The following is a 404,963-nucleotide window of genomic DNA, read 5'->3' as shown; positions in this document are numbered from 1 at the left end:
CATCTGCTCTGCTCTCTCCACTTCCTTTCTTCTTCCTTCCGGTACATTCTGTATCATTTTCTCCAATATGTCTTCCAGTTTATTTTATATCATTTATTGTTAAAACCACCTATTAATGTTTTGTTTTTTTAAATTCTTTTATTTCAGAGAATTTCGAAGTTCTCCAAACATACACATATACAAAATAGACAGAAGAGTAAAATGAATGCTCATGGCCCCGTTGCCCTGCTTCAATAATTGTCTTTTTTCATTTATACTCCCATATTTTCTCTACAACTAAGTATTATTTGAAGCAAATCTGATAATCTTTTTTCAAGACTGCTTTTATTTATTTATTTTTATAATTTTTATTGGAGTATAGTTGATTTACAATGTTGTGTTAGTTTCAGGTGTACAACAAAGTGAATCAGTTTTTTATGTATATATATCTCCACTCTTTTTTAGATTCGTTTCCCATATAGGCCATTACAGAGTATTGAGTAGAGTTCCCTGTGCTATACAGTAGGTCCTATTACTTACTTATTTTGTATATAGTAGGGTGTATATGTCAATCCCAATCTCCCAGTTTATCCCTCTCCCCACTTACCCCCTGGTAACCATAAGTTTGTTTTCTACATCAGTAACTCTATTTCTGTTTTGTAGATAAGTTCATTTGTACCCTTTTTTTAGATTCCACATATAAGCGATATCATATGATATTTGTCTTTTTCTGACATACTTCACTCAGTATGACTCTAAGTCCATCCATGTTACTGCAAATGGCATTATTTCATTTTTTATGGCTGTGTAATATTCCATTGTATATATGTAACACATCTTCTTTATCCCTTCATCCATTGATGGACATTTAGGTTGCTTCCTTGTCCTGGCTATTGTAAATAGTGCTGCAATGAACATTGTGGTACACGTCTCTTTTTGAATTATGGCTTTCTCTGGGTATATACCCAGTAGTGGGATTGCTGGATCATATGGTAGCTCTATATTTAGTTTTTTAAGGAACCTCCATACTGTTCTCCATAGTGGCTATACCAATTTACATTCCCACCAACAGTGTAGGAGGGTTGGCTTTTCTGCCCACGGTATCACCTCACACCGGTCAGAATGGCCATCATCAAAAAATCTACGAACAGTAAATGCTGGAGAGGGTGTCAAGACTGCTTTTAAACACATGGCTATCTCTCCTTGATAGGCATTCCCTGGCCCCTGCTTGTTTGTTCATCCTCTAGGAGATTCTATCAGAGCCTCAGGGTATAGTGTGAAAAGATCAGGAAAGTGTAGCATACCAGGGCAGAGAGAAGAAGCTGACACTAGAGGTCTCGAAGCTATTGCCTCTCCTGGGAGTCATGTGGCACAGTGATCAGTGTGTAATTGGAGTGTAGTAGTGACCTCTGTCATACGTCACCTCTTTTATTCTGCTCCTGGGGCCACTCCTCTGGGCCCATGGCTTGTGGCTCAAGAAATTGACGCTCTGAGTCTCTTTATTGTATTTGTGTTGAAGTACTTTCAAGACAGACCTCAAATAATTCCTTCAGACACATTTCTGAGGAATATGAGCTCACAAGGAAACAAGGCATGTGAGCAAGATCCAGTAGACCCAGACCCACAGAGATTGCAGACATTGGAATTATTGGACATAACATTTTAAATAAGTTTGTTTACTATGTTTAAAGGAATAAAAGAGGGCATTGAAAATATGTGTAAGGATCAAGAGATTCATTTTTAAAAGACCAAGCAGATTTGAAAAAAGAACCAAATAGAATTTTTTTTGAAATGAGACTGCGATAACTGAAATTAAAAACTCAATGGATATTGTCATGGATGAGATAGTCATGCCAGAAACATTGAACCTAGATGTGATTAAACCTCTAATTCCAACTATCAGTTTACAGGTGCGAGAGGAACTAAACCACAGATAAGCAATTGGCAAAATCCAAATTGTAGATAATTCCACAGGACAAACAACTCATTAAAAAAAAAATAGATTGCAAGGAAAAGAAAATATGGAGGAGAACCTATTGATTCAATAGCAACATAAAAGACGTATTTACCAATCACAATATTCATAGTTTGCTTGATTCAAACAACTTGTAAAAAATACGACATTTAGGATACAATTGGAAATTTGAATAGTTACTGGATGTTGAGCCTACCCATGGATAATAAGCGGTTATTGTTAATTCGGGGTGTGATCATGGTATAGTGACTTTGTGTAAAAACAAGAGTTGCTATCTTTTATAGGTACATACTGAAATACTTATGGGTTTCTCTTTTACTTGCATTGTGAACAGAGAATTAGCATGATCAGTCATTCTGGTTCACCTAAGACTCTCCCAGTTTTAGCACTTAACTCCTTAGTCCCAGGCAAACCCGGATGATTGGTCACTCTAGTCTAATGTCAGTTCTTTAAAATTGGTTGAGTTATCAAATTATGATTAGATTATCCCTGTTAATTATTTTGTCTTTTTGGATATTCTTGAAATGAGTTAAAATCTGACACTTTTAATGCGATTTTTTGGCGATTTTATCATTATAATTCTGTTAAGTTTTGCTACACATATTTTGAGGCTCTATTTAAGATACATAGAAGTTTATAAATGTTCTATCTTCTTGAATCCTTTGATTTCCTTATAGTCCTCCTTTTGATCCCTATTAATGCATTTAATTCTAAATTTTATCTTATTATATTAATATTGCTACATCAGCTTTCTTTGGTTAGTACTTGCTGGGTATATCTATTTCCATACTTTTATTTTCAACCTTTCTGGGTGATTTTCTGGTAATTTTGTCTCCTATATGTAGCATATACCAAGATTTTTTTTAATTTTAATTTTTTTATTGAAGTACAGGTGACTTACAATGTTGTGTTAATTTCTGCTGTACAGCAAAGTGATTCAGTTATATATATATATGTATATATATATATATATATATATATATATATATATATATATTCTTTTTCAAATTCTTTTCCATTATGGTTTATTACAGGACATTGAATATAATTCCCTGTGCTATACAGTAGGATCTTGTTGTTCATCTATTTTATGTATAGTAGTTTGTATCTGCTAATCCCAAACTCCTAATTTATCCCTCCTCCACCGCCTTTCCCCTTTGGTAACCATAAATTTGTTTTCTATATCTGTGAGTCTGTTTCTGTTTCATAGAAAAGTTCATTTGTATCATATTTTAGATTCCACATATAAGTGATATCACATGGTATTTGTCTTTCTCTTTCTGATTTACTTCACTTAGTATGATAAGTGAAGTAAACCATCCGTGTTGCTGCAAATGGCATTATTTCCTTCTTTTTTATGGCTGAGTAATATTCCATTGTATAGATGTACCACATCTTCATTCATTCATCTGTCGATGGACATTTAGGTTGTTTCCATGTCTTGGCTATTGTAAATAGTGCTTCTGTGAACACTGGAGTGCATGTATCTTTTCGAATTATAGTTTTGTCTGGATTTATGCCCAGGAGTGGGATTGCAGGATCATATGGCAACTCTATTTTTAGTTCTTTAAGGAACCTCCATACTGTTTTCCATAGTGGCTGCACCAATTTGCATTCCCACCAACAGTGTAAGAGGGTTCCCTTTTCTCCATACCCTCTCCAGCATTTGTTATTTGTAGACTTCTTAATGATGGTCACTCCGACCAGTTTGAAGTGATACCGCATTGTAGTTTTGATTTGCATTTCTTTAATAATTACCGATGCTGAGCATCTTTTCATGTGCCTACTGGCCATCTGTATGTTTTCTTTGGAGAAATGAAGATTTATTTTTTTAAATTGGTATGATAATCTCTATCTTTTGATAGGTGAAGATAGTTCATTGAAATATATTAGAATTTTTCTTATTTCTGCTATCTTAGCTTGGGTTTTCTGTTTAACCTCCTCTTTATCTATTTCCTTTTTCCTCTTCCTGTGTTCTCATTAAATGATAAACTTTTCAATATACCCTTTACGTCCTCAGAGATTTTGTAAAATAAGGATTGTTTTTCTATTATGATTTTTGGTTTTATTTTTTAGTAGTTACCTTGAGCACAGCATGCCTTTGGCTTCAGCAGGACTCTCACTCTTAAATGTCCTGCTTCTTTTCTGGTTCTTGGAAATGTTTATATTCTGTTGAGCCTGATTATGTCTTTGTCAGCCTCTCTTATTTGCGTTTTACATAAATTTCTGTGTAGAAATCATTGCTATCTTTTAGAAGTAAATATTGACCTTCAAAGCATTAACTTATTATTAACAACCTTGAGTGGAATTCAGCCATTCAAGCTACTCATTTCTTACATACAAGTTAAAGATCCTTTATTTTTCTTTCTCTTTTTGTATTTTAGATAACACATTGTCAAAATTTTACAAATTTATACAGTTTATAGAATATTTTTAACATATCACATATTCAAAATGCAAAGTTACTTATTAAGGTATAATTTGTACAGAGTAAAATACACAAATCTTAAAAACACAACTTGATAAAATTTTACATATTTATAAATCTGTGTAACCACCACCAGTCAAGATGTAGAACATGTCTGTCTCCCCAGAAAAGTTCCTGTGCTATCTTCCCAGACAAAACCAACCTCTGAGGTAACCATTATGCCAACTTCTATCACTGTGGAAAAGCTTTGCCTATCCTAAAACTTCATATAAATGGAATCCTGCACTATACACTCCTTTGTATCTAGCTTCTTTTGCTCTCAATATCTTTTTCAGTTTCATCCTTATTGTTGTATATATCAGTACATTCTTTTTTTATTGTTGTGTAGCATTCCCTTGTATTAACATACCATGACTTATTCATTTGTTCCTCTTATGATGAGTACTTGGATGGTTCCTAATTTTTGACTATTATAAATTAATATGCTATGAAGAGTCTAGCATAAGTCTTTTTGTGGACGTAGCTGTGCCATAGAAAAGACACTTGTTTAACTTTGAATAGAAACAGCCAAAGAGCAACGTATGAGAGTCTCAATTACTCCACATCTTGCCAACACTAGAAACTGTCAGTCTTTAATTGTAGAATTACAGAGGGTGTGTAGAAGTATCTCTTGTTTTTAATTTGCATTTCCCTGATAAGTAATGTTGTTGAATAATTTTCTTGTGCTCGTTGACTATTTAGATATTTTATTTTGTAAATTATCTCCTAAATCTTTTGCCTTTTTAAAAATTAGGTTGTTTTCCCTATTATTATTGAACTGTAAGAGTCCTTCATATATTCTGGATACAAGTCCTTTGTCAGATATATGTTTTTCCAGGCTCTGGAGTGCCTTTTCACTTCCTAAAGCGTATCTTTTGATAAGCAGATTTTTAGATTTTGATGACGACCAATTTATGAATTAAAAATTTTTATGGTCAGTGCTGTTTGTTCCCTGTTTTAAAAATCTTTGTCTATCTCAAGGTAGCTTTAGCTTTCAAATTTACACTTGATCTACCCAGAGTTGATTTTTGTGTATGGTGAGAGATAGCATCAGATTTTTTTTTTTTCTATAGGAATATCCAGTTGCTCTAGCAGCATTTATTAATAAGACCATCCTTCCTCTTTGAAATGCATGAGTGTCATTGTTGTAAATCAAGTGATCAAATATATACGTGTTTATTTCTGAACTCTCTCTTTAGTTCTATCAATCTTTTTGTCTATCTTTTTGCCAATACCTCACTATCTTAATTACCAAGCCTTAGAGTAAGTTTAGAATCTGTTAGTATAGGTCTTCCAACTTGGTTCCTTTTTTCTTTTTTTTTAAATAGTTTTGGCTAGTCTATGCCCTTTGCATTTCCCAATAAATTATAGATCAGATGATTGATCTCTATGCACAAAAAATTAAGCCTTCTGGGATTTTCATTGGAATAGCATTAAATTTATAGATCAATTTAGGGATAATTGATATCTTAATAATATCAAGCCTGTGGTATACCTTTCCATTTATTTAGGTCTTCTTTAATTTTTCAGAGCACTGTTTGATAGTTTTTAGCATGTACATCTTACACACTTTTTGTTAATTTACTTTCCTTTTCCAGTTTCTTGAAGTGGAAGCTTAACTCCTTGATTTTAAAACTTTCTTCTTTTCCAGCATATGTATTTAAACATATAAATTTCTTACTAAGCATTGCTTTACTTACGTCTCAAAATTTTGCTAATTTGTGTTATTATTATTTGTTCAAAATAGTTTCTAATTTACCTTGTGATTTCTTCTTTGACCAATAGATAATTTAGAAATGTGTTGCTTAATTTCCAAATATTTGGACGATTTCTAATTATTTTTTGTTACTGATTTCTAATTTAATTCCATTGTCTTTGCAAAACATATTTTGTATGACTTTGGTCCTTTGAAATTTATTGAGACTTGCTTTATAGCCCAGAATATGGTCTATTTTTGTGAACGATCCATTGCACTTAAATGGTATGTGTTCTTATTCTCTTTTTCATGGATGTTGGCTATAATATTCTTTAAATGCTTTATTAATGTCGGATTAGGTCAGATTATTCATCTTATATATTGTGACTGATTTTTGTCTGCCTGTTCTATCAATTACAGAGAGATATGTTCTCAAATATCCATTTCTAATTATGGATTTATCTATTTATGATTTTATTTCTGTCAATTTTTACTTCCTATTTTGAATGTATGCTATCGGGCATATACACATTAAGGATTATTATATCTTCCTATTGAATTGACCCTTTTATCATTTTTTTTTTAACATCTTTATTGAAGTATAATTGCTTTACAATGGTGTGTTAGTTTCTGCTTTATAACAAAGTGAATCAGTTATACATATACATATGTTCCCATATCTCTTCCCTCTTGCATCTCCCTCCCTCCCACCCTCCCCATCCCACCCCTCTAGGTGGTCACAAAGCACCGAGCTGATCTCCCTGTGCTATGCGGCTGCTTCCCACTAGCTATCTATTGTACATTTGGTAGTGTATGTATGTCCATGACACTCTCTCACCCTGTCACATCTCACCCTTCCCCCTCCCCATATCCTCAAGTCCATTCTCTAGTAGGTCTGTGTCTTTATTCCCGTCTTGCCACTAGGTTCTTCATGGCCTTTTTTTTTTTTTTTCCTTAGATTCCATATATATGTGTTAGCATACTGTATTTGTTTTTCTCTTTCTGACTTACTTCACTCTGTATGACAGACTCTAACTCCATCCACCTCATTACAAATACCTCCATTTCATTTCTTTTTATGGCTGAGTAATATTCCATTGTATATATGTGCCACATCTTCTTTATCCATTCATCCGATGATGGACACTTAGGCTGCTTCCATGTCCTGGCTATTGTAAATAGAGCTGCAATGAACATTTTGGTACATGACTCTTTTTGAACTATGGTTTTCTCAGGGTATATGCCCAGTAGTGGGATTGCTGGGTCGTATGGTAGTTCTATTTGTAGTTTTTTAAGGAACCTCCATACTGTTCTCCACAGTGGCTGTATCAATTTACATTCCCACCAACAGTGCAAGAGTGTTCCCTTTCCTCCACACCCTCTCCAGCATTTATTGTTTCTAGATTTTTTGATGATGGCCAATCTGACCGGTGTGAGATGATATCTCATTGTAGTTTTGATTTGCATTTCTCTAATGATTAATGATGTTGAGCATTTTTTCATGTGTCTGTTGGCAATCTGTATATCTTCTTTGGAGAAATGTCTATTTAGGTCTTCTGCCCATTTTTGGATTGGGTTGTTCGTTTTTTTGTTATTGAGCTGCATGAGCTGCTTGTAAATCTTGGAGATTAATCCTTTGTCAGTTGCTTCATTTGCTAATATTTTCTCCCATTCTGAGGGTTGTCTTTTGGTCTTGTTTATGGTTTCCTTTGCTGTGCAAAAGCTTTTAAGTTTCATTAGGTCCCATTTGTTTATTTGTGTTTTTATTTCCATTTCTCTAGGACCTGGGTCAAAAAGGATCTTGCTGTGATTTATGTCATAGAGTGTTCTGCCTATGTTTTCCTCTAAGAGTTTGATAGTGTCTGGCCTTACACTTAGGTCTTTAATCCATTTTGAGTTTAGTTTTGTGTATGGTGTCAGGGAGTATTCTAATTTCATACTTTTACATGTATCTGTCCAATTTTCCCAGCACCACTTATTGAAGAGGCTGTCTTTTCTCCACTGTATATGCTTGCCTCCTTTATCAAAGATAAGGTGACCATATGTGCGTGGGTTTATCTCTGGGCTTTCTATCCTGTTCCATTGATCTATATTTCTGTTTTTGTGCCAGTACCAAACTGTCTTGATTACTGTAGCTTTGTAATATAGTCTGAAGTCAGGGAGCCTGATTCCTCCAGCTCCATTTTTCATTCTCAAGATTGCTTTGGCTATTCGGGGTCTTTTGTGTTTCCATACAAATTGTGAAATTTTTTGTTCTAGTTCTGTGAAAAATGCCAGTGGTAGCTTGATAGGGATTGCATTGAATCTGTAGATTGCTTTGGGTAGTATAGTCATTTTCACAATGTTGATTCTTCCAATCCAAGAACATGGTATATCTCTCCATCTATTTGTATCATCTTTAATTTCTTTCATCAGTGTCTTATAATTTTCTGCATACAGGTCTTTTGTCTCCTTAGGTAGGTTTATTCCTAGATATTTTATTCTTTTTGTTGCAATGGTAAACGGGAGTGTTTTCTTAATTTCACTTTCAGATTTTTCGTCATTAGTGTATAGAAATGCAAGAGATTTCTGTGCATTAATTTTGTATCCAGCTACTTTACCAAATTCATTGATTAGCTCTAGTAGTTTTCTGGTAGCATCTTTAGGATTCTCTATGTATAGTATCATGTCATCTGCAAACAGTGACACCTTTACTTCTTCTTTTCCGATTTGGATTCCTTTTATCTCTTTTTCTTCTCTGATCGCTGTGGCTAACACTTCCAAAACTATGTTGAATAATAGTGGTGAGAGTGGGCAACCTTGTCTTGTTCCTGATCTTAGTGGAAATGGTTTCAGTTTTTCACCATTGAGGACAATATTGGCTGTGGGTTTGTCATATATGGCCTTTATTATGTTGAGGAAAGTTCCCTCTATGCCTACTTTCTGCAGGGCTTTTATCATAAATGGTGTTGAATTTTGTTGAAAGCTTTCTCTGCATCTATTGAGATGATCATATGGTTTTTCTCCTTCAATTTGTTAATATGATGTATCACGTTGATTGATTTGCGTATATTGAAGAATCCTTGCATTCCTGGGATAAACCCCACTTGATCATGGTGTATGATCCTTTTAATGTGCTGTTGGATTCTGTTTGCTAGTATTTTGTTGAGGATTTTTGCATCTATGTTCATCAGTGATATTGGCCTGTAGTTTTCTTTCTTTGTGACATCTTTGCCTGGTTTTGGTATCAGGGTGATGGTGGCCTCGTAGAATGAGTTTGGGAGTGTTCCTCCCTCTGCAATATTTTGGAAGAGTTTGAGAAGGATAGGTGTTAGCTCTTCTCTAAATGTTTGATAGAATTCGCCTGTGAAGCCATCTGGTCCTGGGCTTTTGTGTGTTGGAAGATTTTTAATCACAGTTTCAATTTCAGTGCTTGTGATTGGTCTGTTCATATTTTCTATTTCTTCCTGGTTCAGTCTTGGCAGGTTGTGCATTTCTAAGAATCTGTCCATTTCTTCCAGGTTGTCCATTTTATTGGCATAGAGTTGCTTGTAGTAATCTCTCATGATCGTTTGTATTTCTGCAGTGTCAGTGGTTACTTCTCCTTTTTCATTTCTAATTCTATTGATTTGAGTCTTCTCCCTTTTTTTCTTGATGAGTCTGGCTAATGGTTTATCAATTTTGTTTATCTTCTCAAAGAACCAGCTTTTAGTTTCATTGATTTTTGCTATTGTTTCCTTCATTTCTTTTTCATTTATTTCTGACCTGATCTTTATGATTTCTTTCCTTCTGCTAGCTTTGGGGTTTTTTTGTTCTTCTTTCTCTAATTGCTTCAGTTGCAAGGTTAGGTTGTTTATTCGAGATGTTTCCTGTTTCTTGAGGTAGGCTTGTATTGCTATAAACTTCCCTCTTAGCACTGCTTTTGCCGCGTCCCATAGGTTTTGGGTCGTCGTGTCTCCATTGTCATTTGTTTCTAGGTATTTTTTGATTTCCCCTTTGATTTCTTCAGTGATCACTTCGTTATTAAGTAGTGTATTGTGTAACCTCCATGTGTTTGTATTTTTTACAGATCTTTTCCTGTAATTGATATCTAGTCTCGTAGCATTGTGGTCGGAAAAGATACTTGATACGATTTCAATTTTCTTAAATTTACCAAGGCTTGATTTGTGACCCAAGATATGATCTATCCTGGAGAATGTTCCATGAGCACTTGAGAAAAATGTGTATTCTGTTGTTTTTGGGTGGAATGTCCTATAAATATCAATTAAGTCCATCTTGTTTAATGTATCATTTAAAGCTTGTGTTTCCTTATTTATTTTCATTTTGGATGATCTGTCCATTGGTGAAAGTGGGGTGTTAAAGTCCCCTACTATGATTGTGTTGCTGTCGATTTCCCCTTTTATGGCTGTTAGTGTTTGCCTTATGTATTGAGGTGCTCCTATGTTGGGTGCATAAATATTTACAATTGTTATACCTTCCTCTTGGATCGATCCCTTGATCATTATATAGTGTCCTTCTTTGTCTCTTGTAATAGTCTTTATTTTAAAGTCTATTTTGTCTGATATGAGAATTGCTACTCCAGCTTTCTTTTGATTTCCATTTGCATGGAATATCTTTTTCCATCCCCTCACTTTCAGTCTGTATGTGTCTCTAGGTCTGAAGTGGGTCTCTTGTAGACAGCATATATATGGGTCTTGTTTTTGTATCCATTCAGCCAGTCTGTGTCTTTTGGTGGGAGCATTTAATCCATTTACATTTAAGGTAATTATCGATATGTATGTTCCTATTCCATTTTCTTAAATGTTTTGGGTTTGTTATTGTAGGTGTTTTCCTTCTCTTGTGTTTCTTGCCTAGAGAAGTTCCTTTAGCATTTGTTGTAAAGCTGGTTTGGTGGTGCTGAACTCTCTCAGCTTTTGCTTGTCTGTAAAGGTTTTAATTTCTCCATCAAATCTGAATGAGATCCTTGCTGGGTAGATTAATCTTGGTTGTAGGTTTTTCTCCTTCATCACTTTAAGTATATCCTGCCACTCCCTTCTGGCTTGCAGAGTTTCTGCTGAAAGATCAGCTGTTAACCTTATGGGGATTCCCTTGTGTGTTATTTGTTGTTTTTCCCTTGCTGCTTTTAATATGTTTTCTTTGTATTTAATTTTTGACAGTTTGATTAATATGTGTCTTGGCGTGTTTCTCCTTGGATTTATCCTGTATGGGACTCTCTGTGCTTCCAGGACTTGATTAACGATTTCCTTTCCCATATTAGGGAAGTTTTCAACTATAATCTCTTCAAATATTTTCTCAGTCCCTTTCTTTTTCTCTTCTTCTTCTGGGACCCCTATAATTCAAATGTTGGTGCGTTTAATGTTGTCCCAGAGGTCTCTGAGACTGTCCTCAGTTCTTTTCATTCTTTTTTCTTTATCCTGCTCTGCAGTAGTTATTTCCACCATTTTATCTTCCAGGTCACTTATCCATTCTTCTGCCTCAGTTATTCTGCTATTGATCCCATCTAGAGTATTTTTAATTCCATTTATTGTGTTTTTCATCGTTGCTTGGTTCCTCTTTAGTTCTTCTACGTCCTTGTTAAATGTTTCTTGCATTTTGTCTGTTCTATTTCCAAGATTTTGGATCATCCTTACTATCATTATTCTGAATTCTTTTTCAGGTAGACTACCTATTTCCTCTTCATTTGTTAGGTCTGGTGTGTTTTGACCCTGCTCCTTCATCTGCTGTGTGTTTTTCTGTCATCTCATTTTGCTTATCTTACTGTGTTTGGGGTCTCCTTTTCACAGGCTGCAGGTTCGTAGTTCCCGTTGTTTTTGGTATCTGTCTCCAGTGGCTAAGTTTGGTTCAGTGGGTTGTGTAGGCTTCCTGGTGGAGGGAGCTAGTGCCTGTGTTCTGGTGGATGAGGCTGGATCTTGTCTTTCTGGTGGGCACGTCCACGTCTGGTGGTGTATTTTGGGGTGTCTGTGGCCTTATTATGATTTTAGGCAGCCTCTCTGCTAATGGATGGGGCTGTGTTCCTCTCTTGCTAGTTGTTTGGCATAGGGTGTCCAGCACTGTAGCTTGCTGGTCGTTGAGTGAAGCTGGGTCTTGATGTTGAGATGGAGATCGCTGAGAGATTTTCGCCGTTTGGTATTATGTGGAGCTGGGAGGTCTCTTGTGGACCAGTGTCCTGAAGTTGGCTCTCCCACCTCAGAGGCACAGCCCTGGCTGGAGCACCAACAGCCTTTCATCCACACAGCTAACATTAGCTACAGGAATTTACAGCTCTTCTCAGAAATTAGCAGAGGATGCCAGCCAATCCGCAGATGCCAAATCTGTTCACACCATCTTTGGAATTCCTTGTTCCTGACTCAGCTACTCTGAGCCAAATAAGGAAGAAGGCCACCAGGCCTCAGCTGTGTGCACATAGGGGCCAGAACAGAGGTCCAAACTCACTGACGCAGTCCAGGACCCAAAAAAGAAATGACAGAAAACTTTCCTCCAAAAACGGGGGAATGGGAAAGGCGTCGGCGAGGAGACGTTTCCCCTTTTATCATTATTAAATGCCCCTCTTTTTACCTGGGAATACTTTCTGCCTTAAAGTCTACTTTGTCTGATATTATAGCCAGAGCTATAATTTTTATAAATATAAACTTAATTTTTAAGCTTTTTGTGGTTAGTGTTTACATCTAATATGGTATTCATGTTTCTAATAATTTACTTTCAACTGTTCTGTGTCCTAATATTTAAAGTTTGTGTCTTATAAGAATATTCTTGGGTCTGTTTTTTAGTCAGTCTAATAATATTTGCCTTTTAGTTGGGATGTTTAGTCCTTTCACATTTAATGTAATTACTGACATGGATTTAAGTCTGTCATCTCAGTATTTGTTTTCTATTTGTCCCGTACACTTTTGCTCTTCCTTTAATGGATTTTTTTTGGATTAATCAAAATTTTCCCTCCTATTTTATCTACTTTCTTATACTAACTGGAGATGTTTTGATGATGTAGGGAATAAATTACTAACTCAAGAACCTTGTGCACCAAAATTCACATAGTCACAGTTCTTACCTTTATACTTTTACATTGTGGTTATTATTTTTTTTCTATGTGAAATGATTTGGTGTCCTATTACAAGGTATATGTGGGTGGTGCATATGTGTAGGGGTGTGTGTGTGGGGGGGTATGTGTTATGCATATGTGAATGTGTTGCATATGTATGTGTACAAACATGTATGCTTGCACATGTGTCTGCATGTATAGTGTGCCATGTGTGTGTTGCCTTTAAATCCTAAATATCTAGGTGATGAATTTTAAGAGCACATTTCATAATTTAATGATATCACTTCATTAATTTCTGACTACAATGAAGTAATTCATTAAATGACAACAGACTGGCCTATCAGAATAAATGGTTCTGCCAAGCTGTTTTAGCTTGTAAGCCAGAATTTAACTCAAGTATTTGAAGAAAAAAGTTGTGCATTCATAAAGTCTCTCAAGGGGCAGATATGAATGATGTCCTGATTTAATTCAGTATGTATTTCCATAAAATTGTACAATAAAATTCATGAAACATAGTAAGATATCATGTCAGACACTTCTAGCATTGGAGAAACATACGCTGTATTGGTTTCATGTCAGCTTTCTTTTTTTGACTGATTTCTTAAGGAAATACCTTCCTCTCCCTCTGGTAATATGCTTGAACTTTGTTTGGAAAGCTTCAGGGGAAGGGAGGTTTGGGGCAGACTGCCTAGAGAACTTATTTCCCTTGGTGATTGATATGATCCAGGCTTACAGCATGCAGGTATGATGCAAGTCTGTGCATGTGTGGAGATTATGTTTAACCAAGGCTTTTCTTGGTGAAGGGGTAAAACTGAACTCTGGGAAATTTTGAGAAATAATTCTGTGAGGTATAATTGTAACTAAGGTCTCTGTGATGTGGCTAAGTTCTTCTCTATTAGCAGTAATTATATTAATTTCTTTTACCTTGATTTCGGTACTGTGAGAAAGACAAAAAACCGAAGTCATCCATTACATGAATTCACACTTTTTAAGCACTTGTAATCCTGCCAGGCACCATGGGTAATCTAAAATGAAAAAGTCTGCGTTACTGCTTAAGGAAGACACAGTCAAGTCGAGGGAGCTACAATATGAACACAAATAACCATAGGATAAGGTAGAAAGTGACATGCACCTTAAATTTGAAAAACAGAGGCTGAGATTGATCAAAGAATGCCTCATGAAGGAGGGGACATTTGAGTTGGGCCCTAAAAAATGGGTAGAAATTTGATAGCCACTGATAAAGTGAATGGTGTTTTTAGGGGCAGACACATGGTCAAATGTACAGGGATGGGTTTAGGGGAAAAGGAACAATTCTGTTTTGCTGGTATATAAAGTACATAGGAAAGCAGTAATAGATAATTCAGGAAAGATAAGATAGACTATGCCGAGGAGAGTGTTAAAGGTTATTATCATTATTACTAAACAATTAACTTTTTATTATTCCCCTCACTATGTGTTAAAAATAGGACCAGCTGCTGTGTAGACATGCAGAAGAAGGAACCATGGTCTCTATGTGGATAGAAAGTAAAATACAGTTCAGTTCCTCCAATTTTGAATTGTCTCCACTCTTTTCAACATTACAAACATTCTGGTTTTTAAAATGCTTTGTTTATATTAATATTTACTTATGTTTATATTTAATTATATTAAATTTATACTTACTATCATTTATATTGGCATTAACTGGAAAGCTGGTTCAAATAGCAAAATAGTTTTCCATTGACCTGCTGCTCATGGCTACTTTCATCAGTACCACCTGCCTATAGTCCCTGTTACTTATTGAGCTTTCGTCGGCCAAGGGCATAGAGATTTCCAGAACGTTTGTTCTCTTTCCTTAAATTTTAAGCATGCAGAACTTCAAATATACTAGCCAATCTTTAACATTAAACATCTAGGATATGTATGACCACTACTTAATAACTCCCCTGACATTGACCTTCTATTCTATGTTCTCCCTAGTTCTAGTCTGTGGTAGGTGGAATATAGAATCTCATTTTTTTTAATTTACATTTATTTACCAATTACCAATAAGACTGAACATCTTTTCCTATATTTATTTTACATTCAAGTTTCTTATTGCATGAAATGACCCTCTGTCCTGCCCTTTGATCTCTCTATTAAAACATTTGTCTTTTTTGTTTGTTTGTTTTGTTACCTTTTTTATATTTTTAGAATTTTATTTATATTTTTATACAGCAGGTTCTTATTAGTTATCCATTTTATACATATTATTGTATATATGTCAATCCCAATCTCCCAGTTCATCACACAACCACCGCTCCCCTGCCCCACCGCTTTCCCCCCTTGGCATCCATACGTTTCTTCTCTATATCTGTGTCTCTATTTCTCCCCTGCAAACCGGTTCATCTGTACCATTTGTCTAGGTTTCACATATATGCGTTCATATACGATATTTGTTTTTCTCTTTCTAACTTACTTCTCTCTGTGTGACAGACTCTAGGTCCATCCACCTCACTACAAATAAATCAATTTCGTTCCTTTTAATGGATGAGTAATATTCCATTGTATATATGTGCCACATCTTCTTTATCCATTCATCTGTTGATGGACACTGAGGTTGCTTCCATGTCCTGGCTATTGTAAATAGAGCTGCAATGAACATTGTGGTATATGACTCTTTTTGAATTATGGTTTTCTCAAGGTATATGCCCAGTAGTGGGATTGCTGGGTCATATGGTAGTTCTATTATTAGTTTTTTAAGGAACCACCATACTGTTCTCCATAGTGGCTGTATCAATTTACATTCCCACCCACAGTGCAAGAGGGTTCCCTTTTCTCCACACCCTCTCCAGCATTTATTGTTTCTAGATTTTTTGATGATGGCCATTCTGACTGGTGTGAAGTGATACCTCATTGTAGTTTTGACTTGCATTTCGCTAATAATTAATGATGTTTAGCAACTTTTCATGTGCTTCTTGGCCATCTCTATGTCTTCTTTGGAGAAATGTCTATTTAGGTCTTCTGCCCATTTTTGGATTGGGTTGTTTGTTTTTTTAATATTGAACTGCATGAGCTGTTTATATATTTTGGAAATTAATCCTTTGTCCATTGATTCGTTTGCAAATATTTTCTCCCATTCTGAGGGTTGTCTTTTTGTCTTGTTTGTAGTTTCCTTTGCTGTGCAAAAGCTTTTAAGTTTCATTAGGTCGCATTTGTTTATTTTTGTTTTTATTTCCATTACACTAAGAAGTGGATCAGAAAAGATCTTGCTGTGATTTATGTCAAAGAGTGTTCTTCCTATGTTTTCCTCTAAGAGTTTTATAGTGTCTTACATTTAGGTCTTTAATCCATTTTGAGTTTATTTTTGTGTATGGTGTTAGGGAGTGTTCTAATTTCATTCTTTTACATGTAGCTGTCCAGTTTTCCCAGCACCATTTATTGAAGAGACTGTCTTTTCTCCATTGTATATCCTTGCCATCTTTGTCATAGATTAGTTGACGATAGGTGCATGGGTTTATCTCTGGGCTTTCTATCCTGTTCCATTGATCTATATTTCTGTTTTTGTGCCAGTACCACATTGTCTTGATTACTTTAGCTTTGTAGTATAGTCTGAAGTCAGGGAGCCTGATTCCTCCAGTTCCGTTTTTTTCCCTCAAGACTGCTTTGGCTATTCGGGTTCTTTTGTGTCTCCATACAAATTTTAAGATTTTTTTCTTCTAGTTATGTAAAAAATGTCATTGGTAACTTGATAGGGATTGCACTGAATCTGTGGATTGCTTTGGGTAGTATAGTCATTTTCACAATATTGATTCTTCCAATCCAAGAACATGGTATATCTCTCCATCTGTTGGTATCCTCTTTAATTTCTTTCATCAGTGTCTTATAGTTTTCTGCATACATGTCTTTTGTCTCCCTAGGTAGGTTTATTCCTAGGTATTTTATTCTTTTTGTTGCAATGGTAAATGGGAGTGTTTCCTTAATTTCTCTTTCAGATTTTTCATCATTAGTGTATAGGAATGCAAGAGATTTCTGTGCATTAATTTTGTATCCTGCAACTTTACCAAATTCATTGATTAGCTCTAGTAGTTTTCCGGTGGCATCTTTAGGATTCTCTATGTGTAGTATCATGTCATCTGCAAACACTGACAGTTTTACTTCTTCTTTTCCAATTTGTATTCCTTTTATTTCTTTTTCTTCTCTGATTGCTGTGGCTGGGACTTCCAAAACTATGTTGAATAATAGTGGTGAGAGTGGACATCCTTGTCTTGTTCCTGATCTTAGAGGAAATTCTTTCAGTTTTTCACCATTGAGAATGATGTTTGCTGTGGGTTTGTCATATATGGCCTTTATTATGTTGAGGTAGGTTCCCTCTATGCCTACTTTCTGGAGAGTTTTTATCATAAATGGATGTTGAATTTTGTCAAAAGCTTTTTCTGCATCTATTGAGATGATCATATGGTTTTTCTTCTTCAATTTGTTAATATGGTGTATCACACTGGTTGATTTGCGTATACTGAAGAATCCTGCATCCCTGGGATAAATCCCACTTGATCATGGTGCATTACCCCTTTAATATGTTGTTGGATTCTGTTTGCTAGTATTTTGTTGAGGTTTTTTCCATCTATATTCATGAGTGATATTGGTCTGTAATTTTCTTTGTTTGTAGTACCTTTGTCTGGTTTTGGTATCAGGGTGATGGTGGCCTCATAGAATGCGTTTGGGAGTGTTCATTCCTTTGCAATTGTTTGGAAAACTTTGAGAAGGATGGGTGTTAGCTCCTCCCAAAATGTTTGATAGAATTCACCTGTGAAGCCATCTGGTCCTGGATTTTTGTTTTTTGGAAGATTTTTAATCACAGTTTCAATTTCATTACTTGTGATTGGTCTGTTCATATTTTCTATTTCTTCCTGGTTCAGTCTTGGAAGGTTATACCTTTCTAAGAATTTGTCCATTTCTTCCAGATTGTCCATTTTATTGGCATAGAGTTGCTTGTAGTAGTCTCTTAGGATGCTTTGTATTTCTGCCATCTCTGTTGTCACTTCTTCTTTTTCATTTCTAATTTTATTGATTTGAGTCCTCTCCCTCTTCTTCTTGATGAGTCTGGCTAATGGTTTATCAATTTTGTTTATCTTCTCAAAGAACCAGCTTTTAGTTTTATTGATCTTTGCTATTGTTTTCTTTGTTTCTATTTCATTTATTTCTGCTCTGATCTTTATGATTTCTTTCCTTCTACTAACTTTGGGTTTTGTTTGTTCTTCTTTCTCTAGTTCCTTTAGGTGTAAGGTTAGATTGTTTATTTGAGATTTTTCTTGTTTCTTGAGGTAGGCTTGTATTGCTATAAACTTCCCTCTTAGAACTGCTTTTGTTGCATCCCATAGGTTTTGGATCATCGTGTTTTCATAACCATTTGTCTGTAGGTATGTTTTGATTTCCTCTTTGACTTCTTCAGTGATCTCTTGGTTATTTAGTAACGTATTGTTTAGCCTACATGTGTTTGTGGTTTTTACGTTTTTCTTCCCTGTAATTGATTTCTAATCTCATAGCATTGTGGTCAGAAAAGATGCTTGATATGATTTCAATTTTCTTAAATTTACTGAGGCTTGATTTGTGATACAAGATGTGATCTATCCTGGAGAATGTTCCATGTGCACTTGAGAAGAAAGTGTAATCTTTTGTTTTTGGATGGAATGTCCTATAAACATCAATTAAATCTATGTGGTCTATTGTGTCATTTAAAGCTTGTGTGTCCTTATTAATTTTCTGTTGGAATGATCTGTCCATTGATGTAAGTGAGGTGTTAAAGTCCCCTCTATTTTTGTGTTACTGTCGATTTCCTCTTTTATAGCTGTTAGCAGTTGCCTTATGTATTGAGGTGCTCCTATGTTGGGTGCATATATATTTATAATTGTTATATCTTCTTCTTGGATTGATCCCTTGATCATTATGTAGTGTCCTTCCTTGTCTCTTGTAACATTCTTTATTTTAAAGTGTATTTTATCTGATATGAGTATTGCTACTCCAGCTTTCTTTTGATTTCCATTTGCATGGAATATCTTTTTCCATCCCCTCATTTTCAGTCTGCTTCTTCTTGCTTCTGCTGTCTTCCCTCTGGTGGGTGAGGGTATCTAAGAGGCTAGTGCAAGTTTCCTGATGGGAGGGACTGGTGGTGGGTAGAGCTGGCTGTTGCTGGTTGGCAGAGCTCAGTGAAACTTTAATCTCCTTGACTGCTGATGGGTGGGGCTGGGTTCCCTCCCTGTTGGTTGTTTGGCCTGTGGCGACCCAACACTGGAACCTACCTGGCTCTTTGGTGGGGCTAATGGTGGACTCTGGGAGGGCTCACACCAAGGAGTACTTCCCAGAACTTCTGCTGCCAGTGTCTTTGTCCCCACAGTGAGCTGCAGCCACCCCCCGCCTCTGCAGGAGACCCTCCAACACTAGCAGGTAGGTCTGGTTCAGTCTCTTATGGGGTCACTGCTCCTTCCCCTGGGTCCTGATGTAAACACTACTTTCCGTGTGCCCTCCAAGTGTGGACTCTCTGTTTCCCCCAGTGCTGTCGAAGTCCTGCAATCCAATCCTGCTAGCCTTCAAAGTCTGATTCTCTAGGAATTCCTCCTTCCATTGCCGGACACCCAGGTTGGGAAGCCTGACGTGGGGCTTAGAACCTTCACTCCAATGGGTGGACTTCTGTGGTATAAGTGTTTTCCAGTTTGTGAGTCACCCACCCAGCAGTTATGGATTTGATTTTATTGTGATTGTGCCCCTCCTACCGTCTCATTGCCGTTTCTCCTTTTTCTTTGGATGTGGGGCATCTTTTTTGGTGAGTTCCAATATCTTCCTGTTGATGAATGTTCAGCAGTTGGTTGTGATTCCGGTGCTCTTGCAAGAGGGAATAAGCGCACGTTCTTCTACTCCGCCATCTTGAACCAATCTCCAAAACATTTGTCTTTTTAAAAAATTGATCTGTAGGACTATTTACATGTTTTAAATACTAATCCTTTATCAAGTATCTGCCTTATAATAAATGTAGTCATTTTGAGGTTTGTCTTCATTTGATTTATGGTATCTGTTTATGTACAGAAGTTTTAAATCTTAATTTAGCCTAGTTTATGAATCTTATCATTAATGATATGTAGTTGTAAAATCTTGCCTAAAATCATCCTTTCCTAATCCAAGATCATAAAGATATTTTCCTATATTTTCTTCTTAAAATTTTAAAGTTTTTCTGTTCACATTTACATCTTTTATTCACCTGAAATCTGTTTTGGGGAATGATATGAAGCAAAGATTGAAATATAATTTTTCAGTATGGACAACCAGCTCTTCCAGCATCCTGTCCCCAGGAGTCGGTAGTTCCTCTGTTAGATAACAAGCTTCCATATATGTGGATCTATTTATAGACTGTTCATCAGTCTAGTTGCTCTCTCCCTGTACTAACCTACTCTGTCATAAACCACACTGTCCTAATTACAATAGCTTCAAGATATGAGATACATGATTTTTTTTTTTAACTTTTAAATTTTTTATTGAACTTTAGTTGATTTACAATGTTGTGTTAATTTCTGGTGTGCAGCAAAGTGATTCAGTTATATATATATTATTTTTTTCTTTTTCATTATGGTTTATTATAGGATATTGAATATAGCTCCCTATGCTATACAGTAGGACCTTGTTGTTTATCTATTTTATATAGAGTAGTGTACATCTGCTAATCCAAAACTCCTAATTTGTCCCTTCCCAACCTGCTTTCCCCTTTGGTAATCATAAGTTTGTCTTCTATATCTGTGAGTCTGTTTCTGTTCTGTAAATAAGTTCATTTGTATCATAGTTTAGATTCCACATATAAGTGATATCATAGAGTACCTGTCTTTCTCTTTCTGACTTCATTAAGTATAATAATTTTTAGGTCAATCCATGTTGCTGCAAATGGCATTATTTCATTATTTTTCATGGCTGAGTAGTATTCCAGTATATATACTGCAATATATATATATATCTCCCATCTTCTTTATCCATTCACTCGTCGATGGACATTTAGGTTGCTTCCATGTCCTGAATATTGTAAATAGTGCTGCTATGAACACTGGGCTGCATGTATCTTTTCAAATTACAGTTTTCTCTTGACATACAAGATGCATGATATTTTTAAAAGTGGGTCCCTTTTGTTCTTCCTAAAAATTATTTTGGCAATTCCTGGCCCTTTGCTCATTTACATGGACTTTAGGGTAATATGGTTTAACTTTCATCAAAAGTAAAAGCCCATTGGGAGAACTGATGTCTTTATGTTATTGAGACTTCCCATGCAAGAACATTTATTTCTTTAATAGCTTTCAACAAGTTTTTCATCTTTCTGTTATAAATGTCTTACACACTTGTCAATGATTTATTTGTAGATAACTTACATGTTTTGTTGCTGTTATAAATGATATCTTTAAATGTTATATTTTTGAACTATTTGTTGCTGGTTTGGGGGATGCAGTTGGTTTGCATAATCATTTATCTGTTGGTTCCTTTGGATATTTTTATGTAGAAAAGCATATAAGTTGAAAATAATGATGGTTTTATGACTTTTTTTCTAATCTTTATATCTCTCTTAGTTACATAACAGCTATATATTATATGTGTATATTACTATATATAATGTAGTATATGGTATACAAATATATAGTATACAGTATATGGTATAGTATACCTATATATATGGTATTACTATAGCAATATTATATAGTAACATACTAATTATATATATTATATATAATTATATATACAGACACTATAAGTAGAAAAAGGCTAACTTGTAAAGGGCTATCTGTGATTATTTTTAGTGGTAAGTCCAGGAGCTGGTTTAAGTAACTATATTCAATAATTTACTATTAGAATTAGACCTGTAAATACATTTCAATATTTGCCTGAAATAAAATTGAATATGGTGTTTATCAGGATCCATTAACTTAGGCTCTGCACTTTAAGTCAGTTTTCCAGAAATGGTAATAAGTTTGTATTGACCCAATACAACTTTGCCACTAAGTGTTCCTGAGGACCAAAGACATAGTATTAGGTACTAAGTATAAAAGTATAATGCAAAGATCTGGTTGCAGATCCCCCAAATCAGCGGATTCAAAGCATGGACATTATTAAGGGCATACACATCATGTACATTTACACATTTCACATTAAAATAAAATGTTAAGGCATGCTTTTTAAAAATTATTTTTAACTGCCTGTATTTCCCAAGCACGTCAAAAAAATCATTTGCTTCTACTGCTGACCAGGGCTACATTGGGGTCATAATTAGTACACTATTGATTGACGTAAAGTCTAAGCCGCAGACAAAACTCCAGTCTTCAACATTGTCTCTCTTGTTTGCTTAGCTCAGCAGCCAGCCACCGACATGTATAGAGGAGCTTTGTGCAAGCACCGATTATCAAAAGGCTGTGCTTTCATCCACACCATTAATTTCTGAAGCCAGAAGACAGCATGGTGAGTGCACTGACAAACACTACTACAGAGAATCCCAGGACAAATAATCCTAGGAAAGATGAGCTCCTCTAGGATTGAACGGATCTTCATTTCTTGACCTGGACACCTGTAGGGTGTGTCAAGTATAGTACGAGGGTAAATACTACTAGTGCTTTAGAGGTAGACACTAGCTTTCATCACAGAAGTTCACATTTTTCATTAGATGCTTTCCTTTGTCCTGACAGCACTGCAATGGGATACATAGTAATTAATTCATGTTTTCATTTTCCAATAGGGACACCACACACAAAAGGAGCCCACTTATTTACTCAGATTTTCCTACGATTCTACAAGTTCCAGTCTTACTTAATCTCCTCCACCAGGCACACGTATTCAGAAAGTTCTGGTGCCGTCAGGTTCACCAGACCCTGCTTGTGACCCTCCACGTGTCTGCTGTCTGCTGCTGTCTCTCTGGGGATGATGTTAAACAGCTGTTGGCAACTTTATCTCCTCCAGTGTTCTTCCTCCCGCTTAATCCAAACAGGACAGAGGTAGTGAGAGTGGAGAGAGAAGCACTTCAGCTAAAATCTCATTGCCCCGACTGCTAACTAGTACGACTTTGCAATGTTTCCAGAGACTATTTTGTGTTATCAGCATCATAATGACAAATACATTAAACTGACTAAAAGGACTCTTTGAACTCTAGCCAGAATGGACAAGTTATATGTTACAGGGGGTTCTATGAATTATGTTCATTAGGGTTATTCTCTGTGACTGGTTCCATGGGATTGTCTAAATGAAAATGACTTGGGCTTAGAGCAGCCATAATTAGGAGGGAAAGGAAGTGCTGAGAACTTTCTAAATCGGTGTGAAGACAGTGGTAGAACAAAAGACACTAAGAGCTGGGAGGAACATTGGAATTCATCTAGTCTAAACGCTCATTTTACAGATTAAGTAATAGCCAACATGTTTCTCATCAGGAACACCACTGGCGTTTGGGCAGGACAGTTCTTTGCTCTGAAGGACCATCCCACACATTGCAGGATGTTTAGTATCCCTGGCACCTGCACACTAAATGCCAGGAAGCGCCAGTCATTATGACAACCCCAATTCCCCTGCCAACTTCCCAGTGGGCCCTCCCAGAGGGAGCGGTACCCTTGCTGTTGAAAACCTCTGAGCCAAATTGCTCAGAGACAACCAGGAAACCCGTGCTAACACAACCGACTCACTGACAGCACTTCTGAGACTTTAATGTGTGTGAGAATCAATGAGGGATCTTGTTAAAAATGCAGACTCTGACTCAGGAGGTCTGGGATGGAGAGTGAGATTCTGCATTTCTAACCAGCTTGTAGGTGATGCCGAGACTGTCAGTTTGCAGATCCCACTTCGAGTAACAAGGGTCCAAGCATCTAAATGAGAGGACGTCTGAACTGTCTTGGTGTCCTTACCAGTTCATTTACCACCCAGAGTTGTGGCTTTGGAATTCCACAAATGGTACCTGCTCTCTGTACAAGCTTCTCAGGAGATCGGCTCTAGCTTTGTCTTGGGGACTCTGCGTCTGATTCTTCTCCTGGGTGACCTGATGACAGACTCTGCCTTTACCTCTCTGCACAGCAGGCTTCAGACTATTTTTTTGTTTGTTTCCAGAGGCTGATTTTATGTAAGTCCGTCTCTTGGAGTCTCATACCCTCACCTGTCCAGCTGCAGCTCCTGGAAGCCCAGCTGAGACCAAAACCAAGGCGCCCGCTTGCTAGGTGAGCTGGCGGAGGTGGGTGGGTTCTGGGAGAGCCTAGGAGCTGTCATTTGTCTCAGTGACGGAGCTGCCCAGAGCCTGGGTTTCCTGACTCCTGCTTAGAGATCCTCCCCAGTGGTCCATGTTCTCGTTTCCCTTCTATTCCTACCATTAAGTGAAACTATGTGTCACTCGGTATATCTGTTTAACTCACCAGGAAACTGCCACCTACCCTGCTTTAGCAAGAAGGCTCCTCATGGACCAGCTTCCTGGTTGAAGTGCAACGTTGAGAACTCTTGCAACATAGAACAAATGGTATAATGAGAAGTAAGTTCCCACAGGCATTGTCATTGATTTTTTTTTTCCATTCCTGGAACTTGGAAGTAGCTGATGGGAAGATTTGGAGATGGTTTCATCTCCACTAGTGATAAAACAAAGAGCTATAAAGGAATTCAATTACTAGTCACAGAAAATCAGCTCTATATTCTCCCTTATCTTTTCTGGTTCCCTCCATCCCTTTTCAGCCAAAGAAACAAGCCAGAAGGCCATCCATGTGGGTGGGTAGGCATTTCATGGGGAGCAAGCTTCTCTGAAAGTCCATAATATCTGTCTTAGCCTGGGTTCCCCTGAAACCAGAGTCTGAGACAGATGTTTGTGTGATGGTAGAGTATTTGAGAATGGAGATTCCGTGGAGAAGCAGGGCGGACAGGGGGAGTCAAACAGAAAGTGAGGGGAAGAAAAATAAGGATAATTATCAAGTCAGCCCCTGGTACAGGTGATGGTGCTGGATTCCTCCTGGACCCCATGAAGTGACTTGAGAGCTCTCTAACTAGAGGACAAAAGGAAGAAGCGTTTACCTGTCACTTCCCACTCCCCATTGGCCAAGGGTGGGCCCACAGGTGTTGACTCCCCTGAACTTTCAGGTTTTGCAGGTGTGAGTGCCCAGTAAGTTCCCAGAGGACCTCAGAGCTGGTCAAAGTCTGTGAGGAAACCTAGAGCAGGAGGTGGGGTTGAGTGAAATTTTAAGTGGTGCCTAAGAGGCAATAATCCTTGAGACAATGGAGGATACTGGAAACAGTTCTGGGAGTCCTGGGAAATGGAGGTATCCCCCTCGAAGTGTCTTTGGCAGGCCAAGCACTGGCTCTTGTTCTTATATGGGAGCTGTACTTTCTGAAATTCATGCTTCCAACCTGCATTCTGTAACCCTGCATTGTCACAGCAAGGGTCCAAACGGGGAGTCTGGAAATTTTAGAGAATTACAGGCAATTTAGACCATTTCCCAAGTGTTGGTTTCTCATCCTCAACTTTGAGTTTGGGAACACCGACCATAAAAACAGCTTTGGAAAACCGGATATGTACATGCAAAAGAATGAAGTTGGGCCCTACTTACACCATAGACAAAAATTAACTCAAAATTCATCAAAACCTAAACATCAGAGCAAAAACTATAAAACTCTTACAAGAAAACAAAGGGGGAAAACTTCTTGACAGTGGATTTGGCAATTATTTCTTGGAAGTAACACCAAAGACAGGCCAAAAAAAAAAAAAAGTAAAAATAGATAAATTGGACTACATCAAAATTAAAAATTTCTATGTACCAAAGGACTCCCAACACGGAATAGAAGAAAATATTTGTAAATCATATATCTGATAAGGGGTTGGCATCTAGAATATGTAAAGAACTCCTACAACTCAACAACAAAGAAACCAACAACTCAATTTAAAAATGGGCAAAGGACTTGAATAGATACATCTCAAAAGAAGACATATAAATGGCCAAAAAGCACATGGAAAGATGCTCACCATAACTTATTAGGGAAGTGCAAATCAAAACCACAATGAGATGCCACCTTATACCCATTAGGATGGCTACTGTATTAGTTTGTTATGGCTGCCATAACAAAAGACCACAGGCTGGGTGGCTTAAACAGTAGAACTTTATTTTCTCACAGTTCTGGAGGCTGGAAGTCCCAAGGTGTTGGCAGGTTTGGTTTCTTGCGAGGCCTCTCTCTGTGGCTTGCAGATGGCAGCCTTTCACTCTGTCCTCACCTGGACTTTTCTCTCTGTGTGCACATCCTTGGTTTTTCTCTGGATGCCCTAATCTCCTTTTCTTATGAAGACACTAGTCGGATTGGATTAAGGCTCACCCTAATGGCTTCCTTTTAATTTAATTACCTCTAAAAGGCCCTATCTCAAAATATGGTTACATTCAGATAATCATATTGGGACTTCAACATATGAATTTTGAGGGGACGTAATTCAGCCCATAACAGCTGTTTTCAGAAAAACAGGTATTGGCGAGGGTGTGGAAAAATTGGACCCCTTGTGCATTGTTGGTAAAAATGTAAAGTGATGCAGCTACTGTGGAAAGCAGTAGAATGGTCTTCAAAAACTTAAAAATAAAATTACCTTATTATCCAGCAATTCCACTTTTGGGTATATACCCAAAAGAATTGAAAGCAGGGTCTTGAAGAGATTTTTGTACACACATGTTCATAGCAGCGTTATTTGCAATAACCAAAACGTGGACGTAACACAAGTGTCCATTGAGGGATGAATGGATAAACAAAATGTGGTATATACGTACAAAGGAGCATTATTCAGCCATAAAGAGGAAAGAAATGCTGACATGTGTTATAACATGGATGAACCTTGAGGACATTATGCTAAGTGAAATAAGCCAGTCACAAAAAGACAAATACTGTATGATTCTACTTATATAACACAGTCAACTTCATAGAGACAGAAAGTAGAATGGTGGGTGCCAGGGGTAGTGGTGGATGGGAGGGCAGGGGATGAATGGGGAATTGTTGTTTAATGGGTGTAGAGTTTCAGATCTGCAAGTTGAAAGAGTTTTGGAGGTTGGTTGTACAATAATATGAATGTACTTAACACCACACTACTGAACTCTATACTTAAAAATGGTTAAGATGGTAAAGTTTATGTTATATATATTTTGCTGAAATTGAAAGTAGGTAAAACAAAATAAACATATAAAAATATCTATGGAGGTGAGAGAGGAGGAAAGCCATCAGAAAATGGGCGGGGAGTTGGATAAACGGATAAAGGAACATGAGCAAGTGGAAATTTTTAAGCTCTTATAAAACTGTTTCATTACTAAATGGGGATGATTTAAACTACTGAATTTTGCTGATACAAACATAGCTGTTAAGAAATCTGTTGCAAAGGCAGGAACGAATGCTGTAAATCTTGATCTCTTCCCCAGGCTTTGCTCCTGAGGCCATGCTACACAGTGCTTAGAAGCAGACAATGCACTGCAAGGGCAGTGAAAAGAAGCATCCCTAGGGGTTCAGGGGCCCTCTAGCTACTGCTGCACAACTACAGTGTTCTCTTTAGGCACTGCTGGTGCAGGAGCCTAAAGCACTTTGCCAGTAAATTAGCGATGAGAACAGCATAAAGATGTCAGCTTGCGAGCCATTCAAGCAAATTGAAAAATCTGGAAAGATGGTTACACTGGTGGTAGCTGTTAATGCACAAAGTCATGCCTCTAATGCTAACCTTATGTTACCCAACATACAATCATCTTTGACAGCCGCCAGAAACCAAAAGTCATTGCTCGTGTAAAGCAGCAGGGAAGTGGGAAAGACAAAACCCTTAAAAAATTTTTTTTGTGTGTTTTGAACGGACTGATTTTCCATTTGGATTTTGCTGATGTCTCTGCCCTCTGCCATTTGCTCATAAGATTTTACAGATACTCTGTAATCTTCTCCAAAGATGTAAATAAGATAGTATGTAATTTACTTTAATTACATATTATTAACTTTTAAGTTAATCAATTTTTATAAATAGATAAGTAATGGTTTTTCTGACTGATAAAGTTATTTTATAATATACACAATAAATGTTACCATTTATGAAGAGTCTAAAAGAGATGACAAAGCTCAGAATGAAGGGAAGAGAAATTCACTAAACACTTCAGTTCCTACTACACTCAGAGTTGTTACTACGTGTTTTTGTTTAAAGCAGTTATTCCCATTGTTTTAAAAGTTCTTTATGACCTTAGTGTTAGGAAAGATTAATCCCATTTAGCAGAATAAAATTTTTATATAAAATGTAAAATCCAGTTTCGAGCACTGGTTTTTAAGAGACACAAATGTACTTGAGCATGTACAGATAACAGTAACTACAATGGAAGGGTCTAGAATCATTTTATGTGCTAAATGATTAATAAAGCTAGCAATACTAACTTAGAGAAAATTTGAGAGATAGATGTTCATGTTAAAATACTTGAAGAGTTATTGGGTAAAAGATAAATTATATTTCTATGACATCAAAGGTAGAAATATGGCCGCTGGATAGAAATGAGACTAGAGAAACATTTTGGCTATTATAAAGATAAAAGTTCCTATAGCTAGTAGGAATTTTTTAAGTCACATACTAAGGTCTACAAAATGTAATTTTTTTTTCTAAGTCTTAAAAGATTTTATCTCAAGTCCCCAACTGCAGGAAAAAAAAATTCATTTCAAGGCAAATTAGATCAGTTCAAGATTCCTCAGAAAGGGAGCCTTTTTCTTCCTGCAAATGCACCAAGCCGTGCGCCAGAGCAGAGATTGGTTAGGGAGGCACAGGCTGGCCACTCACAAACCGTAGATGACGGGTCCTCGGGGCAGTGGTGGCTCCAGATGGGCAGGGCCAGGGAGACTTAAAGTCTTACACTCTTTCTTGATCTCCAGCTGCCTCTCCCTTCCCTCACTTCAGAGGATCTTTACATATTCAGGAGATGGGAGGAGGCAAGGTAGGGAGGAATTGGGTGCCTTATTCATCCAGATCCTTCTTGAAGAATTTGATATTTTGAAGTCTTGTTTTGTTTGAAGCCACCCATTTGAGGCAATGGAAGCTTCAGACTGCACTTGTAGTGGCTCCTCAAGAGTCTCACTGGCTCCAAGTCCAGTGAGACTCTTGAGGTGAGAGGAGGGAGGAGAGAACCCACCATAAATGGCAATAAAGTTTTCCCCGACTACCATGGGTTGGTGCTCAGTATTGCCAAACATTGTCCTAGGCACTTTGCATTTCATCCCTACAATAGCCCTGTGAGAGAAATATTATTTTATAACTGTAATAATACCATTATCAAAATAAAACAATACATCATCACTAACATAAAATTAGTTAAATTTAATTTAACAATTAAATTTCCCCTGGTACCCCAAAAGTGATTTTATAACATTTTTTTTTAAATCCAAGATCCAGGGCTTCCCTGGTGGTGCAGTGGTTGAGAATCTGCCTGCCAGTGCAGGGGACACGGGTTCGAGCCCTGGTCTGGGAAGATCCCACATGCTGCGGAGCAGCTGGGCCCGTGAGCCACAATTACTGAGCCTGCGTGTCTGGAGCCTGTGCTCCGCAACAAGAGAGGCCGCGACAGTGAGAGGCCCGCGCACCGCGATGAAGAGTGGCCCCCACTTGCCACAACTAGAGAAAGCCCTCGCACAGAAAAGAAGACCCAACACAGCCATAAATAAATAAAATTAAAAAAAAATCCAAGATCCAGTTAAATTTCCACATGGTATTTGGTGGTTAAATTTTTTTTAGCCTATGCTGATGATAATCTCTGAATAAATTATTATATTGAAGGTTGCAAAATGCTGATTTTAAAATGATCATTCCTCCTATACTTATTTGCTATTTAAAAGAATAATCTTCATATTTGTTTTAAGCTATAGAAACATAGCAAAAAATTTTTTTTTACTTTTTCTAACTCTTAAAAAATTTTTATTTATTTATTTATTTTTGGCTGCGTTGGGTCTTCGTTGCTGCGCACGGGCTTTCTCTAGTTGTGGCAAGCAGGGGCTACTCTTCATTGCAGTGCGCAGGCTTCTCATTGCAGAGCACGGGCTCTAGGCGCGTGGGCTTCAGTAGTTGTGGCGCACGTGCTCAGTAGTTGTGGTGCACGGTCTTAGTTGCTCCACGGCATGTGGGATCTTCCAGGACCAGGGCTCGAACCCGTGTCCCCTGCACTGGCAGGCGGATTCTTAACCACTGCACCACCAGGGAAGTTCCTTTCTAACATTTTTTCTGGTGGTTTTCCCCCCCAGCTTTATTGAGGAATAATTGACACGCAGCATTGTATAGGTTTAAGGTGTAGAACATAATGATTTGACTTCCATACATCATGAAATGATTGCAATAGGTTTAGTGAACATCCATTGTCTCATTTAGATACAGCATAAAAGAAATAGAGAGAAATTTTTTTTCCTTGTGATGAGAACTCTTAGGATTTCCTCTCTTAACAACTTTCATTTATAACGTACAGCAGTGGTGATTGTCTTTATCATGTTGTACATGATACCCCTAGTACTTATAACTGGAAGTTTTTATGTTTTGACCACCATGATCTAGTCCCCTTTCCCTCCACTCCCCCTTCTCTCGTAGCCACAAATCTGATCTCTTTTTCTACGAGTTTGTTTGTTTTTGAAGTATAATTGACTTACAACAGATAAATATTTTAATTGCATTTTATAGATGATGAAAGTGAGGCTTACAAGATTAACATCATCAACATCACAGCTTTAAAGAAGTAGAAATGGGATCTGAAATTATAACTGCCTCATCCAAAGCTTGTAAGTTAATATTTTTCGTTCTACTCTGTGCCCCCAACAGCTGTATGTACTAGGAATAAATCAGCTTTAAACCACTATGCTCCCTTAGAATAGATTGTGTCAGAGAATTGAAAATTCTTTTTTTTTTTTTTTAATTTATTTAATTTATTTATTTTTGGCTGTGTTTGGGTCTTCGATGCTGCGCGCAGGCTTTCTCTAGTTGCAGTGAGCAGGGGCTACTCTTCATTGCGGTGCGCGGGCTTCTCATTGCGGTGGCTTCTCTAGCTGTGGAGCACGGGCTCTAGGTGCACAGATTTCAGTACTTGTGGCTCGTGGGCTCTAGAGCGCAGGCTCAGTAGTTGTGGCGCACGGGCTTAGTTGCTCCGCGGCATGTGGGATCTTCCCGGACCAGGGCTCAAACCCGTGTCCCCTGCATTGGCAGGCGGATTCTTAACCACTGTGCCACCAGGGAAGTCCCTGAAAATTCTTGATCACCAGAGACATTCAGGCAAGAATAGAAGGCTTTTGGCTGAGGTAGTTTCTATTGGACAGTAATCTGTAGCATTCATTTCAAATCAATAAAACATTAAAGCTTGAAGGAAATAATCATTTAATCCAACCACCCATGACTCAGAAGCATAATTTTCCTCACAATTCCATAAAATGCTTATTAGACTTCGGGTGCCTAGTAATATTTATGAAACTGCACTAATGCTAAGACTGCCACAGAAACTGGGTATGGTTATACTTCGGCTGAGCACAAAGCCAATGAAAAAGACACCTTTCCAAATGAACGGCTCCAATGTCTGAACAGTGTTGGCTGAATTCTAGAGTTGCTTGACCTGTTGTAGGGTAATATTCAATCTCATAAAAAGGAGAATTTTTCGAGTATACGAGCCATGGAGATTGGGCGTAAGCAAACCATGGCCGAACTGCCTACTGATTGCGACAGGCCCAGCCTGACACTCTTTGGGGATGCGCCATGAGAGACTTGCTCCAATTACACAGTAATCATAAATGGCTCGATGTGCCATAGCTTCACACGAGCCATAGGAGCAATTCTACTCCACCCTCCTATCTCCAGAAGTGAGTGACAGCTTAGAGTCACTGCATTTACTACAGTTGCTGCATAATAAGGCAGGAATGCTCCAGGAGATGACTTATACTTCTTCTCTCTGCCTTTGTACTAGTGAGTGTACTGTTTCTATTATTGGCATATGGAGCACTAACTGATTTGAGAAATTGACAAATACTTTTGAAGATTACAACACCATAAAACATAAAACATAATGGCAAGGTCTCTCGCCCTGGCCCCATGATATTTATAAGTGTGACTAAGGGCCCATTTGAAAATACAGCATGTAAAATGCACATATGTAATGCATAATAACAACTACCATTAAACGTAATAAATAACATAGACAACTATGTTCCCCTCATCTGCCCATTTGCCTAAAATGTTGCCATTTTGTGTTCTGTGTTCCTTGACTCCTAAAGGTAATGTGTGTAAATATGGTTTATATGTTGATGACTCCTCACTGGACATCTTGAACTTGAACCCTTTCCTGAATTCTAGATTTATACATGCAGGGCCACCTCCCCAAACCTATTTTCCCCTAGAAATATCCCTCAAGCCATAAATCAGTGTCTCCCTTTCCCTATATCTAATCCATTCAGAAGTCAGTTCCCCTTTCAAACATATCCTGAATCTGTTCATCTCTATTCAGTCTGTTCATCTCTTCAGTCTTTTCCTTTCTACTGCTACCACCCTAGTACAAGCTTCCATCACATTTTCTCCAGATTTTTCTAATACATTCAAAGCTGCTCTCCTATTTCCACTCTTGTCCCCTACCATTCTTTTTACACAAACAAGCAAAGTGATTAAAGATAGATAGATAGATAGATAGATAGATAGATAGATAGATAGATAGATAGATAGTTAGATAGATAGATAGGTAGTTAGATAGATAGATGATAGGTAGAGATTGTCTACTTTGTCTCACCAGCATTTTAGGCTCTTCAAGGTGATGCTATTCCCTATCTATCTATTTATGATGTTCTCACTCCCCTGCTTAAAATCCTTCCTGAGTTTCCACTTCACTTAGAATAAAGCCCTAACTCCTCACCGCTGCCTCTAAGGTCCCATGTGACCTGGCTCTCCTTCTCCGCATCTCAGCCCACTCCCTGCTAATTCACTGTGCTTCAGTGACTCCTTTCTGTTCTGTAAACTCACCCAAACTATTTCCACATCAAGGCATTTGCACATGTGCCCTCTGTCCAGAATGCTCTTCCCCCAGATCTTTGTATGACCACAGGATCATTCAGACTCCGACTCAAATGCCTGTTCAGAGAGGTCCCCTGAGCTCTACACCTAAAGCAGGTCCCTCCTGGCCCGTCACACTCTATCATATCACCCTGCTTGGACTAACTTACAGTAATTTTTTTTTTTTTTTTTTAAGAAGGCAGTGAATTTTTTTTTTTTTTTTTTTAGAAAGATATTCGCCATGTATTTCTTCTCTAGGTCTTTTTTTTTTTTTTAATTTATTTTTATATTTATTTTTGGCTGTGTTGGGTCTTTGTTTCTGTGCGAGGGCTTTCTCTAGTTGCGGCGAGCGGGGGCCACTCTTCATCGCGGTGCGCAGGCCTCTCACTATCGCGGCCTCTCGTTGTGGAGCACAGGCTCCAGACGTGCAGGCTCAGTAGTTGTGGCTCATGGGCCCAGTTGCTCCGTGGCATGTGGGATCTTCCCAGACCAGGTCTCGAACCTGTGTCCCCTGCATTGGCAGGCAGATTCTCAACCACTGCGCCACCAGGGAAACCCACAGTAATTTTTTATAAAATGTTCTAACATCTTATTTCCTTACTGACTTATTGTCTGTCTCCTACCATTAGAATGTGAGCCCCCTAAAGGCAGAGATCTATTTGTCTCGTTCACCACTGTATCCTCTGGGCCTAGAACAGTGCCTAGAACGTGGTGGGCAAACAATGAGTATTTGTTGAATGATCTGGCTTTTCCTTAGAGCACAAAGTGTGTTTCAAGGTAAAATACCTAGGCGGGGTACCGAGTCCATTTGCTTACTTACAATAAAAGATGCAACCCAAAGACAGAGATAGCAGAGGACTCGTCATTTGCTTTTCTAATAAACTCCTTTCTCAGCATCACTCAGTCAACTACTATGAATTAAATTTCTGTCTCTTGGGCATTAATGATAATAGACATCTCAATTTCATTGAGACTGACTCTTGCTTTTCACAAAAAGCATAAATCTGGAGAATTAGGTATTTTAGAAATAGTGAAAAGTTAACAACTTTCATTTTATTCTTCAAGGCCTCTTCTTGACTAGGCCTCAACCTTTGCCTCTAAGAAGTGTAACTTTTAGCACACATGGTTTTATCCATCCCTCACACTAAGAGACTTGAACAAACACTAACATAATTTCTATTAGCTCAGGGCTGTGTTCCTAGGATGACAACCCCAGTCCCCTTAAGATGCCAAGCCTGGGAAAACTCAATACTGCCTAAAGAATTTATTGTTCGTTCTAGCAAAAACCTGACAATAGGCCCCTGACCTCACTTTTCTTAGAGCATTGACTTTAGAAAACATGCCATTGTAAATCCTTTCTCTGTCTCTTTGAGATTGTATCTTCTACAACCCGGGAATGTCTTTGTCAAGGATCTGGGAGCCATCCCTTTAAAATGCAATCATCAAGCCCAGGGTGCTTGTCTCCCAGACCCCGTGGGAGAATAGGAGCCTACCTATAGATGCCAGTTCGCAGACACAGATGGCCTAATCACATTGACCAAGCCCCCCTAATGTCCTTCAGTAATTCTCCTTTAGCACTTCCAGCATTTAAAAAGCCTCATGCCTTTTGTTTTGCTGAGTTTAGTTCAGTTCTATAGTGAAGTCTCTCTCCCCTACTGCAGTAGCTCAAGTAAAATCTTTCTTGCTACTTTTAACCAGAGTCTTGTGAATAATTTCTCTTTAACATCATGAACTAGCTCGTTATTCTGTGTGGTATATTTGGCTCTATTTTAGTGTGGATGGATTCTCACAGGTTGTGTACTTCGTCTCACCAGCATTTTAGGCTCCTCAAGAATGGTTATGAACACTGTTTTCACTGGGCTGGGAGATGGACTCAAGGGAGAAACTAGTGATGAATTTCTATCTAAAAAAAGGAAAATGATTGAGCTACGCCCTGAAGCAATGCCCAGACACCTATGTCCCCAAGCCTCTCTTGAAAATCTAAATTCAAGCCACTCTGCATTCCTTTTATTATGTCACTTGGGTCTTGCAGTCTTGAATGACTGTGGGGACCCTAAGTCAGCAGACAGTTGGATATAGGGTCTGGGGCTCAGGAGAGAAATTTGGGCTTGGAGACACAGAGTTGAAGCAATGAACTTTCAGATATAAACTGAGTAGATAAAGATTACTCAGCAAGAATGGGTTGACTGAGAAGAGGGCCAATGACAAAACCTCCCAGGAAATACCAATATTTTCAGAAAGAGTGGAGGACTGTGTTTCCCACCTTTAAACGTATAGGAGCACGCATAGAAAATAGCATCTGTATGGCACACTGCAGGCAAACTGTAAGAGATTTAGGGGTGTCTATATGGACTTGGTGAAATTGTTCATTACTTTCTATATTGGTTTCCGAGGGCTGCTGTAACGAAGTACCACAAACTGGGTGGCTTAAAAGAACAGAAATTTATTGTCTTACGGTTCTGGAGGCTTTAAGTCCAAAATCAAGGTGTCAGCAGGGCCATGTTCCTTTTGAAACGTGTAAGGGAAATCTTTCCTTACCTCTTTCTTGCTTCTGGTAGTTTGTCAGCAGTTCTTGGCTTTTTTTTTTTTTTTTTTTTTGGCTTGAAACTGCATAACTCGGCTATCTGCCTTCATCATTATCTGTTCTTCCTGTGTATCTCTCTGTCTTCATATGATCATCTTTTTGTAAGGAAACCAGTCAGATTAGGGCTCCACCCTACTGCAGTATGACCTCATCTTAACTAATTATATCTGCAATGGCTCTGTTTCCAACTAATGTCATATTCTGAGGAAATGGTGGTTAGGACATCAACGTATCTTTTTGTGGAGGGAAAAAGAGTTCAATCCATAATAATAACTTCTTAACATACCATAACTATAATAAGAAAATAAAATTAAAAGTAGTAGGAATGCTAAATATTGAATTTGTAAAATATTTAATATCAGATTTTGTTTGAAATGGATATATTTTCCTTCTAATTATATATGATCTCTTCAATTTTTTGTTTTCTCTTCCAAATCCCTTTGAATGAAGCCATGGGCAGTAGAATATACAACGTGGCTTGGATACACAGCACAGCAGGGCCTAGATAATGAGATAATTTTCCCCACATCTTGGGGAAAAGAATGAAATGTACTTCTTTATGAACACTATTTTTAAAATATAAACTCACAACATTCTCCAGGAGCTAGAGCCCAAGAGTTCCCACTGGGGATCCATCATCCATCAGAAGCAGTCTCTAGGGAGGGGTAGGGAGTTTCTCCATGGCCAGGAGAGGCTGCAGTAGCCCCCGCCTTGGCTGGGAACGTGAGGCAGTGACAAGCAGCAATGAGGGAACAGATCGGGTGGCAGCAGTTTGGGGCAGATCTTCAGCATCTTCATCACAAATTCCCGGTAGGATCCAATTGGTGGCCTTGCCAATAGGGCCAGAGAGGCAGAGGGAGCCTTTTCCTTCATGGAGGCAGAGAATTTGCTTGAAGGGAAAGAGGAGGGGGTGATGAGGAATGGAGGAGGGCATGGGGGCCCACAGAGTCTGCAATCCTGGCAACCTCAGCTGGACCACAGCCATGACGTCAGGAGCAGGTTAAACCCGGCCACTGTCGGCAGGAGGATGCGGATCCCAATCACTGACAGGTTTGGGAAGTTTAGGTTCATATCTGTTGCAAAGTTTTTCTCTACCAGCTTGGCATCCCAGGGACTTTAGAGCAGGAGTAGCCCTGGCTGGAGGTGCTTTTGTTGCCGCTCCAGGCCAGGGGCCTGCCGCCTTGGAATCCATGGTCCTCCCGTGCAGCACAGTTCTGTTGGAGCTGGACGTGGTGGCTCTGTGACTTGTGGCACTTTGGCTTGAGAATCAAAATCACTGAAGAGGTAGATGGAGGTGTTGCTGGATTTCGGGCCTCTCGGCTGGTACAGGGTAGGATCTGGGCTCTGGATAATACATGCCATTTAGTCTTAAAACAGACATGGTTTCTTTCCTCTGCTCAGGGAATTTGAGTCTCATATTCTTGATCATTACCAATGGTGAGACATGTTCATGCAAATAGGTAATATAAATTTTTATAACCACTCAAAAATTTATGATGGTTAAAATTATATTGTACATACAGAATCCATCGGCCCTTCCTTTTTTTTTTTTAAATATTATTACTTTATTTTTATTTATTTATTTTCTTTTGGCTGCGTTGGGTCTTCATTGCTGCGCACAAGCTTTCTCTCGTTGCAGCAGGCGGGGGCTACTCTTTGTTGCGGTGCGTGCTCTCGTTGCGGTGGCTTCACTTGCTGCAGAGCACGGGCTCTAAGCACGCGGGCTGCAGTAGTTGCGGTTCACGGGCTCTAGAGCGCAGGCTCAGTAGTTGCGGCGCACGGGCTTAGCTGCTCCGCGGCATGTAGGATCTTCCCGCACCAGGGATTGAACCCGTGTCTCCTGGGTTGGCAGGTGGATTCTTAACCACTGCGCCACCGCGGAAGTCCCGGCCCTTCTTTTTTTTTTTTTTTTTTTTTTTTTTTAATTTCATTGACAAATGTAATAGTAAATTTCATGAAAATGAATTTTGAATCCAATCAAATTTTCTCTTTTTTAGTTGAAGTATGGTTGATTTACAATGTTGTGTTACTTTCAGGTGTACAGCAAAGGGATTAAGTTATGCACACACATACATCTATTTTTTTCAGATTCTTTTCTCTTACAGGTTATTATACAATATTGAGTATAGTTCCCTGTGCTATACATTAGGTCCTTGTTGATTATTTCTTTTATATACAGTAGTGTGTATATGTTAATCCCAAACTCTCAATTTATCCCTCCCACTACCTTTCTCCTTTGGTAACCATAAGTTTGTTTTCTATGTCTGTGAGTCTATTTCTGTTTTGTATATAAGTTCATTTGTATCATTTCTTTTAGATTCCACTTATAAGTGACATCATAAGGATATTTGTCTTTCTCTATCTGGCTTACTTCACTTAGTATGATAATCTCTATGTCCATCCATGTTGCTGCAAATGGCATTATTTCATTCTTTTTCATGGCTAATATTCCTTTGTATAAATATACCGCATCTTCTTTATCCATTAATCTGTCGATGGACATTTAGGTTGCTTAGATGTCTTGGCTCCTGTAAATAGTGCTGCAATGAACATTGGGGTGAATGTATCTTTTCAAATTATGGTTTTCTCTGGATATATGCCCAAGAGTGGGATTGCCAATCAAATTTTCTCTTGATGAACAAGCCTGCCTTGTTAGGATGGCCATCGTGCAGCTACCTTGGAGACTTACTATAAGTGGACTTGGCACTAATATACCTGAAGACTGAATTTGGGCCTCTGATTGCTGCTCCCATAAGACGGAACCCCTCCCTACCTGGCTTCCCCACCACTGCCAGCTATAACTTGAGCTGTGTACTCCCCTCTCTGGGCTGCTAAAGTTGATGTGCAACTTGGCCTTGGAAGTGAGTTCCGTGTCGCTGGGAAGGAGAGAGGTACACTTTCAGATCCATTCTTCTTAGTGGCCTTCATAGGATCACAGAATAAAAGTGCTTGTAATGACGGCCATCAGCTAGGAGGTTCTGTACTTCCAGGCACCGTCTGGGTAAAGCAATCAATATCTCTTTGCTTTCTGCCTGTTGGAAAGCTCTGAGGTAGAGGAAGTTAAGTCCTTAAATGGGCAACTAGTTAAGCAAGAGAAAAAACAAAGGAGTGTGGTGTCCCAGAAACCAAGGAGAGTGTAGCCCACAAAGTCAAGTGCTGATGACACTCTTGGAAGGTAAGGACTGAAAGGTTTCCACGAAGAGGTCGTGGGACTACTATACTACTCCTTGGAGGGGGTAGTTTCCGTCAGTGGTAGGAGCCCAAGCATAAACTGCCACGGGTTACAGAGAATGGCAGTGAGAAGTGGGGATGGTAGAGGCAGACGTCTCTTCTACAAGCTCTGCTTACTGCTCAGTGTCTCTAAGCTTCCTAGTTTGTTTTGTTTCATTTTTGTAAAGTGGGCAAACATTAAAACCCATTCCCACAGGATTGTTGGGAGGTTTGAAAGAATTAACATGAAAGCTTTCTGAAAATTTTAAAGCACCAGAAATGTATAAATCTCTACATTAGCAGGTATCTTTAGTTCTAATGAAAGTTTGTGATTCCTCCATGCCGACCCCTTCTCCCACCTCCACCCCCAAAAGCCATCTCTTTTCAAATCTAGCTTTCTTTTTATTTTTAAAGGGTGGTGGGCTTCCCTGGTGGCACAGTGGTTAAGAATCCACCTGCCAATGCAGGGGACATGGGTTTGAGTCCTGGTCCAGGAAGATCCCACACGCCACAGAGCAGCTAAGCCCGTGAGCCACAACTATTGAGCCCACATGCCACAACTGCTGAAGCCCGCGCCTAGAGCCCGTGCTCCACAACAAGAGAAGCCACTGCAATGAGAAGCCCGCGCACTGCAATGAAGACCCAATACAGCCAAAAATAAAAACAAATGAATTAATTAATTAAAAAAAAAAAAAGGTGGTGAACCAGGAACAAGAGCTGGGTGGAGTCAACATTTCCTGACCCGCCTTTGGTGCCCAGGTGGTAATGCAAGGAAATGCCCTGGGATGTCATGAAGAAAGGAAAGAAAATTCCTTCAAAGAGCTGTCTCTCTACAAACTATTGGATTTACTCTCTGAAAAGGAAGTGTTTTTGTATTAATAGTGATTCAGCTTTGGCAAAATGCTGAGAAGAAGCCAACAGACATGATGATTAATTCCTTGAAATTTGCAGAGAATATAAACTGGAGGAAGGGCTGGGAGTGTAGATTTGGGCTAGAAGTGGCCTTGGCTGGGCCTGAAAATCCTAATGGAAACAGATCACTGGAGGGACCCACCTGAGAAGCCAGCTCCACCATTCCAAGCCTAGGTGGGGCTTACCTTGATGTTCAGCTAGAGAAAGAGTATGTTCCAGAAGAAACTATTCCTAGATCAGAAAGCTTGGCTTCCTTTCCCATCGTGTTTTCATGGTACAGCAGTTAAGCTGGGTAACAGGTCTGTGTAGCATTGAAGCAGTATCAGGCATAGCTACATGTAACTGTAATTCTGTACCCTTCAATCCTGGAATTGTATTTACCTTTGCAATCGAACCATTTCACCTTGTGCACATAACTGTCTGATTGCCTAGGTAGACCATTCAACAGGGGGTTGACCTTAGGAAAAGAATATCAAAACTATTTTCAGTATAAACTAAGACAGTAGTTTGAATGACTATTTTCATTTTCTGAAAACTTCCTTCAGAGCAAAATTGCACCAAAGTTAAACAGGCAAGAAAGACTTTATTCAAGGCTATTGCGTTAGGGAAGAACTAACTCTGAATGTCAGAACTAATTCTGAACCCAGCTTCACTGGAGAAGGGTAGGTTTTTTAAGGGTTGGGGGAGCTGGAGAATGTTACGGAAAGTCATAGGCCATCTGTGTTTGCTAAGTGGCTTTATCCAAAGGAAAAATAAACTCCTCGTACCTTTATGACAGGAGGTAGTTTTGCAACTTGGAAGAAGGTACCCACTGAATTTAGGCTCCTACCCTCCCAGGAAACTGGGAGATAGAGGTGCTGTCTCCTTTGATGATTACATTTTAAAGAGATAGCTCCCAAGTCATGGAGAAAGATATTCCTGGATTGTGAAACTGGCAAGAGAGTTTTTAAAGGGCATCTCAAAGGGACAGAGAAATAATTTACAAGTTTTCTAAAGACAGTGATCTAAGAAAAGGGAGGACGGGGACCTGAGAATGAGGAAGAAGCCTATCTAAAGTTTAGTCTGGCTGAAGGAGATGTTAAGGCCACCTTAGTCCCTGGTCACATGATAAATGATCATTGAGCAAGAATTATTTTACTATTAAATCTAATTACTCAATTGTATATCAACTCCACTTTTGTTTTCTCCAGTAAAATTGCCATCTGTTCTAATTGTTGCAAGCCTCCAATTAGCACTGTCCAATAGAACAATCTGCAATGATGGAAATGTTCTGTAGTCTGCACTGTCCAACTCAGTAGCCACTAGCCACATGTGGCTACTGAGCACTTGAAATGTGGTTAGTGTGACCGTGGAATTGAATTTTTAATTTTAACTGATTTAAATTTAAATAATCACACGTGGCTAGTGGCTGCCATATTGGGCAATGTAGCCTCCAAATCTATCTCACCCTCATCTTATCAGCAGAAAAAAATGCTATCAAATGTAACATCTATGACTGTATCATTCTTCAAGGAAGAATTATCAGTGGAGTATAGGGATACTTATGCTCACTTTGCAGGATGCTGGTAAGAATGAAGCCAGGTACTGTATGTAAAAGTGCCTAGCAAAATGCTTAGTGTAAACTAGGTACCCAACAATCTTAGTTTCCTTTTCTGTCTCCTTCAGGGGGCATGTAATGAATCGCGGCAGGGTCTTCACCATTTAGAACATAGCGGTAGGGCCTTGATTGTGTGGGTGTTACAGGAGCAGGTGTGTTATTGTCCGTCACCGTTACAAGGCACAGATGCTCTCGCTGTTTTGTGATCTACAAGATGTTACTTGATCTTGGAACCAATCTCTTCTTTTTATTGCCTCAAATAAAAATGCCAAAGCTTAAAATTAGAAATTTCAAGCATTTGTTCTTCTCTTTCTGAAATACCGTATGCACATACATATGGAATCTAAAAAAAAAAAAAAATGGTTCTGAAGAACCTAGGGGCAGGACAGGAATAAAGACGCAGACGTAGAGAATGGACTTGAGGACACGGGGAGGGGGAAGGGTAAGCTGGGACGAAGTGAGAGAGTGGCGCGGACATAGATACACTAGCAAATGTAAAATAGATAGCTAGTGGGAAGCAGCTGCATAGCACAGGGAGATCAGCTCGGTGCTTTGTGACCACCTAGAGCGGTGGGATAAGGAGGGTGGGAGGGAGACGCAAGAGGGAGGAGATATGGGGATATATGTATATGTACAGCTGATTCACTTTGTTATAAAGCAGAAACTAACACACCATTGTAAAGCAATTACACTCCAATAAACATGTTAAAAAAAAAGTGCTAAATTCCTTAACTTGAAAAAAAAAAAAGAAATTGCAAGCATTTGAGTTACTCTCAAGACATTTAATATTATCTATTATTGCATAATGTTATTGATGCACTCTTTTCCTCAGAAGAATTAAAGCAAACAAAAACTAGAAAAATACTATATCAGAACAGCCATACTCTGAAGATTCCTCTGGTGTAAAAACATGATTTTATATATTATATGTTTTTAAAAGAACTTATCTCTTCTATGGAGAGTGAGTTATATAATTAAGAATGTGGGATACACAGAGGAGGAAAGGAGTAGCATGTATAATGGGGGAAAGAGAATGCTTTTGGCAAATCTTGGCATACTGCAATTAGCCTTAGTCTGAAGTGAAGATGCTCTAGGCCCCTCCATCAGGAACTCCACATTATTAAGCTATGGTCACACAGCTGGTTTCTCCCACATACTATGTTCTCGCCTATGTCTGAGTTGGCTTTTTCTCCACTGTTAATTACTGTCGTGTATTTTCACTTGTTTTCAATAGTTCCATCTTAATTTTCTCTTGGGAACTGTACAGTGATAAGTGGCCTCAAGAGGTGGTAAAATTTTTATAACTTGACCAGGGTGTTTATATGAAAAGTAATTATTTTGAATGACCTACCCTTACTCTTTTTAATTCAAGACTGGAGTGTTGTATTCAACAAAAAGTAGAATAGTGGAACCCCTATCTCAGATCCCATCACATTGCCACTTAAGAATAAATGAATTGTAGCAGTTTATTTCATAATTGGTTTGAATAGGGAGGTGTCATATACTGCCTTTTTATTCTGAATCTTATGTCAAGAAGATATGACCCATTTCTCAACAGCTAAAAATGTGTGCTACAAGCAAAACGTTCTTAAAACAACTCAGATTTACACAATGTAGAAATGATAAGGTTATAACTTGTTAACAAATAATATTAAAGCAGATCCCAATAATCCAGTTAAGATATTTAGTGTATACAATTTCAACTTACACTTTTCAGGGTCATGTCTATAGTGTAATGTAAGACACAACTATTCAACTATGTTTCCTTTGCCAGAAGTTGAACATATAATACAGAGCAAGGAAGGAAACTAACATTTGCCAGGCAACTTCTATATGCCAGGTGCACATACGAAAAGGACTTAAAATCCAGTTTTGTAAATCAATTTTTAGTTCTCATCTACCTGACCTCTCTCCTCTACTGAATTCACTTGACTTTTTCACTTTCAACCATTGCATGATTCCTTTGGATACCACAAGTCACCTTTATGTTGGAATGATCGACTAAACAGGCCAGTATTCTATATTCTGCAAATACATTATAACTTGCTTTCACTCAATTTTTTATATCAGTTAAGAAGCATATTAATTTCACATGAATAGCTGCTGAAATCACCATAGCCTTTTAAGAAAATTAACGAGGAATATCCTTATCTACGAGCATTAAAAAGCTAAACCAAAAAGAATTAGCAAAAAATTGGGAGGTTGGGAAGTGCTCAAAGATTTCTGAAAAAGATCTCTCACAAAGTTAGTCACTTATGATCTTTCTAGAGGCCATGATTTATTGTTTTATCTCTGCATCATAACTAATCTCTTTTCAGAATATCTTTTGTCCACGAATCCAAAAGTAACTCCTTTCAAACACCAGAGGCAAACATTTCTGATTAATGAAATATTCATCAGACATTGACACCTTAAAAAACTTCAGTACTTGATTAAAAAAAAAACAAAACATGATTCTTAACATATTCAAGGTATAAGGTAATAGTATCAGCTAATCCTATTAATGCTAATACTGTAACAGGTAGACTTATTCTTTCCAAGAATGACTCCTGGGACATTGCCAATGTCTGTTTCCTTTTTTCCATTGTTTGACTCCTTTTCAGAGTTCATTATATAAGCTCTGCTTAGACATTCACCCTGAACAATTTATGAGATTACTACACAGTTTTCTTACTTTACTGAAAACTTTCCATTTTATAGTTTCAAAGATTTGGGGTTTTTTTTCCTAAGGAACTATCACATTTGAAACACAAATATATTTCACGTTCCACACCATCCAGCTAGGAATAAAGGATAATGTCTCAGTAATTGTGTAAATTCACATTCTTGGGTTCCAAGCAACACTTTCAGAAAAGGTTAACTTTCTCTTTTGTTATTTCCAAAAGAAAGAAATCCTGTTGTAGAATAATTTCCCATCATGAATTACATCATGGAATCAGACTCTTACAGTTGGATCTAATCCAACATCTCATCCAATGAAAGAATCCATTATTTAGTATAACTTAGCACCCTGATGGATGGTCATCTAACCTTGACTTAAAGTCCACCAGTGATGGGAAACTCATCACAAAAACCTTGTTCTGTTTATGGTATAGTATAAAGCCCACTGGTTTTGCAAACAGACAGGCTGGATTACAATCCCAGTTCTAGCAACATGAGGTGAGGCAAAGTTACTTAGCTTCTCTGAGCCATGTCTTCGCCTATTTCTGGCATATAAGTGCTCAAAAAATAGCTAATGACAAACTATAAAGACAAAACTGGTTAATGTAAAGTATGCTCAGTGATTGATTCCCACAGAAAAAAAATTTTTTTTCTTCTGTTAAGCCCAAATCTGCTTCTCTGTAAATTAATTCATTCAATAAATATTTATAGGAACACTGTTCAAGCTACAGTATCTAACTGTGAACAAAGCTGAAGGGACCTTATTGTCAGGGAAATTATATTCTAGTGGCAAAAAACAGACAAACAGACAAAAATTAAATGAACTAAGTTTACAGGGGAAAAATTAAATAATAGATAATGATACCTGTTATACTGAAAATTAAAATAGGGTTACATACGTGGTACTGGGTGGCTACATCAGGCAAGGTGTTGCTGAGGAAGTGTCACTTAAGCTGAAATCTGAATGACAATTCTTCTACTCCTTGTCCTAATTATGCTTTCCGGAACAGTCCAGAAGAAAACCTTTCAAATTGTTGAAGGCAGCTAACTTGTTTTCCATTAGATTTTTCTTCTCCAAGCTGAATATCACCAGTCCCTCCAACTATTCCTTATATAACATGATTTCAACAAAAAATTTCAACTGGGAAGACTCCGATTTTATCAACGTCTTTAAATGTGCCCCTAGAATGAAAACAATACTCCAGATGTAGCCCGAACGACATGGAATACAGCGACAGCGTCTCTTCCCTTCACCTGGATTCTGTACTTCACTCCTGGGACATAAACTTGCATTATCTTTTTTTGTAGTGACTATAGCCCAATACTAAGTTGTCATCAACTAGAAGGACTTGGTCTTTTCCACAGGAACTCCCCTCTGGACACCTTGTGCCCTTTGTATGCTACATAGTTGTTTCTGTACTAGAGCTCTGCAGTTTACCTTTGCTATCTTGTTAGTTTCAATCTAATTCTTCCCGCCTCTGGAGAGGTTTTTGCTTGTTTGTTTTCGGACTTTTTAATTGAGGTATAGTTGATGTACAATATTGTGGAGAGGTTTTGAATCTTAATTCTCTCCTCTACTATCTTACCTATGCTTCCAATCTCCATGTCATTGATAAATTTAGTTAATATGTTGCTAGGCCTATAAAATGGGCATCCAGCAAACACAAAAAAATTTCAGAGCCATGCTAATTTGTTCAAGAAATATAATTTGCCCATGAGAAAGAAAAGTCACACCACAATGGATGATTTCCTCCATCATCCATGTTTTCTAAATTATCTATATTAGGCATGAACTATTATTATAATTTAAAGACATTATAAAAAATATATTTTACATTACTTTTTTAAAAGGTATGCCTGCTACAGTTTCATCTAAAAAGTTGAAGAGTGTTAAAGAAAAAAGACAATGACAGAGCACTGTGTCATTCTATTAGAGAGTTCTCTCCTGGCTGATACAGGGCAGTTAATTTATTATTAGGACTGTTAATATAAACACAACTCTTCCTGGGCCATAGTAACATATTACTAATTGTATTAATACAGTAAGGTAGCAACAAAATGAGGATGTAGGCCTTTGATTCCATGTCCTCATATCTGTTATATTCTCAAAAAAATGAGATTATCTGGTGGAATTTCTACTTCTTAGATTAAAAGTAATTTTCTCAAGAATTCATGGAAATAATGATTAACTGTTTGAATCAAACAAAAAAATGTTCTTTGTGCTATAATGTATACTTCAAAAACTAAACAAAAGAGTTTAGAATTAAAACTTTGAAACTTGGCATAAAATGAATACTCGGAGGACCAAGAATGCATTTCTGAGTGTGGGAAAGCATTTGCCTTTGACAAAAATTTAGAATAAAAAAAAAAATTGCTGGGTGTGGGCAGAGAATTCATCCTTATTCAGAGAGAAATGGTTACATGATGTTAATAATTGTTCTGATACAGTGTACACATCGACCTTGAGAAGTTCAGTTTGATTTGAATTTTTATCTATCCCTTTATTTCCCTGAAGACCTGACACTTGGATCTGATTCCTGTTTTGGAAAATTTAATATGTGCCTTTTTTCTAACACTTGCCAGCGAAGCAGACACAATCAGGTCATTGCCTTAATAACATTATCCTCTTTTCTCCATTTCCCAGGTCACTTGCTGATCTCAGGGCAAGAGCTGAGATAGAACATGATGGGTGGAGCTGTGCCACTGGCTCGGGTCAGGAAAGGGGGAGAGGACTGAGATGAAGAACGTTTTTTGGTTGATAAAACACAGCAATGTGTTTCTAACCAGTTTCCCTAGAAAGAAAGCATATGGTCTTGATGAAGACATTTCTTACGTCATAACAGATCTCGTATCAACGACATTCATTGATTTTGACTAAAACCTAAGGGAGGAAAAATGTCAGTCATTCTGCATCTTACTACTTAAAATAGAAGTTAGAGAAAGTCCTGGGGATGTGCAGTCCCTCTGTCTCTTCAAGTGCAGGTCAACAAACATTTCTTGAACTACCTTGCCCCAAGCACTAGGCATTCAAAGATTAATGAAATGTATGTCTTGCTCTCAAAGAGCTCATAATCAAGCAGCAAAGAGATACACTTAAACAGATTTGACTTGGAGGTAAGCACAATAAAGGTATGCCCAGATTACTGTATGATCACAGAGGGGATTCCTAGAGGAGGTGATCCCTCTAAGCCCATAATATAAACTTCTCAGAGAAGCATGTTCATCTCTGTTTCTCCAGCATCTGGCCCAATACCCAGCCCATAGCGAGTGCTGCATAAATATTCGCTGGACTGAACTAAGTGTATTTTACTGATGTTAAAAAGTTTTATGAAAGATCAGAAGGGCTGATTTACGGTGAACTGTGTATTTCCATGAAAGCTTGAAAGAAAAACCTGCTTATTTTCTCCACAACGCTTATCACACCAAATATTGTATACATTACTGTTTATTGTCTTCCACCCCCTTACCCTCAGGAATGTGAACTCCCTGAGGATGGGACTTGTATTTCCATTGCCTAGAACTGTGGCTGGCATCTAGGAGATACTCAATAAATATTTGTTGAGTGAATATGGAGCTCAACACTAGTTACATTGATGAAATGGACAGTTTAAAAGAAAATTCAATAAATTTTGCTTTACTTTTTTTTGTGTTTATATGAAGCAAATTCATGAGACTCTGTATGAGAATTCAGTGCCTAAATTCTTGTTGCCTAGGGCAATGGTTCTTGTTCTTTTGAGAAGCTCATGAATGCTATTAACTCCTACAGAAAATGCACAAAGACATCAAGTTTTGACATCTATAAATATACAAAAATATCTGGTTGAGAACTCTTGACCTAGTGAGAAGGGGAAGTTTTTTAAAAGAATTGACTAGACTGTTTTATGGATTTGTTTATTTTTTGGAAACAATTGTAATGTCCACCTATCATGGCCCTTTATCTTAATTTATTTGTAAAATGAGAGTTATGAATGACAGATGTATCAAACAAGCTATATTCCATGATATTATCTAGCTCAATACTGAAGCATATTTTGGAAAAATATATTACTTATTTCATTTTGGCTCGCTTTAATTTTGTTTAGTCAAAAAGTGGTTTTGATATATCGAATGTTCAGATATAGAATTCATCAGTGAAAACTAGGCAATTATTTTAAAATGCCTATAAGAAATTTCTCCGTCCCCCCCATTTAAAAAATCTTAAAGTACAAAATAGACCACATTTTATTAAAATAAAAACCACTAACCCTTGGAAATTGTTATCCAAAAGTGTTGAGATCTGAAAAAGCTCTGGTATTATAAAGAATTTCCCATATCAGGTGTGGTAGGCAGTCTCTAAAATGGCTCCCAAAGACACCTACCTCCTGGTATTCACACACTTTGTGCAATCTTCTCTCCCTGAGTGTAGACAACCTAGTGATTTGCTTCTAAAGAATCGAATAGAGCAAAAGCGATGGATGTCACTCCTGAAATTTGGAAGCTCATGCTGTTCTCTCTCTCTCTCTCTCCAGTTCTTCTTGCTTGTTCTAATGGAGCAAGCCGCTGTGGTTGCCCTGCCCTGTGCGGAGTCCCACACAGCCAGCAAGGCCAACGAGAAACTGAATCCTGCCAATATTCACCTCAGTGAGCTTGGAATCTGATCCTCCCTGGTCGAGTTTTGAGATGAAAGCAGCCCTGGCCATCACCTTGACACAGCCGTGAGAGAGACCCCGAACCAGAGTATCAAGCTAAGCTGCCTTCAGATTCCTGCCCCACAAAAACTGTGAGATAAAAATGTTATTTTAGATCATTCAGTTTTTTGGTAACTTCTTACACATTAATAGACAACAAAATACATCAAGAACTACCTTATCTACTGTCAGGAAGACGCTGATGTTGTAACTAAAATGTTAAAATGGCCTTTAGGGTAGATGTCAATAAATCAGTAGTATTTCATAGTACGGGGAGCATATTTCCAGCAGAACTATCCTTACTTAGATCTCAGTTCACTCATTTTTTAAAAATTATCTAATTTTATGGTTCTCCAACAACATTTTATCCCCCCTAAGTTTTGTTTGTAGCATTTAACTTCTGTTTCATTTTAATAAGTTGAATGGGTAGAAATATTAGCAACCTATTAGAAAACTAATAGATTTAATTTTTGATGGATTTTAAAAAACATTTATTTTATTGAAGTATGGTTGATTTATCAATACAATGTGTTTCCGGTGTACAGCAAAGTGATTCATTATATATATATATATATATATATATATATATATATATATATTCTTTTTCCATCATGGTATATTACAAGATATTGCATACAGTTCCCTGTGCTATACAGTAGGACCTTGTTGTTTATCCATTCTCTATATAATAGTTTGCATCTGCTAATCCCAAACTCCCAATCCATTTCTCCCCCACCCACCCTCCTCCTTAGCAACCACAGGTCTGTTCTCTATGTCTGTGAGTCTGTTTCTGTTTCATTGATAAGTTCATTTGTGTCATATTTTAGATTCCACACATAAATGATATCAAATGATATTTGTCTTTCTCTGTCTGACATTTCACTTAGTATGATAATCTCTAGTTCTATCCATATTGCAGCAAATGACATTATTTCATTCTTTTTTACGGCTGAGTAGTATTCCATTGTATACCACATCTTCTTTATCCATTCATCTGTTGATGGACATTTAGGTTGTTTCCATGTTTTGGCTATTGTAAACATAAGGGTGCAGGTATCTTTCCAAATTATGGTTTTGTCCAGATATATGCCCAGGAGTGGGATTCCTGGATCATATGGCAATTCTATTTTTAGTTTTTTGAGGAACCTCCATACTATAAAACTAATAGATTTGATAATTTCATTAAATAACTGTATAGAAATAAGGAGATACCTGAAAAAAACCTGTAACTATTATGTTTATAAATAAATTTACATTTATTGATGGTTTTGAAATAATTGGAGTGTGGTAAATATTTATTTATAAATTTCTAAAAGGAATCTCTCTAAGGAGATTTCAAGTTTAGGCTGGGTTTATTAAGTACTCTAGTTCCTGTAAGAATATTATAGATCATAAAGATTGTCAGGAGTAGAACTGGGAAACAAAAGGAACATAAATTCAAGTAAAATGTATCACTAAGGGAAGAAATAGCTCTTTCCTCTGAGTTTGATGAAGGTTTTAAAGCAGGTAATTTTGAAAAATATTGTAAGGCTGTATCTTCCTTAAGATGTGGGAGCTTGGAGTAGGGCATATGAAAAAGTGGGCTCTTTAGCTACAAGAGGTACAAGAAAATTAAAATACTGTGCTTCTCTGCTGCTCTTTAAATGTTCAGAAACTACTATAAGGCTTCAAATTTATATGACTTTGTTCTTATGCCCTTTTACTTTTGCTATGTACAGATCTATTATGAAGAATATATACAGATTGGAGGAAGATATTGTGATTAAAAAACTGTTTTATTCTCATGAGATAGATTTAATGTCTCTCCAACAGATATTATCAGGAAAATTGCAAGCAAAACTATATATAACAAAGTCCAGTTGATTTAATATTTGTATTTTCTCCTACTATGTATCAGTTTCCCTGTAGACAAGGCTAACAAGTCAAGTACGAATCAACTCTGGGACATGACCTGTACAACTTTCAATCATTTATTCTCTGACAAACGTAGAGCTGTTTCTGAACTTAATTCCAAAAGCTTGAAGGCATTTTGGTATACTCCTTTTAGCAGTGATTTGTATCATTTTGCTCTAACTTGGCCTGTGTTCCAGAAGTTTCCTCCATTTTTCTGCTCAGCATAGACTTCATTTTTTGCTCCCTGTTTTTTTTTTTTTTTTTCCCATTGCATCAGTAGTGGTTTAGTAAAGCATAAAGAAAGGCAAGGTAAGGGCTGAAGAGGGACAGTGGGGGATTATTTGTTGTTTTTGTTCAGGTCCGCCTCACCTGATAGAACTTGATTCCTGCCTTGCTATTATTCTCCACCACAGGAAGACAATGGTAAGGGCATAATGGCCTCAGATCTTTCCAAAGCCTAGTTTCACTGCATGACGGAGGCAGGGGAGGAAAGTGCTCTCAGAATCCACCTTTTAACCTCCATTAACCACAGATGATAAACAGGCTGTTGGGGGCGGGGGGAAGCACAGGGAAGGTGATTGGTTGCTTCCTCCAACTTTTTTGGCGTATGGTTCCAGCAAAGAATACCTATCCCCCAAATCTGAATAAGCACAGGGCTGGAAATGCACTATTACATCTAAGGTTTATATCCCTCCCCCCATCCCTACCTTTCTCCTTTAAGCCTGGTTATTTTCAGAACCCCATAGTGACTTGTGATTTAATAACTCTCCTGCCGAATCTATACGATTTTTTTCTCCTGCCCCCAAATTCCCAATTTTCCTTCAGAAATTAGATCATGTCTTTAGGAAAATGATTTGGTCCTGCTGTTTCCACTGCAGCAAAATTTATTTTAGTACTCCACAGTTCCACCCTGGCCTACGTGCTTTCTCCCAAGTCTCTTCATGTGTCATGAATGAACCTCTTGTATAATTCTCCTGAGTACAACCTTTCATACGCATTTTCTCCCTCTCCCATAAACCAGGAGGTCTGGAGCTCTGCCACGGTATTAGAGCTTCCGCTTAGGACTAGATTTGAAATGCCAGGTTTCTGGTGACATTACAGATTGATAGTTGGTGCCTAAGGCTGGCTTAGTTGTATTTCTGGCAGTCACTGGATGCTAACCACTAGATACAGCCCACGAGCTTCATGGTAACAAGGTCGATGTGTTTTGAGTTGATCTCCAAAAACACAGAATATTCTGTCTCTTAAAATTCAAGTTAAATAAGGCAACCAAATAAGGCTAGCCCTTTTATGGGTGTGATTTTTTGATTCATTATTTTTTATAACATCTGTTTGAGCTATACAGGCGAATAGTTTAACACAGTGTCAGAAATGAACGGCCATTTTCAAGCGCTTACTCGCTATTCATTAAAAGGAGAAATTTAAGTAGTTTTTTTGGAAACATTTCTTGTGATTGAAAAACTTTATTTGAAATTCAATCATATTTAATGTGTATTTTCTCTAACTTTAACATCAAGTTTTTCAAAACATGAAGCAGATACTAAGAAGTAAAAAAGCCACATAATATTGTCATTTACAGAACTGCTATTAGCATCATGTTATGTTTGGAAATCAATTATTTGTTAACTAAATTCCATGATAATCTGTTATTTGGGTGAGTCTGCATTAAATGGTAAATTCAATATATAGTGTTATGAAAAATGGTTACATTTCTACACAGCTTTTTAACTTTAAATTTCAATCTTTTTTTTTTTTTTTTGGTTTGTTTTTAGTCCAGCTTTTTCAAAGTTAGAAGAGCAGGGTGGATCCGCACAGGTGTTTGGCAGAGGAGGGTATTATGAAATTTATCCTCCCTGTCTCAGAGTTGCTTCATGTAGTTGGCTTCAGTGCCTCCTGGCAAGCAGAGATTTTAGAGTATCCATACTGTAAAGCAGCATATGCCAAACTGTCATCTTAAATTACCTTCGGAACAAAAGAAAAAAATCGAGATTCCTAAAATTTTACAGTATATTGGGTTTTTTTTTTTTTAGTTTTTTTTTTTTTAACATATTTATTGGAGTATAAGTGCTTTACAATGGTGTGTTAGTTTCTGCTTTATAATTATAGACACCCCTGGGTATGTTCCAAATTTCAAAGTTTTGGTTTTTTCTGAATATAAAAGTAATTATACAAACTTCAAACATTACAGAACTGTAAAATACAACAAGCCATCAACAGTTTGGGAGCAGATTTTTCCAAATTAAAAAAAGAGAAAACTCCATTCGGTATTCAGTGTTCAGTATTACTTTTAATATGGTATTCTTACTAAAACTAAACCGATACGTGGTTCCAACAGGCCCAGAAGTCTTTGGTTTCTAATATATAATCCTTTCCCTGCCCCTTGTTAACAGTCTATGAAACTAGACTAATTTAGTAACCTCCTAACTATTTAAGGTAATTAAGGTATTGTAGAATAGTGCATTATGGCTAATTTAATATTCTGGCACTAATATATATGTTTTCTATGTACTGTCATTTTTCAAAGTATTAAAAGAAAATATACCTCATTAAATCAGATTGAAAACAACTTAGAAAGCACTTTGAAATCTTGTAATATTCAGAATCATCATCGGTGACTCCAAAACCTGGTACACTGAAGATGTAGTAAAGGTTGGGGGTCTGTATCTAAACTGAATTATAGTTTACCCTCTAGGCTGCTTTTCTAGAATACATGTTTCTTGTTTCCTTATGCACATTTTTTATTGGTGTGAATACTTTGTGTCAAGTGTACTGCCCACTGCATATTTTAGATGAACTAGTATCTAAAAAACGTGACGGGAACAAACCTTTTAATAGATCTCTTCACACGCCTATGTGGCAGGTTGTATTTTCCAAATGGCTGCAACAAATCTCCTATCACACAAGCTCTTCTTACAGTGTGGCTTTGGCACTCCTCCCATTGAGACGGGCTTTTGTGACTGGATCAAGAGAGTATGGAAAAGTGACAATCTGTGACTTCCAAGGCTAGGTAATCAAAAGGAAAAGCACTTTTTCTACCCTGTTCCCTGGAATGCTTGTTCTGGAAGCCTTCATCCTCCAAGTAAGCAGTTTGACTGCTCTGAGGCTGCCATGCTGTGAGGAACCCAAATTAGCCCACAATGAGAGACCCCATGGAGAGAGCCTGAGAGTACTTGAGGTGGGGGGAGAGCGAGACAGAGAGAGAGAGAGAGAGAGAGAGAGAGAGAGAGAGGTGCCTGGACAGCCTCCAGCTACTCTAAGCCACCCCCTTTTCACTGGTTGTTTAACTGCAACCATGTGAGAGAGGCTGGGCTGGCACTATCCCGCTGAGGCTTCCCAAATTCTCACGTGCAGAAACCATGAGAGAGAATGAAATTGTTATTATTGTTGAAAGCCACTAAATTTGGGGGTAATATGTTATATACCAATAGATAAATGGAATACCCTACAAGCTTTTCCAAATTTCTCATAACATAATTTCCCTGCTTCCCATAGAATCTGAGTAGCTCTACCACTCCTCAATCTAGGGAAGAGGTTTGGACCAGTGCGGGTACAATGGCCAATGAGAGTGGTCAGCTGTAGCATGCAACTCAGAAAAAATGGACCGGGATAGAGAAATGATGTGGTATGGAAGCTGTTCTGTGGTGATATCTTGGAAAAACTAACAAATCAGGGGAACTTCCAGGGATTCAACTATATTTTCAAGCACCTTCATCTCCAAATTTAAAAACACGAAATTTAAACAAAAACAAGTGATTTCAAATAATATTTACTTTGTTACGAGAGTAAAAAATACAAGAAGAATCTAGTACATTAGATAAGCCTACAGAATTAATACTCAACTCTTGTCAAGTCACTTAATTCTGCTTTCTAATGCCAAAACGTCTAAGTGCTGAAATTCTAACTAAAAATCATATCCTTAGGACACTCCAGTTTCTTCTAGTGATGGTGATGGGTAGTGTTTTCTTTTTAAAAGTTCAAACTAAGTATATAGAGTAGTGTGCCTGATTTATTCATCTTGTTGGTTTTCATTTGATAAATATTCATATAGTGCTTATCACTAGTCAGGCTAAATCATCTGAGGAAACAAGGAGAGGTAAGTAAGTTAACAAGGGCACACAAGTCAGAGATGGCAAAGCTGGAATAGAAGCCCAGGAATTATGGTTCCAGACTCTATATTCTAACCTACTACTTAATCATCAGGGAAATGCAAATCAAAACCATAATGAGATATCACCTCATACCTGTTCGAATGGCAGTTATCAAAAAGACAACAAATAACAAGTGTTGGTGAGGGTGTGGAGAAAAGAGAACCCTCGTGCACCGTCGAGAGGAGGGAAATTGGTGCAGTCACTATGGAAAACAGCATGGAGGTGCCTCCAAAAATTAAAAATAAAACTACCATATGCTCCAGCAATTCCACGTCTTGCTATTTACCTGAAGGAAACAAAACACTATCTCAAAAGAATACATGCACCCCACATTCACTGCGGCATTATTATGGAAACAACCTAATTGTCCATGGATGGATGAATAGATAAAGAAAGTGTGATCTATATATACCCACATTATATATATATAATGGAATTATTCAGCCATAAAGAAGGAAGGCAATCTTGCCGTTTGCAACAAACTGGATGGACCTTAAGAGCATGGTACTAAGTGAAGTAGGTCAGACAGAGAAAGACAAATAATGTATGATCTGACTTATACGTGGACTCTTAAAAAAAAAAAAACGAGCTCATAGATACAGAGAACAGATTGGTGGTTGCCAGAGGATGGGGGTGGGAGAGGTGGGAGAAATGGGTGAAGTGTTTTCATTTTTTGTTTTAGTTTAAATAAATTGAATTTAAAAAATCATACCAACGAATGACAGAGTTGCTATACTAAAAAGCACTTGGAAGCAATGATACAGATTTATTCATGACAGTGATGGGGGTTGGTTTTTATCTAGATTAATTGATAAAAAGCAAATGTAAGGAAGTAGTAAAATTTCAATTCAATGAAATTGAATAGCAAAAATATTGAACTGGATCTTTTTCATAATAGATGTAACTTTAGGTTTTAAATAATACAAGACATGCTATCAATGAATGGATACTTTATTGACAGTAGATATAATTGTACAGGATGATAAAACATTATACAGTTGTACAATCTGAATGAGTATTCCTTAGAGAACAGCCTCAACCAAATTTATGCCATTCTATAGGAATATAGTAAATGTGAATTTTTCAAGAACGATTTGAAAACTGAGGATTATTTGAAAGGCTATTGTGCCAACCATTGCAACAATGAATTTTCTATCTCCAATTCTGATGGCTCATTAATTATTTCCAGATAAATCTTTTGCCAAAGATGAAGGGATCTATTCCCTTTCTGCAGAAGGCTTAAAGGAGACAGTCAAATAAAAAAATATACATGTGAAAGAAATGTGTGTATAAATAAATAGATCATGAAATAAGTTAGAAAAGTTGTTTATGTGGAGTTTTGGAACATGGAAGTGTTGGGTTTCGCAGAAAGGACCAAAAGATATAAAACCTCCACTGCCATGGAGTTGACATGTTAGTGGTCATGGTAGTGAGAGGACAAACAAATAATAAGTGAATTGCATTCTATATTTAAATATAAAAAGTTATATGGAGAAAAATTAAGTAAGGAAGAACCATAGCGAGTAAGGAAGGTGGGTGAAGGAAGAATAGCGATTGCTGTATTCCATGGAATGGTTGGTGAAGGCCCCAGATGAAAAATGACATTTGGGCAAAGACTTGAAGTGATTGAGGGAGCCATGTAGATATTTGAGGGACAAGTACTCCAGAGAAGGAACAGCAAGAGCAAAGGCCATGAGGTAGGAATGTGCTTATCCTATTTGGGGAAAAGTAAGGCAGTCACAGTCAGTGACTGTGAATAGAATAGCGGGGGAAGGGGGAGGAAAATAAAGGTAACAAAGCCACAGAGATGAAGGGACTGGGGCAGTTCCTATGGGGCCTTGTAGGCCATGTAATGACTTTGACTTCTATCATGAGTGAGGTGGGTGCCATTGGAGAATTTTGAGCAGAGGACTTAAATTTAGAACTAGTCCTTATTTTTAATTTTATTATAAAAATAGGAACTATATTTTGCATTTGGAAATATTTCTGTGATTTTTTTTTTTTTAAGGCACAGGTTGTATGAATGTCCTTTATTTACGTAGTGAGATAAAACAATTATTATTTCAAACCAGATGTGACTGTAATTGATTCTGCCTTTTAAAGAAAGTGACATAGTTCATATCTATTGAGAAATAAATCTTTATATTGCTCTTCTATTTTCCCAGGGCATATTGAAAGAGAATTCTACTCATGGAGTGCCGATTTGAAACTTGTCAGACATTTTATGCAGAAATATGTTTTAAAAACTTCAGGGAAGTACTCTTTTATTCTTTGTATGATATTTCAGCCATTATGTGTTAATGGGCTTTTAAAGGCTACTGTGGAAGCATTTGTTGTATTATTTCTGTGAAAAAAATGCAATATGATTGACTTACATATGAACTTTAGGAACACAATTCATTACTAATATGGAAACTGCCTACACAAACAGGTAGAAACAGGTAGGTAATGTTAATGATCAACCTTCAGTAGACCAAATAGTCTTAAATTTTTCAAATGGGGAAAAGAAATTTATTTGATTTTAATTTAAATATAAAACTCAATTTCATTATGAAAAAACTTTTAAGTATGTTTGCAGCAACTTGGTTATATGCATCTACTACTTCAACTGTAAATTTTATAAAATGTAAGTACAGAAAAAGCACTTCCGATAAAAATTTGGTGTCAAAATTGAGATGCACGGTGTGTATAAAATACACATTAGATTTCAAACACTTAGGACAAATGAAAAAAGTAGAACATCTCATTAGTAATTTTTATATTGATAATATGTTGACATACAAATATTTTGGATATAGTATTAGGTTAAATAAAATATATGATTTAAATGAATTCCACCTGTTTCTTTTACTTTTTAAAAAACTTGGCTACTTGGAAAACCTTACATATGTGGGTCATGTTACATTTCTGTTGGATAGCATTACTCTAGACCAGTGGGTCTCAAAATGTGGTCACTTGACTATCCCCAACAGCATCACCTGGGAACTTGTTAGAAATGCAAATCATGGAGCTCCACCTCCAACTTACTGAATCAGAGACTCTGGGGGTGGGTCCCTGCTTTAATGAGCCCCACAACTGATTCTGATGCAAGCAAAAGTGTACAAACCATTCTTCTAGACCAGGGGTCCAGAATTCTAATTTGGCTGCAAATTAGAATCATCTGGGGACCCTGGGCATAAAATCCAGGTACTAAAGCTACCACCCAGACCAATGAAATCAACAACCTTGGGTCCAGTCAAGAGTGTTTTTAAAGCTCTCCAGGTGATTCTAATATGGGAGAAAGATTGAAAACCACTGGCCATGATCCATGATTTTTAAACTGTGCTCTTCAGAGGGGCTGGAGCTGGCTGGACCACGTTCTCCTTTTAGCTTCCGATGTATCTGCTCGATTTCCTGTCCTGCTCATCCAGGAAAGGCAACCGCTGTGGTGATTTTCCTGGTGGATGGAGAGATACAGGGCTTGGATGGGCAAGAAGGCTTTACAGGTATCAGAAGTTCACATTTCAAATATATCTACCTACATGCGTCAGTTATGCCTGTTACATTAAATGGCTATATTATCGGGCTTTCACCAGATTCACAGGAGGATAAACCTGGAATTAGACAGCAGAAAATGTAAAAGCTTTGATAGAGCAGAGGTGAAGAAGAGTATTCCTTTTAACATTATTATTTTGGGTAGTTTTTTTAGGGAGGAGCTTTATCTTTGTACACCGCTGTTACCACTCAGCAGTAACGGGCAGACAGCACTGCAATCAGTTGCTGACTTCCACTGGGGGCTTGGATTCCACGGGGTTCTATCAGTGGTGCTAATAGAGATACTTCTATTCTCCAGTATCATGGAGATTACTCCCCTTAAGTTGCCCTAATGGTCGGTTTTCTTGCTGTAGAAAAGCTAACAACATTGGTAAATCCAGTCAATGTAACCTTCAAAACCCAGTTCATGTCACCAGGAAATGATGGCTATCAAGCAATTCATTGGTAAACTCCCACCTCCAGTTGATTGACATTAAGAGCCCTTGTGGAAAAGTACCCAGCATCATTGTAGTAGAGTATAAACTTTTTCCAGTACCCCATCTTGAAACTTCTAATGTTTGCAGTGTTAAAATGTTTTGCAAATACATACCATGACACAGACTAAATAATGTCTCCTCATGGGAAATTTATGATCTTTTAAGTTTCTATACATGTATAATATGATCCAGACTATACTAGTATTGAAATAGGTGAAACAGCTAGCTTCTTTTTCCCAAATGTAATTCAGCCAAATACTGCAAGCAGATTTTTTATTACATCATTTGAAAATTATTAGCATGCTTAAAACTTGTTCAGGTATAAAGGAACAGTTAAATATAAATGATTTATGCATGTTCTGACTTAGTCTGTAGATTTATTCCCAAATGACGAAGTCACCATGCAGTATCTATTTTTATATGTTTTCATCTATATTTAATGATTGTAATATATACTAAGAATGAGGTATTACATTATTCCTAATAGTAGAGGTAATGCTCTTAAGGGTTAATAAAGAGAAATACTGCTTACTTTAAAAAAAAAAAGATGTGTTCTATAGGGCTCTAGACATTCTGTAGGGTCTCCTAGAGGATGGAGCCTTTGCATAAACTTTTGCTTAAAGAACAGAATAAAATAAGGGTGCGTCTCTGTAAAACATTCTAATGAAATGACCCATGAACCCATTTCACCTGTTACTCTAATACTCGGATACCAATAACTTATAGCTTGGTTCATCAGGGATTCCTTAGAGCCAGGTAAAGCCAGGATATGTCACCCCAAATTATGAGGACCAGAGGAATCTGCAAACAAATCTTATTCCATTAATTTCTTCCCATGTATTTATCTTCCTAGAGTTTGCCGCCCTTGGAAGCTTAAAACTGCTTTCCTTTGTCCTGTTACTTATCTACCAATTTATTGTTCTTTGTCGAAGATGCTGTATAGATCGCAGTTCTAAGCTACTGCTTTGAGCCACTCTTCGTTTTAGGTTTCTCCTGGGTGATGTGCACTGCATGTGTTAGTTCATGAACTGTTTTTCTTTTGTTAATGTGTTATCTTCTTAGCGTCCCAGCTGACAACCTAAAATGGGTAGAGGTTAAGTGTTTCCTCCCCCCCCATTAGTGCTCGTTCAACTTGTATCCTCACTGCAGCAGGCAGGCAAAAAGTCAACTCTCGCCAAGGTTGCCAATTACCCTGGGGCTGGCCACCCCAAGGGTTCAGCTGCCTACTTCTGATTCTGAACTTTTAGGGTTGGCCACTCTCGTAGGCCTTGTCCTCTCTAATAGATTGGACACTGGGATTCTCAAATTAGAACCCCCAAAGGTCAAAGGTCTTTCCTTCATACAGAAATACACCAAGAACCAGGCGTGTTAAGATTTTTAACTAAAAAAAAAAAAAAAAAAATTGGAACTAATTTTACACAGCAATAATGTGTTTTTGTGTGAAGAAATACAAAATCATTTACTTAATATCACAAACCATCATACAGCTACAGCTTTTTTCTATTAGATTTTTTTCTCATGAAAGTTACATTTGAAATGTTGCATGTGCTATTACGTACTTCCTGAATTTTCTCTGCTTGAAATCTCAATGACCTTAGATAGGAATGCTACAATCATATATAAATATGATTATAGTTCATTGTGCATTAAACTTGGGCAAGAAATATCTGATTTTGACCTAGTATTCTCAACTGCGCATCAGAAACTACAGATTCTAGTTCCTTCGTTTGTGAATCACACCCATTCCTAACTTTGTCAATTGTGTATAGAGTGACTGTAGTTTCTCACAAGGGAAATTATAGCAGAAGTTTTTTCTAATGTGTTTGGTTTTTTTAATGTGTTTTTTGTTTTTTGTAATAAAGCCTAAACCTACAAATCTTTAAAAAGGATGGAAAAAGTTGGTGTTCTAGCTAACATTTATGTGGAAAAATAGGTTCTTCCCAGTACTCTTGGAACTGCACATGGGTATACAAAATGACTCCCCCAGCTAGGCCTTATCCTGTCATTCAAGAGGATTGGAGCTCTTTTCATGAGAGAAGTAAACGTGGAAGGGAGATGTGAACTTTACCTGCACCGGCAGGATTTTGTAATCCCTCTGTAATGATGGCTTGGGGGAAGAGCCCACACACTCTTTTGGGGCTACTCCCTATATTTACATCAGCCTTTCTATCTGTAAGTATTATATCACAGAACTAGGAATAGACAGGTAATGTGTCTCTAAATTTATGTAATAAAGAGCTGTATTAGAATAAGGTTCTGTTGTACTAACATTTTTGTTTCTTCTTCAGCATCTTGTGTTTTGTTTCCAGGCCTGTTGTTAAACTGGTCTTGTCGCCAATAAAATATGCTAATTGTAATGTACCTCAGTTAATTCAAGAGAGTGAGTTTTGTAAAGTATACCTTCTTCTCAGATGTTGTTGGGTTAATTATTGATGGATTATACAATTCACAGGGAAAAGTGTTATTGGAATGCAAGGAATCTTGAAAGAACTCTGTGATGCAAATAAAATGTTCTCTATTAAAGCAACTGATTCTAGATAATTTAAAGGCTAGCCCTAAGAAGCTTCTGGATGGCCAAAAAACAAGACCGTAACAAATCTTTCTGATAAGGAAAAGTAACATAATTAGAAATGAAACACTTTGGTTGAATGTCTAGTTTATGGATATATAAAATCAAACGCTCAATCCCAAACACTACTTTTTGTAAAATCATTAGGCAGGAACAGGGCAGAAACTAGCGATCCTATAAACTGAAAAGGAAATTGGGGCACAGGAAGCTTTTAGGGTGTGCTGTGTCAGACACTCCTTTTGGCTGTGATCTTTTGGCTCCAACATTCCTTGAAACTTCAAGTATAAATATCAATAATAATGGAATTCCAGCGCTGGGAGATCATTTATTCCGACCTTCTCGTTTTACCAAAGAAGACACTGAAGCCCTTAAAGATTGAGTTACCCACCATTATTCAGAGAGAGAGGTTCGTAAACATCTCGGCTTCTAGAACTCTTGGGAACAATATATACGAGATAAATGTGACTGTCCAGTGGGCTCTAACATTTGCACCTTGTCTTTTATATTAATGGCATTAAAATAAAATTCCCAGGGATGATCTACAGAGACTCCTGCGGCGTCGCGGCCCGCACTTTCCTCCCTTGCCTTTCTCCCAGTTCTACCCGGGCCTGTTCTTTCTGGGTCAAGGTTGGTTTCCTCCGAACCCCGGCCCTGGCTGCCATCTGGAATTGTGCACAGCGCGTTTGGAAGAGCCTGATAGGAGGGGAGAGATGAAGTGTCGTTCGCATCAGTCAGTTAAGGCCTTTTGCAAACAGCCCCCGGGCCCCCCCTCTGTGTCTGGGCAGCCGTCCTCTCTGCCCGAGGCTCTCCGTTTCCCACCCCATCTCAACCTCCCCGCGGGGTGCGGCTGCGGGGCCGCCTCGGCCAGGGGTGATGGTGCCCACGGGCCGGGCGGGGGGAACCTGACCTTGCTCCCCATTTGGGTCTCTGGAGCAAGGAGGGCACCGCCTGCGCCACACCGAGCCACGTCCCAGGCAGGGATGGGCTGGGACGGTTGCGACTCTAAACCGATGGCGAGCGGGGACCCTGGGCGTGGAAGGGAGCGGCACCGCCCGGGCCTCGCCCTTCCTCCTCCTCCTTGCTCGCCGCTCGCCTCTTCTCCAGCCATGACTCAGCGTTTCTCGCAGGCTGCCGGGCTGGGGACACGGGCTCCTCGCCAGCCCCTCCCGCCGCGTCCACCCCCTCTCTCCCACCCACGCCCGCCCTCGGCCGCCGGCCCTTCCCCAGCGCCGCCGCCGCCGCCGCCGCCGCAGTCAGCTCGGGCGTCCCGGCAGCATCAGCCGCCCGACCCGGCCGGACCCGACCCCGCCGACCCCGCGCGCCGCCCGCCATGCAGCCCCAAGCCCCCGGCCGCCGACACACCCCCCAGCGCGGCTACGCCGTGACCCGGAGCCCCCAACTCAACAAGGTAAGCCCGCCGGCCCCCCTCGGTCTCGGTCAAGGTCACGGGCAGGCCCCCCGGCGGCGCAGCGGACGCCGCTTAGCCCTTCCGCCCGCGCCCCCGGGATGCCGCCCCGCCAGAGCGCCCCCCGAGAGCCTGGGCGCGGGCCGAACGGAGGGGCCGCCCGTGGGGGTCGGTCCCCGGGAGCGTGATGGGAAGGTGTGTTGTGGCCCCGCGCCTGGGCATCCTGTTCGGGGAACGGAGGAGATGTAACTTGTTTAAATACCGCTTGGCTTCTCCGAAAGCGAGAGCCGAGGCAAAGAAAGTAGTGGCAGCGACGTGCGTGAATGGAGTGTGCCTGTGAAGGTGGCAGGTGGGCTGCCAGCTCGGCCTCGATGTGCCACGCACGTACGGGGCGCACTCAGGGTGCCCATCACTGGAGGCTGCCGTGCAGCGAGGTGGTCCTACTGGCCCAGCTCGGACAGAAACGTGTTCTAAGTGGGATCACGTGAGCAACCACAAAGTCAAGGCCTCTTGGTTTCTGGAGGGACGGCGGTTGAGAGGCTGGGAATTCGTGGTGGGCGGCTTCTGCCTCGGGGGCCCTGGCGTGGCCTGGCGCAGAATCCCTGCCCCAGACGTGGGACTGTGGGTAAAGCCGTTCCTATGTCTTTGAACCTGGCCTTCTGGAAATTTTTTTTTTTTAAGACTTTTCTTTTTTATGAAAAGGGGAATACAGTGCAAGAGACCCTTTTTCAGATCCTTGTAACATTTCAGTTTTCTTCACTGGTAATGTAAACACCTAAGATTTCTCTCAAATGAAAAACACCTGGGAGTGTATCAATTTGCCGACGAGATACTTAGCAGTCACACTTATTTTATCGCCAGGATTTGTCTCTGGATTGTTCCTTTGTTTAAGGGTGTGCTTTCTGACATTTCCTTTAGTACATGGAAAATGCCATCAGTCAGCACAGAGGCCTGTTGGGTCATTTGGGGCTCTCTACCAGACGCTTTTTTTCATCAAGGACTGGACCTTAGTGTCCCCCTCCCCCAACATGGTGCCGGTGATTTGTTAATCATTATTAATGGCTTGAAGACTTGTGATTTCTTTGATTTAATAAACTATAGCTCCTGTGAGTTCTTTTTGATTTTTGTGATGACAGGCAACTTTTACTTATCTATGATTATTCAGTATTTCTGGTCATAAAGCATTATGAAATTTTAAATATTTCCTACCGATTTTTTCCTCAGTGATGTTAATTGCTAGTTTGATTTTATTCTTCCTTTTTATTATTCTGCAGGTTGGGCCTATTTTCAGTAGGAAATAAAGGGAAAATTTGATGTGACAAAACAATTTATGACTTTCAGGTGTACCTGCCTGCTGTAATTTATAACCAAATAATGGGTTGCCCCTTAGAAAGGACCACGTGAGTGGTATAGCCTGTTTGAATTTCCTCCAGTCAGGGGCCAGGGTGTCTGTTTCAAGTGGGTTGATGGAATAGGCAATCCCTGAGGAAGAGTCATTGTGCCTTTACTGTTTACATCAAGAATTTAAGAGTCATGTACCACAATGTTCATTGCAGCACTATTTACAATAGCCAGGACATGGAAGCAACCTAAATGTCCATTGACAGGTGAATGGATAAAGAAGATGTGGCACATTTATACAATGGAATATTACTCAGCCATAAAAAGAAACGAAATTGAGTTATTTGTAGTGAGGTGGATGGACCTAGAATCTGTCATATGGAGTGAAGCAAGTCAGAAAGAGAAAAACAAATACCATATGCTAACACATATATATGGAATCTAAAAAAAAAAAGTGGTTCTGATGAACCTAGGGGCAGGACAGGAATAAAGACGCAGACATAGAGAATGCACATGAAGACACGGAGAGGGGGAAGGGTAAGCTGGGACGAAATGAGAGAGTGGCATGGACATGTATACACTACCAAATGTAAAATAGATAGCTAGTGGGAAGCAGCTGCATAGCACAGGGAGATCAGCTCGGTGCTTTGTGACCACCTAGAGGGGTGCGATAGGGAGGGTGGGAGGGAGACACAAGAGCGAGGAGATGTGGGGATGTATGTATATGTATAGCTGATTCACTTTGTTATACAGCAGAAACTAACACAACACTGTAAAGCAATTATACTCCAGTAAAGATGTTAAAAAAAGAAAAGAATTTATGATCTTGAAATCCTTTTAACTCCTGTTCACGAGTAAGGGTTAATTTCCACTTAAGAATAATTATATCACAGAGATCTTCCACCAAAGGCATTAAGGTGTGGTATTTAATGTGTTAAGAACAGGTGTTTTGACTTTGTAACTGAACTTTATTGTCTGCATAGTATCAAATTGGATTTAAAATCCAGGTGGCCAGCTTTGGAGTGATTAATGGAATAAGCTTTACTCTTCTTGTTCAGTCCTAGGACGGTTCTGTGGTACCTTGTGGAAGTCACAGAACATCCTCATATGTACCACTGAAACTATGGTTGTGGGATCTTCTTGATGGGCGCTGCTCTGAAGACCTCTGGGCCTTTAAGTTTTCCAGTAGCCCAGAAATTTTTCTTGATTTTTGTGGTAACCTTAGCTGGAAAGAAACTCTAGTAGATCTTCCCGCCTGTAACACCCCAGCCTGTCGCCTGGCTACACTAAGCCTTCTTCAGCCACTGTCACACAGACCTTCATCACCTTACCTTTGGATAACTGGGACAGTTTTCCTGGTTTTATTTTCAGTATTATAGTCTGTCCTACATGTAGGTATGGAAGAAATATCTTCATCAATTAGCATTTTCTTCATGTTACTCTTCTGTTATCCAAGTATTTTTAGTATGATATTATTTCCTATTACGTTGAATGTAAAATCAATCTGTCAATTAGGTCTACTGTCTTCTCCACATTTATCTCATTAGGTCCCCAATTTAGTCTTCCACTTAAAATACATTTGCTGAATGTCTTACTTAGTACTTGCCTTTTTGTCTGTGCGTAATTCCTACAATGAAAATGTCATTAGTTGATTTAATAATGATCTCTTTGGGGAAGACTTTCCTAATATCTTAGTCCTATTAACATTACTTAACACCTCTGTTTTTAATGTATTCAGTTGTAACATGTCATTTGGTATTTACTGCATTGTATTTTTTCTTATTTGATTTAGATTGTCATAGGAATCATAATCCTTAGTACAGAATTTTGCTCATTTAACATAAAATAAATGTTTATTTAATGAAGAAACGAGCCATGTTAAAACATTCTTTTTTTTAGTCTTCCAAACAGAACTCAGCTTTTAAAGCAGGTAGCTTTTTTTTTTTTTTTTTTACAATTTTTATAAATTTATTTTATTTTTGGCTGTGTTGGGTCGTCGTTCCTCTGTGAGGGCTTTCTCTAGTTGCGGCGAGTGGGGGCCACTCTTCATCGCGGTGCGCGGGCCTCTCACTATCGCGGCCTCTCTTGTTGCGGAGCACAGGCTCCAGACGCGCAGGCTTAGTAGTTGTGGCTCACGGGCCCAGTTGCTCCGCGGCATGTGGGATCCTCCCAGACCAGGGCTCGAACCCGTGTTCCCCACACTGGCAGGCAGACTCTCAACCACTGCGCCACCAGGGAAGCCCAAAGCAGGTAGCTTTTAAAGTGGTAGTTTGAACGTTATTCTAAGACATTTCTCCTCTTTAATGTAATTTCTTGAAAGTAAATTCACATTGAAGTCTAAAGCTCAGTTGACTCCATATACCATTATATTGTATAATGGCATATAGTCAGAAAAGGTGGAATTTGGTTTAAGCCTGACCATGCCATGAAATTTTAATTATTTGCTGGATAAGCTTTGGGAGGTGCTTAATCTTGGTACAAATTGAGGTAAACAGTAGATGTGATCTGAATTAAAAAATAAAGAATTTAAGGGAATTCCCTGGCAGTCCAGTGGTTAGGACTCTGTGCTTTCAGTGCCAAGAGCCCGGGTTCAGTCCCTCGTCCCTCGTTGGGGAACTAAGATCCCCCAAGCTGCGCGGCACAGCCAAAAATAAATAAATAAAAAATAAAATAAAATAAAGAATTTTAAAAACCTTAGAGAAATAGAATCTTTCTTCATTGGTAATAATTCATGTCTGGTTCTTACTGTTTGTATACTCAAGTATACATCATTGCAGGTAGGATTTCATCATAGCATTTGGAGAAGCATTTCTACCTCACACTTATGAGATTCAGTATCTTTCTGTTCACAGCCCAAATTACTTTTGAGGTGCTTATCTTTGTCTGTGTTATATAAGCTCATCTAATTTAATGTTTAATGTTTATAATTTTCAAGGATACTGTCTGATTTAGATGAGTTGTGTTTCAAATTTTTTCTCAGGAATTTTCAATAATAGACAATAATGTTTCGTAAATGACTCTTCAAAATGAAAATTCTACATACAAAAATAATCATACTTATTTTTTTATTTCTCGACTTATTAGTTTGCTTTATTTGTCTGTGCAATGGTAGAAAACACTAATTGATACTTTAATCATAATTAAGTTGTGTTTACATGGTTTCTGTATCTTTAAGATGAAATGATAATGTGACCTACAAGTAAATCTCTCACAGATACCACTCGTCAATATTTTAGGCAGTTAGATCCAGTTTAAGATAGTGATGGTGATTTATCTAAGTCAGTTTTGGTTAGCTTATTAACTTTTAAATGTGAGAAATGAGCTTCTGGGGAAGTGCTTTTGTAGATGTTTGTCTTGATATGTCAAGACCTCGTGAGCTGAATGTGTTGTAGGGAAAAAAGAGAGAAACAAGGCTGATGACTGTGAAGGAAAGTTACCTTAAACCCCCTCTTTTTCTTCAGTGTAAACTATACCAGAAGAAATCATTCAGAAAGTTTTCACCTAGTACACTTCTCTGGAGTTGCCTCAGCAATATGATAAACTGATATATTATTTAACGTGGAATCCCACTGATGTGAAGCCCATTGTAATGAAGTGTTCAGCCATACACCTACCTCCATATTTGTCTATTGCCTTGGTAATGCAGGAGAGTACAAAACCAAACAATGCAGTGCTCTAATGAGGAGAAAGATGAATTTGATTTGAGAACTGGTGATGTGGAGAACAGAAAATGTTGAAGAGAGGAATAGGTTTGAGATTTTTCGTTTTGTGTTCTGATGTCCTTCCAACTTTCGGGCAAGTGTGGAAAATGCGAAATAATGGAATGAACCCTCTAAGACTTTGTGTCTAGAAGAAATGAGTCCAAGTCCCAATTCTTTTCATTAGCAGTTGTGAGATTTTGAGTGAGATTTTCTTAACTGGCTTCAGTTACTGTCTTTATAAAATAGAGTGATGATTTCATTTATTTATCTCTTTCAAATTTTAACAAATATTCAGAATCCACTATATGCTAGGTAATATTCTGGGTGCAGGGGATATAGCAATGAATAAGATTCCTGCTTTGAATGTACTTACATTTCTATTGTAATATGATTTCTGTTTTACCTCTTTCCTCAGATATTAAAGAGTGCATATTAGTTTTTTCTGACATATTATAAAACAGGTTTTTTATTACTACAACTAATTATTGATGTGGTAATATTTTTATATAGAGAGTCTGAACTCATAGCTGGAACGGTTATGAAGCACTTATTCACTTATTTTTTTATGTACTTTTTACCCCCTTCTCTCTTGAATTTTTTTTTTTTTTTATTTTTGGCTGTGTTGGGTCTTCGTTTCTGTGCGAGGGCTTTCTCCAACTGCAGCAAGCGGTGGCCACTCTTCATCGTGGTGCGCGGGCCTCTCACTATCGCGGCCTCTCTTGTTGCGGAGCACAGGCTCCAGACGCGCAGGCTCAGTAGTTGTGGCTCACGGGCCCAGCTGCTCCGCGGCATGTGGGATCTTCCCATACCAGGGCTCGAACCTGTGTCCCCTGCATTGGCAGGCAGATTCTCAACCACTGCGCCACCAGGGAAGCCCCTCTCTTGAATTTTTGATTTAACAAGTCAAACATGATTGTGTGACCTATTAAATTTATGAGTGTCATAGTAAAAAATAAAACTATACTTTCTCTCTGGGAGAGACAGATGGACATTTTACTCTCAGATTCATATAAGTGAGCCTGACTGACATCACATGACCTTTGCAGTCTTTCATAGATTTTCACAGAATGCCAGGTGTAGGTTAAAAAATGTCTTTGTGAAGAAAAAGAACAAGGAAAGCTTTTTGCTTCTCAGTACTCTGCTCAAAGTGTGTGAAGGCTGGGAAGTGTGAAAGAAAGGTAGAGGTATGCCCTGGGGAGTTAAAATTGCTGAGGTGAGAGCAGTGAAATGCAAAGATACGAAATTTAAAAGTTCCAGTGGTGTGAAACCAGCCTTTAATCTATTTGACTTTGGAAGTAATCAGTTACTCCGACAAAACAAGTATATGGACCGTTTTCCAATGGCTTTCAAAACTGACATGACCAAATACTGTTACAGACTCCAAGTGGCCTGATTTGGTCTATTCATTACATCATTATTTATTTTATGTTACTGAGCCAGCTCAGCAAACTTGATAGTGTACGGACCCAGAATTGATCAGCAGACATGTTACAATTCAGTAGGACTAAGCTGGGAATGTTTCTAAGCTAAATTATTAAGAAATTTTCTTAGACATGGGGCCTAAATATAAAGTGTGGTTGTTTGTATTCTTAAAGTGCTATTTAAAATATTTTATGGCATATATATTAATTTTTACCTGTCTGTAGCTTCGTGTATGTAATATAGTGCACTTCAAAACAAAGGATTAATGTTGCTTTAAATGAATTTAGAGAATTTAAAACATCAGTATTTTTCCTCAGGCCCTGAAGATATATCTAAGTTAGCCATTAACTAAACTGGCTTCAGATACTTGAGGCCTTTGAGATTAAAGACAGGGGAGAGACACTATGGCTTTAAATATCTGTAGTTTAATCTGGTAGTTTGGGAAGTCAATATAGTAATTGATAATGTTCTCTAAAACATGGAAATATAACTATTAGAGTTTCTATGCTAATAAACCCTAGACCTAAAACACTAATTTTTTTTTTTTAAATAAGTAATGGTTGAGTAAGAACATCAGCAAAAGTACTTACATGTTCATAGGAACATGGTTCTATGAATTACATCAGGAATACATTATGAGTATCTCTGCAGTAGTTAAATTCTAAACTGTCTCACTAAGACCTGACGATCTGGAGACTGAAAGAGGCCTAAGACTCCATTAAAATATTAAGGCTGGGCCCCTTAAGCTTGCAGTATATTAAAATACATTTAAGACATCTATTCAGAGTCCTCTAAGATATTTAAAAAATTTTTTGATTGTGAGACAGTGTATATATACATACATAATATATGTGTAAACACATTGTTATGGGCTGAATTGCGTCCTCCCCAAAATCATATGTTGAAGTTCTAACCCCAGTCTCTCTGTATTTAACCATATTTGGAGATAAGGTCTTTAAAGAGGTAATTAAATTAAAATCAGGTCTTTAGGGTGGGCCCTAATCCAATATGACTGATGTCCTTATAAGAAGAAGAGATCAGGACACATACACAGGAAAGTCAGTGTGAAGACAGTGGGATAAGATAGGCATCTATAAGTCAATGAGAGAAGCCTCAGAATGTAAGCAGCCCTGCCCACAGACAGGTTGATTGTGAGAAAATGAATTTTGTTGTTTTAGCCACCCAGTGTGGTACTTTGTTATGGCACCTTAGCAAACTAGCACATTTATGTAATTGAAACAAAATTTTATAATACAATACTTGCTGTGTATAGCACACTCTAGTAGTATCCCATTTCAATTTTTTAAAAATGTTGGTTGTGATTCATTAATGAATCACAATCCATTTAATCCATTTTAAAATCCGAGTTAAAAAAAAATCTGCTCTATTGCTTAAGTAGTGCATTTATGTGCCTGGGAAGATTATTGCAGAGTGACTTTCTCTTCTGTGTCTTAGTGTTGTATATGAAGTTTGAGTTTGTCTTGGCAGTACTGGCCCAGCCTCCTTTTGTTTTTCCATCTACCTGTCCAAATTGAGGTATCTCTTAAACCAATAATCTTGAAACTATGAGAATGTTATTGTTGTAACTAATATTGGCAGGTCTGGTTAGTAAGCCAAACAGTGTCCTTACTTATGTACCCAGAGCCAATAAGAAATTGTAACTTGGTTAGTGAGCATTTTTATGGGCCTTTAAACTTTTTACTTATTCAAAATCTTGCTTATATTTAATTTTTACATATGTTAACTATATCATAATAATATGACAGAATTGAGAGCAAACAAATTGGTCATTATGCATAAATATGAATGAAGATTAACTCTAATAAAATTATTTTCAGATTGTTTCACAAAGCACAGGCAAATTATGCTGAATATGAGATACATTGAGAACAAAATGTTACAGAAAGGCTAAAAATAAAGATATGAGAAAGTGCAAACAGCAAGAAATCAGCGTTATCCTGACATCAGACAATGTAGAGTTCATGTCAAAAAGCATTAAATGATCAGGACTTTCCTGGTTGCGCAGTGATTAAGAATCCGCCTACCTCAATTAGAGAAAGCCCGCGTGCAGCAACGAAGACCTAACGCAGCCAGGAATAAATAAATAAATAAATAAATAAATTTATTTATTTTTTTCAAATTTATAGAGAGAATGTTTTTGCTTATCTCTTTTAAATTTTATTTATTTATTTATTTATGGCTGTGTTGGATCTTCGTTTCTGTGCGAGGGCTTTCTCCAGTTGTGGCAAGTGGGGGCCACTCTTCATCGCAGTGCGCGGGCTTCTCACTATCGTGGCCTCTCGTTGCGGAGCACAGGCTCCAGACGTGCAGGCTCAGTAGTTGTGGCTCACGGGCCCAGCTGCTCCGTGGCATGTGGGATCTTCCGGGACCAGGGCTCGAACCCGTGTCCCCTGCATTGGCAGGCAGACTCTCAACCACTGCGCCACCAGGGAAGCCCTAAATTTATTTTTTAAAAAAAAGAAAAAGCATTAAATGAGACAAAATACATAATGCTGAAAGGTACAATTCTGAATGAAGTTATACATGTAATGAATGTCTATGCACCAGATAACACAACAGGTACCTTCATAAAAAAGACAGTATAGGACATGCAAAGAGAAATAAAAAAGATACTAACGCTAGAAGACTTCAACAAAGCTCTCTCAGTGCAGGACACATCATAGGGGGGAAAAACTGTTTCCGTACAGTAATTTCTTCCTCAAATTTCTCAGGAAATTTATGTTTTTCCAAATCATGAGAAAATTCAGTTGAGAAATTGGGAAAATGAGAAAGCTTAGTAAATAACAGAGATATTACTGATTAGAAAGACCCAATGACAAAAGGAAGAGCTGGAAATTGTACTTGTAGAGTCAGAGGTTAAGGTTGACATTTCATGCATCTTCACAGCAGTAATGATCTAATCAGTCAGTTTTGCTTGTAGCCGTTACCAGTTTCTGACAATATCTGTCTTTTAGTTTCTGTGTTTAGACCATTCACACTTCATGTAATTATTAATGTTTGGATTTCTGTCCAGCAGTTTATTATTAGGTGTCTGTTTGTTCTCTCTGTTTTTTATTCTTCTGTTTCTCCTTTCCTGCCTTCTTGTGTATTATTTGAATATTTTTATTATTCCCTTGTAATTTCTCTATTGAGGTTTTTTGTTTTTTAATAAATTTATTTATTTATGGCTGTGTTGGGTCTTCGTTGCTGCGTGTGAGCTTTCTCTAGTTGTGGCGAGCAGGGGCTTCTCTTGTTGAGCAGCATGGGCTCTAGGTGTGTGGGCTTCAGTAGTTGTGGCACATGGGCTCAGTAGTTGTGGCTCACGGGCTCTAGAGCACAGGCTCAGTAGTTGTGGTGCATAGGCTTAGTTGCTCCGTGGCATGTGGGATCTTCCTGGACCAGGGCTCGAACCCATGTCCCCTGCATTGGCAGGCAGATTCTTAACCACTGTGCCACCAGCGAAGTTCTCTATTGAGTTTTTGACAATATCTCTTTGTATAGTCTTTTTTATTAGTTGCTATGGAAATTATGATATACATAACTTTTCACAATCTACTTAAAATGAACATTTTGCCACTTAATTGGAGTGTAGAGATCTTACCATCATATAGGACTCACTATGTTCCTCTGTTTATGTTATAGGTGTTATATGTATTACATCCACTTACATCTTCATACGTGTATTACATAGTATTTTAAAAATTGAGATATAATTGACAATTGATATAGTTTCAGGTGTAAAACATAATGATTCAGTATTTGTATATATTGTGAAATGATCACAATAGGTCTAGTTAACATCCATCATTGTACGTAGTTGCAAAAATTTTTTTCTTGTGATGAGAACTTTTAAGATCTACTCTCTTAGCGTCCCAATATGCAATACAGTGTTATTAACCATAGTCACCTTGCTGTACATTACATCCCCAGGACTTATTTATTTTATAGCTGGAAGTTTGTACCTTTTGACCCCCTTCACCCATTTTGCCCATTCCTTATTCCCTACCTCTGGCAACCACCAATCTGTTCTCTGTATCTATGAGCTCATTTCTCTCTCTCTCTCTTTTTTTTTTTTTTGTTTTGTTTTGTTTTGTTTTTTGATTTCACATATAAGTGAGATAATACAGTATTTGTCTTTCTCTGTTTGCCTTACTTCACTTTAGCATAATGCCCTCAAGGTCCATCCAGCTTACTGCAAATGGCAAGATTTCTTTCTTTTTTATGGCTGAATAATATTCCATTGTAAATATTTACACCACGCTTTCTTTATCCATTCATCCATTGATGGACACTTAGGTTGTTTCCCTATCTTGGCTATCATAAATAATGCCGCACTGAACATGGGGTGCATATATCCTTTTGAGTTAGTCTTTTGTGTTCTTTAGATAAATACCAAGAAGTGGAGTTTCTGCATATGGTAGCTGTATTTTTAATTTGGGGAAGAACCTCCATACTGTTTTCCATAGTGGCTGCACCAATTTCACTTGTACTAACAGTGCACAAGGATTCACTTTTTTCCACATCCTTGCCAACACTTGTTATTTCTTGTCTTTTTGATAATAGCCATTCTAACAGGTGTGAGGTGATATCTCATTGTGGTTTTGATTTTCATTTTCCTGATGATTACGGATACTGAGCACTCTCCTATGTGCCTGTTGGTCATCTGTATGTCTTCTTTGGAAAAATGTCTGTTCAGATCTTCTGCCTGTTGCTGTTGTTGTTTTTTTTTTTAAATCAGATTCTTTGTTTTTTTGCTTTGATTTGTATGAAAAAAATTTTTGATGTAATAATTTAATGTAATGTTTATAACTTTTGATTTTAACTGTGATACATGTTTTAAAGAGTTTAAGAGGGAAAGGACAATCTATTATAGTTACTGAGATATTTACTGTTTCTGTTACTCTTCTTTCATTCCTGATATTTGAAGTTTTCCTTAGGTATCATTTCCCTTCCACTTAAAGGATTTCCTTTAGCATTTCTTCTGGAGCATCTTGCTGGAGACGAGTTGTCTTCTTTTTCCTTCCTCTGAGAATGCCTTTATTTCATTTTCATTTCTGAAGGATATTTTCTTTTTTTTTGAATTTTTGAATTTTATTTTTTTTATACAGCAGGTTCTTATTAGTTATCCATTTTATACATATTAGTGTATATATGTCAATCCCAATCTCCCAATTCATCCCACCACCACCCCACCACTTTACCCCTTTGGTGTCCGTACGTTTGTTCTCTACATCTGTGTCTCAATTTCTGCTCTTCAAACTGCTTCATCTGTACCATTTTACTAAGTTCCACATATATGCGTTCATATACGATATTTGTTTTTCTCTTTCTGACTGCTTCACTCTGTATGAGTCTCTAGATCCATCCAGGTCTCTACAAATGACCCAATTTCGTTCCTTTTTATGGCTGAGTAATATTCCATTGTATATATATGTACCACATCTTCTTTATCCATTCGTCTGTCGATGGGCATTTAGATTGCTTCCATGTCCTGGCTATTGTAAATAGTGCTGCAGTGAACATTGGGGTGCATGTGTCCTTTTGAATTACGGTTTTCTCTGGGTATATGCCCAGTAGTGGGATTGCTGGGTCATATGGTAATTCTATTTTTAATTTTTTAAGGAACCTCCATACTGTTCTCCATAGTGTCTGTATCAATTTACATTCCCACAAATAGTGTAAGAGGGTTCCCTTTTCTCCACACCCTCTCCAGCATTTGTTGTTTGTAGATTTTCTGCTGATGCCCATTCTGACTGGTGTGAGGTGATACCTCATGGTAGTTTTGATTTGCATTTCTCTAATAATTAGTGATGTTGAGCAGCTTTTCATGTGCTTCTTAGCCATCTCTATGTCTTCTTTGGAGAAATGTCTATTTAGGTCTTCTGCCCATTTTTGGATTGGGTTGTTTTTTTTTTAATATTGAGCTGCCTGAGCTGTTTATATATTTTGAGATTAATCCTTTGTCCATTGATTCATTTGCAAATATTTTCTCCCATTCTGAGGGTTGTCTTTTTGTCTTGTTTGTAGTTTCCTTTGCTTTGCAAAAGCTTTTAAGTTTCATTAGGTCCCATTTGTTTATTTTTGTTTTTATTTCCATTTCTCTAGGAGGTGGATCAAAAAAGATCTTGCTGTGATTTATGTCAAAGAGTGTTCTTCCTATGTTTTCCTCTAAGAGTTTTATAGTGTCTGGTCTTACATTTAGGTCTCTAATCCATTTTGAGTTTATTTTTGTGTATGGTGTTAGGGAGTATTCTAATTTCATTCTTTTACATGTAGCTGTCCAGTTTTCCCAGCACCACTTATTGAAGAGACTGTCTTTTCTCCATTGTATATCCTTGCCTCCTTTGTCATAGATTAGTTGACAGTAGGTGCGTGGGTTTATCTCTGGGCTTTCTATCCTGTTCCATTGATCTATATTTCTCTTTTTGTGCCAGTACCATATTGTCTTGATTACTGTAGCTTTGTAGTGTAGTCTGAAGTCAGGGAGTCTGATTCCTCCACCTCCATTTTTTCCCCTCAAGACCTCTTTGGCTACTCGGGGTCTTTTGTGTTTCCATACAAATTTTAAGATTTTTTGTTCTAGTTCTGTAAAAAATGCCATTGGTAATTTGATAAGGATTGCATTGAATCTGTAGATTGCTTTGGGTAGTATAGTCATTTTCACAATATTGATTCTTCCAATCCAAGAACATGGTATATCTCTCCATCTGTTGGTATCACCTTTAATTTCTTCATCAGTGTCTTATAGTTTTCTGCATACAGGTCTTTTGTCTCCCTAGGTAGGTTTATTCCTAGGTATTTTATTCTTTTTGTTGCAATGGTAAATGGGAGTGTTTCCTTAATTTCTCTTTCAGATTTTTCATCACTAGTGTATAGGAATGCAAGAGATTTCTATGCATTAATTTTGTATCCTGCAACTTTAACAAATTCATTGATTAGCTCTAGTAGTTTTCTGGTGGCATCTTTAGGATTCTCTATGTGTAGTATCATGTCATCTTCAAGCAGTGACAGTTTTACTTCTTATTTTCCAATTTGTATTCCTTTTATTGCTTTTTCTTCTCTGATTGCTGTGGCTAGGACTTCCAAAACTATGTTGAATAATATTGGTGAGAGTGGACATCCTTGTCTTGTTCCTGATCTTAGAGGAAATGCTTTCAGTTTTTCACCATTGAGAATGATGTTTGCTGTGGGTTTGTCATATATGGCCTTTATTATGTTGAGGTAGGTTCCCTCTATGCCCACTTTCTGGAGAGTTTTTATCATAAATGGGTGTTGAATTTTGCCAAAAGCTTTTTGTGCATCTACTGAGATGATCATATAGTTTTTCTTCTTCAATTTGTTAATATGGTGTATCACATTGATTGAATTGCATATATTGAAGAATCCTTGTATCCCTGAGATAAATCCCACTTGATCATGGTGTATGATCCTTTTAATGTGTTGTTGGATTCTGTTTGCTAGTATTTTATTGAGGATTTTTGCATCGATATTCATGAGTGATATTGGTCTGTAATTTTCTTTTTTTGTAGTATCTTTGTCTGGTTTTGGTATCAGGGTGATGGTGGCCTCATAGAATGAGTTTGGGAGTGTTCTTTCCTCTGCAATTGTTTGGAAGAGTTTGAGAAGGATGGGTGTTAGCTCTTCTCTAAATGTTTGATAGAATTCACCTGTGAAGCCATCTGGTCCTGGACTTTTGTTTGTTGGAACATTTTTAATCACAGTTTCAATTTCATTACTTGTGATTGGTCTGTTCATATTTTCTGTTTCTTCCTGGTTCAGTCTTGGAAGGTTATACCTTTCTAAGAAGTTGTCCATTTCTTCCAGGTTGTCCATTTTATTGGCACAGGGTTGCTTGTAGTAGTCTCTTAGGATGCTTTGTATTTCTGCAGTGTCTGTTGTAACTTCTCCTTTTTCATTTCTAATTTTATTGTTTTGAGTCCTCTCCCTCTCTTTCTTGATGAGTGTGGCTAATGGTTTATCAATTTTGTTTATCTTCTCAAAGAACCAGCTGTTAGTTTTATTGATCTTTGCAATTGTTTTCTTTGTTTCTATTTCATTTATTTCTCCTCTGATCTTTATGATTTCTTTCCTTCTACCAACTTTGGGTTTTGTTTGTTCTTGTTTCTCAAGTTCCTTTAGGTGTAAGGTTAGATTGTTAATTTGATATGTTTGTTGTTTCTTGAGGTAGGATTGTGTTGCTATAAACTTCCCTCTTAGAACTGCTTTTGCTGCATCCCATAGGTTTTGGATCATTGTGTTTTCATTGTCATTTGTTTCTAGGTATTTTTTGATTTCCTCTTTGATTTCCTCAGTGATCTCTTGGTTATTTAGTGACGTATTGTTTAGCCTCCACGTGTTTGTGTTTTTTACGTTTTTTTCGCTGTAATTGATTTCTAATCTCATAGCATTGTGGTCAGAAAAGATGCTTGATATGATTTCAGTTTTCTTAAATTTACTGAGGCTTGATTTATGACCCAAGATGTGATCTATCCTGGAGAATGCTCCGTGTGTACTTGAGAAGAAAGTGTAATCTGCTGTTTTTAGATGGAATGTCCTATAAATATCAATTAAATCTATCTGGTCTATTGTGTCATTTAAAGCTTGTGTTTCCTTATTAATTTTCTGTTTGGATGATCTGTCCATTGGTGTAAGTGAGGTGTTAAAGTCCCCCACTATTATTGTGTTACTGTCGATTTCCTCTTTTATTAGTGTTAGCACTTGCCTTATGTATTGAGGTGCTCCTATGTTGGGTGCATATATATTTATAATTGTTATATCTTCTTGGATTGATCCCTTGATCATTATGTAGTGTCCTTCCTTGTCTCTTGTAACATTCTTTATTTTAAAGTGTATTTTATCTGATATGAGTATTGCTACTCCAGCTTTCTTCAGATTTCCATTTGCATGGAATATCCTTTTCCATCCCCTCACTTTCAGTCTGCATGTGTACCTAGGTCTGAAGTGGATCTCTTGTAGACAGGATATATATGGCTCTTGTTTTTGTATCCATTCAGCAAGCCTGTGTCTTTTGGTTGGAGTATTTAATCCATTCACATTTAAGGTAATTATCAATATGTATGTTCCTATGACCATTTTCTTAATTGTTTTGGGTTTGTTTTTGTAGGTTCTTTTCTTCTCTTGTGTTTCCCACTTAGAGGAGTTCCTTTAGCATTTGTTGTAGAGCTGGTTTGGTGTTGCTGAATTCTTTTAGCTTTTGCTTGTCTGTAGAGCTTTTGATTTCTCAATCGAATCTGAATGAGATCCTTGCCGGGTAGAGTAATCTTGGTTGTAGGTTCTTCCCTTTCATCACTTTAAATATGTCATGCCCCTCCCTTCTGGCTTGTAGAGTTTCTCCTGAGAAATCAGGTGTTAACCTTATGGGAGTTCCCTTGTATGTTATTTGTCATTTTTCCCTTGCTGCTTTCAATAATTTTTCTTTGTCTTTAATTTTTGCCAGTTTGATTACTATGTGTCTCAGCGTGTTTCTCCTTGGGTTTATCCTGTATGGGACTCTCTGCACTTCCTTGATTTGGGTGTCTATGTCCTTTCCCATTTTAGGGAAGTTTTTGACTCTAATCTCTTCAAATATTTTCTCGGGTCCTTTCTCTTTCTCTTCTCCTTCTGGGACCACTATGATGTGAATTTTGTTGCATTTAATGTTGTCCCAGTGGTCTCTTAGGCTGTCTTCATTTCTTTTCATTCTTTTTTCTTTATTCTGTTCCGCAGCAGTGAATTCCACCATTCTGTCTTTCAGGTCACTTATCTGTTCTTCTGCCTCAGTTATTCTGCTATTGATTCCTTCTAGTGTAGTTTTCATTTCAGTTATTGTATTGTTCATCTCTGTTTGTTTGTTCTTTAATTCTTCTAGGTCTTTGTTAAGTACTTCTTGCATATTTTCGATCTTTGCCTCCATTCTTTTTCTGAGGTCCTGGATCATCTTCACTATGATTATTCTGAATTCTTTTTCTGGAAGGTTGCCTATCCCCACTTCATCTAGTTGTTTTTCTGGGGTTTTATCTTGTTCCTTCATCTGGCGCATAGCCCTTTGCCTTTTCATCTTGTCTGTCTTTCTGTGAATGTGGTTTTTGTTCCACAGGCTGCAGGATTGTAGTTCTTCTTGCTTCTGCTGTCTGCCCTCTGGTGGGTGAGGGTATCTAAGAGGCTTGTGCAAGTTTCCTGATGGGAGGGACTGGTGGTGGGTAGAGCTGACTGTTGCTCTGGTGGGCAGAGCTCAGTAAAACTTTAATCTGCTTGTCTGCTGATGGGTGTGGCTGGGTTCCTTCCCTGTTGGTTGTTTGGCATGAGGGGACCTAACACTGGATCGTACCCGGGCTCTTTGGTGGGGCTAATGGCTGACTCTGGGAAGGTTCATGCCAAGGAGTACTTCCCAGAACTTCTGCTGCCAGTGTCCTTGTCTTCACGGTGAGACACAGCCACCCTCTGCCTCTGCAGGAGACCCTCCAACACTAGCAGATAAGTCTGGTTCAGTCTCCTATGTGGTCACTGCTCCTTCCCCTGAGTCTCAGTGCGTACACTACTTTGTGTGTGCCTTCCAAGAATGGAGTCTCTGTTTCCCCCAGTCCTGTTGAAGTCCTGCAATCAAATCCTGCTAGCCTTCCAAGTCTGATTCTCTAGGGATTCCTCCTCCCGTTGCCGGACCCCCACGTTGGGAAGCCTGACGTGGGGCTCAGAACCTTCACTCCAGTGCGTGGACTTCTGTGGTATAAGTGTTCTCCAGTTTGTGAGTCACTCACCCAGCAGTTATGGGATTTGATTTTACTGTGCTTGTGCCCCTCCTACCATCTCATTGTGGCTTCTCCTTTGTCTTTGGATGTGGGGTATCTTTTTTGGTGAGTTCCAGTGTCTTCCTGTCGATGATTGTTCAGCAGTTAGTTGTGATTCCAGTGCTCTCGCCAGAGGGAGTGAGAGCACATCCTTCTACTCTGCCATCTTGAATGAATTCTAGGTTGACAGTTGTTTTCCTTCAACACTTTAATAATGCCATTTCTCTTCCTCTTGGCCTCCCTTATTTCTGATGAGAAATCTGCAGTCATTTGAAATGTCATATGTATGTGATTTCATTTTTCTTTGGCTCATTTAAAGATGTTTTCTTTATTTTTAGTTTTCAGCAACTTGAATATAATTTTTCTGGGTTTGGATTTCTTTATCTTCTTGGGATTTGCTGAGCTTCTTGAGTTTGTCAGTTTATGTCTTGTGCTAAAATTGATAAGTTTTTAGCCATTATTTCTCCAAATATTTTTTCTTTTTCCTCTTCTTTTGGATTCTGTTGAAATAAATATTAGGCCTTTTGGTATTGTCCCACAGGTCCCTGAGGCTCTGGCTTTTTTTTCAGTCTTTTTTTTCTTTTTTCTTTTCAAATTGTTAATTTCTAATTACCTATCTTTAAGTTAATTGACTCCCTGCTTTATACCTCGTTTCTGTTCTTGAGCCCATCCAATGAATATTTTACTTCACTTATTGTATTTTTCAGTTCTAAAATTTCCATTTGGTTTTTTATAGCTTTTCTTTCTTGGCCAGGACTTTTTATCTTTCCATTTGTTTCAAAATGTTTGGCCCTTATGGTTTGCGGCATAGTTGCAATAGCATTGTAAGTCTTCATGTGATAATTCCATTGTATGTGTCATCTCAGGACTGGCATTTGTTGATTTTTTTTCCTTTGAGAATTAACACTTTCCTGTTTCTTTATTTGCTGAGCAATTTTTGCATGTATTCTGGATATTTGCATATTAGGAGTGTCTAGGTTTTGGTTAAATCCTCAAGGGAATGCTGTTCTTTTTAGTTTTTTGCAGCCACTCAACCTGGTTAGGTCAGTTTGAAAGTTGGACTCACCTTCTATGGGTTGTGGTTCCAGTATCAATTATGTTTTAAAGCCTACCTTGTAGTTCTGCTTGGATCTGTTCATCATGTGTACTGCTTAGTGGCCAGTGTAGGATCTATGCAGTGGTTTACTCTATAGTTTAGTTCTGAGATCCTTTGTTATGCTGTTTAAGATCAGACCTATACATGCATAGCTCAGAGGTGACCTCAGGAGTTTATATACAACTTTATGAGATTACTTTCTTGAGTTTCCTTTTCTCTGTGATCTTTGTGATACTTTCTCTGTGATACTTTCTGTCTTCTTGAGGTCCCCCCTTTCCAGCCCAGTAGCCAGAAAACTGGGCCTTTAGTTTCCCCGCTCTGCTATGTGTTTCCTCTAGGTGCGTTTGTATCTGGGGCCAAGTTTTACTGGAAGACAGAGAAAAATGCAACAGACATTTGACCCATAATCTTGGGACCATTGCTCCTTTGGTTAAAAAGAATGATTTTCCTCCCTCAGAATTTTAGATATCTGCAGTGGCTCCTGTCACCCACTATGGGATTGCCTGGGGGTTGGGACTGGAGAGAATGGACAATAATAGTGAATTTCCCTCCTCTCTGACCTTTAAAAGAGTACCCTTTTCTGATTCTTGGACCAGAAAGAGAAATCTTCTCTTGGCACTCTTTTTGCCTGCACTCAGCTGCACTCCCAGCTTTTGTGCTGCTTTTTGAGTCAAGGCCAGTTGATTACAGAGGGATATGAAAAAAAAAAGCCAGGTCATACTGGAGGGCAAACTCCAAGAAATGTCACTGATGCTTTGGTGGTACCTTGGATTCTGGTCTTCTTCCCCAGTTCTTCTCCTACCATTTACTTTTCAGAGTTTTCACATGGCTGCTCAGTGCATTGTATGCAAGGTCTATAGTTGGATTTAGTGGGAGAGACAAGAAAAAGTATGCTTATACCATTTTGCACAGGACCAGATCCCTTAGATTGTTATTTTAAAGGTGTGACTGTGTGAAACTAAGTCTAACTTGATTTTAAGTTTCAGGGGAAAAAAAATCGGGGAATCAGCTCTCAAATGTTTATTCACATTTTTTTTGCCCATTTTACTGGGGACATATTTTCTATAGCCAAATAAATATTAGTAATAAAGGTTATTCTGTGGAAAATGGTTCATTTCTATGTAGAGTTCTGTGGAAATATTTCTGTATTCTAAGAATTTAGAAGGATGATTGGTTTTTTTTTTTTTTACATCTATATAGTACTTCACTTCTGTTCCTCTTCATGTTATGATGAAAAAAATACTACAGAAATTACAAGATTCAGAGTTCCTTGGTGGAGGTGGGTTGGAGGGTGGTTATGCTGGTTTGTATTATAGCTTCATCTTTCAACATGGTTGCTCATAGGCCCTGGAATATAGTTAAGTATTCTGCAAAAAAAGTTTATTGAAGGGATAAATGAGGGATCATTCTTGAAGTCATTCTTATAGCTCTGTTCTACCTTTCAGATGTGGCCATAACCTCTCCACAGGTCACATGCCACTTGGGGGATGTTTATGCTGTTGGGTGTGTGTTGGAGAATCTCTTCCCTTTAGTGAGTATAAGGATGACCAGTGTATCGTTTAGAATTAGACTTTACTACATATAACAAACAAAAACCAACAAAACAGCAGTGCCTCACTTAAGACCTAGCTTATTTCTTTTTCACAGAGGAAGGAACTTAGAGGTAGACAGTCTGGGGCTGTTTGGTGGGTCCACAGCATCACCAGGGATGTTGCTGCTCTACCGTCTTCAAGAGCACTTCTTGGTCCTAACCAACTATAGGTTTATAGACATCATATACTCTTTCCAGGCTGGCTGCTGGAAGGAATGAGAGGAACACAAGAAGGCCTCCTTTCCAGTGGAGTCAGCTTTCTTTAAGGAGCCTTTCCCACAATGCACACAACACTTCTGCTTCCATATCATTGCTCAGGACTTCGTCACATGACCGCATCTCACTCCAGGGGAGTCTGGAATGGTAGTCTTTCACCTGATACATGACCGCCCTACATAATATTAGGATTTTCTTGCTGGGGAGGAAAGGGAGAACAGATGTTACAGTAGGCAACTGGCCATGTCTGCCCAAGCCAGAGCTGCCGGAAACATAAGGATAGCGATTTAACCAATGTAAATAAGAAATACGATCATCATATTCTTGGAAAATGAGATAAATGGTTCTTAATATGTTTTAATATCCTTACAGGTTCACTGTATAAAAATAAATACACAAAAACATGACAAGTCTGTTTCCCTCCCGTTTCTGTGCCCCGGCTAGCTGTTTTCCCTTCCTGGAGGCAACTGCTGCTTCAGGTGACCAGGGTTTCCGTTATAGACTAGAAATATTCTACAAAGTGTGTTTTAAAATATTGTTTGAAGTTAATTTTCATATGTTAAGTTGTCATTGATGTAGGGTATGAATCCCTTAGTGTGGTGGAGAGGAGGTGGTGGAATACAGAGAACGGGCGCAGTTGGGAGGATGTGTGTGAATCAGACAGAGACGTGGAAAACAGGGAGTCGTGGTCCCCGGCTGAGTCCTTTGGTAGTTGCCTGGTACTCTGAAACTGGTTCTGAAGCACGGCTTTTTCTTTCTTCACTGAGCCACCTTGAGTATCGGGATTCCTCAGTGTAGGAGTCACAGATACTGTGTGGTGAGTGCTGCCAGCTCCCTGGTAGCATTTTCATGAAACGGCATAACTCACCAGGAAAACAACAACGACAACTAGATTTAAGATGTAAAACTTTACCTAGTCAACAGGGCTTGCCTCTTTCATCATTCTTCCCACAGCTGTTGTTTCCTTCGCTCTGCTCTCTCCAAGAAGCCACGCTTTTCTGCATCGGGGTTTGTGCCTCTGTTTCCGGCATTACCACCTCCAGCGTTTCAGCTGGTCAACCCCTCCTCATCTACTTGTCCTTAGGTCTCAGCTGAACCTCACTGCTCAGTGAGCTCTTCCTTTTTAACCCTCTAGATGAACTTAGATCTTAAGTTTTGCCTTTTCTTTCCCCCGTACTTATCACATTGTTATTTTAGAGTTATTTGTGTAGCTATTCCTATAATATCCTATTAAGCTCTCTGGACTGAAAACTTCATGAAGCTTTGAACCACATTTAGCATGTCAGTGTTCCATTGGTTTAGTGCCTATAAGCATTGTGCGCATTCACTCAACAAATACTTGTTGAAAAATATTTGGTGAGCATGGTGATTGATTTTGTATCAACTTGACCGGGCCACTGGGTGCCCAGATGTTTGGTCAGATATTATTTGGGGTATGTCTAGGAGGGTGTCTCTGGATGAGATTAACATTTGAATTGGTAGACTGAGTGAAGCACACTTCCCTCCCTCATGTGGGTGGGCCTCATTCAATCAGTTGAAGGCCTGGGTAGAACAACAGGGCTGACCCTCCTGTGAGTAAGAGGGAACCCCTCTTGCTGGACTGCCTACAGGCTGGGACATCAGTTTTTTCCTACCTTTGGACCTGAACTGAATCTTTGGCTCTTCCTGGGTCTTGAACCTACTGGCCTTCACACTAGAACCATACTATTGGCACTCCTGGTTTCTCCAGCCGTTGAACTTGGACTAGACCTACACCATTGGCTCTCGGAGTCTCCAGCCTGCCAACTTCAGATCTGGAGACTTGTCAGCTTCCATAATTGCAATGCCTTATAGTAGATTTCTCCATATGTATGATGTATATTCATACACCCTACTGGCTCTGTTTCTCTGGAGAACCCTGATCAATACAGTGAGCTTCACAATCTTCCATAAAATAACTCTAAGAGGAGACAATATGTTTCTGAAAATCTCAACTGTGGATCTGAAGTAAGAAAGCCATCTTGTGGTATTTCTGGGACTATCATGTGAAGTATATATCCCTTAGGACACTGAAGCATAATTCTCTGCAATAGTTCTTAACATATTTTTTGCCAAAGTCCCCTTTGGAAATTTGGTGAAGTCTGTGACTCCTTAAATCACTGGTTTAAATAAATAGTGTTTTAAATAGATAGTGTTACAAAAGAAACCGATTATACTGAAATATAGATATCAGAATATTGAAAAAATAAAGGTGAGATATTATAAGATATATTCCTCTTTATCAAAGACTTAAATAGCAAGACAATATATTTAAATACGGGCAATTTAAAATAAAATTTTATTTTGTAAAGAGGTCAGTATGAAGGTCGTCGATATGGCTAGACTGTATGCCTGTTCATGTTATAAAACAACCATATTTTGGGTCTAAAACTACTGTAATTTCAAAGTGATGATAAACATAAATGATATTTCAAGATATATGGCACAGATGTAATGTGATATGAAAATATTTGTTATTTCTATTTATGACATAATCACAGGAACTACTACTATTTCTCTTGTCTTCTCCCTTCTTTTATAATGGAAAGAAACACTAAATTTCATATAGTTAGTGAGAAAAGATGTCCACATTTAAAGATTCCTGAATTATACCCACTGATTCCTTGAGGGTCTGTGATTATTAGGTCCTTGGACCTTAGGTTCAGAACCTTTGGTACGGATCTAAATTGGATCTTCACAAAAAGTACTGACAGGGTCTCTAAAAACTGATTCTTAAATTCAGGAGTTTTCTGACAATACCAAGAATGTGAAGAATAAAAGTCAGTATTTACTTAGCTCTTGTATATTCATGGTTTTGTTTTAAAAGTTATTATTAGTAACTCACGCACTTTTATCAATATAATACTTTATAATTCACATAGGATGCAAAAATATCTGGTCTCATTTTATCCTCTCAACAACCAAACGAGACACACATAACATGCACATACACTGTGTGTTCCATATGTTTGATTACTCCTATTTAGTAGATGCAAAAGTTGAGGCGAGTCTGCATTTAACCCCAAGCACTTCAAGTACCTGCTCAAAATCGTAGTGTTAAATAATATCTACTTGTGAATCAAACTTGGGTCTAAATCCAGATAGTATGCTCTTTAGACTTATATTGCCACGAATTCATATTTGCTAGTGAATTATGTGTGTAAATTTAAAGTGTATAGATTAATGGAACCTATAATATATTCAAAATGTACTAGACAGCTGCCTACAACAAAGAATTATCTAGCCCAAAATGTCAGTAGTGCTGAGGTTGAGAAACCCTTGTTTAGATGAAGGTACTTAAAAAAAAATCCCCACAAGCTCTAGCACTTAGGCTGACAGGTAGAAATGTCTTTTTGTCATACCAAGTTGATCTTGAATGCCTGGTTCAAAGTCATTTTAAAAAGCTGTTACAAGTGGATTAATTTAATTAAATAATCTAATGTATGTGTGGAAAGCGCAGTTGTTATTTGAGAGATTGCAAATCATGAGCACTCTGTATTAGTGCACATATTAAAAAATTTTAGTTTGAATTTGAATTGGGTGTGTTGGTTTTTCCAAATAGAGCTACAGAGAACTGAACTACATGAAACTGAAACGTTGTTTCAGATCCATATATTTATTTATCCATTTGTTTATTTGAAATTGATGGAGGCACTGCTCCATCCTGATGTTGGATTAGGTGCTGTCACACAGATATGACAGGCATAGTGCCTGCCCCTCAGAAGCACCTAGATCTCTGGGTGAAATAGTAGTTAAACAGAAATAATGAAATATGGGAAGTTCCATGATAGAAGTACGTGGTGCTGTAGGAGAACATTGGAGGACACCTCCCTAACCCAGAGAGAAGGAGGAAGGCCACCATTCAGGAATCGGCAAGGATCATTTACAAATTCATGTGTAATTTAATTGGTAACTCAGTGTATTGAATTGCTGTCTACTTTGAGGCTGTAGATTCTTCTACCTCAAAGAGGGAGGAAAGCAAATGAAGGCACATTTGATTGTGGTCCTGATCTTTCTGGGTCACTGTCTTGAGTATTCGCTTTACATATATTATCATAGGCATATTTAGAGGGTTTTGTCTGAGTCACATGTATAATATATTTGGTAGAATAGCGTAAATGTCCATGTGATTACTAGAGACTCTTCTGGCGATGGGTATTACCCATTTGGTTTGGATTATTCATATACATTTCAATCCATGATCTTAGACTTGGTTTTATCATTTGTGTACATTGGTAGTTTCAATAGTTTATTAAGAATTACCAGTCTGCTTACTTAACAGGGACTTTTCTCTACTGTGAAATTTGCCTTAAAACTTCTTTGAGAACAATAGAACTCCATCCTGCTGAAAAGATTTTGAAACCTTATTAATGATTTTAAGAGTTATGTTTGGAAAATGTAGTGTTGACATTGATGGTTAAAAATTTCTCAGCCTTATAAGGAATCTATAAAGTTCTGACTTTTAAGTAAGAAATACTTAAACTAATTAAACATCTCATCTGATATTTTAAAAATCCTTTTGCTGTCTTAGGTAGAGGTGTTCTTTCTTTTTTAAAATTGGGCAAACATCACTTAAACTACAACGTAGTTATACTTATATCCTGTAATACCTAGATGAAATAAGTTTGGGGTGTTGTACAATTATGATAGTTTCTTATAAGTTTTAGGGTATCTAGGGCCAAGTGTATTTTAGATATATTTTTATAATCATTACTTATATCAGTTTAAATTACTTTATATCAGATATCTGTAAGAATTGCTATGTAATAAAGCCAAATATTTTTTCTTAAAGATGTTAATATATTATTGATTTTAAATAATTGATTTTTCTGTCTCTTAAAAGAGACTATTACCAGAGAACTTGATTGCACAGCTGAATGCGTTCAAAATAATCATATGATTATTTTTCTGATGTAAACTTAACCTTGGAAATGTATATTCCATCTGGCTGATGGTTTTTTTTTGGAAGAAATGAGATTGTATACCGCCAGGAAATTTTTAAAAGTTATTATCTATGTTGTCAATTAGAATTTTTAAAAAATCAATTTCAAAGAACAATTTTTGGCAATCTGGAAGACTTGGGGGAAGGAACCATTCAGTAGAATGTGTCCAGGGCAAATGTCCAGTATCTCTTCTCATTCTATAGATATGAAGTATGCATATAAACTATGTTAATACATTTGAAATTATTATATTTAAAACTAAAGCTCAATTTGATCTCTTTATTTCAGAACAATAAATAATAAAAATGTAAAGGTCTCTCCTTTCGTACTCTTTACATATAAATAATTTCTCCCCAAAATTACTGTCAACAAAATTCTAAAACATTTTTTCATAAGACCTTTTAGGACAGATATGCCATATTATCTGTAATGTCACATTTATCAAATCTGTATGTAGTTCAGTCAAAATCATAAATTATGAAAAAAATTTGGTAAAGAAATCAAAGACAAATTACCTTTTAAAAAAGGTATTTTAAAATTTGGAATGTGAAATATCCATAATTTGCTAAGCAAACTTTTAGTCATTTTAATTATATTCTTTTCAAATAAGGAGCAAATTAGCTGCTGAATTGATTTTTTTATAGAACCTAATAAAATTTAGCACAGTGAAATTCACTTTTTCTGGTGTATACTTCTCTTAGTTTTGACAAGTGTACGATGTTGTGTAACCAGCGCCACAATCAAGAAAAGTTCCACCACCTCGAAAATATTCCCTCGTGCTGCCCCTTTGTAGTCAACTCTTCTCTCCACTCCCCGACCCGAGAACTGATCTTTTTCATCCTTATAATTTTGCTGCTTCCAGAATGTCAAATAAATGAAACCATGCAGTATGTAACCTTTTGAGTCTGGCTTCTTTCATTAGCATAATGCATTTGCAGTTCATCTATGTTTCTTGTTTCAGTAGTTTTTCTTTTTTACTATTGTGTAATATTCTTGTGTACCAATGTAGCTTAGTTGTTTCAGGTTTTTTGCGATTATTACTTTCCACTGTCTTTTCTACTTCTTTAAACCTTCTTTCTTCACTTTTCTGCTTTGTCTTCTCCGAAACATATAATAGCAACTGTATAGTTATAGCAAATCAGTAATTGATTAATGATTTTTTAATGATTAATGTGTTAATCCAACACATTTTTTGTTCATCACCTACAAAGTGACGGGTGTTATTCTGGACACTAGGGATTCACTGGTTGAATAAAACATACAAACATCTCTGCCCTAATACGATTATGGCTTCAAACATTAAAATTAATGAATTCTATTATCATAATGCATTACCATACGTGTAGAGATTATCTTAAAGATTTTTGTGATTTACTTAATGTTTTCCTTTTTGCCATTCAGCTTGATTATTTTTAGTCATTATACAGGGAAAGAAGAAAAACTACTGACGTTCGTTGGAAACATTAAAGACTGTTAGGGTGGAATATAGATCCTATTTGTTCTGTCTTTATGGCAGTAGTTTCTAATAAATTATTCAGGACAAAGTTTCTTTCTCAGTTATGTTTGCTCTGTGCAAACATGGTTTCTAATGTAAGTCTCCTGTTATGCCAGGAATTTTGTTTTCATTTTTGCTTGAGAGTCTCAGTTTTCTCAAGAAGATATACGTAGATTAATTAGTAGAGTCTAGAAGAATAGCTGTCCTGTTTGTTGCCCTCAGCAGTGAAACAACATACCATTCTGCTGTCTAGGGATCTAGTCCAAAAGGGTTTTTTAAGGAGGAAGGAAAGTAAAAGAAAGAAAAAGAGAAAAACAGGGTTGAACCTAGAGTGTATGAGAATACTTTTAGTTAATTAGAATTATATGTGATCTGGAAACCTAATATATGTATAGCTAAGCTTTTCAGCTACATAAAAGACTTAGTAGAAGTCATTTGAAAGTTAGAACCTGCATGTGTACTTTGGATACACTGTCCTTTGTTGGATAGGCCCTGCAGGAGAACCCTAAGATAAAAATTCTTTGAAACAGGTATATGTTACCTCAACTTTTTAATAAGGAGAATGTATTAAGCTAGGCTGTCACTGTCAAGTTTTAGATGTAACTGACCTGTTTATAAATTTCTGCAAAATATATTAATATGTCTCTGTTAGTATGAAAAAATGCAATAGAGAGCCGGGATTATTACATTGTTCAAAATTCAACTTATTGTTTCTCTGAATACTTTTTGGGAAGCTGCTGGTTGGTAGGAATCACACTGATGTGTCATTCTTAAAACTGCCGTATAGATTTAAACTTTTTCAGGGGTTTTAAGATTTAAGTTTACATATTCATTGATTTTTTTAAAAATTCACAAAGAGTAGTAATAGGATATGAACCCAGTCATAGGACTTTAACTCTTTAACTTGGCTCAGTTCTTCAGATTTCTAAGCCCTAGTGGTTTGTTTGTTTTTGTTTAAGAGTTGAATTGGTACTTTAGTGCATGTTGGAAAATTTGGCTAACAGCCTATGGGAGTTTGTAGTTACTAAACATCAAAGAATATAGCAAGAGATATCCAGGTGGCGTTATCATTTACATGGCATAAGGTATGGTAAACCTGTTAGACTGAGGAATTGTTTCAGACCAAACATTGGAAAATTCATGTAAAAAGACTGGCTAATGACACCAATAAATGAGTTAATGCCGTTATAAAGTGAAAGAACGAGCATATGTTAGTACTTCCGATAATGAGCCTTATTCTCAGAATATTGATATTTTGATTATTATTTTTGCAGGCAGATTTTCAAGGGCATAACATTCAAAAGTTTGCTGCTTCTTCACATATATTCATATGTTTTTGAGACTTTAACTTCAGCCTAGCTATTTTCCCATTTTTAATTTCCAAGTTTTCATTTCAAGCTAGAGAAAAGTCTATTGTCTTCTTTTTCAAATACATTACTGTATATAATTCTTCATTTCTAGGAAGCAGACATTTTACATTATATGTTTATATTTTAAAGTATTTTACTTTATGTCCTTATAAAAAGTTTTACTTTATATCTTTATAACAAGTTGTATCTTTAGCAGGTAAAGTATGCCTTCCATTTTGTAGATTCCTTTTTCACAAAAACATCCCTTTCTGGTTACTTTAAATTTTAGATGTAATTTTACCAGGCTTGATAGGCGAATCCGTTTCCTGAGCAGCAGTTTTAATGTTTTTAAAATTTTAATGTAAGTCTCTAAAATATTTAAAACTTTCTATTTTGTTTATCTTGCACATTACTGAGATCTAATTATGTCAGTTACTGTTCTGAGCACTAGGGATAAAGCAGTGAAAAAAAGAACAGACAAAATTCCCTGACCTCATGGAATTTGCATTCTGGTGGGGACACAAACCACAAATGAAAAAGAAAATGGCATGGAAGTGTTCTAGCAACACCGCAGTGTCTCCTGGTGTGGACGGGGACTCCAGGCAGAGGATAGAGAGGCTGCGCTGGTCCGCTGTGCTCCAGGCATCTGGGAGGGAGTGATGGCACCAGGCACGGCTGGACACCCTGGATTATCCTCTCGGAGGGGGACCATCCTGCTGCTGTCCACGTGTATTAGGACTCCGGAGGACCCCCCGCTGGGCATGTAATGGGGCTTTTGTAGTGAAGGAATGGCTGCTGGTGGAGCAAAACATCTTGGAAACGGACACCAGCCGTGCCCATAGCAGTGGAGCAAACCCGCCCATCATCACGTTGGGGCCAGACCCAAAGCAGTCAGTCTAATCGAAGAAGCCTCTTGGGCTTCAGTATCTCCAGGGAGATCCTAATTTTCCAGATGAATGACTACTGGGTTTATCTGCTATTACTTCCCCTCCTATTATATCCTGGCCAGTCTCCTAGGTCCATTCTGGGTTTTTGTAGGCACTCATCAGTTCTATTTTGTTTGCTTGTTTTTGAGCCTCATAGTTTGTAATGCTGTTGTTTGGTACAGTCAGTGTTCGTGTAAACAGATGATGTAGGTATAATAATAAGGCTCGAATGGGCTTACTGGGTGAGTCTGGAAAAGCTTTAGAGAGGAGGGAGCGTTTGAGGTATGGCTTGAAAGGAGAGAAGCAGGGAAGGAAGACATTCTTGACTGTGGTATAGTGCAAGAAGAAAGGGGTGCGGCATGTCCATGCAATGGTGAGAAGTTTTGTGTAACTAGGAGTGTATAATTAGTGGGAGATAGCTTGGGAGAGGAGTGTTGGAAAAGGTACCTCGGAATCATAGATAAGGCGTCTCCTGACCTATTTTATACATAGGAACACAGCAGGGGACTTCCCTGGTGGTCCAGGGGTTAAGAATCGGTCTTGCAATGCAGGGGACACTGGTTTGATCATTGGTCGGGGAACTAAGATCACACGTGTCGCAGGGCAACTAAGCCTGTGTGCCGCAACTACTGAGCCCACGTGCTCTGCAGCCCACGCGCCACATCTAGAGAGGACCCCGTGCACGGCAACAAAGAGCCCGCACGCCACAACGAAAGATCCCGTGTGCCGCAACTAAGATCTGATGCAACCAACCAACCAACCAACCAACCAACCAATAAATAAATAAATAAATAAATAAATAAATAAATAAATAAATAAATATTAAAAAGAAAAAGAAACACAGCAGGTCATAGGTGACCTACTCATGTTCATCATTTAAAAACCTTTTGTAATAACTACTATTCATTTTTAAATTTAATGATACTAATACTGATCATTATATCTTCTTTCATTTGCGTGGCTTCAGATAATTTCCTCCTATCCATTGCCTGATTTTATCCTAACATTATCTAAGTGACACAGATCTGAAAATATTATCCTAATATTTAAAGGTGAGGAAAGTGAGGTGTGGAGAGATTACATGGTTTACTCAGTCACATGGCCACGCTTGGAGGGATGCCAGGTCTTCTGATTTTCAATTCCATATACTTGTTGGATTTATTTGGTGTGTAGATATGCGTTTTGTCCTTTTCCCCCCTTGAATTATCGTGTTTTCCTTTTCTCCATAGGACTTGGCTTTTACGCTGGAAGAGAGACAGCAATTGAACATTCATGGATTGTTGCCACCTTGCTTCATCAGCCAGGATATCCAGGTCCTTAGAGTAATTAAGAATTTCGAGCATCTGAACTCTGATTTTGACAGGTAACATGTTCCTGAAGGTGATTTTTATATGTCTCATAGGCAACTGTCTAGTTTATTTTTTATCAGATGAGAAAGTTTAAATATTTAGTGCTTTGGAAAGAGTAGCCAGTTTTGAGGAGGATTTGCCTGTAAATACAATGATGTTTTGTAAAAAATTTACCATCTGTAGGAACATCTGAACAAATTAAAATTTTCTAAACTATATCCTCAGAAAGACAACTTTTCTCTTGTGATAAAGTTGTTGCTATGAAGGTGAATTACCAGGAAATGCCATTCCAAACTAGGTGAAAGTGGCTTTGAGTCAGACACTAAGTACGTTGTAGGTGAAAGTGCACTTTTTCATCTTCCAAGTGTGGTTCCGACACTTTTGTGAATTTAGGCCACTTACTTTGTTTAGAACCCAGTTTCCATGTTTGTACAAAAAGATAAAGGTAACCTTGGGAATTAGCTAGCCCTAAGTTGAAATTCTGGCTGTATCTCACTAGAGCAAACCACTACACCCACTGCCATGACCATTGCATGTGCCTTGCCCTTTGCTTTTGATGCCGCCTTTTCATATTAAGGTGTTAGACCCACCTACACCTCAGTTTTTCCATTTGTGGGTTGAAGAGAATAATAGTTATTTGAAAATATTGTTGTGAAGGTTAGAAGAGAGAGCTAACCCAGTACCTAGTAAGTCTTGGTATTAGTCAGGGTTGTCCAGAGAAATAGAACAGATAGGATGTGTGTGTGTGTGCGTGTGCGTGTGTGTGTACACATACACACATACACAATGAGAGGGAGGGAGAGGGAGGGAGAGGGAAGAAGAGGGAGGGAGGGGTTTATTGATTGATTGATTGATTTTGATTGCAAAGAATTGGCTCAAGTGATTATGGAGGCTTGGTCAGTCCTAAATCTCCAGTTGGAGCCCCAGGGAAGAGTTGCAGTTCAAGTCCAAAGGCAGTCTGCTGGCAGAATTCTTTTTTTGCTCTGGCGTTGGAGGGAAGGCCAGTCTTTGTTCTCTTAAGGTTTTCAATTGATTGGATGAGGCTCACACACATTATAGAGGGTAATCTGCTTTATTCAAAGCACACCAATTTAAATGTGAATCTCATACAAAAACCGCCTTCACAGAAACATCCAGAATAGTGGACCAAATATCTGGGTGCTGTGTCCTAGCCAAGTTGACACATAAAATTAACCACTCCTTTTCAACTTGGCACCCATGCACGTCTCCTTAAACCAAACTGAATCTCTGCATAAAGACAATAAAAAGTCCTACCTCTGCCTAACATGATAGAACTATCCCAGGTACAACCGAAAACACACTAACTCTTTCCCCAAAAGAGGATGTAAAGCCCTTGGTGATATTTACCTTGCTCCTTGATGTCTCTTGACTTTAATACCATGATGTAAAGTTAACTATACAGTTGACCCTTGGGGACTTCCCTGGTGGCACAGTGGTTAAGAATCCAGCTGCCAATGCAGGGGACACAGGTTCAAACCCTGGTCTGGGAAGATCCCACATGCCTCAGAGCAGCTAAGCCTGTGCACCACAACTACTGAGCCTAAGCTCTAGAGTCCGCGAGCCACAACTACTGAGCCCGCATGCCACAACTACTGAAGCCCGAGCGCCTAGAGCCCGTGCTCCACAACAAGAGAAGCCACCGCAATGAGAAGCCCGCGCACCGCAACGAAGAGTAGCCCCCGCTCGCCGCAGCTGGAGAGAGCCTGTATGCAGCAATGAAAAAAAGACCTAATGCAACCAAAAATAAATATAAATAAATAAATAAATAAATTTAAAAAAAAAGTACAGTTGACCCTTGAACAACATGGGTTTGAACTGTGCAGGTCCACTTATATGTGGATTTTTTCGATAAATACATCCTACAGTACTACATAATCTGTAGTTGATTGAATCCTTAAATGAGGAACTACAGATATGGAGGGCCAACTATAAGGTTATATGTGGATTTTTGACTATGTGGGGGTCGGCACCCCAATCTCCGCATTGTTTGGGGTCAACTGTATTTAAATACTATGATATAAACTCAGTACATCTTAGGTTACATGATAAAGGGGTAAGAGAGGGAAAAATTATATTTGTTTACATATATTTGTATATATATATTACAAATATATATATATACACACATACACGCAAACATATTCATAACAAAATAAGGAAGAATACACATGGTAATTACAGTCCTCATGTCTGTAACTGGTCACGTGATCAGAGCTGGTATTTATGACTACCTTCTGCCCCTACCCATTTCACGCTTCCTTTGCCTTCAGCCAGTATCTCAGCCAGTCTTGACTCCTTACCTGGTAGAGTGAGCCAAATCTTTAATTCTGGAGAGTCTGGGCCGTTAGTAGTCCTGTCTGAATTGGGTTGTTGTAGTTTCCCATTGACTTTAATCATGGGGACCCCCTAATGGATCTCTTGTATTCCAGACACCCTCTTCCTTACCTCCATTATGGAGCGGGAGTCTGATTTCCCCTTGAAGTCAGGATTGGTCACCCCAGCCAGCACAGTAACTCCCTTCTTTGCCGGTTACTTCGGAGGCACGTGGTGCCCCAAGTGGCCAGTGGCAGTCTTAACTTCCAGTTCAGTGGAATCATTGTCTCCTGGTGGAAACATTCCTCCCTTTGGAATGAACACTTCTAGGCCAGTGGAGCATAACGTCACAGGGACCGGAAGCAGGAATTTTGCTGGCGGGTCACTGGGGGATAATGGTGAGTGGTGCCGCTTCCATTTCCACCCCTGTGATTCTGGGACCTGTGAATGCTGGCTATGGGAGAAATAGAACCATATATTGGATGCTGATTCAGAGCATGTATAACCTCCTGGAATATCTTGCCCCAGCTTTACAAGGTGTTGCCACCTAGCTGGTGCTGTAACTGAGTCTTCAGAAGGCCATTCCACCATTCTGTCAAGCCAGCTGCTTCAGGATGGTGGGGACATGGACCAGTGGATTCCAATGAGCAAGGGCCCATTGCCTCACTTCATTTGCTGTGGAGTGAGTTCCTTGCTCAGAAGTCATGCTGGGTGGAATTCAGTGGATGAGGCATTTTGTAAGTCCATGGAGGGTAGCTTTGGCAGAAGCATTGTGTGCAGGGAAGGTAAGTCTTCATACAGAGGAAGTGTCTCTTCCAGTAAGAACCAGTGCCGTTCCTTCCGTGATGGAAGCTGTCCAGTGTAATCCACCTGCCACCAGGTAGCTTGCTGATCACGCCATGGGGTGGCGGCATATCAGGGGCTCAGTGTCGGTCCCTGCTGCTGGCGGATGGGACTCTCAGCAGTGTCTGTGGCCAGGTCCGCCTTGGTGCGTGGAGGTCCCTGTTGCTGAGCCCATGGGTACCCTCCATCCCTGCCATGGCCACTTCTTTTATGAGCCTGTAAGGGATGACGGGGCAGCTGAGGAAAGAGGCTGACTCAGTTTATTCAACATGTATATTTGCTTCTTAAATTCCTTCACCATCCCTTTCACATATTTCTTAAGTCCTTCCTTCAGCCTCTTCCATTTTTACTTTATATTCTTTTCCTGGGCCATTTTATCAGCTGCCTCCTCGGAGCTAATGATTTTCATATTTTTATCACAGACTGTCCCTCAGAGATTTTTGAATTAATTCAAAATTTTAATTAATTATTTATTTAATAATCAAGATTTTAATAATTAAGATTTAATAATTAATAAATTAATTATTCACTGAATTGAATTATTAATTCAATGAATTATTGAATGAATTATGAATTATTAATTCAAATTTTAATTAATTAATTATTAAGATTTAATAATTATTTAATTAATAATTAAGATTTAATCTTAACAATTAAGATTTTTAGTTAATTAATTAATTATTTTTGGTCTGCGTTGTGTCTTTGTTGCTGCGTGCGGGCTTTCTCTAGTTGTGGCGAGCGGGGGCTACTCTCCGTTGCGGTGCGCAGGCTTCTCATTGCGGTGGCTTCTCTTGTTGCGGAGCACGGGCTCTAGGCACGCGGGCTTCAGTAGTTGTGGCACGTGGGCTCAGTAGTTGTGGCTCCCGGGCTCTAGAGCGCAGGCTCAGTAGTTATGGCGCACGGGCTTAGTTGCTCCGCAGCATGTGGGATCTTCCCGGACCAGGGCTCGAACCCGTGTCTCCTGCATTGGCAGGCAGATTCTTAACCCCTGCGCCACCAGGGAAGCCCCTCAGCACTGATTTTAACGTTTTGAATGACACTAACTCAGGTTTATGGTACTTCATTTTTTGAGATGATTAGGAATACTTCCAAAGTCTTTTGATCAGATGTTTTCTGTGTGACCTACTGTATACTTTGTTGAGAAATGTTTAGTTAGATTTCTAACAGCTATTTTACAACTTTGTTGGAACGTAGATCTAATTATGTCCAATTTCCACAGGTATCTTCTCTTAATGGATCTTCAAGATAGAAATGAAAAGCTCTTTTATAGAGTGCTAACGTCTGACATTGAGAAATTCATGCCTATCGTTTATACGCCCACTGTGGGTCTGGCTTGCCAACAATATAGTTTAGCCTTTCGGAAGCCAAGGTATGTAAACTCTTAAGTACAATTTGTGTCTTTCTTTCTTTATTTTTTTGTAAAGTGTTTGCAATAATTAAAAAGAATTATGGAATGGAATTGAAGTTTGGAAAAATCTAAAACAAACTTCATTTAAAAGAACATTTAAAAATATAGTGTTTTATTTCTGATTTAAGATTATGGGGAAGTATTTTTTTATAAACCAATTTATGTTTCCTTTTACAGACAATAAATGAGCTTTTTTTCGGGGGGGGGGGGTAGTAATTGATCATAATTAAGCTTGGCTCTGAGATGGTAATTACCACTATTATGTTACATTTTACAAGTTAAAACAGATTCCCAATTTTCCTGAAAATAAGGAGTATATTGTTTTCCTAAATTCAGAGTTGGCATTCAACTGGCTCTTTTGTTGATTTCCTTTAAATGAAATTGTAATCACCTTTAAAGCTGTATAAAATATATAATATAGTTTTTCTAAAACCATAGCTTTATTTATTATATCACTTCAAATACTTTTGCAGCAAGAAACAATTGAAATAAGTATCAGTGCTTTTAACAGCAGCAACAATAAAAGCTTGAGTTGACTGTATTTGTGCTGCTTGCAGTTCTGAATTTAAAGATAAAAAAGAAATGTTTATAAGTTTATACCACAGAAAAAAGCCTATTGAAAATACTGTCATTGAAATGAGTATTTTTGAGGTAAGATCTGAAAGTTAGATTGAACATGTAGATTTCTTGAAGGTATATTGATGTAGTGATAATATTTTGCACACTTGTGCCACATTACTTTTTGTATAAGGAAAAGAATTAGCCACATTATCCCTTGTATAAAGAGAAGAATTATATGTAGATGGTCTGTTGAATTACACTAATAGCACGTATCTATGTTGCATTTATATAATGGCTATGTTAACAGTGAATAAATTTTTTTCATAGAAAAACAAGAGTTAGAATTTAGCTGGTAATTGTATTAGGACAGATAATTCTTTTTTGAGTATATCAGTATTTTTTAATCATACAAATAATACATATTCATTATTGAAAGAATGAGAAAATACATATATAAGGAAGGAAGAAATATTTTAAAAATACGCAATGTCATCATAGCAAAAATCCCGGTACATACAAATACATGCTGTTTTCCTTATAGAAGGGATCATACTGTACAAACTGTTCTTTACCTTACTGTTTCTCTGAGTGACATCATAAAATATATATGTCTGTCCATGTCTATAAAATATATTTCTACATAAAGAAAGACTCTTAATAAAAGTGTAAGTGTATACATCTTAGCTGTTTTAAAATATAATTTAAGCATATTTATTGAAATTCAAAGTTTTCTATGAGATCCTGAGAAGTGCTGACAACTATAAGACATGTAGAAGAGCTTAGCTCAAAGTATGTGGGTTGAAGTTGACATAGAAATCCCAATAGCAACAGTTATTTTTTTGAGCACTTACTAGGTACTAGATGATTTTCTAAGGGCTTGGGATACATTGGTGATGATTTTCTAAGGGCTTGGGATACATTGGTATATATATAAGTCTAAAAGCAGAAGAGACAGGGAAACAAAAAGTAATTGTCTGGAGTGTTGGGAGGCAATAAGTGTTATGGGGAAAGAAAGAGTTGAGCAGGAAAAGGAGGATGCGGAGTGTCATGTGCTTTGGGGGAGGGGCAGTAGCTGTTTTACATAGAGTGGACATTGTAGGTTTCATTGGAAGATGATATTGGAGGGTGAGAGGGGGAGATACAAGGGGAAACGTGTACCAGGCAGGAGGGATGGTCAGTGCCAAGGCCCTAAGTGGGAAAATGCCTGGAGAGCAGGAGTAGCATAGAGACAGGGTGGAATGAGAGAGGGCTGACTAGTAGATGAGGTCACAGATGTAGGATAAATAAGAGGGTACAGAACCTATAGCTTCTTGTCAGCTATTTTGAAGAACATTGGCTTTTACCATTAGTTAAATGGGTAGAAGAATCAGGTAGCAGGCTATTGCAGTAAACCTAGTGAGTGATAACAGTGGCTCAGATTAGGAGGGTAGCAATGGAGTTAGGGGTACGAGTTCAGTTTCTGGATAAAGATAAAGTCACGAGGACTTCCTATTGGATTGGAGGCTTCCTAGAGCAGTGGTTGAAGGTATGGGCTGTGGAGTAGATGGCCTATTTTCACTTACTGGTTTTGCCGCTTGTTCTAGCGTTGAATAAATTAGTTAACCTTTCTGTGCTTCAGTTTCCTCCTCTGTAACGTGGGGATAATACTACAGCCCAACATCCTTTATCCACATTTTTTAAATCCCAAACTTTGAAAACCAAAACATAAAAAAAAAAAATCTCATTTGGGACCAAACCTGATCTATCGGAGCCCATTTGGTGGCAAAATTTGAACTGAATTTATATGGGGATATTTATAGGATTTATGTGACTTAGTGTCATTTCTTTTTCTTTAGAAGTATTAGTGTATTTGATTATGGGGAACTTTGTCAGAAATAATCTGATAGGTATGTAGTTAGATGGATAGATAGGTAGATAGATAGATAAGAAGGAGAGGAGAGGGAGAGGAAAGGGGAGAGATGGGGCGAGATGTAGCAGGGCATTCATAGCAAAATGCTCACAAATGTTGATTCTAGGTGACATATTCATGGTATTAGTCTATCAACTTTTCTGCAATATTTAAAATTTAAGTAAAGGAATACTTTACTAACAGAGAGAAAGTAAAATTTCCACAAGTGTTTCTAAATGATCGCTTTATGGCAGTTTTCTGTCATGTTGATTTTTAATGTGTATATTTTGTTAAACTTTTGGTGATTTTGAAGTTCTTTTTTATTGAAATAATTGGCGTGCAATGTTATGTCATCAGGGAGGACGTCTGTGGTTGTGATATCCCTCCTGTTTGTCGGCCGCCAGCCCGGGCGTGTGGGTCCTGAGCAGACCGTGTCTCCACCTCTTCTACCCATCTCATTGTGGCCCCTTCTTTATATATCTTTATAGTTGTGGATAATCTTTTCTGCTAGTCTTTAGGTTGTTCTCATAGATAGTTGCTCTGTAAGTGGTTATCATTTTGGTGTGCCTGTGAAGGAGGTGAGTTTAGAATCATCCTACTCCATCATCTTGATCCTACCCCCCCCTTAATTCTTTAGTAGAATAATTCTCATGGGTTCTCCCATGATTGTAAAAAAAGAAACCTGTTTGAAAATGTGTTATGTGACATATATCTAGATATTATATTTAATTAGAAAGGAAATTGTGATTGTGTTTGAATAATGATGGATCTTTCAGGCATCAGTTAGCATCTAGACTATTTTTTTTTAAGCCAAAATTGACAAATGTCTTTTCAGCCTTTCCTACTGCAACAGTAAGTATTCAAAGACATTTAGAAACTAAACAGGAGGATTATACCTCTTATTATATTTACTTTGTGGGTTTGGTGGTAGCAATTAGAAACATAATTAGTGAAAGTTAAGGGTTAATAGTACAAGTACTGAGCTTAGTACAGTTGCAAATAGGTATATCTTTTGATCTTATACTTTTTAATATATCTTAATGACATGATACTTTCCTATGGCTAGATATTTATTTTTCATTTTGAATATGGCATTAAAATCTGGCTAGGCATCCAAAAATAAATTCTTATATGAATAACTCTACTTGTAACATTTTTTTCTTGAGGTATGATGCTGGAATATTCATTTGTTGGTGTTGTGTGGAATTTCTTTTCTCTTTGGCATAGATACATTGTGTGGGTTTTTTCAACATGTCGTGGATAATGATTTTTAAGAATGTTGTTGAGTTTGCTTAGATTATCTTGTTCCCATAACATTCAATTCTTGCAGAACTTTCGGTATTTGGTAGTGCGATATGCTTATGTCAACACATCTAATCGTGGCTAATTTGTAGATGATAGAGGTGTGATTGTTGGAAGCTGAAGACAATTCTTTTTTATATTTTTGCAGAATGCTGATCCTACTGTGCTACTTAAATTACTTGTATTCTATGAAACTGTTCTTAAAGAAAAGTTTTGTGCAAATTGATAATGCAGGTTTATGTAAAGGATAGCTAAAGCAGATTTATGTAATTTCTTTGGAAATATTTCTGCCTGCTGTATTTTACACTGCATTTTCCAAGAATCATCTCCTTCTCCTATAAGTTCTTATTAGCTACATTACCACTTCACCATGCCTTTGGCAGTTAATCATGTTCCTATTTTTGGTATTTTGAATGTTCTATCAGGTACTCTTGGTCTCTTTTCTTTTTTAATTTAATTTAATTTATTTCAGTTTTTAAATTGAGGTATAATCAGCATATTATATTAGTTCCAGGTGTATAACGTAACGATTCGATATTTGTACGTATTGTGAAATTATCACCACAAGTCTAGTTAACATCCATCACCATACATAGTTACAAAAGAACTTTTTTCTTGTGATGAGAACTATTAAGATATACTCTCTGAGCAACTTACAAGTATGTAAAGCAGTATTATTAACTATAATTGCCATGCTGTATATTACATCCCCAGGACTTATTTATTTTATAACTAGAAGTTTGTAACTTTTGACCTTCACTCACTTCTCCCCGTCCCCCTCCCCCTACTTCTGGCAACCAACAGTCTGTTCAATCTACAAGCTCAGTTTTTCTTCCCCATCTTGGTTTCTTTTGTTGTCATTTTACTATTCATTTAGTTACAACTAGATTGTAAGCATCTAGAGAGAAAGGATCATATTTTAGAATTTATTCCTGTATTTCCCATGCTGTTTTAAGCTTAGTATCTGGTTGGTGCTGAATGAATGTATGTTGTTTGCTACCTCACAGAAATAGTAACTTAATATTTCTCTATTCATCCACTCATGAAGAAAAACATAAAGTGTTGGTATGATCTTTGTATCTCCTACTGTTTTAAGCTTACTGTTTTAACAGGTAAATTCTCATAAATAATAGATCCGAAAGAAATTAGCTTCATCCCAAGGAATCAGGTTATGAGGAAGTAAAGTTCTGATTAAATATAGACCATACAACTTTAAACACATAACTACACTCCTTTCAACTACTCACCTCTAAACAGTACATCACTGATACAATTTTGGCAAAAAGGATGAGCTAATACAACAGTTCGTTGGTGATAGTTTTTTTAAAAAAGCATTTCCAATGTCTGTTCTGACTAGTACCATTAATTGGTTTGCCAACACTTAGGTGAAAACAACCATTCAGTGCTCAATTTAATTGGAGAACCAGAGTTAATTAAAATTAAACAGGATTCTTTATTGTAAAATTTCTCAGAATAATATGTATTTTGAAAGTTTTTTGGTTGAGGAGAATTAGATTTAATATAGATAATATAGTTAACATAATTTTGGCACAAAGTAGTTTTTCCCAAGTAGTAGTTATTACAACTGGTACCATTATAACTCCTGGATTTCTGGATGACTAAAGGAATGATGGTGTCATTCACTGACTTTCAAAATAATTGAATATATTTATGAGAGATATAGAAAGTTCTTTTGGGGACATGTTGAGTGGTATTTTTTCCTCAGGTGTTTTATTCTTTATTGAAGTATAAAGAATAAAATAACACATTAATTTACAATGTGTTAGTTTATATGCAGAAATATATATATACATATATATACTTTTTCGTATTCTTTTCCATTATGGTTTATTACAGGATATTGAATATAGTTCCCTGTGTTTGTGTTTATATATAAACACATATAGTAGTTTGTGTTTGTTAATCCCAAACTCCTAATTTATCCCTCCCCTCTTCCCCTTTGGTAACCATAAGTTTGTCTCCTATGTCTGTGAGTCTGTTTCTGTTTTGTAAATAAGTTCGTTTGTATCATATTAGATTACACATATAAGTGATATGATATTTGTCTTTCTCTTTCTGACTTATTTTACTTAGTACGATAATCTCTAGGTCCATCCATGTTGCTGCAGATGGCATTATTTCATTCTTTGTTATGGCCGAGTGATATTCCATTGTATGTATATATACACCACATTTTCTTTATCCATTCATCTGTCGATGGACATTTAGGTTGCTTCCATGTGCTGACTATTGTAAAGAGTGCTTCTGTGAACGTTGGCGTGCAGGTATCTTTTCAAATTATAGTTTTGTCCGGATGTAAGCCCAGGAGTGGGATTACAGGATCATATGGCAACTCTATTTTTAGTTTTTTAAGGAACCGCCATACTGTTTTCCATAGTGGCTGCACCAATTTACATTCCCACCAACAGTGCAGGAGGGTTCCCTTTTCTTCATACTGTCTCCAGCATTTATTGTTTTACATTTTAATGATGGCCATTCTGAACAGTGTGAGGTGATACCTCATTGTGGTTTCAATTTGCATTTCTCTAATAATCAGTGAAGTTGAGCATCTTTTCTTGTGCCTGTTGGCCATCTGTAGGGACATGTTGAGTTTTAAATGTCTTTGGGACTTCCAAATTGAGGGGGGTGTCTAATAGGCAATTAAATGTATGGACCTGGAACTTAATAGATAATGTATTTAAGGATCCTAGTATTTTAACTCACACATTATATGTGCTACATAAAAGGTACATGTTTTGATTTTGGCAATGATGAAGATTATTAACAAGACTAATTGTCAAAGAGAATCCATAAGATGTGGTGTTTTGCTTTATTTTTCCCCAGAAAATTCTTAGAGAGATGCATGGAAGGAAATACTAAGATGAACCAAAACAAAATACTAAGATCGTTTTTCTACATTTATTGTTTATTTGTATACGTATTTCCTTTGGAATTCCAAAAAGGACTTGAAGTATAGTATTTGTTATTTAAATTGTGAGGACCAAGCTTTATTTATTACCTCATGTGCAATTTCATATGAGAATGTCTACCTAGTAATATAGAAATGGTCGTAAACATGACCATGATTAGACCATGATTATTGTAATGGAAATATATAGTTTCTGCAGAAGTGCCAAAAGTTCAGCAAATTTTGTAGTCTTGTAGGGTGAGGGTGTCGGTTTTAATTGGTATTTGGTTTATGAAAGAGCAGTAAGAAAAAAGCTTAAAAGGAATAAATGTAAAAAGAAACCTTCCCAAAGCTAATACACCTTTAACCCAAGAATGTTCTCATTATATGCTGCAGATTATAATTAGAATAGCTATCAAATGAATAGTTAATAGGATGTACACTTTCATATTGTATCCTGTTTTATAAATTTTCACATTTTAAATCTATCTGGTTTTCTTAAACAATCTTTTTTTATATGTACTATACAGGTATATGGAGATTTTACTTTATGAAGCTATAAGTATTTCAATAACTCAGTAATTAATTATAAATAAGGACAGTTTAAGTTGCTTATGGAAAAGAAACATGATTTCACAGCCAGTTTTAATAGCTGTGAGTTAGATGTTTAACCCGTAAAGCTGTGGTGCTTTGAATAGTTTTATCCTTTGTGATGTGGTCCTTTGTGATCCATTGTGATGTAAACTGCCAAGTGATCCAGTGCCCAGAGTATCTCTTGCTTTCCTAGGTCATCTCACTTTCAGAGCTAAGGGGGTTTCTGGGAAGAGGTCAGAGGAGGTCCTAAACCTCTAAGTAGTCCTGGATACAGAGCTGCCCAGGTGGACCAGGACTGTTTTTTATTGAATTTGGCTTTCTTCGATTAAGCCACTTTAGAATCTTTAGAATAAATATTTAGGAGACTTTTGAGAACCAGGGAATATTTTTGGTTGATAGCTCTGGTTCAGTTTGTAATTTTTATTTTTTATTGTATTGGAATTTTCTGTTTCTACAATTTTATTGTGTTAGAATCTCTAGAAATTGAAATAGTTGGTGTTTAAGAGAGCAGCTAATTTTTTAATGCTTCTAGAAAAGTTATCATTTAAATATTAGATATTAATAAGCTTTTCACCCTTTATCCATGGCAATAAGCCTTTGATTTGGATTTATACTTATTCCAAAATATTCTTTTGTTCATTTCTTTCTTTTCCCTTGACATAGGCCTGATATTTGCATCTACCCCCCCCCTTTTTTAAAAAAAAAAACAACAACACTACTTGGTGGAATTTTTTTTTCAAAAGTATGAAACAAGTTATTGGAATATTTGGACTAGTTCAAGTCTCTTAACTGTTACCTCAGTTGATTTTTTAGAGATAATTATTTGCAAAAAGTTGATTTTCCATTTATTATGGAGATTTAGAGGATGATGATTTGTTGAACTACTAATTAATTCAAATTGACTATTTTTTTCTGAACAGACTAAATGTCATATTTATGAAAATGTATATGTGATTTGTGCTAAATAGGAGTGAGGTAGAGTAGCCTATATCTTAAGTTCTGGAAATACAGTGTGTGCCCAGAAGTAGTTTAAAATACCAAACTATCTTCTTTCTTAAGTATTGCCTTAATTAGGAAAAATCTGGAGAATGGAAAAAATGTAGGCATGATTCAAAGAGTGTTCTTTCACATCAGGATCTAAGGATTGTCTAAACGTTTGCATAGACATAAAAATCTCTTTTGCAAGGCAGTGAAACTTATCTTTTACTGTAAAAGACACTTAAAAAGTGTAAAGTAACAGTTCATCGAGTCTCCATATTCAGCTAGAGACTTTAAGTGTGGAAAACTTGAATGGAAATTTAAGTTTAGGATCCAAAAATAACTTTGCTACAATCTGTGTGGTACACCCAGGTGTTTTAAGTTTACACATAGCATATGGAGAATTATGAAAAATTACCAAGTTTTATCTCAGGTAGTCTTTATGAAAGTGTATTAATTTGGGCGTTATTATGTTTTTAAGAAGGATTATAAATGCCAGTCTTCATTACTAAAAATAAAGAATTTTTTTAAAGGGAGGCAATAAATGGTTCTTTACATCACCTTCCCAGATCACATCTGGAATATTGTGTTTAGTTTTGGATTCCATATTTTTGAAGGGACATTGGCAAACTGAGATATAGCCAGAGAAGAGTGACTAAAGCAGTGATAGTTATTGAAAATTTGTAATGTGAGAAAGAGTTGGTGGAAATAGAAGTGTGTAGCCTAAAAGATAAGGCTTGAAAGGGACATAGTTAGGTCTTCAATTATTTGGAAGATTTTCATGTGAAAAAAGAGTATACTTGCATGGAATAGCCTCAAAATGTAGAACTAAAATCAGTAGATAGAAGTTATTACAGGGATGCAGATTTACAGTCAGTGTAGATGAAGCTTTTCTGATAATTTATCTGACATTGGAATAGACTTCCCTTATTCTCCGTCATTGGAAATATTCATGTGGTTAGATAATCAGTGGTCATACACATTATAAGTGAGATTCTTGCATTGGGTGTGATTGTAAAATAGTTGAATTCTAAGGTCACTTTTAACTAGAAAAGTCTGTGAATTTTTAAAAGAGCAGCCTACGGAAGAATAATTCCAGGTATTTGGAACACCTCACAACTAACTCACATCATTTCAAATAACCTTGCTTTCTAATTCAGAAAGTTTTTAGTAGCAACTTTAAATCACAATTTTAGGATTTATTAAAAATAATAGATTTTCAAATAAGAAGGATTGTGAACAGATTTCAAGTGATTTGATGACAAGTCTCATCAAAATTCGTACTCCTTCCCCCAGACAAACACACAAGCACATGTCAGTTTACACAGCTGTATCCTGGTTATAATGTTTCTGTTTCAACATTTCTCCAGTTTGAATGGATAAAAAGTTTAATGTTGACATTTTCTCATTTGAAGTAATTACATTCTTCTCATCTGATTTTTAAAAATTTCTTTGCAGTTTTTTTCAGACTTTGTTTTTCTGTATATGCTTTTAAACTGTTGTTTATTTTTATATATTTTCCTTAACTTAGTTACAGTTTTAGCTCGTAGAGAAATTATTAGGAAGAATTTTCCCAGAGGCAGTGCTTCATCCCTCCCCCCTGCCCCCTGCCCCCCCAATCAGTAGTTGAGGAGAAATAGCCAGGCTAGAGCTTGCTTTTATTCTTTCCACCAAATTTCCTTTGTGCTTCTTAAGTATGCTTCTGAAAATTCAAAGGTCTGTTTTTATGACAAAGCACTCTGTAGTTAATATCGTCTAAGAATTATTTTATGTACCTTTAAAAAATGTTGGTTATTTTATACGTAGGTAATTTTATAGTCTGAATTTTAACTCTTTGAAGTAAAGTCATAATTGAAGTTGTCAATTTGAGCTCCTTACTATATATTTTATAATAATATTTTATATTCACTGTAGTAAAATTTATAAAATATTTGATAGAATTCCAAATTATGTAATTATCTACTTAAAATAAATCATGAAAGTTATTGAATTTCATTTCTTTCTAAGCAAGGAAAATTTTCATTTATCAATATAAATTCTAGTCTTACTATGATTGGCGGCTGAATGAATGACATTTATAATAATTTGGAGGGTATCATATTTTACACATTTTACAAAATTAGTGCTGCTTTGTGAAGTAAAACATTTTCACTATGAAATGAGGTAATTTATTTTAAAAACTGAAAATGGTATGTTATTTCCCTAATGGAAGAAGTTAGTTTTTATTGACAACGTGCCAAATAAATGCCATCTGTTTGATGAATTCAGTATTACCTTAGGATTCTTTCCAGTGTTTTCTGCTGTGGAAAGTACGTTGGATTTTAACTATCAGAACAACACCTATTAATTTGTGCTTAATTAATTGGCATGCTCATACTAGTTTTAAAATGAATAAAGAAGAGCTTATCTCAAATTGTTTTTATGTACATTTTCAGTTCACATTTATTTGGAAACAGTAGTTGAGTGTTAATGGAGTATGTGGAGATGGAGTCATTAATGTTTACTAGTTGTTGGTTTTTAAAATCTATGTATTTTATGATTTAATACAGTCACTCCAAGGAAACTCAGTATCACCAGGTTGTTAAGTACCAGAGTTAGGGCTTGAACTCATTTTTCTACTTTGTACTCCTCTGTATTAGAGTTCTCCAGAGAAGGAGAATCAGTAATGTGTGTGTGTGTGTGTGTGTGTGTGTGTGTGTGAGAGAGAGAGAGATGTATTTTACGGAATTGGCTCACCCAGTTGTGGAGGCTGGCCAGTCCCAAATCCTCAGGGTAGGCTGCCAGGCTGGAGACCCAGGGAAGGGTGGATGCTGCAGTTCACTCCAAAAGTCATCTGCTGGCAGAATTCCCTCTCCCTTGGGGAAGGTCATGTAAGTCTTTTCTAGTAAGCTCTTCAAATGATTGGATGAGGCCCATCCACATAATGGAAGGTAATCTGCTTTATTCAAATTCTACTGATTTAAATGTTAATCTCATCTAAAAATTACCTTTACAGAAACATCTAGACTAATGTTTGACCAACTATCTGGATACCATGCCTAGCCAAGTTGAGAGACATAAAATTTTTTTTTTTTTTTAAATTTTATTTATTTTTGACTGCGTGGGGTCTTCATTGCTGCACACGGACTTTCTCTAGTTGCGGCGAGCGGGGGCTACTCTTTGTCACGGTGCGCAGGCTTCTCATTGCGGTGGCTTCTCTTGTTTCGGAGCGCGGGCTCTAGGCACATGGGCTCAGTAGTTGTGGCTCGCGGGCTCTAGAACGCAGGCTCAGTAGCTGTGGCGCATGGGCTTAGTTGCTCTGCAGCATGTGGGATCTTCCCAGACCAGGGCTCGAACCCGTGTCCCCTGCATTGGCAGGCGGATTCTTAACCACTGCGCCACCAAGGAAGTCCCGACACATAAAATTAACCATGACATCCTCCTAGACTCATGTTGGGTCATCTTCTTGCATTGATTAGGTTCTATCTTGGATCTGAGTTGTTCAGAGAAGCTACACTCTTAACATGTAGCTTCTTGGGCTTTTCCTCATTGACTAGTATGTGTTCTGATTTTCAAAAGCGAAAATTATATATTGTGTTGTTAATTAAGATTTGTCTCCCAAATAATGGAGTGTTTACGTATAAAGAATTTAATCTACTGCTTTCTAGAAGACTTAATTCTAATAGATACTCCATAGGAATATTGTTCAAATATGGTTTCACTCTAAGAAGTTTCTAACACTAATTGATTTAATGCCAGTAATTTAACATTTAAACCTAGTTTTAGAAATTGTCAAATAACATTATTGATCACTCAGTTGTTCTGGAAGGTCCCTGCTTTGTTTTCTTCCCAACTCTGCCACTTCTTCAAAATCTTTTTGTTGATTCTCTGTGTTCATGATTTCTTCTCTCCTTCCTTTCTTTAACAGAAATATATTGAGTGTCCACTACATGCCAGGCACTTTACTAATCTGAATATAGGTAAATAAAAGAAGTATTTCCTGCCTTTGTGGAATTTATAAGTACAGGCATACCTTGGAGATGTTGCAGGTTTGGTTCCAGACCAGCACAGTAAAGTGAATATCACAATAAAGTGAGTCACACAAATTTTTTTTGGTTCCCCAGTGCATATAAAAGTTATGTTTACACTGTACTGTAGTCTGTTAAATTGTGCAATAGCATTTTGTCTACAAAACCAATGTACATATCTTAATTTAAAAGTACTTTACTGCCAAAAAATTCTAACCATCATCTGAGCCTTCAGTGAGTTGTCGTCTTTTTGCAAGAGTAGTATCAAAGATCACTGATCACAGATCACTGTAACAAATATGAAAAGGTTTGAAATATTAGGAGAATTACCAATGTATGACACAGAGACACGAAGTGAGCAGATGCCATTGGAAAAATGGCACTGATAGACTTGCTCAACGAAGAGTTGCCACAAACCTTCAGTTTGTAAAAAAAACACGACATCTGTGAAGTGCAGTAAAACGAGGCATGCCTATAATATTCAGGGGAACAAAGAAAGACATGAGTACAGCTTGGGTTATGAAGGAAATGAACAGAGGAGAGTGATGAAGAATAACAGAGGGATTTCTTTTCATCGTGTAGTCAGGGATGTGTCTCTGAGAAGATAATATTTAAGCTGACACCTGAGGGATGAGGAGTTAGCTTGTGAAAACCAGAAAAAAAAAAAAATCATTTGAGGCGAAGGAAATAACATGTTCAAAATGTCTGGAAGTGGGGAGGATGGCATGAGACGAGGTTTGAGATAGTCAGGAGTCACATGCAGGTCTTGCGGGTCATGGTAGAATCTCATTGTTATTCTAATCCATTTGGGGAGCCATTGAGGTATTTGAAGCAGAGGAATGATGACATCCAGTTAAAGTTTTAAAAGATTATTCTGGCTGTTAATGTGGTTAAAAGATTGGAAATGAGGGGCTAGAATGGAAATGGGAGGCCCAGTAAGGAGACTGTGGTGATATGGGCTCCCCTTGCATCAATCCTGCTCACTTTGAGTGGACTTGATCCCCTTAGGATATGGAGTGAGGACGTCAAGGAGGGCTGTAGTAAGCTAACGCAGTTGCCAATAGCAGTAACCAATTCACATGGGAATAACTCCACAGTCTCTTAGTCCTGGAGTGATGGCTGTAGGTGAGGTGACGTGGAAATACGACACCCTAGTGTGTTTACACTGACCCTGAAAACATTAGCAGAGATAAGAAGAGCTGCTGTCCGTAAGAATTTCTCAAGCTTGCAGACTTAGTACGGTTAATTTTATTTATGACCCAAGTCCATTCTCCTACGATCTTGTCCTCTGTGCACTGCACAAATCCGTCCTTTCTTCCGCCTCAAGGAAGAGCCAAGTAGACCATGTTCTTACACTGCCCCTACATCCTATTCATTTCCTTCCTGTGCCCCTATTTTTCCAGTTCACATGTTGTTAACGTGGGGTTGGAGTTCCGTAACTCTGCCTGCACTGCTCAGCCTCAGCTGGATCTGCTGCAGCGGGTTGAGCTCCAGCTGTGTTCCTGGCTCTTCTCACCCTTACGGTTGCAAGAATGTAAACACTCTGCCTGATCCTCCTTATCTCATATATTCCTCTCCATTTCCCCTAGGAATTCATTGGCTTAACATCTTATTTCCATGAACTAAACCTAATCCGTTTCTGCTCTTCAATATGTTTCCTTCTTAATCTGTACAGCTAAGTGCAGTGATCCGCTCCACCCACTAAAGTGTCAGTGCTCCCCACTGTTTTCTTCTAGGTCCTATTTTCTTTTTCTTCTGTTCCTCCCCAGCCTGCCGTTCCAGTCACCCAGGTTTCTTAACTTTGGGAGGTACAACACCATCCACTCATTCACCTCAACCAGACACCTCGGAGATTTTCAGGATTTTAACCCCCTTTTCCCTTTTTGTGCCTTGTCAATTTTACCTCGTACTTACCTGTTGAATCTCTCTCGTCCATTCAATCCTATTGCCACTCTTTTAGATTAGGCCCTTCTCATTTCAAAAGAGAGTGAGTTTTCAAAACAGGATGCCTAATTAAGTCCCTTTTCTGACTAAAATCCTCCAACGACTCCTCATTTCCCCCATCATAAAAATCCAAACTTCTTAGCATGGCCTTCAAGGATTTTTGTAATCTGGCTCCTTTGTCTACCCTCTGTCCTCATGGTTACCCCTTTCCTCCTCTTCACACCCAGCTCTCCACCCCAAATTGAGTGTCCCCCCAAACCCTGGGTGCTTTCACAGTCTGTATCACAGTGACATATAGTAACTGACTTTCTTTTCTGTCTATCTGACTGTTTTTTCTCTAGGGTAGCAATTCTGTATCCTTCACCTCTACCCCAGAACCTAGGTGAACTAGCACAGTCTTTGCTGAGTGGATAGATGGGCAGTAGAGCATGGTTAAACATTGCCAGACTAGTATGAGCTTTGGATCTGAAGAGGCTTGGTATAAATCTCTTCATTGCTTCTTATTGACTGTGTGGTTTCTTGGGTCTGTAACATACATTCTCTGATATTTAGTTTCCTCATCTGTAAAATGAGTATTGTTAATATATTAAAATAAGATTATCTTTCTTAAACCTATCTTTTGACGGGAGATGTACGGCAGAAATTAAAAACTAGTTTATCTGAAGTTCAGATGTTACAGTTCTCAAATATCAAATTCTGAACTTATGAGGTGGAAATTTCTTTTTCTAAGTATTGAAATTAGTTTAACACTGATGACAGTAGTTATAATTGAAACAGTTAAGATGTTGTAGAATGTACTTATTTAGTACAATATAAGAATGGAAAAAGATGGCTTTCATGTGACTCATCAAGTCAAACGATATTTTTAGGATTAGAAGATTTCAAGAAAAATGGTATGCAAATATAAATTATATATTATAAATATAACTAATGAAGATATTTCTAAGGCACTAGCAAATCAAGACTTGTAAAAAATTACTGAAAACGTGTTTGTAAGTATTCATTGAACACAAAGGGAGTTTATATATTATTCTGCTTCCTGACCAGTATATTATATTTGGTACAACTGTTTCTGAAAACAGATGGAAAGTGTTAAATACAAGCAATAATTTAAACTCTGTTAAGTTTTTCAAGGAAGCACTCACCCAGAAAAAAATCTAGTAGTAGTGGGGAGTTCTTCTTTCACATGAGAAGATGAGCTCATTAATTTTTCCAGTAAGACAAACAAGATACTGACATTGCATACTTTTTTTTTGCAAAGATTATTTTTACACCAAATTTAGCTTCTAATTTATTATCTTGTAGTTATAAGACATTCCTAACATGTGACTTAAAGTCTTGGACATGGTAATGTGGTTTCTTTTTCCTTTATTACCCTTCATTATTTCTCATGTAACAAAATAGAGCACAAAGTTCACTAAATAATATGAAAAGTTGTACTAATGAAATACACTTTCTTAGTAATATAAATAAGGAAGTAATTTGAACACAGTGTTTATCAAAGTATGTAACACTAACACAAACAATTCGAAAGGGTGTATATAGATATAGAACAGCTTTCTTCTTGCTTTTATTTAGAAAGAGATACATGCGCCACCCCCAACCCCCCAAAATGAAAACAAAATACTGAACAATCTCAGAGGACAATCATCATTCCTTACCCAGAGAAAACCATCAATGACTATGGTGGGAAGAATTCCTTGTGGTTGGAAAACAGGGATAAATTGCATGAAGTCTCATTTATGTATTAAGCTGCTTGAGTCAGTTTAAGAAAACTTTCACGTATGAAGGATTTCTATTGTGCAAGTGTTTGCTGACTGCCACCTTGAGTTTGCATAAAACCTTCCCTCCACTCATGTGCCCCACTTAATAGACAAATAATTACTGAGTAGAGAATATACCTCCCAGTTTGATACTTTAACAGTACAGCAAACTATGATCAGTGAAGTTTAGTTTTGATTTATTCAACCTGGTTCGCAGGCATTCATAATTTAATGTTACATTCTGTCTTTCGTAGGGTCCCTATGAGAAAGAAATGCCAAATAGAGAAGGTTCTTCTTTATCTTTTATTAAAACTTCTTTTGGAAAGAATGTCTGATATATTGTTCAGTGTCCTTTATATAAAGACTCATTTGATAAATTCCTCTCAAAATTGAAGAACTGCCTTTTTTTTCTTTCCCAGATGCAGTAGTATGTTTCCTTATGTTAGGTTTGAGAACTAACTCCATTTTCACTCTTGGACTTTGGCTGTATTTTGTGCTCAATTGCAGTAGTTTTCTTTAGATCACCTTCTTTTTCCTGTCTCCATCCCGCCCCATACACCACCCAAAGAGTATTAATTCTCTTCAATGAGTATGTCTTGCAAACCCAGGTTTTAGATAGTCATTAGCCCTGGATTTCTTCCCATGCTAAGTGGAAAGCCCATGTCCTCTTAAAAAAAAAAAAAATAGTATCTTCTTAGAATTTTACATCTTCTTCCCCCTCCAGGGTGAGATGGCTTCCTGCCCTCCAGAGAATACAGAGTAAGGCCTGCCAGTCCTCTGGGTCCCTGTATTTCCTGACATTTTTCTATGATTTGAATAATTGCATGGTTTCCCTGAATCTATAACTTGTATTGTTTACTGCCTCAAACGTCTACTAATGTAATGAAAACATCAATTTATCTAGTCTAGTTTTATTTTAGTTTTAAAGGAAAAAAAAAAACAAAAACAGAAGCTAAAACCATCATTTCAGTCTTTGTTTTGTTCTAATGCTTTCTAAACACCAATCCCTTTGTTTTCCCAGCTATGAACATGTGACATAGTTGTTAATTAGCAAGATCTTGAGATCCATAAGGCTTCATACATTTTCTTTCAAGTGATTCTTCACCGACCTATTGCCTCTCCGTTTTAAACTAATTTGTTAGTTAAATATTTGGGAGCTTAAAAGATTATATTCTTTTGATGGCCAATATGCTGCTAAACATTAGGATAAATTTAAATATTTCTGATAACCATATTCTCAAGTCTACAATTCAGTGCTTGAGAGTAACTGTGATAATTTCATCAATGCCAAATGATTTTCTTTCCCCTTTTGGAAGAGACATTCTTGATAGAAACTTAATTTTATTTCTGTTACTTCATGTCATATTTATAAATGTGCCAACGTATAACTACACCATTGAGAGAATTCTGTAGCTATTCACAATGTATGGGAAACACAAATCCTTAATTTAATAAGAACAGTCTAGAAATAGTAAAAAAATAAGTTTCAAAATTCATGTTTCATCTTAAATACAGTGAAAACTGTATTTCTTGGATTCTAAAATCATTGCCAGTCCTTTATTGAAGTACATGTATTCTTGGCATGCCACTCAACTGATTTGTTTAAGAATTTTGCTCAGTTCTGCAGCCAGTCACATTCAGGAGTAAATGTTAAATATAACATTGAACTTTTGCATCATTTAGGAAATTAAGATGGCACATCTGTCAACACCAGTGAACACTCAAGATTACATTTGTTACTGTAGATCAGTGATCATCATACTGTTTTGCTTGTTAACTCTTCAAGAGAATTTTGAAGAACTGCACCCTTCTTAACATCTAAAAACTATCATCATAAGTCTGAATAGTTGCAAGGAATGTAGTGCCTGTATTAAATTCTGGTGTTGGACTTTTAGAAACAATTAGGTAAGAAATATATATAAATAATAAAAAGTAAATTTATTAACTTTGCTAGACATAATGTTCAAACTTTCTACATATTTTGTGAAAGGTAAAAATACATGTTGCTAAAAATGAATTGGTATGGTGGATAATAACTTTACCTTTTAGATGAAGCTGTAGAAAAATATGCAACATTCCATAAAATAAAATAATGGGATTAACCATAATAGGAAGAAATATGTCATAAATTTGATAAAATTATAATGTCTAATTAAATGATAGACCTTTTATTTGAATGGAATCATATTAAATTTTACTCTGCAGGTTTCATCCAGTATATCTAGAACTGTTTAATACTTCTGAAGAAAATCATAGGTGGGGCACCTAACCAGACAGAACTGGAATTAGGCACAACTCCCCAAAAGAAGTAGCCTGAGAACCCTATTATAAATCAGGTTAATGCTGTTTAATTTTATCCTTTAATTTCCCCAAAGTCTTACTGATATAATAATAATATAGCTTATGCTTTTAGAAAGCATATTTCTCACTTATGCTTGACTTAAAGGAAATGTGACAGATTTCCTGTGATAGTGTAGATTTGAATTTGTAGAGGGATGGTCGAAATGTGAGGGAAAATGGACATTATTTGGTTTATAGAGTAGGATTGGGGGCATCAGTTTCTTAGGCCCCAGCAGTGGCAACCCCCCCTGCAAAATTCTTTGGAAAAGTTGAAACTGAATCTGGCCTCTGTACCCTGACACTGAATTAAATCTCAGAGACAGTTTTGGGTGAAGTAGAAAAGAACAGCTTTATTGCTTTGCCAGGCAAAGGGGGCCACAGCAGGCTCGTGCCCTCAGCACTGTGTGTCCTGCCCTGGAGCGGGTAGTGAGGAGTTTTATAGTACTGGTTCACAGAGGGCATCATCAGCTCATGGACATTCTTCTGATTGGTTGGTGGTGAGGTAAGTGGCAGTCAGCATCATCAACCTTCTGGTTCCAACCTGTCTGGGGTCTACGCGCTTGTGGGCAGCGAACTGTTGTTAACCATTAACTTCTCCCACCCAATGGGGGTTTCAGTATCTGCAAAACAGCTCAAAGGTATTGCTGTGTGTATCCAGGGGGATTATTGCTGTGTGTATCCAGGGAACCAGGACCCTGCTACAAGGCTGCACTACAGTTTCTTGACTGTTTCTCCCTTGTCCTGCATCCCCTCCCTTCCCTAATTAGCAGTTGTTTGAACTTGTCCTTTGGAACTCAGGGTAAGTCCTGGAGGCTGAATGAAGCCTATTTCCTGTAATGAAAGAAATGGGGGACACAGGAAGGCTTTTGTGCCCAGGAGCCCCACAGGGCCCTGCTCCGTATCAAAGTGGCCTCACATCAAAGGCATTTGCTTGAACTGTATTTGGCAGTATACCAAGTCTGCCCATGTGGCTTATATTTTTCTACTGATGAATTTTCTTTCTCTGAAAAGGGGGGGGGGGGAAAGACTACCCAGGGACAATACCTGTACACATTTTTTTCTTTTAGATTAATAAATTCTTATTTTTATGATTCTCAGCATATGCATATAGAACTCTGTTAGTTTTCTTCAGTATTAGAAAAGGAAATGGGACTAAGTGGGTGAATAGTTTGATCACCAGCTTTGGTTTTACATAAACTCCTCTGCAAGAATACAGACTTCCAAAGGAAAGATTAGCAAAAGGAAAGACTTCTGGATAAAGGCCCAGAGTCAAGGCTGTGGGATTTACTTTATTAGCCATTTGAAAGGAACCTGAAAGCAAAGCTTCATCTAAGAAGCTCTTGCTATCCAAGAATGCTGTTTATCAGAGAAATGAGAATGAAAGAATTAGGATAACTTTAGTCAGTTTATAGCAACAACAGCATGATTAATGAAAGTTGTTACATTCATGTCGAGATTCTCTTAAGATTTTGGACATGGGATCATGAGCCTGAGTGGGTAAATTTCCTGCAAGTACTGGGACAAATCTTAATGGTCTGAGTAATGTGTTATACATGGAGAAGTAATTGAATTCTTCTGTATCTTTGTTTTCATTGCTGTTTCTTGTCCTTAGTGCCTTTGACTTCTTGCATAAAAAGAAGCGGCTTTATTCTAGGGCACTTCCATCATCGAGCGTCTTTATTATTTCCGCTCTTGAATGCCATTGCATAGTCAGTTTATATTGGCCTTGGATGTGACTCTCATTCCATAGACGTCAAGTAACTGAAGGATTTTTGTCCTTCCATTGCTAATAAATGTTTGATAGGATGTATGCATTTTCCCATAACAGTGAGAAGAAAAGTGCTTTTTTTTTTTTTTTTTTCCTTTCCTTCATTGCTCTTTTTTGTAATTTTGGAAGGAAACCTGAGATACCAGCTGAGATGTGAGACTAAGTAATTATTCTGTTCTGATAGAATTTGCTAATTCAAACAGAATGAATCAGATGGATGCTTGGCAAGTAATTGGTCCTAACACAATTGTTTGTTGTGTATAGAAATCTACCATTCTATGACTGTTTCTCCATGTTTGTCTAGTCTCATTTTCATTTCTGCCTCATAGCTCTGGGTATTTTTAAATTTTCCTCACTATCACGTCATATTTAAAGAATTTTAGATTATCAGATATTTTTCGTGTCTTTGCTACTGCTTTCTTTACTGAAAGGGAGTTTAGAAGAAGGAAATATCACATAAGGGATTAAATACAAGGTAGGTAAGGTTGCCTTCCTTTTTCCTTGCAAAGTTAAATTGCAGAATTTGTTGTACCTTTTCGTCTCACCATACAGTATCTTGGAATAATAGTAGTACAGACTGAGAAAGACCTGGATATGTCAGCTACTTTATTTCCTTAATTTCTAATGTCACAGAAAGCCTTAAACACACCTTCTTATGATCTTCCTAAACCTAACCATTTGAATACTTAACAGCCTTTACAAATGCAAACCTGAATCACTTGTATTTTGTCTAAGTTTTTATTCTTAATTGAGATTTTAAAAATAAGGATTCTTATACTCTTTGTAAGAATCCTGTAAATATTTAAAAACTGTTATCTTTTTCTCTTTATGTCTTCTCCACTGCATCCTTTGAAAACTTTTCCTTTAGAGGTTTCCTTTTAAAACATGGAATCATCTTTGCTCTCCTTTTAAGATCCTTTAAAAAGTTCTCTGTAATCACTTTAAATCTTATTAACTTGATTGACAATATATAGGAATTTTGTTACAGTGACTGACCAGGTTTTGATCTGAGAAAGAACATGCTCCTTCCTCTCAAATTATTGTAAAAAAAAATTGTTTTCTATGGCTTTCATGTCTAATAGTAGTAGATATTCTTGCTCTTTCCTGATAATGACATTTTGCAATAAATGAGAACATCCTTCCTGAGGGTATTAAGAATTGAACTCTTTTTTTCATTGAGCGAGCGTTCAACATAGGATATGTTTGTCTTATTTCTATAAGCTATAGGTAATTAAACATAAGACCCAAATATATATATTGCCTAAATAATAGAGAATAGATAACCTACGTTTTATGAAATGACTAAAACAGTGTCATCTATAGAAAGAGCACCAGCCATCTATATCAGTTGGCATGGCCTGTGTAGAAGAACCTATCCTATTCTTTAAAATATTTTTATTCACAATGAATTTGTAATGATCACAATATTATCAACTTGTACTGATGGATTGAACAAAAGGAAAAGTAGTCCATTTGGTACGCTTGATGAAACATTCTTAAAAATTATCACCAATTGTGGTAAAAATACATACTTGTAACATTAATAATAATCAACATTTTTCACCTTAGGAAATAGAAGGGTCATTTTTCTACCAGTCATTCAAAAATGGAAGATATTATCTCCAGCTTAGGAACAAAAATATTTTCTTTATATGATGGCAGCCTTTGTATTTACATAAAAGGGGAAAATAAGGTCATAGACTTGTTGGAAAAAGTAAGGAATTGCTTTAAAATAATCTAACCAGCCAAAATCCTCTAAATTAAGGTTATTTTTTAAAGCATGAAACAAACATATCTCAGTTCACTTCAGTAGGTACTTAGAGTGTATACATGTTTGCCTGTGTTTGACGTAGTTTGGTGTCAGGCATAGAAATGAAAGTTCCTATGACATGTTCTGTTTGGTCTCCTGACAGCTGGATAGGTTTGTGATTTCCCACTCATCATCCCTCGTTTTTCTTCTTGTAATGACACACACGATCTGATTCTTTTTTAAAAAAATTATTTATTTATTTATTTTTGGCTGCGTTAGGTCTTCGTTGCTGCAAGCAGGCTTCTAATTGCGGTGGCTTCTCTTGTTGTGGAGCACGGGCTCTAGGCGCACGGGCTTCAGTACTTGTGGCTCGCGGGCTCTAGAGCGCAGGCTCAGTAGTTGTGGCGCGCGGGCTTAGTTGCCCTGTGGCATGTGGGATCTTCCCGGACCAGGGCTTGAACCCATGTCCCCTGCATTGGCAGGCAAATTCTTAACCACTGCGCCACCAGGGAAGCCCTACACGACCTGATTCTTAACGATGTGCCTGAAACTACCAGGAAAAGTGGGGGGGAAAAAGTCACAGGAGAAAATTCTATAAAGCATATATCTATTTTTATTTTATTTTAAAGTCTGTTTTCTCTGGAAGAAGAGTTTCTCCATTCAAATTTCCTGTAGTTCTGCTGGTAGCTATATATATATTGCAGAAGAAAAAAAAATAAAGTTGGAAAGTTCTTTCTATTGCAGTCTCAGGATTAGAAAAGACAATGTCATAGATGCAGAGACTATTGAGACACAGCTTACTAATATCATTCTAGACCAAATCTTTCTTATTTGTAAGTTAGTGAGACGAGAAGAGTTAACTGACTGGTCTAGAGTTTCGTAGCTGTGACTAAAACTCCTCTTCCTACCCAGTGCCCTTCTATAATAGGAAGCCAAAAAGTATGATATGGTCCACTCATTAAATGGTCATGTGTGTCAGTTACATAAACTGATGTCCTAAACTGTGAGATCAACATATGTAACTTTATTGTATTTTAATTCATTATAGAATAATATTTAAGTAACTCCTTTGGAATTGGAGGACTAACTACAACAAAAATTGGAAACGTATAAAGGCCAGAAAAGTAATAGAATTAATAATTAAATATTATTAGTGCACAGCACATGAAAATAGTTAATTAGGGAACCAAGCTTATTAATATATTTGTGCAAATCATTAAAATATGGTTTTCATGCCATAGTTCCGCCCCTTTAAAGATTTATTCCCTGGCAAGGAGAGAGTGTCAAGCCAAGAGGAATGTCACAGAAAGGACCATTAGTTCCCAAAAGGTCGTCACATCCATATCTGTACACCCTCCCATCCACTCTGTTTCTACCTCTCATAACTCTCAGACCTTCTTGTTAGGCAGTTGATTTACTTCCCCAATATTCAGCCCTCCTGCTTTGGTCGTTAGTCCATGGCTCTTCTCTTCTATCGTGATGTACGTTGAGCTATTTGTGTTCAGGTTGGCCCCAGACCCCTTACCTGTGAATAGGAAACCCTGACTGCACACAGCCTGGTCACCTGGGCTCTACCTCATGCACTCTCTTGCTGGTCAGCTGGCTGTAGACGCAAATGGTTTATAGTATAGGAAAACCCTTTGTACTAGTGGTTAGAAGGAGTTTACATCTCATAGTAAGATGGAAGGACCACTGCTCTAGGTGTCACAAGATCAGAGTTTTTGTTCCACTTTTGCTACTAAGTAGCTGTCGAAGCTTGAAAAAAAATCACTCATCTTCCTTTTGCTCAAAGAGAAATGTATTTACATTTACTTCACTTTTCTCTTAAAGATGGGAAATAAAATCATTTCTTGAAAAAAGTCAAAATGTAAGAAAATTACAAAGACTAGTTACAAATACCCATGTATCCATCATCCAGAGTTGACATTTGTTAACATCGTATCACATTTGATTTTTTGATTTTTTATTTTTTTAATAGGTCTTTATTGGAGTATAATTGCTTCACAATACTGTGTTAGTTTCTGTTGCACAACAAAGCGAATCAGCCATATGCATACACATATCCCCATATCCCCTCCCTCTTGAGCCTCCCTCCCATCCTCCCTACCCCACCCCTCTAGGTCATCGCAAAGCACGGATCCGATCTCCCTGTGCTATGCTGCTGCTTCCTGCCAGCGAACTATTTTACATTCGGTAGTGTATGTATGTCGATGCTACTCTCACTTCGCCCCAGCTTCACCCTCCCACCCCATTTCCTCAAGTACATTTTCTGTGTCTACCTCTTTATTCCTGCCCTGCAACCAGGTTCATCAGTACCATTTTTTTTTTAGATTATGCATTAGCATATGGTATTTGTTTTTCTCTTTCTGACTTACTTCACTCTGTATGACAGACTCTAGGTCCATCCACCTCACTACAAATAACTCAATTTCGTTTCTTTTTATGGCTGAGAAATATTCCATTGTATATATGTGCCACATCTTCTTTATCCATTCACCTATCAATGGACATTTAGGTTGATTCCATGTCCTGGCTATTGTAAATAGAGCTGCAATGAACATTATGGTACATGCCTCTTTTTGAATTATGGTTTTCTCAGGGTATATGCCCAGTAGTGGGATTGCTGGATTTTTTTAAAAATTAGTGATAACATTGAAGGCGCCTTTGGCCTCCAACCTTACTCCCGTTACCTTCACCCATCCTGAAGGCAGTTGTTTATTCATTGCCCGCTAACAGCCTTGAAATAAAATATTGTAAAATATCCATAATATAGCATTGGATTAGATGAACAGTAAGTTATAATAACGTAGTTGTTATTATTTCTTAACTTAAAAATTTTTTCCCCAAATGTATGGTTCTTTTTTCTGCCCAAATGTTACTGTTTTCTCACATAGTATCTGAGGACATTACCACACTGTATCTGCGTTCTTTTTGTTTTTTTTAAATAAATTTATTTATTTATTTATTTATGGCTGTGTTGGGTCTTCGTTTCTGTGCGAGGGCTTTCTCTAGCTGTGGCAAGCGGGGGCCACTCTTCATCGCGGTGCGCGGGCCTCTCACTATCGCGGCCTCTCTTGTTGGGAGCACAGGCTCCACACGCGCAGGCTCAGTAGTTGTGGCTCACGGGCCCAGTTGCTCCGCGGCATGTGGGATCTTCCCGGACCGGGGCACGAACCCGTGTCCCCTGCATTGGCAGGCGGATTCCCAACCACTGCGCCACCAGGGAAGCCCTGTATCTGCGTTCTTTTAAAAGAATACTGCCTGTGCTTCTTCTTGGAATTCCAAAAATTGAATTGTAATAGCTAGCATGTTACCACCATTTGAAAGAATAGTATCAACCTTAGTACTGAGTCACTTTTAATTTCTGGAAACTACAGACATCTCTGCTAAATAATGCTGTGCATTGGTAATTGGGTCACAGAAGTGACAACAGAGCTATTCAGCTATACGTAGATAGTCCTCTTGTATTTTCCCTGGTGTCTAGCCCTGTGTCATGTCTTTCATAAAATAAATATGAATCTATGATAAATGGTGGAATGAGCATCTGAATTTTACTTTTTAATATACACACTGTTTACATTAGGGTTGTATTGCTGTGTAACAAGTGAATACAAACTTAGCTGCTTAAGACAACATCTGTTTGTTAGCTTGCAGTTCTGAAGGTCAGAATTCTGGCGTGGTATGCTTGAGTCTATGTTTAGGGTATCACAAGGCTAAAATCACGGGATCGGCCAGACTGAGTACTCATCCAGGGGCTTACAGAAAAATCTGCTCCCAAGCTTCTTATTCTTGGCGGAATTCAGTTCCTTGTGATTGTAGGACTGAGGTCTCTGTTTCCTTGCTGGCTGTTCGCCAGGGACGGCTCTCGGCTGCTGGAAGTAGCTCTTATTCTTTGCCACTTGGCGTCCTCTAAGTTCGAAGCAGTGCTTGGAGTCTTTCTCACTCTGAACCTTTGACTTCCCCTTCTGTGACCAGCTGGAGAAATTCTCTGCCTTTAAAGAGTACAAGCCCACCCAGATGACCTTGCTACCTGAGGCCCAACCGTGCTATCCATCTGCCACCGAAGCAGAGTAAAATCCGTCATGTGCACAGTCCTGGGATGATTCAGGATGTGAACACCAGGGAGACGGGAAATCTTGGGAACATCTTAGAAATCTGCCCACCACACTAATTGTCACTCCTCAGGAGGATTGAGACTAAAAATAGAGCTTTAAACATTTTCTGCAGTAAACAAAATGAATTCACAAGATTATCATTGCAGAGCAAAATCAAATAGTTACCCAAAGAAAAATGTCATGCATGTTAGCAATATTAAGATGTTATGTGGGCAAAAAAACACCTCAAAACCTTACTTTTGGAAGTAGGTGACCAGAGGAAATTGGAAATCTACCTTTCTCTTCTAATCTCAATTAAAAAGTTTTTTACTTGTATAATAAATTGGTGTTCAGTAACAAGGATGTCACCTTCCACTGGCCCCTGACCTTTCCACTGGGTTCCTCCCAACCTATAGACTCTGTGTCTTCCTACGTTTATTTCGAAGCTAAACCAGAATGAAGCCCGAGGCGCTTAAACCACCTTATTTACCTTTCTTCCAAAGCTGATGTGATCTTATATTTGTGATTCTTCCTCAGACCTAGTGGCTCTGAAGCTGTCAGTTGGTTCTCTCATTATTTCTTAAGTCTTTTGCTGTCATTAAAATCTGTTGCCCCCATGTTAACACTAAGATCTCAAATTGCTGATCGCTTAGCTGCAGGTGCTCCAAGTCCTATAACTGGGCATTGACTCTGGTTCTTGCTATACTTTCCCAGGGGCTTTCCCCATAAATTGCGACTTCTTCGGTCTGGTCCTTGGCCTTGTCGTTTTCAGAAGACTTCCGAAATTATATACATCGACCTCATAGCACCTGGGTGTTCTCCAGCCCAGATTCTTTGCTGTACTGCTTTCCCCACCATTGGGTTAGCTAGTGCCAGAATCATATCTGAACTACCTTCCCCCTTTCTTCTTACTTATATTCTATCACTTCTTTTTTTTTTCTGTGAGAAATGTAGAATTCCTGACTTCAAGAGTTCATAATCTAATAGGACAGACATATAAGAAAGTGAAAAATTGTATGATAATATGATGTGTTATGTTACAGAAAAGCAGCAAGGGTCTGTGGGATTACAGAGACATTCCAGCTCAGCTTGAATGTCGGTCAGGAAATATTTCCAAGAGGAGGTAACACTTGCACTGTCTCTGATAAGCAATTAGGAGCTAGCGTAGCAGCGAAGAGCAGCCGGGGGCATTGGAGGGAGGCCTAAAGGAATCCTTTAAAGACCATCCAGAGTTGGAAACTAGATCGTTCTCAGGCTGAACTAGTTGAGCAAATGCCAAGAGCAAAGGAAGGGAACCAAAAAATGGGAGATAAAGCCAAAAGATAAGATATTCAGCAGGAGCTGAGGCAAAGTGAACCTTGAAAATGAGTCCAAGGGTGGGAGCAAAGCAGGGTCCAGAGGCCTTCACTATGCATGAGAGCGAAAAAGAGAACTGTTTCGGAGCCTGGAGAGTGCCAGCATTTAAGGGTTAAGCAGAAACAGGAGACTGTGAAACAGACCAGGAAGAGGGCAGAGAGTGACAGCAGGAGGACAGAGATACGCTTTATTCACTGATGAATAGTGAACAGTGGAAGGAAGTTTCTAGGTGGAGAGCTGGAAGCTGGAAGTCTCTACTTTGTCTTCCGAGTGAAGAATGGTGTGTGAATCTGATGAGAGTGTAGAAGGGTGGGGATGGGGGACGGGGGAGAAAGGAAGTAGCTCTCATGGACAATCTCAGAATAACCAATAGAAGGTCCTCGGGGGAGTCATGCTTTGTGAGGACCTGGCTGACAGTGGAGACGCCGCGAGGTTTTAGCAGATCTAACACACCCAGCTGAGTGCCCGTCTCGAGCGGCATTCTGCAGTAGGGCTTGAGGAAAGGAGAAGGCAGGTGGTTTGATTTAGATTTGGAGGTTTTCTGCAAGGGTGTGATGGGAAGAGAAAAAGTCAAGGGAGTTAAGAATGGTTGGCAGAACAGATAAAAATCTAGCTGAATAAAGAAGGAAGTTCAATCAGGATAGACTGCTAATTTGGAGGAAAAAAATAAAAGCAGGTACCGAAAGACAGGAGACATTAATGAGGTCAAAATGTAGTTATATAGTAACGTCTTAGAAATCTGCCCACCACACTAATTGTCACTCCTCAGGAGGACTGAGACTAAAAATAGAGCTTTAAACATTTTCTGCAATAAACAAAACGAATTCACAAGATTATCATTGCAGTTGTTACAAACGTGAAAGTTGTTACAAGTGTGGTATTTGGAAAAGTATGATGTGGGTTAGATCCTCACATCACAGACTATAGTGACATTTCCGATAGATTTAAAGAACTGGATCAAACCTAGAAAAAAAAATTAAAATATAGGAACATGATTGATGAGGGAGGACTTTGTATACTTAAAAGAAATGTAAGAAATCTGAAAGAAAAATCAATTCGTTTTACTATAAATAAATGGAAAACAACAACAAACAAAAATGAAAGATGAGAAATTAAGAAACGAATTTGTACAAGTATGATAAGCAAAGGGATAAAAATCCTTCATCTGTAAAGATGAGATCTGGGTTGATATTTCCCCAGTAGCTGTGGATAATTATAGCTTCTTTTTTGCACGTCTAGCACCAGTTTTTTTGTGTTCCTCAAAGATAACAGCAGCAGTCAGGCTGCACCCTCTCTCTATCTCACGCTCATCCTGTCTCTGATTAAAAGGGCTGGGAGCCCAGCATGGGGTGTTGGAGCCTGGGCGGGTCGAGAACACCTGTGTAGGAGGGCAGCCTGGCTCAGGGGTGAGAGCCAGTCAAGGGGAAGGGAGGATCTGGGTAGGAGAGCGGTCCAGCGCCAGGTGTCAGAGCCCCAGCGGGGCAAAGAGGGCATCCGTGTGGGAGGGCTGCCTACTTCAGAGACTGGAACCTTAGCGGAAGTAGGTGGGGTGTGACACAGCGAGAGGGGACAAGATTGGTTTCACACAGGCAGACTGATCAAGTAAGGAAATATATTAAGCACGATGGGAGGTAGGTTTCTCGCTCTAGGAGAAAGTTGTTACAAATGAGAACAGGGGAGAATAGTAGAAGGAATCCTGTGTTGTTGGTGGAATTGGAGGTATTGGTGTGAATTTATGGTTTTCAATGTACAGATAGATGAATGGATAGTTACAGAAATAAACAGGTATACGTAAGATGTGTATATATGCGTGTACATACCCGTATGTGTGTACACATGTAGAGTACATGTGCACACGCATGTATTCTCTAGCTCTGCCCATTGAGTCGGCTTGGCAGCCACAACACCCCAGTAACAAGGAGCACAGCCAGCTCTCAGATCTCATGCTGCTCTCTGCCAAAAGCAGCCGGAACGCCTTAGAGAAATTGCTGATCCCAGGGCTGGGCCAGGGTAAGCAAAAGATGAGCTCGGAACCTGTCATACCAGAAAGCGAGGAGGTGCTTAAAGAATGATGGGGATGTGTCGAAAGGACATAGGAGCCAGCTTGAAGAGGCTCCTCTGGCCAAATCTGGGACATTGTAAGCACTCAATAAATAATGTTTGCAGCAGATAAGAACCTACTGAGTAAAATAACAAACACAAGCCCACATTGATATGAATAATTTTAGAGTTGAATGGAGGAATAGGTTATTGACAGAGTTTTGAAGAATCGTCCCGTAAAATACTTGTTAATTACAAAGGGGAAAAAAGAGCATCTTTGCAGTGAGGAAGCCTGGAAGGCACCACATTAATCAAGTGATCAAAGTGAACGTCATGAATAACGGGAGAAAGCAGGAACAGCGCCGCCTGATAGGATGCAAGAGAAGAAGCCAGCGTCACTTCCGTGACCTGCCTGCAAAAGATGTTATGGTCTGAATCGAATCATGAGGACTCACCACCTAAATCCAGATTGAAGGACAGTCTACAAAAACACTGACTTATAACTTCAAAAGTATTAAGGTCGTGGAAGTCAAGGAAAGACTGAGGAAATGTTTTAGGTTGAACAGGACCAAGAAACATGACAACTAATTACAGCGCAGGATTTTGAACTAGGCTCTTTTGTTATGAAGGACGAATGGTGAAATGTATCTGAAGATTATATGATAGTAATGTATCAGTATTAATTTTCTGATTATAATTATGTAGAAGAATATTTTTGTTTGTAATGCACTCAATTATTTGGTAATGATGAGGCATCATGCTGGCTACTTAGCTCTCAAATAGTTCAGGAAAAAACAATTCTTTTTTTTTTTAAAGGGGGGGGTTCTTTTTTTTTTTTAATAAATTTATTTATTTTTGGCTGCGTTGGGTCTTCGTTGCTATGCGCGGGCTTTCTCTAGTTGCGGCGAGCGGGGGCTACTCTTTGTTGTGGTGTGCGGGCTTCTCTTGTTGCGGAGCATGGGCTCTAGACGCGTGGGCTTCAGTAGTTGTGGTGCACGGGGTTTGTTGCTCTGCGGCATGTGGGATCTTCCCGGATCAGGGCTCAAACCTGTGTCCCCAGCATTGGCAGGCGGATTCTTAACCACTGCACCACCAGGGAAGTCCCGAAAAAACAATTCTTTCTAATATACTTGGGAGAATTCTTTTAAGCATTTACTGAAGGATAGAATAATATTGATCCATGCCTTTTAAAAAAATTTTATTGACGTGTAGTTGATTTACAATGTCGTGTTAATATCTCCTTTACAGTAAAGTGATTCAGTTATATGTAGATACATTCTTTTTCATACTCTTTTCCATTATGATTTGTCACAGGATATTGAATATAGTTCCCTGTGCTCTACAGTAGGACCTTGTTGTGTATCTATTCTATATATAATAGTTTGCATCTGCTAATCCCAAACTCCCAATCGTTCCCTCCCCACTGGCAACCACAAGTCTGTTCTCTGTGTCTGTGAGTCTGTTTCTGTTTCATAGATATGTTCATTTGTGTTGTATTTTAGATTCCACATATCAGTGATATCATATGGTATTTGTCTTTCTCTTTCTGACTTATTTTGCTTAGTATGATAATCTCTAGGTCCATCCATGTTGCTGCAAATGGCATTATTTCATTCTTTTTTATGGCTGAGTAATATCCCACTGTATATATGTACCACATCTTCTTTATCCATTCATCTGTCAATGGACATTTAGGTTGTTTCCATGTCTTGGCTATTATGAATAGTGCTGGTGTGAACATAGGGGTGCATGTATCTTTTCGAATTATAATTTTGTCTGAATATATGCCCAGGAGTGGGATTGCTGGATCATATGGCAGCTCTATTAGTTTTTTGAAGACCCTCCATAGTGTTTTCCATAGTGGCTGCACCAATTTACATTCCCACCAACAGTGTAGGAGGGTTCGCTTTTCTCCACACCCTCTCCAGCGTTTGTTATTTGTAGACTTTATAATGATGGCCATTCTGACTGAGGTGAGGTGGTACCTCATTGTAGTTTTGATTTGTGTTTCTCTAATAATTAGTGATGATGTGCATCTTTTCATGTGCTTTTTGGGCATCTGTATGTCTTCTTGACACATGCCTTCTTAACATTTCCTCCGTTGACTTCCCCTGACTTTAGAAACACTGGTTGTCCTACCTGTTAGATTGTTTTTTTCTCGTGGACTCTTCTTAGTCATCCTTTTCTTCTAGTATAGGTACTAATTTGTAATGTTTTCTCCTTGACCTTCTCTTCTTTCTCCTTTAGTAATTTCTTCCATTCCTTTCAACTCTAGGCATATGACTCTTAACTCTGCATCTTTATCCTAGGTTTCTCCTGATCTAGGTTTCTCCTGACTTCCATTTTACCTGAACTTAGCTTTCTTTAGTATGTCTTTTCTCATCAGCCCAGACCTGCTGGTATAACTCAACTTTAGGTTAACTCCTGGAGCTCACTAATGCATACTCAAATTTTGTGAAAAATATGGGGTTTAATTTTCTTCAGTTTCTGCAAGAGAGGATTATTATTGAAAACTGTAGAATGATTGCCTTCTCCACTGGGTCAGGAGAGAGTCATGAACCCATTTCCATAAGAAAATATAAGTCTAGTTACAATAGAAAGTTGCATGTTAGAAAATGAACTCTATTTTGATATGAAATGAATTTCATTAGAGATGTTATGTGAGACAACATGAAGTAAGAATATTATCTAACATCTGTTTTGAGAGTGGAATATATACAGTGGCAGAGGTTATGAGAAAAGTTTGAACTGCGTATATGAGAAAATGATCCACATTTTAAAATTATCTCAGTTCTAACATGAAATAGACACAAAAGTATGAGTATTTTAATTGGCATGTTTAATATACTTTGAATAAAGATTAAATATTTTAAACAAATTGATCAACAAGAAATTCGACCAAGAAAAGGTTTTTATTGTAATTCCATTCATTTAAAAATATCATTCATAAATAACTTTCTTGTCTAAACTTTTCATTTTATAAACATGTATATATTTAAATATGTTCAGATTAATGTTTCATATCCAATTTTATACCAGGAAGCATGAGTCATTTCTGTGCTGAAACACTTTTGGATATCTCATTAGATTTCTGATCAAGGAGACATTCCAGGAAGTTTTAGAAATTATTCTATCAAAATGCTTGACTTTGGTGAAACATTACAGATTCTTCATTTTATTGAGCTCTCTCCAAGAGTAAGCACTTTTGTACAAATGAATCTGCTGAATGCAAGAGATTACAGGTGTCCAAATGGCTCTCCCACTGAAGTTGTACTCATCTATTTGTTTAATAAACTTTGGCATTTAATTGATGCAAATTTTAGTAAATTCATTGTCCCTCTTGTTTAAAAAGAATGATACTATTTCCTGAGACCAGTGTTACTTGGAAAACCTTGGCTAACTAACAAGTTCCCAAGGAACATTATTTAATGGTATATTGCCAAGTACATCTTAGATAATTCAACAAAATTGCCTTCTTTAAAAAGTCCAACCATATTTCATTTAAGTTTGACATTTATTGAGATCTTAAATGTTGATTGCATAGTTGGGTATGACAGGGATCCAAAAGAAATATATAACTTATAAAGAGCTTATAGTCATTTTGGAGAAACAAAATAACTTCATATGAAACAGCAAAAAATAAACAGGAAAGGATACAATTTCGTGCCAACTTGGTAAATTAATGTTTTTGTTGCATCAGACAGTCATCAGTAATCTGCCTGTGGTACTTACTATCATAATATAATTTTTGGTTACTTAATAAGTCATAAGTCTGGGTTTACTTCATGTTTTCTGTACTTAAAACCTTTTTTTGAATATGGAAGGCTTATTTTTTCAGCACTGAAGTCAGCACATATTGTTGGACACATGCTATGTGCCAGCACACTTACAGGCATTGGGCTTACAAATGTGAGCAAAACAGTCACTGTACGTAAGGAACTTGCTGCTTTGTGTGTATATGTGTCCTGGGGGGCGGTGGCAGGGAGGAGACAGACAGCCAACATATGAGAAAATAGTTAAGGGGATTTCAGATGCTTTATACATATAATGACACTGGGGAAAATATTAGGGTGGAGGTGCTTGGACTGCTGTTATCAGAGAAGGCCTGTCTGAGGAGCTCAGGTTTGAGTTGAGGCCTGAATGATGAGAGGGATTAGGCATGTAGTTAGATTTACAGTTTGGAGCTCAAGGGAGTGGTCTCGGTTGAAGATAGAAGTTTGAAAATCTTCATTGTGGACATGACACTGAAAGCCACGTCAATCACAGTTGGGACATCGAGTAGGGTGAGAGTTGAGAGCTGACCTTTGACTTTATCAGATGTCAGTCAGCCGTGACTTTGGGAAGAGCTGTTTTCGTGGAGAAGTGAGGACAAAAGGCCTAATTAACAGGGTGAAGAGAGAATGGGAGGTAAGGTTATAAAGGCAGTAAGAATACACAAGTCTTTGAAGCGTTTTGCTGTGAAGGAGAGAGAGTAGAAGCGTGGTGGCCGTAAACAGTGCTTTCGGCTGTACATTTGTGTGTGGTGCTCTGCATTTGAGTCGTATTTAACGATACTAAGGCAAAACTTTTAAGTGAGGTTAAGACATCTACAAATTTCTTATTTTAATTTTTAAAGTTCCTTGTTAAGCTTTCATAGGAAATGCAGGGCTGTCAGAGAGCAGTGTTAAAGACTGAGAGTTAAAGTTGAGAGTCTGAAGAACAGAGTTGCAAACAACTGAGACCACAAATCGAAGAATCGAGTGAAACCGAACTCTGCCATTGGGGAGTTTGCAGCAAAGTAAGGGTTTATTGCAGGGCGCCAAGCAAGGAGGTGGGAGACAAGCCTGGTCTTTGAGTTGTAGGTTTTTAAAGGGGGAAGAACATAGAGGCTGGGCTTTTGATCATTGTCTTGTGACATTTCTTTTTTTTTTTTTTTTTAATTTTACTTATTTATTTATTTATTTATTTATGGCTGTGTTGGGTTTTCGTTCCTGTGCTAGGGCTTTCTCTAGTTGCGGCAAGCGGGGGCCGCTCCTCACCGCGGTGCGCGGGCCTCTCACCGTTGCGGCCTCTCCTGTTGCGGAGCACAGGCTCCAGACACGCAAGCTCAGTAGTTGTGGCTCACGGGCCTAGTTGCGCCGTGGCATGTGGGATCCTTCCAGACCAGGGCCCGAACCCGTGTCCCCTGCATTGGCAGGCAGACTCTCAACCACTGCGCCACCAGGGAAGCCCTTGTGACATTTCTTAATCATAGTTTTGGGAGTCTGGATGCTTCTGCTTTAGGGTTCTCTGGCCAGGTGGTCCGTGGCTTGGAGGTCTGTTAGCTCATCTTGCCCTGGAGAAACAGTTTGTATTGTTTGTATGTTAATAATGATATCTATAATAACAGTTTTAGTACATCAACTATGTTATCAACAACATGAATTTTAGCACCTGACTCTGGTTGATTGGTGTTCAGTTAGCACAGGATTGAGGTTAGAGGGGACAAGAAAAGAATAAAGTTTTGGCTAGAGAGATTAATCGTAAACTTGGTAAGGGAACTTCTTTTTGGGGGGGCTCGGTTGCAGGGTTTCCCAAGGAACTTCCACATGAAAGCACTGCTCAGCGTGTGTCTTTCGCTTCAGTCCTCCCCATAGGGGTCTTGTCTTCACACTGTGAATACGTAACAATGGCATATACGCTGAAAGTGCCTATGTACATATGCTTCCTGCTGTTTTTCAAAGTCCTTTTACGTGTATTATCTTACTTAATGAAGACCGTGAATAAATCTACGTGTGGAAATGATAATGCTATTTAAATTCTCTGTGTATAAAAATAGTGAATATTTCTTTAATTAAAAAGTATTGAAGAATATGTAATATAAAAATGAAGCTACCTTTATTGTAGATGTTGATATATCATTTAAAATAATTTCTCCCTTATTTATAAGATTCTTGCCCCATTATGCGTTTAAGGAAATAATTTTCACTAGTTTGATAAAAATGGAGATATATTACATGGATTTGAAAATTTAAAAAAAAAGTTCGTGATAGTGTGACAAGTCTGAAGTAAATTGAAATTACTCCTTTTTTTTCCTGTCAGAGGTCTCTTTATTAGTATCCATGATCGAGGGCATATTGCTTCCGTTCTTAATGCATGGCCAGAAGATGTCATCAAGGTAAGTTATCACATTTTCCCACTGTGGCACATTTGTTCTTTTTCCTGTCCCATAACAGGCTGACACTTTTCACCATACTATGTAGCATTCACCAGCTTTTCTATTTATATCCCTTTGATTTTTGCATAGTGGATTAATTTTATTCTGATACCATTTGGATTCTAAGTTTCACCATTATTTCCATCAGATTTCTTAGTATTTCTTTATTCATTGTAAGTTATGATAAGTGTTGAAAAAATGTTGAAGCAGTGTCTGAATTTCTTTGAGCAAACTCCTTTTTCTTTTGTGTTTAATCATCCACTAAGAGGAATCAAGGTAGGCAAAAATCTTAGTCCATTTCCTTTATCGTGGTGACCTGAAGTATCTAACCTGACTCCCCTCTGGGAGTGAGCTAGTGAAAATAGAATAATAATAGTATCTGCTGTCTGGTAGCTTTCTGAGTGAGCCACTTTACCTGTATTAACTCATGTAGTATCATGATAATTCCATGAGGAAAGGAAGGCTCAGGTGGGTTACATAGTAGTGCATGGTGGTGGTGGGAATTGAATGCAGGTGTCTCAAGTTGCCTTCTCCAAAACAGCCTAACATATTGACCCTTTTCAATGAGACATGGAAAATTTGACAAAGATCAACTTTATGGAATATGCAAAAATAATGTTCACCCACTTTTGGGTGAAATGTATATGTGTACTTGTAAGTTAGTTAGAAGTACATATATACATGTACATATTTACTTTTAAGGCAGGTCTTTAAGAGCTGCATAATATAGGTGAACAGAAAACTAAATGAAAAGCCCTCAAACTTTTTAAATATATGTTCTGCATTATATTGTGGTAGAAAAACACTGCACTAGGAGTTAACACACTTGGGTCCTGGTTCTTTGATATTAACGAGGTAAATCACTGTAGGCAAATTATTTCAGTTCTCTTATCTTCCGTTTCCTAATCTGTAAGAGGGATAGACTGAATGTACTCCAAATTCCCCTTTGCTTCTAAAATGCTATGACTCTGTACATTAGTCCTTATGATAATAATAGTACTAATATCTATAATTTTTTTGAGAACTCTAATGTACCAGGTAATGTGGTAAGTTCTTTGTTTATCATGATTTCATTGTATCGAATCATAGATTTATTCAATTAATTAATGTTTTTGATTGTTTACTCTGTGCCAAATGCTGTGCTAGATGTTGGTGTACAGTAGTGAGCACAACAGAGTTGGCTCCTAATTTTTTGCAGCTACTCTGAAAAGTACATTTATTATTCGCATTTTTATAAATAAGAAACAGAAGCTTTAATTCATCAGTTTATCTAAGGTCAAATAACTGACATTTTTTCTAGGCTCCATGGATATGACAAGTGTAGCAGTTTGTAGAAAATCTAATAAATTGTGTTTCACAAAATTGGTTTTGCTTAAATTCATGTAATGGCCATTAATCACAGAATAAAGATGATAGATGCATTAATTTCAATAAAGATAACAAAGTACTTAGCATTAAAATCTCCACATGATTAAAATGTATGCTTTGTAGATATTCAAGATGATTAGAAATAAACTAAACAAAATTCATTGTCTAGTGGTACTCTACTATCAGGTAAGAGTAGTAATAGACTGTGCTTGGCATATTTCAAAGATGGTAGAACAGTATCCAGTGTTATAGGAGTTAAAGAGGATGGATCAACATTGTTGTGAAATTAGGAGGATGCATAAACTAAAGATCAGAGCACTGGGGACTCCTGAGCAATGATTTAACCATGGACTCTACCCTAATGGTGCTCAAAGTGGATGTGACTAGTTTCAAAGCTGTTCTAAGGTTCACTTTAGTTCCCAGTTTGAGCTCTTATTTACCTGTACTCTGCCCACTTACTCCTCCTGATTGAAGACTGAGTTATTTGAGTTGTTTGAATCTTTATGGGCATCCTTGTCTTCTTTTTTCAACAACCAATCATATATATGTATTTTAAAAACACATTTAAAATGCATATATCAAATATATTTATTCTCCCCGGTCTTCCACACTTAATGATCATATAAAATCTTTTTCATGTATATTCAATTTATGCTTTTTGACAGCTTAGTATTTCATTGCATAAATATTAACTTCAGAAACAGAGTAGGGACTATGCCCTGGGATTTGCAAACATCTATTAATAGATATTTTTTCTTTTTCTTTGAGGCTATTGTGGTGACTGATGGAGAGCGTATTCTTGGCCTGGGAGACCTTGGCTGTAATGGGATGGGCATCCCCGTGGGTAAACTGGCTCTGTATACAGCTTGTGGAGGGATGAATCCTCAACAATGTCTGCCTGTCATGCTGGACGTGGGAACAGAAAATGAGGTAAACAATTTAAGTCTATAACACGGCTATACACCTTAAAAAATAGTACCATATTTCTGCATTTTGAGATTATTTCAGGAACTTAATGAAATTCATCTTTTTTGTTTGGTTCTTTCTCTCTCCTCAAACCCATCCCCCAACTCTTATAAAGAAATTATTCTTTCGCTTTTCCTTTCCCATTCCCCTTTTCTGTAATGTGATTAATTTTTTAGCAGCTTCTTTAGTGTTTTAGTATCCTTTGATGAGCACTTACACCATTATTCTGTGAAGTATATGTTTTACTTTAGGATATCCTCGTTACTTTAAAAAAAATTATTATTTTTATACTAGGCAGGAACTAATCCCAAAGAATTTATTAAGTTTAGTCAGTCTGAAATCTTGTTCTAAAAATCTGTATTGAGTCTGTGGTAGATGTTTTGGAGTTTAGCATTTCTCTTTCCTGCATTGATATTTTAGAATCTTAAAGTTATATATCAAGTAGTACATATTTTTGCTCATCTGTAATTGCTAATATTTGGATTAGTTGTGAGTGATAGATACTATAAATTAAAGGTAGAATTTTATGAAATAGAAATGAAAAATAATGGTCAGTTAAGATAGACTTTTCAAAAGTTGCATGCAAATATCAAACCTAGGTCTAGAATGTCATTGTCAAATAAGATCTTTATCATGTTGAGGTATATTCTCTCTGTACCCACTTTTTGATAGTTTTTATCATAAATGGATGTTGAATTTTGTAAAAAGTCTTTTTGGCATCTGTTGAGATGATCATATGATTTCTTTTTTTTTAAATAAATTTTATTTATTTATTTATTTATTTATTTTTGCCTGCATTGGGTCTTCATTGCTGTGCACGGGCTTTCTCTAGTTGCAGCAAGGGGGTGGCTACTCTTCAGTGCAGTGTGAGGGCTTCTCCTTGTGGTGGCTTCTCTTGTTGTGGAGCATGGGCTCTAGGCCTGCAAGCTTCAGTAGCTGTGGCTCACGGGCTCTAGAGTGCAGGCTCAGTAGTTGTGGCGCGTGGGCTTAGTTGCTCTGCGGCATGGGATCTTCCCGGACAAGGGCTTGAACCCATGTCCCCTGCACTGGCAGGCGGATTCTTAACCACTGTGCCACCAGGGAAGTCCCGATCATATGATTTTTTTATTGTTCAATTTGTTAATGTGGTATCTCACATTAATGTGTTACATCACATTGGTTTGCAGATATTGAACCATACTTGCATTCCTGGGATAAATCCCACTTGATCATGGTGTTTGATCCTTTTAATGTATTGTTGAATTTGTTTTGCTAATATTTAGTTTAGGATTTTTGCTTCTATGTTCTTCAGTGATATTGGCCTGTAATTTTCTTTTTTTGTGAGTGACGTCCTTGTCTGAATTTTATATCAGGGTGATAGTGGCCTTGTAGAATGAGCTTGGAAGCATTCCTTTCTTTTCAAGTTTTTGGAATAGTTTGAGATGGATAGGTGTTATCTCTTCTTTAAATGTTTTATAGAATTTTCCTGTGAAGGCTTATGGTCCTGGACTTTCGTTTGTTGGGAGTTTTATTATTATTATTATTGATTTAATTTCATTACTTGTAATAAGTCTTTTTGTATTTTATATTTCTTCCTGATTCAGTTTTTGGGAGACGTAAATTTCTAGGAATTTATCCATTTCTAATAGGTTGTCCATTTTATTGTCATGTGATTGTTCATGTAATCTCTTATGATCCTTTGTATTTCCGTGGTGTCTGTTGTAACTTCTCATCTTTCATTTCTGATTTTATATATTTGGGCCCTTTCTCTTTTTTTCTTGATGAGTCTGGGTAAAGGTTTATTAATTTTGTTTATCTTTACAAAGGACCTTATTTTCATTGGTCTTTTCTATTTTTTTTTAGTCTCAATTTCATTTATTTCTGCTCTGATCTTTATGATTTCTTTCCTTCTACTAACTTTGGGTTTTGTTCTTTCTTCTTTCTATAGTTCCTTGATGTGTAAGGTTAGATGGTTTATTTGGGATTTTTCTTGTTTCCTGAGGTAGGCATGTATAGCTATAAACTTTCCCCTTAGAAATGGTTTTGCTGGGTACCATAGGGTTTCTTTTTTATTTTTGTTTTAATTGAGATATAGTTGATGTACAATATTATATAAGCTTCAGGTGTACAGCATAGTAATTCACAGTTTTTAAAGGTTATATCCCATTTACAGTTATTATAAAATATTGGCTATAGTCGCTGTGTTGTACAATATGTCCTTGTAGCTTATTTATTTTATACATAGTAGTTTTGAACTCTTAAGCTCCTACCCCTCTCTTGTCCCTGACCCCTTATCTCTCCTCACTGATAACCACTAGTTTGTTCTCTATATCTATGATTCTGTTTCTTTTATATTCACTAGTTTGTTTTATTTTTGAGATTCCACATATAAATGATATACAGTATTTGTCTTTCTCTGTCAAACTTATTTCACTTAGCATAATACCCTCCAAGTCCGTCCACGTTGTTATAAAAGGCAAAAGTTCATTCTTCTTATGGCTGAGTAGTATTCCGTTGTATATATATATATATATGCCACATCTTTATCCATTCATCTGTTGATGGATACTTAGGTTGCTTCCATATCTTGGCAATCGTAAATAATGCTGCTATGAACATTCGGGTGCATGTATTTTTTCGAATTAGTGTTTTTGTTTTCTTCAGATATATACCCAGGAGTGGAATTGCTGGGTCATTTGGTAGTTTTGTTTCTAGTCTTTTGAGAAACCTCCATAGTGTTTTCCACAGTGGCTGCACCAATTTACACTCCCACCAAAAGTGTACGAGGCTTCCCTCTTTTCCACATCCTCACCAACATTTGTTGTTTGTGGTCTTTTTGATGATAGCCATTCTGACAGGTGTGAAGTGATATCCCATTGTGGCTTTAATTTGCATTTCTCTGGTGGTTAGTGATGTTAAGCATATTTTCATGTGTCTGTTGTCCATCTCTATGTCTCCTTTGGAAAAATGTCTAGTCATTTCTTCTGCCCATTTTTAAATCGGGTTGTTTTTTTAATATGAGCTGTGTATATATTTTGGATATTAACCTTTTATTGGTTATATCATTTGCAAATATTTTCTTCCATTCATTAGGTTGTCTTTTTGTTTTGTTGATGGTTTTCTTTCCTGAGCAAAAGCTTTTAAGTTTAATTAGGTCCCATTTGTTTATTTTTGCTTTTGTTTCCTTTAGGAGACAAACTCAAAAAAATCTTGCTATAATTTATGTCAAAGAGTGTTCCACCTACATTTTCTTTTAGGAGTTTTATGGTTTCTGGTGTTACATTTAGGTCTTGAATCCATTTTTTTAAAAATTAATTAATTAATTAATTTATTTATGGCTGTGTTGGGTCTTCATTTCTGTGCGAGGGCTTTCTCTAGTTGTGACAAGCAGAGGCCACTCTTCATCGCGGTGCGCCGGCCTCTCACTATCGCAGCCTCTCTTGTTGCGGAGCACAGGCTCCAGACGCGCAGGCTCAGTAATTGTGGCTCACGGGCCCAGTTGCTCCATGGCCTGTGGGATCTTCCCAGACCAGGGCTCGAACCTGTGTCCCCTGCATTGGCAGGCAGATTCTCAACCACTGCACCACCAGGGAAGCCCTTGAATCCATTTTGATTTTAGTTTTGTGTATGTTATTAGAGAATGTTCTAATTTCATTCTTGTACATGTAGCTGTTCAGTTTTCCCAGCACCACTTATTGAGCAGACCTTTTCTCCATTTCATATTCTTGCCTCCTTTGTCATAGATTAATTGACCACAAGTGTGTGGGTTTATTTCTGAGCTCTCTATTCTGTTCCATTGATTTATGCATCTGTTTTTGTGCCAGTATCATACTGTTTTGATTATTGTAGCTTTTAATATAATCTGAGGCCAGGGAGCCTGATTCCTCCAACTCTGTTCTTTCTCAAGATTGTGTTGGCTATTTGAGGTCTTTTGTGTTTCCATACAAATTTTAAAAATTATTTATTCTAGTTCTATGAAAAATGCCCTTGGGATTGCATTGAATCTATACACTGCCTTGGGTAGTATGGTCATTTTAACAATATTAATTCTTCCAGTCCATGAACACGTTATATCTTTCCATCTGTTTGTGTCATTTTCAATTTCTTTCATCAGTATCTGATAGCTTTCTGAGTACAGGTCTTTTACCTCCTTAGGTAGGTTTATTCCTAGGTATTTTTTTGATGTGATAGTAAATGGAATTGTTTCCTTAATTTCTCTGTATGATCTTCTGTTGTTAGTGTATAGGAATGCAAGAGATTTCTGTGTATTAGTTTTGTATCCTGCAACTTTACCAAATTCATTGATGAGCTCTAGTAATTTTCTGGTAGCATCTTTAGGATTTTCTATGTATAGTATGTCATCTGCAAACAGTGACAATTTTACTTCTTCTTTTCCAATTTGGATTCTTTTTATTTATTTTTCTTCTCTGATTGCCGTGGCTAGGACTTCCAAAACTATGTTGAATAAAAGTGGCGACAGTGGACATCCTTGTCTTGTTCCTGATCTTAAGAGGGAATGCTTTCAGCTTTTCACCACTGAGAATGATGTTAACTGTGGGTTTATCATATATGGCCTTTATTATGTTGAGGTAAGTTCCCTATATGCCCATTTTTGGAGAGTTTTTTTTTATCATAAATAGGTGTTGAATTTTGTCAAAAGCTTTTTCTGCATCTGTTGAGATGATTATATGGTCTTTATTCTTCAGTTTGGTAATGTGATGTATCACACTGATTGATTTGCGAATATTGAAGAATCCTTGCATCCCTGGGATAAATCCCACTTGATCATGGTGTATGATCCTTTTACTGTATTGTTGGGTTCGGTTTGATAGCATTTTGTTGAGGATTTTTGCTTCTGTGTTCATCAGTGACATTGGCCTGTAATTTTCTTTTTTGTGATGTCTTCATCTGATTTTGGTATCAGGCTGATGCTGGCCTTGTAGATGGAGTTTGGAGGTGTTCCTTCCTCTGCAGTTTTTTGGAATAGTTTGAGAAGGAATGGTGTTCAGTCTTTTCTAAATGTTTGGTAGAATTCATTGTTGAAGCCATTTGATCTTGGTGGGAGTTTTAAAATTACTGATTCAATTTCATTACTGGTAATAGGTCTGTTTACATTTTCTACTTCTTCCTGGTTTAGTCTTGGGAGATTGTACATTTCTAGGAATTTGTTCATTTCTTCTAGGTTGTCCATTTTATTTGTTTGTCATAGTCTCTTATGATCCTCTGTATTTCTGCGGTGTTGGTTGTAATTTCTCCTTTTTCATTTCTGATTTTATTGATTTGGGCCTTCTCCCTTTTTTTTCTTGAGGAGTCTGGCTAAAGGTTTATCAATTTTGTTTATCTTTTCAAAGAACCAGTTCTTAGTTTCATTGATCTCTTCTTTTCTTTCTTTCTTTCTTTCTTTTTTAAGTTTCTATTTTATTTATTTCTGCTCTGACCTTTATGATTTCTTTCCTCCTAACTTTGAGTTTTGTTTGTCCTTTTCTAGCTCCTTTGGGTGTAAGGTTGGGTTGTTTGTTTGAGATTTTTCTTGTTTCCTGAGGGAAGCTTATATCAATATAAACTTCCATCTGAGAACTGCTTTTCTGCATCCCATAGATTTTGGATCATTGTGTTTTCATTTTCATTTGTCTCCAGGTATTTTCTGGTTTCCTGTTTGATTTCTTCAGTGATCCATTGGTTGTTTAGTAGCATATTGTTTAGCCTCCACGCGTTTGTGGTTTTTGCTCTTTTTTTCCTTGTAGTTGATTCCTGGTCTCATAGCATTGTGGTTAGAAAATATGCTTGATATGATTTTAGTTTTTTAAAATTTACTGAGGCTTGTTTTGTGGCCTAACATGTGATCTGTCCTGAGAATGTTCCATGTGCACTTGAAAAGAATGTGTATTATGCTGGTTTTGGATGGAATGTTTTATAAATCTATTAAGTCCATCTGGTCTAATGTGTCATTTAAGGCCAGTGTTTCCTTCTTGTTTTTCTGTGTAGATGATATGTCCATTAATGTAAGTGGGATGTTAAAGTGCCTTACCATTATTGTATTACTGTCACTTTCTCCCTTTATGTTGTTAATACTTGCTTTATGTATTTAAGTGCTCCTATGTTGGGTCATATATATTTTTAATTGTTATATATTCATCTTCGATTGATCCCTTTATCATTATGTAATGTGCATTGTGTCTTGTTATAGTCTTTAAGTATATTTTGTCTTATATAATTGTTGCTATCCAAGCTTTTTCATAGAATTCTTTTTTTCATCCCATCCCTTACAGTCTGTCTGTCTTTTGATCTGTAGTGAGTCTGTTTTAGGCAGCATATATATGGTTCTTTTTTTTTTAAATCTATTCAGCCACTTTATGTCTTGGATTGGAGCATTTAATTCATTTACCTTGACAGTAATTGTTGATAGGTATATACTTATTGGCATTTTAAAATGCCAATGCTTTTTGGTTGTTTTTATAGTTTTTCCTAGTTCCTTTTTTTTTCTCTTGTGATTTGTTGAGTATCTTTAATGTTAAGTTTGGATTCCTTTCTCTTTATTTTTCGTGTATCTATTATAGTTTTTTTGTTTGTGGTTATATGAGGTTCATATATAGCAACCTTACGTATAGGTGTCTGTCTTAAGTTGATGATCTCTTAAGTTTGAATGCATTCTAACAGCCCTACATTTTTACTCATCCCTTCCCCCACCATTTATGTCTGATGTCATATTTTACATCTTTTTATTTTGTGTATTCCTTAACTACTTATGTTAGATATAGATGATTTTACTACTTTTTTCTTTTAACCTTTCTACTAGCTGTATAAGTAGTTGGTCCATTACCTTTACTGTATGTTTGCCTTTACCAGTGAGATTTTTCTTTTGTAATTTCCATATTTCTAGTTGTGGCTTTTTCTTTTTCACTTAGAGAAGTCCCTTTAACACTTTTTGTATAGCCAGTTTAGTGATGCTGAACTCTTTTATCTTGTGCTTGTCTATAAAACTTTTTATCACTCCTTCAAATCTGGATGGTAACCTTGCTGGGTAGAGTGTTCTTGGTTGTAGGGTTTTTCCTTTCAACACTTTGAACGTATTGTGCCACTCCCTCTGACCTATAGAGTTTCTACTGAAAAGTCAGCTAATAGTCTTTTGGGAGTTCCCTTGTACGTAACAAGTTGCTTTACTCTAGCTGCTTTTAGGATTCTCTCTTTATCTTTAATTTTTGCCATTTTAATTATAATGTGTCTTGGTGTGGACCTCTTTGGGTTCATCTCCTTTGGGACTCTCTGTGCTTCTTGGACCTGGATGTCTGTTTTCTTCCCAAGGTTAGGATAGTTTTCAGCTATTATTTCTCCAAATAAATTCTCTGCCCCTTTCTCTCTCTTCTTTTGGGACCTCTATAATGTGAATGTTAGTATGCTTCATGTTGTTGCAGAGATCTCTTAATCTATCCTTATTTTTTACAATTCTTTTTTCTTTTTTCTGTTCATCTTGGTTAATTTCCACTACTCTCTCTTCCAGTTTGCCAATCCATTGCTCTTTATCATGTAATCTGCTGTTGATTCCTTTAGTGTATTTTTATTTCAGTTATTGTATTCTTCAACTCTGTTTGGTTCTTCTTTATATTTTTATATTTTCTAACTCTGTTGAAATTCTCACTGTATTCATTCATTTTTCTACCAAATTTGGTGGGCATATTTATGATCATCACTTTGAACTATTTATTGGATATATTGCTTATCTCCATTTTATTTAGTTCTTTTTTTGAGGTTATGGCTTATTCTTTCATTTGGAACAAATTCTTCTGTTTCCTTGTTTTGCCTAATTCTTGTGTTTTTTTCTATGTGGTAGGTAGACTGGTTACGTTTCCCAGTGTTGGAGAAGTGGCCTTATGTAGATGTCCTATGGGGCCCAGTAGCACTCTCCTCTCTGGTTACCAGAGCCAAATGTTCTAGGGGTAGACCCTGTGTGGGCTGTGTGCATCCTTCTCTTTTGGCAGGGCCAACTACTGTGGGCATGCTGGTAGGTAGGGCTGGTTTCCTCCTTGGTTGACTGTGAGGCTGTGCCTCCTGAGGTGGCTGTGGGCCAACTAGATGGGAGGGTAGGCTTCCTGTGTGTTTGGCTGTGTGACCCAGGGTGGCGCGGGACTGCTGCCAGTCGGCTGGTGGTGAGGCTGGGTCCCTGCATGGCTCTTTGTGCAGCTGGGGAGCCTGGGACCGATGCTGGCCTGCTGGAGTATGGGGCCTGGACCCTCGTGCTAATAGGCTAGAGGGAAGATTTCAGAATGGTGCTTTGCTAGAGCCAGTATTATCATAGTAGAATGAGCTCCTCAAAATGGCTGTTGCCACTACTTCTTTCCCCGAGGGTAGTTCCAGTTGCTTCCTGCATCTTTAGGTGGCTCTCTAAGATCAGCAAGCGTGTTGGACCCAGGCCCCTGCCTCTGTGCTGGAAATTGGAGTGTGTGAGATTTTGCTTATACTTTTTAGGAGCCAAGTCTCTGTTTCCTACAGTCCTCCAGCTCTCCCAAAGAGAAGCCCCACTGGTTTTCAAAGCCAGATATTCTGGGGGCTTATATTCCCAGTGCAGGACTCCTGGGCTGGGGAGTCTGACATAGGCTCAGACCCCTCGCTCCTTGGGGAGAACCTCTGATTGTGATATCCCTCCTGTTTGTGGGTGGCTGACCTAAGAGTGTGGGTCCTGACTCTATGTCATCTCTGCCTCCCACCCATCTCATTGTGATTTCTTCTTTATGTCTTTACTTGTGGAAAATCTTTTTGGTTAGTCTTCAGGCCTTTCTCTTAGATACTTGTTCTGTAAGGAGCTGTCATTTTGTTGTGTCTGTGGGAGGAGGTAAGTTTAGGGTCTTCCTACTCCCCCATCTTGGCCACCTCTTGACATTTTATTCTCTTTATGCTTGCACTGCTACTGTACTGAGAAGACAAAAAGAAAACTTAATTCACTGAAATATGACAGAATGATGGGTTTGTGTGACATGTAATGTAGTTTCTATGTTGCCACTCTGTATTCCACTTTCACATGTCCTTGTAGTCAAAATATCCTGTAGTCATAATTTTTAATCTCATCCCTTTTGTGAATCTCTGTCCAGTTTTAACACTTCATAATAAAAATACAAAAGCAATTGCTAACAACAGTTAGTTTCTTAGCCAGAATAACTTAGCAAAGTTTCATGAAGGCTAGATCCCTTTTTTATAAATTACAAATGTTTTCCTCTTTTATCATAAATACCTATATTGAGTAGTAATGAAAGTAGAAAAGGAATTAGCAGCTGATTGATAAGACAGTCCTCACTTGCTGTTAAATCACACTTGCCTGCCTTCTTCAATCTCTGCAGCTTACAACTAAAAGAAGTTTAAAGAACAAAGACACTGGAACTGAGCCACAGAAGTGCTTGCCTAAAAAATACTCTTATTCTTTAAGTTAATAATGCAAAACATTTATTTAGGTAGGATGTTTGTGTTTTTATCTTGCCTTTCATCTATTATTTCATAGTCCACGTTTTCTTTAATTTACTTGTGAAGCAGTTGCTATATAAAAGTTATCTTTTACCTGAAGTAAATTGTCTTTGTCTCTTAAGAGTGTTCCATACTTTATTTCTTTTTTTTTCTGTTGTTGCCAAATCTTTTCATAGAAGTTATGTTTATCATATATCTTTTCTTAAGTAAGTGACCAATATCGAAGCTTGATATTTTACTAAAGATGTGAGTAAATGTTCTTTTTGCCCCCTCCAGTCTTAAAAACTGCTACATGTATCACATGGTGTGTGTTTGCTTGGGCTGCTGTAACAGTACCATAAACTGGGTGGCTTAGCCAATAGAAATTTATTTTTTCACAGTTCTGAAGGCTAGAAGTCCATGATCAAGGTGTCAACAGAGTCAATTTCTTCTAAGGTCTCTGTCCTTGGCTTGTCTTCCTTCAGTGGTATTTTGTCTCTGTGCATCTGTGTCCTAATTTTTTCTTAGAAGAGCACCAGTTATGTTGGATTAGGGCCCACCCTAGTGACCCCATTTAATTTAATTACCTTTTTAAAGACCCTGTCTGCAAATACAGTCATATTCTGAAGTACTGGGATTAGGACTTGAACATATGAATTTTGGAGGGGCACAACTGAGCCTGTAACACATGGTCAGTCTTCAAGAGGGCATGGGCAGTATGAGTGGGAGAATATTGTCTCTACATAGTCAGTCTCTGTTTATTAAACTGTTGCTCTGGGTCTCAGCTTTTCTGATTCTAGTTTTATGTTTAGTCTGGCCTTCAGTTCATGTGTACAGTCTATCTAGATCTGGAATCCTTATTGGAACTTAAAGTCACAAAGTTGAAGCCTCTTCCCATTGAGGAGGTTCCCCCTTTTGTTCTAGAAAGTGCTCTTCATGTTTGGCATGAAGCAGCTGTGTTGGGGAGAAACCGAGCGAAAGAAAAACCTGATAGATTTTTCTGTCATATGAACCTGCCATGTATCTTTCAGCACGTGTACAGAAGTCATTGTTGGCACTAGAATGTGACTGGTACTAGGTTTCTATTGCTACCATGACAAATTACTACAAACTTAGTGACTTAAAATAGCACAAATATATTATGGGGATTGCTTGCCATTTCAGTCAAGTGATCCTGCATTTGAATGAGTACTAATCGTTATATTGTATAGTAAAGCCAGAGGAGAAAAGATAATCCCTCAGTTCCCAGCTTGGTGTGTATTGTCACATGCTTACTTTTTCATCGTCTCCTCTTACCTCACCCTCTCTAAATTAGGATTATATCAAGGATTTATTCCTCTGTTTTCTGAGGCACAACACCAGCGCCTTGGGAAAGAGAATGGGGTCTACAGTTTGGTTTTATATGCGCTGTAAGTCTCAGGAACTCCTTGAAGTTTGTGATATATTTCAGAAATACCCATTCTATAAACGAAAATAGAAAAAAATTTACCTGAGACAGGAACTTTCAGGGAAGTAGAATAATTTTATTTTAACTTAATAATTTAAGGTTGAAACGAGTGGTTCTCAATATACGTTCCATGAACGAAACCAGTTCAGAATTACTGGGGGCATGTGTTAAAAATGCAGAATCCTGGGCTCCACTCCAGACTTACTGAACCACAGTCAAATTTTAATGATTTTTATTTCTACTGCTTGTTAACATTCATGCCAGCTCATATGCATGCTGACATTTTAAGTATTGCTTGAGACTCTTGGCTGAGCATTGGCAGTTAGATTGCTTAATCATATTGATGACATGAACCAGCAAAACAGCAAAAAGTTTATATTATTTCTTTATAGAATTTGGTTTTTCGTTGAAAATAATGAGTAAATAGCAGCATAGAGCATGATTATCTGTATATTATAAATATAATTTAAAAATAAATGCTGAAATGGGAAATATTCATAACATTTATGGCAGATAAAGATTTAAAATGTTCTTAATATTCAAAGAACAGTTTCAATTCAATGAGAAAATGTTAAATGTGAAATATACAAATTGCCTAAGGACACATGGTCACAGATAATTTAAAAATGAAGAAATGAAAATGGTCAGTAAACTTATGAAAAATGTTTAATGATATTAGAAAAGAAATATAAATGAATACTACTTGATAACATTATATTTAAATATATTTATATATTTTTTACTTTACTATATATTTTATTTATTATATATTTTACATGTATACTTCAGATATACACACACACACACACACACACATGTGTGTGGAAAGATAATACTGTTCCTTTGGTTGAAACAAAATAAACATATTTATTGTATGTCACTGGGGGGTGGGGGATTGTTAATTTGTTCATCCTCTCTAGAAGGGCAGAGTTCCAATACAGATCACAAATTTTAAAAATGTTCATCTAGTGAGTGATGTGAAAACCTTCCATAATATATTCCTATGTGAAAAGGGGTTATATATAAAACAGTCTATGATATTGTCCCCAATTTGGACAGATAATATTATACATGCATAGATGTAAAGAAAAGGACCTAGAAGAATATGCATCAAGGTGCTAGTGGTGGGGTAGTTCTGAATGGGTAGAGCTTATTGGTTTTCTTTGTTTTTGATTTTACATTTCAGCGCTCTCAAATTTTCTGATAGGAAATACTGCTTTTTGTAATGATTTTTAAAAACTTTAGAATATTGAGAAAATATTTTTTATTTCTCAGAAACTTTAGACTGGAATGGTAGAAATGAGAGATATGAACAAGGTAAAAGTTGATAGTGATTACTATTAACTACAAATAAAAATTCCCAAGGTTCCAGAGTTGAGACAGTGCTAAGAAGTATGATAATTAATTTTACCAATATATACCCTCCTTATCTCCTTTTTGAAACTCTCTTATGTTTCCATATGCTTTTGTCCTTTACTCTCTTTCAAAGCCTAAGTTTTTTCCTTCTCACATGCTTCTAAGTCTTTGTAAGTCTTCAGTGACAACAAATGCATTGCATGTGACACCTCTTGTTAAAGAAGGTCTAATCTTTTTAAAGTGTTTGCTTAATACCAACTCTTTCATTTATTTTCCAACAAAGATCTATTAAGTTTTTACTCTTGGCTGTGAGAAGTTTTTAATCCAATGAATTAATGTCACTTCTGTGCCAGGCTACTTGGTCTATGGTGCCATTATCACAACTGGGTAATCTTGTTAAATTGCTTTTTGTAGATGTTATTTTTTTGTCAGCCAGATCTCCAAGAATGCACTCATTATTAAAGCTTTAATTATCATGACATTTTTAAAAAACAGTAATTTTTGACAGAGACATTATGACTGGAAGAATTTTATAACTTCCTGATTTAATTCAAAAGCTTTATCTTGTTCATAAATCTTCGTAATTGACTCTTCACTGTAGCAGACTTCTTTATGACATACTTTAATTACTAGCATGGGAAAGAATGAGAGAAAAGAGAAGGGGAAACATGTAACATCTTTTCTCAGTTGTGTTCTTTTTCTAATTCACGTTTTAGAAGTCCAACTATATCCCAGACACGGAGAAAGAATTTAATTCTGGCAGCCATTAGTAGCTCATTGGCACTTTAACATCAGCTGTTCAGAAGCCTGCCAGTAGATTGTTTAAAGTTTTTAGGCCTCAAGGAACAGCTGGGCTTTACAACAGTACTCAGTTTTAGATTTTACATTTCCTGTGAAATACATTTATATGATTTGATATGTTAACTTCCAGCTAGCCACAAAGCCTTATTAACTCATTGCTGTGCAGTACATTATAAGTGGGACGACCACATAATGTATTGGCCAAACCAAGGCACTTTCACAATGAAAGAGGATACTATTAGTAATTACACTAGGACAAGACATGTGAACTGGGCTATAGATTCTGTTGTCTGTAAGCAAATTCCAACTCAGGTGATTCAAATGGTTTAACCTTCTTGACAACATAACCACACCTGCAAAACCATATCATTTATCTATAAACCACCTCCAAACCTAGTGACTTAGAATAATTGCTGTTTTATTAACGTTCTTGATTCCCTGGGACGGCTAGGGAGGCTGGGATGCTTGGGACAGCTTAGCCTTTCTCCATAGAGATTCTCATCCTTCACACATTGTTCACATTCCACATGTAAAATATGCTCATCTCCATCCTAGGTTTCCAAAAATGTCATCCCAGGAAAAACAGCAGACCCACAGTTCAGGATCCCGTCATCTAAATCAGGTCTAGATGCAAATGAAGATCCTCGTGTTTTGCTCCTTGGTGTGGCTCCTCCTATATGTTCCTACATACCAAGCATACAGTGGTGAGGCAGGGACAGAACGACCACAGTCAACACTCCCTTTCAGAATGGCAGGAATAGGAGTCATATGGCTCTAAGTGGTTCATAGCAATTCTGAATTCCCAATGGACATATGTTGCCAGGCCACCTACTTGAGGGGGAGGGAATGTTCTCTGAATAAGCCCAGTTCTTTTTCTTCAGGGTGGTTCTGTAGTTCATTGTTCTCCTAGGCTTTTGGCTCTTCTGTCTGGACTCTTGGCTCTGTCCTCTGAGATAGTCTTCCTTTTCCATAAGAAATGGCCCCGTTGCATCAGAATGGCTCTCTCAGTCTGCTTCCTGCCTGTGGAAAGTGGAGGATCCAATGAACTATTTTTGTTTTGAAGTGTCTCTGTGTCAATTAATCCAAGTAGTACAGTACCTTTAAAAATTTCTTTTCGGCTGTCTGTGTATCAGATTATAGTCTACTACATTAGATAAAGGCCCTACTCACAATTCTTTTCAAAATAGGCCTTCTCCCTATTATTGGTTGACATATCAGAGTGCTGTGGTACCAGTTCCACTGAACTAGGCACGATGGTCTCCTAGGCTCCACTTTAAATCTTTCAGAAGCTTTCAAAAGAGTTATTACAACCACACACTTAATTTGATCTTTGACCACAGGCCTTATTTTACTTTGGAAATCTTTTACAGGCAAGTCTTGTGTCCTCTGTATTCTGTTTAAATTTTGCTCACAAGCTGAGCATTTCCTTCTTTAGTTCATGTCCATTTTAACCTTAGCACACAGCCAGTTTATGCATTCAGCATTCTGCCTGGAAATCTTTTTAGTCAGATTCACAAGTTCGTTAGGTACATTTTTCTCTATTCTAGGTTACTGAAGGTGGCAGTGTTGTCAGTGGTTGCACTATTATGTCAAACAGATTACCATTTTTTCCCAGACTGTAAAAAGTTTGTCTTTGTAATTTCTTTCGGCAATATTTTGTGGTTTCCAGTATATAGGCCTTCCACATGTTTTGTTAAATTTGTCCCTATGAATTTTATGTTCTGGAATGCTATTGTAAGTGGAGTTGTGTGTTTTATTTCATTTTCAACTATTCATTGCTAGTATATAGATATACATTTGATTTGTGTAAATTGACCTTATATCCTACAATCATGTTAAATTCATGTATTATTTCTAGTGAATTTTTTGATAGATTCCTTAGCATTTCCCATGTACATGGTCATGTGTGTACAAATAGAAACAGTTTACTTCTTCCTTTCCAATCCTTATTCCTGTTTTTTTCTTTTTCTTGCCTTATTTTAATGGCTAGGATCTCTAGTATGTATAGTGTTGAACAGAAGTGATGAGACTAGATATCCTTGTCTTGTTTCCAATTTTAGGGGAATAGCATTCAGTCTTTCACTGTTAAATATGTTGTTAGTTGTGGGTTTTTCACAGATGCCCTTTATTAGGTTGAGGAATTTCCTTTCTATTCCTAGTTTACTGGGAGCTTTTGTTATAAATGGGTGCACATTACTGTATATAAATTATACCTCAATTAAAAACTGATTTCATTAAAAAATTACCTATTCTAAAGCTTAAACAGAGTAGTGTTGCCTGATATATATATATATATATATATATACACATATATGTATGTATATCAGTTTTAGAAAAAAATCTAAGAAAGGAATTGCTATCTTTCCATTTCCTAAGCTAATATGATACTTCAAAACTCAATATATTTTTCTTTGTGATGAACTTTGCCTTTTGAATTTTACACAACTGAGAGATTTTAATACCTTTTCTCTCCTCTAGAATAAGACATAAGAATAACAATAAAAACATAAGAATATTTTAAATGTTTAGTAATTATATTTCATATTCTTATTTATAAGCACTGTAGCTGTATTATATATAATACTAAATAATAACTGTAGGTTAATTCTGAATCAGTATAGCTAGATTTTATTTCCATTTCTATCCTTTTTGTAGAGATGAGAAAACTGAGGTTCACTCAGAAAGAGTAAATGACTTGCCTTTAGTTATTTCTATACTTACGGTAACTTTTTTTACAAATAGGAGTTACTTAAAGATCCATTGTACATTGGACTACGGCAGAGAAGAGTGAGAGGTCCTGAATATGATGATTTTTTGGATGAATTCATGGAGGCAGTTTCTTCCAAGTACGTATAATCTTTATTTTATCTATTTTTAAGTTAAATTTCAAAAACTTAAAGATAACCTAACATAATAAACTATAAAAATATCCAAGTATGGTACAGTATGTTTAATAACTAGAAGTGATTTGAATGGAATATATATATCTCCTCATAACTATTGCTGGCCAGATGATAATCTCATGTGTCTAGCCCCCCAAAAGTTGTCTCTGTTTCTATCCCTGAAGATACTTTTTTCTTACAAGAATCTTCAGATTCTGTTGTTTGGGAGGCATGATTATGGTGAATGAGGCAGTGGCTAGTGACTAAATTACCTGAGGAAGCCTTTTCATGATTATTGGCAGTCTGTACTTTGTTTCTGGCTGCTGATAAAATCTGGTCTTCCATCATCTTTGTGGGTGAATCTGACTCTTGTGGTAGGAGAAGCAGAGGAAGAAGTGAGCATGAGTTAGTACAATCCACAGAGTCCAGAATGGAGCAAGATCCATGAATCTCTGATTAAATCGACTGTATTTGGTTAAGATGCAGTACAATATTTCACCTGGTCTAGGTAGCATTTAATTGTGGACCCAGGGCTACTGTAAAATTTTCCAGTTTTTTTCCTTCAAGGTAGAGACTTCTGCCATAATTTAGTAATATGTTCTGAGAGAATTTTGTCACACTAACAGTCATCCCATTTGTTTCTGTATAGCCACAGAAACCGTGTACTATTTAAAAACATATGTTGCTTTGGTTTTTCATAGAAATGAACTCATCACTAGAATCAATTGTAACTATAGACATACTTCTCGTTTTTTTTTAATTATAAGGTTTCATTTTAAGAAGTTGAATTCAACAGCAGAAAATGCTTTCATCAGCTTGCACAGTATTTAGAATATTTTGAATCTCTTATTACCCAAGATTTTGTGCAGAGTATATTTGCCAGTTAGTATGGACTACTTTTTAAAGACCCATGCCTGATTTATTTATTGTTATTATTTATTAACTTAAACTTATAATAAACTACACTTACTCATAGAAATAGTTGAGAAACTCTACACTTTAAGTTCAAGATTTCATGGTACAGTTAATTGATAGTAGTTTTTCATGTTTAATTTTAAATTCCTTACCCTGTAAAATTTATGTAAGTTTTTGAAATTATGTGTAACTTTGTAGGTAGCAACATTAATCAAGAGACTGTATAGAGAATACTGCAAGGCTATATAAAAGAAAAGGAAATTCTCAACATATTTGTTTTTATTGTCTGTGTAAATAAAATCTATCTTTATATAGGTAACTTAAATATACTTACAAAGAAGCTGTTAAAACAAGTTATGAACTTAGCGTGTATGGCCTATATACTTAAATGCTGTTGAAATAAAAAGAGAATATTTCCATAATCAATGAAAAGCTTTCCAGATGAAAAGCTAATTTTGACTAAGCTGTGTCAATCTAGAATCAGAAAAGCTGTTTGTTTTTTTTTTTAAATGTTGAATTGAGAGGTTACCTAGGATCTGTAATAAGGAAATGGGGTTTGACAAGAGTCAACAATAATTTAAAATGCAGAGACCACCTGTAAATCAGGAATTATACTTCTGGGCTCTTCCCAGAGAAAAATCCCACAGACTTTTCAAAGGCACTTCCTGGCAGGACACTACTTTGGGAAAAGTTTTCTAGAAATGAAATCTAGTACTACCAAATTAAATTGGGGAGTAGTCCTGAAGATAAGCCCAAGATTATTTAAAAAGGAAATATAACTTACATTCAAGGTGGAAAATGCCTGTTACCAGTTGGCTTAGCCAGGAATCTGGTTCTGAGATGGAGTTATTAAGGAGTGTGCTTGGAATCAACCCCTTTGGAGGGGGAGGGGACAGAAAAAGAAGTGGATAAAAGAGAAGTTGAGCTGCAACTTCGACCGGCCAACAGCCTTGGGACCACCCCTGCATGCTATTTAGACCCTTAAGGAAAACTAATGTCCATTCCCCACTCCCCAAGCAACATTATGTTGGTTTTATAATTTACTGTCTTGTCAGGGTTGGGATGGGGCAGTTGCAACTTCTTCCTCTTGGCTTTCCCTGCAATTATATATCTTACCTCATAGGCCAAAGATTTGATACGGGTGTTGTGGCAGTCGCCAAGTATATGTCTATCCTGGTTCTATATTTGGGGACTGTGGAAATCACCACCGCCTGGGTCTGTAGTCCCAATGGATCCAGTATGAACTAGACCTTGGCCAGGGCACCGTTAATTACGGGCCTCCATACGCTTCTAACGTGGAGGGACAGCATATTGATGCTTCAGGTCTCCTGGTATCACTGTCAGCTCTGTGCCCTCAAAATGTTTGGGTATTCCCTGTCCCCAGTGCACAGTGGCTTGAATAAAGGGCTATAGGTCCGTTTGGGGAAGGATTGGGGGAATTATTATCTTGTATTCTTGCCATGGTGTTGCAAGATCCTCCCTTCTGGAGACTAGGCTTCTTCTTCCATCAGTGAGTCCAAAAATTAGCGAAGGTGTGGAAACTGAGCACGTGATTGGGACTTCATTGGTGCAGCTACCCTCAGCTTTGTGGTCATCCGTCTTTGATTTCTTTTGAATGTACCTTTTGAATAGTAGCCTTGTTAGCTTCTTATTTTGTCTAGGGATGCCATACTCTATGAATTAGGTCAATAACTGGGGGTCAGCACCCCCTGCACACCAACCTTGCCACTCTCAGGATAATTGTACCTACCTGGCTTCTGGTGGCTTCTGGTCCTCACCTGGTTCTATTATCCCCATTGCTATTAATGAGCCTGGTTCCATAAAAACCTTTCCTGTGTCACTTCTGACCTTCAGAAGAGAGCCACCACGCAGAACCTAGTAATGTAGATGTCTTCTCACTAGTACATTCCTCATGGCTTTGGTAAGTAGTGCGTTTTCTGGGCCTTCCCAGGGAACATCACCATCCAATGGGGTTCTGGCCTTATGTAGCATGTGTACCCCAGAATGCACTCTCTGAGCCTGTACTCCCCTCTTCTGCCATCTGCCCCAGCATTCTTAGCATTTCAGCATTACATGAGCTATTACTTTGCCCCTGTTTTTAGGAACCATCCTAGTAGCCAGTTTGTACCGTCTCCTGAGATTCTTGCTGGTTGTAAATCTTGCATCTCAGCACAGTGCCCTCAAATCAATAAACTCTCCCTTATCTCATCTTAAATTCCAGCCCGTTTGATTAGACACCCTCAGAATTTAATCTTAATTATTTATTTATTTATTTATTTTATTTATTTATGACTGTGTTGGGTCTTCGTTTCTGTACGAGGGCTTTCTCCAGTTGCGGCAAGCGGGGGCCGCTCTTCATCGCGGTGCGCGGGCCTCTCACTATCGCGGCCTCTCTTGTTGCGGAGCACAGGCTCCAGACGCGCAGGCTCAGTAGTTGTGGCTCACGGGCCTAGTCGCTCCGCAGCATGTGGGATCTTCCCAGACCAGGGCTCGAAGCCGTGTCCCCTGCATTGGCAGGCAGATTCTCAACCACTGCGCCACCAGGGAAGCCCTAGAATTTAATCTTAGATGTACTCTCCTTGCTAATGTAAACTTGCTAGATCTTGCAGTTCCTTTCTTAAATAGCCTCTTTCTTTTTCCTTTATCAGGCCTCTTACGTCCCAGGTGGGTTATATTGTGAAATAACCCTAGTTATATAAGCCAAAGTTTCTGGAGAGGAGGTGAGGGTGGACAGATGGGGGGTTACAGAGGCCCAGGTTGTCTTATGGGAGAAGAAGCCTCTACCTACATCATCCCCAAAAAAGAAGGGGCAGGCCACTTTTGTGGGTTCAGAAAGTTCTGGGGAATCGGGGAATTCAGGATTTTGGGAGGCATCAAACGAGACCTCTCATCCCATGTGGCAGGATCCTGTTCTTTTCCAGTCAGGATTCTGACTTAGCACATCTTCCGTGCCTGGAAGTTAGGGAGTTTCTGACTACTCTGACGTTAATCCCTGTTCCTGGTCATTACCTTTCTTTGCCCCAAAGTTGCAAGATCTGAGAGCATTTTTGTATCTACCAGAGAGTTCCTCTGGCTTTCGTGTTGGTGGTTACTTGCCCGTAGCTTTTTTTTTTTCTTCAAATTTGCAAATGCATTCTTTTTTAAAAAAAAAATTTTTTTTATTGGAGTATAGTTGATTTACAATGTTGTGTTAGTTTCAGGTGTACAGCAAAGTAAATCAGTTATACATATATTGCCCTTAGCTTTTTATATTCTTTTTCCATTGTCCTTATAGTTTTTATTTCTCCTGTGTTTCTCAAACATCATTCCAGCTAAACTGTTCCCCTTCTGCTGGTATACCATCCCAACCTACCTCTGGTGAGAGCTTTAACAGTTGGACAGCCACCTTGTGCCAGGGGTTCTCTGTGTTCCAGTGGGGTTGGGCTCCTCACTGCCAGCCAGGCAGCTAGTGATCTAGCTCCAAAGCCCCATCTTATCACCTGCTTTCTCAGACCACTCCTGGTACCATCTGTCACAGATTAGGTTACCTGGGAAACATATTTTGAAACGACCTTTACTATTCAGAGGTTTATAAGAAGTGCCCTAGAGATCAACCCCTGTGGAAGGGGTACACAGGGAGCAGGAATGGGCACAGGGAAAAACTGAGCTGGGATGCAGCACAAGACACCTTCCTCTGGTCCCATGGGGAACTCTGGAACTACAGTGGCTTTTCAGAATTGTCCCCAGTTGGGCTTGATAGCCAAGCCTTTCTATTCCTACATCAGTTAGTCATTGGATGTGTGTCACCCTGAGAAAGAGCATTACCTATGGTGTAGCGCTCTCTGTAGCTGAGGCAACCCCTGGGGCAACAGTGGGGGATCTGAGAGCCATAACACAGTGATATTTAGATTAAGATGAAAACTGAGCAGAAAAAAAGTTTTACGGTTTGTAATAAAGGCAGGTGCTAGAATCTGTAGGATGGACCATATTTCTGATATTCTGTTATAAGTCAGATGATAGACAAATGCTAGCCTCTGCATAATATTTTTGCTTTGGAAACATTGGCCATTGGAGCAAACCATTGAGTTGCCCCAGGCAACTGTGCCCTAACAGAAGCTAGATCTCTCCAGTAAGAATGTCGTGTCAATCTATTTTTTCTTTCTCATTGTTTTGATTCATTCATTCATTTGTTGAAAGCCAGGCACTGTGTTTGGTGCTGGGGATATGGGGCTGAATCGGACAGAAATAATCCCTGCCTTTCACATAGCTTCTCTACTAGAGGAGACAGATAATAGACAAGAAAATAAGCAAATAAGCAAGTGAAAGAATGAAATTTATAGTGAATGCAATGAAAGAAACAGGAAATTGGACTGAGAATAATAGTAAGTGACTTAATTTATGTAAATCAGATGAGTGTTATAGATACCAGTTACCTCTTCTATGAAGTCCGTTGTCAAAGTCATGATACTTTTTAGTCATGGTACTTTTGTTGAAAATTAATATGAGCTCTTTGATTATAGTTAGGTAAATTCATTAAGAGTGGAAAACTGAATTCAGAAAGTATTGATTGATTAGCTTGGATACTAAGTAGCAGCTCCAATGGAGTACCACAGTTCTGTTTCCCTAGTATTTGCCTTTTCAACGATTTTATCCATTGGTCCTAGTAATTCTACATCTGAGAATATAGGTTAAGAAAATAATCCTGAATAAGAAATAATTTCTATGCCCAGATATGTTCACTGAACATTTTTATTACCTGATTTTCTTCCCTCTGCTTCCAGAAGAGCACACCTTCCTCGCTTTCCTTCTACCTCACTGGTTGCTCCTTCACGCTTCCCTTGGCTTCTTTCTTTTCATTCCCTTGACCTCTATACTTTACCGTACTCCAGGGCTTGGAGCTTTCCTCGTTACTGTTTATCCCCACCCCCTTGGTGACCTCGTCTGGTCATTCATCTTTATATCTGTGACTCCAAAATCTGTGTTTGGAGTCTGTACCTCTCCTCTGAAGTCCAGCATCATAGCCTCCTTGATGTAGATCTGCGCTAGACAGAGCGTATGGAGCAGATCGGGAACTGGACTCCTCACCTCCCACCCGCCCCGGCCCCGCTCCTGCTGCAGTCCTTCCCACTCAGTGAACGGCAGCCCATTCTTCCCGTTCCTGAGATGAAAATCACTGGAGTTATCACTCTGTACCATGCTACTTGCAAAACTTGTTAGCTTTAACTTCAAAATGTATCCAGAAACTCTCCGTTTCTCATTGTCTGTATTATTACTTCCCTTATCTGAACCTCTTCTCCCTGATTGTTGTTAACAGTCTCCTGACTAGTTTGACTGCTTCCTCCCTTGTTGCCCTTTAGTCTGTTCTCAACACAGAAGCTAAAATGATTGTATGTTAGGTGATTTCTCTGCTCAAAACCCTGCAAGGGCTTATCATTTCATGCAGAATAAAAATAAGTCCTTGCCATAGCAAAAAAGGCCCTAAACCATCTGATTCCTTGTTTGCTATTTTTCTAATTAAAGCCAGGAATGCTAATGCCTCAAGGCTTGTCATTTCTTCTCCTTGGAATCCTCCCACCCTCACCTTGCCCAGTTTTCCACATGGCTAGCTCTCTCCTCCTTTAAAGAGATATTTAAAATTCCTCAAGGGAGTTCCCTGGCAGTCCAGTGGTTAGAACTCGGCGCTTTCACTGCTGGGTCCTGGGTTTGATCCGTGCTCGGGGAACTAAGATCCCATGGCTTTGCAAAAAATATAATAATAAAATAAAATAAAATACAATTTCCTCAAATATCTCTTTCTCAATGAGGTCTTCCTTGAGCAACTTATTTACAATTTTACCCCCAACTCATTTTTCGTCTTCTCTGCATTTATCAGTATCTGACATATTTATATTTATTTATGTTCTGCCTACATCCTTATACTATAAATTTCATGAGAGCGGGAGTTTACTCTTTCCTTCGCTACCATATTCCTGATTTCTAAAATACTATCCAGCATGTGATAAGTACTCAGTAAATATTTGTCAGATGAATGATTGAATTTGATTTGTTTTGTTTATATAGCTTAAAATGATAGGTATGAATGGCAGAACTTTGGTATTTTAAATAATTCCTTCTTTTCATGTGATTTAATTTCAGGAAATATTAAAGCTCTTATAATCCTTACATACTGCCAAGTATATATTAAAATCACTACTTGTAGGCACTCCTTAAATATTTGTGTTTGTTTTTGTGCTTGTACTTCTTGTAGTAGCCTTTGTTTTCCAGAATCAATTGCCTCTGAAAGTTAATAAGAAAAGTAGTGACAGCTTCAGCTTTGCTGTCTAAAATTCTTTATATAAGAATTTCGTTGATAGTTATTAACTAAATGAGAAAACAGGCAGTACCTCAAGTGAACTTTATAAAGCTAGTATTAAATTTTTTAATGAAAGTAATAGAAACTATTCAGCAATGACTGTACTTAATCTTTTTTCCTTTTCCTCTTTAAATGATTAAAATTAAAAATCCCTTGGAAGCACTAAGAATGGCAACAAGGATGATTATTATATTTAGACCTCAACCTTGGCTACCATCACAAATTTTATTATGCTGTGTCACATAACACTTAAGAGAAATAATCTTAGTTTGAAGCCATTCCATCTACCATTTGCCACAAGGTGTGGTAATGGTGTTTTCATAAAACGACGCTTTCTTTACTGATTCAGCATTGAACTAAAGCCTTGACTATGTGCCTGAGACAGACCCGACTATTTAGAGAAGTTATTAATTTGGTCAAAGTTCTCAAAGGTCACATATCAGATTTCAAAGGTATAAGATACATAGCCCCTGATTATCGTGGCCAGATTTACTAAATATATTTTTATTATTATTATAATATCCTCTCTTTCTAAAGATGTCATCAGATATGTAAGTTAATGTGCTCTTCATCCTTACACAGGGCTGCAGTTCAATAATTTCTCCACCATTCTACGTTAAATCTTTGGCTGCTCCGTAGGGAAGGGGCCTTTTTATTGTCCTGTTATTCTTCTTTCTGCCATTTCTGCTGCAATTAATTTCATGGCTGACTCTCTGTGCTGCCTTTTTCCACCTATTCCAATCATTGCCTTTTATGCCTGATCCTTGCTTTAGATGAATGGGTATATTTATAGCTTAGATGATTTTATCTATAAATCTGTGAGTCCCTTTGGATTCCACCTGTCACTTTGGGCAGCATAATTTACTTTGGTTTTCATAAGAAATTTAATAAAAACATATGACTCTATGGGACACCACTGCTCTTCTTCCTTGTGGTCCAAAGGTGACGTAAACCATTTGAAAAAAAAATCAAGTGGAAAGAATGTCTGTCAATATGAGAAAAATCAGCAACCATGTTACTAAGGAACATGACTCAAATCTAATTTATGACTAGATTTTTCTTCCATTTTTCCATCCAAAGAAAGATCAGATTCACACTTAAACTATAGCCATATTTTTCTTGGAATGCCAGCTATTTCTGTTTATAACTTTCTCTCTACTTTTTTTTTCAAGTGAATGAAAAAGATAGGTCATGTAAGTATAAAAAATCTATAGGTATGCGTTGTGTGTGTGTGTGTGTGTGTGAGAATATAAATACGTGTGTGTGTGTGTGTGTGAGAATATAAATACATTTATATTCCCTAAAAGATTTAAGGTGGATATATACTTCAGTATTTTAATATTAGTTTTGCATCTTTGCCCGTATTCCAGCCCAGCCTTGGAGGAGCCAGTTTGACTTGGAGGAACAAGTGAAATTTATCATCTCTTTCTGAACATAGTTTACAACTCTTTTCTTTCAGATGCTTTTCTTTCCTAATCCTAGTTTATTCTAATCATTAATTCTAATTGTATTAATTCCAGCCTTCCTTTACTATGGGTGTAAATTTTTTACGCTGATTTTATTCTGTTTGTATGAGTCTTATGTATGTATTACTTTATTGTGCCCTATTTTCCTTACTTGAATGTGAGTTTTGTCAGAAAAAGAACTTTATTATCAAGAGATTACTTTATTTCTCACTGTCCCACGTTATACTGTACTACATAGTGAGAATAAAATAACTCCTGTTGGAAGCATTACTTAAACGTTGAAGCTAACCGTCATGAAACTACTGTGGCACATATCCGAAGGAAAGGTGATTTCCTAACATAAACTAGAGAATCATACAATTTTCCAAATAAAGTGGCTCTGCCTGTAGTAAACTAAAGGTTTGAATTTTAATTACAGAGAGACATTTATGTTTTAGATTTTAAATTTTCTCTAAACAAGAGAAGTATTTTAATAAATTCCTATTGTATCCATTATTACCTCTCTTTTTCTCTTTGAATCAGCAAACATTGAGATCTATATAGAGGAATCCCTTAAGATTTTATCTGAGTTTATTAAAGCTAAATTATTGTATTTATTAAAGATAATCATTCTGGTTTGACAATTTGTATACCATGCTTCCTCTTTTTCTTCTTTGCCTATTCTCCTGACTTTCATTTAGCTAAGTGAAGCCCAATTTCTTAAAAGCTTGTGTTTCTTGTTGTTTTCCATCTATATTACCATATGTAATAAATTAGAAAAAATGAATGAATATATCTGCTCATTGGCAACATTAAAAAAGGAGACTCACTGTAGATTTCCTTAGTTGTACTCGTAGATTAATCTAAAAACAAAAGCAAAAAACCACTACCAGTAGCGATGCCTTTTGGGTCAAAATAAGGTCCTTTGTTATGACCTTCTTTCCTGCCCTCCTTAGTTTATATGTATTTATAAACAAAGATAAAGCAGGTATGCACATATGAAAGCAGTTTAGTTTTTATTTTTAGAAACTATCTGTATGGCTGCGTTTGATGGGGAAATAGTGTAACCGTATTTGAACGAGAGAGATATAATTTTATTATTGGAAATTAAAGATGCTGAAAGGAAAAGGGGAATTAAGGAAGCAAAGTCAGAAAGTTGGTTGGGGTAAGGTCAGAAATTAAAGGGACTTTTTTGTTCTCTAGGAAATGTGGAATCTAATTTGCAGTTAATGTCGTATCTGGACCTAACGTTATTGCTGATGGTCAGAACATTTCAGTTAGTAGAAGCCAGAGCCCCTGTGACGGCCCATCCTGACCTCCCTGGCTTCCTCTGCCACTCTCTGCCCTGCCTTCCCTGTCATTGGACTCTCAGGGTATATTCCCGATTGGCTCTTGCTCTTCCCTTTCTCTGAAATACGCTCCCTCCTCTACCCTGAAATCTACTTGGTTAACTTGGTTTTTCGGTATTTGTTGAAATCTTACCTTCTTCTGAGGCTTATCCTGATTCCCCCAGATGATACTGAAACAGCCCCACCTTCTCACCACCCCTGGCTCTCCTGATACACTTGCTTTGCTCGACTTTTTCTTATGATACAACTTTATATTATTTACATAGATGATATCATTGTATATGATTCATTTATTACATTTTTTGCTTATTGTGTGTCTCACCCATTAAAATGTATGTTCCCCAAGGACAGGGATCTAGTTTGTTCCTTTTATGAGCAAGTTCCTATATCAATGCCTGACACAGAACAGATATACAATAAATACTTGTTGAACTGAATTGAACTACACTCAAAGGGAGGCCACACAAGAGAATATGAGTGAATTGGCACAAATCTTTTCTGTTACTGGAAAATTAAATTTTAAACATGCCTTACTTTTGATGAGTTACTAGCATCATTTTCATGTGGAAGGAGAGCCATAAAGATGTTGTGAGTGGTGAATACCTGATTTTCTCAGGTCTCATGAATAGACTATTTCTTGAGGGACTAAAAATAAGTGCTGAAGTTGGTATGTTACATAAAATAATAACTACATTTAATGTAAGCTGGTAGTAGATACTTTTTGAGCTGATAGATTTCAAAGTTCTGTTATTTAAAGCTGTAATAAAATTTGTGTAAAATTTGCCCTAATCAAGACATAAGAACAAAATAATCATTCATATTGCCAAGATGATTACATTCTGGCTAACTCAATTTTCCATCACTTGACTGTTACTTTTATTTCACAAATTATAAAGCAAGCCAGAATTACCATAGCACGCCACAATTTTGATTTAACCATGATGTAGTGATTAATTCTTCAGACTGTTTTTCTTTGTGGTATCCACAGATGGTGACTCATTTATTTTTCACATCTTCAGTCAAAATAATACCACATCCTGCAGTATACGTGAAGACTGCCACATTTGTGAATAGGAAACAAAATAAGCAGCTGTTAAATTTATTGTTAGCCCATATGGTGAGACAGGGACGGTAGAAATTCAAATGGAAAAAAGACTTAATCATTCTGAGCACAGGTTGGAGTGGGGTCGCCTGGGATAGGTTCACAGGCCATTTCTTCAGAGTCCTCACAGGATGATATTTCTTATTTCAGTGAGTTCACCGTAGTTTGGATCTGACTCTCAGCTCAGGAAGTTTAGAAGCCCGACTACAAAGCCCACATCTCAGGAACATGTGATGTGTAAAACCTTGGCTTTGAAAAGTGCGTGGGCAGATGCACTTTAGTATATAGATTTCTGTCTTAAGTGAGAGGGTGGATTATAATTAAACATTCTCTGAAGTGTTCCAACTTCAGGATTTTATTAAAGTACTACAGAAGCTGTATATTGGTTCACAATTCAGGGCTGATCTGTAGCCTAAAACTTAGTGAGTCAGTTGAAAATGTTGATCACATCATGTAATTATACTTGACTCAGAGGAATAAACTCATTCAATGTTTTAAACTACTTTGTTTTGCATAAACTTTAGCTTTTCCTTGCTGCCCAAAGATTATTATAGCAGGAGCTCAAGAGACAGTTGGCAAAGGGATTCATTCAAGGGAAAAAAATTTCACAAAAGGTTTTTTATTTGCATTGCATTATCTTCTCTATGCTGCCTATTAAATCGTATAGTCAGCTTCAAAGCAAGTTCATGATAAGAATTACTTTCACAATAAAAAATGGTACAGAGAACTAAAACCTGTTGAATTAACTGTGCGAAGATTAAAAATGAGACTTGGGCTTACATAAGCCATTTATGCTAATCAACTAGACCAGTTCTTTTTTTTTTTTAACATCTTTATTAGAGTATAATTGCTTTACAATGGTGTGTTAGTTTCTGCTTTATAACAAAGTGAATCAGTTATACATATACATATGTTCCCATATCTCTTCCCTCTTGCATCTCCCTCCCTCCCACCCTCTCTATCCCACCCCTCTAGGTGGTCACAAAGCACTGAGCTGATCTCCCTGTGCTATGCGGCTGCTTCCCACTAGCTATCTATTTTACGTTTGGTAGTGTATATATGTCCATGCCACTCTCTCACTTTGTGCCAGCTTACCCTTCCCCCTCCCCATATCCTCAAGTCCATTCTCTAGTAGGTCTGTGTCTTTATTCCCATCTTACCACTAGGTTCTTCATGACCTTTTTTTTTTTTTTTTTTTTGCTTAGATTCCATATATATGTGTTAGCATACTGTATTTGTTTTTCTCTTTCTGACTTACTTCACTCTCTATGACAGACTCTAACTCCATCCACCTCACTACAAATAACTCCATTTCGTTTCTTTTTATGGCTGAGTAATATTCCATTGTATATATGTGCCACATCTTCTTTATCCATTCATCCAATGATGGACACTTAGGTTGCTTCCATGTCCTGGCTATTGTAAATAGAGCTGCAATGAACATTTTGGTACATGACTCTTTTTGAATTATGGTTTTCTCAGGGTATATGCCCAGTAGTGGGATTGCTGGGTTGTATGGTAGTTCTATTTTTAGTTTTTTAAGGAACCTCCATACTGTTCTCCATAGTGGCTGTATCAATTTACATTCCCACCAACAGTGCAAGAGTGTTCCCTTTTCTCCACACCCTCTCCAGCATTTATTGTTTGTAGATTTTTTGATGATGGCCATTCTGACCGGTGTGAGATGATATCTCATTGTAGTTTTGATTTACATTTCTCTAATGATTAATGATGTTGAGCATTTTTTCATGTGTCTGTTGGCAATCTGTATGTCTTCTTTGGAGAAATGTCTATTTAGGTCTTCTGCCCATTTTTGGATTGGGTTGTTTGTTTTTTTGTTATTGAGCTGCATGAGCTGCTTGTAAATCTTGGAGATTAATCCTTTGTCAGTTGCTTCATTTGCAAATATTTTCTCCCATTCTGAGGGTTGTCTTTTGGTCTTGTTTATGGTTTCCTTTGCTGTGCAAAAGCTTTTAAGTTTCATTAGGTCCCATTTGTTTATTTTTGTTTTTATTTCCATTTCTCTAGGAGGTGGGTCAAAAAGGATCTTGCTGTGATTTATGTCATAGAGTGTTCTGCCTATGTTTTCCTCTAAGAGTTTGATAGTGTCTGGCCTTACATTTAGGTCTTTAATCCATTTTGAGTTTATTTTTGTGTATGGTGTTAGGGAGTGTTCTAATTTCATTCTTTTACATGTAGCTGTCCAGTTTTCCCAGCACCACTTATTGAAGAGACTGTCTTTTCTCCATTGTATATCCTTGCCTCCTTTGTCATAGATTAGTTGACCATATGTGCGTGGGTTTATCTCTGGGCTTTCTATCCTGTTCCATTGATCTATGTTTCTGTTTTTGTGCCAGTACCATACTGTCTTGATTACTGTAGCTTTGTAGTATAGTCTGAATAGACCAGTTCTTGACTTTCTCTCTCTCTCTGTTTTTAAAACCTCTATATCAGCACCATCTGATTATACCCCGAAGAAGAGACAAATAATTCCTTCTTGAGTAATTCGTTATATCCCATCTGATTATATCCCAAAGCAGAGACAAATAATTTCCTCTTCTTGAGTATCTTCTTTGACACCCCAGTGTTTTCCTGTGCATTTAACTCAAGGACAGGTCCATTACTAAATCTGTCCGACATTTCCTCTCTTATGTCCTTGATCCATGCCCTGACTCCATTTGCATCACCATAACCCACCTTCCCTAGACCTTGACCACTTTCTATCTTTATCACCCTACAGAACCCTCTGGTAACTTTGGTGTCATAGTAATAAGTCTTCATGCACTTATCTTTACCCCTTTATTAACTGTTTTCACCCTCCACATATAAATCCCTTTCTGATGTGGTCCTCGCACTTGGTCTTTCTCTCTTGCCACCTGCCACCCTCCGTGTATCCTTTGTACAATTCACGAAGAGCTAGTTTTAGTTGCCTGCACATGTACCTGTCTGTCACACCTCTGTCTTTGTACATAATGCTCCTCCTTGCCTCAGTGCTTTTGATTATTTAATTCTTACTTGTCTTTTATAAACCAGCTTAAATCTGTAGACTATCCCAGTCTAGATAATAGAGGCTTCCTAGATGGTTCCTTAGCATGGATATATCCTAATGGCATGTATCACACTGAGTTGTAATTACGTTTATTCATCTGAGTTAGCATTAAGTCTTGGAAATACTGGAGGTCAAGGACTGGGTCTTTTTTTCTTTTCCTTTATAATACCTGTCGTAATACGTAAGAGGTGCTCAAAAAATGGTTATTGAATGAGGGCTGAGGTGAAATCTTACACCTCAGAGATGTTGTATCTGAAGATTGTATATAACTTTAAGGAAAAGTATATTGGATGATTACCTGAAATTTGTTCTGAATTCCATAAAGAAATAGTGTTTCCACTCCCTATGGCTTTATAGTGTAAAACTAACAACTCTCTATAGATGAGCAAAACATCCATAGAGTGATTTATATTTGTTCAGTGTTTCTGGACAGACTTTAGTATTTTATATGCATTTCAAGGGTAAAAGGATTTTTACGCATAGGAGGTAAAAGTTTGGCCTTATTTATGTCCCATACTTCTTATGATTTAACCTGCAAGCATTTATGTTGTTCTCTGGTTACAAATGGCTAAGGATATAAACAACTAATAATTCTAACCATTTTTAGTTTTACTAACTAAACTCTAGATTACTCTACATTTGGATTACTCCAGATCTAGAGTCTCTGCCCAGTAGAATTTACAACTGTTGAAAATCATGTGTGCACAGGGAGTATATAAAGAGATGCTACAAGTTAATGCAAGAGAATATTTAAAACATTTAGTTCATTTTAATGGTATTTGTGATAAAAGTGACCCTGGAGAGTTTGTGTGGTAGAGATGGACTTTGATTTTTTGTTTGTTTTTTGTTCTTTTAAAAATTGCTTTGAAAGGTTTCACACTCCAGATTTTCTACTACAATTCTTTATTTTTTATTTTTTTGGGCACGCTGTGCAGGATCTTAGTTCCCCAACCAGGGACTGAACCTGGGCCCGGGAAGTGAAAGCGCGAAGTCCTAACCACTGGACCACCAGGGAATTCCCTAGAGATGGTCTTTGGGAATACCTAGAATGAGGGCAAGTGCAGTGAAACAAGTGACCCAGCAGCAGGCCCAGTATGATAGCCCCTTCCTCTCTCTTATCTCAGCCCCCGCCCCACCCCACATATATACGTGGTTGATTTTCCAGGCAAAATTCATTTCTGTTCAGTTTATTTTAGAAAACATTTCTTGTCCAGGTTAAAATGCTAGGCACTAAATCTTCGCTTTCAGCAAAACATACCTAAATAAAATGTTGCCCATAAGAAGTTGTTAGTGTTTGAGTCTCTTCATATGAAGTATCTAAAGTAGTCAAAATCATAGGAACAGAAAGTGGAAAGGTGGATGCCAAGGGCTGGGGAAAGAGGAGAGGAGGAATTAGTGTCTAAAGCTTATAGTGTTTGAGTTTTGCAAGTTTAAAAAGTTTCTAGAGATCTGTTGCATAGCACTGTAAATATACTTAACTTATTGAACTGTTCACTTAAAAATGGTTAAGATAGTAAATTTAATGTTAGGTGTTTTTTACCACAATAAAAAAGAGAAATTGTTAGTAAAGTTTTTATAGATGAAAAATGTAAGTGAAAAAGCTTTTTAAAGATTAGTAAAATATCATTTAGTGTTAGAGACTGAAATATTTTATTATTTTTATGGTAAATGAAATTTACAGTCCACGTAAAGTGCTTGGAATAGTAAAAGCTCAAAAATGTTGTAATTGAATGCAGTAACTTTCACTTTTCAATTCAATTTGATGCAATTTTATGTTAATTCATTTTAAACTGCTTTTAATGACAGGATACTGGCATTCTAACTCAAAATGATCTGATATATTTCTGATGAAGGGCTATTTATATAGACAGAGAGAACACCTTGAGGCTAAAAGGAAACTTTTAATATAAATACACATTTTTCGGGATAGTTTATGCTTTGTAAAATTCCCCCGGAATAGCTACTCTGCTCCTCTGTTTATCACTTGTTTGTATTTTTCTCCTAAATGTTATAAAACACAAAAGAATTTGCTTTTAATATACCTTTTACATACTACTGACGCTCAAAAATATTAGGTATTAAAAGGCATATTTTCAAATTAGCACATTATAAATCAACTATACTCCAATAAAAATTTTTTTTAAAAGGCATATTTTCTTCTAAGAAATGATCAGAAGGTAACTTGATTTGAATGCATCGTTTTCTTGATATTTAAAACTATTTAAATATAAGAATGAATACTTTTAAAAAATTTTTATTTATTTATTTAATTTTATTTTTGGCTGCGTCGGATCTTAGTTGCAGCACACAGGATCCTCTTTGACATGCGGGATCTTGCGTTGAGGCACACGGGCTTCTCTCTAGCTGTGGTGCACGGGCTCCAGACGGCATGAGCTCTGTAGTTTGTGCCACATGGGCTCTCTAGTTGAGGCGCACGGGCTTAGTTGCCCCATGGCATGTGGGATCTTAGTTTCCCAACCAGGGATCGAACCTGTGTCCCCTGCATTGGAAGGCGGATTCTCAACCACTGGACCACCAGGGAAGTCCCAAGAATGAATACTTGATATGCATTCAAATATTATCATGGACTAGAATCTTCAAAAGTTAAAGAATGACTTTTACTGGTGCCATTGAGAGAGAACAAAGATTAAAAATTAAGGAATCATAATTTCATCTTATTTTGGTTAGGACACATCAAGAAAACCACCAGATGTCTTCCATCATTATTACTAAAAATAATAACAACTACAATAACAGCTAATATATTTTTAGGGTATATACCAGCCTCTGTTCTCAGTGCTTTAACATTTTTTTTTTTTTTTTTTGGGCTGCATGCTGGATCTTAGTACCCTGACCAGGGATTGAACCTGTTCCCCCTGCAGTGGAAGCACAGAGTCCTAACCACTGGACCACCAGGGAATTCCCACTACTTTTACATTCTTTTAATCCTCAAAACAGCCCTATATCATTCTTACAATCATTTATCCCCATTTTTCCGATAAGAAAACAGAGGCACAGAGAGATTGAGTAAATTTCTATAGCTACCCAACTGGAAAGTGACAGGGCTGAGGTTCAAATCCAGACAATCTGGCTGCAGAGCCCATGCTCTTGATCAGTGTGCTCCATTCCTCTCTGATTTAAAGGAATGTTATCCAAATATGTCAAGTGCAAATAACATGGCATCTGTAGTCAATTCTGAGTTCAGACATCTTATAAATGCAGCTTTTGGTATAATGGTGAAAATAGAAATCACAATAACTCTAAGGTCTAGGCTGAATTTTAAACACGTGGCCACGAAGATAAGCAGGGCCCTAACAACTGTGGGAAAGCAGTTACGGAAAACTAGGTGATTTTGTTTGAAAACTATGCATTTTCCTCTTTCCCCAAACATTATGACTTCCTTAAACATACAGAATAGTTTAATGATATTTTGTGACATTTGAATTATAAACAAATAGGAAATTTGTGTGAATGCAATAGAATTCCATGGGAATTCCAAATCTTGCTATTTCTTATACACTTCAGATATATTCCCACCTTGGATTCTTCGCTTTTGCTGTTCTCTTGAACCTGCAGGCCTTTCTCTCGCCCTTTCTCTCTCCTCCAAGTCTTTACTCACTTGTCACCTTCTCAGTGAAGTTTGCCCTGCATCATTCTGTTTTAAATTGCACCCCCCCACCCCTCCCACCCCACACTGGCTGGCTTTCTCTCCTTTCTCTGCTTTATTTTATTGTAGAGCTGCTTGTCACCTTATAACATGTTATTTAATTTACTTATTCTTATTTATTATCTGTCTCCTGTAAATACAGTGTAAACTCTATGAGAGCAAGGATTTTTGTCTAATTTGGTTTACTGCTGTATCCCCAGAGCCTGACTCCTAGGAAACACTCAGTAAATGTTTGTTGAATGCATTCAATTTATCTGTGGTTTCTAAATAGTTCACATTAAGATTTAGCTGGTAGTTAACAAGAATGAAAGCTTTCATCTTTTTGTTGCAGATGAAAGACCAAAATGGAATAAACCCATCCACGTGATTTTGACTGGTCCCTAACACATAAGAAGTTTTCAATAACTGTTAAATACATGTTATACTTCAGTGGTTTAGCTTGTTGTATTAGTCAGTTTTATAATATATTATACTCCCATTCCCAGTTTTTCATTCTTAACATTCTAATGTTAAGAAAAGACAAAACAAGCAACTGTATCCCACAGTTATGCATATTAAATTAAATAGATTTATTCTGAAATTATATTCTGCTTTATAAGATTTCATCCAGCTAAAAGCACTGTAAATCATCACATTTCTTTTGCCTTTTGGTCCTAAAATTAATCTTAATTTCGGTTGCCATATATATGTCACTGTGACAAGAATTCGTGCATTATTTTTGTAAAAACTGAAAAAGAATGGCAGTCATATTTTATTTTTCTTTAGAATCACTTCATACCCCTACCATGCATTGGTTGTCATTAAATGTTGATTTACAACTATGTATTATTATTCAACGAGCAAGAAAATCATTGATTGTTTGGAATTTTAAAAGTTGGAATGCCATCCTGGAGAGGTAAAGAATTTTCCCAGGCATCTTTGGAATAGAAAGATAGCCATTTAAATTTGATTGGTTTTAGCAAAACAATGCTGAATGTAGGAAGCATGCCATAGCCAAATAGGACTTAATATGAACTTCAGTGTGGGTTCAAAGTCAAACCAGTATTTTTATAGTTGTCTAAGTTAAACTTTTTCTCTAGGTAAGCTATATTGATACATTGAAAAGCAAATAAATGATAGTGAGGCTAAAGGAAGAAAACAAAATCAAACATTGTTGACTAGTATACAGTGAGAGAAATTAGCTCAGTCTTCTACAGCTATCCCCCATCATACCATAGATTTCTGTGAACATAGTCGAAGAAAATATTTAGGGTACCTTGAATTATCTATTTATTCAGCAAACACATCGAGTGCTTATATGTGCCAAGCATTTCTTTTGCTAAATGCTCTTAAAGAAATCAGTGTGGTTGGGGAGAGAGATAAGTAAACAGACATTTTCAATAAGCCCTGTAGTAGAAATGACTTGAGTACCATAAGAGAATATAGGACACAGTGTACCTAATAAGTAATGTGGGAGACAGGAGTTGTCAGAGAAGACCTGTCCCGCTTGTCTCTTCTGGCTTTTGTAGAAAGAATAGTTGAGTATTCACTGTTCTTTTTCTCAAGTGCCAAACCATGTGAAATTAAAATTAGGGGCAGATTTGCTCACTTTGTTCCTTTTGATTCACCATCATCCCTTGATATTTTGAAAAAGTTACATTAAATTTCCATGAAATTGGCTTTAATCCTGGGGTAAGGCTGCCTAAATCTGCGTATGTATCTAGAAAGCTTTCAAAGTGTTTTTTCACAAGTGAGTGTTTTGTGTTTAAAGACTTAGACACCCGGCCTCAACACCTTTCAATGTGCCAGATGTAAGATCTTTTCCAGGCGTACTCTTAAATACTTCTGCAAAGTTAGATTTCAGAAATGCAAACCAATACAGGAGACTTCATTTTATTTGTGAGATGGTTGTTAAAGCAAGTTGACAAATAATATTTAAAAAATATTGCTCCTCAGCAGGTATCAAATGTTCTTCCTTTTAACATCAGTTCATTTATTCATTCAATAAATAATGGGTATTTGCTATATGCCACGTGTTGTTCTAGGTACTGGAGATATATTTTTATTACTAGTATTATCAGACTCTCCTGCTCAGAGTTGTTATATCAGCTATTACACACTTATATGTTCCTGGTGAGGCAAGGGTTATAAAAATTCTGTCACACTTCCAGGTCTTTATCCAATGTGGTTGCTGGATCAGTTCTTTCATTATTGTGGGCAGCTTTTTCTGTTTGTTTGTTGAACTTATTCACCGTCTTGCCAAAACATGAGCATCAAAAAGATAGAGCAACTGGAGGAGCCAAAACTTGAAATACATAGAGCTCCGAAAGACACATCTAATATACTACAAGTAAAGGAAGGCCAAGGAGTTAATTAGTATACAAAGAAACAAATACTGACATACATTCATTTTCTCTCTTATATTAGTGTATCAATTATACTTCTTTTAAAAAATTTTAGTGGTTGCCCCAGGATTTGTAATACACATTTGAAACTAATACAAGTCCACTTTCAAGTAACTGTATCACATCATGTGTAGTGTAAGTAGCTTATAACAGAGTATTCCCAGTTCTCCCCCCATCCCTTATAACATCACTGTCATTTATTTCACTTGTCCGTAATCTCTAGTCACCAAATACGTTGTTACCATTATTATTTTGAACAAACTGTTATCTATTAGTTCAATTAAGATAATGAAAAGAGATTTTGTTTTATCTTCACTTATTTCTTCTCTGGAGCTCTTTATGTAGATCTGAGTTCCTGACCTATATCATTTTCTTTCTTTCTGAAGAACTTCTTTTTACATTTCTTGGAAGGCAAGTCTACTGGAGATAAAGTCCTTCAATTTTTGTCTGAGAAAGTCTTTATTTCTCCTTCTCTTCTGAAGGATAATTTTGCAGGTTACAGATTGCTAGGTTGGTGGGTTTTTTTCTTTCAACACTTTAAGTATTTCACTCCACTTTATTCTTGCTTGCACTGTTTCTGGAGAGAAATCTGATGCAATCCTTAACTTTCTTTGTCTATAGGTAAGGTATTTTTCCCCCTCTGGCTTCTTTCAAAGTTTTCTCTTTGATTTTCTGTAGTTTCAATATGGTGTACTTAAGTATAGATTTTTTTGGGTATTTATCCTGCCTGGTGTTCTCTGAATTTCCTGGATCTGTGGTTTGGTGTCTGTCATTAATTTTGTAAAATTTTTAGCCATTATTACTTCAAATATTTCCTCTCTTCCATTCTTTCTTCTCCTTCTTGTATATCCATTACGTACATGTTATACCTTTTCTAATTGTCCCACACTTCTTTTTTTTTTTTTTTTAATTGTATTCCACCAGTTTGCTATCTTTGGTGTAAAAGTGTCCCTCTTTTCTTTTCTTTTTTTTTTTTTAATTCAAACAGAAAGTCACGAAAATTATAATCATCCTCATCAGTTCACTCAGTCCCATGTAATTAATTTTTTTTCATCTTTATATTTTGTTAGCACTTTTATGAATTCATCAGTTTTCCATTAGAGTTCTGAAAATGCTTATTCATTCAGTTCAGCAGTATAGTCAGCTACCAGAAACCTGTACTTGTCAGAGTCTTATCCATGAATTCCTTGAAGATGAAACCCTTTTGTAGGAACATTTTTGCAGAAACATAAGAGTACACCCAGAACTATCTGTAAATGACAAAAGACTTAAAAATGACCATGGTTAAAGATTTGATGAAACTTCATAATAATGTAATTGACAAGGAAATTTAGTGATTTCTGAGATATACATTTCAAAATTATAACTAGAACTATGACTTATAACATTATACCAGAACATATAAGATTTTTAGGAATTTCATGTAATGTCTGAAACATTTATATTAACATATTTCCATACAAATAACCCAAAGAAAGTTTAGTGTTAGTTTTTTATTTTTTATTTTTTGAATTTCATTTTATTTATTTTTTTATACAGCAGGTTCTTATTAGTCATCAATTTTATACACATCAGTGTATACATGTCAATCCCAGTCGCCCAATTCATCACACCACCATCCCCACCCCCCTGTGACTTTCCCCCCTTGGTGTCCATACGTTTGTTCTCTACATCTGTTTCTCAACCTCTGTCCTGCAAACCGGTTCATCTGTATCATTTTCCTAGGTTCCACACGTATGCGTTAATATACGATATTTGTTTTTCTCTTTCTGACTTCCTTCACTCTGTATGACAGTCTCTAGATCCATCCACGTCTCAACAAATGACCCAGTTTCTTTCCTTTTTATGGCTGAGTAATATTCCATTGTATATATGTACCACAACTTCTTTATCCATTCGTCTGTCGATGGGCATTTAGCTTGCTTCCATGACTTGGCTATTGTAAATAGTGCTGCAATGAACATTGGGGTGCATGTGTCTTTTTGAATTATGGTACTCTCTGGGTATATGCCCAGTAGTGGGATTGCTGGATCATATGGTAATTCTATTTTTAGTTTTTTAAGGAACCTCCATATTGTTCTCCATAGTGGCTGTATCAATTTACATTCCCACCCACAGTGCAAGAGGGTTCCCTTTTCTCCACACCCTCTCCAGCATTTGTTGTTTGTAGATTTTCTGTTGATGCCCATTCTAACTGGTGTGAGGTGGTACCTCGTTGTAGTTTTGATTTGCATTTCTCTAATAATTAGTGATGTAGAGCATCTTTTCACGTGCTTCTTGGCCATCTGTATGTCTTCTTTGGAGAAATGTCTATTTAGGTCTTCTGCCCATTTTTGGATTGGGTTGTTGGTTTCTTTAATATTGAGCTGAATGAGCTATTTTTATATTTTGGAGATTAATCCTTTGTCCTTTGATTTGTTTGCAAATATTTTCTCCCATTCTGAGGGTTGTCTTTTTGTCTTGTTTAGGGTTTCCTTTGCTGTGCAAAAGCTTTTAAGTTTCATTAGGTCCCATTTGTTTATTTTTGTTTTTATTTCCATTACTCTAGGAGGTGGATCAAAAAACATCTTGCTGTGATTTATGTCAAAGAGTGTTCTTCCTATGTTTTCCTCTATGAGTGTTATAGTGTCCGGTCTTACATTTAGGTCTCTAATCCATATTGAGTTTATTTTTGTGTATGGTGTTAGGGAGCGTTCTAATTTCATTCTTTTACATGTAGCTGTCCAGTTTCCCCAGCACCAGTTATTGAAGAGACTGTCTTTTCTCCATTGTATATCCTTGCCTCCTTTGTCATAGATTAGTTGACCATAGGTGCGTAGGTTTATCTCTGGGCTTTCTATCTTGTTCCATTGATCTGTGTTTCTGTTTTTGTGCCAGTACCATATTGTCTTGATTACTGTAGCTTTGTAGTATAGTCTGAAGTCAGGGAGTCTGATTCCTCCCGCTCCGTTTTTTTCCCTCAAGACTGCTTTGGCTATTTGGGGTCTTTTGTGTCTCCATACAATTTTTAAGATTTTTTGTTCTAGTTCTGTAAAAAATGCCATTGGTAATTTGATAGGGATTGCATTGAATTTGTAGATTGCTTTGGGTAGTATATTCATTTTCACAATATTGGTTCTTCCAATCCAAGAACATGGTATATCTCTCCATCTGTTGGTATCATCTTTAATTTCTTTCATCAGTGTCTTATAGTTTTCTGCATACAGGTCTTTTGTCTCCTTAGGTAGGTTTATTCCTAGGTATTTTATTCTTTTTGTTGCAATGGTAAATGGCAGTGTTTCCTTAATTTCTCTTTCAAATTTTTCATCATTAGTGTATAGGAATGCAAGAGATTTCTGTGCATTAATTTTGTATCCTGCAACTTTACCAAATTCATTGTTTAGCTGTAGTAGTTTTCTGGTGGCATTTTTGGGATTCTCTATGTACGGTATCATGTCATCTGCAAACAGTGACAGTTTTACTTCTTCTTTTCCTATTTGTATTCCTTTTATTTCTTTTTATTCTCTGATTGCCATGGCTAGGACTTCCAAAACTTTGTTGAATAATAGTGGTGAGAGTGGGCATCCTTCTCTTGTTACTGATCTTAGGGGAAATGCTTTCAGTTTTTTACCATTGAGAATGATGTTTGCTGTGGGTTTGTCATATATGGCCTTTATTATGTTGAGGTAGGTTCCCTCTATGCCCACTTTCTGGAGAGTTTTTATCATAAATGGGTGTTGAATTTTGTCAAAAGCTTTTTCTGCATCTATTGAGATGATCATATGGTTTTTCTTCTTCAATTTCTTAATATGGTGTATCACATTGATTGATTTGCATATATTGAAGAATCCTTGCATCCCTGGGATAAATCCCACTTGATCACGGTGTATGATCCTTTTAATGTGTTGTTGGATTCTGTTTGCTAGTATTTTGTTGAGGATTTTTGCATTTAAATTCATCAGTGATATTGGTCTGTATTTTTCTTTTTTTGTAGTATCTTTGTCTGGTTTTGGTATCAGGGTGATGGTGGCCTCATAGAATGAGTTTGAGAGTGTTCCTTCCTCTGCAATTGCTTGGAAGAGTTTGAGAAGGATGGGTGTTAGGTCTCCTCTAAATGTTTGATAGAATTCACCTGTGAAGCCATCTGGTCCTGGACTTTTGTTTGTTGGAAGATTTTTAATCACAGATTCAATTTCATTACTTGTGATTGGTCTGTTCATATTTTCTGCTTCTTCCTGGGTCAGTCTTGGAAGGTTATACCTTTCTAAGAATTTGTCCATTTCCTCCAGGTTGTCCATTTTATTGGCACAGAGTTGCTTGTAGTAGTCTCTTAGGATGCTTTGTATTTCTGCAGTGTCAGTGGTTACTTCTCCTTTTTCATTTCTAATTTTATTGATTTGAGTCCTCTCCCTCTTTTTCTTGATGAGTCTGGCTAATGGTTTATCAATTTTGTTTATCTTCTCAAGGAAGCAGCTTTTAGTTTCATTGATCTTTGCAATTGTTTTCTTTGTTTGTATTTCATTTATTTCTCCTCTGATCTTTATGATTTCTCTCCTTATGCTGACTTTGGGTTTTGTTTGTTCTTCTTTCTCTAGTTCCTTTAGGTGTAAGGTTAGATTGTTTATTTGAGATTTTTCTTGTTTCTTGAGGTAGGCTTGTATAGCTATAAACTTTCCTCTTAGAACTGCTTTTGCTGCATCCCATAGGTTTTGGATCATCATGTTTTCATTGTCATTTGTCTCTAGGTATTTTTTGATTTCCTCTTTGATTTCCTCAGTGATCTCTTGGTTATTTAGTAACGTATTGTGTAGCCTCCATGTGTTTGTGTTTTTTACGTGTTTTTCCCTGTAATTCATTTCTAATCTCATAGCATTGTGGTCAGAAAAGATGCTTGATATGATTTCAATTTTCTTAAATTTACTGAGGCTTGATTTGTGACCCAAGATGTGATCTATCCTGGAGAATGTTCCGTGCGCACTTGAGAAGAAAGTGTAATCTGCTGTTTTTGGGTGGAATGTCCTATAAATATCAATTAAATCTACCTGGTCTATTGTGTCATTTAAAGCTTGTGTTTCCTCATTTATTTTCATTTTGGATGATCTGTCCATTGGTGGAAGTGAGGTGTTAAAGTCCCCCACTATTATTGTGTTAGTGTCGATTTCCTCTTTTATACCTGTTAGCAGTTACCTTATGTATTGAGGTGCTCCTATGTTGGGTGCATATATATTTATAATTGTTATATCTTTTTCTTGGATTGATCCTTTGAGCATTATGTAGTGTCCTTCCTTGTGTCTTGTAACATTCTTTATTTTAAAGTCTATTTTATCTGATATGAGTATTGCTACTCCAGCTTTCATCTGATTTCCATTTGCATGGAATATCTTTTTCCATCCCCTCAGTTTCAGTCTGTATGTGTCCCTAGGTCTGAAGTGGGTCTCTTGTAGACAGCATATATATGGGTCTTATTTTTGTATCCATTCAGCAAGCCTGTGTCTTTTGGTTGGTGCATTTAATCCATTCACATTTAAGGTAATTATCGATATGTATGTTCCTATGACCATTTTCTTAATTGTTTTGGGTTTTTTTTTGTAGGTCCTTTTCTTCTCTTGTGTTTCCCACTTAGAGAAGTTCCTTTAGCATTTGTTGTAGAGCTGGTTTGGTGGTGCTGAATTCTCTTAGCTTTTGCTTGTCTGTAAAGCTTTTGATTTCTCCATCGAATCTGAATGAGATCCTTGCCAGGTAGAGTAATCTTGGTTGTAGGTTCTTCCCTTTCATCACTTTAAGTATATCATGCCACTCCCTTCTGGCTTGTAGAGTTTCTGCTGAGAAATCAGCTGTTAACCTTATGGGAGTTCCCTTGTATGTTATTTGTCATTTTTCCCTTGCTGCTTTCAATAATTTTTCTTTCTGTTTAATTTTTGCCAATTTGATTACTATGTGTCTCGGCGTGTTTCTCCTTGGGTTTGTCCTGCCTGGGACTCGCTGCACTTCCAGGACTTGGGTGGCTATTTCCTTTCCCATGTTACGGAAGTTTTTGACTATAATCTCTTCAAATATTTTCTCTGGTCCTTTCTCTCTCTCTTCTCCTTCTGGGACCCCTATAATGCGAATGTTGTTGTGTTTAATGTTGTCCCAGAAGTCTCTTAGGCTGTCTTCATTTCTTTTCATTCTTTTTTCTTTATTCTGTTCCGCAGCAGTGAATTCCACCATTCTGTCTTCCAGGTCACGTATCCGTTCTTCTGCCTCCGTTATTCTGCTATTGATTCCTTCTAGTGTATTTTTCATTTCAGTTATTGTATTGTCCATCTCTGTTTGTTTGTTCTTTAATTCTTCTAGGTCTTTGTTAAACATTTCTTGCATCTTCTCGACCTTTGCCTGCATTCTTTTTCCGAGGTCCTGGATCATTTTCACTATCATTATTCTGAATTGTTTTTCTGGAAGATGGCCTATCTCCACCTCATTTAGTTGTTTTTCTGGGGTTTTATCTTGTTCCTTCATCTGGCACATAGCCCTCTGCTTTTTCATCTTGTCTGTCTTTCTGTGAATGTGGTTTTTGTTCCACAGGCTGCAGGATTGTAGTTCTTCTTGCTTTTGCTGTCTGCCCTCTGGTGGATGAGGCTATCTAAGAGGCTTGTGTAAGTTTCCTGATGGGAGGGACTGGTGGTGGGTAGAGCTGACTGTTGCTCTGGTGGGCCGAGCTCAGTAAAACTTTAATCTGCTTGACTGCTGATGGGTGGGGCTGGGTTCCCTCCCTGTTGGTTGTTTGGCCTGAGGCAACCCAACCCTGGAGCCTACCTGAGCTCTTTGGTGGGGCTAATGAGAGACTCTGGGAGGGCTCACTCCAAGGAGTACTTCCCAGAACTTCTGCTGCCAGTATCCTTGTCCCCACGGTGAGCCACAGCCACCCCCAGCCCTCTGCAGTAGACCCTCCAACACTAGCAGGTAGGTCTGGTTCAGTCTCCCCAGGGTCACTGCTCCTTCCCCTGGGTCCCGATGCACACACTACTTTGAGTGTGCCCTCCAAGAGTGGAGTCTCTGTTTCCCCCTGTCCTGTCGAAGTCCTGCAATCAAATCCTGCTAGCCTTCCAAGTCTGATTCTCTAGGAATTCCTCCTCCCGTTGCTGGACCCTCAGGTTGGGAAGCCTGATGTGGGGCTCAGAACCTTCACTCCAGTGGGTGGACTTCTGTGGTATAAGTGTTCTCCAGTCTGTGAGTCACCCACCCAGCAGTTATGGGATTTGATTTTACTGTGATTGCACTCCTCCTACCATCTCATTGTGGCTTCTCCTTTGTCTTTGGATGTGGGGTATCTTTTTTGGTGAGTTCCAGTGTCTTCCTGTCGATGACTGTCCAGCAGCTAGTTGTGATTCTGGTGTTCTCACAAGAGGGAGTGAGAGCACGTCCTTCTACTCCGCCAATCTTTGTTCCTCCAGTGTCTGTCCCACACTTGTTGACTATTCTTTTCTTTTTCTCTGTTTGCATTTCAATTTTGGAAGTTTCTATTGACACTTTTTCATGCTCATGAGTTCTTTCCTCCTGCATATCTAGTTTACTGATGAGCCCATCAAATGCAATCTTCATTTGAATTACTATGATTTTGATATCAAGCATTTCTTTAGACCCTTTCTTAGAGTTTCCATCTTTCCACTTACATTACCCATATGTCCTTGCATGTTGTCTGCTTTTTCTATTAGACCCATTAGTATTATTAACTATAGTTGTTTTAGGTTCCTGGTCTGATTATTCCAAAATCCCTACATAGCTGAATCTCATTCTGATGCTTGCTTTGCATTTTTTACCTTTTATCATACCTTGTAAGTTTTTGTTGAAAGCTGAAAATGATGTTTGGGCTCTAGTTGGAGGGTTGCTCCTGGCCTTCTGTCCCTGGTAGGCTGGGGTTCTCTGTGTTTGCTGGGTTGTAGCTCCAGTTTTCAGGGCAGCAGGATTAGTCTAAGAAGAGTTTTTAATTTTGAGTTTGTTCAGCTTTTTTCTTGTAATGGCTGAAGTGCTGACTTTCAAGCTGTTTGCATGTCAGACTGGAAACCTTGACCCCAGATTCAGAAGCCTGGGATGCAGATGGCAGGAGGTCCAAGAAAAGGAAGCTTTCGGGCACACTAAGTTAAAATTCTAAATCTTATTTTTGTTTTCAGTTTTAGTTTGACAGTCCAGACTATGACCTTACCTCATCATGTCCTGTATGAATCCTTTCCTTGTATTACCTGAAATTCCATAGTCTTCTAACTGTTCTGCCACAAGCCCAGCTGAGCCTTTGCTAACATACTGTGAGCACTGGTTTTCAGGTGTATTTTCTGCTAATGTAGAACGACTGGTTGATGCTGATTAAAGTGTGGGAGGTAGGTCTGTTGGGAGATTTATACTCTGATTCCAAAAACCATTGAATTTCACCCAGTATTTAAAAAATTGTAGTAGTTAAGTGGTAGGCATTACACATCTTGGCTCTTACAGTTAGTGAATATAAGAATATAAATATTCTGTTTACAAAAGACAGTGTAAATGGCTGGGCTTATTGTAATTATTTAGTTCACAAAATGTATTGAAAGCTATATTTGAGAGAATGTTTATTGCTGTATTTTCATCTAAAGGAATTCATCTCTTAAGTATTTCTTTGAGGTGGGATTCAGTTTATTTCAAAACAGATGACTCCCTGTCTTAGGACTTAATGCGCTGGAATTCATTCTAAAAATCTTTACTTTCTTAACCGTTTGTTGTAGAGCTAAAGAATTGTAGCATGTAAGTTAGACATTTTTAGAATTAGTCTCTTTCCTGTGGCAGTTTGTTAATAGATATCTGCTAATAGGTAGAAGTTTTTGCAGGTAATAAATTAATAAAAATGTACTTTCCATCCTTCTTTTTAATTTAGCTGTGGACATGAACACTTATCAGTACCATAAGAGAAATCAAAATGGAAATTTAAAAAGTCAGGTAATATGCATAAAATAACTTTCTGTTCTTCTTTTCCATATTTCAGTGTTAGCAGAGCATTGTGAAACACCAATATTTGAGTATTATTAGCACAGTAGAGGAAAGGAGACAGATGCTGGAAAGGTAGCAGTGAGGCTAAGGATAAGCATTACAGGAAAGAGGGGTTAACAGGGCCAAACACAGCAGTGAATCAAGCAAGGTACGGATTAAAATTTTTCCACTGAAAATTTCCTTTTTTTTTAATTATAAAAGTAGGACACTTGACATGAAGGGATTAGCAGGCATTTAACCAAATGAGGTCACTAGGGCACACATGGGAGTATAGTTAGAAAGCTTTGGCAGAATAAGACTTAACTGAAGCAACAGAGATGGTATCATATCACTTTCGTTCCATAACACAGAACATGAAGTGGATTCTTGTCAGCAGGCATAAGTTTTCTTCCAGAAGTCGTAGTTGATTTTACCTGATTTGGCACTGTAAAATCAATCATCTGAATATTTTAGGATAACTGAGTAGAAGGCAAAATCAAGCTTTTTTTTAACCTCTATCTTTTTGAGGTAAAAAATGCTTCATCATAGAAGGCAAACTTTTTTGCAATCATAGAATGTTTTTTGATTGTAGAATAAGACAACTTTTAGGATTTTTGTTGAAAGTATAAGTTTTGATTTGAGATGCTTGATTGTTTTATGGCTTTTAAAATATTTTGTTAAAAATTGGTAACAATGGAAAACTTGAAGAGCAGTCTTTAAACCAAGGTTCTTATGAATCCAAGCTAGAAAAAAAATAGTATTCCCATATAATGTATTTAGTCACTGTTTATATTTAACTGTGCTTTTGCAAAAGATTAGCTCATAAAAACATTAAAACTTTCTTACTTTATATCTTAAAAGAAATCATTTGAAACTCATTTTAGAAATGAATATTGCAGCTTTATATCTTTTGCCTTTATTCTGAGGAGCTATTAGTTGCTTTTATAGAATTAGTCTACATATAAAGACTAATTCTGTAAACAGGTAAATATCAATATAAACTATAGATATATAAAATTATTTGCATATAGATATAGATATGCTAAATATACACCTGCTAAACCTGTCAATAAGGACTGATTCTGTAAATGCCTGCTGTATATGTCCTCAGTTTTAGAGAAAAGCTTCATCTTGACTTTAGTTGTATGAATCTAATCCTTGGATTTAGAGAGCTAGCTAGAGTAAGTAGCTGACAGCTTTTCTTTTCCAATCACCCCTGAAAGGTAATTCCCCTATACCCTACAGCTTCCCCTGTACATGGAACCATAGGAATATTTGAAAGCATAATATGTAAGTCTCTCCAACTTTAATCCTGATAACCTTTGTTCCACTTTCTCCTATTTCAGATTGTTTTTAAAAATCGTCATATTCTTCTGTATTCTATACTAGAATATTGTGTTTAGATACAATTAAAGTATGTTATACACAGATTATCTTCTATAACATTTGAAATTGATAACATTTTAAAATTTGACACAGCAATGTGAAGTTTAAGGTAGTGCCAGGAAAAAATCCTTCTCTTTGTTAGGATTTCATGGCAATGTTAAGACTTATTCTATGCCATTGTTTCAAAAAGTATCAAAGATACTTCATATTCATAACTCCAGGGTCCTTTTAGTCTATCTGATGAGTTGGTTTAAGGATGTCCATGTTTTTAAATGTTGTCCTTACTGCCTATATTCTGATTATGAAGTTGAAATTTTTTACTTAAAGTTATAACCTCTGGTACGCTAACATTCCATGTTGTCTTGACATTTGCTTGGTATGTGGAGAATTTGGAATGTCCCATAGCTGATACTTTGCTTACAACCAGCACTGCTCTGAATCTGTTTTCTCTTTTATTGAAAAATTTCTTCTTAACTTGGGGTTTGAAAATATAAATGTTACCCTTTTTTCTGGATACCACAGAATCCACAAAATGTTACTGTTATCAGCTTATGGGAAAACTAAGTGACTAATCCAGCTCATATGAGCAAGAAGAACAGGGGCTTCTTTATTCCACATATGCTTATGATTTAAGCATTGCCAACTTTCAGAAAACCAATTGCAGCCTCCATGTGACTCAGTTGTAGCCACATTCTCCTTTCTTCCACTAAACTGCTGTATACCTCTTTTCTCTTCTGATTTGGTAGAGTCACCCCTGGGAAAAGAAAACTTGGTGCATTCATGAAACTATGTAGATAAATTGTCAGTTGACTTACTTCCTTTAAAAATTTTTATCCCTTTTGAATTTTGTGGAACTTTGTGAAGTTTCTTACTATTTAATAAGCCTAGCTTTGAAAAGAGTTAGAGCTATGCCAATAAATAATCTTGAAATAGGAATTTCCACCAATCACGTGCCCATTCCTTCTTAAGACCTTCTTATTTTGTATTACCAGAAAGCAAAAGGTCCTTTCCTGAAATTTTGTGTGGGGTCCCTTGTTAGATTTTTTAAAAAAATTTCTTAGCCTAGCCACAACCTTTCCTTCATTTGAAATTAACTCAGTGTTTTGGCATTGATGATACATATACCTTGTTTGGATTTTTAAAATTTCCCCTCCAAAAAATGGCATCCCTATTCTTTTTACTAGTATAGAACAATAATTAACTCTTACATGTTTTGATCTTTATTATAAACTGTTGAACAACTTGGAAGCTTTCTTATCCTAGTTTAAGAGTTGCATGTGTAGGTCCTTCAGTATTCTTTTCATCTCTTTTTAGGCCATGAAGAGGTATTTTTTAGTTAAATAAGAATGATAAATTTACATATTGAGATTATGCATCGTCTTCTCAGAGATTATTAGTTTATAATAGTATGTTAAAGTTCTGAGAACTCAAGTGCTGAGTGAAGAGACGTGTTTTGTTTTACCTAGTGTTTCTCAAAACCCTAGTGCAAGGATTGCTGTTTTTGCAAACTTCCTATTAACGTACTGCAGCACAAGGTTCTGAGAAGCCCATTTTCTCAGATGTTCCCAATCATTAAAGTAGTGATCACTTTCACAGAAGAAAGTGTAATGGTTAAATGAGATTTGTCCTGCATAAAGATCAAGCTTTTATTTTATTTTGAGGGGATTTTAGGGAGAAGAGGGATTTTGATCACTCACCTGGAAATCTGGAACCTAATCTGTTCTGGAGTTTAGCTAACAACTGCAATAAGAAATGAAGAGTGGTGATTTAGAAGATAAGTTATAGTATGTAAGAGCAGATATAGCCTGGTTAAAAGTATATTTTAATAGTACATATGTCTTAGAAAACGCAATAGGAATTTATTATGCAGATCGATCAAAGTATGGTAATATCACTCATTTTACTGACAAGATAGTGCATATCTTTTTCTCTTTCTACCACGTGCTCTAGCATTGTTTTTTGATGCATTATCTTGGTTTTTCGTTCCATTGGATGGATAAAGTATGGGATATATGATCTATTTGCGCAAATGTATTACAGAGGTCAGTAGGCCTGGACTTCTGGGTATATATTTCATCCAGGGTTTTGGAACAATACAGGTTTATTTTTCTTGCTCTGGAGAAATACAGAATTTTAGAATGAGACAGAAAAAATATTTCAAAAAGTTAATGGAGACTTTTATTTTTACAAGCATTTACTTATTCAGAAGTTTATATTTGGCCAAACTCCTAGTCTTAAAACCGAAGATAGGGAATAGAATCTCATTACAATAAATGTTTGGCTGGGTCATTCTTAAAGACTTAATGTTCCTCCAAATTCTCATTCTCCTGGTCTCTGAGGACAAGAGTGCAGGAAGAAAGCATTAGTTATTACACTTCTTTCCCGATCTTTCTTCATAGATAGATATCATTTTGACCTTTAATTATTGTAAATTTTAGAACATTATTGATGAAAAAAGAGGGAACTGGTGTGTATTTCTGGGAAAATAATTTTAGGGGAAAAAAGCCAATCTAAAAAAGAATACCCGCTATTTTGGCTTCTGCATTATCTTGGAAACAATTTATGATATTGTTTAACTGATTCTTAGTATCTCCCCTTAAGTAAACTAATACAACACTCTCAAGATTTGTGGACTATGAAATCCAAATATATGATACTCTTTTATTATAGAGAAGACAATTAATCAAAGCCTCCCAAGAATGTTTCTCAAGTTTTACGGTTTGTATTCTTTAATGTTACTTGTCTGTGTATTTTATTATAAGCAAAAAAAAAAAAAAAAAAATCAAAACACAAATGGTAGAGGAACAAGTTTTAGAATATAGATTAATCATTGACAAAGAGAATCAGGCTGGAACTATTTATCATCACTGAGTATTTTATTTGAGATGACCCTACCTTTACCCACATGTTAGAATAACACCTATATAAATATACACACATATCTAAGGAAAGGACCAGTAAATTCTTCCCAGATCGTTGTTTACTAAATCATGGTTTCATATATCCCCAAGCCTAATCACAGCTCTTGTGATAAGTAAGGAAATCACACTTGGTGAACAGAAACTAATATTTAGTGAATGCTTATTGTGTGTCAGAGATTGTTCCATCCAAGGGCTTATATTAATTTAATCACACCTATGAGGTAAGTACTATTATTATTCCCATTTTAAAGATGAGGAAGCTGAGGTGTAGGGAAATTAAATAACCTGTCCAATGTCCAGAGGTACTAAGATGTAGAGCTCGGATATAAATTCAAGCCATTTAATTCAGTAGAGACTTGAGCTCTGATCTACTCCATCAAGATATCAGTTTAAGTTGTCCATAATGCAGTTCCTGAGATGGAGTTGAAATATGAGGAGTATATTGGGGGTAATGCCTGTGAAACCGGGAGGGAGAAGGATTGGGCAGGGAAAACCTTCAGACCAGTGCACATCTGGGAAGCAGAACTGGGTAGAGAGCGCCTCGGACTGTAATATACATCTGACAGAGTCTCAGCCAGCACAGTGGGAGCTGCAGAGCAGAGATTGCTTGTTCAGTGAGCGGAAATGGCCAGCCCCTAGTCCTACTGCTGTGCTCTGTCATTGGCTGGGGACTCCTCGGGAAGAGCGTGGCCTGGACGGAATGCTGCGGCCCATCTTAAAGCTGCGGCTGGAGACAGTTATCTGACTGCGCTCCTAGGCAAGTTCTTTCTTGAAGGGCAATCCGAGCAGCACGTTTCCATGGTTGCCCGACATCATCCTGTCACCTCACAGATACCAAATGCCATTTCACATCCATTAGATGGGCAGAAATGTTTAAATCTGACAGTGCCACACGCTTGGGAGGCTGTAGATGAATATGTCTACTGCTTGCAGGAGTGTAAATTCATGAAACACTTTGGCAATATAATGTATATGATCATCCGATCATAACCTACTGCACAGCACTCGCACCCCAGAGAAACTCCTTCATGAGGAGACACGTACAGAAATGTTCACAGCAGCAGCATTTGTAGTGGTGATAAATTGGAAGCAATCTAAATGTCCGTCAACAAGAGGATTGATCATTTGTGCCATATATATATATATATATATATATATACACACACACATATAGAGAGAGAGTTTGCAATATTGTACAGTACATAAAAATGGGGTGAACCAGTGCTTCGTGTGTCTACATGAATATATCTAAGAACCAGAGAATTAAGGAAAAAATTCCAAAAGGAGACATTTTAACTCAGCCTGAGCTCTTAATCATGGCACCCATGCTGTCATTTCATAAGGATCAGATACTATTCAACATCCATCAGATTCATATATAGTTATCCATGTACATAAAGTTTAAAAGCAATGTCATGTTTGCTTTTGGATATTATACATTTGTAGTAAAGGTATAGCATGCCTGGGAATGATAAACATCAAATTTAGGCGAGTGGTTACCTGAGGGAAGTAAGATCAAGGAGGGGCACAGGGAGTTTCAAGTGATGTGTGACCTTTTTGTGGTCTGAAATAAAGATGGCATAATGTTAATATTTCACAGAATTATGTAGTGGAACACGTGGATGTTAGTGAATGTTCTCTAATGCTTTTCTCTGTGGTTAAAATGTTTTGTTAATAGATAGGTGGGTATTTAGTAGTGAAACTGTAGGTGTGCATCTAAAACTTACTTTCACATGCAGGCATCCTATCTACAGATCCAAATAAAATAATCCATTCAAGGAAGATCAATGCCATTTCACTGAAACCCTTTGTTAAAAAGTTTTATGACATAAAAACAAATCTATTTTTTTAAAAATCTTTGCCTGGCAGGCTTTTTATAGAAATTAACAAAATGGTTCAAAATGTTTATGGAAATATAAAGGACCTAGAATAGCTAAAACAATTTTGAAAAAAAAGAATAAAGTTGGAGGACTTATACTCCTTGATTCTAAGACTTAAACTACAGTAAACCAAGATAGTGTGATATTGGTATAAGACAATAGAACAATAAAGCAGAATAGATCAGTGGAAAAGAATTTAAAAATCCAGAGATAGACCCATGTGCAGATGGTTAATTGATTCTAGATAAAGTACCAAAGTAATTCAGTGGGGATAGTATAATCCTTTCAAGAAATAGTCTTGGAACAATTAGATATTCATAAGGAAAAAAACGAATCTCAACTCTTATCTCATACTTACCCCACAAAAATGAATTCAAAGTGGGTCATAGACCTAAATGTAAAGCTAAAGCTACAAAACTTTTAAAAGAAAATATAGGAGAAAATCTTGGTGCCTTTGGGTTTGGCAAATATTTCTTATAGAAAGCACAAGTCATAAAAGGAAAAGGTTTTAAATTGAACTTAAAATTGAAACTGATGCTCTTCAAAAGATGCTGTTCAGGAAATGACAAAGCAAGCCACAGATTGGGGAAAAGAGTTATAATACATACATCTGATGAATGCCTTCTATCCAGAATATATTAAAAAAAACAAAAAACAAAGCTCTTACAGCTCAAGATAAAGAACTCACTTTTTAAAATTGGGCTAAAAATTTGAAACAAGGCTTCGCAATGATCATTAAGCACATGTAAGCTCCTTAGTCATCAGGGAAATGCAAATTAAAATCAAGTGAGGTGCCATTACATACCCATTAGATGGCTAGAGTTTAAAAGTCTGATGACAACAAGTGTTGGTGAGCACTTCCAACAACTGGCACTCTTATATATTGTTGGTGGGAGTGTAAAATGGCAGAACCATTCTGGAAAACTGTTCAGCAGTTACATTTTTTTATATACCTATCATACTACCAAGGAATTCCATTCCCTGGTATTTTCAAAAGATAAATGAAAACTTTAAACTATTCATGGCAGCTTTATTTGTAAGATCCCCAAACTGCGATCAACCCAAATGTCCAGATGTCATAATATACCCAAATTGTGGTATAGCCATATAATGGAATAGTATGAAGGAATAAAAGGAACTATCAATTTATGCAATAACATGGATGAATCTCCAAAAATCAAGCTGAGCAATGGAAACCAAATACGAAAGATTTCTTGTATATTATTCCACTTAAATGAAATCTGGAAAAGACAAAACTAATCTATAGCAATAGAAAGTAGATCAGTGGTTGGCTGGCGCCATTGTTGGGCTGAGGATTGATTAGGATGGGCTACAAGAGAGCTTTTTGGAATGTTTGAATATTCCATATCTTACTTGTAGAGATGGTTTGATGGGTATACAGTTATCAAAACTAATCAAATTTTACATCTAAAATGGGTGCTTTTTATCCTATGTCATTAAAGTTGATTTTAAAGAAAGCAAGGCACAGAAAAAGTCTTAGTCTGACATAAAACTGTTATAGTACCTCATTTATTGAAGTGACTTTATAGATTTTGTTATTTATTATTCCGTATTTAGATTTTCCAGTCACTTTCAGTATTTTTCTCCTTTCTAAAGAATGTTCTACCTTTTGGCAGTTTCATTGCATAGTAGAAAACCTAAAGGAGTATGAAAAACAAAAAAGAAGAATGCAACATTTGAATTGGCCAGTTAAGGCTGTTTCAGTGAGGAGGGTGTTGAAACTGTTGGTTTATTATAAAAGGTTATCAAATGTCATGTATCTGTGTTACTGTTCTCCAAATATTCTACAGTGGGTTATCCATGGTGAAGTGGAACGCATATATACAATATTTATGTGTATATTTAATAAGAACGAAGATATGAGAAATTGATTCAGTATTCCCTTGACTTGGTCAGTCTACTGTTGCTCAGAAGTGAGAATGGAATTCTAATACTCTTACACATGTGAACTGTAATTATCTTTTTTCAGAGTATTTATGTTTCTTGCACATCTATGAAAAACGGGTGTGTCGAAATACTCCTGTCTGGACAATGCAAAATTTATACATCTTGCCATGTATGCCTACCTCATTAGTAGTCATACTTTTATTCAGAAATCTCTTATCAGAGAGGCTACAACTGTTCTCCATCTGGACTGCACCGAGAGCAAAATTATCAGATTTTTATTTCCTCACTTTCCACTAATCAGATTGGTAAAAGTCAGACTTTTTCAAAACCTGAATACTTTGCATAGTAATAGGTGGTTTGTGTTGTTAATGACCTCTGTTGAGTATATTTTTTCAATTCTTTTTATTGATATAGAACTGCAAAAGGAGTTCTCAGAAAGGTAGTGGAAAAACTGAGAATTTGACCCAAAAGACTCAGTTTATGAAGAGGCAGAACTCAAATGCAGGTAGTTAGAGTCTAAGACCATGAGATAATTAGCTTCACTTTAAGTGTTGTTTTTCAGTAAGTACTGTTTTAGGCACAGAAATACTTTGCCTTGGCTTGTATTTCTCAGTGATACCAGAATAAAATTATTAGTTTACAAATGATAAGTTATCATACTTCCATATACCCTTGTCCAAAGTCAGATTTTGGAAATATGTCAGTTTGGCAGAGAAAGAGTTGCATTCTTGAAAACTTAGACTGAAATATGTATACTTGTTAATTCAAAAAAGAGTCAGAATCATTTAAAAGTGATTTAATGCAAAAGGAAGTCAAAACAATTCTTCGAACTATGTCAGGTTTTGTCCCTAAGAATTGTTCAGAATTAAGTAGGGACTCTGCAATAGAATTCTAATTTTAGTGTGTTAGATTAAATCACTTCAACTAATTATTGAGCCATTTTAAGGGGAAAAGAAGGCATTGACATACAGGTAAATGTACCCGTACAGGTGCCAATAGAAACAATCTTAAAGCAGTTTGGGCTTAAAAGACCTTCAGGACCAATGGAACATATGATGAACTTAGTTCATGAGGTCCCCAGTATGTGGGAAGAAAAGAGCTTATTAATAAAGCAGGGAACATGATATTTTTGGCATTTTTATTAGTATTAGGCAATAATACTTCCATAAGAAATACTATTAATATGGAAATATAAATAGACGTAACTTCAGGACACATTACTGGTAGGTGGGTTCTGATTATGGAAAATGGTTAGTGTTCAAACTTTGACATTAGTCCAGACGATTGTGCCAGAGAGGCCTGATTTGTAATTTACGTTGGATTTGTGCCTTCAGCTATTTCCAAACGTAGAGTTCTCAGATTTTTCTTGAATAATATACATAGATTTCTCTTATTCAGTGGCATAAGAATGGATATCATCTTTCAAAGTTTTTATTTTAAGTAGTGGTACATGCAAAGTCCTTTTTCATTTTTACATTGATTTTGAGGTTTCACTATAGAGTAGCGTGATTGATTTTTTTTTTTTTTTTAAAGTTAGATGTGAATGAGTGTTATCTCTTTCTAGGTAATACCCTGGAACTCTGTACAGTGATTACTGCCGATGTTCATAGTACTTTTGGAATGCCTCTTTGAATATTGTATTTAGAACCTATAGCAATTCTTCTAAATATCACAATGATGGCATTTAAAGAAAAATCCTTTGAGACTGATAGTGATTCTTGAGAGCAGTCAGAACGAGAATATTGATGCAAGTCAGTATTTGGAACTAGTTCTTGTTCTCAAAATATTCCTTCAGATTTTTTTTTTTTTTTACTGCTAGTTAAGAAAGAGGGAAGAAAATTACCTACAAGATAGAACTATAAAGTAATAAAACTGATTTTAAAGTCACTTTGAAAGTAGTTGAGCAGTTTGCAGCATCATTGGATAAATAAATAGTCTGAAAGTGGACACTCTAAAGGATAGTATTCATATTCACTTGAATATATAAATTCTGACAAATGTCTCTGGAAATATTCTGTATTTTATAGTCTGAAATAAGAAGATATTTTCCTACATCAAAAAAGTCTCCTGGTATCATAAGTGGCTGTCGTAGTTAGGGTTCCTGGCTTTTCTCTTAGGTGGCAATACTCACTAGTGTCTGCTCCTGTAATCCAGTCTCCAAGGACCTTTCTAGCTTGAAAGGTTTATGGCTCTGATAATCTGCAGCAAAATCACATACAATTCTCTCTGCTGCTCAAAACCTGATCCCTAGTGTTTTGTGGAAGTTGTTGGCTTTTAAGAATAAACAGTTTGATCTAGTCTAAATTGGGAAGGATACACAGACAGATTTAGTGATTCAAACTGCAGAAGTAAATGGCATGATTGAGGTTGGGGATAAGATATTTACTGGAACATGCATTTGAGGAGACTTTTAATTGTCAATAGTAAGTTTGCAGATGGAGATTATAAAAGCATTTTCTGAATTTCTGCATCCTTTATGTAAAGGCATTCTGGGCATGGGAAATGGTGCAGAGTAGAAATGGAGGATTAAAACACAAATGGCATGTTGAAACAGAGATCCGTCCGTTAGAGCCAAAGCTGCCCTGAGGATTTGAGCCTGTACTGGTGCTGCCTCAACTCATAGACACCAGGATGCAACCTTCCCCCTGCCATAAACCCACCTCCTGGCACTCCATCTTTGCAGTCCATCACGTGGCCTCTGGACATAATTCTTAGAAAGCCTCACTTCATATTATTGTTATATTTGGTCTCCCGTTATAATGTAAAAATAACATCTCATTTGTCTAATTCCATATACCGTTTCACATACTTCATGCCTTTTCATACTTTTATGTTTTGTATTTCCTCTCCCCTAAACCAAACTGCCGACATGCCCTTCCCTCTCAAAACTTTCCACTCTGCCTTTGGAAACCTGTTCCTTAATAAAGCCTCCCTAACTTCCTCACTGGATGGTCCCTTTACCTTCTTGCTTTCCTAAAACATGGCTCTCATTTAAGACCTCCACTGTTCCTGCAGTGCTTTCAAAGAGTGATGCTTGTTGGTCCACTCAGTGTTTTAGGGTTGGGAGGTGAGATCAGCGCCTTCTCCCCTCTGTCCTTTCACACTATTAGTTCTTCAACCTTTTTTTAAAAATAAATAAATAAATTTATTTATTTATTTATTTATGGCTGTGTTGGGTCTTCGTTGCTGCACGCAGGCTTTCTCTTGTTGTGGCGAGTGGGACTACTCTTCGTTGCGGTGCGTGGGCTTCTCATTGCGGTGGCTTGTCTTTGTTGTGGAGCATGGGCTGTAGGCACGTGGGCTTCAGTAGTTGTAGTGCAGGGGCTCAGTAGTTGTGGCTCGCGGGCTCTATAGTGCAGGCTCAGTAGTTGTGGCGCACGGGCTTTGTTGCTCCATGGCATGTGGGTCTGCAGCTCCCGGACCAGGGCTCGAGCCCATGTCCCCTGCATTGGCAGGCAGATTCTTAACCACTGCACCACCAGGGAAGTCCAGTCCTTCATCCTTATGTAAGCCCCTCACCCTAGCATCTTTGGTGTTTATGCCAATTAGGTTTATCTTATCTCTATCTTCTCCCAGTTTCCTAACTACCCTCCTCTAATTCTTACCTGTTTTCAAAGCCTTGCTCTCAACCCACTTTCATTTCCATGTGGATGATGTGTTTTGTTGGCCTTTCTTGTTCTCAGGATCTTCATTTCTAATGGCCTTAGGCCCATACCACTTTAGACACCCACTCATGGCTACCTCATGGGCCTTATCTTCACAGGCAGCTGCTCAAACTCTGACATACTAAAGTCACACACCTTAATTTCTCACGACAGCTTCCTCTGCTTGCATGTCTCTGAGGTTGCTCCAAAGCGGCGTATCCAAAGCAGAACTCATGGTCTTCCTGACCAAACCAACTTCTTCTCCTGAGATGTCCTATTTTTTTTTTTTTTTAATATACTCCATCCTCTACCAAGTGGCCCAAGCTAGAAACTTGGAATTCATCCTTGATTTCTTCTCTCTCATCATCTACTCCTCTTCACTTAATATAGTCCCTTCTGTCTCCTGAATATTTCTCGAATCTGCCCACTTCTCCCTGTGCCCATTCTCATTCCAGGTGCAGGCCTGGGGTTTTGCGGCAGCCTCCTAAGGAAACTTCCTGCATTTGGTTGTCCCCCTCTTTAATCCATTCTTTGCCCTGACCACACAGAGTTAGTCTAAAATGCAAAGTGATCATGTCACACTCCTGTTTAATATCCTATTTTTAGGATCAGATACAAAGCCCTCAACACAGGTTAGAGGGCCTGCATAATCTTGCCCTACTTACCTCTCTAGCCTTAATTCTTGTCTCTTCCCCTTCAAACCCTGTGATTCAATCGTATTTAATTTATTTCAGTTCTTGAAATATGCCAGAATTTCAAGTTCTTGAAATATGCCAGAATAAATATGATTTATTGAACCCTGGGCCTTTGAGCATGTTCCCTGTTTCTCACAGATTCTTTCCCTTTCTCTTAACTTGACAAACTCCTACTCATCCTTCAGGCTTTAGGTTCCTCTAGAAAGCCTTTGTTAATTCTCTTAATTCTGGGCAGGTGCCCCTGCTCTGTTTTGGAATCCTGAATTTCCTGTTACAGCACTTACCACACTGCATTATAATCTCCCACGTACTGTATCCGCCCCAAGACTACAAACTCTGTGAGGGCAGGAATGTGTCAACAGCACCGAGAACAATTCCTGACCTCTAGTAGGTGCTCAGTATATTATTTGATAAATGAACAAATAAGGGAGGAAAGGAAGAATATGGTTTCTTTTTGAGAATAGGGGGAGATAAGTTTATAAGAGCTCACATTACACAAGACCTGCTTTAAAATAGGATGAAAAATTTTTTTACTGTGTAAACTGCTTTCAGTGGGGAAGTAAACACAAGCAAGGAGACTAACTAGGAGATTGCAGTACTATTGCAGTGATGTGGTCCAAAGAGCCTGAACTTGAATTGAGGCACTTGGAATAGAAAGCTTAACAATTACTGTGAAAGGTGTATCATTAAAAGACATAACAGAACTTGTCCACTAGGGTGTAAGGTAGGAGGCAAAATAGAAATTGATTACAGTATTTTGGCATTGGTGGAAATAGGAAGAGTTTGGATAATAAGTTTTGTAAGGAAAAAAGTTCAGAATTTCTAGGAGTTTTATATTCACATATTAAATTAAAATCATTAGAGAAAAGATTTCACTGATTTTGGAGGCAACAAGTAATTTTTAAATGTTTTTTTAGTGAATATACTAAATAGAAATAAATGCAGTTTCAGAATTTGTTGAATTTTAAGGAACTTAAATTTTAACAAACTCTGCTGTCTTTTTTGAGAAGTAGATGATAACCAAAGAAAATGGTTTCATTTTGTTTATGTTTCATTGTTTGTCCTTGGTGTAAAAAAGTTGTGAATTTTTTGATACTGTAAATACTTTTGATACTATAAATAACTGAATAAGAATGGTTAACAATATATTAAAATATTATCTTATAAACATGTATTCCTCATTAAAAAAAGATTCAGAATATAATATGCCTCCACATCTTTCTTACTATCCTTTTGGCTACATAGAGTTGGAGTTTCTTTGAAAGATTAGCGACTATAGATTTAGAAGTTATTCATCTAAAGATGATTACTGAATCCCTAAGAATAGGTGAACTTGATAAGGGAAGATTATAGGAGGAAAAGAAGGAAAGAAAGGATGATTACTGCTGAATGTTTATAATTTCCAGTGTCACTGGGAATAATTAAGAGGTGTCAGCAAAGTATAACAGAAAGAATGATAAGAGAAATGAAAGGTATATCTAAGTGTTAGAAAATAATACAGAAGTAAAGTTGTAGGAACTGGAGCCATATTACAGTGGGTTAAGAAATGAGTGAACACATTTCTGTTCTTAATTCTTACCGACAAGGAAGAATTAAACTTGAGTGGTTCTTGGCCAAAGAGAACTTCAGTCAACTTCAAATTACTTATCCTGGCATTCAAGACTATTCATAATCTGAAATTCAGCGGCCAATATTGATCTTCTAAAGTTCCTCAAACTATTGTCCTCAGGGTCCTCCAGCACAAACTCTGAGACCTCTGTGGTTTTTTCCCCCACCTCACTCTTTTCCCCATTGGAATCCTACCAAGGGCCCTGTTTAAGCCTCAACCTAATTCATGTTGTCTTCCCTAAATCCTATAGTGATCTCTTTGTGTACCGCTGGTTTTGCTTTTAATTTGAACCCTCTTTAAATTTTCTGCTTGTATCTTTTGTCTTCCCAATGAGACTGTAAGCATTTTAAGGGCAAGATCCGTGTTTCCTATTTACTGCTCAATTTGCTCAGTTACATTATTAAAAGTGAGTAATACATTATCGCTAAGGTACCTGTCAGAGGTAAAATGCTCTGGATCTTGAATGCTGCATAATGCCATGTATGTAATAAATGCTAAAAAAAATTTTATTGAATCAAAATGTGCTTGGTCGACCTGATGACAGTGAATTCTTGATAGTTTATAAGCAAAGAAAGACTAATGTTTTCACCAACATCTGTCCATATACTTTCTGTTATAAAAATACCTAGTATACGGAATACGTACAAATGCTGTCTTGGTAGTTTTATGATAAAATTATAATTCCCTTATTTTATCATTACGGTCCTTTTCTTTCTAAACATACTGTTCACTTCATTGATGGCAACATTGGTGCTCTGTGGAAGCCAGTATATAAAGTTGTTAAAACCAGGGACCCTGTGGTTCAATCCAGGTCCTACAACTTATTAGCAGTATGAACTCAACCACAGCCCTAATCTCTCTGAGCTCCAGTTTCTTCATCCATAAAATGGGTAATAACTACCTTCCTCACTGGGTTGCTGAGAGTTAAAGGAGATAATCCCTATAAAGTGTGGAGTACTGTGCCTGGCACTTAGTAAGTGCCGTCACTGTAATAAGGGTTTTGTCTAATTTAACAATGCCCCAAGAGAAAGTTCTCTGCAGTTTTTACATGTTAATTTTATGGGTGGTATTTCTGTTAACTTCTAAAACCATTTACACCCACTATTTTATGTGATATTTTGATCATAAAATAGTAGGTTCTTTTCATAGTCATGTAGAATCCAATTGGCTAACGTCCTTGTGTTCCACTGCTTATAATTTTATAGTGACAAGGCTGGTTCAATCTGGAACAAAATATCCCTTCCATGGCTTTCTTTTATTATATGATGCAAGATGCTTGTATCACAAAATGAATTCAGGGTGCCTCTCCCTATATCTTTAGGACTCAAATCAGAGTTAATTACCAAGTAGAGAAAATTCATGAAATGAAAACTGATAGGCGGTATTCTCCAGGGGATGATTCTAAAATATCCTTTTGTAAATGATGAGGTATCTTGTGCACCCTTTTACTACCTATGCCTATTCCCAGACTTCACTTAGAAAACATTATAAATTTATAGCCTGACCACATTGTATCCTAAACACTGAAGGCAAGCCATATTGTGAGGATTTCATTTTAACCACAGAGAAATTGTAACCAGCCCCAAACCACAGGACCAAGTAAGTAGTAGGTCCAGGAATAGAACTGAGAAGGCTCTGATTCCTCCTCACATCCTGTAACCACAAGGTTCTGCTGCTTTGGTACATAATAACAGATCATCTGGTGCTGCTGGACCACAGTACATGACACATCAGGAGCAAACCATAGGACACTGTCTGAAAACACGCAGCCTTTACTTTCTAAAGGGCTGCTTAGAAACCAGAGAGGTGGGGAAGGAGCCATGATGAGCACCAGATGATCTTGACTGATGCTTGTGTTTGGGGTAATCAGTTGCTACCACAAAGTTTGCCTCTCTGCTATGTTGTTAAAAAAAAAAAGGTAATGATTTATAACTATGGAGATGCTTTTACCCATTCTTAATATTTGAGTTATTTTTAATCAAGATAGCTAAATAGTTTCCTAGAATGGCATCGTGTGTATGAGAAGCATAAACATTTTATGTTCCTTTCAAGAATTGACCCACTCCCCATTTTACTTTAAAAGTTTTGCTTCTTTGCCTTTAGTTGATTTCCAGAGCACTGACATGGTTGTGTTGAAGTATTTGTCCTGCTGTATTGTTGCTGTGCGGGGAAGAAATTTGCCAACCTCCTCACTCTGTCGTGCCGGAAGTATAGCTTACTTATCGTTATTATTTTATATGGATAAAAGTTACTTGTATTTACTTATATTTTGTTTTGTTATATCACAGACTTTTTTTTCTGGGATTATTTACTTTCTCTCTGAAATACATCCATTAGTAAAAGTCCTTTAGTAAAAGTCTTGGCTTTTATTTATCTAAAGGCGACTTTGTTTCAACCGTACTCTTGAAGAATAGCTTTGCTAGATCTTGAATGATATTTATTTTCTCTTAGGCTTTGGAAGGTATTATTTCACTGTTTATGGCTTCTATTGTTACTATTAAGTAATAGAAAATATCTAGTGATTATAGAGTACTTAGTGCCAATCTTTACACATTGAACATTGGCACTTATCGCTTCATTTAATCCTGATAATATACTTATGATAATATGCCATTGTTATTCTTATTTATTCTGATGCAGAAACAGAGGCACAGTGACAGAATTTCATCCCAGGATCTCTGACTCTAGAGCCCATGTTTTTTTTTTTTAATTGAGCTATAATTGACATATAACATTATTTTAGTTTCAGGTGTACAACGTAATGATTCAGTATTTGTATACATTGTGAAATGATCACCACAGTAAGTCTAGTTAACATCCATCACCATACATAGTTATAAAAAAGTTTTTATCTTTCAAGATCTACTCTCTCAGCAACTTTCAAATATGTAATACGATACTATTAACTATAGTCACCATGCTGTACATTATATTCCCAGGACTTATTTACTTTACACCTTGACGTTTGTAGCCTTTGATCACCTTCACCCATTTCACCCACCCCCCCCACCCCCATCTCTGGCAACCACCAAAAAGTTATCTGTATCTATGAACTTTTTTTTTTCTTCTTGTTTGTTTGTTTTTAGATTCCATATATACGTGAGAGCATATGGTATTTGTCTTTCTCTGTGTTGCTTATTTCACTTAGCATAATGCCCTCAAGGTCCTTCCATGTTGTTATAAGTGGCAAGATTTCATTTCTTTTTTATGCCCAAATAATATTCCATTGTGTATATATACCATATTTTCTTTATCCATTCATCCATTGATGGACACTTAGATTGTTTCCATATCTTGGCTATTGTAAATAATGCTGCAGTGAACATGGGGGTGCAGATATCTTTTTGAATTAATATTTTCATTTTCTTCAAAGAAATACCCAGAAGCGGAATTGTTGGATCATACAGTAGTTCTATTTTTAATGTTTTTTGAGGAACCTGTTTTCCATAGTGGCTGCACCAATTTACATTCCCACCAGTAGTGCATGAGGGTTCCTTTTTTTTCACATCCTTGCCAACACTTGTTAGTTTTATCTTTTTGATAAGAGCCATTCTAACAGATATGAGGTGATATCTCATTGTGGTTTTGATTTGCATTTCTGATGATTAGTGATGATTAGCGATGTTGAGCATCTTTTCATGTACCTATTGGCCATCTGTATGTCTTCTTTGAAAAACGTCTGTTCAGATCCTCTGCCCATTTTTTAATTGGAGGGTTTTGGTTTTTTACTATTGAGTAGAGTCTATGTTTTTAAACTGCTAACACAGCCAAGCAAATACTTAAAAAAGAAGAATGAGAGATAAATAATATTACTAAATATTAAAGTCACTTAAAAACTATAGTAGTTAAAATAGAGGCATTTTTCAGTGGATAGAGAGATTAGTAGATTAATCATTACTATTATAGGCTATCATTACCGAGCAGTACCAACATGCTGTGCCTGTTTTCTCATCTGTAAAATGAGAATAATAACAGTGCCTGCCTCATAGAGTGGTTGTGAAGAAGAAGTGAGTGTACACACACACACACATGTACACACACATATTATTAAAGGTTAAAATATATTTGTTGTCATTAGCCATAGTAGAATAAAAGAGAAAAGCACAGAAGACTGACTCTACTATGTATGAGAATATAGTATCTGATTACAGGTGATGAGGAGAAAAGATAGGCTATCAAGTAGCTGGTGCTGGCATAGTTGAGTGAATTATATAGAAGTCAGAAATTTTTATCTATATTTAAAAAAAATCTACATCTAAACAGTGAAAAATAATACCAGCTGTAGAGGTTAATTATTTTCTAAATCCATGATATCACTAGAGGAAATTTTTGGTTAATAGTTAAATAAACATGTGTGGAGAAGATTGTAATAAGCATACCATCAAGGGCAGAAGCTATAAATAAGAAGATGGAAAGATCTGACTACCTAAAAATTTAGAATTCCTTTTGTAAAAACAAACAGGAATGCTGTGTAAATGATTAACGACACAGTATGCTAGAGTAGGGAAGCCACATGCACCATATATAACAGGAAGTTAATATTCTTAATATGTGAAGAACTCTTATGAAATAATAAAGAAAAGACCATAAAAATAGAAAAACAAACCAAAAACCATATAATCTTCCAGGAAGAATTGCAAATGACCAATGGACATAGAAAAAGATGCTAAGGTTCATGAGTAATCAAAAAAAAAAAAAAAAAGAAACAAAAATTCAGAAAACAGTCTTCACCTTGAATTTTACAGTGATTTAAAAAGATAGACCTTCAGGGACATAATAATAATATGTAAATAACTGCAATGGAAGAAAAACAGATGATTTACAAAGTATTTTGTTGGATCAGAAGAAAGAGACCTCATCTACATTGTGATATCAGAATGTGGTAGTGTGAGGCTGTCTTTGAAGTATAGGCTTAATATTAACAAGAAGTGAAAAATGAGGGAAAGTTTGTCAGCCTCTCTTCTGAGAGGTTTGGCAGTAGGTGGAAAGAGATAAGTAACCATAGCTTTGGCTTTGTCATGGTCAAGAGATATGGTTTTAAAATCAGGGAGTCCTGAGGCTCCTTGGAGACAGGAAGGAACCAGTGGAGAAGGAGAAATTGAAGCTGTTAGTGTAGAGAGGTAGAGTTGAGGCAGTAAGGTCTGTAGAGAGATTAGAAAAAAGGAAGCAAGAATACATCTCAGAAGTGGAAGAAGAAAAGAAGTAAAAGCACACATATTTTTAAATGTGGAGGGGAGCTGAGAAAGTGAAGATTGTTCTCTCTGGATGGCATTCATCTCAGTGAAGTAGTGGCTGGTAAGAGATGGAATGCTTGTGGGACAAGGGGAGTAAAAAATGGTTTGCAGAAGCTGCTCTGGGATCATGCTATGGACCAGTAAGCAATAGAAAACAAATATTGCAGGACTTGATTGAGGTCCTAGCTGAGACTCCATAGCATGGACTCGTGTGCTATCTAAGTGGAATGAGGGAGAGCAAGGGGCCAGGGGCGCCTAGTGTTGCTGAGTACTCGTGCACCAGTGGCGAATCGAATCTCAGAGACAGAGTTTTGGGTGAAGGAGGAAAGAATAGCTTTATTGCTTTGCCAGGCAAAGGGGGACACAGAGGGCTCATGACCCTCAAAAACTGTGTCCCAACCCAGGAGGATTTGGTGAGGAGTTTTATAGCAATGGTTCAAGGGCTGGGTTGCTGATAAGGATCGGAGTGTGTGCAGGGTCTGCACTCCTTTTATCTGGTCTCATGTCATCTCTTTTTTTTTAAACACTCTTATTATTTATTTATTTATTTATTTTTTGGCTGTGTTGGGTCTTCATTTCTGTGTGAGGAATTTCTCTAGTTGTGGCAAGCGGGGGCCACTCTTCATCACGGTGCACGGGCCTCTCACTATCGCGGCCTCTCTTGTTGCGGAGCACAGGCTCCAGTCGCGCAGGCTCAGTAGTTGTGGCTCATGGGCCTAGTTGCTCCGCAGCATGTGGGATCTTCCCAGACCAGGGCTCGAAGCCGTGTCCCCTGCATTGGCAGGCAGATTCTCAACCACTGCGCCACCAGGGAAGCCCTCATGTTGTCTCTTGATGAGCTTCTCTGGTTCCTTTAATCTGGCCTCAGGTGGTCTTCTCTGGAATGAAGGATGCTAGCGTCTTCCGCTTGTTGGGGGTTTTAGTTCTGTAAAGAGTTTAAAGATCTTGTCATGTGTATCCCTTGAGGGGGAACCAGGACCCTGCCCCAAGGCTGCACTATTGTTTCTTGGATGCTCCTCCCTTGTCTCTGCCTGCCCTCCCTTCCCTGATTAGCAACTGTTTGGACCTTGCCCTTTGAAACTCAGGGAAGGTCATGGAGACTGACGGCTATCCCGTACAAGAATAGGGAGGACAGAATCGAGGGACAGAAGGTCTTCTATGGCCAGGAACCCCACAGGGTCCTGCTCAGTTTCACTAGGGGGACAGCCAGTGCATGGCTGGAGTAACTGTCTTCAGCATACAGAGGTGAAGCTAGGAAGAATGAACTCGGAGGAAAGGAAGGACCAAATGAAGAGTGGGTAGTGTGCTGGGGAAGGAGTTGGTGGAAGAGAGGGAAGACAGGACTAGGGGCAGAGAAGGAGAGTATTAGAGAATTTAAGATATTGGCAGTAGAACTTTTAGACCATTAACTTCTTATTAATTCATATTTTAGTAGTCTTTTTGCTCATATGGGAATTTTCTAATGCTGCTTGCTTGAATTAAAGTATTACTTCTTTTAAAGGCCTAAAGGACTACTGTAGAAAGTCTTCTGAACAAATAATTAACATTTCCAAAATGACTTTGATAGAAAAGAAAAGAGGAAAGTATACAGGAAAGAATTTTAAAATGCTGATGGAAAAAATAGCAGTTTCATAGGAATTTGTTTTCTTAGGTAACTGTAGAAAATATTTTCAAAGGAGGGGCAAATAAATATGAATAAAAATTATAAGAATAACTGTGGTTTACATGATTTAAATTCCTGTTTGTATTTGGGAATTCAGCCAAAAGAGAAAAATGTGTTAACGTCTTATAGTACTAAATGAGTTTTTTGAAAAATCTTGGTTTGACTAGGCTAACCTTTTTACCTCTGTTAATAGAAACTATTGATATTGAAAACTTCTCTAACCTACTTAGTGCCAACTCTTTAAAAAGTAACATGAAACGAACTTGATTTTGTTTCTTGCTAAATAATAGAGAAATTCTAGAATAAAAGTCATGTCTATTTAAATAATAGAAAGATTATACTTTTTTTTGAACTAGTATGAAAAATGCAAAACACTAGAACTTCTGCAATTTGGGCAAATAAAGGGAAATACCTACTCTGATGCAACTCATTCAAAGCAACTGATAGTCATAGTACTCGGCAGTACAGATTATTAAACGACCAATTATTCTTATTGAATGAAATAAATTTTTGCTTACATATTATATTCACTTGATCTTCTCTCTACTGAAGTAGTACTATCTGAAAGAGTTTTAAGTCTCTCAGGAACCTTTTGATCTAGTTGATGAGACATCTACATGCTAGTAGTTTTAGACCCCTCGTAAGTGGTATAGAAAATATTTGCCGATTCAAGAGTGACGGTGATTTGCAATGGCAGTGCATTAATAAAGACATGGGAAGGAGACAGACATGGCGTGTTTGAGAGAGGAGAGAAGTGGTTCAGTGGGGAAGGGACTTACCTTGGAATATAGGGAGAGATAAGGCAATTGAAAAGATAACATGTGATTATAGATCCTTGAGTTTAAGGAATTTAAGCGTCATCATCAGAGCAATCCACTCTGTGAATTTTGAGCAAGGGAGTAGCTGGCAGAAGTTGTTGTTTACAAAACTTTGGTGGCTCTATGTCGTATGTTTGAGGGAGTAGTCCTAGCAGGAGCAAGACTGATTTCTTTGGCTGTGATAATATTTAAATAGTAGAAATGATAGAAAATGGTAATTAACTGAATATGATGGGTTAAAAAGGAAATAGTAAAATAATAGCTTCAGTCTTTTGGTCTCTGAGACATGGAAATGTATGCTTCCATCATAGAAAAAAAATTGTTGAAGTTGAGAGTCAAGAGCCTACTTGACTTTGGAAATGTTCTGTGAAGATGATTGAGTTTCAATAAGCAATTTAGGTTGGAAATACAGAATAGATAATCTATAAGAAGGTGTTGGTTTAAGTCTTGAGGAGACAGACTTCACCATGAAGAGGTAGGACCATCATAAATGTTAAACAACCAAACCTATGCTTAGCAGCTTTCTATTAACTGTTGGTTTGCAACAAAACGTAGCCCCTAAAGACTAGTCAGTCTTTTCACTAGTTTATGATTCTGATTAAATTTTACAAAACTTTTCTGTTATAGAGCTCCTTATCTTTAGTTTTAGAACTCAAAGTTGTTCAAAGGTATATACTTAAAGGTATATATAATAACCTACAGGATAACAGAAAGGAATCAATCATAAACTTAAAGCTTAGCTTAAACGTCAGGCTCTACCACATCATCAGGCAGACTTGAGTGCAGATCTCCCCTCCCCAGCTTACCTGGTGCCCAAGGCTATCCTCATCTATAAAATTGTACCCTGAGATTAAATGAGAAAATATCTGGAAATTACATTCATCCAACAAATATTTGCTGAGCACTTATAGGTATTATGGAAATGTAATGAGTTTAATTTTGGACTTTTCAACTTGAGGTACATTCAGATGAAATTATCCAGCTGGTCATGAGATTTACAAGTCTGGAGTTCACAGGAGTAGAGTAGAAACATACCTTTGGGAGTCACTGTATATAATTGGTGATTAAAACTATGAGTGGGATTGAGATTCTGTCAGGACGGACGGATGCGCACACATGCGCGCACACACGCACACACACACCATGTAGTAGACCAAGGACAGAGTCATGGGAAACACCAACGTTTAAGTGCTAAGAACTCCCTAAGGGAGAAAGAAGAAGAAATGATCAGTAGTTTAGGAGAAGGCACAGAAAAGCGTGATATCACAGAAGCCTAGAGAATAGAGTTTCAAGGAAAAAAGATAAACAGAATTAGTGGCAATGCAGCAAAGAGCTCTGGTAAATTAGGGATGGGAAACAGTGTTTCTTGGATTTTTAGTTCGGAAACATTCTAATTTTAGAGCAGCAATTTTAGCAGAGTCGTGAGGACAGAAAGTAAATGACAGGGGATGGAGAAATAATGTAAACTGTGAACTAATATTTCATATACATTAAATGGAAAGGATAGGAAAAACATGGGGTTGAGAAAGAACTTTTTCCCTCTAATGAGAAGCTCCAAGTCAGTTATCAAAAAAAAAGGAAGGAACTTGTCCAGAAGAAGGAGTTGTAAATAGGAGAGAGGGAGCTAATTAAGAAGGAAGTGGTGGGAACGTGGGCAGCAGCGGTGAGTTACCTTAAACAGGAAGAGGAACACCTTGTTGACTGATGCCTGCAGGGTAGCGTTAAAGATAGAGATGGGGGATGCGGTGGGAGGAGAATAGTTGAAGGAGATCACACATTATGCCCTCACTATGCCAGGAAGTAGGAGACAGGTGAAGAGGTCAAGATTTAAAAGGATTGGCGAAGATTAGTAATAGCCTTTGGGTGCAATAGCAGTGGAAGCTGACCAAGGACAAAGAAAAGGAATCATAAATATGGCAGCAGTGGGAGGCTAGCCGAGGTTGGAGACCATACATCTCTAAATCACCTAGCAAGGATGGCCATGGCTATAAGGCTTTCTCTGGTAACTCTCAGATACTTGGGGTATCAATGGTGTTAATTTCCCTTGTCTTGGATGTACAGGCCATAGATGATCATAAGAATAAAGGGTCAAACCAGTAAGTTAATTTCAGGAATAAAAATCTGTGCTGTATACTTCAAAGCTCAAAGCTTTTCAGTGTTTGATCATGGCTATAGAACAAACACCAGAATCCTAGGCTAGAATTTTTAAGGTTTCCGACATAAAATTCTGACCTTGTCTTTCACTACACCCTTACATGTACCAAACACAACATTTTGGCCAAATGGGGCTTCTTGCTGTTTTTTGAATGATTTTTTTTCTCTCCTAACTTTCACTTCAGTTACTTTGCTTCTGCTGTTTACTCAGCTTGTAGAACCTTACATCTCTACTTTTGAAATCATGACGTGATTAAAACTCAGTTCATTTGTTACCTGGTTTGTAACCCCAGTCAGGAGTGATATCTGTCTTCTCAACATCTGTTATCCCTTGTTTGTACCACTTTTATATTACTTTTCATGCACTTTTCATTTATTTCAAAATAAGTTCCACTAACTTTTAAATTGCTTGACTGCAGGGTACCATATTTTTGTCATCTTTGTAGTATTTCACAGTGCCAGTGCAATGCTTTTTTCTGTAGTAAGCATGTAGTAAATATTTGCTGAACAGACGTATTATATATTTATACTAAGTAGCAAGATAGGACCTTTAAAAGAAAATAATGTTTTGCCTTTTTTATAGTCTACTTTTCAAGGTTTATTTTTAAATGTTATTTCATTAACCTCTTCTAATGTGAATATTTTGTCCCATAGGTATGGCATGAATTGCCTTATTCAGTTTGAAGATTTTGCCAATATAAATGCATTTCGGCTCCTGAAAAAGTATCAAAACCAGTATTGCACATTCAATGATGATATTCAAGGTAATCAGATTTTCACTGCATGTGGAACAAGAACAACATGTCCTGATATTAGTTTCTAATTTTATAATGATTCAAATTCAGTAAATTTGCACTAGATACCGATTAAATGCCAGGGATTATGCTTGATGATTTCACACATTATTTCTCATTTAATTTTACGTATTTGAGAAAAGTACTCTGTGACTTTAGAATGTACCATATTATGCATGAGCTAACGAACAGGTGCCCTAAAATCTGATAAAATCCCCAGTGATTATGGCTAAACAAAGAATAAAATGTATGAAAATATATTATTCATTGTTTAAAATGAAGACTGTATATTTTTCTCTCTTCAGCCTTCATCTCAGTCAGTTTTCTAAGCTTTCTAAGCTTAGAAATCAGTCACAGTTTCTAAGCTTTACCCCAGCAGAAGCTGCCTTTCTATACAGTATGTACCGCATTTTCCTGTTTGTCTTTGATTGATTGTAGATGCTTGGCTACCTGCTTTTGTCTAAGTTACTTGTTTTGTTTCTCACTAAGCCCTTTTTTGCAACTCTCTCTAGATCCACCCCGCCACCAACCCACCTCCCCACATCCGAAACCTTCCAATGAGAATCTTAATCTTCCTGTTTCATGAAGGGCAGGTAGAATAAAAGCGCAGGCAGAGATCCAAAGGAGGAAGGCCATAGTAAGTTCTGGCAACCTGAAAGAAGATCACAAATGGCTTCCATTTCACTAATCACAGTGAACATTTTTCAGTGTTGACCTTCCTTGGATTCTCAGCAGCATTTAACATTGTTGACCCCACTGTCTTCCTTGAAATACTCTCTTCCGTTAACTTCCGTGTCACATGCCCCTGCAGACTTGCTTCCTACCTCTTTGAATTTTCACCCTTTTTTTTTTCCAGGTTCATCCTTCTCTGACTAGCTATTAAATGCCAGAACACTGCAACACTCAGTCCCAGGTCCTTTTCTCTTTGTTCTATTATATCTTAGGTATATACTGCAAGGCCACCCATCCCACTAGCAGATTTATATCTTTAGCCCAGACTTCTTTGAATTTCGGGTCCATATACCCATCTGGTTATTTAAAATTTCCCCTGGGATGTCTCAAAGTTATCTCATACTCAACCTCCCCACCATCAAACTCTTATTTCCCCACCAACCTCAACCTTCTTCGTGTGTTCTCCTTCTTCGTGAATTCCTGATGTCTCTCTCTTCTTCATCTCTCCCTGCCAAATACACTCCATCACTCATCCTCCTGATTTTCTGTTGTAAAAGTCTGTCTCTTCCACAGATTCCTCTCCATTAACCTAAGGTAAGTTACCATCATCTCTCCTAAATAATGGGCATTTTCTAAGAAATCTATCCACATTTACTGTTGCTTCCCTTTCTTATGTGTTCTCTCCATAGTATGACTACAGTTTGCCAGATGTAGACCTAGGGGCTGAGAATTTTGTGACAAGCCAAAGTTTTCTTTTTGCCATAGATATCTAGTCATATCATCCGTTCCATAAAATACTTTAATGGTTTTCCATTGCACTTAAGATGAAAGATGAAAGTCATAAATATGGTCCAAAATGCATGGTCTGATCCCTACCTGTCTCTCCAACCTCATTTTTTTTTGCCATTCTAGCCATCACCATCTTTTTTCAGGTCCAAACATAAGCCAGACTTCTTCCTGTCACAGGGTCTATTCAAATGCTGATCCATCCTCCTACAATACTCTTCCCTCCCCTCTTCAAATCTCTTCTCAATCATGACATTCCTCAGGAAAATCTTCAGGATCCTTGTGCTAAGTCAAATCCACCTATCATAGGCTTGCATAGCCCTACTTATTTTTCCCTTGTTGAACTTATCACAGAAACAGTTCTATATATTTATGTAATTAAAAAAATTAATATCTCCCTCCCCACTAAACTTTAAGCTCTGTGAAGGACAAGAATATGTCTGTTTTGTTCATCACCTTGTCATTAATACAGTGCCCAGCCCACAGAAGGTACTTAATGTTAATGGAATGAATGACTGTAACACATCCAAAGCAGGAGTTAGCAAACTACCGCCTATGGGCCAAACCCAGCCCACTGTCTGTTTTTGTAAAGTTTTCTTGCCACACAGCCATGCCCATTTGTTTATGTATTATTTATGATTGCTTTTGTAAGTCTGGGGCAGACATCATGTGACCGCAAACCCTAAAATACTTACTATCTGGCCATGTACAGAAAGAGTTGGCCAACCTCTGGTCTAAAAAGAGTTGGTGAGAGTCGAACTAAGGAATTAGGTTGGCTAAGGTAGGTGTGCATTTTGGAGAGATCCCTTTCATTGTTTTCAGTGTAGAGACTAGATTCATTGGGAGCAAACTTAAAGGCTGTTGCTGTAGTCCAAGTGCATGATGATGGTGCCTGGTTCTGGGAAAATGCCAGTCAAGACTAAGAAATAGACAGATGATTAGTTGTTGATGATGAGGGTGAGGAAATAGCCAAGGATAGAGCCTAGGTGTTTGCCTTGAAGAACTGGTAGAATGGGAAGGCAGTAACTGAGAATGAGAAAATGAGAGACATTACAACATATAGATGTTAAGAACTCTGGGGTCAGACTGACTTGCTTTGCTCCTTCTTCATTAGCTGTGGACTTTGATCAATTGACTTCACCTCTCTGAGTTTTAATTTCTCATCTATGGCGGGAAGTTATATAATAGCTTCTATTTTTTTCTAAGAAAAAAATAAGCTTCTATTTCTTAGAAATGAGAGGATTAGAAGTTTGATGAGGGTAAAGGGAATTTGAAAGAACTGCTGTAGAGGACTAGAGAGGACTAGAGAGCCATCTGGCCATGAAACACAAAAGGTGGTGGGTGCTGAGGGTCCATTGAAGTTGAAAACCACAAACATACCATGACCCCAGGCTGAGCAGCTTAAGTGCAAGAGCTTAGGAGTAGGCAAGGCCAGGATGGTCAGTTGGGTCTATCTATGCTGGGTATTTTACTGTATTTGTGCAGAGAAAGGACAACGGGATAAGAGTTAAGGTTAAAGTATGACCATAACACTAAGTTGGATAGAGATGGAAGTGAAGATATAAGGATGGGTAGATAGGGCCAAAGGGCTAGATTCCCATGAAGTTAAACAATAGGTATAATGGGGATAATTGAGTAAAGAACTGGAAAGGTAGGAGATTGCGACCATGATGAGTGAGGTATTCCAATGTAGTTCTTCCAAGAAGGATTAGTTCTGAGAGATGAACCAAGATGAAACTTAGGAGGAATGTAGCCAAAGTGGAGTAAGATGAATGCCATTGGAAATGAGGTGGTCAAAGAAAAGTTTAAATGTAAAATAATAATATTTCTCTCGTAGAGTTTATATTGTGGACAAAATAGTTATTTGTGAAAATACTCTATCAACTGAAATATACTTTATAATTTTTAAAATTGACTATGCTTAAGTTCTTTAGTATAACATAGCTATGTAAATATAGTGTATTTAAAGATAATGAGTCTCTTTTTACATTTTGAGGCACACTAATGTAATTGGTCTACTCTTTTCCTAAAATCCTTTGTGATGTTAATTACATTATTACTTTATTGCCATCTTCATGACAAAGATCCTTACGTTATTTCAACTTCATTTTCTTCTTTTTGTATTCATTTTTTTGAGTGTTTATTTATAAGAAGTGAATATGTGGAGGATTTCAGAAAGGAAATGAAGACAGTCTAATTTTAATGTGCTATAACCCTAACTTGAAGATATAATATATAATGATAGAGTGCCTTTGATGCTACAGACATAGGCTTTGTAGATCAGTGTCTATAAGTCACTTATCAGTTCATTTTGTAGTAGCCTCTAAAGTAGCCACCAGTTAACTGTTGAACAAAACTGTCCTGTCCTTTCTTTAATATTCTATATCTTTTGATTTTGTGGGTCTCACAGAAATGTCTGTATAGACGTTAAAGACCGGTATTGCATAATTTTGAATCATTTTACAGAATAAATAGGTATCAGATTTCAGTTTAGGAAAAAGAATGCTAAATCCAAATCATCAAACAAAATGAGCAATTAGGAATTAGGGTCAGCATTTCTGTCAACTGTGGCCAGGAATTTAGGGGTCAAGGCTTGGGCTGCATCAGAATTAAAGTCAGGAGCACAGGAAATCTGAGGCATATGCCAGGCCAAGCCAAGAGCACTGCATGTGGAGCTGCCCTGAGAATCCACAGCAGAACATTTCCCCCAGCAGATCACCCCTATGGAGCATTAAATAACTAGTTTTCACCTCAACTAATCTGCCTAAAATATAATCTGCACACACACAGTCTACATATTTCCACATTTTAGCGTCCTACTGCCTTAGCCAACAGAAAGTTAACGTTTGAGAAAAACGAGTCTAATCTCTGACTAGACAAAACTTTTGGCAAGTTATTGGAGTTCTGACTAGAAATGACCAAACTATTTTGTGCTTTCTCCATACCAAAATAGTGTCCTCAGTGACACATCTTCCCCATATGTTTCTATTTTACCTTTTTAACCTTATGTTTTTACTATTTTGCCCACAGATGTCATACTTTCCTCACTGTGGGCATAGAAATTGCATTCTAGTGCCAACAAAAATAATTCCGTAACTATTACAGCCTTACCATGTAAATAAATGCTTTTACACTGGACCTTTGGGGGAACTTTTTTCTTTTCTTTTTTTAACAGATGTGTTATTTAAATTTATTAGCATTTTATGAAAAGTATTTGATTTTTAAAAATACTTAAATTTTACTATATTAATGATCTAAAATAATCTTAAATGATAGAGATTTGGGTTCAAAATTTATTTAGACCTTAATGCATTCTAATTATAAATTATTGCTAACTAGAAAAAGTGTGTAAATTAGCTATTAAGAAATGGAAATGACGGGACTTCCCTGGCGGTCCAGTGGTTAAGACTTCACCTTCCAATGCAGGGGGTGCGGGTTCGATCCCACATGCCTCGCGACCAAAAACCCAAAACATAAAACAGAAGCAATATTGTAACAAATGCAATAAAGACTTTAAAAATGGTCCACATCAAAAAAAAAAATCTTTAAAAAAAAAAGAAAAGGAAAAAGAAATGGAGATTTAATAATATAATCTGGAGACCATCAGAATTCAACAAATTCAGATCAAAAGAATAAGGTCTCATCCTTTGGTCATTTAAAATCAGCTGCAAAAAGAGATTTTTCTTCCCATAATACCCTCTCTGGAATAGCTATTCTCTAACTTGACATTCTAAGTATTTTACATAGAAATTTTTGCCATAATGAACTAGCTTGTTAGGACTTTTAAAAATAAGGTAAATGTAGCCTAATCTTATACCAAATGCTTTGATAATTGAAAAGATCAAAATCAGACATGGTAGAACAGACATTTCACAAATGAAGTAATACCATTGGCCTGAAAACATGTTTTAAAGTTTAACCACACCAAGTTTTAAAAAGCATATTAAACAGCAGATGACAAACTCATTTTCTGTATCAAGCTGGCAAAGATTTTTATTGTAATCCCAACTGTTAATGATGCTTTAAGAAAATGAACACTCTTGTACATTGATGTTGGGAATATAAATTGGTACAACTCTTGGGGTGGCAATACGTGTCACAAATCTTAATATTATGCAGATCTTTGATCCAAGAATTCTGTTTTTAGAAATTTATCCTCTGCAGACGAATGTGTGCAAAACAAATATACAAGGATATTTAGCTAATTAGTTTAAATATTTATTTTCAAAATGAGATGTAATTGACATATAACACTGTATTAATTTTAGGTGTACAACTTAATGGTTTGATACATGTATGTATTGCTAAATGATCACCACAGTAAGTTTAGTTAACATCCATCACCACACATGGTTACAAATTCATTTTTTCTTGTGATAAGAACTTTGAAGATCTACTCTTGTGCCAACTTTCAATGTACAATATAGTATTATTAACTTAGTCACCATGCTGTACATTACATCCCCAGAACTTATTTATCTTCTAACTGGAAGTCTGTGCCTTTTGACTCCCTGTACCCATTTTGTACAACTGCCACCAGTCTGTTCCCTGTATCTATGTGTTTGTTTTTTGTTTTAGATTCCACATATAAGGGAGATACAGTATTTGTCTTTCTCTGTCTGACTTGTTTCACTTAGCATAATGCCCTCAAGGTTCATCCCTGTTGTCACAAAAGATAGAATTTCTTTCCTTTTAGTGGTTGAATAATATTCATATATATATATCTACTTCACATTTTCTTTACCCATTCATTTGTCATTGGACACTTGGGTTGTTTCCACATCTTGGCAATTGTAAATAATGCTGCAGTGAACATAGGGGTGCATGTATCTTTTCAAGACGATGATTTCGTTTCCTGCAGAGAAATACCCAGAAGTGGAATTGCTGGGTCATATAGTAATTCTAGTTTTAATTTTTTGAGGAACCTCCATACTGTTTTCCACAGAGGCTGCACCAATTTACATTCCCACCAACAGTGCACCAGGGTTCTTTTTTTTCTACATCCTTGACAACATGTGTTATTTTTTGTCTTTTTTTTTTTAATACCAGAAATTAAGTGTATTCAGGAAGAACAGAGGAATTGCAATTTGGGAAATGCATCCTGTAGCAAATTACAGGAGGGTCCCTTGTCTTTTTGATAATAGCCATCCAAACAGGTGTGAGGTAATAGCCCATGCTGGTTTTGAATGGCATTTCCCTGATGATTAGTGAGGTGGAGCACCGTTTCATGGACCTGTTGCCCATTCGTATGTCTTCTCTGGAAAAATGTCTATTCAGATAAAGGTATTTATTGTGATGTTATGTTTAATGGCAAAAATCAGAAAGCCTCTAAATACCCAAAGATACAGGTTTGGTTAAATAAATTATCACAGGTTCATCCTATAGGATATTATAACTATATAAAATAATATTTTAAAATATTATTATTGATATGGTAAGATAGTCACAAAATATTTTTAAGTGATAAAAATATGTTAAATAAGTATGTTAAAATAATAAGCATGGCATGAGATTTTTAAAAATTAATTTCTATTGGAGTATAGTTGATTTACAATGTTGTGTTGGTTTCAGATGTACAGCAAAATGCATCAGTTATACATATACATATATCCACTCTTTTTTAGATTCTATTCCCATGAAATATTTTTCTATAAATTAAAATTTTCTTGAATTTGCATATATCAGGTAGAGAAAGAACTTGTAAAAATGCACGTCAGAATGTTGAAAATTACAGTACCTAGACAGTGGGATTATAGGTGACATTTATTATTATATTATTTATTATTCCTGCCAGTATCAACTTTCTGCCAGTATTCTTCAAGCCAAGTAGGGAAAGAGTAAACTTTCATTTAATCTTCTTATTTTGAGTATGGTACCCTTGCACCATTATCGCTGGAACCTTACAATTATGTCTGGTGCCTTACAGTCCGGAGACCCTCTTTAGAAACTAAACCTCTAGTTTCTTTCTAAACCTCCAGGGTGTGAGAGAGTCGACTATGTGCCGACAGGAGAGGGAAATGGATCTGGGTTCAAACAACTTCTTAACAGATTTTTGAGCAGCTTCCTGTGTGTAGCCTCTCTTTTATCCCCACTTCCAGAGGTACTTGGTGCCTCCTACACTCGGGCCTTTTGAGAGTTTTGCTGTGTCAGTCCCACTGCTTCTTAGTATCCCCCATGGCTGGCCGTGAATTCAGCTTGCTCAAGGCTACTAAGGCAGTTGCCATTTGCCCATCTGCCTTCCCGCTTCTAAAATTGTCTTGCTATCCTCTTCTGCTGGTCTCTTTGATTTTTTTAAGATCTTCTTTCTGTTGTTTTAGTAGAGTTTGTTGCGGGAAAGGAAAAGTAAATTATATGTTCAGCCCTGATTTTTCACAGTCATCCCTGCCTCGCTGTCTCTGCACTTGCTCTTCCTGCACAGCGTATTCTCCTGCCTGAGGTCCTGGACCTCTCAGATTCATCCCTCAGGACTGGGGTAGGTGCCCTGGACCTCTCAGATTCACCCCTCAGGACTGGGGTAGGTACCCTGGACCTCTCACATTCACCCCTCAGGACTGGGGCAGGTACCCTGGACCTCTCAGATTCACCCCTCAGGACTGGGGTAGGTGCCCTGGACCTCTCAGATTCACCCCTCAGGACTGGGGTAGGTACCCTGGACCTCTCAGATTCATCCCTCAGGACTGGGGCAGGTACCCTGGACCTCTCAGATTCACCCCTCAGGACTGGGGTAGGTGCCCTGGACCTCTCAGATTCATCCCTCAGGACTGGGGTAGGTGCCCTGGACCTCTCAGATTCACCCCTCAGGACTGGGGTAGGTACCCTGGACCTCTCACATTCACCCCTCAGGACTGGGGCAGGTACCCTGGACCTCTCAGATTCACCCCTCAGGACTGGGGTAGGTGCCCTGGACCTCTCAGATTCACCCCTCAGGACTGGGGTAGGTACCCTGGACCTCTCAGATTCATCCCTCAGGACTGGGGCAGGTACCCTGGACCTCTCAGATTCACCCCTCAGGACTGGGGTAGGTACCCTGGACCTCTCACATTCACCCCTCAGGACTGGGGTAGGTACCCTGGACCTCTCACATTCACGCCTCAGGACCGGGGCAGGTACCCTGGACCTCTCACAGTCACCCCTCAGGACCGGGGCAGGTACCCTGGACCTCTCACAGTCACCCCTCAGGACCGGGGCAGGTACCCTGGACCTCTCACATTCGCCCCTCAGGACCGGGGCAGGTACCCTGGACCTCTCACAGTCACCCCTCAGGACCGGGGCAGGTACCCTGGACCTCTCACAGTCACCCCTCAGGACCGGGGCAGGTACCCTGGACCTCTCACATTCGCCCCTCAGGACCGGGGTAGGTACCCTAAATGCTTAAACACATTTGTTCATCCTCTTCCTGCTTCTAGTTCTTGTACTTCACCTGATCTATTTATTTAGTAAAGCACTGCAATAATTTGATTATACATAAGTCTTCTCTACTGGTTTTATATAGTAAGTCTAATCAGATTTAACAAATGAATTGCATTAGTAGAAGTGATTCTTTGATAAAAGGTAAGACTGATATTTAATAACCACAGCAAAGGGACAGCGTAACTGGTGACTTAATGTTAAAGTTGTAATGTACACAAAGACGAATAGAAGTTTCTACGCTTTTAAGATTGACTCTTTAGTATCTCGCTAACAATGTTAAATATTAAGTACTCTTTAAAAGTGATAGTACAAAGATAAACTTTAACCTATCTTTGATTTCCAAAAAGTTTAGTTTTCAATCTCAAAGCAGAAGTTACTTTGGAACAATTTAATGTGGAGACTCACATTTTTATGTAATATCAACTTGCCACATTTACTCCCTTGATTGCAATGAAATTTAAATCAAGGCAGTATCAGGTGGTAGGACCAGGTTATGTAGAAGAATCATGTTCAAGTTCACCTTTTGGTAGTGCTAAATATTTCTAATTTTGTTAATTAATTCTGTAAAGAGAAGTTTAGATGTTTCATTATGTCCTCAGGAAATATTATAAAATATACTTAAAAAATAAATTTATTTATTTTATTTATTTATTTTTGGCAGCGTTGGGTCTTCGTTGCTGTGCGCAGGTTTTCTCTAGTTGCGGCGAGCGGGGGCTTCTCTTGTTGTGGAGCACGGGCTCTAGGCGCGCGGGCTTCAGTAGTTGTGGCACGCGGGCTCTAGAGTGCAAGCTCAGTAGTTGTGGCACACAGGCTTAGTTGTTCCGCAGCATGTGGGATCTTCCCGGACCAGGGCTCGAACCTGTGTCCCTGCGTTGGCAGGTGGATTCTTAACCACTGCACCACCAGGGAATCCCCATAAAATATACTTTTAAATATAAGGCTCTGATATCCAGTGTAGATAGAGACTTATTTTGCCATATTTGGGGTAACATGTCTGAACTTAAAACATTTTGAGTTTTAGTGCAGAATGATGTAGCATAACCATATAAAAATGTCACACATTATAGCTAGTATCTTTTGGAATATTTTATTCTGTCTATCCTTAAATGCCCAATTCTATTTAAAAATCAAAACAATAGTACAAACACAGTGATTGTTGATGATATTTCAACTTTGACTCTTCAACTGGTTAAATCTTGGGGTGCTGGTAGAATCTGTAGAGACCCTTAAAGTTACAGAATCTCAGAGTTGGAAGGGAGCTTAGAGTCCCTTAAATCCAAACTTCTGGCCAATGTAGAGACAGCTTGAGATGCTATTTGTGAATAAGTGTTCATCTAGTGGCTGGATAGCTGTACCTCTCTAATTAAAATTCTCTTTTCATCTGTTTAGCAACTCTAGTCAATCTATCTTGATGTATGAGGCAAATACCATTCTAAACCTGCCATGGTATCTTTCTTACGTAGATCAGCCTTATTTTTACACAGGCTTTCATCGTAAATAATATATAGAAGAGTGGCCTTTGTGTGATGTGTGACTTACTGCAATTCATAATGTGTTGCATGGTGGCTCAAAATTGCAAGCATTTTATATTTGTGTTCCTAAATAAAAAACATGCAAGAGACACACAGCTCTTCAATAATTAATCATTTATTGTGATCTTATTTGTGACTACCAAATTCTATAAGAAAGAAGCAAACAACCAAAAGATTCAAAAGAACAAATCTACTGATGGTGAAATGTTTAATGCATCTTTGGTACTTGGCATACATAACACTTCATCATTGTGTCACTCTTCAAACCTATTCTAATCTATGTTTTTTGGTTTATTTTTATTTTTTTTAACTAAATGAGGGTGTTTAAAGTTTCACTAGGCTTTACTACCCAGCTGAGTGATCTAGGAATCATAGGTAGAATGTTACTTTAGAGGAGTAAATTGTAGATACAACAGGGAGGTACTGCAGGAAGCTTCAGAGTTATATTTCAGATGTGAACCATGAAGAAATTGAGCCATGTAATTATGTTCAAAGCAAAAGAACCACTCTGTGATCTGTGAAAGCTTATATGGGAAAGTAATAAAATTAGAACTGGTGAAGTTTCTGCTACCATGAGGCATGATGAGGAAAGCTCAGTTTTTATCCTAAATAATTTTTACATTAATTTTGTCCAGCATCTTTGGGATTCACCAGTGATTTGTCATAGGTAGGAAGCTGATTAAAGACTGCACCAACATCAGCTTTTCGTTGCTATTAACTGTTAATTTTTCCAGTTGAAAATTAAAACATTTAAATTTTCTAATAGCACTTAGTATTTTTTGATCTCATATAATACAGTGATTTTACAGCTGAGCAAACTGATGGACACAATGATTTCTCTAAATTCACTCAGCTAGTAAACAGGTTGAGCTGGAAATCCACCTAAGAATCCAAACCCCATGTTCTTTTTTGTTTATTTATTTATCTATCTATTTATTTATTTATTTTAAAATTGAAGTATAGTTGATTTACAATGTCGTGTTAACTACTGCTGTACAGAAAAGTGATTCAGTTTGAATATATATACTTTCTTTTTTTAAATATTCTTTTCCATTATGGTTTATCGTAGGATATTGAATGTAGTTCTCTGTGCTGTACAGTAGAACCTTGTTGTTTATCCATTCTATATATAAAAGCTTACATCTGCTAAACCCAACCTCCCACTCCTAATTTATCCCTCCCCCTCCACCTTTCCCCCCTGGGAACCATAAGTTTGTTTTCTACATCTGTGACTCTATTTCTGTTTTGTAAATAAGTTCATTTGTATCATTTTTTTAGATTCCACATATAAGTGATGTCATATGATATTTGTCTTCCAGCATCCATGTTGCTGCAAATGGCATTATTTCATTCTTTTTTGTGGCCGAGTAATATTCCATTGTATATACATATATACCACACCTTCTTTATCCATTCTTCTGTCAATGGACATTTAGATTCTTTCTATGTCTTGGCTATTGTGAATAGTGCTGCTAGGAACATAGGGGTGCATGAATCTTTTTGAATTATAGTTTTTTCTGGATATATGCCCAGGAGTGGGATTGCTGGATCCTATGGTAGCTCTATTTTTAGTTTTCTGAGGAACCTGCATACTGTTTTCCACAGTGGCTGCACCAACTTACATTCCCACCAACAGTGTAGGAGGGTTCCCTCTTCTCCACATCCTCTCCAGCAGGTTCTTAGTCACTGCATCACCAAATTCAGCCACAGAACCTTCTTTTTTGGAAAGTGTTCAACAGTCGTAAGTTGCTATCTTAAAAGACAGATGTCAGTAGCCTGAGAATTTCACGTCAAATGCAAGCGTGGGGTCGGACAACCGCAGGTTCCTTTTCTGCACCAGTTAACCTGTTGTGTGATGATCTCAAGACGTGAGTATCAGTTTGAGGCTTGGGATTCGGGGTACAGCAGCGCCCGTGTGAGGATTGCTCAAAGGTGTTTCTTGTTGCAGGAACGGCATCCGTCGCAGTCGCTGGCATCCTCGCAGCCCTTCGAATAACCAAGAATAAGCTGTCTGATCAAACCGTACTATTCCAAGGAGCTGGAGAGGTACCTGCCTTATGTAGTGCTTACGTTCTCCTACACTAGTGAACATGACATTCATTCTAATTACTCATGAATTTGAAGTTTGAGGTAGTCTCTCAAAGTTTTAGTTTATTGAAACTATAGGTTTTACTGAAAGATTCTTCAAATTAAGTATTGAGGCATATTAATTTTTCACAGGAGACTTTAGAGGCATAGAGATATTTTCACAGTTTTCAATTTGTAAGATTATCAAATGTTGCCGTGGGTTTTTGTTAGGCATATTTAAGGTGCCATGCAGGAACCAAAAAAGTTTCCAATGTGTGACTAATTATATATAGAAACCTTTAAGTATTTAAGCTATTATAGCTGATGCTAACTTTTAGTATCCTCCAGTGTCACATACCAAAATTTTCTTAACTTGACTCACAATTCAATGTGCACATACATAACGATACAGAAGTTTTTTAGAAAAAATATTTTGAATTGGAGATTCATCATGCAGTATAACCATTCACACGCAAAAGAACTAAAACATTTAAAATTGTTGGAAAGAGATGGCAGGAATACAAAATAATGCTGTTTCCTGTTCTCTTTTTCTATGGGTTAATCATTTGAAAGAGGAAAATTAGACTCCAGTTATAATAATTCACCCCCAAAATAGAAATTAAAATGTCAACTTAGTTTGAGCTTCTTGTGAGAAAACTGCCAAAATCTTTTTAGCATTATAGAATGTAATAAATGGGGAAATACTTTGTGGCTATACATATTTTAAGAAGCCTTAAATTTTCAAATTTAATATGATTATGAATAAATGTATTACACTGGAAGAAACTGTGTATACTGTGTTGGGTTTGATTTTACTTGTTCTTAAAATAAAGCAAAATACATGAAGCTAAAACTTACGTGCCAAGATATAAACATGTGAAAGTATTCAGGGTGTAAGTCACAAATTTATTTTCACATCAGAATAAAAAATCAAAGTTAAATGACAGCTCATTAAAATTTGAGGTTTTTTTTATTTCTGTGAATTGTTACATGCTGTACTTAATTTTAGTAAACTTCTTTAAATTTCCGAAGGGTTTTGTTGAATGCCACAGGCCAGTTCTTGGTACTCAGCAGGAGAGAGGTATTCATGGTTGGATGATTCAAAACTGGCCCTTGTTTGTCCCCGAAAAGGTTTTGGAAATTTCACAGATCATCACCAAATTTATCATATACCAAAGGAGTTGATTCCTTTAATCTTGCAAGAAATCTCACCGTACTTTCTTTGTCCAAATTAAGAGAGTAAATAAATGCTGGGGAACACATATTTTAAGTGTTCCATTTTATTGCCTAATTGGTCAAGTTCTCATCCAAATGACCAGGCTTCATTCTTCCAATTCAGTTAGCAGAGCTTGAACTGAACAATAAGCAATGCAGTCTCATAAGCAAGGTTGAGCAGTTCATTATTTTAAATTCAGTATTTTCTTATTAGAGGAAATCTTAATTGTATGAACAGGGTTAAAGACGCTGACAACCAAGGATATCACTGGTTTATCTGTGGCTCAATATAAAGCAGCATAATAGTGATTCTGTTGTAATAAAAAGAGTAAATAATTGTCATTTAGCGGAACCCAAATATGACAAAAATACTTCACTCCCAGTACAAGTGAAGAATATAGCTCTTTCGGTCAATAGATTGAGCCATTTTGTACTTCCTTGTTAACAATGATGAAATGAGGTAAAATGTAACTCTTGATAAGGGATTATGTGGAACAACTTGAAACATTTTTGTTTTTCAGGCTGCCTTAGGGATTGCACACTTGATTGTTATGGCCATGGAGAAAGAAGGTTTACCAAAGGAGAAAGCCATGAAGAAGATATGGTTGGTGGACTCGAAAGGATTAATAGTTAAGGTAAGAATTTGTCATTTTTAACCAGATACAGTAGTTTAATCAATATCCCATTCTGGATGCCCATCTCAAAGACAACTCCTGTTTCCACCTACCTCACCTCCAACACTGTGTTAAAAGAGTAGCCATTGCACACGAATGACCATGTCATACAATAATGCGGATACTCTTCTGAATAAAGAAGAAAACTATGGCTCGGCTATTGTATCCGTCTGTGATGTGAGTAGGCTTTTTACAGCTCCATCGGTTGTCTGCCCACGTGAATTAGTTTAGTTTCCAAGTGAGGTAGTTTGAGACTGATAGGGGTGAAACACTTAGGTCCAGCTCCTTTCACTAAGGGCTGTCTGTCAAATTGCACACTGGCTGGAAAGAAAGAAAGGAAAAAAATGAAACAGCTACTCTTTTACCAGCTACTTTCTCTTAACCAGAGTCTTGAGAGTTTTAATGGTAATTCCTGAGAAGAACTTTAATAAATGGGCTGTTTCAGTGTTAACTTCCTTGAGGTTGTCTCCCAGCTTTAATAGAGACAATAGTATCCACTTTATAGGGTTATTGTGAGAAGCAAATAAGAGTAGGAAGGTGACCATGACACAGTTGTAAGGCATTATTATTACTCCTGCCACTCATGCACATCCCTCACTCTTCCTTAAACTGCTAGAGAAAATATACTTGTAAATCCCCCTTCCACATGAAGGTGAATTTTTTAAAAAACCAGCGATAAGCAGTGTATCCAGGAATTTAATATAGAAACAAATGTGAATGTGTGCTGACTTTCTGGAAAGCTATTTTATGTGTATCCAGAGTCTTTAAAAGTTTATGCTTCTGTTCCAACAGTTTCCATTCTAAGAATCTTTACCATAGAGATAGAGATGTGTACAGTGTTTTATGTGTGAGGGTGTTATCACAGCACTATTTACATTAGTGAAACGTTTCATCATACATTAATTATAATAGTGATATGTTATACTTACCTAAATAAAGGATAATTGTGACATGAATTGGGGAATAGCCCCTGTAATATACAGGCTTAAAGTTATTTTCAAAGAACTATAAATAACATTAAAGGATTCATAATATAATGTTAGGTGAAAACAGGAAAACACTATATTATATGTAACTATTTTGCTTTAAAAATTGAGTTATATATGAAAGAGAAAGAAATGCATCAAATACATATTACTTTAAAACTTATTTTTAGTGCCTTTCTCCATATTCCAAATTCTCCTTAATAATTGTGTTTCTTTAAAAGTAGAAGAATGTTCATTTTTAAAAAGATATAGATCAAGAAATTTTGCTTTAAATGAAGAAAAAGTATATGCATAACTGTTTGTAGAACATGAGTATCTATAAAACCATGAAACAAAACAGAAAGTACCTTTATAACATCTCCTGGGACCAAATAATAATAATTTTATTAATTTTATTAACAATAAATAATAACAGTGTAATTGTTTATGGTATATAAGAAATAAAGTTTTAAGTTTGTTGGCTTAAAAATTCCTATTGCTTTAAAGAATCAGCATAACTATAAAAAATTGTACACTGTGGCCACATGACGTATACTGTCATGAAATAAGAACATTTACTGAGTGAAATCATCTGTGGCTCAGGCATTATACTTGTGGGGACACAGTAAGGCCCTTGATCTCAGGAGGCTCCCAGCCTAGTGGGAAAAACTCAAACAAGCCAAGAGTTACAACTCCACGTGACAATGTTATAGAAATATGTCCTCGGTGCCAGGGGTGCACAGGACATGGTGCTTCCACCGCACTAAAGAGAAGAACAGGGAGGCTGAGGACGGTTCCAAGACAAGGTGTCTCTCCAGCTGAGTTCGAAAGGAAGAGTTGGGAGTTGATCTCGAGTCTCCATAGACATCTTAAACTTCTTATATGCAAAACTGAAATAAGGGAAGTTGAATGGCCAGTTCACTCTGAGATCTTGATTGAAGCTACGGATTGTGTCTTCTACCTCTCTATCTTCAAAGCCCTACTAGTGTCTAGTAATTGACAATAAATATGTTGTTAATAAATGAATTAATGAATGAGTGCCTTCCGGGCAGAAGAACAGCATTTGCAAAAGAAAATGTTATGCCAGAAGAGACATTTAGGGATTAGGATTGAAAGGAATCGAGTGACGGGTGATGAAGGCTCTTCTAAATCCTGAACGTGAGCAGTTTTCAGGCTCTTGTCACTCTGATGGCCTTGTGGAGGATGGACTGAAATGAGGTGAAGCTAAGAAACTAGTTACAAAGCTGTTGCAGTAATACAGATCAAAGTTAATTAAGGCCTGAAATAAAGCAGTGACTAAGAGGGTCAGTGAAAGATGTTTGATTCGGTAGGTATTTAGGATATAGGATTGGCATACTTAGTAACCTATTAAATACGGAAGGAGGAGTAGAGCAGAGGAAGGAATCTAGCAGGACTCCTTGGGTGTCTAGGTAAGTGATGTAGCCATTAATGTTAAAAAAAAAAAAAAGGAATAAAGAATAGGCCAGTTTAAGGGAAAGATAATGAGATCAGTTTCGGACATGGCAAGTTTAAGGTGCCCGTGGAGACCTCAGATAGAGGTTTCCCTTTGGCAGTTGGAGAGACAAGACTGATGCTCAGGAAAAGGATCTGAGCTCCCAGAGGTGGAGAGGATCATCATATGTATATAGTGGGAACCATGGAAAAAGCTGTACAAACTGTGCTGTACTTAGGGATGTAATACATGCAAGAATCAAAACGGTGAAAGCCCACGACTGTGGTTTTCTTTCGTGATTTCTCATGACATTTCAATGGGAAATCTTCATAAAAATACATAGATTTTAGCATCTCAAGCACTTTAAACATAGATTGACTGAACTGAGACTCCAAATTCCATGGATTACAACACTTGGAATGACATGGATTACAGCATGACTAGTATTTGGAATAACTGTGAAATTGTTGCCTAGACCTAATCAGTCACTCTTACTTCATGTCTTTTACTTGCCAAAATAAAGAGCTGCATATATTCTGCTTGCCAAGATAGATAAAGTTATGTTTTAAAAGATTCTTATATATTTAATAGTTTTTGTGCTATTTAATGCAAGAGAAACATATGAAACTTCAATTCACCACTTTTTCTTTCATGTTTTTAAACTGTCAAAATTATAATGTTTTTTTGTGGCAGAACTAATAAATCTTAGAGTAAGTACTAAATTGGTATAATCTTGCTTTCAGTTTTGCATGAATTTTTGGTGCTTGTTATCCTTTATTCTTAGTATTTTTTACAACCTCTCTTGAAAACCAATAATAATCATTTTATTAATTTCATTAACTTACATGCAGTTGTTTATAATGTATAAAAAATATCTTAAAGTTCTAAATAAAATTTTTTATTAGTCGAACTCCTTCAGTCTTTAAACACATAAAACCAAAACTATAAAGTAACACTGTGAGGTTAGCACATTTATGGAGTTATGTAATCATCAGACTAGATAATTATTATTCTAATGTGTTGTCTGTTTTCAGTTTTCGTTTTCAACTCCACATCTATAGCATTTTCTATCATTTACCTCATATCCATATGTACTATAATTATCACTATTTTAAATAATTCATCAGTATTAGTAAGGCTGATTGAAATGGATTATTTGGTCACTGATAATACTCAAATATCTTAGTTTAGTGTCTTACAGCAAGAAACAGTTGACATACTATTTAGCCCACTAAGATTAGTACGGTTTAATATAAACAAACTAATAATTGGTTTAAAAGAAATCCTTCCAAAATAAAAATTAAAGGGAGAATAAATATAGTAAAGAAAGGATAAAAAAGGAGCACTCCCAGCATGACTAGTATTTGCATTTCACTGTGATAATTTGGAGCATTTTTAGGGAGGACAAGAAGCCACAAAACAAACCAATCCAGACTTAATCTTTTTCTTAAATAAATATATCTTGGCTTTCACTAATAAACCAAGTGAATGCTAATGCAGAAAACTCCAAAATAAAAAGTAGGGTATTAGTAGATATCATGAAGGATAGACTTCATCTAACACAGAATAGGACTATAGTATTTTATTTTATTTTTATTTTATTTTCTGTTTTGCACAGTTCTGTTTTCAATTATTAAAAAAGTTTTTTTGCTTTACAGTTATAGTTAAATGTGTGGTTTCTGTAAGAAAGAGATAGTAAATAAAAGTATTTTATATGTTGTAAAGGTAGTTGTTTCCTTCCTGAGAGTTTAATCTTCAGGTCTAGGGCTTGAAACTCCATGCTGTATGGAAAAGGTTTTCCTTTCCCCTGTGATATTATCAGAATTTTAGCCAGTGATACTGTCACCACCTTGAATGATGGTTAATACATTGCATACACATTAAAAAAAAAAATTCTGATTCCTAAGAAACTTTGAAGCTTGGTGAAAAGTATCTGGCTTGCTTTTTTTCCTCCCTCTTTTCCATTTCTTATTGAGCATGATCACTATATATGTAGGTACTAAAAAGCGCAGAGGCAGAAGATTATATACACGAGTCTTTTAGACAGTCAGAAAATTATGGACATTGATTTTTAGCAAATACAAAATTAAATACTGATGGAGTTAACCACCTGTTATCTTCAGTTATGACCACTCTGCACCCCTTTGTTATGCTCTAACGTGGAAAACACTTTTGTCACATCGTTCCTCTTCTTTTAATCTGTCCTCGAGATGGTGAAACTGAGCTCTGAGCTCTTTAGCAAGCACACGCACTCGCGCTGCAAGTGAAACATTATTGACTGACAGGTTCTGTCTTCAGATAAAGAGGGGCCAGATTCAACTCTGATAAACTATCGACATGACAACAAAAACAGGCCAGTAAAATGGGGCAGGTTGTCCAAGCAGGCATGGATTCCAGAGTTCTTCTAGTACCTGTGTGTAGGGAGGAATGCATAGTTATCAGTGGCAGTGCACAGTTAATTTTTTATACCTCTCCTGGGTCATGAAATGCTAACTCAAAATCTTGACAGTCTTTGCCACCTTCCTCCCCACCCCCAGCAGAGCAAATGTTGCTTTTGAGAAAGGTAGTAGTTCAGTATGGTTGTATCTTCTGTACTAAGAATCAGCACAAAACATGGGGTGGCGGGGGGAAAGCCAAAGAAATAATAATATTCAGAAGAAACTCCCAGCTATTTGTAGTACATTTGGTGTAATTAGAGACTCTTAAAAAAAGAAACACCATAGAATTTGGGGTTTCTGAGATAAAAAGTGCCCATGTGCACGTTGCCAAATGAAGGCACAGTTTCAGCAAGGGATCCTGAATAGGGAGACTGAACTGATAAGAAATCTATATCCACATTCAGCTGAAGTGATGGACGTAAAGAAGGTAGATTCCAAATTGGATTTTGAAAAGAGGAGAAAAGTGAGCCATTGGCACAGAAAATAGAAGTCCAGAGGTAAAGACATTTGCCTGAATATTACAGATCTAGAGAATGTCACATCCCAATAGTTTTTCATCTAAACCAGATCATCACATCAACTTTGAAAAGGGTATAGAAAATACTTGGGAGACCTTTATTTTTGTCTTTTGATTCTTCTGCTTTTGGCAAGTAGAGCCCTTGAGTGATGCTAGTTTGCATGATTCCTGGCCTTCTTTCAGTACTTATTCTCCCCGCGTTCCTAAGTCACCACCAAGAATTAAGCCTTTGGGGCTGAGGCTATAGGTAATTTATGTTTCTTGCTAGACGGATGTCTTCTGGCCAAGTTCTGGCTTTAGTGGCTAGGAGCTGCCAGTGCTGTTACTATGATTAACAGAGTAAGATGTTCATGATAAAAACATGCATCTTTTCATATAATGTTTATCTACCTTCTTGATGATTTGCTGCTCATTCCAGGAAACTTAGGTGGCTTAAACACATTAAATACTTTTCATTATATCTCAGGTTGCCAGCCAAAAGAGCACTGCTAGAAATCTGTGCTTTTGCATTATTCTGTAACCTTCCTTCTTTAGAACTCATCATTTTATACTTTTTTGAAAACAGATCACATGCCTTTTTAAAATGCTTCTGGTAGAGATCTGATAAATCCTTTAGTGCAGTGATTCTAAAAACTGGCTAATCACTTGAATCATCTGAGAAGCTTTTAAAAAATACAGATTCCAGGGCCTCATCCTGGATTTGAATTAAAATATCTGGCAGCAGGGCTCAGGAATCTATTTTTCCTCAGGTGAGTCTGGCACTCAATTGGCTTTGGAAAGTCCAGATCAGGTTCATTTTTATTACACTGTCATCATCACCAATCCAAACTGTTTTCTAGATGGAGAAGCCAACATCTGTAGAAGTATCAAAGGACTTGCCCAAGGTCATAAGTGAATGGAAAGGCCTAAGGACTTCTCCATCCTGATCCTGAGTCCCACGTTCAATCCCCAACATTTGTAGATGGCATTTATTGTGTCTAACTGGGGAGCTTTTCTTTAATTTTTTGTGTATCATTAAAGGTTTTCAGAAGTAACATAAATGTGTTTGCTGTTCGCTATTAGAATGTATTCTGCTACTAGTTATTTATTCATGTCCCTAAGCCAACAAAATTTATGACAATTTATATGAATTTATCTTGACCACAATCAACAGTCGTGAGGACAACATTGTAAAATACATTTTTAAATGTTTAATTTGCTGTTTGGGATAATCTGGGACAGTAAGCTCAGGAAAATATTTTGAATTATTGAACTAAGAAAACGAGGATTATGTCTCTCCCACCTTCAGGTTATTCAACATCTTTTAAATTCATTTCACATTATGGATTTGTAGGTCCACATTCAATATAAACAGACTAGACCCTCTTCTCTCATTTACATGCTACTTGTAGCAGCTGTTCAATTCATATTATACAAGGTTGAATTTGGTTATTTCAGCTGCTAGTAAAACTTTTCTAAGACTTTTACTCTCATGCTAGTTTTATTTATTTATTTAATAAATTTATTTATTTATTTTTGGCTGCGTTGGGTCTTCGTTGCTGCGCGCGGGCTTTCTCTAGTTGTGGCGAGTGGGGGCTGCTCTTTGTTGCGGTGCTTGGGCATCTCGCTGCGGTGACTTCTCTTATTGCGGAGCATGGGCTCTAGGTGCACGGGCTTCAGTAGTTGTGACACATGGGCTCAGTAGTTGTGGCTCGCGGGCTCAAGAGTGCAGGCTCAGTAGTCGTGGCGCATGGGCTTAGTTGCTCCGCCACATGTGGGATCTTCCCAGATCAGGGCTCGAACCCGTGTCCCCTGCATTGGCAGGCAGATTATTAACCACTGTGCCACCAGGGAAGCCCTCATACTGGTTTTATTTTCTCATGTGGGAGGCTACTTCTTGGCTTGGTAATATAATGAAAATGAATAGATTTCCATTTTTATGGAGATCATATGCAAGTTTATTTAAAACTGTATACCAGAAGCAGTTTAGATATATTGTCATTGGCGTGTTGTTTGTCAGTAGCTAAATGGTCAAGAATGAGTTGTTTCCTCAGACTGGGAACACCCAGATGCTTTCAGCAAGCCTTCACTGTGAGCTACTAATTCTTCTGTTTCTTACTGTGGGCCACAGTGCTTTCCCATGGATTGTGTGCAATCTATTGTTTTGTGAGCCCAAACATTTTCTAAAATAAACAAATCTGTGGCATATTTCCTCTTAAACTATTTTTAGTACTTCCTATTCTTATTCTGTTAATAACCCTGAAAATCTTATAAATGTCCTTTTTGCTCACAACCCTTTCAGTGAGGTTTCTGCTTTCTGTTTCAAAGTAAACCACAGATAAAAAAAGATTAATTATAATATTATACTGTTATTAAAGAAGAAAACTTGATACTAGAATGCATTAATATAACATTGAAAGAAAGATCTAGGACATATGGTAATTCCTTGACCATATTCAGCATTGGTTATTCCTTTGATGGAATGTATTTGCATAATACTTAAACTTTGTCAGGTGGAAACCAAAAGACCAAGAGGCAAAACCCAGTGATTCATTCAGTCTTCTCTAAGAGATACACATTTTATCAGCAGCTCTCAAGATTACATTACATTGCATTGAGATGACTATAGTTGGTTTGGAGTAGGTGAATAGTTATCCTGAGATAGTTTTTCTTTGTTAGAGAACCTAGCAGAGGTTCTAGCATTAGATACCCTGAAAAGCAAATCTCTAAACCTTTGAAGAAGTAAGCACCAGGCTGAAGTTTGAGGAATAGTTCCTGTAACACAAATCTGCATTAGCAAGGGAGCTGCTGTTCCTGCCCATTTGAGAATCAGGGTCTCGGCCACAAACAAGAAAGTTGCCAGATATGGTAGCTGCCACCCACTGTTACTTAGCACCCACCTGTTGGTGGTGGGCTAGAAACTAGAGACTGGAAACACAGCTGCCTGGAAACAAACACCACCACCACGAGCTTCCAGAAGAGCCATATGGCTACTACTTCATGATGTGCATTTCTCCTTCAGGGTCCTGTGAAGGCGCATTAGCTTGGTGAGTGCTATGTTTAAAGCAGAAACCCTAGCTGCAAGGGAGTCTGGGGCCTATAATTTAGCCCTTTAGGCTCCATTGTACTGGAAGTAGTGCTAGGAGCAGTTTGCATTTCTGCAGTGTTTGCCATGTAGGACCTTAGTGAGATTTTAGTGTAGTTACTTGCCTTTATACCTGCAATTGAGTATATGTGTTTCTGGGAAAGAGTAACAAGCCAAAACTATGTTAGCTTAGAATTCTGGAAGCTGAAGGTTATTATCCCCAGGAAATATATCTCCCCAAGCTGCACCTTTATTTAGTACGTGTCCTAGAAATTGCCTCGTTGTGAGAATGAAAATAGTCATGAATTTTAGTTTATACTGCTTCCAGAGAGAGCTCAGAAATAATTTAGATAAATACTGTAACTGTCAAATGGCTCCAGGTTCTTATCCTGTCCATGACCAGAATTTCTCTTTTTTCTAATAATGCAGGATTATTTTTTGCCAAATAACTAAGCAGTAATAAGGGCACTGAGGTAGCAGGTGGATTGCAGAAGTGTTCTCATCAAATCATCTCGGGGAAAGGAACCTCTTTTTTTATTTTATTTTTTTACTTTTTATTTTTTATTGGAGTATGGTTGATTAACAATGTTGTGTTAGTTTCAGGTGTGCAGCAAAGTGATTGTTACACATACACATTCTGTTTTTTCAAATTCTTTTCCCATTTAGGTTATTACAGAGTATTGAACAGAGTTCCCTGTGCTGTACAGTAGGTCCTTGTTGGTAATCTATTTTAAATATAGCAGTGTGTACATGTCAATCCCAAACTCCCAATCTATCCCTTCCCCCCTTGGTAACCATAAGTTCGTTCTCTAAGTCTGTGAGTCTGTTTCTGTTTTGTAAATAAGTTCGTTTGTATCATTTTTTTAGATTCCGCACATGAGCAATGTCATATGATATTTGTCTTTCTCTGTCTGACTTACTTCACTGAGGAACCTCTTATTTTCAAAGCAACAGATAGGAATAACATTGGGTAAAAAGAAACGGTGGAATATGTAATCAAAATTAAAATCATCCCAAAATAGATAACCAACAAGGACCTACGGTATAGCACAGGGAACTATACTCAATATTTTGTAATAGCCTATAAGGGAAAAGAATCTGAAAAAGAATATGTATGTATATAACTGAGTCACTGTGCTGTACACCTGAAACTAACACAACATTGTAATTCAACTGTACTTCAATAAAAAAATAAAATAATAAAAAAAAGAGAAACAAATTAAAATCATCCCCTGTGTCAGTCAGCTATTCCTGTGTTATCGAAAGCCACAAAATCTCAGTGACATACAAACAATAATTATTTATTTTCTCACACACCTGTGGGTCAGAGGGGGTGGCTGTGATGATGCTACTGGGTGGCTCTGAGCTACAGGTTGGGTCCAGGTCTGCTTCACAAGGCTCATCGTCCGTGGACCAGCAGGCTGGCTTGTACTTCCAAAGCAGTGGTGATGGTACAAGAGAGCAAGCAGAAACAGCAATTACTCTTAAGGCCTAAGCTTGGAACTGGCACACTGTCATTTCTTCCCACATTTTATGGACCAGAGCAAGCCTCATGTTCAAATCCAAAGGCAAGGGGTAGGAAAGTATACTCTGCCTTTTGTAAAAGGAACTGTAAAGTATCATGGCAAAATCACTGACACAGGAAAGAGATGATGAGGAACTGGGGCCTAAATCAAAGTCTGAACTATCAAAACTTTTGGGGGAGGATTCTTGTGGCACGCAGATACCTCTGTTTTTTTATTTGTGACTAATTATCATTAAGCCTAGCTACTTTTTACATGCTAGGATGATGCTTAATTAATCTCTGTGATTGAGATATGTAAATGAAATAAATTTCCCAGGTGTGAAGCTAAGAGAGTGGAGGATGGGGGCACCAGGTAGTCTCACCCCCCCATTTAATGCGAATTGTAAAGATTTCAGTATTGTAATAATTTTTTATATTATTAAAAGGCAATTAAAAAATCTTATAAATACAAAAGAATGGTTTGAGAATATTTAGTGGTTACTCACAAAATCAGTCTAGGTTTACATCAACTATTTGTGTTAGACCTATGACAAGTTGTAAAAAGGCTATGATAATAGTTAGGTTTTATGGAACAATTTGATGCTTCCTGATGAAAGTATAGCAACTGAATTAATATGATTCTCTTGATGATTTTTTCTTTAATAATCATGATGAACAAGAATATAGACTAACAATATTTGAGTTAATGTTACTAGAGCCTAGAATGTTCTCTCCTGAAGTGAATATGAAACAGGAAACCAAATTTGATTTGGAATGAATTAAATAAGGTTTTTTAAAATTGAGATATAATTGACATATAATGTGATATTAGTTTCAGGTGTACAACATAATTATTCAACATTTGTATATATTGTGAAATGATTACCACAATAACTCTAGTTCACATCCATCATCACACATAGTTACAAATGTTTTTTTCTTGTGATGAGAACTTTTAATATCTACTCTCTTAGTGACTTTCAATATACAGTATTATTAACTATTGTCAGCATGCTGTACATTACACCCGCAGGACCTATTTATCTTATAGCTGGAAGTTTGTACCTTTTGACCCCCTTCACCCATTTTTGCCTCCCCAGCCTCTGGCAACCACCAATCTGTTCTCTGTATCTATGAGTTTGTTGTTTGTTTGTTTGCTTTTTGTTTTTTGTTTTTTCAGGTTCCACGTATAAGTGAGATCATATAGTATTTGTCTTTCTTTGATTTACTTCACTTAGCATAATACCCTCAAGGTCTATCCATGTTGTCACAAATGGCAAGATTTCCTTTTTTTATGGCTGAATAATATTCCTATGTGTGTGCATGTGTATTTTCTTTGTCCATTCATCCATTGATGGACACTTAGGTTGCTTCCACTTCTTGGCTATTGTAAATAATGAGGCAGTGAACATGAGGATACATATATCTTTTCCAGTTAGTGTTAAATAAGATGATTTTTCAGTTTCTCAGATGTAGTATATTTTGATGTGCAGGGAAGAAAAGGTAAGATACAACTTTTTAGAACCCAGCAGTGAGTAATGGTGAATTCTGTTATTAGGATGCTGTTAGCTCTAAAGTCATGCTCATGACAGAAAACAGTGGTACAGAAATAGCACTTTACAGCAGACTACAAAAAAAAGGTACTAGAATTATAAGTGCTAGAACTATGGTTTTTTCTTCTTCACAAAAATTTTAATTATAACAACTAACTTTGAGTTCTTGTTAAAAACTGGGCACAGTCCTAAGTGCTTTAGATGTATTATTTAATTTGCTAAAAAGCTGATGAGGTAGAAATTCTAATTATTCTTATTTTATAGATGAAACGAGTGCAAAGAGGTTCATATGTTTCAAGTTATCTATAATTCACACGTATTACTTTTAAAAATAAAATGATAACCTTTTTATAAAAACTTTTGCTTTATATTGGAGCATAGTTGATTTACAACGTTGTGTTAGTGTCAGGTGTATAGCAGAGTGATTCAGTTATACGTATGCATATACCTATACTTTTTCAGATTCTTTTCCCATTTAGGCTGATAATAACCTTTTAAAGCAAGAATACCGTACCATCTTCAGGATTAACAATTTGCATACAAGTTGAACATATACCATTTGTAAAGTGTTTTCTCCAGGGCTGTACTGTGCTGTATTATTGGAAAGACTGATTTCTAGCACCTGTCTTGGGCAAGTTGCTTGATATCTCAGAGCCTCTGTTTCCTCATGCAAAAACCTAATTGTATTTGCCCTACGTTTCAAATTGTTGAGGGGATCAAATGAAATATGTGAAAACAACTTATAAGCTGTAAAGTACCATATAAGGTTAGGTAGTGATTTATTATGTAGTCAAAATCTTAAAAATTTGTAGGTAGAATATTATTATTGTTATTATTATTTTTTTTTTATAATTTAAAAGTCAAGGTTAATAAGCAGAGCACTTAATTTAGCTATTGCTTCCTGGGAACAAAAAGCTGTTGTATCACTCATTCTTTGATGAAAGCTTCAATGAAGTAAGGAGATTGAATAATAGATGAATGAGGAGAATTCTAATTTGAGCAGATTTTTATTCCTGGTCGTAGAAGTGTGGATGAGAATTTCATCTTCAGATCTACTAATTATGTGGAAAGATACAATACTGAAAGAGCAGAAGAAAAAAAAAAGGAAGGACCAGATTTTCAGCTTACACTCCTCACCCCCATCCTACGTTCTTTTTTGTAGCTAGGATATTAAATTAGATGTTTCCTAGATAATAATACATGGTACAATTATAATCAAAACATTACAAAACAAAAACATATAAAGCTAGTAATTACGTAGAACATCAAAGTATGATATAAATGTGGCATCAAGTTCCATTCTTAGTGAGTAGTCCATAAATTATTTGTGCAGCGGCTAAAGGCAACTCTGCACACTCTAAGGCACTGCTTTATCAACAGAAATCATGTCTAGTAAACAATATCTTTATTTAAATGATGTTTTTCATTGCTATTTGTTAATGCCAGTTTCTCATAAATGTCTGTAGAGTTAGGATTTTAAATATTAAATAATAATTAAATAAGGGAAAGACTTTATTTTGTTCACTGTTATATCCCCATTGCCTAGAACATTATCTGAGACATAAATCATTGTTGCAAGAGTGAATGAAATAATACTCTGGTAATTGGAAAGGAGACTTTAAGAACAGCTGGAAGACATAATACATAAAAATGTTAAGCATCAATATGGGTAATATGCGTAATATTCTGAAATTTCTTTGACTCTCACATGTTTGGCAGATTTATCATTCCTTTTTATTTGCTGTACTTAGGGGCGTGCTGCCTTAACACAAGAGAAAGAGGAATTTGCCCATGAACATGAAGAAATGAAGAACCTAGAAGCCATTGTTCGAGATATAAAACCAACCACCCTCATCGGTGAGCTTTGGCTTCTTCCCCCCTGCCATACATAAACCCTACCTCAAGCCCACATGGGCCTGATTTGTTTTCTTACTGCTGAATTTTGAGACGTAATTTAGCTTTTTGAAATTCTAACCTTTGGCGTTCACAAACAAAATTACGCCTTCCCTGAAGCAACAGTACCCCCTAGACGCCTAGATTTGTAAATTCAGTGCTGTCTTCTTCATCTTACTGATGATCCCAGCTGAAGTGTGCGGTTCCCTTTGCTCACTCCGTCAACCTGCCAATACCTGGCATATCCAGCACTTTGCCAGGCTTGATTATTCCAAATAGACAGTGGTTCTAAAAAGGGGGTGGTTTGGCCCCGAAAGGAAACACTTGGCAATGTCTGGAGACATTCTTTGGTGGTCACAGCTGGAGGGAGAAGGGGTGGTCAGAGCTACTGACATTAGTGGGTAGAGACTAAGGAGGCTGCTGCACAGCCTCCAATACCCAGCAAAGCCGCCCCCCCCCCGTAAGGAATTGTCCATCCCAAAACGTGAATGGGGCCAAGGTTGAGAAAGACTGAACTAGACCCTCCTTGAAAACAGGGACCGTATTTCATGTGTTTATGTTCCTCATAGTAGATAACTCAGTGTGTTACACACTGCATGTGCACAGTAACATGTTTACTATGGACACATTTGTTGTGGTTGAAAAAAACTCAAAGTTTTGAAACTTCATATCCTTTATTTTGTGTGTATATAATGTCAACCCTTAATTGGTATTATACTCCATTTCTAGAAGCTCCTGTGAAACAGATGACAATATTAAGAATAATGATGAGAACCATAATAAAAACAAATACTTACTCCATGACAGGAGTTAATGGGTAGTAGTAAGCCTTTATTGTTGTTTTTTATAAACTATGTTCCATCAGGAGTCTTACTTTTTACATTTTCATTATGCTAATAGCTTTATTCTTCTGTTCAAGTTTTTTCAGTGAGTCATACTTCAGTTTTATCATTGAATCGGATGACTGTCTTAAGTGTTAGCACTGGATTATAAAACATGATTGCTTTATAGCCTGAGAGACTGAAATATACTTCTAGAATTGTTTACAGAGAGATAGTATATATTAGACACATTTATTTCCTGATAAAATTGCCTGTAATCAGAATTCCTAGTGATTGGTCGCTAAATTTATTTATGAGTCAAATGTTAAAGCTGTGACTTTTTTCATAGATACTTGTAGATTAGTAACCTTAAAGGTTGTTGGCATTAACGAACATCTCTTTTTTGTCACTTTAATACAGACATTCTATATTTTGTTTAGGGGGTATTACAAAATGACCTGACATGTCTCATTGTTTTGGGGGCACTGGATTAATTAACCAATGATAGTCCTATTCACTGGTTTCTTGTTTCTACATTAGGAGTTGCTGCGATTAGAGGTGCATTCTCAGAGCAAATTCTCAAAGACATGGCAACCTTCAACGAACGGCCTATTATTTTTGCTTTGAGTAATCCAACCAGCAAAGCAGAATGCACTGCGGAGCAGTGCTATAAACTGACCAAGGTAAAGCAAAAATGGAATAGCCAAATCGTGATTCTTCATAAGGGAGCCCAGGGTATCTAAGGTGCTTACCGGTTAACCTTTAAAAATGTTATAACCAAGACTGAAAGAACAATGAACAGGTCAGGAAGGATAAGAACCATATCCTTTTTTAGAATCTTGTATAAATCCTGTTCTTCAATAAAACAAAATAAACTTCGTAATGTTTTATTGATAATTTTCCTTAAATGCTTTGGAAGTATCTAAGATTTAAACGTAAAAGTTAAAAAGAAAAAAGCTTGATCCTAGATACTGATTAAAATAGCTTTTAACTAGCTATTCCCAAACATTGAAGCACACAGTATAAAACCACAGTCTTATTTCTGCTTCGCTAACTCCTGCTGGGTTTGGATTTTGATGGCATGGGTGGAGCATTTGGGCAATTATTTTGACATCCAGCCTGGTTGGGATAGGAGTCCTCAAAGCTTCAATACTTTACTGTTTCCAAAAAAGTGACTTATTTTATACTGTGCTTGTATTAATATATATTTGACCAATATGTTGACAAGAGCCGTTTTTTTCCTTAAAAGACTTGAAAATGTCATTACAACAAAACAGAAGTTGAGTCGCATATATCTAACACTTTTATTTTGGAAAGAAATCTAAAATGAACTGGAAAAGATAAACAAGACAGAGTTACGTCACTCTGCATAAACAAAACCTAATTTTGTACAAGACATAACAGTGTCTGACAAACACCTAGATGAGAATTTCTATTTTTTTCTCATCTATTTTCCTCTTTTTATATCTTGAATAAGGTTGAATCATATTATACTTTACCTTTATAGAAAAGGTATAGTATGACATTTGTCAAAAATGAATAAGTTAATATTATTAATATCATAATGGATTTAGACTAAGGTATAAGAGGGATGAAATTTATAACCCAATCTATTACCATTTAAACTATGCTTTGGGGATTTAGTGCTTTTTTAGACTTTTCAAATGCATTTCTTAGATTGTAGTGCTTTATTTGTTGAGGGTTTCCTATCCCTGTTTTAGAAGCCTGAACGCTTCCATCTATATCGCCTCCCAGATCAGACAGACGCCCCCCTTTTGACTGGCAGTATGGAATACAGCACCTGACAGGCCCTAAGTTCATGCCATCTTAAAGCCTGTAATACATGAGGTTCCTCAAAAATATTATGATGAAATATTAAGACCAGGAAAAAAATAAAGACAGTTTTAGACAATTATTGATAATTTAATCTTATTCTTATCTGCTAACCCCATTTGTGCTAATGAATTTTTTTCCTATATGACTTTTCAGATAATTCTTTACAATACAGAAATATATAAAATTTGTCCCAGTGATTACATTGGGAGCCTGTTGACCTCTAAACTGTAACCTAAAATGTCATCCTTTCCAAGATTCAAACATTAACCTACGCTTTTTGTCTTCAGAAGCCTGTAAGTGGAAGTCTGTAGTCTAGAGATGGTTGATGGGCCCGTGGGTTGGACCACTGCCAGCAACAGGATGGTGGTCTTGGGGTCTCCTGTGCTTTGCATGCTTCTCCTAGGAGTAGAGAGGAAGATAGAGAACAGAGATAATCACTCACTCCAGAACTTACTGCCAGCATCATGATAGCTTGCTCACACTTATTAGGAAGTCAATGGAAAATCAGACTTCTTTCTAACTACTCAGTACTTGAATTACTCTCTTACGATCCATTTGTTTGAAGATAGCCTGCCTCTTTTTACAGTTGTGTGTCTGTGTTGCAGGGTCGTGCCATTTTTGCCAGTGGCAGTCCTTTTGACCCTGTCACTCTGCCAAGTGGACAGACCCTATATCCTGGCCAAGGCAACAATTCCTATGTGTTTCCTGGAGTTGCTCTTGGTGTGGTGGCGTGTGGACTGAGGCATATCACGGATAAGATTTTTCTCACCATTGCTGAGGTATTGTAAAATACTCTACGTTTGCCAAGGCTGTAAAATCTCAAATCAGCTCATTGTAGGTTGTCTACTGTTTTATTTATTTAGTATCCCAGCTCACTCCCTAGAAGGTGTAAAGTCCAAAGAAGATCAAATCTTTCCCAGTAGAGAGTAAGGGATGGGTAGTAAGTTCACATTAGTCACTAGTAAAGATTGTTCTCCAGTAGCCAGCAGAAAGACTATGTTCTGATTTCTTAAAAGAGGGCTTTTTTAAAATTGAAGTACAGTTGATGTACAATATTATATTAGTTACAGGTGTACAGCATAGTGATACACAATTTTCAAAGGTTATACTCCATCTATAGCTATTATAAAATATTGGCTGTATTCCCCGTGCTGTACAATATGTCCTTGTAGCTTATTTTATACCTAAAAGTTTGTACCTTTTACTCCCCTACCCCTATATTGCCCCTCCCCCCTTTCCTCTCCCCACTGGTAGCCACTAGTTTGTTCTCTATATCTGTGAGTCTGCTTCTTCTTTGTCATATTCACTAGTTTGTTGTATTTTTTAGATTCCACATATACGTGACATCAGACAGTATTTGTCTTTCTCTGTCTGACTTGTTTCACTTAGCATAATGCCCTCCAAGTCCATCCATGTTGCTGCAAATGGCAAAATTTCATTTTTTTTATGGCTGAGTAGTATTTCATTGTACGTATATACCACATCTTATTTATCCATTCACTTGTTAATGGACACTTAGGTTGCTTCCATATCTTGGCAATTGTAAATGATGCTGCTCTGAACATAGGGGTGCAAGTATCTTTTCAAATTATAGTTTTGTCTGGATATATACCCAGGAGTGGAATTGCTGGGTCATATGATTGTTCTACTTTTTGTTTTTTGAGGAACCTCCATACTGTTTTCCACAGTGGCTGCACCAATTTACATTCCCATCAACAGGGTACGAGAAAACAAACCTTTTTTTTTTTTTTTTTTTAAATCGTCACACTTTCTATTATGTTCTGTGACAGTAATGAGACAATAAAAATTTTGTTTCCAAATTATGGAGGAAGTGGTAAATATTTCTCCATGGAGAACCTACCTAGATGATGGCATTTTTTTGTTTGTTTTTTTTTTGGCCACACTGCGTGGCTTGCGGGATCTTAGTTCCCCAACCAGGGGTTGAACCTGGGCCCCAGCAGTGAAAGCACCGAATCCTAACCACTGGACTGCCAGGGAATTCCCGATGATGGCATTTTGAAGATTTAAAATGACAGTCTGTTAGAGAACGAACTTATGGTTACCGGGGGGGAAGGGTGGGGGGAGGGATAGTTAGGGAGTTTGGGATTGACATGTCACTGCTATATTTAAAATGGATAACCAACAAGGACCTACTGTATAGCACAGGGAACTATACTCAATATTCTGTAACAACCTAACTGGGAAAAGAATTTGAAAAAGAATAGATACATGTATATGTATAGCTGAATCACGTTTTTGTACACCTGAAACTAACACAACATTGTTAATCAACTATACTCCAATATAGAATAAAAATTTTAAAAAAAGAACATACCTCCAATATCTATCTATCTAATAATCTTTGTAGTACTGTACTAATATAAGCATTATGGGGAAAAAAATGACAGTCTGATTTGGTATAGTGAAGTGTTTATTATTCAGGGTGCAGTGCAGAATACAGAAACCACTCTAGTATTTCAAGCAGAGAAGAAATTAAAACAGAGAATTCGGTGTTTGTAAAGTCGTTAAAAGGACAGAAGTGGGCTCTTCTGTGGGCCTTCAGGAAGGATTCACAGAACAGCACAGAGCAGAGCCAGTAGGGATGCTCTATTAAGCTACTGTTTAGAACTGTGAAGGGTCTGAAATTTCACCTTACTTGCAGGCTAACAAGTCAGCCTGCCACAGATTCATAGATGCTGGCAAAAGACACAAAACTCTTAGGTCAGAGACAAAGGCACAAGAGGTACTCTGAACCCAAGGCTCGCATCAGTTCCCCTTGCCTCCCAAACCTCAGGGGGATGATACAGTGGTTGGACTGATATTTGTAAAATCATGAGCTTTGGGTAATCGGAATGTTCACCTGGTTGATACGTCTGAGGAGGATGCAATTCATGAAGGAGAAATTTGAGTGAATTTCTTCTCTCGAAATTAAACCACTGTACAACACGCTAACTAAACCCAACCAAATAAAACCTGATTAATGTTCACATATTTTCATCATGCAAACAGGCTATTCTTGGCGTTGTGAAAGATTTTTATGTTATTGGTGTGACCTCAAGGAGCCTAAACCCGGGGTTTCGCGCCTTGGTGTCATTCTGTGAGAACAGAGGTCGGCCAGCTCTAATGCTCCTTTCTTTTTCTTCACTGCATTAAAAGCATGACGGCTGGTGTCTTAGAGCTTCTTTGACTCAAGAAATCTTGTAAAGCCAAGTAGATGTCTAATTACTTAGGAGGGCTTTTCAAAGTTGTTCTTACATTAAGGGAAATGTAGTCCTTGTCTTTTATAGCAGACACATCAGAAGAAGAAAGATGATCTTTTTACTCGTGGAAGCCAGTGTTTTCTTTCCTAAATACCTCCAGCACCCTCTAGTGACAAATTTCATGAAAAAAAATGTCTTTCCGTAAATCTACCCAGGGAAAGTAATAATCACTCTCAAACACCTTTGAAGGAAAACAGTAAGATGTGGTGAGGTTACTGGTGTTATTCTTATCATAGCCAACTATCTCTCCGGCTGAATCTTGGCCTTTCCACTGTTCTCCTCTTAGGCTTCAACACGATATTCTTGTTTTTCATGCCACCTCATTGTTTTCTTTGTCTCCCTTTCAAGTCCCCCCCCCCACCTTTTTTTTTAAGATTTTTTTGATGTGAACCATTTTTTTAAAAGTCTTCATTGAACCTGTCACAACACTGCTTCTGTTCTATGTTTTGGGCCTCTGGCCGCAAGGCATGTGGGATCCCAGCTCCCCGACCAGGGATCGAACCCCTACCCCTGCATTGGAAGGCGAAGTCTTAACCACTGGGCCGCCAGGGAAGTCCCTCAAGTTCCTTTTGACTAAGCTTCTTCCTAGTATTCATTTTTTTGTCCTCACTTTTCTCTTTCCTTTTAAAGTCTACTTTCAGAGATCTCACGCATTCTCTAATTTCCATTCTCGTCATTCTAAAAGGGGCCAAATCTGTGTATCCCTATTCTTATCTTTCACCACATCTCCAGTGACCTGATGGGTATTTCCACCAAAATGCCCTGCTATGTCCTTAAATACAGATGTGGAAAACCATTTCTTATCTCCCCTCGCCCTCAATATCCGCATTTCTGTTCATGACACCCCCTTTCTAAGCAGGCACCGAATCTTAGAAGCCTGATGTTCTTTTTATGCGCCCTCAACCCAAAGCCTTTAAACACACCAGGCATGTGAACACCCATATGTAACTGCCCTGTGTATCATCCTGCCTGGAAAACTCGGAGACTCACTCCCCACCTGTCTAAGCCTATCTTCAGGTTGCGGCTTAAGTCCCACCTCGTCCTTGGGTCCTTTTGTGGCCTCTCTGACTCACTTTGATCTTTCTCCTTAGCCATGGCTGTCTTTAGCAAACACTTCATTTGATTCCTAGTTGTATTATGCTCTCGAGAGTTTCACGTATTAAACGATCAAGTCTTGCCTTATATTTAAATTGTATGTTATCTTCTCTAAAGACGGAAGGTCTCCCATATACTTCTTTCAAAACACCAGTAGCACTAGCATAATACTAAAGCACGTAGCAGAAACTTAGTAAATACTTATTGAATTAAATAGAACTAGTAGTCAGTAGTATTTATCAGTGAGAATAAATACAATACCACAGACACAGCTCTAGAGGGGGCAAAAAGAAGAAAGTTCTTGTCCAGATTATATTTTGTAGTTAACAAAAGTAGCATGTAAGAGATCTAGGTGAATGTTTTGTTTGCCCACCCCAAATCTAGTAGCTGTTAGGATTATTGTCAAAGTACTAATTGGATCTCTTATGGAGCTAGTAATCTCATGGGGTGGCACCAATCTCAAAGACTATTCCTGCACATTTTTATATCACAAAGAGATTTTTGGATTTCTCGGTCCTCTGGACAGTCCCCTTGGACCGCTGATGCTCCCTGGGGTCAGCCCTGCTGGCCCTGAGCGGTCTGTACGCAGCCTGGAACACTGTCCCCTCCCTCCTGTTCACATCTGGGAGGCAAACCTGGGCCTCCTACCCTCACATCCTCCTCCTAAGTCACCTGCTCTGTGTTCTCGCATTCTCCTCGCCCCACCCTTTCTGCTATCTGCCCAGAGGGCTCTAGAGAGATCTCCACTGACAACAGCATCTGGAGGAAACCGATTCATGTAAGTCACTGGATAACTGAAAACCCAGGTAACTTTAACGTTGATATAATACTATTATCTAACGTATAATCCAAATTCAAATTTGCCAGTTATCCATAAAAAGGACCTTTATAGCCTCTAGACTACTCTTTTCATCTGCAAGAGCATTTCAGCCCTTCTGTTACTTTTGTGGCAATGACATTTTGAAGAGTACAGGCCAGTTGTTTTTTACAATGTTCCTCCTGATTTAATTTAAGTTGTATGGTTATAGGGTTTGGTTTAGGTTTGCCTAATAATTGAATCCTTCTCAGTGAATCACATCAGGAAGCACATCTTGTCAATTTGCCTCATGCTTTTTTTTTTTTTTAAACATCTTTATTGAAGTATAATTGCTTTACAATGGTGTGTTAGTTTCTGCTTTATAACAAAGTGAATCAGTTATACATATACATATGTTCCCATATCTCTTCCCTCTTGCATCTCCCTCCCTCCCACCCTCCCCATCCCACCCCTCTAGGTGGTCACAAAGCACCGAGCTGATCTCCCTGTGCTATGCGGCTGCTTCCCACTAGCTATCTATTGTACATTTGGTAGTGTATATATGTCCATGACACTCTCTCACCCTGTCACATCTCACCCTTCCCCCTCCCCATATCCTCAAGTCCATTCTCTAGTAGGTCTGTGTCTTTATTCCCGTCTTGCCACTAGGTTCTTCATGGCCTTTTTTTTTTCCCTTAGATTCCATATATATGTGTTAGCATACTGTATTTGTTTTTCTCTTTCTGACTTACTTCACTCTGTATGACAGACTCTAACTCCATCCACCTCATTGCAAATACCTGCATTTCATTTCTTTTTATGGCTGAGTAATATTCCATTGTATACATGTGCCACATCTTCTTTATCCATTCATCCGATGATGGACACTTAGGCTGCTTCCATGTCCTGGCTATTGTAAATAGAGCTGCAATGAACATTTTGGTACATGACTCTTTTTGAACTATGGTTTTCTCAGGGTATATGCCCAGTAGTGGGATTGCTGGGTCGTATGGTAGTTCTATTTGTAGTTTTTTAAGGAACCTCCATACTGTTCTCCATAGTGGCTGTATCAATTTACATTCCCACCAACAGTGCAAGAGTGTTCCCTTTTCTCCACACCCTCTCCAGCATTTATTGTTTCTAGATTTTTGGATGATGGCCAGTCTGACCGGTGTGAGATGATATCTCATTGTAGTTTTGATTTGCATTTCTCTAATGATTAATGATGTTGAGCATTCTTTCATGTGTCTGTTGGCAATCTGTATATCTTCTTTGGAGAAATGTCTATTTAGGTCTTCTGCCCATTTTTGGATTGGGTTGTTCGTTTTTTTGTTATTGAGCTGCATGAGCTGCTTGTAAATCTTGGAGATTAATCCTTTGTCAGTTGCTTCATTTGCAAATATTTTCTCCCATTCTGAGGGTTGTCTTTTGGTCTTGTTTATGGTTTCCTTTGCTGTGCAGAAGCTTTTAAGTTTCATTAGGTCCCATTTGTTTATTTTTGTTTTTATTTCCATTTCCCTAGGAGCTGGGTCAAAAAGAATCTTCCTGTGATTTATGTCATAGAGTGTTCTGCCTATGTTCTCCTCTAAGAGTTTGATAGTGTCTGGCCTTACACTTAGGTCTTTAATCCATTTTGAGTTTATTTTTGTGTATGGTGTCAGGGAGTGTTCTAATTTCATACTTTTACATGTATCTGTCCAATTTTCCCAGCACCACTTATTGAAGAGGCTGTCTTTTCTCCACTGTATATGCTTGCCTCCTTTATCAAAGATAAGGTGACCATATGTGCATGGGTTTATCTCTGGGCTTTCTATCCTGTTCCATTGATCGATATTTCTGTTTTTGTGCCAGTACCAAACTGTCTTGATTACTGTAGCTTTGTAATATAGTCTGAAGTCAGGAAGCCTGATTCCTCCAGCTCCATTTTTCGTTCTCAAGATTGCTTTGGCTATTCGGGGTCTTTTGTGTTTCCATACAAATTGTGAAATTTTTTGTTCTAGTTCTGTGAAAAATGCCAGTGGTAGCTTGATAGGGATTGCATTGAATCTGTAGATTGCTTTGGGTAGTAGAGTCATTTTCACAATGTTGATTCTTCCAATCCAAGAACATGGTATATCTCTCCATCTATTTGTATCATCTTTAATTTCTTTCATCAGTGTCTTATAATTTTCTGCATACAGGTCTTTTGTCTCCTTAGGTAGGTTTATTCCTAGATATTTTATTCTTTTTGTTGCAGTGGTAAACGGGAGTGTTTTCTTAATTTCACTTTCAGATTTTTCGTCATTAGTGTATAGAAATGCAAGAGATTTCTGTGCATTAATTTTGTATCCTGCTACTTCACCAAATTCATTGATTAGCTCTAGTAGTTTTCTGGTAGCATCTTTAGGATTCTCTATGTATAGTATCATGTCATCTGCAAACAGTGACAGCTTTACTTCTTCTTTTCTGATTTGGATTCCTTTTATTTCTTTTTCTTCTCTGATTGCTGTGGCTAACACTTCCAAAACTATGTTGAATAATAGTGGTGAGAGTGGGCAACCTTGTCTTGTTCCTGATCTTAGTGGAAATGGTTTCAGTTTTTCACCATTGAGGACAATATTGGCTGTGGGTTTGTCATATATGGCCTTTATTATGTTGAGGAACGTTCCCTCTGTGCCTACTTTCTGCAGGGTTTTTCTCATAAATGGGTGTTGAATTTTGTCAAAAGCTTTCTCTGCATCTATTGAGATGATCATATGGTTTTTCTCCTTCAATTTGTTAATATGGTGTATCACGTTGATTGATTTGCGTATATTGAAGAATCCTTGCATTCCTGGGATAAACCCCACTTGATCATGGTGTATGATCCTTTTAATGTGCTGTTGGATTCTGTTTGCTAGTATTTTGTTGAGGATTTTTGCATCTCTGTTCATCAGTGATATTGGCCTGTAGTTTTCTTTCTTTGTGACATCTTTGCCTGGTTTTGGTATCAGGGTGATGGTGGCCTCGTAGAATGAGTTGGGGAGTGTTCCTCCCTCTGCAATATTTTGGAAGAGTCTGAGAAGGATAGGTGTTAGCTCTTCTCTAAATGTTTGATAGAATTTGCCTGTGAAGGCATCTGGTCCTGGGCTTTTGCTTGTTGGAAGATTTTTAATCACAGTTTCAATTTCAGTACTTGTGATTGGTCTGTTCATATTTTCTATTTCTTCCTGGTTCAGTCTCGGCAGGTTGTGCATTTCTAAGAATCTGTCCATTTCTTCCAGGTTGTCCATTTTATTGGCATAGAGTTGCTTGTAGTAATCTCTCATGATCGTTTGTATTTCTGCAGTGTCAGTGGTTACTTCTCCTTTTTCATTTCTAATGCTATTGATTTGAGTCTTCTCCCTTTTTCTCTTGATGAGTCTGGCTAATGGTTTATCAATTTTGTTTCTCTTCTCAAAGAACCAGCTTTTAGTTTCATTGATTTTTGCTATTGTTTCCTTCATTTCTTTTTCATTTATTTCTGACCTGATCTTTATGATTTCTTTCCTTCTGCTAGCTTTGGGGTTTTTTTGTTCTTCTTTCTCTAATTGCTTCAGGTGCAAGGTTAGGTTGTTTATTCGAGATGTTTCCTGTTTCTTGAGGTAGGCTTGTATTGCTATAAACTTCCCTCTTAGCACTGCTTTTGCTGCGTCCCATAGGTTTTGGGTCGTCGTGTCTCCATTGTCATTTGTTTCTAGGTATTTTTTGATTTCCCCTTTGATTTCTTCAGTGATCACTTCGTTATTAAGTAGTGTATTGTGTAGCCTCCATGTGTTTGTATTTTTTACAGATCTTTTCCTGTAATTGATATCTAGTCTCATAGCGTTGTGGTCGGAAAAGATACTTGATACGATTTCAATTTTCTTAAATTTACCAAGGCTTGATTTGTGGCCCAAGATATGATCTATCCTGGAGAATGTTCCATGAGCACTTGAGAAAAATGTGTATTCTGTTGTTTTTGGGTGGAATGTCCTATAAATATCAATTAAGTCTATCTTGTTTAATGTATCATTTAAAGCTTGTGTTTCCTTATTTATTTTCATTTTGGATGATCTGTCCATTGGTGGAAGTGAGGTGTTAAAGTCCCCTACTATGATTGTGTTGCTGTCGATTTCCCCTTTTATGGCTGTTAGTATTTGCCTTATGTATTGAGGTGCTCCTATGTTGGGTGCATAAATATTTACAATTGTTATACCTTCCTCTTGGATCGATCCCTTGATCATTATATAGTGTCCTTCTTTGTCTCTTGTAATAGTCTTTATTTTAAAGTCTATTTTGTCTGATATGAGAATTGCTACTCCAGCTTTCTTTTGATTTCCATTTGCATGGAATATCTTTTTCCATCCCTTCACTTTCAGTCTGTATGTGTCTCTAGGTCTGAAGTGGGTCTCTTGTAGACAGCATATATATGGGTCTTGTTTTTGTATCCATTCAGCCAGTCTGTGTCTTTTGGTGGGAGCATTTAATCCAGTTACATTTAAGGTAATTATCGATATGTATGTTCCTATTCCCATTTTCTTAAATGTTTTGGGTTTGTTATTGTAGGTGTTTTCCTTCTCTTGTGTTTCTTGCCTAGAGAAGTTCCTTTAGCATTTGTTGTAAAGCTGGTTTGGTGGTGCTGAACTCTCTCAGCTTTTGCTTGTCTGTAAAGGTTTTAATTTCTCCATCAAATCTGAATGAGATCCTTGCTGGGTAGATTAATCTTGGTTGTAGGTTTTTCTCCTTCATCACTTTAAGTATATCCTGCCACTCCCTTCTGGCTTGCAGAGTTTCTGCTGAAAGATCAGCTGTTAACCTTATGGGGATTCCCTTGTGTGTTATTTGTTGTTTTTCCCTTGCTGCTTTTAATATGTTTTCTTAATATTTAATTTTTGACAGTTTGATTAATATGTGTCTTGGCGTGTTTCTCCTTGGATTGATCCTGTATGGGACTCTCTGTGCTTCCAGGACTTGATTAACTATTTCCTTTCCCATATTAGGGAAGTTTTCAACTATAATCTCTTCAAATATTTTCTCAGTCCCTTTCTTTTTCTCTTCTTCTTCTGGGACCCCTATAATTCGAATGTTGGTGTATTTAATGTTGTCCCAGAGGTCTCTGAGACTGTCCTCAGTTCTTTTCATTCTTTTTTCTTTATCCTGCTCTGCAGTAGTTATTTCCACCATTTTATCTTCCAGGTCACTTATCCGTTCTTCTGCCTCAGTTATTCTGCTATTGATCCCATCTAGAGTATTTTTAATTTCATTTATTGTGTTTTTCATCGTTGCTTGGTTCCTCTTTAGTTTTTCTACGTCCTTGTTAAATGTTTCTTGCATTTTGTCTATTCTATTTCCAAGAGTTTGGATCATCCTTACTATCATTATTCTGAATTCTTTTTCAGGTAGACTACCTATTTCCTCTTCATTTGTTAGGTCTGGTGTGTTTTGACCCTGCTCCTTCATCTGCTGTGTGTTTTTCTGTCTTCTCATTTTGCTTATCTTACTGTGTTTGGGGTCTCCTATTCACAGGCTGCAGGTTCGTAGTTCCCGTTGTTTTTGGTATCTGTCTCCAGTGGCTAAGGTTGGTTCAGTGGGTTGTGTAGGCTTCCTGGTGGAGGGAACTAGTGCCTGTGTTCTGGTGGATGAGGCTGGATCTTGTCTTTCTGGTGGGCACGTCCACATCTGGTGGTGTATTTTGGGGTGTCTGTGGCCTTATTATGATTCTAGGCAGCCTCTCTGCTAATGGATGGGGCTGTGTTCCTGTTTTGCCAGTTGTTTGGCATAGGGTGTCCAGCACTGTAGCTTGCTGGTTGTTGAGTGAAGCTGGGTCTTGATGTTGAGATGGAGATCTCTGAGAGATTTTCGCTGTTTGGTATTACGTGGAGCTGGGAGGCCTCTTGTGGACCAGTGTCCTGAAGTTGGCTCTCCCACCTCAGAGGCACAGCCCTGATGCCTGGCTGGAGCACCAAGAGCCTGTCATCCACACGGCTCAGAATAAAAGGGAGAAAAAATAGAAAGAAAGAAAGAAAGAGGATAAAATATAGTGAAGTAAAATAAAGCTATTATAAATCAAAGCTATACAGACAAAATCTCACCCAGAAGCATATACATATACCCTCACAAAAAAAAGGAAAAGGGGAAAAATTAATATATCCTGCTCCCAAAGTCCACCTCCTGAATTTGGGATGATTCATTGTCTATTCAGGTATTCAACAGATGCAGGCACATCAAGTTGTTTGTGGAGCTTTAATCCGCTGCTTCTGAGGCTGCTGGGAGAGATTTCCCTTTCTCTTCTTTGTTCGTACAGCTCCCGGGGTTCAGCTTTGGATTTGGACCCGCCTCTGCGTGTAGGTCGCCTGAGGGCGTCTGTTCCCCGCCCAGACAGAACGGGGTTAAAGGAGCAGCTGCTTCGGGGGCTCTGGCTCACTCAGGCGGGGGGGATCGGGAGGGGTACGGAGGAGGCGGGGCGAGCCTGCGGCGGCAGAGGCTGGCGTGATGTTGCACTAGCCCGAGGCGCGCCGTGCGCTCTCCCGGGGAAGTTGTCCCTGGATCACGGGAGCCTGGCCGTGGCGGGCTGCACTGGCTCCTGGGAGGGGCGGTGTGGATAGTGACCTGTGCTCGCACACAGGCTTCTTGGTGGCGGCAGCAGCAGCCTTAGCGTCTCATGCCCGTCTCTGGGGTCCGCACTGATCGCCGCGGCTCGCGCCCGTCTCTGGAGCTCGTTTAGGCGGCGCTCTGAATCCCCTCTCCTTGCGCACCAGGAAACAAAGAGGCAAGAAAAAGTCTCTTGTCTCTTTGGCAGCTGCAGACCTTTTCCTGGACTCCCTCCCGGCTCGCTGTGGTGCACTAACCCCTTCAGGCTGTGTTCACGCCGCCAACCCCAGTCCTCTCCCTGCGATCCGATCAGACCGAAGCCGGAGCCTCAGCTCGCAGCCCCCGCCCGCCCCGGCGGCTGAGCACACAAGCCTCTCGGGCTGGTGAGTGCTGCTCGGCGCCGAGCCTCTGTGCGGGAATCTCTCCGCTTTGCCCTCCGCACCCCTGTGGCTGCGCTCTCCTCCGTGGCTCCGAGGCTTCCCCCCTCTGCCACCCGCAGTCTCCGCCCGCGAAGGGGCTTCCTAGTGTGTGGACACCTTTCCTCCTTCACGGCTCCCTCCCACTGGTGCAGGTCCCGTCCCTATCCTTTTGTCTCTGGTATTTCTTTTTTCTTTTGCCCTACCCAAGTACGTGGGGAGTTTCTTGCCTTTTGGGAGGTCTGACGTTTTCTGCCAGCGTTCAGTGGGTGTTCTGTAGGAGCAGTTCCACGTGTAGATGTATTTCTCATGTATCTGTGGGAAGGAAGGTGATCTCCGCGTCTTACTCTTCCGCCATCTTCTTCCTGCCTCATGCTTTTAAGCTACTTTATTGAGGTGTGATTGACATAACAAAAAGCCGTATATCTTACAACTTGATGAATTTAGAGATAAGTAAGTATACACCTTTGAAACCATCACCACAATCCATGCCATAAACAAATCTATCACCTCCAGAAGTTTTTTCCCACCCTCTTTATTATTATTATGAATGTGTGTGTGATAAGAATATTTAACATAAGATCTACCCTTGTAGCCCATTTTCATGTCTACACTGTTTCCTTTAGAAATAGGGAATGGCTTGGGGACAGCCAAGGCTGAGGCTAGTTAGGTGATTTGGATAATCCAGAATCTGTATCCTGCTTGCCATGTGAGTCAGAAGTAGCTCTCTCAGCCTCCTGCTCTGCCTCCCGTGCAAGAGTATGTGAGCTGGGAGCAAGGCCTGACCAGCCTCTCCTCTGTTTTCAGGGTCCTTTTCCATCACTTTTCTCATCCTCCTCTGCCTTCCTTACCCTTCTTCCCCTGTCCCTCTAGTGCATCAAACAAGAAAGCTGCCAGCATTTCATGGTACAGTAGCAAAGGAACTGGGTTAAGAGGAAACCCAGATGCTCATCCCCATCTATTTCACTATTTGTCTTCTCCCACCGGTCACCAAGCCTCTCTGAGCTCAGTTTTTCCCTTGAGAAAGGGAGAGATGCAATTGGGTGATGGCGTTAATGGGATCTGCTTTTATCCAGACCATTCACCATTATACTCACAACTACCACATTCTATGATATGAAGTATTGTTTTGTCTTTCTTTTTTTTTTTTTTTTTTTTTTTTTAAGGTTATAGCTCAGCAAGTATCAGATAAACACTTGGAAGAGGGCCGGCTTTATCCTCCTTTGGACACCATTAGAGATGTTTCTCTGAAAATTGCAGAAAAGGTAAAACCACTCTTGTTGAAGCCTCATTATTTTCCCTTCCACCTGTGGCTGAATGTGCATGTTTAGGTATTAAAAATCCACTTCCTTGAAATATCTGTATCAACTTATTATGTCAGAAGTCAGAGAAACGAGGCCTGGTGCTTCGGCAGAGCTTAGGAACTATGTTTGATCCTTAGAAATGGGTTGAATCATTAATTTCCCCATTCTTTTTCTCTCCCATAATTCAGATAATTCATCAGGGTTTCATTTCAACTAAGCTTCCTCCACTTGGCCTTTTTTTTGGTTGGTATCTTCCATATGACACTGAGATAGTCACCACAGTATTGCACATATGGTAGAGTGACAGACCTTGAACCACCTGCCTTATCCATGTCTCTGTGGATGTGTGGCACCTTGAAAATCACAGTTGATTGTACTGGGCAGAAAGCGAAACAGTGAGAACAGAGAACTCAAAGCTGGCTGGGGTGGCGGGTGAGCTCTTCAAGGAACTAGCCAAGAAGAACCTACATTTTCTACAACTAAGACGAGAGAGAAACTGACTCTTTTTGCAGGCTAGTTGTATTCATTTACTAAGGCTGCCATAACAAACTGCCACAAAATGGGTGACTTAGATAACAGAAATTTATTTTCTCACGGTGGCTAGAGATCTAAGACGAAGGGGTTGGCAGGTCTGGTTTCTTTGGAGGCCTCTCCTTGGCTTGTCGATGACCACCTTCTTGCTGGGTCCTCGTGTGGCCTTTCCTCTGTGTTTGCACATCCCTGGGGTCTCTTTGTGTGTCCAAGTTTTCTGTTCTTATAAGGACACCAGTCAACTTGGGTTAGAGCCCGCTGGAATAGCGTCATTTTAACTTAATTGTCTGTTTAAAGGTCCTATCTCCAAATACAGCTCCACTCTGAGGTACTAGAGGTTAAGGCATCAACATTTTCAGGTGACGTATTTCAGCCCACAATAGTCGTCATATGTTGAAACTAGGGTTTCTCAACCTCAACGCTACGCACATGTGTCTGGGTAACTCTTTGTCACGGGGGCTGTCTTGGGCATTGTCGGATGTTTAGCAACATCCCTGGCCCTTATTCACCAGATGCCAGTAGCCTCTGCAACAGGTGTGACAACCAAAAATGTCTCCAGACATTGCCAGATGTCCCCTTGGAGGCAAATTTGCTCCTGGCTGAAAACCAAAGCTATTAGCAAGTTTATCAGAACAACACCATTTAGATTTCATATGTCATGATTTATTTTGTTGATTCAGGGTAGATGCTTCAAAAACCAAGTAATCCTTCAAAAAAAAACTTCAGATAATCTGCTTGGTTATCTATTTAGGAAAGAGTATGCTTATGTTTTCTCCTAATTTGTATCTACTAGTTTTAAACTAGTTTGAATTATTAATACACTGAACATCACATTATCACTTTAAGTTCATTTTGAAGGTTTCAGTGAAAAAGAGTAGCATATGATCAGAGAGGTAAGTAAGAAGACGAGGGACAGCAGGAGAGTATGAAAAACTCAGATATGACAACTAGAAAGAGGAACGAATGCTGAGTGGATAAACAGAAATTGGGAAACCTGGACAAAGAATCAGCTTCAGGAAGGGAGGTGATATAAGTAGACTGCAGGTTTGTGGTATCCATGGCAGCGGGTTGGCCAAAAGGTTCGTTCTGGTTTTTCGTAACGTCTTACAGAAAAACCTGAATGAACTTTTGGGCCAATCCAATACATTCAAATGTACAATTCTAACAAGTAGATGGTGATGACTGAAACTTAAAGAGAGGCTGGATATACAGGTGGGGGATCATCTACATGTGGTAACAGGTGAAGCTCTCGTCTTCCAGAGAGTCTGGCATTGACGAGAAGGAGAGAGTGAAGATTTCACTGAGAGAGCATCGTTAATACGGTGTGTCCTGGGAGCAGAAAGAGGAATGGATTTCCGCAGAGTCTGTGTCAGGAATGAAACAGAACATTTTATTATAAAAGTGATACAGCCTTTGCAAAAGAGGCACAGGGGAACCTTTTGGGGTGATGGAAATGTTCTGAAACTGGATGTGGTAACAGTTGCCCAACTCTGAATTTATAGAAATAATTGGATTATATGTTAAAACTGTTGAATTTTGTGGTCAGTGAATTGTAACTCAAGAATATCTGTTAAAAACATAGTAATACCACACCATAGGCACTCTGAAAAATAGAAAAGAGGAAAATACCTGATATTCTACTTTTCTAAAACAAGCGTTGTCATCATTTTGGCGTGTGTGTTTGCTTGCAGTCTGTTTTCATTTGTTTGCTTTCTTTTCTAACACTGTTTTAATAACGTGTAAGGGTGTATTCACACACTTTTGATCATGCTTTTTTCATAAACATTTTTCCATAATACAGCACAGTCTTTATAACTTTAATTTTTTCATAAATGCATAATTTTACATTGAGAAGAGATACTTAATCATTCTGATATTCTTCAAAATCACGCTTATTCAAATAAGTCTGTCATACAAGTAGCTCCTTAATGATTGCTTTCTTAAAAACTGGAGTGAATTAAAGAGCACATATGGAGTGATTAATTTTGACAACAGGGAGAATCCATTCTTCAAAGAAAGCAGGGGAAGAGAATGTTTGAAGATACGGAAGAGACAGTTTGAGTTGAGGAAAAGAGAAATTGAGATCGTTCTCTTTGATCAGTTGGAATTTTCTCAGCAGAGCGATGAGAGTCAAATGGAGACTTGACACGGGAAGGTTTGAAATTGACTTCGGGGAAATTCATTTGAGACAAAGTTATTTTAGTTCGTTTTTTATTTTTAAAGGGTAAAAGCATAATGTGCAACCACATGGGCCCAAGTAAGGTTAGGAAAAGAATGACATGGCAGGAGACAGCTCTGAAAGGAGAAAGCCAGCACTGAGGGTTCCCCACAAAGACGTGGAGACAAGGTTCTGTGATACCAGTAAGGCACAGAGCACGGAGACTGGCTCCAGAGCCCCGCTGATTAGAATCAGGAGACCCTGGGATAGAGAGAGAGGTTCCGTAGGAGGCTGTGGTCGGAATCGGGATTGCTGAAGCTGCAGGGTATCTGAGTGCAAACTTAGCAGGGAGTTTAAGGTATTTAGTTCAGTTAATTATCAGTCAAGTCATTTCAAGGCTGTTAGGACTGACTTATCTGAGAAATTCTGGTAGGATCACCCATGAGTAAATCTGTACTCTTCACACTTTCCTTTCTTGCTGATACCGTAGTCTACTCTTGTTACATGATTTATAATTGCATTTTCACTTTTTATCTTCTTTGTGATTATGTGTTCTTATTATAATACACTTAATTTTTTGGAAACAGACAAGATATAAATTAGAACTTAATTTTTTGATACATAAAAAATTCTTTTTTTTTAATTGAGGTATAGTTGATTTACAATGTTGTGTTAATTTCTGCTGTATAGCAAAGTGATTCAGTTAAACATATATGTATATATATATATATATACATATATATATATATATACACATTCTTTTTTTTTTATACTCTTTTCCATTTTGGTTTATCATAGGATGCTGAATATAGTTCTCTGTGCTATACAGTATGACCTTGTTGTTTATCCATTCTATATATAATAGTTTGCATCTGCTAATCCCAATCCGTCTCTCTCTGGCCCCTCATTCCCCCTTGGCAACCACAAGTCTGTTCTCTATGTCCGTGATTCTGTTTCTGTTTTGTAGATAAGTTCATTTGTGTCATATTTTAGATTCCACATATAAGTGATATCATATGGTATTTGTCTTTCTCTTTCTGACTTACTTCACTTAGTATGATCATCTCTAGGTCCATCCATGTTGCTGAAAATGGCATTATTTTGTTCTTTTTTATGGCTGAGTAGTATTCCATTGTATATATATATGTACCATACCTTCTTTATCTATTCATCTGTTGATGAAACAGATAAAAATTTCTGACATGTGCTGACCATCATCTCTATCCATTAAAATAATTAATATTCTTTTCTTATTTCTAGATTGTGAAAGATGCATACCAAGAAAAGACAGCCACAGTTTATCCTGAACCCCAAAACAAGGAAGCATTTGTCTACTCTCAGATGTATAGCACTGATTATGAGCAGATTCTACCCGATTGTTATTCTTGGCCTGAAGAGGCCCAGAAAATACAGACCAAACTTGACTAGTAGCTTAATAGCTGATATTTCTAACTCCATTAATGAGGTCTTGAAGTCTTTCATAATTTTCAAAGATTGGAATCTTTTATAATGATTCATAATATACTAGAGTAAGATAATTTTACTTTAACAATCTAAAAATTTATGGAAGAATATTAATATACTTTAGGGTAAACATCTTACTAGACAATTTTGCTTCATTTACTTTATGGTTATTTATGGTTTCTATCTTAATTATTTTGCCCAAGTTCTGTTTAAAAGCTATTGTAACTACTACTGAGAAACCCATCATTTTTATATAGGGAGCTAAGGGGAAGACTAAAATTAGTAATAAATTGATATCAGTATTAAAACCCATAATTGTTCATTTTATTAAAAATCTACTTTGTAAAAAAAAAAAGATCGAAATGAATTTAGGCATAGACGAACTTTTGCTAAAAACAGAAACAACACTTACTCTGTTGCCTAGAGAAAAAAAACTCCTCAGGTATTTTTATTCCAATCCTAGATTATATCTGTTCTTTTTGTGCAGCTGAATTCTAACATTTCTAAGAAAGACCACTGCTGTTTACAATGCCTTGTGCAGCCTTAGATTTTAATGTTCTTTCGACATTGTTCCATCTCCTTATCACCTTGGTCCTCAGTCAGAAATCCCTTCGTAAAAGCACCTTTCTTTCCCCCTGACCAAGTACCCTATCTCAGCTCCACACCATTGCTGCTGGGCCTTTGTGGACCATGGCCCTATCCTGAGGTTGGTGCCTTCAGCTGAGCACAGCCTGAGAAGTGGGCAGACCTGAGAAGAGTGGGTGAGCTCCTTGAGAAAGGGCTGCCTGTGGAGTTGACGTCTTCAGACAAACATCCCCAGAGTCGAGGCAAGCTGGGTTCCCAACTGAGTGACCTGGCCTAAAGTCCCCTTGATTAGCTCAGGTAATTAAGAGCTTATTGTGTTACAGCAAACTCACTTTCCTCTGGGTTTGAAGAAAGTTTTGTAACCACTTCCCCAATATCAGAAATTATCTTTACATCAGATATTAAAATATTCTAATTACTAGTTACAGCCCAGAAATGAATGTTAATTTCAGGTTTTACTTTTGAAGTTAATAATTGAACCAATGGAAACAACTGTAAATTCTTAAGCTCAGGTGCAGTAACATTTACTATTTATTTATAGAATTATATGGAGACTTTTTTGTTTTTGAAGTAATGCTTTTAAAGAGTGTAAGAAGATGTTCAAGGTAAACTATAGTAGTACATGATTTCATTAAAAGTTGAAGGTTACACAAGTTGTTTTAGGTGTCAGTAGAAGGGGTAAGGGTATTTCTGATGGTAACGTTCAGTCAAGGGTTTCCTCAATATAGTTATTTTGAAAAGATCCGGAATGCCTATTTCTCGTCTAGTTTCCATGTTGTCTTGTAGCTCTAACTAAATGTATTTACTTATGCAAAGATTTATTAAAGCATAGAAACAGTGAATGAATAAAATTATAAAATAATTGTCTTTTTTTCTTAAAATATTGTTACACTTAAAAATGACAATGCTGGGTCTTGGCAGTCATATGATAGGGAATTTGCAATTTTAAAAATATTTCAATAGCGAATTTCACTATGAAATTCATGCATTTAATATATGTGTAGTCGTATGTGCTGTATACTGTTATGAATGAGCTACTTCCTTGTCCTCAGAGAAAGATAATGAAACGAACATTGGATGATTACTTAACCAGGTACCAGGTAGTCTATATACCTTATCCTATTTAATGTAGTCCCCATAATTCCCTTAGGAAGTAGGTAGTTTAAGTAATGTGCCAAGTCCACAGAGCTCATAAGTGAAGGAGGAGGACTCTAAATCCGTGTTTACCTTTCTCCATAGTCTGTTCTCTATTCACTAGTGTACAGTTAGAACAGCACTGTCGAAGCGAAAGAAAACAAAGTGAGTCACATGAGTAATTCCTGTGGCCTCATAAAAAGAAGAAACAGGTGGAATTCATATTAATATATTTTATTTAAACCAACATATCCAGAATATTATAAAAAGTATTGAGATATTTTTACATCATTTTGTTCATACTAAGCCTCCAGCTTTTTCACATTTACATCAAAGATATTTGCATATACATCAAAGTCATGAGAACATATAGAATAATGGAATAGAACAGCTCACAGACAGACCCCCTGAATATATTAGTTACAGAATTAGCACAAAAATCAACTCATAAAGAATAGAGTGTTTATTAACAGGATTGGGACAGCTGACCTACTTCATGGACCTACCACCTCACCCTATATAAAAAGCAAGACTTTAGATGGATTAAAGACCTAAATACGAATGGTAAAAATGTAAAGTTAATAAAAATTAATGTAGCAAAGTATCTTTGGGACCCCCAAAACACAAACATGAAGTAAAAAATGGATGTGTTGCATTATCTAAGGATAGGAAGGTTTTGGCTGGTAAGTGGGTGCTGCCATATAACAGTATAAAGTGAGGAAATCCAGGACTGTGGAATAGGTTGGTTGCTTCTACAGAGATGGATTCATAAAGAAAGAGATAGTTTAGGTTCAAAGGCTTAAATTCTCAGCTCAAGTCACCGTATAAACACTAGAAAAAAATGCCTCTACTTTTGCTAAAAGAGTCTCTTCTCCCTTACTCGCTATAAGGCTGAAGTAACAGAAACCCAAGGTCATACTTCATCTTGCTGGTTGCCAGATTTTAACAGGAGTTGCATTCATAGCCTCACCAGGACTCTCATGTGAAAGTGAAGAGTATTGACCAGGAAACAGGAGGATGTTGATTTGGAATGGGGATCTATGGGTAGGGAGATTTGGAGGACTTGTGATACCCTAAACTAGTCTTGAGTTCTGACAGTCCTGTGTCCCAGGAAACCCCTCATCCCCAGGCAAACCAGCACAGTTGGCAAGTCCTTCCTTGCTCATCAAAACGGGAGCTCTTCCTGCCTAAAGAGGCTGTTACTGCCTTAGGTGAAGATCCGGTAATGACCTCACTCCATCTCCTCCTGATCCTCCCAGATGACATCTCACGATCTCTATAGGCATCATATCAGAGACCAGCATGGAGAGGAGCTGTGGTGGATACAGTTAAGAGGGCAAACCCAGGAGGAGAAGACTCCCACCAAAAGAAGTCTAGACTTTGCTCATTTACATTGGCAACATCTGAGGAAAACATATGGAATTCTGAAAATGTTGTACTGAGGATGGAAAAGTGTAATTTGGGATTGGGCAGACTTGACTGATGGGGGTGCACTTGCCACAGATCCTGCGTTTAATGTGCTGCCTTGAGCAGCTGAAAATGATTCTGCTTGTTGGTTCAGTTAGTTGACTGAAATGTAGACTTGATAATGACACACATTAAATGAAATTGAGAAAACAAACATTCCTTGAGATAATATAAAGGTATTCAAAGATTTACAAAGTTGGGAATATGGGAGTGGATTTGTCATGTGCAATCTGACCATCCTAGTCCTAATGATCTCGTAAGTCTCCCAAGAGGACCTATTGGTGAGCCTCCTTTCACTAAGGCCTTGAGAAATAGATTGGTGAAGGGATTAGTAGCATCAATGAAAAGCATTTTTTAAATTGAGGTGTAATTAACATATAACATTATATTAGTTTCAGGTGTACAAGGTAATAATGTTTGTATATATTGCAAAATGATCACCACAGTAAATCACCATACCTAGTTACAAAAGTTTTTTTTTCTTGTGATAAGCACTTTTAAGATTTACTCTCTTAGCATCTTTCAAATATGCAATACAGTGTTATTAACTATAGTCACTATGCTGTACATTATATTCCCATGACTTATTTTATAACTGAAAATTCATACCTTTTGACCCCCTTCACCCATTTTGTCCACCCCTCCATCCCCCACCTCTGGCAACGACCAATCTATTCTCTGTATCTATGAGCTTGTTTGTGTTTTGTTTTGTTTTAGATTCCATATATAAGTGAGATCATATGGTACTTATCTTTCTCTATCTGACTTATTTCACTTAGCATAATGCCCCTGAGGTCCATCCATGTTGTTGGAAATGGTAAGATTTTATTTTCTTTTATAGCTTGTGTGTGTGTGTGTTTTCTTTATCCACTTATCTGCCAGTGGACACTTAGTTGTTTACATGTCTTGGATATAGTACATATTGCTGCAGTAGGGCTGTATATATCTTTTCAAATTGGTTTTTATTTTCTTCAAATACCCAGAAGTGTGATTGCTGGATCATTTGGTGGTTCTATTTTTAATATTTTAGGAACCTCCATACTGTTTCCATAGTGGTTGCACCAGTTTGCATTCCCACTAGCAGTGCACAAAGTTTCCTGTTCTCCACATCCTCACCAACATTTGTTATTTCTTGTATTTTTGATTATAGACATTCTAACGTGTTATCTCATGGTTTTGGTTTGCATTTCCCTGGTGATTAGTGATGTTGAACGTCTTTTCATGTACATATTAGCCATCTGTATATCTTCTTTGGAAAAATGTGTATTCAAATCCTCTGCCCATTTTAAAATCAATTTTTTTTTGCTAATGATTTGATGAGTTCTTTATATATTTTGGATATTAATTAGCCCCTTATCAGATATGTGATTTGCAAATATTTTCTTCCATTCAGTAGGTTGCCTTTTCATTTGTTGATGGTTTTCTTTGCTGTGCAGGAGATTTTTAGTTTGATGTAGTCCCACTTTTTTATTTTTACTTTTGTTGCCTCTACTTTTGGTGTCAAACCCAAAAAATCATCACCAGAATTGATGTCAAAGAGTGTACCACCTGTTTTCTTCTAGTTTCATGGTTTCAGGTCTTTCATTCAAATCTTTAATCCATTTTAAGTTCATTTTTGTGTATGGTGTAAGACAGTGGTCTAGTTTCTTCTTGTACATGTGACTGTCCGGTTTTCCTAGCACCATTTATTGAGGAAACTGTCCTTTTGCCATTGTATATTCTTGGCTTCTTTGTCATAAATTAAACGATATATATGTGTGGATTTATATCTGGGCTCGCTTGTTCTGTTCCATTGATCTATGTGTCTGGTTTTATTCCAATACCATACTGTTTTGATTACTGTAGCTTTGTAGTATAGTTTGAAATCAGGGAGTGTGATGCCTCCAGCTTTGTTCTTCTCAAGATTGCTTTGGTTATTCAGGGTATTTTGTTGTGCTGTACAAATTTTAGGATTGTTTGTTCTATATCTGTGAAAAATGCCATTGTAATTTTGATAGGGATTGCACTGAATCTGTAGATTGAGTGGTATGGACATTCTAACAATGTTAATTTTTCTAATACATGAGCATATAATGTCTTTCCATTTATTTGTGTCTTCAGTTTCTTTCATCAGTGTCTTATATTGATAGTTTTCAGTGTACAGTTCTTTCACCTCTTTGGTTAAATTTATTCCTAGGTATTTTGTTCTTTTTGATACAATTGCAAATGGGATTCTTTTTCTTGATTTCTCTTTCTGATAGTTCATTATTAATCAGTGTATAGAAATACAACAGAATTTGTATATTGATTTTGTACCCTGCAACTTTACTGAATTTGTTCTAACAGATTTCTTTGTTGAGTCTTTAGGGTTTTCTGTATATAATATCATGTCATCTGCAAATAGAGACAATTTTACTTCTTTCCAATTTGGATCCTTTTTATTTCTTTTTCTTGCCTAATTGTTCTGGCTAGGACTTCCAATACTTTGTTAACAAAAATAACAAGAGTGGGCATCCTTGTTACTGATCTTAGAGGAAAAGCTTTCAAGTTTTCCCCATTGGGTATAATGTTAGCTGTGGGCTTGTCATATATGCCTTGTCATATATATCATCAAGGTATGTTTCCTTGATACCCTCTTTGTTGAGAGTTTTTATTATAAATGGATATTGAATTTTGTCAAATGATTTTTCTGCATCTATTGAAGTGATATGATTTTTATCCGTCGTTTGGTAATATGGGTGTATCACATTGATTGATTTTCTGATGTTGAACCATCCGTGCATCCCTGGAATAAATCCTACTTGATCATGGTGTATGATCCTTTTAATGTATTATTGAATTTGGTTTGCTAATATTTTGTGGAGGACATGGAAAGCATTTTAATGACTCTTCTCTATAAGCTGGGAAATGCTGTAGTTAAAATGGGCTCCTTATTTCAATAGAGACATCAGAATCTTGGGGCTACTAGAGGCTTACAAAGCAGCACTTTGCAGTAATTAACAACTGGAGACAAGGTGGAAACAGTTACCATAATAGGGATCAGGTCCAGTGTAATCAGAATAGTTTGGCCTACAGAAATCTTTGGTGGGGGCCAGTAAATCACAGGGTCCCAGAGCTTGAAATGATGCTGAAAAATTGAACTAGGACCTCACAGGTCTTGATCAAGAAAAATAGATGCCGGTGTATACAACTGATACAGCCACAGCAATGCATATCAGCTGAATGTCAGTTTGGCTTAGGACCAAAATGTGGACAACCCATGTAAGTCCTACTTGATATGTATAACAGTAACAGTGGAAAAGCCTGACCAGAGCCACCAAGACAGAGTATCAAGGCCCTCACCAAACTGCCATGCACAGATATAAATGAAAGACCCCTAAGGTGAAGAGCTCTGTAATATCATAAATATGTTTCCCAAATCTTCCTTTGAGGCTCCACTTACTAGGGTAACAATGCATTACAGAAAGGAAACCACTAGGCATTTGGGAAATCATCTGGCAACAGTCTGAACAAATACAAGTTTCTGAAACCATTGTGATCTACTGGACAAAGTGTATGCTATAGGAATGAATCTATCGTCTAGTTATCTTCCCAGTGAAGAGTCAGAATTGATTTCTTCATTGTCTATGGCAACATCCCCACACTGGATCCATGATACATAGAAGAAGAGTTATTCTGGCAAGAAGTACCAAATGATTTGCCAAGGTAAGTCCCACCATCAAAAGCTTTAGAAGCAGCAAGCGTGTGATTTTTATCACATCCAGACTTAAATGATCTTTGGCATGTGCAAGAGAAAGATAGGGCTCGAAGAGTGACAGCATTAGGTTCATTAATTTAATCAGATGCCGATTCTAACTGTAGCTGTTGTCAGACAAGTTCTCTTTCTTGGAGCAGATCAGTAGGTAGCTATTAATTTGGCCAGTGCTTTTTTGTTTTTTCTTTATTCAAGTAAGGAGAGGGCACCTGTAGTATCAGTTTATCAATAAGCAACATTAAAGATTGTCTTCTCTTAATGTTCCATTAACCCTCTGTGTGCCAGAATATAATTCTTAATACCAGACTTCGATCATCTCACCATTGTACAGGGCATCATGCTGGTCTAACACATTGATGATGATATATGCTCATAAGACCTGGAGCACAGGTGTCATGAGCTTCTCTGGATACCTGGTAAGATACATCGTGCTGAGGGGTAGAAGATAAATCCTGGGAAAGCACAAGATCCTGCCACCTCAGCCAACTTTGTGGTGGTCTAGTCTTTGGTGTATGTTGGAATATCCTGTCCATAGTGAAGAAAAAATTGTGTGCTCTATGCCACCTACAACTAAGGAGGAGCCTCAGTGTTTGGCGGGCCTCTTTGAATTTTATGTGCGATGCTCAAGCCCATTTATGGGTTGATCCAAATGCTTCTAGATTTAACTGGGCTCAGAAAAAAAGTTTCTCCGGCCAATCCAGGTTGCAGTGAAAGTGGGTCTACCATGTGGACCCTTTGAGGGAGATCCAGTGGGCTTAGAGTTTTGAGGCAAATCAGGATTCTGTATAAAACCAGGATTTTTGAGCAAACCGTACCCTCTTCAGAAAATACCTATTCTTTCAACTTACTACTGGGCTGCTTGAGGTAAAAGCAAGTGAAAGAAAATTGTCCTGTTCAAGAGGGTTCTGTGAAGACCTCAGATGGGCTCCCTCCAAGCCTTCTCAAGTTCTCAGAAGGATGGCATGTAAGCAGACATACATAGAAACTCACAGGCAACGTATTTCTGATTTAATATAGGGATGTTTTCGAAGTCCTTATGTTATGGTGCATCAGCTCATCTAGCCCACTCTTCAGTCCATTATGTGAGTATCCTCAGCCCTTAGCCTAACATAATAGACCAACAAGGGATGAAAAGCAGAGAACATATTTGAAGAAATACTGATTTAATTACGTTTAAAAAAAAAGACACACGCATTTATAATGAGCATCCTTTCCAGATAACCATTTAAAAATATAATGTATACATCATCAGGATTCTTGAATTACAAGCAATAGAGACTGATTCTGACTTTGAAGGAAAAAAGGGGGCAGATGTTAGGTAGCTCAAAGGAGGTTTTGGCCAACTGAGCATTCCGTAGGCCAGAAAGGAGGGTGGCATTAGGGATTCAAGCAGCAAGAGCTCAAAACCATCTCTCCGGGAGGCTGCTAGAGGGCAGCTTGATTCCAGTCACTTCTCCTCCCAGAGAAGGGGCATTTCACCAGAGTAAGTGTGCGTGTGTGTGTGTGTCTGTTTGGGGAAGGTAGGGGAGGTGCTGGCTCCTATCAGGCTAGGCAAACAACACCAGAAGTGTATCTACTATACATACAAGCCGAGCTTTGAATTATCATTACGTGTGTATATATTTTTTCTATGAAACCTACATTTCTATTATTAGTGCTTCTGATAGGAAAAAAGCATTGGCACATGCTCCTATTGGACCTGTCAAAGTAGGTTCTGAAAAATTATCATCAGAAAGAGCTCCAGAAGCAGTAAAGCATCCATAAACCAGAATTTATTCCCTTCATTTGAGTTATGTAAATAATTTTTGTTCCGTATTCTTTAAACTTCTCTCTGTGTGGCTACTTTTGCTCATTTAATCATAGAAAACCCTCTCTGAGTGGCTTAGGCACATATTAGGTGGATGGCATCTATTCCTGTCTCAGTTCAAAGGGAAAAACGTTAACGGGGTTACATCTGTTTAGGGCCTGAAAACTTGTGAGTGCTAATTGTACTTCTTATGGCCTTGGGGAGACTATATGGGAAATTGAACTCCTAACTATGTTGTTTTCAGTCCTGTTAAAGATTGAGAAATGAGTCTTTGGCAATGTCAGTCCTATTTCCTCCCTTTGTATATAGGGAAAGTGAGGCCCCAGCTTGAGTCCCAGCCACATGCAAAGCCAGGATTAACACATGCATCGGCAAGGTGGATAAGCAGGCAAGGCGGGCCCACGACGAGAGCCTTGGTTTGAGGGTCTGAGTTGCGCCGTGAAAGGAGACTCATTCTGACGAGCTAAGAGGAGCGCAGGGAAGGACAGCGTGGACCCCGTTCCCAGGCCTCAGGTTAGGAGTCAGCTTAGTGCAGGGTCTGCGGTTTGTCACGTCCTGGCCCTGCCCGGACATGTGTCTGCATCCTAGACACGGACTAAAACCAGACACCGGAATGGACCGTTTCATCGAAGATTCTGTAAGTGCCACCAGCACACGCAGGAATTTTGGCATCTAACGTCATCACGAGATGGGGAGTGAAGCACCCCCTCCATGTCACTACATTTCAGCACCCAGCTTTGGTGTTCTGAGGGGACCAGGACATCAGTGGGGTGCTCCCTGGGAGAGGGCAGTAGTACCTAAAGAGAGAGTGGGAAACCAGAGGAAGCTGCAGAGAGGCAGCTCACGACCTCATGTCCTCCCTTACTGCAGGTGAGACTCCCAGAAATTCCTGGAGAGGGGTAGATGCTTTGTAATAAAAAGGTTTGGCAAGAGCTGCTTAAATAGAAGCTATTACCGTTAAAATAAACTCTCATTTTGAAGAAGGCAGGTGAAGCTTGTGGAGCTTGAAAGTTTCAGAAGAGATGGCAGTGACATCACCTTTTGTCCTCTAGGAAGGTTGATGGTACAGGGCCATCCACACTGGTCCTCTCCCAAACTCCTTGCCCCACAGAGCGATGCAAACTGGCACAGGGACGAAGACCCACGCGCACTACTGGTGGGGCAGCGTGGACCAGAAACCACATCTTGTTCTGTGGAGAAGACCCCAGCCAAGAACATTGGTGCGTGATCCTTAGTATCGTCAATCAACTGACGTAACAACACGGCGTGGTGTCACCGCCATTACAGTTAGGATTTGGCTTTATGAAAAGAAAAGACCCCAAACAGGGAGTTTTAAGTTCAAGTGAGAAACGTGGTAAACACGTGCTCTCTCTTTGTTCTGATTTTAAACTTGACTTAGAAAAATGTGGGGTGTCACCTGCATGCTAGTAACATGAAAAGGAGAAATGTTATTCATATTTGTGAGTTCGGAGCTGCAATTTGACGACTGCCATTAAACTGGGCTTTGGATTCCTTTTTAATCAAATTAGCTTCACTGGTTTAACTGACAGGTTTTTATTAATTTACCATTAAATAGCTTTCAATTAACACAAGAACATAGAGGTAACATCACAATTGCACTGTTATAAAGTTAAAAGCCTTCTGTGTTTCATTTCCAGGGAAAAATGCTGGAGCTAGGTTCCCCACAGATGATGCTTAACTGGTCCTTTTATTTTGGTCTTATTAACAGAAATACTAACTTAGCGAGATTACAAGCATAGGTCTCTTAATAGCTTCCTAGGAGTCAGAACTTTTGCTTTCGATACCAAATAATATCTGGAAAACATGCTCACTTTTGTGTTTTTTGAGAAATTCTAAGAACTGGCCCAGATTCATGTGATAGTCATTCCTTAAGCCATAGTCACCATGGGCCTCAAGAAGTAATTCTTCAAAAGAATGGAAAAGGCGCAGGTCCTCCCCATTTCCTTCTGTTTCGATACTCTCGGCATGCTTACAGGAAATGTGTTTCCAGTTGGGATACCTAATTGTGTGCCAGAATTCCTCACAGTGCTCTTTGAAGCCTTCCACACAGATTATCCCCGGCTTTCCCGTCATGCAAAATCCTGTCACATCTAACCTTTTCCCGACATCCAGAATCTTTTTCCGTAGGTCCTGCTGATATATATGGTGGCTGTAGATCCACATTCGCAGGAATGTGTTCTTGACCGGCTTTGCTTGTGTAGACGGTTCGTACACGAGCTTCCTGTTCAGGAAGTAGGAGGCACTGTTGTCCTGCAACCACTGGATGGCCGCACACACACAGAGCTCACCTGGGTCAAAAGTCCCTATGTAAGAAGTGAGACCTTTGTTGAGAAGGAGCTGCTGTTGTCTGTCAAGTTCGGATGACCGTCCGAACAGCTGCAGTGCTGCATAGGGGTAGCTGTGAGGCATGGTTACTTGCAAGTCAATTTTCACCTTGAAATGAAAATCAAATAGATTTAAGTACCGTAAAATCACGTAAGCTAGTTTATCCATGGCCACTGCACGATGCTGATCAATGTCATAGTTACTGCTACTATTACGTGTCAGCTATGTGCCAGACACTGCACAATTTTCCAAACACAATTTTACATACATAAATTCCTTCCATGTATGCATTCACTCATTCCCATATTCATCCAACCCCTACCATGTGTCAGGTACCCTATGCTGAAATAAAGAAGTGAAGAAGCTAGACACTAGTTCTGCCCTTCATGGAAAGAAGCCGAGAGCCTAGTGAAGGAGACAGACATTAAACAAGTAATTATACACAGCAAGTATTTCACTGCAAAGGTGAGAAGCATTGCCATAGAAAAGTACAGGGATCCACTGAAAGGTGGAACCAGAGGGGCTGCATCCAGTCTGGGGAGCCAGGGAATCCCTCTGAGGGAATGACGACCAGAGGCTGACTGGGAAGTAGCTAGCACAGCGGCTCTCAAATGCCTGGTCCACTTTGTTACTCGGGCTATGCTAACGTTGCTGGAGATAATGGATCAGAAGGTGAAGGTGAATTCATTTTGAGAATTTAGATTTTCTGTCTGTATTTGCTGGCAGTGTCACGGTGCCATCAAAGAAACGGTCATTCACTCCTTAAAAGCCAGTTGTGCTAAAGACAATATTTAGATTTGTGAAATCATAACATATGTACAAGATAGTCCATACTACAATAGCAAGATTGGTAAAAATGGATGAGTGAATAGAATCATAATGGCAGTAGAAGACTGCAAGATGTGTTTAATAAAAACACTAGGCATATTTATGAAAAAAACCCACAAAACACTAGGCATATTGGTATAAAAGGTGTGCATATGTATGTAAAATTCAAGGTCTTTATTGAAAACAACTTACAGGGCATCACATATTTTGCTAGAATATTCCATATATGCATCTGGAATATTCTCTATTTGCTTCCTGGACAGGAAGCTCAGGTTCCAAGTGTTTCCAATATAAACTGGGCACCTGGCAACAATTAAAACCACTCAGGGCACCTACCTTGGGCTCCTCGATCTGGAGTGTAATCACAAATTCGATTTTTGGTGGCAGTACCTCCCTTGTGCCTTCCAAATATCTCTTTATATTCGTCAGGGCATTGACATCTTCAAGTTTTACTTCTCCTTGGTTAGGAAACATAGAAAACAGCATTTCCATCTCCAGCAGCTGAAGTTGAAGGCATTCCTTCATTGAAGCGGACATGCTGACTTGAAATCAACCTGTCAGGAAAACCGGAAGGGCCCAGGGACACTGGATTTGTCAGCGTCGGCGGTGTCCAGAGGAATTTCCCGCAGCTCCCTTTCCGTGGAAGCAGCTTTGCAGGAGCGCTATTACGCGTCGAGAGCTAGGGGCACAAACCGGGACACTTACACTGTTCTGCTTTACCTCCTGGCCCCCAAATCTAGTATACACGACATCCTCCAAGATACGTCGTTAAAATTCAGATTCCCAGTCCCTTTATCCCCAGCCCCCGCTTCCGATCTGGATCAGGGAATCCGGACTCTCAACAAGTGTTCCGAATTATTCCGTTGCAGGTGGTTGGGCAACCACCACCTGCAGACGCTCTGCAAGCCTGTATTCTGGGAAAGGCGAGGGGCCCAGCCTCCGAATCCCACCCAGGTGTCGGGCTTGGGCGGAGCTGGCAGCTGCGGCGAGGGAAGCCCGCAGTGCCGGCGGGGCGGAGCTCCGCCTCCCCCGGCTCCCGGGTCTCCGGGGCCCAGCCGCGCTCCACGCCAGTTGCCGCCCCTCAGCCCCAGCGCCACGAACCCCTCCCGGGTGTGCCTTTCCGCCTTTCTCGGGAGCCACCCTGGCCCCGGGCGGCATCCTGTGAGTCCGGGCGATTTGGATCCACCTGGCCTCTGCCCCGAGGGGCCCAGGCTTAGTGAGGGGGTCTTACAGGTAAATAAATAAAATGACGTTTCGTGCGAGCTGGGGCGGGGGGGATGGGGAAGGGGGCGGGGCACGAGAAGGCTCCACAGAATCAGACGTTTGGGAGATGAACCTCGAGAATCGACAGGGGGATGCGGGAAGCCGGCTGGCGCTCACTGGGGCCGGGACCACCTGGTTAGAGGCCTCATATCGGGGCTGGTACCCCCCATCCAGGACCACTTGGAAGCCCGGCTTCCCAGGAACGCGGGACCTGCCACCCTCTGAGACCCGAATCTGGAGTCAGGGGCTGCGTATCTGCCGGTCGCAGTGCTCTGAGGGCCCGCGACCCTCGGCCCCAACCCCCGGGCCACCGCGGGGGCCTCACCCTTCCCGGTCATTCAAAGGAAACAGCCCCAAGCCCTCTCGCAACGCGGATCCGCAGTTCCGCAGGCGCGAGCCGCGCGTGACCGGCAAGGAGGCGGGGCCTGGCCCGCGGACTCTTCCCCCGCTGTGATTGGCTGAGGGGCGGGACGACGGGCCGGAAGCCACGCAGAGCCACGTTGCAGATGCTGACCTCCGTAGCGTGGTTCCTGCCGAGTCTGGTTCCCCCCGCCGCAGCGAGGGAGGTGGTCCGCGCTGTGGAGGTGAGAGGGGGGTGGGGGGGTGGGTCTCCCGGCAGAGGTGAGCAGAGCCCCGAAGCTTGACGGCGAGAAGGGGACCTTCGGGTCCGCAGGGGTTCGGCCGACCGCCAGGTTAGCGGGCCGGCTGGCGGACTGACTCGCGGGCCGCGCGGGACACACCTACTCGCCACTGCGGCTCGGGAGCGGGCTGGAGGCGCGGGCCCGAGGGTCTGGAGCTGGGGAAGGGGTCTCGTCCATCACCTAGGTGGGGACCTCAGGGCTGGGTGCCAGGAAACGTGGGGCGATTCGGGGGCTGGGAGGAGAGGGGAACTAACGAGGTGCTGAAGACTGAATGGAGGGAAGTTCTTAGCTTTTTTAGAGTGGACAGTTTGGACTTGAAAATACTTTCAATAAAAGCTCCTCACATACTCGTTGAAAGTAGTTTTAGGACCTAAAACGCATGAAAGGGTGGAAACATTTTACCTTGACTCTTTCTTTTTTTAAAGACTTTTTGGACGTAACAGCTGGTTTACGCCCTTAGAAATAATCACGATACATTGACGACTGGTCACTTTTTAATGAAACGTCTTCATGCTTGTGAACTAGATTTGATCGCTCTAGACCAAACTAAATTAGCGTCCTGAATGCCAGCTTTTTCCAGCTGGACAAAAGCAAACATTTAACTTTTGTTCATTGACGCAGTGAAGGACAATAAAGAAAACAAGAGTTGGAAGCCCCAAGTTCCACTTAAAGTTGGAGTATCCCAGAGAAGGAAGTACTAGCGGGCTAAGGGCTGATGTTTGATTTTTTTAAATGAAAGGTAAAAGAAAGATGTTGCTAGTTTCCGAGCTTAATTTAGAAGGGTGTCCTGATCCTCCCTTATGAAAATACAAAAATCCACTGCAAGGTGTATCGGGAGGTCTGGGCGGTCTTGGAGAGGAGGCTTTGCTTTTCCTTTGGGAATAGGTCTCTGTAGCCTGGGAGGAATAGCGGAAGAACTACACAGATTTCCCAGATATTTTGTATATGCAGCCCCAGTCCACTGGCGAATGTGACCTTCGGCCTCAGTCTGTCAGCAGCTTCCCATGTAAAATTTAGGTTGTTTAACTGATACCCAGAATTAAGTTTTCCCATTTGTAAAATGATATGATCCCTTGTAGGATTCTCTGAATCTAGGTGTAGAATCTTCATTTTAGTTGGGAATGAACCATTTTAAGTTTGCCTTGGGTCCAGGAATTGTTGGGGACAGTCTCATTTCTGTCCTGAAGTGAACAATACAGGTAATGCTAACCTCCGGGACTTATTCTACCATTTTTTTCCTCTCTCAAACATAGGATTTTTGGGGGAGGTTCAGAATGAGGCAGATCTATTAGTTGGGGATGGCAGTTTTTGAACCAGATGGTCCTTGAAAGATTTCTTATGCCTGAAAAACACTCCTTAATTTTGTAGGCATGGATTTAGATGCTGTTACAAAGCAGTCAGCATTACATGCCAAGCCTGATGGACTCACCCTTCAATATGGGACTGCTGGATTTCGAACGAAAGCAGAACATCTTGATCATGTCATGTTTCGAATGGGATTATTAGCTGTCCTGAGGTCAAAACAGACCAAATCTACTATAGGAGTCATGGTAACAGCATCACACAATCCTGAGGTAATGCATTTAGTGCTCCGATACAGCAAACGTTTATTTGCAAGACCAAACCTTAGTTTCTGAGCACTTTGACCCAAAGTACAACTTCTAATTCTAGGAATGTGCCTTCTCATTGCTATATGCCTTTACTTTTGAAACAACTCTTTTCTTAACAAGTGTTCATTTAGCTCATGACTCTTTAAAGGGTGTGGAGAGAGTGAAATGAGATGGTCATTTTTTGGAGCATGTCCATATTGAGAAGTAACAGGATGTCCTTCCAAGTTAGTTGTATTGAGACAGCATCAGTAATAAAAAGTGTTGCCTCTGTTAATTTAGCAGAGATTAAAGAGATGGGAGGCTAGCTGGGGGAGGGGAGAGGGCAAATATTTGAGAAGACTTAGCACAGTTTGAAAATTTTCACACAGCTTTTCTATAGCTAGGGAATAGTTTCCCGTTCTGAGTGAACAGCCAAACACGTGGCTCCAGGGATCCAAAGGTGAGCACTGGGCAGAATACTGATGAGGCCTGATGGGTCTAGTGTTTATGACAATTAAGTTTCTAAAGTATTCCTTTTGACACGACTTAACCATCATATTCTGTATTGACCTATAACTAACACGCAGCTTGAATAATACGCTTCTGTTCGGTTGCTAGGACACGAGACTTTTGCCTTGTAGCTAAATCAGCAGCAGGTTAAGGCTCTGAGGGTTAGTGAAGGATTGTAACCTCCTCCCTTCCCACCCCAAAACAAGAGGATGTTGCTTATTCAACTTCTAAATGTGGATCACTATGAAGGTATAAGTGTCTACATGGCTAAATCACCTTAATTGCTTAATGACTTGTAGGCAGAACCCCACATTTATTAATTTCAGAAGCACTGCTTAAAACAACTCTGAGCTATTTCCTTCCTTTGACATTCACTCTGAACTACACTTTATTTCTTTCCAGAAATTTGAGCAGACCAGAATTGGGCGTCAGTTTTCAGCTTCTGTACCACCCACTGGTTGACACGCTGGCCAGTATGTTCTTTGAGTCCAGCCATAGCGAGAAGGATCTCCAGGGGTCCTGGGTCTGCTGCAGTTGTGCCTCATCAGTTAATTGATGGTGAATGCTCAGATGACAGCCTTTTAAAACAGCTGGTGTGGCACCGTGGCTGTTGGATTTAAGAGTCAGATGGACTTGATGTTTTAATATCAGAACTGACACTAGCTGTATGAACATAAGCAGATTACTTGCTCTGAATCTCAGTTTTCTCAAAGTAAGACTGGAGTAACCATAGGATTATTAGTTAGATAGATAACGTGTGTTGTGAGGATTTACTGAGGTGATGTATGTACAGCACCTAGGGCAGCGCCTGGCCTTCAGTAGTGGTCACCAGTGAAACTGCCCGGCCAACACTGTCTTTTGTTGGGGGGAAAGCAGCTTGGGTTTACTTCCTCACCTCACCCTCACGACTCTGCACCGATGGCTTATTATTTGTTTTTCTTTCAAGGAAGACAATGGTGTAAAGTTGGTTGATCCTTTGGGTGAGATGTTGGCACCATCCTGGGAGGAGCACGCTACCTGTTTGGCAAACGCTGAGGAACCAGATTTGCCGAGAGTGTTGGTGGACGTCAGCGAGAAAGCGGCTGTGAACCTGCACCAAGATGCCTTCGTGGTGATCGGTAGAGATACCAGGTGCCCATCGGAGCTACTGGTGAAAGCTGCCTGGGAACACCACGTAGATGGTTGCATCTGTTTTAGCACCCAGGACAAATCAAAAGAGTGGAGTAAAGTGGAACTGCCCTGAGAGGCTTCTCCTCGTCCTGGTCTTTTCAGTAGGATATAGGAGCTCAGTGACCACTGCGGCTTGGGCTTTGGAGTCTGAGCCCCCCCACCTCTCACACTTACTGTACGGGTTGAGTAGGTCACTTAACCTTTTGGAGCTTACCTTTGCTCACCTATACAACGTTGATGATGAGCCTACATCATGCAATCCTTCCTGAGGATTACATGAAGTAATACATGCAACACACCTGTTTCCTGGCACAAGAGAAGCACTTAGCAAATGTCTCCCATCCCTTTACTTCTGTGGGTTTACGTTTTTCCCTCGTAGAGTAAGAACATGTGGTTGTAAGTCATTATTTTTAGAGATTTACTTTATAACCTGTGTTATTGTTGGTTCATAGATCATTTTTCCCTTGCTGGAGTTCATTGGAAAGCATTAACCATCTATATTATTTCTACGCATTTGTCATGTTTGGCAGCTCTTACCTTCCTTTACAAAAAGGTGTTATTGTAAAATGTTAGATTAAAAGTGTACTTTGAAACAGAAGCATTCTCTTTTGCATAAGATCTGGTTTTAGCCAGAGATTCTTTCTAAAGGAAATTTCTATTCCGTCTCCGAATGGCTTAGACTGGTGTTTTACCCTTAGTGTGTTACCAGAGGGACTTCCAAATACCATTGTTTGTGGATTTATAGGTAGCAGAATAGCCAAGTGACTTATGTTCTGAAGCAAATTATCTCACAGTAGTCTTGCACATGTATTGGGTTGGCCAAAAGGTTCATTCGTTTTTTTCCGTAAGATGGCTCTAGTAGATCTTAGTTGTCTTTAACTTCACTCGAAACAATTTTGTTAGATTGTATGTGACAGTTGTCATATCAGCGTGCATTTAAAAAAAGACTTATCAAAATTGGTGAATGTGTAGCCATTTTAATATTGAAGATGGAAGAAAAAAAGCAACATTTTCGGCATATTATGCTTTATTATTTCAAGAAAGGTAAAAATGCAACTGAAACGCAAAAAAATATTTGTGCAGTATGTGGAGAAGGTGCTGTGACTGATCGAACGTGTCAAAAGTGGCTTGCGAAGTTTCGTGCTGGAGATTTCTCGCCGGATGACGCTCCACGGTTGGGTAGACCAGTTGAAGCTGATAGTTATCAAATTGAGACATTAATTGAGAACAATCACTGTTATACCATGCGGGAGATCGCCGACATACTCAAAACATCCAGATCAAGTGTTGAAAATCATTTGCACCAGTTTGCTTATGTAAATTGCTTTGAGGTTTGGGTTCCACGTAAGCTAAGTGAAAAAAACCTTCTTGACCATATTTCCACATGTGATTCTCTACTTACACGTAATGAAAACGTTCTGTTTTTAAAAGAAATTGTGATGGGCAATGAAAAGTGGATACTGTACAACAATGTGGAATGGAAGAGATTGTGGGGCAAGCGAAATGAACCACCACCAACCACACCAAAGGCCCATCTTCATCCAAAGAAGGTGACATTTTGTATAGGGTGGGATTGGAAGGGAGTCCTCTATTATGAGCTCCTTCCAGAAAACCAAATGATCAATTCCAACAAGTACTGCTGCCAGTTAGACCAACTGAAGGCGGCACTCGATGAAAAGCGTCCGGAATTAGTCAAGAGAAGATGCATAATCTTCCATCAGGATACTGCAAGGCTGCATGTTTCTCTTGATGACCAGGCAAAACCTGTTACAGCTTGGCTGGGAAGTTCTAATTCATCCACCATATTCACCAGACATTGCACCTTCGGATTTCCATTTATTTCAGTCTTTTTTTTTTTTTTTTAAATTAATTAATTAATTAATTTATTTTTGGCTGTGTTGGGTCTTAGTTTCTGTGGGAGGGCTTTCTCTAGTTGCGGCAAGCGGGGGCCACTCTTCATCGCGGTGCGCGGGCCTCTCACTGTCGTGGCCTCTCTTGTTGCGGAGCACAGGCTCCAGACGCACAGGCTCAGTAGTTGTGGCTCACGGGCCTAGTTGCTCCGCGGCATGTGGGATCTTCCCAGACCAGGGCTCGAACCCGCATCCCCTGCATTGGCAGGCAGATTCTCAACCACTGCGCCACCAGGGAAGCCCTATTTCAGTCTTTACAAGATTCTCTTAATGGAAAAAATTTCAGTTCCTTGGAAGACTGTAAAAGGTACCTGGAACAGTTCTTTGCTCAAAAAGATAAAAAGTTTTGGAAAAGTGGAATTATGAAGTTGCCTGAAAAATGGCAGAAGGTAGTGGAGCAAAAGGGTGATTACGTTGTTCAATAAAGTTCTTGGTGAAAATGAAAAATGTGTCTCTTATTTTTACTTAAATACCGAAGGCACTTTTTGGCCAACCCAGTATTTGCCTCTTACCTATTACCTAGTTTAAATGATACAGAACATCTTTTTCTACAAGGCAGTCATATATCTTACATATCTTATTTTCAGATAGATAGAAAAATAATTTATTCTGACATTTTAAAATGAAAACTAGATTCTATACGCTTGGTGGTTTAATACCCAGCCCTGGGTTATGCACGCTCGGTGGTTTCAGTATTTATTGTTACTGTTCTCAGGCAGTGTATGTGTTGTTACAGTCAAACTTGAAAAGGTATTTGGGTAGGTTAATTAGTGTATCCTTTATATCTATTTCCTAAATGCATTTAAAAGCCAAACTCTTTCCAAGAAATATATTGTGAAAGGCTAATGGAAAATGCTTACACTTTACCCGTATTATCTTTTCAGAGTTTTCAGGCTTGGCAGGTTTCATTTAGTTCGAATACAATGGACTTGTTATTCTGAAACTGGTAGCACAGAATTTCTGCATTTGCTTTCAGAACTAGCAGCTCAGTTGGTCTCGGGATGGGATGTAATATTTTCTTCCTTTTCTTTCCTAGGCCCAGCAGTGAGAAACTTTCACAGTCTGTAATAGATGGTGTGACTGTTTTAGGAGGTCAGTTCCATGGTATGTATTTATCCTGACTTGTAAATTAATCTTTAAAAAAATTTTTAAAAAATATCACAAAATAAATATATATTTAATTTAGAAAAGTTTGAAACTACAGATAAACAAAGTTAAAAAAAAAATGGACTCCTAGATATAAACTACTAGCTTTTTAAAAAATTATTATTTGTTTATTTATTTATTTTTGGCTGCGTTGGGGTCTTCGTTTCTGTGTGAGGGCTTTCTTCAGTTGCGGCAAGTGGGGGCCACTCTTCATCGTGGTGCGCGGGCCTCTCACTATCGCGGCCTCTCTGGTTGCGGAGCACAGGCTCCAGACGCGCAGGCTCAGTAGTTGTGGCTCACTGGCCTATTCGCTCCGCGGCATGTGGGATCTTCCCAGACTAGGGCTCGAACCCATGTCCCCTGCATCAGCAGGCAGATTCTCAACAACTGCGCCACCAGGGAAGCCCTAAACTACTAGCTTTTTAAGTTAAAAAAATTTAAAGAAATTTTCTGGGCTTGCGTATTATATTTTACCTGTAGGAGATAATATGTAGGCAAGGCTGATCTTAGACAACTTCCTTTATAAGGCTGAATTTCCTGATATAAAAACCCCTGAGAGGACTTCCCCGGTGGTGCAGTGGTTAAGAATCTGCCTACCGATGCAGGGGACATGGGTTCGAGCCCTGGTCCAGGAGGATCCCACGTGCTGCGGAGCAACTAAGCCCGTGCGCCACAACTACTGAGCCTGAGCTCTAGAGCCCATGAGCCACAACTACTGAGCCTGTGTGCCACAACTACTGAAGCCCACGTGCCTAGAGCCCATGCTCCGCAATGAGAGAAGCCACCGCAATGAGAAACCTGCATACCGCAACGAAGAGTAGCCCCTGCTCGCCACGAGAGAAAGCCCCCGCGCAGCAACAAAGACCCAACACAACCAAAAATAAATAAGTAAATAAATTTTTAAAAATGTTTACCAAAAAAAAAAATAAGCCCTGAGGTAACTTGAAGATGTTCATTCTGGGGAGTTTTTGTCAATATCGGGTATTCCCGAATAGCTGATCACGTGTGGAGTCAGCTGTTAACAGGTCAAATAATGATGGAAAATATCTTTGACCTACTTGTAATCATGATTTGAAGTTCTGACGGGTGTTTTTTCCTGCTGTATCAACTGAAGAAGAATTAAGTGCAACAAAACAGGCTGGAAAACTCCTCTCACGTTGGTTGTGCATCATGTGAATGCAGTGACTCCACTGTGCTTGGAGGTGAATTTTCCTGGTGTCAGATCTCTCTCATTTAAAATACCTTCTCTTGATCCCCTCAACCTCCTGTGTGTTCCCTCATTCCCAGTTAACCTGGCCTCTTCCAGGACTCACCTGGTTTGCTTCTCTGTTTGCTCTTCTGGTCATTACTAAGCCTACTGCCGGTGAGTCTCGTCCTTGCCTCTGCAGGGAAGTGTCTCCCCCGACACTAATCTGCTATAAAGCGGGAATTCACCTGGGGCCCGGGCTTCCCGGGGAGTGTTTGGTCAAGCTGCAGGGATCCTGTGGGCCTCTGGATACAGCGTGCTGTGTTACCTGCACATGCGCTTTTCTAGGGAGAGGGGTCCTAGCTTTTGTCAGATACTCAAAGGGATCTGTGATCTAAGAGTAACTCTCAGAATTTGTATTTTAAAGTTTTTATTTCCGTTGATGTCTGTGAAGAGACATCAACTGAAATAACATCAACAGTCCACACTGTGACCTCTCCCTTTCTTTAACTTCTACTGCCTTGGCCACTGTTGTGTACTGGTCTTGTCCACGGGCTCCTCTTGTGTCTCTCCTAATGTGGCATTCCTCACTTCTCGCTTTCATTCTGCCTCATTTCTGAATGAGTGTCTTCACTGCCATAGCTCCAGCTGCATATGTTCTTTTATTCATTCGCTCATCAGTTCATCAGCCATTTTTGACTACCTGCTACATACAACCCTCCAGGAGTCTGTTTCACAGACTGCGTATCACAACCTACAGTAAGAAACCGATTTTGTGTCATCACATGTGTCTAGTGTGCTTGTGTGTATGACTGAAATGAAAGTTTCAGTGAACCGTACTTACCCATACTCAATGACATGTGTTCATCTGTTTCGTTAAAAAAATGCAGAAATGATGGCTGGGTCTACTAAGTAGGTTCCATGACCTGTTGACAGGCTTGGCCTGAGGTTTGAAAGCGTTGGTCTGAGCGATGTCTCACCCTGCCCCAAACTCTGTTCTTTCTGTCATCCCCAGAATGGTTGACCTTTCCAGTACTGTCATTCTATCTCTAGAACCATCACTTTCCTAGGGTTTTAATCTAGAAAAATTTGAGAGTGATTTTTTTTTCTTTTCTTTAAACCTTTTGCTCATTTCTCTCTACAACTTAGTATATTTCAGGAAATGAAAGATGGTTAATGTGGCTGCAGCACAGAGAGACTGGGGGAAGCTAGTAGAAGATAGGGTTAGGGAGGTAAGCAGGGGCCGAGTCATTCCAAGCCTTACAGATCGTGGTGAGAATTGGGGCTTTACTCCAAATGCAGTGGGACTCTGTTGAAGGGCTTTATGCCAGAGAATAGGATCACATTTTCACTTTAAGTCCCTTTGGCTGTTGTGGGGGGAGGGGGGGAGTGAGGGGGGAGAGAGGGAGAGGGGGAGAGAGGGAGGGAGGGGGGAGAGAGAAGGGGGAGAGGGAGGGGGAAGAGAGGGAGAGAAGGAGGGGGAGAGAGAGGAGGAGGAGGAGAGAGGAGGAGGGAGGGGGTGGGGGGGAGAGAGGGAGGGGGAGAGAGAGAGGGAGGGAGGGGGAGAGAGGGAGGGGGGAGAGGGAGGGAGGAGAGAGAGAAGGAGGGGGGAGAGAGAAGGAGAGGGAGGGGGAAGAGAGGGAGAGAAGGAGGGGAGAGAGAGGAGGAGGAGGAAGGGGGAGAGGGAGAGGGAGGGGGAAGAGAGTGAGGGAGGGGGAAGAGAGTGAGGGAGGGGGAAGAGAGAGAGGGAGGGAGGGGGGAGAGGGAAGGGAGGGGGGAGAGGGAAGAGAGGGGGGAGGGGGGAGAGAGGGAGGGGGGAGAGAGGGAGGGGAGAGAGAGGGAGGGGAGAGAGAGAGGGAGGGGGGAGAGGGGAGAGAGGGAGGGGGGAGAGAGAGAGAGGGAGGGGGGAGAGAGGGAGGGGGAGAGGAGGAGGGGGGAAGAGAGGGGGAACTGTGCAGTAGTTCATGCAAGACTGATGCTAGTGAGAGAAATGGAAAAAGGTGGAATTAGTAGTGAATTCAAAGGATTTTGTGATATGTGGTGAGGCTAGAGCTGTGAAGAATGGCTTCTAGGTTTCTGGGTTGTTCCGTGGAATAGATGGTGATGCTTTTTATTGAGTAACTGTCTATAATAGTCATTTAGTAAATGTTTATTTGGTAATTTTGATATCGGTCACAAAATCGTTTTGTTTCATCCTTCAGTATGTGTCTTTGGAATATGGTTTTTCTCTCCTTACACACTTCCATTAAGCTAGTCTAAGCTCTTTCTCACTTTTTTTGAGCTTTTCCACCTCCTCTCACCTAATCCTTATAACAGAGCCAAAGTTGCCTTCACAAAATACCGTTTCTGTTACGTAACTGCAGGGCTCAAGAACTTAAAGTGACTTCTTGCTTCCAGTCCAACGTCTTGTGCTTGACTTTGAAGACCATTGAGGGATTTCGTCATGGAATATTTATTGGATCCTGGTCCACTTTTGCTGTTTCTCTTGCTTCTTGCTTATGGTGCCTTTCTTGTGTGTTTAGCTATTTTTGACTGTAAGCTGTTTGTTTTCTGGGAAAATTATTTGTGGGACATTTTTGAGGTTTATGATAAAGGTGTATTTCCCTGGCTGAGTTTAGTGTTTGCTTCTGCTGGGGCCTGGGGGTACTACCTGGCTGGTGGGTGACAAGGTTCTTTGATGCCAGGGCTCTTCTGGATCCTGTGTTTACATGAATTTGAACTGGGTGTCCGTGGGAGGCCTGTGCTTGTGGTGACAGCTCTTCGGGGTGGGCTTCCCCCTCTGCTCTGCTCGGCGCCAAGACAGCTTTCCAGGGAGTAGGCCCTGGGGGCTGATTCACTTCTCACTCACTCTTGCACTGAAGAGTAGTCCTTTGTTTGCTTGTTTGTTTTTAATAGATTTTATTTATTTATTTATTTATTTATTTATGGCTGCGTTGGGTCTTCGTTGCTGCACGCGGGCTTTCTCTAGGTGCGGCGAGCGGGGGCTACTCTTCGTTGCAGTGCGTGGGCTTCTCATTGCGGTGGCTCCTCTTGTTGCAGAGCACGGGCTCTACGCATGCGGGCTTCAGTAGTTGTGGCACGCGGGCTCAGTAGTTGTGGCTCGCGGGCTCTAGAGCACAGGCTCAGTAGTTGTGGCGCACGGGCTTAGTTGCTCCGCGGCATGTGGGATTTTCCCGGACCAGGGCTCGAACCCGTGTCCCCTGCATTGGCAGGCGGATTCTTAACCACCGCGCCACCAGGGAAGCCCGTGTTTTTTTTTTTTTAATTTAATTTTTATTTTATATTGGAGTATAGCTGATTTACAATGTTGTGTTAGTTTCAGGTACACAGCAAAGTTATTTAATTACACGTATACATATATCCATTCTTTTTCAGATTCTTTTCCCACGTAGGTTATTACAGAATATTGAGTAGAGTTCCCTGTGCTATACAGTAGGTCCTTTTTGATTATCTGCTTTATGTATAGTATTGAATAGTATGTGTATGTTAATCCCAAACTCCTAATTTACCCCTCCCCACCACGTTTCCCCTTTGGTAACCATAAGTTTGTTTTCTAAGTCTGTGAGTCTATTCTGTTTTGTAAATAAGTTCATTTGTTTTTTTTTGTTTTAGATTCCACATGTAAGTGATATCATATGATATTTGTTTTTCTCTGTCTGACTTAATCATTTAGTATGATGATCTCCAGGTCCATCCACGTTACTGCAAATGGCATTGTTTCATTCTTTTGTATGGCCGAGTAGTATTCCATTGTCTATATGTACCACATCTTCTTTATCCATTCATCTGTCGAAGGACACTTAGGTTGCTTCCATGTCTTGGCTGTTGTAAATAGTACTGCAGTGAACATTGGGGTGCTTGTATCTTTTCGAATTATGGTTTGAAGAATAGTCCTTTGGGGCTTCAGCCTCATGAGAGCCTGTTCCCCCCAATTGCACATCTTAGACCAGCATGGACTGTTTGCACTGAGAACCATTGCTCAACTTCCTGTTTAGAGGAATGTCCTCAGAGCAAAACTGGCTTCCCTTAGCTCACATCCTGGAGTTCTCTCTTCATGTAAATTTTGGCCTAATTCCTTTGTAATGTTGGTACTGTAATAAAAAGAGATTTTTCTCTTATTCAGCATTTTTGGTTGTTTTCGGGAGGAGGGTTCATCTGAATTACATAGTTTGTAATGTTACTGGAAATAGAACTCAGTTATTACTTTTCTACGTTGCTCTATTTTTACACTGCTACCGGTCTATACTAAATGATTGGGTTTTGCTATCAGTAGTAGTTCATTTTTTTTTTAGAACCAAGTATGTGTCCAATGTGTGCCTTTTCCACCACCAGTTAATTCTGACACTATCTACCTGGAATTAGGGTCACATCCCACAGGTTAAGGGCTCAGTGCCACAAGCCTTGCCCCTCCCTCCTTCAGATGCCAGTCACCTGGGCTGCTTTTTTTAATTAATTAATTAATTTATTTATTTATCACCTGGGCTTCTGACAGCCCTCTCCTTGGGGTCGATTAATTTGCTTAGATAGGCTCCTAGAACTCAGGGAGGAAATATTTTACTTACTAGATTACAAGTTTATTATAAAGGGTATAACCCAGGAACAGCCAGATGGTAGAGATTTACATGGGAAGGGGCGTGGAGTGTCCATGCTCTCTGGGCAGGCCACTCTCCCCAATCTCCACTTCCTCACCAAACCCGGAACCCCATCCTGCAGGGTTTTTATGGAGGCCTCGTTATATAGGCATCATTGATTGGATCGCTGGCCCTTGGTGTTTTTATTGGAGTAGAGTTGATTTACAACTCAATCTCTTGCTGCTCCGTCCCCCCCTCCCTGGAGTTAGGGAGGAGATGGGGAGGAGGGTGGGGAGGACTGACAGTTTCAGTTCTCTAATCCTGTGGTTGGTTCCCTGGCAGCCAGCCCCCATCCTGAAGTTTCTAAGGGCTGTCCAAAAGTCACCTCATTAACATGACAGAAGACACCTTTAGTGTTAAGGAGGTTCCGAGGGTTTAGAGGCTGTGCCAGAAATGGGGACAGAGACCAAATGTACATTTCTTATTATAAATCACGATATCACAGTGTGACATGTAGTTATAATGATTTCAGTGGACGTTTATGCATATTTCCGGATAGTTTTCAAAGTTAGTGTTTCTTGTATTTTCTGAGATGTCTTTTTTTGAAGAGGATTTGTCACCCTGAAATTCACGCATTGTGAGTCCTAAACTTTTCTTCTTTCTTAAGGAATGTGGTAAATTGCTTTTTGTATTTCTGTGACAGATTATGGCTTGTTGACGACGCCCCAACTGCACTACATGGTGTGCTGCCGAAATACCAGCGGCCAGTGTGGAAAGGCAACCGTAGAAGGTTACTACCAGAAACTCTCTGCAGCCTTTGTGGAGCTTACCAAACAGGTGGAAGTCTCTTGAATGTGGTTAGAGTTTAAGCAGATGACCAAAATAACATCAGTTGAACAATTTATTTTAATTAGATATTTGTTACCCCTCCTCCTCTTCCAAAAATGTGGCGTCTCCTTTTTCTTTTTAGGGCTCTGCAAGGTCTGGGACTTGTATCCTGCTAAGTCTGTGTTGGCATTTACTCGGCAAGGCATGTAGTATGTTCTGAGCTCACTGGGGGAGAAGAGTGGTGTACTTGCGGTTATCATTGTGTTCATTCAGAGGAATTTGGTCTTAGAGTTACTGTAGGTGCTGTTGGCGTCGTACTTGAGGCACCTACTGTTGAGAAAGCCTTTCTTCGAGGTGAATTAGCTTCCTAAACCTGAACGAGGTTTGAGGGGTGTAATTCATTTGATCGGCAAATATCGAGTGTATGTCATTGTCAGGCACAGTTAACCAAACCCAAGCCTTTGCTCTCATAGAACTTACATTCTGGGGTGAGGACGGGTAGGAGAGGAGGCTGGCAGGAAAGAAGGCAGACGTGCCCGGTGGTGTGATACGCTCTGAAGAGATGACGGATGTTAGGACTGCTCATTCATCTGTGTACTCATGCCATATTTGAACGCCTGCCGTGTAATACAGACTATAATATTGTCCGAGACCTGGCTTAATGGAGGCTAAATTCTGATAAAGCTTCATTTCCATCATTTATTCAGTCAGTGAAAGTGTTCCAGTGTCTGTCCGAAAAAAGGTGTTTTAACATTTTACTTCGGTGTTTCACAATTTTCATCTGAATGTGTGTACCCTTTTGTTTCCTGGGTTAAAGCAGAGGAGTTAACTGAAATAATGGAAGATGTTTATATATACATATATATGCCACGCTTCACTTTTACAACTTGAAATTTTTCTTCCGTATGTCTTTTCCTTTTCAGGCCTTCTGCAGTGGAGATGACCAAAGAACACTTAAGGTTGACTGTGCGAACGGCATAGGGGCCCTGAAGCTGAGAGAAATGAAACACTACTTCTCCCAGGGGCTGTCAGTTCAGCTGTTTAACGATGGGACCAAAGGGAAGCTCAATCATTTATGTGGGGCTGACTTTGTGAAGAGTCACCAGAAACCTCCACAGGGTACGTGAAAGATGTGTTTTTCGCGCTCTCCCTGAAACCAGTCTCACAAACAGATCTGGCCAGGTGAGTAAGAGTCATGCAGCTGGTCCCGGCCCTGCCGCTGTTACACATCCGGGCCTCTTCCCGCTCTTCGGTGCCACATGGAGCACAGGCTGCTCTCTGCCTGAGAGTCACAGGACTCGTCACAGGGCGCAGGAAATCTGGTGGAGAAAGCAAAATCAAAGTGGGATTCTAGAGCCGTGGTCTCAAGCTTTAGCAGGCATCGGAATCACCTGGAGGGCTGGTCCGCACACGGATTCCTGGGCTCTATCCCAGGGTTTCAGTCTCTGGGTCTGGGGTGGGTTTGTCCATCCACTGCTGTCATGGCAAAGGAACAGCCACATTGTCTAATTGATGTGACACAGCTGTTGGGGTTTCAGTAACTTTACACAAGTTGCACAAGCCATTGGTCTCTCACAGGTTATAATTCTTTGCTCTTAATGACCAGTGTTTCTTGTTATTGACGGTGTTAACAAATAAAAATCACTTTTTTCAGGATTCAAGCACGTACCTCATCTACTGCCGACTCTTTTTTATATTGGAAAGGACATTGTGGTACTAGGGAAATTGCATTCAATTCAATACCTGTCGCTTTCAAAACACTATGTGGGGATCTGCATTGCCAAACCTCTGGCTTGTAAAATGGAATTCTGTTTTAGTGTCATATCGGGTTTCAGCTTAGATAGATTTTGAATGCTCTTTTTTCACTTAGCTGTGAAAGAATTTGCCCTGTATACAGTAAACCTGTATACTGTTTAAAGCTTAAGACATTGGTTTTTGTTTGGAAGGATAATTATTTTTATGTTTTGTTTCCATTTAAATGAATCCTCTTCCCTTGATTTTGAAGCTATTATCTCCATTCAGGTACAAAAAAATTACATACGTTTATGTAGCGCTTCAGACAGCAGAAATGATCAGGATTCTCCTCATTGACAAAACACTCCAATTATTTATATTTGATTGTACCCTCTGCTCGATCATGTAAGGCTAGTAATGGTTCTGTATCTGCAGTTATAAAGACATTTATTCCTTTCAACTGGGCTTCAGTTTACAAATTGGGAGAAACTTTGTTCAACTGACATTTGATTTTTGTAAATCTTGAGGACAGGCTCTGTTTGCCTAGCACATGTTTAGTTTTGCTTAAGCCCTGGAAGGATAATTTTAAACACCTCTTGTAGAGTCACAGTGGACATGCTTCCATGTAACACAGAAGGTCACTTATGATCAATACTTAACCGAAAGAATTTTCCCTTGTAACTGGTGTGAGAGAAAAACCGAAAACTTTTTACACTGAGTTTTATCCCCCTTTCTTAGACTGAAGAAATTTGAATTATTTGAATTATTTTGAATTCTTCAATTAATTTGAGTTATTCATTTTGAATTATTCTGTGTGGCAGGAATCGAAATGAAGTCCAATGAAAGATGCTGTTCCTTCGATGGAGATGCAGACAGAATAATTTACTACTACCATGATGCAGATGGTCAGTTTCATCTCGTGGATGGAGACAAGATAGCAGCACTCATTAGCAGTTTCCTTAAGGAACCCCTGTTGGAGGTACGGTGCGGGGACGGACTGCCCTTTCAAGCAAGACTCACTGGGGAGATTGTTCTGTATTAGGCAGTCATTCGAATGTCTGAGGCACGATCATGGGAAGTGGCCAGAAAACACACAGAGAAGTGGTCATTCCAGTCATTTCAACACTGGGCCTCTGGTTTGGAACCTGAAGAGAGTAGTCTTTTCTTTTTTAAAAAAAAATTTATTTTATTTATTTATTTTGGCTGCATTGGGTCTTCGTTGCTGTGCGCGGGCTTTCTCTAGTTGTGGTGAGCGGGGGCTCCTCTTCGTTGTGGTGCGCGGGCTTCTCATTGCGGTGGCTTCTCTTGTTGCAGAGCACAGGCTCTAGGCGTGCGGGCTTCAGTAGTTGTGGCTCACGGGCTCTAGAGCACAGGCTCAGTAGTTGCGGCGCGTGGGTTTAGTTGCTCCGAGGCATGTGGGATCTTCCCGGACCAGGGCTCGAACCCGTGTCCCCTGCCTTGGCAGGCGGATTCTTAACCGCTGCACCACCAGGGAAGCCCAGTCTTTTCTTTTTTATACTGGCAAAAAGTTTCATGATTTGCAGCTTTACGAAGTTTTGGTTTCTTCATAAATGATATTTTAATGAGGGTTCCACGAACATCATTCCCCAGAGCCTCAAGTTTAAATAGCACATCTCCTCCTCTGAGGGATTTATTTACTATGATTATGATAAGCTTAGTAACGTGAGATTTATTTTGTTATGCTCTTTTGGAAATCTCAGGTTAGCTTTAAGTATAAAATGTAATGATAATTATCACAATCGGGAAAACGTGTACTTTAGGAATTCAGTGTATACTTTTATTAAAAACGAAAGAGAAAGAGATCAAGAAACCACAGGTTTCTTTGAAAAGGATTCCTTAGCAAACAAGATGTCCTTCATAGGCGAATAAACTGTGGTCCATCCAGACCTTGGAATATTATTCAGCAGTGAAGGAAAAAAAAAAAAAAGATGTATCAAGCCATGAAAAGACGTGGAGGACATTTGAACGCATGTTACTAAGTGAAGGAAGCCAATCTGAGAAGGCTGTGTATTTTAGTATGCGTCCAACTATATGATATTCTGCAAAAAAAATCCCACAAAGACCGTGGAGACAGTTAAAAGATCAGTGGTTGCAAGGGGCTGGGGGGAAGCGGATGCTGAGGGATGAACAGGTGGGGCACAAGGAGTTTTAGGGCTGAAAATACTCTATGTGATACTGTGAAGATGGAAACACGTCCTTATACGTTTGTCCAAGTCTGCAGAATATACAACACTAAGGGTGAATCCTAATATAAACCGTGGAGTAATATAAACGAAATCAGGTGATTTAAAAAAAAAAAAAAGGATTCCTTGTAGAATTGCTTTAAATAATGCTCAGAAGTATTTTAGCTTTTTTTCTGGCATACATGTAAATTTTTGGTGAGTCGTTTATTGCATAAAACTAAGGCACAGCTGAACTGGCTGATAATTTTGTCGTCCTTTAGAACTCTGATTATAGGTTTGCTTTTGTAGGGTCTTTACTTTTGATGGTAAGGTAATTGTCCTTGTTTTTGTCTAGATTGGAGACAGTTTGAGTCTCGGTGTCGTACAAACTGCATATGCCAATGGAAGTTCAACACGGTACCTGGAAGAAGTGATGAAGGTATTGAAACATTTCCATTTTCTGGTAGCTTCTTCATCATTATCTTCTATTGTAAGACGCCTCTGTGAGGAAAATAATGCCCTCACAAAAATAAATAGGTTGAAGTGCACGAAGCTGAGCTGTCGTCTACTTAAGGATAAATAGAAATCGAAAATAAGAAAAAGTTAAATGGTCCCTAATGCAAAAAGGGAAAGAGACTTTCCTCCCTCCTTTTTCTGAGAGTATTTCTTTTAGAAAACTTACAGTTTTTTTCCTCTGTCCTTTTGGAATGAATATCAACCTTTTTAGGCGAAATAGGCCAGTTTTCCAGTTCAGAAGTGTTTTCCATAAGGGCCTGGAGTCACCTCTTTGAAATATAAACATCAAGGAAGATAGCATCCCATGTCTCAGCCTCCTGAGAGTTTCACCTAGTTACCACTTAGAGCCAGACACCTGTCTCCTTGACAGAGAGATATGAGAAGTTGTATTATTCCTTTGCAAAAGGGCAGTTAGCTAACACCAGTGGCCACTCCAGTTATCAGGTAGATTTAGGACAAACTCCGTGTGACAAAAGGTACTGTGACGTCTTCCTAAGAAGTAGGCTTATTCAATAGATATATCGCCATGGGGTTTTGTAGCGGGGAAGAGAGACTGGGCTCAACTCCTAACACAGCAAGGAAAAGTGGGGATTTTGTAGCCAAGGAATAAGGTGTGAGGGAGGGGTTGGTGGATGGGAAAGTACGAAGAGGAACGGGGGTGGCCAGGGGGGATTCTGGCTAAACCAACCTAACAGGAGTTTTGCTGAAGGCAGGCCTGGGTGATCAGATGGTACCGGGTAGGGACTTTGGTCAGATATTGAGGGTAGGGGATTCTGGCTAAAGTGATTTAGCAAAAGATTCTTGATAAAATTGGGCTCTTGCAGACACGGCCAAGGACAGGACCTATTCAGGCTCAAAGGAGCCTCCCTCACGTTCGGTTGAGGAGAGATCTTGGTCACTAGTTATCTTTAGCTCTGCAAAAGGGTGGAATTTCTTTCTGTCTTCGCCGTCTCTTAGCAGATCGCCTGAGACGTGCATCACAGTCTGGCTTAATGCTTATTCAGTAATAAAACTTGTCTTACTCTTCTTCTGTGGAGATGTTGTCTGGGTTGGTGGGAGATTTTGTTTCTAATTTTTTCCCCAGCATCCACCAGGTAGGTGACTATCCTCTGTACCATGCTACCCGCTTTAAGAGTTAGCGAGGCTGCAGGGCCCAAATTGGGTCTTTTTGCCTTTATTCTTTTTTTCCCTGGCTAGTGTAGTATTTTCCAACATTTGTGTATCCATTTCTAAATGTCTGCATTTTAGTAGTTTTTGTGGCCATTCTATTCTTGTTAAAGCAGGAGTGACAAAGTCAGATTCCTTTAGGATCTGGATAGGGGAAGTGAACGAAGCCAGCAGGCGGGCAAGGACTAGGAAGGTGTGCCCAGGCCAGCTGCTGCCCCCTCTGGGCAAAGTCTTCAGGAGAAGCTGAAAATCTGAATTGTTGTGTGAATTTCCTGCCTTTTAAGTCTTGGCAGCTGATTCAGAATTTAAAAGAAATAGTGGGTAGGCCAAAGAAAACACATCTGGAGGCCGCTAGTTTGTCCCCTGACTTAAATATACGGTCACAGTAAACTTACTCAAGGGACTCCCTCTGGGGCCCAGTTGCCTGCCTTTCATAGGGATTCTCAGTGTTTGGGTTATTTTAGTATAATTTAATTTAATTTAATTTCTGTCTCAAAAATTTCTTATAGTAAAATGCCCTGTTGAAGAAACAACATCAGTAACTATTCCTTCTCAACACATTCTCTTATGGATTAAATATTTTCAGCCCTAGCCATTCCTGAGGTCCCCTAAATCCCATTAAATGCCAGGCTTATTTGAGCTTGCTCTCTTTTGCAGTTTTGCTGCCGTCTTTCCTTAGCCATGCTTGTCTCGCAGATCCATCCAAGACTTTTGCTACGCACTGTTGCTATTCCAACCACCGTGATTTCTTACTGGGATTAGCCCTAGAAAACACCTAACCTGAGCCAGGGCTTAGCAGACAGCGGCCTGTGGGCGACATCCAGCTGGCCAGCTGTTTCTAGTGTTATTGAAATACAGCCGTGCTCGTTTGTTTTCGTATGGTCTGTGGCTGCTTTCGCACTACAGTGGCAGAATCGAGCGACTGTGACAGAGACCACGTGGCCCGCAAAGCCTGAAATATTAGTTATCTGGCTCTTTATAGTAAAAGCTTGCAGACCCCTGCTCTAAGCCGTCCTCCACACTGCAGCTACACGGAGCTTTCTGAAACAGTTGTATCATGTCACTCCCCAACTTGGGATCTTTCATTATCTTATAAGGGACCTCTCACTCTCACCCTGCTTTTCTCTCAGCTGTGTGCTTCTACAGTGCAGCCACTCCCCCGCAGTGACACTTAGCGCTTAGTATTTCAGTTGCTTAGCTGTCTTCCTCGTTAGACTAAGCTCCAGAAGCTATGTTCCCTGGGATGATAGGTACACGGTGAATATTTGCTGATTAAATAACTGCTGTTGTTTCTTTAAACATGTGTGTTACAGGTACCTGTCTATTGTACTAAAACTGGTGTAAAACATCTGCATCACAAGGCTCAGGAGTTTGACATTGGAGTTTATTTTGAAGCAAACGGGCATGGCACAGTAAGTTCTCGTAAGCAGTGACATCTGGCTTTAGCTGGCACTTCTCTTCAATGATGGAATTCTGTATCTGGGTAGTAATAGGTAATATTCCACTTTGTTGAAATGATTGGGATGGTGATGATAGAATAAGATTTAGTTAATATATTCTTATGTTCTGTGAAACTATGGCTCTTTTAGGTCGTAATGACCTTCCTTTGAGTGTGAAGCGATAATACTAATTTGTTCCTATAATCTAGTTTCTTCAGAAACATGCAGTTCCTAATTGTCCTACAACCAGATGGTCTATACATCCCATTTAAAATATTTTCCTTTAACTGGCCATACGTGGCAAAAGGAAAGTTCAGTAGCTGTGGTGAATTGAAAAGTGTTGGAAAGGTTGAGAATTTTAAGTTACTATCAATTAGAAATAAGTAAGTTTAAAGTAATTAGAATTGGCATATAAAGTTTTTTATGGCTCTTAGCAGAGAAAATGTTTAAAAGTTTGAGATATAATTCACGTATCGTAACAAACATTCACTATTTTAACGTATATTAATAGGTCTTTAGCATATTCATAACGTTCAGAATTTTTCTTTATTAAATGTTTTTTATACCTAGCCTTTCATAAATGGTCTGAAGTGGCTAACAGAAAATGTTATCTAGGTCAAATAATTTTCATTAATTCAAAATTGGCTTCTAGAGGCCATGAATATGAGAAGAAAAATGAGTTCCTAGAAAATGCAATTAAAATATAACTTCAGTGATCTAATGCAGGGGTTGGTAAATGATTTTGAATAGATAGATAGATAGTAAATATTTCAGTCTTCACAGGCCATAAGGTCTGTCGCATCTGCTCAGATCTCCTGGTGGAGGGTAAATGAATGGAAATGGCCGTGGTTCCACAAAACAAGTGACCAGTGTTCATCTTAGTTTACCAACAACAAACTTCCTATATCATCAAGTGGCTGAATGTAGTGTAGCTATTCCTCTTTAGTATTGGGCCTCCGAGGGCACTAAAATCATGCATGGGCAATTCAAAATGGCAGGAATCCTGAGCAACATGATGTTTATCATACTAAATATCCATGGCACTGTTTGCCATAATGATGTAATATATAAGATGAACCTCTTTTCTACTTTTGCTTAGTTTATGTCCTTAAAAATTTAGGACAAGAAAACTGTACTAATTGCAATGAGTTATATTCTTCAAAGTAAAATGGATACAGATAAGGCTTAAGGAACCCTGGTTGCCCAGAACTGGCTTAGCTGGCTGAGGGCTACGTCATAAACTCGCCATGAGCATTCACCTTTGCCAATGCGATATTTTATTTGTAATCTTTATATTTTGATAACCCAATTTTATAATCCATAAAGGAACTCCCCCCTGCCCCCCCGCGCCCTTGTAATATCGTCTGAATTCTGATTTGGTCGTATACTGATTTCATACATTCTAAGGCTGCCATTTTTCCCTCAGTTTCTCCAGATTCAGAGTTTCAAAAGCAGTTTAATTGGGATGATGGTACTTAAGGCTGGGGCATGGATAGTGTTTTGTGATTTTTGTTTGTTATGCTTTGATTGTAGGTTCTGTTTAGTAAAGCTGCTGAAATGAAGATAAAACAACTAGCAAAAGAATTGGAAGAAGATAAGAAAAGGAAAGCTGCTAAGATGCTTGAAAATGTGATTGACTTGTTTAACCAGGTCAGAACTGAGGGGGTGGTGGACTCTTGGTTACTTTTACATTATTCAGAAGGTGGACAGAATAATGTGCTGTATAAAACATCAAAGTGGAGAAGTTGTGGCAGCTTCCTTGCAACAATTTAGATTTTTACTGAAATGCAGTGACAATGTTTATGTGCTTCAAATTTTCAAGTAATGAGTAGCTTATAGCTGGAGTCAACAGATTCAGCTACTAAATGTATCTAAGCATGTTTTGAAACCAGCCTTCTCAAGGGAATTCAGGAAAAATAGTCTCTGACAAGGCACATATGTGGGTCAGATTATTGGGATTGGAGTGGAGAATATGGCAATGGAAGAGCAAAGGGTAGGTCAGCGGAAAGCAATAGAACTAACAGTTGAGGGTCCTGCACATATTGGGCACTTTCCATACCTCACTGTGTATTGCAGTAACTAACAGAGGGAGAGGGGTCACTATAATTCCTGTTTTATAAATGAAGAAACAAAGACTTACTTAGAGCAACTCAGTGGCAGAGTATGTATCCAACTTCTTTAGGTGTGTCTTACCACCAAAGCTCCTATTTATTTCTCCACTTTACCATGCATGAGGCCTTCCATCATCATGGCATAGTATCTCAAAAGGGATCTAGTTGTAAGTAAAATTTTGAGTCATACAGTGTTTGTTTGTTAATGCTGGAACCTTAAGAGTTAGTTACACTTTACAGGTGAGCAGGAAGATTAAAGGCAGGCTCGTCTCAGTATTCTTGGCAGACCTGTTACTGCTGTCTTCCATGGATACCTCTCCCTCATTGTAGTTCGTATTTACCCCCCGTCAGTTATCTGCACTGGGGGCGGGGGGCGGCGGGCGGGGGGGAGGGCAGCCAGGACATGGCGATTGGTTTTCTGAGAAGCATTCACGTCCGCGCTCTGCTTGTATTCTGCATCTTGCAGGCAACTGGTGATGCTATTTCTGACATGCTGGTGATTGAGGCAATCTTGGCTCTGAAGGGCTTGACCGTACAGCAGTGGGACGCCCTCTATACAGATCTTCCAAACAGACAGCTCAAAGTTAAGGTGTGAGCGAGATTTTAAAATTACTACTTCTTTTCTGAAAATTAACTAAAACAATTGCATTCTATAAGTAGATGATATTGCATAGAAAAGACTATTTTCTCACATCTTTAAAAATTACAGAATCGCTCTTAACCATTCTATTGTTATTTAGAAGTATCTGGTTTCCAACTTTACTATAAATGATGTTATGTATCACTTAAAAAGATTTTATTATAAAAAATTTAAAAGATACATGTGTAGAGAGAACAGATTTCCACAAGTGCCCTCCATGTCCCTAATATTGTTTTGAAGCGAGTCCTGGATAGCCTGTTGAGTCAACTGTAAGTATTTCCTCTGCATTATTCTTGGTTTACAGAGTACTTCCAGAGGCTAGATGCTGACAGGTAGAACCTGTGGGCTGAAAGGGAGAGAATTTTTTTTTAAAGGCATTTCAGATAAATTGCTGGTTGATTTCTATACAGATTTATATACCAGGTTACACATTCACCAACAGAATTTTTGAAAGACAGAGCTATGGAAGCCAGAGCTCACAGAGATGGCTGCTGATGGTTCAGATCAGTTTTTTCCGGAGATTCTTAGGACCCTCTTTTTTTAAATACCTAAGATTATTTGATCAATGACTAAGTCATACAGTACTTACTGGCCATTATTTTAGTAATAACTATAATACAGTCTGTGGAAATCTCAGTGCTGTACACTTTGTGGTACAATAAGCTGCAATGTGGGTCTGTTCCTGTTGACATGAAATGGCCATACTCTTTTGGTGGGAATTATGTTGAATGGGTTAAGCTTCTGAAAGGGAGTGTAATATGGTAACAAATGTGAAATGCTTGTGCTTAGGTTGCAGACAGGCAAGTTATTAGCACCACAGATGCCGAAAGACAAGCAGTTAAACCTCCAGGACTCCAGGAGGCCATCAATGAGCTGGTGAAGAAGTACAGGCTGTCTCGAGCTTTTGTCCGGCCCTCTGGTACAGAAGACATAGTCCGAGTCTATGCAGAAGCGGACTCGCAGGTAAGCTGGGACAATTCTATCGAAGGAATGTGCAGTGAGAGTCTAACATAGGTGGAGGAGGGGGGAGGCGGAGGAGGGGAGAGGCAGAGGTGGGGGGCAGGCAGCAGGAGAGAAAACTATTTTAATGGTGTTGGAATCTCTAATGTCTGAGATTTCTGGAGCCTTTTAGGTTCTTATTTTCATCAGTAGTAGTTACACAGTTGAACAGAATTCCCCCAAATATTTTTAATTTATTCTAGATTTCCTGAAAGTGTCATATTTCTAACTGCTGCATGAATAACTAATAAATACTTAGTGTACTAAACCATACTTAGTTTGACACATATTAAGCTTATGCATCCTGAAGTGGATTAAACCTTTTTCCTTCATTTAAAAAACATCCTGTTGCTTTATGAAAATAGCTGGTTATTTCAAGTCCATTTCTAAATCAACTGGTACCGTCATCCATACTGCTTGAAATTCACCTTTGTCTCTGAGCTTTCAATTTGTTTTTCAAAATATTTCCTTTAAATGACAGCCTTGCTCTGTGCCTCTGTTTTCTTGATAGGGTCAAAGACTTAAAAGTGTTTGCTCAGCTGAGGAAGTTAGAGTGGGGTGACTAGGTAAATAGCTCTCAGAAGGAGATATTTACCGTTAACTTATACAGTAGCTTTTTTGCAGAAGCTTAGTCCATCCCAGAATATAGTGAATAAATATCCCAAGTGGATGAGGATGGGGCCTTAAGAGTTACTTACTCTTTAGGCTGATTGTGGCCTTCTTGCCTTTAAGGACTAGGTTCTATTGAATTTATTCAGAGCTTTAGCATGATAATCAAATCAGCTTATAAAATTAGTTAACTAGGAACTTACCTGATTTAGAAGAATGTGACTTGTTTTCCATTTATCTGAGGGTCTTGTAATTTGTTACTGAAAGATGAAAAAAAGTTCTCATTTGAATATTCGTTAGTGAAACAAAATCAGAAAGCTCCCTCCCCTAAAGTTGCAAGTAACCTGGTAGATGCTGTGTCTTTCTCATCTAATATCCTTTCATGTAATTTGCAGGAAAATGCGGACAGCCTTGCATATGAAGTGAGCTTGGCAGTATTTCAGCTGGCTGGAGGGATTGGAGAAAGACCTCAACCAGGTTTCTGAGGACAATTTTTATATTTTTAGAAACTAGATTTTTAAAAACTTTTTACAGGATAATAGTACTGCCATTATTGTGACAGGTTCAAACACATTTATAATCATAAATGTTTAGACTGCACCTTACTGGATTATTTCTAGATCTGATTATTCATTCTTTAGAAATAGGTAAGCCCTTATACTTGTTAAATTTAGTTTTTTTAAAAAACTGAAATTTACCTCTAATATCAGTCACACTAATGTAAAATATTGGAGCTTAAGTATATGATTCAGTCATTAACTTTATAATATATGCAAGGAAAAATTCATGAAGGCTGCTAGAAAATTAAACTTTATTTATTACCAATTCCTTCTGATGTCTTTTCCGTCGTCGTTACCTCAGTCGTTTTGCAGTACTAATATTCACCATTGTTAATACAAATGAGAAGGTTGGAGAAGACTTAATATAACCAATTTTTTCAGAGCAGAGTCTCCAGAACAATTCTTAGATGACTTACCTCTCTTCAGTTAACATCACCAGGAATTCAGAGTTGTGACTATGGAGGCTGAACACACCTCTACTCCGTACCGAGGTTGAGATGCTCGTGCTACACTTACAAGGATGTGTGGCCCAGGCTTCAATTATTCTTTACTCCTCTTAGTGAAGGTATGTGGGAGAAACGAGTTGTAATACATTACCAAGCCTCTGACAGAGAAGTGACGCCTTTCTGATACTAGAATGTGGGTTAATGAGGGAAAGAAAAAAAATCCTCAACCAATCTAAATTAAACCAAGCCTGAAACCAATAGAAAAAAATGTGCAGTGTGTATTTGGCAGGTTTAAGACAACTCAGGACAGTAAAGCAATGGACCATAATGGACTATTTATGTATATATAGCTCTCTCTCAGGTGCCATAATCAATACGCGCCCATAATATTTAAGCTTGATTCAGGCCACAGTCAGACATTCGTTCTTATTTACAAATATTTAAATTAAATACAACCTGAAATGTGTTTCGTTACATACAAAAAAAAAAAAAGAAAAGAAAAAGAAAAGAAACTATACAACTCAGAGCAATGTTTGTTTTAAATAATTACATTTACATTTAAACTAAATGGAACCACTATGTTGCTCAAGTTTTTATCACCCCTTCCAGAAAATCTTTTTCTACCATCTCTTCTATTTTTTGCCTGGCTTTGCTGGAAAATGGTTTGTGGTTTTCCAGCTTCATGTCCTTGTTGGGGAAGGTGTTTGAGTAGAGGACGGGGCTCCCTGAGTGTCCTGCGCATCGGCTGGTGACTTTGCTGTTGAAGACTTGGCTGAGCACGTTGAAGAATGGCAGGAGCTGCTCAAGGCTGCGCACCGTGCAGATGGTGAGCAGCAAGTGCCCCGGCTCCCAGCCCAGCGCTCTCCCTGAGTTGTCCTCCTCCGGATTTTTCTGCAGAAAACAAAAAGGCGATTGGTACCAACAGACGATGCAGTATGTGAGAAAACTTAAGAGAATATAAACATCAGCAAACAGAGTTAAGAAATGAATACAAATGATGACATTAAGTCTCCATTCCAGACTTGCTAAAACGTTTGCTTCTGACTGAGGCCTTCTGGTGCCAATTATTAATTGTACATTGAGGGTCTAACACTGTAGTAATATTTTCCAACTTGAACGCACAAGTAAGCTTAGTTATTAGCTGAATTAGTTTTGCATTGGGACTGTCAGATCTAAAAGTTCACGTTGTGCTTTGCATATACTCAAAAAGCTCCCAGATTCCTGGATCCCCACTAATGTATCTGAGGACTAGGTCAAAATGACTGAAGAAGGGACAGAGAGTCTTATACATTTCACTACTAGTAAGTCAGTCAGTTACCTTGTGGCCAAATGGCTTAAACTTGCCACAGACAGCAGCAGAGTCCACAGTGAATCATTACTATCCGCACAGAGAAAGGAAAGGAACTCTCAGGAGAGACCCTGCCATGCGCTTCTGCGTTGTGCTAAACCACACGGGAGCAAAGCTGGACCTGGAGTCAGCATAATGCCAGGGTCAGGGCCCCGGCTCTGCTGCTTGCTTACTGTGGGTGTCCTGGGCACGTACAGAACAGTTCCTCACTTACAAGATGGGGCGATGAGGAGAATGTATGTGAAAACTCTTGTCAACTGCATAAACACAACAGTTTACGTACTTCAAGTAGCTAGTTTGAGAAGCCAGCTAAACTGTACACACACAGTTGTAGACATCAGTCTATCTAGAGAAAGTTCTGAGAGAACTGAAGATGTTTGAACTGGGGCAGAATCATAGATATGAAAACACACTGAGTAAAGATAATGAAAACAAACAATGAACTAGATAGAAAAAACTATCAAGTGGGACTTAGGAAGCAGAATTATTGTCTGTCATATTTGTTGACAAATGGAGCTTGCCTTCTAAGATGAGATGTTGCTGAGAAACTTTCATTGTTTACTTAATATTTTAATATCACTAGTTTCCTAGTGGAGAAAACAGATGCAAAATCCAGCTTATTTTCTCGTGTGTGCTTATAAAGTTTGTTTATTTTAAAATAAAATCCTGCTTTAAATCTATTTTCCTTTCTCAGAAGTCTACAGGAGCAAACAAGAAAAAAAGATCATCTAGTTCTTTATCTATGGCTAAATTTGAAAAAAAAAAAAAAAAAAGAAAAAATAGCCATTAGTTTATTTCTTAGTACGAAACCGCTTTCCTTTCTCTCACCTAATAACACTGCCTTTAATGACAGTCCGGGACTGATGCCCACACCACCTTCAGTCCCCTGAGTCAAAGTGCAATTCAATAGTCATTAAAGGGTCTACAGAAATGAATTTACTCCGAAGGGAAACGAGTAATATGCTTGAACCCTCTACATAGTTGATTTTCAAATGTAAGGAAACTATGATGTAACCTTTTGTTTATATTCTTGTCAAGATGTACCTTTAAGAGGACTTTTTTTTTTACTAAGCTCTTGACCAAGAACAGTGCACTGGTTTTAGTGTTTCTGCTTTTCTTAATCAGAACTACACCACCACCTCAATAATAAAATTAACAAGTCAAACATGTTTCTGTATGAACTATTTCTCCTTTCACTGCAACAGTCTACACTTGAAGAAAGACTTCCTTCCTGTTTACCTCTCTTGTCCTGTTGAAATCCAGACCTGGGTTTGTGTCTCAAGATTTGGTCCAGAGGTGGCAACTTTTGCTGCCATACCAGAAGCATCAAAAAGCCACCCTCACCTGATGCTTGGCCATCTCCAGTCCCTCCAAAATCACTGTCTTAAAGTCCTCCTCCTTGTCCTGTGGAAGGAAAGAGGAGAACTCATAGCCTTTGCTCCAGTGAAAAGTGGGCTTGGCCATGAAGACCTTGTTTAAGGTGTTTTGGATGGGAAAATGCTTTCCAATCAAAACATTTTTTATTCTGTGGGACAAGTGTTGTGCAAAAGACTGTCATGTTTATCCCTTAGATAAGGGAGGAGTTTTATAAAAACTCATTACTAATGAAATGCAGGGATGACAAAGTACATGTGCCTGTAATCACATTGCTTCTGGATTTGTTGTCATGATTATTTTTTCTGACCCTGCAATATCAACATGAAAGTACCCAAGTGCTCTCCTAAATTCTGGACTCAACTTTCATCTTTCATCTCTTCTTTTACTTATTAGTCCCTAAAGAAACAACTTGATTTTAAATCAAGTTCCACATGTCCTTCAAGGACAACCTCCTTTTAAATCACTGTCCTCCATTCCATCTCTGTAGTGTGTGGAATGTGGTTTAGGAGCTGCTGCCTGAATAGGGGACCCCAGAAGACTGGAAAATTTCTGAGCACTCAAAGCACATACTACAAACTAGGGCTCGCAAAACAACCCAGATCGTCCCCAAATTGTATAATTTATTTTTGAAATTTTCTGAATGCAAGGAAAAGATGACAAAAGGTTTGTAACAAAGGCCTACTGATGAACATAAGAAACTCACTACTGTTTTCTTGGGTAAAGATCTGTAATTAATTAGCCAGATGCACAGTGGAAGATGCACATAAGATACGATATAAGTATATTTTACAAATTTTATCTTCTTACACTTAACAAAAACAAATTTAAAAAACGCAATACCTTTGCCCTTTTCCGAAGAAGTTTTGCAAGTCGTACTACATAAGGTTTAAATTCTCGTTGATGTATGCCCTGCCTTCTCACTTCCAAACCGGAATCATCTGAGGCTTCTGGAATAAAGGCCCATCGGTACCTACGTATAGAAGAATGATACCAATATCGGTAAGATGCACGCTGTGCCGTCTAAGACAAGGCCACATAAATCCAGTAGACACATCATGACCCCACCACTTATACAGATTCACATACCAGGTGTGCCACTTGTAGCCCTGTCACCTTGGGCATGTTTCTTAACCTGAGCCTTTATCAGTAAATAAAGACACTATTAACTACCTCATAGAGGTGAAATGAGTACATGAACATTTTTAATGAACAAATGAAATTTGGAAAGTACTCAACACCATTTTTCTCAAGAGCACAACACAAGTAACTTGACAAATGTTTCCGTGCTCATTCATTACTATATAGATAAAAATCTCCAACATATACTTGGCCAGATGTTCCCTAACTACACAGTAAGGGGGCAAAGAACTGAAAGGATTTAAGAAAGATTTAAGTAGGACTTCTTTCATACTTCTATTGTATTTTTATTTTAAATTTTGTCTTTAATAAGTAAAATTAATATCTGTCTATGGAAAAAATTCAAACAGTATAAAAGGGCGTACCAAAGAAAGGCAGTCTCCTTCCCACCACAGGCTCCACCAATATTGCCAGTTTTGTATATATCCATCCAGAGTTTATGCATAAAAGAGCACATAGTCACACAAGCAATCCCCTCCTCTTTTAATAAATAAAATGATTGCTTATTTTAATTACACATCTTGGAGATAAGATCATATAAAACAGCATCCTTTTTAACAGTTACATAGTACTCCAGTGTTGGAAGGTACTGATTCAACCAGTCTCCTAGATTGTCCGATTTCTTGCTATTACAAATAGTGCCATAATGGATACGCTTGTATAACTGCTGCCTTTTATGCATGTCTGAGAGGACAGTGATTGGAGAAATCCTTGGATATAGCAGAATTACTGGCCTAAAGAGAATCTGTATTTTGAATTTTGGTAAATATAAACCTCTTTGGAGAAAAATTAGACAATATCAATGTACTCTTCCAACAAGAGTAAGAATGTCTCTATTGTTAAGGGTAAAAGGAAGTACACTTTTAGATCTTTACCATGCTGATAGTTATTAGTAACTTTAATTGGAATTTCTCTTATGAGTATGACTGAGCACCTTTTCCTGTGTTTTACAAGCCATTCCTTTTCTCTGAACTATTTGTTAACCCTGTCACTGGCCCATTTTTCTATTGTGTTATCCATTTTTACATATGAAGCAAGTTAGACTTGGTCATATACATTGTAAATATCTTTTCCCAACTCAATGCTGCCTTTTAATCTTTATGGTATTTTTTAGTCACACAGAGACTAAAAATAGTATGTAACTAAATTATGAAATATTTTAAACTTTTGAAAAAAAATCATGCTTAGAGAGATATTACCCTTTCAAGATTATTAAATTCTCCATGTTATCTTTTATTACCTTATAGATTTTTTGAAAAAAGACAGTAGTTAAAAGAAAAAAAACTGTAGTTGATATTACATCATTTTTATCTCTTTTCTGTAACTATATCTTGACAAGTAAAGAGGACAAACTCATTTTGGTTCTCATTACAGAAGCTGAAAGGTCACTACTGTGAGCATAATATTCTTCCTAGAGCATGAAGACTATAGTTGCTGTTACCTCTGTGAACATAAGCATCCTAGTTAATTTTGGCCACTTTCCTACAATTCTGCTTAGTATCCTTTTCTGAACTTCTTCAGGAGTAACATCAGTTTAACAGACACCCAACCACTGAAATTCATTAAGAAGTGGATATATATAGTTTTCAAATGGAAAAAAAATTAAAGGAACTGGAATTAATGTAAAAAAATTTCTAGTTCTTACCATTAAATTTAATGAAAAGTAAGCTTGAGCAACAGAAATTTTTAGAGATTTAAGTATATCCAAATATAGAAAAAAGATTCTGGTATCTTACTCTTTATCCTATTAATATTCCATTCCAGAAGAAGAATATAACACAATTTTATATATTATATAAATACATATTTGATCATGTGGATAAATTCTCAAATTAGCTACACAGTGATAAAGCAATCTTATATAGTTTGCCTATTATTTTAAAAATTTAAATATGAAAAATCGTAAGTAAATATTTTTGAGCACTTATGAACAAGGCATTTAACTTCCATTAATTTTCTCCCTATTCCCCTCTGCCATTTCTAGTTCAATTCACTATCATCTGAAAGAAGAGCCTCCTTGTTTCCAGTCTTGCCCACCTCCCATCCTTTCTCCAAACTACACAGCCAAAGTAAAATTTCTAAAATACAAGACTGATAACATCACTTCATTCCTTAAAATTCATGCTTCAGTGGCTTCCCACTGTCCTTAGTTAAAGTCCAAGTCCTCGAATATAGCTTGTAAGTCCTTATGTAACTCGAGCCCTTTCCAGCCTCGTATCTCAACATGCTGCTCCAGCAATACTGACCTTTCAACACTGCAGACACACCAGGGCCATCCAGCCTCTAAGTCTTCACCCCCGCCTCCCCCAACCATCACCCCACCTCCTCAGTGTAAAACTCCCCTCAGGCCTGCTCTGACCCCTAGAGCTCGGAGGGGTCTCCGCTGTGTGGCCTCACAGCATCCTGCACAGCTGCTCTCAGAACACCCATGGTGTGTTTAACAGCTTGTCTCCTACACTGGACTTGAAGCTCTTAAGTCACGTACCCCCCTGCCTCACGTGTGCTGCCTACTCAACTTGTTGACTGAATGGTCTGTCAGTCTTAATATACCCACAACGACCATTTCCGATACCTTCCAACAACTGTTGCCCTACCATCCTCCTGCCAAAACAATTACATTTTAATAAAAATTATGAATACTTCAACTTACACAAAAAACTTTATCTTAGATGTCACCAACCAAAGCAAATGCGTTTCAAAAATATCCATTTAATATCCTTACTTTTACTTACATCTGAAACTGAGGAAGATTTTCGGAGGGCAATGCCAGAGCCAAATCCAAGAATTTGCAAGCAGAAAGATAGAGGTTTAACCACCGCTGGCTGTTATATGAAGTAGAAAAGCCATTACCTCCTGTGTAGGTCGTCTCCAGACCAGCCACAGAGGGGCCTGAAGTCCTATAAGCAGGAGACGGTGCTGTCAGCAGTTGGACCCACTTACTAACAGGTAATTCCTGGAAAAATCTCAAAATGCCAGCTAATATTTTTCATAATCATTCTGATAAATGTACCAGTAATTGCTAAGCAAGTTCATGACTAAGTTAATATTACTGTTCTCAAATCAAAAATTAATTTTTCTTCTTTAAATTTTAAGAATGTAAAAATAGTAGAGAATAACTTGTTATACTCGAGAAGTATAAAAATACAAGCTGTAAAACCAAGAGGCCTCCCTACTACTCAGGGTCCTTCTGCAAGGATGGTGGGAGGGAAACTTTCTATAATAATAACACAGTTATTAGTATAGGGGACTCTCTTTTATAAACCTAGGATTAAATAAGAGTAAAATATATTCAAGACACACAGTGTTAAAGGAACTTTTTAATTTATAAACTTATTTGTACAAAATTCCTAAATAAAAATAAATTATATTTAGTCACATATTAATAAACTGCTTCTGCTAAAAAAACCCCAAAATTTTAGTACATTAAATTGAGATCATCCTGGAAGATACGGACATTTGTATACCTTAGTTACAGGTTACCTGCCATAATAGGTTTTGCTGAATGTTTCAGGAAAAAGATCTGACCTACTAAAACCAATACTGCTCACATAGCTGAAACAGTATGCTTTGCTTTAAACTAAATTTGTGTCTAGAGGCCAAAGGCCACACATGTTGATAGTTTAATTCAGTCTAAAATACCTAAGGAATACATGAAACTGTATTATATCCAAATATGAACAACTGGATAATAACGGACTAAATACATAAAGTGTTCAGATAAAATAGTGTCTATACCCTCCTAGTTGTAAAGTAACATTCTGGATGATTTTAGGATACTACACACTGACAAGACTAAATCAAAATGAATTAAATATTACCGTGAAATGTCTTCATCAGCAGTGAGTTCCTGCTCCATCAGTAAAAATACCTGTACCTGAAGACCATGGAAAAAGTGTCAAATGTTTATTTAATCCTTCTTTCAAGTTATCTTTAGGCTATATTTTCATTAATCCAAATACAGATTTTATGATACAACTTTAGGATCTTTAAATTATACTTAGTTTCTAAAAGTAAAACTGAAAATTCAGCACAGAGCTTTGCTACTCATTTGGCAGAGGTGAGAATGAAAGCATGGTCTTATTTGGTGATATGGAACAGAGATACAGTTATTAAAAAAGGAAAAATATTAAAGCCAATTTCTTTGTGGGGAAGTTATAATGCTGGGTTTTCGGAGTTACAGATTCCTGTCCCTTTCCTTTCTCATCTCTTTCCCCAGCTCCCCACGTTGTTCAGATGAGGGCGACAGGGTATGGTTTGGGAGGGGAACGGACTGGTGTAGTGGGACTCAGGAAGGTTTTATTGTTTGGGGGTTTACAAAATCTTGTCAAAGTCTCTCTGAAGCAGCTTACCTGGGTAAGTGCTGCACTTCAAGAGTGATACATGCCCTATGTCAGGCCATCTAAATCTAGCTAAACCATCTCTAATCACTCTCAAGGTGCTGCAAAAGGCAGGAACCAGGCCTGGCAGCCATGACAAAGTTAAAACTTTGGTGTAGTTGAGAATGAACTAAACCAGATCAGAAGAGGTCATGATTCGCAAGGAGCTGATAATTGCTAATGTTGCATATTTCAAAGTTTAAGCTGTATGGAGACAGAATCTGACTTGTTTTACTATTTTCATCTGTACAAATTTTCAGTAACAGGCTTAACTAGAGTTCAGTTCTCTTCCAAGATTAGTTTTTATCCAGTAAGCATGTTGATGCTTGTCACATGGTTTTATAATTTAGATTTATTACCTAATTGAATTAAAATTAACTCACAAGTTCTGTGATCATGGTAGGCCAGAGTGAGGTAAGATGTTGCGGAGACATTCTTAAAAGTAACACTCTGAAGAACAGGAACACTTGAGAGTGAAGAGTTGGCACCTGGGGCAAACGGAGACTCTCAACCAATCTCTCTGAAAGAAATACAGTATATTTTCAATATCAAAATAGAATCATTTTCATATAAACTTTTCTATATAATCTAGTTCAGTACTTCTCAAACTATCTATGATGATCAACTTTTTAAATAATTTCCAGTCTGTTGCAGATCAATACTTTCATAAAATATAATAAAAATGAATTACTAGAAAAAATCAAATTAAAAAAAGATAAATAACATACAACACCATGTTCTTATTACTAGAGTCAACAGATTCTATCACATTGCTATAAAGGCTTAAAATGCTTACTCTACATTTCTGAACTTATCATGGATGGAATAACAGACTGATACTGGTCCATGGACCATACTTTGAGTAGCACCGACCTAGTCGACTTTAAAAAAAATCACAGGACAAATAGTGTGCATGTTGCACACTGGACATTAGGTATAAAGGGTTAGAAAAGGAGGAGTCACTTATCTTCTGAGAGAGAGAAATAATCTCAGTAAAGAGATGACAACTGGCATCCCCAACCCCGTCCCCGCACAGCCTACTGAGGCTGGCTGCTGCACAAGCACACTGACGCAGCAGCAAACAATACTGCCTGGGGCAAGGTCACTCCCATCATGGAGCCATTTGGTGGCACAGGGCGATGACTGCCCTGATACCCTTCAGGACACAGAGAGCCACCAAACCCATCTGATGAAGGTTATCAAAAACCTTATACAACCCCCTACCCTGGCCCCAAACTCTAGATCTCCACCTACTTCTAGCTAAAATAGAGGCTACGCCTCTATTTCAGACCCCTCCTTTAAAGGTGTATAACCTCTCATCCACAACAAAAAAACCCACTAATATGCCTGTCTGCAGTAAAACAGTCTTACACCTCATTCTCAAACATGAATTCCTAGGAAATTTGACCCAAACAATAAAATGGAGACCATGTTTAGGCCAAGTCCTATAAACTCAGTGTTTGATTTCTTTTACATACTAGTGATGATAATTTTTGTCGTTTCAATAGAACAAATTTCTAATTCAACAACATTCTCCATCTACCAACACTTCGTATATTTCACCCCAACTTACAACTTATGGAAGGTAATTTCTAAGGAACCAAAAAATTTGGAAAATAGAGAAAATAGTTTTCCACTATTTACCTTGTATATCTGGAAGATATTTCTGATACTGGTCAATTTCACTGCTAAAAATAGCAAATGCTAATCTTTTCAGAAGCATGGCTCTCTGCTCTAGCTCCACATCACGGTTTGCAAAGAGATTAAGTGAACTGCTTTGAGCCACAGCTACACGAGCTGGAAGAAAAAAAAAAAAGCAAGTGAGAGAGGCTGTGATATAGTCATCAGGCGATTTGAAAAAAGATGATCCTGTTTTTTGTTTTTAAGAATGTCTAGACCCTATGACATCCGGGAGAGAGGACCTGAGGGTAGAGGACCTGGGGCTCCTCTCCGAGGCAGAAGGACTGGCAAACAGATCTAGCATATACAAGCCAAAGACCAAGGGGTGGGAATTGCAATGTGGAGAGAGAAAAAAATTTAGAACTGTAGGTTTCAGAAGGTAAAATCACTAACAATGCCGTTTTATAAAACCCTTTATTATTTTAGGCCATCTGCCGAAATCCTTCTCATTGCTTTAAAAATTTCTGGCCTGGCCAGGCCTAGCCTACCTAGCTCTCCTTCCTCATGTCTTGTACTCACCCCCATTCCCTCTCCTGCAGGCACACTGTCTTGCTTGCTCTTCCTTGAATTCACCGAGCTTGTTCCTACCCTGAGACCTTTATTATTTTTGTCCCTTATTCCCAGAATACTCTGTCCCTAGGCCTTCTCATGGTTGGTTTCTTTAGTTTCACATCAAATATGAGCTCTTGAGCTGTTATTTAAAATCTATCGTATCACACTATTTCCTTCGCAACTTCTTACCTACTGTCTGAAATAATCTTATCTATTGGATTAAGGTGAGCATAATGCCTGGCCCATTTTGGTCTTTTAATAAATAACTGTTAAATAGATGAATCTGAACCTTAAAATAAACCTGTGAAGACTAGAGAGGATACGCTGTCCCTTTTCCAGAGGGGGAAACTGCAGCTTGGGTTAAGAACTGACAAGAAATTCTACAGATTCATCCAACTTCACTGCTATTTAAGGTCATTAGTTTAATAACTTTCAAACTTTTAGAAAACCAAGAAAACCTTTTTTTTTCCAGATTAGATACTATGAGGAAGCCTAATATATAAGCCAGTAAGATGGAGAAGAAGTGGGGTGGGGAGCGATTCTGGCGTTCCTGGCCCCTCTCTTTCTTCCTTCAGAGAAGATAAACACAGTCCCAGGACTCTTTTTTGGCCGAGCCATGCAGCGTGTGGGATCTTAGTTCCCCGACCAGGGACGGAACTTGTGCCCCCTGCAGTGGAAGCTCGGAATCTTAACCACTGGACCGCCAGGGAAGTCCCCAGAGCCCCAGGATTTAGAGGGAGTTGTTTGCTAGGTTTGTTCTATTGCCTGCCTTTCTCGGCCTCCCTACCTGGCAGTCCTTCATTCGTTCAATGATTACTTACTGAGTGCCATGTTCTATGTTATGTGCTGAGGAAACAGTTTGGAGACAAATTTGACATGGCCAAATAGTTTTACTTATTATTTATCAACTATGTTGTCCTTTTTAAGTTTTAACATTATGTTCCTATCAGGTACTAAGTATAACTTGACAAAGAGCTAATTCAACAGTTTCTAGAAAAGAGCAAAGTAAATACGAATGGATCCTGTATAGGAAAGACACTGCTTAGGTTGTCACCCCACAATACTCACTCATCAAATCTCTAAATGTCGTCTTATCATGTGTCATCAGATTGTCCATAATTGCTCTCCAACTGAAAGAGACAAGGATTATGATATGTAAATAAGATTTTGTTGTTGTTTATTATTATTAAAAAAATGTTCTACTTTGCAGATGGTAGTTGATTTCAACAGACTTTGTGAGGTGCATTATCATGTTGAATAGAAGCAAGATGACTTACTGATTAACACAAGAGGCATCCATCTGAAAGAAGGTGGGATCCATAAAGAGGTCAAAGGCTTCTTTTTTCCAAGCTCTCCGTGTGTACTGATACCCACTAAGGCTGCTAAGCAGCTGGACACAGGCTCGATAACTAGGGGCATTATGTGCACTAGGAGGAAGGAAAACCACTTTAACCTGTATGTTATAACTTTAATCATCATATTACGTTATACCTAAGTGTTCACATTTACCTAAAGCACTGATGGGAAATAGAAAGCACTATAAGAGAAATAATTTTTTTTTATCACTATAATTCAAGGTAAAAATAAAGTCATTTTGTGGTAATTCCAAAAATGACAATAAAGGAACACAATTTATTTTTAACAGAGTATGAGTTAACTAACACATCTAGTTAAATAATAATAGTACCTGTGATTTCGGAGGTAGGGCACAACATAATGCATAATATTTACAAGTAAAGGAATAACCCGTTCTTTTTCATCACTGTAGAAAACCATATCCAAAAGATGAGCCAAAACCTAAAAAAATGTAAGAAATGAAATGGAACGTATAATCTGAGAGCTGAAACTGACAGCACTTAGAGGTGGTTTTCAGTCTGTAAGAAAACCTAGAATACCTTAAAATTAGAAAAACCTGAAATCAAATCTCCTTAAGCCATTTTTACATGAATGGTTTCTGCCACAATTTGCATTTTTTTCCATTATAACTATAGGATATAAATATGGGCAAATTTTACTATTTCTAACCAAGACAGGGAAGAAGAGAAAAAGAGAGGTTAAGAACCTTCCAATGTGACAGTGAGTAAACAGCAAATTTAAGACTAGAAACTCAGTATTCTCTTTCCCTGACTGGGTTACGAGGTGGCTTGGGAAAAATCCAACCACATGAATTGAGCTGCAACTCTGTCATTTGGTCTTAGTCATACTGTTCTAATCTCTGTGAGGCTCAGTACCCACATCTGTAAAGGGGAAACAAAAATGACCTGATAACAGGGTATAAAAAAGAGCATGTCAGAGGATGTATATAAAAATGTTTGGTAAACTGTAAATACTTTGTAGTGGCAAGCATCATTATACCACCTCCACCGTCCCCTACCATACTGTGATACAAAAGCACTTACCATTTTTAAAAAGTACACTTTTAAAAAACAGTGCGTGGTGGGGAGCAATATCTAAAGTTATTATCACTAATATTTAACAAACTACTAATCTGAATACAAAGTCAAAACTTTATTTTATATAGTGATTTCTTGAAGTACAAAACAGTTTTTCAAATTAAAATCTTCTCTGTAAGAATTACTTGCTAATATTTAATTGTGAAACTGTTTACTTGAAAGTTCACGTGAAAAAACCCGATGATGTTGTTTACCTCAGAGAGTAATGTCAGTGCATGGACACTATATACAGAAGGAGTTATGTTTGAGGTTTCCATTGCAGGTGATAACATATCTAATAAGCAAGAGACAAGACAGGTAAAGATATGGTTAGTTTTTTTTCCCACTGAAAAAAGCTACCTGCTAAACACAAGAAAAGAGACGATTTGACTGTACCTACAGTGCTGACTGCAATAAATTCTCAGTGAATAGATGCCTACCAATATAAACTTAAATGTCTGAGATCAATACCTTCAACATCAGATTCCAAATTGGTTCCATCTACCATTATTCTGGGAGAAGGTTTAACTTCAAGATTTCGCCGCAGCCATGTTGTCTGTTCCAAAGAAGAACCAGCGATTGCACCGATCGCATCCACTATTTTATGAGTCACATCCTGAAGAAACAAGAATAACCCATTATACCTATGTATGTACACGGGTGCACACACAAAACTTCACAGATGATCTTATCTGACTTCCCCATTTTAGACCTGAGGTACTGAGAAACACAGAGTTTGCACAACAGCTCTCAATTCAGAATGACTTACCTGGAGGTCTCTTTGGTCTTTTTTATTTTCCAAACTAGGGTTTTTCATAATAAACTCATTCAAAACCCTAAAAGGACCAAAGAAAAAAACAAACAGGAAATATCAGTGTAAAGAAAGTGATGCAATCTAATTTTTCACAGTGAGCAAGTGGTTTTGTGGCCTGAATTTCTATTTTATATGTGTAATGAATGTATATATATATGGATATCCTATGACTCAGGTGAAATGCATAAACATATGCATGAAAGACCTGTACAAGGATGTTTATAACAGCATTATCTGTAAAATCCAAAACAGGAAAGAACCCAAATGTCCAGCAACAGAAGAGATAAATTGTGGCATATTCATACAATGAAACACTAAACAGCAATGCAAAGGAATAAATTATAGCTACATGAAATTACGTGGATAAATTTTATAAACATATGTTGTGTGAAAGAAGTAGACACAAAATAAAATATTTATATATAATTATTATTCAAAACAAGACAAAATTTATCTGTGTTGTTAGAAGTCAGAACAGCGGTTATCTTGGGGCAAAGGGAAAGGACAGTAATTGGGAGGGGACCTGAGGGGACATATGATGTCTTCCTTCTTAATTTAGGTTTGTGGTTGAACAGTTGGTATGTTCACTTCATAATAACTTGTGGAGTTGTATACTTATAATCTGTATGTTTTCTGTATGTGTTTTATACATCAACAAAAAATTTTAAAAATACCCCAAATCCCACCAATCTTAAACTGTAATATAAAAATGGTTTCTTGTGTGTGTGTGTGTGTGTGTGTGTGTGTGTGTGTATAGATAGACAGGTATAAAAGATTAAAAATACTTCATGAATGGAAAAAAATCCATTTCCATTGTTTGCTAAAATTCCACTCAATATTTACCTTGACTTGCTTTTATTAAGATATGCATAATTATTTCCAAACTAATATGAAAAGTGATATTGAAGAGCAATCATATCAATTTCTATTTTATAATTAGGAATTTTTAGAGGATCAGCGGAATGGTTGGGGGAAAAAAATAAGCCACCAGAAATTTAAAAAGGGAATTTTCTAGTATAACTGAAAATGTCCAACTTTTAATTTAAACACTCAGAAGATACACACATTGAGAAGGAGGTAGGATCCTCCATTATCTGAGAAACAAGAAAGGAAGAAAAAAACAGGTGAGGAAACAGTAAAATCTTGTGGGGGAGAAGCTACAAGTCATAATAGATGGCCTTAATTTTTAATGAAATCAGCCAGCAGGATATTTGGTGATGATTCAAAGAACTGTCCATATTCCCTCTTTGAGCCTTAGAACAATTCAGAGGGAGGTAAGGCAGGTACTGTTATTCTTGACAGACGGGAAAATAGTGTTGGAGAAGTTTACTGATGTAGCCAGGGTGCCAGAGATGAGGGTTACAACTAGAGATGAGAAGATACGAATCAGAAATCTTTACGAGAACGTTGTTTGAGTTCCAGTGTTCACCGTTATCTGTCGTCACTAAAACTTATCACACACACTAGTTATCTTAATTGTTGATCCAGGAATCACAGACACTGAGTCCACTGCTCTTTTCATTACGCCTTCAATGTCTAAAACTCCTTCAGCCTTTTGGTTTATAAAACAGACAGCACGAGGGTCTAGGGATCATCGTGACCCCTGAGGTTCTTGAGCAGGATTGCTAGCTCGCTGTGGCCGGGCTGGGCTCCCAGTGTTACTCAGCTTCTACAGGCTGATCTGCTCTCCTCCAGCTCTCATCTCTGTCTCTCCACCCCTTCTCTGCTTCCTGGTGGAAGACTACACTCCTACATTTACCAGAACACTTGAGGCCATTTTACTAAAGAGCCCTCACTTTCCCTCCCCTCCACTTCAAAATTTTCTAGACCACTGGTTGCCAAACCAGAATCACCAGTTCCCTTAAGGACAACAGAGAAGCTAAGTCTGTGTATATAGATCCCGACAACTACCCATTTAAAATCACCACCAGAGGGCTTCCCTGGTGGTGCAGTGGTTAAGAATCCACCTGCCAATGCAGGGGACACGGGTTCGAGCCCTGGTCCGGGAAGATCCCACATGCTGCGGAGCAACTAGCAACTAAGCCCGTGAGCCACAGCTACTGAGCCTGTGCTCTAGAGCCCACGAGCCACAACTACTGAAGCCTGCGCGCCTAGAGCCTGTGCTCCACAACAAGAGAAGCCACTGCAATGAGAAGCCTGCGCACCTCGACGAAGAGCAGCCCCCGCTCGCCTCAACTAGAGAAAGCCCGCGCACAGCAACGAAGACCCAACGCAGCCAAAAATAAAATTACCATCAGAGCTACAGAGGTTGAACAGAAGGAACAGAAGGTCAAAGTTCTTTGCACTTGGTTGAATTTACATCCATTCAGCGTGATAACATGTTGACTGTGTGAAGTAATGTAACCCAGGTTGGAGAAAAGTGTATTCCCTTTCCTTCCCCTCTTCTGTCTTAAGCAGTCCTTTTCAAACTTTAGGGTGTACTCAAATCACTTGAGACTTGTTAAAATGCAGATTCTGATTCTGGTGGTCTGGGGTTGAGATTGAGACTCTGCATTTCTAACAAGCTCCCAGGTGACTCCAGTGCTGCTGGTTGAAGGATCAACCTTTGAGTAGCAAAGTCTTAGAGAAAATGCAGCAGGACTTCCCTGGTGGCGCAGTGGTTAAGACTCCGCGCTCCCAAGGCAGGGGGCCCGGGTTTGATCCCTGGTCAGGGAACTAGACCCCACGTGCATGCTGAAACTAAGGAGCCCGCCTGCTGCAGCTAAGATCTGACATAACCAAATAAATAAATTAATTAATTAAAAAAATGCAGCCTTCTTTCTCACTCTTACACCTGCCATTCCCTGGTCTCCATCCCCTCCCAGCTGTCTCTGGAATCTGGTGCTATCAAGGAGCCCCACTCTCTCTACAATCTTCTGTCTAGCACTCTCCTCTTATATAACACTTATCATAGGCCAGGCACTATTCTAGGAATTTAACAAATATTAACTCATTTAATCCTCGTAACAACTTTATGAGGGGGGCACTATTATCGTCCCCATTTTACAGATGGAGAGGTTAATAACCTGCCCAAGGCCATACAGCAAAGAAGTAAAGGAGATGGGATCTGAATCCAGGTAGAGTCTTTGCTGTTCGCTACTCAACATCCTCAGGTCTTCCTTACCATTAATGATGACTTTCAAATCACATTTCCTCCTTCTACCTTGTCAGTTCTTTTTCTTCTCATGATCACACATTCAAAGAATAATCCACACTTACTTTCTCACTCTAACCCTTGCTGTGTTTATCGTCTCACCAAACTCCTCTCTCCTAAATCACCAATCCTCTCCAAATCATCAATAAATACAGCCTCTTATTATATATCATCTTCCTTAATCTCTCTGAAGGGGTTAGCCATGCCCTCTTAAATTCTCTTTGCTTCTAGAACATTGAATATACCTGTTTTTCTTCTAACTTTCTGATGCTTCAACGTTTGCTTTTCTATTTCCTTTGCTGGCCCCCTTTCCTTCTTTTTTTGTCCTGTTGTTTCAATCCCACCATCCACAGCACACAAACTTGCTACCTCCCACTAGAAACAATTCCTAGTCCGTCTTCTTTTCCCTCTGATCCATTCTACTATTAACTTGCCAGTCATGACCCTCCTCAAAACCTGCCATCACTCCCACCCCCGCCCAAGACCAAACTTCTTAATGAAAATGCAAAATCCTTCCCCCTTCTAGCTCCCGTCTCCCTTTTCATCCACCCACCATTCCACTGCTGTGCCCTACTTCATAGCCAAACCAGACAAGGCACCTTGCCCAGTGTACCCCTCCCCTTCCTGCTCCACAAAGGCTTTCTGCTCCTACCACCTCCATTCACTGAGCAAATACTTCTTAGGGACATATTATGAACCAAGAATAATGGAGAGCAAAAGACAGACATTGCCTAGGACATCATGGTGCATGCAGTTAAGGGTGACTGGAATTTATCAAATAATCACACACATTATTAACATAGATCAGGAAACAACATGACAGAGAGAAAATGACTCTTCCAAATCTTTTTATGTTTAGGGCCCTGAACTCAAATGACCCTCCTCTAGGAAGTTCCCCTTCAGCCATCCTACTCACCCTTACCCCTTTCAATCCCACACTTTCTCCTAAGTGACTACGGTTGCAACAGCTTTATGTTAGCACATTTACATTTTCCATGTGTATAAACACACGATGTTCCCTCCGAATCCTCCCCCCTTTTTTTTTTACTGGCCTCATATTATACATCTAGTTCTGTACCTTGAGAATCCTATGAGAAGGTAGAGGTCACACAGTCACCCAAAACATGTTATTCAGCAATCAGACAATGAACATTATTCTTTTATTTGAAATCATATTTTTAAGTGAAATTGCTTACCCAAGTATAAGAAACTGCCCTGGCGCTGGAAGGCTCAATTGTATGGAGTCTTTCAGAAGTATCAACAATGATGCCCAGCTATCCACTAAATTGGGCACTGGAATTCTGCAAGATAAACATAGCTTCTATATATAGAGAAAGCCAACATCAACTTTAATTTTTCCTATATTTCCCCAGTCTTTACCATATTTTCCTACTACTTTCTTTGAAACATTTCCTGAATTTTTATAGACTGTGATAGAACATTTCTAAAAGTTTTATATTTTCTACTAATATTATATATAAAAAGAAAACCAAGCACACTGAAAATATCCAATGTAAATTATTAGTCTAGAAATTCTGCTGTATAGAAATACCAATTTTTAATCACATGGACTCTCAAAAGTAAAATACAACTGCAATAAATCTCAGTTTAATTACTGCCATCATAGTTACCTACTCAATCCTATTCTCTCCACATCTCTCTTATATTGGCTCTTTTTCCTTCACCTATGAGTCTCTATCTCATCTAAGGGAGAGCCGTCAATCTATCCTGAATATCAATCATCTCTAGAGAAATTAAGATTATTACCTTTGTTTCTGGCTGACCTTAACCCTAACTCCTCTCTATGTATCTAAATTCAGCTTTTAGGCAGTCCTTGCTCTAAATCACAACCAGTTTAACCTAACTTTATAAATGTTAATCATAGATCACAAACTGTTGCCAAGCTTGATGATTAAAATGGAAACTACCCTATAAGGGAGGATTAAGATTCAGGTTCTTAAGTAAGAAGTTTATCAAAACTCAAATCAACTAACTTCTGTTCAGTTGTCAGTTAAATGCAAAACTGGAATACCACAAAAAGAAGATATTTTCATATCATCATTCCTACCATTAAAAATAGATTAGATTACCATGTGTTCTCCTATATCAAAATAATGGATTTAGTGGCAGTAGGCATGGTTTCAAGAGTAGGATGTAGCTTTTCATTCATATTTAAATGATTTTCTTACAAGTCAGTGTTTTAATGTCCAGTGTATCTTTAATACACTTAGGTGTTTATGTTCGTAGGATATGCATGACTGGGTCATTAAGACACCAATGACCTTTATTAGTATAGCCGTAAACAATGTTTTTCTGTTTCTACTATTAGTCCTTTTAGTTTTAGAAGGAAAAAAATAAGCAACTTCTTGAAAGAATTCAGGTGCTTTTCTCCTATATTTCCTAACTTTTATACATTGCTAAATGAAATGAGGAGGGATCCACATCAGTTATCTTACCTTTGAATATAAGCATAGAAAAACTGAAGCATGCAGACTTCCAGAGAAAGATGTTTCTATAAACAAAAGAAATCAGTTTTATAGTGAAGAAAAATGCTGCCTTTCCTTTTCATAGTTGCAACTACTCTGTATTTTACTGCCAATTTTAAATTAAAAAATGAAAAGCAAACAAAATCAAACACTAAGTTATCATAAAAACCACGCAGCTCTCTTCCATGTAGTAGGGAAAACACAAAACAAAAGCTATTTAAAAAGTTGAAAATGGACAGAAGAAATCAAACAACACTATTTTTATTTTAATCAGCCTATGCTTGGCTGGGGTTATCAGAATTCGGTTGAAATTTTTTATGAAATGGGAATTTAAATCTATTTTACCACACGTTTCTGTTAAATTAGTGTAGTTGTCCCAAATTTGAACTAACTCCTAACAGCCTAAAATGTAATCTTTAACTAAAGGTAGTGCTGAGTGTAACATATAATAAAAAGAACACACCTGTCCTTAAAAACCAGTAATTGGCAAGAAAATAATACTGATGTCCACTGAAATTTACCAATTCGTTACTTTTTAGTATGAACTATTCCCTTGAAAACTTCCCCTTTTACCATATAAAGAAAAATTCAGAATTTAGTATATTGAGAGCAGGGGGCGCAGCAGTTGAGAGGTGTAGAATTTGCTCTTATTTGTTTTTATATCCTTCACACTTAGCCCAATATCTCGGGCACAAGTAGATGCTCAAAATATTATGCTGAATTGAGCTTTCACATGCAAATTTAAAATCCTATCACAAATGCCCCAGAGGTGATTTCAGAACAGTAAGGAAATTGTTAAAAAGTTAATAAGAGGATCAATCTTCAAAACATACAAGCAACTCATGCAGCTCAATATCAAAAAAACAAACAACCCAATCCAAAAATGGGCAGGAGACCTAAAGAGACATTTCTCCAAAGAAGATATACAGATTGCCAACAAACACATGAAAGAATGCTCAACATCATTAAACATTAGAGAAATGCAAATCAAAACTACAATGAGATATCATCTCACACCAGTCAGAATGGCCATCATCAAAAAATCTACAAACAATACATGCTGGAGAGGGTGTGGAGAAAAGGGAACCCTCTTGCACTGTTGGTGGGAATGTAAATTGATACAGCCACTATGGAGAACAGTATGGAGGTTCCTTAAAAAACTAAAAATAGAACTACTATACGACCCGGCAATCCCACTACTGGGCATATACCCTGAGAAAACCATCATTCAAAAAGAGTCATGTACCAAAATGTTCATTGCAGCTCTATTTACAATAGCCAGGACATGGAAGCAACCTAAGTGTCCATCAACAGATGAATGGATAAAGAAGATGTGGCACATATATACAATGGAATATTACTCAGCCATAAAAAGGAATGAAACTGAGTTATTTGTAGTGAGGTGGATGGACCTAGAGACTGTCATACAGAGTGAAGTAAGTCAGAAAGAGAAAAACAAATACCATATGCTAACACATATATATGGAATCTAAAAAAAAGAAAAAAAAATGATCAGAAGAACCTAGGGGCAAGACGGGAATAAAGACGCAGACGTAGAGAATGGACTTGAGGATATGGGGAGGGGGAAGGGTAAGCTGGCACAAAGTGAGAGAGTGGCATGGACATATATACACTACCAAATGTAAAATAGCTAGCTAGTGGGAAGCAGCCGCATAGCACAGGGAGATCAGCTCAGTGCTTTGTGACCACCTAGAGGGGTGGGATAGGGAGGGTGGGAGGGAGGGAGATGCAAGGGGGAAGAGATATGGGGACGTATGTATAACTGATTCACTTTGTTATAAAGCAGAAACTCATACACCATTGTAAAGCAATTATATTCCAATAAAGATGTTAAAAAAATAAAATAAAATAAAATAAAAATAAACTCACAGTAGAAAAAAAAAGTTAATAAGGACACTGGCTATTCACACACACAAGTAGTACATCTTCAGGCAATAGAAAAAATAATTTAATATTTTCAGATATGTGTAATAATTCTTTTAAGGAAGTGATTAGGTCTATTTTGCCTTGGCTTAAAATCTAAAATCTAATGTAAATATTTTTTAAGAAAATAGGACCTCTTAGTGTTGCTGGAACAAAGAGTTTTATGTCTGCCTAACTAGAGACAATGCACTGTGAATGTACAGACTTCGTTATTCATTTTTTGGTAGCCCTTGCAAAGCACAGTTTGTACATGGTCAAGAAATGACACTGACTAGAACTAAGGTTATGGCAAAATGTGGGGAGTTTACAGACTTGAGACATTCATTCTGAAGAGAATGTAGTAAGAAGCTGTGAAAAAGGCAACAACTGAGGTAAACAGCCCTTGGGCTCTGGCTTCTGTGCTCTTCCTTTACATGACCAGGAAAATTTCACCTAAGAATTTGGTCACACAGCTCCTAACTGCCTTAGATGTACATATGGAGAGCTATGAGCAGTGAACTGCTCTTCACTGGCCACAGGGATGATCACAGCAGCAAGTCACTGCAGATATTGAGAATTGTTTTTATTAGGGTGATTCGAGGAACACATGCAGTCATTTCTGCAATCCTTTTAAATAAGAGGATGTACTGTACAAAAAATATCTAACCTGCCAGGGTCATTTCTGAAATACAACTGTAAACAAATCAAAGTTCTTCTTACCTTGTCCTTGGCTATGGCTGGGGGTTGCTTTAAAACTTCTTTCACAGTCTGTATGACAGTTTCTGCTCTCATGACACTGATTGAACGAACCAGTTCTACTAGTAAAAGCTGTTCTTCACTGGCTGCAGGAATAACCTGGAGAACACATCATTGTATTCACTTATGTACATGTATATTTAAGTCTTTCAAGACAAATCACAGAATTAAGAGAATATTTTATGGCCTCTTCTTTAGGTAAAATTTCTTTTTTTATCAGTATAATACCTGTATATCATTTCAAAAAATCAAGTAGGACAAGAAGCCTTTTAAGACAAAATAGCAGTGCCCTCGCACTTCTCATGCCGCAAAGCAACAATGCTCAACTCTTAGCTCTTTTCTATCATTTCTGAGTAATATACACTGTTATTACTTTTCCTACTTCACAATATTTTCTTTAATTTTACACATCATCTACTGACTTCCTACTTTAGAAGACAAAGGTTTAGCTCTCTTACACTTTTCTCCCTATCCTCCCAATGTAGTTACATCATAACTTCATTTGAATCAACATCTAGGGTTCACATGACTACTTACGGTTATGCTGTGTATTATCACTGCATGTCTTTTCTTGTACGACTTTTTGTTTTCCCTAGAGTTAAATTGTTTTCTTTTGCCTATCTTTAAAATAGTTTTCATTATTCATTCCAATGATAAGGTTCAACGAGTCTAGATTAATAAAATAATTTGCCTCAAAGAAATATAATTGTTTTTAATTTAATTTAATTTTTTTAAGGATTTCCACAAAGAAACACTGGATATGATGAACTACGTATGCGCTTTCATTCATTTCAGAGTTGTTTACGATATGGAGAATTATTTATGCATATTTTGTATATAAATTTCCTCTTTTCACTAAAATCATGATAAAAAAATAAAGATGTATGAATAATTGTATATCAACCAGCAGATGGATGAAATAAATGAATATACATCAATGGAAAGGAATACAATGCCTGTATTCATAATATTTTATATGTAAATGTGTTTAAAAATCTGATAGTATATACAAGAAAACATGGTTATCATTAAGGAGTATGACTTCAGTTGGATTTTTCTACCTTTATTAAAAAAAACTTCCTTAATTGTCACAATGTGTTTAATAGAAGTGTGTGTGCACACACACGTGCATTTGTGTTTGCACTATTTTTGTTTGATTGGTTTTCTCTATCACATGTTCATCTACAAACATGCCAAAGAGGGTAAATGTCCTGTAATTGCGTATTCAAAAACATCAGATAATTAATCTCTCTACCTTCTACTTGGGTTGGTACTCTCTAGGCTTGCTATACAGTATCATCTTGATATCTCTCCTGTGACCATCAGTCTTAAAGATTCCCTTTCCTTTTCTTCTGTGTTGGAACTCCTATTTCTTGGATCCCATGTTGCCTTCTTTCTTGTTTTTTTCCTCCTCTGGTGGAGATACATCTTACAGTAGCTGAGAAAGGGTGAATTGATCACAATTTTTTTGTTTTTTTTGAGAAATTTCATGGTCAAAACTCACTTGAGTGACAGTTTGGCTCGGTTAGAATTATAGACTGAAACTAATTTTCCCATCATAATTTCTAGTGCTGCTGTTGACAAGTCTTATCATTATTCCATTGAATATGACCAGTATTTTCTCTTTAGAAGATTGTCAGATCTCCTTTTTATCTTCAGTGTTTTGAAATTACTTGCTGATCTTTGTGTGGATGGATTTCTTTTTATAGTGCCTACAGAAACTCATTTCCTTCATTTCTGCAGAATTTCCTTGTACTATTTCTTAGATACTTTTTTCCCCTCATTTTTTCTATTCCTTCTTTCTTCAAAAAGATATTGAGCCTCTGGTATCATTTCCCTAATTTTTAAATCTCCTTTCACCTATTTTCCATATCTCTAAATTTACATTCTATATTTGGTATTTATCTACTTTCACTTTCCAACCCTTATAACTGATTTTGTTTTGCTTCTGCTATAAAAATTTTTAACATTCAAGATAATTTAAAAATTTTGCAATAGTCTTTCTTATAATCTCTTCTTATTTCATGGATGCAATATGGTTTTACCTCTTGAAGGACATTACTATTATTTACATTTTCTTCTGTTACCTGCAGTGTTTCTTTTGACTTTCTCTATTTAGTTGTTTCGGTATTTGTCTAATTTTTTGACTTTCTTCATATGACTTGGCTCTCTATCAATTTTAAATGTGAATAATAATAATATAACTATATATATATATATATATATATTTACAGAGTGCTTATTAAGTGCTGTGCATTGGTAAGTGCCATATATATTTTTTTCCTTCTTCCCTTCCTCCCTCTCTCTCTCTCTCACTTTCTTTCTGATTCTCACAACCCCATGAAGTAGTATTGCTACCCTGAAGAAATCATATAGTTAGTGAGTGGAGAAGTCAATATTTGAACCCCCGAGATCTGGTTTCAAAGTCTGCGCTCTTAACAACTATGCTACTATTGCCTTTCAAAAAGAAAGTAAAACATGATGGGAACTCAAGCATTTGTGTGCAGGACTACTGGATAGGTGGGCCTTCCTGTGTGGTGATAGCAGCCTAGTTTGTTTTTGCTAGGAGACTCAAAAACTTCATTAGCTATAGATCTTTTTTCTTGGTCACGTCATTTTCCTAGAGAGGAATCCTCCAAACTCCTACCTGAGGGACATAATAGCTTCCTGCCATCTCACTGGGGTGAGGGTGACTCCCATTTTTCAAAATGTAGACTTTTGAATGCTGGTTTCAGCATGAAGTCTAATTTCTACTTGTGTCAACCTTATGCCCTTGGGTCAAGAGCCCCTCTTTTTTTTTTTAAATTAATTATTTTTGGTTGCGTTGGGTCTTTGTTGCTGCGAGCAGGCTTTCTCTAGTTGTGGTGAGCGGGGGCTACTCTTCGTTGCGGTGCACGGGCTTCTCATTGCAGTGACTTCTCTTGTTGTGGAGCACGGGCTCTAGGCGTGTGGGTATCAGTAGTTGTGGTGCGTGGGCTCAGTAGTTGTGGCTCGTGGGCTCTAGAGTACAGGCTCAGTAGTTGTAGCGCATGGGTTTAGTTGCTCTGCAGCATGTGGGATCTTTCCGGACCAGGGCTCGAACCCATGTCCCCTGCATTGGCAGGTGGATTCTTAACCACTGCACCACCAGGTAAGCCCAAGAGCCTCTCTTGATAAACTCTTCACATAGTAAACTTGACTCCAGTCTCCTGATGGGGTAGGGTAAGAGAAGTGGGTGGGTGGTTGGTTGCTTGGGTTGGGAAAAAGGGATCTATAAACTCTCAATCAGTCCTCCAGATTTCAGCCCCATCCTAACTCTCTGCCTTTAAGAAGTACCTGATACTTCTACTTCCAGAAACTGTCTATAGTTTTACAGCGGGAATTGATCCCCTTCTTGCAGCAACTTAGTAGAGCAGAGAAGCTGATATTGATATCCAAGTCAATTACAACTCAGACGTGTTTTTCATCTTGCAAAATTTTGTTGACTCTTATTTTTTTGTGGTGACCTCTCCCAATTTTTTTGTCATTGTGGGTTTTGCCATTTAAAATTTTTTTACTCTCATTTTTGGGAAGAAAGCAGAGAAAAATGCATGTGTTCAATATGCCATGTTAAACCACATGTGCTTGACTGATTTTAAATAGTCTAGGATCTCAGTTCTGTCCAATGTAATGTCTACTACTGAATCCTCACATGCAAAATGTCATATAAGTGGGAATGTTTATTTTTATTACTTTAGAAATGTCAGCCTATATGTAATGTGAAATCAGCACAAAAATAACAGATTAGAAACCTTTAGCTGGACAAATCATGTATCTTATGGGAACATAAATTATTTAATAGCCTTAGTATTCTAATGAGTTAGTATTTATATCCAATATAGAACACATTTTTGAGCTTTTTTTTTCAGATTAAAAAAAATTTATCTATTAATTTCATTTATTTTTGGCCGCGTCGGGTCTTAGTGGCAGCACGTGGGATCTTTTTGTTGCCGCACGCAGACTTCTCTCTAGTTGTGGCGCGTGGGTTTCTCTCTAGTCGTGGTGCACGGGCTCCAGAGCATGTGGGCTCTGTAGTTGCGGCATATGGGCTCTCTGGCTGTGGTGCACGGGCTTAGTTGCTCCACGGCATGTGAGATCTTAGTTCCCCAACCAGGGATCGAACCCGCATCCCGTGCATTGGAAGGTGGATTCTTAACCACTGGACCCCCAGTGAAGTCCTAGAACACTTTTTTGAGCTTTCAAACCCACAAAGCAACAAAATTTTCACATACATAATCCAAAGACAACATATGAATTACATTTAGAAATAATTTAAGCAGTCACATTGTAATGAAAAACTAGTCAAGATGAAAATTTCTCTCCACATTCTTGCTCTGTGCCCTGAATGACTATCATTTAAAAAACACATTGTATTATATTACCATTTCTATGTAAAATACAGCTACAGTTTTAATATATTAATTACTTGTCTTCACATAAAATATCTTTTATATTTATTTAAGAAATTTAGGCAATATATCATTATCTAAACCTGTACACAAACTTGTTGCCTTTCCACCACCCACCCTATCCCAGCCCCACTGCAACTAATGGAGAATTAAAAATCAGCATGTGCTCACCATATGTTTACCAAATGAAAAGACAAACACATACCTTGGTCCTAGTGGTGGTTTTGTTCTGTCTTCTTTCATTCCATACAAAGGCGATGGCAGCCATAAAGTGAACACCATGATTCATTGAAATGGGCCCCAATAATTCTAGGATCTGCTGTCTCAAGTTCTAAAAAAATTTAAGCAAATGACAAGTGAATTAAAAATTATGGAAGCATTAATAACTGGACTGCACTTTTAGTTTTTCTTGAAATAATATACAGAACTTGTATGTTTTACTACCTAAATAATGGTAGAGGAAACTTTAATAGTGTTAAGAGATGCAACCATGGTCATTTTAATTCAAAAGGAAAAAAAAAAACCCTATAATAGTTTAATCCAAACATCAGGACTTAAATAAAATTTTCTAATGATTTCTACCCTTCCCCCGCAGTGCCCAGTGTGCTCCCATGACTCCCAGATCTAGGAAGTCAGGTCTAGGAGCAAGATTAGGTAATTGAGGGATAATCAATTTGACAACCTGCCATAGCATAACATGTTTTTAAACATTCACATAATTTCCCTCTAAATATAAAGTAGAAAATTTGCAAAATACCTAAGAGTATAAGAAGAAAAACACTTTTTTTAAATCAACCATTAACCTCATCATCCTAAGATAATCACTATTAACACGTGAATTTTCTTTATTCCTTTTTCTGCAGATAAATTTTTTTTTACATAATTAGAAATACAATATTTAATTATGTGACATCCCTGTTTCACTAAACTTTTAAGCACTTTCCATCCACTAAGAATTCTTCAAAACCACGACATTAGTGGCTACATAACGTAACACTGAACAGATAATTTATTTAACCATTCCCTTATTGTTTAGGATCTCTTTTCTGCCATTAAATAAGGCTATAATAAATATTTTATGTATATATTTACATAATTTTGATTACCTTAGAATTCATTACTAAAGTAGATTACTAGGTCAAAGACTATGAAACTTAAAGATCTCTGTACATATTGCTAAACTGTTTTCCAGGAGAGATTTGCGTATTAAAATGTCAGCTTGAAATGTCCTAAAAAAAGGAACAAAGTTATAACATGTATGAATGAACCTCAAAAATATTATGTCACATGAAAGAAGCTAGATACAAAAGACCAAATAATGTATAATTCCATTTACAGGAAATGGCCAGAAAAAGCAAATCGATGTACAGAGAAAACAGATGAGTGGTTGACTGTGGTTAAGGATGGGAACCGAGGGGCTGCAGATGGGCATGAGGCATCTTTCTGTGGTGAGGGGGTATGCTCAAACATTAGAGTGTGGTGACAGTACTACAGCTCTGTAAATTTACTAAAAAACAAAACAAAAACAAAAACAAACATTGAATTATATATGCTTAAAAAGGGTGAATTTTGTGTTATGTCATTTCAATAAAACGGTTAAAAAATTACTTGATAACTAATTACACAATCCATGCAGAGTATCATAAATACTACTCAAATTATTCACAAATTCAGAACATAATCTTTGGGAGAATCCTCAAATAGCCTCTTGAGCACCAAAGATGAAGTGTGAATTATCTAACCTTTGTGGCTCCAAGATTAATAGTGGTAACAGAGGCGGATGCAGCAATGGTTATCTTTTCCGAAGAATCGGCCTGATGCAGTACGCTCCAAAGCAGTGTCACAGAGGACATGATCATGTGAAGGATCGAGAGGATTCCACTGCGGGCTTCGAACAGGTGTTTCTGGTCTACATTGACCAAAAGCTATTAAAGTTGGGGGAAGAAAACATATCACTTCCTGAGGTTTACAAATGGGACTTATTAGGCCTCATAGTCTTTAAAAAGCAGTCAAATATTTGTGCAGTCTTACTTGGTGATACTGTGTAGTAGGGTCCAACAAACAGTAGTGGATAATGGCTGTGATCCCTTCCAAAAGGGTAAGAATCATATCTGGTGGAATAATTGATGCCATCCACAGAGGCCTGAAATAAAATGTATCCATGTGAACACAAGTTCTGTGAAAGAGAAGTTCGTGTTTTATCAGTAGTAAATGTCTAGCATGTGACAGGCACACAGTAAGTGCTCAATAAATATTATATAAGTAAATAACTAAATGAATAAATTAGGAGCTTTTATATCCTCATCTAATAAAATAAGTGAGTCACATTAAATGTACTAAAGTTCTTTTTGGATAATAAATTCTATACAAAATAAATACAGCCAGTAAATCTCTAGCAACCATGTAATGGCAGGCATATCAATATTAAAGGATACAGGCAGTTTTCTTATATTTTATATCTAGTACCTGAGATTATACAGGAGATAAACCAGACACTAGTCTATTAAACATCTGGATAATTCTGACAGATTAATTTTGAACATGGCCTGGGGATACAGATAAAATTCGCCACCAAACTATGAAAATCCTAAACGAGAAGTAAAATCAGATGGGAAAAGAATTATTTGTAATTTTAAATTAATTTTAGTGTGAAATTAATTTGCACTTAGATAAACATATCAGATAAAACCAGGGAAACCTTTGCTGAGCTTTCTATTACTTTTGCCAGCTCCGTTAAGAGCATCAAAATTAATTTCAGCTCTTAGGAGAAAAGAGTCCTGTTTATATATTCCTTCTGTTTTCCATTCCTGATTCTTTTGTTGATACTCTTCCTCAATGTTCTTCTTTATGAAAATAAGATACTGTTTGTAACCTAATGATAACCACTAATTTACTTTCCCAAATTGCAACTGACTTACTAGATGATTAAGCAGTAATATATGTAAAAAAATGTTAATAATGACAAAATTAAAAATCAACCCTTACCTACTATCAGATAATCCTGTTTCATATTTGTACTGTTGAATTAGGTTATCTAGATTTCTGCAAAGCTGTAGTGTCACAGAAACAACCACTCTCTGTAGAACTTTTCCCATGTAAGGCAGAGTAGATGTGATTAAACCAATCCATTGTGGGTGCATCTTACAAGCACAGTGTTGATGTAAAGCTCGTATCACCGCACAGAGGAACATGCCTTGAGATGTGATTGGCTGGGCATGCAAATACTGAAGAGAAGTCATGGGCTGATGGGGATTGATGTGTTCCAGATCAGATACCACAAAATCAAAACCTGTTTCATTCTCTTCAGGGATAGTCATTACCCTGTGTTCTAGAACAATGAGCCTCTGAAGCACTTTAAGAAGCTGTGACTGGAGTGTGCTGCCATTGTCAAATTCATCTTCTGAGAAATTGATCAGGCTGTCCTCTGAGAAACCTTCTTCCACAGCAACCACGTTCTTACCTGCCATCTTTTCACTGTGCCATTTCTGTGCACTAAAGATAGATGACAGCAAACAGTGAAGAATCACTTTCTGAACTTTGCACTTAGATAACATATCAGAGATGAAACTAGGGAAACCTTTTGCAGAGCTTTCTATGACTTTTGCCAGCTCAGTAAAGAGGAGTGTCAAAATTTCGATGCTCATCATCTGCATGTTTCGATTGCCTATTAAATCTTGTGACGTGACCTTGACATGAGTTGGGTAATGGCTACGCATATAATATAAGCAGAGGGAAATAAGGATTTCTATGTACATAGAACTCCGGAAGTTATGATTCGAGTCCACAGGAATGTGACTATAAAAATCTTTGCCCATAACAGAAATCCGGTGTCTGGCCAATAGATTCTGAAGCAGAGACAACTGAGGAGTATATGCATTATTTACACTAGTGGTTGAAATGGCATTTACAAAAGCAATGGGGTTAGTTTTCAAGATGGCCTTGATGGCAGAAAAAGCATACAGAGTCCTTGATGAATCATACAACTGGAGATACAAAAGCACATGTTGATAGAGTGGATGGATGTTGAAATTGGGAGATTTCCGTGATCCTGGAGAACCCATGTCACTCTCAATTTCAGAAATTTCTCCCTCTCCACAGCTATACCAGTTCTCTAAATCCAGACCATCACTAAAGAAAACACTGGTTTGTTTGAGTTTTTCATTTGAAGTTTTTTTCTTGTCATCATCCTTTTTTCTGGCAAGTTTTACTTTAGGTTTTGCTCCTGGTTGTTTACCTGACTCCTTAACAATTGTTTCTTTCTCTGAGACCTTTTCTGATAATTTTTCTTTGAAGCTGAACTGAATACTACTGTGACTTCTCTGTCTAGATCTGGTTTCTGTAGAAGCAACAGCAGAGTCATGGAAAATCTGTGTGGTTCCTGAAATACAAGGTGAGGAGCTATTTCTGGAGATTCCATTTGGCACACACTCACAGCCTTCCTCTGCAGACACAGACAAAAACTGAGAATTTTCGTTACTCGGCAAAGCAGTCTGACTCTGCTGAGCGGACTGATCTTCACTTTGAATCACTTCCTCGCATGGATCTACATCATTGTCCTTTGGGGGCATATCTTCCATTTCTAACTGAGATGGCGCTGATGCAGATTCTGCTTCGAGGCCACTTACGACTTTACATATCAGGTCAAAGACCACCTGCTGAACATCATCATCTGGGGAGCCTGCATTTGGCACCTGGGAATCCTCTTGTGCATTCCCGTTTTCAGGATCAACTTCGTAACTCAAGTTGTCCCCAGCAGAGGACTGAGAACATCCAGAGTCAGAACTCTGAAGTATTTCTATCTGTTGGTCTGGAAGATCAAAATCAGACACAACCATTGGAATTGTCTCACTGCTGGTACTTAGAAGGGACAGTCTGTCACTTAATGGATTAACAGTAAGACTGAAGTTCTCTATTTCATCCATGGTAAGCGTCTTTTCACCATTTCCTTTCGATGCAATGAGTTGTACTTGGCTTACTGGCATATGAGAAAAAGAGTGAAGGAAAAATATAAAATATATTAAAATAACTGAAATGTAGACTGAACAAGATTTTTAATCATTACTTTCATTACCTCCTTATATTTTCCTATTAAAATATTTGTTAATATGCTAGACTTTTTAAGTTAGAAAATTATGTAGATGACCACTAACTAGAATTTAATAGACAATTCAATACTAGAAGGCCTATTATTCAACTGTATTAAACAAAACAGCACATTTAACAGATAAAATATAAAACTTTGCCCTTATCCCCAAATACGACATCTTTTTAAAATCATTTCGTATATAGTTAATAAATACATAATCTTCTTGATTTTAATAAAATTCAGCAAGCATTTATGAATTATCTAGTTTGAGTAAGGCCCTAAACCAGGAGAGGAGGGTGAGGGAAGGAAAAGACATCACTGTTCTCTCTAAGAAGTTTAAAACTAGCAGGGCATCACAAACATCCATTTCGGTACTTTTTGGGGGACATTCTTTTAGAGAGGCTTAGTTCCATGCAAGCAGTGCAAAATCAGATGCTTCAAATTCAGGAAAAGCATCATGACACCACAGGTGAGGTCTGAGAATGGTCTTAGAGGACAGATGAGAATTCAGCTGACAGGCAGGAGCTATGGCAGGCAAAGCACTAACACAAGAGTTCTGGCAATAAGCAGGGTAGAGCATGTTCTTAGAAGATTCAGGGGAAGTAGTGGAAAGGTAGTTAGAGAAAGGAACCAAGGCTCTGTAGAAACACACTGAAGATGAAGTAGGAGCATGACAGTTTAGTTCTAGCTTCACTGCTTACCAGCTGTGGGACTTTGAGAAAGCCACAGCCTTCTAAGCATCAGCTTCCTGCTCGGTCAAATGACCTTTGATTACTGACCTCACAGGATTATTTGACAAGAGATACAAATGAAATATTGAGTCTTTTTTCCCTAAGGTATAATAATCCAAGGGGGCCATTATCAGTGTATTATTACAGAGGGTATCATTTGACAATTTGTGAAGTGTGGACTTTATTCTAGCAATAGAGAATATTTATCAAACACTTACACTAGTCTCTGCACTAAACATGTCACAAACATTACTATATCTAACATTCACAATGAAGCCTTGAGAGGTGGGTATTATCATTCTTATTTTACTGATGAGGAAAATGATGCATGAAATATAAACGTGCATTATAAGCTTACTAAAGATTCCCAGTGAAGTATCTACAGAGCCTTGCAGGGCCAGGATTATAAACTCTAAAGGTTATTTGTTAATACTGAAGAATGTTTCTGACCAGAGCTGGGCCGAGTCCTCCCTTGAAAGAAGCGACTGATTACAGAGATCCAAGTCCCCTGTGATGGTCACTGATAAGGCACATACTGACACAGCCCACGTGAGCACTGCTAGTGCATGCGGAGGGGAGAACATCAGCCCATGGAGAAATTCTCACGTTTGGTTCTCCTGACAATCACTGTTGTGTTCGCCTTTCATTTTATTTTAATAATTTAATTCTAAATAAAGCTGTTCTACTTCCGTGTGATATTCACCATTATTGCAGGAAAAGTTTTGCATGAAATGCTTGTCATTCTCTTCTCCGGGGTAACAGGGGGCCTTATTCCAATACCGTTCTGCTTGTACCCGCTGCACTGAAACCCTCTGAGTTTTGGGATGAAGCAAGAGCAGTAGCAGTGGTTCCAAAACTCTTGCAATATCATGTCTTTGCAGGACTTGGTTCAGCCAGGCTTGTCCCACAGAGCTGGTGGAACCATCGAGACTGTTAAGGCTATCTAACATGATGAACAGTGACCTACAATAAACACCAATAATTAAAACAAAGAGCAAAATACCTACTTTAATTGTAACACTCTAATTTTTCTAAAATTAACATTACTATAAGTTGTGTTTCTTGCTTTGAATTAACTATTTTAAAGTAATCATACTTCAGAATAACTTTTGACCACAGCATTTTAATAATCTTAATCCCCAGTCTCAGTAGATACAATAAGAAAGGAGAAATAGTTTTTTCTCTTTTCTTGTGTTTTTTGAAATGTCACAAGCATACATTACTTTTAAAAGATAAATAATAAAAAACAGAAAAAAAAAACCTTAGACAATTAGTCTTGTTTTAGCAACATATTACTGTTCACATCACCAAATACTGAACCGTCTGCAAGTCAACACTACTTTCATGTTGGTCTGTGCCCCTCTGCTCCCGTTCTCTTTACCAGTTGAAGCGACGTGCTTAATTCAAGGAAAGACCTTCTGTGAAAGGTGTGGAGGTATAGTTTGGAATCAGACAACCCAAGATTCAAATCTGGGCCATCCACTTCACCTCGTGTATAACAATCTTGGGCAAATCACTTAACTTCACTGGGGCCTTCACCGCCTCACATGATGAGGACAGGCGGTCATTAAATTACAGATAGTATCTGTAAAGTACCAAGGCCCAGGGCCCAGTTCATTACAGGGGTTCAACAGCAGACCGTCTTAAAATGGTGATGCTGCGTGAAAAACCACCAGCTGAAATAACATCCAGTAGAGTCCACATGTGATCCTGAGTGGGGCTTGAGCGTAGTTAGATTTGGGGCCACCTCTATGAGACTTGCTGGTGAGACTGCTATCTATGCCAATGTATGTAAATTTACCTATAAATGGCATCTCCTTGGAAGTTACTGCAAATCTCATATTTGGGGTATGGGTCATCTATGTAGTCTAGACAAACTCTCAGGCAGTTAACTACAGATTTTTTTAATCCATGGAAGCGGTTTGTCAGTATTTTTGCTGTAGATTTTAATAAGTCTGGTTCAGGCAGAAGACTGAGAAAGATTACTAGAGAAACACTTATACAATCTACTGTTTATATGAAATTTCACTGAATGTGAATATATATATAAACTCAAGAAGGCTGTATCTGTTGCTGTAACTCTGACACCTAGAATGGCTCCTGGCACACAGAAGTAACTTGATGAAGTCATCCAATGAAAGGAAGGGGCACTGAGTGCTTCAGAACATGAAAGGTGAAAATCTGTTAGATAAATGAAAATGCCATGCCTTTTAATACAGCTTAGATTTTAAAAAATAATTTATAAATTCTCTTTATAAAATCGCAAATTGCTCTCTCCTATCCCTGCTCTCTCTCCCCTACCGAATAGGCCAGGGGATTCAAGAAAAGAAACATTAAGATATCAGAATATAAAATGTAACCAACCTGTCAAAAGACCGTGCAAAAGATGAAGACTTATTTATATGGAGGTCCCTTGTTAGATGCCACAGAACTGAAAATTTTGCATGTGCTTCCATCCTTATTTTCTGAGGATGAATATGAGAGATTATTTTATTATCCTTTGAAGGTATTAAGTGATTTTAGTATAAACAAAGTAGTTATTTAAAACAGAGTATTATGTTGTATTATGTTCAATGTTCACAGAACTCCAACACACGATGAAATAAGCTGTGTTTTTTATGGAAGTAGAAAAGTGGAAAATACTTAAATATATAAAGAAATATTAAACCTAAAGGATCATCTCATGCTGCCACATAAGTTATTATTTAGTTTAGGTAATCAGTTTACTAGATTACTTTATAACAGGGGATGGAAAAACCTAATAATGTGCATGTTATGATATTCTGAGTATAGGAAGCACTTTCTCCCTCATTTTAATATATAAATACACAGTAGTCAAAACTAATTTTACAGCACTATATACTTTGCTTTTGCTCCCAGAAATTACATGTTAATCCCAAATGAATTTATCATCACTTACAAAGCTGGTTTATTAGATTAAAATTTTTAAGGACCTAAAAAAATTATTTCTACAAGAAAAATATTACATCACTTTTGGGATTATTTGGAAAAGATTAACTGTTAAGATAACAATGGATAGAATAATGTAAAAATAAATTATTTAGAAAGACCAGTATTTGGTATTAGATAATGAAAATGTGTTAATGGAAATCACGTAGAAATTGTTCTTGGATTGAAAGAATCAATATTGTGAAAATGACTATACTACCCAAAGCAATCTACAGATTCAATGTAATCCTTACCAAATTACCAATGGCATTTTTTACAGAACTAGAACAAAAAATCTTAAAATTTGCATGGAGACACAAAAGACCCCAAATAGCCAAAGCAATCTTGAGGGAAAAAAAATGGAGCTGGAGGAATCAGACTCCCTGACTTCAGACTATACTACAAAGCTACAGTCATCAAGACAATATGGTACTGGCACAAAAACAGAAATATAGATCAATGGAACAGGATAGAAAGCCCAGAGATAAACCCATGCACCTATGGTCAACTAATCTATGACAAAGGAGGCAAGGATATACAATGGAGAAAAGACAGCCTCTTCAATAAGTGGTGCTGGGAAAACTGGACAGCTACATGTAAAAGAATGAAATTAGAACACTCCCTAACACTATACACAAAAATAAACTCAAAATGGATTAAAGACCTAAATGTAAGACCAGACACTTTAAAACTCTTAGAGGAAAACACAGGAAGAACCCTCTATGACATAATTTACAGCAAGATCTTTTTTGACCCACCTCCTAGAGTAATGGAAATAAAAAAAAAAATAAACAAATGGGACCTAATGAAACTTAAAAGATTTTGCACAGCAAAGGAAACTATAAACAAGATGAAAAGACAACCCTCAGAATGGGAAAAAGTATTTTCAAACGAACCAACGGACAAAGGATTAATCTCCAAAATATATAAACAGCTCATGCAGCTCAATATCAAAAAAACCAACAACCCCATCCAAAAATGGGCAGAAGACCTAAATGGACATCTCTCCAAAGAAGACATACAGACTGCCAAGAGGTATGTGAAAAGCTGCTCAACATCACTACTTATTAGAGAAATGCAAATCAAAACTACAATGAGGTATCACCTCACACCGGTTAGAATGGGAGTCATCAGAAAATCTACAAACAACAAATGCTGGAGAGGGTGTGGAGAAAAGGGAACCCTCTTGCACTGTTGGTGGGAATGTAAACTGATACAGCCACTATGGAGAACAGTATGGAGGTTCCTTAAAAAACTAAAAATAGAATTACCATATGACCCAGTAATCCCACTACTGGGCATATACCCTGAGAAAACCATCATTCAAAAAGAGTCATGTACCAAAATGTTCATTGCAGCTCTATTTACAATAGCCAGGTCATGGAAGCAACCTAAATGCCCATCGACAGACGAATGGATAAAGAAGATGTGGTACATATATACAATGGAATATTACTCAGCCATGAAAAGGAACGAAATTGGGTCATTTGTAGAGACGTGGATGGACCTAGAGACTGTCATACAGAGTGAAGTCAGTCAGAAAGAGAAAAACAAATATCGTATATTAACGCATATATGTGGAATCTAGAAAAATGGTACAGATGAACCAGTTTGCAGGGCAGAAAGAGAGACACAGATGTAGAGAACAAACATATGGACACCAAGGGGGAAAGTGGTGGGGGGGTGGTGGTGGTGGTGGGATGAATTGGGAGATTGGGATTGACATGTATACACTGATGTGTATAAAATGGATAACTCATAAGAACCTGCTGTATAAAAATAAATAAATAAAATTTAAAAAAAACAGAAAAAGAAATTGTAATATTACCAAAAATTTTATAGTCTTCCTCCAGCATTTGTGGAATCCTTCAAGTAAAAGACCGCTGAAATCGGGATTGCGACTGTCTAAACTATTTGTGATAGGTTAGAGGAGTGCCTGCTTTTTCTGTGGGCCTAATAAATGTTTTTCCAATGAAGCCTGTGTTTGTACATCAACCAATACAAACATGTAAAAAAAAAAGTAAGTAATAACAGTTTTTTTCATGGATATATAATATCTTTATTCAGAGCTTAGTATTTCTTTAAAATGAAATGTTATACAAGTAAACAAGTATATAATTTGTCCTAGATTTATACTTAATGTAAAGCAAATTACTACACTGAAATACAAGGCTCTATTTAAAATTTTCTGAACAATTCTGAAAGAATGTGTTGAAGTAAAATTAGAATTTTAACAGTTTTCTTGGAATAAACTTTTCAGTCCTCTCATTTACTCCTTCATTTGCCAGGTCCCCCTGCCAAATGCTGCATTTACTCTACACAGTGCCTTTTTGAACATAACCCATTCGAACTCACTAGCATTGAGAACTTCTCAAAATGAGGGCAATCCACTTCTAAAAGCTGCTCAATAAAATCTTCTTAAAATTAATATTAGAGAGCAGATACAGGAAGACCACAAACTTCATTAAGTTACCCTGAACAGGTCAATCAGAATAATCGTTCTAGCTTCTTCTCAGGCTCAGTCATGACTCAGCCATCTTTACTCTAACTGACGTATGTATCACACTTCATATACATTAGGATACAAAATCCTTATTTTGGATATTCATTATAAGGCAAATAATATAATCTCACATACTAACACTCTATAGCTTATAAATGTCATTTCACATATATGAGTTAATGTATCCACCAGTTTCATAACTGAGGCCACCGAATACATCTTTAAACGACCCAAGAACTAGGACCACCAACAACTTTAATCATCACTCCCCACAGGTGGTATCCTGAAACCAAGAAATAAACCCAGCATTTGATTTTGGGTTCCTTGATTTTTCATATTACTGACGCTTATGTAAAGAACTTTCCTCTAAAAAGAATAGAACACATGTATTTTAAAGATTTGATGATCACTGAATGAATTCATATTATCTCTTATTCAGATACTAGATGAAATAATCTTCCTAGAGTTTCCTTAATTTACATTTTAGTATAATGCGAGCAGGAGGTAGGGTGGGCACAGGATAAGAAGAGAAGAATTTACCTTATCTTTATGGGTTAACTGCTGACTTATAACATCCTCACAGATGCTAGAAGAAGGAACCAAGTTATGTAATTGATAAAACAGTTCCACACTCTTCTGGTGGTGCTGAGGTGTCCCATCTCCCATCTGGTTCCACAATGTTAAAGCTACATGCTATAAAAAAAGATGTAAAAGTCACAGTTACAAAATTGCAAATGGAAACTTATTTAACAGACATTTCCTATTAGGTACAAACAAGCCTCTGACTGCCAGACCTGGAAGGTCTTAATACTCATTATGCCACTGGCACGAGATTTAAAAGTGTAGCTTTCCACCTGCTCACTTTCTGGTCCAGGCTTTTAGAACCTCTTATGATAGTCCTTTAATTATATTTATCTTAAACAGCAGATATGTAATCACTTTTTACAGGGTCCAGATAAGACCCCATTTCACTATTTTAGAGATGCTTAGTGAAGTGATGCTAGAATATGTTATCTTTAAGAGGATATAAATCCCACATTGAAGGCAATTTAATGTTTACAGTTATATGCTGCAAAGTGAAATATAATTCATTGTCCAAATATGCAAACTACTTAAAACGTACAAAACAGGTTGTAGGTATTTCAGTGCTACATGTGTTAACACAGCACTTGACGATCTATGACAGCATTAATAAAAATGCAACAATCATCGGGGTTCACCACAACATTGTAGAACCCAGCTCTAACCTAGCAGGAGGAACTATCTGGAGGGGCACAATAACTTGAAATTACATTAAAATTAAAAAAAAATTTTTTATATATAAATAATCTACCTGCTTAAGTCAAATACACTTGATGTTCTTTCTATGTAGAGGATATCACATGTACTGCTGTGACAGAGATCAAAGACTGCATTTTTTTTTTGAATGACATCATGCATCACAAATGATCACCAGACAATTCAGAGTCAGAAAACTTTTTCTGGGTGTTTTGGAGAGCTGAGGTTGCACTCTACGAAAAGCAAAAGTGTCACAACCACTTTATCTGGGAATACATTTTACTGTATAAATGAACTTTTCTCTTTACCCTAATACTCCCCTCATCCTTATCTTTTTTCTCCTCACAAAACTGGGGAGAAGACTGGCCAAGCAGCACTGATCAAGTGTGGTGTCTTTTCCTATATGGTATGATATTAAGAGGTGTTTAATTAAGCCTGATTATCTTCCTTAAAATCTCTGTTATGCAAATTAGTTCAAGTATCATCTTAGTCATGAATGTATTTCTTAGAGCTCACCTTGAAAAATTCAGTCTTCTCAGCTATGTATCTCAGATTGCCCGGAGTGAGGGGAGGTCTAATAACCACAGCTACTCTTCCCTGGTTTGGACTTAAGGGTTGTGCAGGCTCCACACTGTTGACGTTTTCCCCAGTGACCATGGCCACCGACTGAGTCAATCCTACCAGATCCATCACTAGTGAAATCGCAACACTCTGCACACTGCAATCACTCGCGTGGCTGCACGCGTTCATCAGCGTCTGGAGCCACAGTGGAGGCTGCACGTGCTCCCAGTCTGAAACAAAAGCCGGAAGCCAGCACAGTCCATCACACCGAACCTTTCACGCACACTCTATCTTCCAAGTTAATTTCAAAACACAAAGCACTTCTACCAAATAACTTTAGGCCTTGCTCGGTGAACAGAACCATGGTTTCTCACTTAGACTAGAGCTTCAAGAAAATAAAGCAGCAACAGGAATTTCATAAAATTTTTTTAATATGTATTTTTCTTATGCCAAGTCATACAACCTATCTTCTGTCCTAAAAAAAGTTTATTAATCAATTAACATTATGTAGTATTCACTGCACTATGTGTGTGCACTATGTATGTGTGTGTGTGTGTATATATATATATATATATAAATAAAAATTTAAATGAAGGTAAACACATATGATGCTAGTTATAATAAAGGAAATCAGGAGATTTTCCAACATATCAATCTCCCCATAATGACAGTATTTCATTGAAAAAAAATCTACAAATTAAAATCAAACTTTTAAAAATTAAGAGGCTAAAAAAAATCCCAGTTTTAATATCTGAGTGTTCCTTAAAATAAAGGGTAGGGGAAAGCATGCCATAAAAAATATTTTTAAATAAATAAAACAGAGATGACCTTACCAGTCTCTGATTTTTCAGAACGTAACTCTGAGGTATGGTTCCCCTCAGCAATGTAAACTGGGAAGCTTGAGCACTCCAGGAAGAGCTGACAGGCAGCAAGGAAGGCAGAAAGGTATTCTTTTGAAGTTTTTTGTTTACTTATGTTTCTCTCTTTCACATCACCATGGGAATCCCTGTCCCAGTCTGAAGTCTCTCCTAGCTCTCGACTAAGATCCCCTTGATGCTCTGTAGCCAAAGCCTGAGAGAAAGAGTTACTCTGAATGATGTAGAGGTTGATAAGTCTGGTGAGAAACTGCTGGACATACTCCAAGCAGCACTGCATTGCAGTTTTTTGGGCTGTCTTCCCACTTTGGGGTGCTGTCCCCTGAGTGACTATGGAAGGGGGCTGGATGATAGTTTCTTCAGATCCCACAGTGGAGGCCGTTTCTGTTTCAGAGGATGTGCTACCAATTGGGATGGCAGCTGCCTCCGGTCCCTCACTCAGTTCTCTGTCGATTTCATCAGTTCGGTCTGCTTGATACTGTATGAACTCAGTGAACCCACTCTCTGAGGAGCGACTACTTGGTGGATTTTCTCCATCTTCAAACACTTCAGTAGGATTTTCAAGAGAAACTGATGATACCTGGTAGAGTGTAAAAAGAGGAGAAGGCTGAGTAACTACATGTATTATATTAGAAATTAAAATTAAAAAGCCAAATTTTGAAAGAAGTCAGCTTTAGATTTGACTTATTCACAACCTAATTCACATTTCACAACTTAATCTATATATTTGGTTGAATCTTAAGAGTTTCTACAATTGATTCACATATCTATGCTAATAGGAAATACTGATACGGTTCTAATTAATATAAAGCTATTCAATAAATATTTATTATTTGCTATATGCATAACTTAAGCTTAAGTTCTTGAGGACAAAATACATATATGTAAAACTCTCTAGGATCTATATCCTTGTTTTCAAACTACTAATAATTTATTCAATCTACTTCATGAAATCACTTTCCTAATGTCTAAACAATGCATGGAATGAGACATGTAAGGTTAAAAAAAATGACATTTTAAAAACTAGAAATAGGGGGACCTTCAAAATGGCAGAGAAGACATGGAGATCACCTTCCTCCCCACAAATACATCAGAAATACATCTACATGTGGAACAACTCCTACAGAACACCTACTGAACGCTGGCAGAAGACCTCAGACTTCCCAAGAGGCAAGAAAATCCCCACGTACTTGGGTAGGGCAAAAGAAAAAAGAAAAAACAGAGACAAAAGAATAGGGATGGGACCTGCACCTCGGCGAGGGAGCTGTGAAGGAGGAAAGGTTTCCACACACTAGGGAGCCCCTTCACTGGCAGAGACAGGGGCTGGGCGGGGGGGAAGCTTTGGAGCCACAGAGGAGGGCACTGCAACAGGGGTGCGGAGGGCAAAGCGGAGAGATTCCCGCACGGAGGATCAGTGCTGACCAGCACTCACCAGCCCAAGAGGCTTGTCTGCTCACCCGCCAGGGCGCGCGGGGGCTGGGAGCTAAGGCTCGGGCTTCAGAGGTCGGATCCCAGGGAGAGGACTGGGGTTGGCTGCATGAACACAGCATGAAGGGGGCTAGCACGCCACAGCTAGCCAGGAGGGACTCCGGGAAAAGGTCTGGACCTGCCTAAGAGGCAAGAGAACATTGTTTCGGGGTGTGCGAGAAGAGGGGATTCAGAGCACCACCTAAACGAGCTCCAGAGATGGGCAGGAGCCGCGGCTATTAGCGCGGACACCAGAGACGGGCATGAGACGCTAAGGCTGCTGCTGCAGCCACCAAGAAGCCTGTGTGCAAGCACAAGTCACTATCTACACCTCTCCTCCCGGGAGCCTGTGCAGAGCGCCACTGCCAGGGTCCCGTGATCCAGGGACAACATCCCCGGGAGAACGCACGGTGTGCCTCAGGCTGGTGCAACGTCATGCTGGCCTCTGCCGCCGCAGGCTCGCCCCACATCCGTACCCCTCCCACCCCCCGGCCTGAGTGAGCCAGAGCCCCCTAATCAGCTGCTCCTTTAACCCTGTCCTGAGCGAAGAACAGACACCCTCAGGCGACCTACACGCAGAGGTGGGGCCAAATCCAAAGCTGAACCCTGGGAGCTGTGCGAACAAAGAAGAGAAAGGGAAATCTCTCCAGGCAGCCTCAGGAGCGGTGGATTAAACCTCCACAATCAACCTGATGTACCTGCATCTCTGGAATACCTGAATAGACAACGAATCACCCCAAACTGAGGTGGTGGACTTTGGGAGCAACTGTAGACTTGGGGTTTGCTTTCTACATCTAATTTGTTTCTAGTTTTATGTTTATTTTATTTTAGTGTTTAGAGCTTATTATCATTGGTAGATTTGTTTATTGATTTGGTTGCTCTCTTCCTTTTTTTAAAAAAATTAATTAATTAATTAATTAATTTTTGGCTGTGTTGGGTCTTCGTTTCTATGCGAGGGCTTTCTCTAGTTGCGGCAAGCGGGGGCCACTCTTCATCGCGGTGCGCGGGCCTCTCACTGTCGCGGCCTCTCTTGTTGGGAGCACAGGCTCCAGACGCGCAGGCCCAGTAGATGTGGCTCACGGGCCTAGCTGCTCCGCGGCATGTGGGATCTTCCCAGACCAGGGCTCGAACCTGTGTCCCCTGCATTGGCAGGCAGATTCTCAACCACTGCGCCACCAGGGAAGCCCCCTTTTTAAAAATATATATATATTTTTTTCTCTTTTTGTTAGTGTGTATGTGTATGCTTCTTTATGTGATTTTGTCTGTACAGATTTGCTTTTACCATTTGTCCTAGGGTTCTGTCTGTCCGTATTTTCTTGTTTTTTTTAGTATAGTTCTTAGCGCTTGTTATCATTGGTGGATTTGTGTTTTGGTTTGGTTGCTCTCTTCTTTTTTCCTTTTTTTTAATTACTTTTTTATATTTTTATTGAAAAAATTTTTTTTATTTTAATAACTTTATTTTATTTTATTATTTTTTTCTTTCTTTCTTTCTTTTCTTTCTCCCTTTTCTTCTGAGCCGAGTGGCTGACAGGGTCTTAGCGCTCCGGCCGAGTGTCAGGCCTGAGCCTCTGAGGTGGGAGTGCTGAGTTCAGGACGTTGGTCCACCAGAGACCTCCGGGCCCCACATAATATTAAACAGCGAAAGCTCTCCCAGAGATCACCATCTCAACGCTAAGACCCAGCTCCACACAATGACCAGCAAGCTCCAGCGCTGGACACCCCATTGCAAACAACTAGCAAGACAGGAACCCAACCCCACCCATTAGCAGAGAGGGTGTCTAAAATCATAATAAGGTCACAGACACCCCAAAACACACCACCGGACGCGGTCCTGCCCACCAGAAAGACAAGATCCAGCCTCATCCACCAGAACACAGGCACCAGTCCCCTCCACCAGGAAGCCTACACAGCCCACAGAACCAACCCTACCCACTGGGGGTAGATACCAAAAAAAACGGGAACTATGAACCTGCAGCCTGCGAAAAGGAGACCCCAAACACAGTAAGTGAAGCAAAATAAGAAGACAGGAAATACACAGCAGATGAAGGAGCAAGGTAAAAACCCACCAGACCAAACAAATGAAGAGGAAATAGGCAGTCTCCCTGAAAAAGAATTCACAGTAATGATAGTAAAGATGATCCAAAATCTTGGAAACAGAATGGAGAAAATACAAGAAGCGTTTAACAAGGACCTAGAAGAACTAAAGAGCAAACAAACAATGATGAACAACACAATAAATGAAATTAAAAATTCTCTAGAAGGAATCAATAGCAGAATAACTGGGGCAGAAGAACGGATAAGTGACCTGGCAGATAAAATAGTGGAAATAACTACCGCAGAGCAGAATAAAGAAAAAAGAATTAAAAGAATTGAGGACAGTCTCAGAGACCCCTGGCACAACATTAAACACACCAACATTCGAATTATAGGAGTCCCTGAAGAAGAGAAAAAGAAAGGGACTGAGAAAATATTTGAAGAGATTATAGTTGAAAACTTCCCTAATATGGGAAAGGAAATAGTCAACCAAGTCCAGGAAGCGCAGAGTCCCATACAGGATAAATCCAAGGAGAAACACGCCAAGACACATATTAATCAAACTATCAAAAATTAAATACAAAGAAAAAATATTAAAAGCAGCAAGGGAAAAACAACAAATAACACACAAGGGAATCCCCATAAGGTTAACAGCTGATCTTTCAGCAGAAACTCTGCAAGCCAGAAGGGAGGGACATGACATATTTAAAGTGATGGAAGGGAAAAACCTACAACCAAGATTACTCTACCCAGCAAGGATCTCATTCAGATTCGATGCAGAAATTAAAACCTTTACAGACAAGCAAAAGCTAAGAGAATTCAGCACCAGCAAACAAGCTTCACAACAAATGCTAAAGGAACCTCTCTAGGCAGGAAACACAAGAGGAGGAAAAGACCTACAATAACAAACCCAAAACAATTAAGAAAATGGTAATAGGAACATACATATCGATAATTACCTTAAATGTAAATGGATTAAATGCTCCAACTAAAAGACATAGACTGGCTGAATCGATACAAAAACAAGACCTGTATATACGCTGTCTACAAGAGACCCACTTCAGACCTAAGGACACATACAGACTGAAAGTGAGGGGATGGAAAAAGATATTCCATGCCAATGGAAATCAAAAGAAAGCTGGAGTAGCAATTCTCATATCAGACAAAATAGACTTTAAAATAAAGACTATTACAAAAGATAAAGAAGGACACTACATAATGATCAAGGGATCAATCCTAGAAGAAGATATAACAATTGTAAATATTTATGCACCCAACATAGGAGCACCTCAATACATAAGGCAAATGCTAACAGCAATAAAAGGGGAAATCGACAGTAATACAGTCATAGTAGGGGACTTTAACACCCCACTTTCACCACTGGACAGATCATCCAAAATGAAAATAAATAAGGAAACACAAGCTTTAAATGATGCATTAAACAAGATGGACTTAATTGATATTTATAGGACATTCCATTCAAAAACAACAGAATACAATTTCTTCTCAAGTGCTCATGGAACATTCTCCAGGATAGATCATATCTTGGGTCACGAATCAAGCCTTGGTAAATTTAAGAAAGTTGAAATCGTATCAAGTATCTTTTCTGACCACAACGCTATGAGACTACATATCAATTACAGAAAAAATCTGTAAAAAATACAAACACATGGAGGCTAAACAATATGCTACTAAATAACCAAGAGATCACTGAAGAAATCAAAGAGGAAATCAATAAATACCTAGAAACAAATGACAATGAAAACACTATGACCCCAAACCTATGGGATGCAGCAAAAGCAGTTCTAAGAGGGAAGTTTATAGCAATACAATCCTACCTTAAGAAACAAGAAACATCTCAAATAAACAACCTAACCTTACACCTAAAGCAATCAGAGAAAGAAGAACAAAAAAACCCCAAAGTTAGCAGAAGGAAAGAAATCATAAAGATCAGATCAGAAATAAATGAAAAAGAAATGATGGAAACTATAGCAAAGATTAATAAAACTAAAAGTTGGTTCTTTGAGAAGATAAACAAAACTGATAAACCATTAGCCAGACTCATCAAGAAAAAAAGGGAGAAGACTCAAATCAACAGAATTAGAAATGAAAAAGGGGAAGTAAAGAAGTAACAACTGACACTGCAAAAATACAAAGGATCAAGAGAGATTACCACAAGCAACTATATGCCAATAAAATGGACAACCTGGAAGAAATGGACAAATTCTTAGAAAAGCACAACCTTCTGAGACTGAACCAGGAAGAAATAAAAAATATAAACAGACCAATCACAAGTACTGAAATTGAGACTGTTATTAAAAATCTTCCAGCAAACAAAAGCCCAGGACCAGATGGCTTCACAGGCGAATTCTATCAAACATTTACAGAAGAGCTAACACCTATCCTTCTCAAACTCTTCCAAAATATAGCAGAGAGCGGAACACTCCCAAACTCATTCTACGAGGCCACCATCACCCTGATACCAAAACCAGACAAAGATGTCACAAAGAAATAAAACTACAGGCCAATATCACTGATGAACACAGATGCAAAAATCCAACAAAATACTAGCAAACAGAATGCAACAGCATATTAAAAGGATCATACACCATGATCAAGTGGGGTTTATCCCAGGAATGCAAGGATTCTTCAATATACACAATCAATGTGATACACCATATTAACAAAATGAAGGATAAAAACCACTTGATAATCTCAATAGATGCAGAAAGAGCTTTTGACAAAATTCAACAACCATTTATGATAAAAACCCTCCAGAAAATAGGTATAGAGGGAACTTAGCTCAACATAATAAATGCCATATATGACAAACCCACAGCCAACACTGTTCTCAATGGTGAAAAACTGAAACCATTTCCACTAAGATTAGGAGCAAGACAAGGTTGCCCACTCTCACCACTATTATTCAACATAGTTTTGAAAGTTTTAGCCACAGCAATCAGAGCCGAAAAGGAAATAAAAGGAATCCAAATCAGAAAAGAAGAAGTAAAACTGTCACAATTTGCAGATGACATGATAGTATACATAGAGAATCCTAAAGATGCTACCAGAAAACTACTAGAGCTAATCAATGAATCTGGTAAGGTAGCAGGATACAAAATTAATGCACAGAAATCTCTTGCATTCCTATACACTAATGATGAAAAATCTGAAAGAGAAATTATGGAAACACTCCCATTTACCATTGCAACAAAAAGAATAAAATACCTAGGAACAAACCTACCTAAGGAGACAAAAGACTCATAAGCAGAAAACTATAAGACACTGATGAAAGAAATTAAAGATACAAACAGACGGAGAGATATACCATGGTCTTGGATTAGAAGAATCAACATTGTGAAAATGACTATACTACCCAAAGCAATCTACAGTTTCAATGCAATCCCTATCAAACTACCAATGGCATTTTTCACAGAACTAGAACAAAAAATTTCACAATTTGTATGGAAACACAAAAGACCCTGAATACCCACAGCAATCTTGAGAAAGAAAAACGGAGCTGGAGGAATCAGGCTCCTGGACTTCAGACTATACTATGAAGCTACAGTAATCAAGATAATATACTACTGGCACAAAAACAGAAATATAGATCAATGGAACGGGATAGAAAGCCCAGAGATAAACCCGCGCACATATGGTCACCTTATCTTTGATAAAGGAGGCAAGAATATACAATGGAGAAAAGACAGCCTCTTCAATAAGTGGTGCTGGGAAAACTGGACAGCTACATGTAAAAGAATGAAATTAGAACACTCCCTAACACCATACACAAAAATAAACTCAAAATGGATTAAAGACCTAAATGTTAGGCCAGACACTATAAAAGTCTTAGAGGAAAACATAGGCAGAACACTCTATGACATAAATCACAGCAAGATCCTTTTTGACCCACCTCCTAGAGGAATGGAAATAAAAACACAAATAAACAAATGGGACCTAATGAAACTTAAAATCTTTTGCACAGCAAAGGAAACCATAAACAAGACGAAAAGACGACCCTCAGAATGGTAGAAAATATTTGCAAACGAACCAATGGACAAAGGATTAATCTCCAAAATATACAAGCAGCTCATGCAGCTCAATATCAAAAAAACAAACAACCCAATCCAAAAATGGGCAGAAGACTTAAAGCGACATTTCTCCAAAGAAGATACACAGATTGCCAACAAACACATGAAAGGATGCTCAACATCACTGATCATTAGAGAAATGCAAATCAAAACCACAATGAGGTATCACCTCAACACCAGTAAGAATGGCCATCATCAAAAAATGTACAAACAATACATGCTGGAGAGGGTGTGGAGAAAAGGGAACCCTCTTGCACTGTTGGTGGGAATGTAAATTGATACAGCCACTATGGAGAACAGTATGGAGGTTCCTTAAAAAACTAAAAATAGAACTACCATATGACCCAGCAGTCCCATTACTGGGCATATACCCCGAGAAAATCATAATTCAAAAAGAGTCATGTACCACAATGTTCATTGCAGCACTATTTACAATAGCCAGTACATGGAAGCAACCTAAGTGTCCACTGACAGATGAATAGTTAAAGAAGGTGTGGCACATATATACAATGGAATATTACTCAGCCGTAAAAAAACGAAATTGAGTTATTTGTAGTGAGGTGGATGGACCTATAGTCTGTCATACAGAGTGAAGTAAGTCAGAAAGAGAAAAACAAATACCGTATGCTAACACATATATATGGAATCTAAAAAAAAAAAAAACTGGTTCTGAAGAACCTAGGGGCAGGACAGGAATAGAGACACAGACGTAGAGAATGGACTTGAGGATATGGGGAGGGGGAAGGGTAAGCTGGGACAAAGTGAGAGAGTGGCACTGACATATATACACTACCAAATGTAAAACAGATAGCTAGTGGGAAGCAGCTGCAAGGCACAGGGAGATCAGCTCAGTGCTTTGTGTCCACCTAGGGGGGTGGGATAGGGACGGTGGGAGGGAGATGCAAGAGTGAGGAGAAATGGGGATACATGTATATGTATAGCTGATTCACTCTGTTATACAGCAGAAACTAACACACCATTGTAAAGTAATGATACTCCAATAAAGATGTTAAAACAAAAAAAAAACTAGAAATAAAATCTAATAAGTCTTCTATTTGGGACCATATGAAGTGAAATTTCTGTCTGAAATATGTGAAGTACTATTTAAGTGTTTGCTATTAAGCTTACATTCTTTCAACAAGCAATTACTGAACCGACATTATTTCCTACATTAGATATTTGGAACAAAAGGAACTGTTTATAATCTAGAGGAGAAGAGACAATTACAGTATAAACAAAAAATGAACCAGCTACTGAAGTAGAATAACTTCATCATTATTAATAATAATGATTAACTGTTCCCTCTCTATAAAGACAGGATGAGTACAATCATCAAGCATATTTTCTGGCTTAGTTTAAGTAAACAAAATCTATACATATCACAAACTCCTTGGGTGATTGTGCCAGAGCATAATTTGAAGTTGAATAAGATCACTAAAAAGTGATCTTATGGAAGATCAATGAAGATATACACACTAAATGCTCTGATGCTACAAAGCTGGGCCTCACCTGGTGTTCTCTGCCTCAGTGAATGACACCACCATTCATCAAAACAGGAAGGCAGAAATCTAGGGGCGACTCTTGGTACCTTCTCCACCTCTCCTACACACTTTCCTTACATCCATTCCAGTACAGTGGTCAAGGGTGCTGGCCATGAGTCAGCTAAGAGTCTGCCACTTTCCCACTTGGCAAGTCATTGAACCTCTCCGAACCCTGGCAAGTTACTGAACCTCTCCAAACCTCCTAATCTATGTAATTGAGATGGCAAATTCCCACATTTTACAGTTGCAATGAGGATTAAGTAAGACAGTGTAGAACCTGCCACTTAGTAAACCTTCAATAAATGTTAGTGATCACTCATTACCCTACCAATCCATTACTACAGCTTATTGGTTTTTCCTCCTCAATACGTGGCTAATCCATCCACTTCTGTCTTTACTCCCCCATCTTGTAAGTACATGTTACCACCACCTCTCATCTGCACTACTGCAGGTCTCCCCACATCCATTTCTGTTTCTCAGATCCATACTCCACACTGCAGCCAGAGTAATTTTTCTTTTCTTTTTTTTTTTTTTAAACATCTTTATTGGAGTATAATTGCTTTACATTGTTGTGTTAGTTTCTGCTGTATAACAAAGTGAATCAGCTATATGTATACTTATATCCCCATATCCCCTCCCTCGGACTAATTTTTCAAATACACAAATCTGATTATGTCACTTGCTTTTTTCCCTTCGGTGTCTCCCCATCACTCTGAAGATAAAGAATAAAAGCCTTAGTACAGTGAAAAGGCTCTGTAACACTTGGCCCCTGCCTACCTCAACAGCAGCATCTCCCCTCCCTGTCTGCACAGCGCTCCATTTGCCTAAGAGTCTGTGCAAATGCTCCTTCCTCTGTCAAGGGCTCTCTTCTTCCTACCTCACCGGCCCCGGATTCCTCTAGAGCTTCACTCAAACAATCCGTCCTCAAGAAAGCCTTTCGTGGCCCCCAATCTAGGTCTGATCACCCCTTTCCCACATTCCTACCACTCCATTCTTTCCTTCATACATTTATCACAACTATAATTAAATATGCAATTATTTGTTTAATATATGTCTCCCAAGCAGAAAGAAAGGGTCAGGAAGGGCAAAGTTCACCTAGGTATGCCTAGTTCACTGCTGGATACATAGAGTGGGTGCTGAACAAAGAGAGGTTGTTTTCTCCGTTTCAAAGGTAAGAAAACTGAGGCTCAGGGAAGTTCAAAACAAAACTCGCCCAAGGTCATAGCAAATAAACTTAGTAGGTAGAAGAGCTCAGATTAGATGATTCTAAACTTCGTCCTCCTTTCACCACAGCAGATCACTGTCTCTATAACAGCATGAGAACTTTTCACATTACAATGCCGAAGTTTAGAGGCAACAGAACTGAACTTGTCAATTTTTCTCCTTTGAAATTAATACATTTAAAAAAAATAAGTCTTATTTAAATGGTAAAATTGTCATTAGCTTATTATTATTTCTGTATTAATCTTTCTCATATAAGGATTATAAAACAATGGATGATATTACATTAATAGAACTCATGCTATAAATTCAGTTACACCTGCATACATTTATAACACTTAGTTGTATGGTCTATATTACATAACTATAGTTCAGATTATTTTATAGTAAAATATCTTTCTGAAAATAGAAAGGAATTACATTTGGGTATAGAAATCCAATACACTGATTTTACAAAAATGTACTAAGTGCATGGAGAAAAAAATTAGATTTATAATTTTTAAAAGAATCATTCCTTCAATTACAATTTCAAAAAAAGGAACACTGAAAATACTCTCAGCTTTCAAATATGATCAATATTAGACATCTCAGTGAAGATAATACCATTGTGGTTCAGTAAAAAATAGAAAAGAACGTAGAAACCCTGGGAACAGGCAGAAAGACCAAAGGTTAGGAGGGGGGGAAGCATATCTAAGGTTAATCAACCATTATATTAAAAAAGTATATTATTTAATTGTCTTTCATTTAATATGAATGGGTGTTCCCATTTACTTTACCTGTAACCACCAATAAAGTGCCTCCAGATGTTTTCTACATAGTAAATATTCACATATTTGAATATGCTATTTAGAGACTGCTAAGGTCCCTCCCCTACTTTCACTAATCTCATTCAAATAAAAACCAAACCAATAACAGCTAATAATATCTATTTTAGTTTTATTCCTAAGAAGATCCTAGAGGCATAAATTAAGGAAAAACAGCACAACAAAATGAACTGTCCAACAACAGAATCAATATCTCTCACATAGAAATAATAAGCAGGTAGGAAGGAAAATAAGACAGACTAGTTTTAGTTTATGTGGGATAATCCTGGGATATATTTAAATTGTTTGAGGGTAATGTTCATTTCATACATGAAAAGCAATATATTTAGAAGGTCCAAGAAAAAAGTTCTAGGGTTAAGACTTGATGGAAAAGGCTGTATGAGATCATCCTGATAATGTATTTTGCCTGGCTGACAAAATTAAAAAGCAACTGAAAAAAAAGTAAGGGCAACTACACAACCACAGGATTTAGGTAACGACCTTATATGCTAGAAATTTTTAAATCTTTTTTTTGACATAGTGCCCCTGTGCCTAAATTCAACGGAATTACGTGATTCCGTGAATGTTTTCATTACTATTTACTAAAAAGTACATGTAATATTATAAACCTGAAAGCTTTTAAATTGCTGATTTTTCCACACCCATTTTATAGGTGTTTAAATATGTTACTAGTGCCAGACATTAAAATTATAGTTGACCCTGAGCAATGCAGGGGTTAGAGGTACCGAACCCCTATACAGTCAAAAATGCACATGTAACTTTTGATACCACCAAAACTTAACTTCTAAAAGCTTACTGTTGTCTGGAAGCCTTACTGATAACATAAATAATATATTAAAACATATTTTGTATGTTACATGTATATCTATGTATATTTCATGCATTCATGACATACCTAACTTTTTCTTAATTTTTGTGATTTTTCTAGGCTATGCGGTTTGTCTGAGAGTTTTTTCAAATTGTCACAAATCTCCAAACAATTTTCCAATATATTTATTGGAAAAAAAATCCACATATAAGTGGACCCACTCAGTTCAGACCTGTGTTGCTCAAGGGTCAACTGTGTTACAATTCTGTTCAACATCATAAAGTAAGCGTTAAGAATCTGGAAGACTGAGGAGAGCAAAAAGGTTCTGGATTTCAAGAAGAACATGTCAAAAATTTAGTGTATATATATGAAAAGGACCAGTAAAGTTTGGATTATAAACCTGCTTTTTCATAGGATAGTTACTAGCAACATGTGGCTATTGAGCTCTTGAAATGTGGCTGATCTGACAAAGAAACTAAATTTTTTAATGCAATTAATTTTAATTAAAATTTTAAAAGTGATCCTTAATTTAGTTCCGAGAAAACTTTTAAGCATGTTTCGAACAACCTAGGTATGTGAATTTAATTTTTCAAATGTAAATTTTACGAAATTAAGTATAGATTAAGTACTTCTAATAAAAATTTAGTATTTGAATGTGCTGTAAGCATAAAATACACAGTGTAATTTTGAAGACAGTACAAAAAAGAATGTAAAATATCTGACTAGTATTTTTTATGTTACATCAGTTTTATATTGATTACATGTTGAAACGGTAATATATTATTAGCTCTAATGGGCCAAGTAAAATACAATTAAAATTATTTTCACCTGTTCTATTTTTTTTTTTTTTTTTTTTTTTTTACTGTAGCTACCAGAAAATTTTAAATTATATATGTTGCTTGTGTTATATTTCTTTTGGAAAGTGTGGATATAGACAGTTAAATTGCACTAGAGCCAAAAAAAAGCCTACAAGACGGTCTACTGCCACAACACTGGGAACTAGGAAAGATTGACGAATATTTAAATGAGTATGTGTTAAGTGATTTTAGTTAGAAATTGTTCTGCCTTGAAGAAATATAATTGGTCTAGTACCAAAAATAACAGCAAAATGTTACCTTTTTGTCTTCCCACTCCTTGACTGAGTTGTTCTGCCCACTTGGAAACTGCAACACACCTCCAGTGCTGGCAGATAACAGAGGAGGTTGAACCTTGCTAAGGATCTTAGAGCAGAGCCTGAGAGAATCTGTGAGTTCAGTCAAGTGCAATGTCTGGAGGTGGCTTGTCAGGGCAGATATCATCCTGAGCAGCAACTGGGGCAAGTGTTCTGTCTGGATTTCAATATAAGTCTCCTGAAAATAAAAGCGAAGTGACAAAAGTTTATACAGTGTATAACTCCAAAGTTATGTTATTTAATTTTTAATTTATTAATATATAAGAAAAAGAAATAATTTTACTCATATGTACCATGCTCTTAATTAACATTGTATGGTCATTTATTATTAATGACGTAAAATTTCTATTCCCAAATTCTCAATTTAAGTACTTCGAAGCATGTACTATAAAAGAACCCCAGTTTTATCTGTTACATTACTGAAATTATAACATAACAAAAGTGAATACAATCAGTTAAAAACAAAACAGGCTGAACGTCATACCTGACACAGCACCCTCATACTTCTAGTAGGCTTCAAAATGAGAAAGCAAAGAATTGAGGAGAGAAAAGGGGAAAAGATTTCTAACAGTCTTCATTTAATAGGATCATTAATGAATACAAATGCAGCATTAGACTATTATATACTAAACATGTAAGACTTCAATAACATGCAATTATGAAGTATATTCCATGTATTATATAAGAATTGTATATGTATTATATATAATGTATGTCAGAGGACAAAACACTTCAAAAATTTTATTTAAAATGCTATGCCAAAAGGGGGAAAAATCAATTTAATTTTAAAAATGATATTTATTTGAAGATGAGGTCTATTTCCAAAATGAAATATTTGAACAATGTTATTACATTTCCTCAATATTTTTTCACCAAGGTGATCTTACCAAAGAAACTATATCCAACAAAAAATCCACCAGTAAGCAGAAATTGGTCAGCTGTAACTCAGATGAGTCATTAATATCTCCAGGCCCAATCTGAAGTCTGGCATGCAGTGTCCTCCTAAAAGAACAAAATTCACTTTATCAAGTATCCTATCAAGTGATGTGAATACATGTGATGACATCATTGTTTTTTAAATGAGTCATGTCAACATTGGGATGCACATGGTTAACTTCTTGTGATGAAGTATGTTCCCTTTCCCCTAGGACACTACTGTATCTCTACATGGAAAATTCCCAAAGCAAGATTCCTAGGCTGAACCTCTCCCTATGACACCCATCCTGAACTTCCAAGTGTTCTGGTTGGTTCTCTCTATTTGGGACTTATTTCCTATTTCTCCCACTACGGATCTCATCTCCTAGTTAAAATGGACTATTTGCTGCTTGGTTTCTAACCTCAGGGCCTTTGTTCATACCAGCCTGTCCCCCTGGATAGGCACCCTCTCCCAGCCTCATCCTCTCACATCCAGAATGCAGCCATCCTTCAAACGGTACCTCCTCTAAGAAGCCTCTTCTGATACAAGTAGTAGAGATTATTCCTCCAACAAATCTGTGCATTAAATCACATTAATCCTATCTGCCCATACACTGCCCTACACCCTGAAGACACAAAGTAAGAATATGCTACAGTCCCTAGCCAGCAAGAAATATAAGCCTATAGACAAATAACGTAACAATGTGATAGGGTAGGAGAAGTTGATTCTGATGGGAGATTTGAGGGAGTCATAGAAGGCTTCTGAAAGGGGGTGACTTTTTTATAGGACCTTACCAGATGGGCTAGGGAGAAGAATATTTTAGAAAAAATAACATGAATGAAGGCTCAGCAGCATCACTGAAGGCTCAGTTAATGTTGTTCAAGGAATAGTCCAGGTTAGCTAAAGAAGGGTATATGTGTATGATTGTGAATGTGAAAACAAAGTGGAAACCTGGGCCAGGGCCAGGTGGTGAAAAGACACCCACAATTCCTCTACATTCCTACCACATCTTAATCTCTCTCTTAAGGCACCCGTAACCTTTAAATTAATACAGTACTAGGAATACGCATGAGCATGTCTCACTTGTTCCTGCTGTGAGCTCTTTGAAGACCGGCACTGTCTATAAGTCTAGCATAGTGCCTTTCCACTGGGTGCACAGTAGCTGTTCAATGAGTAAGCAAGCAAGTTTCTAAATCATTAAAAGGGGTTAATTTTATATTTTTAAAAGACTTCTAATCCTGAGATCATAAATGCTTACTTGTTGACTCTATGCTCCCAAGGCTTGAGAGGTTAATCCGCTGCTGAGAGAATTTGGTCTAGAATCCAGACAGATATTCTACCCAGGTTCACTAGTATTACTGGGTTTTCAGAGCATTTTTTAAGCTTTACGACCTAAGGAGTGGATGATAATATGGGCTGGTTCTATGTTTTTAAAAACATAAAAGTGACCAAGGACTTTTTTGTTATTCAAAGTGAGAAGCATTTTGGGAAAGTGTGCTGAGGCACCAGCCACAAATTTGCTATTTTCTCTACAACAAAGAAAAACTGGATTACTATAGATTGGAGAGGGAAAATCTTTCATCTATGCTGGTGACTGAATAACTCATCTCTAAACTCCTTTTCAAATCTAAGATTATACAATCAATGATTCTGTATTCTAGAGTGACATGGTAGAGACAGATTATGGTCATTAAATGATAGTTGTCAGTAGTAGTAGTAAAATGTATAAAAGAACATTCTTTTCATTAAACTCAAGAACTTAAAAAAAAATAACAAAGACTGGCTTTGAATGCTATTAAATGAAAATGAATAAAACAGTTTAACGTACCTACAACATTCTTCAAACCAACGTGCAACATAATCCCACATATAATAAGGCTCAAAGGAATTAAAGAGAAGGTTGGCAGTTTTAATCAGTTCTGCTGTTTTCTTATTTTCCCTTAATTTACTAAAAAAAAAAAAAGAAAAAACAAAAACTGATAAATATAACATCTACTTTTTCAAATTTAAATGTGAGTGGAATGTTGTTAGGGGAGTACATATTCCTAAGTATTTGCTAGAAAACTTGCTAGTGAGAATATTGCAACAAATAATTTTTATCTACTGCCACTTTATCACTTTATGTGTAGTTATTTTTCCAAACTTGAGTTTTCATAACTCAAATGTATGATCAAGATCAGAACTTCACCTTGCATAAGAAAAATAGCTGCGCTTCCAGCAGAAGAACAGGTAGTTCTTTTTGAACTATTTTGAGAGCCTGATGGTGAATTTGGCATTAAATTCCTTTGTTTCCCTTGGCACATATAAACTGAGTGGTGATGTTTTTTTTAAATTAATTAATTAATTAATTAATTTTTGGTTATGTTGGGTCTTCGTTGATGCGTGCGGGCTTTCTGTAGCTGTGGCGAGCGGGGGCTACTTTTCGTCGTGGTGCGCAGGTTTCTCATTGCAGTGGCTTCTCTTGTTGTGGAGCACGGGCTCTAGGTGCACGGTCTTCAATAGTTGTGGCATGCGGGCTCAGCAGCTGTGGCTTGCGGGCTCCAGAGTGCAGGCTCAGTAGTTGTAGCACATGGGCTTAGTTGCTCCGCGGCATGTGGGATCTTCCTGGACCAGGGCTCGAACCCGTGTCCCCTGCATTGGCAGGCGGATTCTTAACCACTGCACCACCAGGGAAGGCCCGGTGATTTGATTTTGACAGCCTTGATTCTGAAAGAATTTTATCTGCTTTCCTGTACTATTCAGGATTTGTTTGAGAAAGGTTAAGTTTATCTTGGTGAGTTTCAATCAAATTATTATTTTTAGCTTGAAAAACAATAACAACAAAAAGAAGTAATACTGTCAATAGCCACTCTTACTGTAATTCCATCAGGGAAAAATAACTTCGTTATTTCAAGTGGGAGCCCTCTAGCCTATTAAATACCCACCTAACTACCATCTCCTGTCACCCTTCCTAACAATTAAAACAATTATTTTTCTATATAGTGATGTACTGTCAATATAACTAGCATGTTATAGCACAAAAGGCTAATTAAATACTCTATGGGACAAAATAAATTATCAGGCAGTGTACAGAATGAAACAGAGTACAAGGTTAGTCAATATTAACTGCTCAAACAAAAATCAGAGCAGATTATATTTATCAGAAATCAAAAACTGTCTTAAAAAGTTTTAATATATAAAAGTATGCTTTAGGAAAGCCCAGGTTATCTCCAAAGTGTCACCAAGGTGACACTAATAAAATGCAAAGTGAGAATTCCCTGGCGGTCCAGTAGTTAGGACTCTGCACTTTCACTGCTGAGGGCCCAGGTTCAATCCCTGGTTAGGGAACTAAGATCCCACAAGCCATGCAGTGCAGCCAAAAAAAATTAATTAATAAAATGCAAACTATGTAAAAGAAATTGTTGTCTTGGATCCTTTTGTCATAATGATAGATGAGACTGGAAAACAGGTAGGCTCCTTAAAGTAGAAAAGAAATGAAAAAGTAAGACTTTGTCAGCATGTATCTACCACTGACTGAGAGAAGAGGATATGCTAATGTTATATGACTTCTCCCAGGGATTAAAAAAAAATGTGTATATATAAACACACACATATATACATATAGAAATAATTTGAAAGAAGAAAGAACCATCACTTGAAAAAAAGTCTTTAAAGAACGCCTAGTGCCCCCTGATTCAGTTAATTCTGTGTTCCAAGTCTTTTTCTGATCTATACTTTGGTCTCCTGAGTATGTCAAGGCACCAAGAGGGCACTACCCCATGCAAACTACCAGGCCTGGTTACCAAGCAAGGTACAGCTTTCATTATTAACTGACATGTGAAAGCTAATCTCTTGTGAGTTTGATAAGCGTGGATGAATTCCCTGGAATCTATATCTTCACATTAACTGCTAAAATTTAGTTTTCTAAACTGGTGAGGTTGAGAACCAACCCTGGAAGGTGGTGGCATTGTACACAGCACTCATGCTACACATGTCTGTTTGAAAGGTCAGTGCAGTTAATTATGAGAGTTCACATTACTAAAATATAGTGATACTTTAAATCAAACTCACTCATTCACAACACAAATTTCATATAGCGATGTCTACTTTACGAATGTTAATAAAGGAGGACCTTTGTGTCACGCTTAGTTTTTTGGTAAGCCACCTGCTTAACTGAGCGTGATCCTTGCTGAAGGGTGGTTCCATCTGAAGATCCAGTTCTGCTTTACACTGAGAATATAATGTTCTAAACACTTCAATGAGGACATCTTCTAGAATTACAGGTCCTAAAATTAATATACATATTAAAGACAACAATTAATATTACAAATCATGATTACCCACAAATTGGCACAATTAAAGTATGCTTTAAAACAAGTATTTTGAAAAAATAATGTTTTTTCCAGAAGTGAAACTAAACTTCACATCCTGAGAGGCTAACAGTAAAATAGTAAATAACTGAACAAATGTTTATTTAACTACATAGGTTGACTTAATAGAAATTACAAAATCAGGGAAATTGGTTTTGCCAGTTAATAGCTCTATTAGCTTGGACAAGTTATGTAACTTCTTTGAGCTTTAGTTTCTTCATGCAGAATGAGGATAATAGCAAACTTATGGGACCATCAGTGTAAGGGTTAGGAAAAATTCTGTAAGATGGGTAGCATGGTTCCCAGAATATAATGAGTATTCAATGAATGTAACTTATATTACTATTATTAATTAAAATAATACAAAAGTGCAAGTGCACAAGGCTAAACTTTACTGCTATAAGAGATGCCAATCTCCTCAGAAAACTTCCTGAACTTCCATCTATTACCACATAATAGAGCCACTGGTACAACTCAAGTTATTTTTATATTTAAATTTTTTCATTTTTCTTTTAAGAGTTGGTGAGAGAACTTATGCATATTTGCTAAAACTTCTGCACATAATTTAATAAAACTACATACTTTATTATTTCACTTTATCGTTGTTAATATTTTCAGTTTTTCTTAATTTCTGTCCCAGGTGCCGTAACTATCTTTCCCAGAGATCTAGTATATAAGAAGTACACAGTGAAGAAAGGGAAAACACATAAAACAAAGCGGATGTGGGGAAGAAGGTTGAGGGATGTGACTAAAATATTTTTGCTCAAATCCTTGAATTCTGGGAACTATAAGACAGTCATGACAGAGCATCAGTGTTTCGATTTCAGTACCTTAATCAGGATTAAGAGGAGCTTAGATAGCACCTTTAAGGTGACTCCTCTGCTACCTATGTAGTACAGGGTAGACATACGATAACATACCAGCTGAATGTACATCTGTATCTTCTTAATGTTCTAGAGTGAATTTTAGGTGAGAAATTGTTGAGAACCTGTATTTAAAAGGCCACCTCAAAATACAGCAATTTTTCTAAGTAATGACTTTGTCTTATTTTTATCATGAAGCAATACAAAACAACCACATATGATCTTATGCCCTAGGATAGTTAGGATAGTATATATTACCTAGCTCAGGTTTGTCCAGTAAACTGATTAAAATACGAAAAGGTTTTAGATCCTGCATTAAAGTGCTCTCTTCTCCAAATCCATTCACTTGTAAGATCCCCACCATTGCCTTCAAAGAAGAAAAAGTACATTAGTCATTTAAGTAAACAAATTCAAAGATTTTTTCTTAAGAAAAATATTTTTATATACAACCATATGTAAACAGAGATTTACATCTCCTATTGCTTTTCTGAAGTTCTTTTGCTGAAGTTGGCTTTTTTCCTCTGCTAGGGGGAAAAGAAAAGTTATATTCATTTCTCTTGACAGAAGAAAAAAGGGCTTAACTTTTCCACCTTTTTTTCTAGAGAAAATGTAAAGAAAATCTAGAAAAATAAATTCATGAATTATTTGATTTCCTAAAAGATAAAAATGTTCCTCTTGACTGTCAACATGCCCCAAACTATCACTCGTTATCATGGCAGTATCTACTATTATGCAATTATTTTCCCATTAGTAACTCAAAACTGTATTCTTATAACCTCACTTATTTCAAACTGTTTCAGATACCATGTACTCTCTCAGTTTACGATATCTTGAATAAATTTAATTGAAGTAAAAATAATATGAAATAAGCCTATAGATCATTTTAATATTTCCATTACAAAAGTAGTTTTAACATTTAGATTCTTGTTGCAACCCAAATTTCCCTAGAATTTCAGAGTAAATAACACAGGTCCTGGCTCATTTTTGGAAGAGCTCCAACTTGCACAAGGCAGACAGGTGAGAAGCTGCAACTACGTTGTGATGAACTCATGAAAACAAAGTAAATGAAGAAAAAGATCTCAGGACTGACACAGAAGTGAGTCTAGCTTACTATTACTTACTTATTTTATTGCAGCCATTTGCTTGTTACAGTCATTCTTAGGAAGTTTGTGAGTCTTGTCTCCACCCCTTCAACTGTAAATTAATTCATTTAAGGCAGGACTCTGTCTTATTTGTTATTTGTTGAGTAACTACAGTGGTCACGGAGTAACCAAAAAATAAAATGAAAGCATCCATTACCTGAACCAACAATTCTTTTGAAAAGGTAGTGAAATAGTAAGTGGCGTGTTCTTCAGGATTGCTGTGTCTTGTGCTTCTGGGTCCTATGATAGCACCGTTGTTATCAAAACCTCCATGGAAACAAATTGTAAAATAAATTAAAATGGAATTCTTAAAACTGTTGTTCACTAAATACCAAAACAGCAAATCTCTCAAAAACAGCACTAAACACTTACCAATTAGTAGCCCAATCAATGTCAGCAAGAGAGATCATTTTAGATAGTTTAATAAAGGGAAACCAGTTCAATACATAAGTGAGTATCATAGTAAACTTCCAGAATTATCTTGATTTTTTGAAATCAGTGAAATAACTGAAGATTCAGAAAATTCAAAATAAGTTATATTGTGTCTTCTCACTCTAGGCAGTAAAGAGTTGTGAAGACAGGCCAAACACTCACAAAAAGTATGGAAGAACAAAGTGTACACAATATTTTACTGCCTGAGTGGGAGACAGGTACCATGTGTGGGACAGTAGTACTAGTCCTGATTCCTTTCAAGTTTTGGATATTATGCCATTATTTTGATTATGAATTTATCCTTCTTTGTCTACATACTTAGAGTATAACAGCCTCAATTTATAAGGGGAAAAAAATCTTGTCAAAGGGAACATGACCTATAGATTAAAACAGCTTCTTCAACTAAGAAGCTTTTGAGATTTCTTCATACCATACACAACTCATACTGTCTTTATTTTGTCTATTTAAGTAAACTTTTAGCTTCTTAATTTAGGACATACATAAACTTGATAATACTTATGTATGGAAAATTTCCCTTCATCCTTTCCTAGCTAAGACCACACACATCAAACACTTACCGAGAAGCCAGGCATAAAGTCTTCGGTTCAGGGACATATCCCTCCTTAATACTACGTGCAGGGCTGCTGACAAGATCCTTATCATGTCTGGTCGAGTGGCCTGCAACAGTTGGGAATGTGGTTGTACTTAATCACATACAAAAATATATTACTTTCTTTCCTCCTTAAAAAAATAATACCTCACAGGACATTCAGAACTTGAGGGTTTATGAGGTACTTTCATACAACATTATCTCATTTGATCTTTCAAACACAGGAATTATTACTTCCATGTTACAGATTAGGAAACAGAAAAGCTGGATAACACAGCTATTTAGTTGCATAGCTAAAACTATAACTGAAATAGTTTAACCTCCATTTTAAAGTTCTTTATCCTATCCAATATTAGCAAAATCTGTCAGAAACAAAGAAATTGGAGCCAGAAGGGACAGACACAAGAAAATAATATGCCTTTAGTCTTTCACATTCGTAGTGGTGTCAACTGACTATAAATAAACTGTTCAGAAGTTCACTATCTTCATCAATTCCAAGTCTTTCATTTCCTGTTCTTTTTAAAATTTTTATCCTGTAGTATTTCAAACATGGAGAAATACAGAAAATATAATGAACCCTTTTTGTAACCATCACCCAGCTTTAACAAATCTCAATATCTTTTTTTCATTTTACTCCAGGTCTTTTAAAGAGAAATAATTCACTTTTTTCTTTGCCTCTTTCCTAATAGCCTTAATTAGATGTTTAAAATATGATTTACTAAAGGAGATCTGGTTTCAGCTAAAAGGGTTCAAGTTAAAAGAAAAAAGGAAAGCAGTTAATTAAATTGCTGTCAATTTTAAGAATATTACTAGATAATCACTTTAGAATAAAATTTTGGAATTTGAGCATTAGAAGGTACGGTAGAAATCACCTAGTCTCACAACCACTTTAGAATAAAGGACCAGAGCCTCACAGGGCCTAAGTACTTAAATGCCTTGTTGGTGCCCAGCTGATAGAGAATGCACCTCTCCTTAATCAGACTACCCACCTTTTTACTACACCATGCTTTTTGACAGACAGTATTAGAAAGGAATTCACCCAACCTGCTTATTTTAAAGGAATCTTAGAGAAATAATTGACATGTTACAGAACACAGATCATCAACAGCTGCCAAAATACGGTCACTCATCTGAACACAGATGTCTTCTATTCACCTAAGCAATTCTCAAACGGTGGTTCCCAGACTCCTGGGGATCTCTAAGAGCCTTTCAGGAGGACCACAAGGTAAAAAAAAAATTTATAAAACAATACCAAGATGTTATTTGCCTTTTTTGATGTGTTAACATTTGCTCTGATCATGCAATAGTGGGTAAAACTGCTGGCATCTTAACACAAAAAGAAGCAGTACCAGAGTGGCATCCACTGTACTTGTAGTCATTGTTTTTTTACTGTTACGTATTTACAGTAAAAGTCAAAAACAAAAAAAGAAAAAACAGTCAGTTTCACTTAAGAATGTCGATTAAACAGCAAACATTTATTTTATTAAATATTGACTCTTGAGTACCTGTCTTTTAATATTCTGTGTAATGAAAGTATACATAAAGCACTCCTACTGTACACTGAAGCATGATGGATGGCTCGAGGAAAAGCACTTGTGTGACTATTTGAATTGTGAGGTGAACTAACAGCTTTTTGTCACAGAATACCACTTTTACCTGAAAGAATGACTGATATGATCTATGATTATGCAGGCTTGGACACCTGGCAGACATTTTCTCAAAAATAAACAAAGTGAGCCTGTCACTTCAAGGAAAACAATTAATACTCATTGTTACAATAAAATTTGAGCTTCCAAGAGAAAATTAGAATTTTGGAAAATTTGTATTTGGCTTGAAATTATATTGAATTGAACTGAATTGGCTTGAAAGCTTCCCAATACCTAACAAACTTTACTGAGGAGATCAGTGGTGATACTAATAAATGTGATTGTTGCTGTGTTAACACTTGGGAGATATGCATAATTCAGTAAAACAACACTTTCCAAACAACCAATCATGATGTTACAAAAGCATGTATGGGTAAAAGATCCATTCAAAGTGCAAGACAGACCAGTGGATTTTAATGAAACACACTATGAAAAGTTCATTGATATGGTTTTAGACTTCATATTACAACTAATTGTTTTGACAACTATAGCTTGTTGAGTTTTGGTGTAGTATCAAAGAAAAATATACTATTTTAACAAAAAAGACTATTGAAATACTCCTTCCTTTTCCAACTAGTATCTGTGTGAGATCAAATTTTATCCATATACTTCAATCAAAAGAAAAAAATCACAACAGAGTGAATGCTGAAGTAGATACGAGCATTCTTCTTTCTACTATTAGACCAGACATTAAAGAGATTTGCAAAAAATATAAAACAATGCTAATCTACTAATTTTTTTTAACATGTTGGAAAATACTCTCATAAAATATTATTTGTACTCATGTGATAACTTTGTTATTATTTTAAATGAATTAGTAAATATTTTAAAATTTGTCAGTTTTAATTTATAATATGATAAACATAGATAGATCTAACCTACATAAGCAAAAGAATTTTTAGGATCCTCAATATTTTTAAAGAGTGTAATGGGGTCCTGAAACCAAAGAACTGCTGATCTACCTATTTAACCTCAGATATGTAGGTCACAGATATTGTCACAAGATATGAAAAGTACTAATGTCTTCCAATCTTATTTTGAGAGAAAAGCTTACTTTCCTAAGAAAGTAAGAAGTCACTTCTTGATTACTATTGACACCACTACATATTGCTAATATGGAAAAAAATTCTATTATAATCTCAATTAAAGGTCTAACTTCTAGAGATTAGGGTCAACTTTCCATAAAATTAATAAAAAGAGTCTAATAAACTTGTGAAGTGCTAACACTCCTAACAGCAATCACTCTTTTTGGGATAAGGTAATGAAGGCTCTCTTAAATTACCATTGCAATCAATACTTGTTATGAGTTTATTACATGCAAGACATGTAAAGGAGGAAAGTGGGGAACAAAGATTACTCTGTCATGATCCTTTGATCCTTTTTCTCAGGTAATCTAATAATATGGTATAGTAATGGGGGGGAAGAGTATTAGAATTGGGTCTGGGTGGAGTATGTACTTTTAAAAAACATATTCAACACAGCTATTGTTTTCATAATACAAATTACATGAGGAAGGCAGAGAAAATCTTCTTGGTTGGTAGGGATACAGAGGTGGTAGAGTAAGAAAGTACTGAAAGAAGCTCAGGCTGAAAAAAGGCTGAGAAGTACTGGTCTAGTGAGATTACATTGTTCTTCTCAATTTAAGTCTACCATGACTTAATTCTTTAGATCTTGCTGAATCATCTATCAGTATACTGAAGGACTAATAGCGTTGAAAGTTTGAAAGGGAAGAAAGCAATGGGAATGTTTAAGAGTAAAGGTTAATACGTTTTTTTAATAAACATTTTAGGCTTTTGAGCCACATATATTTCTTTGCCATAATCTCCTTTGTTTTCTTTTATAAGCTTTTTAAAAAGTAAAAAATCATTCTTACCTTGCGGGCTGCTTGCCCACCTCTCTACTGGTAAGTTTAGACTACACTGATATGCCCCAGCAGCCGTTTCTGTGAAAAGCCAGAGGCAGAATAAAGGCCCCTGGCTTAAGGATGGCAAGTCTTAAAATAGAAACTGGGGGTGGTTTATGTCCCACCCCTATAAAAATACTGTTCCTATTACTAGGGAACAGTATAGGCAATGAAGTGTAAGATTCTTCAATTATTAATAACTCAATTTCAAACTGAATAAAGTAATAAAGAAAAATTTGAGCATGGCCAATCATAATGAAAATTCACTAGTTATCTACTAACCACAGCTCTTACAAAATCCCAAATAATAATCTTTTCTGCTAACGACATTTTAGAAACAAACTTACTTTTCCAAGGTAAAAGTTTTCCATTTCTTATTACATTTGTTAGGTATGTAGTTCCACCATTCTGAATACTTACACATTGGTGCTCTGAATTGCTCATCAGAATTTAGAACTCAAAAGAATTTAGATCACTTCCTTAAAAAATGAGGATAGTGATTAAATTAAGTTCCAGCTTCATTTACGATTTAAGTGAGCTACTCTCAACTGTCATGAAAGTACAGTTGACCCATGAACAAAGAGGGGGTTAAGAGTGCCGACAGTTAATGGAAAATCCAAGCATAATTTCAGTCGGCCCTCCATATCCGCAGTTCCATATCCTAGTATTCAAACAACTGTGGATCTTGTAGTACTGCAGTATTTACTACTGAAAAAAAAATCTGCATATAAGTGGATCTGTGCAGTTCAAACCCTTGTTCAAATTTCAACTGTACTAGAGAATGTCAGAGTAACTAAATATTTGGCTTTCAAATTACAGCCAACTCTGCTAAGGGTCTGACATACATCCCCAGAATCACCAAACCAAGAAAAGATGACATTAGGACAGGGATAACAGCTAGGTAGAAGGCCTGGGTCTCAGAGTCTTGGCTTACTCACAGCTAGCAATGAATAACAGTACCTCTTGCTTTTTAAAGGTTAAAACTTTTTTTTTAAAGGTATGAAATAATCTATTTCATTCTTCATATTCTTATCCAAATCAATAAATCTTATTTTCCCCCAAATTTCACAAATTCCACTCCTTAAAAAGGGAACTTGTTTTCTATGTATTTACTGGTTTATAAAACAAAAGAATCCAACTTAAATCCAATTTTAAAAATAACTACACATCAGGAATCTATGAATTTCGAAAGAATGCCTTATGTTGATATTGGCATTATTGTTTTACCTGACTCATGTGGAATGGAAAACAGAAGAGTATGAGGTCCAGTGTGCTTCTCTGTACCAGTACACTTGAATCCTGCACCGAAGTGCTTACTGCTTCTACCTAAAATAAGAGAGTCTTTAGTATCTATTGTGTATTACCCTGGGAAACAGTTACCATGAAAATGTAACAATGCTTCATTTTCCTCAAAAAAAAGAAGTATGCTTCCAAGTTTCTTTTATCACTAATTACACATTTTTACATTGTTTTGAATAGGTAAATATATTATAATAGTTTAAAATTAAGGAGCACAAAAGAGTACACAGCCAAAAGTTTCTCCCCCATCTGTTTCCAACCACCCAGTTTTGTTTGTGTAAACAATCAAGACTATCGGTTAATACTTTCTGCAAATATAAGTGAATAAAAACATGCATGCATAATCCCAAACTCTGCCTTCTTCATTTAACAACATACTCTGAAGAGCTTTCCTTAACACTACATAAAGAGCTTCATTTTTTATATCCAAAGAAATACTTCCTTTCATAGATGAATCCTAATTTATTTAACTAGGCTCCTAATGATGGACATTTATACTGTTTACAACCATTTACTATTGTAAATAATGTTGCAATATACTTACATAATATACAAGCACACCTATAGGATAAATCTTTCAAAGCAGAATTGCCAGATATTGTGATATACGCAGTTGCAATTTAAATAGCGTAATGCTTTGTCTTAAGGTTATGTATATTTATATTCTCACCAGCTCTGTGTGACAATTTGTTTTTCCGTGTTTACCCACACATTTTTTGTTTTTGCCAATCTGATGTATGAAAACGGGTATCTTCATACAGTTTAAATTTTTATTTCTCTTCTTATAAATAACATTGAGAATTTTTTCGTACCTTTGAATTATTTTTATTTCCTTAGGTTAAGTTTCTGTTCAAATCAATTTTTCTACTTGACTGTTAATATTTACTTATTTATTTATGTAGCTCTTTGAATAATAAGGAGGTTAATCCTTTGACTGTGATGTATTATAAACAGTTTTCCAATTATGGCACTTGTTTTTTTAAAGAAATTTAAAAAAATGACTTCTTTAAAACTTCCATTAAGTCATTAAAAGGAAATGTAACAATACATTTGGAAAATAGTTTGGTAGTTTCTTATAACCTTAAAACATATATTAGGAGAAAATATAGAAGTAAATCTGTTTGAGCTTAGATTAGACACAATTTCTTAGATAATATCTAACACCAAAAGCACAAATGACAAAAAAGAAAACAGATAAATTGGATTTGATCAAAATTAAAATTTTTGTGCTTCAAAGGACACTATCAAGAAAGTGAGAAGACAACTGAGAGAATGGGAGAAAATATTTTTAAATCATATATATGATAAGAATTTCATATCCAAAATGTATAGAGAACTCCTACAACATAACAACAAAAAGAGAAATAAACCAATTTAAATAACGGGCAAAGAATTTGAACAGACATTTCTCCAAAGATTTAAAGATGGCCAATAAGCACAAATATGTTCAACATCATTAGTCATCAGGGAAATGCAAATCAAAACCACAATAACACTTCACACCCATTAGGATGGCTATAATAAAAAAGACAGACAATAACAAGTATTGAAATGGATGTAGGGAAAGGGAACCCTCGTATATTGCTAATTGGAATGTACATCGGTACAGTCACTTTGGAAAACAGTTTGCCAGTTCCTCAAAAAGTTAAACATAGTTACCATGTGACCCAGTAATCCCACTGTTAGGTGTATACCTAGAAGATACAAAAACTTATGTCTACACAAAAACTTATACATGAATGTTCATAAAGAATTATTCCTTAATAGCCAAAAAGCAGAAGTAACCCAAACTGTAATCAACTGAATGATGGATAAATAAAATGTGTTATATCCATACAATAGAATATTAATCAGCCATTAAAAGGAATGAAGTACATGCTTCAATATGAACAAATCTTGAAAATATTATGGTAAGTGAAAGAAGCTATTCATAAAAGACTACATATTATATATTTCATTTATATGAAATGTCCAGAATAGGCAAATCTATAGAAACAGAAAATAGACAGTGGTTGCTAGGGACAGGAGTGAGGGGAAAATGTGATGTGATTAATGGGTACAGATGGGGTTTCTTTCTGGGGTGACGAAAATGTTCTCAAATTAGTGGTTATAGTTGTACAACTTTGTGAATATACTAAAAACCACTGAACTGTACAATTCAAAAGGATAAATTTCATGGTATGTGAATTATATCTCAATAAAGCTGTTATAAACAAAAGTTAAACATATATTTACCTTTTAAAGCAGGAATCCCATTCCTAGGTATTTTCCCAAGAAATAAGAATATATCTCTGGATAAAGAAGATGTGGTACATATATACAATGGAATATTACTCAGCCATTAAAAAGAATGAAATAATGCCATTTGCAGCAACATGGATGGACCTAGAGATTATCATACTAAGTGAAGTAAGTCAGACAGAGAAATACAAGTATCATATGATATCACTTATATAAGGAATCTTAAAAAAAATGACACAAATGAACTTATTTACAAAACAGAAACAGACTCACAGAAAACAAACTTATGGTTACCAAAGGGGGAAGATGGGGGGAAGGGATAAATTAGGAGGTTGGGAGTATACATATACACACTACTGTATTTAAAACAGATAACCAACAAAGACCTACTGTACAGCACAGGGAACTCTACTCAATATTCTGTAATAATCTAAATGGGAAAAGAATTTGAAAAAGAATAGATATATGTATATGTATAACTGAATCATGTTGCTGTGCACTTGAGACTAACATTATAAATCAACTATATTCCAATATAAAATAAAAATTTAAAAAAAAAGAGGGACTTCCCTGGTGGTCCAGTGGTTAAGAATCTGCCTTCCAATGCAGGGGACGCGGGTTCGATCCCTGGTCGGGGAACTAAGATCCCACATGCCGCGAGGCAACTAAGCCTGCAGCCTCTAGAGCCTGTGCGCCACACCTAGAGAGGCTGCGTGCCTCAACTACTGAGCCCACGTGCTCTGGAGCCCGTGCACCACAACTAGAGAGCCCACACCCTGCAACTATTGAGCCCGTGTGCTCTAGAGCCTGAGTGCCACAGCTGGAGAGAAGCCCGTGCGCCGCAACAAAAGATCGCGTGTGCCACAACCAAGATCCAACGCAGCCAAATAAAGAAATAAATAAATATGAAAAAAAAGAGAAATAGTTGTAAATGGAAAAGAAAGAACATATGTCTATATAAATAACTGTATGCAAATGTTTATATTGGTTTTATTCATAACTGCCCCAAACTGGAAAGAACTCAAATGTTCATTAATCAGTGAATGAATAAACAAACTATGGTATATTCATACAATACTACATAGCAATATAAAAGAACAAACTATTGATACATGCAAAAACATGGATGATTCTCAAACATGTTGTACAAAGTAAAAGAAACCAGACAACAGCTAACACTGCATGATTCTATTATGTAACATTCTGTAAAAAGCACAATCTACAGGAATAGAAAATAGACCAGTGTTTACAAGGGCTTGGGAGTGCAGGGGAATGACAGTGACTATGAAGGGACAAAAAAGAACTTTTTGGGGTGATGTAAATGTTCTCTATCTTGATTTTATAGTATGTATATATGTATATAGTATGTATAGTATACTATAGTATGTATGAATTTAACAAATGACTATGTATTTGTCAAATTCATACAACTGTACACACGAGTTAATTTCAGTGTATGTTAATTACACTTTAATACATATAACCAAAAATCTACATAAAAATCTGTCATTTCATAATCATATGGGGAAAAAGTAAAGGATGATTAATCACAACCTTTTTCTTTAAACATTTCAAAATGACCCTTAAGGGATTCTTTGTTTTTCACTCCTTGCTCATTTTAAGAGTACAGTGCTCTACAGAGATAAAAGGTTTCCTTCTGTTCTTAATCTTGAAATTAAAAAGTATAAGCAAACAACCAATGTGATTTTTTTCAACTATCTTTCACTATCTGCTTTAGTAATACATCATTTTGCATAAATCCCATACAGAAACTGGCTATCACTTTGTCTAAAATCTGTCTTTCCTATAAAGAAATCTATGATCAACAGAAGGTACACTTCGGGATAATATAATGAATGTGGCTATGTTAACAATGGTCTAATCAGTTAGCAAGATGGTAATAAAGACCATTTATTTGCTTGAATAACAGATAATAAAGATAACATATAAATAACAATTCCTTTTCCTTGAAAAAAAAAACTTGTAGGTTTTCAAAAAAATAATTAGCGACTATTTTGGTCTTTAAGTTTCCTTGATGAAAAATGTAAGCTCCATGAAAACAGGAACTTCATTCGTGGCACGATTCTCAGTATCTGGAATTTTGTGTCTGGCTATAAAGAAGTATGAGTTAAATGAGCAACCACATGTATACCTACCATTAGCTCAATATCACTGCCAATTATATAAAGCTGATCTTCCATGGAAAGCTTCCTGTTCAAATGGGCGAGAACATACGTGATTCCAGGTAAACGCACAGCAGGACTGGTAAGAAGACTACCCCAGAGGGCACTGTAGAATGCCGACTGGTCCACTGCAGTAGCAACCTTTTCCAGTAATGTGTTTGTTCTGAGGCACAAAATAGAGTGGTTGAAAAAGGGAAATATTTAGCTTCACGATGTTAAACACAAATCATTATCCTCTCCCAGAATGTATGAAAGCATCCCTGCTGTAGTCATATGTTCCATAGATGGGAAGAAGCATACACATCAGAGTCAGAGAACTGGGTGTAAGTCCTGGCTCTCCCATTTACTAGCTGTGTAATCTGGGGAAATCACTTAGTCTTTCTTCAGTTCAGTTTCCTCATCTGTAAAATGAAGATTAACAACAAAAATACCACCACAAGTCCCATCTGCCTCAGTGGGTTGTTAAACCCACATACATTATAGTTAATAATAATCCTATAGCAGAACATATCTTCTGTTGATTTTCTACAAAATTTTAAAGCCTATTTCTAAATATTCCCTTCTCTTTGAAATCACATTATGTAATTCACTATTTCAATGAATTATCCTATGACAAAATCAGAGATGCATTATTGTTTTATTAAGAACTGCATTTAAAGAATAATTACCTTTCATTTGTTTTAAACATAAGATAAACAATGCAATACACAAAAATTATTACATTGCTGTATAGCAGATTCAGAATCAAGAGAATCTGATGACGAGTTCTACTGTTAACTTACTATGTGATTTAATACTAACACTGTAATCCCTTCTAGCCTCAATTTACCTACACATTAAAAGAACATGTTTTCATATCATTTTATACAACTTGTGTGAAATAACTGGCAAAACATATTGCTATGGTCTGAATGTTTATGTCCCCTGAAAATTTATACATTAAAACCCTGATCCCCCAAAGTGATGGTATTAGAATGTGGAGCCTTTGGGAGGTGCTTAAGTCATGAGGGTGGAGCTCTCATGAATGAGATTAGTGTTCTTATGAAAGAAATACCAACAGAGCTCCAAAGTCCCCTCCAGTAGATGAGGATATAGGGGAAAGGCTCCAGCTATGAACCAGGCAGAAGGCTCTCACCAGAGCATGGCCATGTTGGCACCTTGATTTTGGACTCCCAGCCTCAAGAACTGTGAGAAATAAATTTCTGAATTTTTGCATTTCTGAATATTTCTAAATTTCTGAAAATAAATTTCTACCCAGTCTGTGGTATTTTGTTACAATAGCCCAAAGGACTAAGAAACATAACAAGATTAAATCATAGAGATACCACAGTCATAAAGATCATTATTCAATTTCTACGTTAAATTTTTAATTATAACTAGCAGATTTATAAAATGGTATTCATTGTATGCTTCCCTTAGAATTAATAAAACAATTTAAAACAAGACTGATTTATAAACTTAATAAAATAATCTCACATTGTGTTTCTAAAATTGTAAGCAAGTAAGTAAAAATTTAATAAAAGTAAATGATAAGTTTTGAGGACAAAAGTATTTTTTCTCAAAGTAGCTTATAAGAGTAATCCAATATTTTCAGGATTAGACTCTTACAGCATTATGGGAGCAGATGAAATACAATAAAATAGAGTAGCTGGTCAATGCACTGGAATAAATGATTTAAATTTAAATCATTACGTGTACTTGTAAAGAAAGTTTGGCATTTTCTTTTTCTGCCACCTTAATTCATAATTTCCTTTTTGGTAAGAATATCAGTAACCGAGATATTAAAGATACTTAACGTTACCCTGCATTGTCTACCACTATTAACTTCCAAAGAAATAACAGGCTCCAAAACAGATCAAATCATTTTCTTTGAAGAGTTAAAACATCAAGAGTATCATGTCAATAGGTTGGTGCTAGGCTATTTTCCACCATTAACAATTTAAAAATTGATGGTACATGGCCCAATTTCCCATTCTTTTTATTAATTTAAATGTCCTATCTATTGTACTATTATTTTAAATTATGGGTCACAAATTTTTGAGTAATTTTTATGTGCTAGGCACTAGACTAAGTGATATTGAAATATTATAGTAACACAATGAAATAGGTTATGCTTTTTTATACATGAGAAAACTCAGTAAAGTTCAGAAATGTTGAAAAAGCTTTCCTAAGCTCACACAGTGTCTGTCAAACTAGGATTTGAACCCAGTCCATCTACCTTCCAAGTCTGTGCTCTTATTACTCAGCTAAATTTTCAGTGTGATACACAAACTAGACACACTACAATAATTTTTTTGCTATAAAAACCTTCAGGTGATATACTGAAGTGTCAAGAATAATTAGTTTTTGTGATGTTAATATTACTGATTTAAGGATGCTTGCTGACAAATCCATGACTTTGATTACTTAGCTGCAGCAATAACAGTACTATCTTACCTCTCATAGTACTCTGATCCTTCTTCTAAGCCAGGAAGAATACCAGTTAGCAATCCTTGTAGACCAGGCTTCAGTGTTTTACCCAAAGGCAGATAATATATCTCATACAAACTTAGCAATGTTGGTTTCACCGACATGGCAGCATTTGCAAGAAGAGGAAATAGCCCAGAACTGTTTTAAAAAATAAAAACAAAAGTGGGGGATAAAATAACTACAAAATATTAATTCATATGTACCAACAAGTGTGCATAAATCTTTTTTAAGTGAAATAATGTTATACTGCTCAGCTTAAAATGGTATCCTGTATAGTGATGCCTTCTGTATCTATGAAACCAACCCAGGTCTCTCACCTGAGCTTCATACTCATAAACCCAGTGGCCACCTAGCTGTTTCACAAAGGCCTTCAAATTTCACGATTCGTAAACAGAGTTCCCTCTCTCCCCCCGCCCAAAATCCTGATCCTTCCCCTGTAATTTCCATTTCAAAATACAGCATCAGCATCCATCTGGTTGACCAAAAGCTATACATCTTGGAGTGACCCTTGACCCTTTTAAAAAAATCTACTTTAAATCGGAATCAATTACCAAGTTTTCTCTCCAAGCCATTCTCCTACATATTTTTTGAATATAATAAATTCTCTCCATCTCCATCAGATAGTTCCTTAGAAGAGACCACCAAGATATCTCAATCATCATCTCTTACCAATCATCATATCTCAATCATCATGTCTTACCAAGTACTGCTTCAGGATAGCCCTTTCACTGGTTTCCTGCTGCCTTTAAGATACAGTCTAAATGCTTAATGTGGCTTTAACATCTCGCTGCTACATACCTCTGTACAGCCCATGTATGCTCATCAATATCACTCCTGCACCCTCTGCTCCAGCTACACTGAACAATTCCTCTCAAGTTCATTCTAGAACTTTCGACACCCTCGTTAGCGAGCAGGCCTTCGCACGTGCTGCTCTGAAAGATACAATTCCTGCTCCCTCACTTACAACCTCCTTGTTGTCTGGATGATTCCTAGACTTTCAGGACTCAGCCTAAGCTGTTTCCTTGAGGAGACTGTCTCCTAATTAGACTAGGTTAGGCTCCCTATTTGATGTTCCCATAGAACCTAACACTTATTCTAATAAGTAATTCTGTTCTTACCAACAGTAAGTAATTCTATTGCTGTGATAATAATAAGTAATGCTAGGGACTTCCCTGGAGGTCCAGTGGTTAAGACTCTGCGCTTCCACTGCAGGGGGCAAGGGTTCGATCCCTGGTCGGGGAACTAAGATCTTGCATGCCACACAGTGCCGCCAAAAAAAAAAAAAAGTAATGCTATTCCTTGCAGCAGCAAAAGGAAACATCAACAAAGTAAAAAGACAACCTACAGAATGGGAAAAAATGTTTGCAAACCATATATCTGATAAGGGGTTAATATCTAAAACACATAAAGAACTTGTACAACTCAATAGCAAACAAACAAATAACCTAATTACAAAATGGGCAAAGGACCTGAATAGACTTCTCTCTAAAGAAGATACATGAATGGTCAACAGGTACATGAAAAGATGCTCAACATCACTAGTCAACAGGGAAATGCATATTAAAACCACAGTGAGATAAAATCTCATGCCTGACAGAAGGGCCATCATCAAAAAGACAAGATATAACAAATGCTGGTGTGGATGTGGAGACAAGGGAACCCCTGTGCACTGCTGGAGGGGCTGCAAATTGGTACAGTCACTATAGAAAACAGTATGGAGATTCCTCAAAAAGTTAAAAATTCCACTTCTGGGAATATATTCAAAGGTAAAAAAACACTAACTCAAAAAGAATCCCCATGTTCATAGCAGCATTATTTACAATAGCCAAGACATGGAAACAACCTAGGTGTCCACTGATGGATGAATAAAGAAGTTGTGTGTATGTGTATACACACACACACACACACACACACACACACTGGAATATTACTCAGCCATAAAAATGAGGAAATCCTACCATTTGCAACCACATGGATGGATCTTTAAGGTATTATACTGAGATAAGACAGACAGAAAAAGACATACCATATGATCTCACTTATAGGTAGAATCTTAAAACAAACCAAAACAAAACAAAAAAACACCCAAACTCATAGAAAAAGGGATCAAATTTGTGGTTACAAGAGGCAATGGTAAAGGGAGGGGGAATTAGAAGAAGGTGGTCAAAAGGTACCAACTTCCAGTTGTAAGATAACTGAGTACTAAGAATGTAATGTAAAACATGATGACTACAGTTAACACTGCTATATGATATATAGGAAAGTTGTAGCAGAGTAAATCTCAAGAGTGCTCATCATAAGGAGGAAATTTTTTTCCTTTATTCTTTTCTTCTTTCTTTTCTTTTTATTGTATCTATATGAAAAGATGATGTTAGCTGAACCTATTGTGGTAATCATTTCACAGTATATGTAAATCAAACCATCATGCTGTACACCTTAAACTTATACAGTGAGGAATGTCAATTATTTATCAATAAAACTGGGGGAAAAAAAGAGTAATTCTAATAGATAATTCTGTAATATCAGAAAGCAAGAGACCGTGACTCTCTTTTTATTTCTGTATCCTAAATCCTTAACACCAAGTCCTGCACTTGCAAAGTGCTTAACAAATGAATTAAGAATCTGTCTTGCTCCTACTTTATACAGAAAACAGAGGTCATCTAGTGGGAATTCCCTCAACTTGCCACTTTCCTGCCTTCAATTTTAGGTACAGTGTGACTTAAAGCTACAGTAGTAACCTCTTCAAAGCTACCTCGCCCCAGGGCCCAATGTCTGCCTTTGCCAGGGCCCTGCTTTATCTACCATCCTTTTTCTTTCCTGTAATTTCTTTCTTCCTCCACTGACAATTGTGCTTAAATCTTTCCTATGACTCTAAAAAGAGAACAAATTACAACAACAAAATCCCCAAACCTTTATCTTAACTACCTCCTGGCTTGAAGCTGCCTTCTTACTTCAACTTTTGGGGGGGAAAAAAAAGCACTTCTCCCAATTTATCACCTCCCATCTGATCTTCAGTCACAATACTTCTACCTGCTCTACTGAAGCTGTTCTCCATACTGTCACCAATGTCTACTAATTGCCAGATTTGATGGTCTATTTTCAGTCCCTACTGTTTCATTTGCCGGTAATATTTGATACTATTCACCACAAGTTTCTCTTGAAATTCTTTCCGCTTTTGGCTTCAGGTGAGCTCTGTCTCCTGGTACATTTTCTATCTCTGATTCTTCTAGTTCCTTTTCAATGACTACTTTCCTCCACCTGCTCTTTAAATAATGTGACTCCTAAGTATTCACAGAATGGTCTCATTCCTTTTCCCTCCTTATTATTCACAACGTACTGGGTGATCTCAATCATTCTCTTGGCTTCAACTGTCACCTGAATACTAACTGCTCTAAAATCTCTCTAGCCTGAAGTCTGGGTTTGTATTATCAAAAGTTTACTTTACATACCCATTTAATATTTTATGCTGCTCAAACTACATGTCTAGCCTTCTCAGTAACACCTCTGTGTACTGTATCATATTAAAAAAAAAAAGTTTGAAGACACAATATGATATTTTACCATATAATAGGTTATAGAACTTTAAAAGTATTTGTATTTAATTATGTTAAAGCATAAACCTTGAGATTAACTTACTTAATAAAAAATAAAAAGTCCAACATTAATATAAACTTTAGTTTTTAAATTAGCTATACCTCTAAAAAATACAGAATAACAATTTTACTCCATAAGGCATGTGTATGTAAGAATGTCTGCCATATGTAGACACGGTATTCTAGAATTAATTTATTATTCTTATATAGCATATTGCTAATAAAATTAGATATACTGCAACTTTGTAAAATAGCTGCTTCTTAAAGTAAACTTTCTGTTATTTAAGAGTTTAAAAAATAGCAGGCATGAGTTATATAAGAAAAGTCTTGCCTTAAGAAAGGAATCTATCAGTTATTACATGTAACTGAGCAATTTTCAGCTTTTTATTAAAAAGTACTGTTCCTTGGAATATAGTGATTATTATTAGTATTAAAAATACCTAGTACTGACTTTAGGTTCTATTTTTAAAACATCCATGCAGAATTTAAAGAAAGAGAAAACACATACACAGTAAAGTAGATCAATGAAGTTAAAAGTTTGTTTTTAAAAGGCTAACAAAATTGATAAACTCATGACAAGACTAACCAGAGTAAAAAAGGATGTCTGCATCACCAATGTCACGAATGATAGAGGAAAACTGGATATGCACATGCAAAAGAATGAAATCAGACCCCTATCTTACACCACTTACAAAAGTTAACTCCAAATGGATTAAAGACTTAAATATAAGGCCTGAAACCATAAAATATAGAGGAAACATAGAGGAAAACATAGAGAAAAGCTCCCTGACACTGGCCTTGGCAATGATTTTTTTGGGTAAGAAACCTAAAGCAAAGGCAACAAAAGCAAAAATAAACAAGTGTGAATACATCAAACTAAAATGGAAGAGAGAAGATATGGGGAAGCCAGAATGAAAAGTTCTAACATATGTTTTATCATAGTTCCAAAAAAGGAAGAGAGAGTACATGGAGTAAAGTCAATTTAAAGAGACTCCAGAATTGATGAAAGGTATTGATTTACAGATTTTAAAATCCCAATGAATCCCAACCAGGATAAAGAAAAAGATATCTACCTCTAAATACATCGCAGTAAAACTGCAGAGTACTAATGACAAAGATGTAGAAGTAAATAGGCAAGACTTCTCTGAGGAGCTGATATTTTATCAGAGACCTGGATTAAAGCATTACAGGGTGAGGAAAACAAAGAAAATGAGGAAGAATAAGCAAACAGACCTATGTTGTCAGAATGGAGTAAACTGGGTAGAAAGTGGTAGGAGTTAAGAGGTGACTGACACAGACTGGGCCAAAGCATATAAAGCCTTAAAAGCCATAGTAAGGGTTTTGAATTCTATTTTTAAGTGACAGGAGGAAGTCAATGGAGGTTTTTAACAGAGGAATGACATTATCTATTCAATGTATTAAAAAGTTTACTCTGATACTATGTGGAGAAAAGGGTGTAAGAGAATAAGAACAGATGTTATATGAATATTCAGAGGCCAGTAACAAAGACCACGCTAGAGATAATGCTTACTTAGTGTGGATGCTGCCAGCAAGGGTAGAGAGAGGTAGATGTATTTGGAACATGGAACAATAGCTAACATTTATTGAGTACTTATTACATGCTGTACATTGTTCTAAGCACTTTACATATATTAACTCTCTTAATTCTGTTAACAATACTATGAAATTGATCATCTTATTCCCATTTTTGCAGATGAGAATACATACAGAGGTGAAGAAAATGGCCCAAGATCACAGAGCCAGTTAGCTGTAAATATGAATTGTCTGACTCCACTGCCTCTGCTCTTAACCACCATGAGATAGAACCCTTAGCAACAGAATGTTCATGAGAGGAAGGAGAATATGGGCAAAGAAAACAAGATGTCAAGTGTAAGTCAGATTTCAGGTGTAAATGGATGGATGGTGGTGCCATTTACTGAGCTTTAGTGCACTGCAGATAGCCAGGTTTATGGGAGAAGGTGAGGTTAGTTTGGAGCAGGCTGAGCTTCAGTTGCCTTTAAAGATCCACACTGAGGTGGCGAGTAAGCCAGGAGTTTAAAGCAGAAGTCAGCACTAGTGATACCAAGTTGGGAGTCTGCACATAAAAGATAAATCATGGCTTGGATAAGCATGCCCAAGGAGAGAATATAAAATGAAAACATTAGGTACAGGACTAAGCAAGCCTTAAGGAACTCCATATGTAGAGTTTAGGGAAAGGACAAAAGGCTGGTAAAGGAGATTGAGAAAGTAACAAAACTGGAGAATGCAGTATCACAGAAGGCAAGAGGAAAAAGACTATTTTAAGTAGAGAATGGTCAACTATGTTGAAAGGTGTTAAGAGATCAAGGTATCTATTTTTTCTCAGGGTAGTTCTCTAGCTTAAAAACATAGAATGTACTGTAGTCTCAACAATTTTGAAAAAAAAAACTTTTCAAAAATGACATCTGAGAAGGAAAAAATTCTTATATTAAGAAACATTGGGGACTTCCCTGGTAGTCCAGTGGGTAAGATTCCACGTTCCCAATGCAGGGCGCCCGGGTTCGATCCCTGGTCAGGGAACTAGATCCCACATGCATGCTGCAACTAAGAGTCCGCATGCCACTACTAAGAAGTCCGCATGCCACAACTAAGAGTATGTGTGCTGCAACTAAAAGATCCTGAATGCTGCAACGAAGATCCCGCATGCTGCTACTAAGGCCTGGCACAGCCAAAATAAATAAATAAATAAATCTTAAAAAAAAAAAAAAGAAATACTGTAAATTTTTCTGAAGTACTTATTTATCAAAATATTTAAGATTGACATCTGAAAACTTTCATCATTAAGGACTTTTCAATTTTTTACCTTTTACTGCAAAAAGCATAATAGCTAAAAAATACTTTTTACTTACATGCAAATAGATAGTAAAATTATTCTCACCTATATAAAAAAAGATCTTTGGCAAGTCGCTTAGGTCCAATGATTTTGAAGATAATTTCATATGTTTCAAGTGCCTTCCGATGAACTCCACCTGGTAATGCTGGATGTAGACATTGAGCTAGGCGTTTGCCTATGGTCAGTTTTTTGGGTACCACTTGGTACTTTGCATTATTTTGTAAAACCTTGAAGAAAACATTTTAATTCCGTTGAGAAAAAATATTACATTTCATTTTATTTCCATTTTCTAGCATAGTATTACCAAAAATCCTTATAGGACTTCTTTACACTCTGAAAAAATTATAGAGGATGTCAAAAAACTTTTGTTTTTGTCAGTTACATCTGTCAATACTGGATTTAAAATTAAAACTGAGGATTTAAAAATATTTATTAATTTGTTAAAAAAAAAACTCATTATGTGTTAACAGAAATAACATTTTTATGAAAAATAACAATACTTTCCAAAACAAATTTGTTCAGAAGAAAGGCACTGTATTAGATGTCTGCAAATCTTTAATGTCAGTCAGCCTTCAACCTATTTTTGATACACTGTTTGAAATACATGAAGAAAATCGAACCTCAACATAGATACTTTGTTGGAAGAGGAACAACCACTGCTGTAGTATATCATATTATAGCAAGTAACTCTAGTGCTAACAAGAACATACATGAGATTATAATTGCCCATTTGCTTTTACTAATCTCCCAATTCGGCCAAATACATGTTGCTGTATTTATTCAGCCACTACATTTCTTTAGAGATGACGGTCAAGGCAGAATTTATAGAAGAAGATGCTATCTCACAAATCACTCAAAGGAGATTAATTATTTAAGTGATAAAAGACTTACAAATGCAGTTCTTCAGAGTATTATGGCAAAATGCTGATAGAATACTAGAAAATGAACACTCAGAATGAATACAGTATAATAGACTAGAACTGGAATTTAGATGAAACACAAAAGAAGTCTTTTATTTTAAAAAATAAAGAACTGAGGTTAAAATATATAAAATGAATGATCTGCCAAAGGCAGTACAGAAGAGAAGCACTAGATTTTCCATTTCATAAAAAAAGCGGAGGGTCTGAGGTCCACTTAGATATAAAATTTTCAATGTTCTTCCCACTACAAGCCTTCAATCCAGTTTTAAATTGGATGTAATGAATGTAAATAAAATTAGAGCTACGAATGCAAAGCAAATCAAGGGCACAACACTAATAAGACTTCAACTACAAAACATTTTTATTTTTTGAAACTAGCTGCCTTCCATTTCTAGAATATTACTTTGAATTTTGGATGCAGGAGCAAAGAATCAATATTTACATATATTTTAAAGAAAAGTATAATTATTACCAGAAGTACTTCTGTAGAAGGAAACTTAATGATGTGTAACACAAAATGCCTCAATAAAGAAATTCTATTGATACCAAATAAAATTTTTAAAAAAAAGCAAAATATAGCACTATTTTCTAAAAGCATTTGAGTTAGAAAACTTGTATAAATGAGGTATAATAATTTAGTATATTAATAACTAATAAAATTTTATACTAAAACATATTTAGACTAACTTCAACAAATTTATATATATATAACCCTTGCCTTGTTTCACCATGATTTTAGGTAAGTTTCACCAATGCCTTGTATATCCTATGTTATATTATCTGGATACAGTGAAATCTGTTTTCATGAATATTGATTAAGTATAAAAAACTAATTATGTACTTAATTAGGCAAATTAATTTCCACAGTTTAATGAATTGCTTTTACACGTAGTTCCTAATAAGTCTTCAGAAAGAGACCCTTCAGGACAAGAAAGAACCTAACTACCTTTAAACAAACTCATATTTTTGGATGCAATTTCCTGGGGATATTGTAAAAGTTTTGAGAATTTATCAAACCTCAAATGATAAATGTTAGAAGTTAACATGTCAAACAGAAGTTTGTGCATCTAATTTTAAAATAAATCCTTGGCATTGGAAATGAAGGCTTTTCTTTTTAAGATATCAGGGTAATTATCTATAGTATGAGATTGAAAACTAGTGTTCTTGGTATGTATTTTAAGACAAATTTCTTTCCTAATAATTGTATGCTAGACTGTTTCATGTTAAAATAGTTACCGGAAGAGCTCGCCCTTCCTATCTGCTCCCCTAGTCCACTTAATATTTAGTAGCATTTGTATTCAATAACAGATATTAAAAACAAACCCCAAAAGCCCCCAAAATAAAAACTATGTGTGTGAAGTGAGAAAATTTTGATCTAAGTTAAAAAAAAAAAAAAAAAAAAGGGGTCAAAATTTAAAGCTACAAGTTGATCAGTGATGCCACCACAATAACAGTGGATAACAACCAGACATGTGAAGAAGGATCATTCAAGGCCAAGCTCCAAGGCCTAAGCAACTGCTTGTCACTTTTGTAAAAAGTACTGACTATAACTAAGGACTGCCTGGACATAAAATGTTTTCTTAATGCTACATACCATTTGGAAAGGACACAGCAGTTACTGCTTTCCACATGCAGTTTTTCATTTTGCTGCTAGGAACTCCAGAACCATATCTGATGCTCATTTACAGAAACTTATTAACCTTCATGGTTAGCATATTTGCTTCCTAGTCTTGTGTTTATAGGTAATAAAGGAATAATTATATTTTTCAAGTACTGTTGTGGTTTTGGCCTCAAAAAAAAAAAAAGTCTGACTATATAGGCATGCAACTCATGAAGTAAAATAGCAGAGTCAAAAGTAATTCTGAGGTTTAGTTATGTTTTTAAATTCTTTACTTCAAGGTTGAGAGAAATTCAGTAAATACAGATGGAGGTTTCTGATTTTTACTCTATTTTATGAAATGAGTAAGACAGACATACCTTATTAAGTTTTCCAAGTGCCGATATCAAATCTGCCCATTCACTGGAGTATTCAAAATTCTTTAGTGCTTTATCAATTGCAGCTACATAGTTTCTGTATTTGGAGTCACTCAATAACTCCAGCTCTTCTGTGTTCATCCTCCCACAGCGTCCCACTAGAGGCAAATTCCAAAGTCATGTAAAATCATCACCTACAAAAAAGTCTGCAGGAGAAACCAAAGTTACAAAGTAAAGTATTAAAATGGGTTCAGAGTTAATGGCTAACTTTAAAATGTTTCTTGAGTTAGAAGTGATCAAAACTTCAGTCAGCTAGTATGCAGGTTCATGGACGTATTCAAAGACAGCTTCAAAGATAACTACTCATGTGTTCCTTTCTAGGAACTGGAAAACTGGCTGTGAGGACTTAGGGATTTATAAAGGAGGAAATATTCCTGTACTTATTTCAATTTAGAAATAATGTTATTTCTTTGTCATATTTGCTGATATAACATTCTGATACACATACTCCTCTACTTTGTTTTGATCCTAAAATGCACTGACTGGTTATATTAGAAACATCAAGGACATTAAAACAATAACAACAACAACAATAGGAAAAAGAAAAAGAAATGAATGACTTGGAGATCATCTTATTTTATTAGGCGATAATGGGCATATAGTATGAAAGAACATAAGCTGTTTGGAATTAATAAAACTTTTAATAAAACTGATGAGTATATGTGGTAGTTTAAAATATGTCCACAAATTCTTTGATATTACTTTCAAAAAGCACTGCCTAATTCTCCAGCCCTGTGAGCTGGATTCTGGAACTCAATTCTAACGAAAATAGTAAGGCAGAAGTGACAATTTGTAACGGCCAAGACTAGGTCGTAAAAGCACTTCAGCTTCCTCCTTGCTCTCTCTCTTAGATCAGTAGATCTGGGGAAAGCCAGCTGCCACATCACGAGGACATTTCAAGGAACCTTATGGAGAGGTTTCTGTGGTAAGGAACCGAGGCTTTCTGCCAAAAGCCACGTGAGTGAGCCACCTTAGAAGCAGATCCTTCATCCCTAAGAAAGCCTTGATTTGACTGCAGTACCAACTGACATCTTGACTGATTTCATGAGAGATCCTGAGCCAGAACTACCTAAGTCTCTCAAATTCATGACCTAGAGAAATTTTGTTGTTTTAGGCCACTGAGCTGGGGGGTAATTTGTTACACAGCAATAGAATAGATAACTAATATGCAGTAGTAACAAGGATTTAACTGAGGCTCAACTTAAAAATCAACGTGGGGACTTCACTGGTGGCACAGTGGTTAAGAATCCGCCTGCCAATGCAGGGGACACAGGTTCGATCCCTGGTCTGGGAAGATCCCACATGCCACAGAGCAACTAAGCCTGTGCGCCACAACTACTGAGCCTGAGCTCTAGAGCCTGCAAGCCACAACTACTGAGCCCACGTGCCACAACTACTGAAGCCTGTGCGCCTAGAGCCTGTATTCCACAAAAGAAGCCACCGCAATGAGAAGCCCGCGCAGCACAATGAAGAGTAGCCCCCATTGCCTCAACTAGAGAAAGCCCGTGTGCAGCAATGAAGACCCAACGTAGGCAAAAATAAATAAATAAATAAAAAATTAATGTGGCCTCTCCACCTTTTTGGTGTCCTATCTGACTTTTAACCTTGCACCCTTCCCTAGAGCTGGGTTTGTGGATCTGCAGAAGGATCTAAGAACTAGCCAATACAATTAAATGAGGGTTAAAAGTCTTTCAACAGATGGCTTTGGGATAACTGGATATTCATATGTAGAAGAATGAAGTGGACTCCTTCCTCACACCTATACAAAAATCAACTCAAAATGAATCATAGATCTAAATGTAACAGCTAGAACTATAAAACTCTTCGAAGAAAATACAGGAATAAATCCTCAAGGCCTAGAGCTAGGTCTTCTTAGGATTGCTCAGAAATAACACTAAAAGCAGCATAAGCAATATAAACACAAGCAAGGAGAAAATAAACCGGACTTCATCAAAATTAAAAACCTTTCTCTGCTTCAAAAGATACCATCAACAAAGTGAAAAGACAACTGACAGAATGGAAGAAAATATATCTCCCATATTTCTGATAAGGGACTTGAACTAGATATATAAAGAACTCTTACAAGTCAATAATAAAAGGACAAATAACTTTGAAATGGGCAAAGAATATGAATAGATATTTCTCCAAAGAAGATACACAAATGTCCAAAAAGTACATGAAGTGGTACTCAACATCATTAAGTATCAGGGAAATGCAAATCAGAACCACGAGATACTTCATACACACTAGGATGGCTATAATAAAAAAGACAATAATAAGTATTGGCAAAGATATGGAGAAACTGGAACACTTGTACACTGCTGGTGGGAATGTAAATTGGTGCAGCTGCTTTGGAAAACTGTCAGGCAGTTCTCAAAAGGTTAAACATAGAATTACCATACAACCCAGCAATTCTACTCCTGGGTATGGTACACATACTCAAGAGAAATGAAAACATGTCCACACAAAAACTTGTACACGAATGTTCAAAGAAGCATTATTCATATTGGCCAAGAAGGGGAAACAACTCAAACGTCTATCAACTGATGTGTGGATAAATAAAAAACAATGAAATATTGTTCAAGCATAAAAAGGAATGAAGTACTGTTACATACTATGACATGGATGAACCTTGAAAACATTCTGCTAAGTGAAAGAAACCATGTATTTTATAATTCCATTTATATAAAATGTCCAGAATAGACAAGTCTTTAGGGATGGAAAGTAATGAGCTTTTGGTTAGGGCGGAAAGGGGAGTGAATTGGGGAGAAACAGAAAGCAACTCCTAATGAGAACAGGGTTTCTTTTAACAGGGTTTCTTTTGTCATTTGGGAAATGACAAAAATGTTAAAATTAATTATAAGACCCACACACCTACGGTCAATTAATCTTCAACAAAGGAGGCAAAAATACACAATGGTGAAAAAGTCTCTTCAGCAAGTGGTGTTGGGAAAGTTGGACAGCCGCATGTAAATCAATGAAGTTAGAACACACCCTCTCAACATACACAAAAATAAATTCAAAATGGCTTAAAGACTTAAACATAAGACATGACACCATAAAACTCCTAGAAGAGATCATAGGCAAAACATTCTCTGACATAAATCGGACCAATGTTTTCTTAGGTCAGTCTCCAAGGCAATAGAAATAAAAACAAAAATAAACAAATAGGACCTAATTAAACTTACAAGCTTTTGCAGAGCACAGAAAACCATAAAAAAAACCGAAAAGACAACCTACAGAATGGGAGAAAATATTTGCAAATGATGCGACTGACAGGGCTTAACTTCCAAAATATACAAACAGCTCATAGAACTCAACAACAAAAAAACAAACAACCCAATCAAAAAAATGGACAGAAGACCTAAATAGACATTTCTCCAAAGAAGGAATACAAATGGCCAATAGGCACATGAAAAGATGCTCAACATCACTAGTTATTAGAGAAATGTATATCAAAATTACAGTGAGGTACCACCTCACACCGGTCAGAATAGCCATCATTAAAAACTCCACAAGTAACAAATGCTGAAGAGGATGTGGAGAAAAGGGAACTCCCCTTCACTGTTGGTAGGAACGTAAGTTGGTGCAGCCACAATGGAAAACAGTATGGAGGTTCCTCTGAAAACTAAAAACAGAATTACCATATGATCCAGCAATCACACTCTTGGGCATGTATCCAGACAAAACTCTAATCCAAAAAGTTCATGTGTTCATAGCAGCACTATTCACAATAGCCAAGACATGGAAACAACCTAAATGTCCATCGACAGGAGGAATGGATAAAGAAGATGTGGTGTGCTGGGGCGCCTCAGCGTCCCGCTCGCTTGGAGAGAGGTACCTCTCCTCTTCCCTCTCCCTCTCCTTAAGGAGTGGAGTCAACATATCAATGGAGCAAGTCACAGTCGTCGATGCCAGCTTCTTCTTGAAATCTTCCCAGAATGGAATCCTGACAATGATACAGGACACACAATGGGTGATCCATTCATGTTGCAGCAATCTACAAACCCAGCACCAGGAATTCTGGGACCTCCGCCTCCCTCATTTCATCTTGGGGGACCAGCAGTTGGACCAAGAGGAAATCTGGGTGCTGGAAATGGAAACCTGCAAGGACCAAGACACATGCAAAAGGGCAGAGTGGAAACTAGCCGAGTTGTTCACATCATGGATTTCCAGCGAGGGAAAAACTTGAGATATCAACTATTACAGCTGGTGGAACCATTTGGAGTTATTTCAAAGCATCTGATTCTAAATAAAATTAATGAGGCATTTATTGAAATGGCAACCACAGAAGATGCTCAGGCTGCAGTGGATTATTATACAACCACACCAGCATTAGTATTTGGCAAGCCAGTGAGAGTTCATTTATCCCAGAAGTATAAAAGAATAAAGAAACCTGAAGGGAAGCCAGACCAGAAGTTTGATCAAAAACAAGAGCTTGGACGTGTGATACACCTCAGCAATTTACCTCATTCTGGCTATTCTGACAGTGCTGTCCTCAAGCTTGCTGAGCCTTATGGGAAAATTAAGAATTATATACTGATGAGGATGAAAAGTCAGGCCTTTATTGAGATGGAGACCAGAGAAGATGCAATGGCAATGGTTGACCACTGTTTGAAAAAGGCCCTTTGGTTTCAAGGGAGATGTGTAAAAGTTGACCTGTCTGAAAAATACAAAAAATTGGTACTCAGGATTCCCAACAGAGGCATTGACTTACTGAAAAAAGATAAGTCCCGGAAAAGATCTTACTCTCCAGATGGCAAAGAATCTCCAAGTGATAAGAAATCCAAAACTGATGGTTCCCAGAAGACTGAAAGTACAACCGAAGGTAAAGAACAAGAAGAGAAATCAGGGGAAGATGGTGAAAAAGATACAAAGGATGACCAGGCAGAACAAGAACCTAACATGCTTCTTGAATCTGAAGATGAGCTACTTGTAGATGAAGAAGCAGCAGCAGCAGCACTGCTAGAAAGTGGCAGTTCAGTGGGAGATGAGACAGATCTTGCTAATTTAGGGGATGTGGCATCTGATGGGAAAAAGGAACCTTCAGACAAAGTTGTGAAAAAAGATGCAAATGCGAGTGCTTCAGCAACTGCGAAGAAAAAGCTTAAAAAGCGTCGTTTCCCAGGGAGTATGGAAGGTTTTGTCACTCTAGATGAGGTTGGTGATGAGGAAGATTCGGAACTTCAGAAACTTCGTAAATCGGGCATGGCATTTAAATCTGGTGACAAAAATGACGATGGTTTGGTTGAAATTAAGGTGGACAAGATCGAGGAACTTGACCAAGAAAATGAAGCAGCGTTGGAAAATGGAATTAAAAATGATTCAGCACCTTCAGAACCAGGTGCTGAATCTGCTGAGAATGCTGATGATCCCAACAAAGATACGTGAAAACACAGATGGCCAAAGTGATGAAAACAAGGAGGACTATACAATCCCAGATGAGTATAGAATTGGACCATATCAGCCCAATGTTCCTGTTGGTATAGACTATGTGATACCTAAAACAGGGTTTTACTGTAAGCTGTGTTCACTCTTTTATACAAATGAAGAAGTTGCAAAGAATACTCATTGCAGCAGCCTTCCTCATTATCAGAAATTAAAGAAATTTCTGAATAAATTGGCAGAAGAACGCAGGCAGAAGAAGGAAGCTGAAGATGTGCAAGAAGCTTAATGATTTCAAAGAAAATAATGGTTCTTTGTTTTTAAATGTTAACCTTTTTTAAATACAATGCAGATAGTTAGAAGAAAAAAAAAAAAGATGTGGTATATATACAATGGAATTCTACTCAGCCATAAAAAAGAACAAAATAATGCCATTTGCAGCAACATGGATGCAACTAGAGATTATCACACTAAGTGAAGTCAGAAAGAGAAAGACAAATACCATATAATATCACTTATATGTGGAATCTAAAAGATGACACAAATGAACCTACTTATGAAACAGAAACAGACTCACATAGAGAACAGACTTGTGGTTGCCAAGGGGGAGGGGATTGGGGGAGAGTTGGAGTGGGAGGCTGGGGTTAGCAGATGTAAGCTGTTGTATATGGAATGGATAAACAACAAGGTCCTACTGTACAGCACAGAGAACTATATTCAGCAGCCTATGATAAACCATAATGGAAAAGAATATAAATAAAGAATGTATACATATGTATAACTGAATCACTTTGCTGTACAGAAGAAATTAACACAACATTGTAAATCAACTATACTTCAATAAAAAAATTGTTTATAAGGATGGTTACACAGCTCTGTGAATGTACTGAAAACCACTAAATTATACTTATACACTTTAAATAGGTGACTTGTATAGTATGTGAATTATATCTCAATAAAGGTATAGAGCTATATATATGTGTATATATGTAAGATATATATCTATATATGTAAAATATACACACATATATATACATATATGTATACATATAAAAATGGGCTTTAGGGATTTGTGCATTACCTCAAATTATATGCAAAATTTACATCTTATATTTTATTGGGGAATAGCCTACTTTTATAATATTCTCAAAAATAGTTTTTAAAGTAATCCTCAAAAAGGCTAAGAATCACTACCCTAGAGAATGTACTCTATATTAATAAAAACCTGTTTGTCTGAAAAAAGCTAAAAATCTCTTAATTTATTAAATCAAAATTTCCCTGGTTAAGGTTATGCCAAAAAGAAGCAATACGCACTTCCCAATTCTCTATCTCAACTCTTTAATCCATAAAAACAAAACCAGACAAATCCTAAATCCCGTCTTTGGAGAGAATATCACCTTAAATATAGAGTCACTTGACATATGAAATTATTCACTTCACTACACCATGTGCCAAGCAGTATGTTTGGATGCTGACTAGAGAGAATATACCTGATTTATTGATGCTTTTCCCATTGGGAGTGGTGGGAGTGGAGAATAAAGTAAAGTAAATCCTTTAAGACAGTTAATCTGCTTTTCTCTTTAAAACTCTGATATTTGACCCTAGGGGCTTAATACAAAGTTTATGAGGGAAAAAACCCACTTTATAGTTATATCTTCATGGTCTGGACTCTCAAAGCAGCAAACCAAACATAAAGCAGTATTTTGAAGTACTACTCTGCGAAATCCAAGATGACTGTGAACTTTAAATAAGTGAATCAAAAATTATCTCAACTACCTTCCATTTCAAAATTGATTTTGTTTTATAGAAGAGTTGGATATGTAATTCTTCTACTAGGGTAGACGTCTTTGAGAGCAGGAACTACGTTTTATATATATTCGTATGCTGCACAGCACATAACTTACAATAGTGAAGCTCAAGCTGGATTCATACAAATTGGTTTAAGTGTAATGGTTAAGACTGGGAATAAATTAAAAATTCTGCAAGCTGTTTTCTCATTAATCTATGGTTTCTAAAAATTTTTTAAACTAGATTTAACCACAACTATAAACAAAGACACTGCAATATGTGCTTCAGATACAAAAGACTGACATATGAAAACATTTAAAGCTATAAAATTTGATAACTAATAAATATTAATACATAGTGAAATATGGAAGGAAGGTTAGAACGAACACAAACTAAAACATTTATAAAACATTTATAATTTTTCTTCTGAAAGAGAAGAAAGAACTGCAAAACCAATTAAACTTGGGGGAAAAAAATCAACTTGATTGGATTTTCTGAAGGTGTATAAAAACAGTATAAAATAACTATAAATTCTAATTGATAAACCTAAGAATGTACTAGTGGTAGACAGAGTAAAGCACATGTATAAATTTTACTGATAGGTACATTTTTTTCCTTAGCAGTATTTCCAGTATAAGAGATAACACATCTGTTTTGAAGATATACAATATTTGTGCATAGGGAAGATTAATCTGAAAATCAATTTCCTAGTAATTTCTAACAATGAAAATATGAGTTATCTGTAATTGGGGTATTAATATAATTGTGAAGCTAAGTTACCTCAGTTGACATATTTTCAGACATACTTTTTTTATTTGGTATATATATATATTAAAAAAAAAAAACCCAACCAATAATGACCAGCTAAGTTTCTGGGGTTTATAACTCTTGTACACGTTTACAGCTAAAAAAGTTGAGTCAGGTAAGAAATTTGGATTTTCTTATTTATTTAGCTAAAAAAATTCTAAATTCTTAAATATGATTAAAAAGAGTACATACAGCATGGGACACATATAATACTAGGTAGAACATCAAAAGCAAAATCTTATGAAAACAGTTGAAAACTACGAAAGGACATTCTATAGAAGTTTCATCAGCAGTGAGCTGTAGTATTTTCTTTCGTGTGAAAAGATGGTCAGATTTCGTTATACTTCCTCAGTGATTTTAATGTAAATAAAATTACTTATTATATATCAGAAGAGAAGTCTAGAGATGATGCACCACTTTTGAATTTTCCATCCAATATATAATAAATGAAAATTCCAGTTCTCAGGGTTTTTCCTCCCATATTTTATTTTAAAGAAGCTTAGATCAGTAATTCTCTATCTATGTAAAGAACCAGTTTTCTCCACACCCATTGCTGACTGATGCTTTTCTAAAATATAAAATCATGTATTTAATTGTTGCAGTGACATCAAATTTCTATAAATGTTTCTAAATGATTACTTTCTTCTCTGCGCTTGTCTCATGTTTCCTTAACAAAGAATTTACGAATGGTCCACAAATCACACTTCGAACATCACTGGCTTAGATCATAATGCAAATGTAACATATTCCCCTATTGCATCGAGGAAACTTTATATGCTGCAATTTGTCCAAAAGGGTGGTGGCACATGGCAAAAAATACTCATATTCAATAACAAAACAGTATTTTGTGGAAAACCCAGCCCACGGAAAGATAGGCAATAGAGGGCAGGGCCTCCAAGCACAGGGGTTTTGAAGTCAATATAGCTGGGAATCCAGATCCTAGTTCTTACACTTACTTCGCTGTATGAATTTGGGCAAGATGCCCCAAGCTTCCATTTCCTCATCTGTAAAAGGAGATAATATCAACCTCAGTGGTTGTCAAAATTAAAAAAAAGAACCTATTAAAGTTATCAGAGTGCCCGGCATAGAAAATGCTCTAAAAACAAAATTATTACCAATAAAAACAAAACATAGTACTAGGAAGCAATTATGCTAATCATAAGGGTTAACAAATTATAATTAAGCATCAGATATGGCTCTGAACTTATTGGCAGCCAAATGGGAAACTGAAGACTCTCACTAACTTATCTCCCATTGTCTCATGAATGCAAATTAAAATGTATCATTGCCAAACGTGCTTTAGTTTTTTCTTTTTTTACTATTTTATTAAACTACACATATTTAATGCACCTGTTAGATGAGGTTTGACTAATGCATACACCCATAAAACCATCATGACACTGAAGATTCCTCACCATAGTTAAGATACAGAACATTTCCATCACTCTAAACAAGAAACCAAGAATATCCATCACCTCCATCAAATGAGTTTTTGGTCTGAAATTAAAAAAACCAATCTATTGTACCCCAATAGATACAATAACTAATATAACTAGTAAACGTGAAAATATAAAAATAAATACAAATAAAAATTCTAACTTGTTTTTTCTTAAAGTGATACAGAAAAGTCAAAATAGCATTTATAATCTTTCAGGAGCTGTTAATAAGTAGCTTTTCTTTTTTTTTTTTTTAAAGAGATCTTTCTTTTTTTTTTTTTAAATTCTTTATTTTTTATTTTTATTTTTGGCTGTGTTGGGTCTTCGTTTCTGTGTGAGGGCTTTCTCCAGTTGCGGCAAGCGGGGGCCACTCTTCATCGCGGTGCGCGGGCCTCTCACTATCGCGGCCTCTCTTGTTGCGGAGCACAGGCTCCAGACGCGCAGGCTCAGTAGTTGTGGCTCACGGGCCTAGCTGCTCCGCGGCATGTGGGATCCTCCCAGACCAGGGCTCGAACCCGTGTCCCCTGCACTGGCAGGCAGATTCTCAACCACTGCGCCACCAGGGAAGCCCCTAAGTAGCTTTTCTGACTTGATCTATAGCCCACTTGAGAATTTAGTTGCAGTTCTTTCAAACTGTTAACTCAGATAAATTGAACCCAACTTGTCATGAAACATGTTTAGTATAGTGTTTTGTCATTCAAATATAAAAATGAAACAAAATAGCTGTTTAAATAAAGTCATAAATTTCTCTAGGCAAATTATGCCCTGTGAAAATGATCAGGTAGTACAGGTTTATTTTTTCACACTTTACAGTGTAAAAAGGTAAAATTTAAGTAAGAAATAAAACATTCCAACAGAGCATCTGAATTTTAAAAAAGTTTTCTTTAAATGGTTATAAAAAATGAGCAGACTTAATTTCAGAATAACTACACAACGATACTTTGGCTGGTTTGCTTATCACTGAGCTCTCCACTTCCCTCCCTCCTTTGCCATGAAAGATAAGAGGAGGGCTGAAGACAGCAGGAACTACTCAGTATTAACCAATTCTAAAGATATACCTGGGGACTGTCCAAGCGTTCTACCACATCCCAAGGATGTATATGAATAAATTATTTAAAGCATCATGCAATGCAGGGAAAAAACCCTACTTGTTGATTATGAAAGAAAAAGCACCTAAAAAATGCTATAAAAATGCTTTTTCCAAAATTTTTTGACGAAACGAAAAATTATCAACCAGTAATTGTTACCATCTAACAAAGGAATGTGGCAATTATTGACAAATCTATTTCATTTTGATCAAAAGTTCTGAATTTCAATGTTGACACTTTCACTAAATAATCTTTAGCTAATCATTTATTTAACCAATTTATGAAGCTAGTTACTCCAGAAAATTAGTAACTTCCCTGGAGGGCTAACAATACAGATAGAAGAACACACCTACCAGGTATTTCACAAATAGGTTAAGATCACCCACTAGAACCCTGACGCTCTGTACTTCCACCAATCTGACCCAATCTCAAACCTTCAAATGGTATATATGCTAGGAAACTCCAAACACGGGATCAACAGATCTTCAGCTTTTCTCTGCAGGTCCTGCCACCTGCTGGTCTTAAGAATATTCTAAGGATAAGACCTTCAAAGTAGCAGAGGTAGCAGCATCTTAGCTAACCTTATATTGTGCTTAACTAAATGCCAGGCACTGTTCAAATGCTTGGCATATTTAAATTCATTTAATCCTATTCGATCTTTTGAGGTATAGGTACTTACCATTATTATTGTCAACATTAACAGATAAAGAAACTGAGGCATAGAAATATACGTGACACAGTTAAATGGCAGAGCCAGGGATTTACACTTAGCAATCTGGCTTTAGAGTTCTAACTGAACCACTGCTCTTCACTCTCATGGAGACTTTTTTCCTTCTTATACCCAATCCTACCTCAGGGCCAGGGAGTGAAGTGTCTTTCTTACTCCCTCTATAACACTTACCTGGAAATTCCAATTCTGGTTGAGCTCAGTTATGCCTGAATCCAAGCACCTGAACATCGCTGGAGAAAAATCATACAACCAGGCTGACCAACTGCCCTTTAAATTGAGAAACACAAACCTCAAACACTCAACACTGTTCTAATCCACCACGTTTCCTTTATAACCTTACCTGCTTGACACAACTATTTCATACCTTCTCTTCTCAAAGCTCTAATACCACCTTTTCTCCATCACTGCTAAAGACCAAGCTTCAAATTATGTAAGAAAACAGAAGAAAAAGGAACACTCTTACATTCCCTCCAACAAATCTACAAACCTATCTCCACCTATACCCATATTCTCCACTTTCCCTCCTGCTCTGAGGAACAAAGGACCCTCCTCCTTTTGCTGCGTTCTGGATTCCATCTCCTCTTGCCTTCTCAAGACTTTTCCCCAAGTGCTTTACTGGCTTTCTCTCCTCTCTCAGCACCAGTTTCCCCTTCTCTACAGGATCACACTACATATAAGCCCTGGAATCTCTCATGGTGAAAAACTAAAATTAACAGCCTCCCCTTCACCCCTATAGGCTCTCTGGCTACCAACCCATTTCTCTGTTCTCTATTATTACAAAACTTTTTGAAAGATTTCTCTATACTCACTATTGCACTCCCTTATCTCCTATTCACTCTTCAGCCCACTCAAAAATGCCTCATGTGGGCTTCCCTGGTGGTGCAGTAGTTAGGAATCTGCCTGCTAATGCAGGGGACAGGGGTTCGGGCCCTGGTCCGGGAGGATCCCACATGCCGCGGAGCAGCTGGGCCCGTGTGCCACAGCTGCTGAGCCTGCACTCTGGAGCCCGCGAGCCACAACTGCTGAGCCCACGTGCCACAACTGCTGAGGCCCGCGTGCCTAGAGCCCGTGCTCCGCAACGAGAGGCCACCTCAATGACAAGCCCGTGCACCGCCATGAAGAGTGGCCCCTGCTCGCGGCAACTAGAGAGAGCCTGAGCGCAGCAACGAAGACCCAACGTAGCCAAAAATAAATAAATAAAATAAATAAATTAAAAAAAAAAAAGCCTCATGATGCTGTCCCTCCAAGAAAACCACCCATGTAAAGGTCACCAGGAAAGTGACCAAAGGTCACTTCTCTAGCCCATCATCTTAATCAACTTCTCAGCAGCATTCAGTACTTTGTTCTTGGCTCTCAAGGTATGTTCTGACTTCTCTAACCAGTCTTTTTCAGTCTATGTTGGCTTCTTTTCTCTATTCGAATTTTATTTTATTTTATTATTTTTTAAATGCTGAAGTACTTCAAGGCTCAATCAGGAGCTCTCCTCTCTTCTCTCCCTTAAGTTATCTCCTCTAGTTCTACAGTTTCAAATAGCATTTAACTGATATAGCCTAAATATATTACCACCTCTTCCATTATTTCCTCTTCTGTTCTTCTAACTGGTTGGTGTCAACTCTAGCACGCCACTGAATCCTGCTTCTCTTCTTTATTTTTTTTTTCCTGCTTCTATTCTTGAGTGCTATCATCCACAGAGAAGCCAGAGATCTTTTAAAATCACATTATATCATTATAAGAACATCCAAACTCAAATACAGCAACATGTTTTGCATTGCAGGGCATCTTGCATTTGCTATTTTCCACACGCGGAAATTCTTAGGTCAACTCTTTGTGAGGCAAATTCCTTCCCATCTCCAAGTAATATCAAACCCTCAGAGAAGGCTTTCTCAAGTAGCCCACGCTCGGCCCACAAGCTTAACATCTACTCTAGAATATCACATGATTACCCTCCTAGCACTTATTACAGTCTGAAATTATCCTATTTATTTGCTTGTTTCCTATCTACCCTCCCTCACTAGAATGCAAATGTCATGAGATCAGGAGCCCTACTGGACTTGTTCATTCCTGTATCAGCAGTCCCATAAAAGTGACTAACACAGTAGGCCCTCAAATGCTTTGAACAAATGAATTAGTCAATGTGAACACAGTTCACAAACCATTTTGCTTTGTTTCTGAGAAAAGCTTTGTAGAAAACAGTAGAATTAGCTCTATTTTTCTAACCTGCGTAGCCAACATGAACTCTCTTCAAACAGACTATACTCATAATTGCTATTAAGTGCTTTAAAAAATTAAGATTCTCCTAAGAACACCTATAAAAATTGTGCTGTATCCAATTATATTTTATATTTATAATTTACCAAATTATAAATTAGTTCAGTTTAAGCATCAGTATTAGGCATAACTTCTTAATGTGGAAGATGTCATTCTAGCCCTTGTGAAAGGAAATCTGTTAAGTATGATACTCCCAGAGGTCTAATCTTTTAAAATTAATTAGGTGACACTCTCATGTTGAAGAAAATTCTGACAAAGAGTTTTACTATATTTAGCTATATTTTCACTTTTGCTTTCAGTAAAAACTATAAAAATTAAAACCTAAGATATGAAAAATCAAGAATCCCAGCATTCCATCAGAGTGAAAAACAGCAAACTTGATTTAATTTTGCTTTTTCTTTCAATAGACATATACAAAATTATACATCTGTTAAAAATAGTCTTTGAATTCTATAAACGTGGTAACTTAAGGTTCCTTGTAGCTTTAAATTCTGTGATTTTTGTGACACATAAGCAATATGAAGAAAAGTAATTTAGAAAATAGAAAAGCGTGGGCACATATTACAACTTAAAATGATCCATTAATGGGTAGCTGGGATTCTACGGTAAGCATCAAGTAGTAAATAGCTATAATAGTGAACACTAAACATATGCCCTTGAGTTAAAGATAACCATCCTGCCCCCAAAGCACACCAGGCAAATAAACATTGCCCATACATTATTCAAGACGATGATAATTACAGCAACTGACTTAGGAATTAATTACTCCGTGGCAGGCACTACACTAAGCTCTTTTACACGAATTATCTCATGCAATCTTCACAACAAATCCATGAGGCAGGTATGCTCATGGGTCCACATACATATGAATGCTTTAGTGTTTGAGGTTCCACAGAGAGTAAAGGGAGGAACCTGGCAGAACTCTGGCAGGCTGACCCCTGCATCTGGTCCTTAATCACTATCTTTCTGAACTACTTTTAAATCACAGCTCTTAATTCTTCTGCCTGGCATATCCTACCTCTCCTCTCTTTTTCATTTTTCAAAAACCTGTTCAGGCTATCTAGCCTTTCTTGACTCTTTACCTCCCCAGTTTTTAGACATTGTATTTTCTTTTCCTGTTGCACTTATTTCTTAAAAAAAACAAAACAAAACAAAAAACTGTAATAATGTAAGTACATAATATATCTCTGTTGTTCCTTCCAGACCTTGAGTTAAGCACAGGGACAAAAGCTCAACTCTGAATACCCCTACCTAGCTCATTGCTTGATATTGCAAGTGTTTAGGTTAAAGTGTAAGGCTAAATGACTATAAATTCTGATGTAAAAGGGTTTTGCTTCGGTTGTTACATGTAAAACAGTGATTCTAATTCAATAAATGACTAGAGTGGAAGAGGAACTATACATAGTATTGCTATATATAATATATATAGTATGTACAAGAACTATATATAGTATGTACAGTCTACATGCCCGAGAAAACAATTCTAAACAAGTAAAAATATGCTCTCAAGTGGGATTAAATCCTAGAGAGGTGCTATACGTTTGGGTTGTGTGTCCAAGAACAATACAGGTGTGGCTTCCCCAAATTAGTGATGCCCAGGGCTGATGAATCCTGTTGGATCTAGTTTATAAATTCTATTATTAAGCACCCAAGGGATGCTTTACAAGACCCAATAAAGACAGGTTTTATTTTATTTCTCTTTTGGGAAAGGGATATATAATTCATGAGGGCTGTTAAGTAGGAGGGGACAAAATAATAGTTCAGAAAATAAGTGTTTCAAAGAAGTTTCCCACATTTTCATGAAACCTATGGGCATCACTGATAATTCAATTACATATTCTAGTTTAGTCATATTTGTATTAAACATATCTATAGAAAGAAATGGTTGTGTTGGTAATTTAAAACTGAGAATCTAAAACAACTAAATTTTGCCTTTGGGACTTATCATATGCCTTTTTAAAACATACCTTTTTAAAGTTTAGCATTTGCTAATATTAAAATCTGCTTGATTTCCCTATCGATGGGGATGGGAGGGGGGATGAAACAGAAATGTTTTAGGTGGCAAGGGTAAGTAGCCTGAGAGTAAATATCAGAATAATACACTTAAAGAAAATCTAAATTATCCAGATTGACCATGTTCTGGTTTGTTTTCAATTAGGAAGAAGCAAGAAAACAGTGCTTGTTTTTTTATACATAAGAACAATAATGATAAAACTGAGTAGCTAGTCAGAGTGATTAAAAAGAAAGATGTGAAACAAGATAAAGGACAAATCTAACTTTTAGCTATCCTATCAAGTACTTTTCCAAGTTTATTTAAAAAATCACTTTTCAGAAAGTATCTTTCTCAAAATAAATATGTTCATTTGTAGCTATTTTCTTCATTTAACAATGAAGAATAATGATTTTGCTTAAACTTTGAAAGAAATATTTTCTTAACTAAAATAAACTACTAGAAATAAAGTAAAAGAAGCAAAAATAATCTTTACAGTACAATTAAACCCACCATATTAAGTTAATCAATTGTTTCAAATAAAATTTCATTTTTTTAAAATTAGTACTTTAACAATAATGGTCTCAGCATTAAAAAATTAATGAATATACTATTAATTTTACTATTCAACTTTAAAATAGAGTGGTTGCTATACAAATTACCATAAAAATACTATACTGTATATACTAAACAAATTTTTCTGTAACGTATTTAAGTTCGAGTATCTGTAAACAAATTTTATTACCTGTGAAAAAAGATATAATTTTTTTCCCAGCTGAAAAAAATCCTACACAATAAGGTTTATTTTCCTTTGTGCATTTTATTGGAACTGCTCCAAAAGTATAATCATGAGGAGTAAAACATACACACATACATGCTCATTAAGATGCAGATTCAATCAATGCCTATGCATATAAAGGATAGGATCAAAATATTACGCAAGCAGGGAGGCATCAACATTTTAGCTGAGTAACTTTACATACAGGGATTTACAAAAAAGCATTCACACTGTACACAAACCATGCGTGTGTTTGTGCACATTGGTTTGCTCAAAGCTATGAAACAATGGTGCTACGTACTAAGTAGCCTTGTAAGTGTTAAAACCCTTGATGGGTAAAGGAAAGAGACTAGAATTAATCTGAAGGACATCAGGAAACTTCACAGAGAAAAATGAGGTGCTACCTACAGCAGACCTGCCTTGCTTCTTCTACATCTCTTCCAATGTTCATTCCCTCTCACGTTTTATGGTTAAGGTAAAAATAGAACAAAAGTATTAATAACACACATATGAAAGAACAAAACCTTGCTGAGGTATTATTACTCTGCAAGAGAATTAACTCTAGATACTTTGGTAAATTCTGAAGCATCTAATAGAATCAGAACCAAAATAAGGTATTGCTTGATCTTTATTCAGAGGCTCTTTACGAAAACTAGGTACCCTCCAAAGCACTGATAAAACCATCAACTGTTATCATTACTATTAGACTCTCCTTACTTTCTGTTTCACAGTCACTCTACTCTGTTAAATTTCTTTAGGATATCACTCCAATACAAGAAACCTGTCAAGCACTGCTATTATTATTCTCTGAACGTCATCTTTTTTTTTTTTTTTACTTCACTACTGAAGTAAAACAGCACCATCATCTTCCCAATCACACAATCACACAAGCATGAGCTTTGGCTTTATTCCCTATTCTCATATTCAACTCTATCAACAAATTCAGCTTTTTTTTTTTTTTCTTCAGCTGAAGTTGACTGTGGTAGACAGTATATTTCAGAATGGCCTTTTAACCATGGCTCCTGAATAGTTTCCACCTGGACTATTACAATAGCCATCTATCTTTCACTACCTTCAGCTTTCTAAGAGCCAATTAATTTTACACAGCAAAAAAGAGTTTGAGCATATAACTCCCTGCTGGAAGCTCAGAAAAATAAGCTCATACACCATGAAAAGCACTTCAGCCCAGTGCTTACTTAGCATGTAGGAAGTACTCTCATCACTGCTACAGCTGTGACATTCAATCACTTAGAAAGTATATACATGCAAGCTTTTAATCATATGATTAAAGTCTTTTCATAAACTAGACCCATTCTTTCAATCTTATAATGCATATTTCTGTTCTAGCTAAGCAAAACCTAGTGACAAAGATTCTTTGCTTGACCAAACTTTTGCCAGGGTTCTGAACCTTCTCCTAGGCCCGTCTGTGCACTTTCTTATAAAATGTAGCTTTTTCAAGAACACTGCTATGTCAGTTTAACCAGAATCCTCCACCCTCAATATTTGATTTCCCTCAATATCTAATCAGGGTCCTCACCCTCCAACTACTGATCATCCTGGTCTGTCTGCAGCAAGAATCCTGTTAGCTTGGTTTTAACCAGAATCCCCTCTTACTCCTGATATTTCCTCTTAAGAGTAGTTTTCCATCCACTGACCCTCAACTACTCCTTAGCTATAAAGTCCCACGCGCCCACGCTGAGAGTTGAGGCCAATCTCTCTCTTCCACTGTAAAATCCCACTTCAGTGGTCCCTACACCTATGATGATGATACTGAATAAGGCTGGCCTTACCATCTTAAGAAGTGTCACTGAATATTTTTTCTTTAACACTAGTCAACTGTTCAAAGACTTGCTCCCTTCCACCTCAGTGCTTTTACATATGCTATTTCTTCTCTGGATAGGCCCCATACTCCTTTTCATCACCTAAAATTTTTCTATCAAACTATATTTGAAATGCTATGTCTCTGCACAATACCTTCTGATTCAACTCCTCTGACCTGGCTCATTCTTTAAACAGTACCATTTGTCAATATTTGGAAACATGGCTTACATTACAGGATAGTATTTAAAAATGCATATATGCCACATTTTGAAAAGTTTAATGTCAATTTTTCAATTGTGGTAAAAACGCATAAAATTTACCACATTGACAAGTGTTAAGTGTATAGTTCAGTGTTATCAAGTATATTCAAATTGTGCAATTAATCTCCAGAACTTTTTCATCTTGCAAAACTGAAACTCTATACCAATTAAACAACAACTCCTTTTCTCTCAAAGATCATTTGACCATATATACACCACGGTTTATTTCAGAGCTTTCTATTCTATTCTGTCTTTATGCCAGTACCACACTGTTTTGATTACTACAGCTTTGTAATACGTTATAAAGTCTTTTTAAAAAACTCCTTCTGCCTGAAACACTGAATCACAACTTAACCTGGCTAGTACCTATTCATCCTTCAGGCCTCAGATTTTACCCTCTTTGGGAAGTCTTCCCTGACCATTACATCTTCCCAACATTCACATACATACATCTTTCCTGTGGACTCCAACTATACACTGTACTTCCCCTATCATAGAACTTACTTTGCTTCACTGTAATCGAACTGTGACTCCCAGGGGTGTTAATCCCTGTGACACAGTCTTTATCATTTTAGCTTTCACATCTCCAGCTCCTAGCAGTGCTTGACCTACAGTAAAAAGCCAATAAATATTAAAAACTGAATGACAATAGAATATACTCCAGTGGTAAAAAGAATAGTCTAATTGATTTAGAAAATGTTCCTAAGACATATGAAGTAAAAAATCAAGGTGCAGAATAGTGTTTACAGAATGCTACCATTAATATAAAAAGGGCGGAATATATAGTCATATAATCTGCATACATATGATATAGCTCTGAAAGAACACACAAGACAATAGTAAAGCTGATTACTTCCTGGAGGCCAGGTGGGAATTTGGGTGGATGGGGGCCAGGGAGATGGAGCCTTTTCACTGCATACTTTTTTTATAGTTTTAAAATCACATGATTTATTCCCTCTTTATGGTATTAAATAAGTTTAATTTTTTAAAGGTATATGAATGAATAGTAACCTTAAAGAAAATCAAATAGCAGCTGTGTAGTATGTGGCATTTTTTTTCCCCCTCCCTCGTCTCATAAGTAAGAAAATCAAAAGGAATAAAACCTGTATCTTCAGTGTTATATCTGAACCCAGTCATCTCATCATTCCCAAAGAACCATGGAGACTAAGAATTTTGTTGATAAAGTACTTGCTTTGTTTAGTAATCTTCAAGTGGCATGGTAAGTTAATCTTTGAATATCTTTTCTAAAAGCATGAGCTGTGTATAAACTGCATTTTGAGTAAATGTGTACTGCTTATTACTTAATGACATGTTCACATACTAGCTTTACAAGATGTGGTAGCTAGCTTCCAAGATGGCCCCCAATGATCCTCAAGCTCTTGTGTAGTCTCCTCCCGAAATTACTGCTGGCCTATGTGAACAATAAATAGAATACTGCAGAAGTGAAAACCAGGCCATAAAAGACATTGTGGTTTCCACCCTGATGTCTCTTGGATCTCTTATTCTGGGGCAAGCTAGCCTTTAGGCCAAAAGGACATTCAAGCAGCCCTGTGGGGAGGCCCCTGTTGGGAGGCCCCTGTGGGAGGAACTGAGGCCTCCCTTCAACAAGCAGAAAGAACTTCCCAATAGGTGAGTGAGCCACTTTGGAAGGGGGTTCTCCAATCCCAATTAAACCTTTAGATGACTGCAACCTCACAAAACCTCAAGCCAGAACCTCAGAGACAAGCAGCTCCCCAATCCCTCCTGAGATTTATATTGTTGTTTCAAGTCACTACATTTTGAGATAATGTTACGTAGCAAAAGAAACCTAAAAAGTTTATTCTCAATTAATATATTCCTTTTAAAACCACACCTCTATTATAACTTAAAAGCCATAATTTAAAAAGTAGTTAACAGATCACATAAAATTGGCAGCTTCAAATTATAGAAACAGGTAGGCTTGGAGCAAAGAGTTTTGAAGACAGCCTTCCAATAAAATGCCAGTTGCCATTAAAAAAAAGATAAGTAATTCTGCTGGAACCCCTCATTCAGGCTCAAGGGTGAAATCCTGATTAACTGGTGTAACACCTATGAAACTGGTGGTATACAGTATGGAAGTCATTTAAATATTTATTCTTCTTCCAAAATGACAGACATTAACTTTAAAGCAAGTACCATCTTTTCTTTTTTTCCTCAGGAGAAAAACCTCTGTCAAGGAAACTTTAAAATTGTTTAACATCCACATTGTTAATGTTGTTAAATTGATCATACTACCCAAGGCAGTCTACAGATTCAATGCAATCCCTATCAAAATACCAATGGCATTTTTTTACAGAACTAGGACAATTTAAAAATTTTTATGGAAACACAAAAGACCCCAAATAGCCAAAACAACTTGAGAAAGAAAAACGGTGCTGGAGGAATCAGACTCCCTAACTTCAGACTATACTACAAAGCTACAGTCATCAAAATAGTATGTTATGGTAGAAAAACAGACAAATAGATCAATGGAACAGAATAGAGAGCCCAGAAATAAACCCACGCACCTACGGTCAGTTAACTGATGACAAAGGAGGCAAGAATGTACAATGGAGAAAAGATGGTCTCTTCAATAAGTGGTGCTGGGAAAACTGGACCGCTACATGTAAAAGAATGAAGTTAGAACATTCTCTAACACCATATACAAAATAAACTCAAAGTGGATTAAAGACCTAAATGTAAGGCCAGACACTATAAAATTCCTAGAGGAAAACATAGGCAGAACACTCTTTGACATAAATCGTACCAATATTTTTTTTGGATCTGTCTCTAAAGCAAAGGAAATAAAAGCAAAAATAAACAAATGGGACCTAATCAAACTTAAAAGCTTTTGCACAGCAAAGGAAACCATCCACAAAACAAAAAGACAATCTACTGAATGGGAGAAAATATTTGCTAATAATATGACTGATAAGAGGTTAATATCCAACGTATATAAACAGCTCATACAACTCAACATCAAAAAACCCAACAACCTGATTTAAAAATGGGCAGAAGAACTAAATACACATTTTCCCAAAGAGGAAATGCAGATGGCCAACAGGAACACGAAAAGATGCTCACCACTGCTAATCATCAGGGAAATGCAAATCAAAACCACAATGAGATATCACCTCACACCTGTCAGAACGGCTATCATCAAAAAGAACACAAATAGGGGCTTCCCTGGTGGCGCAGTGGTTAAGAATCCACCTGCCAATGCAGGGGACACGGGTTCGAGCACTGGTCCAGGAAGATCCCACATGCCGTGGAGCAACTAAGCCCATGCGCCACAACTACTGAGCCTGCACTCTAGAGCCCACGAGCCACAGCTACTGAAGCCACGTGCCTAGAGCCCGTGCTCCGCAACAAGAGAAGCTACTGCAGTGAGCAGCCTGCGTACCGCAATGAAGAGTAGCCCACACTCGCCGAAAATAGAGAAAGCCCACATGCAGCAACGAAGACCCAACGCAGCCAAAAAAAAAAAAAAAAAAAAAAAGAACACAAATAACAAATATTGGTGAGGATGTGGAGAAAAGAGAACCCTTTTACACTGTTGGTGGGAGTGTAAATCGGTGCAGCCACTACGGAAAACAGTATGGAGATTTCTCAAAAAACTAAAAATAGAACTACCATATGATCCAGCAATTCCACTCCTGGGTATATATCTGAGGAAAAACCCCACTAACTGGAAAAGATACATGTACCCCAATGTTCAGAACAGCATTATTTACAATTGCCAAGATATGAAAGCAACCTAAGTGTTCATCAACAGATGAATGGTTAAAGAAGATGTGGTACATGTATGGAACACAATGGAATACTACTCAGCCATAAAAAGAGAATGAAATTTTGCAATTTGCAGCAACATGGATGGACTTGGAGGGCACTATGCTAAGTGAAATAAGTCAGAGAAAGACAAATACTGTATGATATCACTTATATGTGGAATCTAAAAAGTACAACAAACTAGTGAATATGACAAAAAAGAAGCAGACTCACAGATATAGAGAACAAACTAGAGGTTACCAGTGGGGACAGGGAAGGGGGAGGGACAACAGGCGTAGGGGATTAAGAGGTACAAATTATTATGTATGGAATAATATACAAGGATATATTGTACAACACGGGGACTACAGCCAATATTTTATAATGACTATAAATGGAATATAACTTAAAACTGTGAATCACTATATTGTACACCTGTAACTTATATAATATTGTACATCAGTATTCAATAAAAAACATAATTAGAAATGCAAAAAAAAATTGAGAAACACTGTAAGACATGTATGTGTGTATGAGAAGCCACTGTGCCAAGTGATGACTCTTCATCATGTTGAAGATAAGCAAAAAGTATAACTACAGAATGGGATGGCATTTGTGGTATATAATATAAAAAATTCCAGCTATCTGGAAAATTTGATTGATCACAATAACGCATATACTAAGGGCTTCAGGTGGCTGATACTTTACTGTATTTTTTCATAAAATAACAGCACAAGCAAAAGCAACTGGAAATGTAGGGCTATTTATATGTATAATGCAAAGGACTAAGCCTGCTATGCTTTTACAGTTTTTCGGATTCCAGTCTGCTGTCACTATTAAATGATAAGAGTTTATTTGCACTGCTTCTATAATGCTGCTTTATTTTATAGTACAGACACAGGAAAGAAACTACTTGCTTGGGTGAAGGTTTTTTTATGAAATAAAAACTATTGATCCAAAGGGCTCTTGTCTTATTTCCAAATTGAGGTTGCATTCCAGAACTTTGTATTACCTAGTATTACCACTCAGGTAAAGTAGTTTTTGGAAAACGGTAGCACCAAACTAAATGGTCTATTTACGTAAACTCTTTGTTCATAAACACGAAACAATGGCAATTTAAACATTAAGTGCATAATATAGATACACACCGGTAAATAACGTCAGCAAGTTGAGATACAAAGTATATTTTATAGAACAAGAGTAGGGAATTTATTTTCTTTCCTGTTCATATAAAACTCCATTAAGAGAGGAGAATTTTTCATTACCTCAGAAGAAAAAAGGCTGGAAATGTCTTCTGCAAGATGGAAATAAAAATATACAGCTCAAACTTGAGAATTGATGAGAGGAAGAAGTAGAGGAGATTATCAGACTCTTTTATAATGACTATAGGAGCTTTGCCATCTACTCTTATAGGAGCTTTGCCAGATAAACATATTATTAACATTTCATCACTCCTGAATCAACAGTCATCACTTTGTCATATAAAAGCCTTTAACTGGTTTTAAATTTAGATTTATTTCTCTACAGTCAAAGGTTTATCTTAAAGCTAATGTACCATAATAACAAAAAGGTGTTTTATTGGTAAAAGTAACATTACTAATATTAAAAACATTTCTGAAGAAAACAGACATTTACTGATTCAATAATGATCCTATTTAACTTTAAAAATGCAATACAACGATGAAACTCAGTACACCTTTTAATTTGCAATTGAGGCTTTATTTCCCAGTTCTTTCACAGATAAAATTCTAAGGAATTCTCAGGTCCTGATTAAGCCAGTATCTCCCAAATTTTGACCACCAATCAGATGGGAGAAGATTTTATGCGGCCCAAGGACAGGGCTAAGTGACACTGAATCAAGCGAGGAAGTTCTTCTCCCTTCATTCTCTTTCAATTCCTCTGACCACATCAGGAAATCTCAGATACCTGCTTTTTATTTATGGTGGTTACTTCAAGTTTCCTTTAAAATTATGTTAATAATTATATTGATAAATGTGAAGAAAGTAAGTATACAGGAAGTATGCAGATATGGCCAAAATTCTGAAGATGATATAAGAATGACTTAGTCAAGTTTGAGAAATACTATACTTTCCATTTGGTCAACAAATATAACTGCCTACTACGAGCATGCCGTTGGTTTTGCCATCATGAAGGACAGAAAAAATGTTCAAAGAAATGTAAACAGGAAAGTCAGAAAAGAAGGTAATTACTTCAAAATGAGGTAATTAAAGGATTCAGAGACAAGGTGGCATTCAAGCTAGAACTTAACGGGTATGATTTAGACATGCAGAGACAGGGAGAACATTCAATGAGAACAAAAGCATAACAATACAGGCCTGAGTGGTGTGTGACATGTGCTAAATCTTGATTGTGGTGGTGGTTACATGGGTGTGTATATAACGTACACATAAAACGAGTGCACATTATTACATGTAAATTTTTCCTTGATAAGTGTGATACCATATCTTTGACCTATGCAAAGAAAATCATTGAGGTTTCAGGCTTGGATAGTTTGGGAAGGGGAGGTAAACACAATAAGGAGAAGGGAAATCCCAATTCAGACAAGGGGATCAAAAGTACTTATTTTCATATAATAAATTCTCAACAAAAGCTGTTAGCTATTACACAAAAATAGCAGCTCCATACTTCTACTTAATAGTTTCATTTCAGGGACAGAACTTACCTGAATTAAGGCTTACCTATTATAATTAAATGTACTGTTCCCCACCCCCTCAAACAAAGGAGCACATTAACAGTACTCACCCCTAACAAAGTAACAAAGAATAGACAGAAGTAGCCACACAGGTTGTGCGCTACTGACACCTGACGGAATTTAGCAAGATGATTTGAGATTGTATTCAACACAGACCTTGTTTGTAAGCAATTTAGAAATAAGTGCCTTAGTATTTACATTTTAACCTTTAACTCTTTTCAACGATCTAAGCTCTTAAAATTGTTTAGTTATTAAGTACATTTCAAGTGGCTTTTATCACATTTCATAGGTTAAGAATTCATGACTAGAAAGTGGAATCACTGTAAAAAACAATGCCATTATCAACAAGTCTTTACTTTTGGAACTTTATAATGCCATTCTTAATAAAATCAATAACTTGACCATAAAATCAAATTCCAAACTTGAATTAATTACAGTTATAGAAAAGCATCAAGAGACCAGAAAAAAGACGATACTCTTCTGCCATAAATTAAAGCATTAAGGTTCACAGAAACCTATGTGAATCCTCAATATCCTACTAAGGCAAATATAAGCTTTTTTGGCTTCATGCTCCACCAAGCTTAAGCTGAACACCACAGAAGCACATAATGTAGGGAATTTTAGAGCTGAAAGGGGACTCAGCTCAACTACAGTAATTTTCAAATTGGTATTCTATGTAATTATACTCTAGGAGACGTTAACAGGTTGGCCATGAGAAAATATGCTCTCTGGCCAGGTAAGTATAGGAAATGCTTGGATAACCTTCCCTGGGAAGCTTACACCCTGGAGGTGTACGTGCGTATTAGTACAGTAGTAAAGGTTTTGAGAAGTCTTGCGGTTAAAAGTAAATCAGAAGTTAAGCCTGATGTAAACCAATGTGCTCCCAAATTATTTGCCATGGAACACTGTTTTGGGGCAGTAGGAGTATTAATGGATTCAGAACAGTGTTCAGGGGAAACAGTTTGGAAAAATGTGAACCTATGAAATTCCCTTAAACAGATGACAAATCTAAGGCCTAGAGAGATCACACCTGGTCATCAGGAGAACAAAGGACTTGAATGAAAGCTCTCCTTCCCAGGCAAGAGTTCTTTCCACTAGTTTAACTATTAAAATAGACTCCTTTGACTGCATATAGTCAAACATTTAATTAACAACATTTACTTTACATTTAACATTTTGGTTATGGTGTTACATTTCCAGGTTTGTGTATTAACTTAGATGTTTTTAATTCTTTGAGTCTCGGGTTCCTAATAATCAGGGTCACCTGGAGATCTATTGTTCAGTAATTCTGGGTAATGATTTAGTTCAGGGTGGCTGAAAGTAATCACTTCAAAACAAGGCATTTGTACTACAACTGGTTTTAATTTACTCTTGTTATAACTTCTGTCAGCTCAACAAAATCACTGTTATCAGGTGGAGAGTTACTTACAACATAAAGCTAACATATGTTATCCACAGTAAAATGCGAGGTCTTATGTTTACATCAAGACAGCCAACAACATCGAAATTGAAGGATTTTGTCTTTCTATAGTTCGGGGTTTATTTCTCAGGCAAAAACTTAGTTTCCTATCTTTTTTGTAATCACAAAAAAAGTTTTGATTGCTTTAACTGCAATCTCCAAATCAGAATTTTCCAATCTTTATATTTCTCAAACTCCACAGAACTCTAAGAAAGTGTAAGAATAATCAAAACACAATTTACTTAGCTTTAAAAAAAGTAGCTGTGTGCCACTCCCCTTCCCCCTCCGAGAATGGAGGAGACCGAACAAGCGACTATTGTATGTTGCAACTTTAAAAGTCTTGGGAATCAAAGGTGATGATTGTTAACAACTTCCTTATAACTGATCTGACTTCCTCTAATAAACTTCTACACTCCTTTCCAACCCCCCGCATGTAATATGAACCAGGGCGGGCATTTGTGTCCTCAATCCTAAACCAACCCCCCAGACGCAAGAGACCGCACGAAGCCTCGATTCCGCCAACACACAAGTGCATCCGCGCGCTCTCATCGCACAGGTGCGACTTCCACCCCAACCTCGCGCACCGCGCGGCCCCTGCGCAGGAGGCTCGGCCCGGTCACCCGACGCCCCGGCCCCGCCTCCGGCCCCGCCGGCCCCGGCCTTCCTCGCGGCGCCGCCGCCCGGCCCCGGCCCGCCGGTCCCCGCGCAACTCCAGCCTCCAAGGAAACCAGAGGGTAGCCGGCCGGCTTCGCGAGTTCAGGCGGGGCCGGGGCGGCAACACCCCCCAACCCACCAGCCGACCCGCGGGGCGTCCCGGCGGCTCGGGAATGAGCCGGGCAGAGCAGGCCGCTCGGGGCCGGCGGCCGGCCTCGCGACGGCGCTGGGGGCGGGGACGCTGTTACCTGCCGGGGCTCGGCCGCTCCCTGCCGGCGCCGCTCTCCTGGCAACCGCGGCAGCGACACGGAGGCCGGGAGCCTGAGGGCCTAGTGACAGCTCCCGGCGTGCACCGCGCTCGCGCCCACGCCGGCGTCGACGTCCTCGGCCCTTGATCCCCGCCCCCGGTCCGCGCCTTGCCTCCCGGCGCTAGCTGTAGCCACAGCGCCCTCAAGCGGACTGTCGGGGAAGCGGCCCATCACCACCAATTGAGGGAGTGGACCTGGAAAGGGGTGTAGCAGGTGTTTTCCACACGCCAGCCCCATCATGATGGGTGGAGAGATGGAAGGGATGCTAGGAGTTGAAAATAGTTTTTAAATATTATTTAAGTATTTGTTTAAATTGTTTAACTAATTGTTTAATTCCTCAGTATTAAGGAACCCCAAGCACAGAGAGGTTAAAAGACTTGTGAAGTTAGGAGACAAATAGTTGTTATCACATTAGGAGATATTTTCATTCTAGAACCCTAGAATCATGTTGTTACAAGAATTGCACCCTTTTGCCTAAAATGTAGGGTGAAAAAAATGATTGATTTCTTTTGCGAATGTGAAATACATGAATACATGAAATATAACAATTCTTAAAAATAATGAAACATCAATTATGAAGAGCATGCTATGTTAAGAATGGTATATAGGGAGTTCCCTGGTGGTCCAGTGGTTAGGACTGCACACTTCCACTGCCGTGGCCCACATTCAATCCCTGGTCGGGGAACTAAGATCTCGCAAGACGAGTGGCCCACAAAGAAAAAAAAAAGTTATATTTCAGTATAATGTGTCAGTATTTAGGCACTTAATAGCTTTGAGAATTAAAGGTGGAAGGCATAAGGAGTCGAAATTGTGGAGGGACATAATCAATAAACCAATATATCATATAAGGAAGAAAAAAGAGTTTTATTTAAGCCAAATTGAGGACTATAGCCTGGGAGACACAGATTGAAGAAGCACTTGAATTGTGTTCCACTGGACTACAAAATGGGGGCAGCTTATAAAGGGAAAAGGCCCAAAATTACATAAATTATTTGTCAGGAATTAGGATTGGACCTGGCAAGAAGTACGGGTGCTCATTACGTAAGGATTGGTTGGGGTCTGAAACGGTTGCGTAGTTACAAGGGGAGACCTTGAGACTATAAGTTTGCAGCTGGCAGCTGCTAGCAGATATTGTTTTGAGAATGGCTGGTGGCGTCCTTGAGTCTGATACAGTTCAGAAAATTTAAGTTCTCAGTAATACAAGAACGTGTCTGAAACTATGTCCACAATGACCACCTTGGCTCCATTTGGAATGCCTGAACCACAGTTACTCCATTTTTTTTTTTTAATGCATGTTTTCTTTAATGGTTAAAGTAGATGCACGATGCATTTTCTTTTTTTTTTTTTTTTGGCTGTGCCAGGTGGCATATAGGATCTTAGTTCCGAGACCAGGGATTGAACCCACGTCCCCTGCAGTGGAAGCACAGAGTCTTAACCACTGGACCGCCAGGGAAGTCCTCAATGCATATTTAATAGGCCACAGATAGGCTGTTTTGGTTAGCCTAAAGTTCAAGTTAAACCTTGTATAAGCCAGAATGACTTCCCTATATCTTAATATGTGAACATTTCTTCCATCAAAACCATCACCCTTCATCACCATTGAGATGAAATAGCAGTAAACTTAATTCTTTTGTGTTACCTCCATCCATGATTTTTAATTATTCTGATGGATACAGGAATTTGTGAGGCAAAACAATAAGCTTTAAAAACTCCAAATATAGATTTTAGAATAATTGTCTTAAACTAGTATCTCTAGGGACATGGCTTTATTATTTATTTGGAAAATCTTCAAATTAATACGTTTGGTGTGTGATAATTGTGACCTTGAAATGATAAAGTAGAAAATCAATAAACATACGATTTTCTACATACAAGCAATCATTGTTTCTATTTTTTTAAAGCTTCTTGTTTGAAAAGAATTTTCATTATAATACTACCATGGCCTTATATTTTAATATTTTCCCATGATAAGTACTTACATTATATTAGATCCTTTTCTTTACTGGGTCAAACTTTCCAGAAACATCTTCTAGTAGCAATGATAGTACAACTTCCCTGAGTCAGTTTTTATTTTTGCAAAAGTGAAGAGCGGAAATGTACATATGGAGTCATTCTCATCTTCCTCTTTTCAAACGTTATGGGAATGCTTGATCCTGTGCTTCATGATACTGGATTTAACCACACTCTCTTCTGCATAGATAACAGAAAACTTCTCACATTTTTGCAACCGTTTCCATCCTGGAGAGATTGGGTCTAAATTGAGAAGCAATGCCACGTCAGTCCTGGACATTTGTTGCCTCAGACAAAGCTACCAAACGGCCGACTAGCGTTCATTAAAAAACAGAAAAACAAAAAACC

At 37.6% G+C, this 404,963-nt stretch overlaps 5 protein-coding genes and 1 pseudogene across 9 annotated transcripts; 4 read left to right on the top strand and 2 right to left on the bottom strand.

Moving 5' to 3' along the window:
* Nucleotides 1-58,080: 58,080 nt before the first annotated feature.
* LOC133102281 (acyl-protein thioesterase 1-like) lies at nt 58,081-58,777 on the top strand (annotated as a pseudogene).
* Nucleotides 58,778-62,448: 3,671 nt separating this feature from the next.
* On the top strand, nt 62,449-254,582 carry ME1 (malic enzyme 1). Its single transcript, XM_061207103.1, has 14 exons — nt 62,449-62,760; nt 92,869-93,002; nt 97,385-97,534; nt 132,927-133,002; nt 135,178-135,339; nt 151,130-151,233; nt 205,030-205,139; nt 217,518-217,615; nt 219,373-219,486; nt 232,771-232,876; nt 234,274-234,416; nt 236,175-236,348; nt 248,873-248,971; nt 252,960-254,582. Exons 1-14 carry the CDS (start codon nt 62,683-62,685, stop codon nt 253,125-253,127), a joined length of 1,716 nt encoding a protein of 571 aa, XP_061063086.1. The 5' UTR covers nt 62,449-62,682; the 3' UTR covers nt 253,128-254,582.
* An 8,911-nt stretch (nt 254,583-263,493) lies between these two features.
* On the bottom strand, nt 263,494-266,229 carry RWDD2A (RWD domain containing 2A). Its single transcript, XM_061207544.1, has 2 exons — nt 265,400-266,229; nt 263,494-264,343 (listed from the first exon to the last, which is right to left on the bottom strand). The coding sequence occupies exons 1-2, from the start codon at nt 265,598-265,600 to the stop codon at nt 263,666-263,668; spliced, it is 879 nt and encodes a 292-aa protein (XP_061063527.1). The 5' UTR covers nt 265,601-266,229; the 3' UTR covers nt 263,494-263,665.
* On the top strand, nt 266,187-292,033 carry PGM3 (phosphoglucomutase 3). Of its 2 annotated transcripts, none has more exons than XM_061207543.1 (13): nt 266,187-266,296; nt 268,336-268,541; nt 270,013-270,197; nt 273,183-273,250; nt 279,753-279,886; nt 280,801-280,996; nt 282,433-282,590; nt 284,150-284,233; nt 286,791-286,889; nt 288,450-288,566; nt 289,494-289,616; nt 290,457-290,630; nt 291,671-292,033. In XM_061207543.1, the coding sequence occupies exons 2-13, from the start codon at nt 268,338-268,340 to the stop codon at nt 291,758-291,760; spliced, it is 1,632 nt and encodes a 543-aa protein (XP_061063526.1). In that variant the 5' UTR covers nt 266,187-266,296; nt 268,336-268,337; the 3' UTR covers nt 291,761-292,033. The 2 variants fall into 2 exon arrangements, with proteins under 2 accessions (XP_061063526.1, XP_061063525.1); XM_061207542.1 differs by lacking the exon at nt 266,187-266,296 and adding an exon at nt 266,803-266,910 and having other exon boundaries at nt 291,671-292,032.
* Nucleotides 292,034-292,697: 664 nt separating this feature from the next.
* DOP1A (DOP1 leucine zipper like protein A) lies at nt 292,698-402,567 on the bottom strand. 4 transcript variants are annotated; one of them, XM_061207541.1, is made up of 38 exons: nt 384,292-384,334; nt 375,299-375,501; nt 372,447-372,628; nt 365,904-366,074; nt 363,441-363,630; nt 358,972-359,070; nt 354,164-354,263; nt 353,311-353,420; nt 352,270-352,378; nt 350,944-351,064; nt 348,628-348,747; nt 346,771-346,885; nt 345,828-346,061; nt 332,685-333,306; nt 331,807-332,081; nt 330,553-330,705; nt 326,925-327,025; nt 325,264-325,523; nt 321,729-323,718; nt 320,775-320,886; nt 320,486-320,668; nt 318,949-319,074; nt 314,281-314,415; nt 311,608-311,663; nt 310,348-310,452; nt 305,953-306,019; nt 305,655-305,799; nt 305,399-305,478; nt 304,439-304,548; nt 304,029-304,178; nt 303,820-303,881; nt 302,164-302,316; nt 300,903-301,039; nt 299,962-300,017; nt 298,876-298,965; nt 295,847-295,976; nt 294,974-295,033; nt 292,698-293,172 (listed from the first exon to the last, which is right to left on the bottom strand). In XM_061207541.1, exons 2-38 carry the CDS (start codon nt 375,434-375,436, stop codon nt 292,867-292,869), a joined length of 7,353 nt encoding a protein of 2,450 aa, XP_061063524.1. In that variant the 5' UTR covers nt 375,437-375,501; nt 384,292-384,334; the 3' UTR covers nt 292,698-292,866. The 4 variants fall into 4 exon arrangements, with proteins under 4 accessions (XP_061063524.1, XP_061063522.1, XP_061063521.1 ...); XM_061207539.1 differs by lacking the exon at nt 384,292-384,334 and adding an exon at nt 402,546-402,567 and having other exon boundaries at nt 292,699-293,172; nt 298,876-299,040; XM_061207538.1 differs by having other exon boundaries at nt 292,699-293,172; nt 298,876-299,040.
* LOC133102052 (matrin-3-like) lies at nt 379,166-381,085 on the top strand. The gene is given in 2 exon segments (XM_061206981.1): nt 379,166-380,742; nt 380,744-381,085. Coding segments are annotated over 2 exon segments (1,701 nt in total). The 5' UTR covers nt 379,166-379,327; the 3' UTR covers nt 381,030-381,085.
* Nucleotides 402,568-404,963: the final 2,396 nt, after the last annotated feature.

This window comes from Eubalaena glacialis, chromosome 12 (genome assembly GCF_028564815.1).
Source record: "Eubalaena glacialis isolate mEubGla1 chromosome 12, mEubGla1.1.hap2.+ XY, whole genome shotgun sequence".
In the NCBI taxonomy this organism is placed as follows: Eukaryota; Metazoa; Chordata; class Mammalia; order Artiodactyla; family Balaenidae; genus Eubalaena; species Eubalaena glacialis.
This window is presented reverse-complemented; position numbering and strand designations above follow the sequence as displayed.

Bases quoted from the DNA above. Each gene is read 5' to 3' on its own strand.
- ME1 (XM_061207103.1), top strand. From the start codon at position 62,683: ATGCAGCCCCAAGCCCCCGGCCGCCGACACACCCCCCAGCGCGGCTAC. The intron at 151,234-205,029 runs GTACGTATAATC...TTTGTCCCATAG, and splicing joins ATGGAGGCAGTTTCTTCCAA to GTATGGCATGAATTGCCTTA. The intron at 219,487-232,770 runs GTAAGAATTTGT...TGCTGTACTTAG, and splicing joins CGAAAGGATTAATAGTTAAG to GGGCGTGCTGCCTTAACACA.
- RWDD2A (XM_061207544.1), bottom strand. From the start codon at position 265,600: ATGTCCGCTTCAATGAAGGAATGCCTTCAACTTCAGCTGCTGGAGATG. The intron at 264,344-265,399 runs GTAGGTGCCCTG...TTTCATTTCAAG, and splicing joins TCCAGATCGAGGAGCCCAAG to GTGAAAATTGACTTGCAAGT.
- PGM3 (XM_061207543.1), top strand. From the start codon at position 268,338: ATGGATTTAGATGCTGTTACAAAGCAGTCAGCATTACATGCCAAGCCT. The intron at 279,887-280,800 runs GTGGAAGTCTCT...TTTCCTTTTCAG, and splicing joins TTGTGGAGCTTACCAAACAG to GCCTTCTGCAGTGGAGATGA. The intron at 284,234-286,790 runs GTATTGAAACAT...TGTGTGTTACAG, and splicing joins ACCTGGAAGAAGTGATGAAG to GTACCTGTCTATTGTACTAA.
- DOP1A (XM_061207539.1), bottom strand. From the start codon at position 375,436: ATGAACACAGAAGAGCTGGAGTTATTGAGTGACTCCAAATACAGAAAC. The intron at 333,307-345,827 runs GTAACATTTTGC...ACACTCTACCAG, and splicing joins AGGAGTGGGAAGACAAAAAG to GTATCATCAGTTTCTCTTGA. The intron at 306,020-310,347 runs GTAAGCAATTTC...TGGTCCTTTTAG, and splicing joins GGGCAGTTTCTTATACTTGG to GGTTTTGAATGAGTTTATTA.